The sequence below is a fragment of the Pinus tabuliformis genome, chromosome 3_1, assembly GCF_031772625.1.
Source record: "Pinus tabuliformis cultivar Carrire ecotype Pingquan chromosome 3_1, CPIR1, whole genome shotgun sequence".
NCBI lineage: Eukaryota > Viridiplantae > Streptophyta > Pinopsida > Pinales > Pinaceae > Pinus > Pinus tabuliformis.
This window is the reverse complement of record NC_142301.1, coordinates 178,787,455-179,364,170: the sequence shown is the minus strand read 5'-3', so window position 1 is coordinate 179,364,170 and position 576,716 is coordinate 178,787,455.

The window sequence follows — 576,716 nt, the reverse complement described above, 5'->3', positions numbered from 1 at the left end:
TGGAGAAATCATCAATGAAAGTTAAGAAATACTTGTAGCCAGAGAATGAAGCAACTAGAAGTGGACCACATAAATCACTATGCACGAGCTGTAAAGGGGCTAAAGCGTGCCAAGAGGCACGTTTTTCAAAACTGTCCCGATGATGTTTTCCAAGTACACATCCCGAACAAACACCATCTCTGCAAGATACCATGGGAAGACCTGTCACCATATTTTCTTTACATAAATTCTGAAGAGAGCGATAGTTTAAGTGACCAAATCGCTCATGCCAAAGTTTGCTCACTTCATCATTATGAGCAACAAATACTGAGGGAAGATTTGATGACCCAAAGTTGTGAAACTTATACAACCTTGTAGAATCATCAGCAATGCCAGTAGCTAAAATCTGTCTAGGATCTCTTAGCTCCTTAATTGCAACATCGTGAGGTGAAAATTCAACGATTTTACCTTCACCTGAATGGGTTATCTGATATACAGATAGAAGGTTACAGGATAAGGTTGGAACACATAATACATCATTAAACTGACCATTGTCTAGATGAACAGTTCCAGTCCCTACAACACTAAGAGATCTATCATCACCAACATATATATTTTTGGTGTTACAATCATTTAAAGAAGAAAACATGGCTTTGTTTTTGGCCATGTGATAAGAAGCTCCAGAATCAATGAGCCACTCATGAGAATGAGAAGAAGAAGATACATTTAGTGCATAGCCAGACCGAGATGCTTGACAACCACATGTAGAAAGTGCCATTCTTGAAGATGAAGTTGAAGTTGAAGATTGCTCCAAATGCATGTTATGCTTCTTCATTGCTGCTTCCAAGGCTTCCATCTTCTTAAAGCATTTGGATTCTAAGTGGCCATCTCGATTACAAAGTTGCAATGTCTATCAGTCTTCTTCCCTTTGTTTTTATTTGTCTTATCATTTTGTTGAAATGATTTTTCATTTTGAGGCTGAAATTGCTTAGGACCCTTGTTTGGTTTAGGACCATTCGTTTTAGGATACAACTTCTTAGGATTCTTTGGATTTGGTTGCTGCTGGGCGGCTAACGCTTTCTTAGAGGAGTTTCCAAGATGAAGAAGACCAAGGTGTAAGAGTTTTTCTTGTTCTCTTATTAAAGAATCACAAAAGGAATCAAAGGAAGGGGACTTGTAGGTTTGTCCTTGAGAAATGAAGGCTTCTCTTGTAGAATGGAAGGTGGAAACAAACACAGAATAGGCTGGTCCCAACTTAGTAAGAATGGAGTAGATAAGGCTACTATCTTCTTTCTTAACCTTAACACCTTCCGAGAGAAGTCTAAGGGTCTTGAACTTGGACAAAAAATCTTCAATGCAAGAAAAATTATTGGGGTCCAATGTAAGCAATTCATTTTCAAGTTGATGGGCTTTAAGTTCATTTTTAATTCCAAAGACTTTAGTAATTTGTTGCAGTGCTTCATCAGGAGTATCAAGTTCTGCAATATGGAATCTAAGATCTGGAGAAATAGACATCCCTATCAACCCACGTGCTTGGTCTTGCCTATTTTCCCATTTAGCTACCTTGTCTTCATCTTTCGGTTTGGTCTCTTGGCCTGTGGCTATTCTGTAAAGACCTTTACTTCTAAGTAAATCCACAATGTAGGACCACCATTGGAAGTAGTGAGTGCTATCAAGAATGACTTGGCATGGACTTTCCATTTTTTACAGAAACTGAAGCTGTAGATGCTGAAACTAAGTGTACCAATGGAAAGATCTCGAAAAATTAGGCCGTTTAAAAAAAAAACGGTTTTGAAAAAGGCTTCCAGATGAAGAAGTTATGGCTTTTTGAAAAAAAATTGATGAAGTCGCCGACGAAGTGCGGGAATGCGCGGAAATGAAAAAGTCCGCCCCCACAAAATGGAGACTTGAACCCAAGACCTCTACTCTCATAAATTAGCTTTGCACCAAGTGAGCTATACAAAAAGTTTGAGAGAGAGAGAGGGGGGGGGGTTGATGCTTTGGGTTGCGTGCTTGCTTTGAGAAAGCTCTTTTTCCCTACAAAACAAAAAACACAAAACCCAACACGGAAATACAAAAAAAAACGAACCTTGTGGCTCGAAGTTAGCTTTAGCCAGAAACTAGATATTTTCAAAAATGAACCTTGCGGCTCAAAGTTAGCTTTAGCGAGAAACTAAATATTTTCCTCAATGTTTCTGATTTTCCGAGATCACACTAAGGTGTAGTGGAAAAGAGCATACGCATGAGAAAAATCCTTCCTTTCTGTTTCTGATTTGCCCAGATCGCACAGAGTTGTAGGGAAAAGAGCATACGTAGAAATGAAAGGTATAGATCCGGTAATAAAAAAGGCTAAATAAACTGAAAACCGAAATAAACAGAGAGAAAATAACTGTAAACTGCAAATAAACACTGTATACCTCCAAATCTTAAAAATGACGCAGCTAGGGCTACCGGAAACCTTTTCACATGAAACGAAAGGGGTTCCTCACTGGAACAGATGCTCCCAACACAACAGAGCAGTCCTCTCAGCCCGAAAGCAGTCAGAAACAGTAGATCTAGGCAACGGCAGTCGGATGCAGTTCTACCGGCTTCAGATTTGGATCACCAACGGGCACGACCCTCAAATAGCTCTGATACCATGTAGGAATTTACAGGGTAAGTTCCTCAGACAGAACACCAAAGGACACCTCTCACAAACAGATCACAGATCAATACACCAGTATTTTGACGTGGTTAAAACCCTCAAAGAGGGAAACAGTCCACGGCCTGAGCCAACGCGGCCACTTCAGGCAATTTATTAATCAAAGAATGAAAATTTACATATGCTTCTCTCATAGACGGATTACCCTACAAATTACCCTCCATGCGCTTTAAATAGAAATCATGGACCAATCGGGTGTTAAGCCACGGATCAAGTGTCGGTAATACCGAGGAGAGAATGAACCGTCATATCACTACATATCGTGACCGTCAGATTGTAAGTTACAAAATGTACAAGGTAAAGAAACACACTTTACCTAACTCTATACCTAACTCTATACTAGACCAAGTTGTACTTAACTATTTCCTATGTGTCGGAATATCCTAACATTTTTCTTTGCTAGCACGCCCTTCGAACATTCCCTTTAATGAATTGGTCCATTCCTGCTATCCATTTGTTGACTCCATATCCCAATGGCTTGAAGACTTATCTCTATCCATCTACTCTAAGAATTCCACCAGCCAACCTTCAAATCAAAACCAAAACTCCAAGGAACACTAGGAACTAGCCTAAAATCCCATAAGCAACAAAGCTAATTATATAGAGGGAGCCCTCTCTGAGCCATAGGTTGGCTATAGCCTATACTTGAAAGATTGGTTTGTGGTTACCTCGGTTTCTTCCTTCTTCTGATAACTTCTAAGGAAAATTATAAGTGATAACAACATAAATGAGAAATATTTATGTAGTTTATCATTCAAACACTCTCATAACACTCTTGAAAACCATCACTCATCCAATCTTCACACATAAAAGGAGGTGCAATCCAAACTGTATCAACAAATAAAATAATTCACTACCACACTAAATTGAGGGAATAGTCCAGGACTTAATCTATCACAACATCAAAAAAAAATTGAAATTAATTAAATTACACACAAAATTAACTGTAATAGCAAGAGTAACAACAATCACATAACTGAGAAATATGTATGCAATCTATCATTCAACCACTCTCACAGCACTCCTGAAAACCATCACTCATCCAATCTACACACATAAAAGGAAGTGCAATCAAACAGTAACAACAAAGAAAATAGTTCATTATCACACTAAACTGCAACAAATTAAATTACTCACAAAATTAACTATAACAGCAGTAGTAACAGTAATCAAATAACTGAGAAACATTTTTGCAATTATGTATTCCACTCTAACTAACTAATGATCCTTGCTAAGAAGGAGGACCCTTCCTCCTTAGTAGGTGTTGGTTTAATAATAAGCCGACAAATTCCTTAGAGGAAATTATTGAACCACAAAGTTGAGAATTGCATTTATAAAAGTATCAATATTACCAAGTTCTAGTGTTTCCCCTTTACAATCATATACTCCAATTCTTCGCTCTAGCCCTTGCAAGAAAATTGTGTTCTCTTTTATAGATATTAATTACAATGGGAATATCATCATGAGAATCTTTCAATTCTCACGTGATCTTAAAATAAAATGATATCTTAGCAATTACACAACGATTTCCATGGAAGGGGTAAAACTATAACATTTTCCTTTAATTACAAATAGAGTTACAAAATATCTCAACCAAATGATCTGGATGCTCCACAAATATCTCCAAGTGATGAGCTATTTCTTTTGACTTTAACACACTCCTAGATCCAGTATGATTAGGAAAGGCAACACATGCTTAATCAATTGTCTCTATAACAATAACACCTCTTGGAATCTTAATTAATCCAAATCAGTAAAGGAAGTGAAATGTAATCCTGTAACAGCAAGCTTCAACAAACCATCCAAACCTAAAACAACCCATACATTAGTTTTATCATAAAAAGAAGCCTAATAAAGTAGTTCTAATGTCAAATTATAAGTAGAATTGGACTAAGAAAGCAACAAGTGAAAAAGGACATACTTAGGTGAATAAGGGTTGTTACAGCAATAAGATATGGTCCTATTGGTAAAAAAGGGATAAAATAAATAGGAAAATAAGTAGGAAAAAGATGACAATTCTGTGACCCAAAATCTCTGTTAGGCCCCTACAATACTAGTGTATCCCCCCTTATTGTTATTTTTGTGCCCATGTAGCCCCCATATTTTTATTGTTGTGCCCCCATAGAAGCCCACTATTTTTATTGTTGTGCTCTTACATTACTATTTTTATTTAGGCTCTGCTTATATTGTGACCTTTAGACTCCTCTATATACAAATGAGGCCTTATCATTAGTATCATCCAAGAATTGTTCCTTTATGTAATGTAAAGGAGGTTTCCCTCTCAAAAAGGATAATTTTTAAGTCATTGATCTATCTTTTTGTGAGATGGTTGCATAACATTTGGTATCAGAGCTTTGGATTCTAGGGTTTCACTTCTTCAAACAGGTCATTATGGAATTTTCGCTATATTTTTTTTTTTTTACGAAGCTTCAAAATATGAAATGGAAACCACGTGAAGCCAAAATATTGATGAACCAGGTGTATGAATTTTAGATCTATATATGATCTAAGGAAGTTAAGGTTTTTGCAGGCTCTAGAATTCCATCTCAAACAGGTGATCTAGGGAAAATCATCATAACTTTCTCAGTAAGCATCGTATTTAAATTTCGTAAAAATAGAATGAAAGAGGAAAAACTGTAGTTTTTCGGGTACCATTTTCAAGGCCGAAGGTTGAAACAATGAAACGTTGCATCCTGTACAACTTTTCTCTACTGAACGAGTCCATAATCAGGTCATCGTGGGATATTTTGAATAACCCTTTCTTGAATAATCCAATCACGATCAGACTTGTGGGCTTGGAAAGAATATTTAGAGAGATACCATAGGAAGAAATTAGAGAAATTAGAGATCTGAAATTACAGAGTTACAGGAGTTTGAAGATCAAGCTCCTAAAAGCAAGAAAACAATGTGTATTTGTTTAACAAAATTGCATAATGTTTGTTTGAAAAACTAGTTTGAAGTGATTCCAAGGGCATATTGAAGCACATATATGAGTATTGGGTTATAAAATTCCTCCTAAGAAAAAGAATTCTACACCCATTAAGCCCTCATAAATCTTTACTATGACGCATGAAGAGGAAGAATTGCAACATGATATATCAAAATTACGGGACCAAGTGCAACAAATTTCTCTCTCACAAAGAGAAACCAAATATGAACTAAAAGGTGACATGGATGGTTTAAAAGGTGACATGGATGGTTTAAAAGGACACATGAATGGTTTAAAAGTAGATATGGAAGGTTTGAAGGAAGGTTTGACAAAGTTGTTACAAGAAAGGCTTCCTAGTGGTGACAGGGTAATCCATGAAAATCATGATAGGACAAAAGGAATATGAATTATGATTTTAGAGACTCCAATGTGATGTTTAAAAACCACCACCTTCCAATTATAGATATGAGGAAGTTAGATTGCAAGGATCCACTAACATTGATACTACAAATGGAGCAATATTTTCATCTATAGGATGTGCAACCCTCACAAAAGGTACGCATTTCATCTTTATATTTAGAACCCAATTAGTTTGTATGGTATAGATGGCTATGTTATCATAAAACACTTGTCACCTGGTTAATTTTTATGAAGGAAATGATAGAACATTATGAAGATACAAAGTGCAACACCTTCTTTAGCCAATTGATAAATCTCAAACAAAAGGGTTCAATGGCGGAGCACATTGAAGACTTCTAAAAATTGAATATTAGGGTAACCGATATTCCAAAGGAGCATACAATTGATGTTTTCATATGGACTTTAAAAGATAAAATCCAACACGAAGTTCACTTTTGGGAACCTGATTCATTGGAGAAGGCACTCAGGGTGGCAAGAAAATTTGAAATAAAAATTATTGCAACAAGGCAATATACCACTCACAACTATAAAGATGGAAGTGTTAGTATTCCACAAACTACAAGGTTGAGACCACAACAATTGGAGGAAAAAATAGAAAAAGGGATTTGTTACAGTTGTGATAGAAAAAACACTAAAGGTCATAAGTGTGCTGAGAAAAAGTTATTCTACATAGATTGTGAAGAGGAAGAAGAAAAGGAACACGAAACATCAAAAGAGGATGATATACACTAGGAACCAACCCCAGAGAAAGAAGAAATGAATCCAACCCTATCTTGTAATGCATTGGTAGGAATTACCACTCCTCAAACTCTCAAGATAGAAGGTTATATCAAGAAGAAAATGGTAATTGTATTTATTGATTCGGGTAGTACCCATAATTTTATTCATTGTAAGATAGCCAAGGAATTGAATTGATTCCTATATCCAGCACCAGAGTGTCAAGTGATGGTTGCAAATGGAGGAACTATAAATTTCTCTAGAAAGTGCCATAACATCAAGCTAACCATGGGGGAATATGTATTGAATATTCCAATGCTTTCCATTCCAATGGGTGGTGATGATGTTGTACTAAGAGTCAAATGGTTACAATCTTTGGGGATGATAGCTTTCAATTTTCAAGAACTTTTCTTGAAAATTTTTTGGGAAGGAAAGGAAGTTGAATTAAGAGGTATTGCGGGGATACCAAGAAATATAATCAGCTCTAATGGCATGAAAAATCTTTTGAATAAAGAAAAATGGGGCGTAATTGCACAGTTGTGCTCACTAGGGGTTCAAACATCGAAATCATCTATTTCTCCATATATTAAAAATGTATTGGAAAATCATTCCAAGGTGTTTGAGACTCCCAAAGGCCTCCCATCTATTTTTTTTATCATGATCACATGATTCACTTGATTCCACGAATTGTTCCTCCAAACATCAGGTCTTACATATATCCTTATGCTCTAAAGAGTGAAATTGAATGTATGGTTGTAGAAATGTTAGAGGCTGGTATAATTCAAGCTAGTCAGTGTTGTTTCTCTACTCCAGTAGTATCGGTGTAGAAGAAGGATGGATCATGGCATATGTGTCCATATTATAAGGAGATAAACAAGATCACTATTAAAGATAAATTTCCCATTCCTGTCATTGACGAATTGTTGGATGAATTACATGGAGCAATTTACTTCACCAATATGGATCTTCGTTCAGGGTATCATTATATTAGAATGAAGACTGAAGACATTCCAAAAAAAACATTCATAACTCATGAGGGTCATTATGAATTTTTGGTCATCTTTTGGCCTTACTAATGCACCTTCCACATCTCAAGGTTTGGTGAATTCCATTTTCAAAACCTTCCTTAGAAAATTTGTGTTCGTATTTTTTGACAATATACTAATCTACAACAAATCTTGGAAGGATCATGTTCAACATGTTGATGGGGCACTCAAACTATTGCAGGAGAAATAATTATATGAAAAAACCTCCAAATGTTTCTTTGGAGTAAAGGAGGTGGAATATTTGGGTCACATTGTATCTCGTTGGTGAGCTCTAGTATTGTAGCAATAATGCTACAACTCCTGGGGCTTCCTTCTCTAATTTTATCAACCTGGTAGTTCGTAACAAACTTGGAAGCGATGGTGCTGTATGCACAAGTACTAGCTCTTGTCGCAGCTGTCACTTGGTCAGCTGGCACAAGTCCACTAGGGCTCAAGCCAACTTATATATGTTCTCAGAAGAATCTTTCTAAATGATGAACGAAGGCTATCTCAAAGGAAATTAACCTACTTCGCAAGAATGAACTGAAAGCCAACCAAACATGGAAACCCTAGTAAACCCTGTTGAGTCTTGAAAATGTCATTCATTTGCATTATACTTTCACTATTATGTCCATTATATCACCTCCATTTCACTACTATGTCACCACATTCATCCCACTTTTATTATCATTGGGCCACCTTTATGTTTTTCCAATATTTGTTATTTCTAAGCCTTTTAAGTGAATTTGTGGTTAAACATTAGAAAATAATGTGCATATGCTTATACCTAACAAATGGGTTGAGATTGTTGACATGTGTAGGTTGAAAGGAGGCTTCTAGAAGACCCTTATGTGGCACTCTAAGGCCAAATTCGAATTTGGTTGGAAAGAATCATGGGATCATGAGGATATGTGTCACATCTCCTAATTGTATTGTAACTCTAAAAAGACATGTGTCTTATCAGTTCCTATTTTGATTAGGACTCTAGAGGTAGAGGGAGAGATTCATGGACTCTCATTAATGAGATGGCTCTCATCTTTTTGTATAAATAGGAGATCTCTCTCCTTCATTTGCTAGTCTTTCCTTTAGTCTTTTCTTAGTCCTTTTAGCTTGTTAGTCCCATGGCTTTTGAAAGCTTTTGTACTTTGTACTTTTGAAGAAATTGAATAAAGCTTTGATGTTCTCAACATGGAAGGAGATGTGAAGTAGATGTCATGGAGCATATTAGGATGTAAGTAGAGTAGATTTCATTTTGTAAATATTGCTTTGTAGAATGTAAGGTAGATTAGATTTTCATTCATGCAATTTTAATTTATGCAAGTGTGTTTAATTTTGCTTTGATTTCATAGGTGGTAGGGGGCCCCTGCCTTGTACAGATGTCTTTGTTGTATTTGCTTTATCTCTAATGGTATTTTCAGTTGTCATATTCATAAGTTGCTGCCTTTATTTTATTTTTCTAGCTTGATTTCTAAGTTTAGTTTCTCAAGTTGTATGCTAACATATTGATGGTCTCCTTATCATAAGTTGTTCATCTTTAAGAGATCAGAATACTAATAAATCACAGCTTGCTTTGAGTAGTTTTTGACTTATATCACTAACTCTTTCTTCACTTGTTACACATTACAATGTATGTTGGAAGCAGAATGTTGGAGAAAGGCAAAGTGGTGTTATAATTTGTCATCTTAGAGCTTGATTACTTTTTAGACTTATATCTAACTACTTCTTAATCGTGTTTCACATAGTACTATATGTTGGAAGCAGAGTGTTAGGAAGAGATGAACATTATAATTGGTCTTTAAAGTGGTTTTTCTTACCTTTTTATTGCAGCAGCATGAGTAGTGACTAGTGCCATTAGAAAGTGGTTTTTATGCTTTGCTTTCAGTTTCATTTCAAGTTATTTCTTTCAAGCTCTTTCTTTGCAAGTTTAGAAGGTAGTTAGAAACCACCAGTTACACACACTCACTCATTTAGAAACCACCATACACACACAAATCACTCATTTGTTTATAAAACCATTACTATAAACAAAATAAACTATAAAACAACGAAGTAAGAAAAAGGCTAACTAAGCACATATAGTGCACCACACTTCATCAGTTTACGATACCCGGATTGATAATTTATGTAGAGCAATTTAAGACGTTAAATTGACTAGACAAACCCTAATCTGACTAGCTTAACCTTTATGATGCAATGGTGGGAATGCAACTTCCAGAAATGATGCCATTACTTCTAGTGAGATGAGATGCATGAATTTAAACTACTTCCATTGAAGAGAACACGTTTTTGTATTTTTGCTCAAGTGAGTGGAGTTATTATGATTGTGCTTCTTACTGGGTCTTGACTGTGCAGGGGTAGTTCAAGGGGAGGAAGGCTTGGGAAAGGTCAGGAGGACTCTGAGAGGTTCCAGGGGATCCCTCACATCATTCCACAGAAGTCCACAATGTTCAGGTGCTTGGCAACCGTGTTTGCAGGCTTCTACAGGATGTCTGCAGGGGATCCTAAAGGAAACTCGGGATTTCTACAGGAAGTCTGCTAACTTCTACAGGGTGATGGAGGAGTGAAGGAGCTGTATGGATGGATGGGTAAGATTAAAGAGGAGCTTGAGATGGCCTATGGACAGAGAGATGAGGTGGAGAGAGAGTGGATAGAGCTGGTTGGTCGATAGAAGGGTAGAGTAGTGGGAGGTCAAAAAGATTGAGCAACGTGGACAGTAGAAGGGTTGGAAGGCAAATGAGCTGAACAGAGGATGAGTAGGTGGCTTAGGCACGGTTTAGGAGGATAAGAACACGATGAAGTGGTGTTGCACAGTGTAAATGAAACAAATCACCCTTATCTTGCATGTAAACGAAAGTTCACCAACCTATTCTAACTGTTTTATTAGGAATCAAAGAACAACAATGTAAGTTGAAAGGCATTCGTGCATGATGCTGAACCAAAGAGTCATTACTCAAGATACAATCGTATGGACAATTCTTCAATCGAAAACATTACATCAATACTTGCATGCATATGTTAAAACAATGTTTTTGGCAGTTGGCACGGTCTACACTTCCGGTCCCCAAACAGAGGTGAAAGTGAGCATGCATTCAACCTTTTTTGAACTCAACGTAACTTCAATCTCCCTACGCTAATTCTGAACTACTGAAACAACTGCATTCATGAAACTAACCTACATAACCAAACCGAAACAGTCAACTCAGCAAACTGTATTTTTCAAGTGCATGTAAAGGAAAGAAATGCAATGATAAAAGAAAGACAAGTAACAATACAAAAAGAAGGAGGTCTATTGCTCTCAGGTTGGGCCCTAACCTGAGAGCTATAGCTCCCCTAGGAACTCAGAATCGAATCCAAATCTGCCTGCCTTTTATTAAAAAATCATAATCATGAGTCTAACAACATGCCAAAATTAGCTTACAAAGAGCAAAAACAGAGCTACAACTCGTAATCCAAAATCTACAACAAAAGTTCAAGAGTCTCATCGAAGGCTATAGCCTCAATATTTATACATGATGAGGGCCAAGCTGGCCTCCTCAATTAGTGGAGCTTGGCTGTCCAACTGAAAGTAAACTGTTGTTCCTATAGAATCCGTTGGCTGCCTTCTAGCTCGGTGGTGATAGCTGTTGGAGCTTGGACTTGGGGTGGAGATCACGAGGGAGGTCATTCAAGGCTGTGGACAACCTCCCTATAAACCCGTAATGCCACCTTGGCTATCTCCTTGTCTCCATTTGCGTGGTCTTTGCTCCATTTAATGCCAAAAAAACCTGAAATCATCATGTATTAGCCACATAGGCATAATGACTGCCCTTCTTCCTACAAATAACACGAATATACTAAGAAATGATGCATAAGTGATAAAAAATGAAGGGTTGAGCAAGGTAAGTAGGCCAAATGAGCCCAAATTGTTACCAAAATTTGGGGCTCATCATCACCCCCCAGCTAAAATATTTGCTCATCCTTGAGCAATTTTGCTCCAGCTCCTTGTCCTTGGCCGAGAACTAGGCTCCGGAATACGCTCTTTCTTTCCTACTCTTGGTGGCTCTGCCTGTTCTGCCCTTGGTGGTGATGAGGGTGCCGCTCCTTCCCTCTTCTCTGTTTCCTTGACCTTGAGTCGGGCTTTTGAAGCCGATTGGTCTAACCTTCCTTTCCAAGTAGTTGTTTTTGGGCTCCCCCTCTCGTAGGTGACCGATATCTTCGAGGGGGACCTCTCACTGGGTGAAGTAGGGGCATCCCCTGTAGTGATTTGGCTGCTGGATGTAGGTTGTGGCTTTCCCATCTTTATTCTCACACTTCTTCGAGCTTTAAAGTATAGAGGGGTCTCCCTCTTTCTCTTCTCCTTTGGCTTAGGAGGTGTGCTTAGGGCGGCCAGCACAGTTGCTACCTCCCTTTCACGAATGATAGCTTTCTTCTCCTTGGGTTTCACTTGTTCAGGGCTTCCTGTAGAAGACCTTGTTTTAGTCAATTTCGGGCTTCCTGTAGAAGACCCTGTTTTAATAATTTTCGGGCTTCCTGTAGAAGACCCTTTTTCAATAATTTTCGGGCTTCCTGTAGAAGCCGGTTTCGGCTTTCCTGTAGAAACAGGTGTCGCCGCCTTGGTTTGCTTTGCTGCATGAGTTTTGCTTTTTGACTTAGTTGCGGTCGCTATCGAGGCACTCTTGCTGATGTGGACCTTCTCAGCCTTGTCCACTCTGCCTTGCAACCTTTTCTCTCTTGCTGACAAGATGGGTGTGTCATCTTTCTCCTCGTCATCCTTTTTCTCTTGTTTCTTCTCTTGCTTTTTTCTGCTCTGTGGTCGGGGTATTTTGGCCTTTTTCTTTCTTTACTGCGGCCACTGACTCTTTCTCCTCACTGCTAGAAGAACCGAGCTCTTCGGTTAGCATCTTTATGTCCCCGTCCTTTGTCAAATTTCTGAAGGCTTCCCATGAGAGAGGAACCTTGTATGTGTGGAGCGCATCCTCCACGAGGAGTTTGATCAGTCCATGGTGGGCTACCTGGTCTGGTATGCCTTCTTTCAGCTTGGTTACACACTTAATCAGAGATTGTAGTAGAAAGTAAGGGAGACTGAGCTTGTTTTCTACAGGTAGCTCCATCTGGTGCCGTAATTCAGTGAGTAACCGAAAGTGGTACCCGTATACAACGCTAAAACGGCCTTCGCAGGTGATGTACTCCATAATTTGTAGGCTCACTTCATTCCATGGTGGCAGTAAACTGGTTCTACGAACCCCATTTTTGTCTTCTGAGAATTCCTCCTCTAGTGGAAAGAATTCTTTCTTAGCTTGTTGGCTCAATTTCCTTTCTTCTTTATCCCATGGTAATCCCATTGGGAGCTCCGTAACTCGGCTGATGAATTGTGGGGTGAGTTTGAGGCTCAGACCCCTGAAGGTAACGGTGGCCAACGTTTTAGATTTCGGCCTCAGAGCTTGCAAAAACTCTTCTGCCACTTCATCGTCATAGCCCTGCAATTTGTCACAGAAGGATATCCATTGTGCTAGTGTGAAGAGCTCCAACACCTCAGGATTTTCTCTTAACTTCGTTGAATCAGTGGGCTCCCTTCTGATGAACCCACCCGACATGGTGAAAAACTGCTGCGTTAGCTGGGGGTGGCAAATGCGGAAGAAATTCGGTCTACTGGGACAGAGCGTAGGATTACGCCTCTGTCATGCACATAATTCACAAAGCTTACCCCCTGAGAACCTTTAACACAGCCAACTACACTGACATCCTGTAGGACGACAGTTCATGCACGACAGACAACAATTGCAACAATTTTCTACGACCAGACTGTAGACGACGATTCTGCCACCTTCAAAAACCAATTGCATGGAGAGTTCAGGCTTACCTTTTTAATCTACCACCTTTTGATGTGAGGAACCCGACTTCCTGTAGAAACAGCTTTCCTGTAGGAGCAGCGCGCGATTTTCGGGGGATACTGCAGTGGGTCTGCGCTCTTGGTGTTGCTTCACAGGCGTTCTGATGGCCAAAGACTCGGAGTATCGAACTGCAGAGGGATCCGGATGATCACTCGAGTCTCAAATGGTGAATGATAAATGCATGGGGTGGCAATCTAGCCGATTAGATTTGAATCGGCGGAATCCGTGGCGCGGGGGTGAGCTGTCCCTGCCGGACCGTTGGGCGACGTCACACCATCATTCTTCTGCAAGTTCCCTTACTGCTGCATCATTCCCCGCAGATCTGCCGCCGCCATTCTCGTTAGAACTCGTTTCTCCCCGAGTGGACGGTTCTCACGTGTCCACTGCCCATTTTTTCCACGGCCACCATTCACATATCCGGCTCGACCAGCTGACTGGTCGACGTGGCCAATCGATTGACCATACAATCGCTCAACCCATCCATTTCACACTTTGCAAACATTTTCAAAGTAAAATTCATGCAATTCGTCGGAAGAAAGGGTCGAGACACTTACCTGTTCAGGCTCTTGGACGACAATGAGTGGATTTATTTGCTGCTGGTGGATTTGCACAGGCCCGGAGGTTCATATTCACAGGTCGCTGACGATGGATTTGATGCTTCAGCTGCATGCGCCCGCGTCTTCATTGTATATGGTGTGCACTCTAGCGGGCTTAACTGTTACGGGACTCCTACAGGATGTCCTATAACAATTTCTTCCTCCTCGGGTGCATGCTGCACGACGAAGGCAATGGCCCCACAATCACGCTCATAGAGCTCATGAATGGCTGGGATGGATATGGTATGACATCTCAGCGTTTTTTCATCTCAAAAATTGCTTTTCTCTTGATACTCAATGATCTACTTTGATGGTGTAGGTAATTTCATTGCATGTCGACAGGGATGGTAGAAGGAGGTGACAGCAATGTATAAGGGTGACAACAGTAGCTTGCATGCGTCCAAACTGATCCTTGGTCGTTAGATCTCCTCATAAAATGAATTCTGGGCCGTCCCGAACTTCTACAGGAAGTTTCCTGTAGAAATGCAGAACTTCCTGTAGAAAGGTTGCGTTTCCTGTAGAAAGTCTGCACCTTCCTGTAGAAAGTCTGCATCTTCCTGTAGAAAGTTTGCATCTTCCTGTAGAAGACTCAAGCCGTGATGAAATTGTGCACATACCTTGGAGGAAATGAGTATTCTTGGAGGAGGTGCTGGTGAGGTCTCCTGGCAGCATGATAAGGATCTTTGGCTTTGCATTAAGAGTCCTCCTCTCCTTCATAGAACACCTGCAACCTGCATGCATAAACTTGTTGTCCCTATCTTTTTGCTTATTGTCTTCTTTTCTCTTTTCTTTTTTCTCTTTTTTTTTTTTTTTTTTTTAATTTTTTTTTTTTTTTTGAGAGAGATAACAGGGGCGCCTCAATGAGGTTTTCACCCCTACCACCTTCCTTGGGAGCCTCAGAAAGGTTTTCACCCAAGGATCTTTATTATTATTATTATTATTATTATTATTTTAGATCTTTCAGGGTATGCCCAAAGCAGAGGAAGAACCCTTCTCTATGACCAACACTGATTTTTCCATAGTTTTGATGAACTCTTGTCTTGAGAGAGGCTTCCTGTAGATCTTCAAGCGATGCCCATTGACAAGCATGGGGATGGCTTCTTCATCAATGGTTCGAATAAGAACAGATCCATTGTCATGGCATTTTTCCACTGCATATGGTCCTAGCCATCTGGTTCTCAGCTTCCCCTTGAAATCTTTGTATCTTGAGTCATACAACAAGGCCCAATCTCCTGGCTGGAATTGCTTGTCATGGAGGTGTTGGTCATGCCACACCTTTCTCTGAAGTTGAACCACTTCTGAGTGAAGGAGGGCCTGCATCCGGTGCTTGTCCAGTCCATTCAGCTGCAATAACCTTTCTTGTTGTGCATGGCTGAGATCTAGATCTAGCTGAGCTGCCATCCTCAAAGTGTTGTATTCAAACTCAATGGACAGCAAAGCTTTCTTCCCATAGACCAGCTCATAAGGTGTGAAGCCGGTGGTGGTCTTCCAGGTGGTGTTGTAAGCCCATGTGGCCTCAACCAGGCGATCTGCCCAATCTTTCCTACTGCTGCTCACCACCTTAGTCAAAATCCCTTCCAATGCTCTGTTGGTGACTTCCACTTGCCCGTTTGCCTGTGGATGATAGGGGGTGGAAGTCCTATGCTTGATCTTGTGGTGAGCTAGTAGGTCTTCAATCAAGTTGGATGTGAACTGGCTCCCTTGATCGGTGATCAGCTCTCTTGGGTAGCCAAATTTGTAGAAGATGTTTTCTCTTAAGAACTCGGCCACCTTCTCTTCTGTTGCTGCCTTGATTGCTTTAGTCTCTGCCCACTTTGTCAGGTAGTCAGTGCACACAATGATGTAAGACCTTTGCCTCGAAGGAGGGTTGATTGGACCCACAAAATCCATACCCCACTTCTCAAATGGCTCAAGAGTCACTTGAGGTTGGAGAGGCATCTCATCCCTTGGAGTCGGTTTCCCCATTCTTTGGCATCGGTCACATTGGCTGATATATCTTCTGACATCTTGATGAAGTGTGGGCCAATACTAGCCTGCCTGCAGGATTTTGAAGGCAGTCCTCTTTGCTGCAAAATGTCCTCCACAAGGCCCATCATAACAGGTGAGGAGGATATCAAAGACTACCTCCTCCCTTACACAACGCCTTAAGATCTGATCAGGGCCAAGCTTGAACAGATTGCCCCCGATCCAAGTAAATGAGGCACTTTTTCTGATGATTCTGCTCTTCTCTCTTGAAGATAGGTGTGGAGGGAACTGTGCTGAAACAAGGTAGTTTGCTATATTAGCAAACCATGGAGAGAGTACTGAGATAGCAAACAGATGTTCATCGGGCATCTGGTCATCCACTGTTCCATCCTCATCTGTAGACAAATCCAATCTAGATAAAAAGTCAGCAACAACATTTTCTTTACCTGGTTTGTCAACAATGGTCAAATCAAACTACTGCAACAAAAGTAACCATCTAATAATACGAGCATTCACATCTGGTTTATTCATTAAATATCTAATTGCAGCATGATCCGTATGTACAAAGGTTTGATAGCCAGTAATATAATGTCGAAATTTGTTCAATGCATGGACCACAGCCAAGAATTCTTTCTCGGTTACAGTGTAATTCAGCTCGGCTTTGGACAAGTTTTTGCTAACAAAGTAAATGGCATATGGAATTTTTTGTTCAACTTGTCCTAAAGCTGCCCCTATGGCTTTGTTTGAGGCATCAGTGTGGATGTGGAAAGGTAGGGCCCAGTTTGGGCCTCTCAAGATTGGGGTTGACACCAACTTGTCCTTTAATTCATTCAAAGCCCTTTAACAATCGCCAGTCCATTTAAACTCCACATCTTTTGCCAACAGACCAAACAATGGCGAGGCTAGCTTGCTGAAGTCTTTAATGAATCTCCGGTAATACCCTGCTAATCCTAAGAAACTACGGACATCCCTTACCTTTTGGGGGGGTGGAACCTTCTTGATGAGAACAATTTTGTTAGGATCCACTTGTAACCCTTGGCAAGAAATGGTATGGCCTAGCACAGTCCCTTCAGTCATCAGGAATTCACATTTTTCAGGACTAAGGGATAGGTTCATCTCAATGCATTTGGTTAGGACCTTTCCTAGATTGGACAATGCTTCCTGGAAGTTGGACCCATAAGGAGTGAAGTCATCCATATAGATTTCCACCGCATCATGGACCAGCTCCGAGAAGATGCTCAAGACAGCTCTCTGGAAGGTAGCAGGAGCATTGCATAGCCCAAATGGAAGGACTCGGTAGGCAAAGGTACCCCAAGGACAAGTGAAGGTGGTCTTATCTTGGTCTTCCGGGCTGATTTGGATTTGGTTGTACTCGCTAAACCCATCCAGGAAAGAGAAAAACTTCTTTCCTGCCAGTCCATCCAACACTTGATCTATGAAAGGTAGAGGGAAATGGTCTTTCTTGGTAGCTTTGTTCAGTTCTCGATAGTCCACACAAATTCTCCACTTCCCATTTTTCTTGGGAACCAACACCAGAGGGGACACCCATTCACTATCTGAGATGGGGTAAATGAATCCGACATCCAACAGTTTTTGCAATTCTTCCTTGACAATGTCCTTAAGGGCTGGATTCATTCTCCTCTGAGGTTGCCTAACCAGTTTACAACCCTCTTTGATGTATATGTGATGGGTACAGACCGAAGGATGGACTCCTTTCATCTCCTTATAGCTCCAAGCAAAAGCATCTAGGTGACTGGCCAACAGGCTACACAGCTCCTTTTCCTGGGAAGGAGATAGGGAGGAGCTGATCTTTAACGTTCTCTCAGGGCCGAACTCCACATTCTTGACTCTGGGAGTGACAGGGTTGGTGGCACACAGGTCCACTAAGGTGCTGGCTTGGGAGTCCTCCACCAATTTCTCTAAAGATAGTGCACTGGAAGGTGGATTCTGGATCAAAGTCTCAATCAAGTCATCCTTGGTTGGGGGTTCTCTTCTAGTGGTATCTAGGGTGCACAAAGGTGCTGAGTACACCTCATCCTCTTCTCCTTCCTCCAACCACAGTGGTAAGTCATGCTCTAAGGAGGGTTGGGCAGGAGGATATAGGACTAGCTGCTTGGACATAGGACCGTTTTTAATGGTCATGTTTCCTGCACGGCAACTTATGTAAGCATCTGCAGTGGCTAACCAAGGCCTTCCCAAAATAAGAGGGTATCCAGTAAGCTTTGCCTTAGGTTGCAGAACCAAGAAATCTGCAGGGTATTCCCAAGAGTCGACAGAGACCAAGACATCCTCCACAATCCCTTCGGGAGTCATAGTGGAGCGATCTGCTAGTTGCAGTACTGTCGAGGTCTTCCTCAAGGAACCCTGAAGATTGAGTTTGAGCATGGTATCCCTGGTCATCACATTAATGGCAGCCCCCAGATCAATCAAGGTGTGAGGTATGATGGTGCCATTGATGTGGACATCTACTACAGGACTCCCAGGATCTAGGTACTTTGGGCAGATGACTTGTCCTAACATAAGGTCAGACAGTTGTCCTAAGACATTGATGGTTGAAGCATCTCTCTTTCGCCTACCTGGGTGTTTGAAACACTTTTCCTTAACCAGTTTGTTGTATATTGGCACATCCTTGATGGCTTGGAGAAGTGGTATTTTCACACACAACTGCTTGAGCTCTCCCAGAAGCTCATCCTCCTCTGGGTTGGGTTGCGTGGTGGCTGTTAGTATCTCAGGAAAGGGTGGAATAGCCTTTGGTTCACTTTCCTGTTTGTCCTCCTCGTCCTCTGGGGGAGGAGGTTGGCGATCCGGAAGAGTCTTTCCAGATCGAAGATTGATCTCCTGGATCTCCACAACATAGGTAGGACATGATGTTTCCCTAGTGTATACCTGTTGGGCCTGTCTATTGTTGGGGTTCGGGTTCAGTTGAGCAGGCATTTGAGGTTGCCTTGGAGGAGTAGGAGGTAATGGTTGAGGTTGAGCTGGTGGTGGAGGCAAAATGGCGGGAGGAGTGTTGTACTGGGGCCTCCACCCCGACTGAGGTGCATTCCACTGAGGCTGTGGCTGGGCATGTGAATGATATGAATGAGTAGTGGGTTGAGTAGGGTACTGAGGTGGATAAGACCATGGAGGAGGCATAGACCAGGAAGGATGAGCAGGGGGGCCCAGGACGGCATAAGAGTCGACTGGTTGGGGCTGTAATAAGCTTGAGGTGCCCCTTGCATCCCCTGCTGGTAAGGTCTAGGTCCTTGTGGCCTCCTTTGGTTGAGGAAATAGAGAGGTTCAGTGGGAGCTTCTGTCCCTTGGTACATAGCTTTAAACCCAGGTAAGGTTGGACATTGATTTGTGGGATGGTCCTCCTCACAAACGAAGCACACTTCAACCGAATGCAATGGGCATTCGTTCTTAGGGTGTCTCCTTATACATCTAGGGCAAAAGATAGCCAAGGCCCTCTCAGCTTCTTCCTTCTTCTGCTGGATCCTGAATGTGTCCAGTTGCATGGCGATGGTCTATCTCACCTCACTCTTAAGATCTTCTAATTGATTTGCAAACTCATGCTTGGAGAAAGGAATACCAGCTGAGAGAGGGTTTCCTCTACCTTGTTTCCGGGCTGCCCTAGAGTGGTTTCTGAACACAGTCTTGATGTCCTCATAAGACAGTTGGTAAATATCTCCCCCTGCTAACATGTGAAGGGTATCTAAAAGGTCTTCAGGGACTCCTCGGAGCAGGACCAACTTGAGGGATTCAGGGTCAAGTGTGCACCTGGCCCGCTTATAGCTAAGTTGGAACCTCTCCTCATAATCCTCTAAGGACTCATCATTTCCCATGGTCATCCGAAAGATTTCTCCCTTGGTTTCCTTGGACCTACAGTAGTCCCGGTACTTGGTATTGAAAGCTTGCTGCATCTGAGCCCAAGTGGTGATACTATTCCCAGGTAAGCCCATGAACCAGCGTAATGCTGCATCCTTAAGAGTGGAAGGGAAGAGTTTCAGCTTCTGCTCATCTTCAGTATAGTCATAGGTTCTACAAAGGACAGAAAACTCAAACAGGAAGGTATTAGGATCTTCCGTAGTCAGTCCATGGAAGTGAGGCAGAGCGGAGGGGCTAATGTTTTTCATTTTCATTTCTCCATTGGTTTCTCGGATGGGGAAGGCACCTTCTATTCTCTCATCTTCTCTTCTATTGTCAGCCATAGCTTCAGATGGGATGGTCTCTAATTCTTCTTCTGCTATAGGATCTTCGTATATCTCAGGAGGTTCACCTATAGGTTCTTCTGGATCACTGTCACCGAAGAAGAGAGAAGGGTGACTCAGTGATGTGGTGGGGGTGTTGGGTAGGAATTTGCCTGTTTTATCTCGGTTCCTACGAGGCATGAAATGGAAATACTTTTTGATTGCTTTTGCTTTTTTTCTTTGGTACCTGCGAAACTGAAACAGATTGATCTACAACTAACTATCTTGCTGAAATAAAAATGCAGAATTGAAATGAAAGCAGGAAAGGACTAATCTACTTTGCTCAAATGGAATTGCAGGAATGGAAATGCTAGTCTACGCTTGCAGAATTGAAAGGCTAATCTATGCTTGCAAAATTAAAATTGCGGAATTGAAATGCTAATCTATGAAAGTAGGAAATGTCTATGCTACTTTTGCAGAATGGAAATGAAATAAACTACTTGATAGAAGGCAAGAGTAAGAAAATAGAAGAAAAACAACAATTACTAATACTCTGACGCTTCCCTGGCAATGGCGCCAAAAATATGGTGAGCTCCAGTATTGTAGCAATAATGCTACAACTCCTGGGGCTTCCTTCTCTAATTTTATCAACCCGGTAGTTCGTAACAAACTTGGAAGCGACGGTGCTGTATGCACAAGTACTAGCTCTTGTCGCAGCTGTCACTTGGTCAGCTGGCACAAGTCCGCTAGGGCTCAAGCCAACTTCTATATGTTCTCAGAAGAAGCTTTCTAAATGATGAACGAAGGCTATCTCAAAGGAAATTAACCTACTTTGCAAGAATGAACTGAAAGCCAACCAAACATGGAAACCCTAGTAAACCCTAATCTGACTAGCTTAACCTTTATGATGCAATGGTGGGAATGAAACTTCCAGAAATGATGCCATTACTTCTAGTGAGATGAGATGCATGAATTTAAACTACTTCCATTGAAGAGAACACGTTTTTGTATTTTTGCTCAAGTGGGTGGAGTTATTATGATTGTGCTTCTTACTGGGTCTTGACTGTGCAGGGGTAGTTCAAGGGGAGGAAGGCTTGGGAAAGGTCAGGAGGACTCTGAGAGGTTCCAGGGGATCCCTCACATCATTCCACAGAAGTCCACAACGTTCAGGTGCTTGGCAACCGTGTTTGCAGGCTTCTACAAGATGTCTGCAGGGGATCCTACAGGAAACTCGGGATTTCTACAGGAAGTCTGCTAACTTCTACAGGATGTCCTACAGTCGGAGTTTTGGGTGATGGAGGAGTGAAGGAGCTGTATGGATGGATGGGTAAGATGAAAGAGGAGCTTGAGATGGCCTATGGACAGAGAGATGAGGTGGAGAGAGAGTGGATAGAGCTGGTTGGTCGATAGAAGGGTAGAGTAGTGAGAGGTCAAAAAGATTGAGCAACGTGGTCAGTAGAAGGGTTGGAAGGCAAATGAGCTGAACAGAGGATGAGTAGGTGGCTTAGGCACGGTTTAGGAGGATAAGAACATGATGAAGTGGTGCTGCGCAGTGTAAATGAAACAAATCACCCTTATCTTGCATGTAAACGAAAGTTCACCAACCTATTCTAACTGTTTTATTAGGAATCAAAGAACATCAATGTAAGTTGAAAGGCATTCGTGCATGATGCTGAACCAAAGAGTCATTACTCAAGATACAATCGTATGGACAATTCTTCAATCGAAAACATTACATCAATACTTGCAAGCATATGTTAAAACAGTGTTTTTGGCAGTTGGCACGGTCTACACTTCCGGTCCCCAAACAGAGGTGAAAGTGAGCATGCATTCAACCTTTTTTGAACTCAACGTAACTTCAATCTCCCTACGCTAATTCTGAACTACTGAAACAACTGCATTCATGAAACTAACCTACATAACCAAACCGAAACAATCAACTCAGCAAATTGTATATTTCAATTGCATGTAAAGGAAAGAAATGCAATGATAAAAGAAAGACAAGTAACAATACAAAAAGAAGGAGGTCTATTGCTCTCAGGGTGGGCCCTAACCTGAGAGCTATAGCTCCCCTAGGAACTCAGAATCGAATCCAAATCTGCCTGCCTTTTATTAAAAGATCATAATCATGAGTCTAACAACATGCCAAAATTGGCTTACAAAGAGCAAAAACAGAGCTACAGCTCGTAATCCAAAATCTACAACAAAAGTTCAAGAGTCTCATCGAAGGCTACAGCCTCAATATTTATACATGATGAGGGCCAAGCTGGCCTCCTCAATTAGTGGAGCTTGGCTGTCCAACTGAAAGTAAATTGTTGTTCCTGTAGAATCCGTTGGCTGCCTTCTAGCTCGGTGGTGATAGCTGTTGGAGCTCGAAGTTGGGGTGGAGATCACGAGGGAGGTCATTCAAGGCTGTGGACAACCTCCCTATAAACCCGTAATGCCACCTTGGTCGTCTCCTTGTCTCCATTTGCGTGGTCTTTGCTCCATTTAATGCCAAAAAAACCTGAAATCATCATGTATCAGCCACATAGGCATAATGACTGCCCTTCTTCCTACAAATAACACGAATATACTAAGAAATGATGCATAAGTGATAAAAAATGAAGGGTTGAGCAAGGTAAGTAGGCCAAATGAGCCCAAATTGTTACCAAAATTTGGGGCTCATCACTCGTGAGGGTGTTAAGGTAGACCCTAACAAAATTAAAGACATTAAGGAATGGAAAATTCCCACAACCAATGCATCTTCGAGGATTTCTCGATTTTACAGGGTGTTATCGCAAGTTTGTTAAGAATTATGGGAGAATAGCAACACCTCTAACATCATTACTAAAGAAAGATGCATTTTATTGGACTCCAAAAGCAACGAAGGCCTTTGAACATCTTAAAGAGGCAATGTGCCAAGCACTGGTCTTAGCTACACCAGACTTCATAATTTTTTTTTATTGTGGAATGTGATGCTTTAGGAAATGGAATTGGTGTTGTTTTAATGCAAGAAGGGAGAACCATTTCTTTTGAAAGTAGTCCAATCAAAGGAAAGTATTTACAAAAACCTATTTATGAGAAGGAGATGTTAGCAATACTACATGTACTAAAGCAATGGCGACCTTACCTAATGGGAAGACACTTCAAGGTAGAAACATAGCATGATAGTATTAAATACTTTTTGGAACAAAGATTATCTTCCGAAGAGCAAAAAAAATGGGTGACAAAGATGTTGGGTTATGAATTTGAAATCATCTAAAAAAAAGGGAAGCAAAATGTTTTTGCAGATGTGCTCTCAAGAAAGGATTAGGAGAATTTCTTTGTGCCATTTCTATTAACCAACCTGATTTGATAACCTAAGCAAGGGATGAATTGAAGAATGATGAAGAGGTGTGTTTACTCATCCAAAAGTCACAGCAAGATCCTAGTACATCTAATACATTTAGATGGAAAAAAATTCATTATGGTACAAAGATCGCTTATATCGTAAGAATTTTGAACTCAAACAAAATATTCTTTTGGAATTAAACACCTCTCCCTTAGGAGGGAACTCATAATTTTTAAAAACTTACCATAGGGTCAAGAAGGAATTTTTTGGGATGGCCTTAAAACTGATATTCAGAAGTTCATGGCAGAATGTTTGGTTTTCCAACAAAATAAAGTTGAGACAATTAAGACCTATGGTTTGTTACAACCTTTATCCATTCCAAGTCAGCGTTGGGAGGAGGTATCAATGGATTGTATCATAGGTTTACCCAAGTCTGAAAGGAAAGAGTGTCATCATGGTGGTAGTTGATGGAATTACCAAGTATGCAAACTTTTGTGCATTATCTCATCCTTTTAAAGCCATTACAATTGCTACATCATTTATGGAAATAATTCAAAATCTTCAAGGAAATCCAAAAATTATAGTAAGTGACAGAGATCCCGTTTTCACTGGAAATTAGTTTCTTGTCTTGGTACTCAATTAGCTCATAGCTCATCTTATCATCCTCAATCTAATGGGAAAATTATGATAGTGAACAAAATGTTTGGAAGGATATATTCATTGCTTTTTATATGATAAACAAACACAATGGGTCAAGTGGTTACCTCTAGCTGAATGGTGGTATAACACTGCAACAAAAATGACCCAATTTATGGCACTTTATGGATATCATCCACCATCCTTCACATCATCTTTAAAAGAAAATTCTAAGGTTCAAGCAGCAAAAGATCACATTGAGAATCAAAAATAAGTTCTCCAACTCTTAAAGGATAACCTCACTCTAGCACAGAATTGAATGAAACAACAAGCAGATCAACATCACAACAAAAGAAGTTTTGATGTAGATGACTAGGTATGTTTACCACTACAACCATTTAAACAAATGTCTCTTAAGCAAGCTAAGAAGGATAATAATTTATCACCAAAGTACTACGGTCCTTACAAGGTATTCCAAAATATTGGTACTATGGCATACAAATTGGAGTTGCTTGCATCTTCCTGAATACATAGTTTTCCATGTTTCATGCTTAAAGTAGGTTATCAGTGACAAGATTCCAGTTGAAAATTTGTTGCTAGAACTTGACGAAGAAGAACAGATCATATTTTATCTTGAAGCAGTCATAGAAACAAGAACTCGACAGTTATGAAATCGATCAATTCCAGTGTATCTCATTAAGTGGAAGAACTTACCTGTTGAAGATTCCACATGGGAGGATGATAATTTTATACAAAAGCATCTAGAACTACTCAGGCATTGAGGACAATGCGTTTTTGAAGGATAGGAGCGTGTTAGGTCCCTATGATACTAGTGTATCCCCCATTATTGTTATTGTTTTGCCCATGTAGCCCCCATATTGTTTTTGTTGTGCCCCATAGAAGCCCACTATTGTTATTGTTATGCCCTTACATTATTATTGTTATATAGGCTCTGATTATATTGTGACCCCTTAGAATCTTATATATGCAAAGGAGGTAGTGTCATTTTTAACATCCAAGAATTATTCATTTATGTAATGTAAAGGAGTTTTCCCCATCGAAGAGGATAATTTTTAAGTCATTGATCTATCTTTTTGTGAGCTGGTTGCATAACAATCTCCCCCCAGTTTAAGATTATGCATGTCCTCATGCAAACTCATGTCACTAATGACTGACATGCTGAGAGTGAAGTTGTGTATCCTCGAAAATAAACCAATTCTACCTCCCAAAACTTATCAGTAATACTATATGGATGTTGACACTAATAGGTGGGTAACCAATCAAGAGTGAACTTGAATCTATGTACTATCCAGCCTGCACCACTCCTCCTTATACAGTCAACATACTAATGAACTTTGGAAAGTGCTTTCTCAAAATTATGATAACAAAAAGGGTCTCTCTCCTTCAATTCTTTTCGGCAAAGATCCCATCTCAACTCACTTCCTTCTAAGGCACCAGTTCTCATTCCTTGTATATTTATCTCACATCTTTGTAGAATTGATTCATGGTCCATCATGAGTGTCTTAGTGGCTGGAAATAGTCATATTTTATTGTATCTGTGTGCAACGACTTTAGATGAACTAGGTTCTTCTATAATAAACAATTATACTTGTTATTCATTAGTTGTTAAAGTATCTTGGGTAGCTTTCTAGCCTATTTGATTTTGTATAAAAGAAAAAAAATACTTGAGTTGTATATCTCCCACATAGGGTGTTAGCTTGAATGATTTTTCCCGGACACAAGCGATATCATGTAGGTAGAGCTCGCACAACAAATTTTGTTCTGAGAAATTAACACTTTGAAATGTTTTCAGGAAGCCATGTTGCTCTATATTAACTATAAGGAGATGTGTGATGTCACATCACTGGAATCTAACAAAGAAAGAAAATGAGTGGTTGGATAGAAAGATCCATGAATTCACAGTGCAAGAAAACAGAAACCCATGATTGACGAAAGGATAGTGGTTGGACACGTATCTGTACATAGAGATACATGAAATTTTCTTTTGTTCCCTTTCGATCGAGCTATACGAGTGGATCGCTAAATTGGCAGACGACCAAGGAAGGTGGAGGCTTGACGGTCCAATAGTGTGGACTCCAGAGTTAGTGCAGATATTGGAAGCCTCTAAAGATAAGATTGTGCACATTGTCAACCACTGGCTTTATCGTGTCATAGGAGGATTTATGACAGAATTCACAGTCGATACCTCGATCAGCTACATCGAAACAGAACAACGCTTCTTCAAGGGACGACGAGGTAAGTATTTAAGATCTTTGAATACTTGGATTAAAATTCTCTTGTGAGAAAAGTGGGTTATGTGATTACCTTGATGTTTGGAGCTACGCGAAATGGAAATTTATTCAAGGATAGAGGGAGAACATGCCCTTAATATAGGCCGTTGATTGAGCCTCCTCTCAGTGATGACAAAGGAGAATCAGAAGCTTCACCGCAGAGCATTGTCTAGTTAATAAGGCAAGGGTTCTCGCAAATACCCCATCCACCCACACCACCTCCATATTCACCTCCACAACATACACCTTTGCCCACACCACCTCCAACTTCGTTGCCGTTCAATATGGCGAATGCAGTGAAGTTGCTCATTTTCAAGGGCTTGGGAAATTAGGACCCAGATCAGTTTTGGTTTGTTGCGAAGGCCATGTGGACAACCTAGAATATTACAAATGATCAGATGAAGAAAGCAATGTTGGTTACTGCTTTATAGGATCACGCGCTAATGTGGTACATTAAGTACCGCACCGATAACCCGTCGGCTGCGTTGGCTGACATTCAGACTACGCTGAATGAGGAATTTAGTAGGCCCAAGTCTAAAGCACAATCAATCATTGGATTCAAAGAAATCATGATGAGGCCTCGCGAAACACCCTGGGAGTTGGATGAGAGATTGAAATTCCAGATCCGTGAAGCTAACATGAATCTTATGGATGGGCAACACCGCGAATGGTTTGTGGCTTCACTCTTGCCTCATTTAAGGGTTTCCTTATCACAGTAAAAGATTGGGACCCAGGCAGAAGCCTTGGAAATTGCGATGAGACTACATGAAACATTGATTCCAGAGGCTACTTTAGGAGTACAGCAGATCCACGTGGAGTTGCAAAATCTTTGCATAGAGTTTGATAGTCCCAAGAAATATAGAGCGTCTCAGCTAGAGGTACGCGAAGAAGTTTGGTGCTTGAAGTGTAAAAGCCATGGGCATGATAAAGATCAATACCCTATCTTTGTGAATTATTTTGCAGGAGGAGGGCCAATGCCTCTAAGGCTGGAAGCTTAAGTAGGGCTAAGTACAGGGGCCACACTATGGTGCGCTATCTGTTAGGTAGCTAGAAAACATGTAACAGATAATTGCCACTTGCTGCAGAAATTTGTGCGGACACCAAAACAACTCTTCTGCAACTTTTGTAAATCTATGTCATGACAAGTGCAACTGTTGTACATATGAGTTAATAATGGAGACAATGCCCATGTATCAAATGCAGACATAAACTCGGCTTCCAGATCAAGGTGTTGAGGGAGCACACAGAGGATATCAGGGGCGCAGACGAGGCCGAGGTGGAGGAGGACCTGCGAGAGGTCAGGGGAAAGTTATTTTCTATAATTGTGGAGTCTCAGGACACTACGCATAGAGTGTACAAACCTGACGCACCTGTCATGCTAATATTGTACTTAGTTTAACCACGCAATAGAAGATTTCCCTGTATTAATATCTAAAATACAGGAGAAAAGGGTGGAGCCTTAGCAACCAACATAGAACCTGCAGATGATGAGGGTTGAAACCTGCGAAGAAGATCCTAATGTGAATATCATGTTGCAGAGTGGAATGGTGACTAGCGAGGTTAAAGGAAAGCAGCTTGAAGAAAGTGAGTGGGTCTGCAAATCTCTAGAAAAAGAGGTTGGGTTTGATTTTCAGCGGGAAAAAGAAACATTAATGGAAGCGAAGAAAAGCTTTGCTGAGGCCTCTACCTCAAGAAGTCACGATAAGATATTTGAATAAATGGACCCCTCCATGCTTACCACGTTCTTGGAGACATGTATGAAGTTGCTTCGTGATAGCAAGGCCGTGAAGGGATTACAGGAGTTGATAAATAAATGTGAGGGTAAATCAAAATTCTCTTGAAGGACCTTATGTAGTCAGGAAAATTGGTAAGCATAAGGCAAGAACAGGGCGTGAGATGAGGCTCACTGCGCAAATAGGCGAATATGAAATGGATCAAGTTATTTTGAATTTGGGGTTGTATGCGAATGTTTTGCCTAAACATACATGGAAAAGAATGGGGAGACTTGCACTGCAATGGTCTTCAATTCAATTGAGGATGGAAAATCAACAGAAGATTATCTCCATGGGAAGATTGCAGGGAGTGACAGTAGATATTGAAGGTGTGAGTGCGTTGGTTGATTTCGAAGTGATAGAGATTGTCGATGATAGCAATCCATACCCCGCGCTCCTTGGGATAGACTGGACTATTGACATGAATGGGGTAATCAATTTGAAGAAGTAGACAATGTCATTTGAGAGGAGATCGCTCGATGTAGTAGTACCTTTGGACCCTGCGGAAGGACCGCATTATACTGAACCAGTCCGCGATTATGAAAGTGATGATGATTTGGACCAGATCTACAAAATAATGGCATGAGACCAAGATTGGGTGAATCTAACAATAGATGGATGCATTGCATGGGACCGCGAAAGTTCCTATACATTAGATTCAGATGAAGAGCTAGAGCACTAGGAGAATAGGTTGCATGAAGTATCTATGTTGCGTTGTAACATGATGACTAAATCGCTGCACTGTGTATCATTAGAGGTAAGGAGTTTTCCTTATTATGATGGTCTAACTGACGTAGATAAATTTTTGGATGCATTTGAAAGGGAAGTGCCTAAGAAGCATCTCTTCCAAGCACTGTATTTGGCACTGCATGCTACACTCGCAAGATGATGGGGTAGACATAAAGACAATTTTGATGGATGGCGTGAGTACAGAAAAATGATGCGATTGTGGTTTGGTCACCCAAAAGTACGATTGACAGAGAAATATGATGGGAGGAGTGATCCGCGCGATCACGTAGCAAAATGGACTAACACTTATGGAGCAGAGCCGCAACTGGAGTGGGTACATTTCTTCTGTCACACTTTGGATGTAATACCAATGAATTGGTACTTGGAAATAGAGCTATGCCACGACACTGACGAGTGGGATATTTTGAGATAGGGATTCTTAATGACCATCAGCTTTGAAGATGGATTCAAATGCATTGATGAAGCATTGCAAGAGATCAAGGTAGCGATCTTCAGAATACCATAGGATCCCTTGAATTTGATTCATCTAGATTGGACCACCCAGCTGCGCCAGGCGCTGGAGTGCTACAATGTGACTGCTGAAGAGGAAGACGAGGATATAAGGAAAATTAATATCCCAAAGGCCAAAGGTCACCGTGAAGTTGAGGAGTCGTAGACAGAGAATCCAAATATCATCGTGTTGCTCAAAACTAGACAAGTGAGCATTGGCATAGAGGCAGAGCCAAACTTTGTGAAGATAGGGGACTACTGGGATGATGCTATGGTGTATAAGGTCGCTGAATTGCTCTGCGAATATTAGGATTTGTTTCCCACAAATTTTTCGGATTTAAAAGGCATCATAGGCAATTTGGGAGCGATGAAAATGACTTTGAAACTAGACGCGAAGCCTATTAAGAAGAGACCATATCGCCTTAATCCTAAGTACAAGGAAAAGGTCCGCTTGGAGTTGGACAAGATGTTGGTAGCAGGTATTATTGAACCAATGGAGGAATCCGATTGGGTGAGTCCAATGGTAATTTAGGAAAATAAGTAGAAGGATGAGATAAAGATTTGCATAGATCTCAAGAAGCTGAACGATGCTTTCATTCATGATCCTTTTCCAACTTTGTTCATGGATGAGGTATTGGATAATGTTGGAAGACAGGAGGCATATTCATTCACTGATGGGTTCTCTAGATACCATCAGATAAAGATCGCACGAGTAGACACGAGTAAGACTACCTTCGTGACTGAGTGGGGATGCTTTCGGTATATGGTAATGCCTTTTGGACTTAAGAATTCCTCAACAATATTCTCGCACGTAGTCATTGCGACATTCAAAGAGTTCATTCACATGTTTTTGGAGGTATATTTTGATGATTGGATAGTGTTTGGACTGGTAAAACGCCATGTACCTAGTTTGCACTTGATGCTGGATACGTGTCGGAGGTATCAAATCATGCTAAACTTGAAGAAGTGCTTACTTTGCATCCCTTTCGAAATATTGCTGGGTCATGTAGTGTGCAGGCAAGGCTTAATGGTGGACCCTGCGAAGATCGCGGTCATCATTAATTTGGAGGCACCAAGGAGTGTTAAACAGTTGCGCACAATGCTGGGTCATACTGGATACTATTGAAAGTTCATTAAAAGTTATTCCTAGATTACCGCGCCGATGGAAAATTTGTTGAAGGACACTGCATTCTGTTGGGATGAAGAATGTCAGCGGAGTCTGGATTTATTGAAGGAGAAAATGGTCACTGCACCGATCCTAGTCTTCCTAGATTGGAAGAAGGAATTTCATGTGCATTGGGATGCATCATGCATTGCGCTGGGAGTAGTGTTGACATAGGTTGGTGAAGAAGAATCGGATCACCCGCTAGCATTTGCAACCATGAATTTGTCTAAGGCTGAAAAGACTTATTCGACGACATAGTGCGAAAGGTTGGCTATGGTGTATGCACTCCAAAATTTCAGGCATTACTTGCTAGGTGGACACTTTAAGATGTATACAGACCATTCTGGATTAAAGTACCTAGTCAACAAGCCTGTGTTGGGGTGAAATATGCAGATGGTTGTTGTTGTTTCAGGAGTATGATTTCGAAGTAATTATGAAGCCATGGAGGTTGAATGCAAGGCCAAATCATCTATCACACATTGAAACAGGAGAGGAGCCTACCAATTTAGAGGAGGTACTGCTTGATGCGCAACTCTTTACAGTGCACGTATCAGACAATCATTTTGCAGACATTATCCACTTCCTGACTATGAGAACGGCTCCAATTGGTGCGCGCAACAGATTTTTCTATTATTGCAAGTCACTTGTATAAGATGGGATCGAACGAGATATTTCGATGCTATGTGCTTGATTTTGAATGAAGAAGTATCCTAGCTAGAGCTCATGGAGGAGCTGTGGGAGGCCATTATGTAGGAAAAGCAACATCACAGAAGATTTTACGCACTAGGTTGTGGTGGCCAACATTGCATAAAGATTCCAAAGCATATTGTAGGGCATGTGATGCATGTCAGAGAACCGGTAGGCCATCGTGAAGGGATGAGCTGCCTTTGAATCTATAGGTATCATTGCATCCATTTGAGGAATGGGAAATTGATTTTGTAGACGGATTCAACCTCTAGGAAAGAAGTCGGGTGCATTTTATATCATCACCGCGACCTAATATTTGACCAGATGGACGGAGACACAACTCGTGAAGGACCGTACAGGGGCCACAACAGCGAAATTTCTATTTGAGTATGTGTTGACCAGGTTTGGTTGCCTAAAGATTTTAATTAGCAATCATGGTACGCACTTCCTCAATGAAACAATCAGCACGCTGATAGAGGAATTCCAGGTTTATCACCATAAGAGTATGCCATATCATCCTCAGGTCAATGGGACGGTTGACGCATTTAATAAGATATTGGAGAACGCACTGACAAAGGTTTTCAATGTGCAAAGAAATTATTGGTACGTGCACATACCAGCTGTGTTATGGGCCTATAGAACTACTTGTAAGAAGCTTACTAGTCAGACGTCGTTTAGGCTAGTCTATGGTGTAGAGGCTATGATTTCTATGGAGTATATCATGCCTAGTCTATGCATAGCAGCATTCACGGGGATGACAGACCGCAGAGCCTTAGGAAAGCAACTCGCACAGTTGACAGAGCTTAAAGAAGATAGGTTTTTGGCTGCATTCCATCAACGGGTTCAGAAGGAACACAAAAAGGCATGGCACGATTGGCACATCAAACTGCACACCTTCAAGGTAAATGATTTAGTTTTATTATATGACAACAAGTTTGATAAATTTCCCGGAAAATTTCAGATGCACCGGTTGGGGCCATATGTGATCAAAGAGATTACTGATGGTGGAGCAGTTCAGCTTGTGAAATTGAATGGAGATCCGTTTCCAGGGAAGGTGAATGGAAGCCGATTGAAGCCATACACTAGGATCCAGCCCGATGACTACATGATGGTAGCACAGACTTAGCACTCTAGGCAGCTACAAGGAGGCATGGGACTATAAACTACACTGCCTAGTTTGTAGAGTTGCGTGACAAGGGGTCTGCCCGAAACAAGAGGGTGTCACAATACCAGAAGAAGCCCGAAGGGAGCTACGCTATAGAAGGGGAGACCGTGCAGCATAGCTAGAAAGTGACCATTACCGTCACTATTCATGATTTGACTTCCAGAAGATGGTTAAGAGGAGCAGGTGGCCGACATTTAAGGCTAAAATTAAGAGTGAAATCTTTGGAAGTCTGCTGCCAATCTCGCATTTATGAATGGATTTTGGGGTGAACAGTTGAATTTGAATTTGAATTCACCTATAAAATACGTGTGGCTGCCAAACGAGAAACAATTTACATTCTGAGTGTTTCTGAGTTATGTTGTTTGTTGCATATGAACCGTGAGTTCTTTGAGTATTTTCTCACAAGCCCTGTGTTCGATCAGTATTCCGAGTTAGACCAAAAGCTTATTCATGATATCATGTTAGGACTAGGTCCCGCAGAAACTCCAAGCGCTGGAGGGTCTATTGCCTCTGAGGCAGTTTCCCTTGAGGTTGTAAGTATGGAGGTTCCAACAACAGTGCCTACGCCACCGAGGTTTCCTAGGCCAAAGCCTACGATGACGAGAGAGGTCCCTAAGATCAAGAAGGATAAGAAAAAGAAGTTGATTCCAGTGTGTGAGTCACTGAGGAAACATGCAGCTACCCAGGCCCAAAGGAAAGAAAAGCTGAGCGCGAAGGAGAAGGGGAAGGTGGTAGATCTGGAAGCAGAGGAAGGCATGGAAGACATAGATATTGAAGGAGTAGACCCTATTTCAAAGTTGTCGGAGTATATCCCTTCGCGCAAGGGCAAGGTGAAGGTCCCAAAGGACCCAAATGCCAGATAGTTCTCCCTCAACACACCCCTGTTGCCGAAGAATATCACCTTTGAAGGTCCACGCTTAGTAGAGGTCCCACACTTGAAGCTCAAAGATTGGGATTTGGTAGACCATGAGCGGTTCCCCAACCTTTCTACCGACACCTTCATGCAGAGGGTTTTCTACAAGGATTCTGGTGTCATCGCATTGGAGCCGGTGGAATGGATTCGCAGAGTCAACAATTCACGGTTGCTAAACCTGTTATGGGTGTCGCACTATCATCGGTCAAACATCAACCTAATTGTCATTAAGAAGCTGTTGTGCTTGGTGCATGATAGGTGCTTGTGGTTAAATGAGTTGATCCCTATCATAGATATGCTGATCCATCGAATCACATTATTACCACACTTTGGACTGAATCCGGCCAAGGAGTTTGGCAGAAAGACGAGTGAGCGCAACCTCGCTGAGAAGATGAAGGACAAGTTTAAGCTTGTCAAAAATCCATGTGGGTATTCAATTACCAACGTTACTGGCCTCGTAGTCAAGATTTCCATGCAGATTCTGGCTGGCAAAGTTATGTGCAAGTGCCGTGCGGATGAGGTGATGACACCAGTGGTTTCGTTGGCAACCCAATGCGTAGAGGGTGTATAGTTCAACTGGACACGCTACCTGTGTAGCAATTTCCTCGCAAATGGCAGAGAGGTGTAGAATGATAGTAAGACCTTTCACTATTCATGGTTGTTGCTCTCAAATGTGCTGGTCACGTGGGATTTTCCGGAGGATAGCTAGTTTCCTCCTTTGGAGAAGGATTTATCAGAAGCAATGAAGTTTTCATCTCTTTGGGCCACCAAAGATGCTGCACGAGTAACAGAAATCAAAGTCTTTTGGGTGCTGATGGAGGAGACTATTCATATGGCAATCAACCAGAAGCCGCGGTTGTCACCAACCATGTTTGAGCAACTCTCAGGGTACGCAGAGTTCAAAGAGGACTTCCATCATATTTACATCCAAACGCGCAAGGACCTTGAGCAGAAATTGTACAACTTACCCTACCTGGCCATGGATGACGTTATTGTAAAGGTCATGAAGCGTTGCCCAGTAGACTGGCATGTTGCATCAGATGGGGCTGCTGAGACTAACAAGTCCGCAGAGAAAAAGAAAAAGGAAGTGACCAGATAGAAGGTTCAGCTATTGGCTGAGAATAGGAAGAAAGAGGCCGAGGAGAAGGCTTGGGTAGAAGCGGAACATGCCGCAAATGAACAGGCAAAACAAGAGGAGCATGGATCTGACCAAATTCAAAAATCTCCTTCGTCCCAAATGGAGGAAGAAGAGCAGTAAGACCAGGATGGCGGAGATCAGTAGGAGAGAACTCCCTTCCGAGTCAAGTGGTACAGGGAGCAGGAAAAGGAAGGATCACACAAAAGGACAAAAGCCACTAAGTCATCGCTAGATCAAATTACCTTGATGGAGGGAAACTTGGATGATATTGGAGATAAGGTGTGGGATACAACAACAGAACTGCTACAGCAATTTGAGCAGCAGGAAAAGCAAGCACTGGTCTCCATACAGACGGGTTTGCATGAGCTGTAGATCCAAACAACTAGACTCCAGTAGGTGCAGGATAGAGCATCACTGCATCAACCAGTTTGGCACTGGGGACAACTCAAGAAATAGAGACGGTTTGAAGCATATTAGTTGAACTCTCGATTGCATATGAAACCCATTGTTTGCAATTATTACTCATAAAATCTTTGTGTTGCCAGCCTAATTCAAAAATCATTGATGTGCAGATCCTTTTTGAAATAAAAAACTTATTATATGGATGACATTGTTATTCCAATTAGGTGAGATAACACTGATAGTTACCAAATCCTTTTGATTAACCACAAATTTTAATACTTTGGGTTCTCCTTGTAAATCATCCATTTTTTGCAGAATCTGTAGTTTTTCTGCCAGCTTTAAATTTCCAAATTCATGGAACCAACCAGCATGCTGCTTAATCATTTCTTCATTGTTACTAGTTTTAATTTCTCCGATCCTTTCATGGCTGAAAACATGTGCAAACGGATTGGGATCAATACTTTCTCTTAATATGAGGCTGTGAAAATCCCAAGGGGATGAGAAAGTTCTGAGATATTGCATCGTCCGTTGAATGCACTGAGATATCCTGGTAGTTGGATTTTTTCTACAGAGGCCATCTTTGATCTCCCAATCAGCAAATCCTTCAAATATCTCATATTGAGGAAAAGTGTCGTTTGCTGCATAATTCTCATCGAACCTTTGCAGGAAAGAGGCTTATAATTCTTCAAAAATGTCGGGGACTTTTAAAGATAAAATAAATTTTCCTAATTCAAGTTTTATAGGAATTTCTTCAAGATCTAGTAGTTTTGCTCTTGTGAAAATTCTTAGGGAAAAATCAAGTCCTCCAATGAGCTGATAAAAATTTAAAACTTTGAGGGTCCAGATCATTTTGTCAGTGTATTCGCTAGACCAAAGATCAGATAAACTTCTAAAAAAGAGTTTTATCTTCATATTAGGCAAAGGATATACCTTTACCAGAGTATCATCTAGGCCCAGAGAAGCACCTATATTATTAGACTGCCATGCTTGGCATTTTCTAATCCAGGTATTTCTTCTCAGTCTCATTCCTACAACATTTTTTATTTATTTTGCAAGGTGGCTTGCATGTCCTTCAAAAATTTTGAATCTATCAACAAATGTAGAAAAGCTATCGTCTTTTGGACCTTTACGTGGAATGGTAAAGCACGAACCTATACAAGTCATGAATGCTTTATTCATATCCCTGGTTAATGAATCTGTTAGAAAATTTGAATTACCTAGGATCCACTCAACTTCAAAATCAAACTGTTGGAACCAAATCTGCCAAGCAAGAATTCTTCCCTTTGCAATCTGTCTTGATATTTTGGCAGATAGAAAATATTTGAAATTCTTGGAGTCTGTTCTGATCAAGAATTTTACGGGAGTAAGATATAACTCAAATCGTTGTATCCCGTTGAATATAGCCAATGTTTCTTTTTCGGCTATGAAGTAATTCTTTTGACTGGGTGTAAATTCACCCGAAGCATAAGCACAAAGTTTTTCTTCACCTTTCTCCCTTCGTTCTAAAAGAACGGCTGCCCAAAAATCTAGAGAAGCATCAGTTTGGAGAATAAGCAAACCATCACCTGGTGGCTGAAGCTTTGGCAGTTGTTGGCATTCTGCTTTCAATTGTTTGACTGCTGCTGTTGCTTCTTGTGACCATCCCTGTTTGAGATGTTTCCTAATCAGCGTTGTTTTCTTTGTCAGATTTGGGATGTACTTGTGAAGATAATTCAGAACTCCTAAGAATCTTTGAATTGTCTTGGTATCCTTCAGTTCATCTGGAAACTGTGTCAATTTGGTTAATACATGAGGTTGCATTTGAATTGCACCATTGACAACATTAATTCCCAGAAAATCAATACTGTCTTGGAATAAAGACATTTTCCTTTCTGACAAAACTATACCATGCTGCTGAACTTCTTTAAGAAAAACTTCTAAATGCTCTAGATGGGTTTTTACATCTGGACTATGAATGAGGATATCATCTATATATGTAACAATGAAATCATATTTAGCAAAAATAAAATCCATTCTTCGCTGGAAGAATGCAGGGGCGTTTTTCAAACCAAAGGGAACAACCTTCCATTGGTAAAATCTGGCTGGACAAATAAAAGCAGTTTTATGCCAGTCTTCTGGTTGGATCTGAATCTGATAATACCCAGACTTCATGTCAAATATACTGAATACCTTGTTGTGCTGAATTTTTTGCATTATAATCTCTGGCCTTGGCAATGGATAGTTAAAGCTCTGAGTGATGGCATTTAGGGGTTTATAGTTTATCACCATTCTAGGTTTTCCCCTAACTATCTCAGAATGATTCCTTACCAGAAATGCTGAGCAAGCATAATGGGACTCGCTTGGTTCAATGAGCTGCATTTGTAGCAATTCTTTTATCTGTTTCTTTATTTCCTGCTCATCTGAGGGAGTGCGGGAAATCAGCCTTCCTTTGACTCCATTGTCATGCAAGGTTATAATTTCTTGCATCGGACTTTCTGTTTCCCAAAATTGTTGTGGGTTTTCTGAGCAACTCTTTAGAAGTCTTTTTTGGATATCATCTTGTTCTGTAGACCAATTGGGATCTATGCATGCCAATTTTTTTGTTTTAGATTCTGCTCTTGCTTCATAGAACTGCAGGACTTCCTGCCAATCATCAGAATCTTTTAATGGCTTTCTGGCTCCTACTCTTTTCTGGCTATTTTCATGTCTTGCTTCTGAGTTTGCAATAAATAACCTAGGGACAAAAATAGCTTTCCTTTTCAAATTGATAATTAGCTTATCTTGGCTGATTGTCACTGGAAGCACATAATTTAAAAATGGCATTCCCAACATTAAACTAGCTGAGGGATCAAAATGCTGTATTGCAGAGATCTTAACAATACTCCCTCCAACTTTCAAAGAAATATTGTCTACATAATGAGTTAAACTAACAGATCCTCCAATGGTTTCTGAAACCATTATATTTTGCAGTGGCTTCCACATAGATTTAAATAAAGATGGTCTAGCCAAATTATTAGATCCACCGGTATCAATGAATGCATCTATAGATATCTATTCATTTTTTACTTGGACTTGAACCGGGATATAAATGAGGCTATTGGTTTTGACTATCTTTTTTAACAATGCATTTTCTTCTGTTCTTTTAATCTCTAGTTATGGAAGACTGGTTGAGGCTGTTGTTCTTTTCTCAAAGGAGCAAAAAGCATTTACTTCAGGAAAAGGTACTAGAGGCTGCTTACCCTTTTGTATCAACTTTTCTGACTGCTCTGACTGTGAAGTTACAGATTCATCATCTGAATCATCTAATGTTTCACTAGTGATTTCAATGTCACTTTCATCTTCACTGTAATTGTTTTCTTCTGAAAACTCATTGTCAGAACATGAAGGACAAATATTCATCTTTTGAACATTTTCTTCTTCTTCTTCTGCATTTGATATTTCAGTTAGAATATATACATCTGAAATATCATCTTCTGAATCTACAATTGACCAATCATCTTTAAACTCTTCTATGTCTATACATGCTTTAAGCTTACTAGATGAATTTTGTGGGCACTTACGTGCAAAATGTCCTTCTTTTTTACAAATGAAACAACAGTTTTTGTTTCTGGGTCTTGATCTTTTCTTCAAAAATTTATATCTCTAGAAAGGCTTTCTTGGATTTGAGACTCTCTTGGGTTTAAATCTACCATACCTTTTTGTTTTTATTTACTCAGCACTTGTAAAACAATATGTTTTTCAAAGGCTACTTGGCTAACTTCAGGCTCTATCTATAGAGTGCATTGTGTCCAAGGAACGGGGTCTGGCTCTGATACCAAAATAGGGGTGACTGATCAACAGAGACTAAAAATTAAGACGAGCAGACAATAGAACAAAGCTTTGGTGCATTCGAACTTACTTCTGATTAAATTCGAAGTTTCCTAAACATCAGATCTGAGATAGTGACTTCTCCTCAACCAAGCATGCGCACACAACACGACTTCTCCACGAGTATTCAATATGCCTTCACCTTACAACTCAAGGTTCTTTTGGATACAGAAACTGTCCTCAGACAGGTGGCCCAGTAGGCTTCGATATTAATAAAAACAAGAGGAATACATAAAGCTTAATACAATAAGAGATCTCAGAGTTCTCTGTCAAGCGATGATCCTGAACTTCTGCAGACCCTTTCTTATATAGACTTCCTAGCGAATCTAATCCTAGCTAAGAGATGACGTAAAAGTGGAAATTATTGAGGGTCCTGTCGGTATTTCTTTTAGCGACGGTGTCTACTCAAATTTTTCCAGTACAATGATTTTAGCTACAACATGTGACCACATTATCTCATTGCTAGATAAAGATTCTACCATGGTCCCATCGGACTCGTGTCTGAATCATAGTCATTATCATGATCGGAAGAATCATGTGCTGGCTCGTACTCATCGAGTATCTTATGGTAGTGGCGTTCTATCAGCCGGTTGTATTCTTCATCGATATCTGTTGTTGGGTCCTGAGCATTTGTCAAATATTCTGGGAAAGTAGACTCTGTTACCTTTCCTGTGACATCTTCATCTAACATTATTGTCCTCCTGGATGCTACTTTTGAAGATTCTCCCTTTTCCGTATTTGTCTTTATCCTATGGAGGCCCGGTTGTTGAGGTGTATACATGGCTTCTTGTTTCTCCCACTTGTTAAGAAAAGGTAAAGCACTGATCTCGATGTCTAGAAAAGAATATTTAAAGACATTTCTTACTGTGAGTGATCTTTGCACTACCAATTCGATGCCATTTAGGAGTTCCCATTTAAAGATTTGAAACATATTAGTTGAACTCTCGATTGCATATGAAACCCATTGTTTGCAATTATTACTCATAAAATCTTTGTGTTGCCAGCCTAATTCGAAAATAATTGATGTGCAAATCCTTTTTGAAATCATCAAACTTATTATATGGATGACATTGTTATTCCAATTAGGTGAGATAACACTGATAGCTACCAAATCCTTTTGATTAACCACAAATTTTAATACTTTGGGTTCTCCTTGTAAATCATCCATTTTTTGCAGAATCTGTAGTTTTTCTGCCAACTTTAAATTTCCAAATTCATGGAACCAACCAGCATGCTGCTTAATCATTTCTTCAGTGTTACTGATTTCAATTTCTATGATCCTTTCATGGCTGAAAACCTGTGCAAACGGATTGGGATCAATACTTTCTCTTAATCTGAGGCTGTGAAAATCCCAAGGGGATGAGAAAGTTCTGAGATATTGCATTGTCCGTTGAATGCACTGAGATATCCTGGTAGTTGGCTTTTTTCTGCAAAGGCCATCTTTGATCTCCCAATCAGCAAATCCTTCAAATATCTCGTATTGAGGAAAAGTGTTGTTTGCTGCATAATTCTCATCGAACCTTTGTAGGAAAGAGGCTTCTAATTCTTCAAAAATGTTGGGGACTTTTAAAGATAAAATAAATTTTACTAATTCAGGTTTTATAGGAATTTCTTCAAGATCTAGTAGTTTTGTTCCTGTGAAAATGCTTAGGGCAAAATCAAGTCCTCCAATGAGCTGATAAAAGTTTAAAACTTTGAGGGTCCAGATCATTTTGTCAGTGTATTCGCTAGACCAAAGATCAGATAAACTTCTAAAAAAGAGTTTTATCTTCATATTAGGAAAAGGATATACCTTTACCAGAGTATCATCTAGGCCCAGAGAAGGACCTATATTCTTAGACTGCCATGCTTGGCATTTTCTAATCCAGGTATTTCTTCTCAGTCTCATTCCTACAACCTGTTTTATTTCTTTTTCAAGGTGGCTTGCATGTCCTTCAAAAATTCTGAATCTATCAACAAATGTAGAAAAGTTGTCATCCTGTGGACCTTTACCTGGAATGGTAAAGCACGAACTTGTACAAGTCATGAATGCTTTATTCATATCCCTGGTTAATGAATCTGTTAGAAAATTCGAATTACCCGGGATCCACTCAACTTCAAAATCAAACTATTGGAACCAAATATGCCAAGCAAGAATTCTTCCCTTTGCAATATGTCTTGATATTTTGGCAGATAGAAAATATTTGAAGTTCTTGGAGTCTGTTATGATCAAGAATTTTACGGAAGTAAGATATAACTCAAATCGTTGTATTCCGTTAAATATAGCCAATGTTTCTTTTTCGGCTATGAAGTAATTCTTTTGACTGGGTGTAAATTCACTCGAAGCATAAGCACAAAGTTTTTCTTCACCTTTCTCCCTTTGTTCTAAAAGAATGGCTGCCCAAAAATCTAGAGAAGCATTAGTTTGGAGAATAAGCAAACCATCACCTGGTGGTTGAAGCTTTGGCAGTTGTTGGCATTCTGCTTTCAATTGTTTGACTGCTGCTGTTGCTTCTTGTGACCATCCCTGTTTGAGATGTTTCCTGATCGGCGCTGTTTTCTTTGTCAGATTTGGGATGTACTTGTGAAGAAAATTCAAAACTCCTAAGAATCTTTGAATTGTCTTGGTATCCTTCAGTTCATCTGGAAACTGTGTCAATTTGGTTAATACATGAGGTTGCATTTGGATTGCTCCATTGACAACATTAATTCCCAGAAAATCAATACTGTCTTGGAATAAAGACATTTTCCTTTCTAACAAAACTATACCATGCTGCTGAACTTCTTTAAGAAAAACTTCTAAATGCTCTAGATGGGTTTTTACATCTAGACTATGAATGAGGATATCGTCTATATATGTAACAATGAAATCATATTTAGCAAAAATAAAATCCATTCTTCGCTGGAAGAATGCAGGGGCATTTTTCAAACCAAAGGGAACAACCTTCCATTGGTAAAATCTGGCTGGACAAATAAAAGCAATTTTATGCCGGTCTTCTGGTTGGATCTGAATCTGATAATACCCAGACTTCATGTCAAATTTACTAAATACCTTGCTGTGCTGAATTTTTTGCATTATAGTCTCTGGCCTTGGCAATGGATAGTTAAAGCTCTGAGTGATGGCATTGAGGGGTTTATAGTTTATCACCATTCTAGGTTTTCCCCTAACTATCTCATAATGATTCCTTACCAGAAACGATTAGCAAGCATAATGGGACTTGCTTGGCTCAATGAGCTGCATTTGTAGCAATTCTTTAATCTGTTTCTTTATTTCCTGCTCATCTAAGGTAGTGTAGGGAATCAGCTTTCCTTTGACTCCATTGTCATGCAAGGTTATAATTTCTTGCATCGGACTTTTTGTTTCCCAAAACTGTTGTGGGTTTTCCGAGAAACTCTTTAGAAGTCTTTTTTGGATATCATCTTGTTTTGTAGACCAATTGGGATCTATGCATGCCACTTGTTTTGTTTTAGATTTTTCTCTTGCTTCATAGAACTACAGGACTTCTTGACAATCATAAGAATCTTTTAATGGCTTTCTGGCTATTTTCATGTCTTGCTTCTAAGTTTGCAATAAATAACCTAGGGACAGAAATAGCTTTCTTTTTCAAATTGATAATTAGCTTATCTTGGCTGATTGTCACTGGAAGCACAAAATTTAAAAATGGCATTCCCAACATTAAACTAGCTGAGGGATCAAAATGCTGTATTACAGAGATCTTAACAAGACTCCCTCCAAATTTCAAAGAAATATTGTCTACATAATGAGTTAAACTGACAGATCCTCCAATGGTTTATGAATCCAGTATATTTTGTAGTGGTTTCCATGGAGATTTAAATAAAGATGGTCTAGCCAAATTATTAGATCCACCGGTATCAATGAATGCATCTACAGATATCCATTCATTTTTTACTTGGACTTGAACCGGGATATAAATGAGGCTATTGGTTTTGACTATCTTTTTTAACAATGTATTTTCTTATGTTCTTTTAATCTCTGGTTGTGGAAGACTGGTTGAGGCTGTTGTTCTTTTTCAAAGGGGCAAAAAGCATTTACTTCAGGAAGAGGTACTAGAGGTTGCTTACCCTTTTGTATCAACTTTTCTGACTGCTCTGACTGTGAAGTTACAGATTCATCATCTGAATCATCTAATGTTTCACTAGTGATTTCAGTGTCACTTTCATCTTCACTGTAATGGTTTTCTTTTGAAAACTCATCGTCAGAACATGATGGACAAATATTCATCTTTTGAACATTTTCTTCTTCTTCTTCTGCATCTGATATTTCAGTTAGAATATATACATCTGAAATATCATCTTCTGAATCTACAATTGACCAATCATCTTTAAACTCTTCTATGTCTATACATGCTTTAAGCTTACTAGATGAATTCTGTGGGCACTTACGTGCAAAATGTCCTTCTTTTTTACAAATGAAACAACAGTTGTTGTTTCTGGGTCTTGATCTTTTCTTCAAAAATTTATATCTTCGGAAAGGCTTTCTTGGATTTGAGACTCTCTTGGGTTTAAATCTACCATACCTTTTTGTTTTCTTCTTCTTTCTGAAAGGTGTCCATGGTAGCATTATTTTGCAGACATCTAAACTGGGTGTGATGTCATGTGCCTTCTTCTGCCAGCATAAGTATTTAACTTTCTCTGTAACCCTGAAAAGAAGGTCAACCCAATAAACTTGATCTAGTCTTTTGTTCTGTACATCTAGATCTTTCATAATGAGGTCTCCTAGATTGCCTGGTAACTTTGACAAAAATGAAATTTTTTGAGCCACATCATTTGAGAGATTAGCTTTAAAAACCTTAGCCATGAAATCTTTACTGAATTGATCAAGATATTTCAGATCTTTCAATTCCATCCGACTAAGATCTGTTATTATTTGTTTTCTCTCATCAACTGGTTCTGGCACAAACTGTGTCTTTAATAATAACTCCAATGTAGACAGTCCGGCTTCCATGACGGCTCTTCTTTCTGCTTCTGATGGTCCCATCCACCAATCATAGACTATACCAGTCATACGCTTTTCTGCTAGGACCATGATGGATATATTATCCAATTTTGTAGTAACCTGCATTTGATACAAAGCTCCTATCCAAATCCGGATTGATTCTCCAGGGTTTGAAGAATTATCTAGATCTAGGATATAGCCACTAGTATTGGCTACATACAGGTCTTCTTCAGTACGAGGGTATTTATTGACTTTGTTCAAGATGTGAGCCTTATTCTGATTATTTATAGATGGCAAAATGAAAGAAGGGAATTTAGAGGCAGCTTGTTCAAGGGTCATGACTTCTTTCTTTAACTCAAAAGGTTTATGAGTCTTGTATGCCTCTCTTTCACTGGTTAGTGTCGGCCGGATAAGTCATTCTTGCGAACAAGACTGACCTCCCTAGTATCTAATGATATCTAGCGACAAGCAAACCAAACAAATTCTATCTTTCTCTAAATATGCAATTTATAAATAAAGGCAAACAAGTGTCTTAGGCCTACCTCAGGTCCACTGCAAGTTTGTGGAAGCCACGCTCCATTGATCCAAATGAGCTCCCTTGTAAAGAATCTGCAAACACAAACAAGCACACACATTAAATAGCACCTGAAAAGCCAATATAATAAAGCATATTTATCATGATGATCAAGGAATTCATGAAACAAGCCATATAAGACAATTTATTGAGAAAAATGAATTTGATTGTATTAACTTTAATCAAAGAAGAACTTTACAACCTTGGTGCCTTGATGTTGTACAAGCTCCTCCCAGGGTCCAGCAAGAATCTCCTCTACTTTGACAAGTTTCACTCTCTTCCCAATGAAGCCAAAAGGTATGTAATCTCTCCTCTCAAGCTTAACTAGGAAGTCTCAATTCCAACAGCATTTACCCTCAAAAAATGTTCAGCTTCTAACCTCCCCAGCGACCAGCCCAATGCCTTAATTTATAGTGCAATCGAGGGAAGTTACTAGGTCCACCTTCAAAGGGATAAAGCCCTCCTTCAAAGGGATAAGCTCCTCTCATCAAGGGATTAGCTCCTTTAGTTTTTGGATGCATGAACCACCTAGGAGCGAACCATCCACGTCAAGATTCCTTCTAGAATCATCCAGAATTAACCACAAGTGAGTTTTTAAGAATAAACTTGCGCCTTTTTTACTTTCACAGGGGTCCACACCCACTCCTTTAGAGACATAGCGGGCAGGTCCGCAGGTAACATGAACAAGGGGTGTGGGACCGCAGGTAACAGTAAGAGAAAGTGCGGAACCAAAGCTTTATTGATTTTTAAGGACTTTCTCTCATTTTCAAAGCTTAACATGAAGAGCTGAGGTTTGAGACTTGCTAAGGAGGACAGTATGAATGATGATAGACCCATACTGACTGCAAATAGTCACGGTGACAATATTTTGTGTAACAGATTGCCCCCTAAAGTGCGAAGTCTGTACTAGATGAGGATTTCATTTATCATCTAAGAAGAGTGAAGTACTTTATCATTTCAAGGATCATCTTGTGGAGAGCCCGGTTGGAACCTGTAAAAAACATTCAATGCAAAATATATATATGATATCATATCATCGCTGAGGTAGGCATTCCCATACTCGGATCAAAACTGACTAGAAAACTAACTACTGCTCTGATCTAGGAATGATCTTGTAATACATCACGAGTATAGACACATGTAGACACAGTATTGGCGCAACCATCTGTTTATGAATAGTCCACTGTATAATGAATACAAAATTCCTCGCAGCTTGGATGGTGGAAACTAGATCCAGGGTCTTGATTTCTACTTCCCGAAAAAGTACTATTATATCCATGTGAATGAATGTGTCGAAGTCGAACATGGTAGAAACCACTTGATTACTAGTCAATGATGTAAACTGTTAACAAGTGTGAGAGAAACCACCCGTAATGTCAATGGCTATCAAAGTACTCAGTACAATCCATGAGATGTGAATAGATGTGTTGATATCGAACATGTCACAGAATCCTTTGATCGAAGGTCAATGATGCAACCTATCGTCGAAGGCGAGAAACCTGCCATTGAGGCATGCAGACCCCAAGGTACTGACGATTTCTAGATCATCTTTCTAGATAATGAGTTGAAGTCGATAGAAAGCGATCCGTCGTAGGCAAGCCCACAACACGAAATCATAGATCAAGTTTGAATAAATATAGTTGCAAGGACTAACTCAGGGATGGTCAAGATGGATGACAGATATTTTGGAGATGAATGGTTTATTTGCACTGACCTCTTGATCACATAACGACACAGCAGATGGTTTGGTGATAATTGACCCAAAGTTAATACCCAGAAACCGGCTGAAGACTTTCAATATGGTTTGATTTAACTGTTAGGCAAAGGATTTCCCAACCCAGGTGAATAAAAAGTGTCGTGTTCAAGAGTGGTTAAATGTTTTTCTGAGACACAAAGTATGACAAACAGGCTCATTCTTCTCTCTTTTCCCCCACCATTTCTGGAAAGTACCTCTTTATTTTTAACATGCTTGAGGAGGATAACATTTGCTTGATTATAAGCTCATCCTTCGGATGAGTCCAACTTAGTTTAAATTCGAACCCTAAGAAGGAGTGGTCTGTTCCTGTTTGTAATTGAACAGGTCCTTTACTGTTAAATTTTAACGAGTCCAATATAGGAGAAACTCTGCGTTTTTCAATTTTAGAGAGTCTGAAAAAACTTAAGAAAACTCCATGGTTGTCCTTTTTCGTAAATTTGTGTCTCCCAAGCCCGAAAAAATATAAAATAATACTTGAGAGAACCGCTTGACCATTACGATCAAGGAGTACTTTATCATAATTAGTGTCTCTGATCTGAAAAAGTAAAAAAGCGATCAATGACACGTCGTTTTATAACCAATATCAAATTTTAAACAACAAAAATCGACAATCTTTTCATGTTTTTACAGTCAGAAAAGAGCTGTAAGTGGACCATTTTTTTAATTCCGTTTTAACGAGCTTAAAAAGAAAAACTCGGCAATCTTTTCATATTTTACGAGTCAGAAAAGAGCTTAAAGAGGACTCGTCCTAGAGGAACGAGTGGTATAAAGGGTAGAAACTAGTTCCGGTGATGGTGGAACTGCTCAGGAAGGGTAAACAACCAAGTGAAAGCATATGATCAGCCAAAGAGATGGTGGCGATGGAATGAAACAACCAAGGCTCATCTAACAAAATTTAGCGGATAAAAAAGGCAATCACGAGATGTAAAACAGGTATGGGTTCATTTTTACACAAGCTTGAACTATAGAGAACTCTGCTTGGATTCGGTTTCATGTTTACACAAGCTTGAAACGAAAAACTATGCTTGTTATAAGTTCACATGCCCCCAGCATAATGACGCAAAGTGAGGTACATGCCCCCCAAGCTTCATTATATTCAACTAGGTGGATGGAATGAAGGTTTACTTTCAAGATCTTGGAAAGACTCGAGGGAGTTGTTTCATTTTTTAGTGAGGTTGACACAGGAAAAGAAGTATCCTCAAAACCCTTGTTTCATTTTTTAAACGAGCTTGACACAAGATAAGGAACTATGCTCATGACTCCTTGTTTCATTTTTTAACGAACTTGACACAAGACAAAGAACTATGCTCATAAAATCCTTGATTCATTTTTTTAATGAGCTTGACACAAGATAAGGAACTATGCTCAAGTCTACTCTCTACAATCTACCTAACAAGGAACTATGCTCTAAAATCCTTGATTCATTTTTTAACGAGCTTGACACAAGACAAGGAACTATGATCTAAAATCCTTGATTCATTTTTTCGGCCGGATAAGTCGTTCTTGCGGACAAGACCGACCTCCAAGCAAACCAAACAAATTCTATCTTTCTCTAAATATGCAATTCATAAATAAAGGCAAACAAGTGTTTTAGGCCTACCTCGGGTCCAGTGCAAGTTTGTGGAAGCCACGCTCCGTTGATCCAAATGAGCTCCCTTGTAAAGAACCTGCAAACACAAACAAGCACACACATTAAATAGCACCTGAAAAGACAATATAATAAAGCATATTTATCATGATGATCAAGGAATTCATGAAACAAACCATATAAGACAAATTATTGAGAAAAATGAATTTGATTGTATTAACTTTAATCAAAGAAGAACTTTAAAACCTTGGTGCCTTGATGTTGTACAAGCTCCTCCCAGGGTCCAACAAGAATCTCCTCTACTTTGAAAAGTTTCACTCTCTTCCCAATGAAGCCAAAAGGTATGTAATCTCTCCTCTCAAGCTTAACTAGGAAGTCTCAATTCCAACAGCATTTACCCTCAAAAAATGTTCAGCTTCTAACCTCCCCAGCAACCAGCCCAATGCCTTAATTTATAGTGCAATGGAGGGAAGTTACTAGATCCACCTTCAAAGGGATAAAGCCCTCCTTCAAAGGGATAAGCTCCTCTCATCAAGGGATTAGCTCCTTTAGTTTTGGGATGCATGAACCACCTAGGAGCAAACCATCCACGTCAATATTCCTTCTAGAATCATCCAGAATTAACCACAAGTGAGTTTTTAAGAATAAACTTGCGCCTTTTTTACTTTCACAAGGGTCCGCACCCACTCCTTTAGAGACAGAGCGGGCAAGTCTGCAGGTAACATGAACAAGGGGTGCGGGACCACAGGTAACAGTAAGAGAAAGTGCGGAACCAGAGCTTTATTGATTTTTAAGGACTTTCTCTCATTTTCAAAGCTTGACATGAAGAGCTGAGGTTTGAGACTTGCTAAGGAGGACAGTATGAATGATGATAGACCCATACTGACTGCAAATAGTCACGGTGACAATATTTTGTGTAACAGTTAGCTTTCCAGTGTCCTTAGAAGTACCCTATTCTGCACTGGTTGCAGTTACTGCTTCTTTTGCCTCTTCTTCTTCCTCTAGATCCCAATACTTGGGTGCACTCATATCTATATGAAACTTTGGAATTTCTTTGGCCTTCTTCTTATGTCTCCTTCTTATCCTTTCTTCTTTTTCTAGCTTCTATGATTGTTGCTCATCGTAGAGCAGTTTCAGGTTTGCATTTATCATATCAGCTTGTTTTCCTAAGTCATCTAGAACATCCTCTGCGTGAGCACACCAAGTGGTTAGATAGTTACCTATCTGGTATACTTGGTCCATGTCATTTGGATTCTGTGAATTATGTTCTAGTAATGGGGCACAGTCAGCTCTTGTGGGTGGCTGTCTGGTATTGGATGAAGAAGTACTAAACTTTGTTTTAGGCGGCCACTTTCCTCCTTTTACAAATCTACGATTTGCAAACTGAAATTCCTCTACAGGTGGAGTAGTATTGACATATGTTCTAAACATTTTATTTACAGCAAAGAATGGTTTTTCTTCTGGTATATACAACTGGTTTGTAGACAGCGGTGTACTGGTGGAAGAACTAGGCTCTTCTGGTGTAGGAATATGGCGATAGAAAGATCTTCTTCCACTGACAAGAGTTGGTTCATTTTCTGAGATTGCTGGTAGCACATGTTTTTCTGGCATAACTATTGGTTGTGGTATTCTTGGTCTGTTTGGAATAATTCTAACACAACCATCTGACACATACATTCTTTTGAGCATACTATTTGAGCTATCTGTAGCTGCCAGAGACTTATATTGAATGTACCAGTCACTAGGCAACGCTTGTTTGTCATAATGAACACCTTCTACCTGTGCATTGCTTACTCCTACAGCAACACAATCTTTTAACACTGGCTGTCTTAACTTAGGATGTACAGTATTTGTTAACTGAAATGAGGTTTGGACTATCACAGACAAATATTCACTATCTTCTACCATTTCGAGACCTTGTACTCCAATCAGGGCTTTCCAACAATCTTTAAGGTGGATATCAGACAAACTAATGGCATAGTCTGGATAGATAGTGCCATGTTGACATCCCGAGGATAGATTCCCAAGTATAGTTCCTATTCGGGCATGTTCATATATATTGTGTCTGGTATCGAATAGCTCGGCTATACAGGGAGTATTAAGGCCATGACGGAATAATGGAGCTAGTCCAATTCTGATTCCCCCAAAGTGAAAATAGAAGAATCTCTTTTCAGCAACATATTTTCTAAATTTTTTGATTTTGTCTTCAAAAATCAAATTTAATCCTACAATTTGTACAGATGGACCTTTGATTCTTATCTTGAGCTCAACTTCTTTAAAATAGGCATTCTTAGTTAATTTGAATAGCATCGGGACCGGATAAATTTCTTTTGAATTTAATGCAGGAGGATTCCAATTTTCCGGGTCTTCGACCTTCTCATGTTCTACCAAGTCAGACTCAAGGGATCTACTATTTACTTCAGAAACAGATCTTCTATCTATGGTTGAGAAAGATCTTAAGAAGTTGGCCATTTTGAACTCTTACAATCTATTCCAGAGATTGACTGAAGAAACTTTTATTTACTCAGCGCTTGTAAAACAATATGCTTTTCAAAGGCTACCTAGCTAACTTCAGGCTCTGTCTATAGAGTGTATTGTGTCCAAGGAATAGGGTCTGGATCTAATACCAAAATAGGGTTGACCGATCAACAGAGACTAAAAATTAAGACGAGCAGACAATAGAACAAAGCTTTGGTGCATTCGAACTTACTTCTGATTAAATTCGAAGTTTCCTAAACAGCAGATCTGAGATAGTGACTTCTCCTCAACCAAACATGCACGCGCAACATGACTTCTCTCCACGAGTCTTCAATACGCCTTCGCCTTATAGCTCAAGGTTCTTTTGGATACAGAAACTGTCCTCAGACAGGCAGCCCAGTAGGCTTCGATATTAATAAAAACAAGAGGAATACATAAAGCTTAATACAATAAGAGATCTCAGAGTTCTCTGTCAAGCGATGATCCTGAACTTCTGTAGACCCTTTCTTATATATACTTCCTAGTGTTAACGGGAAAAGTATCTACTCAGAACGGCCCTATCCCACTAAGGTGTGACGGTGACCTTAGAAACAAACAGGGAAAACTACTTTCGTATTCTTCTTTATGAACTATAAACGAAGAGGAATAGGATGAACCAACCTGTGTCTTGCACTAGTCCTTTGATCCAATCTCTCTCCTCTTTGACAGCTTCCAGCTACCTGCTCCCTTACTTTCCCAGCTTCACCAAGTTCCTGTAAGATCACAGAAGAAGAAAACTACACAAAGACATGGATTTATATTCATAAATAGCTTAGGATCAGATTTAAGCTAAACATACAAATGTAACAAACATCAATGATACACAAGCATGTAGGAGAAACTCAAATAGTTTTATTGATATAACAAGAAGATCCATGAGGAGTTACAACCGATGATTCCTGATCCAGCATCAACCTCCCAGCATAGAATCCCCTCTTCACCTCCAACAAAGCATAAATCACCCAATACTCTGATATCTATCTCAAAACCAACAGTAATTCTCTGCAATGTACAAAATTCCAGCCTCTTGGATCTCTGGGATAAGGGATCCATATATAGATGTATGAAAAGAGGATGAGTCAGCTTATGATTTGACTAGTGGCCTCTCTCTGTCAGTTCTTGCTTCCACTTGGAGACTGAGAGCCTCTTACTCATCCTTGGTCGAACTCAGTGAGGCAAGTGTCATTGGGGAAGATTCTGGAAGCTTCTATTGTCTGTCCACCTCGCGGAATGACACTGCCATTTGTCATTTCCCGCTCAACGCACCCTGGTAGTGCATTTAGGTGCGTTGCAACGCACCTAGCTAGTGTACTTGGGTGCTATGCAACGCAGCTAGCTAGTGGAGCAGCTGAAATGATCCTAATTTGACTGATTCTGAGCAGTTTCTGGTGGAGAACTTCTGGGAGAAGCTGTAATTTGTTGACCTTGTTCCTTTAGGGGCCGGAACAACACTTTTAGGGACTTAGGATCCCTTGGTTTATGGAAATTTCATGCTTAGAGCTGTAAGGCACAAAAATGTCTATAACAGTTGCCCCCTAAAGTATGAGGCCGTTTATCGGGTGAAATGCTTTATTAGGAGGATCCGAAGTTCTTTCAATGCTGGGAGGAGACCTGTAATAAGATACAATACAATACATTATCTTCATACTTTTTTCATGATCTAGCTGAGGCGGGCATTCCCATGCTCAGCTTTATAAATTCATTTTCATGTACATAGGACAGACAATCGTCTGATGGTAGACTGATGATTCTGATAGAGCCATCATCCTTTTGGTAGGATAATTATTTGTGCTACAGTGTTGTACATTTCAATGTCTTTATTTTCCCGAATATATATCGCAGCCCAGATGGATGAGACTAGATGCGGGGTCTTCAATCTTGTTCGATCTTCACTCGAAGTACAAGTCGATCCATGTGAGAAATGTTTTGAAGTCGAACATGGAAAGACATCGCTTGATTACTAGTCAATGATGTAAACTGTTAACAAGCGCGAGAGGAATCACCGATAATGATGATGGCCCTCAAGGTACTGCAGTACAATTCACGTGGTGTGGATAAAGGACTTGGCGTCGAACACCATGCAAAATCTTTCGATCGAAGGTCATTGATGTATACTTGTCGCCGGAAGTGAGAAACTTTCCATTGAGGCATGCAAGCTTCAAAGTACTGAAGGGGGTGTTCCTAGATCAACTTTATGGATAATGAGCTGATGTCGACAAGAAGTGATCCGTCAAAGGAGGGCCTTAATGAATCCCACATCAATGACACGGAACGGAGAAAATGATTTTGATGGAGGTGAAAACGATCTGATGATATATGGTTCAGGATGGCGGTCATGAAAGAATGAAGTATAATGTATGGTAGTGGATGGGACACAGGTGACTTCTCTGGATGACCTCTCTTGAACATGTCGGCGACACTTATCTGATGGATTGGTAGCATTTACCCCAAATGTGGATGGTATGGCGTGACCATGGTGATGTGACCGGTGAATGAAACAACCCAACCCGACTCAGGCACGGAGTGGAAGTGTCATGTTCAAGAGCGACTTGCTACCAATACAGATTCTTTGAGTTTTCTTCCCAATTTTTCCCCAGTCATTGCTAACCAGTACCTCTTTATTTTTGTCAAGCTTGAGGAGGATAACATATGCTTGTTCTGTAATTTTCCCTTTGGGCAAACCCATCGCTATGTTTTAACGAGCCTAGCGATAGTGAAACTCGTTCTCGTCTAAAGACAAGTTTGTCGCTATTAATCTTTTTAACGAGTCTAAATATAACTCGGTCCTTTTCATTTTTAGAGAGTCTGAAAAGGTACGTAAAGGTAACTCCAAAATTCCTTTTTCTTCATCTAATCCCTTAAGTCCGAAAAAGTATAAAACAATACAGAAGGGATGAATTTTCGATAGCTTTAACGAGCCGAATAAAACAAGCGCTCGATCTTTTTGTGTAATAATCCCTCAGGTCCAAAAAGATTAAAATCTAGAGGAGGGATAGCACTTCCTGTCCCTTTAACGAGCTGGAAGGCCAAGGACTCGGCAATCTTTTCATATTTTACGAGTCAGTTGAAAAGAGCTTAAAGGAGACTCGTCTTTTGAGGAACGAGTGATAAAATGGGTAGCAGCTGATTCCAGGTAAGGTTTGGAATTTTCCAATCACGGCAGTGTCACAAGGATGGCTAGTGAAATCACTCTTCGCAGTTGTTCCTCAAAATGGGTAAACAATCAAATGGAGGTGAATGATCGGCCAATGTAAAAGTGGAGGTGACGGTGCAAACACGACCCAGGCTTTAATGGCTGAAGTACTACATTCACGGTGGTTATTTACCGGGGAATAGTTCATTTTTTAACGAGCTTAAACGCGGGTGGAAACATTTGCTTGGTCCGGGTTTATTTTTTAACGAGCTTGAACCTTGCGGTAACACTGCTCGATAAGTTTGCATGCCCCCAGCATAATAACTCAAATCGAGGTGCATGCCCCCCAAGCTTCATTGCATTCAACTCAGTGGTTGGAATGAAGGTTTACCTTTGATACTTGGAAAGGGGATTTGTTTCATTTTTTAACGAGGTTGACACAGTAAAAGAATTATCCTCATGACTCCTTGTTTCAGTTTTTAACGAGGTCGACACGAGATAAGAACCATCCTCGAAATCCACCATATTTACAGTATTTGATAGAAAATCAAAAACTGAAGGATGATTAAGGTTATTGGAATGATCTTTGTTGTAATCTGGAAGATGGGAGCGATGGTGGTAATCTTCCGATGGTGCCTCTCGTATCATCATTGTTTGAATGATTCCTTCGTCTGTAGAATGTACATGCGACCAAGGATCCGAAGAGGTACCATATTCCTTAGACCTATCTATCCAAACACTCGATGAGCGTTGATTTGGGTTTGCCCCCCAAGCCAAGAAAATTGATTGCTACAATATTTCTAAAATGGCGATGATCCATGCTGACAAAATGTTTAGGAATCTTCCGAACCCATTAGATATAGAAGATTTCATATTGCAGGTTTCCACTGTGGCCACTTCCGTCAGATTATTCGGAGGCGGTAGGGAAAAAGTACCCATTAAGGCAGGGTCTTTTAGGAGACCTACTCCAATATTTTGAAGCGAATGATTGCTTCCATGGATCATTGGAATGCTTCCCGTAACTTGTGAACTGTTGGGGAGAAATGTTTGTTGGTCGACGATTGTAATTCCTCCTTGAAAGGGAAATGCAATCTTCCTGAAGTAGGTCGACACAACTGCGGCCATGGAATATATCCAGGGCCTTCCCAGTAGGATGTTGTAATCGAGGTTTCTGTCGATTACTTCAACATCAATTTCTACTGTTTTTCCCCCAGTTCAACTTGCAAGTTACTTAAAATCCCGTATGGAGTGTATGATCGTCCATCAAATGCTTTTAACGTCGTTGACGATCTCGACAAGGGTGGTGAGCCTAAATTTTTCCAGCAACTCATCGACATAATACATGTAGATGCCCCCTCATCAATAATTGTTCGATGAACAGTTTTGTTGAGGGCTTTCACTTGAATAAGGAAAGCTAGTTGAGCTGGTAATTGAGGGTCATATCCTTTATGATCAAAGGCCACAAGATTGGAATCCATTGGGCCAATCCCACCTATTGCTGATAATAAAGCTTGCTTTTGGGAGGGGAAATTTTGTGGTACCTCAAGTGTCGACATAGCGGACGGCGATTGGGCCAGGTCCTCTATTATATTATAATTCTGTGCTACTTTTGCACGAGGATTAAATGTCGATTTGTGTACGACTCCCTTTGGCGACTTTATCATTTGTTCAGGAATCATGGGTGACACAATTTTGGTTAAAGTTGTTGTCGAACTACTAGGTTGTTCATTAGCCTTGTTATTCGACAGCTGTGGATTCCCGTAATCTTTATTCCTTGTCAAAGCTTTATTTTGTTGCTTTGAGATAGACAACATAAGCACTTGGGATCGGGAAGCATTTTGATTAGCAACCAGTTTGGTTCCCAGGTTTGGAAACAGATCAGTCAATACTGCTGAGGTTTTTGAACTCTTAAAGAGTTTCTTAACTTCAGCTTTATGTGGACAATCTCTCGTCCAATGATCCTCATCGCATATATGACACCCCGCGGGGGGTTTCCTTTGCCCATAAGGGTTTGTAGAAGGCTTTTCAGGAGATGACTCATCCTGCTTCTTTTCTCTCCCTTTCTTTTTCTTCTTGCCCCCTGGTTGCTTCAGCTGTTTGCCCTTGTCGGTCGACACGGCATTTACTTCTGAGGCAAGAAGTTTCTCATTTGCATTTTGACTAGAAATCTTACGGGCCTTCTTAGATGTAGCCTTTGTCGATTTCATGCTTGTCGTGCCAATCACGCCATCGCCGGCATGAGAGTCATTGTTTGATTTAGGAGGAGGAGGAATTGAGAATTCCGGTCTGGGGGCGTCAGGTATTTTATCGTAGAGCGTGCCGGACTGAGTGTAAATCAAGTCCAGATATTGCGCACGAGTGATAACTTGCTCTTCTGTTACGAATCCCCCCTTTGCCACATCTTCCGTGATGGAAGGCAGTAATGACTTGATAAACCATTCAGCTAACAGCTGATCGGGGACATACATTTTTACCATTCTACGACGACGTCGCCACTCATGTATATGATCAGATATGTGAGTGGCCGTTGTCTGTTTGAAATTGGTAAGAAGTTCTGTTCCCGTTTCATACCTTATCGGTAATTGAAAATGGGTTAAAAAGGTTGTGGCTAAGGTACTGAAGTTGTCGAACAAAGCTCTAGGCAATTCGATGTACCATTTTGCTGCCGGACCAGTTAACGTCCTCTGAAAAAGGCGAAGCCTAATCAAATCATCGTTTAGGGTGTTTGATGAACACCACAGATGAAAGGTCATCACATGATTCGACGGATCTTCACCTGGATTTCCATTAAATTTAGGAATATCTAACGGAAGTTTATGCGGAATCACTGGCCACCAAGGGGCATAAGCAATTGGATCATTCGTCAGCCGGTTTAGATCTGGTATTTCTAGAGTTGCTACAAAGGGCAACTGTTGATTCAGGTTAGGCGAAGCATACCCAGGATAAGATGGAATCGCCTGAGCAGTGGGTCTTTGCATACCAGCATAATGCATTTGATGCTGGCAACTTTGACAAGGTTGATGGGCATAACCATTATAGTATGGTTGTTGATAACCGCTTTGGAAATGCAGTTTCCCATTACTTACAAAGACTTGTTGCTCAGGTCCTTGATATGATTGTCGGAATTGCGGTTGTTGAGATTGAACCAGCCCTGGTTGTTGGACCATTTGCTGTTGTCCAATACTGGATGATTGACCAAGATGAGGAGTCATAGTACTTGTTTGAGCCTGAGTCGCTCCAGATAAGGAGGCACTAACCTGAGGTTGTGATTGAGTTGTCGAGACAAGAGGTTGTTGTATTGCAACCTGAGAACTTGGGGTTGACATACAACAAGTAGCGCTTGTACTTGCGACGCAATCACCATACTAGGTATAGTGGGAATATTCGACACAGGGTGGACTGGTTGCATTAAATATGCAACCCTTGGTTGCTGAGGCAGTATTGTTACCCAACCGCTGGATGTAATTCCAGTTTGACCTGAACTTTGTTGTAAACTCCCATATGGTTGTTCTCCGGGAGGGAACAATGAAAAGGCATACTGCCCTCCATATGGTGGAAATCCAGTACTTAAAGGGTATATTGGCCTTTGAAGACACATTGGATCGATTCGTTGAGTTTCAACATAAGAAATACCAGATGATAATCCGGATGAAGAAATAGGAACTGACCATGTTGTCGAAACAGTCCCTGATTGGACTCCGGCTTGTTGTTGATAACTTGCCGGGACAGATGGTATGCCGGCGAACATTGTCGGAGTGATAGCAGGGAGTTCTGCCGTCGCTGTGTCAGATGACATAGTCCTAGATGTTGACGGTTGCTCAGACATTTGTAGTCTATCCAAAAGATTACCTAGCGATTCTACAGGAGCTTCCGCTGGTGGTAGACTAACTTCTGATGAAGAAGGATATAGAGTGATCCCGACTCCAAAGTGCGTTGGAGTACTTGTTTGAGGATATTCTACAATTTCTTCAATAGCAATCAGACCAGGTGGAAGGGGAAGACCGTCAGGTCCGTAAAATATTTCTGGTTCCAAAGAAGGTGTGGAATCGACAGCGACAGATGTTTGAAGAGCAAGACTCTTCGAACCGGTTGTAGATGAAACTGGTTCGGTAACACAAGTGTTTACTCTCAGACTAGGATTAGTATCACTGTCCCTCTGTGGCTGTTGAACTTCTTCTGTAGAGGCAGGGATTCCAGAAATGTTTGGAGTAACCGGAGTCTCTGATGTCGTTGGAACACTTGTTCTAACTTTAATAGGAGATTTGGAACCGGTTAAACGAGTTCACTTTGTCCGTACTGGTTTCGATTCCGGAGACAAAGACGGTTGACTCGTAAGCCTCCACGAACGACGGGGTTTCAATTGACTTTCTTCCACGATTGTGGATTACTCGATCAACTAAAATGAAAAGGGGAAGTATGTTTCCGAATTAAATGAATTTTAGACGCTTTTGACACAACTTGTTTTTTCAGTTTTTAAGAGTCGAGAAAAAACAAAAGATGACTCTAGTCTCCTTCGATTTTTAATGAGCCTGAAGTGACAAGTGCTCAGATGGACCTTTTCCGTTAAGGAGTCTGAAAAGGAACGAAAGGGACTGCTCTGGAGATCTAGGTAGAGGGAGTACCAAACCAATCGCAAAACTGCAGAATACTTTTTACGGTACGACAGTCAATCTTCCCGAATGTTGTGTTCGGTGCATTGCGATCAGTAGGGCGGCCGACACGGCTTCCTATGGATAAAAGGTTTTAAGCCTATAGGGGTCTCCCAATATATACTCGACGGTACGTGGGAGCACAAGTCCGTACTGGCACTTATCGTCTCAAAATGGAGGAATCACCCAACCATCAGTGAGGACAACAGTTACCAGGCTTTACGATGCCGGAATACGTCTCTAGCCTAGACCTCTAAATGTTGTGCGTTAAGTTCCAAAGCGTTGTTAAGTTCATTCAATTTATTTTAAGTTGATATTTCTTATGAAGTTTGCCTTTTGGGTTCACCACGAGATGTAGATGTAATTCCTAAAATGCAATCTAAAGATGATAAGCAAACTTTTATCTCTTTTCAACAATGAAAATCCTAGCTACAAGGGGAAAAGAAAGACACAATCTTTTCTCAAAGAGCAAAGAGCACACTGTAAATGCACTTTTCCTAAATCAAGCCAAACAGACTATCAATATGAAAATGCACATGTGCATGTATTTGTTTTTCACTTTCTTAATATTGATGCCTAAAAAGAAAGTTGATGTACAAATCTGAATTTGCTTTCAAGTGATAAACACAAACAAGCTTCTTTTCGAAATCAAAAGGTAGAGATGATTATGACACTTTATGATTTTGAAATAAATACTCGTTTCGACACTGGAAAGTCACAAATTCAAAACCAAAGGCAAAAGTAAAATCATAATCGACTGTCAATAGCAAATAAACTTTCTCCTAAGATCAAAATCGACACTTAAGACAGATCTAAATCAAAGGACGACAGTATGACTATTCTACTTTTTCAATGGAAAACTGTAAATGATGTAACAAACACACAAAAAAATCTACAGTCTTTTTGTACAAAGGAGGCGGAATTAAGGCAAAGAAAAGGGGTTTTTTAAACAGACACATACACTGATCACAGGCTGCAAAAATCAGAGACAAAACTGAAAAAATGAAGCAAAGAACCTCAGCTGCACAAGGCTAGGCTGATCAGCGCACCTGTTACACAGAGAAACTGGATTGCAGCGCAGGTAGCCCTCTCGGGTGTTAGGATATTCCGACACATAAGATATAGTTAAGTCCAACTTGGTCTAGTGTAGAGTTAGGTATAGAGTTAGGTAAAGTGTGTTTCTTTACCGTTGTACATTTTGTAACTTACAATCCGACGGTCACGATATGTAGTGATCCGACGGTTCACTCTCTCCTCGGTATTACCGACACTTGATCCGTGGCTTGACACCCGATTGGTCCATGAGTTCTATTTAAAGCGCATGGAGGGTCATTGTTCGGGTAATCCGTGCATGAGAGAAGCTTATGTAAATTTTCATTCTTTGATTAATAAATTGCCTGTAGTAGCCACGTTGGCGCAGGCCGTGGACTGTTTCCCTCTTTGAGGGTTTTAACCACGTCAAAAATACTGGTGTATTGATCTGTGATCTGGTTGTGAGCGGTGTCCTTTTGGTGTTCTTTCTGAGGAACTTACCCTGTAAATTCCTACATGGTACATGGAAGATTTACTTAGAAGTAAAGGTCTCTACAGAATAGCCACAGACCAAGAGAAGAAACCAAAAGATGAAGACAAGGCTGCAAAATGGGAAAATAGACAAGATCAAGCACGTGGTTTGATAGGGATGTCTATTTCTCCTTATCTTAGATTCCATATTGCAGAACTTGAGACTCCTCATGAAGCATTGGAACAAATCACTAAAGTTTTTGGGATTAAAAATGAAATTAGAGCCCATCAACTTGAAAATGAGTTGCTTACATTGGATCCTAATAATTTTTCTTGCATTGAAGATTTCTTGTCCAAATTCAAGACCCTTAGATATCTCTTGGAAGGTGTTAAGGTTAAGAAAGAAGATAGTAACCTTATTTATTCCATCCTTACTAAGTTGGGACCAGCCTACTCTGTATTTGTTTCCACCTTCCATTCTACAAGGGAAGCTTTCATTTGTCAGGGAAAAGACTACAAGGCCCCTTCCTTTGACTCTTTTTGTGATTCTTTAATAAGAGAACAAGAAAAACTCTTACACCTTGGTCTTCTTAATCTTGGAAACTCTTCCAAGAAAGCGTTAGCCACCCAGCAACAACCAAATTCAAAGAATCCTAAGAAGTCATATCCTAAAAAGAATGGTCCTAAACCAAACAAGGGTCCTAAGCAAACTCAGCCTCAAAATGAAAGATCATTTCAGCAAAATGATAGGACCAATAAAAACAAATGGAAGAAGACTGATAGACATTGTAACTTTTGTAATCGAGATGGCCACTTAGAATCTAAATGCTTTAAGAAGATGGAAGCCTTGGAAGCCGCAATGAAGAAACATAACATCCATGTGGAACATTCTTCAACTTCAACTTCAACTTCATCTTCAGGAATGGCACTTTCTGCATGTTGTTGTCAATCATCTCAGTCTGGTTATGCATTAAATGTATCTTCTTCTTCTCATTCTCATGAGTGGCTCATTGATTCTGGAGCCTCTTATCACATGGCCAAAAACAAAGCCATGTTTTCTTCTTTAAATGATTGTAACACCAAAAATATATATGTTGGTGATGATAGATCTCTTAATGTTGTAGGGACTGGAACTGTTCATCTAGACAATGGTCAGTTTAATGATGTATTATGTGTTCCAACCTTATCCTGCAACCTTCTATCTATATATCAGATAACTCATTTAGGTGAAGGTAAAATTGTTGAATTTTCACCTCATGATGTTGTAATCAAGGATCTAAGAGATCCTAAACAGATTCTAGCTACTGGTATTGCTGATGATTCCACAAGGTTGTATAAGTTTCACAACTTTGGGTCATCAAATCTTCCCTCAGTATTTGTTGCTCATAATGATGAAGTGAGCAAACTTTGGCATGAGCGATTTGGTCACTTAAACTATCGCTCCCTTCAGCATCTATGTAAAGAAAACATGGTGACAGGTCTTCCTATGGTATCTTGCAGAGATGGTGTTTGTTCCGGATGTGTACTCGGAAAACATCATCGGGACAGTTTTGAAAAACGTGCCTCTTGGCACGCCTCAGCCCCTTTACAGCTTGTGCACAGTGATTTATGTGGTCCACTTCCTGTTGCTTCATTCTCTGGCTGCAAGTATTTCTTAACTTTCATTGATGATTTCTCCAGACGCACTTGGATATACTTCTTAAAACTCAAGAGCGAAGTATTTAACACTTTTTTGGCCTTCAAAGCCTTTGTTGAAAAACAATCTGGACATCAAATTCTTAAGTTAAGAACTGATAATGGTGGAGAATATGTTAAAAACACATTCATCAACTTTTTCACCGAAAATGGAATTCAAATGCAACATACTGTTCCATACACTCCTCAACAAAATGGTGTAGCTGAAAGGAAAAATCGCACCTTAAAGGAAATGGCTAATTGTATGCTGCAATCTAAAGGACTCAGTCTTAGTTTTTGGGCCGAAGCAATTAACTGTGCAAATTATATAATCAATCGCACTCCTACTAAGGTTCTAAAGAATATCACTCCAGAAGAAGCTTGGAGTTCCATTAAACCAGATGTAAGTCACTTTCGTGTTTTTGGAAGTGAAGCATGGGCCCATATTCCAGATGAAAAGCATAAAGCTTTAGAACCTAAGAGTGAGAAATGTACTTTTGTTGGATATTCTGAAGATGTAAAAGGTTATAGACTTATTCCATTTAAGTCCAAAAATGTTATCATTAGAAGAGATGTAAAATTTGATGAAAATAAATCGGCCTGCGAGCCTAGTCCGGCGGATGTGCCACCTCTTCCTATCTCTTCTGCTTTTGAAACATTTCTTCTTCAGATGATGAAAGTGAGGATGATAATCCTCCCCCACCTTCTCAGGATCCTCAACTTCCAAGATGGGTCCGTGCTACTCGGGATGCAGCAGGCGATCTTGCCGGTGATCCTACAGATCAGCGACGTACACGTTCTCAGTTTGAAAGAGCCTCTTCTTTACTGGCTCAAGCTCCAGTAAATCATGATCCTGACACTTTTGCAGAAGCTTTAGGCCATCCACATTGGGAAGCAGCTATGAATGAAGAATATCATTCATTGTTGACAAATGATACATGGGATCTTGTTCCTCTACCAAAGGGACGCAAACTTGTTAGATGTAAATGGGTTTACAGAACCAAGTATGGACCAGATGGGAAAGTTGATAAACATAAAGCTCGTCTTGTTGCTAAGGGCTTTTCACAGGTTGAAGGCATTGACTACACTGAAACCTTCTCCCCTATTTCCAAAATGAACTCTATCCGCCTTTTTCTTTCCCTTGCTGCCTCTTTAAAATGGGAAGTCCATCAGATGGATGTTAAATCTGCCTTCTTGCATGGGGACTTGCATGAAGAAATCTATATGGAACAAACCATTGGCTTCATCCAAACAGACTCCAGCCTTGTATGTCGACTTAAGAAATATCTTTATGGTCTCAAGCAAGCTCCTCGGGCTTGGTATGCCAAAATGGATAGCTTTCTTTTAGAATCTGGCTTTTCTAGGTGTTATTCTGACAATACTGTCTACACCAAGAAAGTGGGCAACTCTCTTATCATCCTTGTTCTTTATGTTGATGATCTTATTCTTATTGGTAGTGATCCCAACCTTATAAACCATGTGAAGTCCAGCCTTAAAAAGAAATTTGAAATGACAGACTTAGGACACTTACACTATTTTCTCGGTCTTCAAGTCTTGCAATCCAAGGAGGGTATTTCCCTTTCCCAGTCCAAGTATGCTTGTGATATTCTTCGTCATTTTCACATGGAAGACTTTAAGCCAGCCCCTTCTCCCTTTCAGTCTGGAGTCAAACTTTCAGTCTCTTGTACTTCTCCTGAAGTTGATGCTACCTTATACCGTCAACTTGTAGGAAAACTCTTGTATTTAACCCATACTCATCCTGACCTTTCCTTTGCTGTTGGCCTTGTGGCTCGTTTTATGCAAAACTCCTGTGAAATTCATTGGAAAGCAGCTAAAAGAATACTTCGTTATGTTCGAGGTACAGTACAATTTTGGATTCATTACAGTGCCAAAGCAGCTCCTCTATTAGTTGGTTTTACTGATTCTGATTGGGCTGGTGACCTTGATGATCGAAAGTCTACTGCCGGTTATGTCTTCACTCTTGGTTCAGGACCTATTACATGGGCTTGTAAGAAACAGGCTGCCATTTCTCTTTCGTCAGCAGAAGTAGAGTATCGTGGTGCCGTGGAAGCTAGTAAGGAAGCCTTGTGGCTTCGTCAGATCCTATCAGAGTTTGGCTTTGAGCAGCAGCATCCAACCACACTTTGGTGTGATAATCAAAGTGCCATTCAGCTATGCAAAGATCCAGTCCAGCATCAGCGCAGCAAACACATTGAACTACACATGCACTTCATCAGAAAGCTCATTCATGACCATGTTCTTAAAGTGCAATATTGTTCAACAGATGATCAAGTTGCAGACATCTTCACAAAGGCTCTCACAGAGGCGAAGTTCACTAAACTTCGATATATGCTTGGAGTTCAGGAAGTTGTCACTAAGGGGGGATAGGCTCTAGTGCCTCCTTCCTTCTCCTATTGTGTCATATTTGTAAATCCTTCAATCCTATCCCAAGTTGTTCTTAAGGGGGGATGTTAGGATATTCCGACACATAGGATATAGTTAAGTCCAACTTGGTCTAGTGTAGAGTTAGGTATAGAGTTAGGTAAAGTGTGTTTCTTTACCGTTGTACATTTTGTAACTTACAATCCGACGGTCACGATATGTAGTGATCCGACGGTTCACTCTCTCCTCGGTATTACCGACACTTGATCCGTGGCTTGACACCCGATTGGTCCATGAGTTCTATTTAAAGCGCATGGAGGGTCATTGTTCGGGTAATCCGTGCATGAGAGAAGCTTATGTAAATTTTCATTCTTTGATTAATAAATTGCCTGTAGTAGCCACGTTGGCGCAGGCCGTGGACTGTTTCCCTCTTTGAGGGTTTTAACCACGTTAAAAATACTGGTGTATTGATCTGTGATCTGGTTGTGAGCGGTGTCCTTTTGGTGTTCTTTCTGAGGAACTTACCCTGTAAATTCCTATATCGGGAACTGCGTTGAAATGCAGAATCTCTTCACAGAGCCTGCGCTGGGGCAGAAACGAGAATTCTATCCGGGTTCTGGGTCACGGTTTGCAGTTTAATCTATGGTTTTTGGCCGAGTAAAAGCAATCAGTAATGCACAATCAGAGGGTAGATTTAAAGGAGGTCTAAGAGCTATCAAAAAGGGCAATCAGATCATTTGTGAATCAGTTGTTTAGATCATAAACAGATCCAGTGAATGGATTGAAGTAGCAGATGTCTACTTTGCATTTGTAAATGGCAAATGCAGTTCGATTGCTACTTCTATGTTTATGAAACAAACAACAAGAGAAACACAAACAAACTAACTAGACACGCTCCCCAATGGAGTCGCCATTTTGTTAACGGTAAAAGTGTCTACTCAGAAGGACCCTATCCCACTAATGTGTGACAGTGACCTTAGAAACAAACAGGGAAAACTACTTTTGTATTATTCTTTATGAACTATAAATGAAGAGGAATAGGATGAACCAACCTGTGTCTTGCGCTAGTCCTTTGATCCAATCTCTCTCCTCTTTGACAGCTTCCAGCTACCTGCTCCCTTACTTGCCCAACTTCACCAAGTTCCTGTAAGATCACAGAAGAAGAAAACTACACAAAGACATGGATTTATATTCATAAATAGCTTAGGATCAGATTTAAGCTAAACATACAAATGTAACAAACATCAATGATACACAAGCATGTAGGAGAAACTCAAATAGTTTTATTCATATAACAAGAAGATCCAGGAGGAGTTACAACCGATGATTCCTGATCCAGAATCAACCTCCCAGCATAGAATCCCCTCTTCACCTCCAACAAAGCATAAATCACCCAATACTCTGATATCTATCTCAAAACCAACAACAATTCTCTGCAATGTACAAAATTCCAGCCTCTTGGATTTCTGGGATGAGGGATCCATATATAGATGTATGCAAAGAGGATGAGTCAGCTTATGATTTGACTAGTGGCCTCTCTCTGTCAGTTCTTGCTTCCACTTGGAGACTGAGAGCCTCTTACTCATCCTTGGTCGAACTTAGTGAGGCAAGTGTCATTGGGGAAGATTCTGGAAGCTTCTATTGTCTGTCCACCTCGCGGAATGACACTGCCATTTGTCATTTCTCGCTCAACACACCCTGGTAGTGCATTTAGGTGCGTTGCAACACACCTAGCTAGTGTACTTGGGTGCTATGCAACGCAGCTAGCTAGTGGAGCAGCTGAAATGATCCTGATTTGACTGATTCTGAGCAGTTTTTGGTGGAGAACTTCTGGGAGAAGCTGTAATTTGTTGACCTTGTTCCTTTTGTTGGCATTATGTTTCTGGTATGGCTATATGTTACAGATGTTGTACTTGATGGCAACTCCCGTGGCAAGGCTCTCAATATGTTGAAAATTAAGAAGTACGCAGGAAATCAGTTCAGAAGGTGCGTACCCGCAGGTACACCATGCAGGGACCGCGTCCAGATACGCAGGCCAGCCGTTCAGGAGGTGCGTACCCCCAGTGCACACATTTCAAGGCAGAGAAAAGCACACGTGGGGTTTCTTATGTTTTACTCTTGGTATTTAGCCGACGGTATTTGTGTTATTACGGTTTTGGCTCGTGGTATTGTTCCATGATTTTAGGAGGAGCTTGCCTATATAAAGCAAAGGAGATCACTTGGCTAAGCATCTTTTGCAATTGAATATCTTTAGATCTGAAATATTGGGTTATGGTCTTAAAAGCTTGATCTATATGAAAGGGAAGTTGAAGGCGAATCTGTGAAGGGTGATCTCTCGAGCGCATGATCAGATCTGAGCAATTGTGCCACTCTGGTGGACTGCCTATTCGGCCCTAATCAGAAGGCCGCAGGTGTTTAACAGAAGAGCTGCGTGGGTACGCAGAGCAGAAACAGGAGATCTGCGTGGGTACGCAGAGCAGAAATAGGAGACCTGCGTGGGTACGCAGAGCAGAAACAGGAGACCTGCGTGGGTACGCAGAGCAGAAGAAGGAGAGCTACGTGGGTACGCAGAGCGACTAAGGTTCAGGTGCGTACGCATAGTAAAAGTACGCGGCGCGATAGTATTTTTGGGTGCGTACCTGCAGTAACAGTACGCGACGTGATAATGTCTTTGGGTGCGTACCTGCAGTAATAGTACGCAGCGCGGTTGAAGGAACAGTGCGTGGGCACGCAGTGCAGCAGAAGGATCTCTGCGGGTATACGCAGGAAAGCAGAAGGTGAACTGCGTAGTGACGCAGGCCACAGAAGGGAAAACTGTGTATCTGTCTTAAAATGTTCTGTTGATTGAATTTTTCTATTGATAAGGTGTTCTGGGTTAGTTCTGTTATTGCTGATCTGATAACTGTAGTGGACTGTAACTTTTATGTACTTGATAATCATTTGATGCTTTATGAAAAGAAGTAGGGGGTTGTAGCTCCCTTTCAGGAGAGACTGGAAAACGAGAGAGAGAGAGTTGTAGCTCTCTGCAGGTTGCAGCCTGCATACTGGTAAAGGACTGCACCAGTACAAAACCATTGTAAAAGAAGTTTCTAATTTGAAAGAAGATAGAGACATATTGTAGCAGGTGGTTTTCACCCACATTGGGTTTCCACCTTACATCTTGTGTTCTTTGGTGTGACTATCTGTTTTTCCTTGTTCATGCTCATTATTTTATGGTACTGACATGCAAAAATAATTCAAAGAACAAATAAGGAAGATTTATTAAAAGAATTAGATAATACTGATTCACCCCCCCTCTCAGTATTATTTTCAACAATTGGTATCAGAGCAGGTCCTTCAGAGAAGCTTGATCGCTTGAAGGTAGATCGTTCATCATGAGCAACTACGAGAGAGAAGCATCAATCAGGCCACCGGTTTTTGATGGGACAAACTTCAATTATTGGAAGGTAAGAGTTACTGCCTATCTTCAATCTCTTGGTACAGAAGTTTGGGACATCGTAGAGACAGGCTATGCTTTTCCTTCAGCTACTCCTACAGATGCAGCCGAGAAAAAGAAGTATGAAACAAATGCGAAAGCAGTCAGTACTCTATTAGGATGTATATCTCAATCAGAATTCATGAAGGTAATGCACTATAAATCCGCAAAAGAGATATGGGACAAAATTGTCACGAGCTATGAAGGAGACGAACAGGTAAAGCGTGCTAAACTTCAAACTCTCAGAATTCAGTATGAGACTCTCAAAATGTATAATGATGAAAGTGTGGCTAACTATTTTCTTCGGGTAGATGAGGTTGTTAATTGTATGAAGAATTTGGGTGAAGAAATAAAAGAGGCTATTGTGGTTGAAAAGGTCCTAAGATCATTGTCCCCCAAGTTTGAATCTAAAGTATCTGCAATAGAAGAAAAGGAAAATCTTCGAATTCTTACTATGTCTCAGCTACATGGAATTCTAACTGCTTATGAAATGAGAAAGGGAGGTCCATCAGACAGAAGAGAAGCTGCCTTCAAAGCATCATGCAAAGGAGATTATTATGAAGCAAGCCACGTCCCGGAAGAAGAGGAAGAAGAATCAAATTTTGTCAGAAATCTTCAAAGGGGTTCTGGAAGGTTTAGAGGTAAGTTACCTTTTAAATGCTTTGCTTGTGGAAGAGTAGGTCATTATGCTGTAAAATGTCCTTATAAGGATAAAGGAAAGGAACCTGCTAGATGGAGCAAGAAACAGAACCCAAATAAGAAAAACTACTACACTCATGAAGATAGTGATGGTCTATCAAATAGTGATGAAGATGAACAAGGTAATGAATATAAGTTGTTAATGGCATTTGAAGATGATGATTATATGGATGCTATAGATGTGGATACACTTTATGATGAAATTACTAGACTCAAGAGATGTATAGAAGAAAATAACGTGATCATTGATACTCTACAATTTCAAATTGATGAAAAGGAAAAACATCTTGAAAAATTAGAAGGTGAAATTGTTGGTCTTAGAAAAGAGATTGAGAAAACAAAAGTTATTAATCTCAAGTTTGCCAAAGGATCTGAAACTTTGGATGAGATTATCAATGTGCAGCGGTCTCCACTAAACAAGATAGGTCTGGGCTATAATGGAGAAACTTCTCAAGCATCCACCTCAAAAAGTTATCTTGATGCAGCAAGAAGAAATGAGCAAAAGAACAATGAAGATCATCAGGTAAAGCAGGGATGAATTACAAACAGAAACTATCAGGGGCAATCCATCTTGAGGGTGAACAAAAGCTACAACCAACCACAGGTAAAATCTTCTCAATTTGGTTCAAGAATAGATGAAAATAGAAATTACAATCAGTTGGCTGGTAGATTCGATAACCGCAGAAGTTTCTTCAATGGACAATGCTTTTCTTGCCATAACTTTGGTCACAAAGCAGCTCAATGTGTTGCATATAAAACGATCATGACTAGGGAAGCTCAAAAACAAAGAAGTATGACAGGGATTACAAAAAGGACCTATAACAACTTTTCGGTTCTTGAAAATGAAGCTGAATGTTCTATTTGCAATAACTTTGGTCATGAAGACTCTGAATGCAGGAGCAGGTTTCAGCAGAAAAAGGAACAAGCCTCAAGCACCAAAACATGGAGAATAAAGGAACCTCAAACAGAAAGATGTGGGATAGCATTTTATGCAGAAGGACAGGAAAATCTATGGTACATTGACAGTGGATGTTCGAAGCATATGACAGGTGATAAAGAAAAACTTGAGTCTTATTCTGCTCTAGAAAAGGGAAAGAAAGTCTCTTTTGGAAATGATACTCCTGCAACTATTAAAGGAAAGGGCATTTCTCAGTTAAAAGAAAAGGTCAAGGCTGGAAATGTTTTGTATGTTGATGGATTGAAGCATAATCTTCTAAGTGTCAGCCAGATGTGTGATCAAAGAACCGAGGTTATATTCAGATCAAATGGATGTCTTGTTCGTGATCTTGATACAGGTAAAACAGTGATCAAAGGCAAAATAACTCCAAATAATCTGTACATGTTTGAAGAAGGACAACAACAATGCTATCTGAGCAAGGATGATGAGCACTGGCTATGGCATCGGAGGTTGGGGCATCTAAGCTTTTCACAAATAAGGAAAGCATGCAAATATCAGGCAGTTCGCGATCTTCCAGATATCAAAATTCCTGACAACACCATATGCAAATCATGTCAGTTTGGAAAACAAACCAGAACTAACTTTCCAGAGAAGGAAGTATCAGCTAGCATGCCTCTTGAGCTAGTACATACAGATACATGCGGTCCATTCAGGAAAAGAACACCTAGAGGAGAAGAATACTTGATATTATTCATTGACGATTTCTCCAGGTTTGTCTGGCTAGGACTTATGAAGCACAAAGATGAAGCATTCGAAAAATTCAAATCCTTCAAAGCTTTGGTTGAAAATGAATCAGGTCACAAAATTAAGTGCCTCAGATCCGACAGAGGTGGGGAGTTTACCTCAAATGAATTTTTCGATTTCTGTGAAGAACATGGGATAAGAAGAGAATTCTCTACAGCTAGAACTCCTCAGCAAAATCGAGTTGTGGAAAGAATGAACAGAACAGTCCAACAAATGGCTCGTGCTATGGTTGATGAATCAGGAACTCCCGCAACTTTCTGGGGTGAAGCTGCACATGCTGCGGTTGTTATTCTCAACAAAACAAATGTCAGGGTGAACAGCACTCAAACTCCTCATGATCTCTGGAGTGGTAAGACTCCTTCGGTAAAGCACTTCAAAATCTTTGGGAGCAAATGCTATATCAAGAATACTGATGAGCAGCTTGGCAAACTTGAACCTAGAGCAGATGAAGGCATTCTTCTTGGTTACTCTCCACATAGCAAAGCATACAAATGCTACAATAAAAGACTTGGCAGAATTGTTGACAGCATTGATGTAGTGGTTGATGAGAAGGGATACATTCCTAGGCAAGTTCATCATGAAGACATCGGAGAAGATGAAGGCTATCCTCAAAGACAGAATGATGAAGAAGAAGAACCTCAAGAAGAACTAGAGGAGCAGACAAGAATAGAAGAGAAAACCCCATCCAGATATGTTCAGAAGAATCATCCAGAATCTCAGATTGTGGGGCAGAAAGAAGCAGGTGTACAAACGAGAAGAATAGTTGCAGAAGCCTCAAGCTATTTGGCATTACTCTCCTCCACTGAACCACAAAATGTGAAAGAGGCATGCAAAGATGAATGTTGGCTGAAAGCAATGGATGAAGAACTTGAGCAAATCGAAAAGAACAACACTTGGGAGCTGGTTCCTAGACCAAAGGATAAGAATGTTATCGGAACAAAATGGGTCTTCAAAAACAAATTGAATGAAAATGGAGAAGTAATTAGAAACAAGGCCAGACTTGTTTGTAAAGGGTATGCGCAGCAAGAAGGAATAGACTTTGAAGAAACCTTTGCTCCTGTTGCAAGACTTGAGGCCATCCGAATGTTCCTTGCTCTCTCAAGTTTTCAAAACTTCAAAGTATTTCAAATGGACGTGAAATCCGCTTTTCTAAATGGAGACTTGGAAGAAGAAGTATACATTGAACAGCCAGATGGGTTCATTCTTGGAAATGATCCAAATCTTGTATGCAGATTGAAAAAGGCTCTCTATGGTCTCAAACAAGCTCCAAGGGCTTGGTACTACCGTTTGGACAAATATACAAGGTTTTTCAAAAGGATCAGCAAATAGCAATCTTTATATAAAAGTTGAAAATGACAAATTGCTAATACTTGTTGTGTATGTAGATGACATTATTTTTGGGAGCAATGAAGAAGCTATGAGTCAAAGCTTTGCCTTGGTCATGCAGAAAGAATTTGAAATGTCCTTGCTAGGAGAACTGACATATTTCCTTGGTTTGCAAATCCAACAAAAAGAAGGAGGAATCTTTTTATCTCAAACCAAGTATCTCAAACAGATTTTGAAGAAATATGGTATGGAAGATGCAAAACCAGTATGTACACCCATGGTCACAGGATGTAGCCTCAGTGCAAATGATGAATCTGCAGCAGTACATCAACCAACCTACAGATCTATGATTGGAAGTTTACTTTATTTGACAGGTACCCGACCAGACATCATGCATGCAGTTGGAATAGTTGGAAGATTTCAGGCAAATCCGAAGGAGACTCATCTTCAGGCAGCGAAGAGAATTTTCAAATATCTTCAAGGGACTCAAAATTATGGCTTATGGTATCCTAGAGATACAGATCTTACACTTCATGCTTATACAGATGCAGATTGGGCCGGAAGCGTGGATGACAGGAAAAGCACAAGTGGTGGTGCGTTCTTTATGGGTTCCAGACTGGTATCTTGGTTCAGCAAGAAACAGAGTTCAATTGCCTTGTCTACAGCTGAAGCGGAATATGTTGCTGCTGCATCTTGTTGCACCCAACTCCTTTGGATGATGCAGACTTTGCGGGATTTTCAAATCACTTGTACACCACCAATCCCCATCTTATGTGATAACACAAGTGCAATCAGCATCTCAAAGAATCCTGTTATGCATTCGAAAACCAAGCACATACCAATCAAGTACCATTTTCTCCGGGAACAAGTACTTGAACAGAAGGTCAAGTTGGAGTATGTTCCTTCTAAGGAACAAGTTGCTGATATTCTCACCAAACCATTGCCCAGGGACACTTTTGAATACTTCAGGCAAAAGCTGGGGGTTGTTGATGCATCATCTTATTATTGAACCTTTTCTGATTGATGGTACAGGTTCAGGGGGAGCATATAATGCATTGTTGGCATTATGGAGGATGGTCAGAAGGAGATCTTGGAAATAGCTGCAATATGTCTCTATCTCTTTCATGGTGGATTATGGTTCTTTGTTACAGATCTGGTTCATATTCAGGGGGAGCATGTTCTTAGGGGGAGCATACCCCTTTGCCCTTGATGTCAAAGGGGGAGAATGAAGCTGAAGATTGTGAGGTTGCCATCAAGTCCAAAGGGGGAGATTGTTGGCATTATGTTTCTGGTATGGCTATATGTTACAGATGTTGTACTTGATGGCAACTCCCGTGGCAAGGCTCTCAATATGTTGAAAATTAAGAAGTACGCAGGAAATCAGTTCAGAAGGTGCGTACCCGCAGGTACACCATGCAGGGACCGCGTCCAGATACGCAGGCCAGCCGTCCAGGAGGTGCGTACCCCCAGTGCACACATTTCAAGCCAGAGAAAAGCACACGTGGGGTTTCTTATGTTTTACTCTTGGTATTTAGCCGACAGTATTTGTGTTATTACGGTTTTGGCTCGTGGTATTGTTCCATGATTTTAGGAGGAGCTTGCCTATATAAAGCAAAGGAGATCACTTGGCTAAGCATCTTTTGCAATTGAATATCTTTAGATCTGAAATATTGGGTTATGGTCTTAAAAGCTTGATCTATATGAAAGGGAAGTTGAAGGCGAATCTGTGAAGGGTGATCTCTCGAGCGCATGATCAGATCTGAGCAACTATGCCACTCTGGTGGACTGCCTATTCGGCCCTAATCAGAAGGCCGCAGGTGTTTAACAGAAGAGCTGCGTGGGTACGAAGAGCAGAAATAGGAGATCTGTGTGGGTACGCAGAGCAGAAACAGGAGACCTGCGTGGGTACGCAGAGCAGAAATAGGAGACATGCGTGGGTACGCAAAGCAGAAGAAGGAGAGCTGTGTGGGTATGCAGAGCGACTAAGGTTCAGGTGCGTACGCATAGTAAAAGTACGCGGCGCGATAGTATTTTTGGGTGCGTACCTGCAGTAACAGTATGCGGCGCGATAATGTCTCTGGGTGCGTACCTGCAGTAATAGTACGCAGTGCGGTTGAAGGAACAGTGCGTGGGCACGCAGTGCAGCAGAAGGATCTCTGCGGGTATACGCAGGAAAGCAGAAGGTGAACTGCGTAGTGACGCAGGCCACAGAAGGGAAAACTGTGTATCTGTCTTAAAATGTTCTGTTGATTGAATTTTTCTGTTGATAAGGTGTTCTGGGTTAGTTCTGTTATTGCTGATCTGATAACTGTAGTGGACTGTAACTTTTATGTACTTGATAATCATTTGATGCTTTATGAAAAGAAGTAGGGGGTTGTAGCTCCCTTCCAGGAGAGACTAGAAAACGAGAGAGAGAGAGAGTTGTAGCTCTCTGCAGGTTGCAGCCTGCATACTAGTAAAGGACTGCACCAGTACAAAACCATTGTAAAAGAAGTTTCTAATTTGAAAGAAGATAGAGACATATTGCAGCAGGTGGTTTTCACCCACATTGGGTTTCCACCTGACATCTTGTGTTCTTTGGTGTGACTATCTGTTTTTCCTTGTTCATGCTCATTATTTTATGGTACTGACATGCAAAAATAATTCAAAGAACAAATAAGGAAGATTTATTAAAAGAATTAGATAATACTAATTCACCCCCCCCCTCTCAGTATTATTTTCAACACCTTTAGGGGCCGGAACGACACTTTTAGGGACTTAGGATCCCTTGGTTTATGGACATTTCATGCTTAGAGCCATAAGGCACAAAAATGTCTATAACACCTAGCGAATCTAATCCTAGCTAAGAGATGACGTAAAAGCGGAAATTATTGAGGGTCCTGTCGGTATTTCTTTTACCGAAAGTGTCTACTCAACTTTACCAGTAAAATGATTTTAGCTACAACATGTGACCACATTATCACATTGCTAGCTAAAGATTCTACCATGGTCCCATCGGACTCCTATCTGAATCATGGTCATTATCATGATCGGAAGAATCATGTGCTGGCTCGTACTCATCGAGTATCTTCTGGTAGTGGCGTTCTATCAGCCGGTTGTATTCTTCATTGATATCTGCTGCTGGGTCCTGAGCATCTGTCAAATCTTCTGGGAAAGTAGACTCTATTACCTTTCCTGTGACATCTTCATCTAACATTATTGTCCTCCTGGATGCTGCTTTTCAAGATTCTCCCTTTTTTGTATTTGTCTTTATCCTGTGGAGGCCCGGTTGCTGAGGTGTATACATGGCTTCTTGTTTCTCCCACTTGTTAAGAAAAGGTAAAGCATTGATCTCGATGTCTAGAAAAGAATCTTTAAAGACATTTCTTACTATGGATGATCCTTTCACTGCCAATTCGATGCCATTTAGGAGTTCCCATTTAAATATTTGAAACATATTAGTTGAACTCTCGATTGCATATGAAACCCATTGTTTGCAATTATTACTCATAAAATCTTTGTGTTGCCAGCCTAATTCGAAAATCATTGATGTGCAGATCCTTTTTGAAATCATCAAACTTATTATATGGATGACATTGTTATTCCAATTAGGTGAGATAACACTGATAGTTACCAAAGCCTTTTGATTAACCACAAATTTTAATACTTTGGGTTCTCCTTGTAAATCATCCATTTTTTGCAGAATCTATAGTTTTTCTGCCAGCTTTAAATTTCCAAATTCATGGAACCAACCAGCATGCTGCTTAATCATTTCTTCATTGTTGTTGGTTTCAATTTCTCCGATCCTTTCATGGCTGAAAACCTGTGCAAACGGATTGGGATCAATACTTTCTCTTAATCTGAGGCTGTGAAAATCCCAAGGGGATGAGAAATTTCTGAGATATTGCATCGTCCGTTGAATGCACTGAGATATCCTAGTAGTTGGATTTTTTCTGTAGAGGCCATCTTTGATCTCCCAATCAGCAAATCCTTCAAATATCTCGTATTGAGGAAAAGTGTCGTTGCTGCATAATTCTCATCGAACCTTTGCAGGAAAGAGGCTTCTAATTCTTCAAAAATGTCGGGGACTTTTAAAGATAAAATAAATTTTCCTAATTCAGGTTTTATAGGAATTTCTTCAAGATCTAGTAGTTTTGCTCCTGTGAAAATGCTTAGGGAAAAATCAATTCCTCCAATGAGCTGATAAAAATTTAAAACTTTGAGGGTCCAGATCATTTTGTCAGTGTATTCACTAGACCAAAGATCAGATAAACTTCTAAAAAAGAGTTTTATCTTCATATTAGGCAAAGGATATACCTTTACCAGAGTATCATCTAGGCCTAGAGAAGTACCTATATTCTTGGACTGCCATGCTTGGAATTTTCTTATCCAAGTATTTCTTCTCAGTCTCATTCCTACAACCTTTTTTATTTCTTCTGCAAGGTGGCTTGCATGTCCTTCAAAAATTTTGAATCTATCAACAAATGTAGAAAAGCTGTCGTCCTGTGGACCTTTACCTGGAATGGTAAAGCACGAACCTGTACAAGTCATGAATGCTTTATTCATATCCCTGGTTAATGAATCTGTTAGAAAATTTGAATTACCTGGGATCCACTCAACTTCAAAATCAAATTGTTGGAACCAAATCTACCAAGCAAGAATTCTTCCCTTTGCAATCTGTCTTGATATTTTGGCAGATAGAAAATATTTGAAGTTCTTGGAGTCTGTTATGATCAAGAATTTTACGAGAGTAAGATATAACTCAAATCATTGTATTCCGTTGAATATAGCCAGTGTTTCTTTTTCGGCTATTAAGTAATTCTTTTGACTGGGTGTAAATTCACCCGAAGCATAAGCACAAAGTTTTTCTTCACCTTTCTCCCTTCGTTCTAAAAGAACGGCTGCCCAAAAATCTAGAGAAGCATCAGTTTGGAGAATAAGCAAACCATCACCTGGTGGTTGAAGCTTTGGTAGTTGTTGGCATTCTGCATTCAATTGTTTGACTGCTGCTATTGATTCTTGTGAGCATCCCTGTTTGAGATGTTTCCTGATCAGCGTTGTTTTCTTTGTAAGATTTGGGATGTACTTATGAAGATAATTCAGAACTCCTAAGAATCTTTGAATTGTCTTGGTATCCTTCAGTTCATCTGGAAACTGTGTCAATTTGGTTAATACATGAGGTTGCATTTGGATTGCTCCATTGACAACATTAATTCCCAGAAAATCAATATTGTCTTGGAATAAAGACATTTTCCTTTCTGACAAAACTATACCATGTTGCTGAACTTCTTTAAGAAAAAATTCTAAATGCTCTAGATGGGTTTTTACATCTGGACTATGAATGAGGATATCGTCTATATATGTAACAATGAAATCATATTTAGAAAAAATAAAATCCATTCTTCGCTAGAAGAATGCAGGGGCGTTTTTCAAACCGAAGGGAACAACCTTCCATTGGTAAAATTTATCTGGACAAATAAAAGCAATTTTATTCCGGTCGTCTGGCTGGATCTGCATCTGATAATACCCAGAATTCATGTCAAATTTACTGAATACCTTGCTATGCTGAATTTTTTGCATTATAGTCTCTGGCCTTGGCAATGGATAGTTAAAGCTCTGAGTGATGGCATTGAGGGGTTTATAGTTTATCACCATTCTAGGTTTTCCCCTAACTATCTCAGAATGATTCCTTACCAGAAACGTTGAGCAAGCATAATGGGACTCGCTTGGCTCAATGAGCTGCATTTGTAGCAATTCTTTTATCTGTTTCTTTATTTCCTGCTCATCTGAGGGAGTGCAGGGAATCAGCTTTCCTTTGACTCCATTGTCATGCAAGGTTATAATTTCTTGCATCGGACTTTCTGTTTCCCAAAACTGTTGTGGGTTTTCCGAGCAACTCTTTAGAAGTCTTTTTTGGATATCATCTTGTTCTGTAGACCAATTGGGATCTATGCATGCCAATTGTTTTGTTTTAGATTCTTCTCTTGCTTCATAGAACTACAGGACTTCCTGCCAATCATCAGAATCTTTTAATGGCTTTCTGGCTCCTACTCTTTTCTGGCTATTTTCATGTCTTGCTTCTGAGTTTGCAATAAATAACCTAGGGACAGAAATAACTTTCTTTTTCAAATTGATAATTAGCTTATCTTGGCTGATTGTCACTGGAAGCACAGAATTTAAAAATGGCATTCCCAACATTAAACTAGCTGAGGGATCAAAATGCTGTATTGCAGAGATCTTAACAATACTCCCTCCAACTTTCAAAGAAATATTGTCTACATAATGAGTTAAACTGACAGATCCTCCAATGGTTTCTGAAACCAGTATATTTTGCAGTGGTTTCCATAGAGATTTAAATAAAGATGGTCTAGCCAAATTATTAGATCCACCGGTATCAATGAATGCATCTACAGATATCCATTCATTTTTTACTTGGACTTGAACCGGGATATAAATGAGGCTATTGGTTTTGACTATCTTTTTTAACAATGTATTTTCTTCTGTTCTTTTAATCTCTGGTTGTGGAAGACTGGTTGAGGTTGTTGTTCTTTTCTCAAAGGGGCAAAAAGCATTTACTTCAGGAAAAGGTACTAGAGGCTGCTTACCCTTTTGTATCAACTTTTCTGACTACTCTGACTGTGAAGTTACATATTCATCATTTGAATCATCTAATGTTTCACTAGTGATTTCAGTGTCACTTTCTTCTTCACTGTAATGGTTTTCTTCTGAAAACTCATCGTCAGAACATGATGGACAAATATTCATCTTTTGAACATTTTCTTCTTCTTCTTCTGCATCTGATATTTCAGTTAGAATATATACATCTGAAATATCATCTTCTGAATCTACAACTGACCAATCATCTTTAAACTCTTCTATGTCTATACATGCTTTAAGCTTACGAGATGAATTCTATGGGCACTTATGTGCAAAATGTCCTTCTTTTTTACAAATGAAACAACAGTTGTTGTTTCTGGGTCTTGATCTTTTCTTCAAAAATTTATATCTCCGGAAAGGCTTTCTTCGATTTGAGACTCTCTTGGGTTTAAATCTACCATACCTTTTTGTTTTCTTCTTCTTTCTAAAAGATGTCCATGGTAGCATTATTTTGCAGACATCTGAACTGGGTGTGATGTCATGCGCCTTCTTCTACCAGCACAAGTATTTAACTTTCTTTGTAACCCTAAAAAGAAGGTCAACCCAATAAACTTGAACTAGTCTTCTGTTCTATACATCTAGATCTTTCATAATGAGGTCTCCTAGATTGCCTCGTAACTTTGACAAAAATGAAGTTTTTTGAGCCACATCATTTGAGAGATTAGCTTTAAAAACCTTAGCCATGAAATCTTTACTGAATTGATCAAGATATTTCATATCTTTCAATTCCATCCGACTAAGATCTGTTATTATTTGTTTTCTCTCATCAATTGGTTCTGGCATGAACTGTGTCTTTAATAATAACTCCAATGTAGACAGTCTGGCTTCCATGACGGCTCTTCTTTCTGCTTCTGATGGTCCCATCCACCAATCATAGACTATACCAGTCATACGCTTTTCTGCTAGGACCATGATGGATATATTATCCAATTTTGTAGTAACCTACATTTGATACAAAGCTCCTATCCAAATCCGGATTGATTCTCCAGGGTTTGAAGAATTATCTAGATCTAAGATATAGCCACTAGTATTGGCTGCATATAGGTCTTCTTCAACACGAGGGTATTTATTGACTTCTTTCAAGATGTGCGCCTTATTCTGATTATTTATAGATGGCAAAATGAAAGAAGGGAATTTAGAGGCAGCTTGTTCAAGGGTCATGACTTCTTTCTTTGACTCAAAAGGTTTATCAATTTTGTATGCCTCTCTTTCACTGGTTAGCTTTCCAGTGTCCTTAGAAGTACCCTCTTCTGCACTGGTTGCAGTTACTGCTTCTTTTGCCTCTTCTTCTTCCTCTAGATCCCAATAATTGGGTGCACTCATATCTATATGAAACTTTGGAATTTCTTTGGCCTTCTTCTTATGTCTCCTTCTTCTCCTTTCTTCTTTTTCTAGCTTCTCTGATTGTTGCTCATCGTAGAGCAGTTTCAGATTTGCATTTATCAGATCAGCTTGTTTGCCTAAGTCATCTAGAACATCCTCTGCGTGAGCACACCAAGTGGTTAGATAGTTACCTATCTGGTATACTTGGTCCATGTCATTTGGATTCTGTGAATTCTGTTCTAGTAATGGGGCACAATCAGCTCTTGTGGGTGGCTGTCTGTCATTGGATGAAGAAGTACTAAACTTTGTTTTAGGTGGCCACTTTCCTCCTTTTACAAATCTATGATTTGCAAACTGAAATTCCTCTACAGGTGGAGTTGTATTGAAAATAGCCAGAAAATCTTAAGGTCTATGAGAGATTTTTTGGCCATCTACATGCCAATTGTCTTATCTGTCCCTGAATATAGCCATTGGAGGTTCTGCTCTATCTATTTATCATGCTAAGCCTGATTTTTTCATTCAACTTGTCGTGACGATGAACCACACTGGTTGGTTCGAAACGCATTGACAAATGAAATATCACGTGATTTACGCCGGAAAATCTCTCATAAACTTCTCTCTTCTTCCAGGGACCACATTTCATAAATTTTCAAACTGGATGCTCCTGACACACAACAATATACATGAAGGCCTCGTTTAATCAAATTTTCATACTGGACCCATCAGAAATTTTGAAACTCAAATTGCATCAACCAACAATCAGTTAATCTAAACAATCATATCATTGTCACCAAAACACTGTGTTGAACCCAGAAACCTTCATCATCATTCAGAACCAGCTGAAACCTCAAAAATCATGCATCAGAGTGTATACACTACTTTACTGAACCCAACCTGCATGTATACGCTACTTCCTTTAATCAAACCTGCGTATACCTTCAAAACTACTGAAACATAAAAATTCTCAATCAAGTTTGTACCAACCAACAATATACTAAACATCTATTGTCAAATTACAGAGATTTACACAGGGAGTAGCAGAGATAACCCTTCTCACTTATACAATCAATTAATCATATATCAAACTCCTTATGCATTCAGTTTTACATTCAGATCTAAGAAGACTTCATTAACAGATAGTAGTAAAACAACAGAACTGATCAGATATATCATTCTGATCTAAAGAATAGGCTTTTCCTTTGTATATGCTACTTGGAAGAGTAGAACCTGCGTGTACATGCACTTTTACCAAGACGAACCAGCATACAGATCTTCAAATCTTAACTCATAACTTCTCTTCTATTTCGGATGTCATACAAACCTAGATCATGACATTTAAAGAATAAAACAGGTGTACACAATCAGAGCTAGCCCAACCAATATCAGATTATTCAATGATAAGTCATTTCAGGTCTCATGATCCTAATCCAACATTGAATTCAAGGTGCACACAATATTTCATATCAAATCACCAACATAGCCCCTACAACATAAATATACTTCAGATAGAAGTATTCCTTAGAAACCCTTTTCACTTGAACACCTTCACCTTATGATCTTCTCCTCCTTATATAGTTTTAGGTCTTTCTCAATACCTCAGACCAAAACCACTTAGGACCTGTGGTATTCTTGGACAAGATCAAATAGTCATTACTCTGCTCAATATTGTGGGCTAATACCATGGTATTGACCCCTGGTATTGTCTCCTCTTGAATTTCCTTGATTTTCCAACATATACGCGCTTTTCTTCTTGTGAAAGTGCGTGTATATGTATACACTCTTTTTGTTCTATGAACCAGCATGTATATGCTATTTTGACTAAGTGGACCTGCATATACATCTTAAACTACTTTTCACCATCCTTTACCTTCAACTTCTTCATTCTGATTAGTAGACTTTAGTTCCATCTTCCTGTTCTTCTGTACCAATGCCATGTTACATCTAAATGGACATGTTACATTGTGGGTTGCCTTTCATCAAAACTGAACTGACCTGTGAGTGAGTTTCCATCAAGGACAACACTTGAATCATAATGCCAACAGATCCTACCACGAACCGCCTTCAACATATGCTTATCGTTGGAGTGTCATAGCTAGAATTCACTTCTAGTTTGACTTCCAATTCTCTCGAACCATGTAATTTTCCAGATCATCAAGACATGTGGATATCCATAAGCTGGCCATTTTCCATCTATTGGTACCTTTTATTCATCCTTTGGTGTACTAGAACCTGTCTAACCATGGAGATAGCTCCACAATTCTTGGTTAGTTGTAGACTAAATGAGATTTGGTAGTTGTAGGAAAGTTGAAATTAAATTTCACAAAGAAACAACAAATCATAAATCATGGATGATTAATAACCTTTAGATGCTTAAGCATGTCTAGGATGACCCTTTTTTCTTGGAATTGCAACAAAATTATTATGAAAAAGGATGAAAAAGAAGGCAAAAGGATTGTAAAAAGGAGGAAAATTTGATACTTGAATAGGAAGGTCTCCATAGCGTTAAATAGAGGAAGCAGAAAGGGGTCATTCTAAAAATTGACCTCTCCAAATCCTTCCACCAAGTCTTTTGGGTATACATCTACCTTCTCCTTACCCACATCAAGTTCCAATTAGATTTCATCAACTGGATCATGTGTTTCATCACCTCTACATCCTTTGTTGTCCTCATAAATGGCTCAGTCTCTCCTTTCTTCATAGATAAGTGTGGGTTAATGCAGTGCTATCCTCTTTCTCCCCTCCTCTTTCTCTTTGTGGCAAAAGGCCTCAGTAGATCCCTTGAAGAGGCTTGTAGAATACATGGTCTTATGGGTCTAATGGTCGCTTCCACTCTTCGTATTACCCATCTACTCTTTATTGTTGATTGTGATAAATTAACTAATGGGGCGATGAATTACATAAAATATTATGGAAACACAAATACAGAAATGCATAAAACAAGAGAGACACAAATATGCGTGGTACAGCCAATTTGGGTTACGTCCATAGAGAAACAACTAGTCCTTCCTTTTATATTATCTAGAAAAATGAAGAGATACAACCTACAGCAGATCCACTATAATTTCCTCTTCGCTCTCGCATAGCCTCCTCTCTCTCTCTCTCTCAAAATAATAATACACAACCGTAATACAATTCCCTCATATAAATCGATGGTTTCCTTCTAGAGAAAAAAATCCCTAAATTAACATAAATTCTACGGTCAGATCATCTGCCTAATGAATGGCTCAGATTGACTATGAAATTACTATATTTTACAAGGAAACTTTTCATCCATTTTTAGCTTCAGGGGCGCTGCCCCCAAAAACCCCAGCCGAGGGGGATGGTCACACCATGTGGAAGGGTTTACAGTCCTCTTGGGGTATAAAATCAACTAAAACAAGACCTCTAAATTAGGAAGATAATTAGGCTCCACTCCCAACAATTGATATCCTCATTTTCAATGATGGCTCTCATAATGATGCACACTCTATCGAGAAGGAACTTGTTCCTTTTGAAGCAAAAATAGGTATGGATATCAATATCAGGAAATAAACCATCACCCCCTTTGGACTTATCGATGGGGAGATCAGAGTATATTTGAACTTCTGTCCATACATATAGGATGATCTAATGAATTGTTTCAAATACCTAAGATTCCTCCTCAAGCCAAACACATACACAATCACAAACTAGAATTAGCTCTTAGAAAAAAGGAAAAGAGACTCAAAGCTTGGAGCACCTTATGGATTTATGGGGCGGGATATTTAGTTTTATTCAAATCATTTCTGGAGGCCATTCTATTCTACTGGATGTCACTCTCATGGGTTCCTAAAGCCATCCTATCCAAAATCAAGGAGCTCTGTTACAATTTTCTCTAGGGTAGTTCACCAGATCACTTCACTTTCCCTTGGGTCAAATGGTCCATAATAGCTTTGCCTAAGTTCTGGGGAGGCTAGGGTATAAATCAGTTGTCTCTCTTTTCCCAAGCTCTTATAGCCAAATCTAGTTGGAGATTGATCTCTACTACTAGTCTATGGATCAATGATCTCTCGAGGAAATATGTCTCTCCCCTCTCCATTGAGGATTAGATTTGAAGCCCTAGTAAGAATAAATCAAATGCCTCCATCATATGGTGGGCTCTTATCAATTCCTTATCCATCATAGGGAATGGTATAGCTTGGAAATTTGCGGATGGCTCCAGAACCCAGATAGGCATGGACCCGTGGGTTGGATGGAATGGAGGTCATTATCTCCCAGCTGATCTAATCAACATTATTCACTCTAAATCCATTCATACTCTCAACCAAGTAGTTGTACCACATTCAGATCCTCTTAGAGATCAAAAGTGGATAAAATGAAAACAATTGGATTTATCAAGAGACCACATAAGAATTGGTTCCTCCTACATCTGAGCCTTAAAAGAGGCACATGTACGCATCTCAGAAGAGCTTGAAGAGATAGTTTGGTCCCTATCCACCTGAGGTCAGTACAATCCAAAAGAAGGATGTCTTTATCTATTATCTAATAATATCCCTAATCCTCTAGAACCATGGTGGCAACACATGTGGAAGCTCAAATGTCTAGCAAAACCCAAACTATTCATGTGGTGTGTCGTGGAAAACAAAATTCCAACTTGGGATTTTTGCATAAAAGACAGAAAAAAGAGAAGGTCCTAGCTAGTGTTGTTATGCAAAGATATAGAGGAAACAATTGATCACCTCTTAATTGAATGTCACTACTCCAAGACCCTTTGGACACTCTTTGCTTCAAAGTTAGGATAATTATGCAAATGGGATGGGCCTAATCTAATGAATGGGTTATCACTTACTGCAAAATGTGTTTTCAGTTGTCCAAAGAGTAAGTGAGAAAAGAAATTTGCTTTCATCTTCCAAGCCAAAGAAGGAATCAAAGCATACATTGGACCATCTCCATTGGAAATTTCTTTGAACAAGCTTTCCAACAACATGTGGAAGTCCAAAAATGGACTCTTGGATCAAAAAATACGGTTTGTTGAAGTTTAAAGGATTAGAGTCTCAAGAAGGAAAGAATATTGGTGATCACACATTAGAGCATCATGCATATTAGAATATCGGCGATCACATATCGGAGGTCCTAGCATATCAGTAATCGCCTATCATAGGTCCTGGCATATCAGTGATTTCATATCGGAGGTATGGATATCAAAGGTCCAACAGATCGGCAATCGCAACATTAGAGCTTGGAGGAGATCGGCACATTGGAGCATCAAGAAGATCAGTGATCAAAGAATCAGAACTTCAGAAAGTGCAAACCTTTAAAAAGTTGTGATAATGTTTGAAGTTTGTATAGCTTTAAAAATCATCGGGGAGAACTACTGGGACGGGGTCCCCTGAGGTAAAATTTTGTAAATTTTTCTCAATTATTGTAAAGTCTCCGCATTTTGAGGAGCGAAGCACAAGTAGCATAGATTGATAGGAGTCAAAGGGTATTTAGGAAGGTGTGGTGCAGGTAAATTCTCAGTTCGGACACAAACAATTCCTCTAGCCCGAGACAGCAGGTCTAGCCACAAACAAACAAGCTATGGAAAATCTCCTTAAGCTAGAATCAATTAAGAGGGCCTACCTCTTAGAATGCTATTTCGCTTGGTGATGATCATGATTCCTCACTCCATCTATCTTTTGTTTCCTTCCTTCAAATACTTGAAACAAGGAAATAACAACAACAACAAACGTGATAGCATACAATATTGTATTCATCCTACTTAATAGGTCAAGGAACATTAAGCCATAAAGATGTAAAATGAAACTTCATGTAGGAAATCAATCAATAGTTGCATTTGTATAAATCAAAAAGAGATTACAACCAATGCCTTGACGTTGTTGGCCTCCTCCATGTATCCGGGTTCCCACACTTCTGCTAGCACTTCATGGATAGCTCCAACAATAGAAGTTTTAAGGCCTCTTTCCCTCTAGTCTCAAACCAAACCAAAATCACATTATTCTCCCTCAAACATACGCTAGAAAGCTACAATCTATAGATGACTTGTTGATTATTCAAACTTACTCCAAAATTCCCACTAAATTTTGCCTGGGAAAAAGATAGGTTTATATAGCTTGGATGGATGGGAGATGGTTCCTCTAATAATGGGAGAAGGTCTTATCTCTTGAGTTTGTTCCATCCTAATAGGGGAAAGGAGCCCAGATTGACTTCCTCAGCTCCATCTGGCCCAGCAATCTACAAGAATAACATTACGAAGCTTCTAGACATGGATGCTTCAGCTCCTTATTTAAGAAACCTTCCAAAACATGATCGACGCGACTGGAAAAGGGCTCAGTTGTGCCATACGGCATGAGGGCTAATTTTAATCTCTACAAATCAGTGTGAGGAGGAGACTGGTCAATAGCATCTATCTTGTAAACTAGGATAAAAGGAATATTCTTAGAAATGATGCAAAGGGGAATTATTCTACTCATGAAGAGGGACATATTGGGAGTTTCTTCATGATTTTGGGTTCACTGTAGAGGTCCTCCAGGATCATGGATAGGGAGTACAGATACAATTAAAAAAATTTGTGTAACAGATGCCCCCTAAATCGTGAAGGTCAAACTAGAGTGAGGAGTGAACTTCTTTACAAGTGGAAGTGGGGAATTGGAGTCCGTCATCAGAAAACCTGTAAGCAAGCATAGATACATATACATCACTGAAAAATCTGAATACTGATTCAAGAATCATGGTATGGATGCAACCATCCAGAGAATGATCATGTAAATGGATCCAAGGCATGGACGCAACCATCCAGTAGAAAGGATCATAACGAAACCAAGGTATGGTCGTAGGCATACAATAATGAGAAGGATCACATATAACAACTCATGGTATGGCTGCAGTCATCCATCTAAAAGAGACATGTATATCAACATGACCATGTCATATCACCTCACAACCTGGACTTGTGTAATCTTAGCCTAGGGTCTTGAGCTCCAAATAATCCAATCAAAGTACAAATCCTAACATCTGAATGAATGTGTTGAATTCAAACATGCTAGTAAGTCACTTGATTACTGTTCAATGATGTGAACCATTAACAAGCACGAGAGAAACCACCAATAATGAAAATGGCTCTCAAGGTACTGGTAGCATAGTTCACGGAATGTGAATAAAGGAACTAATGTCGAACACTCGTGAAATCACTCGATCGCAAGCCAATGATGTGAACTTGTTGTCGAGTGTGAAGAACTTGCCATTAGGGAATGCAAGCTCTAAGGTACTAGAAGGGATTCTCTCAGTCAACTTCCCAGATAATGAGCTAAACTTGACAGGAAGTGACCGTGTCAATGGAGGGCCATGATGTATCCCATATCATCGACACAAGACAAAGGGATGTGAATGATTTTAGATGATACAGAGAATCAGGAGTAAGTGTAACTGTAGAAGGACTAACTCTTGAACATATTGGTGACACGATTCTGAAGTTTGCCAGCTTTTGGATCCATATGATTAGTGGTCATCATGATGTAGCAGAGATCAAATGGAAGGCAAAAATGAGTGGCACAACGCAGGAAGGTAAAAAGAAAGGGAGGATATCCCAACCCGACACGAAGCAAAAATGTCATGTTCAAGAGTGAGCTGTCGACACGACTGATAGAATTTCCAAATTTTCCCCCACCATTTTTGGCAGGTACCCAAATTTATTTTTTATCGCAAGCTTGAAGGGGATAGCATATTCTTGCACTGTAAGTTCATCCTTTGGAAAAACCTGACCTAGTAAGTTGAATGAGCCCTAGGTAGTAAGTTTAATGAGCCCTAGGAAGGAGAAGCTCACGTTCGTCATGGCAATGAACCTAATGTCATTTAATGTTTTAATGAGTCCGAAAAATGGGTAACTCAGTATCATTTTCATGTTTATAGAGTTTGAAAAAGACACGGAAGATAAAACTCCACATGGTCCATTTTCGTACATTTGTGTCTCCTGAGCCCGAAAATGTAGAAAACTATACTTGAGAGAATCACTTGACCATTTCAATCAACGAGTACCTTTTTCGTAAATAGTGCATCCCAGCCCAAAAAGGTAGAAAACGATACTTGAGAGAATTGCTTGACCATTTCAGTCAAGGAGTACCTTTTTCGTAAATAGTGCATCGCAGCCTGAAAAACAGGTAAACATATACTAGGTGAATGACGTTTCGCAGCCTTAATGAGTTCAAAACGATAAGAGCTCGACTATATTTTCATGTTTAAAGAGTTAGAAAAGATCTTGAAAGCAGACCCCCCATTTTATTCTCTTTTACGAGTCAAAAAGGGAAAAATACTTGGCGATCTTTTCATCTGAGTTTTATGAGTCGAGAAAAGAGATGAAACATGACTTCAGTACCATCATTGAAAATCCATCACCTATCATTGCACAAAAAGGTAAATGTATTATCCAGTTCTGAGGCAAAATAGGTAAAAAATACTCAAAAACCCTAATATTTCATGAAAAATGAATAAAATGAGGCAAAAGTAATTATTTTTTACCATTTACCATTTTACCTTTGCGTGAAGAGTTTTTTACCCACTTGTGCCCTAATTGTTCTGCAGAAGATTGCGAGAGATCCGGGAGGTCATTCACTGAGACGTTAGTTGTAGGTAAGAGCTGATACCGCAAGATCCATTTTGATACTTATTTCACTTGTTTTTATCCATTTTTTGGATTTCATGGGCAGGTTTTGGCAAAAAAAAATTGCCCTCGGTTGGCGCGATTTTTGGGCACGGAATCACACCAATCGAGGGTTGCTAAAATTGCCAACCTCATCGTCAGCGCCACTATTTTTAAAATGGTCATGCCAGTGTTGTGAATAAAGAATTTCCATGTTTTTGCTCAATTTTACCATTTGAATCCAAATTTTTCTAGCCAAAGATGATTATTGACTTGATTATATGGTTTTTGCAGGGAAAAATCATGAAAAAATGGTGGATTAGAAGGAACGTGAGGATGAGGATATTGACACTCAAGCAATGGCTGACCCAAATTGCTTAGATGCTTTAAGGAACTATGGTCTCCTCAAATTATTCCTTACATCAGGTCTATGAGCTCAACCCGAATTGCTGCGGTATCTGATCGGTCGTTGGGACATGAATTGGGAAATTTTCATCATTTTGTGACCAAGAGTTGGAGTTGGAAACTTCAGACATTTGTTTCATCACAGGATTGTCCCAGAGAGGGGAGCCAGTCAATCTATATGGGTCAAGGTCAATTGGGGAAAGTGTGACCATGCTACTTGCCGAACATTTCCCAAAAGCTCTCAAATCAAAAAGTGGCAAGATCGAGATTATGACTGTTCGGGATCTTGTGTTGAGAGTGTTACTGCTGACCATCAATAGAGTGGCTGGGTCCCAAGTGCCACATGAGACCAACAAGTCGAAGTTTTAGTATGCTATCAACTGCATGGCGCCCACTATCTTCAACTGGGCGGAAGCTATGAAAGTCAACATGAAGCGCCAGCTATCAAAAGCTAAGGCGGGAAACCTGAAGAAGTTTTGCTACGGGTCTATGCTACTGACCTTCTTCCTAGAGCGGGTTCCACTGTTCCACTACCAGCTGGCTGAGGTGAAACCGCCAATGCCAAGAGACCCACGGATGGTTTGTTGGAGTGATTTGATGCCCAATATTACTAGGGGCCAACATATGTCTTATAAGACCACCTTTTTCTCGTGGCTATGATGAAAATTGATCATAGTGGAGGATTGTCCTTAAAGTGGTATCAACTTCCACGGAGATCCGAATATGCTGCTCCCAGAGGGGGAGGATTTTGATGATGGAGGTAAAAAAACAAACAATTTTTAATTTTTGATGCTTTTCATTGTTTTTGAGATATATGTGTTCATGACATTTTGATTTTATGAACGCATATGTTGGACTAGAACACCCTAGTGGGATTTTCCCAATCACCAGGCACATTGCTTGATAGTTTGATGTCGCTCCTTATCAGGAGGGAAGCGATAATGAGGAGGAGATTGCGCGAAATCTCGAGGGTTTGACCCATGGGATCCCAGAGTATGCCCAAATGGGTGATGTCCCACGCCAGTACTAGAGGCATACGGTGGGGGTGTCAGATCGGATCCACGACTACTGACTCGTGCAGTCCAAGTAGTTACATGTTATCATGAGCATCATGTTGTTTAGTGCATAGGTCTAGCATTCTACATTTTTGAGGCCTACGAGCCACAAATGTATAAGGCTTGTGAGCCATGGATGTATTTTGAACACACATATTATTTTTTGAGGTTTTGATGTATGAAAAACATTATGGGCACACACACACACACACACATATATATATATATATATATGTTGTACTTCCTTGCTTACTATGGTACAAATGTTTTTGTTTTTTGAGTTTTCACATGTTTCGCAAATGTCTATCCAACACATAATTAGCTAATGCATCTGATAATGTATTCATGTGTCTAGGAATATGATGATATGTAATGTAATCAAAATTTCTCTCTAGTAGATGAATACGTAGATAAATTCTCAATATCTGAGGGTTTCTGACGGAATATTTCCCGTTGAGTTGAAGGACGACAAGATGTGAATCAATTTTGGCAACCAATTGTCGGATGCAAAGAGTGATAGCTTCTGACAACAATTTGATAACCGCGCTATACTCAGCGATGTTATTAGTTGTTCGACATATACCTTGAAGGTCAATCAACCCACCATGGGGGTCATAAATGGCCCATGTCGTAGATGATAGATTCTGGGTACTACAGGAAGCACCATCAGTGAAACCGATGTGAGGAGACACCAACATTTGAAAAGCTGGAAAAAACATAATAAGTAGGAAAGTTTCTTGCAAAATAACACACTAAACCACACTGTACAAAAATAAATAACACACTATTGTACAAAAGCAACCATGCAAGATGACCTAAGCATAGTACTCTTTGAGAGAATCCATGCTTGGACTCGATTAATCAATCAACACAGATGAAAACTAGAGTTTGACCATTTACATGACGAGTAAACATCGACTCAGCCATATAATAGAGTAGAACTCATATAAGGTTGTGCCCCCATGCCTCGTGGGTGAGGGAGGGTTACGAGTCATAAGATGGCAACCCCATTGCAATAATGCGAAATCGATAAAAACTTGGGGAGGGAGAAAAAACCTAAACCCATGAAGAGATAAAGGTGCCCTCAGTTGAAATATCTTGACAATGTCAAAAGAATTTGGTCGACTAGTTCGAAACGTCGACCAAACCCTAACAATGTGATTAATCTGAAAAGCTGATATCAACATTATGGATCACAAAAGTATTAGATCTAAAAATTTCAAAAGCAACTGACTCGTCAATGGGTAGTGGAGAAGAGGACTTCTCAAGACACATAGACATGACCGCCGGCCTAGAACCACGCCACGGGGATTGAGAATACGCATCGAGAGATGTTCTTGAAATAGGATGATCAGAGGATACCGAAGGTGAAGCCGAAACAATTTCCATGTAATAAATTTTGGTGGGACTTAATGGCATAACCTCGCCCCATGTATCAACAAGATCTGGTGAAGGAATGATCCAAGGATCAGACTTGACCGAAATCATGTTGATAGAAGCAACATGAGGAGGCAGGAGCGGAAAAATGCCCATCAAGGTAGGATCTTTAAAGAGTCCTGCACCCACACTCTCATAAGGAGCATAAGTGTGCTTGACATATGGAACATTTCCATCCGAGGAGGAAGAGGCAAAGAAGGACAGTTGGTCGACTATGACTATCTTCCCTTGATGGGGAAAATGAATCACGTGGAAAATGGAGGCTACAACATGCATGGCATGGGTCCAGCTCCATCCGAGTAGAAGATTGTAGTTAAGATTAGCTTCAACGATCTATACTTTGACATGTACTATCTTTCCCTCCAACGTAATGGCAAGGTTGGGAAGGACACCGAATGGTCAAGAATCGTGCCCATCAAAAGCTTCCAGAGCGTTAGGGGACTGGTTCAGAGTAGGAGAACCAATTGCCTTCCAACAAGCGACAGACATGATGGAGGTAGAAGCACATTCATCAATGACAGTCCTATGAATGATTTCCTCATTTATAATTACCTGAATGAGAAAGGAAATTTGATGAGGTAAACACGGAACATGGTTTTCTAGGTCAAAACAGATGAGATTAGAGTCAGCTGGATCAATACCCCCAATAGCCGGCAATAATGATTTCCGCTGAGAAGGACAACTTTGAAGGACCTCGAGAGCATACATAGCTGATGGCGCTTGAGCCAAATCTTCAACAATGTTATAATGTTGAGCAGCTCGAGCGTTAGGATTGTACGAGGACTTTCGAAGCACACCTCGAGAAGGTGGTTGAATGGCGGAATCAGGATTAGGTCGCTCTGTATGGAGAGCACCAGAACTAGATGGGTTGGAAGAAGAAGGGGTACCTTCTTTATCTTTCCCTGCCAACGAGGTAGGAGTTTGATAATCTTTTGACCTGGTAGCCACATTGATTGGGGTACTCATCATGAACACTTGTGAACCTGAGGAAGCGGATGATTGAGGCTAGTCTACCATTTGAGTCTATTGGGATGGAAAGGGCTCTTTCAGGACAACTAGGGTCCCTTTGAGCAAACGAATAACTTCAGACCATCTAGGACAATCCTTAGTATAGTGATCCTCCTCACAGATGAGGCATGGATACTTGGGTTTCCATTGGGAAGCATCACTAGTAGATGACTTAGGAGGACCCTGTTTTGGGGCATCGACTTTACCCTTTCCTTTGCCTTTCTTCTTACCTTTAGAGGATTCATTCGTTGCGTAGACTGGACAGCTTGAACCTCCGAGGTTTTTTTTGGGCATGGAATCCCCCCACAGCATGTTTTGGGGCTCAAAGCCCAAGTTTTGGTCAAAGGTTTTGTAAGACTCTACGAATTGTGGGCACGGAGCGCGAAGTAGAGGTTAAGTCATAGGGTTGTCCGCCCTAAAGTAATGTAATGTAATGTAAAGTCATGTCAGCCTACCCATGGACCGCGGACCATGGGATTGTATAAATAGAGTGAGGCTCTAAGTTGAAAAGAGAGAAGAGGATAGAGGGAGTAGAAAAGGAATGGTTCTTGCTTAGAGTAGGATTCTAAGTGTATTGGGTCATAGTAGTAGGAAGAGGCTCTGCAGCTGAGTGCGCAGAGGCCCAGTAGAGTCCACAACTGAGTGCGTGGACCCCTGAAGCTAAGTGCACAGGGCGATGTCGAGTCTGTAATCAGGATTGAAGATTAATAAAGAGAAGTTGATTCTTATTTCTGTGTATTTTTTGTGCATTATCTTCTTTATGTTTATATTGGTTTATGTATCGTGCGCACTGATATGATTGCTAAATGTATTGTAATAACCATAAATCTTACACACAAGTTAAGTAATCAGTTAATTAGCAAGGAACTTGGGTATTATACTGGTCGCGCTTCGAGTAGGGCTGCACGGAAACAACAGCACAGGTTCCGAAGGAATAGCAAGTGCGCATAGTGACGGGTCAGACCGTGAACCTCCAAAATTCCATCAGACATCCCTAGGGTGCGGAAACCTGGTTCTAGCACCCTCCCATACTACTTCGGGTGAGACCTCAATCCGCACTCCACGAACTATTGTCGAAAGGGCCAGTAGTACCGGGATTTGCTTGACTAAATCACCTCTGAACCTTGGTTAGGCCCATACAAGCCAACAAATGGTTCTGTTGCCAGGACCGGGATCTGCATAAAGTATGTATGATGTCGTGCCACTGGAATCCAACAAAGAAAGAAATTGAAGAGTGGTTGGACAGGAAGATTTACGAGTTCGTGGCATAGGAGCATAGAAATCCACAAATATCTAAGGAATAGTAGTTGGAGCGCTACTTGTACATAGAAATCCACAAAATTTTCTTTGCATCTCTTCCATCTGAGCTATATGATTGGATCGCAAAGTTAGCAGACCGTCAGGGAAGGTGTAGGCTCAACAAACCAATAGTGTGGACTCTGGAACTAGTGCGCAGACTAGAAGCATTAGAAGATAAGATAGCATGAGTTGTGGACCACTGGCTCAACTAAATAATAGGAGGATTTATCACTGAGTTCGTGGTAGACATGATTGTCAGCTACAGTGAGGCTGAGCAACTTTTTCTCAAGGGACCGCGAGGTAAGTATATTAAATCCTTGAACACTTGGATTAAGATGATATTGTGTGAAAGGCGGATTATGCGAATAAATTAATGTTTGGGAATACGCGAAGCGGGAAGATCTACAGAAGCGGAAGTAGTGAGGAGTTGGAAAAAAATCCTTTAATTTAACCCTCGTGGGAAAGCGAGGAGAAGCTCGCAAAAGTTTCTCTGAGAAGCGCAGTCAGTTTGATAAGACAGATAATTCCACATTTACCACCCCCACCCACACCGCCACCCGTTTCACCCCCCTCAACTCCATCTCCACCGACTCCACCTCCGCCACCACCGCAGTTCAATATGGTGAGTGTGATCAAACTTTCGGTGATCAGAGGAGTAGGAAATGAAGATACAGACCAATTCTGGTTCATGGTAAGAGTAGTATGGGAAGCACAGGGCGTCGTGGATGATAATATTAAAAAGGCTATGCTGGTGAGCACGTTGCAGGATCACGCATTAACGTGGTATATCAAGCATTCTAATGACCACCCGAATGCAGGAATTGCAGAGATCTAGACCGCATTGAACAGGGAATTTAGCAGGCCAAAATCAGAGACACAATCAATCATCAGGTTTAAGGAGATCGTGATGCTCCCAGGCGAGACCCCCTGGGATCTGGACCAAAGGCTGAAGAGTACGATCCGCGAAGCCAATATGATGTTAACAGATGCACAACATCACACATGGCTTGTGGCCTCACTTATGCCACACTTAAGGACGCCATTGTTACAACAAAAACTTTCCACCCAAGCCGAAGCATTGGAGATGGAAATGAGATTGCATGAGACCCTTATACAAGACCCTGGGTTGGGAGTCCAACAAATCCATTCACAACTGCAGAATCTATGTCTGGAGATGCAAAGTTTGAAACAGGACAGGACAACTCGGCCAGAGGTGCGTGACGAAGTATGGTGCATAAAATGCAAAGGCCAAGGGCACGACAAGGTCCACTGTCTAGTGTTCGCAAACTACTTGGCAGGGGGAGGGCCAATACCATTAAGACCGGAGGCATAGGCAGGGCCGAGCGTGACATCTGTATTATGGTGTGTGACCTTTTAGATAGGAGGAAAACACACCATGGATTATTTTCATCTGTTTCAGAAGTATACGCAGACGTCCCAGTAATTGTTTCGTAATTTCTACAAGTCGGTAGGCCATGATGAACGCACCTTCCAAAGCTATGAACTAATGATGGATCGAACTCCTGCCTACAGGGTGCAAGCCAAAACACTAGCCCTCGACCCAAATGTAGGGATGGCGTGCTGCGTTTCAGGGGCGCAGTTGGGGACGAGGTGGAATGGGACCAGGAAGGGGTCGTGTCCAGATAATTTGTTATAATTGTGGAGGGCCAGGGCATTATGCCCGCGATTGTACAAACCCGACTAGGATATCAGGTTGGTACTATAATCAGTTTGATCATGAGGCAGAAGATTGCCCTTCGCTAATAGTGAATATGCACGAAAAGGGGGTACTCCAGCCCCCTTCGACCCAGAATTTACAAATGATGAGATCTGAACTGCGCAAAGAAGACCCAAATGTAAACATGATGCTCAGGAGTGGTATGACCACGGGAGATGATAAAGGGAATCGGGTAGAAGAAAGCACGTGGGTTCGCAAGGCTCCTACAAAGGAACCCGAGTTTGACTTAGAATGCGCGAAGGAGACATTCATGGAAGCTAAGAAGAGCTTCACGGAGGCCTCCACTTCAGGTAGTAAGCATCAACTAGAACCAAGGATGGATCGTTCAATGCTCACTACCTTTCTGGAGACATGCATGAAACTGTTGCGCGACAGAAAGGCAATCAAAGGACTACAGGAACTTATCACTAGGTGTGCGAGGTTAGGAGAACCGTGCGTGGTCTGAAAACTTGGAAAGCATGCATTTCGCAAAGGAAGGGAGATGAGGTTGACTGTGTAAATAGGCGAGTACGAAATGGATCAGGTAATCCTGGATCTGGGTTCGGATGCGAATGTTCTACCAAAGCAAACATGGGAACGCATGGGCAAACTTGTGTTACAATGGTCCCCTATTCAGTTACAAATGGCGAACCAACAGAAGATTTTTCCCATGGGAAGATTGCAAGGGGTGACAATCCATATTGAAGGCACGAGCACGCAGGCGGATTTTGAAGTGATAGAGATTGTCGATGACAGCAATCCCTATCCCGTGCTACTAGGAATATACTAGGCTACTGATATGAATGAAGTCATAAATCTGAAGAAGCACAAAATGGCCTTTGAGAAAAAGTCACTACACGTAGTAGTACCGCTGGATCCAGCCGAAGGAGCGCGATACACTGAACTGGTGCACGACGACGATAGTGATGACGATCTCGACTGTATCTACAAGATAACTGCACAAGGAGAGGATTGGGTGAATTCAACTGCAGATGGAAGGATTTCGTGGGAGCACGAAATCTCCTGCACTTCGGATTCAGACGAAGAGATAGAGCGATGGAAGAATCGGTTGCACGAAGTAACAACATTGAACTGCAACATGATGATCAGGTCATTATGTTGTGTGACAACAGAGGCAAGGGAGCTACCAACATATGATGGATTGTCAGCGGTGGATGAATTTATGAGCAAATTTGAAAGTGCAGTACTAGAACAGCAGCGGTTCGATGCACTAAAGTGGGCACTGTGCGCAACACCTGCACGATGGTGGGGTACCCATCAAGGAAATTTCGAGGACTGGTGTGGATGTAGAAGGATGATGCACCTACGATTTGGAAAACCCCAGCTTCAAAATCAAGTCAGTCAACAAGGGCGGAACAACTTGTGCACCCACCTTTCTCGATGGGTACATACATATGCTGTAAAACCCGCACAAGCACACACCAGCCCTAGAATAATGAATCAGAACAAAGCGTAGCAGCAGGAAAGGCGACGCGCGCTACCAGTTCTCCGTGACAAAGCCTTCGATAGGGTGTGCAGAGTACTGAACAAGGTTCACCAGGCGAGATGAAATGATTGGGACTTACACGTGCCAGTGTTTCGATGGGCCTACCGAACCATGTGTAAAACCCTGAACGCGGAGACGATTCCAAAGGAGCGGAACAGAATGGAGATGATACTTATTGAAGAAAATACAAAAAGGAATCCACACATACTGGACCCTATAGTAGTGACAGTGTGCGATGACCAGAAGGAAGAAATCACACATCTACGCGAGGTAGAACATATAAGGATTCACGAAGCCATCCAGCGAGGGAACCTTAGACTTCGCGCACTCGAAAAGGACTGGGTACAATTGAGGAAGAAAAGAATTTTGATGGACACTGAGATTAAGAGGTTGGAAAACGAGATCACGCAGGCATGTCTCGCCGATAAACCAAGGATGACAAGGTAAGATACAGGTGATCGTACCACTAGTTAGACGAATGTCGCCACGAATTTATGACTCTGTTTCCATGGCTATGAATGCACCTCTCCAGACACAGTAACTATGGGAGCACACTACATACGGTAGAATGCATAGCGCTGGCGGTAGCGTAGACAATTGAGGAGTTTTCGCGGGCTATGCTGGAAGGCGAGTTGAAGTCTCGCACAGGTGGTATGACCACCTGACTAGCCGTAGGGAGCACAGTCTCAGCACTCCAGATAGTTCAAAGAGAGCGCAGGACCCTAAAAGAGTCTGTTTGGGGGCTGCATGATGAGGGGTGTGCGCACAGAAACAGCATGACACAAGGGTTGTGCTCGAGCACAAGGGGCTACGCTGCCACGCTGGTAGACTGGGAAGTAACTGTTGGCATCACTGTTCATGACGAGATGTCCACTTTAAGGAAAAAAGGAGCAGGCGACGGGAAATTAAGACATGAATTAAGAGCTATATTTGGGATGATCTATCGCCAAGAATGCCTTAATGACTCAGAAGTCGGGGGAACAGTCAAATTCAAATTCCAAAGACGCTATAAAAATCCAAAGGCTAGCCACAAGACAACACTTGTTCATTTGAGATTTAAGCTATTACGAAGAGCACAGAGTGTTGAGTGCCAAGTGGTATTTGAGGCCCCAAATTCGCGAACAACCATAGACAGTTCGAACAAGATGATAGCTACCAGGAGAGGTGTGGATTTTGCATAGAGTACCACTAAGGAAGCCATGCAAAACCCTACGGTGTAGGTTGGGGATGTGTCGGAAATTACGAAATAACCTCAGACATCGAGACCCAAGAAGGATAAACAGGCAGTGGGACCAGTCTGCATGTCCCCGTGAAATCTGCAGTTTGGTAAACTTTCCATGGAAGAAAAGGGCAAGGTTGTCACCATTGAGATAAATGATGAGGAGGAGGACCTACAGGCTCTTGTAGATGAGATAGAGGCAGATGAAGAAATGGAAGAAGACATCCAGCCGATGCACGCTGCAGCAAAATTTCTCGAGTACATTCCTCCGCGGAAAGGGAAAGCTAAGGTACCCAAGGATTTGGATGCCGCTAAGAGCGCACTCCAAACCCCGCTCCTCCCAGATGGAATTCTGTTTAAGGGCTCGACCCTGGGCCGCATGCCCTTGATGAAATTTGAAGACTAGGACCTCATGGACAGTGAGAATTTCCCACATTTAAAGACTGAGAACCTCATTAAACAAAGCAAGGAGGGGTTAGTTACAACGCTAGAGCCGTAGAAATGGCTGCGTGGTGTGGAGTAGGCCGGACTACTCCACCTACTATGGATTCCGCACTTTCACCGGGAACCTATCACAATCTTCGTCATCAGGCAGCTACTTTGCCTGGTACACAATGGGTACTTATGGCTGGAGGAGCCTATTCCCATCACAGTGGAGCTTATCCATAGGATTTCTCGACTTCCCTGTAAGGGAAAGGACCCCGCAGAGATAGCAAGCAAAAGCGGAGATTTGGCGCTCGCAGAGGCCATGAAGAAGAAGTATAAACTGGAAAAGAAGAAGAGGGGCTACATAATCAGTAGCATTAAAGATAAAGGGGTGCATGTAGCCAACCAACTCCTGGCCGGGAAGGTGATGAGAAAATGTCACGGAGACGAGGTACCAACGCTGATAGTTGCACTAGAAGAACAATGCACGGAGGGGGTCCAATTCAACTGGGCCGAGTTCCTATGCGAAGAATTCTTAATTAACTACAAGGAAGCTCAAGAGTAGGGAAAGACCTTCCACTACGCGTGGTTTCTCTTGTCTATTTTATTGGTGACAGGGGAACTACCTGAGGACAGTCAGTTCCCTCATATTGAACAGGACTTGCCAGAGGCTGCAAAATATGCATCACTCTAGGCTACGAAGGATGCCACGCGGATCCACGAGACTAAGATCTTTTGGGTGCTCATGGAGGCGAGCATCCAGATGTGGATTAACAAGAGACCGCACCTATCCCCCACAGTGTACAACAGTCTGCGGAGCTTTGCAGACTTCAAGGCAGATATGCACAATGTGTATATCAAGGCGCGTAAGGATCCGGCGCAGAACTGGACCAAGCTTCCTTTCATCACAATTGATGATGCCATCTTCTCCATGCTTGAATCATGGCCTCTTGAGTGGTGCGCCCCGGATCTGGCGGAGTAGGATAGAACAGCGGCACAAAAGCAGAAGGATGCCACCAAGCTGCGTATCACCCAGTTGGCCCAACAGAAGCGCAATGAACAGTTGGCCGCAAAGGTAAGGGCTGCCCACGAGGCAGCGAAGGCAGCTGCAGAGCAGGCAAAGGCCGCCGACAAAGCAGCAACAGCACAGGAAACAGGGGCCACCACGACGCAGGAGGAAGGGGGCCCAAACTTGTCCACAGGACAAGGAGCAGAAGGCGTAGACCCAAGCACAACCTCTACACAACTGAAACGGCCACACATTACGAAAAGATCAAGCCCACGAAAGAAGGTCAAAGCTTCCAAACTGGACATTGAACCAATTACATTAACAAAGGGTGACCTCTACGACTTCGGTAACACAGTTCGCGAGGTCACCAGGGAAGCGCTCTAGGAAGCTATGACGGAGCAACAAAATGTGTTGGGGACCCTAAGGGCACAGTTACAGGAAATTCAGGTGTGGCCCCCGTAGGAAGGAATAGTAGCCGCCTACGGTGCCGCAGGTACATCAGCAGCAAATCAGCTACTGCGCGCAAAAATGGCCAAAACCATAGTGCTGTCAGAAGGAGCGCTAACAGTGGAGAGCGAGGAGGACAAAGCTACGGTGGGCTAGATCAAGGGACTTGGCCTAAATTTGGCTGCCCTTTCGCGGGACACATTGTATCAGTTGTAGGATGGCATAACAATAGAGCTACACACCTGGGAAGGCCGTGCGATCTAGGTATTGAGTGAGCAAAAGATCAACATCAAACAGCTCAGCCTACAATGTGACGAGCTAGTGTCACAGAATCAGCAGATCACGCAAACAGTGGATGAAGCATGCCGGCGCATTCCAGAATTATCCATCATCGCAGACCTACCAACCGAGATGTGGATCCACTATCTGGCAAGTGGAGTCCGAAGCGTACGCGAGGAAACAACACGAGTGCAGCTGGAGCTGAACCTCCAAATTACTGAGCTGCGGATTGGAAGAAATTGGAAGGGTAGTGCAGGAATACACAGGTATTTTGGACCAAGTGTTCGATGTCTTCACATCCTTACAGGAGGACCCCAACATACAGCACCTAGAAACGCGCGCGAACTGCAGCAGCAGTATGACAGTGTCAAGGGAACGGTTTAGATAGTCGTCCTCAACCAACGGCTGGCTAAGATGTAGTAGAAAAGGGCATTGAAGGAGCAGGTGGATGCTACAAGACAAAAAGAGGCCCTTCTCAAAGCACACGTCCAACCTTGGATTGATGAGGCCTTCACCATTACGGCTGAGATTGAGGGCAAGCTCGCGCAAATGCAGGGACTATATGCACTAAGACAAATAACGAAGCCTCACAAAGAAGCAACAGAAAAGCACATGCAGCAGGTCCAGCAAACAACAGAACAGTGTGCCGCGGACCTCCAAGCAGTATGGGAACAGTTGGAGGGGCTCCGTGCCAAGATCGCCACACTAGCAGAGTGACTCAGAACGAGTCATGATGATTGTGTTGGGGGCCTGTTGGGCATGGAATCCCCCCACAACATGTTTTGGGGCTCAAAGCCCAAGTTTTGGTCAAAGGTTTTGTAAGACTCCACGAATTGCGGGTGCGGAGCGTAAAGTAGAGGTTAAGTCATAGGACTGTCCACCCTAAAGTAATGTAATGTAATGTAAATTCATGTCGACCTACCCATGGTCCGCAGACCATGGGATTGTATAAATAGAGCGAGGCTCTAAGTTGAAAAGACAGTAGAGGATAGAGGGAATAGAAAAGGAATGGTTCGAGCTTAGAGTAGGATTCTAAGTGTATTGGGTTGTAGTAGTAGGAAGAGGCTCTGTAGCTAAGTGCGCAGAGGCCTAGTAGAGTCCACAGCTGAGTGTGCAGACCCCTGTAGCTGAGTGCGTAGGGCAGTGTCGAGTCTGTAATCGGGATTGAAGATTAATAAAGAGAAGTTGATTCTTATTTCTATGTATTTGTTGTGCATTATCTTCTTTATGTTTATATTGGTTTATGTATCGCGCACACTGATATGATTGCTAAATATGTTGTAATAACCATAAATCTTACACACACAAGTTAAGTAATCAGTTAATTAGCAAGGAACTTGGGTATTATATGGGTCGCGCCCCGAGTAGGGTTGCACGGAAACAGCAGCACGGGTTGTGAAGGAATAGCAAGTGCGCATAGCGATGGGTCAGACCGCGAACCTCCAGAAGCCCATCAGACATCCCCAGGGTGTGGAAACCTAGTTCTAGCACCCTCCCATACTACTTCGGGTGAGACCTCAGTCCGTGCTCCGCAGACTGTTGCCGAAAGGGCCAGTAGTACTAGGATTTTCTTGGCTAAATCACCTCTGAACCTGGGTCAGGCCCATACAAGCCAACAGTTTTACCAGGGCCGGATGAATTGTGAGAGGAATCATTGGGAGTAGTGTTGGAGACCGACTTCTATTTGGAAGAAGATTGTGTAAGGGTCTGAGTCACTGAACCAATTACTCCATCAACAGGAGGGGTAGTCGTAGACTTAGATGTCATCAAATCAGACGATGGTCTGGGCGCATAGGGTAAGACATCATATAATGTGTCATACTGTGCATAGACAAGGCCTAGATACTGGGCATGAGCGATGGCTTGTTCCTTAGTGACGCATCCAATCATAGCAATGTCCTTAGAAATTTTGTTGGCAAATGATTTGGTGAACCACTCGGTCAACAACTGTTCATCAATTTCAAAATTAATCAGACAATGCCTATGTCTCCATTCATGGATGTGATCAGAGATGTGAGTCGCAGTGTCTTTCTTGAGTGATGTTAACATATCGGTGCCAATTTCATAGTGAGCTGGCAGCTGTAAATGTGTGAGAAATGCCATGGCGAGAGTGTTAAAGTCATGATAGGTATTCCGAGGTAGCTCGATATACCATTTGGCTGCAGCCCCTGTAAGAGTTCGTTGGAAAAGGCAAAGACGAATGGAATCATCAACATAGGAATTCGAGGAGCACCAAAGGTGATATGTAATCACATGGGCTTGAGGATCCTCTTTCGCATTTCCTTCAAAATTTGGACAATTGCTCAAAATCTTGGACAGAACCGGAGGCTAGTATGGTGAATGAAGAATTGGGTCATTCGCAAGTCTAGACACATTTGGCAATTCCAGCATAGCCAAGAATGGCAATTGAGTATTGAAATGCATTTGAGCTCGATAAGGGGGCCCAACTGGCAGGGCCCATCCCTACTGGTAAGGATTTTGTCCCCAAAGTGGAGGATTTTGTCCATAAGGCACTTGATTTTGCCGCCACTGTAGGTTACCTTACCCGTAGGGAGGATCTGACATTGAAAGCCTTGAAACTGTCTGGCCAAAGGTTGTTGGTAAGAAACATACAAGTTAAAAGGTTGTTGAGCATGCTAGCCTTGGACATACAGATTTTGCACCTGATGTCCCTGAGCATAAGGGTTTTGGACCTGCTACCCCTAGACGAATGGGTTTTGGACCTGCTGCCCCTGGACGAATGGGTTTTGGACCTGTTACCCTTGGACATAAGGATTCTGCACTTGGTTCCCTTGGACACAAGGAGTTTGGACTTTTTTTCCTTGGACAAAAGGAGGTTGAGCCTGTTTCCCTTGGACATAAGGATTATGTGCCTATTGCTGCAAGACTTGACCCTGTCCTTGCCCTTGCAAGGGTTGACCCTGTTGATATAAGGGTTGATGTTTCCTGGGTTGACCTTGTTGCTGCAAGGGTTGGCCTTGCGAATGCATAGGCTAAGAGGATTGCGGAACATACTGTATTTGTAGCTGCATGGTTTGCTGCAACTGTTGCAAGGGTTGTCCATGCAGTTGTTGCAGTTGTCCTTGCCGCGGCATCATCTGTCCTTGCTACTGCATGGATGGCCCTTACTGCAATGAAGGTTTCCATTGTTACTATAGGAGTTTTCCTTGCTGCTGCAAAGGTACTTGAACGATTCCCAGAGTGACAGCTTGAAAGTTCCCGAACTATATCTGGCCATACCCACTGGGTGCAGCGGATGGACCAGGCTGGACATAAGGTCCAAGCTGAGGGATGTATGGTGGATTAGCCATCTCTTGTGAACCATATGGAACATAAGGAGGTTGGTACTGACATTGATCCATATTGGGTAGCTGGTACTGGACATGATTTGACCCGGATGAACCAACATTATGTTGTTGGTATTGGACATGATTTGACCCAGACAAACCAACATTGGGTTGTTGGTACTGGACATTACTTGATCCAGACGGACCAACACTGGGTTGTTGGTATTGGACATGATTTGATCCAGATGGACCAACATTGGGTTGATCGTACTAGACATTACTTGATCCAGCAAGATGTGAAATGGCACCCGAAGAGGGTTGGTTCATCCCAACCATGTGAGGTTGTCAGCCACTCACATTGGTTGTGCTAGACATCATAGAAACATTCAAACTCTGTGTTACACAGCAATTTGTCACCATTTGTCACCGTCCTTGTTACCCCTCTCCCGCACACTGGAGGACTCATTCCGAGACCTGTGAGAAGTGACATGACCTAAAACCACTTGCATCATATTCCTCTAAGTATGAGCTTCATATGCCATGAAGACATCTCCTACAGAATACCCATAAAAAGCCCTCTTTTTGCATTGGCACGGTTCCACAGTGTACTGCTCGCGCCAATGGGGGAAATCCTCTAAAGAGGGCGAGCCATTGGCGCTCTGTCTCAGAGTCGCACTCATGCCAACCAAATTGGGTAAAGTTTTTAACAAACAAGCTTCCGAAGGTTCTCCTTAACCCATTCACCAACTGAATCCTTGTTGAGTTAGGATGGTTTGGCTTCGAATCTCCATAAAAGGGAAGTGGTTTGCCACCTTTCATGGAAGCTTCTAAGTGATAAAGCCAATCCCATTGAAATTGTGATTGATCTTATCTCCTTCCCCTCTATCTATAAAAGCTTGTCTCAATGCCTTGAGCAAGCTAGTTCCAGCATAGTGCTAGTGATAGAGAATTCCAGAAGTTCAAGAGATTGAAGCTGCAAGAGCCTTCTTTGCACCCATAAGGCCAAATCTAAGTGAGGAGATTCTTGTCACCCAAGAGAGAGAGGCTTGTTTCCCATCCCAACAAGCTTTGCAAGACTTGTGTAGCTGACTACCCAGCCAAAGGAGGATTTGACGTCAGAACTATGGTTGTATTCTTCTTTGTTATTTATCAATAATAGATGACTATCATTATGGTTCCACTCTCATTGTCCTTTGTAATGATTGATGTTGAGTTATATCTTTTCTGACTGATATATAATTGCATCTATTGGATTTTATGCTTGTATTTGTGTTGATCTTTGCATGTGGAGGTGTCCAATCACGGAGATCGTGGGGATCGTGACCGGTCGAAGCAAAGGAACGAGAGCGGCTTCTCTTCTACGAATATTAGCGTTGGAATCCAAGTAGGTTCTCATCATCCACCCTTAATTTGCAATTAGGAACTTGCGTGATAACATTGTTTGACTGTTGCTAGACCCGGTCTAGGCTAGTAGGGATCGTCTCTGTCCGCAGAGAGGATTTACCTCCACAACAAATTGGCGACTCCGCTGGGGAGTCTTGTCTCTTTGGTTCTCTCGTTTGATTGCTTAGATAGCTTTCTGGATTGGATTTCTTGATGTCTCTTGCTTCATGGTCTGCCTAGATACTGTTAACCAAGCCCTGGACTGCTTGTTTTTATTTTTGACCTAACAAGCCTGATTAGCGCGCTTTTTTGCCTGACAGTCACGCCAATTGGCGCACGTTGCTCAAAGACAACCCGCGCCAATCCCTTAAAAGCGCGAGTTGCAGCCTGATAGTCGCGCCAGGCCTGTCAACTTTTCCAGTTTGCTTATTTTCAAGCCCTCTGAGCTTGGATTTGTATCTTGCTACGTCTTTTTCAATTACTGGAGTGTGTTTGATCCTTGTTTGACTGGTTTTCGACCTCCATCCTTCGGGTGTTTGCCTCTTTCCATCGATTTCATATTTCATCCCTAGGGCATCTAGTGGCTTTGTGCATCGAGCCTTCCGTAGGAGTCTTGGGTTCTTTGATCGTCCAGTCGACTTTGTGATTACTCTTTTGCACTTGTTCAGTTGTTGTCAAAGCTTTTTATTGTTATTCAAGTGATTTTCTTCTTTTTCGCTTGGATTTCGCTTGGCTTCGTTTGGGCTTAGATCACATAGCTCATAGAGGTCTTTGTGTTTTCTTTTTGCTTTGAAGGACTGCCTTGGTGTTTTGCTGATTTGATTGCGTTCTCATTGAGTGAAATTTGTCTCTTTTACTCGGTGTTATTATCTCTCAAAATTTGTTTAGTGCACTTTGCCATTGAAAAGAAAACGAACAGTCTCAACAATGTAAACATTGAAACGGGAACTGATACTGTTACCCGTTTCGTAGAGATAGCAAAAAAATGACCCGATTTTCAAAAGTGGTGATGCAGAATACACATCTTTTTTTTATAACATGGTTTTTGGAACTTTAATTTTTTTTCATGTTCAAGGATGAAATCAAGTTTTAGAATGGTAGTGATTTTCATGCTGATTTTAAAAAGTGAGTATTCTGCATCACACCCTTTTTTTAAAAGACCTATTTTTTGACTTTTAATTTTCTAGTGTGTGAAATGTAAAAAATTATTTTCTAAATTTGATAGTTTTTGAAGTCGTCATTTTATTCATATTTTATTGTTCTCTATCTTAATTTTTTTTTTTTTAGGGGGGGTTTTATTGTTTTGCGTTTTTAAATTAGAAAGTCGATAGTTTGAATTTTAGATAATCTACATATTTATACATCCTTAATTAATTTTTCAATCCACATGAAATAATTGTTTCTAAAAAACAACATTTTTTAACAATGGACATAAAAATAACCATTTTTAACATAAATATAACAAAAAAACTAAAAGTTTTGATAATTTTTTGCTAGAATTAACATGTCAAAATCACAATTTTTATACAAAAATATTAACTAAAAATGGTCAAATAATAGTTTTTTTAATGAATTTCATGTCAAAAAAATAATAATAACAATTTTTTTTTTCAAAAAATAATAATTAACTTAAAAATCAATGCGAAAATCACAGTTGTGCTCTCTCTTTCTTTCACATACCAGACTCTTGATGGAAATTTCACCTCTTTTGAACTTTTCCAATCTGAGATTAGATTCTTATCACTTAAAGCACTTGAAATATTTGTAGGCATGAGCTCAGGTGGAGTTCGTTCACCAATGTTTTTTGAAGATACACCTTTACGACTCTTTGGTCCAGAAAGATTCACAGAAATTTTCCTTGATGCCATTTTCCTAAAAAAAACACATAAATTAGTAAATAAAAAAACATATTAACTTAAATTAACAACAAAAATATACCATAAATTTTTTATTTGTATAATCAGAATTGCTCAGCCACCTCTAACTGGCAGGCGGGTCGATGGGCGAGTGGGAGGTCAGGTGAGGGATAATGAGACTAAGTGCACAATTAGGCAAGTATGGGCGAGCCCCTACCCATGCGCCCCCCACAACCCCCTGACGACTACATTGAAGCCCCGGCCCCATTAACTTATTCCTCTCACGAGAGATCTCTTGTCTGGATTCACTACACATTAATAATTAAAGTAACACGCCTGATCCAATCTCCGAAAATGATGATGATGACAAATCCCTCGATATGATTACCAAGTTATTGTACTCCTTGCATCCATCAAATCTGTGTTTTCTCTTTGTTTCGCTCGCCAACTCTGTATTTCTTCGTGGTCCATCTTTTGCATGCCACGCTAGATGTTTGTTTTCAGCTGAATTTTCTATTTGAACGAAGTTTCCTAAGCCGGCCCCCCTCTCCTTCCCTCACCCTACCCCCTACTGTCCCCCCACACTCCCGCGCCCCATCCCCCATCCCCCCTCGCCCCCGCCCCTACCCCCCTCCATCCCCCCAAACCCCCCCCCCCCCCCCCCCCCCCCCCCCCCATCCCCCCAAACCCCCTACACCCCCCAACCCCTCCCCGAGGGAGTAAACTTGTTTGAATAACAATAGAAAAGGTGTTTGGTTTTTTCAATGCATGGATAGAGAGTGATTTGTTGTTGATATTTAAGTAATGATATTTTGTTTATGATTGAATTTCAACTTAATCTTTAGGTCTTCCGTTGTGATAAGAACATACATGTTTGACATCATATTCTAGTGTAAAAATGTTGTTTCTACATTGATACATAGCTTAATCTCAAGTCTTTTACAAGTAGTTAAAGTGCCAAAAGGCACATGCAAGGGAGGTTGTGGGCTATTAGCTATAGAGCAATGAATACTACCATAGAGGAACACAACAATCACAAAAGGAGTCATTTGTGAGGAGATAATTGAGACTTAAATAAATATGGATAAGTAGGTGGCAATCTAAAACAACTTAACATATCTTCCTTATTGTGTAGAAATCAATTTTAGTAATGTGATTGCGTGCATAAAATGAGTAAATATTTCCTTCAAACTTAAATCATTTAAACATCAAGCTTTGCATAGATGGTTTGTTTATTGAGTTATCAACATGAATAGTGCATGGTTTATTACCTTTTGCAAAGATTGGCCTTTGAAGAAATTTTGTATGAAATTTTTTGACAACATTTATCCTTCTATTAAAAATGTAAATATTAGAAGATATACTTCCATTATTTTGGAGTTCCACCTAGGTTTCCATTGTGTCTTTTCTAAGCCATTTTTCCTTCAGTGTAAGCATGTGTAGAAATTTATTTATTTATTTATTAGAAAAAGTCAGAACAACAATTAGAAGCCCCGCTTCACTCTAACAATGATAATAGTAATAATTAGAAAATATGATGGTATTCAACCTTGATTGAGGAATCCCCATGTATGGTCCATGTATTAGATATAGAATATGGATATGCAAGCATTGAGAAACATTTCTTGGAATTTGAATTGCTCAACTTTTCATTCCTTTGGAGCATGAGCTTTTTTTTTTTTAATTTTTCAAATGCACTCAGGAATGCTAAAGTAACAGTGTTTTCTCAAATTTCAAATATAAAATGTTGTCCTTTGCTAGACATTCATATGCATACGTCAAATTCACATACTAACAAATAAATGCATTTTTTCCAACACATAAATGTAAAGACCTTATTTTTAAACATGTGTTTTATTTAATATTATCCTCACATTGATGAGTAGGGAGCCATGTAACATTAATTCCGATGTGATTATTCAACAAGAGTAAACACATCATTTTCTTTATAAATCGTTATTAAAAGAAAAATGGCATAATGTCACTACTTTTGGGAGTGTGTTAATCGATGAGACACAACTCTATAGTATTGTTTCAAGGTTTCAGATAGAGTATATAAATAATTGCTTCTCCAATCCACTAATAAGTATGCCTTTCTTATTTATGTAATGCTATGATTTTCATATATGAATGTTCAACTATGTTGCCATTATTATTTGGGTTAAATCAATTACATATAGCCAAACATTATTTCCATTGATACCAGTAACCATTTTAAAATGCTAAAATCTCAAGTTTTTGTAGTTATTGAAAAGCATCTCGATACATGCAAAGCCAAAATTATAGGTAAAAGCCCACGTTTTGTTGTGTGGTCTCTCATGATCGCAAAGGGAGCAATGAGCAGAAGAGGAAATGGGTGGTTTTGTGAATTTTGTTTTGAATTGAATTGAGTTCCTCCACCTACCACCCACTGCGCATTAACGAGATTGAGATGGAGAGTCACATTTAAGAGGATCTAGGTAGATTTAGATTCTGACAGTGACAAAAGCACATCACATGGTGTTGTGTCGAGGTTGGAGGAGTGCCGACCGGAGCCCGAAGTTCTTTTGGACGAGAACAGAATACAGGCAATTCCTCCACCTCACTAAACTACTATAAAAAAAATTGATATTTTATTTTAAAATAATTTTAATTTCTCACAAATTATATTTATAACCCCACAAAATTAATGATTTCATCTATATAAACGAATAAAAAAAATAAAAATTCAAATTTCAAAAATTATAAAAATTCAAATTTCAAAAATTATTTTTTATTTTCAAAATATTTCATTTAACAATTCTTTTAAATTTAATAGACTTTATAAAATCAAAATAATTACAATATAACCTACCGTAAACATATATAAAAATAAAACATCACCCTAACAAAAAAGACCTAAAACCTAAACTTAAAGCAAAAATTAAAAACTAAAAGTCAATCTCGCAAAATAATTTATTATCCGATTCCACAAAAGTTAAAAACACATTACCTTTGTCCAATTCCCCAAAAGATAAAAACACATTGCCTTTCTTATTTAATGTCAATATTGCAACAAAAATTATTATCCGATTCCCCAAAAGATAAAAACACATTGCCCTTGTTTTTTAATATCAATTTCACAAAAACAATTATTGTCCGATTACCCACTCTATAAAAACACACTGCCTTCGTTTTCTCAAGGCTAATCTCCCAAAAAAATATTATTCTCCGATTTCTCATGACCAGACGTAAGTGCGCGCACTTCGACATTGCGGTGCTGAAAGGTAAGGAAAGCAGAGAGCGCTTCATTATTCAGCCTTCTGGCGGTTAAATTTTATATAAAACTGTATGACTTCTGGTGGGTCGATTCGGGAATCGACCCGCCGCCGTTCCGGCGGGGTGGGGTGGGCGGTCGATTCCCGGAATCGACCGGTCGGTGGCGCTGCTCCGTTGGCAATGGCTGCGATCATCTAAATATTTTGCGCAGTAGGCTTCAAACAACAATACCAACTCTGAAATCATATGTGAAGCAATGCATTTTATTAGGGGTCGTGCAAATCTGTGGAGGCTGAGGAGTTTTGGAGGTCTTGGGGCGGAATCCCTCTTCCGACCCACACACCTGCCTTTATAGCATAGTCGACGGTATTCACCACCGTCTTCCTGCGACACGTGGCGCCTGCGAACTGAGGTTGTCCAGAAGTAACGTAAGCGCTCAGGCAGTCCAGCAATTTCTGATTGCACTGGACGTTCAGGTAATTGCGCCTTCGGGTGATGCAATAGTCGTGATTTTTGCAGCAGCTGTCCAATCCATCGCAGGGAGCTTCTCCATGGCATGCCGTGTAAAATACTCAGCAGTATCGCCCGTACCTTAGAATTGGGGCCTCTGCAATTAAAATACATCAATACTCACATTTATTTTTGAAGGAAGACCTTCCCTGAAATGGAAAGAATGTGTGAAATTATAATTGTAAAAAGATGAACATCTATATAAAAAATTTAGCCAGAAACTTAACAGCAGTCCAACTAACAAAATATAATACTCCATAGCTTATTTATTTAAATCTTTAAGAAAAAACAAAATCGGTGATCAGGAAAGTCTGGTCAAAATGGAAGAAATGCTGAGCCACAAATATAGATGAACCTCTAATAAACAAACCCAACGGAGCAGCGCCACCCGAGCAGCGCCACCCGACCGGTCAATCTTTGAGCAACCTATCATTTCCAGCTTGCATATTTCTTCGTAAAAGTCATGAAGAGTTTGCTGTACTTAAGCTGAGTGGCCCATTTTTATAAATTGCATTGTACTTACCAAACATGAATTATCCCGTTTTGCCTCAACCATTCATAATTGTATGTCCTCTTTGGTTCACTCGAATCACAATATCATTTCCAGCTTGCATATTTCTTCGTAAAAGTCATGAAAAGTTTGTTGTATATTAATTGAATGGTAGCAATTAATGGCGGCCCGGGGTGGATCACAATTGCTACCATTGCCAACGGAGCAGCGCCACCCGACCGGTCGATTCCCGGAATCGACTGCCTCGTTTGCTCACTTCCGATTCCGGAATCGGAAGTGACCTCTCTCTATCACACTATATTTTAGTTCGCATCTGATGAGATGCCCTGGCTTGATCACACTATATTTTAGTTCGCATCTGATGAGATGGCCTGGCTGGATCACACTATGGCTCGCGGAATCGGAAGTGAGCAAACGGAATCGACCGTTGGCCCTGTTTGCTCACTATATTGACCTCTCTCTATCACACTATATTTTAGTTCGCATCTGATGAGATGGCATGGCTGGATCACACTATGGCTCGCGGACACGATGATTCACAATGTTATATTTTAGTTCGCATCTGATGAGATGGCATGGCTGGATCACACTATGGCTCGCGGAACACGATGATTCACAATGTAAATTTATGAAATTACAGTAACTAAAGTCAGCATTCCACAAGTCTTACGTGAAATCGCACTCTGCATATATTTTACACTAAGTAAAACTCTGCTTTAAAATATAGAGATTAAACAACAAACACATTATACCATGCTATTCGTATATATATATTTATAACATAATCATAACAGCTTATTAATATAATATAGTTTTATGGTGCTTAATAACACACATTTTTCTGCAAAGGTAAGGGCTTATTATTAACCATTTCTTTTTTAAGAGAAATATAACTCTGGGTTTAAACGCACTATTTTCTGCAAAGGTTTAAATATTTAAAGATGTTTAATAAGGGTATAAACATTTTTTGTCATGAGAGAAATATGACTTTTGGTTTAGACTCATAATAAAATTATTTATTAAAATATATTCAAATCTTATAAAACTATTTCCTTTTTCTTTTAATATATATGTGGTATTTTTAAATTATATAAATTTTGGATGTAAAAGAAAAATAAAATTGTAATTCAAATAATTTTGACTACTTGTTATAATAATAAAAGGTATAGAGTTATAAAAGGTATAGAGTTATATGTGAAATTTTAAGTTTTATTTTTATATTGTATTTTTAAATGTATAATTGAAATTTGAAGTTGAAACAATTTTAAGTTAGATTTAGTTATATATGTGTGAGATGTTGAAACATTTAAACTATATTTATTATAAATGAATAATTTATTAATTTTTACATTTAAATTACAAATGTCATATTAAATATTTACTTTGATCATAAATAATATTTTAAATATTTAGATTATTTTTTTTATCATAAAGGAGTAGTATTTAAGTGTTACTTTCTGGATTTTTAAGCATATTTCTTGTCAAAATCCGATGAGAAAAATTGTGACCAAATCTTGAAATATGTTGTTTAAATTGATTTTTTGACCATATATGAATTCAGCTCCCTTAAAAACCCTTAGGGCACTTCCATTGTGAAGAGTTCACTTATCAAACTTGTGATTTCAATAAATATTTATGAGATTCTAAACAAATTACATCAAAAAATAAACCGGAAAACTTTTAAAAAATAGCAATTAAAAACTACTCTTATCATAAATAATATTTTGAACATTTAAACTACCTATCTCATAAATATCATATTAAAATATTTAAACTATAATTATAAATTATAAATAATATCTTAAATATTTAAAGTAAACCTCTTTATCATAAATTATATTTTAAACATTTAACCTACCTATCCGATATAAAAACATTTAAACTATATAATAAATGATATCTTAAACCTTTAAACCTTTAAGAAAATTAAAATAGTAGTGAAATGTTAAATTAAAAAAATTAATTAATATGTATTAAGAAAATGTATTTACAAGTTATAATTTTCTAATAATAGAAACAGGGTTAAAAGCTATCTATAGAAACATGTAAGAATTTTAAGAAATATATTTTAAGATAAGTACCTTAAATACATCTAAATAGAAATTTGTAATCTGATTACCGAACGTATTTGATCCGAGCAATGCTGGTTAACGGTTCAACCAGAACTAGGCATAAACCATGGTGGACAAACCGTTAAGAAAAGGGAAAATTATGGTCTATTTAATATAATAATATTCAGCTAAGAGGAAATCCACGGCAACCAAACCAAGATCTTAATACCTTTTGCTCACTTCCGATTCCGGAATCGACCGGTCGATTCCCGGAATCGACCGCCCCGTTTGCTCACTTCCGATTCCGCGAGCCATAGTGTGATCAAGCCATGCCATCTCATCAGATGCGAACTAAAATATAGTGTGATCAAGCCATGCCATCTCATCAGATGCGAACTAAAATATAGTGTGATAGAGAGAGGTCACTTCCGATTCCGGAATCGGAAGTGAGCAAACGGGGCGGTCGATTCCGGGAATCGACCGGTCGGGTGGCGCTGCTCCGTTGGCAATGGTAGCAATTGTGATCCACCCCCGGGCCGCCATTAATTGCTACCATTCAATTAATATACAGCAAACTTTACATGACTTTTACGAAGAAATATGCAAGCTGGAAATGAAATGATATTGTGATTCGAGGGAACCAAAGAGGACATACAATTATGAATGGTTGAGGCAAAACAGGATAATTCATGTTTGGTAAGTACAATGCAATTTATAAAAATGGGCCACTCAGCTTAAGTACAGCAAACTCTTCATGACTTTTACGAAGAAATATGCAAGCTGGAAATGATAGGTTGCTCAAAGATTGACCGGTCGGGTGGCGCTACTCCGTTGGGTTTGTTTACTAGAGGTTCATCTATATTTGTGGCTCAGCATTTCTTCCATTTTGACCAGATTTTCCTGATCACCGATTTTGTTTTTTCTTAAAGATTTACATAAATAAGCTATGGAGTATTATATTTTGTTAGTTGGACTGCTGTTAAGTTTCTGGCTAAATTTTGTATATAGATGTTCATCTTTTTACAATTATAATTTCACACATTCTTTCCATTTCAGTGAAGGTCTTCCTTCAAAAATAAATGTGAGTATTGATGTATTTTAATTGCAGAGGCCCCAATTCTAAGGTACGGGCGATACTGCGGAGTATTTTACACGGGATGCCATGGAGAAGCTCCCTGCGATGGATTGGACAGCTGCTGCAAAAATCACGACTATTGCATCACCCGAACGCGCAATTACCTGAACGTCCAGTGCAATCAGAAATTGCTGGACTGCCTGAGCGCTTACGTTACTTCTGGACAACCTCAGTTCGCAGGCGCCACGTGTCGCAGGAAGACACCGGTGAATACCGTCGACTATGCTATAAAGGCAGGTGTGTGGGTCGGAAGAGGGATTCCTCCCCAAGACCTCCAAAACTCCTCAGCCTCCACAGATTTGCACGGCCCCTAATAAAACGCATTGCTTCACATATGATTTCAGAGTTGGTATTGTTGTTTGAAGCCTACTGCGCAAAATATTTAGATGATAGCGGCCATTGCCAACGGAGCAGCGCCACCCGACCGGTCGATTCCGGGAATCGACCGCCCCGCCCCGCCGGACCGGCGGCGGGTCGATTCCCGGAATCGACCCGCCAGAAGTCATACAGTTTTATATAAAATTTAACCGCCAGAAGGCTGAATAATGAAGCGCTCTCCGCTTTCCTTACCTTTCAGCACCCCAATGTCGAAGTGCGCGCACTTACGTCTGGTCATGAGAAATCGGAGAATAATATTTTTTTGGGAGATTAGCCTTGAGAAAACGAAGGCAGTGTGTTTTTATAGAGTGGGTAATCGGACAATAATTGTTTTTGTGAAATTGATATTAAAAAACAAGGGCAATGTGTTTTTATCTTTTGGGGAATCGGATAATAATTTTTGTTGCAATATTGACATTAAATAAGAAAGGCAATGTGTTTTTATCTTTTGGGGAATTGGACAAAGGTAATGTGTTTTTATCTTTTGTGGAATGAGATAATAAATTATTTTGCGAGATTGACTTTTAGTTTTTAATTTTTGCTTTAAATTTAGGTTTTAGGTCCTTTTTTGTTAGGGTGATGTTTTATTTTTATATATGTTTACGGTAGGTTATATTGTAATTATTTTGATTTTATAAAGTCTATTAAATTTAAAAGAATTGTTAAATGAAATATTTTGAAAATAAAAAATAATTTTTGAAATTTGAATTTTTATTTTTTTTATTCGTTTATATAGATGAAATCATTAATTTTGTGGGGTTATAAATATAATTTGTGAGAAATTAAAATTATTTTAAAATAAAATATCAATTTTTTTTATAGTAGTTTAGTGAGGTGGAGGAATTGCCTGTATTCTGTTCTCGTCCAAAAGAACTTCGGGCTCCGGTCGGCACTCCTCCAACCTCGACACAGCACCATGTGATGTGCTTTTGTCACTGTCAGAATCTAAATCTACCTAGATCCTCCTAAATGTGACTCTCCATCTCAATCTCGTTAATGCGCAGTGGGTGGTAGGTGGAGGAACTCAATTCAATTCAAAACAAAATTCACAAAACCACCCATTTCCTCTTCTGCTCATTGCTCCCTTTGCGATCATGAGAGACCACACAACAAAACGTGGGCTTTTACCTATAATTTTGGCTTTGCATGTATCGAGATGCTTTTCAATAACTACAAAAACTTGAGATTTTAGCATTTTAAAATGGTTACTGGTATCAATGGAAATAATGTTTGGCTATATGTAATTGATTTAACCCAAATAATAATGGCAACATAGTTGAACATTCATATATGAAAATCATAGCATTACATAAATAAGAAAGGCATACTTATTAGTGGATTGGAGAAGCAATTATTTATATACTCTATCTGAAACCTTGAAACAATACTATAGAGTTGTGTCTCATCGATTAACACAATCCCAAAAGTAGTGACATTATGCCATTTTTCTTTTAATAACGATTTATAAAGCAAATGATGTGTTTACTCTTGTTGAATAATCACATCGGAATTAATGTTACATGGCTCCCTACTCATCAATGTGAGGATAATATTAAATAAAACACATGTTTAAAAATAAGGTCTTTACATTTATGTGTTGGAAAAAATGCATTTATTTGTTAGTATGTGAATTTGATGTATGCATATGAATGTCTAGCAAAGGATAACATTTTATATTTGAAATTTGAGAAAACACTGTTACTTTAGCATTCCTGAGTGCATTTGAAAAAATTAAAAAAAAAAGGTCATGCTCAAAAGGAATGAAAAGTTGAGCAATTCAAATTCCAAGAAATGTTTCTCAATGCTTGCATATCCATATTCTATATCTAATACATGGACCATACATGGGGATTCCTCAATCAAGGTTGAATACCATCATATTTTCTAATTATTACGATTATCATTGTTAGAGTGAAGCGGGGCTTCTAATTGTTGTTTTGACTTTTTCTAATAAATAAATAAATAAATTTGTACACATGCTTACACTGAAGGAAAAATGGCTTAGAAAAGACACAATGGAAACCTAGGTGGAACTCCAAAATAATGGAAGTATATCTTCTAATATTTACATTTTTAATATAAGGATAAATGTTGTCAAAACATTTCATACAAAATTTCTTCAAATGCCAATCTTTGCAAAAGGTAATAAACCATGCACTATTCATGTTGATAACTCAATAAACAAACCATCTATGCAAAGCTTGATGTTTAAATGATTTAAGTTTGAAGGAAATATTTACTCATTTTATGCACGCAATCACATTACTAAAATTGATTTCTACACAATAACGAAGATACGTTAAGTTGTTTTAGATTGCCACCTACTTATCCATATTTATTTAAGTCTCAATTATCTCCTCACAAATGACTCCTTTTGTGATTGTTGTGTCCCTCTATGGTAGTATTCATTGCTCTATAGCTAATAGCCCACAACCTCCCTTGCATGTGCCTTTTGGCACTTTAACTACTTGTAAAAGACTTGAGATTAAGCTATGTATCAATGTAGAAACAACATTTTTACACTAGAATATGATGTCAAACATGGGTAAGGGGGGTGCAGGGGGGGTGCGGGGGGAGGGGGTTAGGGTAGGGGGTTTGGGGGGGGCGGGGGGAGGTAGAGTAAGGGTAGGGGGGTGGCGGGGGTGGGGGGTAAGGTAAGGGTGGGGGGTAGGGGAAGGTAGGGGGTAGGGGTAAGGGTAGGGTGGAGGGGGGTGGAGCGCGAGGCCCATGGGGCCGGCGTTAAGGAAGGGGGGTAGGAGTTGAAATTGGAGGGGAATGGGAGTTAGGGGGTGGGCTTATGGGGAGGAGAGTTGTGGGGTAGGGAAGGAAGAGTTGGGGAAATGGTGCATGGGTGGCTGAGTTGGGGGTAGCAAGGGCTGGCACATGGGTAGGGCAGAAGGGGGAAGAGGGCATGCGTGAATGGGAAAGATCGGTAATGGGTTGGGGGAAGGGGGCACGACGACGACCTACCCACGGTTATTGGGTGATTGAGTTTGAATAATTGTTTAAGACAGTTTATATAACTAATGTATGCATCGTATCTTCAAACAAAATTAATGTTTTCCATATTTTGTTAAATGAGAAGTTATGAAGCATTTTTATGTTGTTGGATTATGTCTTAAGTATGATAAATTTTATTGTTTAAATATCTACAATGCAATATCAAATTAGAGATATAATGTCTGTTTTATTCAGTATACAAATAAAGACTTTTGAATTCATTCAGTGATATAATTTGTTCATAATGTCATGTTTTTTTAGTTTTATAGTTGAAAAAATTTCAATTTCTTTTGTATCTAGCATGTTGTGGTTGAAAACATGTTAAATTTATACTTAGGAAAGAAAAATGATATTCTACCAGAAACATTAATGTGTTTTTTTCTTAAAATTTAACTTTGTTTGAGACATAAAAAATTGGTTTTATTAGCATTTTTTAAAAAGTTTGAAAATTGACCCTAAAAGAAAAAATCATTATTCCAGTATCAACACTTTCGTTTTGAAGCTATATTTTGAACGAAAATTTCGTAGTAAATTTCGTAGTCACTGCCATTTTTAAAACACGTTCAAAATTGACACCTAAAAAAAAAAACATCGTTCCAATATACACACTTTTCGTTTTTAGCACTGTTTTTGATGTTTTTTTGGGGTTTTTTGGCCAGAGTTCCCGTTTTGAGTTTATAGTTCCCGTTTCAAAGTTTACATTGTTTCTCTTTTGCGTTGAATTAGTTAATGGAAATTAGAGCTTTTCATTGATTAGTGATCTTAAAAAAAAAGTTTCGTTTATTGCCATTAGCTGCATTAGAGTGGTTCTTGATCGTTTATGGTCATTTTGTTTGATTGAAAAATTCTCAACTCTCTCGTAGTTAGTGTTCATCGAACGAAATGATATTCTTTGGCATATAGCTTGCATTTAGGGAATTGTAAGAGATTACATACGGTAGGACCTGGAAATCGAAACCTAATCAAAGATCAATCGTAAAATGAACTGAATGAATTTAAAAAGCATTGGAACATAACGCTCACTGTTTAGAGGTCTAGGCTAGAGACGTGCTCCGGCGTCGTTAAACCTAGTCACTGTTGTTTCACATTATGGTTGGGTGATTCCTCCTTTTGTGACTCGATAGTGGTCTAGCACGGACTTGAGCTCCCACATACCGTCGAGTATATAGGGGAGACCCCACTAGGTTATCATCTTTTATCCACAGGAAGCCGTGTCTGCCGCCTTACAAGCCGTGACGCACCGAACACAGCATTCGGGAAGATTGACTGCCGTACGGGAAGTCCTTGGTTTTCATATGACTGACAAGGTGTATATGCAGTTTTATGGATTTGTTTGGTAAACCCTTTTGCCTAGTTCTCCAGAGTAGTCAATTTTGGTCCTTTTCAGACTCCTTAAACGAAAAGGCTCATCTGAGCATTTGTCACTTCGGGCTCACTAAATATTCGAAGGAGACTAGAGTCATCTTTTTGTCCTTTTCTCGACTCTTAAAACATGAAAAGGTCAAGTGGTGTCCTTGCATCTTAAAATTTATTTGGCCGCGATTAACATTACCTGGTTAGATCTTGTGTGCGTTAGTTTGAGTAGGGTCCTTTATCGTTAGATTCCCTTAGGTTTTGTTTTGAAGTTTGTCATCCTGGCTGAACCATCGATCTCGTCTCCCATTCCAAGTGATCAAGGGTCTCCGTCTTCCGTTGCTCCTGAGGTACCGGTTGTGAGTGATACTCTTCCTGTTATCCCGAGTATCCAACCGATCAACTCTCATGCTCCGGACGACGAGGATTACGAAATTCATTGGAACCCCATTTGGGAGCCTGAAGAGGACGATATTCCTTTTACCCCTCCTGGTGTTTCGTCTCCAATGTCTACCTCTCACATGGATGAGACATCTCCTAGAGTGAGTGAGACACCCGTTTTGTCGAATATCGACACTCCTATCCCGACCACTTCTCCAGTACCCTCACGCTATAAGTCGTTGAGGGATAATATAAGTGTCAGGATCCCCGCTTCAAGTACCATGTGGGACCTCCGTATCACTCCCACTACGGGATCTTTTGTTTCACAAGTCCATAGTACACCCGTCACTTCAGTTCCAACAAATCCAACTGTTTGCATAGCACATTCAACTCCGGTTGTTAGTGCTGTTACAGCGTCTTCAGCTCTGACTACTGGTGCTGGTCCCCCTCACGGTCAAGTGAGTAGCGGCCAGCCGGCACACACACCCAAAGTTGTTCATCCTGCACAAAGTGCACCACCCTCTTCTAGTCCCGTCCCAGGAGGGGGGCCATATGATCAGTATGGGCAAGCTGTTCAGGATCCGAACGCGCAAGGTCCATTCTATTATTACGATTCTACTGGTCAGTTCCTTTATCCTTCTAGACCCTTGCCTACTCAACCTGTTATTGAGGTCTCGGTACCATTATCCATTGCTTGGGATGCCACCACTTTCCATGGGGGCCAAGCAATGCCTGCACAGCTTCAGGGACCGCCTAACCGAGGCCAGTCGTCTTATATGCAAACCCCCCAAGGGCAGCAATATTACGACCAGTCTTACCCAAGACAACCTGGGGGCCCACAAGGACAACCCTATCAGGGACAACCTTCAGCCGCTGGTGGTCCATCTTTTACTTATCTGACTCAACCTTCCGGTTATCCAGGGCAACCTGGTACCCAGCAAGGTTACCCGTCTGGACAACCAGGACAACCTTACATCCAACAAGGTCAACCTGGTGTCCAGCAAGGTTATCCCTCTGGACAAGCAGGACAAACTTATATTCAACAAGGTCAACCCGCAGTCCAACAAGGGTACCCTTCTGGGCAAGGGGGTCAGCCTTACGTACAGCAGGGCCAACCCACTGCCCAGCCTAGTCATGCTTCTGGACAAGCTAGTCAACCTCAAGGTCAACCGGCCATCCAGCCCGCTCAACCATATGTTCCACAAGGAAAACCCTCGGTTGCACAAGGACAACCTAATACCCAGCAAGCTCGTCCTTCTAGGCAAACGGGTCCATCCCAAACCCAACCAGGACAACCTTCCGGCCAGATGGTCCAAGCTCAACCTGTTCAAGGACATCCTTCTGGGCCCCAGACTCAAATTGGTTTTCAGATGCAAGGTGGGTTGCAATCCCAACCTTCTTACCAAGCGCAACCTGTTTATCAGGCTCAATATGGAGTTCAACAACCGTATGGTTACCAGCAACCCCAGGGGCAAACTCAGTTCACCCCCTATCAAAATTATCAACAAATGCAGGTCACCCCTTATCAGAATTATCAGCAACAGTATGTTGCACCTGCAAGTCAAGTTGCTAATCCATGGGGTGTTGGGGGGTAGATCCAGGGTCAGTTGTCTGCTTATGGACAGAATCCTTATGGACAGAACCCCTATGGGCAAAATCCCTATGGGCAGAACCCTTATGGGCCAAGCCCGTCTGGACAAAGTCCATGGGGGCAACCACCACATGGTTGGAACCCTGGTACTACCTCTCTTCCACGGCCACAGATGTCCTTCAATCCTCAGTTACCTTTCTTAGCGACATTGGAGCTGCCAGATGTGTCCAAATTGACAAATGATCCCATTCTTCATAATCCATATTGGCCACCAGTTCCGACCAAGATACCCGGTGATTGCCCGAAATTCGATGGCAAAGCTGGCAAGGACCCTCAATCCCACGTCATGACCTATCACCTTTGGTGTTCATCCAACTCATGGCTTGATGATTACATCCGGCTCCGCCTCTTCCAAAGGACTCTCACCAGCTCGGCCGCTAAGTGGTATATTGAGTTGAATCGCAGAACATTTCAAGATTTCAACTCGCTGGCTATGGCATTCCTAACTCATTTTCAGTTACCCATTCGGTATGAGACAGGGACACATCTCCTTACATCTCTCAAACAGGACACGACCACACATATATCCGATCATATACATGAATGGAGACGGCGTCGTCGTTTGATCAAGTTCTGGATTCCTGATCAGCTCCTAACCGATTGGTTTACAACCTCCTTTGTCCCTGCGATCGCGCGAGACATCGCTATGGGGGCTTGTGTAACTGAAGAGCAAGCTATCGCACGTGATCAGTACCTCAACTTACTTTATTCTCAGTCAGGTACTTTATATGATTATTTCCCAGATGCCCCGAGACCCAGAACATCCAAAGCTCCGCCGAAACCATCTATTGACGGTGTTATTGGCTCTGTAAACGCATCTTCAAAGAAATCATCCGCGAACCCTGGGAAGAAAAAACCAAATGCTTCTAGTGAAAATACTTCCCAGGGTCAATCTAATTCTGGAAACACTTCCGAGGTTAATGCTGTCCAGTCCGCCACGGCGGATAAATCCTCGAAAGGAAAAAAGAAAGGGAAGCCAAGAATAAATCCGAACAGCCCAAACAAGACTCCCCTAAACCTCCACCCGAGGAAGGAGCCAAACGTAAACCAAAGTATCCTTGTCTTATCTGTGACGAGGATCACTATACTAAAGACTGCCCTAGGCGGTCCGAAGTTAGTCGATTGTTGAAAGGAGCTCCTGGGACTCCTGCTATGCTTAAAGAACCTTTCCCTTCACAGCAAACTCAAATGGTGGCAGATCCATCGCAACCCTCTTCTTCATTTGGCTCTCAAGTATTTATGGCTGGGACGATTCCCGTCCACATCACTACTCGAGCAAAAGAATATCCGTCTCATGCCGAGAAAGAGCCTGAGGTCCCCTCCAGTGCTCCTCTGTCCAGTTCTGGTCCACTCCACATTGAGAGACCCAGCGCTGAGACGACTATCTGACCCCCTCCAAAAGGTGTACTCCGAAAGTCTTCTTACAACCCTAATGCTCGTGCTGCCCAGCACTACAGCATCGTTGAGAACTTAGCTCAGGCTCCGTCTGCTATGTCCGCCCTAGAATTTCTCCAGAGCTGCCCCTCCTAGAGGAAGTCCTTGCTATCGGCCATCGGTGGCATAGACCCGGCTGACTCGGAACTGATTTCTTTTGACCTTGAGGGCCATACGTCGAGACTGCCTCACCAAATCGCTTTCCTCATACAGGTCATTATCAATATTAAAACGATTCATCGTACATTCATTGATGAAGGTGCCTCAACTTGCATCATGTCTGTTGCCTGTTGGAAAGCTATTGGTTCTCCGACGCTGAGTCAGTCTCCTACAACATTGGAAGCCTTTGACGGAAGAGAGTCCCGTCCTTATGGTATCCTCCAACGGTTGCACATCTCTTTGGAAGGGAAGACGATCGAAGTGGAGGTCGAAGTTGTCGATGCTAATCTTACCTACAACCTCCTCCTTGGACGTAGCTAGACATACGCCATGCAAGCCGTGGCTTCCTCTCTTTTCTGTGCCATTTGTTTCCCTCATCAGGGGAAGATTGTCACCATGGACCAGCTCTCCTTCTTCGCCTCCTCTTCCGAAGGCATCGTGCCTTTCGTGGAGCATACCTCTAAATCATGCGAGAGTGTGGGAGCCGAACTCTTTAAAGATCCCGCCCTGATGGGTGTCTTTTCCCTCCCACCTCCTAATCTCGCTCCTATTAATATGATTTCCGTGCACTTTGATATGTGGGTCCTTCCTCCCGCCGATCAGATAGAATCTTGGGGCGATATGATGCCGTCGAGTCCTGTCGAGCTCAACTACGTCGAAATCGTTGCTGCATCGGCTCCCCCTCCCAAACCTGCTCCTCCGAGCAGCGTTCCCGACTCGTATGTTCATTCCCCTTGGCTTGGAGATGATGCTACTTCGGATCCATTAAAGGAAATATTTCCTTCCGATGAAGCCATTATAGAGACCATGTCTCTTGAGGAACCCCCTTGGTCTGATCATCACCACCGTTGCTCGTTCCTCCCTACCCATCAGGAAATGATCGCCTGTCTCGAACGGTTTGCTTCTTGTATCCCATTTCAGCCCCTTCAAACACCTATTCAAAATTATCGAGTGTCTTCTGAAGGCAATATGGGAAACATTACGCAGACCCAACCCATCGACATCTCTGTGAAACCAGGGATTGTCGAGCATATTCACATTAGAGTCACTTGCACTCCGGAGGAAGTTCAACTCTACACCGATATTTTTCGCGAATTTCGTGATGTCTTCGCTTGGTCCTATGAAGAAATGCCCGGCATTTACCCTAGCATAGTGGTGCATGAGATACCTACGTATCCAGGTGCTAAGCCCGTTCGTCAATGCCTACGCCCCGTGCACCCCCGAAAGGCTGCAGCCATTAAAGCAGAAGTCGAAAAGCTTCTCAAAGCTGGTTTCATTTACCCCATTCCACTTACATATTGGGTTTCTAATATAGTCCCTGTGAATAAAAAGCAGGGTACCATTCGAGTCTGTGTTGATTATCGTGACATTAACCGCGCCTGTCCCAAGGATAACTTCCCCACACCCTTCATCGATCAGCTCATTGATGAGTGTGCAGGAAGCGAAATCTACTCGTTTATGGATGGTTTTTCTAGGTATAACCAGATCAATATCGCGCCCGCTGATAAGCATAAGACAGCCTTTATCTATCCTTGGGGAACTTTTGCTTACAAGAAGCTCCCTTTCTGTTTAAAGAATGCCGGAGCTACCTTCCAACGTGCAATGTCCTATGCTTTTCATGACATCCGTCACATTGTACAACCGTATCTGGATGATCTTCCAGCTCATTCAGTCAAACGTCAGGACCATCCTTCCCATCTTCGTGAAATCTTTCTCCGCTGTCGACACTACTGTATCAGGCTTAATCCTCATAAATGTGTCTTCTGCGTTGAATCAGGCCAACTACTCGGGTTTATCGTCTCCCGAGAGGGCATCCGTCTGGATCCCCTCAAAGTCGAGGCTATTCTGAATCTTCCTCCCCCTGCTTCTTTGCAGCAGTTGCAGAGCTTGCAGGGCAAAGCAAATTTCCTAAGACGATTTGTTCCGAACTATGCTGAGGTGGCTAAAGGTTTTACACAGTTATTGAAGCGAGATACACCCTTTCATTGGGATGCTATCGCTCAAGAGTCTTTCGAACGTCTCAAGGGTCTCCTTATTTCTACTCCATTATTGCAACCTCTGAATTACCACCGTGATTATACTCTGTATCTGGCCGTCGCCGACACCACTATCGGCATGGTTCTCGTGCAAGACGACGATGATGACAATGAGCACGTCATATATTACCTCAACCGCAACCTCTTGGATACGGAAACTCGATACGCTTACGTCGAGAAGTTGGCATTGGCCGATGTTTGTGCCGTCCAATGCTTCCGGCATTATATCTTGTTGGGCACCATGACCGTGATTTCTGATTGCAACCCGATGACGTACATTTTGTCGTGTCAGTTGCTGGGGGGAAAATACTCAAAGTGGATCATCATCCTCCAAGAGTTTGACTTGGAATTTACTGTTGCCAAGTCTAAGAAGTCCCTGGTCTTTGCTGAGTTACTTTTCTCTTTTCCATCTCCTTCTGCACCTCCTCACTCAGAGGATCATATCTCGGACGAAACTCTTTTTCTGATCAGCACCCTCGATCCCTGGTACGGGGATATTATTGTATATTTGCAGACGTCCTCTTTCCGCCCCGCTGTATCCAAAGATGCTCGGTGGCGGATCCGTCATCAGTCTCAACCCTATCGTATCATCGGGGACACCCTGTACCGTATCGGCGTTGACTCCGTCCTCCGTCGATGTCTAACCCTCGAGGAAGCTGAGAGAGTCCTGAATGATTGCCACTCTGGCGCCTGTGGTGGTCACATGTCCGGATATGCCACAGCTCAAAAAATCCTTCGTGCCGGTTATTTCTGGCCCTCCATTTTTAAGGATTGCATTCTTGCCGTCCGTTCATGTCATGCATGCCAGATATACCAGCGGAAGATGCATGCACCACCAGCTCCGCTGCACCCTGTAGTCACCGTTGGCCCTTTTGCAAAATGGGGCATTGATTATATGACCTGTAAGCCTCGCTCGGCCGGGGGGCCTGGGTTTATCATCGTTGCCGTCGATTACTTTACAAAATGGGCTGAGGCGATGCCCACATTAACTGAAGACGGTCACACAACGGCGTAGTTTTTGTTCAACCATGTTATTACGTGGTTCGGAGTTCCGCAGGCCATCGTCACGGATCACGGAAAGCATTTCCGTAATCACATGATGACCGAACTGACAACCCAACTAGGCTTACGGCATGATAGTTCGACCCCGTACTATCCTCAGTCCAACGGCCAAGTTGAAGCCGTTAACAAGATTTTGGTTACGATGCTTCAACGTACTGTTGACATGCATAAGTCTAATTGGCATCTGATGTTGTTTCCCGCCTTGTGGGCCTACCGAACCTCTATGAAGGATGCCACCGGTTTCACTCCATTTCAACTAGTTTACGGACTGGAGGCTACCCTTCCTATAGAATGTGAAATCCCTTCGTTAAAAATAGCCGTCGAGTTGCTTCCCAACACTACTCCGGTAGAGGAACGGCTTCTTTACCTAGAACGGCTGGACGAGACCCGTCACCTAGCCTCTCTAGCTATTGAAGCTCAAAAGAAGAGAGTTAAAACTCACTTCGACCATACCATCCATCCTCGTTCCTTTGTTGAGGGAGATCTAGTCCTGCTATACGACCAAGCAAATGACAAGCTGGGGGCAGGCAAACTCGAGCCCATGTTGCTAAGCCCTTATATTGTAAAGAAAATGTTGCAGAAGGGGGCATATGAGCTAGTTGACTACGAAGGTAATCCTCTTGATAAGCCCCAAAATGGGCTGTACTTGAAAAAGTACTATGCATGATTCCATGCACTTCAATCTATACATGCGTATGTGTGTGTGTGTGTGTGTGTTTTCATGTTTTTGGCTTGGTGTGAAGGTGTGATTGCCCCTTATTGTGTTTTTGCTCCTTGTGCAGATGTTGGGTGCACCTTATGTTGGTTTCGCTAATGGTGCCTGCCGCAGCACTCGCAATTTGTCCTCTGCGGCGTGGGTGATCTACGATCCTCACGGTGAGTTGATAGATCTTCAAGGTGTGTGTTTAGGCTGTACTACAAACAATGTTGCTGAATATAGCGCTGTTATTGAATTATTAGCCAAGGCGATTAATCTCGGTATTCGTACATTGGTTGTTAACCTAGACTCTCAACTTGTCGTCCATCAGCTCAATGGGCGATATTCCGTTAGAGACCGTCACATTTTAAGGTTGTACTTACGTGTTAAATTGTTAGAAAGGAATTTTGACTTCATCACATATCAGCATATTCCACGACGATTAAACACATTATCTGATGCATTGGCTAATCATGTATTAGATAGACATTTGCGTAATTTATAATCAAAACATTATACAAGCAAGCACATAAAAGCACAATAATAAACCATAGGCATATGTATATATATATGTGTGTCGCAATGTTTGCACCGCGTGCATTACATAGTTCAAAAAATAATACATGTTCATCCTGATACATCCCGGGACGACATGTCCCTCAAAAATATGCATAAAAGAAGCCTAGAAGTCTAATCGCGGTGGTGCTCATGATAGCACGTCACTGCACTCACCAATCGTCTCAACAGACAATGGACACGAGTCGGCACCCCCACTGTATGCCTCTGGTATGCAAAGGGCACATCCGCCAGTCTAGCGTAACCCGGAATCCCTCGGGGGAGTCCCTCGAGATTCTGCACCAGCTCTTCCCCCACGGCACCCTCTGCTTGAGGGTCAGCTGCGGGCTAGACCCTCCGCGCTACGGGAGACAAACCAGCTGGTCGCTCTGGGCAAACATCTGCATATACATACAACTGTCATCAGAACATGCATGTATTGACAAAAACAAAAAAAAAATACATAAAACATAAAAAAACAAAGAGATCATACCCAACTCCTCGTCCCACTCCTCTCCCTCTAGCAATGGGTGTTGGCATTATGTTTCTGGTATGGCTATATGTTACAGATGTTGTACTTGATGGCAACTCCCATGGCAAGGCTCTCAATTTGTTGAAAATTAGAAGGACGCAGGAAAGCAGTTCAGAAGGTGCGTACCCGCAGGTACACCATGCAGGGACTGCGTCCAGATACGCAGGGCAGCCGTTCAGGAGGTGCGTCCCCCCAGTGCACACATTTCAAGGCAGAGAAAAGCACACATGGGGTTTCTTATGTTTTACTCTTGGTATTTAGCCGACGGTATTGGGTTATTATGGTGTCGGCTCGTGGTATTGATCCATGTATTAAGGAAGAGCTTTCCTATATAAAGCAAAGGAGATCATTTGGCTTGAGCAATGTTTTGGGTTGAATATCTTATGAGGACTAGATCTGGTCTAGATCTAAACAAGGCGAATCTACTGATGGACCAAGATCTCTTCGGCGCATGTTCAGATCTGTAGAGCTGACTGTCTGGGTTACTTCTGAAGTCTTGAAATCATCTATGCCCGGAGGTACGCAGGTGTAGTAAGGGTTCAGGTGCGTCTGTACGCAGGCGCAGAAGGGTTCAGGTGCGTCCGGGACGCAGTGCAGTAACAGGAGATCTGCGTGGGGACGCAGAGCGACTAAGGTTCAGGTGTGTCCCTGGAGCAAAAGGACGCGGCGCGATAGCATTTCTGGGTGCGTCCCTGCAGCAAAATACGCAGCGTGATAGTGTTTCTGGGTGCGTCCCTGCAGTAACAGGACGCAGTGCAGTTCAAGGAACAGTGCGTGGGCACGCAGTGCAGCAGAAGGATACCTGCGGGTGTACGCAGGAAAGCAGAAGGTGAATTGCGTCGCGACGCAGGCCACAGAAGGGAAAACTGCATCTCTGTCTTAAGATGTTCTGTTGATTGAATTTCTCTGTTGATAAGGTGTTCTGGGTTAGTTCTGTTATTGTTGATCTGATAACTGTAGTGGACTGTAACTGTTATATTCTTGATGATCATTTGATGCTTTATGAAAAGAAGTAGGGGGTTGTAGCTCCCTTCCAGGAGAGACTGGAAAACGAGAGAGAGTTGTAGCTCTCTGCAGGTTGCAGCCTGCGTACTGGTAAAGGACTGCACCAGTACAAAACCATTGTAAAAGGAGTTTCTAATTTGAAAGAAGATAGAGACATATTGCAGCAGGTGGTTTTCACCCACATTGGGTTTCCACCTTACATCTTGTGTTCTTTGGTGTGACTATCAGTTTTCTTTTGTTCATGCTCATTATTTTATGATACTGACATGCAAAAATAATTCAAAGAACAAATAAATAAGATTTATTAAAAGAATTATATAATACTGATTCACCCCCCCCTCTCAGTATTATTTCCAACAATTGGTATCAGAGCAGGTCCTTCAGAGAAGCTTGATCGCTTGAAGGTAGATCGTTCATCATGAGCAACTACGAGAGAGAAGCATTAATCAGGCCACCGGTTTTTGATGGGACAAACTTCAATTATTGGAAGGTAAGAGTTACTGCATATCTTCAATCTCTTGGTACAGAAGTTTGGGACATTGTAGAAACAGGCTACGCTTTTCCTTCAGCTACTCCTACAGATGCAGCTGAGAAGAAGAAGTATGAAACAAATGCGAAAGCAGTCAGTACTCTATTAGGATGTATATCCCAAACGGAATTCATGAAGGTAATGCACTACAAATCCGCAAAAGAGATATGGGACAAAATCGTCACGAGCTATGAAGGAGATGAACAGGTAAAGCGTGCTAAACTTCAAACTCTCAGGATTCAGTATGAAACTCTCAAGATGTATAATGATGAAAGTGTGGCTAATTATTTTCTTCGAGTAGATGAGATTGTTAATTGTATGAAAAATTTGGGTGAAGAAATAAAAGAGGCTATAGTGGTTGAAAAGGTTCTAAGATCATTGTCCCCCAAGTTTGAATCTAAAGTATCTGCAATAGAAGAAAAGGAAAATCTACGAATTCTCACTATGTCTCAGCTACATGGAATTCTAACGGCTTATGAAATGAGAAAGGGAGGTCCGTCAGACAGAAGAGAAGCTGCTTTCAAGGCATCAGGTAAAGAAGATTATTATGAAGCAAGCCATGTCCCAGAAGAAGAAGAATCAAATTTTGTCAGAAATCTTCAAAGGGGTTCTGGAAGATTCAGAGGTAAGTTACCTTTTAAATGCTTTGCTTGTGGAAGAGTAGGTCATTATGCTGCAAAATGTCCTTATAAGGATAAAGGAAAGGAACCTGCTAGATGGAACAAGAAACAAAGTGCAAATAAGAAAAGCTACTACACCCATGAAGATAGTGATGGTCTATCGAACAGTGATGAAGATGAACGAGGTAATGAATATAAGTTGTTAATGGCATTTGAAGATGATGATTATATGGATGTTGTAGATGTGGATAACCTTTATGAGGAAATTACTAGACTCAAGAGATGTATAGAAGAAAAGAATGTGATCATTGATACTCTACAATTTCAAATTGATAAAAAAGAAAAACATCTTGAAAAACTAGAAGGTGAAATTGTTGGTCTTAGAAAAGAGATTGAGAAAACAAAAGCTATTAATCTTAAGTTTGTCAAAGGATCTGAAACTTTGGATGAGATTATCAATGTGCAGCGGTCTCCTCTAAACAAGACAGGTCTGGGCTATAATGGAGAAACCTCTCAAGCATCCACCTCAAAAAGTTATCTTGATGCAGCAAGAAGAAATGAGCAAAAGAACAATGAAGATCATCAGGTAAAGCAGGGACGAATTACAAACAGAAACTATCAGGGGCAATCCATCTTAAGGGTGAACAAAAGCTACAACCAGCCACAGGTAAAATCTTCTCAATTTGGTTCAAGAATAGATGAAAATAGAAATTACAATCAGTTGGCTGGTAGATTCGATAACCGCAAAAGTTTCTTCAATGGACAATGCTTTTCTTGCCATAACTTTGGTCACAAAGCAGCTCAATGTGTTGCATATAAAAAGATCATGACTAGGGAAGCTCAAAAACAAAGAAGTATGACGGGGATTACAAAAAGGACCTATAACAACTTTTCGGTTCTTGAAAATGAAGTTGAATGTTCTATTTGCAATAACTTTGGTCATGAAGACTCTGAATGCAGGAGCAGGTTTCAGCAGAAAAAGGAACAAGCCTCAAGCACCAAAACATGGAGAATAAAGGAACCTCAAACAGAAAGATGTGGGATAGCATTTTATGCAGAGGGACAGGAAAATCTATGGTACATTGACAGTGGATGTTCGAAGCATATGACAGGTGATAAAGAAAAACTTGAGTCTTATTCTACTCTAGAAAAAGGAAAGAAAGTCTCTTTTGGAAATGATACTCCTGCAACTATAAAAGGAAAAGGCATTGCTCAGTTAAAAGAAAAGGTCAAGGCTGGAAATGTTTTGTATGTTGATGGATTGAAGCATAATCTTCTAAGTGTCAGCCAGATGTGTGATCAAAGAACCGAGGTTATATTCAGATCAAATGGATGTCTTTTTCGTGATCTTGATACAGGTAAAACAGTGATCAAAGGCAAAAGAACTCCAAATAATCTGTACATATTTGAAGAAGGACAACAACAATGCTATCTGAGCAAGGATGATGAGCACTGGTTATGGCATCGGAGGTTGGGACATCTAAGCTTTTCACAAATAAGGAAAGCATGCAAATATCAGGCAGTTCGTGATCTTCCAGATATCAAAATTCCTGACAACACCATATGCAAATCATGTCAGTTTGGAAAACAAACCAGAACTAACTTTCCAGAGAAAGAAGGATCAGCTAGCATGCCTCTTGAGCTAGTACATACAGATACATGCGGTCCTTTCAGGAAAAGAACACCTCGAGGAGAAGAATACTTGATATTATTCATTGACGATTTCTCCAGGTTTGTCTGGTTAGGACTTATGAAGCACAAAGATGAAGCATTCGAAAAATTCAAATCCTTCAAAGCCTTGGTTGAAAATGAATCAGGTCACAAAATTAAGTGCCTCAGATCTGACAGAGGTGGGGAATTTACTTCAAATGAATTTTTCGATTTCTGTGAAGAACATGGGATAAGAAGAGAATTCTCTACAGCAAGAACTCCTCAGCAAAATGGAGTTGTGGAAAGAATGAACAGAACAATCCAACAAATGGCTCGTGCTATGCTTGATGAGTCAGGAACTCCCGCAACCTTCTGGGGTGAAGCTGCACATGCTGCGGTTGTTATTCTCAACAGAACAAATGTCCGGGTGAACAGCACTCAAACTCCTCATGAGCTCTGGAGTGGTAGGACTCCTTCGGTAAAGCACTTCAAAATCTTTGGGAGCAAATGCTATATCAAGAATACTGATGAGCAGCTTGGCAAACTTGAACCTAGAGCAGATGAAGGCATTCTTCTTGGTTACTCTCCACATAGCAAAGCATACAAATGCTACAATAAAAGACTTGGCAGAATTGTTGACAACATTGATGTAGTGGTTGATGAAAAGGGATACATTCCTAGGCAAGTACATCATGAAGACATCAAAGAAGATGAAGGCTACCCCCAACGACATAATGATGAAGAAGAAGAACCTCAAGAAGAAGAACCAGAGGAGCAAACAAGAATAGAAGAAAAGACTCCATCCAGATATGTTCAGAAGAATCATCCAGAATCTCAGATTATGGGGCAGAAAGAAGCAGGTGTACAAACAAGAAGAACAGTTGCAGAAGCTTCAAGCTATTTGGCATTACTCTCCTCTACTGAACCACAAAATGTGAAAGAGGCATGCAAAGATGAATGTTGGGTGAAAGCAATGGATGAAGAACTTGAGCAGATCGAAAAGAACAACACTTGGGAGCTGGTTCCTAGACCAAAAAATAAGAATGTTATCGGAACAAAATGGGTCTTCAAAAATAAATTGAATGAAAATGGAGAAGTAATTAGAAACAAAGCCAGACTTGTTTGTAAAGGGTATGCGCAGCAAGAAGGAATAGACTTTGAAGAAACCTTTGCTCCTGTTGCAAGACTTGAGGCCATCCGAATGTTCCTTGCTCTCTCAAGTTTTCAAAACTTCAAAGTATTTCAAATGGACGTGAAATCAGCCTTTCTGAATGGAGACTTGGAAGAAGAAGTGTACATTGAACAGCCAGATGGGTTCATTCTTGGAAATGATCCAAATCTTGTATGCAGATTGAAAAAGGCTCTCTATGGTCTCAAACAAGCTCCAAGGGCTTGGTACTACCATTTGGACAAATATCTTCATCAACAAGGTTTTTCAAAAGGATCAGCAGATAGCAATCTTTATATAAAAGTTGAAAATGACAAATTGCTAATACTTGTTGTGTATGTAGATGACATTATTTTTGGGAGCAATGAAGAAGCTATGAGTCAAAACTTTGCCTCGGTCATGCAGAAAGAATTTGAAATGTCCTTGCTAGGAGAACTGACATATTTCCTTGGTTTGCAAATCCAACAAAAAGAAGGAGGAATCTTTTTATCTCAAACCAAGTATCTCAAACAGATTTTGAAGAAATATGGTATGGAAGATGCAAAACCAGTATGTACACCCATGGTCACAGGATGTAGCCTCAGTGCAAATGATGAATCTGCAGCAGTACATCAACCAACCTACAGATCTATGATTGGAAGTTTACTTTATTTGACAGGTACCCGACCAGACATCATGCATGCAGTTGGAATAGTTGGAAGATTTCAGGCAAATCCGAAGGAGACTCATCTTCAGGCAGTGAAGAGAATTTTCAAATATCTTCAAGGGACTCAAAATTATGGCTTATGGTATCCTAGAGATACAGATCTTACACTTCATGCTTATACAGATGCAGATTGGGCCGGAAGCGTGGATGACAGGAAAAGCACAAGTGGTGGTGCGTTCTTTATGGGTTCCAGACTGGTATCTTGGTTCAGCAAGAAACAAAGTTCAATTGCCTTGTCTACAGCTGAAGTGGAATATGTTGCTGCTACATCTTGTTGCACCCAACTCCTTTGGATGATGCAGACTTTGCAGGATTTTCAAATCACTTGTACACCACCAATCCCCATCTTATGTGACAACACAAGTGCAATCAGCATCTCAAAGAATCCTGTTATGCATTCAAAAACCAAGCACATACCAATCAAGTACCATTTTCTCCGGGAACAAGTACTTGAACAGAAGGTCAAGTTGGAGTATGTTCCTTCTAAGGAACAAGTTGCTGATATTCTCACCAAACCATTGCCCAGGGATACTTTTGAATATCTCAGGCAAAAGCTGGGGGTTGTTGATGCATCATCTTATTGTTGAACCTTTTCTGATTGATGGCACAGGTTCAGGGGGAGCATATAATGCATTGTTGGCATTATGGAGGATGGTCAGAAGGAGATCTTGGAAATAGCTGCAATATGTCTCTATCTCTTTCATTGTGGATTATGGTTCTTTTCTGCAGATCTGGTTCATTTTCAGGAGGAGCATGATCTTAGGGGGAGCATACCCCTTTGCCCTTGATGTCAAAGGGGGAGAATGAAGCTGAAGTTTGTGAGGTTGCCATCAAGTCCAAAGGGGGAGATTGTTGGCATTATGTTTCTGGTATGGCTATATGTTACAGATGTTGTACTTGATGGCAACTCCCGTGGCAAGGCTCTCAATTTGTTGAAAATTAGAAGGACGCAGGAAAGCAGTTCAGAAGGTGCGTACCTGCAGGTACACCATGCAGGGACTGCGTCCAGATACGCAGGGCAGCCGTTCAGGAGGTGCGTCCCCCCAGTGCACACATTTCAAGGCAGAGAAAAGCACACATGGGGTTTCTTATGTTTTACTCTTGGTATTTAGCCGACGGTATTGGGTTATTATGGTGTCGGCTCGTGGTATTGATCCATGTTTTAAGAAAGAGCTTTCCTATATAAAGCAAAGGAGATCATTTGGCTTGAGCAATGTTTTGGGTTGAATATCTTATGAGGACTAGATCTGGTCTAGATCTAAACAAGGCGAATCTACTGATGGACCAAGATCTCTTCGGCGCATGTTCAGATCTGTAGAGCTGACTCTCTGGGTTACTTCTGAAGTCTTGAAATCATCTATGCCCGGAGGTACGCAGGTGCAGTAAGGGTTCAGGTGCGTCGGTACGCAGGCGCAGAAGGGTTCAGGTGCGTCCGGGACGCAGTGCAGTAACAGGAGATCTGCATGGGGACGCAGAGCGACTAAGGTTCAGGTGCGTCCCTGGAGCAAAAGGACGTGGCGCGATAGCATTTCTGGGTGCGTCCCTGCAGCAAAATATGCGGCGCGATAGTGTTTCTGGGTGCGTCCCTGCAGCAACAGGACACAGTGCAGTTCAAGGAACAGTGCGTGGGCACGCAGTGCAGCAGAAGGATACCTGCGGGTGTACGCAGGAAAGCAAAAGGTGAATTGCGTCGCGACGCAGGCCACAAAAGGGAAAACTGCGTCTCTGTCTTAAGATGTTCTGTTGATTGAATTTATCTGTTGATAAGGTGTTCTGGGTTAGTTCTGTTATTGTTGATCTGATAACTGTAGTGGACTGTAACTATTATATTCTTGATGATCATTTGATGCTTTATGAAAAGAAGTAGGGGGTTGTAGCTCCCTTCCAGGAGAGACTGGAAAACGAGAGAGAGTTGTAGCTCTCTACAGGTTGCAGTCTGCGTACTGGTAAAGGACTGCACCAGTACAAAACCATTGTAAAAGGAGTTTCTAATTTGAAAGAAGATAGAGACATATTGCAGCAGGTGGTTTTCACCCACATTGGGTTTCCACCTTACATCTTGTGTTCTTTGGTGTGACTATCAGTTTTCTTTTGTTCATGCTCATTATTTTATGATACTGACATGCAAAAATAATTCAAAGAACAAATAAAGAAGATTTATTAAAAGAATTATATAATACTGATTCACCCCCCCCCCCTCTCAGTATTATTTCCAACAATGGGAGGTCTGGATCTCTGGTGAAATTAGTCCCCGCGTATGGCCAATCCTCCACCATGATCAGCTGACGGCGGAGCCATATAAAGAACTCGGGCCGCCAGGACATCTGTTGTCCCCCTCCTCCTCTGGGCATCAGTGCCGCCCAGCGAGCCATTCTAGGCTCTCGTGGCAATGGATCAGCCACTATAGCTCCCTGAATCTGTAAAATGGGTAATCGTTCCAAGAAGAACAACACCACAACCGAGCCATACCCGAACTGTTTCACTCCTCCGCGCTTACACTTGGTAAGCTGCCTTTTGATATTGGTGGTCACCGCTGTAGCCCAGTCAAAAATGGTGGGGCTGAGACATTCCGTCGCTAGTAGCAGATGATTCTTGCTCGCCTCATGGGGCACCTGTACCCCGGCTACACGAGTGATGGTGAATAGTATCACCTTGATAACCAAGTCCCGAATGGTGGCGATATCCACCTTGTCACTGTTTTTCCCAAATTGTGCCCCTGGACACACTTGAGCCATCACCTCACCCATCTTCTCCCCGGAAGATCTACTTCCGGTCAAGATGGGACTCGCACCTCTCCATGACAACCCGGTAATGAAATACACATCAAACACGTCCAGCTCTAAGGTTTGGTCCCATAAGCGAAATACTTGGTCATCAACATCCCAAGCATCAACTATGAACTGCAATAACTCGGGCTGAGCTCGTAGATAAGATGTGAGGAAGAATTTTTGAGACCACAGTCTCTTAAATCGTTCATGCATCCCTCGTCCTCTATAGCCAAGGCATCTACGGCATCATGTTCCCGTTCTTTCCATTCCACCACCATTTTGCTTGTTTCCTGCACCCACAAGGATGAATAAATCATTATTAGAACACTGGTAAGCTTACAATCCGGACAAATTTCAAATGTGATGGGAAATTTCAACGTAAAAATTAGGTCGCGTGGTTGGCGCGACTGTTTCTAAAACAGTCGCGCCAATGGCGCGACCCCTTTAGGAAAATCACCCCATTAGCGCGGGTCCGTGCCGGATACCCGCGCCAATGGGGCGCGGCCCTAAATTTTGAAATCCCCCTTGCAGAGGCTCAATCAGGGAACAAAATGCATAAAAAGGCATGGAAATGGAGCTAAGGGAAGCGCCTCTTACCTGGAACCGACGAAATCTCGAATGGTTGCACGGATTGGCTGTAATCACCGTCCGAAGTTCACTCCCCAAACGGACCGCTGCTACTATTCAAAGAGGTAAAAAGTAAAAGTAATTCTATTTTTTACCATTTTCACCATATTTATAAACTTTTTGACTTGTACTTAGGTTTAAAAAGTTATTTTTTGAATATTTTAATATATTTTTGGTCGAAAATGGATTTTACGCTTGCTTCTTGTGCAGCGACAGGTCTTTTACGCAACTTCGATGGTGAAACGAGTTGTATTTTATACTTTTTCGGACTCGGTAAATACACGAAAAAGTCACTGTGGAGTCATCTTTCAGCTCTTTTCTGACTCGCTAAACATGAAAAGATCGCCGAGTTATCCCTCTTGACTCGTTAAATGTAAATAAGAGGCAGTCGTCTTTAAACTCTTTTCCGACCGTGTAAAAAATGAAAAGATCGTCGGACCCTTGTCATTTCAGGTTCGTTAATGGTCACGAAACGACGTGATATCGATCGCTTTTTTACTTTTTCAGGTCGATGTCACTACATATGAAAAGTACTCCTCGATCGTAATGATCGGGCAGTTCTTTCGAGCATTGTTTTATACTTTTTCGGGCTCGGGAGACACAACTTTACGAAAAAGGACCCCCCTGGAGTTTTCTTTTCTGTTGTCTTTTCAGACTCTCTAAACAGGAAAAGACGCCGAGTTCTTCCTTTGTCAGGCTCGTTAAAACTTAATGACATCGGATTTTGTCGTAATGACGCCTTACAAGCATATGCTATCCCCGTCAAGCTTGTCATCAAAAAATAATCGGGGTACTCGCCAGAAATGGTGGGGAAAATGGACCCATAATTATTGTCGTGTCAGTAGTATGTCGCTCTTGAACATGGCACTTGTCTGCATTCGTGTCTGGGTGGGGACATCTCATCTTGTTTTACACTAGCCTCCGTGGGTTTGGGTTATCCTATTTGACCTCTCATCTGCTCATTGCCTTGTCACCATGACCCTTGATCATTTAATGTCAAATACTGCCAAGTCCACTGTCATGTCGCCGATATGTTCAAGAGAAGTTGACCTCTGCAAAATTAAAACCTCCCTCTGATACCTCGCATAATTCTGATTCACCACAACATTCTTCCTCTGTCTCGTGTCAATGATGTGGGAAATACTATGGCCCACCTTTGATCAAGGTCACTTCCTGTCGACTTCAACTCATTATCCAGGAAGCTGATCTAGAGACTCCCTTCCGGTTCCTTGGAGCCTGCATGCCTCAATGGCAGGTGTTCGACGAGAGGTTTTCATCATTGGCCTCTGATCGAATGATTCTGTGCGTGTTCGACGCCAGCTCATTGATTCACACGCTGTAGATTGTACCTATAGTACCTTGAGGGCCATTGTCATTATTGGTGGTACCTCTTGCGTCTGTTAACAGTTTTCACTATTGGCTGGTAATCAGACGATGTTCATGCATGTTCAACTTCAACTCATGTATTCGCATGCCTGAACTTGTACTCTGTTCAGGTCGAGATGGAGCGCAAGACCCTGGATTTTGTTTGTTGGAATCCAGGCTGCGATTTGTGGCTTATTATGATCATTCCATGACTCATTCACTAGATGGCTGCGACCATGCCTGAGTCTATTTATCGATCCTCACTGGATGGTCGTGCCCATACCTTGGATCTAGCTTATTATGTACTCTGTTATGGATGGCTGCGCCCATACCACACATATCATGTACTTGAGATATCAGTTGTACTTCTTTACGCAGGTTCTCCGGCGGCCGTGTTTTCAGTTACGCATGTTCTTGTAAAGCATTTCACCCCTCTCTCTCCCTCGGGCCTCATGCTTTAGGGGGCATCTGTTACACAGCAATTTGTCACCGTTTGTCACCGTCCCTGTTACCCCTCTCCCGCACACTGGAGGACTCATTCCGGGACCTGTGAGAAGTGACATGACCTGAAACCACTTGCATCATATTCCTCTAAGTATGAGCTTCATATGCCCTGAAGACATCTCTTGCAGAATACCCATAAAAAGACCTCTTTTTGCATTGGCGCGGTTCCACAGTGTACTGCTCGCACCAATGGGGGAAATCCTCTAAAGAGGGCGCGCCATTGGCGCTCTGTCTCAGAGTCGCACTCGCGCCAACCGAATTGGGTAAAGTTTTTAACAAACAAGCTTCCGAAGGTTCTCCTTAACCCATTCACCAACTGAATCCTTGTTGAGTTAGGATGGTTTGGCTTTGAATCTCCATAGAAGGGAAGTGGTTTGCCACCTTTCATGGAAGCTTCTAAGTGATAAAGCCAATCCCATTGAAATTGTGATTGATCTTATCTCCTTCCCCTCTATCTATAAAAGCTTGTCTCAATGCCTTGAGCAAGCTAGTTCCAGCATAGTGCTAGTGATAGAGAATTCCAGGATTTCAAGAGATTGAAGCTGCAAGAGCCTTCTTTGCACCCATAAGGCCAAATCTAAGTGAGGAGATTCTTGTCACCCAAGAGAGAGAGGCTTGTTTCCCATCCCAACAAGCTTTGCAAGACTTGTGTAGCTTACTACCCAGCCAAAAGAGGATTTGACGTCAGAACTATGGTTGTATTCTTCTTTGTTATTTATCAATAATAGATGACTATCATTATGGTTCCACTCTCATTGTCCTTTGTAATGATTGATGTTGAGTTATATCTTTTCTGACTGATATATAATTGCATCTATTGGATTTTATGCTTGTATTTGTGTTGATCTTTGCATGTGCAGGTGTCCAATCACGGAGATCGTGGGGATCGTGACCGGCCAAAGCAAAGGAACGAGAGCGATGTCTCTTCTACGAATATTAGTGTTGGAATCCAAGTAGGTTCTCATCATCCACCCTTAATTTGCAATTAGGAACTTGCGTGATAGCATTGTTTGATTGTTGCTAGACCCGGTCTGGGCTAGTAGGGATCATCTCTGTCCGCGGAGAGGATTTACCTCCACAACACTCTGCCCCCTAGGAGGTGGGATAGTCTGTCCACTTATTGGAGGGATCAAATAACTAACAACAACATGACTCGAGATCGTTCGTTGAACCAGATGGGTTACTTGAACCGACGAAAAAAGAGGATTGGGAATGGTGGGTTGCACCGGGACTAAAGTAACTGCAGAAATCACCGTCTGTTGGGAGGTTAGTTTCTAAATGAACGGACATGTGGTAGGCATAGCGCAAGATGCCCAAACTACAATGATGAGGCAGTAGGCATGCCTGAAACCAACTGAGCTAAAGTCCGTAATTACGTGGTAACTAAGGATAAACACTGGTTGGAATGCCTCCCATGTGAGGGAAATCTTCAGAAGGGAAATGATATTCATGCTCCTTAACTATGACCCAGAGAGGAGGCTGGGATTTCGCCTTCTGATTCCATGAGTGAAAACAGACAAAGACACACTACCAAAGATGTTTGAGGGGGTAACCAAAGGAATACCCAGTCGATCATACGGACTGAACAAACGCTGCGGTGATATCACAACATGATTGAACAAAGGATTCGAAAGATATACAACCTGTCCAAGCTGACCTTTAGAAGTTGGCAGACTCTCGGGAGTCTGGATAGGGTTATCCGGAGATTCCAGGCCAATGTCAGAAAGTGACCTAGTATCTGAAGGGGGAGGACAAGATGACAAAGGTTGAATACTAAGAATAATTCCAAGCTCAACACCTTGGTCCTCAAGCGACTGTGGAAATTCAGGAAAAGGCTCCTCAAATAATCTTTTAGACAGAGGAGAGGAAGGGGAACTAGGCGAACCAGTTGGTTTAGCCACGATGATTTTGTCTCAAATAAACAAAAGAGAGATTGATTTCAAGGGCTTTAAAATGTATTTAAAGGTATACTCACGATATGGTCTAAAAGGAACTAACAGGAATGTTATAAGATCATGGGAAACAATTTTTTAAGACGCAAAAACAAACTAGTGCTCTTTCATGTTTTAAGAGTCGAGAAAGAAGCAAAGGTGACTCTATCACTTTCGGTTTGAAATGAGCTCGAAAGGACAAGCACTCGTGATATTTTATATTTAGGGAGTCAAAAAGATCAAAATTACTACTCAAGACGATCTAGGTAAAAAGGATTATCAGGTAACCATGAACTGTAGAATACCTCCTGGCGAACTGAGAAGTACGGGAAGGAAATCTCTCTGAATGCTATGTTTGATGTATCACATTTACAAGGTGGCAGACTCAGCTTCCTATGGATAAAGGATTGCAACCTAGTGGGGTCTCCCTTTATATACTCGACGGTATGGGGAGCACAAGTTCGTACTAGTGTTGTCTAGTGCCGAAGTGAATGACAGTTGCTAGGTTTTAAGACACCAGAACATATCTCTAGCCTAGACCTTCTAAGATGTGATCGTTAGATTTCAAATGCGCCTTAGGTTAATTGAGTACATTTTAGAGTTTATCTTGAAATTATGTCTCAGTTTTCAGGCCTTATCAATGTGACTCAAAAATACCTATATGCAACTAAATGAGACAAGACCCTTTCAATTCGATGAATTTTCTACACTAATGAGAATAGAAAACACACTCAAATGAAACAAAACAAGTAGCTGAAAGCAAAATGACTTTTTCACTATTTCACCTTTTGAAAACAAAATGATGAAAAAACTCTTTCCAATTCCTAACTTTCCTATCAAATGCACTTCAAGTAGCCCTTCCACTAATAAAGAGAAATCATTTCTTTTCCAATGCAAGTGACGATGCAACTCTAGACTTCAATGATTCTAACTAACGTAACATATTGATTCAACAAACTAGAATTATGTATTTGAATCTTTCACAAACACTTCAATGAAATATTCCCAATGCAATCAATCACAGGCAAAAAAAAAGCACAAAAGAGAATTCCTTTCAAAACTAATGAAGCAAAGACTAAACCAAAAACATGATGGGAAATGTTATCTATACCCAAAAATAGACGCTCAAACACTATATGAAACTTTTCAAACTTGTTAAATGGAAATCAAAGCAACAAAACAACTAATCAAACGAAATGCAAGGAGAAAATTTGACTATTGACTTGGCTTTCAGAGAATACAAACAAGTGAATGGGTGACGATCTAGATACCCTAGGATTATACACCATCCAAGAACTCAAGAAACCAAGTGAAGAAAATGAAATAAACTAATCATACAAACCAAGCTAAAAGGGATTTCTAGCCTACAAGAACACAGTCAAAACAAGCTAAGAGACAAAAATCAGAAGGGCAAGACACATTGGCTATGATCTAGGGTAAACCTTCATGATCTTCACCTACAAGAATAGGTGCAACTGCCACACTGACAACACGCGCCAAAAGGGATTCGGCGCGAATGTTTTTGAGAAACTCGCGCTGATCGTCGTGACTATAAGAAAAATAAATGCGCTGACCAAGGATTCAAGGAAAAAAAAGAAAAAATTTCAAAATCTAAGACTAGACATGCCACTGTAAATTTCAGGCTCCGAGCAGTGAACCAGGCAAAGCAGAGAACACTAAATGGAAATGGTGATACTAGAAAAGTTCACACAAAACCATAAAATGATAATCAATCAAACAAAAGGATTGGCTCCCCAGTGGAGTCACCAATTTGTGGTGCAGGTAAATTCTCAGTGCGGACACAAACAATTCCTCTAGCCTGAGAGAGTGGGTCTAGCCACAAACAAACAATCTATGGAAAATCTCCTTAATCTAGAATCAATTAAGAGGGCCTACCTCTTAGAACGCTATTCCGCTTGGTGATGATCCTGCTTCCTCACTCCAACTATCTTTCGTTTCCTTCCTTCGAATACTTGAAACAAGAAAACAACAACAACAACAAACGTGATAGCATACAATATTGTATTCAACCTACTTAATAGGTCAAGGAACATTAAGCCATAAAGATGTAAAATGACACTTCATGTAGGAAATCAATCAATAGTTGCATTTATATAAATCAGAAAGAGATTACAACCGGTGCCTTGATGTTGCTGGTCTCCTCCGACGTATCCAGGTTCCCACACTTCTGCTAGCACTTCATGGATAGCCCCAACAATAGAAGTTTTAAGGCCTCTTTCCCTCTAGTCTCAAACCAAACCAAAATCACACTATTCTCCCTCAAACATACACTAGAAAGATACAAGCTATAGATGACTTGCTAATTATTCAAACTTACTCCAAAACTCCAACTAGCTTTTGCTTGGGAAAAATATATGTTTATATAGCTTGGATGGATGGGAGATGGTTCCTCTCATCATGGGAGAAGGTCTTATCTCTTGATTTTGTTCCATCCTAATAGGGGAAAGGAGCCCAAATTGACTTCCTTGGCTCCATTCGGCCCAACCATCTACCAGAATTTCGTTACGAAGCTTCTAGACATGGAAGCTTCAACTCCTTATTTAAAAAACCTTCCAAAAGAGGATCGGCGCAACTGGAAAATGGGATCAATTTTGCTGTACCACATAAGGGCTAGTTTTAATCTCTGCAAATCAGCACGAGGAGGAAAGTAGTCAATAGCGTCATTCTTGTAAATTGGGATAAAAGGAATATTCTTGGGAAATTATGCAAAGGAAAATTATTCTGCTCATGAAGAGGGACATATTGGGAGTTTCTTCATGATGGGAAAGCATGTTGGGTTCACTGTAGAGGTCCTACAAGATCGTGGATGGGGAGTACAGGGACAATGAAAAAAGGTCAAAGCCCCTTAGTTTGTTAAGATTCAAGTTGTTTTGTGACCCGCCCATGGTTCGCAGACCATGGTATTGTAAGTAAGAATCATATAAAAAGGAGTCATAGAAAATCCATAGGAAGATAGTGAAGAGCATAGAAGGGAAATTTTTGGGTTTGTTTTGCATATTTTGTACTTAGACGAAGGGGAAGGCTCTCATAGTTGTGTACGCGGATACCTTGGTAATTCTTCTATTGAGTGCACAAGCCCCTGCAGCTGTGTGCATAGGGTCGAAATGACTATAATTCAAGATTTGAAGTATAATAAAGACTTGTTTTGAGGAATTATCTGTGTATATGCATATTGTTGTTTATGTCTAAGTTTACTGTATTTTTTATTTGTTGAATGAAATTAATATGGAAAAGTACTTAATAGATGCGTGAGGAATAAGATATGTTTATTTACATGATGTTATGAATGCTTAGCGCAATTGGAAAGGGTTTTAGATTTGCTAACTGTTAGTTGTTGTAATTTCTAGGTTTTAAGTGTTAGGGTTCATGAAGGTCGGGATAAAACCCTAAGTTTAACGTAAACACATCACATAGTCCTTTGGATGTAGAAACTTGGTTCTAGCATCTCCCATACTACCTCGAGTGATATTGCAGCCTGCGCTACGCGGTTTGTTTCTGAAAGAGTCGGTAGTGTAGGGTTTTGTTGGTTAGCGCAGCTAACTCTGAACCTAGGTCAAATCCCCCTTAAGCCAAAAAATGGTTTAGTTGCCAAAACCAGGATCTATATAAGGAATGTGTGATGTGGCATAACTAGATACTGACTAAGAAGGAGATTGAAAAGTGGATAGATCGGAAGTTGCATGAGTTTGCAGCTCAAGAAAACAATAATCCACGCATGTCGAAAAAAGAGTGGTTGCAGAGATACATGTACACAGAGGAACACAAATTTTTCTTCTACTCTATTACGTTCAAATTATACAAATGGTTGGCTAAATTGGGGAGCCCCCCCCTGGCGGGGGGTTTTGGGGGTAGCGCCCCCGAAGCTAAAAATAGCTGTAAAATTGCCTTGTAAAAGTATAGTAATTTCTAGTCAATCTGGGATGTTCATTAGGCGGATGATCTGACGGTAGAACTTATGTTTAGTTTAGGGTTTTTTGCCCTAGAAGGCAACCCCTCTCTTTGTATTAGGGCATTGTATTTGAGGTTGTGTGATAGATGTGTATTCTGTGAGCGGGAAATAGAGAGGTGAGACTATGAGAGAAAACAGAGGATATTACAGCGAATCTGTTGTAGGTTGTGTCTCTTCATTTTGTTGGATAATAGAAAGGAAGGACTGGTTGTTCGGGGTGGACGTAACCCAAACTGGGTGAACCACGTATATCTGTGTCTCTCTTGTTTTATGCGTTTTCTGTGTTTATATTTCTGCAATATTTTATGTGTTCCATTGCTCCATAATATATAATTTCTAACACTGGGGACAAAAGACCCTGAACAATTTTGGTTTGTAGCAAATGTTGTGTGGAAATCATAGCAAATAATGGATGACGATCTAAAAAAAGAACAGTTGGTTACAACATTACAAGATAGGGCCCTGAGTAGGTATATTAAGTATAGTACAACTCATCCAATTGTGTCATTGAAAGATACGAAAGATGCGTTGAATAATGAATTCAAGAAGCTTAAGTCACAAGCCCAATCTATAACTGAGGTCAAAGAAATTAAGCAAAAGGTGAATGAATCTGCATAGGATTTTGATCAAAGTTTGAAATGTCTGCTACAATAGGCTAATCTACAGATCTTGGATGAGAAACATAAGGATTGGTATATTGCTTCATTGTTACCTCATTTGAGATTACCATTGTCATAATAGAAGATTGGAATGCAGGCTAAAGCACTGGAGATTTCTATGAAGTTGGAGGCCTCGCCTATTCAGGATATGAATCTGGGAGTGCAACAGATTCAGTCATAGTTGGCTAGCCTGCATATGGAGTTGCAGGATCTCAAAAAGGGAAAAGAGGTCCGAAATTAGACCCACACAAAAGTATGGTGCTTAAAGTGTAAAGGCCATGGTCACAACAAGGTTCATTGCCTGGTATATCAGAACTATCTAATTGGGGGAGGTCATGTCCCCTTGAAGCCAAAAAATGTTGCTGGATCGAGTATCAGTGTAGTTCCATGGTGCACTATTTGCCATTTAATAGGAAAACATTTGACAAATAATTTCCATTTGTTACAGAAGTTTGTGCAGACTCCCCAACAATTGTTTTTCAATTTTTGTAAGTCTATAGGCCATGATGAGCGCAATTGTTGAAGCCATGAGTTAATGATGGATAAAACTCCAACATATAGAGTACAGACTAAGACACATCCTCAACAATATCAAGGCACAACTACAGCACACGGAGGATTCCAGGGATGAGGAAGAGGATGAGGGGGAGGAGCTAGAAGAGGTCACAGATAGATTATTTGTTACAATTGTGGAGAACTAGGCCACTTTGCATGAGATTGTCAAAACCTAACGCACCCCTCTTGTCAATATTGCCGACAGTTTGATCATCTTATAGAATATTGTCTTGTACTCATCGCAAAGATGCAAGAGAAGAAGACCCAGCAACCCACTCAGAACATCCAGATGATGAGATCAGAACCATGTGAATATGGGCCTAGTGTTAATATAGTTATGCGAAGCGGTATAGCTATCGCGGAAGATAAAGCCGTCGTAAAACAACCAGAAGAAAATATATGAGTGCGCAAGGCTACTAACAAAGATGTTGGAATCGATTTGAGTAAGGAAAAGGAAAATTTTATGGAAAAGAAGAAGAGTTTTGTGGATTTAGGAGCTTCCACATCAAGGGCTCAGAGTACACGAACGGAGAAGCTTGAAGAGATCATTGGTGCTCAGGAAACAGATCCTTTAGTGTTGACATCCTTCTTATAGAGTTGCATGGAGCTCCTAAGGGACTAGAAAGCAGTAGAGAGACTGCAAGAGTTGATAGATAACTACGTTGGAAAGGGTAATCCACTACCTGAACAATGCACAGTGCATAAGGTAGACAAGGGTAAGAAAAGGACTGACGAGAGATGAGATTGACTGCACAAATCGAAGAATTCGAAATGGACCAAGTGATCCTTGATCTGGGATCTGAAGCAATTTTTTTCCTATAAATACCTGGGAAAGAATGAGAAATACAGTGCTACATTGGTCCCCAATTCAGTTGTGAATGGTGAACCAACCGAATATTATTCTTATGGAACACTAACATGGCGTAACTGTAGATATTGAATGGGTATGCACTATAACTAATTTTGAAGTAATCAAAATAGTGGATGACAGTAATCCCTACCCGACGCTGCCATGAATTGATTGGGCATTTGATATGAATGCAGTCATCAACCTGAAGAAGCACAGCATGACGTTTGAGAAGAAGGAACTAAGGGTCATTATTCCTTTGGATCCACCTGAGGGTGTGCGGTATACTGAACCAGTCCGAGATTACTATGAAGAGGATGATATTGAACAAATCTATAAGCTTACTGCATAGGATGAGGATTAGATCAACCCTACAGTGGATGGGTGAATTACTTGGGCAAATGACAACTTCTACAGCTCAGATTTAGATGAGGAGCTCGAGCATTACCAGAATCTATTGCATGAAGTATTGACGTTGCGATGCAATAAGATGACTAAGTCACTCCAGTGTATTTCTACTGAGGTACACAATTTATCATATTATGATGGCTTAGAAGATGTAAATTTATTTCTGGATAAATTTGAAAGGGATGTATCGGAGGGACATCGGCTCCAGGCATTAGACATCGCGTTGAGAGATATGCCTGCTAGATGGTGGAGTACACATAAGAACAAATTTGTAGACTTGAAGGAATACAATAGGATGATGAAGCTACGATTTGGATATGTCAATAATCGCATTGCTGAAAAATATATAGGGAAGGATGACCCGTGCGAGCATCTGGCTCGTTGAACAAAAGCACAGGGATAGGTACCACAACCTGAATGGGTACGCATATTCTACCACACTTTGGATACTATCCCGTTGGATTGGTATCTAGAAATAGAGTTGTGATACAGAACCATAGAGTGGGACATTCTGAAGGAAAAATTTATATTAACATTAAGTTTTGGGGATGGATTCGAGTGTATTGATAAAGCATTACAAGAAATCAAGGCTACAATATTCAGAACGCATGTAGAACCTGTCACATGGGTACAACCAGACTGGAGTACGTAGCTACACCATGCGCTAGAATGCTATAATGTTACCACAAAAGAAGGTGAGGAAAATCCTAGGAATATCAATATCCCTGAGTCAGAGGGACAACACGAAGTCATTGGGCCTAAGGTAGAAGTCCCTGACATCTCAAAACCATTAAAAACCAAGAAAGTGAACCTTGGGAAGGACGCTCAGCTGAAGTTCACAAATATAAGTGATTAATGGGATGAGGACATAATTGACAAAGTTGTGGAGTTATTATAGGAATATTAAGACTTATTTCTGACAAATTTCTTTGATCTGAAGGGGATAGTAGGTGATCTGGGTGTTATGAGATCAATTTGATTCCAGATGTGAAGCTGGTGAAGAAGCACCCATACCGGTTGAATCCTAAGTATAAATAAAAAGTGCACGAAGAATTGGAGAATATGCTCGCAGAAGGGATTATTGAGCTGGTAGAAGAATCTAACTGAGTTAGCCCTATGGTAGTTCATGAGAAGACAAAGGTTGTGTTGGCTTGGTGGGGCCTGACCTAGGTTCATATTTAACTATGCTAACCAAAAAAACCCTAACTGTTGGCCCTTTCAGAAACAACCTGTATAGCACAGGCTGCAATCTCACCCAAAGCAGTATTGGGGGATGCTAGAACCAGGTTTCTGCATCCAGAGGCATGTGTGATGGTTTTTCTGATACCCTTACAGCTTAGATCTTCCTTTGTGTAGATATAATTCTTTCGAAAAATAACTACTACAAATATATTAAAACGGCTTCCAGATCTTCGCAAAGGTACTTAGTTGTACTTATCAAGAATAAATATTACAGATCTACCAGTTTTGCACAATAAATAAGCATTAATTGATATTAAACATATTACGGAGTGAAGATACATAAACTTTGCAGGAGTAAATAAAAGGACATAGATGATTCAATTTCATCTCAAAATAATCTTTATTAGATAGAAACGTTCAAATATAGACTTCTTATCCATGCACACTCAGTTGTAGGGGTCTGCGCACTCAGCCTACGCAATTACCAAGGTCTCCATTCACGCATCTGTAGGAGCCTTCCCCTTTTGCCTAAGAACCGAAAACAGACCTTTCCTCCCTGAACACTTTTCCCTTACAATGATTCTTCCCTAAATGTTATTTCTAAGATGTGCTATGACTCAACTTTATATAGAATTTTCTTTACAATACCATGGGCGGGTCTCAGAACAACTCTATCACCTACCCAACTAAAGGACTAAAGACCCTTTAACCTCTAATAGCTTCACACTCTGCTTTCCACTTTTTTTAGTGACTTTACATTCGCTACCACAAGATATTACAAAATTGACTCAAAACTTAACAAATTTGAACCCAGGGACCCCATCCCAACACAAATTGGGTGACTCACCCTCGAGTCACTTAGCTAGTGCCTCTATCTTGTTGTGAAGGTCGCTGAACTCCATATTCAACACAGCTATGTCACCAGAACCTTGCACCATGGACCGTTGCACTTCCTTTACTAGTTTTTTTGTAGTCGACCCTCCATCGTGAGGTGCATCGTCCTTTGAGTTTGCTGGAGTGTCTTCAATTTTTCCTGGATTGACAGAGGAAGTTGACTTTCTTCCTCTATCCATGGATATATTCTAGCCATTAAGACAACCTCTTTCCTTTTCACTCCTCAATCTGCGTTTGAAGTTGTTTTCCTTCTGTTAGATGAGCGAAGCGCTGGGCTGGCGTCAAAGTGCGTGCAGTCACCCTGAGTTCATCAAACTGTCACTACAGCTCCCTGAAATTTGTGCCAAGTTTCTGTAGGTTTGGGTCCTCCTGCAGATTCATCCATAGTTCCATTACCCGCTCAAAGATTAGTGTGCAGCCTATGATGGTTGCAACCAAGGTGGCCATACTTTCTCCGATAGTTGCTCCATGTTGTTCCCTAACTTCTGGCAAGATAGTTGGCTACAATTTCAACTCGAGCTCTGAGATATTCATTTGGAACTCAAATGTTACTCTTCTGACCTCATCCTTCAATTCTCTAACTGCGGAAACCAACTCCTGAATCTTCATTGCTGTTGTTGCATGTTGGGAACGAGATCCCCCAAGGACAGTTTTGGGGCTAAAAGCCCATGTTTTGGGTCAAATTTTGGAATAAAGTTGTAAAGTCTCTGCATTTTGTGGTCACGGAGCGCGAAGGTGTCATGAGTCATAAAGGGTTGTCTGCCCTTATTTTGTAAAGTGTAAGTCAATTGTAAAGATCTACCCATGGTCCATGGACCATGGGATTGTATAAAAAGAGCTAAGTAAGCTCTAAGTAATAAGTAGTAACTTAAGAATAAGTCTTGAGCAATAAGGAAAGAAGTCCAAGTTTCAGGTCTTAGTATAGGTAAAGGCTCTGCAATTGAGTGTGCAGAGGCCTAGGGTGAAGTTCGCAGCTGAGTGCGCGGACCCCTGTAGTTGTGTGCACAGGGCGGATAGTGTCTGTAATCATCTGAAGATATCAATAAAGATAAGCATTCTACAAATTCTGTGTCTTTGTTTCCTTTTAGTGCATCTTGTCATATTGTGTATGAATTTCACTTACAATGCTTATGTGATGCACGAATGTATGTAATTATGTTGGTTAATTGAACGCAAGTAAGAATATCTATTTACGTGGTGCTAACTATGATTGTTTAGTAAGATAATTAAACACTTAAGGATAACTTGGAAACCTGTTCTATACACTGCTTTAGTAGCACGAAAGTACCTGAACTGAAGGTTAGGGTTGTGTGAAGGTCAATCATACCCTTTCACGGAGGTATCGAAGGGTGGAATAAGGGGCTAGATAGACAGAGCCCTAGAACTTAATGACATGTGTGAAAGCAGGCACAGAAGGAATAAACCGACATCACGACCATCTCAGGGTGCCGAAACTTGGTTCCAGCATCCCCCCATACTGCTTCAGTTGAGAATTTGGTCCGCACTCCACGGGCTGATGCCAAAAGGGCTAGTAGTGTAGGGATTTGTTTAGCTAACTAATGCTAAACCTGCGTCAGGCCCCACCAAGCCAACAATTGGTTCCGTTTCGAGGACCAGAATCTGCATAAGAGATGTGTGATGTCACATCATTGGAATCCAACTAAGAAAAAGATGAGAGACTAGTTGGATAGGAAGATCCATAAATTCACGACGCAGGAGAATAGAAATCCATGACTAACAAAGGAACAGTGGCTGGACAGGTACCTATATAGAGAAATCCACAAGGTCTTTTCTTGTTCCTTTCTGGTTGAGCTATACGAGTGGATCGGGAAGCTAGCAGATAGCCAAGGAAGGTGGAGACTTGACGGTCCTATTGTTTGCACCCTGGAGCTAGTACAAAGACTAGAAGCCTCTAAGGATAAGATCACTCGCGCTGTCGATCATTGGGTCGATCGCATCATAGGAGGATTTGTGACTGAATTCGTGGTCGATACCTCAGTCAGCTACAGCGAGGCAGAGTGACACTTTTTCAAAGGTCCGCGAGGTAAGCACTTAAACTCTTTGAATACCTGGATTAAAATGTTATTGTGAGAAAAATTGGTTATGCAGCTACCTCGATGTTCGAAGCTACACGAAGTGGAAAGATTTATAGGAATGAAGGGAGAAAGGGTCTTGAATATATTCCATTGATTTCACCTCCATTGGGTGACAAAGAGGGAGTAGCGCAGGCTTCTCCACGAAGTGCTATTCAGTTAATAAGACAAGGATTCCCACAACTTCTGCCTCCATCCACACCACCTCCAACTTCACCACCATCACCTGCGACTTCACCCATACCACCTCCACCTCCACCAGAGTTCAGCATGACAAATTCAGTAAAGCTGCCTTTGTTCAAAGGCTTGGGAAATGAGGATTCAAACCAGTTCTGGTTCGTCATGAAATTGTGTGGGAATCTTAGGGCATCACAGATGATGACATGAAGAAGGAAACATTGGTTAGTTCCTTGCAGGATCACGCGATAACCTGGTACATCAAGTACTCTATTGATAACCCAAATGATGGGGTAGCGGACATCTAGACCGTGCTAAATAAAGAATTCAGTAGGCCTAAATCCGAGGCACAGTCGATTGTGGGGTTCAAGGAAATCGCAATGAAACCAGGCGAGACACCTTGGGAATTAGATTAGAGGTTGAAGTGTAAAATTCACGAAGCTAATATGAACTTAACAGATGGACAGCACCGCAAATAGTTTGTGGCTTCACTCCTGCCACACCTAAAGGTTGCGTTGTCACAGTAGAAGATAACAACTCAGGTAGAGGCCTTGGAGATTGCAATGAGGCTGCATGAAACAACAATGTAGGATCTAAATCTGAGGGTTCAGTAGATCCATGCACAATTGCAAAATCTTTGCCTTGAAATGCAAAGTTTGAAGCAAGACAGAACAGTTTGACCAAAGGTGCGCAAAGAGGTATGGTGCTTGAAATGTAAAGGTCAGGGGCATGACAAAGACCATTGCCTGCTCTTTGTGAACTATATTGCAAGATGGTACCAATGCCTTTGAGGCCAGAGGCCCAAGCAGGACCAAGCGTGGGGCCTGCATTGTGGTGCGCTATATGTCAGGTAGCAGGAAAACATACGACAGATAACTCTCATTTCCTGCAAAAGTTTGTACAAACACCACAGCAAATGTTCTGCAACTTCTATAGGTTGGTAGGGCATGATAAACGCAATTGCAGAAGATATGAATTGATTATGGACAGAACACCCGCCTATAGGGTTCAGGTAGAAAAGTAGCCCCCTAACCATAGCGTAGGAATGGCGCAAATAGGCTTTCAGGGGCATGGACAAGGCCGAGGCGGAGGAGGACCCAACAGAGGTTGGGGACAACTAATCTGCTACAATTATGGAGGACCAAGACACTATGCCCGCGATTGCACTAGCCCAACACATTCTTCATGCAAATATTGCACTTTGTTTGATCATGAAATGAAAGACTTCCCTACGATGATAGCAAGGATACGCGACAAGGGGCGCTACCACCTCAGCTGACTCAGAACCTACAAATGATGAGGTCTAAGCCTCACGAAGAGGATTCAAATGTAAATATAGTGCTCTGAAGTGGAATTGCAATAGGGGATGATAAGGGGAAACAAACTGAAGACAGCACATGGGTTCACAAAGCTTTGGCGAAGGAGGATGAATTTTATTTGGAGCACACACGCGAAATGTTTATGGAATCAAAGAAGAGCTTCGCTGAGGCCTCCACCTCAGGCAGCAAGGATAAGCCTGATTAGGAAATGGACCCTTCTATTCTTACGACCTTTCTAGAGACCTGCATGAAGTTTTTGCGCGATTGTAAGGCCATGAAGGGATTACAGGAAATTATAAATAGATACGCCAGAAACACTTTGAGTGAACCGCGCGTGGTACTAAAGATTGGTAAGCATAAAACAAGGACAGGACGAGAGATGAGACAGACCACACAGATAGGAGAGTATGAAATGGATCAGGTTATTTTCAATTTGGGGACAGATGCGAACATCCTACCGAAGCAGACTTAGGAATGGATGGGAAGACCCGTGTTGCAGTGGTCTTTGATTAAGTTAAGGATGGAAAATCAGAAAAAGATCATCCCCATGGGGTGGCTACAAGGGGTGACTGTAGATATTGAAGGCACAAATGTGTTGGCTGACTTTGAAATAATAGAAATTGTGGATAAAAACAACCCCTACCCTACGCTCCTTGGCATTGATTGAGCTACTGATATGAACGGGGTAATCAACCTAAAGAAGCGAAAGATGATATTTGAGAAGAAATCACTCCGCGTATTAGTACCCCTAGACCCTGTTGAAGGATAGCGCTATACTCAACCAGTCTACAATTATGAGAGTGATGACGATCTGGACTGTATATATAAGATAACAGCATGAGACCAAGATTGGGTGAATCCAACAGTGGATGGACGAATTACATGGGATTGCAAGAGTTCCTGCACCTCGAACTTTGATGAAGAATTAGAGCATTGGCAGAATCGGTTACATGAAGTAACCATGCTAAGTTGTAACATGATGACCCGATCACTATGCTGTGTGTCATTAGAGGTAAGAAATATGCCCACTTATGATGGCCTAAATGATGTAGACGTATTTTTGTATGCATTTGAGAGGGAGGTACCAAAGAAGCAGCGCTTCTAGGCTTTGGACTAGGCACTACATGCTACGCCCGCCAAATGGTGGGGTATGCACAAGGGTAGCTTTGATGATTGGCGTGAATGTAGGAGGATGATGAGAACATGCTTTGGGAAGCTGAAGGTATGAATGATAGACAAGTATGATGGGAAGGATGATCCAAGCGCACACTTGGCCAAGTGGGCCAAGGCTTATGGAGCGAAGCCCCAACCTAAATGGGTGCACTTGTTCTGTCACACTCTGGATGTCATCTCGTTGAACTAGTACTTAGAAACGGAGCTCCACCATGGTACAGATGAATGGTATATTCTACACGAAGGGTTCATAATGACATTTAGCTTTGAAGACAGGTTTGACTGTATTGGCGAAGTGCTACAAGAGGTGAAAGCAACAATATTTAGGATACCACAAGATCCTTTGGACCTAATTCAACCCGAGTGGACTACTCAGCTGATTCACATGCTAGAATGCTATAACGTAACTGCTGAAGAGGAAGATGAGGATCCACTAAATATTAACATCCCTTAAACAGAAGGTCACCGCAAGGTTGAAGGACCGTAGGTTGAGAATCTTGATATAACCGTGCCACTAAAAATGAAACAGGTAAATATTGGTACGAGGGTAAAACCCAAGTTCACGAAGATTGGAGATTACTAGGATGACACGAAGGTGGATAAGGTCACTAAATTGCTTCGCAAATACCAGGATTTGTTCCCTACCAAGTTTACGAATCTAAAAAGGATAATCGGAGACCTAGGTGTTTTGAAGATCACATTGAAGCCCGACGCGAAAACGGTAAAGCAACGGCCTTACCATCTCAATCCGAAGTATAAGGAGAAGGTCCACTTAGAGCTAGACAAGATGCTCATGGCAGGCATCATTGAGCCTGTAAAATAATCTGATTGGGTAAGCCCAATGGTGGTACAGGAAAAGAAGAAGAAGGATGAAAAAAGGATATGTGTAGATCTCAGGAAGTTGAATGATGCTTGTGTACATGATCCTTTCTCGACTCCGTTCACTAATGAAGTGTTGGATAATGTATGTGGATAGGAAGCACATTCCTTCACTGATGGGTTCTCTCGGTACCATCAGATCAAAATCACGTCGGAGGATAGGAGAAATATGACCTTCATGAATGAGTGGGGATGTTTTCAGTACACTGTAATTCCTTTCGGATTGAAGAATGCACCTATGATTTTTTTGCACGTAGTCATAGCGGCGTTCAAGGAATTTATTCATAAGTTCCTAGAAGTGTACTTTGATGAATGGATTGTGTTTGGCTTGGTGAAATGCCATGTAGAAAGTTTGCGCCTGATGCTAGATACCTGTCGGAGATACCAGATCACGCTCAATCTGAAGAAGTGCTTGTTTTGTGTTCCTTTTGGGACCCTGCTAGGTCATGTGGTTTGTAGACAGGGACTGATGGTAGATCTTGCAAAGATCGCAATGATACTTAACTTGGAAGCACCGAGGAGTGTGAAATAGTTGTGTGCTACCCAAGGACATACTGGATATTACAGAAAGTTTATCAAAGGCTATGCCCAGATCACCGCGCCTATGGAGAAGTTGTTGAAAAAGGATGTCATGTTCTACTAGAATGAGGACTGTAAGAAAAGCTTAGATGTATTGAAAGAAAATATGGTCACCATGCCGATTCTAGTATTCCCATATTCGAAGAAGGAGTTTCATGTACATGTCGACTCGTCATGTATAGTGTTGGGAGTAGCACTGACATAGGCTGGTGGAGGAGACTTGGACCATCCTATAGTGTTCACAAGCAAAAGGTTATCCAAGGCAGAGAAGAATTATTCCACCACCGAACACAAAGGGTTAGCCATGGTATACGCGCTCCAGAAATTTAGACACTATTTGTTGGGTGGCCATTTTAATATGTATACAGATCATTCCGCGTTGAAATACTTGGTCAATAAGCATGTGTTTAGGGGGAGAATCCGGAGGTGGTTGTTATTTTTCCAGGAGTATGATTTTGAAGTTATTGTGAAGCCTGGGCAACTGAATGCAGGACCAGACCATCTGTCATGCATCGAAACAGGGGAAGATCCCACTAATTTGGAGGAAGGATTTCCTGACGCGCAGCTATTCGTAGTGCGCATCGTGGATGGTCATTTTGAAGATATCATACACTTCCTAACGATAGGAACTGCCCCAGAAGGATGCACCGTCTAGCAAAAGGAGTTAGTGGTGTGTGCGGAAAATCTTTCTGTCATTGCTAGGCATCTATACAAAATGGGGTCTGATGAAATATTATGACAGTATATATCGGAGTTTGAAAGGAGTAGTATCCTTGCGGACGCTCATGGGGGTGTCGCGGGAGGAAATTATGCAGGGAGAGCAATCGCGCAGAAGATTATACGCGCAAGGTTGTGATGGCCAACCCTCCATCAGGATTCAAAATCTTACTAGAAAGCGTGTGATGTGTGTCAAAGAAATGGCAGGCCATCACGGAGGGATGAGCTGCCTCTGAATCCACAGATGACATTACAACCCTTTGAGAAATGGGTGATAGATTTTGTGGGATCAATTCAGCCTCAAGGGAAGAATACAGGAGCGAGATACATTATCACCGCGATGGAGTATTTGACTTGATGGGTGGAGGCACAACCTATAAAGGATTGCACAGGCGCGATTGCTGAAAAGTTCCTCTTTGATTATGTACTGACGCGATTTGGGTGTCCAAATATTTTGATGAGTGATCGCGGTACGCACTTTCTGAATGAGACGATCAGCGCGCTAACGAAGGAATTTCAGGTATATCATCAAAAGAGCACGCCTTATCACCTACAGGCTAATGGGACAGTGGAAGCATTCAATAAAGTGTTGGAGAACGCATTGACCAAGGTTTTCAATGCTCAGCGAAGTGATTAGGACCTGCGCATACCTGCAGTACTATGGGCCTATCAGACGACATGCAAGAAATGGACTAGACAAACACCCTTTAGGCTTGTATATGGTGTAGAAACGGTGATGCCCATGGAATACATTGTGCCTAGTCTATGCATAGTGGCACTCACAGGTATGATGGATAGTGGAGCCCTGGAGGAGAGGCTCACACAGCTGGCTGAGCTTGAGGATGAAATATTTCTAACTGGATTTCATCAACAAGTCCAAAAGCAGCGCGAACAAGCATGGCATGATCGGCACATTAAGTTGTGCACCTTTAAGGAAAATGACCTGGTTTCGTTATATGACAAGTTTGATAAATTTCCAAGAAAATTTAGAATGCACTGGTTAGGGCCCTTTGTCATTAAGGAGATTACCCATGGAGGAGCGGTTCATTTGGTCAAATTGAATGGATATCCCTTCCTAGGGAAGGTGAAGGGTAGTCAATTGAAGCCATACACCGGTGGTCTGACCATGTGACTATATGAAGGTAGCACAGTCTTAGTGCTCCAGGCAGCTTAAAGGAGGCACGAGACTATAAAATGCACTGCTCGGGTTGGGCGGCTATGGGATTGGAGGATCGTGCGAAGCAAGGAAGTGTCATAGGGTTCGCAGTAGCGCGAAGGGAGCTATGCTACCCAAGGAGAAATTGCGTAGGCTGGTCAGAAAGTGACCATTAAAGTCACTATTCATGATTTGACGGTAGAAATGTGACCAAATGGAGTGGGCGACCATCATTTAAGACGGAATTTATGGGTTAGATCCTTGAAAATTTGTCGCCAATACGACATTAATGAACTGAATTTGGGGGGAACAGTCGAATTTGAATTCAAAATGCCCTATAAATTACAGGTGGTTGTCCAGTGAAAAACACTTGGCATTTTGAGAATTGAGTTGTTGAGCTCTTAGGCACACATGAACCGAGAATTCTTCGAGGCTCTGATAGCGAGTTCAGTGTATGAGAACTTACCAGAGACATCACAAGCATTGTTGAGAAGCATTATGTTGATACCTGCAATAGCTATGGACACCGAAGCAGTGACCGCCGAGGAGGATATGCCAGAAGTGGTTAGCGAGATGAAGCAGTTGCTCCAGAGGTTGTCGAAGTATTAACAGAAGTCCCCAAATCACCAAGGATGCCGAGACCAAAGCCCACCCCAACCAAGGAGAGCACGAAGGATAAGAAGGGAAACCAGCCTGAAATATTGGTGCGTGCATCGCCGAGAAGAAACCCATTGAAGGATAAGCCCACTACACAGGAAAAAGGCAAAGCCATCAATCTAGAGCTGGAGGAGGAAGAAATCAAAGACATCCCGATGGATGAGGAGGATGTGGGGATAGACGTGGAGGAAGTTGAAGCCCAAGGTGCTGACCCTATCACTCGGTTTCCTAAGTACGTCCCTCCGTGCAAAGGCAAGACCAAGGTCCTGAAAGATATCGATGAGAGAAAGGTACCCTTGCAAACCCCTCTGCTGCCAGATAAAATTGGTTTTGAAGGAACGTACTTGGGGCGGTTCCTCTGTTAAAACTTGAAGACTAGGACTTGGCTGACCATGAGAAGTTCCCACACTTGGCAACCAAGCAACTAATGCACTGCATTATCTATACAACCACTGAGACGACTGCATTGGAGATGCGAAGGTGGCTAAGAGGAGTAGACAAGGCAGGTCTGCTCAACCTCCTATGGGTGCCGCACTACAACCGTACCTCGGTTACAGTATTGGTCATCAAGCAGCTGCTATGCTTGGTGCATGATGGGTTTCTGTGGCTAGAGGAGGTAATACCCATCACTGACAAGTTGATCAACAGGATCACGTGGTTGCCCTACATAGGAGAAAATCCAGCCATGATATTTAGTGGAAATGGTGGTGAGCAGGCCCTCACAGAGGCCATGAAAGAAAAGTTTAAGATGGTAAAGAAGCCATGTGGATATGCCATATCTAGCATCTGTGACCCTGTTGTAAAGGTGGCTATGCAGATTTTGGTAGGGAAGGAGACAAGGAAGTGTTGCGCCGATGAGGTGACGGCGCCTGTTGTCGTGCTAGTAGCCCAATGCGCCGAAGGAGTCTAGTTCAATTGGGCAGACTATCTACGCGGTGAGTTCCTTGCGAACTACTGCAAGGCACAGGAGCTCAATAAGACATTCCACTACGCGTGGATCTTTCTGTCTATTGTGCTGGTAGCATGGGAGCTGTCAGAAGACAGTCAATTCCCTTCGGTCGCGCTAGACCTACCAAAAGCAATGAAGTATGCTTCGTTGTGGGCGGCCAAGGATGTGTAGTGTATCAAGGACAATAAGATCTTTTGGATCTTGATGGAGATGAACATCCGCATGTCCATCAATCGCAAACCACGGCTGTCGCCTATAGTGTTTTCCAACTTGCAGGGCTATGCTGAGTTTAAATCATATTTTCACCATGTGTCCATCAAGGCAGGGAAGACCCTGCGCAGACATGGTATGACTTGCCTTACCTGGCAACAGATGATGCCATTGATACAGTACTTGATCGCTGGCCAGCAGAATGGTGCACTACAGCAGACTTGGCGGTGGGAGGGAGCAAGTTTGTCGCGCAGAGAAAGAAGGAGGAGGCCAAGCTCAAGATGACGCAACTGGCCGAAAAGAGAAAGAAGGAGGTCGTTGAAAAGGCCCAGACGGACTGCAACGCTGCCCAGCAGATTGAGAAACAAACAGGAAGAACAGAGCAGGGCTTTGACAAAGGCGTGAGGTCATATTCACCTGAGATAGAGGAAGAGATGGACGAGCAAATAGAGCAGCACAGTGTGGACCCATAGGCGACATCCGCTCGCATAAAACATCCAAGGGAGCAAGAGAAAGGAGGGTCCAAGAAGAAATCCAAGGCCATGAAGACATCGTTGGACCCAATTACCCTCATAGAGGGTGATTTGCATGACATCGGTGACACGGTGCGGGATGTCACTGGAAAGGCCCTACAATAGTTTGAGCAGCAACAGCAACTAATACTTGGGGCTATCCAGATAGATCTGCAAGAGATACAAACACACGTGTCACAGGCTGGCACGGTGTCCACTAGCCTTGCCATCGGCACTTCAAAGGCTGTTGAGATGCTCCGCACGAAGGCCTCCAGCGCAATAGTGCTGTCCGATGGAGCACTGACCACGCAGAATGAAGCTAACAGGCCCACTGTTAGCACCCTCAAGGGAGTAGGGTTGAATCTGGAAACGCTCCCTAGTGAAGCGCTCCACCTATTGTAGGATGGAATGATTGCAAAATTGAGAGTCCATGAGCATTGTGCCCTACAAGTGATCAACGAGCAGCGAATTAACAATGAGAAGATAGCACTACAGCAAGACTCTTCCATCATTGCCATGACCGAGACAACCAACCAAAACAAGCGTATAATGTAGGTAGTGTAGGAGGCATTCTGAATGGTCCCAGAGTTGGCCATTCCTGAGGATGAACCAGTCAAGGTGTGTGTCTGCAAACTGGCTACAGGGGTGTGTGATGCTTGTACAAAGATGGCACAGGTTTAGTTGGAGTTGAACCTATAGATCACTTAATTACAGTTGAAGGTCCAGCCCTCAACTCCGCCATAAGTGAAGGAGCAGTGTTCAACCACTGTCACAGAGGCAATAGCGGAGGTTGACAGTGCAGTGGCAGACTGCACACGACACTTTGAACATTCGTTGAAGGTCCTGAAGAGCCTGCAGGAGGACCCTAATGTATAGCGACTAGAGACAGAAGCGCGCGAGCTACAGCAGTGCTATGATGATTTCAAAGGCACATCACGAACCGTCACGCTCACAAAAATATTGGCAAATCTACAGGAGGCTAAGCAGCTGAAAGAACTGGTGGATGAAACGCAGCACAAGGAAACAGTGTTGAAGGCTCAACTGAAGCCCTGGATGGATGAGGCTTATGTGGTTACGGCCTCTATTGAAGGAAATCTTGTGACTCTGTAAGCAGCTCAGCAAATGCTTCAGGTCAACAGTTCAGGAGCAGTGGTCGAGCAGATGGTTGAAGATGCGAAGCAGGTGGCCACACAATGCACTACCGAGGTTGTGGTCATACAGGTCGCGCTGGGGGGTCTTTGTGCTAAGATCTCCACGCTTGCTGAGTGACTCTAGGACGAGTCACGATGTTTGTGTTGGGGGCCTGTTGGGAACGGGATCCCCCAAGGACAGTTTTGGGGCTAAAAGCCCATGTTTTTGGTCAAATTTTGTAATAAAGTTGTAAATTCTTCACATTTTGTGGTCGCGGAGTGTGAAGGTATCATGAGTCATAAAGGGTTGTCTACCCTTATTTTGTAAAGTGTAAATCAATTGTAAAGATCTACCCATGGTCCATGGACCATGGGATTGTATAAAAAGAGCTAAGTAAGTAAGCTCTAAGTAATAAGTAGTAAGTTAAGAAGAATTCTTGAGCGATAAGGAGAGAAGTCTAAGTTTCGAGTCTTAGTGTAGGTAGAGGCTCTGTAGTTGAGTGCGTAGAGGCCTAGCATGGAAGTCCGCAACTAAGTGCACAGACCCTTGCATTTGTGTGTGCAGGGCAGATAGAGTCTATAATCATCTGAAGATATCAATAAATAGAAGCATTCTACAAATTTTGTGTCTTTGTTTCCTTTTAATGTATCTTGTCATATTGTGTATGAATTTCACTTACAATGCTTATGTGACGCGTGAATGTATGTAATTACGTTGGTTAATTGAACACAGGTAAGAATATCTGTTTATGTGGTGCTAACTATGATTTTTTATTAAGATAATTAAACACTTAAGGATAAGTTGGAACCTATTCTATATGCTACTTTAGCAATGCGAAAGTACCTGAACTAAAGGTTAGGGCTGCATGAAGGTCAATTGTACCCTCTTGCGGAGGTATCGAAGGGCGGAATAAGGGGCTAGACAGACAGAGCCCTAGAACTTAACAACATGTGCGAAAGCAACAACAGAAGGAATAAACCGACATCACGACCATCTCAGGGTGCGGAAACTTGGTTCCAGCATCCCCCCATACTACTTCGGGTGAGACTTCGGTCCGCGCTCCATGGGCTGATGCCGAAAGGGCCAACAGTGTAGGGGTTTGTTTCAATAACTAACGTTGAACCCGGGTTAGGCCCCACCAAGCCAACACCGCATCTTTTGGAATGTGAAGTTCTGGCAATGTCTAACATGCTTATGTAATTTTCGCCTTCATGCATTGCCTCCGCGCAACCAATTCTTCCTTTTCCTTCATCCCTGAGCCTTTTCTGCAAAAATATGCTCATTATTCATCTTGAATTCATTGATAACTAATAGTGCGCACTACTCCCTGATCCTGAGCTCATCTGATACCCCCCCGATGAAGCGCATGGAGGGTCTGAATAGGCAGCGCGGCTAAGTTGACACCCAAGTCTTTTATCTATCTGAGTTGGGCATTTGCTTCATCTGCTTCTATGCACAGTGAACCATCTGGTAAAGGAATAACTCTGAGGTCTAGAGTTCTGTTTGTGTCTAGCACTAAAGTGCTCGCTTGCTGCAGGCTCGCTTGAATCCCACTTGCTTGTCCCATGCTCACCTGAATTCAACCTGTTTCAATCTGCAACTCACGCAGATCCTTCTGCACGCTCCCTAGTGGTTGCATGTACTTTTGTTCTAACTATGTCCACAGCTTCGTTGTTGTGTCCCCTACTATTCCCTTCAGGTCTGATAGCTTAGTAGGAAACAAGTATTGGTATTCACACAGCAACTCCACAACTTTATCAATTGTATCTTCATCCCAATAATATCCTATCTTTGCAAACATAGGTTGTGCATTGGATCCAATGTTTACTTGCCTGGTCTTCAAAGGTTTTCATATATCAAGGTTCTCTGCTTTAGGTCCTTCAACCTCACGTTGTCCTTAAGTCTCTAGAATATTGATTTTTTCACAGATCATCTTCTTCTTATTTTGCAATCACATTGTAGCATTCCAGCACATGGCACAGCTATGTACTCCAATCCAGTTGAACCCATTCTACTGGCTCTTCAAGTGTTCTAAAGATAGCGACCTTAATTTCCTGGAGCGCTTCATCAATGCACTCAAATCCATCCTCAAAGATGAAAGTTAATAAGAATCTCTCCCTCAAGATGTCCCATTCAGTCGTCCCATGGCATAGCCCTGTTTCCAAATACCAGTTCATTGAGATAGTATCGAGGGTATGACAAAAGATATGCACCCATTCCAGTTGTGGCTCTTCTCCCCAAGCTTTAGTCCATTGCACCAAGTTGTCACGTGGATCATCCTTTCCACTATATTTCTTAGTCATCTGGGTATTAGCATATCCAAACCTTAATTTCATTATCCTCTTGTATTCCCTCCAATCAGGGAAGATTTCCTTAAGCGTACCCCACCAACGGGAAGGTGTAGCGCGTTGTGCCAATTCAAGTGCCTCGAATCGATGTTCCTCGGGCACCTCCCTTTCAAATTCATCCAAAAAGAGATTAAAATCATTCAAACCATCATAATGTTGGATATTTCTTACCTACATAGATACGCACCGCAGTGAGTTTTTCATCATATTGCAATGTAGCGTAGAGACTTCATGCAACCGATTTTTCTAGTGTTCAAGCTCTTCATCTGAGTCTGAGGTACAGAAGTTGTCTCTATCCCACGTGATCCTCCCATATGCAGTGGCATTGATCCAATCTTCATCACACACAATTATTTTGTATATATATGATCTAGATCATCATCTTCCACATAATCGTAGACTAGTTCAGTGTAGCGTGCTCCTTTAGCAGGGTCCAATGTCACAATAACCCTGAGTGCCTTATTCTCAAATTTCATCCTTCGCTTCTTCAGATTAATCACCGCATCCATGTTGAAGGCCCAATCAATTCATAGTAGCACAGGGTAAGGATTGTTGTCATCCACTATTTCAATTACCTCAAAGTCTGCCAATGCACTCGTTCCTTCATTGTCCATTGTTACCCCGTATAGGCACCCCATAGGAATGATATTCTACTGATTGGACATGCATAGCTATATAGGAGACCATTGTAGCGCAGGTCTTCCCATCCTTTCCCATGTCTTCTTAGGTAGTACATTCACATTAGAACCCAAATCCAGGATGACTTGGTCCATTTCATACTCCTTGATCTGCGTGGTTAACCTCATCTCACGCCCGGTCCATTTCTTGTGTTTACCTAGTTTCCTCATAGTGCGTTGTTCTGAAGGAATCTTAATTTTTGTCATGCAATTGTCAATCAGATCCTAGAGCCCTTCTACCACCTTCTGATCCCTCAACAACTTCATACAAGTTTTGAGAAAAGTGGCTAATAGCGAAGGATCCACATCTTGCACTTCACTATTCCCAGCTGATTTCTCTTGACTCCCAGACGTAGAAGCTTCAGCAAAATTCTTCTTGGCCTCCATAAAAGTTTCTTTAGCTTGGTTGAGGTCAAACCTGACTTCCTTTTCAGCAGCCTTGCAGACCCATCCTTCTATTTTTGGTTGCTTTCCCTTATCTTCTCCTATGGCCATACCACTGTGCGTAATGGTATTGATGTTATGATCCTCTTCGCGAGGCTCCGCCCTCCTCATCTAGATGTTCTGCATAGGTTGTTGTGTCTTTTTCTCCTTCATCTTGGCAATCAGCACTGGGAAATCTTATCTCACATGATTGAATTGTCTACAATATTGAGAAGATGGATGTGTTGGGTTCTAACAGTCGCACGCAAAATGTCCAGCTTTGCCACAGTTATAACAAATAACTTGTCCGCGACCTCTGCCATCCCCTCCTCCTCTTCATCTTCCATGGCCTTGGAATCCTATGCACACCCTCACCCTGATCTTGAGGCCGATTTTATGCCTGCATTCAATAGGTAGGGGTCCTTTCCATCATCAATTTGTAACTTCGATAGTTTCTCTCATCGTGTCCAATCGATTTACAGAAGGTACAAAACAATTGTTGTGGTGTCTGAAAAAACTTTTGCAAGAAATGACAATTATCAGTTTCGTGCTTCCCAGCTATCTGGCAGATAACGCACCATAATGGTACTCCCGTGCTCGCTCCAGCGATATTTTCAGGCTTCAAAGGCATAGGACCTCCTCCAATCAGGTAATTCTGATAAATAGGGAAATGATCCTTATCATGTCCCTTGTCCTTACATTTTATACACCAGACTTCAGCACGCACCTCTGGTTGAGCTTCCTTTCCTGTTTTCAAGCTCTGCAACTCCATGTGCAGACTTGCCAATTGCGACTGAATCTGTTGTACTCCAACATTCGTATCTTGTACTGGCGAGGCTTCCAACCTCATCGTGATATCCATAGCCTCTGCTTGCATTCCTATCTTCTGTTGTGATAATGGTAATCTTAGGTGAGGCAACAACGAAGAAATGTACTAGTCTCTGTGTTGATCATCTGTGATGTTCATATTAGCTTGTCAGATTAGGCATTTTAGCCTCTGATCAAAATCCCACAAGGATTCATTTACCCTTTGTTGTATCTCCTTAAACTCTGTGACAGACTGCGCCTGAGACTTAGGCTTCTTAAACTCATTGTTCAATGCTTGCTGAGTCTTTGCCAACGTCGTGCCAGGTCTATCTTGACAGAACTTGATATACCAAGTCAGCGCCCTATCCTGCAGCGTTGTGACTAGCTGCGCTTTCTTTAGATTATCGTCAGTTATCTGCTGCACTATCCACACGGCATTTGCAACAAACCAGAATTGCTCGAGGTCTTCGCTCCCTATCCCTTTAAATATCTGCATCTTCAATGTGTTTTCCATGTTGAATGGTTGATGTGGAGGTGGAGGTGGAGGTGTAGGTGTATGCGGCAGAGGTGGAGGTGGAGGTAGAGTGGATGGATGAGGTATCCTCAAGATACCCTGACTTACCGAAATCCGAATTTGCGTAGATCTAAGGAATTTGAACGATGCTTGTGTACATGATCCATTCCCTACGTCGTTCATAGATGAATTCCTGGAAAACGTTCGAGGTCAAGAAGCCTACTCTTTTATAGATGGATTCTCAGGATATCACCAAATCAAGATTGCACCTAAAGACCGAAGTAAGACTACCTTCTCTACAAAATGGGTCTCTTTTTAGTATACAGTTATGCCCTTTGGACTTCAGAATTCCCCGACGATTTTTTCTAGGGTGGTAGTCACAGCCTTTAAATAATTTATTCATAAGTTTTTGGAGGTTTACTTTGATAATTGGATGGTGTTTGGGTTAGTAAAAAAGCATGTTTCCAGTCTTCGCCTAATGTTGGATACTTGTAGGAAGTATCAAATATCCCTTAATATGAAGAAGTACAGCTTTTGCATGCCATATGGGATAATTTTGGGCCACGTTGTTTATAAGAAAGGGTTGATGGTGGACCCTGCTAAAATTGCAGTAATTATCAATCTGGAGCCTCCAAGGAATGTAAAGTAGTTGTGGGCAACATTGGGTCATACAGTATATTATAGGAAGTTCATCAAGGAATATGCGCAGATCATTGCGCCCATGGAAACATTATTGAAGAAGGATGTGATGTTTTGCTAGGATGATGATTTCCATAAAATCTTAGATGTGTTGAAGGAAAATATGGTTACCGCGCCTATTCTAGTGTTCCCTAACTGGAAGAAGGAATTCCATGTACATGTAGATGCATCCTGCATAGCATTAGGGGCAGCGTTAGCCCAACCAAGCACAGGTGATATTGACCATCCAATTGCATTTGCAAGCAGAAAGTTGTCTAAGGCAAAGAAGAATTATTTGACCACAGAGTAGGAAGGGTTGGTGATGGTGTATGCACTCCAGAATTTCAAGCATTATTTGTTGGGTGCACACTTCAAAATGTACACAGACCATTCAGCTTTGAAGTACCTGTGTTGGGGGGCGGGGGGGGGGAGGGGTTTGCAGGTGGTTATTGCTATTTCAGGAATACGACTTTGAAGTATTTGTGAAGCTAAGGTGATTAAATGATGGACTGGATCACCTTTCTCGGATTGAGAATGGCAACGAGCCTACAAGTATTTATGAAGGATTTCCTGATGCGCAACTCTTTGTTGTGTGCATCACAGATGAAAATTTTGCAGAGATAATCCAATTTTTGTCTATGGGTACAACTCCTAAAGGGTTTACGACACAGTAGAAGAAATAATTGGTGGTCAGTGCTGTGGATTTTTTTGTTATTGTAGGGCACTTATATAAAATGGGATATAAATATGACTCAATATCTTAATTGGGCAGAGGATGGCAACATCCATGAGACGGAAAGCAACAAAAATAAGAAAGGATGCCCACATAAGAAGGTGATCTGAGAGAAAGAAGTAGAGCAAAATAAGAAAATGGGAAATTAGACGGTTATCTAAAACATTTTAAAATTTAAAGGCCTTAAAGGCTCAAAAATGCCATAGAAATCAGGAAGCTCCTCTAAAATCCCTCCTAAAACCCAAGCGATTTGAGATCTAGCGAAACAAGAAAAGCCCTGGATTCTCCTGTTACAAGAGAAAAAGCTCGAAGAAAAATATGTGAATAAGATAGTGCAGTAATTCTGGAAATGAAACACTGGAAAAACAAAAGACTCAATAGGAGCATCAGGAGGACTTCGTATGTATTGGTCTGATATGCATTTTCAGTTAATTGATAGTATGAAATCACAATTTTGGATATAAGCAGTTATTCTTGAAAAGAAAGATTCAAAAGAGCACGTCCCTATAATAAATATATATGGGCCTATGTTGTATGGGGAAAAACTAAATTTTGGGACTCGTTTAACTCTATTAAATCCGAGATCGGATATTCTAATTGTATTATGGAGGCAATTTTAATACAATCCTTAGATCTGAGGAGAAATGGGGTGGATCTAAGGTTCGAGATCTCTTTCGTGAGCAGATGGAAGATCTCATCAGTGACTGGGATATGGTGGATATCCCTCCCAAAATTGGAAAATACACATGTTCAAATCGGAGAACTAGTGAAAATGATATAACAACCCACCTTGATAGGTTTCTTATCCACAACAATTGGTTTTTGAATGGAATAGAATGCCCCTCTACAATTCTGGATCAAGGAGAATCAAATCATCGGTTGGTATCTTTGTCTCTTGCTCAAATGGATAATCTTGGTCCTATCCCTTTTAGATATAATTATGTATGGCTGAATGAAGAAGGCATGATAGATAACATAAAGAAAGCTTGGTAAACCTCAATGACTGGGTCGCCATATTATGTGTGGAAGTCCAAACTAAAGAATGTGAAGTGTGCATTGAGGACCTGGCTCAAATACAAGTATGTACCTCCAAGAAAAAAGAGAAAATATTTGGTCTAGTAGTAAGAACAACACCAAAGCCAAATGGAAATATGTAATGTAGAATCATGGCACCGAGACATAGAGCGTGAAATCACAAGGAAAATATTTGGAGGGAGCTGGCAGGAGGAAGATATTTGGCAACTTAAATCATGAAATTTATGGCAAAGGGAAGGTGACCAGAACACCTCCTTTTTCCATAAACAGGCCAAGGCAAGAGAACTGCAAAATAAGGTAAACGAGATAATCGTTGAGGGTAAGCCAAAAATCACCTCCTTTGATCTAGGTGGATTTTGGTGGCCACACGTCAATTCCACTTGGACCCCCACCACTATCTCTTTTAGTTTTTTATTTTCCTTAATTGTAGCACAATTTACTATTTTTGGTAGTTTTTCGGTTCCTGAACTTTCGGAGTCGTTTTGAGGCCCTAAACGAAGTTATTTTGGGAAAATCGAGGCCAATATGGGTCTTTGACCCATTTTGGCCACTCAAAATTTGTAGTCCTCGGATAGATCTTTCGAACGAGGTATTTTTCATATCAAACGGAGATCATCTGCCAAAGTTACAACACCGAGAAGTGGATGTACCAATTTACCCAAACAGGGCCCATAGTTTTGGTGCTTCATCTCCTAGGGTTAGATGTTTGGATGTTTAGGGTTTTCCATTGTTTCTCAATAATAAATAGGCCTTCGAGCCTCATTGTAACATAATTCAGAGGCATGTAGCTGCCACATCTCTTCTCAGAGATAAGCTACCATCGTCTGAGCTAGTTTATTTTCATTCTGTATGTAAGCATATTTCAGTTCTTTGATATTAATGAAATGAAGTTTTATTTTTGTTGCATCTATGTGTTCATGTTTATATATGTATTTTGTTGTGTTCCTGCATAAGTCTGGATTAGTGGTATCAGAGAAGTATGCTCTTTCTCTATTTTTCTTTGCATATCCCTAACAAGGTAAGGGTATAAGGAGTTAGGGCTCGAACTGGTTGAAACCTTGCAAGACCAGCCTCACAGACCCTGATAGCCTCCCATGGTGGAAAATAAAGAAAGGCGAGGGAGCAGGATATCCATTCAAAATATTTCTCGAAGAAACCCTCGAGCGATAAAGGAACGCGATGATGGATAACTTTGCCCAGATCCTTCGGCAGATGCCCACAGGTGACGCATCTTCATCTGATAGCTACTCTGGAGGCACCACTCCCTTCAAGGTACAAGTCAACTTTGATATTCCAATATTTTAAGGCCATATAGATGTAGACACCATAGATAGATGGTTAAATCTATTGGAAGGGTATTTTTCGATTCATGATTTTTCTAATAGGGAAAATATTACTTTTTCATTCCTCAAAGTCGCCCCCCACATCAAGGACTGGTGGGAAACATACTGTGAGCAGAAGGACAAGAGGGAACCCTCACTATTTTCAGCCGCACCCACTTGGAACTCTTTCCGAGACACCATCAAGGAGAATTATTACCTTGTCGGGAGTTATGAAGATAAGTACATAAAGTGGACCACACTATGGCAAGGAAGGGACCAAGATGTGCCAAAGTTCACAAATATTTTTCATACCCTTCGCACGAAGTTGGGTATTAATGATTCTAAGCAGCATCTGGTACTAAATTACCGCGGGTGTCTGCAAAAACACATTTAGGACAAGATGTAGTTCCTAGACATCTCCTCTCTCAACACCGCTTATCGATATGCTGTCAATATCGAGCAAAAGTTGAAACAAAAGAAACGAGACTTTGGATCTACAAATCTGAAGCAAGGGAAAGGCGTCCCCAAAGCATATAACAAAGGACAAAGCCAAGGCAGGGTGAACTAGGACAACCCGTCGAAGCCAGAAGAAAATAAAAACACCACTAAGTCAAAGAAGGACATAGGAAAGTGGTGTGAGTTCCATAAGATCCCCACTCACAACACAAGTGAGTGTCGGGCCAAGCAGTCACTGGTGGCCAAGCTAAAGGCTTTAGAATCGTATGCATGCTCTGACTCTGAGTCAGAACCCGATAAGGGGAATGACAAAGGGAAGCAGATTAATTATGTGGAGCCCAATGTTATTTTTTCCACAACCAATATCCAGAATAATGAGCCTAAAGATCCATAAGGGGGGAGCGTATATTCCACTCATAGATGTGGGTGAAGGGTTCGTCGTTGCAATTCATTGTCGAAAGTGGGAGCCAAAAGAACCTCATTTCAGCATAGGTTGTGAAGCGGTTAGGCCTACTGACTACAACACATCCACAACCATACACCATCGGGTGGCTTCACCAAGGACGAGATCTTTGTGTCAGCCAACAGTGTCGCCATCCCTACAGCATCAAACCCTTCATGGATGAGGTACTGTGTGATGTTTCTCCTCTTGAAGTTTGTGATGTTTTATTACGATAACCATACTTGTGGGAGTGACATGCTATATATGAGTCTAGACCTCGCTCTGTTATTATTTATTTGGGTAATAAGTTATACAGGATACCAGAGGTAGCCCCGCCTACCACCATCTCTTTAATCTCTGCTAAGAAATGCAGTAAGGTCATCTCCTAGAACGGGAAATTTGTTTTCTTTTTTATTTGCTCTCAAAGTAAGGGGAAGATCATCACCACATCCATGGCCCCCAAGAAGGGTTCCTCCACGTAGCAGAAGCAGGTGGATAAGGTCGTGGAAGAATACATTGACATCTTCTCCTCACCCACATGGGTATCCTTGCACTGTCAGGTCAAGAATTCGATTGATATGACTCCTAGAGCACCTCTACCCATCGGGCTAATATATCATCGCTCCATTATGAAAATGAAGAGATCAAGCAACAAATCTAGGAGTTAATGCAAAAAGGGCACATCTGACCGAGTTCCTCACCTTGTGGGAGCCTGATTGTACTTGTACAGTAGAAGGATGGGACCTGGAGGCCCTGCATTGATTATCGGGCACTAAAGAAAATCATTGTTAGGAATAGGTCCAATCCCACGAATTGATGACCTTTTCGAACAACTCAAGGGGGCCAAGTATTTTAGCAAGAACAATATGAAGTTTGGCTATCACCAAGTTCTGATAGAGCCCACAGATGTATGGAATACCGCCTTCAAATCCAAGGAAGTCATTTTTGAATTATTGGTTATGCCCTTTGGGTTGAAAAATGCCCCTACTACTTTTATGAGGCTAATGGATGACATCTTGTGGCCCTTCACCAACTCATTTTTGGTTGTTTATCTAGATGAAATCCTCATCTTCAACAATAGTTGGGAAGAACACTTGAAACACATTCGTCATGTCCTTCAAACCCTTCAGCAGCACAAACTATATGCCAACTTAGAGAAATGCACATTTGGCATGATCCAGGTCCAATATCTAGGTTACATCATAGATGAGCATGGTGTGCATGTGGATCCGACTAAGATCCAAGTCATTTGGGATTGGCCAACCACTCTAACAGAGTTTTGCAGCTTTTTGGGTCTTGCAATTTTTTATTAGAGGTTCATGTTGGGATTCTCCCATATCACTTGGCCTTTGAGTAAAATTTAAGGGTGGGGCAAAAGAAAAAAATTATGGTCTGAATCCCAATAGAAGGCATTCATTGAGTTGAAGCACCGCCTATGCTCTGCACCTGTACTCACACTGTCAGACTTGCAACAACCATTTGAAATTGAGACAGATGCCTCAGACTATGTTATTGGTGCAGTCCTCACCCAACATGGGCATCCAGTGGCCTATCATAGTGAGACACTTTTTGATACAATTCGGAAGTACCCCACCTATGATAAAGAGATGTATTCCATCATGCAGGCTTGCCGACAATGGAAGAACTACATTCTAGGGAAGGAGATGATCATCCACACCAATCACCGACCTCTTCAGTTTATACAGACACAAGGGAAGTTGCAGAATGATCGCCATTAGAAGTGGTCTACATATCTACAACAATTCCACTTGAACATTAAATACAAAAAGGGCAGCACCAATCATGTTGTAGACTGCCTCAACCAACCCCCAGTTGCAGCATTGACTATTATTCTCAACTCTTGTGGTCACGAGACCTCTGGATGGCCACAATGGTACAAAAATGATCCAAAGTTCGCCTCCACATATTAGATGTTGGTATATGGAAAGAAAGTTCCTTATTTGCACCTTCGGGATGAATTATTATGTTACTTAGGCCACCTTTGTGTTCCTTCAAGCGAGTGTGCCAAGCTAATTTGGGAGGCGCACTATAGTGGGGTTGTAGGACACTTTGGTGTGGAGAAAATTGTGGTTGTACTAAAAAAGTACTTTTATTGGCCCAAACTTCGAATGGATGTTGGGAAATATATCAGATCTTGCACTGCTTGTGCCATCACCAAGCCAACCATCAAGAAGCAAGGCCTGTACACTCCTTTGCCTACTCACAACTAGCTATGGGAATCCATATGCATGGACTATATGTCTAGCCTCCCTTCTACCAAGCATGGTAATGGTTGTGTATTTGTGGTCGTGGATAGATTTTCTAATATGGCTATGTTGGCGGCCTGCAAGAAGAGTATGACAGCAGAGGACACTACCAAACTCTTCTTTGAATGAGTATGGGTACATTTTGGGATCCTGCATACTATTATATCAGATTGCGATAGCAATTTCCTTAGCACATTTTGGTCAAGCCTCTAGACACTATTGGACACCAAGCTCACCAAGTTGACTGCCTTCCATCCCCAGACTGATGGCCAGATGGAGGTTGTCAATAGGATGATAGTGAACATACTCCGCATGTAGAACTCCAAGCATCCTCGAACCTAGGATGAGAGTCTTCCATATGTGAAGCACAATTATAATAGAGCTCTCCATAGCTCGACTAGTTGCAGTCCCTTTCAAGTGGGTCTAGGATTTCAACTATTGTGTCTGATTAATGTTGTCATGCCTCATGCGACTACATAGACATAATCCACACATGTATTTTCTGAGGCTGATAAAGCGAATAGATTTATTGAACACATCCAACACATCTGCCAGTAGGTTCATGACATCTTGGAGAAGTCAAATGCCAAGTACAAATAGTGACATGATCAACATCAGGTGCCACACAAGTTTTAGGTGGGCGACAAAGTTTGGTTGCATTTGCAGAAAGAACACCTTATCGAAGCCCAGCGGAAGCTCAGACCGCTCCGATATGGTCCTTACATCATTACCAAGGTTGTGGGAGAAAATTATTTTGAGCTCAGCATTTCCCCATTCCTTGGCATGCACCCAGTGTTCAATGTGGAACGCCTTCGACCATACTTCCCACCATTACTGGACACATCAGACATTGCAGAATAGCTCACACCAATAGAGTTAAACCCAGACTGCATGGAACAAGCCACAACTGATCGGATTATGGACACATAGATCAAGAACACTCACCAATAGAAGATCCAACTATATCAGGTTGTCAAAGCTGGCCAACTCCTGCACCAAGGCAAGTGGCTCACTAGGGACCAAGTTCAGCAAAATTTCCCCATCTCATGGAGGCACTCATTGCAATGGGGACCATTGCTTCCTAAGCAAGGAGGATTGATCCAGGTGGATGTTGGTGGCCACCCACCTATTCTACTTGGAGCCGTTTTGAGGTCCTAAATGACGTTTGTTTGGAAAACCAGGGCAAACACCCATGTTAGCCACTCAAAAGTTGTAGTCATTGGATAGATCTTTTGAACGAGGTATTGTGTGTGTCAAGCGGAGATCATATGCCAAAGTTACGACCCTGAGAAGTGGATGTACCAATTTACCCAAACGGGGCCCATAGTTTTGGCACTTCATCTCCTACTGTTAGGTTTTTGGATGTTTATGGTTTTCCATTGTTTCTCAATAATAAATAGGCCTTTGAGCCTCATTGTAACATAGTTCAGAGGCATGTAGCCACCACATATCTTCTTAGAGATAAGCTACCATCACCCGAGATAATTTATTTCCATTCTCTATGTAAGCATATTTTATTTCTTTGATATTAATGAAATGAAGTTTTATTTCTGTTTCATCTCTGTGTTCATGTTTATATCTGTATTTTGTTGTGTTCCTGCATAATTCTGGATCATCCTTCGAGGAAATAAAACAGGAAGCATTCCATCACTTCCAAGCTCTCTATCAAGAAAATCGATAGGTTGATCCGAGAATGGCTCAAAAATTCCTTCAATGTGTTCCCTCTCATGTTTCAGCCCCAATGAACATGTCCCTCATTAAAGATATTGATGAAGTTGAAGTAATGGAGGCAATTTGGAGTTTGGATCCAGATAAGGCACTGGGTCCAAATGGCTTCCGTATCAGCTTCTTCCAAGGATTTTGGATCTTGATAAAAAAGGACTTGTTAAGGATGTTGAATAGTACGAGAGTGAAAGAAAAACTGGGTGACTCCATCAATTCATATTTTTTGGCTCTTATTCCTAAATAATCGAATCCTGTGAATTTCTCTAGATTTCGCCCCATATCTCTTTGTAAATTAGCTTACAAAATTCTTACTAAAATCATCGCATCTCAATTGAATAAGCTACTCCCCGAGTTTATCTCTGAGAATCGAGGGGCCTTCATGCACCAAAGACAAATCTTGGACAACATTATATTAGTTCAGGAGGTAGTTCATTCAAGTAAGGAAGTAGTGGAACAGGGAATGGTGATCAAACTAGATATGGCAAATGCATTTGAAAGGGTAAGACACTCCTTTCTTTTCTTAATGCTTGAGAAATTGGGATTCAATAGGGAGTTCATTAATTGGATCAAAGCTTGTATTGGTTCACCTTGGATAGCTCCACTGGTTAATGGTCAACCAGCTCCTTTTTTCATGGCATCCAAAGGGCTCAGGCAAGGATTCATGTTGTCCCCTCTCCTCTACATCATCATGGCAAAGAGCCTAAGTCAAAATTTGGAGCAAGCCAAGCATGAAGGTAAGTTGATGGGATTAAGTATAGCATGAAATGTAAAGGCGATGAACCATTCTCAGTTTGCAAATGATACCCTCTTGCTAGGAGGAGCATTGAAGATAGTTGTAGTTAGATTTAAGAGAATTCTAGATTCTTATTTCTCCTTGTCAGGTGGACTGGTTAATAAAAGGAAGTGCCAAGTGTTCATCTAGACTTCTGTAGAATCGACAATTCTCAAGATCATAAGAATCATTAAATTCCCAACAATCCCATATTGGACGGCCTTTAAATATTTGGGTAACCCCATTTCTTTGGGTTCTTCTAATTCAAAGGAGTGGGAGGAAGTATTGCAAAAGATGAAAAAGTGAATTCTCTCATGGGGAGCACAATGGATCAATGTAGAAGGGAAAGTGGTCTTAACAAAATCAGTATTGTCTTGACTATTGATATACATGGGCTCGGGGTTACTAGCCCCACAAAACATCATTCGGAAAATCAATGGTCTTGTGTGGAAGTTCTTGTGGCAAGGAGGGAAACAAAATGAATAGTGATTTCATCTTGTGAATTGGAATATTGTGTGATTTCCCAAGGAACTCGAAGGATTAGCAATTAAGGAGCCGGGGTTAATGAATTTGACATTAGGAGAAAAAATAGTATGGCAACTTCTCTCATAATCCAATGAATGGTGGAAGTGAGATTTATTGCAGAAATATTTCCATAAAAACAGGTTACTAAGACTAGAGCAGGAAATTTGGCAGGAACAAGGATCGAAAATTTGGAAATTGTGCAAAGAAGTTGCCCCCATTATCTTAGATAACCTAGGATGGAAATCGAGAAATCGAGCTTGCATTCATCTATGGAAGGATTGTCAACCAGATGCAGAATTAGTAAGCAATAATGAATTGATAAGGGAACTAGCAACATGGATGGAGGACAAGGGAATTAGGAAGCTTGCAGATATTTCCTAGTGGGATCAGTAAGGTTGTTGGGTTGGATGGAATTATGATAATATTCCTCCCAATCTTCAATAATTGTGGGGTCTATTGATTAAAGCACTCAAAGGATATGCACTTGTATCATCCTTGAGATTGGACATAAGGATATGGACAAAGAGTAAAACTGGGAAATATTAAGCCAAAGAAGGATATAAGTTGTTCATTCAAAGGCTACCCCATGCTCAATATGATCTTATATGGGGAAGAATATGGAACACTGGTGGGATGCCAAAACTTAACCTTTTTGTTGGGAATTGGTGCATGAGAAAATCTTAACTGTTGAAAACTTAATGAAAAGGAATATTCATGGTCCCTCATGTTGTGTGTTATGCCAGAGTGCAGTGGAGGATATTCCCCATTTATTTTGACGATGTCCTTTTTCATTGTAGGCATGGAAATTAGCTTTGGCACAAGTTATAGATCTTCATAACATTCCAGAGAATTGGGAGGATATGTTTGTCACATGGAGGTGTAGAATGCCATGGCAAAGGAAACTGAATTGGAGAGTTACGTGAGGTTGGATGGCCCTTCCAAAGTACCTATCTGGGACAATATGGATATCACAAAATCATGCAATCTCCTAGGATGAAATTTCTATTGCACTCTCTTCCACCTCTAAAGCGTTACCAATGCTTTTTTAGACGATATCAATCAAAGGTTACGACACAAAAGAGATCAGTGATCTTTCGCAATTTGAAAGGGATTGGCTAAAATTAGGACATCTTTATCATCATGCTGGCAGCTTCAATTTCAAGCGAACAGGTTACCAGTTGCATTTAGTTAGATTAAATCCTAACAAATTTCACTTTTGGAAGAAGAATTTTGGATAATATGTATTATTCTTTGATGGTGCTTCAAAAGGCAACCCCGGGGAGGTAGGAGCAAGCGGGGTTATCTTTCGCCCCAACGAATAAAGGGAGATACAATTTTCCTAGGGGTTAGGGATCTCAACAAATAACTATGATGGATACTTAGCTCCCTGGCAAGGACTAGAATTGGTTGGCTCTAAATGTCTTATTCAATTGATGGTATTCGAAGACTCAAAGGTTGTACTTCAGCCAGTGGACAAATTTAAAGAAAATGATGAGAAAAACTCGACACCCATCTTACAATGAATCAAGATGCTATTGGAAAAGTATGATATGATTAGATTTTTCAATATCAAAAGAAATATTAATATGATAACAAAGACATTGGCTAAACAATGGGCATTGTTAGAACATGGCAAGTTAAAGATTAATGAAGGGGCTTTGATTACAAAACCTATACCATGAAGAATTAATCTAAAATTTTGTTGTTCCAATCATCTATTCGAATTGAAATTGAAGAAAGGAATTGGGTCTTATCACATAAAAATCACCCTTGCATTATCTCGAAGTTGTATTAAATATTCCAGTAATGTGGTGGCTCCTGGTTGTTACAGATAAGTGTGTATAGAGGTCGTCATGTTGTGTTGTGGAAAGGGAAAATGGAAGGTAGCCATTGTGAATAATATAGGCTTTCGAATTTGTGAGATCATAATCTTTGTATATGGAGCAACATGCGAACCCTGGACAACAAGAAGAGAGTGACCTTCTCCCCATCAATGATCAGGATGCCATTTCTTCTTAGACAGCCAGAAGAAAATGAAGCCCGTGTTGCTTATGTTATGATGGATATGCAGTTTTCTTTTCCCAAGTTTTAGTTTTGTTATAGTTTGCAAATATGTTGTCTTTTTAGTTGTTTTTTTGGAGAATGTATGGAGAAAACCAGTTTACGCTGGTAACCTATAGCTTAGGAGTTAACTGTGGTAGTTCATTAGGGAGTTTGTGAAAAGTTGAAAATGAATTTTTGGACTGTGCTGGACAAGGTCATGAGTTTCAAACCATGTTTTTTTAATGCAATACATAACCATTTCTTAAAAAAAAATAAAAATTGTGTATGCAATAAAAAAACCTATTTAAACAACACAAATCAAGATTTCGGCAAGAAATCCACCATACTCAAAAAAATCTGAAATCCACCATACTCAAAAAATCTCACATATAGACAACTCCATAAACATACCATGGCATGAGATTTTAAAAACATAGCATCCGACCACATGACCTACCACTGGTTGAGCCAAGAGGCTCATTCTACAGCTGTCACACTCCCTTGCTATACAAGTAAAGTAAATTTTTATTTTTTTTTTTGGTTTATCTACCATGCATAAACTATACATGCGATCCATATTAATATTTCTTGAATACACACTTTATATAATGGTTATGCTGATTATATACTTGCCTCCTTTCAATGCTATCACCCATTTCAAAGGTTCGTTAATAGTTGAACGTTGACAAAGTTTGATGTAATGGCATAATTCAACTCTGCGGTTGCAAATGCAGGACCTATACAACGCATGGATTGGTTGTCAATCTTAAATGCTGGATTTATGGCAATTGTTGTCGAACTTCAGTTTATAATTCCAAGATATCCGAAACTGTGCGTTGAACCCGCTGGCAACATCACCATCGTCCATTTGGATGGATGAACGGTCAGCTGGCAACCCGCCATGTGACTACGCGTGCCCGGGGCTCCAAGCGCCATACGGCCGGATACCTTGGGCTTGCCATTTCGCGCCTGATCTTTCCCGAACTCCAACGAGCCATCGAACGGTGGTAAGAGGCTGCTCCGGATCGAGGATTAAGATTGCGCCACGATGCGGTAAGGCGGATGAGATATTTGTAAGAGGTGTGTTTCCCTTTTTTGACTGATTCTATTTTTCATTTTAGTGTGACTGTGCCGCTCACAGCACTGTGGCGATTGCATTGTTCTGAAATCCTTCTTACTCCAGCAACTTCGCGCCTCGGCTTCAGGTAAAATGTTAAGCTAACCTGGTTCATATTTTCTTAAAGCTTGATGTTTCGGGTAATAGTTTATGCCACACCAGTTTTTGGTTACCGCCGGCACAAGTCTTTCTGTTCCCGTTTCAGTCTTTCATTGTCTTCTAAACAGGTTCTCAGTTTATGAATTGGTTATCGTGCTCAGGTGGATGGCTTGTCGTTTAGCCCTCGATGACGAGAAGCTTCTTCACGCTACTTGCTAGCCCAATACCAGGTAAGGCTTATATACTGCTGAAGCTTTCTATGTTCGACTTTTCAGGGCCACGGCTGAACTTTTGTTCACTTGGGCAGGGATGCCGGGTGTCACTCTCTCGGATTTGGGTCCCTGTGCAAGCTCAAGGGTTTCCCTGTTGACAGTTTGTCTGTTCTACTTTTTCTTATCGGGTTTTTCGCCCCTGCTTAGACGGATTTCTTTGTTAGGAGGTGCTGCATACCGAGCACGACCATTTCATCCGTGTCTCATTGTAAAAGTGTAACTGTCTATTAACTATTAGCTTTGTCTTTGAACGCCGATAGTAACTTGTTAAACAATGGTGCTGAAGTGGAAGGGTTTGTTTCCTGATTTAGACTTGTTGAAATAACTTGAATGAGACACGAAGGTTTTAGTAAGCTTTTAGCTCTACACATAATGTTTTTCGGTTTATCCATCTTCTCTGTACTGTACTACGTTTGCAGACTTAATGTTTAATTTATATTATCTCCCTATTCAGGGTAAAGCTATTGTTTTCCTTTCTTTTTAGATAATGAATCCATATATTACATGACTCGACTTTGGTGCCCTCTGCTGGCTAAGCACATGCTTCGGCTCGGCTAGAGTGGCTCATCCAGAGCGGGGTTGCAAGTTAATCTTGGCTGAGCATGCATGTGACCACGGTTATTATGCCAGTTCCTCGGCATTCATACTTATTTGTTTTCGTATTATTTTAACCGTGAATGTATATATATATTTCTATTCATGTGACACAGTTATGCGGTTATAAGAAAATGTTATTGAGTTGAACCTGTTTTGTTATCAATCTCTGGTTAATCCCGCGGTCCACTTGACCGAGGTTTAAGGTATTTCATCACCTCTCTATGGACAATAATATAGTTTAGTATATGGATTTGTTTGATCTGCATGTCACACCAGATTTACTTTCTGTGTACATTTTTGTGAATATAAGTGTATGCTACAGTCTCTTTCAGCAGAGAATGTTTATAATTTCCTTTCCGGTTTCTGAATACAAAGATTACTAGTCTTTCGTTTTCGATTATTGAATATGGAAAAAGGGTTTTACAGTATTTATTCCCTGTCATTAAATCCTTGCTACCGCCAAGATTACAGTGATCTGTTCGTTATGTTTTCACTTTTATTTCAAATAAAGAATGCAGGTTCTGTCTCTGTCCGTCACATAGAATCTAATGTTCTTTTTTTTTTTTTTTTTTTAAATAGACAGATTACTTTCCACTATTTCTATTCTCTTAGCACAGAACCACACAAGAAATTTCTCAGTGGATATACATAGTAAGCCATACCTGCTTAACAGCAAACCTACTTGTAATGCTTGTCAAACCACCCGTCCGTAGGAAGATTCTTCTCGATCTTCCACCCCCAAGCACTTTTGCAGACTCTCTTGACTGCAATTTCACTGGCCTCGCCAGATCTCGCTATCTGATCCTAACCAGACATAGCGAATACAGGAAAATCTCTTCCTTTTTCCTATGCTATCTGATCACTACCAGACATAGCATTCCTTCTTTTTTTTCTGCCATCTGATCCTTACCTTACCTGAATGTCCTGCCAACTTATTATATGCCTAGGGTCATAAACATATCTCTTTAAAACTGATACATGGAAGACATTATGGACCCGAATATGGCTGGGTAGGGCGAGCTGATAAGCTACCGGCCCCACTCGTGCCAGAATTTGGAATGGTCCGCAGAAGCGCGGTGCCAATTTGGCACAAGCATTCCATTGGAGAGTACTTTTCCTAGCTCGTATTCTGATGTACACATGCTCACCCACCTGGTACTCTTTAAATGTTCTCTTCCGATCTGCAAAATTTTTCTGCCTGTCCTGGGCCATTTTTAAATTAGCTCGAACCTTTTTTACCATGACTTCCATCTCTTCCAACATCTCAGGGCCCAGCAAGAATTTGTCCTCCGGTCCACCCCAACTGGAGGGTGTGCGGCATTTCCGGCCGTAAAGCACTTCGAATGGGCTCATCCTCAAGGATGCATGATAACCATTGTTATAAGCGAATTCTACAAGGTGTAAATACTCCTCCCATCGCGTAGGTTGCTGCATCACATAAGATCTCAGCATGTCTTCCACCACTTGATTCACTCGCTCAGTCTGCCCATCAGTCTGCGGATGATACGCGGTGCTGAAGTTCAATTGAGTTCCTAGACCTTCAAACAAGGTCCTCCAAAAAACTGAGGTGAATTTAACATCACGGTCGGATATTATTATTTTTGGCAGCCCATGAAGTTTAAATATATTTTGCATAAAAATGTTTGCGATCTGAGCCGCACGATAAGTGGATTGAACCGGTATGAAGTGAGCTGATTTGCTGAGTTTATCTACTACCACCATTATAGAATCATTGTTCTTTTTGGATTTTGGCAAACCCGTAATAAAGTCCATGGTTATGGTCTCCCACTTCCATTCTGGTATGGGTAATGGCTGTAGTAAACCCGCAGGGTGCTGATGTTCAGCCTTCACCTGTTGACACTCTAAGCAACGCGCCAGGTATTCTATCACATCCCTCTTCATGCCTGGCCAGTAATACTCCTTCCTCAGCGAGGTGATTAACTTCTGGTAACCCGGATGTCCTGCATAAGGACTTTTATGATATTCATCCAGAATCTTTTCTTTAATGCCGCTCTGATTGGGTACATAAATCTTCTTCTGGTAGCACAAAATTCCGGCTGCATTCAAGGTGTACCCTTGTTGTATTAGGTGGGTATTTGAATTCTGTACTAATTGCTTCTTTTGTAAGTAAATCTGATCTTGTGCAGCAGCCTCGTCAATCTCTTTGTCAAGGGTGGACCATCCTTGACTAATACCAATTTCATAAATGCAATGCACTTTTCGGCTCAGTGCATCAGCTACTCTGTTCTCTTTTCCTTTCAAGTGTTTAATTTCAAAATCGAAATTTCCCAAAAAGTCCACCCATCTTGCTTGTCTTGCGTTTAAAGTTGGTTGACTAAAGTAACTAGTCAAGCTATGGTGATCAGTCATCAGCAAAAATTTTCTCCCCACTAAATAATGGCGCCACATCTTTAATGCATGAATCACCGCGGTTAATTCCAGATCATAGGCAGAATATTTCTGCTCATGTTCTTTTAACTTCCTGGATTCATATGCAATCACCTTACCTTCCTGCATTAACACTCCACCTACGCCCTCTTTACTTGCATCCGTGCAAACTACATATTCTTTTTCGGGATCTGCCACACACAGCACAGGTGCAGTGGTAAGTAGGTGTTTGAGCTGTTCAAAACTCCGTTGACAATCTGCTGTCCATTTAAATATTTTTCCCTTCTTCTGCAAAGAGGTGATAGGGTAGGCAACCCTGGAAAAACCTTCTACAAACCGCCGATAATATCCAGCCAGCCCCATGAAGGATCGGATATCTGCTACGTCCTTGGGTATTGGCCATTCCATTATAGTCTTGATCTTTTCGGGGTCCACAGCTATACCTTCTTTCGTAATAATGTGGCCCAAATACTGGATCTGTTCTTTATAAAAATCACATTTGCTGAATTTACCATATAACTGATGCTCCCGTAATGTCTGTAACACTATTCTAAGATGCTCCTCATGCTCCTTGATATTCCGGGAGTATATAAGTATATCATCAATAAAGATCAACACAAATTTGTCTAGGTACTGATGAAATACACTGTTCATCAAACACATAAATGTCGCAGGTGCATTGGTCAACCCAAAAGGCAGTACCACAAACTCGTAGTGTCCATAACGAGTACGAAAAGTTGTTTTGGCTATGTCCTCATCTTTAATTCTGATTTGATGGTAACCCGATCTTAAATCGATCTTTGAGAAGATTGTCGCCCCCTTTACCTGATCAAACAACTCATCAATGCGGGGTAATGGATATTTGTTTTTAACTGTCAATTTGTTCAGCTGTCTATAATCTATACACATACGCAGAGTTCCATCCTTTTTCCTCACAAATAACACAGGAGCTCCCCAAGGGGATACACTGGGACGGATATACTTCTTGTCCAACAACTCTTGCAGCTGCATTTTTAACTCAGTTAATTCTGGCACACTCATCCGATAGGGTGCTCGGGAAACTGGGGCTGCTCCGGGTACCAATTCGATGGTGAAGTCTAAATCTCTTTTGGGCGGCAGCCCTGGGATCTCTTCAGGAAATACATCTGCAAAATCTTGCACTACCGGTATATTTTCAACAGTTGCAATTTTATCCACAGTCCCTGCGTACCCTACTTGTACTGCATAAATCTGGCATTTCTTCCGGACACTTTTAACCAGCTGTGAGGCCGTAATTGGCCGAATCTGCACTGGTTTCTGGATGCCCTGAATCTCTTTTTCCACTCCCAGTTCATCTCGGTAAGAAATTGTTTTCGTCTTACAATTAATTACAGACCATCGCTGTTCCAACCAGTCCATTCCTATCAGCACATCATAGGATCCAAGAGGGAGTACGTTTAATTCCGTTGTTATTGTTTGGCCAGCTATCCTTAATGGACAGTTGCTGACCTTAGTCAGTACTCGTCTTTTGGCCCCAGTGGCCAGCTGTACTAACCAAGGGCTTTTAAACTTAATAGTTTGCAAACTACAGCTTTCCACAACTTTGGGACTTACATAGCTTAAAGTAGCTCCTGGGTCTACTAAAATAGAAACAGTTCGATCAAAGATCTTACCTTCAAACTCTATCATTGTTGGCTGGTAATCAGCTTGTCGATCCTCCAGTGCTGCATTTATTCTGGGCATGGATCGGGCCACATCTCCTACTGTAGAAGCTTCATAGATCTGGGACAACTGATCGCTTTCCTTCCGATGAGGACAATTTTTAATATAATGGGGTCCACCACAACCCCAGCACTGAACGGGTGGCCTAGCTGAGCCTTCATTATCCAATCTAACCTGTTGTTCACTATATTTAGATTCAGCAGGAGGCTTGAATCTGTTCTGACTTTTAGTTGGATTTCTAGTACTGGCCCCTTTCGAGAATCCTTTTTGAAAGCTGCTGCGAGTTCCCTTAGTTCCCACAGGCATTCTGCTGCTCCTCTTATCTGTCCAACGCTTCCCAGAATTTTCTCCTTTTTGTTTGCTTTGCTGATAACATAGTCTCGCCTTCCGAATTGCTTCATCCATCGTCTTCGGATTATCAAACTCTATCCTTTCTCGCATTGCCAGAGGTAGGCTACTAACAAACCTTTGTACCTTAGCCTTCTCCTCACGAATATACGGCACATAGCGAAGCAGGGATGTGAATTTAGTTACGAACTCGTCAATGGTCTGCTGTCCAAGCCGCAGATCATGAAATTCTCGCGCTTTTTCATCGTAAAAGCGTTCTGTCAGGTACTTCTCCTTGAAATATCTTTGAAAAATTTCCCAGGTCACATCCTGCTCACTCACTCCCCACACCATCTTGACCTCCTCCCACCATAGTGTGGCTTTGGCCTGCAGCTGGAATATAGCCAGCCTTGCCTTAAGATGGTGATCATACTCGTATACTTGAAAATACTTATTCATATTAATTAGCCACGCCTCTGCAGCTTCTTCTGATTCCCCATCGAAATGAGGTGGTTTAATCTTCCGAAACTCCCCTTGTAATTCCATCCGCGGTCTTTTTGGAGTTTGATATTCAGAAGCATTAACAGACTTCTCTCCTCGCGTCTCCGCTCTGTCCTCTGCTTCCTCCTGTTCAGTGTGATAGCTCTGTTCATCTGTTACTCGTGTCTGTTCAGGCCTCGGATGTGACTGCTGTTGATGTTGCTTATCAGATAAACTTTTCAGAATCCTCTCCTGTTCCATATTTAATCTCGCGTTATCTTCACGCAACCGGGCCATTTCGTCCTTCAGTTCCTGAACTGTCCTCAATATCATCGAATCAGTATTGCGGCCTTCTGCTCCCAGTTGCACCCAAAGCTCAGGATTTCCCTGAGGTTGCCCCACATTATCTGGTTGATCCAAATTTCCATGAGGAGCGCTACTTGCTCTCCTCATTCTGCTGCTACCTGCTTAAGAATAACTCATTAAACAGATATAATTTGTTTTTAGCATACTCTCAACTTTTGTCATGACACTATGTATATTTACATTGCTGTGTTAATTGAAATTTTCCCAAAGGTCACAGAGTTGTAAACCTGGGCTCTGATACCAATTTGTCACACTCCCTTGCTATACAAGTAAAGTAATTTTTTTTTTTTTTTTTTGGTTTATCTACCATGCATAAACTATACATGCGATCCATATTAATATTTCTTGAATACACAATTTATATAATGGTTATGCTGATTATATATTTGCCTCCTTTCAATGCTATCACCCATTTCAAAGGTTCGTTAATAGTTGAACGTTGACAAAGTTTGATGTAATGGCATAATACAACTCTGCGGTTGCAAATGCGGGACCTATACAACGCATGGTGTGGTTGTCAATCTTAAATGCTGGATTTATGGCAATTGCTGTCGAACTTCAGTTTATAATTCCAAGATATCCGAAACTGTGCGTTGAACCCGCTGGCAACATCACCATCGTCCATTTGGATGGATGAACGGTCAGCTGGCAACCCGCCATGTGACTACGCGTGCCCGGGGCTCCAAGCGCCATACGGTCGGATACCTTGGGCTTGCCATTTCGCGCCTGATCTTTCCTGAACTCCAACGAGCCATCGAACGGTGGTAAGAGGCTGCTCCGGATCGAGGGTTAAGATTGCGCCACGATGCGGTAAGGCGGATGAGATATTTGTAAGAGGTGTGTTTCCCTTTTTCGACTGATTCTATTTTTCATTTTAGTGTGACTGTGCCGCTCACAGCACTGTGGCGATTACATTGTTCTGAAATCCTTCTTACTCCAGCAACTTCGCGCCTCGGCTTCAGGTAAAATGTTAAGCTAACCTGGTTCATATTTTCTTAAAGCTTGATGTTTCGGGTAATAGTTTATGCCACACCAGTTTTTGGTTACCGCCTGCACAAGTCTTTTTGTTCCCGTTTCAATCTTTCATTGTCTTCTAAACAGGTTCTCAGTTTATGAATTGGTTATCGTGCTCAGGTGGATGGCTTGATGTTTAGCCCTCGATGACGAGAAGCTTATTCACGCTACTTGCTAGCCCAATACCAGGTAAGGCTTATATACTGCTGAAGCTTTCTATGTTCGAATTTTCAGGGCCACGGCTGAACTTTTGTTCACTTGGGCAGGGATGCCGGGTGTCACTCTCTCGGATTTGGGTCCCTGTGCAAGCTCAAGGGTTTCCCTGTTGACAGTTTGTCTGTTCTACTTTTGCTTATCGGGTTTTTCGCCCCTGCTTAGACGGATTTCTTTGTTAGGAGGTGCTGCATACTGAGCACGACCATTTCATCCGTGTCTCATTGTAAAAGTGTAACTGTCTATTAGCTATTAGCTTTGTCTTTGAACGCCGACAGTAACTTGTTAAACAATGGTGCTGAAGTGAAAGGGTTTGTTTCCTGATTTAGACTTGTTGAAATAACTTGAATGAGACACGAAGGTTTTAGTAAGCTTTTAGCTCTACACATAATGTTTTTCGGTTTATCCGTCTTCTCTGTACTGTACTATGTTTGCAGACTTAATGTTTAATTTATATTATCTCCCTATTCAGGGTAAAGCTATTGTTTTCCTTTCTTTTCAGATAATGAATTCATATATTACATGACTCGACTTTGGTGCCCTCCGCTGGCTAAGCACATGCTACGGCTCGGCTAGAGTGGCTCATCCAGAGCGGGGTTGCAAGTTAATCTTGGCTGAGCATGCATGTGACCACGGTTATTATGCCAGTTCCTCGGCATTCATACTTATTTGTTTTCGTATTATTTTAACCGTGAATGTATATATATATTTCTAATCATGTGACACAGTTATGCGGTTATAAGAAAATGTTATTGAGTTGAACCTGTTTTGTTATCAATCTCTGGTTAATCCCGCGGTCCACTTGACCGAGGTTTAAGGTATTTCATCACCTCTCTATGGACAATAATATAGTTTAGTATATGGATTTGTTTGATCTGCATGTCACACCAGATTTACTTTCTGTGTACATTTTTGTGAATATAAGTGTATGCTACAGTCTCTTTCAGCAGAGAATGTTTATAATTTCCTTTCTGGTTTCTGAATACAAAGATTACTAGTCTTTCGTTTTCGATTATTGAATATGGAAAAAGGGTTTTACAGTATTTATTCCCTGTCATTAAATCCTTGCTACCGCCAAGATTACAGTGATCTGTTCGTTATGTTTTCACTTTTATTTCAAATAAAGAATGCAGGTTCTGTCTCTGTCCGTCACATAGAATCTAATGTTCTTTTTTTTTTTTTTTTTTTTTTAAATAGACAGATTACTTTCCACTATTTCTATTCTCTTAGCACAGAACCACACAAGAAATTTCTCAGCGGATATACATAGTAAGCCATACCTGCTTAACAGCAAACCTACTTGTAATGCTTGTCAAACCACCCGTCCGTAGGAAGATTCTTCTCGATCTTCCACCCCCAAGCACTTTTGCAGACTCTCTTGACTGCAATTTCACTGGCCTCGCCAGATCTCGCTATCTGATCCTAACCAGACATAGCGAATACAGGAAAATCTCTTCCTTTTTCCTATGCTATCTGATCACTACCAGACATAGCATTCCTTCTTTTTTTTCTGCCATCTGATCCTTACCAGACTTGGCAATCTTTCCCCTTTTTTCTCTGGGGACTCAACTACCTCCTGAAGGTAGTTAGGGTTTTTTTTATATTTTAACTGCCTCCACAGTTATTAACCATGATTAATCATATGCTCAAATCAAATAGCACTAACACAATTTTAATTATCATAATACTAGCAACAGAGTTTTATACTTTTCAAATAAAGTTTTTGTTCATGGTTAACTTTACTATTTACCGATATTAACTTTTCACGAGGAGTATTACAACAGCCTAGTATGATGTGTAACGTTGTCCATCTGTCATCAAAATTGAATTGAAATTTTGCTCATGTTTGCCAAAATAAAATTATGAAAGATCTAAAAAAAAAAAATTGAATAACTATACAAAACATTTAAATAATATCGACTTATAAAAAAATTTACATATGAAGAAATTGAATTCCTCTCCACTCATATTAGATCAGTATTTAAAATATATTTATAGTAATTTAAAGAAAAAAATTATTTAAAATATATTTATATTAGTTTAAGGAAAAAAAATTATTAACTCATTTGAGTTTGGTTGCCCTGTGTGAACCGGTGAACATTGGGGAAGCTTGAAAGTGACGGGCGTGGGTCGTGCGTCCCACGAAGGACCTTGCTTTCTACGCATGTACCTCCGTCACTATCGGCAAATGGAGTTATGGTCCCCCACTAAATATGAAAAGTAATGGTGAGGTCAACCCGACGTAATCATTAAAAACTCCATCCATCGTCGTTGTTTTCATCCATTGTTTGTTGTTTTATATGGTGTATTTTAGATTGTAATTAGTTACAGATTGTAATTAGTTACATTGATAGAGATATTCAAAAAAGTTTTTAGAATTTTAATTTTTTCCATTTTTATTATAGATTGTGTGAAGTTTAGTTTGATATTTTTTTAATTCTTTTAAAATGGTTTTTATTCTTAATTCTACACTTTTTGGTATATAATATTTTATTTTCACCGCCGTAATTAACTCTCTTTTTTTCACGGTCGTCATTAACTCTCTTTTTTTCTCTTTCTCTTTTTCTTTTCTTTTTTTTCATTAAATTAATTAATTTAAAAAATGTCACATAAACATTTGCCATATGAAAATGAGTGAGTTTTTTTTAGTTGTGGTATTAGTAACCCATAATATTATAATAAAGTTTATTTATAAATTAAGAACCTCCATAATAAAATGGAGGTGAATCTTTATGGATAAGAATTTTGTTACATGCATTTTTTTAAATGTATATATATGTTTAACACATATATTCATTCTTTTTACACTTAATAATAATGATATTTTGGGCAAAATTGATATTTTGGGCAAAATTGATTGAAAAAATGTTGAAAAAGAATCATTACCTTTATTAATTAAACTACATGAATTTCAATTGTATATTCAAATTAAATTACTTATTTATTTAAAAAAAAATTGAAAAAATAAAAGTCCAAAATTTGTTTTACATTTCAAAACGATTTTTCTTATAATAATACTTGTTAATAAGTTAAGAGAAATAATACAAATGAAATTTATTCCAAACCATATTGATTCACATACACAATTAGTAACTCATTTATTTCTACCCGCAGTAACTTAACTTAATGCTTGACATTTTCCCGTTCATTTACTTTGTTTCATATTGGATAGTTTTTAAAATGTAAATACACAGGATGTCTAAGATTTCAAGATCACTTATGTGGACAACAATGAGGATTGAGGTGAGTAGCTACCACCCCATCATGACAAAAAGATGGTGTTCTTGAATGGTGAATTTAATCTCAAGGTTAATTACATCTTTTAACATTTTCTTTTTTCTTATAGGTCGTAGCAATCTTGATACCATTGTATCTATTACTTTTAGAGTTTTACACATTGTTTATACATAAACCCAGAGAAATTGAGATTTTATAGCATTATTTTTTTTCTCATAAATTTGAGCTATTTTGATATTTAGTTAAAATTTTGCATATTGCTTATATACTAATTTAAAAAAAAAAAAATGAAATATTATAACATTTTCTTTTTTTCTTACAAGTCATAGCTATTTTGATATCATTAGAAGCATCTTATTTAAAATTTTACAAATTATTCATGCATAGATTTAATAGGAATGTACATATAGTAAAAAGTCGGAATAACCTAACCTATTTGATACTTCTAAAATTCAAATGACTTGTAAATATAGTTTAATTTTAAATAATTATTAAATATAATTTTATAATAATTATTGGATTATATATTAATTATTTTTATATTAATAAAAATATTAAGAGATCGATGAGAATGTTGCATTGCAAAACATTAATAACATTAAAAATAGTGTTACTTCTAACTTTAAAGAAAAAATGTGGTGTGAGAAAGATTTAGCACCTAAAAGAAAATTAAAATATTATAAGGAGGTCATCAACTCCACCATAAAAGATCAAAAGTATCTCTCTGTTTTAACTAGCTCAAAGAAGAAAATTAATATAACCAAGATTATAACAAACTCTCATGAGCTCCATAGTGAAACGGGTCATTGGGCAGTTCCTAAAACACCATAGATGGAAAGGTTGGGCAGTTCCTAAAACACCATGGATGGAAAGGTTCTACAATTTTTGTGAGAATACTAACATCCAGGATGAAAATCACTTCCTCTTAAAGTGCCCCGCGTACAACCACATTAGATCTCAATTTCAAAATCTTTGCTGCAAAACTAACCTTCCTAGCATTTTAGGTTGTCAAAATTACACTGAGCTCCGGAGGCTTCTCTCCAAGCTTTTTGAGCATAGGAATAAAATCTTAAATCAAATTAAATAATTAGTTTCTTTAAATTTTATAGACTAAAATTTAGTCTCAATGAATGTTAACCACCATCACCACCATCACCGTTATTATAAAAATTATAATGTTAAAAACCTTTATACAAAATTCACTTAACGGATAGAAGTAGCATCGAATTTATGCCCTGCATACAACCGTTAAATGTTATGGATACTGCAAAAGAGAAAGGCTGTTTGTCTGGTCTACGTGGACAATGATTTTGCGGACCCAGTGCAGAGTATCTGGGTAACAACTATGTGTTGAACCCATTCTGTTTGCACTTGCGTGCTTCCTACGAAGATTACATTTTTTGTTTATATATATTCTACGTGTCTAGAGCTTTTGAGAAAATCCACGTGTCTGTTTACGATTGAGAGCGCGTTCGCCATCTTATCCGATCAGGTGGGCCCGGGAAGCACTGTTACTCGTAAAGTCGTGTTGGTCCAGGTTTGAGGTCGGTGTTAGTTGGAAAGCAACGACAGTAAGCTGTGGGTCCCACTAAATGCCTTCTTTCCTATAAACCATAAGTGTCTCCGTGTCGGTGGTGAAAAATGGTTTCCAAATATGTGCACGGATTCGGATGTGTGTTATGAGGGCTTTCCACATAATGGAGGGCTTGCTATCGTTGGTTGGTAACTGGGCGCGGGCCCGGAAATTGTATTTTAAGTTTTAACACGTATTTTACGGTTGGTGAAAATTATCGTTGGTGAAAATTTGTGCATGTTAAGTTTTATGTATAAAATATATTGGGTCCCGTTATTTTAATGTTTAATTAAAATTTCAATTGTCAAAATTTATTATATCGGAATATACAAATCTTTAAAATTATTTATTATAATTAAAGTTGAGTTTACAAAAATCTAATCATAATGTACATATTACACATAGGTGATCCATATGGGTAGTCTAGTCTGCTTTGTATCTACGGACTACAAGGCTATGGCAAGGCTATGGCTAGCCTGCTATATTCTTTCAAGATTTGGTTGTTGAGAATTAATAGGACATTATGGGGACTACAGGGCTATCGCTAGCGTGTTATATTCTTTCAAGATATGGTTGTTGAGAATTAATGGGACATTATGGGAGTAAGGGTCACCCTGGCCATATGAATATTGATGAGAGAATTTGACCTATTTACTAGCATTGGAATTGACTCTTTTGCAAAACAATTTTCGAATTTACCACTTTCGGCATCTAATCATATGTGGTTTGATGAGTTATGTGTTTTATGGTCTTACATTTTCCTCTGCCATTGCTCTTTCTTGCTAATTGGGAAAAGAAATATCATCCCTGCAAATTTTTAATTTACCCTACTGCACTGAATTTGTTAGCGTCTGAATATGGCATGCTTTCTCCTTCAACATTGCTAGATTGGTGGTATTAGTCTATCAGGGATATACTCTTTATTTACTCATGCCGTTAGTTTATTGTAAAACCTGAAAATACTTACAAGTTATGTAAAATTTGATATGGTATACAAGCCTTGAAGAAATTTTGAAGTAAATTAAGGCATGGTTGTGTTATTTACTTATGTGGTTAGTTATTATAAAACCTGAAAAATACTTACAAACTATATGTAAATTTTGATATGGTATACAACCCTTCAGGAAATTTTGAAGTAAATTAAGGCGTGATTTCTTCCAACCAGCCAAGCCAGCCAACCAGCTTGGGCAGCAGCTCAAACTCAGGTTGGTAGCCTGACACACCGTCAAATTCAAAAAAAAAAAGTGTGTATTTTATTTTTTGTATTCTAATCTATTATGTGTTTTATGGTTTTATGTTATTTGGTAGTTCTCAAAGTTGAGGATTTTGAATTTTCAAAATTGGAGTAGATAAGAGGTTTAATGTTATTTGGTAGTTTTTTGGAATGGGAAGTTGAATATTTTGAATTTTTCAAATTGTAATAGATAAAAAGTTCTTAAGGTATTAGATTTATTTATGAATCAAAATTTCAAAAACATTTTCTTCGATTTCTCCCCAATTTTTTGCATGATGTTCTCCCAATTGTTTTAAGAAGATTTTAAGGTTGGCAACCTCCTTAAATAAGGAACTTCATAACTAAGGATCCGCTCAGTGCCTACCATTGAGAAGGATCTATGTCGTTTATGAATTGAACCATTTAGGAATTGAACTCTAGTCTTCCTCTGTTTAAAAAAAAAAAAAAAATCTAAATTAATGTTCTAGCAACTTTTGGGATAATCGAATTGTCAACCCAAAGATAAATTTAGAGAACGATTTGTAATTGTTCAATCCTCTTGCTTTAATGGTGAAAATTTATAGTTGAATGGTCAAATAAAAGTCCACACTGTCCATATTTGTTTTCAATTGTTCTGCTGCTTGAAGATTGTCCAAATTGGGGATCATGTGTTGATATTTCAGCTATTTGTTTTTGTTAGAGATAGATATATCTATGTGATGTCTGGAAGTTTGCAATTATAAGCACAACTTTGGTAATTTGGTTTAAAGAATGTTGTGTTAAGCATGAATAAATGCTGGTAGCTGTTACTTTTAATAAATTGCCATAATTCCACTATATTTTCAACATCATACAACTTAAGATGATTAGTATTATACTCACATTGGAGGCTTGGATGACTATGCTTAGGCTGCAGATGTCGTACACTACTCACTAGCATCTATGTGAAAACTATATGATGCTACCTTGAAACTTTATGAATAAACATAGAATTATTTCTTGATTATCACATAGAAGAGTTAAATGCCGGAAGATCCAATGCTACTAGTTTAATTTATTAGCATGAAAGGTAGTTTATTGACGTAAAACATAAAATGAAGGGCATGTAAAATGTAAAACGTCATGAAATTTTCATTTGACGGGCAAAGGGAATTTGAAATCTGCACGACAAGATCCCCATGCTGTCATTGTATGAGTTTTATTATAATGTCAAAAGAAGTGCAACCACTAAAGGAAGGAAGAGAATGACATTGGGATATTGTTTTTTTACTAGTTTAGATACATTAATTGTATGAGTTTTATTATAATGTCAAAAGAAGTGCAACCACTAAAGGAAGGAAGAGAATGACATTGGGATATTGTTTTTTTACTAGTTTAGATACATTAAAAAATTTTAAGGTGTAATTTTTTTTTTCTGAGTGTAAAATTTGAAGAAAGATTTGCACCTATAGAAATTTGATCCCTCTAGGAACTTTATAGATCTTGAGTTAAGATGGATCAAGGCTGTGTTGAAAATGGCAATGAGAAATGCTAAAAATAGCATTGCTATAAATAGTAGTTTGAGTACCAGTGTTGGACATAGCAACAAGGAATGAAAAATGGAAGTGCTAAAAATAGCATTGCTATAAATAGCATTTCGGGATGGATTCCAATTTTAGTTAATCCCTGAACTAAAATTGAGAAGTAAAATTTGAATTTGATCTTAGCGGATGTTTGTAAAATAATTAATTAATTCATCTTGAGTTAATTAGTAGTAGGAAATCAAACATGAAATTTATGTGAAGACATGCAACAGTTTCTCCATTGATTGAAGAAGTTATCCCTTGATTAAAGGAGATCAGGATGAGTTGTACTTTGAGTTGTAATTAGTTAGCTCAGTTACCTGAGTTAAGTCTAGTTAGATTAGTTCCAACAATCTGTGGAACTGATTGTGAGTCCAGTTAATTAATGCATGCATGCATGTAACTGCTGCACTTTAGATAACTTAATATTCTCTCATAAATAACTCATGCGTGTCAGTTCAGTCAGAGACCCAGTTGAGATTAGAGGAAGGGACGATGTACTATCAATTGGAGGATTTTTTCTATATAGGAAATTCATCCATGCAGAAGGAATTATCTCCTTCAGGACTGCGCAGTTACTATTGAGTTTAATGTGTTGTGTGAGAGGTGAATTCACACAAGTTGCAGCATTGGACCCCAGGAGAATCTGCGCAAGGAAATAGGAAGCTTGGAGGGCAGAGGAGAAGGTTTGCGAGAAGCCTTTGACTGTCTATGAGCAGCAGAGGGATTGTACTAAGAGCAGGATAGCTTGTGAGCTAATGCTTTGTGTAATTCAGACATATTTCCACTTGTATGATATTACAAAGATCGGGGTTTTTAGCTGAGGCTTTCCCCAGAGTATTCTTTTGTGTTCATGTGTGATTGTTTTCTCATTCTCTATTATATGTGTTCTATTTGATCTTGCTCATAATTGATTAAGCTTCCGCAAGTTTGTTTGTAAAAGTAGATCAAGTATTTTGCTTTAGTATATTGCATTATCTGGTGATCTACAGTGGGAAATTCTACATGGTATCATAGCAAAGGTGATCAAAGCAAAGAACAGTATACAAAGAAGGGAGAAGTTTGAAGTTCCTGAATATAGAAATCGAGTTCTTATCACATCTCACATTTCACCAATGGTGTTCAACGGTTTAAGACTCGAGTATGCCCTTGATGGCAACGCGAATTATATAGCCTGGAAGGATCGCATGGAAGCAGTGTTAGAGGACAACGGTTTGAAGGACTTCATTGATCAAGAAGTCCCCAAGCCGACAGTGGCTAATGCTACATAATCGCTGGAATGGAAGAAATGTGTAGCTAGAGCAAGGCGAATCCTTCTAGAGGGAATTAGAGACCACATAGTCTTGAGTCTCCACGGGAAGAAGACATCATTTTCAATGTGGAAAACATTAAGATTTATATCAGAACAACAGCGATCAGAGGAAGCTGGTGCTGAAAGACAAGCTTCGGAAAATCAAGTGTGAAAAGGGCGACATGATCTCTACATATCTGAACAAGCTCACCACCTACAGGGATGAGCTTGGAAGTGTAGGGATCACGATAGCTGATGAGGACATGGTGATTCTTGCGCTCCTCAATCTTCCTAAGAGCTGGCATAGCTACCAAGACTCGGTAAATGGAAGAGAAAAACTGCCAAATTGGGAACAACTTTGGTCGGATCTGATGCAAGAGGAGATAAGAAGAAGCACCAAAGATGATTCTTCATCCAAGTATGATGAAGAAAATTGTGCCTTAGCGAGGAAGGCAAAGAAAGGGAAGGAGAAGGATTCTCATCCCAAATCGAGTTCTTCCCATGGTGGGAAGAAGTTTGACAAATCGAAAGTGCGACGCTTTCATTGTCATGAGTTGGGCCATTTTGCTAAAATTCTCCACTGAAGAAATCCAAGATGGGATCCAAGGAAGGATTTGAAGGTGAGGCATTGGCCTCACAGTTTGAGTTGGATTTCACCCTCTTCGCATGCATAGTTTCATCCATGGTGGGTTGCGGTTGGTTTCTTGATAGTGGAGCTTCATTCCACATGACCGGCGATAAGAGTTTGTTCAGTACCTTGGAGGAGAATGATCTCTAGATACTCATAGCGATGGGTAATGATGAAAAGTATAGTGTTTCAAGAGTAGGCACAGTTGTCTTTCAGAGGGAGCATGGAGCTCGCATTACCTTGATGGATGTGAAGTATGTACCAGGACTGAGGAAAAACTTGGTATTGATTGCAATGTTGGAAGACAAAGGCTATGATGTAGTCTTCAGTAAGGAAAAGGTTTTCCTTAGACACGTCACCACGAGATAGGTGAAGCAGATCGGTTCACGAGTCAAGAACCTGTATGTTCTTGAGGTTCAAGATGCATGAAAAGCCTTGATGAGCAAGACAACTGATAGAGACTTGGTGGTTGAGAGGGAGAGTAAATTACCTCTCAACATATAACGCCAGAAGAAGTCTCAGACAATTGTGGAAGAGCCACAATTGGTGAAGAAAAGTTAGGAGGTTGTGGAGCAGCCATAACTAGAGAAGCCGAGAGGATATCAAGTAGAGACATCTACTCATGCAGAGACCTCCAGTAGGGGGAAATTTTGAGTCAAGTGGGCAGAGAGATCACATGCACCTAGGCCTCCAGGTAGGAGGTGGGGCGATGTGGAGTGATAGTCCCAAGAAGGCTGGAATAGGGGTAGGATCATTGAGGTATCCAACCTCTTTGATTAGAACTTGCTATGGGATCCCTGATGAGGAGTAGCAGGACTCACTGTGTGGGTAGAGACAGACGCAGATGGAGCGGCAAAGAGATATACAGTGCAGGAGTCCCAAGACTGTGCAGAGCTAGCAAGCTGTAGCAATGTGAGAGGCACATGGGTGTTGCACCAGTGCAGGATGGCATAGAGGTGTGCAACAGTGCGAGATGCATGGAGTGTTGCAGCAGCTCAGAGGTTAGAGAGGGAGCACTTGTTAGCGGCAGATGGAGCTTCAGCATCAAAGGATGTTTCTAGCCCAATAGGGAGGTCAGTTGGGAGTTTTTTTTTGTTTCTAGAGTTGTTGGAGCAACAACACTAGGGAGAAGTATTGCATGCAGAAAATTCCAAAGGTTCAGGATCGAGTTCGAGTTGAATGCCTTTCTTGTTGAGAGGGAGTGTTGAAAATGGCAACAAGAAATGCTAAAAATAGCATTGCTATAAATAACATTGCTATAAATAACATTGCTATAAATAACAATTCGAGTACCAGTGTTGGACATAGCAACAAGGAATGAAAAATGGAAGTGCTAAAAATAGCATTGCCATAAATAACATTTCGGGATGGATTCCAATTTTAGTTAGTCCTTGAACTAAAATTGAGAAGTAAAATTCGAATTTGATCTTAGTAGCTATTTGTAAAATAATTAATTAATTCATCTTGAGCTAATTAGTTGTAGGAAATCAAACATGAAGTCTATGTGAAGACATGCAACAGTTTCTCCATTGATTGAGAAAGTTATCCCTTGATTAAAGGAGATCAGGTTGAGTTGTATTTTGAGTTGTAATTAGTTAGCTCAGTTATCTGAGTTAAGTCCAATTAGATTAGTTCCAACACTTTGTGGAACTAATTGTGAGTTTGGTTAGTTAATGCATGCATGCATGTAGCTGCTGCATTTCAGATAACTAAATATTCTCTCATAAATAACTCATGCATGTCAGTTCAGTCAGAGACCCAGTTGAGATCAGAGGAAGGGACAATGTACTATCAGTTGGAGGATTTTTCCTATATAGGAAACTCATCCATGAAGAAGGAATTATCTCCTTTAGGACTGCGTAGTTACTATTGAGTTTAATGTGTTGTGTGAGAGGTGAATTCACATAGGCAGCAGCATTGGACCCCAGGAGAAACTGCTCAAGGAAATAGGAAGCTTGGAGGGTATAGGAGAAGGTTTGTGGAAGCCTTTGACTCTCTATGAGCAGTAGAGGGATTGTACTAAGAGCAGGATAGCTTGTGAGCTAATGCTTTGTGTAATCCGGAAATATTTCCACTTGTATGGTATTACAGAGATTGGGGTTTTTAGCTGAGGCTTTCCCCAGAGTATTCTTCTGTGTTCATGTGTGATTTCTTTCTCATTCTTTGTTATATGAATTCTATTTAATCTTGCTCATAATCAATTAAGCTTCTGCAAGTTTGTTTGTAGAAGTAGATCAAGTATTTTGCTTTAGTATATTGCATTATCTAGTGATCTACAGTGGGAAATTCTATAGGTTGGATTAATTATTAATTTTAGATTTTTAGTTTAATTTTTTTATATATATAATTTGATCGAGTCAAAATGTTTTAATTAATAATTTTTTATTTTTTTTTTAATTTTTAATTTTTAATTTTTTATTTATTTTTTAATTTATTTTATTTTTTTTTAAATTTGACCATGTCAAAATGTTTAGATAACATAAAATAACTGGACATTACAACAACTCTTCCATACTATGATGGAGAGTGTCTCTTGGCCCCAAAATGTAACAAAATTAAATTAAAATATATATATATATATATATATATATATATATATATATATATATATATATATATATATATATATATATATAAGATTGTGAAATGAGAGATGGATTTTGGGCATGTGGTATTGATGAGCCATGGTATTGGCCCATGGTATGGTATGGTTAATAATATCTATGGTAAAGTAGGGTGAGTATCCATGGTTAAAAGTATTGTTAATTGTAAGTATTATTTTGATTGTGAAATGAGGGATGGTTTTTGGGCATGTGGTACTGCTGAGCTATCTTATTGGCCCATGGTATGGTATGGTTAATAATATCCATGGTAAAGTGATGGTGAATATCTATGCCTAAAAATCTTGCTATATTTTGCATGTATCAAGTTTTTTTGTGTTTATTAATGAAATTTAAATATGGTTACAAAATTATTATTTTAATTTATATGGTGAAATGGATCTTAATTTATAATTACTATTTATATCTTATATATTTTTATGTGATAGAGGTGTAGATATATCTCAAAAGTAATTATAATATTTTTTCTTTTAAATTTAATTAAAAAAAATGTTATAAAATTAAATTCAAATAAATATTTATAAAATATTTTGAGTATGAAATGAGAGATGGTTTTTGGGCATGTTGTATTGATGAGCCATGGTATTGCCCCGTAGTATTGTAACAAATCCTATTTACCAGTTAATAATATATATGGCAAAGTGGACGTGAATATCCATGGTTAAACATATTGTTATATTGTAAGTTTATGTGTTTGTTAATTAAATTTAAATATCATTACATAATCATTATTCTATTTTATAAGGTAAAATGGATCTTATTGTTGCTACTTATATGTTTTAATGTAATATGTATACTATGATTTCTTAAATCTAAAAAATTATTCGTAATTTTATTAATAAAAACAAAATTACAATGTAGCAAATTTGAAAAAATGTTTACAAACTTTCTTACATTACAACTACACATTACCCCTATACTTAAAGTCCCTCTTGGCACAATAATTTTATTTTTAATCAACATATATTAATGCTATCTATGTTATATTACATTATATAGCATAGTTTAATCATAATCAATTCTTAATCAACATATATTAATTTATCTGTGTTATATTACATTATATAACTTAGTTTAATCAGGTTTGGTCGTCTTGACATTTGGACTCGTTTGATGTCGAGTATCAATCACTTTTTGATGGTTAGACTCATCCATGGCATGGATAGCATGAAGCCTCTACCAAATAAACCTTAAATTATCAAGAATTAACATGGGCGAGACAAACAAGTCTATTGGTAGTTATATTTATCGAAACTCATTAAGAGTTTCAATTTGAAGATAACAAAAATTATTGGTCTAAAATTATTTAGACTTGTAATTAAGAAGGGAATGTTAGGTTGTGAGTCTAGACAATCACAAAATCTAAAAATACACATGTAATTCTTATCTTCATGAGGTGTCATCGTGATTTACTGATAAGTTCTCATTGTTATTTAAACCTGGATCTAAAAGATCGTGAATGTTCATCAATGTATTATAAATTAAGATATTAAGATCAATACTATACACTACACAAAAATTAAATCTTTTCTACGATCTTGATTATCTTGTCTCCCTACGTTAGTTTTTAACATATGTCCACCAACATAACATGCATTCAAAGCCACCTCCACATCACACTTTCAAACTCAGTGAGTTGCCCAATTTTTCAAATTTTGAGAGGCTAATTTTTTGAAATAAAAAACGTTGTTGTAAATTTTACAATATAAAAAATATATAACTAACATTTAACACATAATAAAAATAAATAAATGGGGTTGATGGTAACTTCTTCATCCTAGTCGCAGATGCAGGCACTCTTCCTCAAAACATGTAATCCTCTCCTAAAAATACATTGCAAGGTTTAGAAGTTATGGCTCTACCTTTTGTTGAGGGGAAAGCACAAACTCTTATTATTACATAACGCGTTGGGTAATTCATTGATTATTTAATTAGTTGCTATTTGACCAAAAAATAATTTTTTTATATCTAAAGTCTTTAAAGTTAACATTATAAAAGCAAAAATATTTATCTTTTAAAATATATTGTTTTGATTTTTCTTGCATTTTATTGGTTATGCGCTTATTTTGTAATGATTTCACTGTCTTACAATACTGACACCAGTACTGACGCCCGGGGTTATTGTCAAGGGAAACTCTTATTTCCAACTCTATAGAAAAGTAAATGTGTTCTGACATGCAAGGCAAATAGCGCTAGCCCTCTGAGTGACAGCACGTGAATCTAGATAGCAATGTGGAGAGAGAGGGCGAGCGTTATTTGCTTCGCATGTCAGAGCGCATTTACTTTTCTATAGAGTTGGAAATAGGAGTTTCCATTGTCAAGTAAGGAAAACTCAGAGGTTGAGTTATACCCAGAGTTACTCGCCTATATTTTTAAGTCCGTAAATCGTGGATATTCATTTACGTGGCTTGTGCAACATTAATGCTCATACTCACTGTAACATCGTGCAGCTGTTGAAAAAATGAAAATGATCTGAAATGTACTTAAAAGCAAGGTAGTAATTTATAAATTTATGTACTTTTTTATTAAAATTCTCAATCTTGAAATCGTAATGTGACCGGCTAAGCCATGCTTTCATTTTAAAACATCAAAGGTCTTTTAATGCTCTATGTACTACATACTTTTCATGACAAGATGTTATGTGATGTAGAAAAACTTTAGGAAGTCGTAACATTTCAAGCAACCATTGAAGATAATATAATTTGGGGTTTTAAAAAATTCCAATAAACAATGGATTGATGATGTTATGGCTTAAACTTAAATTTTAATATAATTTTAAATAGTTAAATTATATTTATTAATATATTATTATTATTATTTCTAGTATATTGGGTAAGCTGAATTATTTTATTAGTAGCTATCTTAAATTTTAATGTAATTTTAAATAGTTAAATTATATTTACTAATATATTATTATTATTATTATTTCTAGTATATTGGGTAAGTCATGAATTATTTTATTAGTAGCTATTATTTGTAGTTTTGGTTTGTAAATTATGGATATTTATTAATGTGACCCTATCTCTATTTTCAATTTATTTTAGTGGGAGAAGCATTTAATGAGTAGTTAATATTTTATGTTGAAAACAAATCTTCTATATATATAATAAATATTGTTATAAGTTGACATGGAATGTGCAATTAACATCCAATTTTAATTTAATGGAAATAATCAATTATAACTATTATGAAATTTATAAGGAATAATATTTTGAATTATGAATTTATGTTAATTTATGTTTTATATTAATCAGAGAAGATTAAGTTAAAAAAAAAATTGTGTCAATTTATGTTTTATATAATAATATAATATTATATCTTAAACCAAGAAAACAAAAACAAAAACTACTCCAACCAACAATATTATCTTCTAAAATAAATTATCCTAGGATATAGTATTTTTTACTTTAATCTTTTTAAATCATTTTATATTTATTGTTCATTATTGTTTACCACCTAACTCATTAGAGCTCATAACAATCCTTTTCCACTTTTGCCCAAAGACAACAAATGTCATAAAAACAACTTTCTTCTAGTAAACACCACTTTTGACCATTACCACCAATTGCCACAAAAATCAAACAAGAATAATTTAATATTTGAACACAAGTTCAAGTTCATCATACAATAAGTTCAAAGTCAAGCCTACACTAGTGCAAAACCAACACTTAAAACAAGTTTTACAACCCTTTATAAACTTTTTAATGTATGTGCATTCTTAGAAGGTTAATTTGTTCTTTTAAGATTGATTTTGAAATTGAAATTGGTAGTTTAGATTTCATAATGTATGTGCATTCCTACAGGTTAATTTGTTCTTTTTAAAATTAAATTTGGTAGTTTATTTGGTAAGTTTTGTGGTGGTCCTCAAAGTTCATGAAAAATAAACATGTATGAATTTGCTTAAATTTGGTAGTTTATTTGGTAAGTTTTGTGGTGGTCCTCAAAGTTCATGAAAAATAAACATGTATGAATTTGCTTGTATTATTGGACTGCTCATTGTTACCTTTTTCCCTTCAACCTTTATCTTAAGTACATAGCTTATCACTGTATATCCATGCTTAAAACATATATTTGTTTCTTTAAAACCTAATTTCGGAGTTTAGTCGGCAAGTTATGTGGTGGCTTGGACCACTCAAACTTATTAAAAAATGAAATGAAAATGTATATTAATTAAATGAATGCATTACTGGCTTCCCATTTTCAATTTTTTTCTTTCAACATTGTACAAAGGTTCTATAATGGTCTTGTAATATACTATTGCTATTATATTAGTTTTTTAAATTAAAACTTTTAAATGGAATAAAAAAATTAAGCCTTTACATTATTTTATTTTTTTACATATAGATAGATCTAAATCATATCTTTTATAATTTTATATTTTATAAATTTTTTTTATAATATGATATTTTTTATATTTTACTATTTATTTTTTATAATATGATAATTTTTATATTTTATTTTTTTAATAAATTATTATAGATAATATAAAGAGAATGGTGTACAAATCATCACACCAAATTCGAAAGGTTGATATGGTTTTATGGCTCTGCAACCCCGCAACATTTGCCTATTGTGCTCTCGTTATTCCTCAAAGGATAAGGGTTTGATTTCTTTGAGCATGTTCAATTTTTTCCACCTTTTGGTTATTTGCCCCTTCTTTTTCTAGCCCTTTTTCGATTGCTTTGGAATTATGGAATATTGGGGGAGATGAGGTGGAATATACGTCCAACCTTGTCTCTCACCCCATATTTGTCTCCCGACTAGAGATTTCCAAGTGCCGCATCGGTGCTTCATCTTGTTCTCCTGAAAATTTGACATCTGTGGGCTCCTCACTTTCCTTCATTCTTGCTACCTCTCTACAATCGTTTCCTCCTTTGTAACAACCTTGGCTTAAATTTTTATGTAATAAAGGATATTAAAGGCAAAGAAAAATAAGACCAAGGTCATGGGACATGTATTCCAAGTTGAATGTTGGGCAAACATTATAGTGGGCATCACTTGTGGTTTAATAATGGCTATAGAAATGGGCAAAGACAAAGAGGCAAAAATTGGCATTTAATTATGAGAAATAAGAGAAAAAGGAGATGAAGAGACACAAATATGCATGCAAGGGAAATTAGAGGGGAAATGAAGGAAAATGAAGAAAACGGGAGATCAATGATAAAAAGCCATTAGACAAATGGTTCATAGCTTTTCTCAGTTCAGTTTTGGGTCTCCCCTTTCATTCTCTCTCTCATACACTCTTGCACACTTAGAGTATTCTTGGAGCCTTTTAGCATTCACTTGGATTCGGAGAAAGAAAGCAAAGGAAAAGTAAAGGGAAGAAAAGGAAAGTAAGGGAGCACAAGGAGAAGGTTAGATCGAGAGCTTCAACAAGAATATTTTGCAGGTAACAGGTTGCATGCATGATGTCCTTGATGGGATGTGAATGCATGGTACATACATTTGTTTATTTGGTTCATTTGTTGTCATTGGTATGGGTTTTTCCTACTTTGACAGTGGTTTTAGCCTTGCCTTTCCATTTCCCAGATAGACACGTTGTGATGGGATTCATTCTTGGTTGAGCTTTGAATTTCCAGAAGGTTTTGGAATCGAGTAAGGTGGTCTTAGGAAAATCCAAAGGTTTGGGGGTGGAGATGGTTTTCTCTGGGAAGCCCTTAACAAGTGGTTGGAGTCAGGAAAATTCCTTAAGGTATGGTGAAGAAATTCTGAGACATCCAAGCTTCATTTGGTTTTTTGATCTCAGGATAGGTTTAGGTGAGATCACGATAGCTTGAGGGTGTGTAACATCCTAGGTTAAATTTCATGTAATAAAGGTTAATAAAGGAAAAATAAGACCAAGGTCATTTGACTCATATTTCAAGTTGAATGTTGGATAAAGCACTATAGTGGGCATCACTTTCGGTTTATTAATGGTTAAGGGAATTGTTAAAGGCATTGGAAAATGTAAAGAGACATTAATTGGAATTTTATTTATGAAATAAAGGAAAACAGTGTTGAAAATAGCAGCAAGAAATGCTAAAAATAGAAATGTTATAAATAGCATTTCAGGTACCAGTGTTGGAAATAACAACAAGGAATGATAAAATAGAAATGATATAAATAGCATTGCTATAAATAGCATTTCGAAATACATTCCAATTTCAGTTAGTCCCTGAACTAAAATTGAGAATTAAAATTCGAATTTGATCTTAGCAGTTGTTTTTAAAATAAATAATTAACTCATCTTGAGTTAATTAGTTGTGAAAAATCAAACATGAAGTCGATGTGAAGACATGCAACAGTTTCCCCTCAGATTGAGGAAGTTATCCCTTAATTAAGGAGATCAGGATGAGTTGTACTTTGGGTTGTAATTAGTTAGCTCAATTAACTGAGTTAAGTCCAGTTAGATTAGTTCCAACAGTTTGTGGAACTAATTGTGAGTTCAGTTAGTCAATGCATGCATGCATGCAACTAGTGTACTTCAGATAACTAAATATTCTCTCATAAATAACTCATGCATGTCAGTTCAGTCAGAGACCCAGTTGAGATCAGATGAAGGGACAATGTACTATCAGTTGGAGGATTTTTCCTATATAGGAAACTCATCCATGCAGAAGGAATTATCTCCTTCAGGATTGCGCAATTACTTCTAAGTTTGGTGAGTTGTGTGAGAGGTGAATTCACACAGATGGAAGCCAGAGGACCCAGGAGAAACTGCGAAAGGAAATAGGAGGCTTGGAGGATTGGAGGAAGGCATATGTTATGTCTATTCAGTCTATGAGCAACATTGAGGGATTGTACTGAGAGCTGGATAGCTTGTGAGCTAAAGCTTTGTGTAATCCAGAGATATTTCCACTTGTATGATAATACAGAGATCGGGGTTTTTAGCTGAGGCTTTCCCCAGAGTATTCTTCTGTGTTCATGTGTGATTGATTTCTCATTCTCTGTTATATGTGTTCTATTTGATCTTGCTCAAAATCGATTAAGCTTCTGCAAGTTTGTTTGTAGAAGTAGATCAAGTATTTTTCTTTAGTATATTGCATTATCAGGTGATCTACAGTGGGAAATTCTACATGGTATCAGAGCTAGCTAATATAGAGAAATTATTACATGGTATCAGAGCAAAGGTGATCAAAGCAAAGAATAGTATACAAAGAAGGGATAAGTTCGAAGTTTGAAGTTCCTGATTATAGAAATCGAATTCTTATCACATCTCAAATTTCACCAATGGCGTTCAATGGTTTGAGACTCAAGTATGCCCTGGATGGCAGCTCGAATTATGTAGCCTAGAAGGATCGCATGGAAGTGATATTAGAGGACAACGGTTTGAAGGACTTCATTGATCAAGAAGTCCCCAAGCGAGCAGCTGCTAATGCCCAAGAATTGGCGGAATGGAAAAAATGTGTGGCTAGAGCGAGGAGGATTCTTCTGGAGGGAGTTCGAGACCACATTGTCTCGAGTCTCCATGGGAAGGAGACACCATTTTCAATGTGGAAAACATTGAAGGATCTATATCAGAACGACAATGATCAGAGGAAGCTGACGCTGAAAGACAAGCTTCGGAAAATCAAGTGTGAAAATGGCGACACGATCTACATATCTGAACAAGCTCACCCCCTACAGGGATGAGCTTGGAAGTGTAGGGATCACGACAACTGATGATGACATGGTGAGTCTTGCTCTCCTCGGTCTTCCTAAGAGCTGGCATAGCTACCAAGACTCGGTAAATGGAAGAGAGAAACTGCCAGATTAGGAACGACTTTGGTCAGATCTGATGCAGGAGGAGATAAGATGAAGCACCAGAGATGGTTCTTCATCCAAGGAGGATGAAGAAAATTGCACCTTAGCGAGTAAGGAAAAGAAAGGGAAGGAGAAGGATTCTCATCCCAAATTAAGTTCTTCCCATGGTGGGAAGAAGTTTGAAAAATCAAAACTGCGATGCTTTCATTGCCATGAGGTGGGCCATTATGCAACAAATTGTCCATTGAAGAAATCCAAGATGGGATCCAAGGAAGGATCTGAAGGTGAGGCATTGGCCTCTCAGTTCGAATTGGATTTTACCCTCATCGCATGCATGGTTTCATCGATGATGGGTTGTGGTTGGTTTCTTGACAGTGGAGCCTCATTCCACATGACCGGCGATAAGAGTCTGTTCAGTACCTTGGAGGAGAAAGACCTCAAGATACTCATAGCGATGGGTAATGATGAAAAGTATAGTGTTTCAGGTGTGGGCACAATTTCTTTTCAGAGGGAGCATGGAGCTCGCATTACCTTGACAGATGTGAAGTATGTGCCAGGGTTGAAGAAGAACTTGGTATCGATCGCGATGCTGGAAGACAAAGGCTATGATGTAGTCTACAGCACGGGAAAGGTTTTCCTTATACACGTCACCACGAGACAAGTGAAGCAGATCGGTTCACAAGTCAAGAACCTGTATGCTCTTGAGGTTCAAGATGCATGCAAAGCCTTGAGGAGCAAGGCAAATATTGGAGACTTGGTGGTTGAGAGGGAGAGTACATTACCTCTCAACATGCAATGCCAGAAGAAGTCTCAAACAATTGTGGAGGAGCCACAATTGGTGAAGCAGCTTTAGGAGGTTGTGGAGCAGCCACAACTGGAGAAGCCGAGAGGAGATTGAGTGGAGGCATCCACTCATGCAGAGACCTCTAGTAGGGGGAAATTTTGAGCCAAGTGGGCAGAGGGATCACATGCATCCATACCTCCAGGCAAGAGGTGGGGTGATGTGGAGTGACAGTCCCAAGAAGGCTAGAATAGGGGTAGGATCATTGAGGTACCCAACCTCTTTGATTATACCTTGCTACGGGAGCCCTGATGAGGAGTAGCAGGACTGGTTGAGTGGGTAGAGATAGATGCAGATGGAGCGGCAGAGGAAGCTTCAACATTAGAGGATGTTTCTAGTCCAATAGGGAGGTCAGTTGGGAGATCAGTTACTTACTTCTCAGTAACTGAGTTGCAGTGCAGTAGTGGGCAACACGCTGTAACATGATGAGAGGAGTTGCAGTGCGGATGCAGTGCTAGGAGATAGGACCAGCAAAATAGATGTAGTAGCAGGAATCAATTTGATTGATGCAGTCAGAGATCAAAGTGACAGAGGCTAGAGAAGTCAGATACTGAAGAGCATAGAGGTGCAGAGTTTTCAGTCGAAAAAGGCAATAGCAGTCAAAGACTTTGATGACAGAGGCATCATTCTGATTCAGGTTGGATATTTTTTTGTTTCTAGAGTTGCCAGAGCAACAACACTAGGGAGAAGTGTTGCATGCAGAACATTCGAAAGGTTCAAGATCGGGTTCGAGTTGAATGCCTTTCTTGTTGAGAGGGAGTGTTGAAAATAGCAACAAGAAATGATAAAAATAGAAATTCTATAAAGAACATTTCCATAAATAGCATTTCAGGTACCAGTGTTGGAAATAGCAACAAGGAATGACAAAATAGAAATGATAAAAATAACATTGCTATAAATATCATTTCGGGATACATTCCAATTTTAGTTAGTCCTTGAACTAAAATTGAGAATTAAAATTCGGATTTGATCTTAGAAGCTGTTTGTAAAATAATTAATTAATTCATCTTGAGTTAATTAGTTGTAGAAAATCAAACATGAAGTCTATGTGAAGACATGCAATAGTTTCCCCTTTGATTGAGGAAGTTATCCCTTAATTAAGGAGATCAGGATGAGTTGTAATTAGTTAGCTCAGTTAAATGGGTTAAGTCCAGTTAGATTAGTTCCAACAGTTTGTGGAACTGATTGTGAGTTCAGTTAGTCAATGCATGCATGCATGCAACTAGTGTACTTCAGATAACTAAATATTCTTTCATAAATAACTCATGCATGTTAGTTCAGTTAGAGACCCAGTTGAGATCAGTTGAAGGGACAATGTACTATTAGCTGGAGGATTTTTCCTATATAGGAAACTCATCCATTCAGAAGGAATTATCTCCTTCAGGATTGTGCAGTTACTTCTGAGTTTGGTGAGTTTTGTGAGAGGTGAACTCACACAGGTGGTAGCCAGAGGACCCAAGAGAAACTGCACAAGGAAATAGGAGGCTTGGAGGACTGGAGGAAGGCATATGTTGTGTCTATTCAGTCTACGAGCAGAATTGAGGGATTGTACTGAGAGCTGGATAGCTTGTGAGCTAAAGATTTTTGTAATCCAGAGATACTTCCACTTGTATGATAATACATAGATCAGGGTTTTTAGCTGAGGTTTTCCCCAGAGTATTCTTCTGTGTTCATGTGTGATTGATTTCTCATTCTCTGTTATATTTGTTCTATTTGATCTTGCTCAAAATCGATTAAGCTTCTGCAAGTTTGTTTGTATAAGTAGATCAAGTATTTTGCTTTAGTATATTGCATTATCAAGTGATCTACAGTGGGAAATTCTACATGGTATCAAAGCTAGCTGATCTATAGAGAAATGTCTACAAACAAGAGAAAAGGAAGGTGGAGAGACACATATTTGCATGAGAGGGGAATTAGAAGGACAATTAAAGAAAATGAAGAAAATAGAGGCCTCAATGATAAAATGGTTTCTGAGGATCAGTTCACAACTTTTTATCAATTTGGCTTTGGAATTGGTTTCAGAGAGAGGGAGAAGGGAACCAAGAGGAGAAAGAAAGCAAGCCTAAGAAAGGAAAAGGACAAGAAAGGAAATCAAGGAGAAGGTTGGGTCAACAACTTTAGCAGGAGGATTTTGCAAGTAACAGGTGTCATGTGTGACTTCCTAGCTGAGGTGTGAATGCATGGTACATGTGTTTGTTCATTTGGTTCATTTGTTGTCACTGGCATGGGTTTTTTCTAGTTAGATAGTGGTTTCAGCCTTGCCTTGCCATTTCCTGGATAGCCATGGTGTGATGTGATTCATTTTATTGGTTGAGCTTTGGATTGTCGGAAGGTTTTGGATCTGGGTGAGGTAGTCTCAAGAAAATTCCCAAGGGTTGGGGGTGGAGGTGGTTTTCTACGGGAATACCTCAATGGGTGGGAAGAGACAAACAAATTCCTCAAGGGATGGTGAAGAAATTATGATGCATCCAAGCTGGTTTTGGTTTTGTGATCTCTTGACTGGTTTTGGCGGGATCATGTTAGTTTGAGGGTGGAAGCGGTTTAACCTATGGATTCCATTGGTTGTTTATGTCTTGATTTATCCCATGAGATCACACATTCATGCTTGGAATATGGAACGAGGGTGATTAACTGAAAGAAAGATTTGATTCAACTCAATCTATGGTCAGGTGGTACATGGAAGCCCCTAATTTGGTTGGATTTTGCATAATTTAATAAGAGCTAGTTATCTATTGTCCTCTATGAACATTTATACTTGTTATTATGTGGCTTTGATGGTTGTTCTGACATGATTAATATTATAGTTATATGTTATAAGCATGGTTCTATAACATGTTCTACCCACAACTCTTATTATATTTTGGTTAGTTGATGAATGATTGATGAATGCATGGGTTAACAAGTGTTTTTTAGCTACTTGAGAGGGTATTAGACCTTCTCAGTGATTTTCAGCTAAAGTATAGAGCTTTACACTCATATATGCATTCATGACCTCTAGCTTACATGTTTACCATGTGTTTGATGAAATGCCTAGTATGTTATGATTAGTCTAGGTCAAGCTTTTGACCCAAGTTTGTATTTTTAGCTTTTTCATTATGTCATTTACAATTTTGGAAAGTATAAAGAAGTTTTGGGTAGTGGTTTAGAGGTTGGATTGGAAAAGTGGCATAGATATCGAGACCACACTCTATGAATTGGGGAAGCTGGGTCACAACCACATGGAGACAGTGTTGTGTATACGATTGGAGGCCTATAACCACACCCAAGCCTTGTCATGCATGAATTTTGGGGTTAAACTTGTGGAAAAATAGTTCCAACTTGGGAATGATCACCTAAGGTTGTCCTTTGGTCCCTGAGTGTCCTGTAGCCCTGAGGGATGTTCTGAGTTTCTAGTTTTTCATCCACTTCCATAACTGGTGCTTGGAGGTTGGGTCATTTCATAGTAACTCTTTGTCTCATGTTTACCCTAATAGGCTGGTGAACTTGGGTAAATGTGAGAGGAGGCGTGTTACAAATTAGTATCAAAGCTTCCAGGTTCAAACACTTAGAATGGATGTGTGGGATGTGATTGTTATGCATGAATGTCAGTTGTCAATGTGTTTGTTATGCATGCATACAATGGCTATGGTTGTCATGTATCTAGTTAATGTTGCAGTGCATGATGTCGATAGGTCGGTATGTTGGTGTCATTATATATATATATATATATATATATATATATATATATATATATACATGTATATCATGCTAATCTAGACTAATTTTGTAGATGAGATAACCTCCCCTGAACTTCGCTAAAGTATGTTTGATTATTTTATATTTGGTTATCTTACATGGTATGTCTACAAGAGATAGAGGATCAGAGATGACAAGAAGAATGGTGGATTATATTTCACGTGACTCTCCTTATAGATCAGATGAGAAACAAATAAATGAGTACTCCCCTGACATAGAAAATATGTTGAGAATTCTAAAGGTAGAAATCAGGAGTTGCAAAGCAGATAATGACAAGATCATTCAGTGAGAGGAAAGACTTGTCAAGGCACAAGAAAAGCAAGCATAGGTCGTGCAGTCATCCTTCAGAGTTTATCAGACTTGCAGATATAGGGAGAACCATAGATCATTTATGGATAGGAGGACAAGAAAAATGGGGCATATGGTAGCAGGTCTCATGGGGGACATAGGTCAGACAAGGATGACACAATCAGAGGTGGTAGATGGATGGATACACCAAAAATGAGAGGTAGTGGTTATGGGTTCTATTCTAGTTCTGGTTTAAAAAGATGTCATGCTTGTCATCACTATCATCCTTATAGGAGGAGTGAGAGGGGATACTTTCTAGATGAGTTCAAGAAAGCCAAGCCTCCTACATTTGATGGAGAACTGAAGAAACCAGAAGATGCAGAAGCATGGTTTCTTGGGATGAAGAATTTCTTCGAGCTGCATGACTATACAGAGAACATGAAGCCCGGGATAAGTATTTTCAGTTTCAGGCAAAAGGAAAAAATTTGGTGGGAAGATGTGAAGCGTGTCAAAGGAATCATGATAGAGGAGTTGATTTGGCATGAGTTTAAGAGACTCTTTTGAAAGAATTGATTGTCAGAGAGATAATATGGCAGTAAGGCTGAGGAGTTCTGTGAATTGAAGATGGGGTCTATGACAGATGAAGAGTATATGACTAAGTTCTTATAATTATTGAGGTATGTACCTATCTTAAGGATGAGAAGATGGAGGTTCAAATATTCGTTAGTAGATTTCCATTAGCATTCAAGGATCATATTGAGTATGATGAGCCTTGGTCATTGGAGGAAGTCATTGGAAAGTTTAAATACTTTTATGAGTAGTCGAAGTGAAAGACTGAGCCTAAGCATGATTGGAAAGGGAATGACAAGACTAAAGGAAAATTTCCTCTGAAGCGGGAAAGACTTAAGAATGCAGATGAGAAAGAAAATGTGGCTCTTTACAAGAATTTTAGCACAACAGAGAAGGGACATGGATCTAAGCCTAGAGAGTAGTAGAATAAAGGTAGTGGAAGAGAACCACTACAGTGTTGGATATGTGGCAAATATCATCTCAAGAATGATTTCCTAATGTACTAGGGTGGTAGACCTCATATCTACAGTGCTTAAGAGGCATAGACAGTTGGGGATGTTGGACAAAGCATTACTTGAATTTATGTAGCATTTGATAGCAAGAAGACAGATCACTAGGCATCCATTAGTGAGATGGAAGGTAAGCTTTGTGATAGAGTTGTTTCCCTTTTTATTGATCTTAGATCTAATTATAGTTATGTTAATCCTGACTTGGTGGATAAGTGTGGCTTGAGTAAAGAAGTGCATGCAGAGTCTTGGTTGGTACATTTGGCTACAAGGACCAAGAAAAGAGTTCATCATTGGGTGAGAGCTTGTGCATTTGAGATGAATGGTATGCCTACATCAACACATATGAATGTGCATCCTTTGGGTTTGTACATTATGTTGTTGTGTATGGATTGGTTATACCTTTGTAGGACTAAGGTATATTGCTACGATAAGGCTATTGAGTGTTTGGATGATGATGGAGAGAAGAGAATCTTGCGAGGTAAGAAGAATCCTACATCGGTGAGAATTGTTACAACTATGTAGGCTAAGCATAGTTGCAGGAAAGGGTGTGTATTGTTTGCAATGCATGTCTCCAGTGACAAAGGGAAGGATGTTGAAGATGATAAAGCCTTGAAGAGGTATCCAGTTTTGCAGCAGTTTTAGGATGTATTTCCAATATATATTTCAGAGTTACCACCTCATAGGGAAGTGGACTTTTCTATTGAGTTGATGCTAAGAGAGAAACACTAGCATCAAAGGAAGCTTACAGAGTGATTACTCCAGAGTTGGTGGAATTGAAGTTGCATCTTAAGCAAATGCTTGATAAGAGAAACATAGGCCAAGTGTGTCACCTTGGGGTGCACCAGTGTTGTTTGTGAAGAAGAAGGACAATACTCTTAGGTTGTGCATTAGTTACAAGTATTTGAACAAGCTAATGATCAAGAACAAGTACCCTTTGTCGTGGATTGATGACTTTTTTGAACAGTTGAAGGGAGAAACAATGTTCACAAAGGTTGACTTGAGATTAGGATATCATTAGGTACGCATCAAAGAAGAGGACATCTAAAAGACTACATTTTGTACCAGGTATGGAAATTATGTGTTTGTATTAGTTCCTTTTGTTCGTATTAATGCTAGAACTACTTTCATGTGTTTGATGAATAACGTGTTACATCCTTATCTGGATAAATTTGTGATAGTATTCATTGATGATATATTGATATATTCTAAGAATGTGGAAGAGCATGCAGATCACCTAGCGAAAGTGTTAATATTGTTGAGAGAGCATCAGTTGTATGCCAAGCTTAGTAAGTGCAATTTATTTCGGATAGAAGTTCATCACTTGGGACATGTTGTTTGCAAGGAAGGTATAACAATGGACCCATAAAAGATCAGAGCTATCATGGAGTGGGCAGCTCCTAGGAATGTGGGTGAGGTCAGATCATTTATTGGAATAGCAAGTTATTACAGGTAGTTCATCATGAACTTCTTGGGGATTTCATATCATATTACATCCTTGTAGCAAAAGGGAAGAAGTTTGAATGGAATGAGGACTGTGCAGTTAGTTTCAAGCAGTTGAAACATTTTATTACAACTACTCCGGTGTTGAAGATTGCAGATCCTAACAAAGAGTTCATGCTATGTACAGATGCTTGCAATAGAGGACTTGGTGGAGTCATGATGTAGGAAGGATAGGTGGTATTCTATGAGTTAAGGAAGTTGAATGAACATGAGAAGAACTATGTGACTCATGATCCTTAGTTGTCAGCTATCATTCATGCATTGAAGATGTGGATACATTATCTTCTTGGTAGGAGACTCATCTTGATGAGTGATCATAGTGGAATGAGGTACTTGTTTGACCAACCTAATTTGAATTTCATGCAATCTAGATAGTTAGCTACTCTCAATGAGTTTTATTTCGAGATCAAGTACATTAAGGCAAAGGAGAATAGGGTTGCAGATGCTCTTAATAGGAAAAGTGCAAGTGAATCACATTGCAATAGTAAGTTCTTATGGGATATACTTGTAGGATAAAATCTTGTAGGAAGGACAACGTGATGATAGGTATCAACAATTGAGGCACATGTTAGAAAAGTAGGGTGAAGGTGATAAGGATGAGGAGTATCATCTCATAAACATTGGCTTGGTAAGATCCAAGAACATGATTTATGTACCAGAGGACAATGAGATAAATAAGCTTATCTTGAGGGAGTTTCATGTCAAGTTGTATTCAGGTCACCTGAGATATCAAAAGACAATAAAAATAAGAAGTTCTATTATTGGCAAAAATTGAAGAAATAGGTGGTTGATTTTGTTGTGAAGTGTTTGTACTATCAACAAGTAAAATTAGAGTGTAAGAACCCAGATGGTTTATTGTAGCCAATTCTAATTTCATAGTGGAAATGATAGGTCATTTCTATGGACTACATTACAGGTTTTCCAATGACATCGAAGGAACATGATTATATCATGGTTATGGTTGACATATTAAGTAAGGTAGCTTATTTCATTGCAGTTAAGCCTAAAAATTCATCTAGTGAGGTAGTTCAGATTTTCATCAAGGAGATAGTGAGATTGCATGTGTACCTAAGAAGATTGTATTCGACAGATATGCCAAGTTCACTTCCACGTTTTGGAAGGAGTTATTTGTAGGTTTGGGGATAGAGTTTGATTTTAGTACAACTTATCATCTATAGATAGATAAACAGAAAGAGAGGGCTAATAGGATTCTTGAAGACATGTTGAGGATGTATGTCATGCATCAGTAGAGGAAGTGGGAATAGTATCTTCCATTGGTAGAGTTTAAATATAATAATGGATACCAGGAGTCCTTGAAGATGGGTCCATTTGAGGAACTTTATGGGCAGAGTTGTAATACTCCTATCAGCTAGAGTGATCCAGTGAACAGGGTTTTGATTGGACCAGACATGTTGGTAGATATGGAACAAGAAATCCAGGTTATTAAAAGGAATCTTATTAGGAAACCAACTCACAAAAAGATAAAAAGATAGATCAACGCCTTAGAATTCATCCTCTTCAAGGGGGCAACCTCCTTTACATTACACAAATGAACAATTCTTGGATGATTCAAATGACAAAACCTCCTTTCTATATATAGGAGTCTAAGGGGACATAATATAACCAAGCTGACCTAACAATAATAATATCAAGACACAAAAATAACAATAGTGGAATTCTATGGGGCACAATAATAACAATATGGGGACAATAGGGGCACAACAATAACAATAAGGGATACAATGACAATAGTAATGGGGGAATCATAGTATTATAGGGACCTAACATGACCCTCTCCTTCAAAAAAGTGTTGTCCTCAACGCTTGAGTAGTTTTGGGTGCTTATATATAAAATTCTCATCCTCCCATGTGTAATCTTCAACGGGTAAGTTCTTCCACTTGATGAGATACTCTGAAATTGATCGATTTTGTACCTGTCGAGTTCTTGTTTCTTTGACTGCTTCAAGTTCCAATATGATTTTTCCTTCCTCATCAAGTTCTAGCAATATTTTTTGAACTGGAATCTTGTCACCTATAACCTTATTTAAGCATGAAACATGGAAAACTGGGTGCACTCGAGAAACTGCAGGAAGTTCCAATTTGTATGCCATAGTACCTATCTTTTGCAATACCTTGTACGGACCATAATACCTTGGTGATAATTTATTATCCTTCTTAGCTTTCTTGAGGGACATTTTTTTATATGGTTGTAGCTGTAGGAATACCCAATCACCTACATCAAAACTTCTTTCGCTGTGATGTTGATCTGCCTACTGTTTCATTCTATTCTTTGCCAAGGTAAGGTTATCCTTTAAGAGTTGGAGAACTTGTTTTTGATGCTCGATATGATCTTCCACTGCTTGAACCTTAGAATTTTCTCTTAAATATGATGCGATGGAAGATGGATGATATCCATAAAGTTCCATAAATGGGTCATTTTTTTTGCAGTATGGAAGGAAGTGGTATACCACCATTCAGCCAGAGGTAACCATTTGACCCATTGTGTCTATTTATCAAATACAAAGCAACGAAGATATCCTTCCAAACATTTGTTTACTATCGCAGTTTACCCATCAGATTGAAATTTCGTAAGAAGTTACAGAAAGAGGATGGACTGTAGTTTCTTGTGTCTATTTTCAGATCCAAAGGTCAAAACAGGGACACGTGGCACTTCATACAAGTTCGCTTTTCTGAAAAGGTATATAATCAGGTCATCCTGGAAGATTGTGCATAAATCTTTCTTAGAGAATCCAATTCTGATCAGACTGGTGGCATTGGAAAGAGGACACAGAGGGCTACGATAGGTCGCGATTTTAGAACTGGAAGAGTTGAAATTACAGAAATACATCAAATTCAATATCAGGGTCCTACAAAGTGAAAAAAAAAGGTGTGTAGTTTTTCTTTCTAAATTTATGCATAAGCTTGGTTTGAAAAATTAGTTTGAAGGAATTCAAAGGGCATAGTGAAGCATTATTATCGGTAATTGATGCCTCGAAGAAAAAAAATCGAAACACCCAGTAAGCAACCTGAAAGCTCTAGCATGACTCATGAAGAAGAGGAAGAAATGCAACATGATATATCAAAATTACAAGACCAAGTACAACAAATGTCACTCGCACAAAAAGTAACAGAAGCTAAGATGGATGATTTAAAGAAAGACGTAGAAGCTAAGATGGATGGTTTAAAGAAAGGCGTGGAAGCTAAGATGGATGGTTTAAAGAAAGGCGTAGAAGCTAAGATGAATGGCATGGAAGCTAAGATGGATGGTTTAAAGAAAGATGTAGAAGCTAAGATGAATGGCATGGAAGCTAAGATGGATGGCGTGGAAGCTAAGATGGAATGACAAAGCTTATAAATAAAGAACAACGAGGCATAATTACACAATTATGTTCACTAGAGGTTCCCACATCGAACTCATCCATTTCTCAAGATTTCCAAAAAGTCTTGGACAATCATTCCAAGGTATTTGAGACTCCCAAAGGCCTCCTACCTATTCGTGATCATGATCATGCTATCAATTTGATTCCAAGAAGTGCTCCTCCAAACATCAGGCCTTACAGATATCCCTATGTCCAAAAGAGTGAAATTGAATGTATGGTTGTAGAAATGCTAGAGGATGGTATAATTCAACCTAGTCAAAGTTCTTTCTCTAATCCAGTAGTATTGGTTCACAAGAAGGATGGATCATGGCGCATGTGTCCAGATTATAGGGAGCTCAACAAGCTCACTATTCAAGATAAATTTCCCATTCCTATCATTGATGAATTATTGGATGAATTGCATGGATCAATTTAGTTCACCAAGTTGGATCTTCGTTCAAGATATCATCAAATGAGAATGAAGACTGAAGACATTTCAAAAACAACATTTAGAACTCATGAGGGTCATTATGAATTTTTGGTCATGCCTTTTGGCCTTCCTAATGCACCTTCTACATTTCAAGGTTTGATGAATTCCATTTTCAAACCCTTCCTTAGAAAATTTGTGTTAGTATTTTTTGATGATATACTAATCTACAATAAGTCTTGGAAGGATCAATATGTCCAACATGTTGACATGGTGCTCAAAATATTGGAGGAGAAACAACTATATGAAAAAATTTCCAAATGTTTCTTTGGAGTACAAGAGGTGGAATATCTAGGTCATATTGTATCTCATGAAGGTGTTACGGTAGACCCTAGCAAAATTAAAACCATTAAGGAATGGAAAATCTCACATCCATAAAGCATCTACGAGGATTTCTCGGGTTGACAGGGTATTATCGCAAGTTTGTTAAGAATTATGGGAGAATAGCAGCACCTCTAACAACATTATTGAATAAAGATGCATTCTCATGGACTCCAGAAGCAATAAAGGCCTTTGAACATCTTAAAGAGGCAATGTGCCAAGCACCAGTCTTAGCTACACTGGACTTCACAAAAACCTTTATTGTGGAATGTGATGCCTCAGGAAATGGAATTGGTGCTGTTTTAATGCAAGAACAAAGACCCAATGCTTTTGAAAGTCATCCAATCAAAGGAAAGTATTTACACAAAGCTATTTATGAGAAGGACATGCTAGAAATACTACATGCACTTAAGAAATGGCGACCCTACCTAATGGGAAGACACTTCAAGGTAAAAACAGAACATGATAGTCTTAAATACTTTTTGGAACAAATATTATCTTCAGAAGAGCAGCAAAAATGGGTCACAAAGATGTTGGGCTATGACTTTGAAATCATCTACAAAAAAGGGAAGCAAAATGTTGTGGCAGATGCATTCTCAAGAAAGGATGAGGATGTGGAAGCATTTCTTTGTGCCATTTCTATTATCCAACCAGATTGGATAAACGAAGAAACGGATGAATGGAAGAATGACGAGGAAGTGTGGGAACTCATTCAAAAGATACAACAAGATCCCAGTACATCTGAAACATTTAGCTGGAAAAATGATTCATTATGGTACAAGGATCAGTTATACCTATGTAAGAATTCTGAACTCAAACAAAAGATTCTTAAGGAATTGCACACCTCTCCCTTAGGAGGGCACTCAAGATTTCTAAAAACCTACCACAGGGTTAAGAAGGATTTTTTTTGGGATGGCCTTAAATCGAATATTCAAAAGTTTGTGGTAGAATGTTTGGTTTGCTAACAAAATAAAGTTGAAACAATTAATACCCTAGGACTATTACAACCCTTATCCATTCCAAGCCAACGTTGGAAGGAGGTTTCAATGGATTTTATCACAAGTTTACCCAAGTCCGAAGGAAAGAGTGTTATCATGGTGGTAGTTGAAAAACTTACCAAGTATGCACACTTTTGTGCATTATCTCATCCATTTAAAGCGATTACATTTTATATTGCATTTATGGAAACAATTCAAAAGCTACATGGAAACCCAAAGATTATTGTAAGCGACAGAGATCCCATTTTCACTAGAAATTTTTGGACATAATTATTTTCTTGTCTTGGGACTTAGTTAGCTCATAGCTTTGATAACAAATGTTAGGAAACCAGCTCACAAAAAGATAAAAAGATAGATCAACGCCTTAGAATTCAGCCTCTTCGAGGGGGCAACCTCCTTTAGATTACAAAAATGAACAATTCTTGGATGATTCAAACGACAAAACCTCCTTTCTATATATAGGAGTATAAGGGGATAGAATATAACCAAGCCGACCTAACAATAATAATATAAAGGCACAAAAATAACAATAGTGGGATTCTATGGGGCACAATAATAACAATATGGGGACAATAGGGGCACAACAATAACAATAAGGGATACAATGACAATAGTAATGGGGGAATCACTAGTATTATAGGGACCTAACAAATCTGAAGGAAGAATAGGACAAGTAGAAGAGTTATGTAGATTAACATAGGGAATCTAAGGAGTTTTAGGTTGGGGATCATGTGTACTTGTGCATCAATCCCAAGAGGAGCTCCTTGAGGATTGGATCATGTGCCAATTTGGCACCTCAGTATTGGATACCTTTCGAGATCCTTGAGAGGATTGGACTAGTGGCCTACAGACTTGCACTTTCTCCAACAATGAAAGTTTATGATGTTTTCTAGGTTTCATTGCTTAAGAAGTATGTACATGATGTTGATCATGTGATTAACTGGTATGTATTACAGGTGGAACCCAAGGGAGAATTACATCCAAAACCACAATGCATATTGTAGCGGAAACAACTCATGCTCCAGAACCGAGCAATCGACCAAGTTTGATCCAAATTTAAACAGGAACACAACAAATTATAGATATAACCATAAATATAGAGATGCAATAGAAATAATACTTCATTTCATTAATGTAAAATACTGAAATATGCTTACAAACAGAAATGGAAACAAACTAGCTCGGGCGATGGTAGCTTATCTATGAGAAGAGATGTGGCAGATAATGGCTTTGAACTACATTACAATGAGGCTCAAGGGCCTTTTTATTATTGAACAATAAGAGAAAACCATAAACAACCAAAACCCTAACCCAAGGAGATGTAACAGCAAGATTTTATGGGCCCCGTTGGGGTTAGTTGGACAACCAACTTCCCGAGGTCATGAGTTGGTCATCTTATCTCCGTTTGACGCACATGATACCCCATTGGAAATATCCCTCCGAGGACCATGACAAAAAAGATGATTTTTTGGTAAAACTGATGGCGGTATATTTCCAAAAAAATGTCGTTTAGGGCCTCAAAATAGCTCCGCAAGTTTAGGACCTGAAAAAATGCTAAAAATAGTAAATTGTGCTACAATTAAGGAAACTGAAAAACTAAAAGAGACAGTTGTGGGGGTCCAAGTGGGATAGGCGGGTGGCCACCAAAATCCACCTGGATCAAATTTAAAGTGAAGTGGAAGAAATTTGGGCCCAATGAAGCTACACGAGAGATGGTGAATCCGATGTAGGCTATGTATCCTTCATTATTTGTTGGGCCAAGCAAATGAGTTTTGGTGTATGTGTGTATATATGTGTATGGTTGTAAACACCGCAATGAGTTGTGTTATAAAGCTCCAATAAGTAGTATGATTGTCATGTTTGTCATGTTGGTCATGGTTTGCAGTGGTTATTTATTGTAAACATTTCATCGAGTTATGTTATAAAGCTCCATAGGAAATATGTTTTGTTTTCAATGGTTTGATGGTCATAGGTGTTGTAGAATACCGAGGATGATGGTCCCCTAAGGGGAGGGGTTTGCAACAACCCCAGGTTAAATTTCATGTAATAAAGGTTAATAAAGGAAAAATAAGACGAAGGTCATGGGACACGTATTCCAAGTTGAATGTTGGGCAAAGTACTATAGTGGGCATCAATTTCAGTTTATTAATGGCTAAGGGAATTGGAAAAGGCAAAGAGGCATTAATTGACATTTTATTTATGAAATAAAGGAAAATAGGAGAAAAGGAAGGTGAAGAGACACATATTTGCATGAGAGGGAAATTAGAAGGAAAATTAATGAAAATGAAGAAAATAGAGGTTGCAATGATAAAAAGGATTATGAGGATCAGTTCGCAATTTTTTGTCAGTTTGGCTTTGGAATTAATTTTATAGAGAGGGAGAAGGGAACCAAGAGGAGAAAGCAAGTAAAGGAAGGAAAATAAAAAGCAAGGAAATTAAAGGAAATCAAGGATAAGGTTGTGTTATCACTGAAAATGCTGTAGTCAAAAATTTTTAGCCTGGCTTAAAGAGTGGGTGTTTTCGCAGTGCCTGAATTATTTTTAGCAGTTTCGCAGCGCTACCTGTTTGCGTGGTTTCGTAGCGTGCTACGAAATTGGGAATTGGTTCGAGTTTTCAGCGAAGGTCCAAATCCTAGCATGCCTATTGTATAGAGTTTTGCTTCCCTCCAGGAATGTTGATGAGAGCAGTGACAGTGTGTCCAAGGAGGCACCCTATGATGATGCAGCTATTGTGGGATTGGCATCAAGTACATTAAGGGAGTTATCTCTGAATTCTGGCTCATGGGTGATTGTGAAGGATGTCCATACTAATGTGGGAGACTTGCAAGAGTTTTTGTGTTGAATCCTCCAAACAAAAAATCTATTAAAATTCCACAAATCATAGAGAGTATTATGTTCTCAGCTGGCATGCTTGAAGCATATGGGCCTTCTGTTAGCGTCCTGTTTGTCTGAAGATTATGCTTTAGTCATTGATCCACTGGTGGTGTATCTATCACTTCAACTGGCCTTTGATATTGGGTTACATTTGGCATGCCTGAAAACATATAGGGCGAAACATCAGGTGTTATAAAAATGCTTCAGGGGTCCTTTAATAGACTACTCAACAATGTTACCAAGTTCAGCTATGCCCACAACAATGTCTTCAACACCTCTTTGAATGTTCAAGAACTGCTTCTCAGTGGTGACTTCAAATCTGCTATTAATCTGTGATCTGTACTTCTACAAGAGGAAATCTGGTTTACAAATTCAAGGCTCCGGCTGAGTTACTTAAAGAATGCTTTTGTCTTGTGTCGTGTTTTCAAGAAGAGTGGACTTGGTGAAAAAAGTGGAGAACAGTACATGGCACCACTTGAGAAGGGTGATTTATCTCCTACAAAGAAAAATCCCTTCCCTGGTTACTCTGGTGACATTGAAGTGCAATCAGAAGATCAGTCAAAGCCAGTGGAGGGGATTGATGCAAATTTACATTTACTATCAAAAATATCATCGAATATTTTAATTGATACAACTGGAGATAGTGCGCCACTTAAGAAATGGTTAGACATATTTCTGGATAACACTAGTTCAAACTCTTAAAGTGTGGTAGTTGAGGAGGACACAATTCACACACAGGTTGATGCTATGCTAGACACTCCAAGGATGCAATGTGAATCTGCATGTCTTCCATCTGTGGAAAGTGAGTTCCCAAAATTTCCAGTTAATATAAGCTTTTCTCAGTACAGAGTTCCAAATGGACGTATGGATGCATATTTTGAAGAAGAAAGAATGCTGGGGGAAATGTTGTCTGTGGCCTCACAGGACTATACTAATTCTAAAACATATCATACTTCCCTTGGAGATAGCTGCGCTGATATTTTGAATGGAGGTTATATAAAGGTAAAGAATCTAATACCTTCCATAGGGAAGCTGGAGAATCATGATTCTTGTTTATGGGAGGTCCCTAATCCATCGTTTGATCGTGAGGGAACTGGAATCCAGATATGCTCTCGTAGTCCAGTTTTGGAGAGTCATAAGCAAGGATTTTCATTTGAGGGTACAGCTGCAAGAGGAGTTTGTATGCAACTACACAAAACCAAGATCCTCGAGAAGGAAGTAAGGACCTGTTTTGAGATTAATTTCCTATATTTTCTGGGTCAGGTAGCATATGTAAGGGTTGTGAATTCAGAGATAAAACAACAAAATTGAGTTGCCTCTGCCTATCAACGCTCTTTACTGTGGCGCCCTCTTGCGCATACAGAAATCACAATATCCCATACAAATGATTTAAAAGCGTCGGTGTCATCTATCAATGTTAGCTTGGTTACATTGTTTGACTTCTCAAGCTGTGTGGAGAACATGTCGACAAATAAACTCAACTGAGATGTAACAATGCTCCACCTTTGGACGCTGTCACCATGACATATGTCTCAACTATGGAGGTCGACACTGGAGATACCAGGAAAGTCATTTGTAATGCGGCATTTCTTGTTGCATACCCACCGTCAGGCTTTTCTCCGCTTGTGAAAAATCGTGTTATTTGTAACAGCGGATTTTTAGAGAGATTTAGATGACTGTAGCATCTGTCCGGTAAAAGGAGGGGTTAATGAAAGGAATGGTTTCACTTATACATAATCTTGTGGATTCAGGGCAAACGGCTGGCTTGATTCATGTAAGCTCGGTAAAGTCCGTTGGACAGGTGTCACAACACAGTATTTAGCAACACCATTTGTCGAGAAGGTGTATGAACACATTAAAGACACTTTAAAGCGAATAATGCAACCATTGTTTATCGCTGGCCCGAGTATAAGACTGCAATACCTGAAGATAAAGAAGGATGGCGCAATTCATACCAAAGATACCGTCAATTCAGGGTTTTCATAATCAAATGTCGATGACAGAGAGGAAAAATCGCTGTCATAAAGACAAGGAAGCATATGGCAGGAAGGAATCCCAGGTTTAATGTATATGTAGAACGGTTCAAATTGGCTTTAGACTGCTTCTTTGCTGTTTGGTTTGTTACTGGGAAAATGTGGATATTTGGTGGTCACTCATCCTCAAGTGATGCTCCAAATCTTTACAGGTTGTGTATTGTGTTTCTCACATTCAGTTGTATAGGTTATGCCATGCCATTCATTTTGTGTGCGACAGTATGTTGCTGCCTACCCTGTATAATACATATTCTTGAATTTCGAGAGGACCAAAGCACAAGTCAAATTCAGAGGGAGATTGTAAATATTCCAAGAACCATGGCTCTCAGAAGACTTGCGCTACATTAGATTACATCTATCACATGTTTGATAAGTATGCTGTTAGTTCTGCACTCTGTAGCGGAAGTATTAGGCATCTTACCTTCCATGTTTTGTTGAACTCAAGAAATACGATTGGAGAAGATGATGGACAAAGAAAATGTAAAGAATACTTGCAGCTTCTGATTGAACAGTTAGAGAAAGAAAAAGGAAAGGATTTTTCAAATCTCGGGATTCAGTTTCAAGTTATCATTGAATTCCTGAATATTTTTCTTCTGAAGCACGGCACCTTATTGATTGTTTGCTGGATATGAACCCATCTAAAAGATTGGCTTCTGGCCCTGAAGGGTATGCTTCTCTCAAGAGCCATCCTTTCTTCAAGGGACTTGACTGGGATAATGTTAGGGGTATGCTGACTCCAAAGTTAGCCCCACCATTAACTGTTGACAAGGAAGATGAAGCTGAAGATGCTGGGTGGCTTCTTTCACATGCTGGATGTGGTTCTACTAATGATGAAGCACCTCTCAAAGAGAAAGAGTTGGTCTCATCATCAGTGGCAGTAGAGAATAAGGAGCACAAGGCTAAATTTTCTACTATCGATGCTTTTGACTCTAAATGGGAGAAATTTCTAGATCCAGGGGAGTTCATTGTGATGGTTTCATTGGTTAAGAAAATTCGAAAACTTTACAACAAAAAGATGCAGCTGATTCTGACAGACAAGCCGAAGTTGATATATGTAGACCCAGTCAAATTGGTACAGTAGGGTGAGATAGTTTGGTCTGAGAAATCCTAAGGAGCTTAATGTCCAAGTATTGAATTCTTCCAACTTTAAGATCTGTACTTTGAAAAATACCACCTCATTTGAAGATTTGAAGACAGCAAGGAATACTACAGTGACTTTATGTTCCAGTTGGGATTTATGAAGCTTTTTATTGGTTTGATGCTAATTAGGTTTGCTGTGATATGTAATGACAGAAGCAAGCTTCATCCTTTTAAAACTATTTAGGTTCCTAATAGCTGTACAAATGTCTGAAGAGATCATGAGTCTAATTAGAAAACGCTTCAAAGATACATAGGTTCTGTTTTGACATCTACAGCAGTTTCGTAGCGCGCTACGAAACTGCTGTAGAATGCTGTTTTGTGAAAAAACAATGAATTTTGATGATGAGGTCAGCTAATGGTAAAAGAAGGTCTCAAACACAGGAGGGAGATTATACATGGATTTCATAACAGCTCAAACAGTGACAGGTGTAGGTCTTGAAGGGAAAATAAAATATTTTGTTTATTTTTATAAAGTTTTCTCAAAGGCACTTTATGACCGAGCTACTAGGGTATTGGTGGGGTTACCAGAATGTTCGGTTGGTACACCTGTTTGGTCCATGAAGTATCCAAATCATAGGGCATATGGTTATTATGTGTTGTCATTAAAGGTTTAAAGAGTTTGGAGCGTGGTATTTATATGATGAAGGAAAATGGGAGACAGAGACCGTTAAAATAGGAGCACATCGTTTGGTCAATTAATGAGCCATCAACGCTTTCAAACATCCAAAATCAATATTCATTGTATCTGTAGCTCAGCCTTCTCAACTCAATCAGCAAAAGGACATGTGTCAGCATCCAAGAAGAATCATATTACGAGGAGAAAGGAATTAGTATTTTAGTTTGATTAGAACTTTATGTAATCATAACTCAGCACTGATGTAATTAATAGGTTAGTTATGCACTAGATAGGGATAGTGAATAGCCACCTTCGAGGCTCCCCTCATGCTGGAGGAGGAAGCTCGAGGTGGAGAAGTTTGTTTGCCTATAAAGGGATCAGATTAGAATGTAGAAAGGGTTGGACATTTTATAGAAAAACAGAGTTGTTTTGGGCCATTGTAAAGCTTATGACAGTAATAGTAAAACAGTGTTGATTTCTTCTCAAGATTCTCGATGGATTATTGTGGTCAAATATAAGGATGGTGTTTTATGTTTTATGTTCATTTACAGCCTTGTTGTAACACAATCACTCAGAATTCATAATATTATGCTCTGACTTCCTGTGTATTTAGCAAGCTGTGGTTTTGATGGAGTATGTTTGACACTTAATGCAAAGAGCCTTGACTTCTATGAAATGATAATGTTTTCTTGTTTACTTAGTGTATGAGACTCCATAGCCCAATGAGAACCAGTTTGACATGAATCCAACCAGCTTTTGCTTTTATCAATGAATAAAGAGTTAGCCATCTTTTGTAGTGAATGATTCTTATCAAGAGTTTGTGAGAGAGCCCTCTCTGATCAAAGAGGCTAAGCTTTGATCTAAAGCTAGGTTGAAAGAGTTACATGAAATCTTGCTTGGTTGCAGCCCTCAGTAGTGATTTTTTGATAACATTTTGGTGCGTCTGCCGGGAGCTTAAGATTGAATTTCTGAAGGTAGCAGGAGTTCAAATGATTTTCAAGGCTGCAAAACTACCTTGGCGACTCCACACATCAAAGAATAAATTAGAAGGTGACTCCACTGCTAGAAGATCAGTAGCTTGATGAAGTTTCAAGATGGATTCCACTGCAAGAAAGAATGCCAGGTATGCTCCTATGAATCGGTCTCATATCCCTGGTTTTCCAAATCCTATGCCAAAGGTTGATTGGTTAGATGATCTTCCAATATTCAAAGATGAAAAGAAGGATGATGCTGCTCTCCATTTGGTTAAGTTTCACATACATGTACGCAGTCTTAAGGTTCATTTCCCTGAATATTGTCTCATGAGGATGTTTATGGCTACTTTAGAAGGAGAAGCATGGTCTTGGTATAAAAGTTTGGAAAATGGTTCATTATCTTCTCTTGCTGATTTCCATGATGTGTTCTGTGAAATGTATAAAGAATGTTATCCTTCTTTGTTGCTGCTCAAAGATTGCTGTAGGCATTCTTTGAATCTTATTCAGTACTTGGAGGATTGTTATGGTGATGATGAATTTACAGATGAAGAAATTTTAGAGGCTCTGCATGACAATGTTTTTCAGCACCAAGAAGAAGGTATAACACTCCATGAAGCACCGCATGAAGAGCAGCAAGAGTTTACCTGTGAAAACCATGTTTTATCCTTAGATATTGATGTAGAGATGCAGCAGATTTGTCAGGTTTCAGATCATGATGGAGATGAAATTGATTGCACTCAGCAAGAAGAAATATTGGAGGAAATTTTTTATGACCCTCAGGCAGAGGAAAAGCTTGCTCAATTTTGTAATTCCTTGCAGCAGCTTACTCCAAATAATAATCATAATAGTGAGGAAAATTCCATTGTTTGTTGGAATGATTCAGAAAAGCAACTGGATAGCTTGTCAAATAGAAAAGTGGATAGCACATCAGAGGGGTCTTGTGTGGTTGAGAATCAGGGGCCTGAAGATGAAAAGTGTTATCATGATCATTATTTTCAGCAGCTTTCTATGACAGAACACAAGGAGACTATGCTGGTTCCTTTCTCTTTCACAATGGAGGAGCTGAACACTGCGGTTGAAGATCAGTTTGCACAGCTGGAAAGTTACAACGAAAACCAAGCTGATCATGTATTCTGGGATCCTGTAGCTGATTACATGGAAGAGTTTTACTCTCCAGTGTTTCAGTTTTCCTATGAAGATCAGAGACTATTTCAGTGGCAGCGGTCATTACACTGTCATATTGGATCTGAACTCCGGGACAGTCAAAGAAATCAAATGTCAGATAAAACAAATGATTGGCTGTATTGGAAGTTTCATATTGATTGAGCTGAGGGAAGTTTGAATTGTTAGGGTAGGTAGGTAGGTAATTGCAAATAAGCTCAAGGTCAACTGAGCATTTTTCAGTAGATATAGCTTTCTTTCTCCTACAGTCATGCTTGTCAAGCAAATTTTAGTTTGTAAAAAATGGATAAGGCACTGGAGCTGCATGTTCTTAGTGTACCACAAGGGCACACTATCCCAAGTGGAGCCACTGTTATCACTGAAAATGCTGTAGTCAAAAATTTTTAGCCTGGCTTAAAGAGTGGGTGTTTTCGCAGTGCCTGAATTATTTTTAGCAGTTTCGCAGCGCTACCTGTTTGCGTGGTTTCGTAGCGTGCTACGAAATTGGGAATTGGTTCGAGTTTTCAGCGAAGGTCCAAATCCTAGCATGCCTATTGTATAGAGTTTTGCTTCCTTCCAGGAATGTTGATGAGAGCAGTGACAGTGTGTCCAAGGAGGCACCCTATGATGATGCAGCTATTGTGGGATTGGCATCAAGTACATTAAGGGAGTTATCTCTGAATTCTGGCTCATGGGTGATTGTGAAGGATGTCCATACTAATGTGGGAGACTTGCAAGAGTTTTTGTGTTGAATCCTCCAAACAAAAAATCTATTAAAATTCCACAAATCATAGAGAGTATTATGTTCTCAGCTGGCATGCTTGAAGCATATGGGCCTTCTGTCAGCGTTCTGTTTGTCTGAAGATTATGCTTTAGTCATTGATCCACTGGTGGTGTATCTATCACTTCAACTGGCCTTTGATATTGGGTTACATTTAGCATGCCTGAAAACATATAGGGCGCAACATCAGGTGTTATAAAAATGCTTCAGGGGTCCTTTAATAGACTACTCAACAATGTTACCAAGTTCAGCTATGCCCAAAACAATGTCTTCAACACCTCTTTGAATGTTCAAGAACTGCTTCTCAGTGGTGACTTCAAATCTGCTATTAATCTGTGATCTGTACTTCTACAAGAGGAAATCTGGTTTACAAATTCAAGGCTCCGGCTGAGTTACTTAAAGAATGCTTTTGTCTTGTGTCGTGTTTTCAAGAAGAGTGGACTTGGTGAAAAAAGTGGAGAACAGTACACGGCACCACTTGAGAAGGGTGATTTATCTCCTACAAAGAAAAATCCCTTCCCTGGTTACTCTGGTGACATTGAAGTGCAATCAGAAGATCAGTCAAAGCCAATGGAGGGGATTGATGCAAATTTACATTTACTATCAAAAATATCATCGAAGATTTTAATTGATACAACTGGAGATAGTGCGCCACTTAAGAAATGGTTAGACATATTTCTGGATAACACTAGTTCAAACTCTTAAAGTGTGGTAGTTGAGGAGGACACAATTCACACACAGGTTGATGCTATGCTAGACACTCCAAGGATGCAATGTGAATCTGCATGTCTTCCATCTGTGGAAAGTGAGTTCCCAAAATTTCCAGTTAATATAAGCTTTTCTCAGTACAGAGTTCCAAATGGACGTATGGATGCATATTTTGAAGAAGAAAGAATGCTGGGGGAAATGTTGTCTGTGGCCTCACAGGACTATACTAATTCTAAAACATATCATACTTCCCTTGGAGATAGCTGCGCTGATATTTTGAATGGAGGTTATATAAAGGTAAAGAATCTAATACCTTCCATAGGGAAGCTGGAGAATCATGATTCTTGTTTATGAGAGGTCCCTAATCCATCGTTTGATCGTGAGGGAACTGGAATCCAGATATGCTCTCGTAGTCCAGTTTTGGAGAGTCATAAGCAAGGATTTTCATTTGAGGGTACAGCTGCAAGAGGAGTTTGTATGCAACTACACAAAACCAAGATCCTCGAGAAGGAAGTAAGGACCTGTTTTGAGATTAATTTCCTATATTTTCTGGGTCAGGTAGCATATGTAAGGGTTGTGAATTCAGAGATAAAACAACAAAATTGAGTTGCCTCTGCCTATCAACGCTCTTTACTGTGGCGCCCTCTTGCGCATACAGAAATCACAATATCCCATACAAATGATTTAAAAGCATCGGTGTCATCTATCAATGTTAGCTTGGTTACATTGTTTGACTTCTCAAGCTGTGTGGAGAACATGTCGACAAATAAACTCAACTGAGCTGTAACAATGCTCCGCCTTTGGACGCTGTCACCATGACATATGTCTCAACTATGGAGGTCGACACTGGAGATACCAGGAAAGTCATTTGTAATGCGGCATTTCTTGTTGCATACCCACCGTCAGGCTTTTCTCCGCTTGTGAAAAATCGTGTTATTTGTAACAGCGGATTTTTAGAGAGATTTAGATGACTGTAGAATCTGTCCGGTAAAAGGAGGGGTTAATGAAAGGAATGGTTTCACTTATACATAATCTTGTGGATTCAGGGAAAACGGCTGGCTTGATTCATGTAAGCTCGGTAAAGTCCGTTGGACAGGTGTCACAACACAGTATTTAGCAACACCATTTGTCGAGAAGGTGTATGAACACATTAAAGACACTTTAAAGTGAATAATGCAACCATTGTTTATCGCTGGCCCGAGTATAAGACTGCAATACCTGAAGATAAATAAGGATGGCGCAATTCATACCAAAGATACCGTCAATTCAGGGTTTTCATAATCAATGTCGATGACAGAGAGGAAAAATCGTTGTCATAAAGACAAGGAAGCATATGGCAGGAAGGAATCCCAGGTTTAATGTATATGTAGAATGGTTCAAATTGGCTTTAGACTGCTTCTTTGCTGTTTGGTTTGTTACTGGGAAAGTGTGGATATTTGGTGGTCACTCATCCTCAAGTGATGCTCCAAATCTTTACAGGTTGTGTATTGTGTTTCTCACATTCAGTTGTATAGGTTATGCCATGCCATTCATTTTGTGTGCGACAGTATGTTACTGCCTACCCTGTATAATACATATTCTTGAATTTCGAGAGGACCAAAGCACAAGTCAAATTCAGAGGGAGATTGTAAATATTCCAAGAACCATGGCTCTCAGAAGACTTGCGCTACATTAGATTACATCTATCACATGTTTGATAAGTATGCTGTTAGTTCTGCACTCTGTAGCGGAAGTATTAGGCATCTTACCTTCCATGTTTTGTTGAACTCAAGAAATACGATTGGAGAAGATGATGGACAAAGAAAATGTAAAGAATACTTGCAGCTTCTGATTGAACAGTTAGAGAAAGAAAAAGGAAAGGATTTTTCAAATCTCGGGATTCAGTTTCAAGTTATCATTGAATTCCTGAATATTTTTCTTCTGAAGCACGGCACCTTATTGATTGTTTGCTGGATATGAACCCATCTAAAAGATTGGCTTCTGGCCCTGAAGGGTATGCTTCTCTCAAGAGCCATCCTTTCTTCAAGGGACTTGACTGGGATAATGTTAGGGGTATGCTGACTCCAAAGTTAGCCCCACCATTAACTGTTGACAAGGAAGATGAAGCTGAAGATGCTGGGTGGCTTCTTTCACATGCTGGATGTGGTTCTACTAATGATGAAGCACCTCTCAAAGAGAAAGAGTTGGTCTCATCATCAGTGGCAGTAGAGAATAAGGAGCACAAGGCTAAATTTTCTACTATCGATGCTTTTGACTCTAAATGGGAGAAATTTCTAGATCCAGGGGAGTTCATTGTGATGGTTTCATTGGTTAAGAAAATTCGAAAACTTTACAACAAAAAGATGCAGCTGATTCTGACAGACAAGCCGAAGTTGATATATGTAGACCCAGTCAAATTGGTACAATAGGGTGAGATAGTTTGGTCTGAGAAATCCTAAGGAGCTTAATGTCCAAGTATTGAATTCTTCCAACTTTAAGATCTGTACTTTGAAAAAGACCACCTCATTTGAAGATTTGAAGACAGCAAGGAATACTACAGTGACTTTATGTTCCAGTTGGGATTTATGAAGCTTTTTATTGGTTTGATGCTAATTAAGTTTGTTGTGATATGTAATGACAGAAGCAAGCTTCATCCTTTTAAAACTATTTAGGTTCCTAATAGCTGTACAAATGTCTGAAGAGATCATGAGTCTAAGCAGAAAACGCTTCAAAGATACATAGGTTCTGTTTTGACATCTACAGCAGTTTCGTAGCGCGCTACGAAACTGCTGTAGAATGCTGTTTTGTGAAAAAACAATGAATTTTGATGATGAGGTCAGCCAATGGTAAAAGAAGGTCTCAAACACAGGAGGGAGATTATACATGGATTTCATAACAGCTCAAACAGTGACAGGTGTAGGTCTTGAAGGGAAAATAAAATATTTTGTTTATTTTTATAAAGTTTTCTCAAAGGCACTTTATGACCAAGCTACTAGGGTATTGGTGGGGTTACCAGAATGTTCGGTTGGTACACCTGTTTGGTCCATGAAGTATCCAAATCATAGGGCATATGGTTATTATGTGTTGTGATTAAAGGTTTAAAGAGTTTGGAGCGTGGTATTTATATGATGAAGGAAAATGGGAGACAGAGACCGTTAAAATAGGAGCACATCTTTTGGTCAATTAATGAGCCATCAGCGCTTTCAAACATCCAAAATCAATATTCATTGTATCTGTAGCTCAGCCTTCTCAACTCAATCAGCAAAAGGACATGTGTCAGCATCCAAGAAGAATCATATTACGAGGAGAAAGGAATTAGTATTTTAGTTTGATTAGAACTTTATGTAATCATAACTCAGCACTGATGTAATTAATAGGTTAGTTATGCACTAGATAGGGATAGTGAATAGCCACCTTCGAGGCTCCCCTCATGCTGGAGGAGGAAGCTCGAGGTGGAGAAGTTTGTTTGCCTATAAAGGGATCAGATTAGAATGTAGAAAGGGTTGGACATTTTATAGAAAAACAGAGTTGTTTTGGGCCATTGTAAAGCTTATGACAGTAATAGTAAAACAGCGTTGATTTCTTCTCAAGATTCTCGATGGATTATTGTGGTCAAATATAAGGATGGTGTTTTATGTTTTATGTTCATTTACAGCCTTGTTGTAACACAATCACTCAGAATTCATAATATTATGCTCTGACTTCCTGTGTGTTTAGCAAGCTGTGGTTTTGATGGAGTATGTTTGACACTTAATGCAAAGAGCCTTGACTTCTATGAAATGATAATGTTTTTCTTGTTTACTTAGTGTATGAGACTCCATAGCCCAATGAGAACCAGTTTGACATGAATCCAACCAGCTTTTGCTTTTATCAATGAATAAAGAGTTAGCCATCTTTTGTAGTGAATGATTCTTATCAAGAGTTTGTGAGAGAGCCCTCTCTGATCAAAGAGGCTAAGCTTTGATCTAAAGCTAGGTTGAAAGAGTTACATGAAATCTTGCTTGGTTGCAGCCCTCAGTAGTGATTTTGTGATAACAGGTTGGATCAACAACTTCAACAGGAGGATTATACATGTAACAAGTTACATGTGTGATATCCTAACTGAGGTGTGAATGCATGGTACATGCATTTTCTTATTTATTTAATGTGTTGTCATTTACATGGGCTTTTCCTAGTTAGACATTGATTTAAACATTGCCTTTCCATTTCCTGGATAGCCATGGTGTGATGGGATTCATTTTATTGGTTGATATTTGGATTGCTGGAAGGTTTTGGTTGAGGTGGTCTCAGGAAAATTCCTAAGGGTTGGGGGTGGAGATGGTTTTCTCCGAGAATCCCTCAACAGGTGGGTGCAGACAGAAAAATTCCTCAAGGGATGGTGGAGGAATTCTGAGGCATTCAAGCTTGTTTTGGTTTTGTGATCTCTTGACCAGTTTTGGCAAGATCATGACAGTTTGAGGGTGGAGGTGATTTAACCTTTAGATTCCTTTAGTTTTTTATGTCTTGTTTTATACCATGAGACCCCACATTCATGCTTGGAATATGGCACGGGGGTGATTGGATGAAAGAAATATTTGGTTCAGTTCAATCTATGGTCAGGTGGTACGTGGAAGTCTCTTACTTGGTTGGATTTTGCATAAGCTAATAAGAGATATTTATATATTGTAATATGTGATAATTTATACTTGTTATTATGTGGCTTTGATGGCTATTCTGACATGGTTAATATTTTGTTTATATGTTGGTTATAAGCATGGTTCTATAACATGATCTAGTTATGGCTCTTGTTATCTTTTGATTAGTTGATGAATGGTTAATGAATGCATGGGATAACAAGTGTTGTTGTTGCTACTTTATAGGGTATTAGACCTGCTTAGTGATTCTCAGCTAAAGTACAATGATTTAAACTCATATATGCATTCATGACCTGTGGCTTACATGTTTGACGAAATTCCTAGTATGTTCTGGTTAGTCTAGGTCAAGTTTCTGACTCAAGTTTGTATGTTTAGCTTTGTAATTATGTCATTTATTATTATGGAAAGTCTTAGGTGGTTCTAAGTAGTGGTCTGGAGGCTAGCTTGGAAAAGCAGCTTAGATATTGGGACCACACCCTCTGAATTGCGCAAGTTGGGTCACAAATGCATGGAGGCAGTGTTTTCCATGTGGTTGGAAGCCTATAACTGCACCCAGGCCTTGTCATGGATGTGGTTGGGTGTTAAACTTGTGGAAAAGTAGTGCCATCTTGGGAATGGTCACCACGGGTAGCCCTTTGGCCCCTGAGTGTCTTGTAGCCCTGGGGGATGTTATGAATTTCCATTTTTTCGGCCCCACTTACATAACTAGAGATTGGAGGTCGAGTCATGTCATATTAACTCTTCATCTCATGTTTACCTTGACAGGATGGTGAACTTGGGTAAATGTGAGAGGAGACGTGTTACAACGTGGAGGTGGTTTAACCTCTAGAGTCCCTGGTTGATTATTTCTTGGTTTATCCCATGAGATCCCACATTCATGCTTGGAATATGGCATGGGGTGATTGGCTGAAATCAATATTTGGTTCAGCCTAATATATGGTTAGGTGGTATGTGGAAGTCCCTGACTTGGTTGGATTTCGCATAAGCTAATATGAGCTATTATTCTAATTTAATTAATGACCACATGTATTTGTTATTATGTGGATTTTATGGATGATTTGTCATGGTTTATATTATGGTTATAAACATGATTCTATGATGTGCTCTAGCCATGGTTCTTATTCATGATTTGATAGTTTATTTAATGGTTGATGAATGCATGGTCTAACAATTGTTGTTGTAGCTAGCTTGAGAGGGCATTGAACCTTCTTGGTGATTCTTGAATGAAGTTTAGAATTTTATGATCAGATATGCATTCATGACCTGTAGCTTTCATGTTTACCATATGTTTTACAAGCGTTTATCATGTAATAGGAATCTTCTGGTCAAGATGTTGCTCAAGTATTGATTGTTTAACATTATTATCATCATTTTCATGACTTTGGAAAGGTACGGGCAGTTTGGGGGCTTTCTTGAAAAAGTGGCATAGATCTCGCGACCGTATGAAAACAGGGGATTGTGGGTCATAACCACTAGAAGACAGGCGTGTGTGTGTGATTATAGCCTCATAACTGCATGCATGAAGTGTCAAGGGTGTGGTTGTGGAGTTAGGTAAGTGAAAAATAGTTCTAACTTAGGGATTGATCACTTGGGGTGGTTGTCAGGCTCCTGAGTGATCTGTAGTCCCTGAGGGATGCCAATAAGTTGTCAGTTTTGTAGGCCCCACTTCCATAACTGAAACTTGGAGTTTGAGTCATGTCATAGTAGCATGCAACTCATGTTTACCCTAGACAACTTGTAAAAGCAGGTAAATGTGGGGTGGGGGTTATAGATTGGTTTCAAAGCTTCCAGGTTCAAACACTTTGACTGGATGGGCTAAATGCATGGTTAACAACATATATAGTGATGGTTATGGTTATTATACATGATGTTGTTATGTTGATATGTTGATTTCATTATATATATACATGTATATCGTGCTAATCTGGACTAATTTGTGTAGACAAGATTGCCTTCCCTGAAATTCATTGAGGTATGAATTTGATTGTGTTTCTAATTGGTTTATCTAACATGGTGTGTTCATAGGAAAGAGAAGGTCAAATGTGAAGAGGATAATGGTGGAATACAGTTCAAATGACTCCCCTTATAGGCCTAATGTGAAATATATGGACTGGGAAAAGTCAGTTGAGAAGCAAGGATAAGAGTATTCTCCTAATATTGTAAATACACTGAGGAGTTTGAGGGAAGATATAAGAAGTTGCAAGGAAGATAATAATAGGTTGATTGAGGCACATGAAAGACTTTCCAAAGCTCAGGAAAAGAAATCAGTGGGTAATTAAATGATTCTAGAGAGTCTTTCATAGCTGCAGAAGCAAGGACAAATGGGGAACAATCATGGAGATAGGAAGGAGGAGAAGAATAATGGGGCATATGGTAGCATGTCTCAGAGGAGATGTTAGGTTCCTATACGAATAGGAGTCATAATTTTGAATGACTAAGGTTAAGCCTTGTAATATTGTACATACATTTTCTTTTTGCAAATGTTTTCCATATTTAAAAAGTAAAAAATGTAAAGAGGGTATGTGCTAAAATAAAAATTAAAGGACAAAAAGAAGAAGAGAAGGTCAAAAAATGAAAATATATGAACCCCAAAAACAAAAAGAGACCATGAAAGTGTGCAAGTCTAAATGCCACTACTATTTACTTTTATGCATAATAATGATTGTGTACAGCTTGTTATTCATGCCACACAATCCATGGTAATCAAACTATTTAATATTGGTTATTTCATGCTTGAATTTGATGTTTATAGTTAGAGAATAAAATCTGACCAAACAGTTTAATCTTGGCAAATCATTAGATAGGTATAGAAACAAAAGGAGCTCATAAGCTTAATCTGAGCCCTTGGATGATATAAGGTTAGAAATAGATAGTGTGTTTTATAAAAGAAAAGATAAGATAAGGGTTTGCTAGACTAAATGCATCCAAAGAAATGAACAAAACACGTTAGGGTAAGAAATGGGTAAGTAGAAGAAAGGTTGCTGAACTACAAAGTTGATTGGATCAAAACACATGCATCATGCTTAGACACATATTTCAACATGTATGATCAGTTATGAAGGAAAAAGCTAAAGTTTTCAAGTTAATGTGATTAACTCCCCCTCATTCACTTTTCCCTTTACTTACTAATTTCCTATCTACAAGTATATTCTAGTACTTTAATCCTTCAAGTCAAAGAGGCTCAGAGCATTTCTCCGACTTTTGGTGGGACCGGATCCTTGGCTTAATGACTTATGGACACAAGTGCTAGAATCCCCTTCATAAAATCCATTCCCCCCTCATTACCCCAATAAAACCCCTTTTCCTAAGTTTAAACACCATTTTCCTAGGAAAAGTGAAAACCCCCATGTAAATCCTATTTCTCCCAAAACACCCACAAAAAACACTTTATCCTAAGTATAAAGCGAAGTGTGAAAATATTACACTTTCCCTTTTACTTAGGGGAGTATCTATTACACAAAAATATCGTCACCATGATTATTTGCAGTCAGTATGGGTCTATAATCACTTGTATTGTCCTCCTAAGCAAGTCTAAGACCTCAGCTCTTCAAATCAAGCTTTGAAAGTGGGAGAAAGACATTAAAATTCAATGTAACTCTGGTTCCGCACTTTCTCCCATGGTCACCTGCGGTCCCGCACCTTCTGTGTACAAAAGCTGCGTACCTACCCACTCTGTTCCTAACGGTGCAGGTGCGGACCCCTGTGAAAGTCAAAAGGCACAATTTTTATCTTAAAAAACTCATTTTGGGTTAATTCTAGAGTTTTCTAGAAGGAATTTTGACGTGGATTGTTCGCTCTGAGGTGGTTCATGCATCCCAAAAGAGAAGGAGCTAATCCCTTGAATAAAGGAGCTATCCCTTTGAAAGAGGGCTTTATCCCTTTGAAGGAGGACCTAGTAACTTCCCTCCATTGCACTATAAATACAGGCATTGGGGTGAGGACTAGGGAGGTTAGAAGCTGAACATTTTGAGGGTAAATGCTGGTGAAATTGAGACTCTTTGGTTGAGCTTGAGAGGAGAGATCACATACCTCTTGGTTCCATTGGAGAGTGAGTGAAACTTGTCAAAGTAGAGGAGACATCTTGTTGGACCCTGGGAGGAGCTTGTACAACGTCAAGGCAAAGGTTGTAAGGTTCTTCTTCTTTTAAATTAATACAATCAAACTCATTTTTCTCAACAAGTATCTTATGTTATTTGTTTCATGGACTCCTTGACTTTCATGTTAAATATGTTTTATGCAATTGGTTTTTCAGGTGCTATTTAATGTGTTTGCCTTGTTTGTGTTTGCAGATTCGCGAAAAGGAGCTCATTTGGATCAAAGGAGCGAGGGCATCCACAAGCTTGCGTTGGACCAAAGGTAGGCCCTAAAAAACCTTTGTTTTCTATTGTTAATTGAAGCATATTTAGAGAAAGATAGTGTCTGGTTGGTCTGCTTGTCATTAGGTCTTCTTTAGATTCTAGGAAGGTATATCTTGTCCACAAGATCGACTCATTCCGCGCGACAAAATGGCGACTCCGCTGGGGACTTGATTGTTTTCTTTGTCTGTACTTTGACCTGAGAAACTGTTTTTCCTGTTTCTGTTTTTGACTTGATGATTGTGGGATTGGGTGAATTTAGTTAATTTTGTGTTAGTTTTCATTTTTCATAGTTTTGGGAGAGGTACGCACCCTCTGAGTTAGGCACGGTGCGTACCTGTACGCACTTTTCCTTTGTGCACAGAGCGTAGACGCACCTGTGTAAACAGGTTGCCTGCGTACCCTGTCAAAAACTTGAAAAATTTTAAATTTTCCTCTTTTTATCAGTTTAGAATTTGTTTATAGGTTTTAGCCATTGCCCAGACCTGCTTGTTCTCTGTCAAAAACTTTCCTTGGTTTGATTTCATTAGCATTAGGGGTTTAGGTGGAATTCCTAGGAATTTTGCTTGTTGGGTTTGTTTTTCGTTTTTGGTTGTGTAGTGGCTCTGAGCTTAGAAGCCCTAGGGACCTTAGATTACCTTGGTGTCTATTGGTCTTCTTGTGAGTCTGACCATTTATGAAATCTCCCCTTGTTGAGGAATTCGCTTTGAGTTTTCTCATTTCAAAATTTCGAAAAGCTTGTAGTTGAAAGTTTGGAATTTTCATTTTTACAAAAAGAAAACGAAAGATTGGTTGTTTTTTGACTAATTGTGATACTACATAAATTAGTCCTTAGCTCACATTTAGCTAAGTAAAACATCCTCAAAAAGACTTTTAGTAGGCTTTGACTTCAAGTTGTTTTTTATAGTTTGTAGCTCTCAAAGTTAGTCATTTTCATTAGTTTTGAGTGTTTTATTTACAAAATATTTAAAAAAAAATCTCTTTTAGAAAAGTTTGTTTTTGTAGTGATCGAGTGGTTTGAAAAGAAAAGGGAAATTTGTGTGAAATAACTAGTTGTCTCGTTTTTGAGTGCTTTGGAAAGGGAAAAGCTCTTCTTTTAATTTGTTTAATTGAGAAAGATTTGTGTTTACAAAGTATTTGCATTCTCAAACTCTTTCTTAGTTTAGAAGTTCATCGAAGAGAAGAGATTGTTTAAATCATCTTAGGTGCATCTTTTTAGTGATTTCGAGTCGAGTCTTTACACCATGAGTTTCATCTCCACCACCTCTTGACTTAAACAACAACCACTAAAATTAACGCTTAAAGTAAAATTCACTTAGTAAAATTTTATTTCTAGGGCTCTGATACACCAACTTAGCTTAGGCTAGTGTCTTGGAGTAGGAGAGTAATTAACTCTCCAAGACAGTAAAAACAAACAAGTAGCTGTATCTTGTGATAGGAAGAAATCCAATTGTTGCATTTATGCTCTGGGAAAGCTCCTCTTAAAGGAGAAGCACGAGATCGTGTCCGAACCAGTGTGGGAATCAATCCTTCCTCATTGGGAATGACGCCAGATATTCACGTATTAAAAACGGTAAACCTCAGATTAACCATTGTCGAGGAGCCTGGGGTCACTTGTTGGTAAACCTTGGATTATGTCAAGGAGCCTTCAAGGGGATTGAGCTTGCTACTCTGCCCTTGCGTGCGTATCGGATCGTAGACTGTTCCCCCAGGTGTATTTGTCTCAGTTGGTAGCCTTAGTGACCATATTCTTTAGGATTCTTCCTAAGGTGACAGTGGTGGGAAGATCCCACTGTACCTGGAGCAGACGTCGGCTAGACTCACTTGGATTTTCTGGGGGGTTCACTTCACTCGAGACGGTTAAGTGGAGGAACTTGGTCTATTCTATTCATTAAGCAGGTTTCCGGGGTAACTGTTCCAACCGCCATTTCTGTACTGAATTCTGCGACGTTGGATTTCATCACCAACTAGTGTTTTCGGTCCGGAAAGTTACTGTTCGTGTGTGTTTGATCTCTAGATTCTTTAGGCGTGTGATTCAAATTTGTTTGGTTCTTTGGAGGCTTTAGGTGTTTTTCATTGAGCTTTTACTTTGTTTGCGTGTGAAGTAGTTAAAAGTTTTTAACTATGGCTGAATTACCAAGACAGTCCCGTAGACTTCGGGGCCAGTCTCCTGAGTTTGTAACCGTGGCTGATTTACTGAGGAAGTCCCGTAGACTTCGGGGCCAACCTCCTAAAGAAGTCCTGAGCCATCTTGAAGGCTTGAAAGTCCTCGTAACTCCTAGTGGCAGTAAAGTTGGGTCGCCTGAAGAAGGAGAGTCTTCGTTGGTTGTTCATCCTGATTACCAAACTCTAGAAACAGGTTATAATCCTGAAGCTATTTCGGTTTCCGAACTTGCTGGTAGCTTTTCATCTACTAGTGATATAGGCGAAGAACCTGAGATATCTGAACTTGTTACTCCAACATCGGGGTTTGTCTCTCCAACTTCTAGTGCTCCTAATTCACCTAGGGTAGAAAGAGTAATCACCGAAAATCTTCCTTTTGGTTTGATAGCTATTGAAGAACTTGCTCCGGAAGAAGAAGTAGGCATCCTTATCCCTGAAAATCAACCTGTTATTGATCTAAGGGAGCGTGAATCAATTTTTTACAGTCCACCTAGAAGTACTACTTGGTATCTTTCTTTAACTAATTATTTGGAAAACCCAGTGTTAAGCTTTTCACCACCTCGTGCTCCTTATCATCCTAGGGGTTTTTATACTCCTGTAAATATGTCAGGTCAGTCATCCATGTTTACTCAATCGCCTGAATCTTTTTTGTACGGCGGTCCTTCTGTTCCCTCTGGGTATCAGTCACTTTCTGGTACTTTTTCGGGAGCATCTCCTCAACCCATTGAACAAGGGTTATTCTGATCCGGAATGATCCAGGTGGATGTTGGTGGCCACCCACCTATCCCATTTGGACCCCCACAACTGTCTCTTTCAGCTTTTTCAGTTTCCTAAATTGTAGCACAGTGTACTATTTTAGCAGTTTTTCGGGTCCTGAACTTCCAGAGCCGTTTTGAGGCCCTAAACGACGTTTTTTTGGGAATCTAGGGCAACATGGGTCCATCATGGGTCCATGGACCCATGTTGCCCCCCAAAGTGGTAGTACTTGGATAGATCTTTCTAACGAGCTATCGTACGCGTCAAACAGAGATCGTATGCCAAAGTTACGACCCCGGGAAATTGATGTACCAATTTACCCAAACGGGGCCCACAATTTGGCGTTTCATCTTCTAGGGTTAGATTTCGGAATGTTAAGGGTTTTCCATTATTTCTCAATAATAAATAGGCCTTCGAGCCTCATTGTAACACAGTTTAGAACAGTTCATAGGCATGTAGCCACACATCTCTTCTCAGAGATAAGCTACCATTGCCCTAGCTGGTTTATTTCCATTTCTGGTTGTAAGCATATTTCAGCATTTTCCATTAATGAAATGAAGTATTATTTCCGCTGCATCTTTGTGTTTATGGTTATCTCTGTATTTTATTGCGTTCCTGTTTAAATCCGGATCAGTGGTATCAGAGCGGTCTGCTTTTTCTATGTTTTTCTTTGCATGTCCCCAACGAGGTCGGGATATAAGGAGTTAGGGTTTGAACTGGTCGAACCTTTGCAAGATCAGCCTCGCAAATCTCGACGGCCTCCCATGGCGGATGAGAAGAAAGACGAGGGGGTAGGAGATCCTATCAAAATCTTGCTCGAAGAAGCGCTCGAGCGACAAAGGAACGCGATGATGGATAACTTTGCGCAGATCCTTCAGCGGCTACCCAGAGGCGACACATCGGCTTCCAACAGTGACTCTGGAAATGCCACACCGTTTAAGGTACAAGTTAATTTTGAAATCCCCATCTTCGAGGGTAAAATAGACGCAGATGCCATAGATAAATGGTTAAATCTGCTAGATGGGTATTTTTCTGTTCACGAATTTTCAAGTCGGGAAAAGATTGTTTTCGCTCTTCTCAAAGCAGCCCCCCACGTCAAGGACTGGTGGGAAACCTACTGCGAGCAGAAGGATGAAAGTACAGGCTCACTATTTTCAGCTGCACCCACTTGGAATGACTTCCGGGATGCCATCAAGGAGCAGTACTACCCTATCGGAAGCTATGAGGACAAATACATCAAATGGACCACACTGCGGCAGGGATGAGACCAAGGTGTGCCGGAGTTCACAAACATTTTTCATACCCTTCGCACACAGTTGGGTATCAAAGATACTGAGCTGCATCTGGTACTCAAATACCGCGGTTGCCTACACAAATACATCCAAAAAGATGAGCCCGAAAATCCAGAGGAAGGGGAGCGCCTTTTCCACTCACAGATGTGGGTGAAGGGTTCACCACTACAATTCATTGTCGACAGTGGCAGCCAAAATAACCTCGTTTCAGCAGAGGTCGTGAAGCGGTTGGGCCTACCGACCACACCGCATCCGCAGCCGTACAGTATCGGGTGGCTTCACGAAGGACGAGATCTGAAAGTTCGCCAGCAGTGCCACCTTCCCTACAGCATCAAACCCTTCACAGACGAGGTATTGTGTGATGTTACACCTCTGGATGTTTGTGATGTATTATTAGGCCAGCCATACTTGTGGAGGCGACATGTTGTGTATGAGTCCAGGCCTCGTGCTGTCATTATTTCTTTGAATAATTCATTATACAGGATACCGGAGGTAGCCCCACTGTTATAGACATTTTTGTGCCTTACAGCATGAAGCATGAAATGTCCATAATCTAAGGGATCCAAAGTCCCTAAACATGTTGTTCCTACCCCTAGAGGAACAAGGTCAGCAAACCACAGCACTGAATAAAAGTTCTCCACCTGAAAACACTCAAAAACAAGGCAATTCTGGATCATGTCAACTGCTCCACTGTCTACCTGCGTTGAATGTCAACTGCAAAGAAGGCTACCTGCGTTGGGCGAGTTTGGACATGTGACACAGTCATTCCTCAAGGTGTTAATGCCCAGGAAGCTTCCAAAATGACACTTGGATCAGGGAATTCGACTGGTGATGAGTAAGAGGTTCTAGATCTCCAAGTGGAAGCAAGAACCTCCAAGTGGACTCAAGAACTGAAGAATAACCGAAGTGAGAGAGGACACTAGTCAGCTCTCAAGCTGACTCATCCTTTCTCCAAAATCCTATATATAGATCTCTCTCATGAGGTCTAGGGAGGCTGGAATCTTGTGAATGTAAAGAATTGCTGTTGGTTTGGGTTTAGAACTATTGGGTGATTTTCTTTGAAGGAGGTGAAGAGGAGATTTCTTTCTGCTGGGAAGGTGATGCTGGATTGGGCCTCTTATGGTTGTATCACTTCCTGAACTTTACTTCTTCCATTAATAAAGCATTTGAGGTTCTTCTATATGCATGTGTTTCAATGATGTATTGTTATGCTTGTGTATTTGATTTATTCTAATCCTTGAATCAATTATGAATGTATGCTTCTTGTAGTTTCCCTCTCTTGTCATTTTGCAGGATCTTGGTGTAGCTGGGCCAGTGAAAGAGCAAGGAGCTGGGAGCAAGCAGCAAGGAGAGAAGATTGGATCAACCATTAGCGAAAGACATCGGTTAGTGGATCTCTTTCTCCCCTATTTTACTTTCATAAAGAAGAAATCTTAGATATCTTTGCTTTGATTGTTGCTGAGGTACTATCACCCTTAGAGTGGGATAGGGTCATTCCGTATTGGATACTTTTCCCAACAACAAATTGGCGACTCCGCTGGGGATCGTATCTTGTTGGTTGTTTGTGTTTTTGCTATTCATTTCCTAAACACAAGGAGTACCGAATCGAACTGCTTTTGGATCTTTCAAATGCAAAGTAGAGGGCAGCTACTCTAGCTCAGTTTCTGGGCATGTTTATGAATTGAAGAGCTGATCCACAAGGACTATGAACAACTCTTAGTGATAGTTTTTCATCCTTTAGTGTGTACTTGATTGATAGCTTTGATTTGGCCAAAAACTGTTGATTTTTGAGCAATCTGTAACCCGGAAACCAAGAGAAACGAGAGTTTCTCTCTTCATTGCAGGCACTGTGAAGGCAGTCTGCATTTCATCACAGGTCCTGAAGGGGCTACCTGCGCTGAATGTCAAACTGACAGTGTTCTACCTGCGCTGAACCAGTTTTGCCTTGTGCTACTGGGGTTCTCTACTTTCTATTGCCCTGTTTTCATCCTTGATTTTGCAGCCTGTTATCAGTCAATGTACCTATCTGAAACCACCTTTCTTTGCCACTATTCCGCCTCGGTTGTATAAAGAAACTGTATTTGTTCTTTGTGTATTTCTTACATCATTTGCAGTTTCCCATAACGAAAAGTGAACTAGTCTTGCTGTGGCCTATTAGATCTAGACCTGTGATAAGTGTCGTTTTGATCTTAAGAGTTAGTTTGTTTGCTGTTCATAGCTGATTGAGCTTTTGCTTTCGTCATATGGTTTGAATTTATGTATTTCTAGTGTTGAAACAAGTAAATCTTAAGGTGTCTTTTGATTTTGGACAAAAGCTTGTTTGCTTTCACTTGAAATTGAATTCAAAGTTATACAACAGCTTTCTTTTTGTAGTACACCAACATTATGAAAGAGAAAAGAAATACCTGTATTTTGCATTTTATAAGTTTGTATGTTGATTTAGGAAAAAGTGCATTAATGTGTGCTCTATGATCTGTGTGAAAAGATGATGTCTTTCTTTTCCCTCAGTAGTTAAGATTTTCATAAGTCGAAAAGATTGAAAAAGCTTGCTTATCATCTTAGACTGCATTTAGGAATTTGTATCATACATCTCGTGGTGAACCTTGAAAGGCAAACTTTAAAAAGATCAACTTAAAATATATTGAATGAACCTAACAACGCTTTGAAACATAACGCAAACACATAGAGGTCTAAGCTAGAGACGTGTTCCGGCGTCGTTAAACATAGTGACTGTCGATCTCGAAGAAGGTGGGTGATTCCTCCTGAGAGTCGGTGGCACTAATACGGACTTGTGCTCCCACGTACCGTCGCGTTTATATTGGGAGACCCCTATAGGCATATATCTTTTATCCATAGGAAGCCGTGTCGGCCGCCTTACTGATCGCAATGCAGTGAACACAGCATTCACGAAGATCGACCATCCGTACCGTAAAACGTATTCTATGGTTTTGCGAAAGGTTTGGCACACCCTCTGCCTAGATCTCCAGAGCAATTTCTTTTGGCCCTTTTCAAACTCTATAACTGAAAAAGTCCATCCGAGCATTTTTCACTTCGGGCTCGTTAAAACATCGAAGGAGACTAGAGTCATCTTTAGCTTTTTCTCGACTCTTAAAAAGTGAAAAAGCAAGTTGTGTCTAAAAGCGTCTAATAAAATTCATCCATTTCGGAAACACAAATTTCCCCTTTTAATATTTTGGTTGATCGAGTAATCCGCAATCATGGAAGAAAGTCAATTGAAACCCCGTCGTTCGCGGAGGCTTACGAGTCAACCGTCTTTGTCTCCGGAATCGAAAACAGTACGGACAAAGCGGACTTGTTTAACCGATTCAAAATCTCCTATAAAAGTTAGAACAAGTGTTCCAACTACATCTGAGGTTCCGGTTACTCCAAACATTTCTGGAAACCCTGCCTCTATAGAAGAAGTTCAACAGCCACAGAAGGACAGTAATACTGATCCTAGTCTGGGGGCAAATACTTGTATAACTGAACCAGATCCATCTGTAACCGGTCCAGAGAGTTTTGTTCCTCAAACAACTGTCGCTGTCGAAAAAACCACTTCTTCGGCACTAGAAATATTTTACGGACCTCTCGGTCTTCCTCTTCCACCGGGTTTGATTGCGATAGAGGAAATTGCAGAGGATCCGCAAGCAAGTACTCCAACTCATTTTGGAGTCGGGGTCACTCTATTTCCTTCATCAGAAGTTAATCCACCACAAGTGGAGGTTCCTGTAGAATCGCTAGGCAATCTATTGGATAGACTTAAAATGTCTGAACAACCGTCATCATCTAGGACTGTGTCAAACGACACAGCGACAGCAGAAGCCCCTGCCGTCACTCTGAAAATGTTTGTCGGCATACCAGCTGTCCCGACTAGCTCACAACAGCTAGAAGGAGTCCACCAAGGGACTATTTCGGCAGTATGGTCTGTTCCAGTTTGTTCATCCGGAGTAATATCCGGCAACTCTTATGTTGAGACTCGCCAAATTGATCCATTTGGAGGTCAATTTGGGCAATCTAGTCCCCAAGGACAATCAATCCCCTTGAGCTCCGGATTGCTACCGTATGGGGGGCAGTATGCCCTTTCATTACCCCCTCCGGGAGGGTACCCATATGGGAGTTCACAACAGTATTCAGGTTATACTGGAATTGCATCAAGTAGTTGGGTACCTATGCTACCTCAACAACCAAGGATTGTATATTCTATGCAACAGTGTGTACCTATGACGAACATCCCAACCACGCCGGCTATTGTAACAGTGTCACAAGTTCAAGCGATGCCTGTTGCATGTCAACCTCAGGTTGTAATACAACAGCCCCTTGACCATGGGTCACAACCACAATCGCCAACTGGTGGGGTGACACAGGTCCAAACGGGTACAATTACCCCACACCTCGGTCCAACGGTTAGCATAGCACAACAGAACATGGCTTCACAACCATGGCTAGTGCAATACCAACAACCACAATTCCAGCAGGTGTACCAAGGTTCTGAGCAGCAGATCTTTGCGAACAGTGGACAATCGTATATCCAAAACGGTCAAAACCAACCACTTTACAGTGGTCAAGTCCACCAACTGTATCAGTCATACCAACATCAATTACATTATGCTGGTATGCAAAGGCCCACTGCTCAAGCGATTCCATCGTACCCTGGTTATGCTTCGCCTAACCTGAATCAACAGTTACCATTCGTGGCGACTTTAGAGTTACCCGATTTACAACGGTTAACCAACGATCCGATTGCTTATGCCCCTTGGTGGCCAGCGATTCCTCATAAACTTCCATCTGACATTCCTAAATTCAATGGAAATCCGGGTGAAGACCCATCGAATCACGTGATGACTTTTCATCTGTGGTGTTCGTCGAACACCCTAAACGACGATTCGATAAGGCTTCACCTTTTTCAGAGGACATTGACAGGTCCAACGGCTAAATGGTATATTGAATTACCTAGAGCCTCTTTCGACAATTTTAGCTCCCTAGCCACGACTTTCTTAACCCATTTTCAATTACCGATAAGGTATGAAACGGGAACAAAGATATTAACCAACTTCAAGCAGACAACTGCCACTCATATATCTGATCATATACATGAGTGGCGTCGTCGTCATAGGATGGTGAAAACATACGTTCCCGATCAGCTGTTAGCTGAATGGTTTATAAAGTCGTTACTTCCTGCTATAACGGCAGATGTGGCAAAGGGGGGAGTCGTAACAGAGGAGCAAGTTATCGCTCGTGCACAGTATTTGGACTTAGTTTATACTCAATCCGGAACGCTCTACGACAAAATACCTGACGCTCCTAGACCGGAATTTTCAATTCCTCCTCCTCCTAAATCTAATAGTGACTCTCATGCCGGTGATGGCGTGATTGGCACGGCAAACACGAAATCGATAAAGGCTTCGTTAAAGAAAGCTCGTAAGAATTCGGATCAAAATGCAAAAGAAGAAATTCTTGCTTCGGAAGTAAATGCAGTATCAGCAGATAAGGGCAAAGAAACCAATTAACCAGGAAGCAAGAAGAAGCAAAACAAAGGGAAGAAGAAGAAACAGGGTGAATCATCTCCTGGAAAAAATTCTTCAAACCCTCCTGGAAATAGGAAATATCCATGTTTAATATGTGATGAGGAGGATCATCGGACAGGAAATTGTCCGTACAAGGCTGAGATAAAAAGATTCTTTAAGAGTCCTAAAAATCCAGCTGTGTTAACTGATCCATTTCCTAATCCAGGTCAAAATCTGGTTGATAATGGAAGTACTTCCCCGTGCCAGGTGCTAATGTTGTCAACCTCCAAGCAACAGAATGATGCTTTGATTTCGACAAGGAACCCGCAGTTGTCGAACGGCAAGGAAAAAGATCAACCAAGCAGTTCGACGACAACTTCGACAGAAGTTGTGCCACCATTTATGACGGGAAGCATTCCAATGATCCATGGAAGCAATCATTCTAACCAAAATATCAGAGTAATTTTCCTAAAACACCCCACTTTAATGGGTACTTTTGCCCTACCGCCTCCGAGTAATCCGGCGGAAATGGCCACAGTGGAATATGAAACCTTCTATTTCTAATGGATCTAAAACATCGAGGATAGTTCCTATCTTGTGTCAACCTCATTAAAAAATGAAACAAATCCCCTTTCTCAGAGATAAACCTTCATTCCAACCACCGAGTTGAATGCAATGAAGCTTGGGGGGCATGCACCTCGATTTGCGTTATTATGCTGGGGGCATGCAAACTTAAATCGAGCAGTTTTAGCATAAAGTTCATGCTCGTTAAAAAATAAACGCAAGATCCGAGCAGTTTTAACGCGGAATTCATGCTCGTTAAAAAATAAAACATAAGCATTGAGCAATGTTTGGTGCATTCAAGCTCATTAAAAAATGAACCTATTCAGGTAAATAACCATTGTGTATGTAACCTTATCTGCCATAAAAGCCCATGGTCGTGTTTGCACCTGCCACCTCCACTTTCCATTTGGCCGATCGTTCACCTCCATATGATTGTTTACCTATTTTGAGGAACAGCTGCGAAGAGTGATTTCACCTAGCCATCCTTGTGACACTGCCGTGATTGGAAAATTCCAACCTGTACCTGGAATCAGTTGCTATCCCTGTTTATCACTCGTTCCTCAAAAGACGAGTCTTCTTTGAGCTCTTTTCAACTGACTCGTAAAATATGAAAAGATTGCCGAGTTTTGGCCTTCCAGCTCGTTAAAGGGACCGGAAGAGCTATCCCTCCTCTAGATTTTAATCTTTTTGGACCTGAGGGATTATTGCACAAAAAGGTCGAGCGCTTGTTTTATTCGGCTCGTTAAAGTTATCGAAAACTCATCCCTTCTGTATTGTTTTATACTTTTTCGGACTTAAGGGATTAGATGACGAAAAAAGGAATTTTGGAGTTAACTTTCCGTACCTTTTCAGACTCTCTAAAAATGAAAAGGACCGAGTTTTCCTTGTCGTTAGACTCGTTAAAATGATTAAATAGCGACAAACTTGTCTTTAGACGAGAATGAGTTTCCCTATCGCTAGGTTCGTTAAAACATAGCGATGGGCTTGCCCGAAGGGCAGGTTATAGAACAAGCATATGTTATCCTCCTCAAGCTTGACAAAAATAAAGAGGTACTGGTCAGAAATGACTGGGGAAAAATTGGGAGAACCTCAAAGCTTTAATGGTAGCAAGTCACTCTTGAACATGACACTTTTCCTCCGTATCACATCGGGTTGGGTTGTTTCATTCACCGGTCTCATCACCATGGTCTCACCAAACCATCCACATTTGGGGTAATGCTACTGATCCATCGCATCAGTGTCGTTATATGTTCAAGAGATGTTGTTCAGAAAGAGTCAACCGTGTCCCATCCACTGCCATACATTATCCTTCATCCATTCATGACCGCCACCCTGAATCATATGTCACAGATTGTTTTCACCTCCACTAAAATAATTAGCTCCGTTCTGTGTCACTGATGTGGGATTCATTAAGGCCCTCCTTTGATGGATTGCTTCTTGTCGACTTCAGCTCATTATCCAAGAAGTTGATCTAGGAACAGCCCCCTCAGTACTTTGAAGCTTGCATGCCTTAATGGCAAGTTTCTCACTTCCGGCGACAGGTATACATCAATGACCTTCGACTAGAAGATTTTGCGTGGTGTTCGACGCCAAGTCCTTTATTCACACCACGTGAATTGTACTGCAGTACCTTGAGGGTCATTATCATTATCGGTGATTCCTCTCGCGCTTGTTAACGGTTTGCATCATTGACCGGTAATCAAGCGATGTCTTTCCATGTTCGACTTCAGCGCAATTCTCACATGGATCGACTTGTACTTAGAGTGAAGATCGAACGAGTTTGAAGACCCTGGATCTAGTTTCATCCATCCGGGCTGCGATATATATTCAGGAAATATAAAGACATTTGACATGTACATCATTGCCGCAGATGATCATCCTACTCAAAGGATGATAATTTTCACCAAAATTATCAGTCTACCATCAGACGATCGTCTGTTCTATGTACCAAAATGAATTTATAAAGCTGAGCATGGGAATGCCCGCCTCAGCTAGATCATGAAAGAAGAATGAATCATAATGTATTGTATTGTATTTTATTACAGGTCACCTCTCAGCGATTGAATGAACTTCGGATCCTCCTGATAAAGCATTTCACCTGATAAACGAACTCATACTTTAGGGGGCAACTGTTATAGACATTTTTGTGCCTTACAGCATGAAGCATGAAATGTCCATAATCTAAGGGATCCAAAGTCCCTAAACATGTTGTTCCTATCCCTAGAGGAACAAGGTCAGCAAACCACAACACTGAATCAAAGTTCTCCACCTGAAAACACTCAAAAACAAGGCAATTCTGGATCATGTCAACTGCTCCACTGAGCATCAGTGCTGAATGTCAACTGCTCCACTGTCTACCTGCGTTGAATGTCAACTGCAAAGAAGGCTACCTGCGCTGGGCGAGTTTGGACATGTGGCACAGTCATTCCTCAAGGTGTCAATGCCCAGGAAGCTTCCAAAATGACACTTGGATCATGGATTCGACTGGTGATGAGTAAGAGGTTCTAGATCTCCAAGTGGAAGCAAGAACCTCCAAGTGGACTCAAGAACTGAAGAATAACTGAAGTGAGAGAGGACACTAGTCAGCTCTCAAGATGACTCATCCTTTCTCCAAAATCCTATATATAGATCTCTCTCATGAGGTCTAGGGAGGCTGGAATCTTGTGAATGTAAAGAATTGCTGTTGGTTTGGGTTTAGAACTATTGGGTGATTTGCTTTGAAGGAGGTGAAGAGGAGATTTCTTTCTGCTGGGAAGGTGATGCTGGATTGGGCCTCTTATGGTTGTATCACTTCCTGAACTTTACTTCTTCCATTAATAAAGCATTTGAGGTTCTTCTATATGCATGTGTTTCAATGATGTATTGTTATGCTTGTGTATTTGATTTATTCTAATCCTTGAATCAATTATGAATGTATGCTTCTTGTAGTTTCCCTCTCTTGTCATTTTGCAGGATCTTGGTGTAGCTGGGCCAGTGAAAGAGCAAGGAGCTGGGAGCAAGCAGCAAGGAGAGAAGATTGGATCAACCATTAGCGAAAGACATCGGTTAGTGGATCTCTTTCTCCCCTATTTTACTTTCATAAAGAAGAAATCTTAGATAGCTTTGCTTTGATTGTTGCTGAGGTACTATCACCCTTAGAGTGGGATAGGGTCATTCCGTATTGGATACTTTTCCCAACAACACCCACCTACCGCCACATCTTTGATCACTACCAAGAAAGGCAGCAAGCTCATATCACAGACCAGGAAATTCATCTGTCTAGTTCACTCCCAAAGTAAGGGGAAGATCGTTGCTACATCCATGACCCCTGCAAAGGGTTCCTCCACGCAGCAGCAGCAGCAAAGGGATACGGTCATGACAAAACACAGGAACAACTTCTCCTCACCCACACGGGTACCACACAAGTTTCAGGTGGACAACAAAGTCTGGTTGCATCGACAGAAAGAACGCCTTACCAGAACCCACCAGAAGCTCAGACCACTCCGACATGGTCCTTACAGCAGTACCAAGGCTATGGGGAACAATGCTTTGGAGCACATCATTCCTCCATTCCTTCGCCTGCACCATATGTTCAATGTGGACCATCGTCGACCATGCTTCCCACCATCACTGGACACATCAGAGATTGCAGGACAAGTTCAGCAGATGGAGGAACTCAACGCAATGGGGATCATTGCTTCCTAAGGGGGGAGGAATGATCCAGGTGGATGTTGGTGGCCACCCACCTATCCCATTTGGACCCCCACAACTGTCTCTTTCAGCTTTTTCAGTTTCCTAAATTGTAGCACAGTTTACTATTTTTAGCAGTTTTTTGGGTCCTGAACTTCCGGAGCCGTTTTGAGGCCCTAAACGATGTTTTTTTGGGAATCTAGGGCAACAGCGATCCATGGACCCATGTTGCCTCCCAAAGTGGTAGTACTCGGATAGATCTTTCTAACGAGCTATCGTACGCGTCAAACGGAGATCGTATGCCAAAGTTACGACCCCGGGAAATTGATCTACCAATTTACCCAAACGGGGCCCACAATTTGGTGTTCATCTTCTAGGGTTAGATTTCGGAATGTTAAGGTTTTTCCACTGTTTCTCAACAATAAATAGGCCTTCGAGCCTCATTGTAACACAATTTAGAACAGTTCAGAGGCATGTAGCCGCACATCTCTTCTCAGAGATAAGCTACCATCGCCCTAGCTGGTTTATTTCCATTTCTGGTTGTAAGCATATTTCAGTATTTTCCATTAATGAAATGAAGTATTATTTCCGCTGCATCTTTGTGTTTATGGTTATCTCTGTATTTTATTGTGTTCCTGTTTAAATCCGGATCATATTCACTGGAAGCAATGGTGCAAAGCCGTTGAGCGTAGAAGACATTCTTATGATGTCAGGTTCTATTCCCAATTCTCAACCTCAAGGTGGCCAGTTACCGCCTGGGGGGCAGCCTCAATTAACGCCTGGGGGCAACCTCAAGGTACACAATTTGCATCTGGGGGGCAACCTCAAGGACAGTACATGCCTACGGTACAATACGTTCCTCAAGGTCAACCCCAGACTCAATATGTACCCCAAGGTCAACCCCAGTATCAATTTATACCTCAAGGTCAACCTCAGTATCAGTACGTGCCTCAGGGGTATCTACCCCAAGGTCAGTACTCGAACCAAGGTTTCCAACCACCCCAAGGTCAATCTTATGTTCAAGGGACGGGAAATGTACCTTTCAATTATCAAACCTACCCTCAACCCGGTTATGGTCCTCAATATTCTCAACCTGTTATGGGTCAGTGCCCCGGAATGAACATAGTGTGGGATCCATCGCAAACTCAACAGATGTTGCAGCCAAATGTACAGTTGTCATCTCAAACTGGACAACCCTTAGTTTCTGGTTCACCCCAGCAACCAGTCCAGTCTAATATTCAAACTTCTGTACCTTCGGTAGTTTCTCAGTCTGGGCCTACTGCGCCTCGTACTCCATCTCAAACGACTGCTGCAACTGCCGCAACATCTGTTCAATCTACCCCACCTACTTCTGGAGTATCGACAGCTCCGGTTTCTACTGTTCCTGTATCTACTCCTCAGACATCTTTACCACCGTCTGGATCCACGATTCAAACTATGGTTCAGATGCCTGTAGGACAACCTGGTTTAAGTACGGTTATCACAAGTCAACCACAATTCACTTATCAACCGTACCAGGGACAGTACCAATTCGGTCCTGCTGTCCAGCAGCCAGTTTATCAGTATCAACCGTATCCTGGGTACACTTATCAACAACCACAACAATCCCAGTACGGTCCGGTTAATCCTCGTTTTCCAGGAGGATACAATATCCCGAACGCGATTCCTATTCCTAGTTATCCTAGATATCCTCCTCCTGGGGCTGGTCTCATGACCCAGAGTTTTAGGGATCCTAATCGGCAGCTATCGTTTATCGCAACTTTGGACTTACCAAACTTGTCGCGCCTAACGAACAATCCAATTAATTATCTTCCGTTTTGGCCGCCAATGCCGAATAAGTTGCCCAGTGACATTCCCAAGTTCGAAGGTAAATATGGAGAGGACCTGTCGAACCATGTGATGACTTACCACCTTTGGTGTGCGTCTAACTCCATCACAGATGATTCGATCCGTCTTATACTTTTCCAGCGCACTCTAATTGGTCTCGCGGCCAAGTGGTACATTGAGTTACCGCGAGGCACTTTTTATAATTTTAGCCAGTTAGCTACCTCGTTTTTAACTCATTTCCAGTTGCTAGTCCGATATGACAATGGCACGGAATTGTTAACTTCGCTAAAACAATCGACGTCCACGTACATTTCAGATCATATTCATGAGTGGAGACGTCGACGACGTTTAGTGAAGGTATTTATTCCGGATCAAATCTTGGCTGAATGGTTTGTAAAATCTTTGTTGCCAAGGATCACTAAAGATGTTACTAAAGCCGGAGTTGTTACTGAGGAGCAAGTGATTGCTCAAGCACAGTACCTTGACTTGGTCTATACTCAGTCAGGTACGTTACACGAAAAGATCCCCGATCTTCCCAAGTCAAATCAAATCACTGCAGCTCCTTCGGGATCTCATGCCGCTGACGGTATGATTGGTACGGTTAACACTAAAAGTAAGAAGAAGTCTTCCAAGAATTCTTCTCCTATCATAACCTTGCCTGATTCCCCGACAGGAGATTATTCTGCCGAGGTTTCCACCGATATTCACGTTGTAGAATCATCTATGACTAAATCAAAATCCAGTGGAAAGAAGAAAGGAAAGAAGAAGAATAAAACAGACAAAAGTTCAAAAGAGAAATCTGAAAAGGCAGAATCCAATGATGAAAAGCGCAATCCTCGTTATCCATGTCTCATTTGTGACGAAGAACATTTTACAAGAGACTGCCCTCATCGAGCAGAGGTTGCGAAGATCGTCAAAGGTTCCCAAACTCCTGCTGTTTTGAAGGATTCCATTTCCAAATCAAGATAGCAAGATGATAGGTTCTTCCTCGAGTGCCAATGAAGAACCCATATTGATGATGTCCCATGTAAGGATTGCGACTTGATCGCAAGATTATGGTAGTAAAAGTCCTGTTGATGGCAAAGAAGCAGAATCTTCTCATTCTAATCCATCAACCTCAGCTCCTGGTTCCGATCCACTACAGATCGAGAAACCTAATCCAGACTTAGTAATCAAACCGCCCGCCAAGGTTATACTTCGAAAGTCAGCTTTCAATCCACATGCGAGAGTGGCTCAGAATTATAACATTGTTGAGGATTTATCTATTTCACCCTCAGCAATGTCGGCTTTGGAAGTGCTGCAATCATGCCTAGCACAGCGTAAATTACTTTTGTCGGCTATAGGAGCTGTTGATTTTCAGGACCCGAACCTAATAATCTTTGATCTAGAAAATAGCACACCGCGTTTGCCTCATCAAATGGCTTTCCAGATCCCAGTGATAGTAAAAAACAAGCCTATTCATCAGACTGTAATTGATGAGGGAGCCTCAACGTGTATTATGTTGATACAGTGTTGGAGATCGCTTGGTTCTCCTTCACTAAATCAATCCCTGACAATTCTTAAGGCCTTTGATGGCCGTGGGTTTCATCCTTTTGGCATTCTACAGGATTTGCCTATAGGGGTTGAAGGAAAAACAGTTAGTCTAGATGTGGAGGTGGTTGATGCCCCTCTAGACTACAACCTTCTCTTGGGTCGAAGTTGGTCTTACGCTATGACAGCGGTCGTTTCATCGGTCTTTAGAGTCATAAAGTTTCCACATAATGGAAAGATTGTAACAATAGACCAGCTGGCTTACTTTTCATCCGACCCAGCCTCTTCGGAGAGTATTCAGCATGTCGGTAAAACGACTATCCCATATAAGGATGTTGGAGTAGGATTAGTTAAAGATGTCGGTTTACTGGGAACTTTTCCTTTTCCTCCAATCAACGCATCATCTTCATTTGCAACCATTCATATGATTACATTAGACACTATTTTTTATGACGATCCTTGGATCGTTCCTTCTGAATCTGAAATAGACTCATTTGGTAATTCCATGCCTTTGAGTCCATATGAAATTGCCTATGAAGCCGTGCAGTCTTTTGTCGACCCGTGTTCAACCGAAAATGACTTAATGAATGTGGTCCATGAGGAATCACTTTTCACATCAACCTCAGATTTAACTACGTTTCCTGAACTTGTTCACTCTGATGAGCAAATTCGTGAAATCCTATGTGTAGATGATTTACCATGGGAAGATCTCCATCACAGATCTTCGTTTTTACCTGAGGATGATTGTTTTGAAAATGTTTTCTCATCAATCTTTACGACTGAATATGTCAAGGAACCTCAGAATCCAATGAAACATCCCAATTCAGAGTTAAATTTGGGAAGCATCTCTCGAAGTATTCCAGGTGGATATTGGTGGCCACCTGCCAAGTCCACCTGGACCCCCACCATTGTCTTTCTCAGCATTTTCAGTTTCCTTAATTGTAGCACAACTTACTATTTTTAGCAGTTTTTCGGGTCCTGAACTTCCGGAGCCGTTTTGAGGCCCTAAACGACGTTTTTTTGGGAATCTAGGGGCAACATGGGCCCATGGACCGATGTTGCCCTTCCCAAAGTGGTAGTTCTCGGATAGATCTTTCTAACGAGCTATCGTACGTGTCAAACGGAGATCGTATGCCAAAGTTACGACCCCGGGAAATTGATGTATCAATTTACCCAAACGGGGCCCACAATTTGGTGCTTCATCTTCTAGGGTTAGGTTTCGGGATGTGAAGGGTTTTCCATTGTTTCTCAACAATAAATAGGCCTTCGAGCCTCATTGTAATACAGTTTTTTAGAACAGTTCAGAGGCATGTAGCCATCACATCTCTTCTCAGAGATAAGCTACCATCACCCTAGCTAGTTTATTGCCATTTCTGTTTGTAAGCATATTTCAGTATTTTCCATTAATGAAATGAAGTATTATTTCCGCTGCATCTTTGTGTATATGGTTATCTCTGTAATTTGTTGCGTTCCTGTTTAAATCCGGATCAGTGGTATCAGAGGGGTCTGCTTTTTCTCTGTTTTTCTTTGCATGTCCCCAACAAGGTCGGGATATAAGGAGTTAGGGCTTGAACTGGTTGAACCTTTGCAAGACCAGCCTCGCAAATCCCGACGGCCTCCCATGGCGGACGAGAAGAAAGACGAGGGGGCAGGAGATCCGATCAAAATCTTGCTCGAAGAAGCGCTCGAGCGACAACGGAACGCGATGATGGACAGCTTTGCGCAGATCCTTCAGCGGCTACCCAGAAGCGGCGCATCGGCTTCCAGCAGCTCCTCTGGAAACGCCACACCCTTTAAGGTACAAGTTAATTTTGAAATCCCCATATTCGAGGGTCAGATAGACGCCGATGCCGTAGATAAATGGTTAAATCTCCTAGAGGGTTATTTTTCTGTTCATGAATTTTCGAGTCGGGAAAAGATTGTTTTTGCTCTTCTCAAAGCAGCCCCCCACGTCAAGGACTGGTGGGAAACCTACTGCGAGCAGAAGGATGAAAGTACTGGCTCACTATTTTCAGCCACACCCACCTGGGATTCGTTCCGGGATGCCATCAAGGAGCAGTACTACCCTGTCGGAAGCTATGAGGATGAATACATAAAGTGGACCACGCTGCGGCAGGGAAGGGACCAAGACGTGCCGGAGTTCACCAATCTTTTCCATACCCTTCGCACAAAGTTGGGTATCAAGGATTCGGAGCAACATTTGATACTCAAATACCGTGGCTGCCTGCACAAGTACATCCAGGAAGAAATACAGTTCCTAAACATCCCCTCGCTCGGTGCAGCATACCGGTATGCCGTCAAGGTCGAGCAAAAGTTTAAACAAAAGAAGCGAGACTTTGGATCTGCGAATCCAAAGCAGGGGAAAGGTGCCCCTAAACCACAAAACAAAGGACAAAGCCAAGGCGGGACAGCCCAAGACAACCAACCGAAGCTGCAAGCAAAGAGCAACGCCGCGAAGCCGAGAAAGGACACTGGAAAATGGTGCGAGTTCCATAAGAGCTCCACTCACAACACAAGTGAGTGTCGGGCCAAGCAGTCACTGGTGGCTGAGCTAAAGGTTTCAGAATCAGATGCATGTTCCGACTCTGAGTCAGAACCCGATAAGGGGTATGAAAAAGGGAAGCAGATCATTGATGCGGATCCCAGCGCCACTGTTGCTACCGCAAAGATCCAGAAAAATGAACCCGAAGATCCAGAGGAGGAGGAGCGTCTCTTCCACTCCCAGATGTGGGTAAAGGGCTCCCCGATACAGTTCATTGTTGATAGCGGGAGTCAAAAGAACCTCATTTTGGCAGAGGTCGTGAAGCGGTTGGGCTTACCGACCACAGCACATCCACAACCATACACCATTGGGTGGCTTCACCAAGGGCGAGATCTTCGCGTGAGCCAGCAGTGTCGCCTTCCATACAACATCAAGCCCTTCACGGATGAGGTATTGTGTGACATTGCTCCCCTTGAAGTTTGTGATGTATTACTAGGACAACCATACTTGTGGAAGCGACATGCTGTGTATGAATCAAGGCCCCGTGCTGTTATTATTACATTGGGAAATAAGTTGTTCAGGATACCAGAGGTAGCACCACCTGCCGCCATCTCTTTGATTACTGCAAAACAATGCAGTAAGATCATTTCCAAAACCAGGAAATTTGTTTTCCTGATGATACGCCCTCAAGGGAAGAAGAAGACAGTGGCCGCGGCCTCCAAACAGGGTCCCTCTGCACGGCAGCTACAGATGGACAAGATTGTGGAGGAGTACGAAGACATCTTCACCTCCCCGGCAGGGGTTCCTCTGCACTGTCAAGTCAAGCACTCCATCGATCTGACCCCAGGTGCGCCGCTACCCAATGGACCAATTTATCGGCGCTCCGTTCTCGAGAACAATGAAATCAAGAGGCAGATTCAGGAGCTCCTGCAGAAAGGTCACATCCGTCCGAGTTCTTCGCCCTGTGGGAGCCCGATAGTGTTGGTACAGAAGAAGGATGGGACGTGGAGACTCTGTATTGACTATCGGGCGCTGAACAAGATCACTGTCCGTAATAGGTACCCGATCCCGCGGATTGATGACCTCCTAGACCAACTAAAGGGGGCGAAATATTTCAGCAAGATCGATCTGAAGTCAGGATATCACCAGGTACCAATTGAACCCTCAGATGTGTGGAAGACTGCCTTCAAATCCAAGGAGGGCCTCTTCGAATGGTTGGTCATGCCTTTCGGATTGACGAATGCTCCTGCAACCTTTATGAGGCTAATGGATGACATCTTGCGGCCATTCACCAACTCCTTTGTAGTAGTATACTTGGATGACATTCTGATCTTCAGCCAGAGTTGGGAAGAGCACCTCCACCACATCCGACAGGTTCTCCAAACACTGCGGCAACACAAGCTATGTGCCAATTTGGAGAAATGCACTTTTGGCATGACCGAGGTTCAGTATCTGGGATACATCATTGATGAACAGGGGGTGCATGTCGATCCAGCCAAGGTCCAAGTCATTCGGGATTGGCCCTCTCCAACCACTCTAACAGAGCTCCGCAGCTTTCTAGGTCTTGCCAACTTCTACCGCAGGTTTGTGTTGGGATTTTCTCATATTTCTTGGCCCTTGAGTCAAGTCACCAAGGGCGGGGCGAAAGCAAAATTCTTTTGGTCTGAATCTCAACAGAAGGCATTCAGGGAGTTGAAGGATCGCCTCTGCACGGCACCAGTGCTCGCGTTACCAGATTTACAACAACCATTTGAGGTCGAGACAGATGCCTCTGACTATGCTATTGGGGCAGTCCTTACTCAACATGGACATCCAGTGGCATATCACAGTGAAACACTTTCAGACACAGTCCGGAAGTACCCCACTTATGATAAAGAGATGTATTCCATTGTATAGGCCTGCCGACAATGGAAGCATTACATTTTGGGGAAGGAAACGGTCATCCACACAGACCACCGACCTCTGCAGTTCATACAGACCCAAGGGAAATTGCAGAATGATCGCCATCAGAAGTGGTCTACATACCTGCAACAGTTTCACTTGAATATCAAGTATAAAAAGGGCAGCACCAATAATGTTGCAGATTGCCTCAGTCGACCACCGATCATGGCGCTAACCACCGTGCTCAACTCTTGCGGGCACGAGACTTCTGATTGGCCACTTCTCTACAAAAGCGACCCAGAATTCGGCCACACATACCAGACACTCTTGGAGGGTCGGCAGGTTGCAGATTTTCACCTCCAGGATGCCCTATTATGCCACCTCGGTCACCTCTGTGTTCCTTCAAGCGAGCGTGCCAAGATGATTTGGGAAGCACACTACAGTCGGGCTGCTGGGCATTTCGGGGTCGAGAAAACAGTGGCAGTACTGCAAAACTATTTCTATTGGCCGAATCTTCGACAGGATGTTGGGAAGTACATCCGATCATGTACTGCTTGTGCCATTGCCAAACCGACCATTAAGAAGCAAGGCCTCTATACCCCGTTGCCTACCCCTAGTCGACCTTGGGAATCCATCTCCATGGATTGCATGTCAGGCCTTCCTTCCACTAAGCATGGAAATGACTGTGTTTTTTTGATCATCGACAGGTTCTCAAAGATGGCCATTATGATGGCCTGCAAGAAGAATATCACAGCAGAAGCCACTGCTAAACTCTTCTTTGAACGAGTGTGGGTGCACTTTGGGATCCCACAGTCTATCATCTCAGATCGGGACAGTCGGTTTCTTAGCACCTTTTGGTCCAGTCTCTGGTCAATGCTGGACACCAAACTCACGAAGTCCACAGCCTTCCATCCTCAAACTGATGGCCAGACAGAGGTTGTCAATAGGATGATTGTGCACATTCTGCGCATGTATAACTCAAAGCATCCACGCATATGGGACGAGAGCCTCCCCTACGTTCAGCACAGCTATAACCGAGCTCTTCATAGCTCCACTGGCCATAGCCCTTTTCAGGTGGGTTTGGGATTCCAGCCACTATGCCCCATTGATGTGGCCATGCCACTTGCAGCTACTCACATGAATTCAGCTCATGTCCAGTCCGAAACAGATAAGGCCACCAGCTTCATTGAGCGCATCCAACATATTCGCCAGCAGGTCCATGACATTCTTGAAAAATCAAATGCCAAGTACAAGCAGCGACATGATCAACATCGGGTGCCACACAAGTTTCAGGTGGGCGACAAAGTTTGGTTGCATTTGCAAAAGGAACGCCTTACTGGAGCCTATCGGAAATTGAGACCACTCCGATATGGTCCTTACACCATTACTAAGGCTATGGGAGACAATGCATTTGAGCTCAGCATTCCCCCATTCCTTGGCCTGCACCCAGTATTTAATGTGGACCGCCTTCGGCCATACTTTCCACCATTGCTAGACACATCCGACATTGCAGAATAGCTCAAACCCACAGAATTAAATCCAGATTGCATGGAACAAGCTGCAACTGATCGGATCATGGACACACAGATCAAGAACACTCGCCAACAGAATATCCAACTGTATCGAGTTGTCAAAGCGAGCCAACTCCTTCAGCAGGGAAAGTGGCTCACCAAGGAACAAGTTCAGCAGAAGTTTCCTCATCTCATGGAGGAGCTCAACGCAATGGGGACCATTGCTTCCTAAGGGGGGAGGAATGATCCAGGTGGATATTGGTGGCCACCTGCCAAGTCCACCTGGACCCCCACCATTGTCTTTCTCAGCATTTTCAGTTTCCTTAATTGTAGCACAACTTACTATTTTTAGCAGTTTTTCGGGTCCTGAACTTCCGGAGCCGTTTTGAGGCCCTAAACGACGTTTTTTTGGGAATCTGGGGGCAACATGGGTCCATGGACCTATGTTTCCCTTCCCAAAGTGGTAGTTCTCGGATAGATCTTTCTAACGAGCTATCGTACGCGTCAAACGGAGATCGTATGCCAAAGTTACGACCCCGGGAAATTGATGTATCAATTTACCCAAACGGGGCCCACAATTTGGTGTTTCATCTTCTAGGGTTAGGTTTCGGGATGTGAAGGGTTTTCCATTGTTTCTCAAAAATAAATAGGCCTTCGAGCCTCATTGTAATACAATTTTTTAGAACAGTTCAGAGGCATGTAGCCATCACATCTCTTCTCAGAGATAAGCTACCATCGCCCTAGCTAGTTTATTGCCATTTCTGTTTGTAAGCATATTTCAGTATTTTCCATTAATGAAATGAAGTATTATTTCCGCTGCATCTTTGTGTATATGGTTATCTCTGTAATTTGTTGCGTTCCTGTTTAAATCCGGATCAGATCTCCATCACAGATCTTCGTTTTTACCTGAGGATGATCGTTTTGAAAATGATTTCTCATCAATCTTTACGACTGAATATGTCAAGGAACCTCAGAATCCAATGAAACATCCCGATTCAGAGTTAAATTTGGGAAGCATCTCTCGAACTATTCCCATTGACATTTCAGTTAAGCCCGGAATTGTTGAGAACATTCATATAGGTGCCTCGTGTACAGATGACGAAATCCAATTATATAAGGCCCTATTTCAAGAATTACGCGACGTGTTTGCCTGGTCCTATGAGGAAATGCCAGGAATTGATCCCGCGATTGTTGTTCATGAGATCAAGACTTACCCGGATGCTAAACCCGTCCGGCAACGTTTGTGTCAGATTCACCCATGAAAAGCTGCTGCAATTAAAGCAGAAGTTGAAAAACTGTTGAAAGAAGGTTTCATTTATCCGATCTCGTTAACGGATTGGGTATCGAATATTGTTCCGGTTAACAAAAAACAGGGAACAATAAGAATATGCATCGACTATAGGGACATTAATCGAGCTTTTCCAAAGGACAACTACCCAACTCCTTATATCGATCAGATCATTGATGATTGTGCCGGCAACGAAATATTTTCCTTTATGGACCGTTTTTCCGGATACAATCAAATCAACATTCTACCTGCCGATCAACCAAAAACGGCTTTCATTTGTCCATGGGGGACATTTGCTTATTGCAAATTACCTTTTGGGCTTAAGAATGCCGGAGCAACTTTTCAGAGGGCGATGTCTTATGCGTTTCATGACATCAAACACATTGTGTAACCGTATCTCGATGATTTGCCTGCTCATTCATTACATCGAGCTGATCACCTCGTCCACTTACGTGCAATCTTTATGAGGTGTAGGCATTATCGTATTCGGTTGAACCCACACAAATGTGTCTTCTGTATAGAAACGGGTCGATTGTTGGGATTTGTAGTTTCGAAAGTCGGCATTCGCGTTGATCCCTCGAAGGTCGAAGCTATTATCAATTTGCCTCCTCCTTCGAGTCTTCGCCAACTCCAAAGTTTGCAAGGGAAAGCAAACTTTTTACGATGATTCATTCCTAACTACGCCGAGGTTACAAAGGGTTTTACACGGTTGTTGAAACAAAATACTCAATTTTCTTGGGATGAGATAGCTCAGAAATCTTTTGATGCACTCAAACACGCATTGACCCATGCACCGTTGTTGCATCCTCCCAACTACAACCAGAATTACTTTTTGTATCTCGCCGCCTCCCATTCCACCATTGGAATGGTCTTAGTTCAGGAAGATGAATTTGGAACGGAACATGTGATATATTACCTTAGTCGAACGTTAAATCCAACTGAGCTAAAATACTCACATGTGGAGAAATTGGCATTGGCATCTGTTCAAGTTGTCCAACATTTTTGTCACTACATTTTACTACGTAAAACGATAGTCATTTCGGATTACAACCCTATGATCTACATTTTGAACAAACAATTGCTAGGGGGCAAGTACTCTAAATGGATTATTATCTTGCAGGAGTTTGACTTGGAGTTTGAGAAATCTAAGTCTAAGAAATCTTTGTTTTTGCAGAATTAATGTGTGACTTCCCGCGTGCTGACACAGAAACTGTGGCAGAGGAGCCCATTGCGGACGAATCTTTGTTTCTAATCAACACTTTAGATCCGTGGTATGGGGATATCATCATCTATCTCCAGACCCAATCCTTTCGGTTAGAAATTTCAAAGTCGGAATGTCGGAAAGTTCGCTTCCAGTCCCAACAATTCAAAATTATTGGAGATACTCTTTATCGCTGTGGGGCGGATTCTATTTTTCTACATTGCTTAACTCACGAAGAGGCTGAAAGGGTTCTAAATGACTGTCACTCTGGAGCATGTGGCAGTCATATGTCTGGGTATGCCACAGCCCAAAAGATATTGCGCGCTGGCTACTTCTGGCCGTCTTTATTTAAAGATTATATTACGGCGGTCCGAAAATTCCACAACTGCCAGATTTTTGATCGTAAGATGCGCACTCCACCCGCTCCTCTTCACCCTATAATTGCCGTTGGTCCTTTTGCCAAATGGGGTATCGATTTCATTACTTGTAACCCTCACTCGGCCGGGGGACATGCGTATATCATACTTGCAGTAGATTATTTTACTAAGTGGGCCGAGGCGATGCCTACATTCAAGGCAGAGGCAAGACAACTGCAATTTTCATGTTCAATCATATAATTGCTAGGTTTGATGTCCCACAAGAGATAATCACCGATCATAGGCGTCATTTTCGAAACGTTATGATGACCGAACTTACATGCCAGCTTGGTTTACGTCATGATAGTTCAACTCCTTATTATCCACAAGCGAATGGTCTGGTTGAGTCCATCAACAAAGTTTTAGTTATCATGATCCGACGAATCATTGGGATTCATCAGTCGAATTGGCACAACATGCTATTTTCAGCGCTTTGGGCGTACCGAACTTCAGTAAAAACATCAACAGGGTTCACTCCTTTCCAACTAGTTTATGGTTTGGAAGCCGTGTTACCCATTGAGTGCGAAATCCCGTCACTGCAAATGGCCATCGAGTTAATTCCAACTACTTCCGAAGAGGAAAAGCCTTTGTTATACTTAGCTCAATTAGATGAGAATCGACGTGATGCTGCATTGGCAATCAAGACTCACGCAAAACGTATAAAAGCTCAGTATGATCGGAATGTGACCCCTCGAAATTTTTCGGAAGGAGACCTAGTGTTATTATATGATCAATCTAATGATAAATTAGGTGCTGGAAAATTCGTTCCTATGTGGCATGGGCCCTATATTGTCAAGCGAAAGCTAGCAAAAGGGGCCTATGAGTTGGTAGACTTTGATGGGGACTCTTTAGGTAAACCCAGAAATGGTCTTTACTTGAAGAGGTATTATGCTTAAAAGAATGGGTATGGAGATTTTTAGTTAGGTTAGTTTTTCTTTCTAGCAAGTGTGTTTTAGTTGAAAAGTGTGCTTAGCTTAGAGAGTGTTTTTCGTCATTATTCCTACTTATCTTGGTTTTACTCTTGATATTGCAGATGTCAATGCCTCTCCAAACATACATTGGATTTGCTGATGGTGCTTGTCGTAGTACACAGAACATCTCTTCCGCAGCTTGGGTTATCTATTCACCCTCTGACGAGTTAGTTTCTATGCATGGAGTAAGCCTCGGTCAAACAACAAACAACATTGCAGAGTACAGTGCAGTGATTGAATTATTGTCTGAATCTATTTCATTTGGGATTCGGAGTTTGATAGTGAGGTTAGATTCTGAACTCGTTGTATTACAGCTTAATAGAGTGTATGCCATTAGAAATCTAGTGTTATTAAGATTATTTTTGAGAGTGCGTCTCTTGGAACGTGAGTTTGATTACATTGAATATCAGCATATTCCAAGGTCTTTAAATACATTAGTAGATGCAATTGCTTCTCGAATGTTAAATAGACATTTGCAATAATCATACATGTAAATTTAAAACCATTCCATAACATGATTTACAAGGTAAGCTGGTAAGAGTGATATATATATATATATATATATATATATATATAGGAGTGTGTCAAAAAATACATCATCTTCGATCATAGGTTGAAAAACACCTTATGATCGACAAAAATGATAAGTACAAAAAACAAAATGTCACATGTGCCCACAAAAGGCGATCATCCTATCACTGGTGATGATCTCTATAAGAAACCACTGCCCGGGCCACCTTGCAAAGGAACCTCCTAAAAGGTCCCGGGACTCCAATCACATAGCGCTGAAATCGACGAGGAATGTCATCTATAGTGGTCTCAGGAATACCCTGTCAAGCGCTCAAGATGGCCCTCCAACTCGGCCAAAACCTCTGCTGATTCGTCCTGTGGGGCTGGCAAGGGTGCAACTGGTTGTTTCCTCTCAAAAGGCCGGAGAGCGACTGGTCACTGTGGACCCACATCTGCATTTTAAATTTTTACTATCAGTTTTGAGACGATGCAAAGAAAAAATAAAAAAAATTTAAATAGAAAAGTTGAAAAGGATTTTACCTGACTCGTCCCACTGCTCTCCTGGTGGAAGAGCCATGTCTGGGTCACCACGGCAATCTATCCCAGCGTAAGGAAAGTCCTGAATGGCAAAAACCTGGTTTTCCAACCATTGGAAATACTCAGGTTTGAACCGAGCAACCTTTGTCCTCTCGTCCGGGTGACGGGCCATGACTGCAACCCATCGCATCAGTTTGGGCTCTCGAGGAAGCCCAGCTCCAACAGTAAGATGCTGTGGGATCAGCATAGGAACCCTCTCCAGGCCAAAACTCACGAACAAAGCCCCATAACCAAAGGTCTTTAGTCGTCCGCTCTTGGTCCTGGTCAGTTGGCCTTCCACATTGGCCAGCACAGCGTTGCACCAGTTGAAGATGGTGCCTTGAAAGCAATCAATTGTCATACGCATATGGGATCCGGTGGCAACATGTAATGCGGCAGCTCCGCAAATTCTGGTGACAGTAAATGCAATCACCATGAGCTCAGGACGGGATATGGTTTTTATGTCTATCCCTTTGTCTTTAGCCTGGCTGTTGCAGTACTCTAGCCGGGGGCTATCGACAGACTGGCCACCTGGCCTAGTCCCGTATAGAGTCAAGTCCTCGCCTCTCTTAGGCAAACCAGTCAAGAAATAAATGTCCTCCGGCTCGATTTCGAGCCGGTGCCCGCCAATGAAGAAACACTGGTCCTGTATGCTCCACCTGTCAATCAGCCACTGTAAGAAATCTACCTGAGCCCTCATGCCAAGAATGGTCCAAAACTTGTACAGTCTGCATGCCCTCAAAGCATCAAGTGAAGGTTGATGATTCCATGCGGTGGTATCCATGTCCTCATGCTCCCGTTCGTGCCAATCTAGCATGATATATTCTCTGCATCAAGAATAAACATTAATTAGATTGGTAGAAAACTTTTTGATTGGTCCATTTTTGAGAAATTTTGGGTTCAAAACCCTTGTGGCGGGGTACGCACCCTCCATGTTAGACACAGTGCGTGGGTACGCACTTTGTCTACACGGAAGGTGCGGACCCCGAGCTTTTTCCCAATGGAGAAAAAGTCGGGGTCCGCGGGTCCGCAATGGTAAACCTGCGGACCCCCGCGTGCAGGTTTTGCGCCTAAAAACCCTCCCAAAAAATGAAATGAGGGACTAAATCAAAAAACTAAACGGTTAAAAATGAAGAGTAATATGATGTGGATTACTTGGAGAAGACGGCGCTCGATTCCGACGGTCGGATTTTCCATAGTCTTCACGGGAAGTTTTCTAAGCAAAAGCAGTATTTTCTCACCCAAACTTGAACGGTAAAAATGAATTGTCAAAACCCCTTTTTATAAGTTTTTTGAGTAAATAAATTGCAAATTTGTTTATGTTTCACTTTAAAAAGGTATTTTACGACATTTTTATCCATTTCAAACAGGTATGAGTAATGCTTGTGTCTTTGTGCAGAATACAGGATTGTTCAGGCGAAATCTATTATTTTCAACGAAAAAACAAGTAGTGTCATCTTTAAGCCCTTTTCTGACTCCTAAAACATGAAAATATTGTTGAGCGTTTCTTTTACACTCGTTAAAACGGAATTAAAAGACGGTCCACTTACAGCTCTTTTCCGACCGTAAAAAACATGAAAAGATTGCCAGATTTTTGTCGTTTCAAATTCGATATTGGTTATAAAACGACGTGTCGTTGATCGCTTTTTTACTTTTTCGGATCAGTGACACTAATAACGAAAAGTACTCCTTGGTCGTAAAAGATCAAGCGGTTCTCTAAAGTATTATTTTATACTTTTTCGGGCTTGGGAGACACAAATTTACGAAAAAGGTCAACCCTGGAGTCTTCTTAAGTTTCTTCAGACTCTCTAAAATTGAAAAACACCGAGTTTCTCCTATACTGGACTCGTTAAAATTTCACAGTAAAGGACATGTTCAATTACAAACAGGAACGAACCACTCCTTCTTAGGGTTCGAATCTAAACTAAGTTGGACTCATCCGAAGGATGAGCTTATAATCAAGCAAATGTTATCCTCCTCAAGCTTGTCAAAAATAAAGAGGTACTTGCCAGAAATGGTGGGGGAAAAGAGAGGAAAATGAGTCTGTTTGTCATACTTTGTAACCACTCTTGAACACGACACTTTTATTCACCTGGGTTGGTAAATCCTTTGCCTAACAGTTGATCAAACCACATTGAAATTCTTCAGCCGGTTTCTGGGTATTAACTTTGGGTCAATTGTCACCAAGCCATCTGTTGTGTTGTTATGTGTTCAAGAGGTCACTGCCAATAAGCCATTCATCTGCAAAATATCTGTCATCCATCTTGACCATCCCTGAGTCAGTCCTTGCAACTAAATTTCTTCAACTTGATCTATGATTTCGTGTTGTGGGCTTGTCTACAACGGATCGCTTTCTATCGACATCAGCACATTATCTAGAAAGATGATCTAGGAATCATCAGTACCTTGAAATCTGCATGCCTCAATGGCAGGTTTCTCGCCTTTGACAACAGTTTACATCATTGACTTTCGATCGAAGGATTCCGTGACATGTTCGACATCAACACATCTACTCACATCTCATGGATTGTACTAGGTACTTTGAGAGCCATTGACATCACTGGTGGTTTCTCTCACACTTGTTAATAGTTTACATCATTGACTGGTAATCAAGTGGTTTCTAACATGTTCGACATCAACACATTTATTCGCATGGATAGAATCGTACTATTTCGGGATATAGAAATGAAGACCCTGGATCTAGTTTCCACCATCCAGGCTGCGAGGAATTTTGTATTCATTATGTTGTGGACTATTCATAAACAGATGGCTGCGTCCATACTGTGTTCACACGAGTCTATACTTATGATGTTTTACAAGATCATTCATGTATCAGAAAATAGATAGATTTTCTAGTTAGTTTTGATCTGAGTATGGGAATGCCTACCTCAGCGATGATATGATCTCATATATATATCTTGCATTGAATGTTTTTACAGGTTCCGACCGGGCTCTCCACAAGATAATCCTCGAAATGATAAAGTACTTCACTCTTCCTATATGATAAATGAAATCCTCATCTACTACAGACTTCGCACTTTAGGGGGCAATCTGTTACACAAAAATATCGTCACCATGATTATTTGCATTCAGTATGGGTCTATCATCACTTGTACTGTCCTCCTAAGAAAGTCTAAGACCTCAGCTCTTCAAATCAAGATTTGAAAGTGGGAGAAAGACATTAAAATTCAATGTAACTCTGGTTCCGCACTTTCTCCCATGGTCACCTACGGTCCCACACCTTCTGTGTACAAAAGCTGCGTACCTACCCGCTCTGTTCCTAACGGTGTAGGTGCGGACCCCTGTGAAAGTCAAAAGGCGCAATTTTTATCTTAAAAAACTCACTTTGGGTTAATTCTAGAGTTTTCTAGAAGGAATTTTGACGTGGATTGTTCGCTCTGAGGTGGTTCATGCATCCCAAAAGAGAAGGAGCTAATCCCTTGACTAAAGGAGCTATCCCTTTGAAGGAGGGCTTTATCCCTTTGAAGGAGGACCTAGTAACTTCCCTCCATTGCACTATAAATACAGGCATTGGGGTGAGGACTAGGCAGGTTAGAAGCTGAACATTTTGAGGGTAAATGCTGGTGAAATTGAGACTCTTTGGTTGAGCTTGAGAGGAGAGATCACATACCTCTTGGTTCCATTGGAGAGTGAGTGAAACTTGTCAAAGTAGAGGAGACATCTTGTTGGACCCTGGGAGGAGCTTGTACAGCGTCAAGGCAAAGGTTGTAAGGTTCTTCTTCTTTTAAATTAATACAATCAAACTCATTTTTCTCAACAAGTATCTTATGTTATTTGTTTCATGGACTCCTTGACTTTCATGTTAAATATGTTTTATGCAATTGGTTTTTCAGGTGCTATTTAATGTGTTTGCCTTGTTTGTGTTTGCAGATTCGCGAAAAGGAGCTCATTTGGATCAAAGGAGCGAGGGCATCCACAAGCTTGCGTTGGACCAAAGGGAGGCCCTAAAAAACCTTTGTTTGCTATTGTTAATTGAAGCATATTTAGAGAAAGATAGTGTCTGGTTGGTCTGCTTGTCGTTAGGTCTTCTTTAGATTCTAGGAAGGTCTATCTTGTCCACAAGATCGACTCATTCCGCGTGATAGTATCCACTCCACCCATCGCATTTCATATTAATTTCTAATTTTATTATATAATCATCGATAAAACCTTTTCCTGTATATTAATTAAATCCGTATGTAAATACCCCCAACCCTTAGTTTTAATAGAAACTATACATTTACCCCTTATCTCGACAAAACAAACAAATCCCCCATTAACCTTAAATAATAAAAAATCACTTGTGATTAAAGTCCTACACCCCCCCCCCCCACTAAACCTCAGTTCATTTTATCTATGATATTTCACCACCTGACCATCGTCTGATCATCTGCGCCCAAATTCGACGATGCACAGCCATATCGGGCTCACCCAACGCCTGAACTTTGCCCAAAGCTAAGTTAAACCTCCATTAAGCCCCACCCAATTGTTTTAAACCCATGATTAAACCTTAAATAATCCTATACCGCCGAGGATTAAAGCTCTGGGCCCCCCCTAAGCCTAGGCTTTTATCACCCACGGGCTTCCCTTGCCCAACCATCGTCAGATCATCTGTGCCCAAATCCAACGATGCATAGCCATATCGGGCTCACCCAATGCCCAACCTTTACCTGAAGATTTAAAACCCATCATTAAGCCCCACTCGATCATTTTATACCTGTGATTAATTCTTAAATAAACCCATACCACCAAAGTTTAAAGCCTTGCCCACTCCCGCACCCCCCCAACCCCCACCCTTAAGCCCAAGATTTTATCACCCGCGTGCTTTCATCACTCGACTATTGTTCTATCACCATCCCCTCATCCAATGGTCCATAGCCATATCGGCTGCGCCCGATGGCTAAACATTACTCGCCCGATAAAGTGGTATTCCCTGACCCCCATAAGGTACCGCCTTCGCCTCATAAGCGGTGCGACAACCTCCAATACCACCTCCCCACCAACCCAATAAATTGCCTACTATTCATAACTATGAATTTCTGTGCCAAATTCAAAAAGTTGCCTGTTAAACCTTATAACCATGAAAACCCTCATTTTGATGCTTTTCGCCCCATTTCATAGTTAAAACCATTAAACCCTTTGGCACCACCCTGAACCTCTACAACACAATTCGACCTCCAATTACGTTCAAAACACTGCCATGACTCCTTCCCCAGACATCCCTGTGAAAATAAAGCCATCAAGTGCCTTTCCAGCTAACCTGTGTTTTCTTAATAATTATTGAATTTTGTAGGTAATTGGCAAAAGACCAGAGCTTGGATAAGCAATTTCGATACTAGTCACGAAACTTGTTTACTCCAAGAATCAACAAGAAACCTATTAAAAAGCCTATATTCAGGAGAAGAAGACCATTACACATAGAATGGAGAAGAAAACGATTACACACAGAACATAGAAGAAAACATTCACAGATACCTTGACTGTCAAAACAGAGGAACCAGACAGAGTATGCAATTAGAAGACAAACAAATGAAACATACAAAAACTTGACCAATATCCACTACCAAATTCTGATACAAATAAAAAAAAAAAAAAATTACTAGTGAAACACATAGTAAAATGTTAAAATGTACAGTAAAAGAAAAAACACAGTAAAGGATAAAGACAGGTCATCAAGGTGAAAGATTATCAGTGTTAAATAGTATCAGAGGAAAGCCAAATGTAAATGAAGCCTCCAGTGTAATAGTTCAAACAACAAAGAGCATAAAAGGCTAAAACCAAACCATAAGGGCCAGCAGTACCACAATAAATGGGACAGCATGAAAGCAATTCAATAGTTGTCTCTATCTTCTTGCAAGAAGATATTTGTATTTCCTAGATTAAACCTCAAGTTAGTTTGAAATATTTTCTAATAAAAATTTAGTATAAATACTTCACAATTCGAAGTATATAGGGTGGATTCTTAGATATTTCTATAGACTTCTTGATCAAAATACTGTAAAGCCATTGGAGCATTGATTGAGCCAGCAAGCCAAATTGATGAATAAAGACCAAATATTTCAAAGGATTCATGTGTTGAGCGAAGTGCAGACAAGTATTTCCTCATGTTGTTGTTATATTTCTTAAAGTTTTTGCACAATGTATATCTGAATCCGAATGCTATAACTGGATTATTATCTCAGAATTTGTTTAATTACACTCTGTTTTAATAGTTAGGCAAATACATGTTTTCTACTGATATCTAAGTTAAGGAATTCTTAATTGCTCCTTAGTTTAGGTTTTCTCTTTATAATCTATAGCAAAGGATTCTTAATTTCCCTTTGTTTCCAATTACCCTCTGTTCCTCGTTTAAATCTCGGTCTGATAATTCTTAATTGCTCTCTCACCCTTGTTCAAACCACTTCACCCCCCTGGCCCAAAGACCTACGCTTTACTCTTCTAGCTTGCCCTTTGAACATTCCCTTTAGTGAGTTGATCAAGTTCTGTTGCCCTTTTGTTGACTCCATAGCCCAATGGTCTATAGACATCATTCTATCCATTTGTTTAAAGGATCCCACCACACAACCTTCAATACAAATCAAAACCCACCTGAACATTCATAACTAGCCTAAAATCACATAACTAAACACAAAGCTAAATCATATAGAGAGAGCCCTCTCTAAGCATCAGGAAGGCTAGGTCCTGATCTCCAAAAGTGTTTTGTGGTTACCTCGGTGACTTCTTTCTTTAACCTTGGGAAATTACTGAGTGATAACAGGGGATATAGGTTGGAAAGGGAGGATACAGTGAAGAGCAGAAGATTCTTGGATACACTTGACAAGAGGATTGATATGTATTGGTTTTACTCTAGCTCTTCTTTTAGGAGACATCATCGTCATCACCGCCAACACCATAGGAGGAGTGAGTACTTTCCAGAGGAGTTTAAGAAAGTCAAGCCTCTTAGTTTTGATGGAGAGATGAAGAATCTGATGATGTAGAAGCATGGCTATTGGGATGAAGAAGTTCTTCAGATTGCATGAATATTAAGAGAACATGAACACCAAGATAGCCACTTTTAGTCTCAAAGGGAAAGCAAATATCTGGTGAGAGGATGTGAAGAATGCTAGAAGCATTAGAGAAGAGGAGTTTATTTGAGATGAGTTTGAGAGATGTTTCAAGGAGATTTACCTCTATGAAAGGTACTATGATGATAGGGCCAAGGAGTTCTATAAGTTGAGGATGGGTTCTATGAAAGATGATGAGTACACTAGCATATTCCTGGAGTTGTTGAGGTATGTGTCTTATCTCAAGGATGAGAAAGTGAAGATTCAAAGGTTCATCAACGGGCTACCAATGGAATTTAGAGACCATATTGATTTTGATGAGCCTCAATCATTTGAGGAAGCCATAAGGAAATTGAAACATTGTTATGAGTATTCGAAGCACAAGTCTGAGCCTAAACATGTCTGGAAAGTGAATGAAAATACTAAGGGAAAATGGCTTCAAAAGCAGGGAAGATTTCAGGATGCAGGTGAGAAAGATAATGTGGCTCCTTATAAGAAGTTTAATGCAGTTGAGAAAGCACATCGATCTCAAATTGGAAAGAGTTAGAATAAAGGTAATAGTAGGGAACTATTGAAGTGTTGCATTTATGGCAAGGATCATCGAAAGAAGGATTGTCCATTGTATCAGGGTGGCAGGCCTCATATCTATACTTCCCAGGAGGTGAAAATAGTTGGGGATGTTGGTCAAGTAATTCCTCATAACTATTTAGCATTTGATAATATGAAGGAATATCATCACACATCCATTAGTAAGATGGAAGGTAAGCTTTTTGATCAATTTGTTTCCATTTTGATTAATACTGGATATGATTATAGTTATGTTAGTTCTGACCTGGTGGATCTCTGTCATTTGAGTAAATACGTGCATGCAAAATATTGGTTGGTGTAATTGGCTACAAGGACCAAGAGAACAGTTCATCATTGGGTGAGAGCTTGTGCATTTGAGTTGAATGGTATGCCTACATCAACACATCTAAATGTGCTCCCTTTGGGTTCATATATCATACTTTTTGGCATGGACTGGTTGGTCACTCACAGGGACAAGGTAGATTGTTATGAGAAAGCTATTGAGTGCCTGAATGATGATGGAAAAAAGAGAATCTTGCAGGGAAAGAAGAAGCCTACATTAGTAAGAATGGTTACAACCATGAAAACTAAGCACAGTTGTAGGAATGGGTGTGTATTGTTTGTGGTGCATATTTCCAGTGATAAAGGGAAGGTTGTGGAGGAAGAGGAAGTCCTGAAGAGGTACCCTATTTTGCAACAATTTCAAGATGTTTTTCCTGCAAATATTTCATAGTTACCACCTCATAAGGAAGTGGATTTCTCTATTGAGTTGGTACTAGGAGCAACGCCAACATCAAAGTCACCTTACAGGATGAGCACTCCAGAGTTGGTGGAATTGAAGTTACAACTTAAAGAAATTCTTGATAAGGGATACATAAGGATAAGTGTGTCGCCTTGGGGTGCACCAGTGTTGTTTGTAAAGAAGAAGGATGGTACTCTCAAATTGTGCATTAATTACATGTAGTTGAACAAGTTGATGATCAAGAGCAGGTATCAATTGCCGAGGATTGATGACTTGTTTGATCATCTAAAGGGAGAAACGATATTCTCAAAGATTGATTTGAGATCAGGTTATCATTAGGTGTGCATCAAAGAAGAATTTATGTACAAGACTGCATTCCATATGAGGTATGGGCATTATGAGTTTGTGGTGGTTCCTTTTGGTCTTACTAATGCTCCAGCCACATTTATGTGTTTAATGAATAATGTGTTGCCTCCTTATCTGGACAAGTTTGTGATAGTGTTTATTGATGATATATTGATATACTCCAAGAATGAGGAGGAGCATGCAAAGCCTCTAGAAGTAGTGTTGAGATTTTTGAGAGAGCATAAGTTATACACAAATCTTAGTAAGTTCAGTTTCTTTTAGTCTCAGATTCATTACTTGGGACATGTTATTTCCAAGGAAGGGGTAACATTGGATCCAGAAAATATTAAGGCTATCATGGAGTGGCTAACTCTTAGTATTGTGGATGAGGTTAGATCATTCATGGGACTAGTAGGTTACCACAATAGGTTCATCAGAAACTTCTCAAGGATTGGCTATTTGATTACATCATTGCAGAGAAAAAGGAAGAAGTTTGAATAGACTGAGGAGTCTGTAGCTAGTTTTGAGAAATTGAAGCATTTGCTTACAAATGCTCCAGTTTTGAAGATTGAAAATATTGATAAGGATTTTGTAGTTTGTATAGATGCTTGCAAGAAAGGACTTGATCTAGCCCTGATGTAGGAAGGATAGGTGGTATGTTATGAGTCAAGGAATTTGAATGAGCATGAATTGAACTATGTGACTCATGATCTCGAGTTAGCAGCTATCATTCATGCATTGAAGATGTGGAGACATTATCTCCTTGGCAGGAGGTTTATTCTGATGAGTGATCATAGTGGACTGAGGTACTTGTTTCACCAACCTAATTTGAATTCTAGGCAAGCTAGATGGTTGGCTATCTAGTGACGTTGACTTCGAGATCAGATACATTAAAGACAAGGAGAATTAGATTGCAGATGATTTGAGTGGGAGAGTGGAGGTGAATCATATTTCCGCTGTTAGCTTTTATGGAAGATATTTGCAGGAGCAGATATTGTATGTAGGGTAGCATGGTGATAGGTACCAATAGATAAATCATAGGTTGCAGTAGCGAGGTGAAGGTGATAAGGATAAGGATAAGGAGTATCACCTCATGATAGATGGCTTGATCAAATTCAAAAACATAATTAATGTGCCAGATAATAGAAAATTGAATAAGTTTATCTTGAAGGAGTTTCATGTCAAGCCATATTTAGGTCACCCTAGATATCAGAACACTTTGACATCTGTTAAGAAGTTAAATCTTTGGACGAACTTGAAAAATGAATTGGTTGAGTTTGTTGCTAGATGTTTAGACTATCAACATGTGAAAGTTGAGTGTAAGCACCTCGCTGGTTTATTGTAGCCTATTATGATTATATAATGGAAATGGGAGGTCATTTCCATGAACTTCATTACAAGTTTTCCAAGGACATCGAGATAGCATGATTCCATCATGGTTGTGGTTGATAGGTTGAGAAATGTAGCTCACTTCATTGTAGTGAATTCTATGAATTTGGCTAATGAGGTAGCTCAAATCTTCATTAGAGAGATAGTGAGGTTGCATGGTGTTCCCATGAAGATCATTTTAGATGAAGATTCCAATTTCATTTTCAGGTTTTGGAAGGATTTATTTGCACACTTAGGGACAAAGTTGGATTTCAATACAACTTATCATCCGCAAACATATGGATAAATAGACATGGTTAACAAGATTCTTGAGGAATGTTGAGGATGTATGTCATGCATCGATAGAGGAAGAGGGAGAGGTATCTTCCACTAGTAGAGTTTTCATATAATAATGGGTATTAGGAATCCTTGAGGATGAGTCTATTTGAGGCTCTTTATAGGTGGAGTTGTAATACTCCTAACAGCTGGAGTGATCTAGTGAACAAGGTGTTGATTAGACTGGACATGTTGGCTGAGATGGAGTAGGATATGCAAGTTATCAAAATGAATTTGAAGGTAGCATAGGAAAAGAATAAGAGTTATGAAGATAAGCACATAACATTCAAGGAGTTTCAGATTGGGGAGCATGTGTACTTGCACATCAAGCATAAGAGGAGCTCCTTGAGAATTAGATCATGTGCCAAGCTGGAACCTCAGTATTGCAGGTTTTTTGAGATCCTTAAGAGGATTGGATCAGTGACCTACAGACTTGCACTTTCGCCAATAGTGAAAGTCCATGATTTTTTCCATGTTTCTTTGCTTAAGAGATATGTCCTAGATTTTGATCATGTAATTGATTGGTTTGTATTATAGGTGGAACTAGAGGGAGAGTTCTAGCCAAAGCCATAATGCATATTGCAATGGAAATATTTCATGCTCTGGAACCAATAAATATATCAAGTTAAAGTGCAGTGGAAGCCCTTTGGGCCCAATGAAGCTACATGGAAGATGGTTGATCAGATGCGGGCTTTGTATCCTTCATTATTTGTTGGTTCAAGCAAATGAGTTTTTAGTATATGTGTGTGTGTTGTTGTTGTAAATACTAGAATTAGTTGTGTTATAAATATCCAATAAGTGATATGTTTATTTTGTTTTTTAGCAGGATGTCATTGTAAATACTGTATCAAGCTATGTCATAAATCTCCATAGGTAGTGCGTTTTGTTTTAAGTGGTTTTCTAGTCATAGGTGTCATAGAACACTGAGGACGATGTTCCCCTAAGGGGGAGAGGTTTGTAACAACCTCGGGTTAAAGTTTCACGTAATAAATGATATTAAAGGCAAAGAAAAATAAGACCAAGGTCATGGGACACGTATTCCAAGCTTAATGTTGGGCAAACATTATAGTGGGCATCACTTGTTGTTTATTAATGGCTATGGAAATTTGAAAAGGAATTGGAAAGGAAAGGAGGAAAAATTGACTTTTAATTAAGAAAAATAAGGGAAATTGGAGAAAAGGGAGATGAAGAGACACATATATGAATGAAAGGGAAACTAGAGGAAAAATGAAGAAAAAGGGAGATCAATGATAAAAAGGCATCACAAAAATAGTTCATAACTTTTGTCAGTTTAGTTTTGGCTCTCTCCTTTCATTCTCTCTCTCTCATACACTCTTGCACACTTAGAGAATTCTTGGAGCCTTTTAGCATTCAATTGGATTTATAGAAGGAAAGAAAAGGAAAATCAAAGGGAAGCAAAGGAAAGTAAGGGAACATAAGAACAAGGTTGGATAAACAACTTCAGTAGGAATATTTTATAGGTAACAAGTTGTATGTGTGATTTCCTTGCTTGGATGTGAATGGATGGTATATGAATTTGTTTATTTTGTTCATTTTTTGTCATTGGAATTAGCTTTTCCCAGTTTGACAGTGGTTTCAACCTTGCCTTTCCATTTCTAGGATAACAATGGTGTGATGGGATTCATTCTTGCTTAAGCTTTGGATTGATGGAAGGTTTTAGAACAGAGTGAGGTGATATTAGGAAAATCCCAAGGGTTGGGGTGGAGATGGGTTTCTCTGGGAAACCCTCAAAAGGTGGGTGAGACAAGAAAAATCCTCAAGGTATGCTGAAGAAATTCTAAGGCATCCAAGTTTGGTTTGGTTTTGTGATCTCAGGACTGGTTTAGGTGAGATCACAATAGTTTGAGGGTGGAGGTGTCTTAAGCTCTAGAGTCCCTAGTTGATTATGTCTTGTTTTATCCCATGATATCCCACATTCATGCTTAAAATATGGCTCAGGGGTAATTGGCTGAAAGAAAGATTTGGTTCAACCCAATCTATGGTCAGGTGGTACGTTGAAGTCCCTAACTTGGTTGGATTTTGCATAAGTTAATATGAAATATTCTTCTAATGTAATTAATGAGCACATGTATTTGTTAACATGAAATATTCTTCTTATAGTTGATTTGTCATGGTTTCTATTACGATTATATGTTGGTTATAAGCATTGTTCTATGATGTGCTATAGTTATGGATCTTGTTCATGATTTGATAGTTTATTGAATGGTTGATGAATGCATGGGCTAACAAGTGTTGTTTGAACTAGATTGAGAGGGAATTGAGCCTTCTTGGAGATTCTTAGATGAAGTTCAGAAGTTTATGATCATATACACATTAATGACCTATATCTTTCATGTTTACCATATGTTTGAAAAATGTCTATCATGTACCAGGGATGTTCTTGTCAAGATGTTGCTCAAGTGTTGATTGCTTAGCATTATTATCATCATTTCCATGATTCTAGAAAGTTAGAAAAAATTTTGGGTAGTGGTATGGAGGCCTGCATGAAAAAGTGGCATAGATCTCGTGACCGCATACACAAAATAGGGGATTTTGTGTCATAATTGCTAGGAGATAGGCTTGCAGGTGCATTTATAGCCTCATAAATGCATGCATGAAGTGTCAAGGGTGTGATTATGGAGTTAGGTCAGTGAAAAATAGTTACAACTCAGGGATTGATCACCTGGGGTGGTTTTCAGTCTCCTTAATGATATGTAGTCCTTGAGGGATGCTAGTAAGTTGTCAGTTTGTAGGCCCCACTTCCATAACTAGAACTTGGTTTGAAATTAGGTTGTAGATTTGAAACTGCTCAAGAAGTTTTAATCAAAATCACAAGACATAAACCTACACTACTTCTCTATGGACATTAATTCACAATTTAGAACAAAAATCTTAGATATGCAAGAAGAAATAACACATATGTAACAAGTATTTTTTATCTGGGGAAATAAATATGCTAAAAACACTAATGCCTATTTGCATTAATCAAATGAATAGATATGTATTACAATTTCTTTGCTCAATTGATCTCACCCTGCAAGTGCACAACTTATCTCTCTTCTCACTGAAGGCCTCTGACCCACACTTAGTTAGAATTTTCTTCACATTGAGCTCCTATTTGCTTACGTTGTTCCTTGAAGAATTAGCCTTTATTATTTATGAAATTCCTCTAATTGAATTATGCAATAACTTAGGCTAGTCATCTGAATGCATGCTACACTTGTACACTCAAGACTAGTCTACAATTCATGGTACATTGCCTTGGAATCTTTACCTCAACTAGGTAACTCAAATTCTCTACATGCATTAGCTATCATGGGTTGATTAATCAGTTAACTGGACGATCATTGAGTTTGACTGAAGTCACACTACACAACTTGACCCTCCAATAGTTCCTCCAACAATTGGAACTATGTTAATTGAAAACAACCTTAGATAACTAACCTTGATTGCTACAAATTATCAATCACACATGTAGAACTGAACTCTAACTCTTCCAACTCAAATTCACTGAGTAAAATGGGTTACACAAGCCATGTCACACAATTTAACATCATCCAATTTGTTTACTGATGTGTAAATTCGAATTTTCTCAATTTAATCAAGGAAAAATCAAATTGAGAATTTCTTGCTGCATTTTTCAGCACTCTCTCTCAACAAAAAAGGGATTATCAACCACCCCTATCCTACACTTTTCGAAATCGAACTTCCCTCTTGACAAGTCCATTGTTAAAATGTTAGCATCTTGTTCCTTGTCGAAATGTACTGCAACAACATTATCTGCCTCTGCACACAATACCATAAATGGTGATACCAGATATCTATATGCTTCGATTGATCGTGAAAAACAAGATTTTCAGAGAACTTGATGCAACTCTAATTATCATAGTAGATCATAGTTTGATCCATGAATTGACCAAACAATCCAACAAGTATCTTTCTCATCTATATCACCTCACATGTTTCTTGACTGGTGTTAGAGTCGGTCTGGTCATCCCTCCGTCAGAGATCAAAATTCTTTTTGCATTTCATGTTTAGGTGTCCCATCATTTTCGATCAGTTGCATTTCGTTAGGAGCATGCCATAAATCTGACGGAAGGGCTTGTGTCACTCATTCCCCTCATGCTTGGCACTGCTGGCTCAGGTCTGTTCATAAAAATCAAGTCTTGAAAAGTCATTTGCAGTCCTGTTTCAATTTCTAGGTCATAACAGTTATTTTAGTCATTAGGTCTAGGGTTAGTCAATTTGGTCTTTGACAAAGTCTAATAAAGCCAGCAGGCCAGAGGGAGGTCCTTGATAAGTTGTTATTTCAAAGATTTTTATCGTCATATGGATGGATTATGACTTCTCTTCAAAACTCTGTTTTGAAGATAAGTCGACATTTCGTTTTTGTAATAATTTTTCAAAAATTTCAGTTCTTGAATTTTCCAGGCGCAGCCCTGGTCTCCTTTGCCAGATCATATGTCAGCTATCCCTGCAAAAAATTGTCAAAGAAATTCATTATTTCAACCGAAATTAAGGAGGAAACAAAAAGGTCAAAATTCTATTAATTTTGAAAAAGTGTCAATTGCAAAACATAACAAATTGGGTAATTGAAGAAGCAAAAATCAAATTGGTGTCTATATAAGGTTTTTCCAATGAAGATTCAAGCCATTTTGCATGCCAAGGTTGGAGAAAGTCGTTTCAAGTTGAGTTTGTGTGTTTTGGAGAAGATTGGCTCACAGTTCACCTGCGCGGCGCATATAACAGGCAGCGCAGCGCATATAGTGTGCGCGGCGCACATAGAACTTCCGCCCAGTGTTAAATTGAACCAGCGCAACGCATATAGTGCGCGCGGCGCACTGGGTAATGAGCGCGGCGCTTATAGATTTAAGCCCGAAATTTGCTTGGAAACTCATCAAATCGCCCAAACTTTGCATCAATTTGCCAGGTAGGCTCTCAACCAATGCTGTTGCTTTGTATTTGGTGATGAATGTAATTGGTTTATGGATGATGGCCGTTGAAACAAGAATTTGAACCCTCCCTTTGAAAGTAAGGAAATTTGTTGTGGGTTTTTGAAACACTGTTTTGTCACCAAGGATTTTTCCCTTTCCCTATTTCCATTTGTTTCCTCATTTCCAAAAATCCCCTCATCAATCCTACTCATCAATCCTACACTACAATCTCTAAACTCCTAATCCCTTACCCTCATAAAAACTCCTTAACCCTATTCAATATCCCAAACCCTAAAACCCTATTCTCATATATAGATTTCCCCTCCTCTCCCTAATTAAATTTTATTTCAATATTCCCTAATTCCCTAATATTTTCCCCTTCCTAATATTCCATGGTACATTTGTTTTCCCCTTGGTTACAACATTGTTTATATCAAAAAGATCAGTCCACATTCAGTTGTATACAGTAGTTTCATACATCAGCATTCATTCAAGGCAGTTTGTATATCAGCAGTGATGTCGTCTAGTCATTCATCTGAATATGAGGCAGAAACCCAAAGTGATTCTCCCTTGGGAGAACAGGAACCCCGGAGGCCTCGTAAAAGTGGTAAACATGTCAGCGAAGAACCAATCAACCATATAGAATTGCATGCATGTCCTCTTGTTATGCAGTGTTTTGAGCATCAGTCATGCTATGAGTTTTGTCAAAAGGTGGCTGAGGTCCAATTTCATCATGAGTTGGCTCGTCTTTTTGTCTTGCACTTGCACGGAGATCAAGCTATCTTAGTTGGTGTCACCTTCATACTTACACCAGAAACTGTGTCATTAGCAACAGGTATACCGAATATTGGTGAACTATGGCACAAGAAACAATAGATTGACTAGCAGCATTATGAGCCATACATCAAAACCAATTTCTTGAGGCAGCTCAAGGGAGTGTTCCCGTTCCGATACTTGAAGATGAATATGCTCCACTCATGAGATTGATCATGAAATATTTCAGCTGTGAGGGACGGTTCTCTCGTCTTTATGCTTATCACATCAGGTTGCTCATGCATTTCACCAGGGTGCGGATGATGAAAATTCCGTATTTTATCTGCTGGAACATAGAGAGGATGACCACCTTTATACAACATAGAACCCCTCAGCAGCAACTTAACAGTGTCTATCATTTTTCTCTTATAAAGATTTTGGTGGTTCATCAGCTTGGATTGCAGGGCATCACTTGGGATGATTTCATCTCTCGTGATTTCTTTAGAGCTTCACGAAGAGTATCAGAGGTGAAACATGAGGGTGAACCTTCTCAACAGTATGAGTGTCATGAGACCAGGTCTGTATTCATTACATATCAGAAAGGCTATCCGAAAGGCACCAGACCTTTGTTTGCAGCAGCAAAGCAAGTGTTATCTCCACCTGGCGTGGAAGGGGCCTCGCTTTCGAAATCAGCACCACAGGTACAGGACAAGGGAAAGAAGCCTAAGCATGAGGAGGGGCCTTCAGGTGAGCCATCAGGTTTCGTTCTCGTTCATGATGATGAGACAGATTCAGATTTAGAGAATGCCAAACATAGAAGGACCATCGAGGAGTAAGAAACATATATTCAAGCTTTGGAAATCCAGTTGGAGATGGCCAAATGGAACATCAGGTATCTGGAGCAGAGGAAAAAATAGCTGGAAGACCAACATGCGATCATGGAGCTGCAGAACATCCGTGAGAATCGCCAAGCTGCCTGACATAGGAGGATTGACTTCACTTCCCTAGAGCGACAGTTCAATGAGGATCGAGAGTCTAATCTCGAGAAAGCCAAAATTCACTTGGAGAAGCTGCTGAACAAGGCCAATAGGGATAATGCATTGTTGAGACACATGGCTGTCCACTACAGGGCATGGAACAAAGTTTGCAAGGCTCGAATAAGGAATCTAAAGGCGAATTTGAAGAAGGCAATCAAAAAGCAAAAGAAGCAAAGGGAGCTCGATCGTCTTCAGATTTTGGCCGAGGCCTCTTTAGCCCAGCATCACACTTAATAAGGAAGCTCCAGCCCAAATTTCAAGAAATTTGGGGCGTTTTTGGTGATTTTGGAAATTTTTGTGTAAAAAAACAGGGTTTTTCCCTATATGCGCCGCGCACCTTGCGCAACGCTTAGGATTGGGAGCTCCAAATTACAAATGGCTTGCAGTTTTGGATTTGTCATGAGAAATCATGAATTTTGGTACTTGGAAAAGAAATTTTGGTAAGTTCTGGGTCCCCAAAAGGTCAAAAAACATGCAAAAAATGACTTGACTGCCCCCTATTTTGACACACAGGAAGCAGTCTTGGGAGAATGCACTTTTGGAGGGGAAAATGGACACCAAATTGGAAAACTTCACTTGGGTTGGAAAGTATACAAGTAGGGCTTTCCAACAAGCCAACCTGAGCTCAATTTGGACTTCAGCAAGTACCTCAAAATCAGCAACAAAGTAGCGCGGCACATATAGAAATCAACGCGACGCATATAGATTTTTTGCCCAATTTTTCATCTTTCAGCTCAGAAATTCGGCCAGTTTGACTAGTTTTGCATTGTGATGTAATTTTTGACTTCTCTTGATGTAATTGATTGAACATGATGTAATTTTGACATTTAGTTACTTGTTCTAGAAGATTCATTCACCAAAGAGTGAAAATTTAATGAATGAATCAGTTTCCTACCTTATAGAGGCAAGTTGTTTTGACTGCCTAGATTGTAGTGCTTTGTTTAGAATTGGTTGAAACAGCTCCTAGAATGATGAGCTCGACCCCTAGAGGCAAGGGAATAGGTTGGCTTGCCTATATTATGTAATTTCTAAGTCATTTTCAGGGTTGGACTCTTGGGAAAAGCTTGACACTCTATTGTACATTCACTTCTGCATTTTTGGCAAAGGAGAGACCAGGGTTTTGCAGCATTGTTTGGGATTCATGTGGTTTTATGTGTTGATGGTGTGCTTCTTTTAGTAATTGTAAGTTTTTATGTGTATCATTTTCCTTCTCTCATCTTCTACAATTGAAAAAATGAAGTGTTAAGGTAGAATCCATTGTTTGTTATGCTCTGCCTTTGAATTTGTTTGATTTTCCATGTTTTCATCTGTTTAAGGAGAATCCTTGAAAGCTTCTTGCTCTCCTTAGCTTCTCACCAGTCAGATCTAGCCATTCATTCTCTTTAAAAGCATCAAGACGATCGCCTACCTTGCCCCAAATGGACCTCTGCAAAAACTGTGTCTCATCCCCGCACCCAAAATTGCCTTTCCTTTTGATTCAACAAAAATCTCAAAAATCAACCTCAAACTCCTTGTACTTCATACCTAGCCTAAGATTAATTGCCAATTTAGTCATCTCGAGCCTCATCGATTCCCTTTTGCCGAGATTGACCTGGAGAGAGCTCTCTCCTGTCCTCGTAGGGCTAGCTACGAGCTGAGCGTGGTTTGATGTGGACCTAGAACCTTGTCTTTTCAGCCTGAGACAAATCTAGGCTCTAACATAGTGGCGACCATACTGGGGAAAGAAAATGGTTTGCTTTTGATGCCATTTCTTTTATAAGCTACAGACGAAGCCTGAAGATTAGCCAGGTAGCCTTCGAAACGCTTTTTCTTTGCATCAGCGCAAGTAGATAAACGCTACTTCAGTCAATCTCTGGTCTAGCTTGTAAATGTGACATCTAAATTGTTAATTGCCCTAGTACATGTAGCAAGTTCAGATCTAATTATTGATGGTGGACAACGATTAGACACAGCAAGGCTGAAATCATTCACCTGGCGACTTCATTCACTGAAAAAATCCAGATATCAATGCTTCATGGTGGCTCCATTGCAGGAAGATTAGTAGCTTTGAGCTTTTCAAGATGGGTCGGGTTGCAAGAAGATACGCTCCCATGAGTCGAGATCACATTCCAGGTTTTCCAAATAAAATGCCTAAGGTAGATTGGTCAAAGAATTTGCCTATGTTCAGAAATGTGGATGGTAATGACGCTGCTCTTCATCGGGTGAAATTTCACATTCATGTGCATAAATTAAATATAAAATTTCCTGAAGACTGTTTGATGAAGATGTGTATGGCTACTCTGGAAAATGAAGCCTGATCTTGGTATGAAAGTTTGCCATCTTCTTCTATTTACTATTTAAAGGATTTTCATACCATGTTCTTTGAAAAGTATAAAGAATCTTATCCATCCTTGATTTTAGTTCAGAATTGTTGTAGCCATGTTCATAGTTTTAATGAAAATCTTGAGAATTTTTATGGGGATAATGAATTGATGGACGGAGAAATCATGGAGGCTCTGTACGAGAATCCATTTCAGCAACATGAAGAGAATGTGACCATGAGGTTATTCGTGCAGACTTTTGGTGGAGAGGTAAGGAAATGGTTCAGATCTTTGCCGACCAGAAGTGTTCCTACATTAGAAGATCTTAAAAGACAGTTTTTGGAATGTTGGGAAGTAAAGAAAGATCCGCTGCAAATCAAATCTGAATATACTAAGATCAAACGAAATGTTGGAGAGTCCGTTCAAGAATATTGCATTAGATTCAATGCGGTGTATAATGCAATTCCAGATGATTTAAAACCAACTAGAAGATCAACTTTGCTTAAGTTCCCGGATGGTTTTGATCTGGACATGGCTTATCAATTAAGGGAGAGAGATCCAGCTACCTTAGAAGAAATGCAGAAAATTGCCATTAGTGTTGAGGCAAATTTGAATGATAAGAGAGCTAGAATGAAAGCCGAGAAGAAAGTCTCAATAAAAGAAGAAGCCTCTACATCAGACCAAGTTCTCCGCAAGGCAGAAAAGATGATTGAAAGGTTAGCTCTTGATAAGCCTGAACCGCAGATTCAGAATCCTAATTTCCATGGCCAGCAGCAGCCAAAATTTAGGATCAAACAGCATGAGCAACGAGCACAAGAAACAGCATCACAACAGCAGCAAGTAAAGACACCTCTTCAGCAGAATTTTGTTGGTCCCGAGTCAGATGATGAAGATAATGTAGTTGGAGAAGAAAATCACTTCTTTACTCTTGATGATATGCCCACATTTATCACTGAAGATGATGAAAATGCAACAAGTTCAGCAGTACAGCATGATGCAGATTTTATCTTGGCAAACGATACAGTTCTTGAGGAAGAGTCGGATGAGTATCAGAAAGGTTATATGCATGCTTTGTCCGCCCAACAGCATCAGTATTCGCTTAGAAACAGAAATGTTCCCATCAATCCAGTCCAGAAGAGAAAGGAAGTTCCAGCATCCAAAGATGAAACACTGGTTGCACCAAAGAAAGGAAAAGAGAGTGTTGATCCTATTACTAGCAAGCCTCCACCAGCAAATGAAAAGGTAAATCAGCCCATTGTATCAAAGGATAAATCTGAAAAGAAAGATGTTCCAACCAAAGAGGTGGAAAAGACTTCTGCTTTTAGTTTAGAGAATGAAATTTCTAAATTGAAGGTATCCATTCCTTTGACTGAGCTCATGAAGGATAGCAGCTATAGAGGTCAAGTCTCCAAAATTCTAAATTTTGACCCAATGTCTGATATGGTAAGTGTGGAGGATGATCAACCTGAACTTATTTTTGGACCAACATTGAGTGGTGAGTCTGAAGTACCTCATTTTATATCAGTTTGAGAGTGCATGAGTTTGTGTTGCATAATGCTATGTTTGATTCCGACGCCTCCCATAATCTTATGCCGAAAGCTATCATGGAGAAGTTGGGTTTGGACATCACCAGGAAATACCATGATCTTTACTCATTTGATTCTAGCAGGGTGAGATGTATTGGGCTTATTAAAGACTTGGTTGTAAGTTTGGATCAGATCCCCGCGAAGAATGTCTTGATGGATGTTGTCGTGGCTGACATTCCTCCCCGCTTTGGTATGCTCCTTTCCAGATCTTGGGGAGCAAAATTGCAAGGAACAATACAGCTTGATTTCTCCTATGCAACGATTCCCGTGTTTGGCCAAATGAGAAAGTTGTACCGGGAACAGAAAATGAAATACATGATCACCAGCAAGGAGAAACCAATTAATCATCCGGTTAATTATGTACATACAAATCTAGAGTCTTTTGTTTTGTATTCAGATAGTTTCAATGATATTGATAGTCAGTTAGTTGTAGCAGATGATATTCCAGAAATAGCAGAGAATTTCAGAGAAGTTTTGAAGAAAGAACGACAAGAACAACAAAACACCATTGAGCAATCAGCTGGAGGTAATGGACAGCAAGCAGAAAAAATACAGCAAACAACATTTCAGCACTTGGCAGAAGAGGAAGATGGTTTGTGGACCATGGATTTTGATGGAGTAGTGGGCAATGACGGTGCTGGGATTGGTATTTGGGTACATAGTCCTTTTTCTGCTCCAGACAAAGTGCCTAGTAATGTGTGGGTATGTTCTTACAAGCTTGCTTTTGATTGTTCAAACAATGAAGCTGAGTACGAAGCTTTGATTGCTGGCCTGAAAATTCTAAGAAAGCTGAATGCTAAGAGGATTGCAGTATATGGTGACTTCGAATTGGTGATCAGAATATCAAGCAAAACATCCTCGGATGCGGGCATACCAGAACGCTGTTCTAGATATCCTGAAGGTGTTTTCAGATTATACATTGACGTGTGTGCCTCGTATTCAAAATAGCATTGTAGATGCACTTGCTAAGGCAGCCAATAATTTGAAGATTCCTATGAACTCAAGCAATAAATTTGAAATCCATGTGAAGCACCGTCCGACTGTCCCGGACAATCAGAGACATTGGCAAGTTTTCCAAGATGATGAGGAGATTAATGATTTTCTGCAAAACAAAGGTAAGTTCAAGGATACCTCAATGGATGTAGAACATGATGATGGTAAAGATGATGTGCAGATAAATCAAATGGAAGTGTTGCAGCTCAAGGATAATGTGATTCCTAAAGGCTTGATACCTTTAGAGGAGCTCTTTGATCATGATGACGTAGCCCGCAAACCGACATTGCAGCCAACAGAAAAGGGAGTTGAAGACGTGAACCTTGGAACAGCTGAGCATCCGAAGATGGTAAAGCTCTCCAAAGCATTGCCACCGAAGGTAAAGGCCAAATATATCAGTTTGTTGTCATATTTTGCCGATGTGTTTGCTTGGGACTATTCTGATTTGAAGACATATGATACAAATATAATTCAGCATACCATTCCTATTAAGCCTAATCAAAAACCTTTCAGACAGAAGTTAAGAAGGCTTAATCCAAAATCGCTGCCATCAATTGAGAAGGAGATAAATAGGTTGTACAAATTAGGAATCATTGTTCCCATCCATTTTTCTGATTGGATATCTAATTTAGTACCTGTGCGAAAGAAGACCGGTGAGATTCGTTTGTGCATTGATTTTCGGAATCTCAACAAAGTTTCATTGAAGGATAATTATCCGCTGCCCAAAATGGATCACATACTACAGCTAGTAGTTGGAGCATCACGCATGTCACTACTCGATGGTTATTCCGAATATAACCAAATTTTAGTCCATGAAGATGACCGAGACAAAACAGCGTTCACCACTCCGTGGGGAACCTTTCATTATGCGAAAATGCCTTTCGGTTTGAAGAATGCGGGTGCTACTTTTCAGCGGGCAATGGACTTGGCTTTCGCAAATGAGAAGGATGTTTTCTTGGTGGTGTACCTTGATGATTTGACCATGTTTTCAAAATCAGATGATGAACACTTGCTTCATTTGAAAATTGTCTTTGAAAAGTGCAGAAAATATGGTGTGTCGCTGAATCCTAAGAAGAGTTTGTTTGCCATGGATGAAGGTAAACTACTTGGGCACATTATCTCAAAGGATGGCATCTGTATCGATCCAGCACGTGTGGAAGCAATTCAGCAAATTGGCTTGCCCTGGAATAAGAAGGAGATTCAATCGTTCAATGGTAAGATGAATTTTTTGCGTCGTTTTGTTCCTAATCTTGCTGAACATCTTAGGGAGATTACAAGCATGCTTAAGAAGGACATCCAAATGTCATGGATGGAATAGGCTGTAAAATCTTTCAATTTAGTTAAATTGGTTCTTTCCTCAGCTCCGGTTTTAATCAGCCCGGATTATACTCAGGATTTTATATTGTTTTCTTTTGCTTCGGAGCATACTATGGCAGTTGTGTTAATGCAGAAAAAAGATGAGCATGAGAGACCCATTGCTTTCTTTAGCCGGACCATAAGAGATGCTGCTTTGAAATACAACATTATTGAGAAAGAAGCCCTTGCACTTGTAAAAGCACTGAAATATTTCTGTGTGTACATTCTGCATTCTCATATTTTAGCCTATGTTCCTAATGCTGCTGTCAAAGATGTTTTGGTTCAGACCGACCCAGAGGGAAGTCGTGGAAAATGGATAGCAGCTTTGCTGGAGTATGATGTGGAGATAAGGCCCACTAAGCTTATTAAAGGTCAGGGATTGGCGAAATTGATGCTGAATCAAATCTGCACGTCTTAGACATAAATCTGATCGCTGCCTTGTCTGATGAAAATGAGGAAATTTCTTCGCTTCAGGTATCAGAAATGTTTGTTCTTTCTACTTGGTATTCGGATATCATATATGTACTTCAAAATTTGTCTGCACCACCTAGTATGGCTAGAAACAAAGCGAGAACTCTTAAGTTGAAGGCTGCTAAGTTTTGTGCTTTGAATTCTGCACTTTATTGGAAAGATCTCGGTGGCGTTTTGTTAAATTGTTTGGTGGAAGAAGAAGCGAAGAAAGTTATAGAAGATTTCCATAAAGGGGATTGTGGCGGTCACCTTTTTTGGAAAACAACGGCAAATAAAATTTTGAGGGCTGGATACTATTGGCCGACATTGTTTGCTGATGTGTTTAAGGCTATCAAGAGCTGTCATAACTGCCAGATTTTTGAAGGGAAACAAAAATTACAGCCTTTGCCGCTTAAGCCCATTGAGGTGAGTGCCCCTTTTCAGCAGTGGGGGTTGGATTTTATTGGTGAAATTCATCCTTCTTCTTCAGGTCAGCATAGATGGATCCTCACGGGAATGGATTACTTCACAAAATGGATTGAAGCGATTCCCACCAGGCAAGCTACGGATGCCGTAATAGTTTCATTCCTTGAGAATAATATTTTGTCTCATTTTGGTTGCCCGAATAAATTAATCACTGATAATGCAGCAGCTTTCAAGTCAAAAAGGATGGTTGAGTTTTGTAGTAAATATCATATTACTTTGGGGCACTCAACCGCCTATCATCCGCAAGGCAATGGATTGGCGGAATCTTCCAATAAATCTTTGGTTAATATCATCAAGAAAATGCTGGAAATGAACAAGAAAAGTTGGCATAATAAGCTGGTCCATGCACTTTGGGCAGATCGAGTGAGTCAAAAGAAATCCATTGGCATGTCCCCCTTTGAGCTAGTTTATGGAGTTGATACAGTGTTCCCTACCTCTCTTGCAGCTCCGGTAGTCAAACTTCTTCAAGAGGCTGGTAGTGAAGAGGATCCAATGCAGAGAAGGCTAAATCAAATGATCCACTTGCAGCAGACATAGGAAGATGTTTTTCAGAACACATTTAAGTTGCAGGAGCGAATTAAAAGGATTTTTGACAGAAAAGCAAAGGCGGATACATTTCAGTTGGATGATGTGGTATTAAAGTGGGATGCAAGAAATGAAGAAAAGGGCAAGCACGACAAGTTTGAAAATCTCTGGAAAGGTCCTTTTAAGATTGCAGCATATCGGGGTCAGAATGCCTTTCTTCTTAAGGAGATGAATGGGGAAGATTGTCCAGGAGGGCCGGTCAATGGTCGGCTGCTCAAGCGGTACATTTTTTGAGTTTTTCTGTTGTTCCATTATCATTGTAAATACCATTTTATTTCAGTTTCGCTGCAAGTGTATGCTATGATCTTTTCTCCAGTCTGGGGCCCAAAGTGAAGGCTATAATTCTGAAGAAAGATTTCAGTTTTGAGTTCAGTTTGTCGAGTCAGTTTGTTACTCATATTATCGAGTCGTTTTCAAGTTAATTTTCAGTCAAATAAATTGAGTCAACATCTTGAATTGTTTGTCGAAATAATGATTCCATAGCCCAATGGACGAAGGCACTGTCTAGCTCTTACAGAGATATGTTGTTCTTGGCATCTCTGAGGAGCTACCATCCCCATTGGAGCCAATGTTAGAGTCGGTCTGGTCATCCCTTCATCAGAGATCAAAACTCTTTTTGCATTTCATGTTTAGGTGTCCCATCATTTTCGATCAGTTGCATTTCGTTAGGCGCATGCCATAAATCTGACAGAAGGGCTTGTGTCACTCATTCCCCTTATGCTTGGCACTGCTGGCTCAGGTATGTTCATAAAAATCAAGCCTTGAAAAGTCATTTGTAGTCCTGTTTCAATTTCTAGGTCATAACAGTTATTTTAGTCATTAGGTCTAGGGTTAGTCAATTTGGTCTTTGACAAAGTCTAATAAAGCCAGCAGGCCAGAGGGAGGTCCTTGATAAGTTGTTATTTCAAAGATTTTATCGTCATATGGATGGATTATGACTTCACTTCAAAACTCTGTTTTGAAGATAAGTCGACATTTCGTTTTTGTAATAATTTTTCAAAAATTTCAGTTCTTGAATTTTCCAGGCGCAGCCCTGGTCTCCTTTGCCAGATCATATGTCAGCTATCCCTGCAAAAAATTGTCAAAGAAATTCATTATTTCAACCGAAATTAAGGAGGAAACAAAAAGGTCAAAATTCTATTAATTTTGAAAAAGTGTCAATTGAAAAACATAACAAATTGGGTTATTGAAGAAGCAAAAATCAAATTGGTGTCTATATAAGGTTTTTCCAATGAAGATTCAAGCCATTTTGCATGCCAAGGTTGGAGAAAGTCGTTTCAAGTTGAGTTTGTGTGTTTTGGAGAATATTGGCTCACATTTCACCTGCGCGGCGCATATAATAGGCAGCGCAGCGCATATAGTGTGCGCGGCACATATAACAAGCAGCACAGCGCATATAGTGTGCGCGGCGCACATAGAACTTCCGCCCAGTGTTAAATTGAACTAGCGCGGCGCACTGGGTAATGAGCGCGGCGCTTATAGATTTAAGCCCGAAATTTGCTTGGAAACTCATCAAATTGCCCAAACTTTGCATCAAGTTGCCAGGTAGGCTCTCATCCAATGTTGTTGCTTTGTATTTGGTGATGAATGTAATTGGTTTATGGATGATAGCCGTTGAAACAAGAATTTGAACCCTCCCTTTGAAAGTAAGGAAATTTTCTGTGGGTTTTTGAAACACTGTTTTGTCACCAAGGATTTTTCCCTTTCCCTATTTCCCTTTGTTTCCTCATTTCCAAAAATCCCCTCATCAATCCTACACTACAATCTCTAAACTCCTAATCCCTTACCCTCATAAAAATTCCTTAACCCTATTCAATATCCCAAACCCTAAAACCCTATTCTCATATATTGATTTCCCCTCCTCTCCCTAATTAAATTTTATTTAATATTCCCTAATTCCCTAATATTTTCCCCTTCCTAATATTCCCTAGTACATTTGTTTTCCCCTTGGTTACAACATTGTTTATATCAAAAAGAGCAGTCCACATTCAGTTGTATACAGCTGTTTCATACATTAGCATTCATTCAAGGCAGTTTGTATATCAGCAGTGATGTCGTCTGGTCATTCATCTGAATATGAGGCAGAAACCCAAAGTGATTCTCCCTTGGGAGAACAGGAACCCCGGAGGCATCGTAAAAGTGGCAAACATGTCAGCGAAGAACCAATCAACCTTATAGAATTGCATGCCTGTCCTCTTGCTATGCAGTGTTTTGAGCATCAGTCATGCTATGAGTTTTGTCAAAAGGTGGCTGAGGTCCAATTTCATCATGAGTTGGCTCGTCTTTTTGTCTTGCACTTGCACGGAGATCAAGCTATCTTGGCTGGTGTCACCTTCACACTTACACCAGAAACTGTCTCATTAGCAACAGGTATACCGAATATTGGTGAACTATGGCACAAGAAACAACAGATTGACTGGCAGCATTATGAGCCATACATCAAAACCAATTTCTTGAGGCAGCTCAAGAGAGTGTTCCCATTCCAATACCTAAAACATGAATATGCTCCACTCATGAGATTGGTCATGAAATATTTCAGCTGTGAGGGACGGTTCTCTCGTCTTTATGCTTATCACATCAGGTTGCTCATGCATTTCACCAGGGTGGGGATGATGAACATTTCGTATTTTATCTGCCGGAACATAGAGAGGATGACCACCTTTATACAGCATAGAACCCCTCAGCAGCAACTTAACAGTGTCTATCATTTTTCTCTTATAAAGATTTTGGTGGTTCATCAGCTTGGATTGCAAGGCATCACTTGGGATGATTTCATCTCTTGTGATTTCTTCAGAGCTTCACGAAGAGTATCAGAGGTGAAACACAAGGGTGAACCTTATTAGCAGTATGAGCGTCTGTTGATGCCTCGAAAATCGCTGCAACAACATTGGGGGATAACCACCCAGTCCGGACCTTAGTACAGCTCCTTTTCCGTTTGGAATGGTGGCTCCAACTGGGGATAATGGGACCAGTTTCCCAGCAATGAATAAACGGGATGAATGGATAATTGATTGACTAATCTAATGATAGGCGAATAGCTAAATCTATCAGCAAAATAAAAGAGCTATTACTTATCCCGGGAACTATTAAGCTTTGAAGTGTAGCGCTTGATGATCTGTGTCTATGGACGGGAATATAGATGACTCCATCTAACAGACATGGACATTAATTCATTCAAGGATTACTTTGCTTAAATAGTTAAGCAAAGCGATTAAAGAAAAATTACTACACTTGTCATTTATATCATCGACACATATATGATTAAAAGAAAAGCACACCATAAACATCTAATAGTGGAAGGAATACAGAACTGCTGTTAAAGCACATACATATATTCGATAATAGGAAAGATAATCAAATAACAATTCATATGAAAAGAATGAATTCAGACATAGATAAAAGTACCATATGAGCTGCTAGACACTCCCAATATCAATCGCTACTTGAGATTCTTCCTTCAACGCAGAAACACTTTCAAACAAAGACAATAGTGCACAATTGCATAAAAGCTTCCTTGTCAAATTTAGAATAACTGGTCCAGTTTCATAAAAGAATATGGCTGAAGCACAATAGTACAACTTCAGTCTTTAAGTCAGGTACAAAAATTTACGACCCTTTCCAAAACAATGAAAGGGTCTATAAATACTTAATTAATCTAACTATCTAAGAAACTGAAATCCTACTTAATTGGTATCAATTGATTTTGATCCTATTTTCTTCAGCAATCTGGCAGTCGGCGGCATGAATCATCAAGTAGGTTGTTTGCCTTTAAATCTGAGCTGACTTATCGCAAGCATCGGCTCCACTTCGGGTGGTCTGTTGAGGCGAGAGCTGAGCTGGGTGGCATAGGTGGCATCCTGAATATCGGGGATAATATACCCGATTGCATCCGTAAGGCACTTGAGGGCGGCTCTCTGTGTGTGTGGTTTTACCAAGAAGAACCAATAGGTGTCCCAGGTTAAACTGTTAATCCCAGCAATTAATCTCCCCTTTTCCTCTAAATCTGGATAACATGATTGCTCCAATGTTTTTATTATTTTCAATTTTCTTGGTGTGCATTGGGAAATCATGTTTGATAAGTAGAGAGTGTTATTGACTAATTCAACTAAATTGCTTGAAGTTGATTTACATCTTGAAATTGCCCTCTCTGCTTTCATTAACTGGGACTGCCATTCTGTAAAGAGTATATCTTTATGTGATTCTAAGATTCTTGGTAAATTCGCCGCTTGTCCTTGATCAGTATCTTGCCAGTCGAGAAATGCAGCTATCGTTTCTTCAGCTTGATCCAATTCAGTCCTAGCCTTGTCTACTTTATTACTTATGGATGCCATTAATTCACATAGTGGCTCTGCCTGGGCGATTTGTTGACATAGAAGCTTAATTTGGGCTATCAATGCAGTATTTATTTGTAGTGCTTCTACTCTGAATTCAGCCACTTGTGGAACGCCCTTTGTCTTTTCAATCTGTGCTGATAATTGAGCAATTTGCTCATCTTTTGTTTTCACCATTTGCTCATTCGCTGCCTTCAATTGTGCCAATTCCTCTGATAATTCTTTCTGCTTCTGGATTATGCTGTGGTCAATCCTTTGTTTTTCTGCCTGCAATTGTTGAGTTAGTTGACTATTTAATTGTTGTTGCGTCAACAATTGCTACTCTGCCTGCTCCGCTTTCTGCTTTGCTTCAGTCAGCTGTGCCTGTAACAAGAAAATTTCCTGATCCTTTGTTTTCAGCAAAAGACTCACCTCCGATGCCTTATCTATTGTCGCTGCCGAATAGGCTCCAGCATATTGTGACAGTTTTGTCAGGTCATCGGAGGGGTCAAATTCCTCCTTCCAAACCACATTGCCCGTGACCGTCTGTTCTGGGAAAAGGGAAGGTTGATCAGTCCTTCTTCTTTTCCTTTGCCGTTTAACTACAACTTTATGCCTTGGGCTGTAGAAGACATCCAAGGGAGGAATCTCTTCTACCTGCAAAATGATTTGATCGGAGGGGTCTTTTGGTATTATCTCTACCTCTTTTGACATGGGTGGGTCGCTGGTTCCACTCAGAACCTGTGGTGAAGTGGTTTCCTGCATTTCTGTTGCCTTCGAAGTTTCAGTGTCCTTTGAACATTCCAAACCACTGATAATAGAATCAAATTGCTGCCATTCCTGGAGCAATTTTGGGTCAATATGAGTATCCACGTTTACTTCAGTGGTGGTCTGTTTCTGCTCTTTCATCTGGGTCTCTTCCTGCACTTTCTTCTGCTCTGTAGCCTGAGTTTCCTCCTGTGGCTTTTCTGGTTCTATTGTTGTAACCGGAGGCTCCTTTGACTGTTGTCGTTCAGGCTCGCTTGTCGAAGTTGTTGGGGTTGTTGCTAATAGATCTAGAGGCAGAGTTTGCAACCTCTGTTCTCTAAGTCTGTTAAACTCAACCAACCCTTCATCTTGATATTTCATTCTAGCAAATGCCTTAACCTGCATTATTGACTCAGCGGAGGAGAACAGGTCATCAAACATATCTTCTTTATGATCAAATTTTGACAACTTGGCCTGTTCTAGTGCATTATAGGCAACTTTGCTTGGATCAAATTGCCTATTAGGGAGAGTTGCCAGAGTTAATGATTTAATCTTCGTAGCTTCTTTTTCTGCATGTTTGAGATCATGCAAGGTATAGACACCGCATCTCAAAGGAAAAGAGGGCCAGCCCTGCTTCTTATTTTTCTTGAGAGTCTGTGTGACACTCTCAGCAATGATCTGGTAGGCGATTTCCCTTGCCAGCAGTTTATCAGGTATGTATAAAGGGAGAACATGATGTTCGGCTTGGCTACCGAAAACTCTTATATAAGTGAACTTCTCCTCCCCGAACCATCTCCCTACTGTTGTTAAATCAATCCCAGCTTGGTAGGAAATCTTAGGAACAGGTTTATCAAAAATAGAATAATAAATAGGCAACATAAAGCCATTGCAGACTTGGTACAAATGGTGCTTATAAGAGGATTTCCATAATTTCTGGTGGTAAATGTGAATAGGCATGGGGTCTTGTGGTGTCCACCTCCAGCCGAGCACGGGAAATTTAGAATTAAAACACAAGGTATCTAAAATATAGGCACTGTAATAGAATGGGGGAATTATCCTTTCAGAAATGCGGGTCTTATTCCTAAACTCAAGAACAACTGTGGCTAGTTTATCTGAGAGAATAGTGGCCCAATCCATTATTATACTGTTGCATGCCGCTTCCATTAAGGGAACCATTTCTATAGTGAAATTAGAAGAATCATGCAATCCCCACAATCTACACATCATTATTCCAGCGTAGCAATAAGGAGAAGCCAGGGAATCAACCGAGTACTTACCGGAAGATTCATGTTTGTGCTTTGCCGGATTTTGTCTCCAATCCCGGATGGGTTCGGATTCAACTTCGTTCTCATTCCGGAATTTCTCCAGGAACGCCTTATTGTATTTCTTCTCTGGCTCAGGCAAATGATACATTTGCCTTAAATCATCAGCTTTGAATGACCCGAAAATTCTCCCGTCTCTAGTGCTGAAGGTTCTATCCATGATTGGTATTTCCTCAATTGCCCACCGCACTACATCTGTATATGGGAGAATTTGTTCCCTAGCTGCTATCCGATGAAGGAAGGAGTCAGCTAAGTCCTTTAGAGTACCATCAGATTTCCGTGTTGAATCTGCAGTAGCTTGTACTGTTGTCACTTCAGGTTCTTCGGCTTCAATCAAGTTGTAGGTACTTTGCCAAGTAGTTTTGCCGAGACCAGAACATGTAGTATCCGAAATCAATCCTTTCTTTTTGTTTGAGGGATCAACAACAGCTTGTCCTGCGGCTGGCGCAACGGAAGTGGCTGTGGTTTTCTTAGATTTCTTCCCCATTTTACTTGAGTTTTCTTCTTTGGATGAATTCTGCACAGAAGTGAAGATAAACATAACATAGAGAATTGGCAATGAAAACTCCAATATAGTGAGATAAATCGATCAAATGCGTGATGAGAGAAAACTTTTACAATGGCCGCGGATACAATCCATAGGAAGATTTTAGGACTTACAATTTCATTAAATGGCCGTTCAAAACCTGCCAATCCTTAAATGCCCATTATACCTTTGATCGGCCAAATGATTCATTTAAGCGTGTTATAAATGTTTTGGCGGTTGAGCGCAGGTGAATCATTGCTTGATAGATCAAGCTTTTAATATGAATTGATCGTAATATCCCTCCATTTTAACGGCTTTTTTGAAATCTGCGCTTTATCTCAATCGGCCATCGGGGAAAGCTTAAACCTCTTATATTGACACCTTTTGAAACCCCGATCGCCGATAGCGATATCGCATCGCATCGGGAGTATTGGCATTACATGAGACATGGATAGTATATCGCCGATTGCCGATAGCGATATCGCATCGCATCGGGAGAATGGTTTGGGGGCACTTTAAAAATGTGCATAGAGTATTGCCGATAGCCAATAGCGATATCGCATCGGCGGAAACCAATGTGCCTTTCACTTATGTTCCTTATGTCATTGCGATATGCGATCTTGCGATCGCTTTATCGCAATGATAAAAGATTGATTTATTTGATCAAAATGGGTTTTTCAAAAAGGTTTTTTATAATGTTTTCATTTGGTTTTCAGACCTTTTTAAATAATACAATATTGATACCAATCAAAATCTAAAGGGACCCTTTCATATGATAGTTTTGTGAATAAAAAATGATATGAAATGGGGGGTTTTTGTAGAGCACAACAACGTCATGAGACCAGGCCTGTATTCATTACATATCAGAAAGGCTATCCGAAAGGCACCAAACCTTTGTTTGCAGCAGCAAAGCGAGTGTTATCTCCACCTGGCGTGGAAGGGGCCTCGCTTCCGACATCAGCACCATAGGTACAGGACAAGGGCAAGAATCCCAAGCATGAGGAGGGGCCTTCAGGTGAGCCATCAAGTTTCGTTCTCGTTCATGATGATGAGACAGATTCAGATTCAGAGAATGCCAAACATAGAAGGACCATCGAGGAGCAAGAAACAGATATTCAAGCCTTGGAAATCCAGTTGGAGATGGCCAAATGGAACATCAGGTATCTGGAGCAGAGGAACAAACAGCTGGAAGACCAACATGCGATCATGGAGCTGCAGAACATCCGTGAGAATCGCCAAGCTGCCCGACATAGGAGGATTGACTTCACTTCCCTAGAGCGACAGATCAATGAGGATCGAGAGTCTAATCTCGAGAAAGCCAACATTCACTTGGAGAAGCTGCTGAACAAGGCCAATAGGGATAATGCATTGTTGAGACACATGGCTGTCCACTACAGGGCACGGAACAAAGTTTGCAAGGCTCGGATAAGGAATCTAAAGGCGAATTTGAAGAAGGCAATCAAGAAGCAAAAGAAGAAAAGGGAGCTCGATTGTCTTCAGATTTTGGCCGAGGCCTCTTTAGCCCAGCATCACACTTAATAAGGAAGCTCTAGCCTAAATTTCAAGAAATTTGGGACATTTTTGGTGATTTTGGAAATTTTTGTGTAAAAAAAAGGCTTTTTCCCTATATGCGTCGCGCACCTTGCGCAGCGCTTAGGATTGGGAGCTCCAAATTACAAATGGCTTGCAGTTTTGGATTTTTCATGAGAAATCATGAATTTTGGTACTTGGACAAGAAATTTTGGTAAGTTCTGGGTCCCCAAAAGGTCAAAAAACATGCAAAAAATGACCTCACTGCCCCAATTTTGACACACAGGAAGCAGTCTTGGGAGAATGCACTTTTGGAGGGGCAAATGGACACCAAATTGGAAAATTACACTTGGGTTGGAAAGTAGATAGGCAGGCTTTCCAACAAGCCAACCTGAGCTCAATTTGGACTTTAGAAAGTACCTCAAAATCAGCAGCAAAGTAGCATGGCACATATAGAAATCAGCGCGGCGCATATAGATTTTTTGCCCAATTTTTCATCTTTCAGCTCAGAAATTCGGCCAGTTTGACTAGTTTTGCACTGTGATGTAATCTTTTACTTCTCTTGATGTAATTGATTGAACATGATGTAATTTTGATATTTAGTTACTTGTTCTAGAAGATTCATTCACCAAAGAGTGAAAATTTAATGAATGAATCAGTTTCCTACCTTATAGAGGCAAGTTGTTTTGACTGCCTAGATTGTAGTGCTTTGTTTAGAATTGGTTGAAATAGCTCCTAGAATGATGAGCTCGACCCCTAGAGGCAAGGAATAGGTTGGCTTGCCTATATTATGTAATTTCTAAGTCATTTTCAGGGTTGGACTCTTGGGAAAAGATTGACACTCTATTGTACATTCACTTCTGCACTTTTGGCAAAGGAGAGACCAGGGTTTTGTAGCACTGTTTGGGATCCATGTGGTTTTATGTGTTGATGGTGTGCTTCTTTTAGTAATTGTAAGTTTTTATGTGTATCATTTTCCTTCTCTCATCTTCTGCAATTGAACAAATGAAGTGTTAAGGTAGAATCCATAGATTGTTATGCTCTGCCTTTGAATTTGTTTGATTTTCCATGTTTTCATCTGTTTAAGGAGAATCCTTGAAAGCTTCTTGTTCTCCTTAGCTTCTCACCAGTCAGATCTAGCCATTCATTCTCTTTAAAAGCATCAAGACGATTGCCTACCTTGCCCCAAATAGACCTCCGCAAAAATTGTGTCTCATCCCCGCACCCAAAATTGCCTTTCCCTTTGATTCAACAAAAATCTCAAAAATCAACCTCAAACTCCTTGTACTTCATACCTAGCCTAAGATTAAATTGCCAATTTAGTCATCTCGAGCCTCATCGATTTCCTTTTGCCGAGATTGACCCGGAGAGAGCCCTCTCCTATCCTCGTAGGGCTAGCTACAAGGCTGAGCGTGGTTTGATGTGGACCTAGAACCTTGTCTTTTCAGCCTGAGACAAATCTAGGCTCTAACAACTGGTAGCCATGTATTCTGCTTCTGTCAAGCTGAGTGCCACAAATCTTTGCTTCCTATTATACCAAGAAATTTTTGTGGACCCAACACTAAAAATTCCACCTGATGTACTCTTTCATTCTAATGGACTCCTCACCTAATCTACATCTGTGAAGCCACATAGATTCACTCCCTCTATCCATCTATACCATAGTTGAAACTGGGTAGTGACTCTGAGGTACCATAGAATATGCTTAGCTGTGCAGGGGGTTTGAGGGGAGCAGTAGCCCCCCTCTACGGGGTTCGAGGCAGGGGCCCATAATTTTTTTTTTGGACCCTATATTAGGTGGGCGAGCCTACCTATGGTTTTGCGCATGGTTTTTGTACATGGTTTTGGTCGCGATGGTTTTCAAGCCCAGGTATTTTGTAGATCTGGTCAAGGTAACTACGGTTATGTTCTAATCCAAGGTTAAGGGATTGGGGTTTATGGATGCTTCGGCATGTATATATATGTATTGTAACATTGAAAGGAATATAATGAAAAATCAATCTGGTAGTCCCAGTTTTGGGATCTAGGGGAAATCTCTGTGTATATTTATTTTATTTGTTATGCTCTTGCCTTTGTTTATTTTCTGTTTTTAGAATTCGTATGCAGGAAATTTATGTATGGGGTTAAAAGCTACATTTGGTATTGGAGTTATTTTAGCTTCAAGGGGACACCTTTGCTGTTGAGGGGTTTTTCTCGGGCCTGTGGTAGACCCTGTTCAGTGGGAGATTTGTGGGGTTGATTCTTGTGGTGAAAGAAGATGGCGAGCAGTGGAAAGATAGAGATTGAGAAATTTAATGGTTAGAGTTTTGAGTTGTGGAAACTCAATATGGAGGATCTGTTGGTGGATAAAGATCAGTGGATCATGGTAAATCTGGGTACTAAACCAATGGGAGTGTCTGATAAAATATGGAAGAAGTTGAATCGGAAGGCAAAAAGCATAATACGATTGTGTGTCTTAGATTCAATATTGTTGAATGTATCATGGGAAGCTATGGAGAAGGATTTGTGCGACAAGTTAGGGAATTTGTACCAATCTAAGTCTCTAGTGAATAAACTATTCCTACGGAAAAAGATGTATAACCTGAGGATGAAATATGGAGACTCATTGACAGAGCATCTGAGCACATTTAATACTGTGGTAAGCTAGTTATTATCTATTGATATCAAAATTTCAGATAAATATACGTGCATTAGTTTGTTGTGTTCTCTACCAGATTCGTGGGATAGTCTGGTTGTTGCAATAGGTAGCAATGCAACAGCCTTGCAGTTTGATTAAATAGTCTTAGCCTTGCTGACGGAGGAGATGAGACGAAAAAATATGGAGAGCTAGAATGGTGATGCCTTGTCTATATGAGGACGGCCCCATAACAGAAACAAAAATAAGTCCTCGAGTGGGAGATTCAAATCTATAGGGAGATCTAAATCTCTAGGAAAACCTGTAAAGGTGTGCTGGAAATGCGGAAAGGAAGGGCACCACAAAAGGGCTGGTAAATTTAAAGCTCCTGAGAAAGGAAAGGGATCTGATGATGCTCCTTTTGCAGAGGCAAAAACCACCTCAGATGAAGGTGGAGATGTGTACTTGGTTTCTTCTTCAAGTACACATGTAGGTCATGAGGCATAGTTGATTGACTCAAGTGCATCCTTTCACTTCACTCCCCATAGAGAGTGGTTTTGCAAGTATGATAAATATGATGATGGTGATGTCTTCTTAGGGGATGGCAAGAAGGCTAGAATCGTTGGTCATGAAAAAGTCAAGTTGAAGTTGCAAGGTGGAAGGATTAGAACACTTCTGGGTATTCTGCATATTCCCGCATTAGCCAGAAATCTGATTTCTGTAAGAAAGTTGGATGATGCAGGTGTAAAAACAGTGTTCGAGAAAGATATCTACAATCAGGGAGTTCAGATTGGAACTCTGTTCAAGCTGAAAGGTATCACTGTTATTGATGGGTGAAACAGTTATGTGGTTCTTGAAAGTGGAGCAGAAAATCTAGTGGTCTCTAGAGAAAAGACCATGCTATGGCATCAAAGGTTTGGACATATTGGAGAGAAGGGCCTTCGAATACTTCATGGTAAAGGTATGGTATAAGGTATGACTAATAGCTCTCTGGATTTTGATTTCTGTGAAAATTTTGTATATGGGAAGCAAAATCGGGTGAAATTCCCCTCTGGTGGTAAGAGGGGAAACATATATTAGATCTTGTGCAAAGTGATGTGTTTGGACCTGTGAAGGTTCCATCACTTGGTAAGTATGTGTATTATGTATCATTTATATATGACTTCTCAAGGAATACATGGATATATTTCATCAAGAAGAAATCTGAAGTCTTTGACAGGTTTAAAGAATTTAAGGCTCTGGTGGAAAACCAGGCAGAGAAGGAGATAAAGGTGTTGAGGACAGATAACGGTGGAGAGTTTTGCAAGAAGGAATTTGAAGAGTTCTGTAAGAAGCATGGTATAGCATGAGAGAAGACTACTCCATACACACCTGAGAAAAATGGAGTTGCATAAAGAATGAACAAGATGTTGATAGAAAGGGCAAGAAGCATGCTCAATGGTTCTGGGTTAGGACAAGAATTTTGGGCAGAGGCGATGGAGACTGTATGTTACCTGGTCAACAGATCACCTTCATCAGCGTTGGAGGATAAGACTCCACAAGAGGTATGAACTAGTAAGAAACCCTCTCTTTCACATCTGATGGTATTTGGATGTGATGCATATGTACATGTTCCAAAGGAGAAAAGAACAAAGTTGGATAGTAAATATGAAAAGTGCATCTTTATTGGGTATAAGGATGGTTTAAAAGGCTATAATCTTTGGAACCAAGTAACAAGGAAGGTTGTGTACAACCGAGATGTTGAGTTTAGAGAGGTGAAATATGTTATTAAACATGAAGTCCCATCAAAGGAACTTGAAAATATAGAGTTTGAGCTAAAGGAGGAAGAATCAGACTCTACAATAGAAGAGGAATCAGAAGATGAAGAGCCACAAACTCTAGTTGTGAGAAGATCAGTTCGAGAAAGAAGGCAGCCAGAAAGGTATAGTCCATCTGACTTATGTTCAAATTTTTCTATCTATTACTGATGATGATCCCGGAAGTGTGATGGAAGCAGTAGATTCATAGGATGGCAAACTCTAGAAAGAGGCCATGGTTGATGAAATGGCATCTTTGCACAAAAATGAGGCTTGGGATCTAGTGGAGTTGGCAGCTGGAAGGAAACCCATTGATAGAAAATATATGTTCAAGAAGAAGACGAATACAAAGCTCGGTTGGTAGCAAAAGGTTATTCCTAGCTGCTGAGAATTGATTTTGGTGATATTTTTTCTCCTGTTCCCAAGGTATCTTCTATTAGATTACTTTTATCTGTTGATGTTGCTTTTGATTTTGAGGTAGAACCGATGGATGCGAAGAAAACATTTCTTCATGGGGATCTAGAAGAAGAGATCTACATGAAGCAACCTGAAGGCTTTGCAGTGAAGGTAAGAAAGAACTAGTATGCAAGTTAAAAAAGTATCAATATGGGTTAAAACAGTCACCGAGGATGTGGTATCAAAAATTTGATACATTTATACAGGGAATTGGCTTCACCAGAAGCAAAGTAGATCACTGTTTGTATTTTAAATTAATTGGTGACCATGTTATTTATCAGGTCTTGTATGTGGATGATATGTTGCTGGTTGGAAATGACAAAGAAATTATCCAGGATTTGAAGACCCAATTTTCCTCCAAATTCAACATGAACGATCTTGGTGCTGCAAACTATGTTTTGGGCCTGGAAATTAAAAGAGATCATGCAAATAGGAAGCTCTGGTTAAATAAGAGGAAGTATATCGAGACAATACTGCAGAGGTTTAATATGCAGGATAGTAAACCGATGAAGGTTCCTATTCATGTAGGTGTAAAGTTATCTGCTGAACAGTGTCCCAAGAAACAAGAAGAGGAAGAGGACATGTCCCGTGTTCCATATGTAAGTGCAGTCAGTAGCCTAATGTATGCAATGGTCTATACTAGACCAAACATTGCACATGTAGTGGGAGTATTGAACAAGTTTATGTCAAAACTAGGGAAGGAGCATTGGACAACAGTGAAGCAAGCTTTTAGGTATTTGCGTGGCACTAGTGATTATGGTTTGTGCTACCAAGGAAGACCAGGATTAGACAGAGTTTTGGATATCCATGGCTTTTTTGATGCAAACTGGGCCGGAGATCTGGATCAGAGAATATCTACAAGTGTGTATGTGTTTAACCTATTTGGAGGTGCAGTCAGTTGGATGAGTAAGAAACAATCTATAGTGGCACTATCAACTATAGAGATAGAATACATGGCAGCCACTCATGCAAGCAAGGAAGCAGTTTGGTTGTAGAGATTGTGTTCAAGTATGGGGTTAGTACAAGGAGCTATAAGAATAGATTGTGACAGCCAAAGTGCAATTTTCTTGGCAAAGAACCCTGCTTACCATTCAAAGACAAACCACATCGATGTTCAATATCACTTTGTGAGGGATATGATAGAAGACAAAAAGGTGTTGTTGGTAAAGGTGGACACTTCGAAGAATACTGTAGATGCATTGAAAAAATCTGTGAGCTCCGAGAAGTTCTCTTGGTGTAGAGAAACAACGGGCATTGTAGGGCTAGATAAATAACTAAGCTCTCTTGTGGCCCCCTGTGGAAAGAAAACAACAAGTGGGAGATTGTTGGGTTGTGTTATATTCTTTCCAAGACTAACCCCTGAGGGGTTAGAGGGGGGGTGCAGCCCTCTCTTCATTGCACCAATGCGTAGCGGGGGGGTCACAGGTGGTTTGAGGAGGGCGATAGTCCTCCTCTACGGGGTCCAAGGCAGTGCCCCGAGAAATTTTTTTGTTGGACCCTATATTAGGTGGGCGAACCTACAAATGGTTTTGTGCATGGTCTTTGCACATGGTTTTGGGCATGATGGTTTTTGGTCCATGGTATTTTGTAGATTCGGTCGAGGGAACTACAATTATGTTCTAATATAGGGTTAATGGATTGGGGTTTATGGATGCTTTGGCATGTATATATATGTATTGTAACATTGAAAGGAATATAATGAAAAATCAATCTGGTAGTCCCAGTTTTGGGATCCAGGAGAAAATCTTTGTGTATCTTTGTTTTGTGTGTTATGCTCTCGCCTTTGTTTATTTTCTGTTTTTAGAATTTGTATGTAGGTAATTTCTATATGGGGTTAAAACCTACAACCATATCTTGGCTCAGTTGGTTGACTTCATAGCACATATTTGGTCCTGTGTTCACAAGATACATTAGTGAACCTACCAACTTCCAGTAAACAGTAACATCCAGTTCCTCACCTGAAGTGGTATCCTCTTTCCTCTAGTTGGTCACTAGAGGTGTCTCCGTGTGTTTGTAACTGTCCATGCAGAATCTCTAAAGTATCTCGTTGGAATACTTTCCCAAAGAGATAAATAATTCCCCGTCACCTTGCCATACTTCCAATTCGAGGAAGTAGTGCATGAGACCCATGTACTTCATTTCAAACTCTCTTGCAAGGTCCTCCTTGATGAGCCTCCAAATTAGACATAAATTAAGGCCCATATGACCATCCTTCAACACATTAAACCTCTCTTTTTACATTAGATGACATCATTTTAACTTTAATATGTTAATGAGGAAGGATTAGATATAATTGCATATTTGCGCCTAATATTATTTATTTTTGTAGAATATTGTGAGAACATTGGGGAGATTATGAAGATTTGGAGGACGAGATAATTTAGGGAATTTCTCCCTACTACAAGAGGATAAAGATTGGATAATAAATGAACAAGATATTATGAAAATATTACACAAATTATGGAGCTCCAGCGATTGAAAAAAATATAGTAATGTGTTCCTTGTCATTTAATGCAAATTCCTAGTGTTGGGAACCAGATCCACTATTTGAGGGATTTTGGAAGGGAAAGCTTCCTCCTTTCAAGGAGAATGCTTCCCCATCAATTTGTATAAGTACCAATTTGACTTTTCCTCTAGGGGAATGTATTTCTTAGTCTTTGTGTGGAGAAAATATGTTCTTTAGCAACTCCACTTTCATTTCTAGCAGAGATGTACTTTGATTGATTCAAATAATGAAGTTTGGTGCCATTTTAGCTTCTAAAGATTGGTTTCCTTCATAGGAATCTGATTTTCCTTGGTTTTGGCCATCCTAGGAGCCTCAGATCTCTCTTGTATAATTTATTTATGTCCTTTGAATGTCTTTTTCACTTGCATCTCTTATTTTATGCATTTACTATTCATGCTTCTTTTGTTGTAGGTTACATTGGTTAAATGATTGAAATGAGTTTTTTTGAAGATTATTTATAGAGTCACAAGCATGATGAATCCTTATAACATATTTGAAAATTCATCTTCATCATTGAGCAACTTGGATTGGGTTACTAGTTCACAAATTTAGAATTTGTGGAAGTCCCTTGCAGCAAAATAGTTATACTTTTCTGCCATTTTTTAGAGCGTGTTAATGAAATTCAATTGAGTTGATTCCAATTGTATCGTATCATAAAAGAATTCCTGTTAATAAAAAATTCACCCCATAGTATTTTCACTTGATTAGGGTAGGCATTTGGTAAGTTAACTAGCTCACTAGTTCTTGAATTTCCAGTTTTTAGTGTAGTAATTTTCTGCTATTTTTTGGAATGTGTTAATAGGAGTATTTCGAAGTGATTCTACTTGGAATGGAGTCCTAATATGTCCTACTTAATAAAAAAATTTCCCATCCCATTTTCATTTCATTAACTTAGGCATTCAGCAAGTTATCTCCTCCTATAGCAAAACAAGGCCTCTTGTAGCACTCCTGTAGCATGTGTAAACTTGATCAGATTTGCTCCAAAAGCTTGGTTCTCTTATGCTTTAATAATGACCCCTAGGCTCTAAATCCATGATTGAGATAGACGAAAATACCTCTTAATTCTTACTTATTCTCCATTTCAATTCACCTCTGTAGTTTGGATTAGTGGACATATTCATGACTTGAAGAGCATAATGATGATTTTCATGATTACTTTATGAAGCGACTTGTGAACTCTATTGATTTTTTTTTTTTTTATCTTAAATGCAGTTATTGAATAATGATTTCATTTTGTTTCATACATCTTAATCAATGGTTCCACTTGGAATGGAGTCCTAAGACATCCTACTTAATAAAAAAAAAATTCCTATTCCATTTGCATTCCATTAACTTATGCATTCGAAAAGTTATCTCCTCCTATAACAAAACAAGGCCTCTTGTAGAACCTCCTGTAGCACTCCCTTAGCACGAGTAAACTTGACCAAATTTGCTCCAAAATCTTGGTTTTGTCTATTATGCTTTAATCATGACCCCTATGATTTGAATCCATGATTGAGTAAGAACAAAATACCTCTTAACCCTTGCTTCTTCTCCATTGCAATTGACCTTTGTATTTTGGATTAGTGGACATATTCATGACTTGAAGAACATAATGATGATTTTCATGATTACTTTATGAAGCGACTTGTGAACTTTATTGAAAAAATATATCTTGAATGCAATGATTGAAGAATGATTTCATTTTGTTTCATACATCTTAATATATGGTTTCCATTTCCAACATTGATATTTCTATTGCATAGACTAGGCTTCCTTTTGATGTACCATTCACACTCTACAAATAGGTTAATGTTTACATTTCTACAAATAGGATTAACATTTACATTCATGCAAAGTATAATAGGCTTTCCTTTTTGTAACAATAACTAGGATGTCCTCTCTGCAAAAGTAATTAAGTTTCCTTTCTGTAAATAGAGTAACATTTCCATTTCTACAATTAGTTTAGGCTTGGATTTCATGCTATTCACTTCATTGCATCATATCAATGAAAGAAGGACACACTACATGCTGCACATATAGTGCCGACACCTCTTAAATTTGTACGAACCCCGGGCTGATAATTTAAGTTGGTATCCTTGGGAGTTGCATCATTCTTGTTGCAATACTGAGGCTCATCATTTTTTGGCACCATTGCTGGGGAGGTGTCAAATCATGCATTATTTTCTTCCCTAGTTCATTTATTTCTTTTATTTTCTGCAAAAACAAAAAATATTTTCATTAAGCATATTTAATTTCAAAACATAAAATTGCATTTCATTAACATTATTATTAAAAAAAATAATTAAAATATTTCTCTAACACCAACCCCCCCATTTGATCACGTGGTGCAGTAAGAGCCACATCACCATCCACTTTTGCAGGTATAAGAAGAGGAGGTGATAGAGAAGGTAGAAGAAATGGATGGAGATGATGACAATGAATAAGATCCTCTTGGATTTCCCATTCAAGATACTGATGTCAATGTGCATATGAAGAACATCCCTCCATCTTTCCTTCCCAAATTCCATGATATGAGGTCAGAGGTTCCGAAAACCTTTCTCTTTGAATTTGAAATCCTATGTAGATCTTATAGTTACTTATTAAACACTCAAAAAATGAGATTGTTTCTCGCAACATTGAAGGGCAGAGCACTTAAATGGTTCATGAGTTTAGGGACTAATTCAATAATGTCATTGAATGACATGCAAAAGATATTTCTAGAAAAATATAAAAATCATGATCTTAAAGAAGAAATCTTTAGAATGACTCAAAAATAAGTTGAGAGCCTCGAGGATCTAATAGAGAGATTTGTGTATAATGTTAAGAAAGAAAATTTTCATCATTTAGGATTTGACACACTAAAAACCATCTTACTTAGAATAATTATGGATGAGTGGATTGATCTCCTTGATCTCATGAGTAGAGGTGATGTATTGTAAAAATTGCTTGTAGATTCAAATTACAGATTGTAATATGCTAAAATAATTGACTTGAATATACTCTACTAATCAACGGAAACAATAGTTGATCGATGAAATCATGAAGTAGAAAAATGAAGAGTTTAGTCGCACATAACAAAATAATTTTTTGGGGAAAGCCACAACTAAAAACCCTTGTTATATGTATATTCCATTAATCAGAAAATTTGAGAATATTACAATGCTTTTCTCAAGCACGAGCAAACTTTGCACTATCACAATCTATCTCACTGCTTCACAAATAAGCTCCAACCAATACTTAGCCAAATTTGCTGCCTTCCAAGCTCCTATTTCCTTGCATAGTTTCCTAGGGAATTAGCCTATATTTAATTGGGAAGTTCCTCATCCATAACTGCACAATCCATCATAGGAATTCCTCTAATTGTATACACCATCGGTTTAATTTAGATGATTTTACAACTGATAATACACTATCCCTAAGCTCTAATCTCAAATGGGTCTTTCTCTGTTATGACATGCATGAGTTAATTATGTGTGAATCTTCAATTTATTGGTTGAGCATTGCTAGTTACACAGTACTACTGTAGGTTACACCCCACTACTGGATCTCCCACTAATTCCTCCATTAGTTGGAACTGGTTTAGCTGAATTTAACTCAGTTAAACTGAATTAAATAATTACAACTCATAAGAACACAACCTGGGCCCCTAAAATTTAGGAACCACTCTGCATGACTCTAGATAGACTCCCAACTTGAATTAACTGAGTCAACCAAGTCAAATTAACTTAGTTAACTACTAGAAGTTGCTATGAGAATTAAAATTACAATTTAATTCAAGGACAAATTAAATTAGGGTTTTTCTTGTTGCATTTTTAAATGCTCCTTCTCAACAAAAAAGGGATTATCTTTTACCCAATCCTCCCTCCATGAAACTCAATTTTTCATCTTGACAATTCCTTTATCAAAATATCTGCATCTTGCTCCTCTCTAGGAATGTATTCCAACAACATGATTCTCTACACACAGTCTCATAGATGGTGATACCAGATGTTGATATGCTTGGATCGATCATGAAAAACTGGATTATCAAATAATTTGATAGAACTCTGGTTGTCATAGTAAATCACTGTAGGATCCATCTACTGACTAAATAACCCAACAAGGATATTCCTCATCCAGATAGTCTCGCAAGCTGCTTGACTAATAGCCATGTACTATTCTTCTATTGAATTGAGTGCAACTGATCTCTACTTCTTGTTGTACCAAGAAACTGTTGTTGATCCAATACTGAAGATTCCCCCTAATGTGCTATTTCTATCAGATGGAATCCCTCCCCATTCTTCATTTTTGAAGACTTGAAGCATCACTCCCTCTGTCCATCTCTACCAAAGACCAAATTGAGTGTTGTCTCTGAGGTATCTCAACAAATGTTTAGTTTCCTTCCAATAAAGTTTGGTTGGCTTAACCATGGCTTGACTAAGTTGGTTAACTACAAAACACATGTTCGGTCGTGTGTTCACCAAATACATAAGTGAACCCACAAGGTATCGATAGATGGTATCCTCCACTACTTCACCTGAAGTAGCATCCTCAATCCTCTAGTTACTTGCTAGAGGGGTCTCCATGGGTTTGTTGAAAATAACAACAAGAAATGGTAAAAATAGAATACAGGAATTCCAATTTTAATTTGTCCTTGAATTAAAATTGTGAATTAAAATTTGAGTTTAGTCTCACTAATTGCTTGGAATTAATTAATTAATTCATTATGGATTAATTAGTTGGAGAAATTCAAGTTAGAAGTCTTTCTGAAGTCATGCAACAATTATCCCTTAAATTAAGGAGATTATCCATTAATTAAGGAGATAAGATTGAGTTATATTTGAGTTTTAATTAGTTAGCTCAATTTACTGAGTTAAGTCCAGTTAAATTAGTTCCAAACTATTTGAGGAACTAATTGTGAGCTATCAGTCAGTTGATGCATGCATGCACTCAACAAGTGTACTCCGGATAACTGAATATTCTCTCATCAGAAACTCATGCATGTATATTCTGAGAAAGACCCAGTTGAGCTAAATGTCAAGGACAGGTTACTATCAGTTGCATGTGTTTTCCTATAAAGGAAACTCATCCATGCAGTCAAGGTAAGGTTCCTTAAGGATTTCACACTTTTGACAGGGTGTAGGATCAGTGTGAGTGATCAGTCTTCCACTTGGTAACATGAGGATCACCTAGGAGAAACTGTGCAAGGAAATAGGAAGCTTGGAGGGCAGAGGAGAAGGCTTGTGAGAAGCTTTGATTTCTCGTGAGCACCCAGGAGGATTGTACTAAGAGCTGGCTCACTGTGAGAGCTAAGGCTTTGTATAATTCTGATGTATTTCCACCTTGTATGATAATACAGATAGTGGGTTTTTTAGCTAAGGCTTTCCCTTGAGTATTTTCTGTGGTTCATGTGTATTGATTCTTCTTCTTATGGTTATATGTGTTCAACTCTGATTAAGCTCGATCTTTGAGCTTCCAGAAGTTTGATAGTTGAAGTATATTATAGTATTTTTCTTTGGTATATTACATTATCGTGTTAATCTATAGTCAAATTTTCTACATAGATCTCAGAGGTAGATTTGTAGAGAATTTGCAGGAAATTCTACATGGTATCAGAGCCAAGTTTATCAGAGTAGTGAACAGTATACGGAGAAGAGAATTCGAAGTTTGAAGTTCGGGGTTGCAGGTGCAAATCGAATTCTTATCATACTTCAAGGTTGGCCAATGGTGTTCTATGGCTTGAGACTCGAGTATGCCTTGGAAGGCAGCTCGAATTACATAGCATGGAAAGATCACATGGAGGCTGTATTAGAATACAACGGCTTCAAGGATTTCATTGATCAAGAAATCCCGAAGGCAGGTTCAACTAATGCACAAGAGTTGGCTGAGTGGAAGAAGTGTGTAGCAAGGGAGAGACAGATCATCCTTAAGGGAGTTCGAGACCATATTGTCTCAAGTCTCCATGGGAAGAATACTCCATATTCAATGTGGAAGACATTGAAGGACCTCTACCAGAACAGTAGTGACCAGAGGAACTTGGTGCTCAAGGATAAGCTTCGAATAATCAAGACGGACAAGGGCGATACTATTTCCACATATTTGAACAAGCTCACCACTTGCAGAGATGAGCTTGGTCGTGTGGTAATAACTATTGCCCATGATGATATGGTGAGCCTCACTCTCCTTGGCCTTCCAAAGAGCTGGAATAGCTACCAGGACTATGTGAATGGAAGGGAGAAACTGTCAGATTGGGAACGACTGTGGTCGGATCTCATGCAGGAGGAGACCAGGAGGAGCACACGAGAAGGTTCTTCATCCGAGGATGATGATGAAGAAAATCTGGCCTTAGCAAGTGAGGCAAGGAAAGGGAAGGGGAAGGATTCGCATTCCAAATCGAATTCTTCTCATGGAGGGAAGAAGGGTGACAAGTCTAAAGTGAGATGCTTTAATTTTCACGAGATGGGTCATTATGCAAATAATTTCCCATCGAATAAGTCCAAGAAGGGATCCTCAGAAGGATCGGAAGGTGAGCCATTGCCCTCTTAGTTTGAAATGGAATTTACTCTCATCGCATGCATGGTGTCATCGATGATGGGTTGTGGTTGGTTTCTTGACAGTGGAGCCTCATTCCACATGACTGGCGATAAAAGTTTATTCAGTGCCTTGGAGGAGAAAGACCTCAATGCACATAGAGATAGGTGACGATGGAAGGTTTAGTGTTTCAGGAGTGGGCACTGTTGCTTTTTAGAGGGAGCATGGAGCTCCTGTCACCCTGACCAATGTGAAGTATGTGCCTGGACTAAAGAAGAACTTGGTATCGGTCGCGATGTTGGAGGACAAAGGCTACGATGTTGTATTTAGTAAGGGAAAGGCTTTCCTTAGACACATCACCACGAGACAGGTGAAATAGATCGGTTCACGAGTTAAGAACCTATATGCTCTTGAGGTTCAAGATGCATGCAAAGCCTTGAGGAGCAAGGAAAATGTTAGAGGTGGTTGAGAGGGAGAGTAAATTACCTCTCAACATGTAGTTCCAAAAGAAGTCTCAGACAATTATGGAGGAGCCACAATCAGAGTCAGCAGAGGGATCACATGTAGCCATACCTCTAGGTGTGAGGTGGGGCAAGGTGAAGTGATACTCCCAAGAAGGCTGAAATAGGGGTGGGATCCTTGAGGTACCCAGCCACTTTGATTAGACCTTGCTACGGGAGCCCTGACGAGGCATAGTAGCACTGGCTAAGTGGGTAGAGACAGATGCAGATCGAGTGGCAGAGGGAGCTTCAACATCATAGGGTGTTTCTTGCAAAACAGGGAGGTTGGTTGGGAGATCAGTTACTTACTTCTCAGTAACGGAGTTGCAGTGAAATAGTGGGCAACACGATGCAACATGATGAGAGGAGGTGCAGTGCGGATGCAGTGCTAGGAGAAAGGACCAACAGTAGCATGGATGCAGTGGGATTGGTGTAGTTAGAGGTCAAAGTGACAGAGGCTAGAGCAGTCAGATACTGAAGAGCACAGAGAAGGATTGACAACAGTGTAGAAAGGGTGAGTTAGCAGAAGCGCAGAGTTTTCGGTTGATAGAGGCAATAGCAGTTAGAGACTTTTATGATAGATGCATCATATCGCTTTAGGTTGGATGTTTTTTTTTGTTTCTGGAGTTGCTGGAGAAACAACACTTGATAGTATTGTTGCATGCATAACATTCCAAAGGTTCACGATCGGGATCGAGTTGAATTCCTTACTTCTTGAGAGGGAGTGTTGAAAATAGCAACAAGAAATGATAAAAATAGAATCTAGGAATTCCAATTTTAATTTGTCCTTGAATTAAAATTCGAATTTAGTCTCACCAGCTACTTGGAATTAATTAATTAATTCATTATGGATTAATTAGTTGGAGAAATTCAAGTTAGAAGTCTTTCTGAAGTCATGCAACAGTTATCCCTTAAATTAAGGAGATTATCCATTAACTAAGGAGATAAGATTAAGTTATATTTGAGTTGTAATTAGTTAGCTCAGTTTACTGAGTTAAGTCCAGTTAAATTAGTTCCAAACTGTTTGAGGAACTAATTGTGAGTTATCAGTCAGTTGATGCATGCATGCACTCAACAAGTGTACTCCAGATAACTGAAGATTCTCTCATCAGAAACTCATGCATGTCTATTATGAGAAAGACCCAGTTGAGCTAAATGTCAAGGATAGGTTACTATCAGTTGCATGTGTTTTCCTATAAAGGAAACTCATCCATGCAGTCAAGGTAAGGTTCCTTGAGGATTGCACAGTTCTGACAGGGTGTAGGATCAGTGTGAGTGATCAGTGTTCCACTTGGTAACAGGAGGATCACCCAGGAGAAACTACACAAGGAAATAGGAAGCTTGGAGGGTAGAGGAGAAAGCTTGTGAGAAGCTTTGATTGAGTATCCAGGAGGATTGTACTGAGAGCTAGCTAGCTATGAGAGCTAAGGCTTTGTATAATTCTGATGTATTTCCACTTTGTATGATAATACAGATAATGGGCTTTTTTGCTGAGGCATTCCCCTGAGTATTTTCTGTGTTTCATGTGTATTGATTCTTCTTCTTATGCTTATACGTGTTTAGCTCTGATTCAGATCGATCTTTAAGCTTCTGCAAGTTTGATAGTAGAAGTATATTATAGAATTTTTCTTTGGTATATTTCATTATCGAGTTAATCTACAGTCAGATTTTCTACATAGATCTCAGAGGTAGATTTGTAGAGAATTTGTAGGAAATTTTACAGGGTTTGTTGCTCTCCATGTGTAGCTTCTTCAGTATTTTGTTGGCATAATTTCCCTGAGAGACAAAAAGTTCTTCATCTCCTTGCCATACTTCCATACCAAGAAAGTAATGCATGAGCCCCAAGTCCTTCATCTCGAATTATATTGCAAGATCCTCTTTGCAAGATTTTATCAGCTTCTCATCACCTATTAGAATCAAATCATCGACATATAACATTATAATCAACAATTTACCTTCAATCACAATATGGTAAAGGTTCACATCTTCTTCACTTATGGTGAAGCCCAACCCATTGAAATAGCTATAAATTCTGGTATACCAAGCACGGGGTGCTTGTTTCAGTCCATACAACGCTTGCTTGATTCTCCACACATGCAACTCTCTCTTGAATGTCTCAAGTCCTTCTGATTGCTTAATATACACCTCTTCCTCAATCATGTCATTGAGGAATGTTATATTCACATCCATATGATGAATCTTCCATGCCATTTGAGCTGATAGTGCTAGAATATATCTGATTGATGAGTACCTTGATACTAGAGAAAAAGTCTCATCATAATCAATTCCCTCCACCTGAGAGAATCCTATGGCCATAAACCTGGGTTTGTGTTTCTCCAAACTCCCATTTTCTGCTTGCTTTACCTTATAAATCCATCCGGAACTCACCATTGATGTGTCTGCTGGTCCTGGGACCACTTCCCAAACATTTTTTATGATAATGGAGTCATACTTCTCAACCCTGGCATCAACCCATATTGGTTGTTGCATTGCTTCCTCGAATGAGGATGGCTCAACCTCTACACTCTTGCTCATTAGAGCCATGTAGCTAGTGTACTGATATGGTGACCCCCTCTTCCTACGCTATGATGTGGGTGCTCCCACATTGTCTCTAGCATCATGCATCAATCCGTCAGCCTCTCTGGTGCGCTTCCTTCCATCTCTGGAAGTATCTACATGAGTGGGTGCTTCCACTCTCTACTACTCCACATATGGTTGCTCCAGATCATCCTCAGGTTCCTACTTTAGAGCTAAAATATCCTTATCTGCATGTAACTGAAGCTCCGTCTCAACGGAACATCTCATGGCATTCTCTTCATCAAAATTCACATTTCTACGAACCACTGCCATCTTGATGGATGACAGGTACACCCGATAGTTGTGAGGTGTGTCAGTGTACCCCATAAATATGCCAAACTTAGTTGTTGGCTCTAGATTTTTCCATGCATCCTTGGTAAGATGATAGTAGATTGATGAACTAAAGATCTTGAAGTGTGCCAGATTAGTTTCTTACCTTAAAAATATTATTTTGGTGTACTCATCTTGAGTATTCGATGAGGGCTTCTATTCTGCAAATAAACAACTGTGTTGTATGCTTCAGCCCACAAGTGCAATGGTAGGCCCTGATCATGTAACATTACTCGTGTCACTCCCACAATACTTTTGTTATTCCTTTCATCCATCCCATTCTGTGGGTTATGAGGTGCTATTAACTCCCGTCGAATGCCTTATGATGCATAGAAGTTCTTGAATTCATTCAACACATATTATCCACCATTATTGCTTTTGAGAAATTTAACTTTCCTGCTAGTATCTTTCTCGACAAGTGTTTTAAATTTACAAAATTTAGTGAATGTTTGATCTTTATTCTACACGAAGAAAATCCAGCACTTACGAGAACAATCATCAACAAATATTACATAATATCTTTTCTTTACCAAGGAGGCTATTGAGAATGGTCCACATACATATAAGTGAACTCGATCAAGGATCACTTGCACTTGATTGTCTTTATCATGAAAGGAAGTTTTGGTGTACTTCCCCAATGTACACCCTTTGCATATGTCTCTTTCCTCTAGTGTACCCTTGGAAAGTCCTGTAGAAATTTGCTACATGATCTTCAAAGCTCCGTGGTGCAAGTGACCCAATATTCTATGCCACAACTCACCGATGTCTTGGCTCTACACCTTCTATGCTTTAGTTCTCAAGGAAGCACAATCTTCTACATCCAATTTGTAGAGTTACTTCACCTAAACCCTAATGCGCTTCACCTGTCCTGAGGTTATGTGACAAAGGAAAGCCTTTCCCTTACTAAATATCACATCATATCCATGGTCCTCCAACATGGTAACTGAGACCAAATTCTTCTTCAAACCTGGAACATACATGACATCTTTTAATGTGAAGGGAGAACTAGACTCCCTCTGAAAGGTAATAGTATTGATGTTGATCGTATTATAACGACCATCATCTCTAATCTCGATGTGCATTTGGAGGTCCTTCTCCTCCAAGTCACTGAAGAACTCTTTTTTTCCGGTCACATGGAGTGAGGCTCCGCTATCCAGGTACCAAACACTACCCATCACTGATGTCACCATGCAAGTGATGAGGGTGAAATCTAGTTCGAATTTTGAAGTAAGAGCTTCACTTGCCACTCCTCCCAAGGGCTTCTTACCGACCTTCTTGTGCAGACACTTTATGGCATAGTGTCCCAGCTCGTGAAAGTGAAAGCATTTAATCTTCAACATGTCCTTCTTCCTGCTGCCCTGATTGGAATCTAATTTGGAATGGGATGAATTCCCCTTCCCTTTCTTCACCTTCTAAGATAAGCACAATTCTCCTCATCATCATGCTTGGATGAGGATCCATCTATGGTGTTCCATCGGATCTCTTCTTGTACCAAGTCGAACCACAATCACTCCCACTCTGGTAGCTTCTCCCCCCCAGTAACTAAGTCATGGTAGTTGTGCCATCTCTTGGGAAGTCTTAGAAGTGCTAGGCTCACCATATCGTCTTCCGCAACTATAGCACCGACACTTCCAAGATCATCCTGACATTGGGTTAACTTGGTCAAGTACTTGGGTATGTTGTCGCCCTTCTCCATATTGTTGGGTGTGGAACTTGATTATCTTCTATATTCAAAGGTTTTAGCCAGATGTATACCCCAGGAAAACTATACACTCCTCCACGTGGGGGGGGGGGGGGGGGGGGGTGGGGTGCAGGGGGGACTTGTTCCCCCCGTGGGGGTCCGGGGACCAGCAGTCCCCCGGCGGGGGTGGGGTGCAGGGGGGACTTGTTCCCCCCGTGGGGGTCCGGGGACCAGCAGTCCCCCGGCGGGGGTTCGGGGGTAACACCCTCGAAGCTAAAAATAGATGTAAAATTGCCTTGTAAAAGTATAGTAATTCTAGTCAATCTGGGCCATCCATTAGGAGGATGATCTAACGGTAGAAGTTATGTTTAGTTTAGGGTTTTTTTCCCTAGAAGGCAACCCCTCGCTATATATGAGGGAATTGTATTGCGTCTATGCATATCTGTATTTGGAGTGAAGAAAAGAGAGGAGATTGAGAGCGAAGAGGGAGTTACAACGGATCTACTGTAGGTTGTATCTCTTCAGTTTGTTGGATGATATAATAAAATAAGGATTGGATGTTTCTCCGTGGACGTAGCCCAAACTGGGTGAACCACATATATCTGTGTCTCTCTTGTTTTATGCGTCTTCTGTGTTTATATTTCTGCAATATTTTATGTGTTCCATTGCTCTGTAATATATAATTTTCTAACAATTGGTATCAGAGCTGAAGGTCTATTTGGCTGATAAACTTGCAAGGGAGAAGGGTTCCTGTTTTGAGTGGGAGCAATGGCGGAAGATGGTAGGTTTAGGGTCGAAAAATTCAATGGCCAAAACTACCAGCTGTGGAATATGCAAATGGAAGATTTTCTGTATCAGAGAGATCTGTACCTACTATTGAGCAGAAAGACAAAGAAGCCGACGAGTATGACAGACACAGAATGGGATATTCTCGACAGAAAGGCACATGGAATAATACGGTTGTGCCTAGTGGCATCGGTAGTGTTTAATATTTCAAAGGAAACGACAACAAAGGGTTTAATGTCGGCATTGGCCAAACTATATGAAAAACCCTCGGCCTCAAATAAGGTATTTCTTATGAAGTGTTTATTTAATATGAATATGTCAGAAGGTGGATTTGTTACTGATTATTTAAATGATTTTAATACAGTTACAAGTCAGTTAAGTTCTGTAGGGTAAATTTTTGATGATGAATTTAGGGTTCTATTATTTCTGTGCTCATTGCCAGAAAGTTGGAATGGTTTAGTTATGGCCATTAGTAACTCTGTCTCTGGATCTAGTACTTTAAAGTTTGATGATGTTGTTGGTGCAATCCTTAGTGAGGAAATGCGACGGAAAAGCTCCAGTGAGACATTAGGTAATGCTTTGACTGTAGAGACTAGGGGAAGAAAAATGGAAAGAGGAAAGAGCCCAGGATATCACAGTAAGTCAAGAAAAGGAAAATCCAAGTCTAGATCGGGGATAGTGTGCTGAAAATGCGGGAAGAAAGGACACCTGAAGAAATATTGCAAGTCTCGGAAGGGAAAAGAAGGAGACGTGCAGCAAGAAACTAATCATGAAGCAAATGTAACAGGTGATGTGTTGCAAGATGCTTTGATTCTTTCATTAGAAAATATTATTGATGCCTGGGTGGTAGATTCAGGGGCCTCATTCCATGCCACACCTGATAAGAAACATTTTCATGATTATGTTCAAGGAGATTTTGGACAGGTTCAATTGGGTGATGATAAACCCTGTAAAATCATTGGAATGGGTACAGTTTTCATAAAACAGTAGAATGGAAATCAATGGCTATTGAAGGAGGTAAGATATGTTCCAGATCTGAAGAAAAATCTGATTTCAACAGGGCAGTTGGGAGGTGAAGGTTGCATAACTACTTTCACAAATAAAACTTGGAAGGTCACTAAAGGATCCTTGGTAATAGCAAAAGGAGGAAAGGTTGGTACATTGCATTTATGCAATGGTATTTCTAATTCTGTTAATGCTTTAACCTCTACAGGAGAAGATACAACATTGTGGCATCATAGGCTTGGGCACATGAGTGAGAAGGGGATGCAGATTCTTCACTCAAAATTTTTTTTGCTAGGTTTGAAGCATGTTGATTTAAAATTCTGTGAGAATTGTGTTTATGGAAAACATAAGAGAGTCAGATTCCTTAGAGTTGGGAAATAAAAGAAGAGCGGAAAATTAGAGCTTGTGCATACAGATGTATGGGGACCTGCTCAGGTATCATCTCTTGGTGGCTCTCATTATTATGTTACTTTTATTGATGATACAACCAGAAAAACATGGATTTATTGTATTCGAAATAAATCTGATGTATTTGATATTTTCAAGAAATGGAAAGCTTTGGTTGAAAATGAGACAGGAAAAAGGTTGAAGTGTCTCAGATCAGATAATGGAGGTGAATATTGCAGCAAAGAGTTTGATAGGTACTATTCAGAGAATGGAATTCATAGAGAGAAGATAGTTCCAGGAACACCACAAGAAAATGTTGTGTCAGAAAGGATGAACAGGACAATCATGGAGCGTGCAAGGTGCATGAGATTGCATGCGGGATTGTCTTTACAATTTTGGGGAAATGTTGTAGATACTGTCATTTATCTAATAAACAGAGGGCCTTCAAGTTCCTTGGATGGTGGTATTCTAGAGGAGGCATGGATAGGTAAAAAGGTAAACTACTCTTTTTTAAAGACTTTTGGTTGTGAAGCCTTTGTCAACATTAATAAAGAAAATAGAACAGAGCTGAGGCAAAATCAAAGAAATGTACCTCGATTAGATATGGTGTTAATGATTTTGGTTATCACTTTTATGATTATGAAAATCACAAAATCATTAGGAGCAGAGATTTAATATTCAATGAAAAGGTCTTATATAAGAATCAGTTGCAGGAAAAGAAACAGGAAAAATTAAACAGAGAATACACAGTGCTTGACGATATCACAGGAAAAGTGATGGTGTCTGAAAATCATAATGATCAACAGTTAGAACAAAAACCACAACAGTAGCAAGCACCTCAAACACCTGAAAGTGGTGTTAGAAGATCTACCAGGATAAGTAGACCCCCTGAACGATACTCTCCTTCATTATATTATGTATTGTTGACTGATTTCGGTGAACCAGAATGTTATGAAGAAGCAGTGCATGTAGAAACCAAGAAGGAGTGGGAGTGAACCATGAAAGAAGAGATGGACTCCTTAGCACATAACAAAACTTGGGACTTAGTCAGGTTGCCTGCAGGTAAAACAACATTGCAGAATAAATGGGTTTACAAGTTGAAGGAAGAATATGGAGGTAGAAAAAGGTATAAAGCTAGACTTGTGGTGAAAGGGTTTGCACAGAAAAAGGGTATAAACATTGATGAGATATTTTCTCCTGTTGTGAAAATGACTTCAAATAGAACTATTCTAATTCTAGTAGCAGCTAAAGATTTACGTCTTGAGCAGTTAGATGTAAAGACAGCCTTTCTCCATGGGGATTTGGAGAAAGAGATATATATGCAGCAACCAAAAGGATATGAGGTAAAAGGGAAGGAGAAACTAGTGTGCAGGTTGAAGAAGAGCTTGTATGGCTTAAAAGAGGCTCCAAGGCAGTGGTATCTAAAATTTGACAGAATTATGTCTGAACAAGGTTATACTAGATGTCACTCTGACCACTATGTTTATCTCAAAAGGCAAAATGATGGTAGCTATACTATATTGTTATTGTATGTAGATGACATGCTTGTTGCATGTTCTAACATGCAAGAAATAAATGTGCTCCAAAGGAAATTGGAAAACTCATTTGCAAGGAAGGATTTGGGTGCTGCAAAACAAATCCTTGGTATGAGAATAACTAGAGACAGGAAGAATCGCAAATTATTGTCTCAAAGTGAGTACATAGAAAAGGTATTGAAAAGGTTTAATATGCAGAATGCAAAACTAGTTGGTATACCTTTGGCTAGCCATTTCAAATTAAGCAAGGAGGCGTGTCCCAAGACTTAGGAAGAAATGGCTCATATGTCTAAAGTTCAATATGCATCAATAGTTGGAAGCTTAATGTATGCAATGTTCTGCACAAGGTGTGATATTGCACATGCAGTGGGAGTTGTAAGCAGGTACATGAACAATCCAGGAAAAGAACATTGGATGGCGGTGAAGTGGATTCCCAGGTACTTGAGAGGTACCACAAATCAAGCATTATGCTTTGGTGGTTCAAACATTGCTCTACAGGGATATGTTGATGCATATATGGTAGGTGATAGAGATAATAGAAGGAGCACTACAAGATATGCATTTATTGTAGGTGGAACAACTCTCAGTTGGGTTTCAAAAATCCAAAATGTTGTTGCACTTTCAACAACAAAAGCAGAGTGTGTTTTGCTGCTAGAGAGGCTAGTAAAGAAATGATTTGGTTACAAAGGTTTCTGGATGAATTGGGTAAAAAGTTGGAGTTGGGCAGGTTATTCAGTGACAGCCAAAGTGCCATACATCTTGCAAAGAACTCTCCATTTCATTCCAAGACTAAACATATACAGCTCAAGTACCATTTCATATAGTCAGCATTGGAAGATGGATAGTTGAAGCTGGAAAAGATACACACTAGCCAGAATCTTGAAGATATGTTAACAAAAGTTGTAACCAGGGAGAAACTGAGAATCTGCTCAGTTTCAATTGGTCTTCAAGTATGATGAAGAAGATGAGAAACATCCAGGTCCAAAGTGGAGTCATTGTTTAGCAAATGAAGCAGCGATGGAGTTGCTATAATCAGTCTCCAAGTGGGAGATTGTTGGGTGTGGAACCTGATTATCTTCTGTATTTAAAGGTTTCAGCCGGATGTATACCCCAAGAAAACTGTACACCCCTCCACGCAGGAGGGGTGTGGGGGCTACCGGTCCCTCGATAGGGGTTCGGGGGCAGCGCCCCTAAAGCTAAAAATAGATGTAAAATTGCCTTGTAAAAGTATAGTAATTTCTAGTCAATCTGGGTTGTTTATTAGGCAGATGATCTGACAGTAGAAGTTATGTTTAATTTAGGGTTTTTGGCCCTAGAAGGCAACCCCTCGCTATATATGAGGGAATTGTATTGCGTCTATGCATATTTGTATTCAAAGTGAAGACAAGAGAGGAGATTGAGAGCGAAGAGGGAGTTACAACGGATCTGCTGTAAGTTGTATCTCTTCAGTTTGCTGGATAATATAATAAAAGAAGGACTGGCTATTTCTCCGTGGACGTAGCCCAAACTAGGTGAACCACATATATCTATGTCTCTCTTGTTTTATGTGTTTCCTGTGTTTATATTGCTACAATATTTTATGTGTTCCATTGCTCTGTAATATATAATTTTATAACACATCTTGATCTCTCTGAGCTTGTCCTTTAGTTCCAGTTTCCTATGGTCACTGTTGTTTTGAAACAGGTCCGTTAAGGCCTTCCACATTGCAAATGGAGTTTCCTTACCATGGAGGTTCAAGACAATATGATCTCTAACTCCTTCTAGGATAATCCTTCTCACCTTTTCCACACACTTTCTCCACTCTTCCAGATCTTGAGCATCAATTGTTGGAGGCTTAAGAATATCATTTTCTATGAATTTCTTAAGCCTATTGTCTTCCAACACTACCTCTATCTTGTCTTTCCAAGCAATATAGTTCGAACTGCCCTGAAGGACATATTCAAGCCTCAATTTGTAGAACGAAATCCTACTAGCTTTGAAGTATGATTCTGAAAATTTGTATTCTCCTCTTCTATAGTGATTTTAGCTCTGATACCCTTGTAGATTCAAACTGTAGGTTGTAATATGCTGAAACAATTGACTTGAATCTACTCTACTCACCAGTGGAAACAACAATTGATCAATGAAATCACAAAGTAGAAAAAGTAAGACCCAGAGATCTAGTTCTCGATTTTCCCCTGGGTTCTCTTGACCCAGGGCACCTAGTGATAAGCTCCTGCTCTCCCTTCACCACTTTTTTGTCACACAGTAGTTTCATGCATGTCTCAGTGGAACCATTTGTTGTCTTGTTGGGGCCTGACCCAAGTTCAGAGATGATTTAGCCAAACAAATCTCGGTACTACTGGCCCTTTCAGAAACAGTTCGTAGAACACGGACTGAGGTCTCACCCGAGGTAGTATGGGAGGGTGCTAGAACCAGGTTTCCGCACCCTGGAGATGTCTGATGTTTTCAAATGGTCTGCGGTTCCACCCTGCGCGCACGTCACTATGCACACTTATCAGTACTTCGCAGTCGGTGATGCTGCCTTTGCGCAGCCCTACTCGGGGGCCGAATAGTGTTATTACCCAAATCCTTACTAGTAACCCGATATTAGTTGATTAACTTAGCTTATATGTATGCTTTCATTTATATTTACCAATATTCACCATTCATACAACAACACGCAGTAAATAAACAGTATAATTGCAATTGATATCAAACATGTAATAACATAAGAACAGATACACAGAGTTTAAACTTCTCTTTATTATTCTTCTTCCTTGGTTACAGACTCAACACTGCCCTGCACACTCAGCTGTAGGGGTCTGCGAACTCTACTAGGCCTCTTCACACTTAGCTGCAGAGCCTCTCCCTACTACTACGACCCTAGCAATTTTGGGTCGATTGATTAGTTAACTGGATGATCACTAAGTTTGGATGAAGTCCCACTGGACAACTTGACCCTCCAATAGTTGGAACTAGTTTAACTGAAAACAACTTGAGATACCTGACCTTGATTGCTACAAATTAGTTATCACACTCACAAAACAAAACTATAACTCTTCCAACTTGAATTTACTAAGTAAAATGGGTGACAAAATCCAAGTCACACAAGTTAACATCATCCAAGTTGTCTGTTGATGTGGAAATTCGAATTTTCACAATTTAATCAAGGCAAAATCAAATTGAGAATTTCTTGCTACATTTTTCAACAACTTGGAGGTTGGGTCATGTCATAGTAGAAATCAACTCATGTTTATGCTAGATATCCTGTAAAAGCAGGTAAATGTGGGGTGGGGGGTTACATCCTCCCTCATCTTAGTCTGGGTTTCCCTTTCCCTCTTTCTCACCTCTCTACTCCCCTCCCGTTTCTTGTCCATCCTTGGCCCTTTTCCTTTCAACACAATGAAATCCCTTTCCCCCCTCTACTTTAGCAGTTGAACCTGGTGCATCTTCATCTCATGGTATAAATGAAGATTTAGGAAGGTATACGAAGAAATGCATCAAGCATTGATAGGGGTTGGTAAGCTTTTTCACGAGTTAGGGTTGTCATTTTTTTCCTTCAACCTTGTAGAGAGGTCCTATAGTAGCTTTGTAAAATAATATAGTTATTATATTAGTTTAGTAAGATGAAACTTCTAGATAGAATATAAAAATATGTTCTAACATTATTTTATTTTTTACATATAGATAGATCCAAAAACATATTTTTTTATAATTTTATAGTTTACTATTTTTATTCATCTTTCTTTTTTCTATTAAATACATTATAGATAATATATGGAGAGCGGTGTACAAATCATCACACTATATTCAAAAGGTTGATATGGCTATGTGGATCTGCAGTCCCACGACCTTTTCCTGTGGTCCTCTTATCATTCCTCAAAGGGATAGGGGTTTAATTTCTTTGAGCATGTTTAACATTTTCCACCTTTTAGTTATTGCCCCCTTCCTTTTTTGTCCCTTTTTTGGTTACTTTGGCATTATGGAATATTGGGGGGAATATAAGGTGGACTATACGTCCAACCCTGTCACTCACCTGGTATTTATCTCTGAATTGGAGATCGCCAATTGTCACACCTGTTCTTTGTTTTGTCCTCTTGAAAATTTGATGTCTATCGGTCCCTCACTTCCCTTTGTGCATGCTAGCTCTCTCCAATGTTTCCCCCCTCCCTCATCTCAGTATGGGTTTCCCTTTCCCTATTTCTCACCTATCTACTCCCCTCTTGTTACTTGTTTATCCCTGAACCTTTTCCTTTCAGCACAATGTAATCCCTTGGCCCCCTCTTCTTTAACAACTGACCCTAGTGCACCTTTGACTCATGGTCTAAACAAAAACTTGGGTAGACAAAAGAAGAAAGGCATCAAGCATTGTTAGGGGTTGTTAAGATTTTTCATTGGTAAGGATATCTCTCTCTCTCTCTCTCTCTATTTTTGGACCTGTCGGGTAAAACCCTAGTAGGGCACTTTAGTGACAGTTATAATATCTCAGGTATTGGCAGCTGGATTAAGAATTCTTGATACTCTCCCACATTTCATTTACTTCCATGGGAGTGTTCAACCTTCATTTTCTAGTTGTTATTGGAATGCAAAAGAATTATGGAGTGAAATTTGACCTGGGGAAAAGGTGGGCTCTTCCACTAGTCCTAGTCTACAAACTTTGACCCTTCTAAGGACTCTGTGGGTTTCCTTAAAGTATGTGATACTTTTCTTGGGCTTCCCCTCCCTTTTTAGGAAAAATATATTTGTACTACTACCGGGAAAAAAATGGATCCTTAGTCAGCATAAAGCCTAGATGGGAGAACAAAACCGACTACAAATAGGCCTAGATTCAGGTTGTTGAAGTTAGTCTAAAGGAAGGTCTTCTTGCTAACATCGAGATCAAGGCAGACGTTTTCAAGTGGATTCATAAATTTTATTGGAAGCTTCCATTATGATGCTTCCTTTTCCATAAGGTTGGCCACATTTGAAAGGATTTTCAACCTCCTGGTTTGTACTTTGCTACTTCTCAAAGGAGGAAAAAATTAGCTAATAAGGTTTCCTCTTCCCCGCTAGACCCTTCTTCCTCTAGGCCAAGTTCTTCAATCGTCACTATCCCTCCTTTTAATTGTGGTTCAACTACAAAGGGGTTTGTGTCAATTACTTCTTCAGGTATGTCTCTATATTCCCTCCCCATCGTTTCCCCTTTGCCCCTTGATGGGACTTCATCTCTCTCAATCCCCTCTTATTCCCTAGCCCCTATGAAATCATCCCTACCCTTACCTACCCTCACTCCTTTCTCTCCCCTCCCGTATTCCTTGATCCCCTCATTCCCTCAACCTACTACTTCTCCCCTCCTTCATGTCCCTCCCTTAAGGATAAAAACTTATTCCCTTCACTCCCACTCCAAGTCTCTGGAGTAGCCTCCTTCTAGTAGAGGCCTTACCCTAGACCCTCTGGCCACAAATTTGGTTGGTCACAAGTATAACCTCCATAAAATCTCAATAAAATGTATTAATTAAAATAAAAAAAAGGGAAAAAAAACTCTCATATCAATGGCCCTTAGAGTCCTTTGGGCTGAGACTCTACCAGACTGAAAATTGCTTATACAAAGAAACACACACACACAGCCATCTTTTTTACTTTTAAGCAAATTCTAATGTTTAGGGTACATACCTAAGGTCCTACGTCCGAGAAGACCGTTAGGGTGCAAACCCTTCTTGGAGTTCCCTTCTTCTTTCTCTGACCTGCAAGACAAACAAATCAAAGAACACAACAGTACATGTATAGAAGTTTATGTATAAATCATCTTTATGCTATAAAGTTAGTTATAAATAATCTTTAAATAACTACTTTCATAAGAATTCAACACAAGAATCTCATAAGCATAAAGAAAGATTATTCGAGAACAAAGACGTGTTTCTTTATATATAAAGGCAAATAAAGTACATATATCGGAAAGATATCACCTGAACACCTTCAGCAGGCTCCAAGCAAGCTTCCTCCCGGATTCGTTCCAGCCTCCAGCCTTCAACAAGAGCTCCTTCCAAGTCTTACTCAATGATGATGTCAAGGATGAATGATCACCAATACACATGGAAACAAGGGTTTCCTATGCAAAATGGGGGAAGTGCAGGATGCACCAAGGACTTCAGACCTGGTCTAAGGGAAAAATCTCAGCATAATAATCTTGCTCTCCTTTCTCTCTCCCCTTGGCCTTCCCTTTGATGTCTTTTTATACCCTCTCCAAAGTAGTTTTTTAGTTAGGAGTTGGTTGGGAACAGTTGGGCCACGGGCACTAACAGGTGATCCAGCAGGTAAACCCGCGATCACCGCCCGAAAAAGAGGAAATTATATTTTTTTAAGTGTTTTAATAGATACACGCGGGTTGGGTATGACAGACCCGCGTGTACACGCGTTTAACACAGGGCAAAGTCGCGTACAGGGAATAAAACACTGTTTTTTAAATTTTTGGACCAGGTCTGGAAGGAGGGGTTGCCCTAGGCCATAAGTGCAGCATCACAAACCATAAGAGTGAGATTTGGAGCTATAACAGATGCCCCCTAATGTATGAGGTCAGAAGGGGAACATGATGGCCGAAATACATTAAGTAAGTACAAGGAAAGGAACTCTGCCGAAAAACTGAGGAGGACTTCACCAGAATTCAGCCTGCCAAGCCACCGAAAGGAGATCAGAAAGAAACACTGTCTGAGGCGGGCATACCCATGCTCAGGAAAAGTAAAGCATGTCCGCATATCAAGTACAAGCGGATCCACTAAGTATACAAGTATAAATGACTGTAAAAATACATAATGGATCATCTGATCATAATGAGTAAGTACATGTCTGAATATCACATATAAAACTGTCAATGATGCTGAAAGATGCAACGGATCACTGAAATCAAAGACTGATCCCATAAGGTACCAACTGAACATGATGGAATAGGATGGTACTACACTGCAAACTCAGGTGCCAGCATATAGAATGTCGCCATGACTGACTGCAACATATAAGGTGAAATGGTATCAACTAGCAGTAACAGGAGCAACTGTCAAGTGAACCAATAAATGCTGATACAACCTGAGGTCTTCACCGACCGCCGTGGTACATTTCTACACCATGGGAATAAATGATCTGAAGTCGACCATGTGAGAAATCGTTTGATTACCGGTCATTGATGTATACCGTTAACAAACGCGAGACTACTCACCGATAATGATAATGAGCGTCAAGGTACCCAGTACAATCTAACAAGTGTGAATAGATGAGCTGAAGTCGAACACCTGTAAGAATCTATCAATCAGGAGACAATGATGGTTTCCCACTGTCGATAGCGAGGAATCTGCCACTAATGACTGCAAACCCCAACGTACTGCCAAATGGACTCTAGATCTTTGCCCCAGAGCAATGAGTCGGAGTCGATAGGGAAAGATCCGCTAGAAGGAAGGCATTAAGGCATCCTCCATCAATCTAGCGCGAGTGTAACCCGTAGGCCAATAATGTGGAAGGAATCGGACGAAAAAGATGTAGTAACCCAACCGAAGTACGTTTCCGGCGTACACAAGATGTGGCTAGCGCACGGCAGAAACCCTCTGAACCAACCAATAATGAAAGCTGACACAGAGGCGAGGTATCCACCAATAGGGTCAAATGGAAACCAAGGTACTGCACGAATCCCAATGTGTGATAATGTATGCTGATGTCGAACACAAGGGAAACCACTCAGTCAAAGACCCATGATACTGATCGATGCTGAGCACAAGGTGACCTATCAATAATGAAAATAGGGCCAGGGTGCGGTCTCTAGGTCTGCCCTCAGAGCAATGTGTCGTCGTCGATAAGGACAAGACCCGCCAGCAAGAAGTCAATGGGGACCTTCTTAAACCGGCACGAGTGAAGGACCAATATAACTGATGTGATGATAGACATGACACTGACAACCAGGGATGGCCGACTGAAGAATGAGTCAAGAGACACCGCAGAAAGGCCGACTCAGGCTAACTTCCCTTGAACAAAAGCACGACTCAATGTGACTATGTGGCAGCATATAACGAATCTGTATAAGTTCGTCATGCAGGAGGCACGAACGAACCCTCCATATGATTGGAAGAGATAACCAATCGGGGGAGAACTGACTCGATAACAAGGTTATGGCTTACCTAAGTCAAACTAAATCCCACCCAAGCGGAGGAGACTTTGTTTTGAGTGCTTTGTTCAAGGGTGACACGACTGACTCTAGCTGCCAACAATAAATGGAAATAATGTCCCTGTTCCCGCTCTTTTTGGAATATTTAATTTTTTTGTCTTTTTCTGATAAGCCGGAAAAAGAATAAAAGAATGCTATGGTACAGTGGAAAGAACGAGTGTCGGTGAAACAGATGCTCTAGTTCCTGGGAAAGGAACGTTCCTATGCTCAATGCAGGGAGGTGAAAAACTGGTCAGTGACACTCAGAGGTATGTCCCTTCCACGGATCTGGGTATGTCAAGCTGCAGAGGTCAAGGGTATGCAAGGTTGATTTTGCAAACATCATGGTCAAAAGTGGGCTTAAACACGAGTCCAAGTGAAGCCGGCTCTAGGCCAAAAGGTGCAAATGGTCAACATGCAATGCAGAAGTACAACTCAACACACATAGGAGCCTCTAGGGTATAAGGCCAGAACGAGGCGAGGAAGCAAAGAGGAATGAGTCTTCAACGCACAAGTCATGGCGGGACTACAGAGGACTCCCGAGCCTAGTGACAAAAAATCAGCATGAGTGCCAAGTGACAATCAGGTACTAACTAGGGCACCCATGATAAGGTAGGCTCTACCACACAAGTCATGATACTTCTAAGCAATGAGAAGGTTCCGCATCATAACTTGGTGGGGTCGATCCTAAGGCCAAAATGGAAAAGGAAACTGATAAATGCACAATGCAGGCGGAAAAACCTAACCTATATGCCAAGTTCGAGAACCAATACCTGTCAGAACGGACCAACCATAAACTTCCAGAGGAGAAATCTTCCAAGTTCTGTAAACATAAATAGGAACACTAGACACGAAGTTAATACATCCCACATATAAACTTCATATAAGATCTTTGTGTTATAAGATACAAAACTTGAAGATGCGTACCTCATATATACAATATGGTACAGGGAACCACACAGCCTTGCGGCTTACGTATAATAGTTCTGCTGAACAAACCCCTTGCAGGGCTCAGGCCAAGGGCTCCTTTGGTAGTCATAACTCATGGCTTCAAAGAGTTCCTCCTGTGAAGGCAAAACAAGTTCTAAGAAATCATGAGAACTACAAGGATCAAAAGAGGGAATTAAAGGGTCCCATGTCCCTATAGGAAGAATCTCTCGGTCAACTCTCGGGACCAAGTCCCAAGAAGGAGAATAATAAGTCAAAGGATCCTTCTTAGAAGCAATTGAACATTGAGGCTTCAATGCCACATAATTGACCCGTGGCGGGGTAGAGTCTACTTGAACACTTGGAACAAACCAAGGGGCATTCTGCAGTAAAGTCGAATTAGGGTGGTGATTGTCAGATGCAAGCTGATCAACAGTGACAATATTCCCATTATGAGGAAAGCACATTACTCGAAAGAGTGAAGACACCACAGCATTCATAGCATAGACATAATCACGCCCAAGTAGCATATTAAAGTCTAAAGGGCTATCAACCACCATCATATCGATTAAGACAGTCTTCCCACCTAAAGTGATAGGCAATTGAGGAAGAACACCCATAGATCCACCAGGCCTTCTATCATAGGCTAACAACTGACTCTGAGCTGTCAACAACTTTGGGGAACCCAAAGCTTTCCAAGTCAAAGAGGATATAATACTTGTAGAGGATCCTTCATCCACCATACATCGATAGACATTTGTGGAATTAACTCTGACCTTTATTTGAAAAGGTACAGCGGAAGGAAGACGAGGCTCAACAAGACTATCCCAATCAAAGGAAACACTCTTAGAACTTGGAGGGGGAACATTCGAAGAAACCGGAATGCCCCCTATACTAGAAGACTCTGTACTAGAGATCAAACAGACTCTTTTGTTAGGCACTTCACCCCCCAAAAGAGGAGTGTAATCGGCCAGCGATTGCACTGGCCTTACCACATTTTCAACCGATGGTTGATGGGATTGATGAGAAACCATATCAAGTGTAGGAGTAGAAGTACTTTCAGACTCGGACCATATCCTTTGAACCTCTGGAATACCAGGGCATAAATGAGTAAGATGGTCTCCCTTGCATATCTTACAAGGGAACTTAGGTTTAAAACTTCTACGTCCAGGTTTCTTATCAACCTTCATTCCGCCAACATGACTAGCAGTGGTTTGCAGAGAGTCCTGAACATGACTTGCAGAGGTCGGTGACTCTTTGCTAGTATGACTCGCAGTGACTAGACTCGTGCCCCCAGCATGACTCGCAGCGGCTGAAGACTCATCTCCAACATGACTCGCAGAGGTTGAAGATGAAGTGCTAGTATGACTCGCAGTGACTAGACTCGTGCCCCCAGCATGACTCGCAGCGGCTGAAGACGCATCTCCAACATGACTCGCAGAGGTTGAAGATGAAGGGATAGAACTATTCCTCTTCTTTGACTTCCTTTTTCTCCTCTTTTTAGATTTCTTGTTACAAGAAGGAGGGGAAGAAGGAATCCCAGATTTCTCTTTGAGAGAAGATGAACAATTAGCACCCATGTGATGCCCTTGAAATAAAGCATTCATCTGAGAAGCTTCAAAAGCATTCGGAATATTCGGAGTGGACCACAGCCAAACGGGTAGTCCAACATTCAACCCAGGAATATTCAAAGTGGCCATCAAGGGAGTACCAACGTTTCCAAAGAAAGGAAAAGCACAAGGATCCCCTTTTGGAAGGGTACCTTGGTTGGTTTCCACAGGAATACTAGCCATATTAAATTGATCCAAACACCCTTTCCCTTGCGGGAATATAGAAATAACTCTTCAAAGAATATGGATAAGCAAACAAAACCTTTGCCCTTGAGGAGGCAACTCCACAACTTCTGAAAGAACAACCAAAAGCCTTTCAAGATCGGTAGAGTGGCAAGCCAGTCACTCAGAACACAAAGTCCAAACGTGACTAGACAAAAATACCTAAAGCCAACTATATACAAGGAGCAAAGAGCACTCACTATAAAGTCCCTAAAGAAACAGCCAGTCAAACAACTTTCAAGTATTTCCGCTCCGGGTGTTGAGGACCGGACACCAAAATACAAGAAAGCGGAGTCAGGGGCCTTCCGAAGATAGTCTGGGATAATGACGGCCCAGTCCTATCAGCGAAGGTATCAGAGGAAGTTACGCTGACCTCCTAACAACAGCCTGCTCCGGTGCAAGCCCCCAAGCTTCGCAAGGGTGCCCTCCAGAAGTACTGTCGAGAGTGATACAACGTCGACCTCAGGTGCCACGGGATTCCCCTCCGCAGCCACCTATGCAGATCCCTAGGAGAGGCAACTATGGGTACCAACTCGTCGCAGAAGCCAGGCGGAACAGTCGTGAGGTAAGTTCGGACAAGTAGGAGAGGGGGATCTCTCTTCCCTGTCTTCACAGACCCTCGTGCTTAACTCCCAGATCCGGAGCTTTCCTGGTCTCCCTAACGCTATTGGATTTACTCTCTTTAATCAGACTCTTATGTTTGACGTTTTGTGTGGCCTTGGAGAGTTAACTCTCCACTCGCCTAATCCAAGGCCCTAAAATCCTAAACTTGTTGGTGTAATAACTAAAACAAAAAGTTCTAGTGGATTTTAATTAAGCGCTTGATTTTATTAGGCTGTTCTTTAAGTCAAAGGTAACGGAAGTGAAACTTGTGGTGTTTTTAGGACGCAAAAAGAAACTATCCTAACTACATGCACATGCACTTTTTCGTTTCGATGAAGAGCAATTTCTATGAGGTTCAGATGTACTTCAAATTAAACAAAGTTTTTTGCTTTCTTTTCAAACTCCACACTCACAAAAGCTAACAAAACTATGCATGCCTAAAAGAGGATGCAAAGCTATGCTAATGCAAGAACTATATGTGAATGCAAGATTTTAAGACTACTCTGCAAACAAAGAAGGAAAGTTGCTGCTTTACCAAATTTTGTCTTGCCACTGAAATGCTTAGATAGAAGATGATTTGTTACTAATCATTTCGTCCAAACAATAAAAACAAGTTTTAAGATAAAAAACAAAGCACTTTCACTTCGCAAAAAAGGAAATCAGATGAGAAGCAAGTTTAAGAAAGCGAAACTCAAAAACTTTCAAAAGATTTTCTTTCAATCAAACCAAAAAGTCTTTTTCAAAGGAAAAACTCTCAAAAATACTGACACCAATGATTGATAAACAAGCAACCAAACACTTTTGTGAATTGACACCAATGAAATGATGAGAACTCAACAAAAATAAAATGTGTTCGAAGTCGCTTTTGACAATCAAAAGCAGCAATGAAAGTCCAAGAAATCAAAAGACAAGTTTCAAGGAAATGGTAACAAACAACTTTCCCGAAACGAAGGAGCAAATGGTCATAAAAATGATTTCGTTAAGCAAACACAAATGTCATGAAAACAAAATGGACACAAAGATTTTAAGACAATCTTCCCACTCTGCCGAAACAGAGCAATCAAGATTCTTAAACAGAAACCTTGTGTGTCAAAAATCAATGACGCTTGCAATCAACGAAAAACAAGACTAGCACTCCTAGAGAGAGTTCGAAACAAGATGCCCCCTGTTAAACAGAGAACTGTCACTGGGAATTGACTGCTTTAAACTGACCCAAACCACCAGACAGACATTCAGCCAAAAGAAAAATTATAAATCTTGAAAATTATGTGATATACGCGCCTGCAATTACTTGCAGAATGCGTGTACACGCGACTGTAACTAAGGAATCCTGCGTATACGCGGGTTTACTTAGTGCAACTTGCGTATATACGCTTCTGTAATCCAGAAAAAGTGCGTATATGAAGTGTTTCAAGAAAAATAAAAAACACAAACCGAAAAACTGGAAAAGCTTGGAGTTCAAGAAAATATCAAACAGTCAGAACCAACAAACAGAGGGACTGAGCCTTGATTGGCTTGAGGACTACCCAAACTAGGAACAACAAGAATGTTGTCCCCAGCGGAGTCGCCAATTCTGGTTGAAGGGAAAGTACCCCTAGAGTCCTTTGGGCTGAGACTCTACCAGACTGAAAATTGCTTATACAAAGAAACACACACACACAGCCATCTTTTTTACTTTTAAGCAAATTCTAATGTTTAGGGTACATACCTAAGGTCCTACGTCCGAGAAGACCGTTAGGGTGCAAACCCTTCTTGGAGTTCCCTTCTTCTTTCTCTGACCTGCAAGACAAACAAATCAAAGAACACAACAGTACATGTATAGAAGTTTATGTATAAATCATCTTTATGCTATAAAGTTAGTTATAAATAATCTTTAAATAACTACTTTCATAAGAATTCAACACAAGAATCTCATAAGCATAAAGAAAGATTATTCGGGAACAAAGACGTGTTTCTTTATATATAAAGGCAAATAAAGTACATATATCGGAAAGATATCACCTGAACACCTTCAGCAGGCTCCAAGCAAGCTTCCTCCCGGATTCGTTCCAGCCTCCAGCCTTCAACAAGAGCTCCTTCCAAGTCTTACTCAATGATGATGTCAAGGATGAATGATCACCAATACACATGGAAACAAGGGTTTCCTATGCAAAATGGGGGAAGTGCAGGATGCACCAAGGACTTCAGACCTGGTCTAAGGGAAAAATCTCAGCATAATAATCTTGCTCTCCTTTCTCTCTCCCCTTGGCCTTCCCTTTGATGTCTTTTTATACCCTCTCCAAAGTAGTTTTTTAGTTAGGAGTTGGTTGGGAACAGTTGGGCCACGGGCACTAACAGGTGATCCAGCAGGTAAACCCGCGATCACCGCCCGAAAAAGAGGAAATTATATTTTTTTAAGTGTTTTAATAGATACACGCGGGTTAGGTATGACAGACCCGCGTGTACACGCGTTTAACACAGGGCAAAGTCGCGTACAGGGAATAAAACACTGTTTTTTAAATTTTTGGACCAGGTCTGGAAGGAGGGGTTGCCCTAGGCCATAAGTGCAGCATCACAAACCATAAGAGTGAGATTTGGAGCTATAACAGGGACTTCATCTCTCTCAATCCCCTCTTATTCCCTAGCCCCTATGAAATCATCCCTACCCTTACCTACCCTCACTCCTTTCTCTCCCCTCCCGTATTCCTTGATCCCCTCATTCCCTCAACCTACTACTTCTCCCCTCCTTCATGTCCCTCCCTTAAGGATAAAAACTTATTCCCTTCACTCCCACTCCAAGTCTCTGGAGTAGCCTCCTTCTAGTAGAGGCCTTACCCTAGACCCTCTGGCCACAAATTTGGTTGGTCACAAGTATAACCTCCATAAAATCTCAATAAAATGTATTAATTAAAATAAAAAAAAGGGAAAAAAAACTCTCATATCAATGGCCCTTAGAGCAGGAAATGCCCTTACCTCTGTGTCCAAACCTATTCCCTTCACTCCCACTCCAAGTCTTTGGAGTAGCCTCCTTCTAGTAGAGGTCTTGCCCCAAACCCTCTGGTCACAAATCTGGTTTGTCGCAAGTATAAACTCCATAAAACCTCAATAAAATGTATTAATTAAAATAAAAAAAGGGCAAAAAATTTCTCATATCCATGGCCCTTAGAGAAGGAAACGCCCTTACCTCTTTGTCTAAGTAATCATTCTATATTTCAATCGCAAAGTGTTAATCCCTATATAAGATGCATTTTGACCCTAAAACCCCTTATTAATCCCTATATATTGAGTGATTACATTTCTTTTGTTATATTGTTTGTAGGTCATAACCCCTCATTTTCCCATTTTATTATGTTTGTAACCATTGTCTCCTATATATATACTAAGGATACCTAGTATTAAAAGCACATAATATTTTCTTATTCGTTGTAATTATTGTATAAAGAGGTTTCCACCTCAAAGTGGACTATAACTATCGATTTCTTATCATAGGGTTTTGCTGCTTCAAAAAATCATCATGGAACTTTTGCTATAATAATAATAATTATTATTATTTTTTTTTCTAGGAGACTTTAGATAGTGACCCCTAGAGAAGATTGAGAAGACATACTAAGCAATCTTTGGTTCAAGTTTTAGATCTTGGTTTGCTAAAGTTTTAGAGATATGATCCAAGGAAGTTAGGGTTTTTGAATGCTCCTAAATTATATCTCAAACACATCAATTCAATATCTCTCTCTCTCTCTCTCTCTCTCTCTCTCTCTCTCTCTCTCTCTCTCTCTCTCTCTCTCTCTATATATATATATATATATATATATATATATATATATATATATGATGTGAGGATTCAGACTATGAAATTTGGATCATGTTGAGGTGAATTTGTAGTTAAAATGTGGTCCAAGTTACATATCTTGTCTCACTATATTTTTGGATATATTCTCCAAGAATTTATGGTTTTGATATGCTCTAGAATTTAGTCTCAAATAGGTTAGTTTGGCATTTAAGTTATAAATTTTTTTTGTAAGGCTTCATAAAGTGAAACTTGGCCCAGTATATTAATGAGAAATCTGTAGAAATACCTAGTTCCATTTTCAAAATTTGGTTTACTATAATTTGGGAGTTATACCCTATGAAAGTTAGGGCTTGTGACCAGTCAAGAAATAAATTTTAAATAGGCCAGCTTGGTATTTTATCTCGAAAATTTCAGATTGTGAAATCTTCATAAATTTTAGGATACATATAGAGGTACCTTAGGTATAGGTTCCATAATTATATTTAATGAATTGGAAACGTGATATGCTATATCTGTTTTCTTATGGGAAGAGGCCAAAAAATAAACAAGTTTTGGGAAAGCTATTGTAACTTTCAGTTGGCACATTAGATTCAATTCACACATGTGGACTTGTAGAATCTACCTATCAAAGTGTTGTAGAACACATTTTTAGATCGAAAAGGCCTCAAATATTAGAGATATATCAATAAAGCTTCAATCATTCTGATATTCTCCAACTTAAGGTACGAAACTTACTGGTGACCTAACTGTTCATTAGGAGATCCCCTCTTTTTTGTTGTAACAAAGAGCAGGGCTATTATTATTTTCTAACATGCCTCCAAAGAAATCTAGTACAGCAATTAAATTTAATAAAGTTCATCCTTGACTCATGAGGAAAGTAAAGACTTATAATTTAGGTTACCTCAATTAAAAAAGAAAGTTAATGAAATGAATTGTAGTATGTTGAAAAAGGTGGATTTCTTAGGTTCTCAAGAAAATATTAAAAAAGAAATGGAAAAGTACCATAATCATGAATTTTCAATCCAATATCCACATCATTATGGCTTCAAGTCAACACTAAGGAACTACTACATTCTAAAGATTGATCCGAAGAAATTTTATGGTAATGATCCTGTAACATGGATATTTCAGATGGAGCAATACTTTGATCTACAACAAGTGACATTTGTACAATAGGTAAATATTACATCCATGTTTTTAGAACAAGGCCAACATGTATGGCATTAATGGATTTGTGAAACAAAAAAATGATTTTGTAATACCTTGGTCCATTTTTATAGAGGAACTGATAACATTGGGGATGTTAAGAGAAACACATTCTTTAATGAATTTGTAAATCTTCGACAAAAAGGTCTAATTACAAAGCACATTCAACCACTCTAAATTTTTTGTCTCACAGTAAAAAAAAATCAAAGGATAAATTGTTTTACCTATTTATGGGTACTTTAAAGGAAATCATCCAACATGAGGTGTGTTTCTTTGAACCTAAATCTCTAGAGCATGCATTCATTCTGGAAAGGAAAGTTGAAAGTAAAAATATGGCCACTATAACATTAGTCACTAATAACTATAGAGAAAATAATTCTCCCTCTCCTAAACTAACAAGGTTGACTCCTCAACAAATGGATGAAAGAAGAGTGAAGGGAATGTGTTTCAACTATGACAACAAGTATAGTAAATGGCATAAATGTAGTAAAAGAAAATTAGTCTACATAGAATGTGAAGATGAAGAAGATCAAGAAATGGAAACTTCACTCGATCTAGAGCTAGAAGAATACTCCACAAATACTCAAGATAGAAATATATATTAAAATGAAAAGGGTAATAGTATTGATTAACTCAGGTAGTACCCATAACTTCATCAATTACAAATTGGGAAATATTCTTAATTGCTTTCTATATCCAACACCAAAATTTCAAGTGATTATAGCAGATGGAGGTACCATAAATTGTTTAGGGAAGTGCAATAAGATTAAGTTGAACACGTGGGAGTATTTATTGGTTAGTCCCATGACTGCAATTCAAACAATGGTGCTAATGTTGTATTAGGGTTCCAATGGTTATAATCATTTGGAACACTAACCCTTAATTTCCAAGATCTTTCCTTTTCTCAGAAGGAAAGGAAATTGAGCTTAGAGGTATCGAAGGGAGACATAGTAACGTGATAATCCCTTCTATCATGAAATTTTTTCTAAAAAAGGGACAAAAATATGTAGTTGCACAACTATTAGACATTCAAACATATATATCCTCTACTCCAGTGGATCTTAAAACTGTTATCAACAATCATGTTAAGGTATTTGGAGAAATGCCTGAGGGTATTCCATCTATCTAAGATCATGACCATGCTATTCATTTTCAACATAGAAGTGTACCACCTAACATTAGGCTTTACAAATATCCACATGCATAGAAGAGTGATAATGAGCATATGGTTCAAGAAATGTTAGAGGCAATCATCATTCAACCTAGCCGAAATGCTTTCTCTTCACTAGTGGTCATGGTTATCAAGAGGGATGGTTTTTGGTGTATTTTTCTAGACTATAAACGACTCAACAAAACGACAATCAAAGATAAGTTTCCTATTCTTGTCATTGATTGTTAGATGAATTAAATGGGAAATTTTCTTTACTAAGTTGGATCTTTGTTTTGGATATCATCAAATCAAAATGAGCCAAGAAGGCATTCCAAAAACAACCTTTAGAACACATGAAGGTAATTATGAGTTTTTGGTTATGCCATTTGGACTTACAAATGCACCTTCAACATTTCAAAGATTGATGAATTATATTTTCAAACTCTTCCTTAGAAAATTTGTGCTAGTATTTTTTGATGACACACTAATTTACAACAAATATTAGGAAGAGCAAGAACAACATGTCGATGGGATCTTGACACTATTGGAAGAGAAATAATGATATGCAAAGCCTTCCAAGTGTGCCTTTGGGATTCAAGAAGTAGAATATTTGGGTTATATGGTATTACATGATGTTGTCAAGGTGGATCCTAAAAAAATCAAGGCTATGATGGAATGGCCAATCCCAAATACCTTGAAGAAATTTAGAGGATTCTTTGGATTGACAAGATATTACCACATTTTTTTCAAGAATTATGCTTAAATAGCAACACCTCTAACAAAATTATTGAAGGAGGAAGACTTTTGTTGGAGATTTCAGGAAGAGAACTGTGTAATGGTTTTTTATCCATCCAACATTTTGGATGGTTACTCCATCCATCTAACCAAGATGAACTTCTTGGAATAAAAGAATCAACCAAAGCATTTGAAAAAGTTAAAGAGGCTATGTGTACAACTCACATCTTGGCAACACTTGACTTCAAAAAAATATTCATTGCAGAGTATGATGCCCCATGACATGGCATTGGTGCAGTTTTGATGCAAGAAGAAAGGCCCCTTTCATTTGAAAGTAGTGAACTTAGGAAATACCTTACTCATACCCATTTATGAAAAAGAAAGGTTGGCCATACTACATGCAGTTAAGAAATTGTGTCCATACTTAATAGGAAGGCACTTCTTGGAGCAAATAATATCTTCATAAGAGCAACAAAAATAGGTCACAAATATGTTAGATTATGACTTTGAAATTATCTACAAAAAGGGAAAAAAATAAATATTATGGAAGATGCACTCTCAAAGAAAGTGGAAGACACGAATGGTTTACTATGCGTTATTTCAATGCGACAATTTGTTTGAGTGGAAGAAACAAGGATATAATAACATCGAGATGAGAAGATGTGCAATATCATTAGACAACTACAAGAGGACCCTAATGCAGTAGAAAAATTTACATGGAAAAATGATTTTTATGGTATCATGGAAAAATTTACATGGAATTCTTAACTCAAACAAAAGGTCCTATTGTAATTATACACTTCTCCTATAGGAGGACATTCAAGGTTCTTGAAGGCATACCATAAGATCAAGAAAGATTTTCTGGGAAAGTCTTAAAGCAGACGTGCACAAATTTGTGATAGAATGTTTGGTTTCCAACAAAATAAAAGAGATACTATCAAGACCCCAGGGCTTTTTCAACCATTAGCCATACCAAGCTAGCATTGGGAAGAAGTTTCAATGGATTTTATTTCAGATTTACCAAAATTTGAAGGAAAGAGTATCATTATGGTAGTGATAGATGGAATGACAAAGTATGCCCACTTTTTCTCTCTTTCTCATCCTTTTAAAGTAAGTACTATGGAAACAATCCGAAATCTACATGGAATAGCAAATATTATTGTAAGTGAAAAAGATCCAATCTTCACTGGAAACTTTTGGACTAGATTATTTTCTTGTTTGGGTATTCAATTGGCTCACAACTCATCTTACCATCCTTATTGGGTGTGGAGCTTGATTATCTGCTTTATTCAGAGGTATCACCGCATTGGATCCCAGTTCGTAATGTGGCGACAATGCCACCCGTAATATTTGCACTGCAAGGGGGGGCCCAGGGGGGGCGACTGCGATCTTTAGGAGTCCCCGAAGCTAAAAATAGATGTAAAATTTCCTTGTAAAATGTTGTAATTTCATAGTCAATATGGGTTGTTCATTAGGCGGAGATCTGACAGTAGAATTTATGTTCAATTTAGGGTTTTTTGCCCTAGAAGGCAACCCCTCGCTATATATGAGGGAATTGTATTACGTCTATGTAGATCTGTATTTTGAGTGAGAAAGAGAGAGGAGATTGTGTGAGAGCGAAGAGGAATTACAACGGATCTGTTGTAGGTTGTATCTCTTCAGTTTGCTGGATAATATAAAAGGAAGGGCTGGTTGTTTCTCCGTGGACATAGCCCAAATTGGGTGAACCACGTATATATGTGTCTCTCTTGTTTTATGTATTTTTTGTGTTTATATTTCTGCAATATATTTTATGTGTTCCATTGCTTTGTAATATATAATTTTCTTGTTAGTTTCAGTATTTGTATACTTCCATTAGGGATCAAATTTTCTCTTTGCATTTTCATTTTAGGGGTCCCATACTGAAATTTTTACATCATTTCATTAGGTCATGTCAAACTGATCCACTGATGGTTTTCTTCTCTTCAGAAAATCTAATTTCTCCCTCATAAAGTATACTTGCTGACCCATCTTCAGGTTGTCTTCAGTCATGGTTTCATGGTCAATTTGCAATCATGTTTTCATTAGGTCATAGGGCATGTTTTCATTAGGTCTTAGGGTTTCATTTCCAAGGTCAAGGGAATGATTTAAAGATGTAAATAAAAGGCAGCAAGGGTATGAGGATGATAAATAAATCAAGCATGATGGCTAGTAAGTCATAGTCACTATATAATTATCTTTTTAACTAATGTAATTTTCACCTCAAAAAACATGTTTTTGAGGTGAAAACAGAGTATTTTGAGTTAATTTGTATTTCTTATGTAATTTTAAGTCACTTTATGTAATAAATGATCCTGGCTGCACCAATGCATCTCTCCTTGCTACAAGACAAAGAAACACTACAAAAATCAATTCAAATTGAGCATCATCCACCTGAAAAGGAACAAAGAAGGAAAGGCATTAAAAACATAGATTTGAAAAAAGTCAAGAAACATTAGAAAGTGGTTTTTTCTAGTAAAAAATCAAAATCTACTCCTATATAAGGTGTCACATTTCATTTTCAAGTTCATCATTCTCATTTGGCAAAGAAGGAGTCAAAAAGTGAAGAAAAGAGGAGAGGTTGAGTGAGTTTTGGGCCAAGGAGAAGTGGCGTTGTGCTTCTAGAGTTTGGCGTTGCGTGTTTCAAGCAGTGGAAGTGGTGTTGCACGTTTAGGGGGTGGCGTTGCACATACAAGCTAAGCGCTGCGCATATGGCATTTTCAGTAGTGCAAAATAACACTGCGCTGCGCGTTCAGGAGGGCGCTGCACGCCTGTAGCAGGCACTACGCTTTGAGCAACAAAGACCAGAAAAGCCTCCAACTTCATAAAAACTTCCAAAAGCACCCTCTCATCTCTCAAACAAGTAAGTGCCCTCACTATACCTCATCATTGAAGTTGAAATTGAAGTGTTTGAAGGTAATTTACCATGACAAATGTGAAACCCTAGAAACCTTAATCCCCTCTATTTTTCCCACCACCTATCACTAAACCCCTTCCCGTATATCACTCCATAACATTCTATACCCCCTCATCCTTCATCCCACAAGTTATGTTTCAAAAAAGGACCTAAGCCCCTCTCCCCCATTTTCATGATTCATACCCTCCCCCTTCATTTTCTAGCCCACCAAAATACCTCACAAGGTCATCTCCTATTTACTCACTCCTAAATCACTCTTACTCACTCCCTTCATCCCTTTTCTAGGAGTGCACAGCCTCAAACTTTGCAAACATGGATAGAGAAGACAGAGACTATGAGGAGGAGGAAAACACTAGCAGTGACAGTTTGACAGATAGACCTCGACATCAGAGAAAACCACACAAGGGAGGCATAATTATTAGGGAAGAGCCATCAAACCTCAGAGAATTGTAGGCCTCTCAGTTGGTTGTCACTTGTTTCAGACATCTAGGGTGATATGAGTTCTGTGAGCAGGTAGAGAGAGTTCAACACCACCCTGAGCTCACTAGGATTTTTGTAGCCAATCTTCAAGACAACAAGGTGACTCTTGTGGGGGTGACATTCATAGTTACACCCTCCATTATTGAGGATGCAACCAGGATTCCAAATGTAGGGGAGAATTGGTACAAGGCACAGGACCTGGATGAACACTATTATGAGCCTTATATCAAACCTAAGTGCAAAAAGACTTTTTCCTTTCAGATTTCTTGAAGACAAGTATGCCCCCATGATGAAAATCATTATGAAATATTTCACTTGTGAAGGCAAATTTTCTAGACTGTACACCTATCACATCAGGATTCTCATGCATTTTACCAGGGTGAGGATGTTAAACCTCCCTTATTTCTTGTTCAGGAATATTGAGAAGATGGCCCATTTTGTGTAGAAAAATCCATACCCTCAGCAGATGAGTAGTCTTTATCATTATTCCCTGATCAAGATGATTGTGCTTCATCATCTTAGCTTCCTCAACATCTCTTGGGAGACATTTATTGCTCATGACATCTTCAGGGGTCCTCAAATTCCTCCACCAGTGTCTCAAGAATTAGGAGGACCTTATAACAATGCTTAGGTGAAGATAGATGAGAAGGCCAAAGAGACTAGAGCTTCTGAGGTGCCCAGGACCTACATGACATATCAGAGGAGTACAAGCAGATTGTTTATAGCTGATATGCAAGTGTTTGCTCCACAGGATGTGGAAAGGGCTTTGCCTTCTTCATCAACACAACAGGTACAGGTGCAACATCTACACAAAGGGAAAGAAAATATGCCAGAGGAAATTTTTGATGATGAGGAGGAAGAGAGAGACTTTGATTTGATAGAGCATGATGAGTTAGAGCAGCATTATACTCATCATGGCATGGAAACAATTGACTTAGACGCTCAGGATGAAGAAACAATAAAGGACATCATCATACAGGAAAAGGAGGCTCAAGTCCAAGCATTGATGGATAATTTGGAGAGAGCCAAGTCTGTCATCACATATTTGGAAAAAGAGAACAAGAAGTTGAGTGACAAGCAGGTCCTCATGGAGCTGGAACTTCTCAAGGTAAAACGACAAGGTGAGAAGGAGGCACTGGTCACTTTGCCTCCTATTGAGAAGGAAATTGAGGATGATAGAGAGATTTGGCTTGAGAGAGTCAATTTTCATCTAGAGAAGCTGTTATAGAAGGCCAATAGGGACAACCAGATGATCAGGCACATGGCCTACCACTACAGGACCCGAAACAAAATTTGCAACATGAGGGTCAAAAAGATGAAAGCTAGGCTAAGGCGGGCTCTAAAGGGAAAAAAAGAGGAGGATAGGCTTAGGTTGCTTGCTGAAACTTCCTTGGCTCATAAAGATGCTTGATGGTGGTGCTGCTCACCAATTTTGGTCAGGTTTGGAGGAGATTTTGTTTTTTGCAAATTTTGGAAATTGCACACACAGAAAATATGGCTCAACGCACAGCGCCAGCTTTTCCTAGGGGCACCCAATGGAAAAATGGCTTGCATTTTTGGATTCAGAGTTATGAGTACATGCACCCTATGGATTTTCTAAGTTTTTGGGGCAGAACTGGTCCACCAAAAAGTCAAAAAAACACCCTAAAAATGACCTTTCTGCCACTTTTTGGACACACAGAAGCAGTCTTGGGAGAATAAATTTTTGAGGGGTCAAATGAGCTTCAAATGAATAAATTATAGGTGTTTTGGAAATTATACTTGAATACCTTTCCAATGAGCTATCATGAGATTAATTTGGATTCCGGGAAGGCCTCCAAAAAGGACCTGAAAGTGGCGCTGCGCGTAGGGAAAATTTTGCACAGGATGGCTATTTTTCTGTGTTTTGACTGTGTTCATGGATTTTCTCTCATGGAGGATGTTTTACTATTGTAAATGATGACTTGACTTGTAAATATGATGGATAATTAGTAGTAGAGGGTAGATTCATTACATTAAAAGTCAATTTGAGCTCAAATGAATCAGTTTTTCACTTTTAGAGGCAAGTTGTTAAGATGCCTATATTCCTGTTTCTTGTTCAGTGTTGGTTAGATTAGCTCCTCATCTTAGGGATTCGACCCCTGAGGATGGGAGGAGGTTGAAACAATGCCTATATCTTCTTCTTCTTTCTCATTGTAAAGGGTTGGACTCAGCTGGATGCTTATGCCTTGATTGTACATCATTTTGTAGCAGTTTAGCAGGAGATTAATAAAAATTGCAGCTATTTCTTTGGGATCCATGTGGTATGGAGTTTAGTTCAGTTTCTTCTCTTGTAATCATATGTTAATATGTTTTGTGCACTTCATTAATAATTTCATTACTTCTAAGTGAATGTTTTCAAGTTGATAAGCATAATTCATTACATCACTCCTCTGCTTTGGGAAAATATTCACCATTATATGTTTTCCACAGTTTAGGAAGGATCCATGGTAATCACATGCTCTTCCTAGCTTCTCACCAGTCTTAAAACATGTCACCCATCAAGCCCTAGAGTGCTAAGCCTTATGCCTACCTTGCCCCATTGAACACCCTGCAAGTTTGACCTAATTCCCTAGCCCTCACTGTCTGGCTCCTCCTGATCCAACAAAACCTTTTCAAAATCAAATCAAACCTTGTGCTACTATACCTAGCCTAATATCCTTTTCCTAATCCAAGCATCTTGGCTGAGATCCTTACAGAGAGAGCCCTCTCCTGGCCTAGTAGGGCTACCTACTTGGCTAAGCATGGTTTGTGGTTACCCTGGCATTGACTTCCTTCAGCTTGACGTTCAATCCAGGTGATAACATTTCTAACAATCCTTAATCTAATGGGAAAAATAAGATTGTGAATAAATGTTTAGAAGAATATCTACATTGCTTCGCATCTGATACACAAACACAATGGGTGAAATGGTCTCCCTTGGCAGAATGGTGGTACAACGCATCCTTCCATAATTCATAAAAATGTAACGATTTATGGCACTTTATGGATATTGTCCTCCATTCATCACATCACTCTTCAAAGGGACTATAATGGCTCAAGCAACAAAGGACCACATCCAACAATAACAAGAGGTTCTTAGACTATTGAAGGACAACTTGGTTATGTCACAAAATAGGATGAAACAACAAGATTATCAACGCCACAGTGAATGGGAATTTGAAGTAGAGGATTGGATATTTGTGAGACTACAAGCATATAAACAAATGTCCCTCAAGCAACAATAGAAAGACAATAAATTAGCTCTAAGGTATTATGGCCCCTATAAGGTGTTGAGAGGATTGGAAGTATGGCCTATAAATTGGAGTTGCCTCCATCTTCACATGTGCATCTAGTCTTCCATGTTTCTTGCTTAAAGAAGGTAATCAATGATAAGATCCTAGTCCAACCTCTTTTACCAGAGATTAATGAAAAAGGGAAAATGATATTAGAAGTAATTTTTTTTTGAAAACAAGGACTAAGCAACTGAGAAATCGAGCAATTACTGAGTACCTCATCAAATGGGAAGCTAGCAATGGAACAAAACACATGAGAAGATGTGTTTTTCATGCAAAAACACCCAAATAAACACCATTATTACTAAGTTTTCAAGTAGCTTGGTGAAATCGATTAACTATAATGTATTCTGAAGAAGAATAATCGATCATAGCTTTCAATGTGATGAGTTGGGCTTAAGGAGGACCTTATAAAAATAAAACAAGTTTGAAGCTACTTTTAAATAGAAATTTGGGAGGATCCTAACTTTTCAAGCAATACTAATATGTAGGGCATGAATTTTGAAGAAATTCACAATTATTTGACAATGAAGAAAAATAGAGCTCCCTCACGGACATGCTAACACATAAAAGACCAAACCCAGTTGTGTTTAGATTCAAACATGAATACATAAAAGACATTATAGCTTTGGTAACTACACATTTCAGATTTCCATATCCAACCACAAAATAAATTTGTTTTGTAATCAAACTAATAAATATACCCATTTTATAAACTTTAAAATCTATCGCCAGTATGTCAACACTAAACAAACTACATAAAACTTCAAAATCAAATGAAGAATCGATATTTCATCTAAATAAACAAGAAAATCAATTAATATTTATTATAAAATATCAATGGTCATGTGAGTCTCAACATTAAACTTTAAGCTTCAACCTTCATATGTTAAGCATAAATTTGTACAATGCACGAGACAAACTTATTAATGGAACATTATATACTTATTTTTGAAATTATTATAAATTTCACATAGTGCAATACTTATTTTAGAGTATCAATTTGCAAAATCACAAACTTCTTTTGTTTGATGTAATTTTATATATATGTATATAACCGATTAAAATAACCATTTATAAAGTTAATTAACCATAATCAATGACATGCAAATTTTAAAATGATTAATATTTGATAATAAATTTTAAAATATTAAATAAAGAAAATACGGGTTACCATCAAATTTAACACTTCAACCCCATTGAAAATATGAAAAGTAATGATGACTATCGAATAGTTTGGTCAACACGTCGCTATCATCACAGCTTTCTCCAATTGCCATCTGTTTCACACACAACTCAACCACGCAACCCTTGTGCAGACGGTTGGCATTTGGGTACGAAAAAAGCTGTTTGTCTGGTCTACGTGGACAATCCTTTTGGGACCATTACAATGCAGGGTATCTGGGTAACAGCTCAGTATTGGAGCCACGCAGTTGGCTGTTGCCTGCTCCCATAATCTCCGAGAAAATCCACGTGTCCCTTCGCGATTGACTGTCTAGTCGCTCTAGGTGGACCCACGGAGCACTGTAACTTGTAAAGTTCTGTTGGGCTGGTTAGAGGTGGGGGTGGTTAGATAGCGACGAGAGGGAGATGTGGGTCCCAGAAAGGCCTTCGTGGAGTGGACAAGATATGTCGGTGTGGAAAATGCTTTTTATATATAGATAGATGCATGTATGTGGAGGGGACTTCCTATAATTATGGCCTCGTTGGATTAGTTTGCATGACAACATCCCCTAGCTGCCATGGGACGAGTTTCATTCAATACGTCAAATGTGGCCCAACCAGTCAGCAATAGTGATAAATGGAGATCCATGATGATCCTAGCATTTCCTCTTTTATTAGTGTGACCATAGCAATGATTCATTATGGCAGTGGAAATCCCCCCTGAACATAGAAGTTTGGTAGGTTTAATGATAAAAAAAATGTCTTTTCTCTTCAAAGGTTATAGGTTAAAATTTATATAGACATAGCTTATGTACAATTTCGTTGACTTTAACAGTTTATTAAGGATTTTATATACTAACTTTTTCCCCATTAAAAACGTGGCTATGACTATATATTTTATGTATAAGAAAAAAATAAATAATATGGAAGATAAGAGCTTCCCTAAAATTGCTCCTATTTCTAGCTAGAAGCACCACCTTTAGTTCAAGTGGGAATGGCATAAGGATGCCTAGCCTTGCCAGACCATTGAAGATTATTTTGTAGAATAAAGATAATATAAAAAATTTCGATTCATACCCATTTTGGATGCAGCAAGCTACGGGAAGGGACCATAGCCACTGTCAGCCCTCCACTGCTCTGGTTCAGGAAAAAGAATTGGAGGATACCATGGTGCGGCCGCGTGAGAGGATGCCTAGCAGAAGAGGTCCAGGACGTGGAGAATCCTCTCGTCCTCCTGCAGCTGACGTTCATCATCATTGTTGCTGTTGCTACTGTTATCGAAGGGCGGGAGTCACCCCACTCTCAGCTGGTCAATTTCTGGAAGTGGGCAGCTCTATTGAGGGTGAGACCATACTCCCAGCATTTGGCTCAGTCACCTTTACGCTGGGTAGCTCCAGAGACAATGCAGGTGTTAATGGCCACATCTCTGTGCTTTTTACCAAAATCTCTGAGGAAAATGAAGAAAGTCCGTCATTGGTTCCTGCGGAGGATAGTTCAGCAAGCGAGAGGGGAAAGCGCCCAATGGGGGAGCCCTCCAATGCAGTGAGCAATTCAGGAAGAGAGTTGCCTCAACCCCCCTCCCAACTTCAAGAATCCGCGCTGCCAGCTCCCGCGCAGAATCCCATGGCTATGTGGGAAGGGGTTCCAGAGGGACAAGGTTGGAGCAGATTCGGGGAAGAAGAACCAGAGGAGTAGTTCCCAGCGGCACTCCTTCGTTTTTGCTTCCTTCTCTCAGGCTGGGGTCAGGGTGCTGGCTAATTTCATGTTTTCGTTCTGCATCATAGTCTATTTCCTTTATGTCCTTAAGTCTGGCTCGCGGCTTCCACAGTTGCACTGGGTCCGGAGTCTAATGTCTGGTCTAAGCTTTATGTCTTTCCCTGTTTCTTGTCGGTTCTCGGTAATGTTATCGGTCTCTATAGTTTGTTTGGGCTATGCGTCTTTTTGGAATGCCCCTGCGTGCGTTGTTTTGAAGTCATTCTGGAAAATCTCAGAGTCATGTTTTTCAAGCTATCTGGAACTAGTGCCCTGCGAGGCAAAAAATATAAGTTTGATATCGCCACCCAAGGAGCCACAGTTGGCCCTCGGCAGCTAGTCGGTTTGATGTAAAAGTTTACATGTACATATTAATACAAAGTAGTTAGTATTGCCGAGAAAAAAAAAAGATAATATAAAAAATATTATTACACCAAAGTTTAAGGAGAAATTAGGAGATTATAATGTGTTATATGGAAAAAAGAAATTAAGATATTATAAGGAGGTGATCAACAAAATCTAAAAAATATTTATCTGCCTTGACTAGTGTAAAGAAAAAAATTAACACCACTAACATAAAAAAGAAATAGTAAAACTAAAATTTGGTTAATTCCCAAAATACCATGGGATGAAAGAGTTTGTCACACCTTTATGATATTAAAAAGTTGAAGATGAAAAACACACTCTTAAATTTTGTAGGTTATACTTAAGTTAGATATAAATTTGAAAATATTTGTCAAATTACTAACATTTTTCTACTTTTTAACTCAACAAAATTAGACGATTTTGAAACAATTTTCTTAATAATTATAATCATAAAAAAATAAAATTTTCAAGAATTTTGAATACTCTCTTAAATTTTTAATATTCAATAAACTATTTCTTTTAACAAGTGTCACTTTTCTTAATAATTTTAATCATAAAAATAAAATTTTCAAGAATTTTGAATACTCTCTTAAATTTTTAATATTCAATAAACTATTTCAATTTTAACAAGTGTTACGTAGTAGCTAGTACCTGCTGCTTAGTTTGAATATAGCTAATTGGAGTACGACATTGCTGACAAGGTGTGAGATGATTAATTAAAACCTTCATAAAAAAAAGAAGTGAAAGTGAAAATGTTGTGCTAAAATGTTGTTTTTTGGTGAGCGCCCTACCTCATTGATTGTAATGAAGCTTTATAACTTTATTTTTTTTGGTAGCATTTGGTTGAAAATAATATTGAGAAGCTTGGTTGCAACTCAATGAGATGTCAATTCCAAGAAACTTGTTTTGCACAACCAATTGTCTCCTACGAAGTTTATGGCAATTGAGCATGATTGCTATAGAGTTGACTGCAATTGTGTTTGTGGCAATGGAGACATGGGAATATGAAACAAAACTTTTATTGTTATTACTCAACTGATGTCTCCTTTTTTTGCATAGCAAAATTGAGTTGAGATGATCTATAATTTGTGATTTAGTATTAAATTAATTTTTAAATTAAATTGTAAAGACATGTTAATTAATATTTATGAATAATTTGTAATAACAATTGTTTTACTATTAATTTAACAACTAAATTATAACTAACATAATTATATAGATTAAATCACTAGTAATTATAAATGGATATCAAAATACTTAGTTTAAAAAATCATTTAAAACATTAAAACATTAAAATAAATAAAATATATCATTAGTCATTTTCAATTTTTTTCTAAATATTAAAAGTTTGTTTATGATTTGTGATTTAGTATTAGATTGATTGGATTGGGCAATGACTTCGAATAAAGCCAAGAATAAATTTGCATTAGATTAAATAGCTTTAACAAAATTCGCACATTAACTTTTTACACGGTAACTGAGACCAATCTTCGGCGTTTTATTCAGGAAAAAAAATAAAACAACTTTAACAAACCAACCAACCAAAAAAGATTAATCACAAACAAAAAAATTAATTTCTTAATTCAAATTTTTTTTTTATAAGATCATTTTTTGAATTTTTGATATACTTACAAAATTATTATTGGAAAGGAATTTAAATACTTTAAAAAAAATTAGATATAGTTTTATTTCCTTTCAATATTTACGAAGTTCTCGAAAAATTACCGCATACATTTAATTTTTATGGAGTTTTTTTATAACATCGATATATATTGAAAATTATCAACGTTTTAAGATTATGTTTATAAGAAATAAATAAAGTTTATTCTCTTGGGCTTGTGAAGCCATTAATAGGCGTTAACATTAATGTATTGATGCTTTGGTGCCATTTTCTTATCGTCATTCTCCACCATAATTTCACGTGTCTTTATTTATTCAAAATATTTTTGACATATTCAAAATGTATGAGTTAAATTGTGAAAATTGTTGTTAAATTATTGAAAATTTAAAATTTATCACTTATAGGTATTTATTCAACATGTACCAAGTCTTTGGTGGCTGTTTAAACTCATAAAAGGATTTTTTTAAATTTATATGCATGATATTTGTTTTTCGATAATCGAAAATTTTCTTGTTATTCTATATACACATTTTTTTTTAAGGTTTCCATTTAGGAATGTTGATTTGACGTTTATATGATAAATTTTAAATCTTTTGAAGTATGTAAAGGTTAAGAACATTTTTATGGTTTTAAGTCTAAAAATTGGTGTAAAAGTTTCTTCAAAGTCAACACTTTTAATTTGTGCATACCATTTATACACTAGTCTAGCTTTGTCTCTGATTACTTGTGTATCTTCATTTAGCTTATTCCTAAAAATGCACTTAGTTCTAATCGCATTCTTGTCCTTAGATATTGGCATGATTTCCCATATCATATTCTTTTCAAACTTGGTCTAGTTTTTCATTCATAGCCTTAATCTAATATTCATCTTGACTAGCTTGTGCAAAATTTTGGGGTTAATCATGGACAACACGACAAGATTTGCATGGCTTGATGTACTCGTAAGTTTTCTCCTAGTTTGAACTCCTAATTTTTAATTTCCAAGTATCTGACAATCTAGATGATGCTTTTGAACATACATGGATGGAGTTTTTGGATGTAGTGACTCTATCTCTCCCTCTTCTTCCTCTTCTTTCCCTTCATGATCCCTTTCTTCTTTGTCTTCTTTCTCTTCATAATCCTTTTCTTCTTCTTCCTCTTCTTCCGAGTCGTCATCTTCTTGTAGTTGAGTTTGTGGTAATGTTTCAATTACTGTTACAACAATTCTTTCAACTATTTCACATAGAGTTCCGTTGTAACATCTATAGCCCTTGCTTCTATGTGCATGTCCACCGAAAATTCCTTGATCTATTATAGAGTCATTTTTTCCTAAATTGTCTCTATTTATCTTTATGTGTAACACTTGCTTCCAAAAACCTTAAGTGCTTGCTTTTCCATAATCCATAACATGTCTTTGTGTTGTCTACTATTAATAGGCGATTCTTGTGGGGGTGACATTCATAGTTACACCCTCCATTATTGACGATGCAACCAGGATTCCAAATGTAGGGGAGAAGTGGTACAAGGCACAGGACCTGGATGAACACTATTATGAGCCTTATATCAAACCTAGGTACATAAATGAGGCGAAAATACTTTTTCCTTTCACATTCCTTGAAGACAAGTATGCCCCCATGATGAAAATCATTATGAAATATTTCACTTGTGAGGGCAGATTTTCCAGACTGTTGATCCAGGTGGATATTGGTGGCCACCTGCCAAGTCCACCTGGACCCCCACCATTGTCTTTCTCAGCATTTTCAGTTTCCTTAATTGTAGCACAACTTACTATTTTTAGCAGTTTTTCGGGTCCTGAACTTCCGGAGCCGTTTTGAGGCCCTAAACGACATTTTTTGGGGAATCCGGGGGCAACATGGGTCCATAAAATGGACTGATGTTGCTCGTTCCAACAATGATAGTGCTCGGATAGATCTTTCTAATGAGCTATTGTACGCATCAAACGGAGATCATATGCCAAAGTTACGACCCTGGGAAGTTGATGTACCAACTTACCCCCAAACGGGGCCCACAGTTTGGCGTTTCATCTCCTAGGGTTAGGTTTTGGAATGTTAAGGGTTTTTTCCATTGTTTCTCAACAATAAATAGGCCTTCGAGCCTCATTGTAACAGAGTTCAGAGGTATGTAGCCATCACATCTCTTCTCAGAGATAAGCTACCATCGCCCTAGCTGATTTATTTCCATTTCTGGTTGTAAGCATATTTCAGTATTTTCCATTAATGAAATGAAGTATTATTTCCGATGCATCTTTGTGTATATGGTTATCTCTGTAATTTGTTGCGTTCCTGTTTAAATCCGGATCAGTGGTATCAGAGCGATCTGCTTTTTCTCTGTTTTTCTTTGCATGTCCCCAACAAGGTCGGGATATAAGGAGTTAGGGCTTGAACTGGTTGAACCTTTGCAAGACCAGCCTCGCAAATCCCGACGGCCTCCCATGGCGGACGAGAAGAAAGACGAGGGGGCAGGAGATCCCATCAAAAGCTTGCTCGAAGAAGCCCTCGAGCGACAACGGAACGCGATAATGGACAGCTTTGCCCAGATCCTTCAGCGGCTACACAGAAGCAACGCATCGACTTCCAGCAGCTACTCTGGAAACGCCACACCCTTTAAGGTACAAGTTAATTTTGAAATCCCCATATTCGAGGGTCAGATAGACGCAGATGCCGTAGATAAATGGTTAAATCTGCTAGAGGTTATTTTTTTGTTCATGAATTTTCGAGTCGGGAAAAGATTGTTTTTGCTCTCCTCAAAGCAGCCCCCCACGTCAAGGACTGGTGGGAAACCTACTGCGAGCAGAAGGATGAAAGTACTGGCTCACTATTTTCAGCCGCACCCACCTGGGATTCGTTCCGGGATGCCATCAAGGAGCAGTACTACCCTGTCGGGAGCTATGAGGATGAATACATAAAGTGGACCACGCTGCGGCAGGGAAGGGACCAAGACGTGTCGGAGTTCACCAGTCTTTTCCATACCCTTCGCACAAAGTTGGGTATCAAGGATTCGGAGCAACATTTGATACTCAAATACCACGGCTGCCTGCACAAGTACATCCAGGAAGAAATACAATTCCTAAACATCCCCTCGCTCGGCGCAGCATACCGGTATGCCGTCAAGGTCGAGCAGGGGAAAGGTGCCCCTAAACCACAGAACAAAGCACAAAGCCAAGGCGGGACAGCCCAAGACAACCACCCGAAGCTGTAAGAAAAGAACAACGCCGCGAAGCCGAGAAAGGACACTGGAAAATGGTGCGAGTTCCATAAGAGCTCCACTCACAAAACAAGTGAGTGTCGGGCCAAGCAGTCACTGGTGGCTGAGCTAAAGGTTTCAGAATCAAATGCATGTTCCGACTCTAAGTCAGAACCCGATAAGGGGTATGAAAAAGGGAAGCAGATCATTGATGCGGACCCCAGCGCCACTGTTGTTACCGCAAAGATCCAGAAAAATGAACCCGAAGATCCAGAGGAGGAGGAGCGTCTCTTCCACTCCCAGATGTGGGTAAAGGGCTCCCCGATACAGTTCATTGTTGATAGCGGGAGTCAAAAGAACCTCATTTCGGCAGAGGTCGTGAAGCGGTTGGGCTTACCGACCACAGCACATCCACAACCATACACCATTGGGTGGCTTCACCAAGGACGAGATCTTCGCGTGAGCCAGCAGTGTCGCCTTCCATACAACATCAAGCCCTTCACGGATGAGGTATTGTGTGACATTGCTCCCCTTGAAGTTTGTGATGTATTACTAGGACAACCATACTTGTGGAAGCGACATGTTGTGTATGAATCAAGGCCCCGTGCTGTTATTATTACATTGGGAAATAAGTTGTTCAGGATACCAGAGGTAGCACCACCTGCCGCCCTCTCTTTGATTTCTGCAAAACAATGCAGTAAGATTATTTCCAAAACCAAGAAATTTGTTTTCCTGATGATACGCCCTCAAGGAAAGAAGAAGACAGTGGCCGCGACCTCCAAACGGGGCCCCTCTGCACGACGACTACAGATGGACAAGATTGTGGAGGAGTACGAGGACATCTTCACGAGGGAAAATTTTAAGAACCCCCCCTAAATTTATAAATATAATAAATGGGCGAATCTCCATGGTATATAGGAAAAATGGAAGGCGATTTTATCAATAATATAATATGTATATATAATTTTTTGGCGAATCTCTCACCAGGAATGGCGAATATTTTACTCAATTATAAAATCTTGTAAGATCTTGGGGAGTCTTTCACTAAATAATAAAACTTTGTAAAGTCCTAGTGAATCTTAGCATAGGCTACATGCTAGTTTAATTCCCCCATTTAAATAGGCTACATTCCAGGTGAATACCATGGGTCAATACCATGTGTCATTTTGGTGAATACCATGGGTCAATACCATGTGCCATTTTTATTTTTATTAATTCTAATATTAGGGTTAATAATGGTTTTTTGCATGGTATTAATAACAATCTAGTCCATGGTATTTGTCCCATAGTATTTTGGCCATAGGTTTCACCTAAATATAACCCATTTTTTTAGTGTTGGTAAATATAAGGTGACTTATGGAGTAATATAAAAAAATCTTGTATTCGTTTACCATACCTCTGGTTTATTTATATTTTTATTAATTTACCATACCTCTTTTACAAATATGGTATTTGGCCCATAAGATTCACTTAAATAAAACCTCTTTCTTGAGCCTTCATAAATAGAATGAGGGTTATGGAATAAATATAAAAAGAGGTTTTATTTATTTACGATACGTCTAGTTTATTTATATTTTTATTTATTTACCATACCTTTTGAGTAAGTATAAAAAGACGTTTTATTTATTTTCTATACCTCCACTTTACTTATATTTTTATTTGTTTACACCCTTACATGTATATAAGGTGACTTATGGAGTAAATATAATTTTTTATTTATTTATTTACCATACCTCTCATTTATTTATATTTTTATTAATTTACCATACCTCTTTTATAAATATGGTATTTGGCCCATAGGATTCACTTAAATAAAACCTATTCTTGAAAATGGGCGAATGGATTCACGTAAATAAAACCTATTCTTGAAAATGGGCAAATGGAAGGTTGTAAGTCCTAATTTCAAAGGCTAAATTTACCTTTTTTACCCTCTCCCTTAAAATAAGGTGGGCTATTTGAGGTGATTTGTAAAAATGTACTATGATACAAAATATTCGCCCACTAAAACTTTAAAACCCCTTAATTTCGCCAAAGGGCGAACTTTCGCCCCTAAAATTATCCTTCATCTTCACCTCCCTGGCAGGGGTTCCTCTGCACTGTCAAGTCAAGCATTCCACCGATCTGACCCCAGGTGCGCCGCTACCCAATGGACCAATTTATCGTCGCTCCGTTCTGGAGAACGTTGAAATCAAGAGGCAGATTCAGGAGCTCCTGCAGAAAGGTCACATCCATCCGAGTTCATCGCCCTGTGGGAGCCCAATCGTGTTGGTACAAAAGAAGGATGGGACGTGGAGGCTCTATATTGACTATCGGGCGCTGAACAAGATCATTGTCCATAATAGGTACCCGATCCCGCGGATTGATGACCTTCTAGACCAACTAAAGGGGGCGAAATATTTCAGCAAGATCGACCTGAAGTCGGGATATCACCAGGTACCAATCGAACCCTCCGATGTGTGGAAGACTGCCTTCAATCCAAGGAGGGCCTCTTCGAATGGTTGGTCATGCCTTTCGGATTGACGAATGCTCCTGCAACCTTTATGAGGCTAATGGATGACATCTTGCGGCCATTCACCAACTCCTTTGTAGTAGTATACTTGGATGACATTGTGATCTTCAGCCAGAGTTGGGAAGAGCACCTCCACCTAATCCGACAGGTTCTCCAAACACTGCGGCAACACAAGCTATGTGCCAATTTGGAGAAATGCACTTTTGGCATGACCCAGGTTCAGTATCTGGGATACATCATTGATGAACAGGGGGTGCATGTCGATCCAGCCAAGATCCAAGTCATTCGGGATTGGCCCTCTCCAACCACTCTAACAGAGCTCCGCAGCTTTCTAGGTCTTGCCAACTTCTACCGCAGGTTTGTGTTGGGGTTTTATCATATTTCTTGGCCCTTGAGTCAAGTCACCAAGGGCGGGGCAAAAGCAAAATTCTTTTGGTATGAATCTCAACAGAAGGCATTCAGGGAGTTGAAGGATCGCCTCTGCACGGCACCAGTGCTCGCGTTACCAGATTTATAACAACCATTTGAGGTCGAAGACAGATGCCTCTGACTATGCTATTGGGGCAGTCCTTACTCAACATGGAAATCCAGTGGCATATCACAATGAAACACTTTCAGACACAGTCTGGAAGTACCCCACTTATGATAAAGAGATGTATTCCATTGTACAAGCCTGCCGACAATGGAAGCATTACATTTTGGGGAAGGAAACGGTCATCCACACAGACCACCGACCTCTGCAGTTCATACAGACCCAAGGGAAATTGCAGAATGATCGCCATCAGAAGTGGTCTACATACCTGCAACAGTTTCACTTCAATATCAAGTATAAAAAGGGCAGCACCAATAATGTTGCAGATTGCCTCAGTCGACCACCGATCATGGCGCTAACCACCGTGCTCAACTCTTGTGGGCACGAGACTTCTGATTGGCCACTCCTCTACAAAAGCGACCCAGAATTCGGCCACACATACCAGACACTCTTGGAGGGTCAGCAGGTTGCAGATTTTCACCTCCAGGATGCCCTATTATGCCACCTCGGTCACCTTTGTGTTCCTTCAAGCGAGCGTGCCAAGATGATTTGGGAAGCACATTACAGTCGGGCTGTTGGGCATTTCGGGGTCAAGAAAATAGTGGCAGTACTGCAAAATTATTTCTATTGGCCGAATCTTCGACAGGATGTTGGGAAGTACATCCAATCATGTACTACCTGTGCCATTGCCAAACCGACCATTAAGAAGCACGGCCTCTATACCCCGTTGCCTACCCCTAGTCGACCTTGGGAATCCATCTCCATGGATTACATGTCAGGCCTTCCTTCCACTAAGCATGGAAATGACTGTGTTTTTGTGGTCGTCGACAGGTTCTCGAAGATGGCCATTATGGTGGCCTGCACGAAGAATATCACAGCAGAAGCCACTGCTAAACTCTTCTTTGAACGAGTGTGGGTGCACTTTGGGATCCCACAGTCTATCATCTCAGATCGGGACAGTCGGTTTCTCAGCACATTTTGGTCCAATCTCTGGTCAATGCTGGACACCAAACTCACGAAGTCCACAGCCTTCCATCCTCAAACTGATGGCCAGACAGAGGTTGTCAATAGGATGATTGTGCACATTCTGCGCATGTATAACTCAAAGCATCCACGCACATGGGACGAGAGCCTCCCCTATGTTGAGCACAGCTACAACCGAGCTCTTCACAGCTCCACTGGCCATAGCCCTTTTCAGGTGGGTTTGGGATTCCAGCCACTATGCCCCATTGATGTGGCCATGCCACTTGCAGCTACTCACATGAATTCAGCTCATGTCCAGTCCGAAACAGATAAGGCCACCAGCTTCATTGAGCGCATCCAACATATTCGCCAGCAAGTCCATGACATTCTTGAGAAATCAAATGCCAAGTACAAGCAGCGACATGATCAACATCGGGTGCCACACAAGTTTCAGGTGGGCGACAAAGTCTGGTTGCATTTGCAAAAAGAACACTTTACTGGAGCCTATCGGAAATTGAGACCACTCTGATATGGTCCTTACACCATTACTAAGGCTATGGGAGACAATGCATTTGAGCTCAGCATTCCCCCATTCCTTGGCCTGCACCCAGTGTTCAATGTGGACCGCCTTCGGCCATACTTTCCACCATTGCTAGACACATCCAACATTGCAAAACAACTCAAACCCACAGAATTAAATCCAGATTGCATGGAACAAGCTGCAACTGATCGGATCATGGACACACAAATCAAGAACACTCGCCAACAGAATATCCAACTGTATCGAGTTATCAAAGCAGGCCAACTCCTTCAGCAGGGCAAGTGGCTCACCAGGGAACAAGTTCAGCAGAAGTTTCCTCATCTCATGGAGGAGCTCAACGCAATGGGGACCATTGCTTCCTAATGGGGGAGGAATGATCCAGGTGGATATTGGTGGCCACCTGCCAAGTCCACCTGGACCCCCACCATTGTCTTTCTCAGCATTTTCAGTTTCCTTAATTGTAGCACAACTTACTATTTTTAGCAGTTTTTCGGGTCCTGAACTTCCGGAGCCGTTTTGAGGCCCTAAACGACGTTTTTTGGGGAATCCGAGGGCAACATGGGTCCATAGAATGGACCATGTTGCCCGTTCCAACAATGATAGTGCTCGGATAGATCTTTCTAATGAGCTATTGTACGCGTCAAACGGAGATCATATGCCAAAGTTACGACCCCGGGAGTTGATGTACCAACTTACCCCCAAACGGGGCCCACAGTTTGGCGTTTCATCTCCTAGGGTTAGGTTTTGGAATGTTAAGGGTTTTTCCATTGTTTCTCAACAATAAATAGGCCTTCGAGCCTCATTGTAACAGAGTTCAGAGGCATGTAGCCATCACATCTCTTCTCAGAGATAAGCTACCATCGCCCTAGCTGTTTATTTCCATTTCTGGTTGTAAGCATATTTCAGTATTTTCCATTAATGAAATGAAGTATTATTTCCGCTGCATCTTTGTGTATATGGTTATCTCTGTAATTTGTTGCGTTCCTGTTTAAATCCGGATCAGTGGTATCAGAGCGGTCTGCTTTTTCTCTGTTTTTCTTTGCATGTCCCCAACAAGGTCGGGATATAAGGAGTTAGGGCTTGAACTGGTTGAACCTTTGCAAGACCAGCCTCGCAAATCCCGACGGCCTCCCATGGCGGACGAGAAGAAAGACGAGGGGGCAGGAGATCCCATCAAAATCTTGCTCGAAGAAGTCCTCGAGCGACAACGGAACGCGATGATGGACAACTTTGCCCAGATCCTTCAGCGGCTACCCAGAAGCAACGCATCGGCTTCCAGCAGCTACTCTGGAAACGCCACACCCTTTAAGGTACAAGTTAATTTTGAAATCCCCATATTCGAGGGTCAGATAGACGCAGATGCCGTAGATAAATGGTTAAATCTGCTAGAGGGTTATTTTTCTGTTCATGAATTTTCGAGTCGGGAAAAGATTGTTTTTGCTCTTCTCAAAGCAGCCCCCCACGTCAAGGACTGGTGGGAAACCTACTGCGAGCAGAAGGATGAAAGTACTGGCTCACTATTTTCAGCCGCACCCACCTGGGATTCGTTCCAGGATGCCATCAAGGAGCAGTACTACCCTGTCGGAAGCTATGAGGATGAATACATAAAGTGGACCACGCTGCGGCAGGGAAGGGACCAAGACGTGCCGGAGTTCACCAATCTTTTCCATACCCTTCGCACAAAGTTGGGTATCAAGGATTCGGAGCAACATTTGATACTCAAATACCGTGGCTGCCTGCACAAGTACATCCAGGAAGAAATACAATTCCTAAACATCCCCTCGCTCGACACAGCATACCGGTATGCCGTCAAGGTCGAGCAGGGGAAAGGTGCCCCTAAACCACAGAACAAAGGACAAAGCCAAGGCGGGACAGCCCAAGACAACCAGCCGAAGCTGCAAGCAAAGAACAGCGCCGCGAAGCCGAGAAAGGACACTGGAAAATGGTGCGAGTTCCATAAGAGCTCCACTCACAACACAAGTGAGTGTCGGGCCAAGCAGTCACTGGTGGCTGAGCTAAAGGTTTCAGAATCAGATGCATGTTCCGACTCTGAGTCAGAACCCGATAAGGGGTATGAAAAAGGGAAGCAGATCATTGATGCGGATCCCAGCGCCACTGTTGCTACCGCAAAGATCCAGAAAAATGAACCCGAAGATCCAGAGGAGGAGGAGCGTCTCTTCCACTCCCAGATGTGGGTAAAGGGCTCCCCGATACAGTTCATTGTTGATAGCGGGAGTCAAAAGAACCTCATTTCGGCAGAGGTCGTGAAGCGGTTGGGCTTACCGACCACAACACATCCACAACCATACACCATTGGGTGGCTTCACCAAGGACGAGATCTTCGCGTGAGCCAGCAGTGTCGCCTTCCATACAACATCAAGCCCTTCACGGATGAGGTATTGTGTGACATTGCTCCCCTTGAAGTTTGTGATGTATTACTAGGACAACCATACTTGTGGAAGCGACATGCTGTGTATGAATCAAGGCCCCGTGCTGTTATTATTACATTGGGAAATAAGTTGTTCAGGATACCAGAGGTAGCACCACCTGCCGCCATCTCTTTGATTACTGCAAAACAATGCAGTAAGATCATTTCCAAAACCAGGAAATTTGTTTTCCTGATGATACGCCCTCAAGGAAAGAAGAAGACAGTGGTCGCGGCCTCCAAACGGGTCCCTCTGCACGACAACTACAGATGGACAAGATTGTGGAGGAGTACGAGGACATCTTCACCTCCCCGGCAGGGGTTCCTCTGCACTGTCAAGTCAAGCACTCCATCGATCTGACCCCAGGTGCGCCGCTACCCAATGGACCAATTTATCGGCGCTCCGTTCTGGAGAACGATGAAATCAAGAGGCAGATTCAGGAGCTCCTGCAGAAAGGTCACATCCGTCCGAGTTCATCGCCCTGTGGGAGCCCGATCGTGTTGGTACAGAAGAAGGATGGGACGTGGAGACTCTGTATTGACTATCGGGCGCTGAACAAGATCACTGTCCGTAATAGGTACCCGATCCCGCGGATTGATGACCTCCTAGACCAACTAAAGGGGGCGAAATATTTCAGCAAGATCGATCTGAAGTCGGGATATCACCAGGTACCAATCGAACCCTCCGATGTGTGGAAGACTGCCTTCAAATCCAAGGAGGGCCTCTTCGAATGGTTGGTCATGCCTTTCGGATTGACGAATGCTCCTGCAACCTTTATGAGGCTAATGGATGACATCTTGCGGCCATTCACCAACTCCTTTGTAGTAGTATACTTGGATGACATTCTGATCTTCAGCCAGAGTTGGGAAGAGCACCTCCACCACATCCGACAGGTTCTCCAAACACTGCGGCAACACAAGCTATGTGCCAATTTGGAGAAATGCACTTTTGGCATGACCCAGGTTCAGTATCTGGGATACATCATTGATGAACAGGGGGTGCATGTCGATCCAGCCAAGATCCAAGTCATTCGGGATTGGCCCTCTCCAACCACTCTAACAGAGCTCCGCAGCTTTCTAGGTCTTGCCAACTTCTACCGCAGGTTTGTGTTGGGGTTTTCTCATATTTCTTGGCCCTTGAGTCAAGTCACCAAGGGCGGGGCGAAAGCAAAATTCTTTTGGTCTGAATCTCAACAGAAGGCATTCAGGGAGTTGAAGGATCGCCTCTGCACGGCACCAGTGCTCGCGTTACCAGATTTACAACAACCATTTGAGGTCGAGACAGATGCCTCTGACTATGCTATTGGGGCAGTCCTTACTCAACATGGACATCCAGTGGCATATCACAGTGAAACACTTTCAGACACAGTCCGAAAGTACCCCACTTATGATAAAGAGATGTATTCCATTGTACAGGCCTGCCGACAATGGAAGCATTACATTTTGGGGAAGGAAACGGTCATCCACACAGACCACCGACCTCTGCAGTTCATACAGACCCAAGGGAAATTGCAGAATGATCGCCATCAGAAGTGGTCTACATACCTGCAACAGTTTCACTTGAATATCAAGTATAAAAAGGGCAGCACCAATAATGTTGCAGATTGCCTCAGTCGACCACCGATCATGGCGCTAACCACCGTGCTCAACTCTTGTGGGCACGAGACTTCTGATTGGCCACTTCTCTACAAAAGCGACCCAGAATTCGGCCACACATACCAGACACTCTTGGAGGGTCGGCAGGTTGCAGATTTTCACCTCCAGGATGCCCTATTATGCCACCTCGGTCACCTTTGTGTTCCTTCAAGCGAGCGTGCCAAGATGATTTGGGAAGCACACTACAGTCGGGCTGCTGGGCATTTCGGGGTCGAGAAAACAGTGGCAGTACTGCAAAATTATTTCTATTGGCCGAATCTTCGACAGGATGTTGGGAAGTACATCCGATCATGTACTGCCTGTGCCATTGCCAAACCGACCATTAAGAAGCACGGCCTCTATACCCCGTTGCCTACCCCTAGTCGACCTTGGGAATCCATCTCCATGGATTACATGTCAGGCCTTCCTTCCACTAAGCATGGAAATGACTGTGTTTTTGTGGTCGTCGACAGGTTCTCGAAGATGGCCATTATGGTGGCCTGCAAGAAGAATATCACAGCAGAAGCCACTGCTAAACTCTTCTTTGAACGAGTGTGGGTGCACTTTGGGATCCCACAGTCTATCATCTCAGATCGGGACAGTCGGTTTCTCAGCACATTTTGGTCCAGTCTCTGGTCAATGCTGGACACCAAACTCACGAAGTCCACAGCCTTCCATCCTCAAACTGATGGCCAGACAGAGGTTGTCAATAGGATGATTGTGCACATTCTGCGCATGTATAACTCAAAGCATCCACGCACATGGGACGAGAGCCTCCCCTATGTTCAGCACAGCTACAACCGAGCTCTTCACAGCTCCACTGGCCATAGCCCTTTTCAGGTGGGTTTGGGATTCCAGCCACTATGCCCCATTGATGTGGCCATGCCACTTGCAGCTACTCACATGAATTCAGCTCATGTCCAGTCCGAAACAGATAAGGCCACCAGCTTCATTGAGCGCATCCAACATATTCGCCAGCAGGTCCATGACATTCTTGAGAAATCAAATGCCAAGTACAAGCAGCGACATGATCAACATCGGGTGCCACACAAGTTTCAGGTGGGCGACAAAGTCTTGTTGCATTTGCAAAAAGAACACCTTACTCGAGCCTATCGGAAATTGAGACCACTCCGATATGGTCCTTACACCATTACTAAGGCTATGGGAGACAATGCATTTGAGCTCAGCATTCCCCCATTCCTTGGCCTGCACCCAGTGTTCAATGTGGACCGCCTTCGGCCATACTTTCCACCATTGCTAGACACATCCGACATTGCAAAACAGCTCAAACCCACAGAATTAAATCCAGATTGCATGGAACAAGCTGCAACTGATTGGATCATGGACACACAGATCAAGAACACTCGCCAACAAAATATCCAACTGTATCGAGTTGTCAAAGCAGGCCAACTCCTTCAGCAGGGCAAGTGGCTCACCAGGGAACAAGTTCAGCAGAAGTTTCCTCATCTCATGGAGGAGCTCAACGCAATGGGGACCATTGCTTCCTAAGGGGGGAGGAATGATCCAGGTGGATATTGGTGGCCACCTGCCAAGTCCACCTGGACCCCCACCATTTTCTTTCTCAGCATTTTCAGTTTCCTTAATTGTAGCACAACTTACTATTTTTAGCAGTTTTTCGGGTCCTAAACTTCCGGAGCCGTTTTGAGGCCCTAAACGACGTTTTTTGGGGAATCCGGGGGCAACATGGGTCCATGGAATGGACCATGTTGCACGTTCCAACAATGATAGTGCTCGGATAGATCTTTCTAATGAGCTATTGTACGCATCAAACGGAGATCATATGCCAAAGTTACGACCTCGGGAAGTTGATGTACCAACTTACCCCCAAACGGGGCCCACATTTTGGCGTTTCATCTCCTAGGGTTAGGTTTTGGAATGTTAAGGGTTTTTTCCATTGTTTCTCAACAATAAATAGGCCTTCGAGCCTCATTGTAACAGAGTTCAGAGGCATGTAGCCATCACATCTCTTCTCAGAGATAAGCTACCATCGCCCTAGCTGATTTATTTCCATTTCTGGTTGTAAGCATATTTCAGTATTTTCCATTAATGAAATGAAGTATTATTTCCGCTGCATCTTTGTGTATATGGTTATCTCTATAATTTTTTGCGTTCCTGTTTAAATCCGGATCAACTTTACACCTATCACATCAAAATTCTCATGCATTTTACCAGGGTGAGGATGTTAAACCTCCCTTATTTCTTGTTCAAGAATATTGAGAAGATGGCCCATTTTGTGCAGAAAAATCCATGCCCTTAGCAGATGAGTAGTTTTTATCATTATTCCCTGATCAATATTATTGTGCTTCATCATCTTAGCCTCCTCAACATCTCTTGGGAGACATTTATTACTCATGACATCTTCAGGGGTCCTCAAATTCCTCCACCAGTGTCTCAAGAATTAGGAGGACCTTCTAACAGTGCTCAGGTGAAGATAGATGAGAAGGCCAAAGAGACTAGAGCTACTGAGGTGCCCGGGACCTACATGACATATCAGAGAGGCACAAGGAGATTGTTTACAGCTGATGGGCAAGTGTTTGCTCCACATGATGTGGAAAGGGATTTGCCTTCTTCATCAACACAACAGGTACAGGTGCAACAGCTGCACAAAGGGAAAGAAAATATGTCGGAGGAAAGTTTTGATGATGAGGAGGAAGAGAGAGACTTTGATTTGATAGAGCATGATGAGCTAGAGCAGCATTATACTCATCATGGCATGGAAACAATTGACTTAGAGGCTCAGGATGAAGAAACAATAAAGGACATCATCATATAGGAAAAGGAGGCTCAAGTCCAAGCATTGATGGACAATTTGGAGAGAGCCAAGTATGTCATCACATATCTAGAAAAAGAGAACAAGAAGTTGAGTGACAAGCAGGTCCTCATGGAGCTGGAACTTCTCAAGGTAAAACGACAAGGTGACAAGGAGGCACCCATCACTTTGCCTCCTATTGAGAAGGAAATTGAGGATGATAGAGAGATTTGGCTTGAGAGAGTCAATTTTCATATAGAGAAGCTGTTATATAAAGCTAATAGGGACAACTAGATGATCAGGCACATGGCCTACCAGTACAGGACTCGAAACAAAATTTGCAACATGAGGGTCAAAAAGATGAAAGCTAGGCTAAAGTGAGCTCTAAAGCGAAAAAAAGAGGAGGATAGGCTTAGGTTGCTTGCTGAAACTTCCTTGGCTCATAAAGATGCTTGATGGTGTTGTTGCTCACCAATTTTGGTCAGGTTTGGAGGAGATTTTGTTTTTTGCAAATTTTGGAATTTGCACACAGAAAATCTGGCTCAATGCGTAGCGCCAACCTTTCCTAGGGGCATCCAATGGACAAATGGCTTGTATTTTTGCATTCATAATTATGAGTACATGCACCCTATGGATTTTCTAAGTTTTTGGGGCAAAACTGGTCCACCAAAAATGTCAAAAAACACCCTACAAATGACCTTTTTGCCACTTTTTGGACACACAGAAGCAGTGTTGGGAGAATAAATTTTTGAGGGGTCAAATGAGATTCAAATGAATAAATTCTAGGTGTTTTGGAAATTTAACTTGAATACCTTTCCAATGAGCTATCATGAGATCAATTTGGATTCCTGGAAGGCCTCCAAAAAGGACCTGAAAGTGGCGCTACGCGTAGGGAAATTTTTGCACATGATGGCTATTTTTTTGTGTTTTGACTGTGTTCATGGATTTTCTCTCATGGAGGATGTTTTACGATTGTAAATGATGACTTGACTTGTAAATATGATGGATAATTAGTAGTAGAGGGTATATTCATTACATTAAAAGTCAATTTGAGTTCAAATGAATCAGTTTTTCAATTTTAGAGGAAAGTTGTTAAGATCCGTATATTCCTGTTTCTTGTTCAGTGTTGGTTAGATTAGCTCCTTATCTTAGGGATTCGATCCCTGAGGATGGGAGGAGGTTGAAACAATTCCTATATCTTCTTCTTCTTTCTCATTGTAAAGGGTTGGACTCAGCTAGATGCTTATGCCTTGATTGTACATCATTTTGTAGCAGTTTAGCAAGAGATTAATAAAAATTGCAGCTATTTCTTTGGGATCCATGTGGTATGGAGTTTAGTTCAGTCTCTTCTCTTGTAATCATATGTTAATATGTTTTGTGTACTTCATTAATCATTTCATTGCTTCTAAGTGAATGTTTTCAAGTTGATAGGCATAATTCATTACATCACTCCTCTGCTTTGGGAAAATATTCACCATTATATTTTTTCTACAGTTTAGGAAGGATCCATGGTAATCACATGCTCTTCCTAGCTTCTCACCAGTCTTAAAACATCTCACCCATCAAGCCCTAGAGTGCTAAGCCTTATGCCTACCTTGCCCCATTGAACACCCTGCAAGTTTGACCTAATTCCCTAGCCCTAACTGTCTAGCTCCTCCTGATCCAGCAAAACCTTTTCAAAATCAAATCAAACCTTGTGCTACTATACCTAGCCTAATATCCTTTTCCTAATCCAAGCATCTTGGCTGAGATCCTTACAAAGAGAGCCCTCTCCTGGCCTAGTAGGGCTACCTACTTGGCTAAGCGTGGTTTGTGGTTACCCTGGCATTGACTCCCTTCAGCCTGACGTTCAATCCAGGTTATAACATTTCTAACAATCCTTAATCTAATGGGAAAAATAAGATTGTGAATAAATGTTTAGAAGAATATCTACATTGCTTCGCATTTGATACACAAACACAATGGGTGAAATGGTCTCCCTTGGCAGAATGGTGGTACAATGCATCCTTCCATAATTCATAAAAATGTAACGATTTATGGCACTTTATGGATATTGTCCTCCATTCATCACATCACTCTTCAAAGGGACTATAATGGCTCAAGCAACAAAGGACCACATCCAACAATAACAAGAGGTTCTTAGACTATTGAAGAACAACTTGGTTATGTCACAAAATAGGATGAAACAACAAGAGTATCAACGCCACAGTGAACGGGAATTTGAAGTAGAGGATTGGATATTTATGAGACTACAAGCATATAAACAAATGTCCCTCAAGCAACAAAAGAAAGACAATAAATTAGCTCTAAGGTATTATGGCCCCTATAAGGTGTTGAGAGGATTGGAAGTATGGCCTATAAATTGGAGTTGCCTCCATCTTCACATGTGCATCTAGTCTTCCATGTTTCTTGCTTAAAGAAGGTAATCAATGATAAGATCCTAGTCCAACCTCTTTTACCAGAGATTAATGAAAAAGGGAAAATGATACTAGAAGTAATTTTTTTTTAAACAAGGACTAAGCAACTAAGAAATTGAGCAATTACTGAGCACCTCATCAAATGGGAAGCTACCAGTGGAAGAAAATAGATGGGAAGATGCGTTTTTCATGCAAAAACACCCACATAAACACCATTATTACTAAGTTTTCAAGTAGCTTGGTGAAACTGGTTAACTATAATGTATTCTAAAGAAGAATAATCGATCATAGCTTTCAATGTGATGAGTTGGGCCTAAGGAGGACCTTATAGAAATAAAACAAGTTTGAAGCTACTTTTAAATAGAAATTTGGGAGGATCCTAACTTTTCAAGCAATACTAATATGTAGGGCATGAATTTTGAAGAAATTCACAATTATTTGACAATGAAGAAAAATAGAGCTCCCTCACGGACATGCTAACACATAAAAGACCAAACCCAATTGTGTTTAGATTCAAACATGAATACATAAAAGACATTATAGCTTTGGTAAATACACATTTCAGATTTTCATATCCAACCACAAAATAGATTTGTTTTGTAATCAAACTAATAAATATACCCATATTATAAACTTTGAAATCTATCGCTAGTATGCCAACACTAAACAAACTACATAAAACTTTCAAAATCAAATGAAGAATCACTATTTCACCTAGATCAACAAAAAAATCAATTAATGTTTATTATAGAATATCAATGGTCATGTGAGTCTCAACATTAAGCTTTAGGCTTCAATCTTCATGTGTTAAGCATAAGCTTATACAATGCACGAGACAAACTTACTAATGGAACATTCTATGCTTATTTTTGAAATTATTATAAATTTCACATAGTGCAATAAATATTTTAGAGTATCAATTTGCAAAATCACAAACTTCTTTTGTTTGGTGTAATTTTATATATATATATATATATATAACCGATTAAAATAACCATTTATAAAGTTAATTAACCATAATCAATGACATGCATGCAAATTTTAAAATGATTAATATTTGATAATAAATTTTAAAATATTAAATAAAGAAAATACGGGTTACCATCAAATTTAACACTTCAAACCCCATTGAAAATATGAAAAGTAATGAAAAGTAATGATGACTATCGAATAGTTTGGTCAACACGTCGCTATCAGCACAACTTTCTCCAATTGCCATCTGTTTACACACAACTCAACCACGCAACCCTTGTGCAGACTGTTGGCATTTGCGAACGAAAAAAGCTGTTTGTCTGGTCTACGTGGACAATCCTTTTGGGACCATTACAATGCAGGGTATCTGGGTAACAGCTCAGTATTGGAGCCACGCAGTTGGCTGTTGCCTGCTTCCATGATCTCCGAGAAAATCCACGTGTCCCTTCGCGATTGACAGTCTAGTCGCTCTCTTATCCGATTAGGTGGACCCACTGAGCACTGTAACTTGTAAAGTTGTGTTGGGCTGGGTTAGAGGTGGGGGTGGTTTGATAGCGACGAGAGGGAGATGTGGGTCCCAGAAAGGCCTTCGTGGAGTGGACAAGATATGTCGGTGGTGGAGTTCCTATAATGATGGCCTCGTTAGATTAGTTTGCATGACAACATCCCCTGGCTGCCATGGGACGAGTTTCATTCAATACGTCAAATGTGGCCCAACCAGTCAGGAATAGTGATAAATGGAGATCCATGATGATCCTAACATTTCCTCTTTTATTAGTGTGACCATAGCAATGATTTCATTATCGCAGTTGAAATCCCCCCTTGAACATAGAAGTTTGGTAGGTTTAATGGTATATAAAAAAAAAAATGTCTTTTCTCCTCAAATGTTATAGGTTAAAATTTATATAAGTTATAAAATTTATATAGACATAACTTATGTACAATTTTGTTGACTTTAACAGTTATAAATCACTATGAGAAGAAGGGCTTATTAAGGATTTTATATAATAATTTTTTTCCTATTAAAAATGTGGTTATGACTATATATTTTAGGAGTTGTTTTTAGTGAGACTTTTTGGAAGTTTTTCCGGTGGGTTTTTCCGGTTAAATTTCTCTAAAATCTGGCAGCAATTTATTGAAATCGCAAGTTTGATAGCTAATTTCTGCACAATCAAAGCATCCTAGGGGTTTTTCAGGGTGCTGAATCCAAATATACAGTTAAAAAACCATTTTAAATAATACAAATCAAGATTTAACCTCAATTTTTTCCGTCGGATTCTGTCACTGGAATCTCCAAAAAGTCGCACTAAGACAACTCCTATATTTTATGTATAAGAAAAAAAATAAACAACATGGAAGATAAGAGCTTCCTTATAATTGCTCCTATCTCTAGCTCGAAGCACCACTTTTGGTTCAAGTGGGAATGACATAAGGATGCCTAGCCTTCCTAGACCATTGAAGACTATTTTGTAGAATAAAGATAATATAACAAAAATTATTACACGAAAGTTTAAGGAGAAATTAGGAGATGATAATGAGTTAGAGGGAAAAAAGAAATTAAGATATTATAAGGAGGTGATCCGCAAAATCTAAAAAAGTATCTATTTGCCTTGACTAGTAAAGAAATAATTTAACACCACTAACATAAAAAAAAATAATAAAACTAAAAGTTGGTTAATTCCCAAAATACCATGGGATGAAAGATTTTGTCACACCTTTATGATATTAAAAAGTTGAAGATGAAAAACACTCTTAAATTTTGTAGGTTATACTTAAGTTAGATATAAATTTGAAAATATTTGTCAAATTACTAACATTTTTGTACTTTTTAACTCAACAAAATTATGACGACTTTGAAACAATTTTCTTAATAATTTTAATCATAAAAATATAAAATTTTCAAGAATTTTGAATACTCTCGTAAATTTTTAATATTCAATAAACTATTTCTTTTAACAAGTGTCACTTTTATTAATAATTTTAAACATAAAAATAAAATTTTCAAGAATTTTGAATACTCTCTTAAATTTTTAATATTCAATAAACTATTTCAATTTTAACACGTGTTACGTAGTAACTAGTACTTGATGCTTAGTTTGAATATAGCTAATTGGAGTACGAATTGATGACAATGTGTGAGATGATTTATTAAAACCTTCATAAAAAAGGAAGTGAAAGTGAAAATGTTGTGGTAAAATGTTGTTTTTTGGTGAGGGCCCTACCTCATTGATTGTAATGAAGCTTTATAACTTTATTTTTTTTGGTAGCGTTTGGTTGAAAATAATATTGAGAAGCTTAGTTGCAACTCAATGAGATGTCAATTCCAAGAAACTTGTTTTGCACAACCAATTGTCTCCTACAAAGTTTATGGCAATTGAGCATGATTGATATAGAGTTGACTGCAATTGTGTTTGTGGCAGTGGAGACATGGGAATATGAAACAAAACTTTTATTGTTATTACTCAACTGATGTCTCTTTTTTTCGCATAGCAAAATTGAGTTGAGATGATCTATAATTTGTGATTTAGTATTAAATCAATTTTTAAATTAAATTGTAAAGACATGTTAATTAGTATTTATGAATAATTTGTAATAACAATTGTTTTACTATTATTTTAACAACTAAATTATAACTAACATAATTATATAGATTAAATCACTAGTAATTATAAATGGATATCAAAACACTTAGTTTAAAAAATCATTTAAAACATTAAAACATTAAAATAAATAAAATATATCATTAGTCATTTTCAATTTTTTTCTAAATATTAAAAGTTTGTTTATGATTTGTGATTTAGTACGAGATTGATTGAATTTGGCAATGACTTCGAATAAAGCCAAGAATAAAGTTGCATTAGATTAAATAGCTTTAACAAAATTCACACATTAACTTTTTACACGGTAACTGAGACCAATCTTCTGCGATTTATTCAGGAAAAAAAGATAAAACAACTTTAACAAACTAACAATAAAAAAAAATCAATCACACACAAAAAAAATTAATTTCTTGAATTCAAATTTTTGTTATAAGATCAATTTTTTGAATTTTTGATATACTTGCAAAATTCTTATCTGAAAGAAATTTAAATACTTTCAAAAAAAATTTAGATATAGTTTTATTTCCTTTCAATAATTACGAAGTTCTCGAAAAATTACCGCATACATTTATTTTTTATGGAGTTATTTTATAACATCGATATATATTGAAAATTATCAACGTTTTAAGATTATGTTTATAAGAAATAAATAAAGTTTATTCTCTTGGGCTTGTGAAGCCATTAATAGTCGTTAACATTAATGTATTGATGCTTTAGTGCCATTTTCTTATTGTCATTCTCCTACATAATTTCACATGTGTCTTTATTTATTCAAAATATTTTTGACATATTCAAAATGTATGAGTTAAATTGTGAAAATTGTTGTTAAATTATTGAAAATTTAAAATTTATCACTTATAGGTATTTATTCAACATGTACCAAGTCCTTGGTGGCTGTTTAAACTCATAAAAGGATTTTTTTAATTTACATGTATGATATTTGTTTTTCGATAATTGAAAATTTTCTTGTTATTCTATATACACTTTTTTTTATAGGTCTTCATTTAGGAATGTTGATTTGATGTTTATATGATAAATTTTAAATCTTTTGAATTATGTAAAGTCAAAAACATTTTTATGGTTTTAAGTCTAAAAATTGGTGTAAAAGTTTCTTCAAAGTCAACACCTTTGATTTGTGCATACCATTTATACACTAGTTTGGCTTTGTTTATGATTACTTGTCTATCTTCATTCAACTTATTCCTAAAAATGCACTTAGTTCTAATCGCATTCTTGTCCTTAGATATTGGCATGATTTCCCATATCTTATTCTTTTCAAACTTGGTCTAGTTTTTCATTCATAGCCTTAATCTAATATTCATCTTGACTAGCTTGTGCAAAATTTTGGCGTTAATCATGGACAACACGGCAAGATTTGCATGGCTTGATGTACTCATAAGTTTTCTTCTAGTTTGAACTCCTAATTTTTTATTTCCAAGTATCTGACAATCTAGATGATGCTTTTGAACATACATGGATGGAGTTTTTGGATGTAGTGACTCTATCTCTCCCTCTTCTTCCTCTTCTTTCCCTTCATGATCCCTTTCTTCTTTGTCTTCTTTCTCTTCATAATCCTTTTCTTCTTCTTCCTCTTCTTCCGAGTCTTCATCTTCTTGTAGTTGAGTTTGTGGTAATGTTTCATTTACTGTTACAACAATTCTTTCAACTATTTCACATAGAGTTCCGTTGTAACATCTATAGCCCTTGCTTCTATGTGCATGTCCAACGAAAATTCTTTGATCTATTATAGAGTCATTTTTTCCTAAATCGTCTCTATTTATCTTTATGTGTAACACTTGCTTCCAAAAACCTTAAGTGCTTGCTTTTCCATAATCCATAACATGTCTTTGTGTTGTCTACTCTTATTTATGTTCTATTTAAAATGCATATAGTTGTGTAAACTACTTCTCCCCAAAATTGACCTAGTAGATTGGCTTCATTGAGCATTGTTCTTGCTATTTGTTGCACTGTTATATTCTTATTTTCAACAACTCCATTTTTCTCTAGGGTCCCTGCAACATATAATTGTCTTTTATTCCCATGATTTTCACAAAATTCATTAAATTAATTAGAGGTAAATTCACCTCCTCTATCCGAACTCAAACATTGATTTTCACATTAGTGTTTTTTTCAACAAGAGCCTTAAAGGTTTTAATTCCTTCAAAGGCCTCAAATTTTTCTCTAAGAAATGAAACACATGTTATTCTTGTGTAATCATTAATGAACAACATAAAATATCTTTGACCTTTTAAAGTTTGTGTCTTGGTTGGTCTGCAAAGATTTGTATGAAAGAGTTGCAATGAATTGGATGTGGAATATTCTTTTATTTTGAAGAAAACTTTGGTCTTCTTTCGATGTTGGCATGACTTACAAATAGTATTATTAGGTCTTCATAAATTTTGCATACCTCTTACTGCTTGTGCTCTTCTTATTTTTATTATATTTTCAAAGATGTGACCCATCCTTCTATGCAATAACTATCTCTCATCCACTTTACACATACAACACTTTTCTCCTTTTACACCATCGAGAATATATACATTGCTCGAAGTCATATTTTCCTTTTCTAATAGTTTTCCTAATTGTGCTTTTCTTATTTCACATCCTTTAGGGTGAAATGTGAGATCATATCCTTGATCACACATTTGACTAAAATTTAGGAGATTGTGTTTTAGACCTTCAACATACAAGACATTATGAGCTTTAGTTTTTCCATTATCTATATTGACAATGCCTTTTCTAACTATCCTTGTTGATGCATTGTTTCCAAGTATTATTTTGCCTCCATCTTCTTCTTTTAGATTAAGAAATTTACTTTGATATCTTGTCATGTGCCTTAAGCATCCACTATCAACATACCATTTTCTTTTTTCATTTTGAGAATACAATGTAACACCACATTCTTCCTATTTATCTTGCTTCTTTTTCCATACTTTTGGGTTTTATTACTTATGCTTGAGCATGCCTTCTTCCATGTCTTGATTTAGAGGTCAACTTAAGCTGTTTTTACAATATTATGTTTTGTGCCTATAGTTATAACAATTATAGCATTTAACTTGATCTAATAGAGGATCAAATGAGTTATAATTTCTAAGTTCTTTTCATTCAGACTTCTAGGATTTTTCTTCACATAGTCATTCCTTGAATTCTCATGGGATACATTATTTTTATTTCTCATATGATGAACTCTACAATTTATTTCCTTATGACCAAAATTATTACAGGCATAAACATAACCCACGAAAATATTTTGTACATGGAAGAGAGGAATCTCCGTAAGGAAATAAATCTTCTTAGCCTATTTTGATTGAAGGAAGATTAAGGTCTTTGCTGTTCCTTCACCATGTTTCTAAAGTTAATGATAGGATCATTTTTTTGCTGAATTTTAACTTCATTCTGAGTACATTAGTAAAGCTCTTAGGTTCCTCTTTGCATTTTTTATGCCTTTTTGCTTGAATCCCCCTTTGGGTTCTCATGACTCTATAACCAAGGCCTATCTTGATTAAAAGAGACCTTTGGTGGCTGAGAATATGATCTAGCATTTCAATTCCTTTTACAAAATTTAAAAGTTGGTTTACTTGAACAATTTATTTCTCTAGTTCCCTTATCAAGGAAACAACTTGACCTTCTAATTTTTCACAATGTGTTTCCTTTTGTTTTAGTTGACTTATCCTTAATTATTTTATTCTTTTAGTCTCTTTTAGGTCAATTCTTAGGAGAGTGACCAATGCTTCATCACAATCTTCATTCTATTTTAGTTGTTTCACCTTTTTCCTTAGAGTATTTATTTCTCATCTTTCATCATCATGCACACATTCATCAATTTCATCATATGAATCCCTATTCTCTTTGGAATAGAAACTCTTCATTTTGATATTCCCTTTCCTTTTATGATTATGAGATTTGAATTTATCATTATATCTCATTTTATCATCACCATCACTTAATTTTCACAAGGACACTTTGATGCATACTGTCCTATTCTACCACACTCAAAGCATTTGAATGGAATTTTATAGTCCTTATTTTTCACTTTCTTAAAAATTGAGCTTCTTAATCATATAATTCATAGCTGTAAACTTCATGGGTCTTTTGTCTGTTTGTCTCCTTTGCTGCTTCATTTGATTTTGACTTCTTCTTTTCTATTCTCCTTTTATATGCAATGAGGATTCCATGTAGAGCATCCATATTTAGATTCTAAAGATATGTTGTTTCTATTCAGTGGTTGAGACCTTTGGATGAAATCTTGAAGGAAGAGATCCCAATACTTTGTGCAAAATCACTAATTCCTCAATTATTTCACCAAGACCTTTTATAGTATTAACAAATTTATTTACACTAAGAAAGAAGGCTGAAACATTTTCATCTTAATCCATTTTCAAGCTTTCAAATTGTCCTTTATGAGTTTAAATCTTTTCTCTTTCCACCTTTTCATCCCCTTCATAATTAGTATGAAGTTTGTCCTAAACCTCTTTTACATATTTGTAGTGCATTACTTTGACAAATATTGTATCTATTAACCTACATAAGATGTCATTATTTTCTTTTGCATTATTCAAATAACTCTCTTTACCATCAAAATCCGTTGGAGGACTTATTGGAACCTGATAGCCATTCTCAATAGATAGTCAAATGTCAACACACGGAGACATAATATAGGTACTAATCCTTACCTTCTAGAGGGCATAATTTGTTCCAACAAATAGAGGAGATTTTATTGAATAATACCCCTTGTGATTGGGCATGATCCCTTGTGATCTACCTTCCAGTGGTTAGACTGTCTCTGACGAAACCTACTTTAGTACCTGTTAGCCTTGTTGGAAAATGACCCAAAATGGATCCAAATATGTCCCAAAGTCTCCAAATTTGCTTAAAATCATGCCAAGGATAAAAACAATCACATACCAGCAGCCCTTAAAAGGGAGGAAAAACACTATTGGGAGGCTAAAACACTGAAAAAACAGTGAAAAACCATGTATTGAAGGCATGCACAGTCCAATGCACAACATCCATTAGATCTGGCCGATCAATGGCCCAGATCTAAGCGGAAAATCGCAATTGGAAGATCTGATCGGTGGGTAGTGGCAATTGGCGCAAGACACCCCCGATCAGCAATCTCCGATGATCGGATCGGCGAGTCGCATCGGTGGAGGCAAATCAGCGCAGACAGTATGGGCATTGTGATTGCAATCAGTGATTAAACGTGGATCGTCAATCAAGCGCACAGATTGACAACCCACATCGCATCAGCGGATCGCAATCGGAGAAACCTTAAGGAACGGTGCCGATGCTATAAGAACTGGACCCAACGACATTATAAGTGTTATTTTATAATATTTCAGGTCCGTAGGAAGGCTGTTTTTAATCCATTTTTGTGTATTTTCATTATATAATGAAATATAAAGGGAGCCTTGGGCAGCGCCGATGCGATAAGTCCCGGACCCGAAAGGGTTCGGGAATGAATGAATATATATATATATATATATATATATATATATATATATATATATATATATTTTCATGTCTGCCAAAGGCCATTTTCAATGTATTTTTAGTGTTTTTAAGCGTATTTCAAAATACAAAGGGAACAAGGGACCAAGCCACTTGCGATAGGCGACAGCGACCCAAAGGGTGGACTTGATAGAAAAGTAAGCCATGTTTAAGGACTTTTTAAGTTCGAAAAGAACAGAGATGGGCAGGATTTTACAATTTACAACATTTTCGGTGTAAAACAGAAAACATTCATGGTTATCATTTGAAAGGGGCCATTGTCGGGATTTCATAGGCCTAATAGCCACTCCATTGTAGGTACAGGTGGCCAACCATCCTTATAGGCATTGTGCAATAATGTTTACATACCAGAAGAGGGATTCGGCTAGGAGACAGCAGCTAACAGACAGAGGCTGGAAGAGGAAAAAGCACAACGCAACACAACCAAAAAACAACAAAAATGCTTGTGGGGCATCTCTGGCACGAGAGAGCTCCCTGCCAGCGCAACCAAAATACTAGAATGTGGTTATTCCTCTGTCAGAAGAAGAAACCTCTGAGCCATGCTTGCCTATTCAGGGAATCAAATAGTTAACAAGACAAAGAGGATAGATTAAGACACTCCGAGCCTTTGAGAGCTCAGGAGCATTGTAAAGGCCTATAAATGGCTAAAAGAAAGATGTAACAAGGGTTCAACTTCTGGAGATTATTGAGACTTTGCTACTCAAGCTTCTCATCTTCATTCATTAGCAATATAAGATTCTTTTGTTGTTATATGTTCAATGTCCATTGTCTTTTCTATGCTAAGCTTGCACTTGAACAGGTTGTTCACGTTTCTTCTGTATCTAATGCTAGATAACTGTCATCTTATCTCTGCATTGAAAAATTAGATTTGCAAGTTTCTTTTATTGCCTGTAGCTAGTCATTCATATGTGTTTATATATGCATCTATCAGTACAGTTAGTATTCTCATTTACTGCCTATAGCTAGCCATTCATATGTGTTTATATATGCATCTGCCGGTATAGTCAGTATTCTCCATTTATCCATTGAATCTACAAACTATTGAGCATTAGTGGACTAAAGCCTTAGAAAGCTAAGGGTGTTCATGCATGTCTTGAGTAAAACAAAGTTGAAATGGTTATCTGGCTTGATCCAAACCATCATTCTTTTTTTGTCTGAAGCAAGAGTCGAACCTTCATAACCATTAAAACAGAAAATTATTTACATAGCGTACAACTATCCATGAGGAAACATGGATCTCTGGCCCGCACTACAATCAAGAGAAACAAGGGTCACGAGTTAAGTGAAAGACCTCCTAACCTAACCCATAACACTGCATTCCCCAAAAAGGCAACTAGTATCTAGACCACCAAAGAATCCCCACGAAACTATAAAAATACCCACCAACAGCAGTGTATGATCACGCAGAACCATGACACCCGCCAAAACCTTTTGGAAACACCAATGAGCGCGCTTGTTCCTAACCGTTGATCCACCCAAATTGATCCAACGGTGTAGGAATATATCGCGCCTCCTAGACGTCCGCCCTTTAACCTTGTGGCCCCACTGACCTGCTCGACAGATCACAGCCGTAGATCCGCCGGGCCAGATCCTACGGTGGAGGAACATATCGCTCCGAACATAATAGCTGCTGTTTAATGCCCGATGAGGGTGGAAACTAAAACCGCCCCACCGCCACGTGTCGACCGAGGAGTATGATCGCTCCCAAAAATTGAAAACCACTTCCCGCCCGGGAGGCCCCCGATATACCGGAAACCACTCCGCTAGCTGAATAACAACCTTTGACGGCGTAAAAGGAATGTAACGGTCACCATTTGACTCCGGATTTCGGTCGCTACCACTATCGCTATTGCCGCCGTAAGTGGTCCTGAGGGTCATACCAAGCCTGCCCTCCAAACATCTGTTCTGGTGGCAAACGCCTCCAAGCAGCATGAGAAAAAATGAGAAAAGGGGAAAATAGCACCTCATAATTCATCCACATTATTGGACAGAGCTTCCATAGTTCTGGTCTGGTACACCATCATATCCTCTTCAGCTTGGATGTCACACTGGTCCATGAAACTGTCCTGAGACCACCTATGCCCGCCTAACGTCTCCCTGTACATGGAACATTTCACTCCTTGATTAGCTAGTAAATCAACAAGTTTATTGGCCTGCCTTCGAACGTGGTTAAAACTGACCGTGCGTAGGCCTCTGAGGTGGAACTGTATCCTTTGGAAGACCTGGATCAGCCTCCAGTGATTTGAAACCCTCTCCAGCTCCGAGCCCCAACTAATTTTTTTGACCGAGTTGATAATTATTTCCGAGTCCGCTTCAATAATTACATTCTGCCGGTTATCCTGTACCAGGAGATCTAAACACTGCTCCATAGCCATGGCTTCAGCCATGTTGTTTGTAGCCCTGCCTAAATGTCCATGGAAGAAGGAAAGGATATTTCCATTTACATCCCTTAACACCCCTCCAAAGCCTGCATTGCCCAGGTTGCCTTTAGAAGCCCCATCTATGTTAAACTTCAGAAAGCCCAAAGGGGGAGGATGCCAAAATTCCTGATTAGAGACCCTAACCAAAACTCTTCTGTCCGGGCTCTGTGACAAAAGCCCCTGCATTCCTAACAGTCCCAGAATCCTCAAGTCAGCTTCTGAGGGGGGAATGTTAGGGGAATTCCGAACTATGGTGCCCACTGTCTCTTTAAGTTGTGTCAAAGTTTGTTTTAAAAGACACTGAAGGGATCTCTTCTCATTTTTGAAAATTCTCTGATTCCTTTCTTTCCAGACATTCCAAATAATGAATGTAGGTGTAAGAGCCCATGCTGCACCGAGCATTTCATTATCTGAATAATCACTTCTCCATCTGGTCAAGGTGTTGAAGATGCACCCTCTGTCCCTGTCACTCCTTTGGAAGATGTTAGCAAAATAATCCCATAAACTAGAGGTAAAGTTGCAATTATTGAGGAGGTGTTCCATGGTTTCTTCTTAGGCCTCACAGAGAACAATATTGAAGATTTTATATTACTAGGCATCTCCGAGCTTCAACCTAGGAGGGTTTCCTGGAGTGATAACATAATTGGCGTCGTTGCTAGGGAGAGGAAACTAAAGCTCAGCTTCCCTGGGAGACGACATAGATCTATCTTTGATGATAGATAAAGTCTGGGCACTTTTTTGGTTGTAATCATCTATCTGGCGACTCTACTAGAGGCTGAACCTCTTGGCAACTCTACTTCATAGTTCTGGCTCAGTTTGTGAGGCATACTTGAAGAAATCTTCAGAAGTCAAAATTTGACCCAATACCTGACCCTGAAAAAATCATCAAAGAAAGAAAGGCATTGAAAAAAGGAGCATCAGGTTCAGGTAAACCTAAAAAATCTACTATACCTCTTCAAGAAAATCCCACAATAGAACAAATACATGTTGAGAGTATAGCTTCTAATACTAGCAGCGAAGAAAAAATCTCAAAGATTCATAAAGATCCTTATTCTTTAGGTTCTCCTTTTGTTGTAAGCCCAAAGGAAACCTCACCTCCTATCCATCATACTCCTTTAGTCATATCAATCACTCCTCAGCCCTCTGTCATTCAGACTTCCAGTACCCTCATAGCCACCATAGCTATGGCAAGTCCACAAGCACCCACCAAAATGGAAGGAATAATAGCTGCTAGGTATGGACCTCTAGTACTGCCCACTCCTTTGAATGCCATGCCTACTGGAGAATATCAGAAGTATATGCCTAAGTTCACTGGGACTGAAGGTGTCACAGCTAGAGAACATCTTGAATCATTCTATAGCTATGCTGATAACCTGGACATTAGTGAAGATGATGTCTGGATGAGAGTCTTTGTCCAAAGCCTAGATGGAGAGGCTAGGAAATGGTTCAAAGAACTGACCCCAAGATCTATAGCAGATTTTAGATGATGCATTTCTAAAGCATTGGGGGGATAAGAAGGATCTCCTTTACTACCACATTGAGTTTGGGAACTTAAATAGGGAAAATGGTGAGTTGTTGTCTGATTTTACTAAGAGGTTTAATCACATGTACAACAAGATACCAACTGAAGTAAAACCCACCACTACCTCTGCTAGACTCATCTATGCCAGTGCCTTTTATTCTAACTTCTATTTACTGTTGAGGGAGAGGCGATGTGCTACTTTGGCTAATATGCAGGATGCAGCCTTGGAAGTAGAATCAAACATCATGGCTACAGAGAAGCTCAAGGGAAATATTGATAGAAGAAGACAGAGGGGCGAGTCTTCATCATCTTCGGATCCCAAGATAGATAAAATGACCAAGATGATGAGTCATTAGCCTCTGAAATCTCCAAATTAAAGGTTGAGCAGCACTCTGGGAAATGAAGGGTTCCTAATGCCTTTGTTCCTAGAGATCCAAATCCATATAGAAGAGCTAATGAGCAGTTGCAGATCTTGCAAAGAAGCAAAGATGCCAATGAAGACCAAAGGGTGAAGACCCCTTTCCAGAATGCAGTCATGGAAGAAGAGCAGGTTGAAGAAGATGATGAGATCCATTGTATGTAAGACAAAGGTAGTGCCCCTTTTTTGACCAAATCTACCTATTAAAAGTCATTATTCAATGACCAGATCAACCAAGAGTGGGACGGTGAAGCTGTTCTACAAACTGAAGATCAACAACGATATAATCTAAGGTCAAAGATGAATAATGCCAAGGAAATTCCTATTTAAAGAGTTGTTGTCCCTACAATACAACAAGTTAATAAGCAGAAGCAACCGACAGTTGATCCCATCATCCTCAAAGCTCCAACTCACGAGGTAAGAGGCCTTGACAAGTCTCCTTCTCCTTTCAATTTTCAATCATAAATTCAGAAGCTAAGAATACCTATGCCTCTGATTGAACTAGTGAAGAATGAGTCCTTCAAGAAATCTATCCTTGAGGCTCTTGAGCCTAAAGCCATCCAAGCCTCCACTGACTATGTAAATCTGCAAGATGACCAACCAGTTGTTATTCTCATCCCAATGATTGAAAATTGTGAAGATAACTCCCCATCATTCTATGTTTCTCTATCTATTCATGATAAAATCCTTCACAATTGCCTTCTGGACACTGGAGCTAGCCATAATCTAATGCCCAAGGTTTTCATGGATAAATTGGGTCTTGACATTACCAAGCCTTACCATGACCTGTTTTCTTTTGACTCTAGAAAAGTGGAATGCCTGGGACTAATCAAGGACCTAGCCATCACTTTGTCTCAACTGCCCATGAAGAGAATGATGATGGATATTGTGGTAGCAGATGTACCCCCCAAGTTTAGCATGTTGCTTTCCAGAGGTCGGATCAAGAGATTAGGTTGCAAAATGATCTGTGTTATGCTACTGTCCCATTTTTTGGAGGTGAAAATAGGAGACTATACAGAGAGGCTTAGTTGAGTTATATAATCAGTGATGAAGGGAATCCCACTAATCATCCCATCTATGTTGTTGACACTGATTTTGGAGCTTGTTTTCTTCAGATTAAAGAATCTCAGTTGACCTCTACGCAGCTTAAAAAACCAGTTTTCTAGATCACAGAGGAAGAAGGCCCATAGATCTGGGACATGTTCTTTGAAGGAGCTTGCTCCAAAGAAGCCGCAGGAGCAGGTGTAGTCCTTGTGTTCCCCACACAGGAATGCATTGATTCATATTTTATATTAACTTTTTCAGGTGAAAAAAACCTTCCAAGAAAAACATCCAAGGCTGAAAGCATACAGAGATGAGGTGAAATATAAACCATCTCTTCCTGATAATGTCAAATGTTGGAAAGTTTTTGAAGTAGATGATCAAATTAATAGGATTTTGCAAGTATTTGATGAATTTGCTGATATGCACATTGACCAAGAAAAAGAAACCTTTAACAGAAAGGCAAAAAGGGTCAATTTTAAGTTTGGTGACTGTGTTCTTAAATGGGATGCGTTGAAGGAAAAGAAGGGAAACCATGATGCCTTATGGACAGGACCACTTGTCATTGCTCAAGTTCAGATGACCAACAGTTTCATTCTGCACAATCTAGAGTGGGGAGGTGTTTTCGGTAGCCCAATCAATGGGTTGTTCTTCAAAATTTATTTCATTTAAGGCTTTAAAGCCTTTGTATTGTAAATATGTTTTTCCAATTTTTATTTCATTGAAAAATATACTCCATGCCCAATGGAACACTAGGAGGAAGATTTGATTTTGTTTTTACAGGAAAGGTATTGTTCTGTGATTCTTGAAACCTCACAAGGAGGATTTCATCCCTAGAAGGAGCTAGTGTTAGCCTTGTTGGAAAAAGGCCCAAAAATGGATCCAAATATGCCCCAAAGTCTCCAAATTTGCTTAAAATCATGCCAAGGATAAAACCAATCACATGCCAGCAACCCTTAAAAGGGAGTAAAAACACTATTGGTAAGCTAAAACACTGAAAAAACAGTGAAAAACCATGTATTGAAGGCATGCACAGTCCAACACACAGTAGCCGTTAGATCTGGCTGATCAATGGCCTAGATCTAAGCGGCATATCGCAATCGGCAGATCTGATCGACGAGTAGTGGCAATCGGCACAAGACACCCCCGATCTGCGATCTCCGATGATCGGATCGGCGGGTTGCATCGGCGCAGATAGTATGGGCATTGTGATTATGATTGGCGATTAAATGTGGACCATCGATCAAGTGCACAGATCGATGGCCCACATCACATCGGCGGATCACAATCGGAGAAACCTTAAGGAGTGGCACTAATGCGATAAGAACCGGACCCGATGGCATTATAAGTTTTATTTTATAATATTTCAGGTCCACAAGAAGGCCGTTTTTAATGCATTTTTGTGTATTTTCATTATATAACGAAATACAAAGGGAGCCTTGGGCAGCGCCGATGCGATAAGTCCCGGACCTGAAAGGGTTTGGGAATGAAAATATATATATTTTCATGTCCACCAAAGGCCATTTTCAATGTATTTTCAGTGTTTTTAAGCATATTTCAAAATACAAAGGGAACAGGGGACCAAGCCGCTTGCGATAGGCGACAACGACCCAAAGGGTGGACCCGATAGAAAAGTAAGCCATGTTTAAGGAATTTTTAAGTCCGAAAAGAATAGAGATGGTTATTTGGCTTGATCCAAACCACCATTCATTCCAATAGTTTAGAGAACAATATTGAAGATTATATGTTACCAGGCATCTCCGAGTTGCAACCTAGGAGAGTTTCCTGGAGTGATAACAATACCAACTATTGGAATTATGATTATATAGAGAGGGGGAGTGAATAAATATAATGGAAAATTTATATTAATTAAAACATTTCAACCCAAATAAATATCAATTGCACAAGTATCACATGAAAACATCAAATGTACATGGAAACCATTAAGGGATAAAACCACAAAACTTATTTATATGAATATTCTTATAGACATCAACCTATTGATTACATCAATTTATCGGCACTAACCAGAAGGAGACACCCATCCTTGATTTATAGAAACCAACCTGAAGGAGACAACAATTCCTTGATTTATAGTCACCAACCTGAAGGACACACCAATCCATTAATTTACAGGAACTGACCTGAAGGAGGCAACAATCCCCTAACTTACTTATGATCTCAAATAATTCTGAGTCTTTTTCTTCTTTTTTCTTCACATTTTTTCACATAAAACTAACCCTAATCTACACACTACTTTGTGCTATGTACTTTACAAATCTACCACTTCACTTTGTTCATCACAAGATTGATATGCTCCATTAATTAATTTTTTTTTCCTCCTTGTTACAACACTCATTTTCACTTCAACACAAGGTATTATTCATAGACTTTCCTTGTCCTAATCACCTCATATAGCATCATCTCATACTTCAGAAAACATTACAGGCTCAAATCTTCTTCACATACAACAAACTTTGTTACACACTTCCACTCTCAATTATGGACAGGTTCCCTACATAGTGTAGCATACTCAATACCTTAATACTCAATTAAGGATACAAGTTATCAATTTTTCTTCTTCTTCACAAGCTTAATAATAAACTATGATACCACTTTATAAGAGGCCCAACCCCTTAATCCTTCATTAGGGCTCCGGGGCATCACATTTTATCTAAAGCATTTTACCAAACAATTCTCACACATTTTTAATCACCATCAACAAAACCACATTTTGTTGGGGCATTTCATCAAATAATTTGTGTGCTACTATATATATCTCAAACCCCAATATTCCACAAAGTATATCTCGAGAATTATATAGGAACAAAATCTAAAATTTATACCACAGATACCTTGGGATATTTTCTTTGTCTCTTCAAAGTTTCACAGTCTGGAAGCTCTCATAAAGAAAGTCATGGAAATAATTCCAAGCTTACCTATTTTGAAATATGATTTCAGAAGCATTTATGAGACCCGACTTCCTTAGGGAATATCTCTGAAAATATAGTGAACCAAGATATGAAATCTCTACCAGAATTTTGTCAAGATTTCCCCTAAGTATTATCCAAGTTACAACTTCTAAAACCACCCAGAACAAAAGTTATAGTGAAAATTCCAAATTGACCTTATTTCAGGAGCACTCAGAAGCTCAACTTTCTTAGAGCATAACTCTGAAAATATAGCAAAACAAGATATGAAAATTATACCAGATGATCAATGATATTTTCCCTTATTATAGTCCAAGTTTCAACCTTTGGAACCTCTCAAAAGAAAAGTTATATAGAAAATTCCAAGATGATATGTTTACCCCATGAATCACATTTTGGGCTTCCACCATTAAACTCCATGGAATTACTTATAGCCTATAGAGAAAATTAAAGAAAATGCAACATTGCTTAACATGGAAATCATACAATTAACAGGGAAGACATGCAACTAACAGGGAAGGCATACAACTACCCAAAATTATCATGCATTTTCCATGCACCCCAATTCATTCAAATTCCATAGCCAAGTGAATTCAAACTCACTGCTCTAGAATTTACTATCATAACCAACACAATGATCATAAATAAATTCACATATAACAACAAAAATAATTCTTGCATATCATTTAATCATTCATGAAATAAATAGAAATGGGAGGGTCTTTTCTATAGCTAGATTTTTTTCTGCTGCGTCGGTGGCTTTGAGCGGTTGGGAGATCTAGGAGTATGTAGATGTCCTTTTCACCATGGATATTATTGAATCATACAATATTTTGGTCGACTTCTCCCTGGAACCATTGGATTTTTTTCATATCTAGATGGAGTTATTTGGAATCAGGATTGCAACTTTCAGTGAACGATTTGGTGAAGGAGAGATGGACCATGATAGGGAACATGATGCATAAATGTTTGAAGGTCTAGTGCAAAGGGAAGTAGCATTTAGCATTTCAATTTTTTGGATGAAAACCTTCCCTATATTGATGTTTTCCCACCCCACAGCTCAAAAGAGGGGTTTGTGGTTTGGGATCTTGATATTCTCTAGGGTTTTCACAACTTTACAACACAAGAGGTTCAACGAGGAAAGCAACTAATTACTACAGGGGGTTTTTCTGTTCTGAACTACAGGGAAGGAAATCTTGGGAAATATGCAAATCTCAGTGGATACAATGTGCTGCATAGAGAGGGGAATATATGCTCTCTATGCTATGGAGTAGATCCTATGGTGAAGGGTTTGTTATTGGGATCTCAACATTTGAACATCGGGGGTTGGTTACAACCACAAAATCAGGAGGGTTTCTCTTTTAGCAATGTTGGTGTAATAGTTGAAGATTTGGATCAAGTGGTTCTTAGGAGGTCTGAAGCTCAAAAGGTAATGGGGTTTTTGGAAATATATCAAAACACCATGATGATTTAGGATCAATGGTCATGACAAGGCCTAGACATAAGGACTAGGGCTAAGAAAGAATAAATATAGATGTGCCAAAATTGAGGAAAGTTTAAGATGGTGTTAAGGGAGGATGCTCAGTTGGGAAATCTGGTGATGGTTAACTATTCCCGAGTCGAATATTCACCCATAAATATCTGTGTGAATGGGTTTCCTTAACATGGGGAGGGCATTTGAAGTATCTACCCTCAGTTTCATCTTTGAATTGAGGATGGTTCTATCTGCGTTTCAACTCCACAGATGAGGTCAGTTGGGTTCTGGATAAAAATTGGAGCATTGATTGTTTACTAATCCTTCTAAAAAAATGGAATCTCTTGTTTGAAGTGAGTAAGGAAAGACTAGATATGGAACCCATAAGGGTTCGTCTCCCCAACATTCCAATTCAATTTTGGTCGATAGATATGTTTCAACGCATTGGCAATTTGTTGGTGCAATTTTTGGAGGTTGATTTGTCCTTTCAAAATTATAGTGTGATGATAGTTGCTTGGGTATTGGTTAATATGGACACTTGGGAGGGTTTGATTATGGATTTGGAGTTGGAAGAGGTTGGGATGACCTATAAATAGATATTGGGCTTCTAGAGCCTACATAAGTGTTGGTCGACTTGATAATACGGTATATGAAGAATCATAAATTCTGACCTATGCTCATATATGCAGGCAAATCTGCAGTACAACATATATACATGGCAAGGTATATATATGCAGATTATGGAAATAAATATCCATGCAGGCAGAAGGGCATATTATCATAAGGACACAACTATGATTTAATGTGCATGGATAGCACAATGATACATGGACCATGGGCAGCATCTTGATGAGTGCAATCATAAGAATGGGCAGCATGAAGCAGGATGATTATCATGATTAGTGCAGCGTGGTGCAGCACACTGTAAGGTACAACAAATGAACGAGATGCAGAATGATGATAGGTGAAGGAGTCACCTTGAGAATCAGTTGAAGCAGAACGTCTTCAACTGATCTCATCATTATTCAAAATGATCTATGCTAGATCTAGATAAGTCAAAGTGTTGACTTCTGTTGTAAATACTCTCTCTCTCTCTCTCTCTTTCTCTGCTGAACTTTGAAGATAAAAGAAGATTTGATCAAAGGGTTTCCCCACACATTGTGGGGTTTGTCCCTGGCTCGCGCCACATCTTGTGTCCTCTTGTCTTGGCTTGTCTTCTGCGTTTTATATTTATGTTCTATCTGCAGTTTATCGTAATGCTGATGTGATTGCTAACTGTGAAAATTTAAATAAATTGCTCTAGCATAGAACATACCTAATCTTAACAATTTATAATGGGGGTGAATGAAACCATTATCCCATCGCGCCGAAGATTAGAGGGAATGATAGACAACTTGGTAGCATATTCAAATTCCATTCAACTTGCCTAAAATAAGAGGAATTCTCAAATTTAGTTGACACAAAATGGACTCTATTTGATCCATCTCCTGATTCAATTATCAACAACCTCCTGCTTTTCCAGAAATCTAGCTACTATAAAAAAATCCACTATTAAATGGGTAACCCTTAAGTGGGTCAAGGAAAATTGCGACTTTAGAAAGGTGGAAGAGGACCTTACTGCTCTCATTGATTTAGAGGAAGGGGGGTTCCTTTAAGAGGAATCCAAATCCAGACTTATAGAACTAGAATCAAAGAAGAGGAAATTGTTGGAGGAAAAGGAAGCACTATGGAGTCTAAAAAGTAGAGAAATTTGGCTAGAAATTGGTGATGAATAGACAAATTATTTCAGGCTTATGAAAAGGGAAGAAAAATAGAAAATACCATTTGGAATTTGGTGGACCAAAATGGGGTATAGGTATCCGCTTTTGAGGATTTGGCTAGTGTGAAAATTCAAGTCTGAAATCCTATTGCAACAACTGTTAATTATTCTTCTAAATTTTAATTAATTTAATAATTTATTTGCTATGACAAATACTGAATATCAAACTACAACCTTCAAAATTAAAATTGCAGAAAATGGTAACGCTAGAAACTAAGAAATATGCTAGCACACACACACAAAAATTAACATGGTTCTTTTTGGACAAATGTCCCCGAAAAAACCCAATATGGGAAAACCGGAGCAACAACTGAGGGTTTTTATTATTAAGAAACAACGAAATTATTTGAGTACAAACTGGATGCCAAAAAATGGAAATCTTACAGAGAAATTATTGGAAATTTTTTCTTGAGGGGAATTACCCTCACTCCAAATCTCGACATTGTCTGAGCTCTGAAAGGCTAGACATCCAATTGGGCCTACACAGGCTCTACGTCCCATTGGAGATGTCTGCCGCACATGCTACCTAAATTGACTGTTATTCTAGCCATCTTTCTTATTACTGATTAGGAAAATTCTTCTTTGGTACTCTGGGACCCCTTCCTGGCCTTTGGAATTGAAGATGTCTTTCCCTCAAGAAAAATCAAACTGCCCTTTGAGGGTCTATGCTGCCTCTACGCAACTTCCTGGAGAAAATATTTGCCTCTCTGTAATGTACTCGCTGGATCTGGAAAATATTCCTCCAGTCTCACTGTCCCTGCCCCTCTCTATCTCTGCTTCCTTTTGAAGCTCAAAATCTTCCAGTTACTGCCTCAGGAAAATTGAACTCTCCAAGGAAATCAACCTCACTCAACGTGTTCTCCATCTACCCATTGAGTTCTTCTTATAATCTTCTGTTGGACCTCCAATGACCAAAATTAAAACTTAATCAAGGAAAAATATCATATTAGAGTCGATCTGTGTGATTTTCTATATGATCCACACCTTATTTCAATTAATTACGATTAATTAACCCCTTTTCTTAAGTTTAGACTTAGGAAATAATTAAAAATAGGCTAATAATCTAATTGAGACACTTCTAGGTGGAATTTCCATAAACAATTTCTGGGTTATGGAGAAATCCTATGTTTTAGCATATACACAATGTTTTGAGATTAGAACACCTTAGATTCTATAGAAAATAACACTCCCTCTTAGCAAGGAAGGTGTTTTCTCTAGTGCTACAAATTCTGCCACAACACCCTATCTTTGTACCACCCTACCATACAAGCTGTTAATGTATAACATGAAACTCTACTGGAAATGGCTACACTTCTCCCTAGGTCACAAGGCTTCTCCCTTAGTCACAATGTTGTTTTCTCAGTCACTGCACTATTCCCTTAGTCACTTTGTTGTTTCCTCAGTCACTACGTTGTATCCTTAGTCACTGTCCACCAACCACTACGCTAACTATGATTCATATGCCACTAACTATAGATGAACCAAATTGTTGCATTTGCACTACTTTTGACATTGCACTAAACATCCTGTACTGCTGCCAAATTTGAATCTGCACTACAAATCCCTCTCATCTGTTGTTGTTGCAACTGCAACTGAGAAACATCATAAATACTGAATCAACTGTGTCTGCTGCATCTGTTTCCTAATTCTTGAATTCTACTACCCTCCGGACTATCCATTGGGAATATGAGCTGATGTTAACTCTACACTGAGCCTCTTACTCTGTTTTCAACACTTCATTGAACTCCTCAAACACTGCACTACGCTCCTCAACATATGATTGCTACTAATATGCAATTGTCACTCTGGATCTAACTGCATCACTAATACTGAACCCTGCCCAATATTTTGTGCTACCTCAGACTGTAAATCCATATCGCCCCACCTCACTCTTGGAGGTATAACTACAAACATAGCTAAGTCTTAGTCCAACTTAGAGGACAACTTGTCTAACTCCGCAAATGTTGTTGCTTGGTGCTACTTATCCTGCTTGTCCTTCTTACTAAGAGGACACTACGTATTATAGTGGCTGAGCGTAAAACACTTGAAACACTTTGTTAAGGTCCTATAAATATAGGAGTCCTGTATTTTCTATAAATTTTTATCCCTTTGGGATATTGTAAATGTTTATTTCATCATTTCAAGACTGTCATGTTGAAAAGAAAAAGAAATCTGAAAAAACAAAAGAAAACAATGAAAAATAGAAAAGAAAATAAAAATGGGAATAACAAAAAATTAAAATAAAAAATAAAAGATTAAGAAATAAAAAATATAATAAAGGCCCCTATAGTGAGCTAGTTAAAATGCCTCTTTTAAAATGTGTTCGGAAAGTTAGAATTATTCAAAAAAATTTAGTTAAAATGTTTTTTTTGGGCATGATATGACATTTTTGTTAGGTTGTTATAATATGGCCGCATGTACCAATGGTCGAGATCTCGTTTGCCAGGATCAACGGTGGGAGGGGCTTTTCGAACCCCTCAGCACTCTCGACAGTTAACATAAGGGGGGGGGGGTCCTGAAAAGTGGTTCCACCAAAACCTCCGAAGGTGACATGTTAGCTCCTAGGCTATTTCAAGGGGTCCCCTCCCAAAACAGTTTACCGCTCACACTCCCCCTCGAAAAACCACCCTCTCGTTTGCACCTCTACACATCGCCTCCCCATGTCACCTCCCCACATCACCTCCACCTATTCCCCTATGCCATTGGCCCTTCCTCTATCTTCCAGGTCATGGCCACCTCATCCCTCTCCACATCAACATTTCTCTGTACCACCCAACTGTTCAAATGTTCAAATTTACCCGCCAATTGAACATTGGGCATTTAATACGTCTTGCCACATTGGTCCGTTACGAATTAATATTTTCCCCCGCGCTTGAAATGCTTAATTTTCTGTTATGATAGCTCACCATTCCCTTTATAAACCACCACAGGGGTCGACCTTTCTTCCCTTTCATGATCTTATTCTATGTGCAGGTAGTTGCAGGATGAAATTAGAGTGAGAAGGAATTGTTGTCAGTTATTATCCTAGTAGGATGCATTCAAATTGCAAATTGGGTGACCCGTTTCTTGATCATCCTCAATTCACTATGTCTACGTAGAAGGGAAAAGAAAAAATGGTGGAAGAAAGCCTGGTGATTCCCCCAGTTTCAGACCTAGACAAAATACCTTTAATTGGCAGCCAATTCAAGATTGTTGAGACTGATTATGAGTTCGATTTATATGAACTTCACAATTGGGCGAAGCAAAAATACCTCAACCATAGCGATGATCTAAGCATCTAGGAATTATTTCTACCCAAATTCATTTGCCCCAATCCCATTTATTCCTTGAGTTCTCCACCTGGTGTCACCTTCGATACCTTCCTAGCAAAAAACCAGTCATTGCTGAGAACAACGAAATTATCTTCTCTATATCTCCTGAAAGTATTTGTCAGGCTTTACAAATAAACTTCCAAGCATCCTTGCATCCCTTTTCCTCAGAATCGTTGATGGAATTATACAAACAAATTACCTATCCATAATGAGCTCATATTTTTGAGTGTTTCCTCCCTGAAAGTGTTGAGTTACCAAGAACAAACCCCCTATACCCTGTTTCCATTTTCCCATAAATATCCGAATAGGTAATTTCAATGGTCACTCAACTGCTTGGTTATAATTCAGACCAATGGGTATATGAAATAGTTTTAGGACTCTTGTTAGTTTTATCAGTGGGACAAAAGCCTTCAGTTTTGTTCAATTATAGTCAATTCTTGTCTAATGCCATGCATGAGCAGTTTATGAAATTCAAATTTGAAGGAGCATTCAAGTATCAGTCAATGTTAGTGTATATAATGTTATATTATTAGGCAGACATATTCAAATTCAAATTGTAGAAAATGTTAAGCAGAAGGTACATCAACAGATACAACAACAGGTACATCAACAACATAGAATATAATTCAATGCCTATCACAAATATCAGTTGTAGATCCCTCAAAAAGGCTGACTCAAGCTTTGGGGGAATTGTCATTAACAAGCAAAGAAGTAGAGAAACTGACAATATATTTGACCAAGATGGAGGAGAACAAAATAAAGGTAGATAATGCATACTTGCAGAAGTGCAAAAGAACTTCAAGCTCATTCAACAAATTCAGAAGCATGAGGACCAATATTTTATCATTCAGATGTTAGAGGATGCAAAGATAAATATTTGGCATAACATCAATGCCAACATTACAGATTTATGGCCCTCCATTCAAATCATTTTTGAACAGGAGGAATTGGTACGAAGAGTGAAGATAGAAGTAGATTAGACAAGAGTTGACATTGAGAATAGACCAGAAGAAGCTCACAAAATTATCAGGATGCTGAATTCTAAAACCATAGAAGAATTGGAGGAGCTTAATATCTAGGATAGAACAAAAGTAGTGATGCAAGTCAAAAGAGTTTTGAGTAAAAAGAATCTGATGGTACGGTTTGAAAAAAAATACAAAGAGTTGGAGCTACAGGTAAAGAGATTCAATAAAAAAAATTCTACTTTACAAGAAAAGGGACTTCTAGAGCTCAGAAACTCTAATGGAAAATTGATTCCATTAGAGAGTTATCATGAAAAGTTGTGCAACATTGTTGCAGATGTATCAAATTTTGCAAAAGAAAAGGGACTCATCAGTGGAGACTATTTACTACAAGGCCTACAACATGATTTGAATATACAACACGAAATTCATCATTTGTTTGTAAATAGGCCAACTTTCCAAATTTACACTAAGGTGGACGAAAAATTTAGAAGCATGGTGAATTTTTCGATCCCACATGAAGAAATGTGGGACTAAGTATTGGAGTTGAATGAGAAAGTGTTAGGTCCCTATACTACTAGTGTAACCCCTTATTGTTATTAGTACAACCCACTTATTATGTTGATGTACCCATGTAGTGCCCATATTGTTACTATTGTGCCCCATAGAAGCCCACTATTGTTATTATTGTGCCCTTACATTATTATTGTTATGTCGACTCTGATTATGTTATGACCCCTTAGACTCCTATATATAGAAATGAGGTATTTTCATTTGTATCATCAAAGAATTGTTCATTTATGTAATGAAAAGGAGGTTTCCCCCTTGAAGAGGCTGAATTATAAGGTGTTGATCTATCTTTTCTATCTTTTTCTTGAGCTGGTTTCATAACATTTGGCATCAGAGTTTTGGATTCTAGGGTTTCGTTGCTCCAAACAGATCATCGTGGAATTTTCGCTATAACTTTTGTTTTGCTACGTTTCAAAAGCTTAAAAAAAAACCCATTTGAGAGGAGATCGCGCGGAAGATCGGGTCCAAATTTAAGATCTTTTCACGCTATATTTGCTGAGATATGATCTGAGGAAGTTGGTCTTTTTGCAGACTCCTGAATTACATTCCAAACAGGTGGCCTGGGGAAAATCGTCATAACTTTCTCTCTGAGCATCGGATTGAAATTTCATCAAAAGGTACAGAAAGAGGACGGACTGTAGTTTCTTGTAGATCGTTTTCAGAGCCAAAGGTCAAAACAGTGACACGTGGCACTTCATACAATTTTTCTCTTCTAGAAAGGTCTATAATCAGGTCATCTTGGGAGATTGTGCATAACTCTTTCTTGGAGAATCCAATTTGGATCAGACTAGTGGTATTGGAAAGAGGACACAGAGGGCTACTACAGGTCGCAATTTTAATACTTAAAGATCTGAAAGTACATAGTTAAAGTCACTTCAAGATAGAGCTCCTAAAATCAAGAAAAAGCAAGATGAGGAAGTTTGATGGCAAGGATACGGTAAATTGGATACTTCAGATGGAGCAATATTTTGATCTACATGGAGTACCATTGTTACAAAAGGTATGTATTGCATCTTCATATTTAGAACCATATCAATTTTTATGGTATGAAGGGCTTTGTTCTCGTAAACAACTTGTTACGTGGTCAATTTTCACGGGGGAAATGATAGCACATTATGAGGATACAAAGAGCAACACCTTCTTTAGAGCAACACCACAACAATTGGAAAGAGTAAAAGGGATTTGTGACATAGTGGAAAGCAAAATTATGGAAACCAGGAAGCATAACCCTCATAGCTATAAATATGGAAGTGTTGTTTCTCCTAGCCTTCCACAACCTGCAAGGGTTACACCACAACAATTTGAAGAAAAAAGAGAAAAAGGGCTTAGTTACAATTGTGATAGCAAATGCACTAAAGGTCATAAGTGTGCTGAGAAGAAATTATTTTACATAGAATATGAAGAGGAGGAAGAAAAGGATCAAGAAACTTCAAAAGAAGAAGATATACGCCAGGACCCCACCCCAGAGAAAAAAGAAATGAATCAGACCATATCTTGTAAAGCATTGGCAAGAATTACCACTCCTCAAACTCTAAAGGTAGAAGGACATATCAAGAAGAAAAAGCTGCAAGAAGTGAAAGATCACATCGAGAAAGAAGAAATGAATCCAACCATATCTTGTAATTCATTGGTCGAAATTACCACTCCTCAAACTATCATGATAGAAGGACATATCAAGAAGAAAAATGTTCAAGAAGTGAAAGATCACATCGAGCATCAAGAAATGAATCTGACCATATCTTGTAAAGGATTGGAAGAAATTACCACTCCTCAAACTCTAGAGATAGAAGGACGTATCAAGAAGAAAAAGGTTCAAGCAGTGAAATATCACATCGAGCATCAACAACAAGTTCTCCAAATTTTAAAGGATAATGCCAATTTGGTGCAAAATCAAACGAAACAACAGGTAGATCAACATCGTAGTGAAAATTTTTTTGATGTAGGTGATTGGGTATTTTTACTGCTACATCTCAAGCAAGTTATTTATGAGAAGGAAATGTTGGAAATACTACATGCACTTAAAAAATGGCAACCTTACCGAATGGGAAGACTCTTCAAGGATGAGGATGTGGAAGCATTGCTTTGTGCTATTTCTATTATCCAACCAGATTGGATAAACGAAGCAAGGGATGAATGGAAGAAGGACGAAGAAGTATGGCCACTTATTCAAAAGTTGCAAAAGATCCCAATTCAAACAATATTGCTAGAAATTGAAGAGGAATGAAAAATCATATTGGAACCTGGAGCAGTCACAGAAACAAGAACCCGACAGCTACGAAATCGATCAATTTCAGAGTATCTCATCAAGTGGAAGAACTTACCTGCTGAAGATTCCACATGGGAGGACAAGCATTTTATACAGAAGCATCAAGAACTACTCAAGCATTGAGGACACCGCTTTTTGAAGGAGAGGGGCATGTTAGGCCCCTATACTACTAGTGTAACCCCTTATTGTTATTAGTGCAACCCACTTATTATATTGATGTACCCATGTAGTGCCCATATTGTTACTATTGTGCCCCATAGAAGCCCACTATTGTTATTATTGTGCCCTTGCATTATTATTGTTATGTCGGCTCTGATTATGTTATGACCCCTTAGACTCCTATATATAGAAAGGAGGTCTTTTCATTTGTATCATCCAAGAATTGTTCATTTATGTAATGTAAAGGAGGTTGCCCCCTCAAAGAGGCTGAATTCTAAGGCATTGATCTATCTTTTCTATCTTTTTCTTGAGCTGGTTTCATAATAGAAAGCATAAAACGGACACCTAAATTTTTGGCACAGAAGTAGAAGCAGGGAGCAGAAAAGGAGCATAGTTGGCAACAAATTCCCTAAAACATTTTAACAAACAGCTGAATTTGTCCAAGGCTTCTATTTTTTAGTTCTATTTTAGAGAACTATGTAGTTTGATAAGAATGATTGTTGTAATGAATTCCTTTTGGAATTCAAAATTAGTTTAGCAGAAAGTCTATAAATATAGTGTAATAAGGCTTAACAAGGGTTGGAACATTTATGAAGAAAGGAGCCATATTTTGATGTAAGTTGTGCATTGTACTCAAGTGATCAATTTACAATAATACAGAGAGTTTTTGTTCTAGGATTCCCATGTCAAGAATTTGTTGATGTACTTTCTCATGTGAAATTGTTGTTTTCTCAATTTTCCATATATTTTATGTTTCTATTGTTTCAAGAAGATAAAGGGCCAAATTTTCTTAAGTGTACTTTGCTTTGTCTTGTAAACAATATCAATGTTTTCATTCTGATGGTAAGTATAGAATTCATCCTAGCATGCTCTATATTTAATTGAAATTAAATCATATTCATCCTACACACTCCATAAATACTTTAAAAGATCCAAAAGTTTTCCTATCTTGCCCTGTTACAGCTTCTCTATCATTTCTGTGTTTGATCACCTAAAGTATCATGACTCCATGCCTAATGGAGTTTCCTTGCAAATTTCAACCAAATCTTCAAAAAACCAACCTCAGAAATCAATAATTAGCCTAATGTCTTAAAACAAAAATCTAAATCAGATAGAGAGATCCCTCTCTGAAATTGGAAGGGCTAGATTCCAACTTTAAAAGTGGTTTTGTGGTTACCTTTGGGTTTTTCTCCACAACATAGGGAAATTATAGAGTGATAGCACACTTGGCCTTTGGCATGTCCTTCTTCTTCTTATTCCCCCCCTGTCACTGACTGGGACCCTTTGATTCAAGGGCCACATTCTCCTCTTCTTTCTCACCCTTCACAACCTTACTATTGCCACCGCTGATGGTGCTCTTTTTTAGAGCCAGCCTCAACTACTCCTACTGTAGATTGAACCACATCCTGTCCCATCCAGGAAATTTTTCCTTGCCCAAGATACTTTGGCCAAACACCTTTCAATCCTCTGAGACACTGTTTAGTGCCAATCGTACAAGCTCTGTGGGTTAGAGTGCCTCCCCAATGGTTGCAACATGATCTTTGACCTCTTGAATCTTGGTGAGGAAGAGATCTATGACTTCACCCTTCTATATCCTGACGCTTCTCAGCTTCTCGTAGATAAACATCTTCCACTACTCAGAAGAAATTTGATATAACTGGGAAAGACCATCCCACATCTCCTTGGCAATGTACTTTCCTGATATATTTGAGACTATATGATCTTAGACTCCATCCAAGATTATTCACTTCACCTTCACCATTTCCTTTATGTACTCCTTCAATTGATATGCATCCTCTGGTACTTCCACTACATTATCTATATAGGCTTTTAAGCCATATTCATCTAGAAGGAAGGACATCCTAGCCTTCCAAATGACATAGTTAGAGGCTCCCTCCAACCTATCCTGATCTCTAAGCCTAGTTGTGGCCATGTCTAAATCTAGTTGAAAATCTCCCTCTTTCCCTCCGCTTGACTATCGGATATGCTATTCGCAGTCCCTGCAAGAGTGAGAAAAACTACTCACAGCTACTTCCAAACTGCAATTAGAAAAATCAGATCTCTAAAACTCAAGATCCCTTAAGAGAAATTTTCCCTCAATGCGTGTTATTTCTCTTTCCACCCAACACATATTTTTCTCTAGCAATCTGCTGCAAAATTCTATGTGTCTAGACGGAAATATACTCAGTGAAAATATGATTTGTTGCTACTACCTTTTCCCGTTGGAATCACCTTTCTAGACAAATCAATTTTTCCTACAACTTCAATTGGAAAATCAAACCCTTTCCAAGCAATTTTGATCTGGATTTAAATAGGAACACAAAAAATTACAGAGATAACCATAAACACAGAGATGCAGTGGAAATAATACTTCATTTCATTAATGTAAAATACTGAAATATGCTTACAAACAGCAATGGAAATAAACCAGCTAAGGTGATGGCAGCTTATCTTTGAGAAGATATGTGGCAGCTACATGCCTCTGAATTGTGTTACAATGTGGCTTGAAGGCCTATTTATTGTTGAGAAATAATGGAAAACCCTAAACATCCAAAAACCTAACCCTAGAAGATGAAACGCCAAACTGTGGGCCTCGTTTGGGTAAACTGGTACATCAACTTCCTGGGGTCATAACTTTGGCATATGATCTCAGTTTGACGTGCATTATATCTCTTTAAAAAGATCTATCCAAGAACTACAACTTTTAGAAGAGCAACATTGGTCCATGCATCCATGTTTCTCCCAGTTTTCCCAAAAAAAGTTGTTTAGGGCCTCAAAACGGCTTCGGAAGTTCAGGACTTGAAAAACTGCTAAAAATAGTAAACTGTGCTACAATTAAGGAAACTGAAAAGCTGAAAGAAACAATGGTGGGGGCCCAAGTGGACTTGGTAGGTGGCTACCAATATCCACCTGGATCATTCCTCCCCCATTAGGAAGCAATGGTCCCCATTGCGTTGATTTCCTCCATGAGATGAGGAAACTTTTGCTGAACTTGGTCCCTGGTGAGCCACTTGCCATGGTGAAGGAGTTGGCCTGCTTTGACAACTCGATATAGTTAGATATTCTATTGGCGAGTGTGCTTGATCTGTGTGTCCATGATCCGATCAATTGTAGCTTGTTCCAAGCAATCTGGATTTAAATTTGTGGGTGTGAGATGTTATGCAATGTTGGATGTGTCTAGTAATGGTGGAAAGTATGGCCGAAGGCGGTCCACATTGAACACTAGGTGCAGGCCAAGGAATGGGGGAATGTTGAGCTCAAATGCATTATCTCCCATAGCCTTGGTAATGGTGTAAGGACCATATCGGAGCGGTCTGAGTTTCTGATAGGCTCCGGTAAGGTGTTCCTTTTGAAAAAGTAACCGGACTTTGTTGCCCACCTAAAACTTGTGTGGCACCTGATGTTGATCATGTCACTGCTTGTACTTGGCATTTGATTTCTCCAGAATGTCATGGACCTACTGGTGAATATGTTGGATGTGCTCAATCAAGCTGGTTTCCTTATCTGTTTCGGACTGGACATGAACCAAATCTGCATGAGTAGCTGCAAATGGCATGGCCACATCAATGGGACATAATGGCTAGAATCCCAAGCCCACTTGAAAATGGTTGTGGCCAATCGAGCTGTGAAGAGCCCAGTTGTAGCTGTCCTGAACATAGGGGAGGCTCTCATTGTTAAGAAATTTACCCAAGAACACAAATTAATTACGGAGAATTACTGAGAGAAATAAATATAAAAATAACCAGCAACATGATCCGGATTTAAACAGGAACGAAACAAACTACAGAGATAACCATGTACACAAAGATGCGGCGGAAATAATACTTCATTTCATTAATGGAAAATACTGAAATATGCTTACAACCAGAAATGGAAATAAACTAGCTAGGGCGATGGTAGCTTATCTCTGAGAAGAGATGTGGTGGCTACATGCCTCTGAACTGTGTTACAATGAGGCTCGAAGGCCTATTTATTGTTGAGAAACAATGGAAAACCCTTAACCTTCCAAAACCTAACCCTAGGAGATGAAACACCAAACTGTGGGCCCCGTTTGGGTAAATTGGTACATCAACTTCCCGGGGTCGTAACTTTGGCATACGATCTCCATTTGACGCGTACAATAGCTCGTTAGAAAGATCTATCCGAGCACTACCACTTTGGGAAAGGCAACATCGGTCCATGGACCCATGTTGCCCCCAAATTTCCCAAAAAACGTCGTTTAGGGCCTCAAAACGGCTCCAGAAGTTCAGGACCCGAAAAACTGCTAAAAATAGTAAGTTGTGCTACAATTAAGGAAACTGAAAATGCTGAGAGAAACAATGGTGGGGGTCCAGGTGGACTTGGCAGGTGGCCACCAATATCCACCTGGATCATTCCTCCCCCCTTAGGAAGCAATGGTCCCCATTGCATTGAGCTCCTCCATGAGATGAGGAAACTTTTGCTGAACTTGTTCCTTGGTGAGCCACTTGCCCTGCTTTAACAACTCGATACAGTTGGATATTCTGTTGGCGAGTGTTCTTGATCTGTGTGTCCATGATCTGATCAGTTGCAGCTTGTTCCATGCAATCTGGATTTAATTCTGTGGGTTTGAGATGTTCTGCAATGTCGGATGTGTCTAGCAATGGTGGAAAGTATGGCCGAAGGCGGTCCACATTGAACACTGGGTGCAGGCCAAGGAATGGGGGAATGCTGAGCTCAAAGGCATTGTCTCCCATAGCCTTAGTAATGGTGTAAGGACCATATCAGAGTGGTCTCAATTTCCGATAGGCTCCAGTAAGGCGTTCCTTTTGCAAATGCAACCAGACTTTGTTGCCCACCTGAAACTTGTGTGGCACCCGATGTTGATCATGTCGCTGCTTGTACTTGGCATTTGATTTCTCAAGAAGGTCATGGACCTGCTGGCGAATATGTTGGATGCGCTCAATGAAGCTGGTGGCCTTATCTATTTCAGACTAGACATGAGATGAATTTATGTGAGTAGCTGCAAGTGGCATGGCCACATCAATGGGGCATAGTGGCTGGAATCCCAAACCCACCTGAAAAGGGCTATGGCCAGTGGAGCTGTGAAGAGCTCGATTGTAGCTGTGCTGAACATAGGGGAGGCTCTCGTCCCATGTGCGTGGATGCTTTGAGTTATACATGCACAGAATGTGCACAATCATCCTATTGACAACCTTTGTCTGGCCATCAGTTTGAGGATGGAAGGTTGTGGACTTCGTGAGTTTGGTGTCCTGCATTGACCAGAGACTGGACCAAAATGTGCTGAGAAACCGAATGTCCCGATCTGAGATGATAGATTGTGGGATCCCAAAGTGCACCCACACTCGTTCAAAGAAGAGTTTAGCAGTGGCTTCTGCTGTGATATTCTTCTTGCAGGCCACCATAATGGCCATCTTCGAGAACCTGTCGACGACCACAAAAACACAGTCATTTCCATGCTTAGTGGAAGGAAGGCCTGACATGTAATCCATGGAGATGGATTCCCAAGGTCGACTAGGGGTAGGCAACGGGGTATAGAGGCTGTGCTTCTTAATGGTTGGTTTGGCAATGGCACAGGCAGTACATGATCTGATGTACTTCCCAACATCCTATCGAAGATTCGGCCAATAGAAATAATTTTGCAGTATTGCCACTGTTTCTCGACCCCGAAATGCCCAGCAGCCTGACTGTAGTGTGGTTCCCAAATCATCTTGGCACGCTCACTTGAAGGAACACAAAGGTGACCCAGGTGGCATAATAGGGCATCCTGGAGGTGAAAATCTGGAACATGTCGACCCTCCAAGAGTGTCTGGTATGTGTGGCCGAATTCTGGGTCGCTTTTGTAGAGAAGTGGCCAATCAGAAGTGTCGTGCCCACAAGAGTTGAGCACGGTGGTTAACGCCATGATCAGTGGTCGACTGAGGCAATCTGAAACATTATTGGTGTTGCCCTTCTTATACTTGATATTCAAGTGGAACTGTTGCAGGTATGTAGACCACTTCTGATGGCGATCATTCTGCAATTTCCCTTGGGTCTGTATGAACTGCAGGGGTCGGTGGTTTGTGTGGATGACTGTTTCCTTCCCCAAAATTTAATGCTTCCATTGTCGGCAGGCCTGTACAATGGAATACATCTCTTTATCATAAGTGGGGTACTTCCGGACTGTGTCTGAAAGTGTTTCACTGTGATATTCCACTGGATGTCCATGTTGAGTAAGGACTGCCCCAATAGCATAGTCAGAGGCATCTGTCTCGACCTCAAATGGTTGTTGTAAATCTGGTAACGCGAGCACTGGTGCCATGCAGAGGCGATCCTTCAACTCCATGAATGCCTTCTATTGAGATTCAGACCCAAAGAATTTTGCTTTCGCCCCTCCCTTGGTGACTTGACTCAAGGGCCAATTAATATGAGAAAACCCCAACACGAACCTGCGGTAGAAGTTGGAAATACCTAGAAAGTTGCGGAGCTCTGTTAGAGTGGTTGGAGAGGGCCAATCCCGAATGACTTGGATCTTGGCTGGATCGACATGCACCCCCTGTTCATCAATGATGTATCCCAGATACTGAACCTGGGTCATGCCAAAAGTGCATTTCTCCAAATTGGCACATAGCATGTGTTGCCACAGCGTTTGGAGAACCTGTCGGATGTGGTGGAGGTGCTCTTCCCAACTCTGGCTGAAGATCAGAATGTCATCCAAGTATACTACTACAAAGGAGTTGGTGAATGGCCGCAAGATGTCATCCATTAGCCTCATGAAGGTTGCAGGAGCATTCGTCAATCCGAAAGGCATAACCAACCATTCAAAAAGGCCCTCCTTGGATTTGAAGGCAGTCTTCCACACATCAGAGGGTTCGATTGGTACCTGGTGATATCCTGACTTCAGGTCGATCTTGCTGAAATATTTCGCCCCCTTTAGTTGGTCCAGGAGGTCATCGATTCGCAGGATCGGGTACCTATTACGGATAGTGATCTTGTTCAGCGCCCGATAGTCAATACAGAGTCTCCACGTCCCATCCTTTTTCTGTACCAACACGATCGGGCTCCCACAAGGCGATGAACTCGGACGGATGTGACCTTTCTGCAGGAGCTCCTGAATCTGCCTCTTGATTTCATTGTTCTCCAGAACGGAGCGCTGATAAATTGGTCCATTGGGTAGCAGCGCACCTGGGGTCAGATCGATGGAGTGCTTGACCTGACAGTGCAGAGGAACCCCTGCAGGGGAGGTGAAGATGTCCTCGTACTCCTCCACAACCTTGTCCATCTGTAGTTGTCGTGCAGAGGGACCCCGTCTGGAGGCTACGGTCACCGTCTTCTTCTTTCCTTGAGGGCGTATCATCAGGAAAACAAATTTCCTGGTTTTGGAAATGATCTTACTGCATTGTTTTGCAGTAATCAAAGAGATGGCGGTAGGTGGTGCTACCTCTGGTATCCTGTACAAATTATTTCCCAATGTAATAATAACAGCACGGGGCCTTGATTCATACACAACATGTCGCTTCCACAAGTATGGTTGTCCTAATAATACATCACAAACTTCAAGGGGAGCAATGTCACACAGTACCTCATCCGTGAAGGGCTTGATGTTGTATGGAAGGCGACACTGCTGGCTCACGCGAAGATCTCGTCCTTGGTAAAGCCACCCAATGGTGTATGGTTGTGGATGTGCTGTGGTCGGTAAGCCCAACCGCTTCACGACCTCTACTGAAATGAGGTTCTTTTGACTCCCACTATCAACAATGAACTGTATCGGGGAGCCCTTTACCCACATCTGGGAGTGGAAGAGACGCTCCTCCTCCTCTGGATCTTCGGGTTCATTTTTCTGGATCTTGGCGGTAGCAACAGTGGCGTTGGGATCCGCATCAATGATCTGCTTTCCTTTTTCATTCCCCTTATCGGGTTTTGACTCAGAGTCAGAACATGCATCTGATTCTGAAACCCTTAGCTCAACCACCAGTCACTGCTTGGCCTGACACTCACTTGCGTTGTGAGTGGAGCTCTTATGGAACTCACACCATTTTCCAGTGTCCTTTTTCGGCTTCGCGGTGCTGTTCTTTGCTTGTAGCTTCGACGGGTTGTCTTGGGCTGTCCCGCCTTGGCTTTGTCCTTTGTTCTGTGGTTTAGGGGCACCTTTCCCCTGCTTTGGATTCGCAGATCCAAAGTCTCGCTTCTTTTGTTTAAACTTCTGCTCGACCTTGACGGCATATAGGTATGCTGCGCCGAGCGAGGAGATGTTCAAGAATTGTATTTCTTCCTGGATAAACTTGTGCAGGCAGCCATGGTATTTGAGTATCAAATGTTGCTCTGAATCCTTGATACCCAACTTTGTGCGAAGGGTATGAAAAATATTGGTGAACTCTGGCACGTCTTGGTCCCTTCCCTGCCTCAGCGTGGTCCACTTTATGTATTCATCCTCATAGCTTCTGACAGGGTAGTACTGCTCCTTGATGACATCCCAGAATGAATTCCAGGTGGGTGCGGTTGAAAATAGTGAGCCAGTACTTTCATCCTTCTACTCGTAGTAGGTTTCCCACCAGTCCTTGACGTGGGGGGCTGCTTTGAGAAGAGCGAAAACAATCTTTTCCCGACTCGAAAATTCATGAACAGAAAAATAACCCTCTAGCATATTTCACCATTTATCTACGGCATCTGCGTCTATCTGACCCTCGAATATGGGGATTTCAAAATTGACTTGTACCTTAAAGGGTGTGGCATTTCCAGAGTAGTTGTTGGAAGCCGATGCGTCGCTTCTGGGTAGCCGCTGAAGGATCTAGGCAAAGCTGTCCATCATCGCGTTCCGTTGTCGCTCGACAGCTTCTTCGAGCAAGATTTTGATGGGATCTCCTTCCCCCTCTTCTTTCTTCTCATCCGCCATGGGAGGCCGTCGGGATTTACGAGGCTGGTCTTGCAAAGGTTCAACTAGTTCAAGCCCTAACTCCTTATATCCCGACCTTGTTGGGGACATGCAAAGAAAAACAGAGAAAAAGCAGACCGCTCTGATACCACTGATCCAGATTTAAACAGGAACGCAACAAATTACAGAGATAACCATATACACAAAGATGCAGCGGAAATAATACTTCATTTCATTAATGGAAAATACTGAAATATGCTTACAACCAAAATGGAAATAAACTAGCTAGGGCGATGGTAGCTTATCTCTGAGAAGAGATGTGGTGGCTACATGCCTCTGAACTGTGTTACAATGAGGCTCGAAGGCCTATTTATTGTTGAGAAACAATGGAAAACCCTTAACATTCCAAAACCTAACCCTAGGAGATGAAACGCCAAACTGTGGGCCCCGTTTGGGTAAATTGGTACATCAACTTCCCGGGGTCGTAACTTTGGCATACGATCTCCGTTTGACGCGTACAATAGCTCGTTAGAAAGATCTATCCGAGCACTACCACTTTGGGAAGGGAAACATCGATCCATGGACCCATGTTGCCCCCAGATTTCCCAAAAAACGTCGTTTAGGGCCTCAAAACGGCTCCAGAAGTTCAGGACCCGAAAAACTGCTAAAAATAGTAAGTTGTGCTACAATTAAGGAAACTGAAAATGCTGAGAGAAACAATGGTGGGGGTCCAGGTGGACTTGGCAGGTGGCCACCAATATCCACCTGGATCATTCCTCCCCCCTTAGGAAGCAATGGTCCCCATTGCGTTGAGCTCCTCCATGAGATGAGGAAACTTTTGCTGAACTTGTTCCCTGGTGAGCCACTTGCCCTGCTGAAGGAGTTGGCCTGCTTTAACAACTCGATACAGTTGGATATTCTGTTGGCGAGTGTTCTTGATCTGTGTGTCCATGATCCGATCAGTTGCAGCTTGTTCCATGCAATCTGGATTTAATTATGTGGGTTTGAGATGTTCTGCAATGTCGGATGTGTCTAGCAATGGTGGAAAGTATGGCCGAAGGCGGTCCACATTGAACACTGGGTGCAGGCCAAGGAATGGGGGAATGCTGAGCTCAAATGCATTGTCTCCCATAGCCTTAGTAATGGTGTAAGGACCATATCGGAGTGGTCTCAATTTCCGATAGGCTCCAGTAAGGCGTTCCTTTTGCAAATGCAACCAGACTTTGTCGCCCACCTGAAACTTGTGTGGCACCCGATGTTGATCATGTCGCTGCTTGTACTTGGCATTTGATTTCTCAAGAATGTCATGGACCTGCTGGCAAATATGTTGGATGCGCTCAATGAAGCTGGTGGCCTTATCTGTTTCGGACTGGACATGAGCTGAATTTATGTGAGTAGCTGCAAGTGCATGGCCACATCAATGGGGCATAGTGGCTGGAATCCCAAACCCACCTGAAAAGGGCTATGGCCAGTGGAGCTGTGAAGAGCTCGGTTGTAGCTGTGATGAACATAGGGGAGGCTCTCGTCCCATGTGCGTGGATGCTTTGAGTTATACATGCGCAGAATGTGCACAATCATCCTATTGACAACCTCTGTCTGGCCATCAGTTTGAGGATGGAAGGCTGTGGACTTCGTGATTTTGGTGTCCAGCATTGACCAGAGACTGGACCAAAATGTGCTGAGAAACCGACTGTCCCGATCTGAGATGATAGACTGTGGGATCCCAAAGTGCACCCACACTCGTTCAAAGAAGAGTTTAGCAGTGGCTTCTGCTGTGATATTCTTCTTGCAGGCCACCATAATGGCCATCTTCGAGAACCTGTCGACGACCACAAAAACACAGTCATTTCCATGCTTAGTGGAAGGAAGGCCTGACATGTAATCCATGGAGATGGATTCCCAAGGTCGACTAGGGGTAGGCAACGGGGTATAGAGGCTGTGCTTCTTAATGGTTGGTTTGGCAATGGCACAGGCAGTACATGATCTGATGTACTTCCCAACATCCTGTCGAAGATTCGGCCAATAGAAATAATTTTGCAGTACTGCCACTGTTTTCTCGACCCGGAAATGCCCAGCAGCCCGACTGTAGTGTGCTTCCCAAATCATCTTGGCACGCTCGCTTGAAGGAACACAAAGGTGACCAGGTGGCATAACAGGGCATCCTGGAGGTGAAAATCTGGAACATGCCGACCCTCCAAGAGTGTCTGGTATGTGTGGCCGAATTCTGGGTCGCTTTTGTAGAGAAGTGGCCAATCAGAAGTCTCGTGCCCACAAGAGTTGAGCACGGTGGTTAACGCCATGATCGGTGGTCGACTGAGGCAATCTGAAACATTATTGGTGCTGCCCTTCTTATACTTGATATTCAAGTGGAACTGTTGCAGGTATGTAGACCACTTCTGATGGCGATCATTCTGCAATTTCCCTTGGGTCTGTATGAACTGCAGGGGTCGGTGGTCTGTGTGGATGACCGTTTCCTTCCCCAAAATGTAATGCTTCCATTGTCGGCAGGCCTGTACAATGGAATACATCTCTTTATCATAAGTGGGGTACTTCCGGACTGTGTCTGAAAGTGTTTCACTGTGATATGCCACTGGATGTCCATGTTGAGTAAGGACTGCCCCAATAGCATAGTCAGAGGCATCTGTCTCGACCTCAAATGGTTGTTGTAAATCTGGTAACGCGAGCACTGGTGCCGTGCAGAGGCGATCTTTCAACTCCATGAATGCCTTCTGTTGAGATTCAGACCCAAAGAATTTTGCTTTCGCCCCTCCCTTGGTGACTTGACTCAAGGGCCAATTAATATGAGAAAACCCCAACACGAACCTGCGGTAGAAGTTGGAAAGACCTAGAAAGCTGCGGAGCTCTGTTAGAGTGGTTGGAGAGGGCCAATCCCGAATGACTTGGATCTTGGCTGGATCGACATGCACCCCCTGTTCATCAATGATGTATCCCAGATACTAAACCTGGGTCATGCCAAAAGTGCATTTCTCCAAATTGGCACATAGCTTGTGTTGCCACAGTGTTTGGAGAACCTGTCGGATGTGGTGGAGGTGCTCTTTCCAACTCTGGCTGAAGATCAGAATGTCATCCAAGTATACTACTACAAAGGAGTTGGTGAATGGCCGCAAGATGTCATCCATTAGCCTCATGAAGGTTGCAGGAGCATTCATCAATCCAAAAGGCATAACCAACCATTCGAAAAGGCCCTCCTTGGATTTGAAGGTAGTCTTCCACACATCAGAGGGTTCGATTGGTACCTGGTGATATCCTGACTTCAGATCGATCTTGCTGAAATATTTCGCCCCCTTTAGTTGGTCCAGGAGGTCATCAATCCGTGGGATCGGGTACCTATTACGGACAGTGATCTTGTTCAGCGCCCGATAGTCAATACAGAGTCTCCACGTCCCATCCTTCTTCTGTACCAACACGATCGGGCTCCCACAAGGCGATGAACTCGGACGGATGTGACCTTTCTGCAGGAGCTCCTGAATCTGCCTCTTGATTTCATTGTTCTCCAGAACGGAGCACCGATAAATTGGTCCATTGGGTAGCGGCGCACCTGGGGTCAGATCGATGGAGTGCTTGACCTGACAGTGCAGAGGAACCCCTGCAGGGGAGGTGAAGATGTCCTCGTACTCCTCCACAACCTTGTCCATCTGTAGTTGTCGTGCAGAGGGACCCCGTCTGGAGGCCGCGACCACCGTCTTCTTCTTTCCTTGAGGGCGTATCATCAGGAAAACAAATTTCCTGGTTTTGGAAATGATCTTACTGCATTGTTTTGCAGTAATCAAAGAGATGGCGGTAGGTGGTGCTACCTCTGGTATCCTGTACAACTTATTTCCCAATGTAATAATAACAGCACGGGGCCTTGATTCATACACAGCATGTCGCTTCCACAAGTATGGTTGTCCTAATAATACATCACAAACTTCAAGGGGAGCAATGTCACACAATACCTCATCCGTGAAGGGCTTGATGTTGTATGGAAGGCGACACTACTGGCTCATGCGAAGATCTCGTCCTTGGTGAAGCCACCCAATGGTGTATGGTTGTGGATGTGCTGTGGTCGGTAAGCCCAACCGCTTCACGACCTCTGCCGAAATGAGGTTCCTTTGACTCCCACTATAACAATGAACTGTATCGGGGAGCCCTTTACCCACATATGGGAGTGGAAGAGACGCTCCTCCTCCTCTGGATCTTCGGGTTCATTTTTCTGGATCTTGGCGGTAGCAACAGTGGCATTGGGATCCGCATCAATGATCTGCTTTCCTTTTTCATTCCCCTTATTAGGTTCTGACTCAGAGTCGGAACATGCATCTGATTCTGAAACCTTTAGCTCAGCCACCAGTGACTGCTTGGCCCGACACTCACTTGTGTTGTGAGTGGAGCTCTTATGGAACTCACACCATTTTCCAGTGTCCTTTTTCGGCTTCGCGATGCTGTTCTTTGCTTGCAGCTTCGGCGGATTGTCTTGGGCTGTCCCGCCTTGGCTTTGTCCTTTGTTCTGTGGTTTAGGGGCACCTTTCCCCTGCTTTGGATTCGCAGATCCAAAGTCTCTCTTCTTTTGTTTAAACTTCTGCTCGACCTTGACGGCATATCAGTATGCTGCGCCGAGCTAGGAGATGTTCAAGAATTGTATTTCTTCCTGGATGTACTTGTGCAGGTAGCCATGGTATTTGAGTATCAAATGTTGCTCAGAATCCTTGATACCCAACTTTGTGCGAAGGGTATGAAAAAGATTGGTGAACTCCGGCACGTCTTGGTCCCTTCCCTGCTGCAGCATGGTCCACTTTATGTATTCATCCTCATAGCTTCCGACAGGGTAGTACTGTTCCTTGATGGCATCCCGAAATGAATTCCAGGTGGGTGCGGCTGAAAATAGTGAGCCAGTACTTTCATCCTTCTGCTCGCAGTAGGTTTCCCACCAGTCCTTGACGTGGGGGGCTGCTTTGAGAAGAGCGAAAACAATTATTTCCCGACTCGAAAATTCATGAACATAAAAATAACCCTCTAGCAGATTTAACCATTTATCTACGGCATCTGCGTCTATCTGACCCTCGAATATGGGGATTTCAAAATACACTTGTACCTTAAAGGGTGTGGCGTTTCCAGAGTAGCTGCTGGAAGCCGATGCGTCGCTTCTGGGTAGCCACTGAAGGATCTGGGCAAAGCTGTCCATCATCGCGTTCCGTTGTCGCTCGAGAGCTTCTTCGAGCAAGATTTTGATGGGATCTCTTGCCCCCTCATCTTTCTTCTCATCTGCCATGGGAGGCCGTCGGGATTTACGAGGCTGGTCTTGCAAAGGTTCAACTAGTTCAATCCCTAACTCCTTATATCCCGACCTTGTTGGGGACATGCAAAGAAAAACAGAGAAAAAGCAGACTGCTCTGATACCACTGATCCAGATTTAAACAGGAACGCAACAAACTACAGAGATAACCATATACACAAAGATGCAGCGGAAGTAATACTTCATTTCATTAATGGAAAATACTGAAATATGCTTACAACCAGAAATGGAAATAAACTAGCTAGGGCGATGGTAGCTTATCTCTGAGAAGAGATGTGGTGGCTACATGCCTCTGAACTGTGTTACAATGAGGCTCGAAGGCATATTTATTGTTGAGAAACAATGGAAAACCCTTAACATTCCAAAACCTAACCCTAGGAGATGAAACGCCAAACTGTGGGCCCTGTTTGGGTAAATTGGTACATCAACTTCCCGGGGTCGTAACTTTGGCATACGATCTCCGTTTGACGCGTACAATAGCTCGTTAGAAATATCTATCCGAGCACTACCACTTTGTGAAGGGAAACATCGATCCATGGACCCATGTTGCCCCCATATTTCCCAAAAAACGTCGTTTAGGGCCTCAAAACAGCTCCAGAAGTTCAGGACTCGAAAAACTGCTAAAAATAGTAAGTTGTGCTACAATTAAGGAAAATGAAAATGCTGAGAGAAACAATGGTGGGGGTCCAGGTGGACTTGGCAGGTGGCCACCAATATCCACCTGGATCACAGCAACCATAAACACATAAACACACATGTTTATGTGGGAAAACCCCAAATCTGGGGAAAAACCCGATCATAATGAAATTTCATTATCCTTGGCCAAAACCATAGCCAATCCGGCCAAGTGAGTCTTCACCGCTCACCTCCAGGCCCTTGCATTACAATGAAGTCCTTCCAGCCTTTTATAGGCTCCATTACATATAATACCACGAGCATAATTCCATGGGTGCACAATACCATGTGCCCCAAAACCATCACTGTTTAACCTGGTCAACTTTTGACTCTATCCCGAGTCAAGTTTACCTAACAATTCCCCCCTTAAACTTGACTTGGGGTTCCTTGACTAACTCTGGCCAAACCTGCTAAGTGAGCCAATCCCGCTCACTCTAGCTCCTACCCCCCTCAGAGTTTTTACCGGGGCATTGTTAACCCGACACCCCCCCTATCACCTAGGTCTAACCCAGACTTTACCGGTGATCGCCGAGGGGTACACATGCCTTACCAGGTCTTACAGTAGTATGCCCATTTACATGCAATAATTTTGACTTCATTAATTTTTTTTTGTTTATTGCTGCTGTGATTTTGATCCATCCTCTCTCAACAGGTGACGGGTTCGATTCCTGATCCCATCGGATTTCTCGTTTTCATGCTCGCTGAATTCATTTTTCATGATTGCTTCCTTGATCCGGCATTTCAACTCCTGTAATGCTTTCCTCTTTGATTCCTTCAAATCAGAAACGAAGTTGCTCTCCTCCTTGAATGAAGTCAGCCGTGGCTCTGTTACAGGACTGCTCTCTGCAACACCATTTTCATTAGCCTCTGCCACCTCGACTACTTCGGCTTTGACAGTTTCATCAGTTCCATTGGCCTCTACTGTTTTCACCGCTCCTGCCTCGGCTTTGACGGTTTCGACCTCACCGGCTGAGGTAGAAGTCTCATCTTTGCCAGCGGCCATTGATGAAAACAACGCGAGAAAATTCATTGGAACTCCAAGATTTTAAAGATCTTACCCCTCTAGGCTTCAAAATGCAACAAATTGAAATTTAGGATAAAGGTCTCTGCCGACGCAACAACGGATGGAACCTGGAGAAGCTAAATGTTCAGGAGTCCAATGGCACTCACTCTCAGTATCGCCTGAGACGATCGGTACACTGCTTCCAAGCTCCAAATCTTGACGATATTCACATTCAACCGGTAACCTGACCCCTGGTAAACCACCATCCTGGTGGTTTACGAGCTATCGTGACACTGCGTAGAACACCAGAATATAAAATCGTTCTCTGGTTCTCACGTTCATATGAGTTTCCACCAGATCTGGTCACAATGATCACATTTTCGAATCCTTTCACGACATTGACGTGATCGCCAATCCTACCATAATTTTGCCTTCAGGTCAACGAGTGCTACTCTCAAATCTGTGCCTCTGCAGCAGATACCCATGACATTGACACTGGAATACTTCCATTCACCGTTTGGCATGTTGATCTACCGCTGACATGGGTGGCCGAGTGTTGTTCTCACGCAGATGACTTTCCCGGACAAAGCATGGCGCAGCCTCGTACATCCTTTTCGGACTTCGCTCTCAGTGATCGCAGGGTCCATGACACCTTGTTTTCTGGGTTTCCTCCACCCCTCCCTTTCGATCGCTCACTCTCAGAGCTGACGCTTCTCGGCGCTTCTCCCTTGCTCCAGCTCCATCAGAGAACTGGCTACGTACTAAACCCGAACAATATGTCTTTCGTCGCGTGTTTTCGGCCGTAGAGGGATCGCCAATGGAGATTCACAAAGTTAGCTAAACAAGCAAGCAAATCCTTCACTGAAGGCGTACATTCGAAGCCCAAACTCTCAACCATGGCTCTGATACCAATTGTTAAGAAATTTACCCAAGAACACAAATTAATTACGGAGAATTACTGAGAGAAATAAATATAAAAATAACCAGCAGCAACCATAAACACATAAACACACATGTTTATCTGGGAAAACCCCAAATCCGGGGAAAAACCCGATCATAATGAAATTTCATTATCCTTGGCCAAAACCCTGGCCAATCCGGCCAAGTGAGCCTTCACCACTCACCTCTAGGCCCTTGCATTACAATGAAGTCCTTCCAGCCTTTTATAGGCTCCATTACATATAATACCACGAGCAGAATACCATGGGTGCACAATACCATGTGCCCCAAAACCATCACTGTTTAACCTGGTCAACTTTTGACTCTATCCCGAGTCAAGTTTACCTAACACTCATCTCATGTGCGTGGATGCTTTAAGTTGTACATGCAAAGAATGTGTACGATCATCCTATAGACAACCTCTGTCTAGCTATCAGTTTGAGGATGGAAGGCTATGGACTTAGTGAGTTTGGTGTCCAACATCGATCAGAGACTGGACCAAAATGTACTGAGGAACCTACTTGTTGGAAATAATACTGAGAGGGGGGGGTGAATCAGTATTATCTAGCAAATTAATAAATCTTCCTTATTTGATCTTTGAATTATTTTTGCATGTTAGTACCATAAAATAATGAGCATGAAAAACAGATAGTCACACCAAAGAACACAAGATGTAAGGTGGAAACCCAATGTGGGTGAAAACCACCTGCTGCAATATGTCTCTATCTTCTTTCAATTTAGAAACTTCTTTTACAATGATTTTGTACTGGTGCAGTCCTTTACCAGTACGCAGGCTGCAACCTGCAGAGAGCTACAACTCTCTCTCGTTTTCCAGTCTACTCCTGGAAGGGAGCTACAACCCCCTACTTCTTTTCATAAATCATCAGATGATCAACAAGTACATAACAGTTACAGATTACTACAGATATCAGATCAGCAATAACAGAATTAACCCAGAACACCTTATCAACAGAGAAATATAATCAACAGAACAGAGACGCAGTTTTCCCTTCTGTGGCCTGCGACCAGACGCAGTTAACCTTCTGCTGCCCTGCGTGCCCACGCACTGTTCCTTCAACTGTACTGCGTCTTTTTCTACAGGGACGCACCCAAAAATACTATCGCGCCGCGTCCTGTTAACCCAAAGACGCACCCAGAGATACTATCCCGCCGCACCTTATACCTCAGGGACGCACCTGAACCTCGTCTGTCCTGCGTCCCCACGCAGATCTCCCGTTACTGAGCTGCGTCCCGGACGCACCTGAGCCACGTCTGCCCTGCGTCCCCACGCAGGTCTCTCTCTGCTGCGCTGCGTCCCGGCGCACTTGCCCTTCACTGAACCTGCATCCTTTCAGATATAAATGATATGAAGACTTCAGGACTAACCCAAACAGTCAGATCTACAGATCTGATCATGCGCCATAGAGATCACAGTCCATTAGAAGATTCGCCCTCTTAGATCTGGACTAGATCTCACCAAATAAGATATTCAACCAAAGACAATGAATCATCCAAATGAATTCCTTTGCTTTATATAGGCAAGTTCCTACTCAAAACATGGAACAATACCACGAGCCGACACCATAGAAACACAAAACCGTCGGCTAGATACCACACAAGAAGCCCCCACGTGCTTTTTCTCTGCCTTGAAATGTGTGCACTGGGTGGACGCACCCCCTGAACGGTTGGCCTGCGTCCTTGGACGCGGGTTCTGCATGGTATACCTGCGGGGACGCACTTTCTGAACCGATTGCCTGCGTCCTTCTTAATTTTCATCAAACTGAGAGCTTTACCACTGGAGTTGCCATCAAGTACAACATCTGTAACATACAGTCATACCAGAAAACATAATGCCAACAATCTCCCCCTTTGGACTTGATGGCAACCTCACAAACTTCAGCTTCATTCTCCCCCTTTGACATCAAGGGCAAAGGGTATGCTCCCCTTAAGCTCATGCTCCCCCTGAATATGAACCAGATCTGCAGCAACGCACCACCATGAAAGAGATAGAGACATATTGCAGCTATTTCCAAGATCTCCTTCTCCATAATGCCAACAATGCATTATGTGCTCCCCCTGAGCTTGTACCACCAATAAGAAGAGGTTCAACAAGATGATGCATTGACAACCCCCAGCTTTTTCCTGAGGTATTCAAACGTGTCCCTGGGCAATGGTTTGGTAAGAATATCAGCAACTTGTTCCTTGGAAGGAACATACTCCAACTTGACTTTTTGTTCAAGCACTTGTTCCCGGAGAAAATGGTACTTGATTGGTATGTGCTTGGTTTTTGAATGCATAACCGGATTCTTTGATATGCTGATTGCACTTGTGTTATCACATAAGATGGGAATAGGTGGTGTACAAGTGATTTGAAAATCCTGCAAAGTCTGCATCATCCAAAGGAGTTGAGTGCAACAAGATGCAGCAGCAACATATTCCGCTTCAGCTGTAGACAAGGCAATCAAACTCTGTTTCTTGCTGAACCAAGATACCAGTCTGGAACCCATAAAGAATGCACCACCACTTGTGCTTTTCCTGTCATCCACGCTTCCGGCCCAATCTGCATCTGTATAAGCATGAAGAGTAAGATCTGTATCTCTAGGATACCATAAGCCATAATTTTGAGTCCCTTGAAGATATTTGAAAATTCTCTTTACTGCCTGAAGATGAGTCTCCTTCGGATTTGCCTGAAATCTTCCAACTATTCCAACTGCATGCATGATGTCCGGTCGGGTACCTGTCAAATATAGTAAACTTCCAATCATAGATCTGTAGGTTGGTTGATGTACTGCTGCAGATTCATCATTTGCACTGAGACTACATCCTGTGACCATGGGTGTACATACTGGTTTTGCATCTTCCATGCCATATTTCTTCAAAATCTGCTTGAGATACTTGGTTTGAGATAAAAAGATTCCTCCTTCCTTTTGTTGGATTTGTAAACCAAGGAAATATGTCAGTTCTCCTAGCAAGGACATTTCAAATTCTTTCTGCATGACCGAGGCAAAGCTTTGACTCATAGCTTCTTCATTGCTGCCAAAAATAATGTCATCTACATACACAACAAGTATTAGCAATTTGTCATTTTCAACTTTTATATACAGATTGCTATCTGCTGAACCTTTTGAGAAACCTTGTTGATGAAGATATTTGTCCAACCGGTAGTACCAAGCCCTTGGAGCTTGTTTGAGACCATAGAGAGCCTTTTTCAATCAGCATACAAGATTTGGATCATTTCCAAGAATGAACCCATCTGGCTGTTCAATGTACACTTCTTCTTCTAAGTCTCCATTCAGAAAGGCTGATTTCACGTCCATTTGAAATACTTTGAAGTTTTGAAAACTTGAGAGAGCAAGGAACATTCGAATGGCCTCAAGTCTTGCAACAGGAGCAAAAGTTTCTTCAAAGTCTATTCCTTCTTGCTGCGCATACCCTTTACAAACAAGTCTGGCTTTGTTTCTAATTACTTCTCCATTTTCATTCAATTTATTTTTGAAGACCCATTTTGTTCCGATAACATTCTTATCCTTTGGTCTAGGAACCAGCTCCCAAGTGTTGTTCTTTTCGATTTGCTCAAGTTCTTCATTCATTGCTTTCACCCAACATTCATCTTTGCATGCTTCTTTCACATTTTGTGGTTCAGTAGAGGAGAGTAATGCCAAATAGCTTGAGGCTTCTGCAACTGTTCTTCTTGTTTGTACACCTGCTTCTTTCTGCCCCACAATCTGAGATTCTGGATGATTCTTCTGAACATATCTGGATGGAGTTTTCTCTTCTATTCTTGTCCGCTCCTCTGGTTCTTCTTGAGGTTCTCCTTGGGGTTCTTCTTCTTCATCATTCTGTCTTTGAGGGTAGCCTTCATCTTCTTCTATATCTTCATGATGTACTTGTCTAGGAATATATCCCTTCTCATCAACCACTACATCAATGCTGTCAACAATTCTGCCAAGTCTTTTATTGTAGCATTTGTATGCTTTGCTATGTGGAGAATAGCCAAGAAGAATGCCTTCATCTGCTCTAGGTTCAAGTTTGCCAAGCTGCTCATCAGTATTCTTGATATAGCATTTGCTCCCAAAGATTTTGAAGTGCTTTACCGAAGGAGTTTTACCACTCCAGAGCTCATGAGGAGTTTGAGTGTTGTTCACCCGGACATTTGTCTTGTTGAGAATAATAACCGCAGCATGTGCAGCTTCACCCCAGAAAGTTGCGGGAGTTCCTGATTCATCAAGCATAGCACGAGCCATTTGTTGGATTGTTCTGTTCATTCTTTCAACAACTCCATTTTGCTGAGGAATTCTAGCTGTAGAGAATTCTCTCCTTATCCCATGTTCATCACAGAAATCGAAAAATTCATTTGAAGTAAATTCCCCACCTCTGTCGGATCTGAGGCACTTAATTTTGTGACCTGATTCATTTTCAACCAAGGCTTTGAAGGACTTGAATTTTTCGAATGCTTCATCTTTGTGCTTCATAAGTCCTAACCAGACAAACCTGGAGAAATCGTCAATAAATAATATCAAGTATTCCTCTCCTCTAGGTGTTCTTTTCCTGAATGGACCACATGTATCTGTATGTACTAGCTCAAGAGGCATGCTAGCTGATCCTTCTTTCTCTGGAAAGTTAGTCCTGGTTTGTTTTCCAAACTGACATGATCTGCATATGGTGTTGTCAGGAATTTTGATATCTGGAAGATCGCGAACTGCCTGATATTTGCATGCTTTCCTTATTTGTGAGAAGCTTAGATGTCCCAACCTTCGATGCCATAACCAGTGCTCTTCATCCTTGCTTAGATAGCATTGTTGTTGTCCTTCTTCAAATATGTACAGATTATTTGGAGTTCTTTTGCCTTTGAGTACTGTTTTACCTGTATCAAGATCACGAACAAGACATCCATTTGATCTGAAAATAACCTCGGTTCTTTGATCACACATCTGGCTGACACTTAGTAGATTATGCTTCAATCCATCAACATACAAAACATTTCCAGCCTTGACCTTTTCTTTTAAAGGAGCAATACCTTTTCCTTTTATAGTTGCAGGAGTATCATTTCCAAAAGAAACTTTCTTTCCTTTTTCTAAAGTAGAATAAGATTCAAGTTTTTCTTTATCACCTGTCATATGTTTCGAACATCCACTGTCAATGTACCATAGATTTTCCTGTCCTTCTGCATAAAATGCTATCCCACATCTTTCTGTTTGAGGTTCCTCTATTCTCCATGTTTTGGTGCTTGTGTCTTGTTCCTTTTTCCCTTCTTGTTCCTTTTTCTCCTGAAACCTGCTCCTGCATTCAGAGTCTTCATGACCAAAATTATTGCAAATAGAACATTCAACTTCATTTTCAAGAGCTGAAAAGTTGTTATAGGTCCTTTTTGTAATCATACTTCTTTGTTTTTGAGCTTCCCTAGTCATGATTGTTTTATATGCAACACATTGAGCTGCTTTGTGACCAAAGTTATGGCAAGAAAAGCATTGTCCATTGAAGAAGCTTCTGCGGTTATTGAATCTACCAGCCAACTGATTGTAATTTCTATTTTCATCTATTCTTGAACCAAACTGAGAAGATTTTACCTGTGGCTGGTTGTAGCTTTTGTTCACCCTTAAGATGGATTGCCCTTGATAGTTTCTGTTTGTAATTCGTCCCTGCTTTACCTGATTATCTTCATTGTTCTTTTGCTCATTTCTTCTTGCTGCATCAAGATAACTTTTTGAGGTGGATGCTTGAGAGGTTTCTCCATTATAGCCCAAACCTGTCTTGTTTAGAGGAGACCGCTGCACATTGATAATCTCATCCAAAGTTTCAGATCCTTTGACAAACTTAAGATTAATAGCTTTTGTTTTCTCAATTTCTTTTCTGAGACCAACAATTTCACCTTCTAGCTTTTCAAGATGTTTTTCCTTTTCATCAATTTGAAATTGTAGAGTATCAATGATCACATTCTTTTCTTCTATACATCTCTTGAGTCTAGTAATTTCATCATAGAGATTATCCACATCTATAGCATCCTCATAATCATCATCTTCAAATGCCATTAACAGCTTATATTTATTACCTTGTTCATCTTCATCACTGTTTGATAAGCCATCACTATCTTCATGGGTGTAGTAGCTTTTCTTATTTGCACTTTGTTTCTTGTTCCATCTAGCAGGTTCCTTTCCTTTATCCTTATAAGGACATTTTGCAGCATAATGACCTACTCTTCCACAAGCAAAGCATTTGAAAGGTAGCTTACCTCTGAACCTTCCAGAACCCCTTTGAAGATTTCTGACAAAATTTGATTCTTCTTCCTCTTCTTCTGGAACATGGCTTGCTTCATAGTAATCTTCTTTGCCTGATGTCTTAAAAGCAGCTTCCCTTCTGTCTGATGGACCTCCCTTTCTCATTTCATAAGCAGTTAGAATTCCATGTAGCTGAGACATAGTGAGAACACGGAGATTTTCCTTTTCTTCTATTGCAGATACTTTAGATTCAAACTTGGGGGATAATGATCTTAGAATCTTTTGAACTACTATAGTCTCTTTTATTTCTTCACCCAAATTTTTCATACAATTAACAATCTCATCTACCCGAAGAAAATAATTAGCCACACTTTCATCATTATACATCTTGAGAGTCTCATATTGAATCCTGAGAGTTTGAAGTTTAGCTTGTTTTACCTGTTCATCTCCTTCATAGCTCGTGACCATTTTGTCCCATATCTCTTTTGCTGATTTGAAGTGCATTACCTTCATGAATTCTGTTTGGGATATACTTCCTAATAGAGTACTGACTGCTTTTGCATTTGTTTCATACTTCTTTTTCTCAGCTGGATCTGTAGGAGTAGCTGAAGGAAAAGCATAGCCCGTTTCTACAATGTCCCAAACTTCTGTACCAAGAGATTGAAGATATGCAGTAACTCTTACCTTCCAATAATTGAAGTTTGTCCCATCAAAAATCGGTGGCCTGATTGATGCTTCTCTCTCGTAGTTGCTCATGATGAACGATCTACCTTCAAGCGATCAAGCTTCTCTGAAGGACCTGGCTCCGATACCAATTGTTGGAAATAATACTGAGAGGGGGGGGGGGGTGAATCAGTATTATCTAACAAATTAATAAATATTCCTTATTTGATCTTTGAATTATTTTTGCATGTTAGTACCATAAAATAATGAGCATGAAAAACAGATAGTCACACCAAAGAACACAAGATGTAAGGTGGAAACCCAATGTGGGTGAAAACCACCTGCTGTAATATGTCTCTATCTTCTTTCAATTTAGAAACTTCTTTTACAATGATTTTGTACTGGTGCAGTCCTTTACCAGTACGCAGGCTGCAACCTGCAGAGAGCTACAACTCTCTCTCGTTTTCCAGTCTACTCCTGGAAGGGAGCTACAACCCCCTACTTCTTTTCATAAAGCATCAAATGATCAACAAGTACATAACAGTTACAGATTACTACAGATATCAGATCAGCAATAACAGAATTAACCTAGAACACCTTATCAACAGAGAAATATAATCAACAGAACAGAGACGCAGTTTTCCCTTCTGTGGCCTGCGACCAGACGCAGTTAACCTTCTGCTGCCCTGCGTGCCCACGCACTGTTCCTTCAACTGTACTGCATCTTTTTCTACAGGGACGCACCCAAAAATACTATCGCGCCGCGTCCTGTTAACCCAAAGACGCACCCAGAGATACTATCGCGCCGCGCCTTATACCTCAGGGACGCACCTGAACCTCGTCTGTCCTGCGTCCCCACGCAGATCTCCCGTTACTGAGCTGCGTCCCGGACGCACCTGAGCCACGTCTGCCCTGCGTCCCCACGCAGGTCTCTCTCTGCTGCGCTGCGTCCCGACGCACTTGCCCTTCACTGAACCTGCGTCCTTTCAGATATAAATGATATGAAGACTTTAGGACTAACCCAAACAGTCAGATCTACAGATCTGATCATGCGCCATAGAGATCACAGTCCATTAGAAGATTTGCCCTCTTAGATCTGGACTAGATCTCACCAAATAAGATATTCAACCAAGACAATGAATCATCCAAATGAATTCCTTTGCTTTATATAGGCAAGTTCCTACTCAAAACATGGAACAATACCACGAGCCGACACCATAGAAACACAAAACCGTCGGCTAGATACCACACAAGAAGCCCCCACGTGCTTTTTCTCTGCCTTGAAATGTGTGCACTGGGTGGACGCACCCCCTGAACGGTTGGCCTGCGTCCTTGGACGCGGGTTCTGCATGGTATACCTGCGGGGACGCACTTTCTGAACTGATTGCCTGCGTCCTTCTTAATTTTCATCAAACTGAGAGCTTTACCACTGGAGTTGCCATCAAGTACAACATCTGTAACATACAGTCATACCAGAAAACATAATGCCAACACTACTATCTCGATCTAATATGATAGATTGTGGTATCCCAAAGTGTACCCACACTCGTTCAAAGAAGAGTTTAGTAGTGGCTTCTGCTGTGATATTCTTCTTGCAGGCTGCCATAATGGCCATCTTTGAGAACTTGTCGATGACCACAAAAACATAGTCATTTCCATGCTTAGTGGAAGGAAGGCCTGACATGTAATCCATGGAGATGGATTCCCAAGGTTGACTAGGGGTAGGAAATGGGGTATAGAGGCCTTGCTTCTTGATGGTTGGTTTGGAAATGGCGCAGGTAGTGCATGATCTGATGTACTTCCCAACATCCTTTCAAAGATTTGGCCAATAAAAATACTTCTGTAGTACTGCCATTGTTTTCTCGACCCCGAAATGCCCAACAGCCCGACTGTAGTGTGCTTCCCAAATAATCTTGGCACCCTTGCTTGAAGGAACACAAAGGTGACCCAGGTGGCATAACAGGGCATCCTGGAGGTGAAAATATGGAACATGTTGACCCTCCAAGAGTTTCTAGTATGTGTGGCCAAATTCTGGGTTGCTTTTGTAGAGAAGTGGTCAATCAGAATTCTTGTGCCCACAAGAGTTGAGCACGGTGGTTAATGCCATGATCGATGGTTGACTGAGGCAATCTGCAACATTATTGGTGCTGCCCTTCTTATACTTGATATTCAAATGGAATTATTGCAGGTATGTCGACCACTTCCGATGGCGATCATTCTGCAATTTCCCTTGGGTCTGTATGAACTATAGGGGTCGGTGGTCTGTGTGGATGACTGTTTCCTTCCCCAAAATGTAATGCTTCCATTGTCGGTAGGCCTGCACAATGGAATACTGTTTCCTTCCCCAAAATGTAATGCTTCCATTGTCGGCAGGCCTGCACAATGGAATACAGCTCGCTGTCATAAGTGGGATACTTCCAGGCTGTGTCTGAAAGTGTCTCACTATGATATGCGACTGGATGCCCATGTTGAGTAAGGACTACACTAATAGCATAGTCAGAGGCATCTGTCTCGACCTCAAATGGTTTTTGCAAGTATGGTAATGCGAACACTGGTGCCGTGTAGATGCGATCTTTCAACTCTGTGAATGCCTTCTGTCGAGATTTAGACCAAAAGAATTTTTCTTTCGCTCCTCCCTTGGTGACTTGACTCAAGGGCCAAGTGATATGAGAAAATTCCAACATGAACCTGCTGTAGAAGTTGGCAAGACCTAGAAAGCTACGGAGCTCTATCAGAGTGGTTGGAGATGGCTAATCCCGAATGACTTGGATCTTGGCTGGATCCACATGCACCCCTTGTTCATCAATAATGTATCACAGATACTGAACCTGGGTCATGCCAAAAGTGCATTTCTCCAAATTGGCACATAACATGTGTTTCCGTAGTGTTTGGAGAACCTGTCGAATGTGGTGGAGGTGCTCTTCCCAACTCTAGTTGAAGATCAAGATGTCATCCAAGTATACCAATACAAATGAGTTTGTGAATGACTGCAAGATGTCATCCATTAGCCTCATGAAGGTTGCAAGAGCATTCATCAATCCGAAAGGCATAACCAACCATTCAAAAAGGTCCTCCTTGGCTTTGAAGGCAGTCTTCCACACATTAGAGGGTTCGATTGGTACTTGGTGATATCCTGACTTCAAATCAATCTTGCTGAAATATTTTTCCCCCTTCAGTTGGTCCAGGAGGTCATCAATCCATGGGATTGGGTACCTATTACAGACAGTGATCTTGTTCAGCGCGTGATAGTCAATACAGAGTCTCCAAGTCCCATCCTTCTCCTGTACCAACACGATCGGGCTCCCATAGGGCGATGAACTTGGACGGATGTGACCTTTCTGTAGCAGCTCCTAAATCTGCCTCTTGATTTCATTGTTCTCCAGAATGGAGCGCCAATAGATTGGTCCATTGGGCAGCGGTGCACCTGGTGTCAGATCAATGGATTGCTTGACCTGATAGTGCAGAGGAACCCCTGTGAGGGAGGTGAAGATGTCCTCATTCTCCTCCACGACCTTGTCCATCTGTAGTTGTCGTGCAGAGGGGCCCTTTCTGTAGGTCGTGGCCACTGTCTTCTTTTTTCCTTAAGGGTGTATCATCAGGAAAACAAATTTCTCTATTTTGGAAATAAGCTTACTACATTGTTTTGCAGTAACCAAAGAGATGATAGTCGGCGGTGCTACCTCCGGTATCCTGTACAACTTATTTCCCACAGTAACCATAACAACATGGGGCCTTGATTGATACACAACATGTTCCTTCCACAAGTATGGTTGTCCTAATAATACATCACAAAATTCAAGGGGAGCAATGTCACACAATACATCATCCGTGAAGGGTTTTATGTTGTATGGAAGGCGACACTACTGGCTCACACGAAGATCCCGTCCTCGGTGAAGTTACCCGATGGTGTACGGTTGTGGATGTGCTGTGGTTAGTAAGCCCAGCTGCTTCATGACCTCTGCCGAAATGAGGTTCTTTTGGTTCCCGTTGTCGACAATGAATTGTAGCGGGGAGCCCTTTACCCACATCTAGGAGTGGAAGAGATGTTCCTCCTCCTCTAGATCTTCGGGTTCCTCCTTCTGTATCTTCGTGGTGGCAACTGTTGGCTGTGGAGCCTGATTATCTTCTGTATTCAAAAGTATTGATGAATTGGACCCCAGTTCGTAATGGGGCGGCAACGATGTCCGTAAAATATTCGCTGCACGGGGGGTCCAGGGGGGGCGGTTGTGACCTTCGGGAGCACCCCCTTAGCGGGGGGTCTGGGGAAGCATCCCTGAAGCTAAGAACAGATGTAAAATTTCCTTGTAAAATGTTGTAATTTCGTAGTTAATTTGGGTCATTCATTAGGCAGAGATCTGACAGTAGAAGTTATGTTTAATTTAGGGTTCTTTGCCCTAGAATGCAACCCCTCTCTATATATGAGGGAATTGTATTGCGTCTATGTAGATATGTATCTTGAGTGAGGAAGAGAGAGGAGATTGAGAGTAAAGAGGGAATTACAACGGATCTACTGTAGGTTGTATCTCTTCAGTTTGCTGGATAATATAAAAGGAAGGACTAGCTGTTTCTCCGTGTACGTAGCCCAAACTGGGTGAACCACGTATATCTATGTCTCTCTTGTTTTATTCATTTTCTGTGTTTATATTTATGAAATATTTTATGTGTTCCATTGCTTTGTAATATATAATTTTCTAACAACTGGTATCAAAGCCGAAGGTCTATTTGGTTGATAAACTTGCAGGAGAAAAGGGTTCCTGGTTCGAGTGGGAGCAATGGTGGAAGATGGTAGGTTTAGGGTTGAAAAATTTAATGGCCAAAACTACCAGCTGTGGAAGATGCAAATGGAAGATTATTTGTACCAGAGAGATCTGTACCAACCATTGAGCGGAAAGGCAAAGAAGCCGACGAGTATGACAGACACAAAATGGGATATTCTCAACAGAAAAGCACTTGGAACAATACGGCTGTGCCTAGCGGCATTGGTAGCGTTTAATATTTCAAAGGAAATGACAACAGAGGGTTTAATGTTGACATTGGCCAAAATATATGAAAAACCCTTGAACACATACTTCATTAAATTTGGAATTAAATTATGGATCTAGAATTTCAAAATAACCAAAAAACTCAGTTCTAGTGATGTCCTTGTAATAAAATTTCTCCAATTTTAATGAAATATGTGTTCTTGGTGTCAAATAAGGTATTTCTTATGAAGTGTTTATTTAATATGAAGATGTCAAAAGGTGGATCTATTGCTGATCATTTAAATGAGTTTAATACAGTTACCAGTCAGTTAAGTTCTGTAGGGGTAACTTTTGATGATGAAGTTAGGGCTTTGTTATTTATGTGCTCATTGCCAGAAAGTTGGAATGGTTTAGTTATGGCCATTAGTAACTCTGTCTCCGGATCTAGTACTTTAAAGTTTGATGATGTTGTCGGTGCAATCCTTAGCGAAGAAATGCGACGGAAAAGCTTCAGTGAGACATCAGGTAATGTTTTAACTGCAGAGCCTAGGGGAAGAAAAATGGAAAGAGGAAAGAACCCTGGATATCGTAGTAAGTCAAGAAAAGGTAGATCCAAGTCCAGATTGGGGATAGTGTGCTGGAAATGCGGGAAGAAAGGACACCTAAAGAAAGACTGCAAGTCTCAAAAGGGAAAAGAAGGAGACGTGCAGTAAGAAACTAATCATGAAGTGAATGTAACAGGTGATGTGTTGCAAGATGCTTTGATTTTTTCATTAGAAAATATTATTGATGCCTGGGTGGTAGATTCAGGGGCCTCATTCCATGCCACACCTGATAGGAAACATTTTTATGATTATGTTCAAGGAGATTTTGGACAGGTTCGATTGGGTGACGATAAACCCTGTAAAATCATTAGAATGGGTACAATTTTCATAAAACAACAAAATGGAAATTAGTGGCTATTGAAGGAGGTAAGGCTTGTTCCATGTCTGAAGAAAAATTTGATTTCAATAGGGCAGTTTGGAGGTGAAGGTTGTGTAACTACTTTCATAGATAAAACCTGGAAGGTCACTAAAGGATCCCTGGTAATAGTGAAAGGAGGAAAGGTTGGTACATTGTATTTATGCAATGGTATTTCTAATTCTGTTAATGCTTTAACCTCTAAAAGAGAAGATACGACATTGTGGCATCATAGGCTTGGGCACATGAGTGAGAAGGGGATGCAAATTCTTCACTCAAGAAATTTGTTTTCAGGTTTGAAGCATGTTGATTTAAAATTCCGTGAGAATTGTGTTTATGGAAAACAGAAGAGATTCAGATTCCTCAGAGTTGGGAAAGAAAAGAAGATCAAAAAATTAGAACTTGTGCATACAAATGTATGGGGTCTTGCTCAGGTATCATCTCTTGGTGGCTCTCGTTATTATGTTACTTTTATTGATGATGCAACCAAAAAAACTTGGATTTATTGTATTCGAAATAAATCTGATGTATTTGATACTTTCAAGAAATGGAAAGCTTTGGTTGAAAATGAGACAAGAAAAAGGTTGAAGTGTCTCAGATCAGACAATGGACGTGAATATTGTAGCAAAGAGTTTGATAGGTACTATTTAGAGAATGGAATTCACAGAGAGAAGATAGTTCCAAGAACACCACAAGAAAATGGTGTGTCATAAAGGATGAACAGGACAATCATGGAGCGTGCAAGGTGCATGAGATTGCATGCAGGATTGCCTTTACAATTTTGGGTAGATGCTGTAGATACTGTTGTTTATCTAATAAAAAGAGGGCCTTCAAGTTCCTTGGATGGTGGTATTCCAGAGGAGGCATGGACAAGTAAAAAGGTAAACTACTCTTTTTTAAATACTTTTGGTTGTGAAGCCTTTGTCCACATTAATAAAGAAAATAGAACAAAGCTTGAGGCAAAATCAAAGAAATGTACCTTTATTGGATATGGTGTTAATGATTTTGGTTATCACTTTTATGACTATGAAAAACACAAAATCATTAGAAGCAGAGATGTCATATTCAATGAAAAGGTTTTGTATAAGGATCAGCTGCAGGAAAAGAAACAAGAAAAAGAAAACAGAGAATACACAATGCTTGACGAGATCATAGGAAAAGTGATGATGCTTGAAAATCATAATGATCAACAGCTAGAACAACAACCATAACAACAACAAGCACCTCAAACACCTGAAAGTGGCTTTAGAAGATATACTAGGATAAGTAGACCCCTTGAACGATACTCTTCTTCATTATATTATGTATTGTTGACTGATTCTGGTGAACCAAAATGTTATGAAGAAGTAGTGCAAGTAGAAACCAGGAAGAAGTGAGAGCAAGCCATGAAAGAAGAGATGGACTTCTTAGGACCTAACCAGACTTGGGACTTAGTCATGTTGCCTGCAGGTAAAACAACATTGTAGAATAAATGGGTTTACAAGTTGAAGGAAGAAGATGGAGGTAGAAAAATGTATAAAGCTAGACTTGTGGTGAAAGGGTTTGCACAGAAAAAGGGTATAGACTTTGATGAGATATTTTATCCTATTGTTAAAATGACTTTAATCAGAACTATTTTAAGTCTAGTAGCAGCTGAAGATTTTCATCTTGAGTAGTTAGATGTAAAGACAACCTTTCTCCATGGGGATTTGGAGGAAGAGATATATATGCAGCAACCACAAGGATATGAGGTAAAAGGGAACGAGAAACTAGTGTGTAGGTTGAAGAAGAGCTTGTATGGCTTAAAACAGGCTCCAAGATAGTGGTATCTAAAATTTGACAGGTTTATGTCTGAACAAGGTTATATTAGATGTCACTCTGATCATTGTTTTTATCTTAAAAGGCAAAATGATGGCAGCTATATTATATTGTTATTGTGTGTAGATGACATGCTTGTTGCAGATTCTAACATGCAGGAAATAAATGTGCTCAAAATAAAATTGGCAGACTCATTTGAAATGAAGGATTTGGGTGCTGCAAAACAAATCCTTGGTATGAGAATAACTAGAGTCAAGAAGAATCACAAATTAACATTGTCTCAAAGTGAGTACATAGAAAAGGTGTTGAAAAGGTTTAATATGCAGAATGCAAAACTAGTTAGTATACCTTTGGCTAGCCATTTCAAATTAAGTAAGGAGGAGTGTCCCAAGACTCAGAAGAAATTGTTCATATGTCTAAAGTTCCATATGCATCAGTAGTTGGAAGCTTAATGTATGCAATGGTCCGCACGAGGCTTGATATTGCACATGTAGTGGGATTTGTAAGTAGGTACATGAACAATCTAGGAAAAGAACATTTGATGGTGATGAAGTGGAGTCTCAGGTATTTGAGAGGTACCACGAATCAAGCATTATAGTTCGGTGGTTCAAACATTGCTCTATAGGGATATGTTGATGCAGATATGGCAGGTGATAGAGATAATAGGAGGATCACAACAAGGTATGTGTTTACTGTAGGTGGAACAACTATCAGTTGGGTCTCAAAACTGCAAAGTGTTGTTGCACTCTCAACAATAGAAGCAGAGTATGTTGCTGCTACAGAGGCTAGTAAAGAAATGATTTGGTTACAAAGGTTTCTAGATGAATTGGGTAAGAAGCAGGAGTTGGGAAAGTTATACAGTGATAGCCAGAGTGCCATACATCTTGCAAAGAACTCTGCATTTCATTCCAAGACTAAACATATACAACTCAAGTACCATTTCATACAGTCAGTGTTGGAAGATGGATAGTTGAAGCTAGAAAAGATACACACTAGCCAAAATCCAGCAAATATGTTAACAAAAGTTGTAACCAAGGAGAAACTGATAATTTTCTTAGTTTCAATTGGTCTTCAAGTATGATGAAGAAGATGAGAAGCAACTAGGTCCAAAGTGGAGTCATTGTCCAGTAAATGAAGTAGCAGTGGAGTTGCTATAATCAGTCTCCAAGTGAGAGATTATTGGGTGTGGAGCCTAATTATCTTTTGTATTCAAAGGTATCGATGCATTGGACCCCAGTTTGTAACCGTAAAATATTCACTGCAAGGGGGGTCCAGGAGGGGTGGCTGTGACCCTTGGGAGCCCCCCCCTGGCCTGGGGATTGGGGGAAGTGCCCCCGAAGCTAAGAACAAAAGTAAAATTTCCTTGTAAAATGTTGTAATTTCGTAGTCAATCTGGGCCATTCATTAGGTGGAGATCTGACAGTAGAAGTTATTTTTAATTTAGGGATTTTTGCCATAGAAGGAAACTCCTCGCTATATATGAGGAAATTGTATTGCGTCTATGTAGATCTATATTCTGAGTGAGGAAGAGAGAGGAGATTGCGAGCGAAGACGCAATTACAGTGGATCTATTGTAGGTTGTATCTCTTCAGTTGATGGATAATATAAAAGGAAGGATTGTCTATTTCTCCATGGACGTAGCCCAAACTGGGTGAACCATGTATATCTGTGTCTCTCTTGTTTTATGCGTTTTTTGTGTTTATATTTCTGCAATATTTTATGTGTTCCATTGCTCTGTAATATATACTTTTCTAACAGAAACGGTGTCGTTGGGGTCCGCATAGATAATCTGCTTCCCTTCGTCATTCCCCTTGTTGGGTTCTAACTCACAGTCAGAACATGCATCTAATTCTAAAACCTTTAGCTCGGCCACCAGTGACTGCTTGGATCAACACTCACTTGTGTTGTGAGTGGAGCTCTTATGGAACTCACACCACTTTCCCGTGTCCTTTTTCGGCTTCACGGCGTTGTCCTTTGCTTGCAACTTTGGCGGATTGTCTTGGGCTTCCTCGCCTTGGCTTTGTCCTTTTTTCTACGGTTTGGGGACACCTTTACCTTGGTTTGGATTCACAGATCGAAAGTCTCGCTTCTTCTGTTTAAACTTTTTCTCGACCTTGACAGCATATTGGTATGCCGCGCCGAGCGAGGGTATGTTCAAGAATTCTATTTCTTCCTGGATGTACTTGTGCAAGAAGCCGCAGTATTTGAGTACCAAATGCTGCTCCGAATCCTTGATACCTAAATTTGTGCGAAGGGTATGGAAAATATTGGTAAACTCTGGCACGTCTTGTTCCCTCCCTTGCCGTAGCGTGGTCCACTTTATGTATTGATCCTCATAGCTTCCGGCAGGGTAGTACTGCTCCTTGATGGCATCCTGGAATGAATCCCAAGTGGGTGCGGCTGAAAATAGTGAGCCTGTACTTTCATCCTTCAGCTCGCAGTAGGTTTCCCACAAGTCCTTGGCGTGGGGGGCTTCTTTGAGAAGAGAGAAAATAATCTTTTCTCGACTGGAAAAATCATGAACAGAAAAAAAACCCTCTAGCAAATTTAACCATTTATCTATGACATCTGCGTCTATCTGACCCTCGAATATGGGGATTTCAAAATTAACTTGTACCTTAAACGGCGTGGTGTTTCCAGAGTAGCTGTTGGAAGCCAATGTGTCGCCCCTGGGTAGCCGCTGAAGGATCTGGGAAAAGCTATCCATCATCACGTTCCTTTGTCACTCGAGGGCTTCTTGGAGCAATATTTTGATAGGATCTCCTACCCCCTCATCTTTCTTTTCATTCACCATGGGCGGTCATCGGGATTTACGAGGCTGGTCTTGCAAAGGTTCAACCAGTTCAAGCCCTAACTCCTTATATCCTGACTTCGTTGGGGACATGCAAAGAAAAACAGAGAAAAAGCAGACCACTCTGATACCACTGATCTGGATTTAAACAGGAACGCAACAAATTATAGAGATAACCATAAACACAGAGATGCAGCGGAAATAATACTTCATTTCATTAATGTAAAATATTGAAATATGCTTACAAACAACAATGGAAATAAACTAGCTAGGGCGATGGTATCTTATCTCTGAGAAGAGATGTGAGGGCTACATGCCTCTGAACTGTGTTACAATGAGGCTTGAAGGCCTATTTATTATTGAGAAACAATGCAAAACCCTAAACATCCAAAAACCTAACCCTAGAAGATGAAACACCAAATTGTGGGCCATGTTTGGGTAAATTGGTACATCAACTTCCCAGGGTCGTAATTTTGGCATATGATCTCCGTTTGACGTGCACAATATCTCGTTAGAAATATCTATCCGAGAACTACAACTTTGGGAAGAGAAACATTAGTCCATGGACCCATGTTGCTCCTAGTTTTCCCAAAAAACGTTGTTTAGGGCCTCAAAACGGCTCCGGAAGTTCAGGACCCGAAAAACTGCTAAAAATAGTAAATTGTGCTACAATTAAGGAAACTGAAAAGTTGAAAGAAACAATGGTGGGGGTCCAAGTGGACTGGGTAGGTGGCCACCAATATCCACCTGGATTGAAATTCGTACTGCCTAGCTAGGCACTGTGCAACCGCTGAAAATTTCGGCTTACTACTCCCTCTGAATAACAAAATTTTCTTCTGCCACCTCTAAGCTTCCCCATATGATCAATCACGCTCTGGTACCGTGTGAAAAATTTAAGTATTGTTATAGGAAAAATTGACCTCCTAATAAACTCAGAGGAGAAAGACAAGATGAATGAAAGAATGACCACAGTTGTAGGCCCAGAATCCACACTAATGCTCTCCATACACTGACTGCCTGCTTTATAAAGCTTGTTTACAAGCATAAAGGAGCGTTAGTCAACCTGCTAACTCTTGTTGTTAGACCAGGGGGAGCATTAGTGAACTTTAGTGATGCTCAAGTGGTTATGCCAACAAATCTGCCATTAAATATCTAGATATTATTTCCCTAAATTTGTGTAAGAAAAGCAGGGAAACTCCAAAAATCAAGATATTTGGAGAAATTCTATTCCGGAAACAGAGGCAAATGGGAAAAAGCTAGTAAATGAGGTAGGTTCATCGTTTTTACCCAAATGAACTATAGGTGGAGTTAGGCAGCCCTAAATCGATTACTATATAAGAAACAAGAGGGCCATTGCAAAGAGGTCAGAGCATTTAGAAGGATAGTACATGGTGCTGTTGTGATATTGTCATATTCTTGAAGGAGCTAGCTGAAAGAAGGAGAGAGAGAGAGAGGAAGAAGGGATAAGGAAGGCTGATACAATAGGGTTGTTGTAGTCACTCTTCTATTCTGAATATAGGACTGTGGTTGTGTTCCCTACTCGAAGTGTCAGTGATATTGTGCATTTATTTGTTCATTCTGATGCTTGTTGTATTGAGTAGATAAGTTACACATTTATACATGTTTGTTACAGATTCTTACATTAATTGTCAGAAGTATACGCTGTGATTGGTTTACTTTTTTCTTTTGTGTAGGAATCGTCTTGGAGCCAGTCAAGAGGAGTTCTTCTTACCGCACAGAGATCCCCAAGCGAATATAGAAAGAATCAAAGGTGATCCTTTCTCCATATCTTGTCAATATATGTCAGATAGATGAACATGTGTGTAACAGGTACCTTTTGCAAATAACCTTACGATCTGTCAAAAGTCCCGGGAAGACTTTCGAGGGTAGTTTTCATCTCATGCGTTTTACCCCATAACAGAACTGGTGACTCCACTGGGGACTATACATTTAGTTCTCGGTTATCCGGAATCCTCTCAGGTCTCTTCTCTCTTCTATGAGCTTCCTGCTTCTTCATATCCTTCTCTGATCCACCATCTAACTTGTCGCATCCTACAAAGTTGCTTTCTCTTCAGAAACTGATCCCAAAAGCCCACTTTTTGAGCTCTTTCCCTCACTAACGCAGGTTGATGGTCTACACAGAGATTTATAAAGCTCTTTGACTATGCACATGGTGCGTTAGTGGCCAAACTAAAGCTCTGTTTACACACCGACAGAGCATTAATCTCCCATTTCCAGGTTTTTCAAGAGATTTTGTGGACCAAAAGTGGGGGGGACTTGTCCCAAGGGCTAAATTAAGATCTGCAACAATATCATGCTCACAAATTTGGTGTCTTAAAATTTATTTTTTAAGAAAATTCTTTAGTTTTTCTCTCATAAAAGAAATTTTTGTTGAAAGAAAAGCTAATAAACTGTACATCTCCTGTAAAATTAATTGTAGGTTGCTTTTTTTTGGTTCAATAGTTAGGGAATATTGAGAAAAGGAACTTTCGGTTATGCAAAGTGTTGAATGACTTTAGATGCATTGACGAATACATGAATATGTGAAATGATACATGTGTAGAATAAGACTTGTTTGCATACGAAATTGAATTTTTTTTCAAAGCATTGTTCTGCATGGTTTATTGAGTCGAGAGTCTCATCATATTCATATGTCAACACCCCCTCCGAAGAAAAATAAGAAAGTACACTAAAATTTACACTAAAATCAATCAGATACTCTTTTTAGATCAAACCAACATTAGATAGATAAGGACCTTGGGATAAGAGAGTGAGTCAACTACCCAAGGTTGAAAATCAAACTAGTGTCATTAAAGAGTGAAAAATCCTTTTGCACTCATATTACTGGGACCACTCCACTCACAACAGAGCTAAATACGAGACAACAATCGAAGGTAGCCTGCCTTCTTTTACAACTCCTTTGGGCATTCTTTGTAACGGAGGTCCCTTCAGGGATTTCGGAATTGAGTCGGGGACTCAAGTATCCTACCCACATAGTGTGCTATCTACGACTATGTCCCCCCTGGTAATGTCTGTGATTTGAGGTATCTCTAGTGGCCAATACTTCTAGGTACTTACCTAATGTGACTGGGATGGACCGTCCTGGTACCTCAAATGGATAGATCTACTTTGTCTTCATTTTTTGGGAGGGTGCTCGTCTTCACGAGAGTACTTGGCTCCTCAATCTGAGCTTCGGGTGAAGCTCAAAAGTAACCATAACCATACATTTGGCCATCTTTCTTTGTTACTCATTGAGAGACTGGGTTTCATCTCCAGTAATCGGTGTTTATCAAACGAGGTAATTTCACTTTGTTTGTTGATTTTCATTTTAGTGTATTTTTTCTTTTTAGGTACTTGAGTGATATCATTTTTGAGACTTAACGAATATCACCTTAAAATTTATCTGATAAAATTTATCAGTAACTGTGGCTACATCCAGCCCTCACCATCAATCCGGACATTTGTTAGGACTTCCTCCACTCACTGTAGAGGATCTGACGAGATCCACTAACTTGGATTCCTCATCTTCGAGGAACCAATCTCCTAGATCGAACACAAGATTGTTCTGGATAACCGACGATTCTAGTTTGCGGGAGGATTTCTTCACAGAAGGATTTCTTCCTCATTTTAACACTCTGCTTACAAATATGTCGAATCCTGTTATTGCTCCCGTCATACCAGTACTTCACTCTTCACTGGGAGGAACTCTCCCATCTATTCAGTCGACACCTCAAGGGTTGTGGAATTATAGAGACACTATGAGTCCTTTACCACTTCCCCAGTCGATGGTCATCACAACACCAACAATGTGGAACCTCGCAATCCTGTTTGTCCCAGGTACTGCAACTCACATAACACCCTCTATCAACGGAACCCAACAGATGCTAGGTTCCACTCCTATGGTGCGCCAAAGAATACCTTCGACTAGTGCCACATATAGTGCTCCATATAACACTCAATGTGGCACTATGGGCGCGGTTCCAGTTTACCAACACCAAGGGCGGTCGCCAATATATGGTTCTAACCCCTAGATTCAGATTTCTGGGGCAGTTCCCAATATGCACATGCTGGTGGAAATCTCACTGACCCGCGCCGTTCTCAGGCATGCATGGACAATCGCTGATTGACATGAGTTTTCTCTCTGTCAATCAAAGCCATATGGTTAGTTCAGTGTCGGTTGGGAATCCACAAGGGATCCCCACCCAATCCATGGGGGCACCATACTCACAAACTCAGATGAGTCAAGGGAGCACCGCTTATACTGGGTGTAACTTCTTACCCCAGTATCAAAATCCTCATGGTAATCCACTTTACAACACCCTACCACAAAGCAACTGCTACACCATGCAACCCATGTACACTATGGGGAACCAAATGATGGGAGGAGCATAGAGCTCCTCAGGTCATCCATCATCACAATGGTTTGAGTCAGGGACACCCAACAATTTTCCTTTTTTGGCAACATTGGATATCCCCAACTTATACAAGTTGACTAATGACCCCATCTACCATAACCTACAATGGCCGCTAATCCCACATAAAATACCGACGGATATTCCTAAGTTCGACGGAAAACAAGGGGGGGATCCAGGCATTCATGTCACCACCTACCATCTATGGCGTGTTTCTAACTCCATGGTTGATGACAGTGTTCGGTTTCATCTTTTTCCCCGCACCCTCACTAGTAATGTTGCAAAGTGATATATTGAGTTAACACGTGCGTCAGTGAATACCTTTGATGCTTTAGCGATGGAGTTCCTAAAGCACTTTCAGTTACCTATCCGTTATGAGACAGGGACGGAGCTCCTTACTTCGTTTCATCAAGATACCGCCACCCACATCTCCGATCATATCCATGAATGGAGATGTAGGCAGAGGTTAGTCAAAGCTCCCATCCCTGATTTTCTCGTAACAGATTGGTTCTGTAATTCATTGCTCCCGCAAATCGCTAGAGATGTTGCTCTAGGTGGTGCGGTCATGAAGGACCAATCCATACGTCGTGCCTAGCACTTGGATTTAATTTATTCATAGTTTGGTACTCTCTACGACATTATCCCCTATGCTCCCAGTAACCCCAATAACCCCAATCCTCCCACAACTCAGCGCCCTGGAGTGCATGCCGACGGGATCGTCGGTGCAACCTCCACGGGTGCTGTAAAACAACTCAGTGGGTCCGTTGCCAAGTTGGCAGTGGACCCTTCTACCAAAACAATTTCGCTTCCTACCACTGCGATTAACTCTGCGCAGTCTACACAGAAATCCAGTAGCAAGAACAAGAAGAAATAGAACAAGACCACTCCTTCTGAGGAGCAGTCATCTAAGTAGCCCAACCCGAAACAGAAGGCCGCTACACCTACTGATGTGGAAAAGGATAAAGGCACCAACTATTCATGCAAACTCTGTCTTGAAGATCACGTAACCTGGCATTGTCCGTGTCTTCAAGAATGCACGGATTACCTTACCAAGAAAGATTCTGGTAAGACACCTGCGGTCCTTAGAAATCCTTTTCCTAATCAACAACAGCAACATCTCGTTGCCAACCAACCGCCACCCACGTCAGGGGGTAGTGATGGTTCACAACAACCTTTAGATGGTGAAGGAATTTCTACCATTTACACATTTGAAACGGTAGAACTAACCACAAGATCCAAATCTTATGAAGCTCCTATTGCTCCGGCAGCAGAATCATCTGCAAGTCAAAACCCATCGCCGCCCAATGATTTGCGAATTGACAGGCTGGTTAAGGACTTTGTAATTCAACCCCCCAAGGGGGCACTTCAACGCACAACACACAACACATCTGAACGTGCTGCCCAACACTACAACATTGTATAGGATTTGGCGCAAGCGCTGTCAGCCATGTCGGTGCTCGAAGTATTACAAACATGCCCCAGCCAAATGAAAGCTTTGCTTTCGGCTATCGGGGGTATTGACCCTACGGATTTGATGCTTGCCATTTTCGACATGGACAAGTGTAAACCTCCCCTTTCCCACCAGCTTTCATTTTAGGTGCATATCACTTCAAAAGGTAAAGGTATACACCAAACTGTCATCGACAAAGGTGCTTCGACCTGCGTCATTTCGGCTTCATGTTGGGTCACCTTGGGTTCCCCAACCCTCTCCCCACTGTTGAACTCCCTTAAAGCTTTCAACGGCCACACCTTTGTCCCAAAAGGATACTTAGCCAGTTTTCCCATCACTTTGGCTGGAAAAATAGTAATGGTGGATGTAGAAGTCATAGATCAAAAACTCGACTATAATCTATTGCTAGGTCGCAGTTGGACATATGCCATGATGGCCACCGTATCCACTGTCTTTCGTATCATCCTATTTCTATTGGATGGAAAGGTCATAACAATGGATCAGTTGTCTTTCTGCACCTCTGATTATTCACCATTACCAAAAGGCTCTGTACCCCTAGTAGGAGGTGTAACTGACAGTTTTGTTAGTATAGGTACCGGTTTTTTGAAGGCTTCCTCCCTGATGGGTTGCTTTCCTCTTCCGTCATTGCAGGTTCCACAATGGTTCAAAATTCTTTCATCAATTCCTCATGAACCGACCGATCCCTGGATCCTAATGGCGCCTTCAGACCTTGACACATACGGAGACCAGATGCCATTGTCATCAGCTGAATCGGCCTACCAAGGCATTCACTCAGCATCCACATCTCCAATCAAGTTGGATATCACCGACGGTAGCACCCCCTTCGCATAACTGCTCTTCCTTTAGATCCATGCAATCAACTCCCCTTAACGGACGAAGCCGTTAGAGAAATCATGAGTTTTGGAGAGCAACATTGGGAGGAATGGCATATTCAGGGTCCGACATCTGATTCGGACATGATGCATCTTTAATTCTTGTCCTCTGACACAAACGAAATCATTTCCCCACCCTATACAAGCATCCAAACTTATGGGTTGGAAGAAAATATGGACGACACTTCTAGGTCAATGCCCATAGATATTTCAGTCACGACAGGCACCATGGAAGATACCCAAATGAACGTAGATTGTAGTCTTGAGGAAATTGCAAACTCCACCTGCCTACATGAGGAATTCCATGAAGAATTTGTTTGGTCTCAGGAGGAAATGCCCAACTTTAACCCGTCATTTGTCGCACATGAGATCCAACTTTACGACGAGGCAAAACAGAATGGGTGGCCACTTCCTTCCCTCGATATAGCCGTTGAACCCATGCCCAGCCCTACGACCGAAGAAGAATGCCTACTATACCTCAAACAACTGGATAAAACCCATAGAGCTACCGATTTAGCACTCGCAGCTCACAAGGAGCAGGTACAAGCTAGATTTGCACAAGCGGTTAGGTTTTCTTCTTTCCAAGAGGGTGACTTCATATCACTCTATCATCCAAAAGATAATCTCTTGGAGGCATGCACGCTTCGACCCATTTGGCTAGGTCCCTATGTCATAACTAAAGTCCTCCCCTTAGGGGCATATGAACTACAGGATTGGGCTGGAAACTCACTCAAGGAGCCCACAGACGGGCTCTATCTAAAAAAGTATTCTGCCTAGTGTCATGTTGGGAAGGTTCTTTGTAAATTTATGTATTCATAAGTTTTTCATCCCTTTTTTGATGTGATTGGATTTTTTTGTTATTTAGTGGAGTACTTGTCTCGTGCATTCTGTTCACAATGTAGATGTTGTCATTGCCCCTAACATACGTATGATACGCAGATGGTGCCAGTCGTCACACATAGCACATTGCATCAGCTGCCTGGGTCATCTATACACCTGAGTCTTTCCTGGTACTACCACCAAAAAAATCGTTGAGTACATGTCCGTTTTTTTGCTTCTCATGGAAGCGTCATCAGGGGGCATCTCCAATCTGGTAGCTAGGTTAGACTCCCAGCTAATCATTATGCAATTGACCAATCATTATCACGTCCATAATCCAACCTTGTTACGTAACTATCTAAGGGTACGCCTCTTAGAACGCCGATTTGACACAATCACATATGAGCATGTTCCTCGAGAATTAAATACTGTCACTGATTTGTTAGCTAACTATGTATTAGATTAGCATTTGTCACATTTGTTATAATAAGCATGCATAAGAAATAAAAACATTTACTAAAGTTAAAAATTTGTCACAAAAAACATTTTTTAAACACATTTACACCACCAAAAATACCAAAATATCTGTATATATAGATAGAAATCCAATTTTTTACATAAAAAATATTCCAAAACTTGGATGAGTTAACTAAAAAATGGCTCAAAGCGCAGCTACAAATGTTCATATGGCTACACCAGAACACCTGCTAAAATGAGCCTATTGCTCCAGAAAATCTAAAACAGCTCTAGCTACCCTTCGAAGAGGAACCAGAAACCGCTCAGGTACACCAAAGGTTTGTCACTGCATATGAGCAGGAATCTCCCTCATAGGAAGGGGAGGGACACCCATAGTCAAAACCTCTAGGTTCCTCAGAACCTCGTGGAGATTGTCGGCATCACCCCCTCCAACATATAGTTGGCCACCTCGTCGCACATAGCGAGGTTGTCTTGCAGATCGTACTGGCGCCACATCTGTGTTAAGCATTAAAGTTTCATGTCAGTTCTTATCTCATCATTAAAAAACATTACATATACATTCAAAAATACAAAAATACTTAAGTACTATCAACATTATTCTCACCTTGAGGACCCTAGTTTGTCTCGGGCAGTAGCATCAAGTCTGGGTTGTTGGTAAAGTCCATGCCTTCATAGGCATAGTCTATCTAGCTATGAAGCCACTGGAAGAAGTCTTCGTAAAAAAAGTCCTGTAGTGGTTCTCCTCCTATGCGAGGATCAAGTGATGACCAGTGACCCTACCTTGGCTCCCTTGGATCAAAGGGACCTAAGCTCATCCATGGGCACATGACAGGTACCCTCTCAAGGATAAATGAGACTATGATAGTATCGTACCCAAAACTGTGTTGGTAACGGGTCTTGCATGCTGTCAATTCTGCCTTCAACTGGTGAAGCATTGCTTCACACCAGTTGAACATCTGAGGCTGGACACAATTAATGGCAAGCAACAGTTGGGCCTTTGTTGCTACGTGGGGACTTTTTGACCCTGCCAAATGCATAATCACACATAAAACTGCCCTCATAGACCAAGATCGAATCCTCTCTATCGGGACTCTGTTGCTGACTAGTCCACTCCGAGGGATGCAGTAGATATCTACCAGCTCTGAAGTAGATCATGGATCTTACCTACCACCGGTAAGGTTTTCATGTGCCCCACAGCACAACAAACTAGTCAAAAAGTAAATGTCATCTTGGTCAATTTCCAGCTCTTAATCTCCAATCCTGAACACTTGCCTGTGTTCATCCTAGCGCTGTATGATCCATATCAGTAGCTCCTCCTGTCCTTTCATCAACTCTAGCCTTGCATACTTCAACAAACCGCAGCGGTGCAATGCAATTGTGCAAGCTAGATCATTTCGCATCAGCAATTCCTCATTGTCATGGGTCCATTCTCTCCATAGGTGAGTCACTTAAGCTCAAAACCTACACAAAATAACCCTAAAATCAGTTAAAATGGGGCAAAATCACTTAAGGAATCCATGCATGAGGGTTTCAAATGCGCCTTATTGCCTTAATGCCCCTCCCAGTGCTGCACAAGGAGGATTAACGCCCTCTCATGACTCGTACAGAGCGTTTAATGCACCCTACTGGCCTGCTGGAGGGCATTAGTGCACAAACATGGCTCCAGGGCACCTCAGATATGCAAATTTCCACCTGCAAAACTGATAAAAAAGGTTTAATAAAGCATAGAGAAAGGTTTTAGCTCTCACCTGGGACTGACGACATGTCAAATGGTTGCCTGGATCTCCTGCAATGGTCCACAGAAAATCTGCTCCTCTTTAGCTCCAACTAGCTCTCACAAACTTCAAAATAGTGAAAATGATGCATGTGAAAGCTCAAAGCATTTCTTTATATAACTTTGAGAGACATGAATTTTTGAAAATCATTAAAGAGGAAATAGTCCATTCTACATGATTTTTTATCATGCATGAACCCAGATAATAGGAATTGCTGCTTTTTTACTGCTTTTGATGAAAGTACTTCAGGAATGAAAAGTAGTAAAAGCTGCATGCAAGACTTTTTAGAGCACTGTTAGGGATATTTTATTGCTCTTTAAAAAATATAAACATCCCTGAGCTTTTGTCCTTGCGCTCGTTAAATCTATGCAACGATAAATAGAGCACTTTTGGAGACATTTTATTGCTCTTTAAAAAATATAAACACCTCTGAGTTTTTGTAGTAGGACTCGTTAAAAATATATACCACAATCTGTAAAGTACTTATTTGGGATATTTTATCGCTCTTTAAACAATAAAAACATCCCCGAGTTTTTCATCCTTCTCACTCCTTAGACATATGCAAACAATGCTCTGAGCACCTGTTTTTTGATCTAGTTCCAGCTCATAAATTGAAAAAGACCAAATGGAGCATCCTTTTTAGGCACTCTTTTCTCGCTCTTTAAACTGAAAAAATCCCGAGCTGTGCCTTGCTGCTCGTTAAACATGCTAAAGATGACCGAGCATTCTTTCAGGTACTTTTTTCAAGCTCGTTAAAAAATGAAAAATCCCGAGTTTTTTTTACTGAGCTCATTAAAGTGTCACGACAAAACACGAGTTTAGTCCGTCGCCTTGTACTCATAACAAAATGAGGTTGAGATCTATTGGAAAAAGGTTTTTCTTTATCCGGGTCTAGTAGATTAAATACGTAAAAGTAACCGATACAGGTATACTATTAACCTTTTTTCGCACCCATTTAACAACTATGACAAAGGGACCACCATGGAGTCTTTCTTTACGATCTTTTCAAACTCTCTAAAGATGAAAATATCACCGAGTTGTCTAGTCTAGACTCTTTAAATACACAGACAAGATATAGAGTCGTTCTTTTTACGATACTTTTCAGACTCTTAAAATATGAAAAAATCGACGAGTTTGCCTATCTAGACTCATTAAACTAGTTAGATAGGGCAAAGAGTCGTTCTTTTTGCGATCCTTTTTAGACTCTCTAAACATGAAGAGATCGATGAGTTTACCCGTCTAGACTCATTAAAAATCAGATGGGGAAAGTGGAAATACAACCGTATCCTGAAGCGTAGTTTGGCAGCAAAAATTCCCTTGAACATGGCACTCCCTCAAATAAACCATCATTTTGATAGCCTCTCAATATGAACCCTACCAACCTATGATTTTTTAGCCTATATACCCTGATGCCATTACATCTCCGTATCTTAAACACTCTGTAGTGTTCATGAGTCTAGTGTTGTCTGGTTAAAACCGTTGTCGTGCCTCCTATTGTTCAAGGGTCCCTACTTGTTTCCTTGATCAACTGACCCTACATATCCTTTCATCATGCCCTCCATTGTTTAAACCCAAAAGCTCAAAATATTCTTCATAAAACAAAATCATCCTTGTTCGGATTCATGTCAACTGATGTAGGACACGTCATTGCCTACCTTTCGATAGGTTCCTTCCTATCAACTTCAACACTCTATGTAGGAAGGTAACACAGAAACAAATTCAATGCCTTGGTGCTTGCAGACATTAGTGGTAGGTTACCTTGTGCTTGATCACGAGTTTTCATAATTGGTTCCTGGTTAAGTGATTCTATGAGTGTTCGACGACAAAAAATATTTCACACTCGCTAGTTTTCACTTTGCATCTTGGAGACCATCACCATTATCGGTGGCCTTCCTCACATCTATTAACAATGTCCATTATTGGCTGGTAATCAGATGATTTCGTGCATGTTCGACGTCAACTCATTTTATCACATGTATCGATCTATGTTGTTTGGTGAAGTAGGAATCAAGACCTTGGGTAGAGGCTTGCATCATTCAGCCTTGTTTCCTCTCCCAAGATGCGATATTGTTCTTTGAAGACAGCCATTTCAGGATAATCTATTATGACACTGGATCCGCCCTGTGCCATATTGGTGGCCAACATTGTCATATCTCTGAGGAGAAAGTTACTCTGACATAGCTACTAAGCATGGGAATGCCCGACTCAGGACATGATTTTAGCAGTTCATATATATGTACTTTTGTTGTATCAGGTTTTCCTTATCGCCCGAAACTTCTCTCTCTCTCTACAAATATTTTGACGGGAAACTACAATATTTTCATAAAGTACTTCGGCCATCATCTCTACCTCTGATCTCATACTTTAAGGGGAATTTGCTATAGGACAAATTGACCTCCTAATAAAATCAGAGGAGAAAGACAAGATGACTGAAAGAATGACCACAGTTGCAGGCCCAGAATCCACACTAACGCTCTCCATACACTGAGTGCCTGCTTTATAAAGCTTGTTTACAAGCATAAAGGAGCGTTAGTCAACCTTCTAACTCTTGTTGTTAGACCAGGGGGAGCGTTAGTGAACTTTAGTGATGCTCAAGTGGTTATGCCAACGAATCTGCCATTAAATATCTAGATATTATTTCCCTAAATTTGTGCAAGAAAAGCAGGGACACTCCAAAAATCAAGATATTTGGAGAAATTATATTTCGGAAACAGAGGCAAATGGGAAAAAGCTAGTAAATGAGGCAGGTTCATGGTTTTTACCCAAATGAACTATAGGTGGATTTGGGCAGCTCTAAATTGATTGCTATATAAGCAACGAGAGGGCCATTGCAAAGAGGTCAGATCATTTAGAAGGATAGTACATGGTGCTATTGTGATATTGTCATATTCTTGAAGGAGCTAGCTGAAAGAAGGAGAGAGAGAGAGAGGAAGAAGGGATATACAACAGGGTTGTTGTAGTCACTCTTTTATTTTGAATATAGGACTACAGTTGTGTTCCCTACTCGAAGTGTCAGTGATATTGTGCATTTATTTATTCATTCTGATGCTTGTTGTGTTGAGTAGATAAGTTACACATTTATACATGTTTGTTATGGATTCATACATTAATTGTCAGAAGTATATGCTGTGATTGGTTTTCTTTGTTCTTTTGTGCAGGAATTGTCTTGGAGTCGGTGAAGAGGAGTTCTTTTTACCGCATAGAGATCCCCAAGTGAATCTAGAAAGAACTAAAGGTGACCCTTTCTCCATATCTTGTCAATATATGTCAGATAGATGAACATGTGTGTAACAGGTACCTTTTGCAGATAACCTTACGATCTATCGGAAGTCCCAGGAATACTTTCGAGGGTAGTTTTCATCTCATGCATTTTACCCCATAACAAGTATGAAATCCTCTTGTAGCAACTAGAAATTATTCTTCTATTTGTTAATTAAGTTAACAATTTATTTCCTACGACAAATACTGAATAAATCACACTGCAATCTTCACAAATAAAACTATGGAAAATAATAGCAATAGAAATTGAGAAATATGCTAGCATACACACACAAAATTAACATAGTTATTTTTGGACAAATGTCACCAGAAAATTCCAATGCGGAAAAACCGGTGCAACAACTAAGGGTTTTTATTATTAAGTAAAAATGAAATTATCTTAGTATAATTGGGATACCAAAAATTGGCAATCCTGTAGAGAAATTACTAGAAATAATTTCTTGAGGAAAATTACCCTCACTCCAAGCAATCCCAGCACTGTCTGAGCTCTGAAAGGCTAGCCATCCAATTGGGTCTGTAGGCTCGACGTCACACTAGAGCAACCTACCACACATGCTTCCTAAATCTACTGCCAATATAGTCGTCCTTCTTGCTACTGGTTAGGAAAATGCTTCTCTAGCAGTTTAGGGGACCCCTTCCCGGCCTCTGGCATGAGATAAGTCTTCCCCTTAGTAAAAAATGAACTACTATTTGAGGTTTTGCATTGCCTCTATGTAGTCTCCTAGAGAAAATCTCGACTTCTCTACAATATACTCACCGCATCTAGAAAATATTCCTCCATCCTCACTCTCCATACCCCTCTTTGTTTCTGCTTCCTTTTTAATCTTGAACTCTTTTCGCTACTGCCTCTGTAAAATCAAACTCTCAAAGGAAATTGACCTCATTCAATGTGTTATCCATCTACCCATTGACTTCTTCTTATATTATTCTATTGGACCTCCAATGACCAAGATTAAAACTTAATTAAGGGCCAAGATCATATCATAGTCGATCAGTGTGAGTTTCTAGATGATTCACGCCTTATCTCAATTAATTTTGATTAATTAACCCCTTTTCCTAAGCTTAGACTTATGAAATAATTAGAAAAATCCTAATAATCTAATCGAGACACTTCTAGGTGGAATTTCCAAAATCGATTTATGGGTTATGGAGAAATCCTTTTTTTTTAGCCTCTCCACAAAGTTTCGAGACTAGATGTTGGGTCCCTAGTGATTACCCCATTACTATTGTAGTTGTACCCCTTATTAATATTTTTGTGCCCATATTATCCCCATATTGTTATTACTATGCCCCATATAATCCCTCTATTGTTATTTTTGTGGCTTTATATTATTATTGTTAGGTCGGCTGGGTTATATTGTGACTCCTTAGACTCCTATATATAGAAAGGAGGTTTTGTCATTTGAATCATATAAGAATTGTTCATTTATGTAATGTAAAGGAGGTTGCCCCCTTGAAGAGGCTGAATTCTAAGGCGTTGATCTATCTTTTCTATCTTTTTCTTGAGCTGGTTTCATAACATTTGGTACCAGAGCTTTGGATTCTAGGGTTTCGCTGCTCCAAACAGGTCATCGTGGAATTTTCACTATAACTTTGTTTCTGCGACATTTCATAAATTTAAAACAAAACCCATTTGAGAAGAAATCGCGCTGAACCTCGGTCCGAATTTCAGAGCTGTTCGCACTATATTTGCGGAGATATGATCTGAGGAAGTTGGTCTTTTTGTAGACTCCTAAATTACATTCCAAACAGGTGACCTGGGGAAAAGCATCATAACTTTCTCTCTGGGGATCAAATTGAAATTTCGTAAGAAGGTATAGAAAGAGGGCAGACGGTAGTTGCTTGTATGCATTTTTCAGAGCCAAAGGCAAAAACAGTGACTCGTGGAAAGTCGTACAAGTTCGATCTACTGAACTAGTCTATAATCAAGTCACTGTGGGAGATTTCGCATAACTCTTCCTTGGAGAATCCAATTTGGGTCAGAATTGTGGCATTGGAAAGAGGACATAGAGGGCTACTGTAGGTCACAAATTCAGATCTAGATGATTGGAAAGTACAGAGATACATCAGAGGCAATATAAAGCTCCTACAAAGTGAAAAAAGGTGTGTAGATTTTCTTAAATTTTTGTTTAAGCTTGGTTTGAAAATATATTTTGAAGGAATTCAAAGGGCATAGTAGAGCATTATTATCGGTGACTGATGCCTCGAGGAAAGAAAATGCAAACACCTAGTAAGGAACATGAAAGCTCTAGCATGACTCGTGAAGAAGAGGAAGAAATGCAACATGATATATCAAAATTACAAGACCAAGTGCAACAACTGTCCCTTGCACAAAAAGGAACAGAATATAAGATGGATGGTTTAAAGAAAGGCATAGAAGCTAAGATGGATTGTGTAAAGAAAGGTGTTGAAGCTAAGATGAATGACGTGGAAGCTAAGATGGATGATTTGAAGACAGACATGGAATAATTGAAGATAAATATGAATAAGTTGCTACAAGAAAGGGTCACTAATGGTGAAAGGGTAGTAAAGGAAACTCATCATGAGAACAAAAGAAATGCTAATCATGATTCCATAGACTCTAATGTTGGATCAAAGACCCACCATATTCCAAAAATCGATATGAGGAAGTTTGGTGGCAAGGATCCCGCAACATGGTTATTACAGATGGAGAAATTTTTCGATCTCAATAATGTGCAAAACACACAAAAGGTACGTATTGGAACGTTATATTTGGAACCAAATCAGTTTGTATGGTATCAATTGCTTTGCTCTCGTAAACAATTTATCACTTGGGCAATTTTTACGGAAGAATTGATAGCACATTATGAGGATACAAAAAGCAACACCTTTTTTAGCCAATTGATAAGTCTCAAACAAAAGGGTTCAATAATGGAGCACATTGAGGAGTTCCAAAAATTGAACATAAGGGTAAAAGATATTCCAGAGGAGCATAGGATTGATGTGTTCATAGGGCCTTTAAAGGATAATATCCAACATGATTTTCGCCTTTGGGAACCGATTCATTAGAGAAGGCATTCAGGTTAGCAAGAAAAATGGAAAGAAAAATTATGGCAACCAGGAAACATACCACTCACAACTATAAAGACAGAAGTGTTGTTGCCGCTAGTCTTCCACAACCTATAAGGTTGACACCACAACAATTGGAAGAAAAAAGAGCAAAAGGGATTTGTTATAGTTGTGATAGCAAATACACTAAAGGTCATAAGTGTGCTGAGAAGAAATTATTCTACATAGATTGTGAAGAGGAAGAAGAAAAGGAGAATTACCACTCCTCAAACCATCAAGATAGAAGGACAAATCAAGAAGAAAACGGTAATAGTGTTGATTGATTCAGGAAGTACCCACAATTTTATTCATTGTAAGGTAGCAAGAGAATTGAATTGCTTCTTATATCCAGCACCAGAGTGTCAAGTGATGGTTGCAAATGGAGGAACAACAAATTGATCGGGAAAGTTCCATAATATCAAGCTATCCATGGGAGAATATGTATTGACTAGTCCAATGCTTTCCATTCCAATGGGAGGTGCTGATGTTGTACTAGGAGTCCAATGGCTACAATCCTTGGGTACAATACCTTTTAATTTTCAAGAAATTTTCATGAAATTTTCTGTGCAAGGAAAGGAAGTTGAATTAAAGGGTATTGCAGGGAAACCGGGAAAGATAATCAGCTCTAACGGTATGAAAAAGCTTCTAAAAACAGAACAAAGAGGTGTAATTGCACAATTATGTTCGCTAGATGTATCCACAGTGGAATCATCTACTTCTCCAGATCTCCAAATAGTCTTGGACAATCATTCTAAGGTATTTGAGACTCCAAAAGGTCTCCCACCTATTCATGATCATGATCATGCTATTCATCTAATTCCAGGAAGTGTTCCTCCAAACATTAGGCCGTACAGATATCCATATGCCCAAAAGAGTGAAATTGAACATATGGTTGCAGAAATGCTAGAGGCTGGTATAATTCAACCAAGTCAAAGTTCTTTCTCTGCTCCAGTCGTATTGGTGCACAAGAAGGATGGATCATGGCACATGTGTCCGGATTATAGGGAGCTCAACAAGCTCACTATTAAAGATAAGTTTCCCATTCCTATCATTGATGAATTAATGGATGAATTGCATGGATCAATTTACTTCACCAAGTTGGATCTTCGTTCAGGATATCATCAAATCAGAATGAAGATTGAAGACATTCCGAAAACAAAATTTAGAACTCATGAGGGTCATTATGAATTTTTGGTCATGCCTTTGGCCTTACCAATGCACCTTCAACATTTCAAGGTTTGATGAATTCAATTTTCAAACCATTCCTTAGAAAATTTGTGTTAGTATTTTTTGATGATATACTAATCTACAAAAAGTCTTGGAAGGATCATGTTGAACATGTTGACAGGGTGCTACAACTATTGGAGGAGAAACAATTATATGCAAAAATATCCAAATGTTTCTTTAGAGTACAAGAGGTGGAATATCTGGGTCATATTCATGGAAAATTTTAGGGGCTAATGTTCGCCTAGTGGGCTAATTTTCCATGATTTTTCCAAAAAACGATTCGCCAATTTCCAATTTTTATAAAAGATGATTCGCCCAAATTTTAGAATATAAAATTATTTTACCTTAAAAATCGCCAACATTATATAGAGACCATATATAAAATCATTATAAATTTGAATAATTTTGCAAATATATCATTAAAAAATTTATAGTTTGCATAGTAGGGATTAGTGAGATTCGCCAATGTTTTTAAACTTCAAGAAAATTTTCCATCCTTAAAATTTTCCTTGGTCATATTGTATCTCATGAAGGAGTTAAGGTAGACCCTAGCAAAATTAAAGCCATTAAGGAATGTAAAATTCCCACATCCATAAAGCATCTGCGAGGATTTCTCGGGTTGACAGGGTATTATTGCAAGTTTGTTAAGAATTATGGGAGAATAGCAGCACCTCTAACAACATTATTGAAGAAAGATGCATTTTCATGGACTCCAGAAGCAACAAAGGCATTCGAACATATTAAAGAGGCAATGTGCCAAGCACCGGCCTTAGCTACACCGGACTTCACAAAAACCTTTATTGTGGAATGTGATGCTTCAGGAAATGGAATTGGTGCCTTTTTAATGCAAGATGAAAGACCCATTGCTTTTGAAAGTCGTCCAATCAAGGGAAAGTTTTTACACAAAGCTATTTATGAGAAGGAAATGTTGGCAATACTCCATGCACTTAAGAAATGGCGACCCTACCTAATGGGAAGACACTTCAAGGTAAAAATGGATCATGATAGCCTTAAGTACTTTTTAGAACAAAGATTATCCTCTGAAGAGCAACAAAAGTGGGTCACAAAGATGTTGGGTTATGACTTTGAAATCATCTACAAAAAAGGGAAGCAAAATGTGGTGGCAGATGCACTCTCAAGAAAGGATGAGGATGTGGAAGCATTGTTGTGCGCCATTTCTATTATCCAACCAGATTGGATAAACAAAGCAAGGGAGGAATGGAAGAATGATGAAGAAGTGTGGGCACTTATTCAAAAGTTACAACAAGATTCCAGTATGTCTGATACATTTAGTGGGCAAAATGATTCGTTATGGTACAAAGATCGCTTATACCTCTATAAGAATTCCCAGCTAAAACTAAAGATTCTTATGGAATTCACACTTCTCCCTTAGGAGGGCACTCAGGATTTTTAAAAACTTACCATAGGGTTAAGAAGGAATTTTTTTGGGATGGCCTTAAAGCAGATATTCAAAAGTTTGTGGCGGAATGTTTGGTTTGCCAACAAAATAAAATTGAAACGATTAAGACACCGGGTCTATTACAACCTTTATCCATTCCAAGCCAACGTTGGGGGGAGGTTTCAATGGATTTTATCACAGGTTTACCCAAGTCTGAGGGAAAGAGTGTCATCATGGTGGTAGTTGACAGACTTACCAAGTATGCACACTTTTGTGCATTATCACATCCATTTAAAGCCAGTACAGTTTCTATTTCATTTATGGAAACAATTCAAAAGCTACATGGAAACCCAAAGATTATTGTAAGTGACAGAGATCCCATTTTCACTGGAAATTTTTGGACAGAATTATTTTCTTGTCTCGGTACTCAGTTAGCTCATAACTCATCTTATCATCCTCAATCTGATGGGAAAACTGAGATAGTAAACAAATTTTTGGAAGGATATCTTCGTTGCTTTGTATCTGATAAACAGACACAATGGGTCAAATGGTTTCCTCTGGCTAAATGGTTGTATAACACTTCCTTCAATAGAGCAACAAAAATGACCCCATTTATGGCACTTTATGGGTATCAGCCACCATCCATCACATCATATTTAAGAGAAAATTCTAAGGTTCAAGCAGTGGAACATCACATTGAACATCAACAACAAGTCCTCCAACTCTTAAAGGATAACCTCGTGTTGGCACAGAATAGAATGAAAGAACAGTCGGATCAACATCATAGCGAAAGAAGTTTTGATGTAGGTGATTGGGTATTCCTAAGGCTACAACCATATAAGAAAATGTCCCTCAAGCAAACTAAGAAGGATAATAAATTATCACCAAAGTATTATGGTCCATACAAGGTGTTGCAAAAGATTGGTACTATGGCATACAAATTGGAGCTTCCTGCAGCTTCTCGATTGCACCCAATTTTCCATGTTTCATGTTTAAAGAAGGTTATAGGCGACAAGCTCCCAGTTCAAACAATATTGCCAGAAGTTGAAGAGGAAGGAAAAATTATATTGGAACCAGAAGTAGTCACAGAAACAAGAACTCGACAGTTACGAAATCGATCAATTTCGGAGTATCTTACCAAGTGGAAGAACTTATCTGCTGAAGATTCCACATGGGAGGATGAGAATTTTATACAGAATCATCCAGAACTTCTCAAGCGTTGAGGACAACACTTCTTTGAAGGAGAGGGACATGTTGGGTCCCTATAATACTAGTGATTACCCCATTACTATTGTAGTTGTACCCCTTATTAATATTATTGTGCCCCTATTATCCCCATATTGTTATTACTGTGCCCCATAGAATCCCTCTATTGTTATTTTTGTGGCTTTATATTATTATTGTTAGGTCGGCTGGGTTATATTGTGACTCCTTAGACTCCTATATATAGAAAGGAGGTTTTGTCATTTGAATCATCGAAGAATTGTTCATTTATGTAATGTAAAGGAGGTTTCCCCCTCGAAGAGGCTGAATTCTAAGGCGTTGATCTATCTTTTATATCTTTTTCTTGAGCTGGTTTCATAACGCTAGAACACCTCCGATGCTACAAAAACTAACAACTAGCATTGGGAAGAGTTATTTTAGTTCCCTCTACCATGTTGAAGCAATAACCTCAATTACTAAAATTTTTAGGGTAGCCCAACATTTTCCAAGGTTCGTGGACAAAGATGACAATATGATTTTGAGGGAGGAAGTTCTGGAGGAGGAGCTAAAATGAGTTTTATGTAGCCTCTAGAAGGGAAAAATTCCTAGACTAGATGGGTGGTTTGTTGAATTTTTTATTGGTCTTTATGACCTAAATGAAGGAGAGCTTTTGAGGGTGGTGGATGAATCTTGGGTATCTAGAAAAAAATTGGCTTCAATGCAACTCTCTTAGCCCTCATTCCAAAGGTTGATAATCCAAGGGATTTTGATGATTTTAGACACATTTCTTTGTACAATTACATTTATAAAGTGATTTCTAGGGTGATAAGTTAGCATATTAATACCATTCTTTCTAAGGCCATATCCAGGGATAAAGTTTTCTTTTTGGAAGGAAGGAAAATTTATGAGGCTATTGGTATGGCTCAAGAAGGGATACACAATTTAAAGACATGAATGCATAAAGGAGTGGTTGTGAAAAGTGATCTATTGAAAGGCTATGACCAGGTAAGATGGATTTACCTTAATCTCTTGTTGACTCACCTTGGGTTTGAGATCCCTTTTATATCCTGGGTTATGGGGGTTCTCACATTGGTGTCCTTGTTGGAAATAATACTGAGAGGGGGGGTGAATCAATATTATCAAGCAATTTACCAAATCTTCCTTATTTGATCTTTTGAATTATTCTTGCATATCAGTACCATAAAATAATGAGCATGAATAAAGAAAATAGACAGTCACACCAAAGAACACAAGATGTAAGGTGGAAACCCAATGCGGGAGAAAAACCACCTGCTGCAATATGTCTCTATCTTCTTTCAAGAAATTCTTTTTACAATGATTTTGTACTGGTGCAGTCCTTTACCAGCACGCAGGCTGCAACCTGCAGAGAGCTACAACTCTCTCTCGTTTTCCAGTCTCTCCTGGAAGGGAGCTACAACCCCCTACTTCTTTTCATGAAGAATCAAATGATCAACAAGTATACAACAGATACAGTCCACTACAGATATCAGATCAGTAATTACAGAAATAACCCAGAACACCTTATGAACAGAAATATACAGTCAACAGATCATCTTAAGACAGGGACGCATATTTTCTTTCTGTGACCTGCGACTGGACGCAGTCTACCTTCCACTGTTCTGCGTGCCGACGCACTGTTCCTCTATGCTTTGCTGCGACCGGCGCACCCAGAAACACTATCGCGCCGCGTCTTTTGCTTCAGAGACGCACCCAATAACACAGTCGCGCCGCGTCCTTTGCCTCAGAGACGCACCTGCGCCTTTACTGTACTGCGTCCCGGCGCACTTGCCCTTCACTGAACCTGCGTCCCTTCAGATATAAAAGATATGAGGACTTCAGAACCAACCCAAACACTCAGATCCACAGATCTGATCATGCGCCATAGAGATCACAGTCCATTAGAAGATTCGCCCTCATAGATCTGGACTAGATCTCACCAAAAGATATTCAACCAAGATGATGCATAATCCAAATGAACTCCTTTGCTTTATATAGGCAAGCTTCTCCCCAAAACATGGAACAAAACCACGAGCCGACACCATAGAAACACAAAACCGTCGGCTAGATACCACACAAGAAACCCCCACGTGCTTTTCTCTGCCTTGAAATGTGTGCACTGGGCGGACGCACCTCCTGAATGGCTGGCCTGCGTCCCTGGACGCGGGTTCTGTATGGTATACCTGCGGGGACGCACTTGCTGAACATATTTCCTGCGACCTTCTTGATTTATCACCTGAATGGGTTTGCCATCAAGGACAACACCTGAATCATAATGCTAACAATCTCCCCCTTTGGACTTGATGGCAACCACATAATCTTCAGCTTCATTCTCCCCCTTTGACATCAAGGGCAAAGGGTATGCTCCCCCTATGCTCATGCATCTCCAGATCTGTAACCAGAAATCCATCATGAAGGAGATAGAGACATATTGCAGCTATTTCCAAGATCTCCTTCTCCATAATGCCAACAATGCATTATGTGCTCCCCCTGAGCCTATACCACCAATAGGAAGATGATCAACAGTAAGATGATGCATCAACAACCCCCAGCTTTTGCCTGAGGTATTCAAAAGTGTCCCTGGGCAACGGTTTGGTGAAAATATCAGCAACTTGTTCCTTAGAAGGAACATACTCCAACTTGACCTTCTGTTCAAGTACTTGTTCCCGGAGAAAATGGTACTTGATTGGTATGTGCTTGGTTTTTGAATGCATAACCGGATTCTTTGAGATGCTGATTGCACTTGTGTTGTCACATAAGATAGGGATTGGAGGAGTACAAGTGATTTGATAATCCTGCAAATTCTGCATCATCCAAAGGAGTTGGGTGCAACAAGATGCAGCAGCAACATATTCTGCTTCAGCTGTAGACAAGGCAATTGAACTCTGTTTCTTGCTGAACCAAGAGACCAGTCTGGGACCCATAAAGAACGCACCACCACTTGTGCTTTTCCTGTCATCCACGCTTCCGGCCCAATCTGCATCTGTATAGGCATGAAGAGTAAGATCTGTATTTCTAGGATACCATAAGCCATAATTTTGAGTCCCTTGAAGATATTTGAAAATTCTCTTCACTGCTTGAAGATGAGTCTCCTTCGGATTTGCCTGAAATCTTCCAACTATTCCAACTGCATGCATGATGTCTGGTCGGGTACCTGTCAAATATAGTAAACTTCCAATCATAGATCTGTAGGTTGGTTGATGTACTGCTGCAGATTCATCATTTGCACTGAGACTACATCCTGTGACCATGGGTGTACATACTGGTTTTGCATCTTCCATGCCATATTTCTTCAAAATCTGCTTGAGATACTTGGTTTGAGATAAAAAGATTCCTCCTTCCTTCTGTTGGATTTGCAAACCAAGGAAATATGTCAGTTCTCCTAGCAAGGACATTTCAAATTCTTTCTGCATGACTGAGGCAAAGCTTTGACTCATAGCTTCTTCATTGCTGCCAAAAATAATGTCATCTACATACACAACAAGTATTAGCAATTTGTCATTTTCAACTTTTATATACAGATTGCTATCTGCTGAACCTTTTAAGAAACCTTGTTGATGAAGATATTTGTCCAACCGGTAGTACCAAGCCCTTGGAGCTTGTTTGAGACCATAGAGAGCCTTTTTCAATCGGCATACAAGATTTGGATCATTTCCAAGAATGAACCCATCTGGCTGTTCAATGTACACTTCTTCTTCCAAGTCTCCATTCAAAAAGGCTGATTTCACATCCATTTGAAATACTTTGAAGTTCTGAAAACTTGAGAGAGCAAGGAACATTCGGATGGCCTCAAGTCTTGCAACAGGAGCAAAAGTTTCTTCAAAGTCTATTCCTTCTTGCTGCGCATACCCTTTACAAACGAGTCTGGCTTTGTTTCTAATTACTTCTCCATTTTCATTCAATTTATTTTTGAAGACCCATTTTGTTCCAATAACATTCTTATCTTTTGGTCTAGGAACCAGCTCCCAAGTGTTGTTCTTTTCGATTTGCTCAAGTTCTTCATCCATTTCTTTCACCCAACATTCATCTTTGCATGCCTCTTTCACATTTTGTGGTTCGATGGAGGAAAGTAATGCCAAATAGCTTGAAGCTTCTGCAACTGTTCTTCTAGTTTGTATACATGCTTCTTTTTGTCCCATGATCTGAGATTCTGGATGGTTCTTCTGAACATATCTGGATGGAGTCTTTTCTTCTATTCTTGTCCGTTCTTCTGCTTCTTCGTGAGGTTCTTCTTGAGATTCTTCTTGAGGTTCTTCTTCTTCATCATTCTGTCTTTGAGGGTAGCTCTCATCTTCTTCGATGTCTTCACGATGTATTTGCCTAGGAATATATCCCTTTTCATCAACCACTACATCAATGCTGTCAACAATTCTGCCAAGTCTTTTATTGTAGCATTTGTATGCTTTGCTATGTGGAGAATAGCCAAGAAGAATGCCTTCATCTGCTCTAGGATCAAGTTTGCCAAGCTGCTCCTCAGTATTCTTGATATAGCATTTGCTCCCAAATATTTTGAAGTGCTTTACCGAAGGAGTTTTACCACTCCAGAGCTCATGAGGGGTTTGAGTGCTGTTCACCCGGACATTTGTCTTGTTGAGAATAATAACTGCAGTATGTGCAGCCTCACCCCAGAAGGTTGCGGGGGTTCCTGATTCATCAAGCATAGCACGAGCCATTTGTTGGATTGTTCTGTTCATTCTTTCAACAACTCCATTTTGCTGAGGCGTTCTAGCTGTAGAGAATTCTCTCCTTATCCCATGTTCATCACAGAAATCGAAAAATTCATTTGAAGTAAATTCCCCACCTCTGTCAGATCTGAGGCACTTAATTTTGTGACCTGATTCATTTTCAGCCAAGGCTTTGAAGGTTTTGAATTTTTCGAATGCTTCATCTTTGTGCTTCATAAGTCCTAACCAAACAAACCTGGAGAAATCGTCAATAAATAATATCAAGTATTCCTCTCCTCTAGGTGTTCTTTTTCTGAATGGTCCACATACATCTGTATGTACTAGCTCAAGAGGCATGCTGGCTGATCCTTCTTTCTCTGGAAAGTTAGTTCTGGTTTGTTTTCCAAACTGACATGATCTGCATATGGTGTTGTCAGGAATTTTGATATCTGGAAGATCGCGAACTGCCTGATATTTGCAAGCTTTCCTTATTTGTGAGAAGCTTAGATGTCCCAACCTTCGATGCCATAACCAGTGCTCTTCATTCTTGCTTAGATAGCATTGTTGTTGTCCTTCATCAAATATGTATAGATTATTTGGAGTTCTCTTTCCTTTGAGAACTGTTTTACCTGTATCAAGATCACGAACAAGGCATCCATTTGATCTGAATATAACCTCGGTTCTTTGATCACACATCTGGCTGACACTTAGTAGATTATGCTTCAATCCATCAACAAACAAAACATTTCCAGCCTTAACATCTTCTTTTAAAGGAGCAATACCTTTCCCTTTTATAGTTGCAGGAGTATCATTTCCAAAAGAGACTTTCTTTCCCTTTTCTAAATTAGAATAAGACTCAAGTTTTTCTTTATCACCTGTCATATGCTTCGAACATCCACTGTCAATGTACCATAGATTTTCTTGTCCTTCTGCATAAAATGCTATCCCACATCTTTCTGTTTGAGGTTCCTTTATTCTCCATGTTTTGGCGCCTGAGGCTTGTTCCTTTTTCTGCTCTTGTACCTTTCTTTCCGGAAACCTGCTTCTGCATTCAAAGTCTTTATGTCCAAAATTATTGCAAATAGAACATTCAACTTCATTTTCAAGAGCTGAAAAGTTGTTATAGGTCCTTTTTGTAATCCCTGTCATACTTCTTTGTTTTTGAGCTTCCCTAGTCATGATTGTTTTATACGCAACACATTGAGCTGCTTTGTGACCAAAGTTATGGCAAGAAAAGCATTGTCCATTGAAGAAGCTTCTGCGATTATTGGATCTACCAGCCAACTGATTGTAATTTCTATTTTCATCTATTCTTGAACCAAATTGAGAAGATTTTACCTGTGGCTGGTTGTGGCTTTTGTTCACCCTTAAGCTGGATTGCCCCTGATAGTTTCTGCTTGACATTTGTCCCTGTTTTACCTGATGATCTTCCTTGTGCTCTTGCTCATTTCTTCTTGCTGCATCAAGATAACTTTTTGAAGTGGATGCTTGAGAAGTTTCTCCATTATAGCCCAAACCTGTCTTATTTAGTGGAGACCGCTGCACACTGATAATCTCATCCAAAGTTTCAGATCCTTTGACAAACTTGAGATTAATAGTTTTTGTTTTCTCAATTTCTTTTCTAAGACCAACAATTTCACCTTCTAATTTTTCAAGATGTTTTTCCTTTTCATCAATTTGGAATTGTAGAGTATCAATAATCATGTTCTTTTCTTCTATGCATCTCTTGAGTCTAGTAATTTCATCATAAAGGTTATCCACATCTACAGCATCCTCATAATCATCATCTTCAAATGCCATTAACAACCTATATTTATTACCTTGTTCATCTTCATCACTGTTTGATAAGCCATCACTATCTTCATGGGTGTAGTAGCTTTTCTTATTTGTGCTTTGTTTCTTGTTCCATCTAACTGGTTCCTTTCCTTTATCCTTATAAGAGCATTTTGCAGCATAATGACCTACTCTTCCACAAGCAAAGCATTTGAAAGGTAGCTTACCTCTGAACCTTCCAGAACCTCTTTGAAGATTTCTGACAAAATTTGATTCTTCTTCCTCTTCTTCTGGATCATGGCTTGCTTCATAGTAATCTTCTTTGCCTGATGCTTTAAAAGCAGCCTCCCTTCTGTCTGATGGTCCTCCCTTTCTCATTTCATAAGCAGTTAGAATTCCATGTAGCTGAGACATAGTAAGAACACGGAGATTTTCTTTTTCTTCTATTGCAGATACTTTGGATTCAAACTTGGGGGATAATGATCTTAGAATATTTTGAACTACTAGAGACTCCTTTACTTCTTCACCCAAATTTTTCATACAATTTACAATCTCATCTACCCGAAGAAAATAATTAGCCACACTTTCATCATTATACATCTTGAGAGTCTCATATTGAATTCTGAGAGTTTGAAGTTTGGCTTGTTTTACCTGTTCATCTCCTTCATAGCTTGTGATCATTTTGTCCCATATTTCTTTTGCTGATTTGAAGTGCATTACCTTCATGAATTCTGTTTGGGATATACTTCCTAATAGAGTACTGACTGCTTTTGCATTTGTTTCATACTTCTTTTTCTCAGCTGGATCTGTAGGAGTAGCTGAAGGAAAAGCATAGCCTGTTTCTACAATGTCCCAAACTTCAGTACCAAGAGATTGAAGATATGCAGTAACTCTTACCTTCCAATAATTGAAGTTTGTCCCATCAAAAATTGGTGGCCTGATTGATGCTTCTCTCTCGTAGTTGCTCATGATGAACGATCTACCTTCAAGCGATCAAGCTTTTCTGAAGGACCTGCTTTGATACCAATTGTTGGAAATAATACTGAGAGGGGGGGTGAATCAGTATTATCAAGCAATTTACCAAATCTTCCTTATTTGATCTTTTGAATTATTCTTGCATATCAGTACCATAAAATAATGAGCATGAATAAAGAAAATAGACAGTCACACCAAAGAACACAAGATGTAAGGTGGAAACCCAATGCGGGAGAAAAACCACCTGCTGCAATATGTCTCTATCTTCTTTCAAGAAATTCTTTTTACAATGATTTTGTACTGGTGCAGTCCTTTACCAGCACGCAGGCTGCAACCTGCAGAGAGCTACAACTCTCTCTCGTTTTCCAGTCTCTCCTGGAAGGGAGCTACAACCCCCTACTTCTTTTCATGAAGAATCAAATGATCAACAAGTATACAACAGATACAGTCCACTACAGATATCAGATCAGTAATTACAGAAATAACCCAGAACACCTTATGAACAGAAATATACAGTCAACAGATCATCTTAAGACAGGGACGCATATTTTCTTTCTGTGACCTGCGACTGGACGCAGTCTACCTTCCACTGTTCTGCGTGCCGACGCACTGTTCCTCTATGCTTTGCTGCGACCGGCGCACCCAGAAACACTATCGCGCCGCGTCTTTTGATTCAGAGACGCACCCAATAACACAGTCGCGCCGCGTCCTTTGCCTCAGAGACGCACCTGCGCCTTTACTGTACTGCGTCCCGGCGCACTTGCCCTTCACTGAACCTGCGTCCCTTCAGATATAAAAGATATGAGGACTTCAGAACCAACCCAAACACTCAGATCCACAGATCTGATCATGCGCCATAGAGATCACAGTCCATTAGAAGATTCGCCCTCATAGATCTGGACTAGATCTCACCAAAAGATATTCAACCAAGATGATTCATAATCCAAATGAACTCCTTTGCTTTATATAGGCAAGCTTCTCCCCAAAACATGGAACAAAACCACGAGCCGACACCATAGAAACACAAAACCGTCGGCTAGATACCACACAAGAAACCCCCACGTGCTTTTCTCTGCCTTGAAATGTGTGCACTAGGCGGACGCACCTCCTGAACGGCTGGCCTGCGTCCCTGGACGCGGGTTCTGTATGGTATACCTGCGGGGATGCACTTGCTGAACACATTTCCTGCGACCTTCTTGATTTATCACCTGAATGGGTTTGCCATCAAGGACAACACCTGAATCATAATGCCAACAGTCCTTTATGGTTCTAATTAATGATTCAATGTCAAAATTAGTTCATGCTCAAAGGGGTTTGAGGCAAGGGTGTCCCCTATCACCCCTTCTCTTCCTTCTGGTAGCAAAAGGCGTGAGTAATTTGTTGGTAGATGCTGAAAGAAGGGGATAATTCAACAGGATTGATTTTGATGAATTCCTTTCAAACACACACATACTTTTTGTTGATGATATTTTAGTTTTTTGTGATGGTGCCTAGAAATTCCTGATGTTTCCAAACTTTTCATCGACTCTATTTGGTCAAGAAACTAATATGCAAATAAATCAAAGAAAATCATCCTTATCTCCTTATGCTATAGAAGAGCCTAATGTTTTAAAATTAAATAATATTCTTCCATTTACTCTAACAACTTTTGATGAGGGTTTCAAGTATTTGGGCTTCCATTTGAAGCCTATTTATTATTGCAAGTATGATTGGAATTGGATGATACCAAAAATGGAAACAATGCTAAAATCATGGAGCGTGAAATGGCTCTCTAGTGCGAGTAAGCTTATACCCATTAAGTTAGTGCTAGAGGCAATTCTCGTCTACTATATGTCTCTCTCTTTGATTCCTAAAAGGGTACTAGAAAAACTTTGGAATATCTATCTATGATTCTTGTGGGTATGATCAAAATATCAGTATGTGGTGCCATGGGTTAAATGAGAAAGAATTTCCATTCAAAAGGCATGAGGTAGATGGGGATTGAAAACTATTCCAATTTTTGATAAGGACTTGGTTGCAAAAGTTAGGTGGAGACTTCTTTCTACAAACAACCTCAGACAAATGTGGTTCTCAAGAAGTATATCCATCCTGACTCTTTGGTGGGTTGGAATAGAAATCCAAATAATCCATGTTGTTTCATTTCCATAATTTGGAAAAAAATAATCAAATCCTTCTCTCTTATTGAAGAAGGATTAGTTTAGAAAGTTGGGGATGAAACTCATGTTGAAATTGGAGAGGACCCTTGGTTCGATCTTAGGCAAGGATATTAGATTGTGTAGGAGCTTGTGGCCTTTTTAAGCAATAGTGGGGTCATTACTCTCAATCAAGTCTCTGACCCACTTTCTATGAATATTTGCAACAATGATGGGCTCCACTGGGGTAGCTAGGCATTTCAGACGCCTTCGCCAATAGCTACGATGATTATATCATTAAGTTATGGTTCTCTCATATCAAGATGCTAGAAAATAAGGATGACATTCGATGGAATTTATCTCCTTTTGGGGATTGTACTCCCAAATTTTGATATCTCAGCCTCATATGAGATCCTGTTGGAGGAGAACGGGTATAGTGGTGGAAATACCTTTAGAAAGTAAGGATTCCAACAAAATATCATCTCTTCATTTGGTGTATAATGAAGAATAAAGTACCCTCTTGGGACAATATCAGGAAGAGGCACCTTGAGGAGCCAAACTAGTGTACCCTATGCAAGAATGATGAAGAATCTGTGCTCCACTTATTTGTAAATTGTTATTTTTTGAAAGGGGTATGCAATGATGTGCACAATCAACTAGGCTTGAGAAGACATTAGTAGAGGGATTATTTTGTTACTGCTTAGCAGGGTTGGTCTGAAGACAAGACTATCAAAGCTTTTAGTTCAATTCTCCTCCTCATCTGTTATGGATTATGGATAGTTAGGAATAATGCTATCTTTTAGGAAAACCACAACTCTAGATAGAATTGTTGCTAATGTGATAATTGCTTTCTCCCTTTTACCACAATCAACAAAACCTCAAGGCCTTCGGCTTCAAGGGAGGAATCTTGATTTATCTCAACCCCAATCTTTATTTGTTGGGGCATTCTAGGGCCCTAATAGTACATGTGGGGGCGGGGATGTACTTTTATTTTCACAGAGCTATTTTTTTACACTATTTGCGGGATTGGGACCAGGCTCACATAATTATGTAGAGTTGAACCTTCTAATGATTTTATCTATTGAACAAAGAGGAAAATATTTACAACTTTTCAGGGATTCTATGAATGCTATCAATTGGTTCAATGAAGCACAAGGATACTTAAATCTACATTTGATGGTGTTGACGGAATAAATTTTTCAAATCAAGCTTTCTTATGGTGTATGCTCATGCTACCATGTATATAGGAACAAAAACATGTAGGCAGATTCATTTTCTAAGGAGGGTCTTGCTGGCACGCCAACTTACTGCCTTCATTTTTTATTAAAAATAAAGGCCCCCTCCTTGAATTTTTGTTATTCCTCCCAATTGAATGGATTAACGTAAATGAGATTAATGGATAAGTAGTTATTGGTGGGATTATCGACTTCAAGGTATCTGAGGGATTTGTTTTTTTTGTTTTTTGTTTTGTTTTGTTTTGTTTTTTTGTTTTTTTTTGTTTTTTGATTTTTGTTTTTTTTTGTTTTTTTTGTTTTTGTTTTTGTTTTTGTTTTGTTTTGTTTTGTTTTTTTTTTTTTTTTTTTTTCTGCTATGGCACTGTTTGCCTCTTCCAAGTTTTGGCCATGTCCTATTGTTATGCTTCAATCATTAGTGGTTGACCTCTAGGGGTTTGGCTTTAAGCATGATGATTTGTTGATTTTTCTTGATTGATGGAACTTTCACATTTTCGAAATTTGATCGCTTTCTTGATGCGGTGTTTGATAATTTCGTTCTTCGACAAGTCTAGCTTATTTTGGTAATTTTTATTTTATTGTAAATATATAATGTGTATAGTAATTGTTGATGGTGCTAGACCCACCAACATGTAAGGGGATCTCCCCAGTAAGAAGTCCCAATTGGACCTCAGACCATTTGGTGTAGGACTCCAAGTAGTGGGTCATATGGTAATGCCTTGACTGTGTTTTGGCACAAAGGCAAGTAAGATGACTTTGTTGGTAGCAAGGGTGTGATAGCTATAGTGAGTCAAGGAAGGTGCATGAGATGTTCTAACACATAGGGGTTGAGATGAGTGCACCCCTTGGCAACCTGTAATAGTACTTAGATGAGAAGGTAACACACGAGTGAAGATGCATCACAAACTAGAAAGCAAGTTAGCTAGCAATCCAAAGTGATGGTTAAACCAACAAAGTTTTTTAGAAAGATTCATACATACTCATACAAAATAGTCCATACATGCATGCGTAAGAAAGAAAATACATATGCCATTTAGAGTAAACAAGATAGTTGGAATACAATACAACATATGCATGAAACTTGTTGGCTCTTATTATATAAAGAAGTGTAAGTTCTAGTCATACAATACATCCATGTCCAACCACTAGCTCCAATAGTGGAATAGTACAACCACATCTCCCTGCTCCTCTAAAGAGATGTACTAGCTTCGTGCAGTGGAGAAGCCAAGGCGCATTAAAAAGACTACCCAAGCTCTCTCCAAGATAGTCTTTTCAGAAGCTTGGCTGACCAAAAACCTTTACAATGAGTTATGAGGTTCTATTTATAGCAAAGGGTGGGGTGACCCTTGACATTTCCCTTTGTGTCAGTTCAACTACACTCAATACTCTTCATCTACTCTATGACTTTTACATTCGATTATTGACACTTGAATTACACTTGAAATGACGTTACATTACAATGCACATGTACTCATGTGAGACAACATGGCTTGAGAAAGCCATGCAAGGCATCACTGGCACTCGGTCCATTATGATGAGACCAACTCTTTGACATGCTTGTGATGGTGAAGGTGGTGATTTGATTCCAATCTTGGTCATCTGTGATGGTGTGCATGCACCTCATGGTGACATCTTGCTGAAGCGAACTCTTGCCTCCATTGCAACTGGTGCATTGGTTTGGCTCCTTCATCTAACTCACCCATGGACATGCGCATGGTTTTGGGTGCGGCTGAACCAGAAACACATTGATGCATATTGTCTGTGTTGGTCTTCAAGGGTGTGCTGGTGGTCATGCACATCAACTTGCCGAAGTACATGATTAGCTCCAGTTGGACTTGCTTCTTGTCTTTGCCTTGGTGAGTGTGCTGAATGGGTTGGATCGCATGCGTGCACACAATGAAATGCATGCTGCTAAATCCCTTGCATGTGATCAACAAAAATGCTCACCATATCTACTCTGTGCGAGTTGTTGGGATGGATCTTTAACTTGTACAGGTGTAGTTTTATCCAAGAGTGCATTTTGCACCCACTGCTGTTCCTGTTCCCGCTGCAACTCATTCATCTGTCTCTATAGCTTCATGTTCTTCCTTGAGTTGCTACTTCAACACATGCAACTCCTTCTTTGTTCCATTCTCTATCTTCGTGTAATCTTCATGCTGCATCGTCACCTCATAGCTTGAGTCTCCAAATTTGCTTTCATCATCATTGGATCTGCTTGAGTTTGCAACTTTGTTCCACCTCTGTGTTGTCAACAACCTTCCTCTTGCATCCATTGCATTCGTTTCATTCGTTGCATTTGGTATGCTTCCATCAGCTTTTTTTCATGATACTGCTGCTGTCATATCTTGATGTCCTTGTCTATGAACAACTTGATATCTTCATGAGTAGGCAAGCTCATAGACATTTGATCGGCTACTTCTCCAGGTGTTCTCTAAATGGTGTCTTCAAATATGCTCTCTTGGAAACCATTATACCTATACTGTTGAGAGGCAGATGAACAACTGCGATACCTGGAGACATGGTAACACTCATGGAAAGAAATCTGTTAGTTGAAAACCAAAATGAACTTGAGAACTAACTTGCAACATACCTATGTGACTGATCATGAAGGTTGCATAATTTTGGTCGAGAGGTCGAGAGACTGACTGCCAAGACTACACAAGGCACAGTCTGGGTTGTCAAGAGGCTGACTGGCTGCTAGAACTGCGCAATGCACTGTCCAACCTGACTGCTGGAATTGTGCAATGTGCAATTTTAGCGTGCAATGACTATAGGCTCAGTGACTGCATTGCAAAATTTTCTGGGCTAGTAGTCACTGTCCCTCAGGATTGTGCAAAGAAGGCATGGGGAACAACTACTAGATGGAAATGTAAATTTTTGGAGAGGAAGGCAGAGCCTTCCCTCTCAAGATTGCACAATGCTGTCTTGGTGAGGCTATTGGTGAGGCAGAGTTCGGGCCAAGGCTGGCCAAACTCTCTGACGGGAAATTGAAAGAAAATATGGAAGTGAATGCATGGTGACACTAAGTGAAAACAGAAGTGATTGATCATGTATGCAAACATTGAATGAAATATTCAGTAAATAGATCAACATGCATGTGGGTGAAGCGAGTTGCTGAATCAACGACTGTTCGTGCAAAACAATTTCATGCATGTGATAGTAGTGAGATAGCAACAAAAACTGAAACAGTACTGGTACAAGATAGCATGTATCAAAACGACACCAAGCACTCACTAAAATCAAGGGGACAACATTCATACAAAGTGAAGCACAAAAAGCACCAAAAATGCAACATAAGTCATGGAAAGCGGGCTTACCCCAAAAAAACTGAGCTAAATGTGCCGACAGCTCCTAGATGTAATGTGGGATGTCAAATCTACAAGTTTGACATGAGGAATGGGCTCTGTAACGTCTGGTTGATGAGTTTTGATAAAATCGAGGTTGTGACATGCATGCCACAAATCTAGGGAAAGCGATAATTGGTGGGAGGTTTCTGAAGTGATCGTTGCATGTAACCTCCAACTGCCCAAAAATAGATCTCTGAAACAAGGGATGCATTTGCATGTTTCCTTGGGAGAAGCATTCCATGCATGCAAGTCTGTTTTGCTCGGTCTCGGAGGGAACTGGTCAACTCAGTTGCACATGCAAGAGGTTGTTCGACTGTTGGGAGAAAATATGCATTTCTGTCTGGGAGTTGGGCTAGCTGCCTAGGAGATTTGCACAATTTCAAGGAAGAGCAGCTGACTGCTACCCAGATTTTTGTAAATTCTAGCCTTAGCAGCCCTGTTGGGGAAATTTGCACAATTTTCACTGTGAGTGTTGATTGCTAGAATTTCACAATTTTGGAGCCCAGCAGGCTGGTAGTCACGATGGCGCAATTTATGGAGGGAAGGTTGGTTGCCCTCTAGAATTATGCAATTTATTGGGGGAACTTGCTCAGCTTGTAGCTAGACCAAGTCCGAGTGATCTGCCTATGAGGGGAATGCATCGAGCTGTGATCAACAGGATTCCTTTGTGCACGAAAAACATTGAAGCTTGTGTACTTGACAAAGCAAGACATGCTGCTATGAAGGTAGGAAGGGAGGCTCCAAAACAAAGCTAAGGCATAATTTTGGAGGGTGGTTGTAGCCGCTACAACATTTGACAACACACTGGTAGAACTCCAGCTCTCTGAATGGGCCTTGTTCGTGAAAAGCAAGTCTAACAACTCTGGAAGTTTTGTTCAGTTCTCAACTCCTCTTGGTTTCCACACTAGCTTGATTGTAAGATGTAGCATCTGCCAAGCTCTTGGTCGATTGAAACACATTCCAAGCCAAGGCAACACAATTTTTTTCAATTGGTGTTGAGGGGTATATTGGTGCACAAGTAGTATAGTCGTCAGAGTCTTAGTTTCATCTCTGGTGTTGCTCTGCTGTTAGCAAGCCTGGACAGTACCCCGACGGAGTCACATAGGAACACAAGCATGGCTCTGCTACCAGCGAGCCTGGTCAGTACCTCAGTGGAGTTACTTGCATCACCTCTCTATGCAATAATCCTTTCTCTTCCTTCACCTTATTCATTTTCATTTTTTCAAACTTTTTTCACTTTTCCATTTTTTCAGTTTTCATCTTCGTAACTGTGCATAACACTTATTCATTCTAGAGGCAGAAGAGGGATCCTGACTTATTGAGAGTAGAAGAGGTTGTTCCTGCAAAGAATTAGTTTATTATACCTCAGATGTGCTTGTTAAGGTTTCCCGCCTCACCTTGCTTTACTTGACTGAGCTGACAAGGATTAACCCAAAAACAATCGACTAGAGTAGGTGATACTAGTTCACGTGAAAGCGTTGTGTTTTCGCCAAGGTTCACTTCGAATAGTGCCTATTTTCCTTCAACGTATCATGGAATAAAAGTAACAAGTTCTTCATACAGAGGCAGGATGAAAGATAACCAATTAGTGATAGCAATGCAAGGCCTCTTGTACTTTACCTAGCTTGCTTCAAGAGTCATACATGCTTTCATGCGAAAGTAACCTATGAACGAAACAAGTGAACTAACAAACAACAAAGAAAAGCAAGAGAAGAAGCAAAAGGGAAAGCAAAGCAGGTAAGCAAACAAGGAAGCAAACAAACAAGAAAACAAAGCAAGTAAGAAAACAAGCATGCAAGCAACCACCTCAAAAGAAAACACTACTCCTACCCCTAAGCTAATAGTGCATGGGACATCTCAAGTGAAGTGATACTTCCAATGTAGCCACCGACGCATCGGTTGACCCATGTTGGTGAAGGCATGATTCGCGAAAAAGACAACTATGTGAACCATAAAACAAGAAATATGTAACAGTGAAGACAAACACACTGCATGCAAATGTTTAGTGTATGCATTCTCTTGACTGTGACATGCATGAAAACGTGAGAAAGGTAGACCACTTGTGTTGTGCATGTGTGCTTGCTGTGTAAGATTCCTCCAACGCGTGAGTGATGGGATCGTGTAATTCGAGTGGAGGAAGTGAAATCTGGGTATTTGGTTGATCTTCAATGCTAAGCAGAGAGTGATGAGGAGCCTTGGGTGTTTCAAAAATTTCCTGAGCAGAAGTGAAACCAACCTCAGGACAGCGAGGGCCTGACATAACCATCAGCTCAGGCTAAAGTACCTCGACGGTCTTGGGGGTTTTGACTTCATTGATAGATAAATCATCATAGACCAGTCTCTTAGATAGATTAACAACGATTGAATCAACATCATGATCAGATGAGGAAGTGAATAGATCACGACAACCAAGATCATCAAATTTGAGATGTTCGTCGTCATCGTCATGATTTGATGAATCGGGTAGAGGGACAGATGGGAAGCAAAGATGTTCAACCTTTGTGTTTCTAGGAAAGATAGATGATAGATTGGATGGTTTTCTGGAAGAAGATGTGTCCTATCCGCATTGTGATGACAAACTAACATCCAACGTGTCCTGTGAATGATCGGAAGTAGAAGCATCCATGTCGGGCGGATAAATCGTTCTGGCGGACAAGACCAATCTCCCTAGTATCTATGGATATCTAGCGACAAGCAAACCAAAAAAATTATATCTTTCTCTAAATATTGCGATTTATAAATAAAGGCCAATAGATGTTTTATACCCTACCTCAGTCCAGTGCTAGTTTGTGGAAGCCAAGCTCCGTTCATCCAAATGAACTCCCTTTTACAGAATCTGCAAAAACAAACAGGCACACACATCCAATAAGACCTGCATAGCCAATATAATAAACCATATTTATCATGATGATCAAGGAATTCATGAAATAAATCATAGAAGACAATTTATTGAGAAAAATGAATCTGATTGTATTAACTTTAAACAAAGAATAACTTTACAACCTTGGTGCCTTGATGTTGTACAAGCTCCTCCCATGGTCCAGCAAGAATCTCCTCTACTTTGACAAGTTTCACTCTCTTCCCAATGAAGTCAAAAGGTATGTGATCTCTCCTCTCAAGCTCAATTAGGAAGTCTAAATTCCAATAGCATTTACCCTAAAAAATGTTCAGCTTTCAACCTCCCTAGCAACTAGTCCAATGCCTCAATTTATAGTGCAGAGGGAAGTTACTAGGTCCACCTTCAAAGGGATAGAGTCCTCCTTCAAAGGGATAAGCTCCTCTCATTAAGGGGTTAGCTCCTTTTGTTATGGGATGCATGAACCACCTAGGAGCGAACTTTCCACCTCAAGATTCCTTCTAGAAGTGTCCAGAATTAATCCAAAGTGAGTTTTTAACAATAAACTTGCGCCTTTTTGACTTTTACAGGGGTCCGCACCCACTCCTTTGGAGATAGAGCGGGCAGGTCCGCAGTGAACATGACCAAGGGGTGTGGGACCGCAAGTAATGGTAAGAGAAAGTGTGGAACCAGAGTTTTATAGATTTTCAAAGGCTTTCTCTCATTTTTAAGGCTTTGACATGAAGAGCTGAGGTTTGAGACTTGCATAGGAGGACAATATGAGTGGTGATAGACTCACACTGACTGCAAAAGTCATGGTGACAATATTTTGTGTAACATATTGCCTCATAAAGTGCGAAGTCTATAGTAGATGAGGATTTCATTTATCATCTAAGAAGAGTGAAGCACTTTATCATTTCGAGGATCATCTTGTGGAGAGCTCGGTTGGAACCTGTAAAAACATTCAATACAAAATATCTATATGAGATCATATCATCGCTGAGGTAGGCATTCCCATACTCAGATCAAAACTGACTAGAAAACTAACTAAACTGCTCTGATATAGGAATGATCTTGCAATACATCACAAGTATAGACACATGTAGACACAGTATGGGCGTAGCCATCTGTTTATGAATAGTCCACTGTATAATGAATACAAAATTCCTCACAACCTGGATGGTGGAAACTAGATCCAGGGTCTTGATTTCTACTTCCTGAAATAGTACGATTCTATCCATGTGAATGAATGTGTCGAACTTGAACATGGTAGAAACCACTTGATTACCAGTCAATGATGTAAACTGTTAACAAGTGTGAGAGAAACCACCAGTAATGTCAATGGCTCTCAAAGTACTCAATACAATCCATGAAATGTGAATAGATGTGTTGATGTCGAACATGTCACAGAATCCTTTGATCGAAGGTCAATGATGCAACCTGTCGTCAAAGGCGAGAAACCTGCCATTGAGGCATGCAGATTCCAAGGTACTGATGATTTCTAGATCATCTTTCTAGATAATGAGCTGAAGTCGATAGAAAGCGATTCGTCGTAGGCAAGCCCACAACACGAAATCATAGATCAAGTTTGAAGGAATATAGTTGCAAGGACTGACTCAGGGATGGTCAAGATGGATGATAGATATTTTGTAGATGAATGGTTTATTTGCACTGACCTCTTGAACACATAACAACACTGCAGATGGTTTGGTGACAATTGACCCAAAGCTAATACCCAGAAACCGGCTGAAGACTTTCAATATGGTTTGATTAACTGTTGGGCAAAGGATTTCCCAACCCAGGTGAACAAAAAGTGCCATGTTCAAGAGTGGTTAAACGTTTTTCTGAGACACAAAGTATGACAAACAAGTTCATTTTTCTCTCTTTCCCCCACCATTTCTGGCAAGTACCTCTTTATTTTCGACAAGCTTGAGGAGGATAACATTTGCTTGATTATAAGCTCATCCTTCGGATGAGTCCAACTTAGTTTAAATTCGAACCCTAAGAAGGAGTGGTACGTTCCTATTTGTAATTGAACAGGTCCTTTACTGTTAAATTTTAACGAGTCCAGTATAGGAGAAACTCGGCTTTTTTCAATTTTAGGGAGTCGAAATAAAAACTTAAGAAAACTCCATGGTTGTCCTTTTTTGTAAATTTGTGTCTCCCAAGCCCGAAAAAGTATAAAATAATACTTGAGAGAACCGCTTGACCATTATGATCAAGGAGTACTTTTCATAATTAGTGTCTCTGATCTGAAAAAATAAAAAAGAGATCAACGACACGTCGTTTTTAAAACCAATATTGAATTTGAAACGACAAACATCCGACAATCGTTTCATGTTTATACGGTCAGAAAAGAGCTGTAAGTGAACCGGCTTTTTAATTCCATTTTAACGAGCTTAAAAATAAAAACTCAGTAATCTTTTCATATTTTAGGAGTCAGAAAAGAGCTTAAAGATGACTCTAATGTTTTTTGTCGAAAATGATCAATTTTGCTTGAAAAATCCGATATTCTGCACAAAAACTCAAACATTACTCATACCTGTTTAAAATAAATAAAAATTCTTCAAAAGTTACCTATTTAAAGTGAAAAATAAACAAATTAAAAATTCATTTATTCAAAAAAGCTTATAAAAAGGGCTTTTGTAAATTCATTTTTATCGTTTGACTTCAGAGTGAGAAAAGAGAGCTTTTGGTAAGAAACTTCCCGTGAAGACTGCAGAAAATCCGTCCGTTGGAATCGAATGCCGTCACCTCCAGGTAATCCACATCACTTTACTCTTGCATTTCAACCGTTTGAAATTTGTTTTTAGGTTTATATTTTGATTTTTAGGAAGAAATTTTGTTTTAAAGACTGCTCACGGGGGTCTCCAGGCGCAGCATGCGAAACCTACGGACCCCGACTTTTTCGCATGCAGGAAAAAGCCAAGGTCCCACACCCATTGTTTAGGCAGAGTGCGGACCTATGCACTGTCTCTAACTAGAGAGTGCGGTCCCCGCGGCATAGGGTTTAAAGTTCCAAATTCTTCAATTTCCACCCAAAAACTTTGATTTAACATGTTCTAATCCACCTTTTCTTTCAATGTAGGGTATACATCATGCTTAGCTGGCAGGAACGGGAGCACGAAGATGTGGACCTCGCCGCAATCAATCATCAACCTTCAATTCATGCATTAAAGGCATGCAGTTTATTCAAATTTTGGGCCATACCTGGCATGAGGGCCCAGGTGGACTTTTTGCAGTGGCTGGTGGACAGGTGGAATGTACAGGACCAGTGTTTCATTATTGGTGGCCACCAACTCGAAATGGAGCCAGAGGACATTTACTTTTTGACTGGTTTGCCTAAGAGAGGTGAACAATTGACTCTATTCGGGACTAGGCCAGGTGGCCAGTCTGTCGATAGCCTCTAGCTAGAGTTTTGTAACAACCAAACCAAGGATAAAGGGATTGATATCAAAACCATCTCCCGTCCTGAACTCAAAGTGATTGCATTTACTATCACTAGACTCTGCGGAAGTGCATCACTACATATGGCCACCAGATCCCAAATGTGGATGGTAGTAGACTGTTTTCGGGGCACTGTATTCAACTGGTGCGAAGCTGTGTTGGCTAATGTAAAAGGCCAACTGACTAGAGCAAAGAACGGACAACTGAAAAACTTTGGATATGGTTTCTTAGTTGTGAGATTTAGTCTAGAGAGGGTCCCAATGTTGGTCCCACAACATCTTTCCGTTGAAGCTGGACTTCCCCGAGAGCCCAAGCTGATGCGTTGGGTTGCAGTTATGGCCCGTCATCCTGAGGAGGGTTCAGAGGTTGTTCGATTTCCTCCTGAGTATTTTCATTGGTTGGAGAACCAAGTTTTTGCTATTCAGGATTTTCCTTATGCTGGGATGGATTATCGTGGTGACCTAGACATGGCTCTTCCACCAGGAGAGCAATGGGATGACTCAGGTAAAATCATTTCAACATTTTCTAATTAATTTTTTTTGTTTGTTTGTTTTTAAATCATCCCAAAATTGATAGTAAAAGTTTCAAATGCAGATGTAGGTCCACGGCGACCAGCCACTCTCTGGCCTTATGAAAGGAAACAACCAGCTGCACCAGCACCAGCCCCACAGGATGAATCTACAGAGACCCTGGCCGAATTGGAAAACCATCTAGAGCGTTTGACAGCAGACATTCCAGAGACTAGCATAGATGAAATTTCTCTTAGGCTACAACGCTATGTGATTGGGGTCCCAGGACCTTTCAGGAGGTTCCTTTGTAGGGTGGCCCATACAGTGGTTTCTTGTTGTGATCATCACCAGTGATAGGATGATCACCTTTTGTAGACTCATATGACATTTTTGCTTTTTGTACTATCATTTTTGCCGATCATAAGGTGTTTTTCAACCTATGATCGAAGATGATGTATATTTGACACACTTCTATGCTATTGTATATCACTATTACTGGCTATCATGTAAAACATGTTATGGTATGTTTTTAAATTTACTGTTTGATTATTGCAAATGTCTACTTAACATTCGAGAAGCAATTGCATCTGCTACTGTATTTAAATATCTTGGAATATGCTGATATTCAATATAGTCAAATTCACGTTCCAAGAGACGAACTCTCAAAAATAATCTCAATAACACTGGATTTCTAATGGCATAACCTCTATTAAGTTGTAACACAACGAGTTCAGAATCTAACCTCACAATCAAACTCCGAATACCAAGTGAGATGGATTCAGGTAATAACTCAATCACTGCACTATACTCTGTAATGTTGTTTGTTGTTTGATCAAGGCTTACCCCATGCATAGATACCAACTCATCAGAGGGTGAATAGATAACCCAAGCCGCAGAAGAAATGTTCCGTGTATTACGACAAGCACCATCACCAAAACCAATGTATGTTTGAAGAGACGTCGACATCTACAATATCAAGAGTAAAATCAAGATAAGTAGGAATAATGAAAAAAACACTCTCTAAACTAAGCACACTTTTCTAATCTAAAACACACCAGCTAGAAAGAAAACTAATCTAACTAAAATCTCCACACTCAGATTTAAGCATAATATCTCTTCAGGTAAAGACCATTTCTGGGCTTACCTAAAGAGACACCATCAAAGTCTACCAATTCATAGGCCCCTTTTTCCAGCTTTCGCTTAACAACATAAGGACCATGCCACATGGGTACGAATTTTCCAGCGCCTAACTTATCATTTTATTGATCGTACAGTAAGACTAAGTCTCCTTCTGAAAAATTACGGGGTGTAACATTTCGATCGTACTGAGCTTTAATACGTTTGGCATGCGTTTCGATTGCTAGCGCAACATCATTTCGATTCTCATCTGGCTGAGCCAAGTACAACAAACATTTTTCCTCTTCAGAAGTGGCTGGAAGTAATTATATGGCCATTTGCAATGACGAGATTTCGCATTCAATAGGTAACACAACTTCCAAACCGTAAACTAGTTGGAAAGGAGTGAAACTAGTTGATGTTTTTACTGAGGTTCGATACGCCGAAAGCACTAAAAATAACATGTTATGCCAATTTGACCTATGAATCCCAATGATTCGTCGGATCATAATGACTAGAACTTTGTTGATGGCTTCAACCAGACCATTAGCCTGTGGGTAATATGGGGTTGAACTATCGTGACGCAGGCCAAGTTGATCTGTTAGTTCAGTCATCATAATATATCAAAAATGACACCCATGATCAGTGATAATCACTTGTGGAACACCAAACCTAGCAATTATATGATTGAAAACGAAAATTGCAGTAGTTTTGCCATTTGCCGAAAATGTAGGCATCGCCTCTGCCCACTTGGTAAAATAATCTACCAGAAGGATGATATATGCATGCCCCCCGACTGAGTGAGGGTTACATGTAATAAAATCGATACCCCATTTCGCAAAAGGACTGACGACAATTATAGGGTGGAGAGGAGCAGGTGGAGCATGCATCTTTCGATCAAAAATTTGGTAGTTGTGGCATTTTCGGACTGCGTCAATACAATCTTTAAACAAAGACGACCAAAAATAGCCAGCGCACAATATCTTTTGGGTTGTGGTGAACCAAGACATATGACCGCCACACGCTCCAGAGTGACAGTCATTTAGAACCCTTTTAGCTTCCTCATGAGTTAAACAACGTTGAAAAACAGAGTCCGCCCCACGACGATAAATTGTATCTCCAATAATTTTGTATTGTTGGGATTAGAATCATATTTTCTGACGCTCTGATCTTGAAATTTCAGGCCAAAAGGATTGGGTTTGGAGATAAACTATGATATCTCCATACCATGGATCAAGAGTGCTGATAAGAAACAAGGATTCGTCTGCAATGGGCTCTTCCGCCACAGTTTCAGTATCAACACGCGGGAAGTCACACATCAACTCCGCAAAAACTAAAGATTTCTTTGACTTAGATTTTTCAAACTCCAAGTCAAATCCCTGCAGGATAAAAATCCATTTGGAATACTTTCCCCATAGCAATTGTTTTGTCAAAATATAGATCATAGGGTTACAGTCGGAAATTACAGTAGTTTTGCATAGTAAAATGTAATGACGAAATCGCTGGACAGCTTGAACAGCTGCCAAGGCCAATTTCTCCACATATGAATATTTTAGCTCAGTTGGATTCAAGGTTAGAATAAGGTAATAAATCACATATTCACTACCGAATTCATCTTCCTGAACTAACACCATTCCGATGGTGGAATGAGAGGCAACGAGATAGAAGAAGTAGTCCTGGTTGTAGTTGGGAGGATGCAATAACGGTGCATGGGTCAACGCATGTTTTAGTGCATCAAAAGATTTGTTAGCTATCTCATCCCAATAGAATGGAGTATTCTGTTTCAACAACCTGGTAAAACTCTTTGTTATCTTGGCATAGTTAGGAATGAATTGATGTAAAAAGTTTGCCTTCCCTTGCAAACTTTGGAGTTGACGAAGAGGCGAAGGAGGAGGCAATTTGACAATAGCTTCAACCTTCGAGGGATTGACATGAATGCTGGCTTTTGAAACAAAAAATCCTAGAAACTGACCCGTTTCTATATAGAAAACACATTTGTGTGGATTCAACCCAATTCGATAATGCCTACATCTCATAAATATTGCTCGTAAATGAATGAGATGATCGGCTCTTCGTAATGAATGAGCGGGTAAATCATCGAGATAGGGTTGCACAATGTGCTTGTTGACACCTAATCCTTTGCGGTTGGGTGAATCTGGAATGTGAACAGTCATCAGAAGATGAACTGAGCAGTCACATTCTTGTATATAACAATAGCTACCTAATGTAATAAATCGAATCATCTTTTCTGCCTAATGGAGTTACTGCCTGGCCTGACATGGTATCAGAGCCAGCTCCTTTTTTTAGCCTTTGTGTCTTTGTAACTCCTGGTCTGCTCCACTGCTCCCCATGTAATTCAGCCACTTATTACCTGCATTCTGTCTGCCATCCCTGCGCTGTACCTGCGCTCTGCTCCATATTCCATTACCTGCACCATACAGTACGCTGCCCTACTGCTACGTAACCTGCGCCCTGCTCTTCTGAAACGCTGTCCTGTCCAGCGCTGCCCTTACTGTTCTGACATTTACGCTGTAGATATATTTTCGTTGTCAGTTTGCAGCCCAGGTTCAAATTATTCACTGTTTACACAGCTATCATGCTGCTACCTTAGTGGCTGCCGCTGCAATTCCCCACATCCGCCATCTGAATGAGCCTGAGCCTGTCTTTACGTTTCTGACAATGGTATGGAATGCGATGGAGGTCGGTAATTGTACCGGTGCCACTCCAGCATTCTTTGCTGCTTCTCCATGAAGCTTTTCTGTTTGATCACTTCACCTCTGCGGTTGCTGTGTTCGACTTCCTCAGAAACTGTTTTGTTCTTTTTCTTAATGGTGAATAATCCTGGGAGATAGACTGCTCTAGCAACGTCTTTCTCATAGTTCGCCTGGAGCTTCAACACCTCTCGTCTCTTTTTATCATAGTTTTGTTTGCCTGGAGCTTTGGCGCCCACCGTGGGGCTCAACACCGCGACCTACTGTAACGTCTTGAATGTAAAAACCTATGACAAATCGCAGCATAGCTTATGACAAATCGCAGCATCTTCCCAAACGTTTATAGCTTATGACAAATCGCAGCATCTTGTGTTTCCTTTAGATATAAAAGTTTTTGTCTCAAATGCGTGTCATCTTCGTCACCGGTTCGAATCCACCATCTTAGTCGCCGGTTCGAATCCACCGGCCCACGTATTGAAGCTCCCCACGTATTTTTATGGTTCAGAACGAGACGCGGCTCGACAATGACTCGCTGCAAAAGAAATAGATTTAGACAGAGTTAAGATATATTCAAGGGTTCAGGCCTCTGGAAAGGAGAGGTTTTGTTGAGGAATGTCAAATGCGCCGTGCGCTCATGGTATTACGATGTTGCTGCGTTTTTTATTGTAAAAAGATGTAAACTTATCTTTGTTGGAAAGCTGCATATATATAGTGAACGCTGCCCACTTTGTGCATTGCATATTAAACAGTGAATTTACCCCTGAACTATATGTGCACCACATTGAGTTCTGTGTAATTTGCATTAAATAGTCTATGCAATGGCGTGTTGAATTTGGGATGAATTCATGAAAAGCATTGGTCCGATATTTTTTTTTACATGAAAACATTGGTGCAGTGAGCGTGGAATGAAATTTTATTTTTATGGCGATATGTTATATGGTTGAGAAGTGGAAGGTATAACATATATATTGTTTTTCTATCAGCAGAAGTTTTTTTTCCTCTTACAGAATGCATTCAATCATCTCCATGGTAGGGATAGTTCTCACTGGCAAGGAGAACTATCCTGAATGGTCCCGGATGATAAAACACACCCTCATCTTCAATGAGTTGTGGAAAGGAGTATGTGTCGGAGAAGGAGACAAAGACCCAGTACAGCCTACCTCAGACAAAGAGCTCGTCATTTGGGAAAACAAGAACAACAAAGCTTATGCATTAATCGCAGCATCTGTAAATGAAGAGGCGAGTCACCATATTTCGTCATATTCAACTGCTTTTGAAGCCTTACAAAAGCTGAAAGAACTCTATGACTCACATTCTGCACTTGAAGTTGTTCAGCTCATGATTAAACTCTTCACTCTTGAATTGAAAAATAATGATCCTCTTGCTCTTGCATCTGAAGTAAAGTCTATAATGCATGATATCAATTCCACTAAGGTTGAGCTGGATATCCCTCTTATTTCTTTTGTCAAGGCACTCTATCCTACCTTCTCCAATTATCTTGAGTCTTTACAAGAAAATGGAAATCTTAAAGATATAACCTTTGACTCTCTTGTGAAAAAGTTTACTGAAAGAGAGAAAGCCTTTGGAAAGAAGACAGCCCCTGAATCTTCTGAAGAGACTGTGTGCCTTGCCCATAAAGAAAAACATCTTGCTCAAGATTCTACAAGAGGAAGAGGTGGACGAAGAGGAAGAGGAAGATATTTCAGAGGTAGGGGGAGCAGACATTCTCAAGGAGAAAAGGCAGACTTACACTGCATTCGCTGCAAAAGAAATGGATCACATGATGCCTCTACATGTAAGCTACCATGGGACAAAATTGAGCAGAAAAGAAACCAACAGAAAGGTAAAATTGATGATATAGATAAAGGTAAAGCACCTGAATCCGCTCACTATATTGAGGCACAATGTAACATTGGAGTAAATGAAGATTTGTTTAATGCTTCACTCACTTCTTCGAAAAGTGATTGGTTGCTTGATTCAGGAGCAACCTGTCACATGACTCATAGAAAAGATTTTTTTGAAGATTTCACTGACAATGTTGATGGAGCAATATACTTTGCAGATCAGTCAAAAATCAAGCCATCAGGGCTTGGCACAATCAGGCTTAAACTGCCTGGTCTTCCAGACTTTCTTTTGGATCATGTTCTATATCTCCCACAGCTCAAGAGAAACTTGTTGTCCTTGGTCCACATCCGCCAGCAAGGTCACTCCATTCATATGTTTGATGGCAAGCTTGAGGTAAGAAAAGCATCTGACCACTCACTTGTCATGAGGGGAATAGAAGAAGAAAGGCTTCTCAAACTGCAAGGAACCTCTGCTCATGCACAACATTTTTCATATATTTCTCATCATGAAGAAGGTACACTTCCATCAAGTTTATTATGGCATGCTAGATTTGGACATTTAAACTATGACAGTCTCCGCTTATTGAAGAAAAATGGTGTTGTTGGTTTGCCTACAATTCCTAGGAAACATAAGCAATGTGATGCTTGCATTCTAGGAAAGCATAGCAAACAGTATTTTCATGATTCACATTCAAGAATAGATGTCCTATGTGCTGCATATATAAAGAATAGATGTCCATCTAATGCTATAAGAAACAAGACTCCTTATGAATTGTGGTATGGACATGTTCCTTCGGTAAAACATCTCAGGATCTTTGGTTCCACCTGTTATGATTTGATACCAAAGGTACATAGAAACAAACCTGGTGCTAGAAGTCGTAAGTGTATCTTCCTGGGGTATTCAAACACCTCCAAAGCATACCGCCTATATGATGAAGCAAATAAAAAGTTTTTTGTATCTAGAGATGTCATTTTTCTTGAATCATCCAAATCTGACAATGTTGTTGAGCGACAACTTGATCGCTTGGATAGATTCACAAAAACGAAATCATTTCAAGAATTTGATAATCAGATTCCACATCTTGAAGGGGGGATTCCTATACTAGATCAACATGTGGAATCTTCTTCTGAAGAACAATCTCCCCTGCATGAAATTCCAACAACGGATGATGCTTTAAGTGATGTAATTGATAGAATTGGGAGACTCAATCTTGATTCAGTCCCAACTCAATCAACAGAGCAGCCTGGACCATCTCAGAAAGGTCTCCCAAAGTGGCTGACAAAGACACTTGAAAGTGTTCATCCTGATGAAATTGGAAAAACAGGAACCATAAATTCAAACCGACAAAATGGGGGTGATGTAGATGACTCTAATTCACCTGTTGATATGGATGTTTCTTATGATTGTGAATTGAACTTGTCTACAGATTTTGAACCAACTTCCTTCAAAGAAGCAGCTTCTCATGATGAATGGAAAGAAGCGATGCAAAAGGAGTATGATGCCCTCATAAAGAACGACACTTGGAAGCTGGTTGATCCTCCATTTGGAACCAAACCAATTGGCTGCAAGTGGGTCTACAGGAACAAGTACAAAGCTGATGGCTCACTTGACAAGCACAAAGCTAGGCTTGTGGCAAAACGTTTTGCATGGAAGGAAGGGGTCGATTATGAGGAAACTTTTTCCCCCATAGCAAAATGGGCCATCATCCGGACACTCTTTGCACTAGCAGCTCAGAACGGTTGGAAAGTCCATCAAATGGATGTAAAAACTACCTTCTTGAATGGAGACCTAAAAGAGAATGTTTTTATGTCCCAGCCTGAAGGATTTGATGTGAAAGGACATGAACAAAAATTATGCAAACTTGTGAAGTCCTTGTATGGCCTCAAACAAGCACCGCGAGCCTAGTATGAAAAACTAACTGAGCATCTTCTGAAACTCAACTTCAATCATTTTGATCTTGATGATGCAACTTTATTTGTCAAGAAAGTTGGCAAAACCGTTGTATATATTGTGGTATATGTAGATGATATTTTAATGACAGGGAACAATGAAATCTACATTGCATCCATAAAGAAGGAATTGGGGAAAGGTTTTGAAATGACTGATTTGGGCTATGTTCATTACTATCTTGGCATTGAAGTAACCCAACATCCAAAATCCATATTTCTTTCTCAAAAGAAATACATTGGAGATTTGTTAAACAGATTTGGCATGATAGAGTGCAATCCTCTTTCTACTCCAATGGAACAAAACTTAAAGCTCACATCTATTGAAGGAAAGGAATTTGAGGATGCAACAAAGTATAGACAGCTTGTAGGAAGTCTCATCTACCTCACTACTACCAGACTAGACATTTCATTTGCTGTTGGAATCCTCTCCAGGTTTATGCAAAAGCCTTGTGAGGGACATTGGTCTGCTGCAAAAAGAGTTCTAAGGTACTTGATGTCATGAAACGCGTAAGACATGGCTCTTTGAAAAGTTTCTCCGGCGTTCTTGAGCCCAAAAGGTAATTTGAAATAAGCAAATGTTCCCCATGGAAAAATGAAAGCCATTTTTGGTTGATTAGTAGGTAGAATATTTATTTGATTGTAACCCAAAAAACCATCCATAAAGGAGAATATTTCACTGCTGGCACAATCATCAATGATTTGATTGATGTAGGAAGTTGGGTAATTGTCTTTTGGACAGGCTCGATTAATATCCCTATAATCGATACATATTCTTATTGTTCCTTGCTTTTTGTTAATAGGAACAATATTCGATACCCAATCCGTTAAAGGAATTGGATAAATGAAACCTACTTTAAGTAATTTTTCAACTTCTGCTTTAATAGCAGCAGCTTTTTGCAGGTGAATCTGATGCAAACGTTGTCGGACGGGTTTAGCATCCGGGTAAGTTTTGATTTCATGAACAACAATTGCTGGATCAATTCCTGGCATTTCTTCATATGACCAGGCAAACACGTCGCAGAATTCTTGAAATAGGGCCTTATATGTTTGAATTTCATCTTCCGTACAAGAGGCACCTATATGAATGTTTTCAACAATTCTAGGCTTAACTGAAATGTCAATAGGAACAGTTCGAGAAATATTTCCCAAATTTAACTCAGAATCAGGATTTTGCAATGGATTCTGAGGTTCTTTGACATAATCAGCCGTAAAAATAGATGAAAAATCATTTTCAAAATGATCAATCTCAGGTAAGAACGAAGATCTATGATGAAGATCTTCCCATGGTAAATCATCAACACACAAAATTTCACAAATTTGCTCATCAGTATGAACAAGTTCGGAAAATGTTGTTGAATCTGAGTTTGATGTTGAAAGTGATTCTTCATGGACCACATTCATTAAGTCAATTTCGGTTGAAGAAGGGTCGAAAAACGACTGTACGACCTGATACGCAATTTCATAGGGACTCAAAGACATAGCATCACCAAATGAATCTATCTTAGATTCGGAAGGTACGATCCAAGGATCATCATAAACAATAGTGTCTGATGAAATCATATGAATGGTTGTAGGAGAAGGCGATACGTTAGGAGGAGAAAAAGAAAAAGTTCCTAGTAAACCAGAATCTTTAACTAATCCTACTCCAACATCCTTATAAGGGATAGTTGTTTTGCCGACATGCTGGATACTTTCAGAAGAGGTTGGGTCGGATGAAAAGTAAGTTAGCTAGTCTATAGTTACGATCTTTCCATTATGAGGAAACTTTATAAGCCGAAAGACCGATGAAACAACAACAATCATAGCGTAAGACCAACTACGACCCAAGAGAAGGTTGTAATCTAGAGGGGCATCAACCACTTCCACATCTAGATTAACAGTTTTTCCTTCAACCCCTATAGGTAAATCCTGTAGAATGCCAAAAGGATGGAACCCACGGCCATCAAAAGCCTTTATAATCGTTGGGGATTGATTAAGTGTAGGAGAACCAAGCGATCTCCAACACTGGATCGACATAATACACGTTGAAGCTCCCTCATCAATTACAGTCCTATAGCAAGGTCTGTTTTTGACTAACACTGGAATCTGGAAAGCCATTTGATGAGGTAAGCGAGGTTTACTATTTTCTAAATCGAATATTATAAGGTTCAAGTCCTAAATATCAACAGCTCCTATAGCCGACAATAGCACTTTACGCTGTGCTGGACATGATTGCAGCACTTCCAAAGACGACATTGCTGAAGGTGAAATGGCTAAATCTTCAACAATGTTATAGTTCTGAGCAGCTCTCGCATGTGGATTGAAAGATGACTTTCAAAGTATACCCTTGGCAGGTGGTTTTATTACTAAGTCTAGGTCAGGTTTCTCGATCTGTAGCGGATCGAAACCGGGAGTTGAAGTTGATGGGTTCGAATTAGAAGATTCTGCTTCCTTACCACCAACAAGACTTTTACTTCCATAATCTTGCGATCATGTCGCAATCCTAACATGGGACATCATCATTATGGGTTCTTCTGAGGCATCTAAGGAAGAACCTATCATCTTACTGTCTTGACTAGGAAAAGGATCCTTCAAGATAGCAGGCGTTTGAGAACCTTTGACGATTTTTGCAACCTCAGCGCGATGAGGGCAGTATCTTGTAAAATTCTCTTCATCACAAATGAGACAAGGATAATGAGGTTTACGTTTCTTATCAGTAGATTCTGTTTTATCTGGTTTCTCTTTCGAATTTTTATCTGATTTATTTTTCTTCTTCCCCTTCCTTTTACCGCTGGATTTTGATTTGGCCGTAGATGACTCTACGACATGAATATCGGTAGAAATTTCCACGGAAGAGTCTCCAGTCGGTGAATCTGGTAAAATTATGATAGGAGAAGAATTCTTGGAAGATTTCTTCTTACTTTTGGTGTTAACTGTACCAATCATACCATTAGCGGCATGAGACCCTGAAGGAGCTGCAGTTATTTGATTTTGTTTAGGAAGGCCGGGGATTTTCTTGTGTAAAGTACCCGACTACGTATAAACGAGGTCAAGGTACTGAGCCTGAGCAATTACTTGCTCTTCAGTAACGAATCCTGCCTTAGCTACATCCTTAATGATTTTAGGTAGTAATGATTTAACAAACCATTCTGCTAAGATCTGATTCGGAATAAAAACTTTCACTAAACGCCGTCGACGTCTCCATTCATGAATGTGATCTGAAATATAAGTGGACGTTGACTGTTTTAATGAAGTTAATAATTCCATGCCATTGTCATATTTGACAGGCAACTGAAAATGAGTTAAGAACGAAGTAGCTAACTGACTAAAGTTATAAAAAGTGGCTCGCGGTAACTCAATGTACCACTTGGCCGCAATACTAATTAGAGTGTGTTGAAAAAGATGTAAATGAATCGAATCATTTGAAATGGAGTTAGATGCACACCAGAGGTGATAAGTCATCACATGGTTCGATAGATCCTCTCTTGATTTACCTTCAAACTTTGGGATGTCACTGGGAAACTTATTCGGCATTGGCGGCCAAAACAGAAGATAATTAATCGGATCGTTCGTAAGGCATGACAAATCAGGCAAGTCCAAAGTTGTAATGAACAGTAACTGACGATTAGGGTCTCGAAAACCCTGGGTCATGAGACCAGCCCCAGGAGGAGGATATCCAGGATAACTAGGAATTGGAATTGCATTTGGGATATTATATCCTCCCAGAAAAACAGGATTAACCAGAGCGTACTGGGGTTGTTGAGGTTGCTGATAAGTATATCCAAGGTACGGTTGATACTGATAGACTGGGTTTTGCACAGCAGGACCGAATTGGTATTGTCCCTAGTACAGTTGATAAGTAAATTGAGGTTGACTTGTGACAACCGTACTTGGACCAGGTTTTCCTACAGGCATTTGAACCGAAGTCCGAATTGTGGGTCTAGACTGAGGTAAAGATGCTTGAGGAATTGATGTAGGAACAGTAGAAACTAGAGCTGTCGATACTCCAGAAGTAGGTGGGGTAGATGGAACAGATGTTGCAGCAGTTGCAGCAGTCGTTTGAGGCGGAGTTCGAGGCGAACTAGGCCCAGGTTGAGAAACTACAGAAGGTGCAAAAGTTTGAATAGTAGGCTGGATAGGTTGCTGGGTTGAACCAGAAACTATGGGTTGTCTAGATTGAGATGACAACTGCACATTCGGTTGCAAGATCTGTTGGGATTGCGATGGATCCCACACTATGTTCATTCCGGGGTATGGACCCATAGAAGGTTGAAAAAATTGAGGACCATAACCGGGTTGAGGGTAGGGTTGATAATTCAAAGGTACATTTCCAGCTCCTTGGACAAATGATTGACCTGAAGGTGGTTGGAAACCTTGGGTTGGGTACTGACCTTGAGGTTGATAACCATGAGGCACGTACTGAAACTGGGGTTATCCTTGAGGTACGTATTGAGTCTGGGGTTGACCTTGAGGAATGTACTGTCCTGAAGGTATGTAGTGTCCTTGAGGTTGCCCCCCATGCGGTAACTGGGTACCTTGAGGTTGTCCCCCAGGTGATAATTGAGGACCTTGAGGCTTCCCCCCAGGCGGTAACTGACCACCTTGAGGTTGCAGATTTGGAATGGTACCTGACATCATAAGAATATCTTCTACACTCAACGGCTTAGTTCCGTTATTACTAGTTAATAACCCTTGTTCAATAGGTTGAGGAGATGCTCTCGAAAAAGTACCAGTAAGTGACTGATACCCAGAGGGAACAGAAGGACCGCCATATAAAAATGTTTCTGGAGATTGAGAAAACATGGATGACTGTCTCGACATATTCAAAGGAGGATAATAACCTCTAGGTGTTGGATGAAAAGGAATACGAGGTGGTGAAAAACTTAGTCTCGGGTTTTCCAAAAAATTGGTCAATGAAAGATACCAAGCGTCCCTCCTAGGTGGACTGTAAAAGATCGATTCACACTCCCTAAGTTCTATAGTTGGTTGATTTTTAGGGATAGGTATACCTTCTTCCGGAGTAACAAGTTCTTCAATAGCAATAAGTCTAGAAGGAAGATTTTGGGTAATGACTCTTCCTACCCTAGGTGAACCAGGACCACTGGAAGTTGGAGAGGCAAATCCTGATGATGGAGTAGCAGCAGATTCAGTTTCAGGTTCAGAAATTTCAGGTTCCTCGGCTAATTCACTAATAGAAGAAAAACTACTAGTAACTTCGGAAAATGAAACAGGTTCAATAATATACTCTGGTGCTTGAACTTGATAATCAGGATGCACAACTAAAGAATATTCTCCTTCTTCTGGTGACCCAACTCTACTTTCACTAGGAGTTACAAGGGCTCGTAGCCCTTCAAGCTGGCTTGGTGAAAACTTAGGAGGTTGGCCCCGAAGTCTATGGGACTACCTCGGTAATTCAGCCACGATTAAATATTTTAATTACTTCACACGCAAACAAAGAAAAATCTCAATGAAAACCACCTAAAGTCTCTAAAGAACCAAAAAATTTGATGCACACGTCTAAAGAATCTAGGAGGTCAAACCACACACAAACAATAACTTTCCGTACCGAAAATACTAGTTGGTGATGAAATCCAACGTCGTAGAATTCAATACAGAAATGGCAGTTGGAACAATTACCACGACAACCTGCTTAATGAATAGACTGGCACAAGTTTCTCCACTAAACCGTCTCGAGTGAAGAGAACCCCACAGAAAATCCAAGTGAGTCTAGTCGACGTCTGCTCCAGGTACAGTGGGATCTTGCCTCCACTGTCACCTTAGGAAATAATCCTATAGATTATGGTCACTATGGTTACCAACGGAAACAAATATACCTGGGGGAACAGTCTGTGATCCGATACACATGCAAGGGTAGAGTAGCAAAGCTCAATCCCCTTGAAGGCTCCTTGACATAATCCAAGGTTTACCAACAAGTGACCCCAGGCTCCTCGACAATGGTTAATTCGAGGTTTACCGTTTTTAATACGTGTATATCTTCTATCATTCCCAATGAGGAAGGATTGATTACCCCATAGGTTTGGATATGACCTCGTGCTTGACTCCTTTAAGAGGAGCTTACCAGAGCATAGATGTAACAATTGGAATTTATCTCCTACCGCAAGATACAACTACTTGTTTGTTTTACTATCTTGGAGAGTTAATTACTCCCTACTCCAAGATACTAGCCTAAGCTATGTTGGTGATAAAGAGCCCTAGAAATAAAAATATTACTAGATAGATTTTACTTTAAGTGTTATTTTTATGGTTGTTTCTTAAGTCAAAAGGTGCGGAGATGAAACTTTATGGTGTATAGACTCAACTCCAAAACACTAAAAATGCACCTAAGATGATAAACAATTCTTTTTCTTCAATGAATTTCTAGCTAAAGAAAGAGATGAGAATGCAATTGCTTGAAAAAACAAATCTTTCCTTAACAAACAAATGAAAAGAAGAACTTTTTGTCTTTTTCAATAAACTCAAAAACGAGGCTACTGATTATGTTCACGAAAATTTTCCTTTCTTTTCAACACTCAAATACTACAAAAACAAACCTTTTCAAAAGATATTTTTTTTTTAGTTACTCAAAACTATATAAAAAAAACTAATCTTGAGATCTATAAATTCTAAAAATCTAATTGAAGTAAAAGCTTACAAAATTTCTTTTTAAGGATGTTTTACTTAGTTATGAGAAAACTAAGGATTAATTTGTCCAGAATAACAAATTAATCAAAAAACAACCAGCTTATGTTTTCTTTTTTTTTAAATGAAATCCAAAACTTTCAAAACAAGTTCTTTCGAAGTTTCACAAAGAGAAAAACGAGATGTATTCCTCACCAAAGGCAGATTTTACAAATCGGTTAGACTCATAAAGAAGACCAACCAAAACTAGGGTGATCTGAGGTTTCTAAGGCTTCTAAGCTCCAAGTTACTACAAATACCAAATGAAATCAAGCCAGGCACACAAAACTTCTAGAAATTCACCTAAAACCTAAATGCCAATGGAATTCACCTACGAAAAGTTTCTGACAAGACACGTGCAGATCTGGGCAGAGGCTAAAACAAATAAAAAAATCCTAAGCTGACTGAATGAAAAGATTTTAAGTTTTCCAAAATTTTGACAGGGTCCGCAGGCCCCCAATATAACCAGGTGCGGTACCGCTCTGTGTGGTAATGCAACATTGCGGGGATGTCCGCACTGTGTTACAACCAGAACGTGCGATCCTCTCTCAAAAGCATGAAAAACAAAAATAATTCAAAAACTAATGAAATTACCCAATCCCACACACATCAAGAAAAAACCAGAAGCAGAGAAACAATTCCTCAAGTCAAAGTAAAAGCAAAGGAAAAAACCAAAAATTCAAGTCCCCAGTGGAGTCGCCGTTTTGTCGGGAGGATAAATCATTCTTGCGGACAAGACCGATCTCCCTAGTATCTATGGATATCTAGCGACAAGCAAACCAAACAAATTCTATCTTTCTCTAAATATTGTGATTTCTAAATAAAGGCCAATGGATGTTTTAGACCCTACTTCAGTCCAGTGCTAGTTTGTGGAAGCCAAGCTCCGTTCATCCAAATGAGCTCCCTTTTAAATAATCCGCAAACACAAATAGGCACACACATCAAATAAGACCTGCATAGCCAATATAATAAACTATATTTATCATGATGATCAAGGAATTCATGAAATAAATCATAGAAGACAATTTATTGAGAAAAATGAATATGATTGTATTAACTTTAAACAAAGAAGAACTTTACAACCTTAGTGCCTTGATGTTGTACAAGCTCCTCCCAGGGTCCAATAAGAATCTCCTCTACTTTGACAAGTTTCAATCTCTTCCCAATGAAGTCAAAAGGTATGTGATCTCTCCTCTCAAGCTCAATTAGGAAGTCTCAATTGCAACAACATTTACCCTAAAAAATGTTCAGCTTTCAACCTCCCTAGCAACCAGCCCAATGCCTCAATTTATAGTGCAGAGGAGGGAAGTTACCAGGTACACCTTCAAAGGGATAAGGTCCTCTCATTAAGGGGTTAGCTATTTAGTTATGGGATGCATGAACCACCAAGGAGCGAACTTGCCACCTCAAGATTCCTTCTAGAAGCATCCATAATTAATCCAAAGTGAGTTTTTAACAATAAACTTGCGCCTTTTTGACTTTTACAGGGGTCCGCACCCACTCCTTTAGAGACAGAGCGGGCAGGTCCGCAGGGAACATGACCAAGGGGTGCGGGACCGCAGGTAATGGTAAGAGAAAGTGCAGAACCAGAGTTTTATAGATTTTCAAAGGCTTTCTCTCATTTTTAAGGCTTTGACATGAAGAGTTGAGGTTTGAGACTTGCATAGGAGGACAGTATGAGTGGTGATAGACTCACACTGACTGCAAAAGTCATGGTGACAATATTTTGTGTAACAATCCAGAAATGAGTTTTCATAGGGCGAATCAATAGTGGCAGAATCACAAGGGATGTTAGGATGAAGCAAATGAGGTGCGTCTGGAAGGGAGTCATCCTTCACCACAGGTTCTTATTTAGATTCCCGCACACACTCATCATGAATGATGGCACAGGTTGGTTGCATAACACCAACTCCATTGACAATTTGATCCTTGTTCACAACATGTGAGGAGTCTAGAATGGAGGAACACAAGACAGTACAATCCAGAGGATCAATAGAATGCGAGAACAGAGGTTGAGGGAATGAATCCACGTGACAACCAACAGGTTTGCAAGCCAAATCTTCACAGATACCAAGAGTAGGTGGGGTGGGAGGATGTGACAGTTCAACAGAGGTATGTGCATGATCTCCCACATCACTCCACGATGGTGGAGCTGTTTGATGAGGTGAAGGCAGACAGTCACTTGTGAAAGCAACTGTGCCTGCCTGTGATTGTGCATCTCCATCACCGAAGTGTGATGAGTGGGGTTTGGATACGTGAAGAAGATACTCAAATCTTCCACAAAGAAACTCCCAATCGATTTCATCTGCAGGAAATTGGTATGCAAGATTACAAAAGTGTGTGTAAAACTGATCAATGGATTCATCAGGTGCTTTTTGTAATTTCAGAATTTCTTGAACAAGTGCTTCATGGTCAAAGTGATTGAAAGCACGGTCTATCTCTATGAGTAGATGAACAAGAGAATGAATAGATTTTTTAGGTAGTGTGGCACACGAGTGCATTAAGTTCCCTTGAAGTGTGTAGATGAACAACGCGCAACTCATGTATTCCTCAAAGAATCCATGTCTTTCACATGAGCCTATAACACCGAATGCGAGCCTAACCAGGGTTGCATAGCCTCCACCATCATATGTTTCATGAGATACGTTATCTGAGAGCTCTTCCAATATAATGAAAACATTTCCATAAGACATAAAATCTAGAAGAGCAACTCAGTAGTTAGTCATGACAGATGTGCAGAGATTCAAAATAGATGCAAGGACTCAGCTTGTCATCTGGCCCTCCTTCTAGCGCCAAAATGTTGATAGTGTTGGACCCGCCAATATATAAGGTGATCTCCCTGGTAAGAAGTCCCAATTAGACCTCAGACAGTTTGGTGTAGGAGTCCCAGCAATGGGTCGTATGGTAATGCCTTGACTGTGATTTCGTACAGAGGCAAGTAAGATGACTCTGTTGGTAGCAAGGGTGTGACAACTGTAGTGAGTCAAGGAAGGAGCATGAGAGGTTCTAACACATAGGGGGTTGAGATGAGTGTGCCCCTTGGCAACCTGTAATATTACTCGGATGGGAAGGGAACACACAAGTGAAGATGCATCACAAGATGAAAAGTAAGCTAGCTGGAAATCCAAAGTGATGGTTAAACCAACAACACATTTAAGAAAGATTCATACATACTCATACATAATATTCCATACATGCATGTGTAAGAAAGAAAATACATATGCCATTTAGAGTAAACAAGATATCTATAATACAATACGCCATATGCATGAAACATGCTGGCTCTTATTATATAAAGAAGTGTAAGTTCCAGTCATACAATACACCCATGTCCAACCACTATCTCCAAGAGTGGAACGTTACTGCCACATCCGCCTGCTCCTCCAAAGAGATGTACTAGTTTCGTGCAGTGGAGAAGCCAAGGCTCGTTACAATACTGTCCAAGCTCTCTCCAAGATAGTCTTATTGGAAGCTTGACTAACCAAAATCATTTACAATGAGTTATGAGGTTCTATTTATAGCAAAGGGTGGGTGACCCTTGAAATTCCTCTTTGTGATAGTTCAACTACCCTCATGACTCTTAACCTACTCTATGACTGTTACATCAGACTATTGACACTTGACTTACACTTGACATGACGTTACATTACAATGCACATGTACTCATGTGAGACAACATGGCTTGAGAAAGCCATGCAAGACATCACTGACACTCGGTCCATTGTGATGAGACCAACTCTTTGACATGATTATGATGGTGAAGGTGGTGAGTTGATGCCAAGCTTGGTCATCTGTGATGGTGTGCATGCACCCCATGGTGACATCTTGCTGAAGCAAACTCTTTCCTTCGTTCCAACTAGTGCATTGGTTTGGCTCCTTCATCCAACTCATCTTCAGACATGCGCATGGTCTTCTTGGGTGCGGCTGAACCAACAACGCACTGATTCATAGTGTCTGTGCTATTATTCAAGGGTGTGCTGGTGGTCATGCTCATCAGCTTGCTGAAGTACATGTTTAGCTCTAGTTGGACTTGCTTCTTGTCTTTGCCTTGGTGAATGTGTTGGATGGGTTGGATCACATGCTTGCACACAATGAAATGCATGTTGCTGAATCCCTTGCATGTGATAAAAAACACTACTCACCATGTCTACTCCATGCCATCTGCTGGGATGGATCTTTAACTTGTACGGGTACAACTTCATTTGTGAGTGGATGTTGCGCCCACTACTGTTCCTGTTCCTGCTGCAACTCATTCATTTATCTGTGTAGCTTCATGTTCTTCCTTGAGTTGCTTCTTTAGCACATGAAACTCCTTCTTTGTTCCATTCTCTATCTTCACATGATCTTCATGTCAGATCATCACCTCATAGCCCGAGTCTCCAAAGTTTCTTTCATCATCAGTGGATTTTCTTGAGCTTGCAACTTTGTTCGCCCTCTATGTTGTCAACAACCTTCCTCTTGCATCCATTGCATTCGTTGCATTCGGTACGCTGCTATTCATGATGCTGCTCATTGTGATGCTGCTGTTGTCATCTATACAACCCATTGCAATCAGTGCATTCATTGCAACCGATGCATTGCTTGCAACCGGTGCATTGGGTTGGCCACCACAACCCAGCACATAGAATCTTTTTCATGGTTTCTATTCCTACATAATATCCTCCCACGGTGACCCCATGAGCGTTCGTGAGGATACTTCTTCTTTAGAACTCAGGTACATACCATCAAAATATCTCATTAGAGCCCATCTTGTACAGATGCCCAGTAATGACAGAGAAATCTTCTGCATGCACCAACAATTCCTTCTTCTGTTGGATAGTGTATCCTTCCAGTGCAGTACTTGTCGTTAGGAAATGTATTATATCCTCAAAATGACCATCCGCGATGCACATTGCGAACAACTGTGTGTCAGGAAATCCCTCCTCCAAATTATTGGGCTCTTCCCCTGTTTCAATGCGCGACAGATGGTCTGGTCCTATGTTCAGTCATCCAAGCTTTACAATAACTTCAAAATCATATTCCTGGAACAATAAGAGCCACCTTCAGATTCTGCCCCCCAACATAGTCTTATTGACCAAGTACTTTAGTGTGGAGTGATCTTTATACATCTTAAAATGGCCTCCCAGCAAGTAGTGCCTAAACGTTTGGAGCGCATACACCATAGCTAACCCTTCATGTTCGGTAGTGGAATAGCTCTTCGTTGCTTTGGATAATCTTCGGTTTGAAAATGTGATAGGATGGTCTAAGCCTTCTCCGCTAGCCTATGTCAGTACTACTCCCAGCGCTATACATGATGCATCGACATGTACATGAAACTCCTTCTTCCAGTCTGGGAAGACTAGTATCGGCGCGTTGACCATATTTTATTTTAATATATCCAATATCTTCTTACAGTCATTGTTCCAATAGAATGTGACATCCTTCTTCAACAATTTATCCATAGGTGCGGTCATCTGGGCATAGCCTTTAATAAACTTCTTGTAATATCCCGTATGTCCCAGGGTAGCGCACAACTGTTTCACACTCCTTGGTGCTTCCAAGTTCAGTATCGTCGTGATCTTCGTGGGGTCTACCATCAATCCTTATCTGCAAACCAGATGCCCCAACAGGTTCCCAAAAGGAACATAAAACAAACACTTCTTGAGATTGAGCGTGATCTGGTTTCTTCGATAGGTATCCAGCATCAGGCACAAGCTTGCCACATGGCATTTAACCAACCCAGAAATGGTCTAGTCATCAAAATATACCTCTAGGAACTTATGAATAAATTCCTTGAACGTACCCACAACTACGCGCGAGAAGATCGTAGGTGCATTCTTCAATCCAAACAAACTTACAGTGTAGTGAAAGCAACCCCACTCAATCATGAAAGTTGTTTTTCTCCCATTCTTTGGTGCAATTTTGATCTGGTGGTACCTGTTGAGGGCCCCGAAATCGGGTCAACAACAAGGGGGATACCCACCCGGTCGGGAACCTGGTTGGCGGCTCCTTGCCCGTTTGGTGTAGCGGGTCCGACTGGGGATGATGGGACCAGCTTCCCAATCTAAAAGATGTGTGTGTGTGTGTAGATTTTGAAGACACTAATCTAAAGGTAATTTTAAACTAATTTAATTCTAGACTCTAAACTGACTCTATGCTACTGTAATCTAACAAAAGCATCACATCTAATCTATACTAACCCGGGTAATAATTCTTTCATTATGCGATCTAAAAAGATTTCATACAACAACTGGTAATAAAGATCATTCAGCTATCATAAGAATATAAATCAATTTAAGATGAACCGTTCTGCATAAGAAGTTAGGCAAAACAGTTGTGAACAACATATCGCATAATCAGTTATTCATATGTTAAGCATAAACAAATGATTCCACCGTACAAAAGTGCCAAATGGTAATCCAGACATTCATACATTAACATATAAACAAATCAGCTGTATATCACTCTAAGAATATGAGCAGAAATTAATCAAGAGATAAAAGTACCATTTATGACTGATTTTACTCACAAACTTCAAGCAATAACGATTTATCTCTACTTACTTCTAACATCTACTAAGAGTACAAAAGTGCAACATCAGTAGCAGACATTAAAATGCAAACATAAATAAATCTCGATCCATCCATTCATCAAAAACCCCCTCCGAGGGTGCAAAAGTGCATGTTCTGAGGACAAGTTTTTTGACAAATTTCCGGACCCTTCTCCAAATGCCATGAGAAGGGTTAAATACTACTAACTAATTAATCTTAATTACACAAATTTAGGGAACGGCTTCAAATGACCGCCCTTTTACTAAAAGCAAATTTATTTCTAAAAATCAAATCTAATTTCTAACCGTTTCTGTATCTGCTCCTTAGTGCTGTAAGCAATGCGCTGTTCGCCCTGAAAGAGTCGGCTGGTTGTCCTTTACTTTTGTTCGAGCTTGAAAATTAGAAATAACAAGAGCTGGCACCTCTTTCTGACAGACTAGAAGATATTTTCGAAAACCTTTCTCTAGCTGGGTGTATTCGCTGTGCGTATACTTAGTACAACCCAGGTTCCTTTCGAACTGATTTTGTTGTTGCTATTTTGGTTTCCGGTCGTGCATATGACTCAATGAGTTAGGAGTTGCGTTGTCTGGACAATCCCCTGTATCGAGAATTGCTTCCGTTCTTTGTTTTAGGCCTTTCTGGAGCGTCCTCCTTCTTTTACGTTTCTCTTTTTGCTTTACCCAGTCTGAGCTTCAAGATCTTTTGCAAACACGCTACTTTTGTGCGCCTTTGACTCTGAGTCTTAGATAGTCTATTTTCATCAGCGCCTGTTGGGTGATACTCTGAAATCCGCGGTCCTGCTGCATGCGGCATCCATTTGCGGAGGCATCTTCTCTCTGTTACCCCATTGGCGCTTTCCTCTTTTCCTTAGATGTTTCCTGCATATAGATTTATATCAGTTACATGTCTTGCAGTTTACGCAAAGAAGAAGAGAAATGACGAAAAGATTGACATGAAAGCATTAAGTTCTAATGAATGCGTAATTCTAACACTCATCATGATTTGACTCTTCGAAAAACGCGATACAATCATTCTTAGATACTGAAGCATGCGATCATTAATTTCCCTTAAGGTGCGCGCTCAATTTTGGGTTTACTGTTTATGTCGGAGAATTCTTGCGATGAGTCCTTTCTGCGATTGGAATCGCAGTATCGAGGACTGCAACATCATTAAGTGTTATCGCAAATTGCCAATATTGCAGATCGCAGTTTTGTATGATCGCAGATCGCAGATCGCAAGATCGCAAGGTTTTCGCTTTATCACTCTGTGCTGCTTATGCGACATTGCGACGTGCGACGTCGTATATCGGCCGTCGGCGATTCCTTAGGTTTTCCCTTTTTGAGCGCTTTTAATGCACGCGATGCGATGGGTTCTCGTGTTGCTCTTTTTTTCAGTGTATTTATGCGCTTTGGGAAAATGCTTCTCTCTACCTTTGCGACGCGATATAGCTCTTAGGGAGTTAATGCAAAGGATTTTTTAAACAAAATATTTTTTGGATTTTTGGTTAAGGGTCCCCCTTTGCTTGATGTTATTACTAATATCAAACAAAGAGGGGGGTTGTTGGTGACCACAACAATGGCGATTCATTGTGAAGAACCAGTTATCTCTGCTTTTCTATTGACCGTTCACTTCCGAAACAGCAAAATTTTTATGTCTAAATTTTGTTATGGAAAGATAGAGTAGATTACCCCTCACCTTGTCAACGATACTTTGTCTCAACCTTTTTTATATCCCAATTGCTTGCTTCCTCAGGCTTTTTCTTGCATTCACACCAGACATTACTTGGTCTTGATTAAAGATAAAATAAGGTCTTCTCTGCGTACTGGCTTAAAAGTATGCTCATTTGTTGTAGGTAGAGCCTCTGCTGCCCGCAAGGGTCCATAGCCTCGACAGGGTTACCATGTTATCCAGCAATGATCCTTTTTCCTGCTTGAGGTTACTCGCAACATTCCAGAGAAAAAATCCTTTTTGACACACTTTTCCTTTTTTAATTCTCTAAAGAACAATGTCTTGGTTTGCTGGCCAAATTATGACACAGTCATTCACTTGATTTACACTTTTGCTGAACAAGCTGGCTCGTGATGAGACCTCTTGTCTTTTGATTGCAACAATCTTAAGTCGTTGCCCTATTTTGATAGACAGTATTGGCAAAGTCAGCAAGTTATAATATCTGTGATCATGATAAGTCGGCTCGTGATGAGACCTCTTATTCTTTGAGATATAGTGTTTTCCTTGGATTTTTTCTCTGAATGTTGCAATTTCCTTTTAGCAGGGAGGAAGTCATTGTTTTTCCTTAAGAAAGCTCTGGACGACAATAATAGAGTTTTTGAAAACAACAGTTTTGCAGAAAATACTTATTTTATTATTGATGATACCTTTCATTGTGCTGATACAAAACAATTCTTTACCAAAGGTTGCTTTTGTCAAAGTTTTTAGAGGTTGAAACTAGCATCGTAATTAAGGTGACGTTAAGTCTATTTGTCAATAATAAAATTCAGATTTTCAAAAATTTTGCTATTTGTACAAGCGAAATCAAAATCTGATAGAGAATTGGCGTGCTCTTTCATGAATCCTTTTTAAATGATCATTTACAACGGGTTTTAATCATAAAAAGAGAAAAAAAAAACAAAATAAAAACTAAAAATTAAATCTATCCTACAAAAATTAGAAGAATTCTCTTCTATGGAAAATACATTTTGAGAATTTGTCCATTCACAGGCAGAGAATCTCTCCTGCCTGTTAAATCCTGCAACACAAAAGTCGATGGGCCTATGACCTCTACAATCTGAAAAGGACCAAGCCACAGCTTCTGGAATTTCGTATGTTTGCCCTTTTCTTCATGAGCCTTATCCCATTTTAAAACTAAATCACCCATCTGAAAGTTTTTTCTGGTTATGATGCTTGAGTCAAAAGAAGATTTTATTAGCGCTTGGTGATGAGCATGGGTTTTCCTAGCTTGTTCTCTTTGCTCTTCTAGTTTGATTATTTCCATTTGTCTTAATCGTAAAGAGGAAGTAGATACTTCATTGATATATTGCACTAAAGACAAAGAGGGAATGACTAGGTGAGTCGGAAGAACCACTTCTCTCCCATAAACTAAATTAAAGGGAGAAGTGTCGATAGAAGCTTTCTTTGTAATTCTATCTGCCCATAAGGCATTTACCAGCGCTTTGTGCCAATTCTTTTGGTTTTGGTCGACTGTCTTTTTAATAATCCTGATTAGGTTCTTGTTTGTTGATTCGGCCAACCCGTTACCTTGCGGATAGTAGTTGGCAGAATACTTCAGTTTGAACCCTCTTTTGAGCGCAAACTTAGTCATTGCATTTCCAGAAAAATATGATGCATTATAGAACATTAAGGCCGTTGGAAATCCAAACCTAGTGATGATAAACTGATCTATGAATTCAATAATGTTTTCAGAATTAGCTGTCTTGAGAGGAACTGCTTCTACCCATTTGGTAAAATAGTCAGTTGCCGTGAGGATATACCTATGCTGTTTAGAAGAGTGAGGAACGATCTCACCTATTATGTCTAGGCCCCATTGACTGAACGGTTGCTCAATGTTAACCAGCTGCAGTGGCATGGATGACTTGTTTTGTTTCCCTGCAGCAGTCTGGCAGACTTGGCATTTCCTTACGTAATTGTATGAGTCTTTGAACAGCGTGGGCCAGTAATATCTTGCACGCAAGATTTTATGTGCGATGGCTTCTCCAGCATAGTGTCCACCTGCTGGTCCATCATGAAGTTCCTGCAAAACCTTTTCGGCTTCAGTTTTCTCAAGACATCTAAGAAGCACAGAATCGTAATTTCTTTTAAATAGAACATCATTTATGAGCTGGTATTGTTTAGCTTTCAATCTCAGGGCTCTCTTCTTGGTGTGATCCAGGTGAAATGGAGCATACCCGTTCTTAAGAAAATAAATGGTGTCAGCATATAATGATTCTGCGTCGTTTAGGCTTACCTCATACGTGTGTACCTATTCAGACGAGTTCTCAGGAATTTGCAATGCTCCAGCTAACATCTTGCAGAAGCCTTGACCTCTCACGATGTGTGCTGGCTTGATCTCAAGATCGTATTCTTGTAAGGCGGTGATCCAATTCGCTCTCTTTTCGCCCACGTCCTTCTGTATCAGGAGGTTTCTTACCGCTGGGAACGGTACTATGACTTTGGTATGGGCTTTTAGCAAGAAAGGTCTGAAATATTTGATCGCTTTGAAAACGGCATATGCCTGTTTCTCTACGTCTGAGTAATTAAGTTCAACACCTTGTAAGTTCGAGCTAAAGAATGCGATTGGAGCTTCTGCCTTTTCTTGATTCGCTTGAGTTAAAATCGCAGCATAAGATTTCTCTGAGGCAAACGTGTATAAGATAAAAGGTTCTGAAAAATTTGGGGTTGCTAAAGATGGAGCGTTGATGATAGCTTGTTTGATTAAGTTGAATGCTTCGTGCTCATCTAGACCCCATTTGAAATTTGAATTCTTTTTTATCATATTTTGTAAGGGAGAAATAATACGTGAAAAATCCAGGACAAATCTTTTGACAAAATTGATCTGTCCAAGGAAGGATTGCATGGCTTTCTTGTTATGGGGTATGGATATTTCGGAAATTTCTTTGATTCTGTCGGGTTCTATGTGAATACCAGATTTCGACACTATGAATCCGAGCAATTTCCCTTCGCTTAATGCAAAGAAAGATTTCTTTGGGTTGAGCGAAATCCCATACCTCAAACATCTTTGAAAGATTTTCTTCAAATCTTTGAGATGGTCGCTTCGGTTCTTGGAGTACACTGTTATATCGTCCAGGTAAATCACTACCGATTTATTGACTAAACCTTTAAACGCGATGTCCATGGCTCTTTGAAAGGTGGCGTCGGCATTGATCAGACCAAATGGCATCTTCCGATATGCATAAGTGCCCCATTTTGTTCGGAATGTAGTCTTTAACTGATCATCGGGATGCACCAGTACTTGATTGTATCCTGAAAATCCATCCAGGAAAGACATTAATTCTAAGCCTGCTACTGCCTGTAATATTTGTTCCATAGGCGGGAGGGGAAAGTTATCTTTCTGACAGGCTTTGTTGAGATTTCAGAAATCGATACAGATTCTAATGTCTCCGTTTTTCTTCCTAACGGGTACCATATTGGATACCCATTTGGAATGCTTGACGGGGAAAATTATTCTGGCTCTCAACAACTTATTAAGCTCAGTTTTTATCTAATTTTCTAAGTTAGGGTGTATTTTTCTGAGCTTCTGCTGGACAGGTTTTTCATTGTCAATCATAGGGATAGTGTGTTGAATGATAGAAGTGTTGTAAGTCTTCAGCTCATTGTAATTCCAGGCAAAAACGTTTTTTTACTGTCTTAGAAGACGGATATATGCTGATTTCTCTTCAGGGGCTAGGCCCTGGCCTAGATTAACGTTTTGTGGCTTCTCATCGATTCCTAGGTTCACCGATTCATAGTTAAGAGTTGAACTGCAGAGTTTAGAATTAGCTGACCTTTTGAACCGACTTTTCAAATCATATAGGTCTTCTAACTTGACCACCGATTTGGGTATAGCATTATCAGTGCTACTTTGTTGTATTTGGTGATCATGACAGTCTTCGTCGATTATCTGGTTTGAGTAGGATCCTTCAGAGGTGAGGAAACTTACGATGTCTGGATCTTCGTTGAATACTCTCTAGTTGGTGATGTTGTCAGGGATGGACGGTCTAAAGATTAATTCTATTGAAAACCTATCAGGACTAAAATCTTCGGAAGGAATAAGTCTAGAGGCTACGTTAGCTAACAGGTCTGCGCTCGCATTTTGAATTCTTGGAATTGACGAGATGTTGAATGCTATGAAATGTGCAATGAGATCTTGAACTAACAATTGATAGTGCTTTAAATGACTTGACAGGCAATGTATGGTGTTACATACTTGTTTTACAATGATCTCAGAATCTCCAAAGACTTGAAGATACTTAACGTTCAATCTGATTGCTTTATATAGGCCTTGAACCAAGGCTTCGTACTCCACTGTGTTGTTCGTGCAATCGAACTCAAGTCTGCATGTGAGCACAATCTTGTTCCCGTCTGGGCTAATCAGAACGCATCCTGCTCCTGCTCCCTCATTGGATTTAGACCCGTCAAAATATAATTTCCAAAATAAAGATGTATTTACATAATTATCTAAAAAACTAAAACATTTTGAGTCATCAGTTTGGGAGAAATTTTCAACTTGGGATAAAACTGAATTCTCTAAGTAAGGTGAAATATGAGCATTGAAATTGCCGAGGAAAGAATCTACTACGTAATTGCCTACAATGCTGCTATTGTATGTTATGGCTTCATTTTCTCCTTCCAGTTCTGTCACTATGTATTTTTGGTGCAACTCTCATTCAACCTTTATCTGATTTGGTTTACCATTGTATGGTAACCACATGTGCGACCAGTCGGTTGAGAAATATCCGTGGAGTTTCTCCGACCAATCCCTGCTAAGAATCAAACCATATAACTCAGGGATATCAGCTACTAGAATGTCGATAACCTGACACACTTTTGGGTTAGACGACAATCTTATGGTCACCTGATTAAGTTCACCTATCACTTCGACTTGCGATCGATCAAGTTGAACTATGCGCACTGCGGATTTTTGCGGTTGAACATTCAATTTGGCACATATTGACCTGGGTAAAATATAGGTTGAAGCACCAGAATCAACCAAGCAATTGTGCACGTTTTTATTGAAGATTTCATATGTGAGAAGAAAAGGAGGAGTATGAGATCTAGATCTTCCTCCAATTAAGGCGATGTCGTTTGGATCAATCTTATTGATCGTGTTGATTGGAGGTCTTCCCACATTGTGGGAAGCTACAGCCGTAGGTAAAGGTGTAGTAGGCACGACATGTAATTCTTTCATCATTATTTTCTGTTGATGTTTCAATTTTCTCAACTCTTAAAGGGTGATATTAGCCCTAGTCTTTTTCATGTCATCGATGATGTTATACTCCATTTCATCCAACACTATCAGTGTTATTGATGGAGGCGATTGGTCTGATTGGACTGGGCTAAATTGGGTCGCTCTCGCGATTGTTTTCTTTGTTGCGACCTTATCTTTTGCTGCAGGGCTTGCGCCCTTCTGTTTAGGGGCAGTTTGGGGAGGATCAAGTTGATTTTTGCTTTGTGTGCTAACCGGAAATGCTTCTTGATCCTCTTCTTGTGGGAGGATGAAATCCCACATTCCTTATAGTTCCACCACTTCTTCATCGTCGGTCTGTGCTTCGATGGTATTCTCTTCTTCTTCTTCTTCAGATTCAATGTTTGAGACAGCACTGGGTGGTTTTACCTCCATGGGAGGATTTCTTTTAAAATTCCTATAGGGCTTTTTCGAAGAAGTCTCTGCTACTTGTTTCTTAATATCAATCATCTCATTGGACATGGCTTTCAACACTTTTTGTAATCCTTCCAAATCGAAAGGATCTTTCATTTGCTTCTTCTTGGTGTCTTCTTTGAAAGAGATCTTCTTAGATTTGCGTTCTTCTATAACAAATCTCTTCTCTAGGGCTACCACGCGTTTTTCCACTGCTAACGCCTCTGTCAATTTGTCAACTAAGGTTGTCTTTCTTGCCCTATCTACGAAGATAGCCAAGTTTGGAGGTAAAGCCGTGATGTACCATTCACATCTTACTTCCTCGCTGGGTTGTGAAGCAACGGGGATTTTGTTGAGGATCTTATTGAACCATAAGTTAAAATCTTTAATGGGTTCTCTAGCCTCAGCCTTAATATTAGATAGGTCATTGATCAATGTCGCCGTGGATCTGTCATCACCAAACTTGGTGAGGAACTGACTTTGAAAAATGTCCCAGCTTGTGATGGATCCGGAAGGTAACGAAAAGTACCACGACCCGGCTATTCCTTGCATTGTATAAGGGAAAAGCCGGACAACAGCGTCTTCGTTAGTAACTCCGTTGAGATTAACAGAAAGCATGAAATTATTGATATGTTCTTCGGCTAGCATGCCTGCTTCTGGATTGAATTTAGGCAACCATTTCTCAGGATGGGCCGGTATAGGGCTCAGGGGTGGAGGCATTAAAACCGCCCCAGGATTGTTCCATGGAGACTGGGCCATCGTTGAGCTGCTAGTCAATGGAAGTGCAGAAGATGATCCCTGATGCTGAGAAGATGGAGATATTATGATCTTCGATGATCGTGAAGGAAGGGTTGCGGAAGATGGATGAGTGATCTGGGGTGAAGATGTGGGTGGCTGACTTCGCGGTGAGGGAGTTGAAATGGACGAGGTAGATGAAAGATTCTCACAGTCAGACTCTAGAAGTGCTTTCCTTGCTCTTTTCCTAGTGGGGAGAGGGATTTCAGTTGGTTGAATACCAAAATTTTCACTCTTCAATCTGGTCAGAGGGTGAGCAGGATTGTACTGCGAAGTCACGCTACTGTTAGATTTATCAGACCTCTGAGTAAAAATAGAGAATCCCTAGAGTTTACGAATCAAAGTTTGAAGTTCAGGGGGATCAATGATAAGTTGGTATGATATATTAGAGTGTGTAGCAGCGGTGGATGCCCGAGCGACTTCTAGCTCCGAGTTTAATCGTACCGGAGAAGTCGGGGGAGTTGGTGAGGGTGATTTGCTCTCAGAATGGTATTTAGATTTTGATTTATGCGACATTCATAGCTTGTGCCTTCCTTCTAGCGCCAAATATGTTGAGGGCCCCAAAATCGGGTCAACAACAAGGGGGATACCCAACCGGTCGGGAACCTGGTTGGCGGCTCCTTGCCCGTTTGGTGTAGCGGGTCCGACTGGGGATGATGGGACCAGCTTCCCAATCTAAAAGATGTGTGTGTGTGTGTAGATTTTGAAGACACTAATCTAAAGGTAATTTTAAACTAATTTAATTCTAGACTCTAAACTGACTCTATGCTACTGTAATCTAACAAAAACAGAACATCTAATCTATACTAACCTGGGTAATAATTCTTTCATTATGCGATCTAAAAATATTTCATACAACAAATGGTAATAAAGATCATTCAGCTATCATAAGAATATAAATCAATTTAAGATGAACCGTTCTGCATAAGAAGTTAGGCAAAACAGTTGTGAACAGCATATCGCATAATCGGTTATTCATATGTTAAGCATAAACAAATGATTCCACCGTACAAAAGTGCCAAATGGTAATCCAGACATTCATACATTAACATATAAACAAATCAACTGTATATCACTCTAAGAATATGAGGAGAAATTAATCAAGAGATAAAAGTACCATTTATGACTGATTTTACTCAAAAAATTCAAGCAATAACGATTTATATCTACTTACTTCTAACATCTACTAAGAGTACAAAAGTGCAACATCAGTAGCAGACATTAAAATGCAAACATAAATAAATCTCGATCCATCCATTCATCAAAAACCCCCTCCGAGGGTGCAAAAGTGCATGTTCTAAGGACAAGTTTTTTGACAAATTTTCGGAACCTTCTCCAAATGCCATGAGAAGGGTTAAATACTACTAACTAATTAATCTTAATTACACAAATTTAGGGAACGGCTTCAAATGACCGCCCTTTTACTAAAAGAAAATTTATTTCTAAAAATTAAATCTAATTTCTAACCGTTTCTGTATCTGCTCCTTAGTGTTATAAGCAATGCGCTGTTCGCCTTGAAAGAGTCGGCTGGTTGTCCTTTCCTTTTGTTCAAGCTTGAAAATTAGAAATAACAAGAGCTGGCACCTCTTTCTGACAGACTAGAAGATATTTTCGAAAACCTTTCTCTAGCTGGGTGTATTCGCTGTGCGTATACTTAGTACAACCCAGGTTCCTTTCGAACTGATTTTGCTGTTGCTATTTCGGTTTCCGGTCGTGCGAATGACTCAATCAGTTAGGAGTCGCGTTGTCTGGACAATCCCCTGTATCGAGAATTGCTTCCGTTCTTTGTTCTAGGATTTTCTGGAGCGTCCTCCTTCTTTTGCGTTTCTCTTTTTGCTTTACCCAGTCTGAGCTTCAAGATCTTTTGCAAACATGCTACTTTTGTGCGCCTTTGACTCTGAGTCTTAGATAGTCTATTTTCATCAGCGTCTGTTGGGTGATACTCTGGAATTCACAGTCCTGCTGCATGCGACATCCATTTGCGGAGGCATCTTCTCTCTGTTACCCCATTGGCGCTTTCCTCTTTTCCTTAGATGTTTCCTGCATATAGATTTATATCAGTTACATGTCTTGCAGTTTACGCAAAGAAGAAGAGAAATGACGAAAAGATTGACATGAAAGCATTAAGTTCTAATGAATGCGTAATTCTGACACTCATCATGATTTGACTCTTTGAAAAACGCGATACAATCATTCTTGGATACTGAAGCATGCGATCATTAATTTCCCTTAAGGTGCGCACTCAATTTTGGGTTTACCGTTTATGTTGGAGAATTCTTGCGATGAGTCTTTTCTGTGATTGGAATCGCAGTATCGAGGACTGCGACGTCATTAAGTGTTATCGCAAATTGCCAATATCGCAGATCGCAGTTTTGTATGATCGCGTATCGCAGATCGCAAGATCTCAAGATCGCAAGGTTTTTGCTTTATCACTCTGTGCTGCTTATGCGACATTGCGACGTGCGACGTCGTATATCGGCCGTCGGTGATTCCTTAGGTTTTCCCTTTTTGAGCGCTTTTAATGCACGCGATGCGATGGGTTCTCGCGTCGCTCTTTTTTTCAGTGTATTTATGCGCTTTGGGAAAACGCTTCTCTCTACCTTTGCGACGCGATATAGCTCTTAGGGAGTTAATACAAAGGATTTTTTAAACAAAATATTTTTTGGATTTTTGGTTAAGGGTCCCCCTTTGCTTGATGTTATTACTAATATCAAACAAAGAGGGGGGTTGTTGGTGACCACAACAGTACCTAGAGAACCCATCCATGAAGGAATATGCTTCCTGGCCACCTACATTGTCCAACACTTCATCAGTGAATGGAGTCGGGAAGGAATCATGTACACAAACATCATTCAGCTTTCTAAGATCCATGCATATCCTTATTTCATCCTTTTTCTTCTTTTCCTATACCACCATTGGACTTACCTAGTCAGATTCTTTCACAGGCTCAATGATGCCTACTGCGAGCAACTTGTCTAGCTCTAAGCAGATCTTCTCCTTATATTTCTAATTGAGATGGTAAGGTTAGCAAAGTACGCTTCGTTGTGGGTGACCAAGGATGTGTAGTGATTCAAGGAAAACAAGATCTTCTGGATCTTGATGAAGATGAACATCCACATGGACGTCAATCACAAACCACATTTTTCTCCTACGGTGTTTGCCAACCTACAGGGCTACGCAGAGTTCAAAGCAGATTTTCACCACGTGGCCATCAGGGCGCGGAAGGACCCTACGTAGAAATGGTATGACTTGCGTTACCTGGAAACAGATGACACCATTGATGCAGTACTTGATCAATGGCCAGAAGAGTGGTGCACTACAAAAAACTTGGCGATGGGAGGGAGCAAGTCCACCACGCAGAGAAGGAAGGAGGAGGCCAAGCTAAAGATGGCGTAATTGGCCAAAAAGAGAAAGAAGAAGGCCGCTGACAAGGCCCAGGCAGAGCGCAATGTCACTCAACAGACATACAAGAAAATAGGTGGAACATAGTGGGGCTTTGACAAAGGCGTGAGGTCACCTTCACCTAAGACAGAGGAGGACACAAACGAGTAGATAGAAATGCATGTCGCAGACCCACAGGCGACATCTGCCCGCATCAAGTGTCCAAGGGATCAAGAGAAAGGAGGGTCTAGGAAGAAATCCAAGGCCACTAAGACATCGCTAGACCCAATCACCCTCACAGAGGGAGATTTGCATGATATTGGTGACACAGTGAGGGATGTCACCGCGGAGACCCTACAACAGCTTGAGGTAGCAATAACTAGTATTGAGGGCTGACACGGTGTCTACCAGCCTTGTTATTAGCACTTCAGAAGTTGTCGAGATGCTATGCACGAAGGCCTCTAACGCGATAGCGTTGCTTGATGGAGCACTGACCATGGAGAACGAAGTTGACAGGCCCATTGTCAGCACCCTAAAGGGAGTAGGATTGAATCTGGAAGTGCTCCCTGGTGAAGCGCTCCACCTCTTACAAGATGGACTGATGCACTGCACCCTCCAGGTGATTAGTGAGCAGTGGATTAACAATGAGCAGATGGCACTACAACGAGACTCTACCATCGCCGTTGTGATTGAGGTGACCAACCAGAACAAGCATATAATGCACGTCGTTAAGGAGGCATGCCAAATGGTCCCAGAGTTGGCCATTCCTAAGGAAGAACCAGTCGAGGTGCACATCTGCAAGCTGGCCACAGGTGTGCGCAACGCACATACAAAAATGGTGAGGGTTTAGTTGGAGTTGAACTTGTAGATCACAAAGTTACAGTTGAAGTCCCAGCCTTTAACTCCGCTAGAAGTAAAGGAGCAGTGGGCAACCACTGTCATAGAACTAGTAGCGACAATTGACAGTGCAATAGCAGACCGCACGCAACTTTTTGAGTAGTCGTTCATGGTCCTAGCAAGCTTGCAAGAGGACCCTAATGTATAATGACTGGATACAAAAGCGTGCGAATTGCAGTAGTGCTATGATGAAGTCAAAGACACAGCACAAACTGTCACACTCACACAAAGACTGGCAAAGCTACAGGAGGCCAAGCAGCTGAAGGAACAAGTGGATGAAGCACTGCACAAGGAAGCAGTGCTGAAGGCATGAGTGAAGCCTTAGCTGGATGAGGTTTACATGGTGATAGCCTCTATTGAAGGAAAGCTTGTGACTTTGCAAGAAACTCAGTAAAAGCTTCAGGTCGACAGTTCAGGAGAAGTGACCAAGCAGATGGTTGAAGATGTGAAGCAGATGGCTGCACAGTGCACTGCTGAGGTTATGGTCATATGGGTTGAATTGGGAGGTCTTCGTGCTAATATTTCTATGCCTGCCGAGTGAATCGAGGGCGAGTCACGATGTTGGGTTGGTGGCTTGTTGGGAACGGGATCCCCCAAGGACAGTTTTGGGGCTAAAAGACCATGTTTTGGATCGAATTTTGTAATAAAGTTGTAATGACTCCGCATCTTGTGGTCACGGAGCATAGAGGTGTCATGAGCCATAAAGGGTTGTCTACCCTTAATTTGTAAAGTAAAGTTGGTTGTAAAAGATCTACCCATGGTCCGCGGACCATGGGATTGTATAAAAAGAGCTAAGAAAGTAAGCTCTAAGTAGTTCTAATGAGTCATCAATAAGTTCTAAGAAGTATGAAGTCTTGAGGATAAGGAGAAAAGTCTAAGTTTTGGGTCATAGTGTAGGTAGAGGCTCTGCAGCTGAGTGCACAGAGGCCTAGGGTAGAAGTTTGTAGGTGAGTGCGCGGACCCCTATAGTTGTGTGCGCAGGGTGGATAGAGTCTGTAATCATCTGAAGATATAATAAAGAGAAGCATTTTACAAATTCCGTCTATTGTTTCCTGTTAATGCATATTGTCATATTGGGTATGAATTTCATTTAGAATGCTTATATGATGCACGAATGTATGTAATTACATTGGATAATTGAACGCAAGTAAGAATATCTATTTATGTGGTGCTAACTGTGATTATTTAACAAGATAAGTAAGATTCTTAAGATAATTTGGGAATATGCACACTACGCTACCCTAACAGCGTGAAAGTACCTTAACCGCAGGTTAGGGCTGTGTGAAGGCCAATCATACCCCTGCTAAGCAGTAACAAAATAATCCCTCTACCAATGTCTTCTCAAGCCTAGTTGATTGTGCACATCATTGCATACCCCTTTCAAAAAATAACAATTTACAAATAAGTGGAGCACATATTCTTCATCATTCTTGCATAGGGTACACTAGTTTGGCTCCTCAAGGTGCCTCTTCCTGATATTGTCCGAAGAGGGTACTTTATTCTTCATTATACACCAGATGAAGAGATGAGATTTTGTTGGAATCCTTACTTTCTAAAGGTTTTTCCACCACTAGACCCGTTCTCCTCCAACATGATCTCATATGAGGCGGAGATATCAAAATTTGGGAGTACAATCCCCAAAAGGAGATAAATTCCATCGAATGTCATCCTTATTTTCTAGCATCTTGATATGAGAGAACCATAACTTAATGATATAATCATCGTAGCTATTGGCGAAGGCGTCCGAAATGCCTAGCTACCCCAGTGGCGCCCATCATTGTTGCAAATATTCATAGGGTGCGGAAACTTGGTTCCAGCATCCCCCCATACTGCTTCGGGTGAGACTTCGGTCCGCGCTCCATGGGCTGATGCCAAAAGGGCCAATAGTGTAGGGATTTGTTTGGCTAACTAATGCTGAACCTGGGTGAGGCCCCACCAAGCCAATATTAGTGAGATCGGATCCGTCTGTGTAGACAGGGAATCAATTTAGAGACAATAAAGGACCTGCACCATTGTAATGATTCCAGATGCAATGATTCCAGAAGAAAACTCTACACATAGTACAAATCGTAGAAGCCTGAAATCAATACCTATTGTAATTCTTTGATGTTTTATGTAATTGATTCATTTTTATAATAATATTTATTTCTGTAATTAGATGTACAACAATATTTCTTGCTCTATTAGTGAAACTAAATTCTTCATATTTCAATTTTCTTTCTAGAATATGAGTATGTATGTGGCTTTTCACCACCACTGTTGACTGTTTACTGAAATACTCATTTAGAATATGGTCAAGCTATCTTGTAGGGTTAATAAAAAATGAGATTCAAGACTGGAACTTGTATAAGAACAAACCTTTATCTCCTTGAACCGCTAGCTATCTAACAATTTAATCTTATAGATTTCCCGCTTTCCACATGTCATATATTTGAACTATTTCAGTATTGTGACATGAATCTTTTTGTTCTTATGCATATGCTTTATTAGGAGTTGGAGTTATTTATAGTTAAGTGTCTAGTAACTACTTATTAATCATTTAGTTGTTCATAAATGTTTTAACAAGGATTAGATCTTGTGAACTGTTTCCCTGGTCTAGTTCCTTCTTTTTATTTCAATTCCTACACGCTTTTTTTCCATCCATTTAGCTTGCTCTTGATGGAGAGAAGGACTAATCCTTCCTTCAATCAAGATTGGTCTAAGATGAGATGCATACTAGATTATACTTTGCATGTAGTTCTACATTCTGCATCCTAGAAGTCCCCTCATACAGGGGCAGTCTTTACAGTGGTTTGGCTCAGCCATAAAGTTAGCTTAAGGATCACTTTCTTCCCTGATCAACAAGAAAAGTCGATCTGATGTCTCTTCTCTATTGGTAGGTAGAATTCATACTTTAAGCTAGTAGAGATAGAGAGAGGGTAACTAGACCCAATTGAACCAGTCAGAACCACCATTTCAATGGAAAAAGCAAACTGTTTTAAGTTCTCGACTGGGTGGTCTCCATTAAAACGTTGAAAGGTCATTATTTCTAATCAACAGGTCCATGTGCTTGTTACATATGCATGGCGTTGGTCATAGTTGTAACTTGTAGTGGTGTCATCATATGAAAAGTTGATGGTGTTTTTGTTGGATGTGGTTTTCATGAGTGTATGTCAGTTATGCATTGGTTATGCATGTCAGTGCTTATATATTTTTATGCATACATGGATATGGTTGTAGTTGTCATGCATGAGGTCATGGTATGTCGTTAGGATGGTCATGCATTATTGACTGGATAATGGTTGAAGTAATGATTATATGTTGATATGATTATGTTTACATATATATGTATTGCACTAATATGGTTGATCTTGTAGACACGATATCCTACCCTGAACTAAACTAAGGTATGATTGTTTGTTTATGATTTGGTTTAGCTAACATGATATATCATGTAGGAAGAAAATGTCAAAGATGGTAGACTACAATTCTCGAGATGATATGAGAAACGTGGTATTGAGAATTCTTCTAACTTAGAAGACACATTGAGAAGTTTGAAGGAATAAATAAGAAGTTACAAGGTAGATAATGACATAATCATCCAGGCACAAGAGAAACAAGAAGAAGTTAATGTAATAATCCATCACAGTTTGTCAGAATTGTAGAGATAGGGACCACATTGGATCAACCATGGGCGGGAGGAAAGAACTAATGAGGCATATGGAAGGAGGTCTCATAGTGTGCATAGGTTGGATGGACATGAAACGATCAGAGATGGCAGGTTCTTGGACACTCCAAATAGGAGAGGTGATGGACACATGTACTATTCTAGTTCTGGTTTTGACAAGCACTATGATTGTCGTCATTATCATCCTTATAGGAGGAGTGACAAAGGATATTTGTTGGATGAGTTCAAGAAAGAAAAGCCACCTACATTCGATGGGGAAATGAAGAATTCAAAGGATGCAAAATCATGGTTTCTTTGTATGAATAAGTTATTTAGGTTCCATGATTACTCAGAAAACATGAAGGCCAAATAGTGACATACAATATTAAAGGTAAAGAATATATTTGGTGGGAAGATGTGTTGAGTCTTGAAAATTTCATTCATTTCCATTACACTTTCACTATTATGTCCATTATATCACCTCCATTTCACCTCCATTTCACTACTATGTCACCACATTCATCCCACTTTCATTATCATTGGGCCACCTTTATGTTTTTCCAATCTTTATTATTTCTAAGCCTTTTTAGTGAATTTGTGGTTAAACATTATAAAATAATGTGCATATACTTATACCTAACAAATGGGTTGAGATTGTTGACATGTGTAGGTTGAAAGGAGGCTTCTAGAAGACCCTTATGTGGCACTGTAAGGCCAAATTCGAATTTGGTTGGAAAGAATCATGGGATCATGAGGATATGTGTCACATCTCCTAATTGTATTGTAACTCTAAAAAGACATGTGTCTTATCAGTTCCTATTTTGATTAGGACTCTAGAGGTAGAGGGAGAGATTCATGGACTATCATTAATGAGATGGCTCTCATATTTTTGTATAAATAGGAGATCTCTCTCCTTCATTAGTTAGTCTTTTTAGTCCCTAGTTCTTAAGTTTGTAGTTCTTCCTTGATGGATTTTGAAAGCTTTGGAGAACTTTGTTGTACTTTGTACTTTTGAAGAAATTGAATAAAGCTTTGATGTTCTCAACATGGAAGGAGATGTGAAGTAGATGTCATGGAGCATATTAGGATGTAAGGTAGAGTAGATTTCATTTTGTAAATAATGCTTTGTAGAATGTAAGGTAGAGTAGATTTCATTTTGTAAATATTGCTTTGTAGAATGTAAGGTAGATTAGATTTTTCATTCATGCAATTTTAATTCATGCAAGTGTGTTTAATTTTGCTTTGATTTCATAGGTGGTAGAGGGCCCCTGCCTTGTATAGTTGTCATTTAATTTTGCATTTTATTTTTCTCATGTATATTAGCTGTACATAACAAAGTTGTTTTGATTACTGTTGTTTTACATTTTTCTCATGTATATTAGCTGTACATAAATTGCTTTCAAGTTGATTGTAGATTAGTGATGCACATAGCCTTTTAATGAACTAATGACGTGATAGAATCATCTTGTCCTTTTGCTGAAGCAGCAAGGATACTGGGTCTCATAGTCATTAGCTCATTATTTGGTTATTGCATTTTATTTTGATTGAACTAGCTGTATATTTACACTTTTGTTTAAATACTAATTCCATCAATAACATGTTTTAAGATCTTTTGAAGTGCTAAGTTTTGGAATTTACCATTAGGGACATAGGCCTTGTCTTGAAATCTTTATCCATACTTGTCCTTTAAAAGTATTCTTAAGACCTTAGAATAGGATTTCCATTTGCATTAAACACTTTAGAAAACCAACAAGAACAAAACCCCAAAAACAAACATAAACTATAAAACAACGAAGTAAGAGAAAGGTTAACTAAGCACATATAGTGCACCACACTTCATCAGTTTACGATACCCGGATTGATAATTTATGTAGAGCAATTTAAGACGTTAAATTGACTAGACAAGATGTAAAGAATGTCATAGGTATTTATGAAGAGGAGTTGACTTAGAGTGAGTTTGAGAGACTATTCAAGAAGAAGTATCTATCAGAGAGATATTATGATGATAGGGCAAAAAAATTATATGAGCTGAAGATGGGATCAATGATCGATGAGGAGTAAACTAGAAGATTCTTAGAGTTATTGAGGTATGTTCCTTACCTCAAGGAGGATAAGGCCAAGATCTAATGATTCATTAGTGGGTTTCCGGTAGAATTCAAGGACATGATTGAGTTTGATGAGCCTAGATCATTGGAGGAGGCCATCCGAAAGCTAAAGCATTGTTTTGAGCAATCAAAGTGCATATCTGAGACGAAGTCGGACTGGAAAGGTAATGATAAGGATAAAGGAAAATGGGACAAGAAGCAAACAAGACCTCAAGATAAAATTAACAAAGAGAATGCAGCCCTGCATAAGAAGTTCAATGCATCTAAGAGAGGACTAGGATTGAGATCTGAGGAGAAGAACAAGGGTGATGGTTGGAAGCCCTTGAAGTGTTAGAATTCTGGAGGAGATAATCACATGATATATTGTCCACAACATCAAGATGGTAGACCACAGATCTACAGTTCTCAGGAGGTAAAGATAATGGGAGATGTTGGACAAAGTATTCCACATATCTATGCAACATTGGAGAATGGCAGGCATATCACCAAGCTCTATTATTGAGATGATTGGTAATTTTTTTATCAAATTGTTTCTATTTTTGTTGAACCTAGATCTAATTATAGTTATGTTAACCCTAACCTAGTGGATAAGAGTGGTTTGAATAAATAAGTGCATGCAGAATCTTGGTTAGTGCAGTTGGATACAGGTACAAAGAAGAGAGTTCATCACTAGGTAAGAGCTTGTACATTTGAGTTGAATGATATGACTACATCCACACTTTTGAATGTGTTTTCAGTTGGATCATATAGCATGTTGTTGGGATGGGTTGGTTGTATCTTCATAGGACTAAAGCGGATTGTTATGACAAAGTGAGTCTTACAGGTTAAGAAGAAGATAACATTGGTCATAATGGTTACAACTATGTAGGCGAAGCGTAGTATCAGAAAAGGGTGTTTTTTATTTGTAGTGCATATTTCCAACGACAAAGGTAAGGAAGTTGAGGATTTGGATGCCTTGACCAAGTATCTAGTTGTACAACAGTTTCAGGATGTGTTTCTGATAGATATTTCAGAGTTTCTGCCTCACTAGGAAGTTGACTTTTCTATTAAGTTAGTACCAGGGGTAGCACCAACATCAAAGGAACCCTACAGGATGAGCACACAATAGTTGGTAGAGCTTAATTTACAGTTGAAGGAAATTCTTGACAAGGGATACATTAGGCCAAATGTATCACCTTGGGGTGCACCAATGTTGTTTGTGAGGAAGAAGCATGGTACTCTTAGGTTATGCATTGATTATAGGAAGTTGAAAAAGGTGACCATAAAACATAGGTATTTTTTGCCAAGGATTGATGACTAGTCCAATCAATTGAAGGGAGGAGCAGTGTTCTCAAAGATTGATCTAAGATCAGGATACCACCAAGTACGCATCAAAGAAGAGGATATTTAGAAGGCTGTTTTCTGGACCAGGTATGAGCATTATGAGTTTGTTGTAGTTACATTTGGTTTGACTAATGCTCCAGCTATTTTTATGTGGTTGATGAAATTATAGTATGTTTCCTCCTTATTTGGACAAGTTTGGTATTGTATTCATTGATGATATATTGGTATATTCTAAAAATGAGGAAGAACATGCCAAACATTTAGTAGCAATATTTAGATTGCTGAGAGAGCATTAGTTGTATGCTAAGCTTAGTAAATGCAGTTTATTTCAGACAATGTATATTACATGGGGCATGTGGTTTCCAAGGAAGGCATAGTAGCGGATTCAGAAAAGATAAAGGTTATCATGGAGTGGGTAGTTCCTAGAAATGTGGATGAGGTAATATCATTCATGGGGTTAGCAGGTTATTGCAGGAGGTTCATCAAGAACTTCTCTCACATCACTTATCTGATTACATTGTTGCAAAGGAAATGTAAGAAATTTGAATGGACAGGGGAATGTGTAGCAAATTTTGAGCAGTTGTTGACAAATGCTCTAGTGTTAAAGATTGAAGATCTAGAAAAAGAGTTTGTGGTATGTACAAATTATTACAAGAGAGGACTTAGTGGAGCCCTTATGCAGGAAGGACAAGTAGTATGATATGAATTAAGGAAACTAAATGAGCACTGGCATAATTATTGGACACATGATCTTGAGTTGGCAACAATCATCCATGCTTTTAGGATGCACAACACTATCTTCTTGGCAGGTGGTTCATCTTGATGGGTGATCACAGTGGATTGAGGTATCTATTTGACCAATTAAATATAAATTCCAGGCAAGCTAGATGGTTGTCCACTATCAGTGAGTTTGACTTTGAGAGTAGGTACATTAAAGGTAAAGAGAACAAGGTTGTGGATTCTCTTATCAAGAGGATACATGTGAATCATATAGAAACTATGACCTCCTATGGGACATATCTACAAGATCATATATTACAGGAAGGTTAACAGGATGATAGGTATAGGGAGCTTATGCACAAGTTAGAGAAGGGTACAGGTGATTAGGATGTGGAATATTGTCTCACAACAGATGGCTTGGTCAGATTTAGGGACAGGATATATGTGCCAGACAACAGTGAGATTAAGAAGATTATCTGGAGGTAATTTCACGCTAAGCCATATTGAGGTCACCCAAAATATCAGAATACATTGAAAAAAATGAAGAAGTTCTATTATTGGATGAATTTGAAGAGGGAAGTAGAAGATTTTGTGGCTAGATGATTGGATTGTGAACATATAAAAGTAGAGGGTAAGAATCCAGGTGGATTACTTCAACCTATTTTGATTCCAGACTGGAAGTGGGGGGTCATTTCCATCGATTTCATTACAGGTTTTCCAAGGACATATAAATAGCATAATTGTATCACGGTTGTTATGGATAGGTTGACTAAGGTAGCACACTTAATTCCAGTGAAGTCTACATATTTAGCTAATGATGTGGCACAAGTATTCATCAGAGGTATAGTGAGGTTGCATGGTGTACCAAAGAAGATCATATTAGATAGGGATGTGAAGTTCACTTTTAGATTCTAGAAAAAGTTATTTGTAGGTTTGTGTATAAATTTGGCCTTCATCACAACTTATCATCTGCAGACAAATAGAAAGATAGAGAGGGTAAATAGGATATTGGAGGACAGGTTGAGAATGTAAATCATGCACCAACAATGAAAGTGGGAAGAGTATCTTCCACTGGTTGAGTTCACCTACAACAATGGGTACTAGGAATCTTTCAGGATGAGTCTGTTTGAGGCATTGTATGGGCAAAGTTGTAATACTCCCATTAGTTGGAGTGATCTAATTAACAAGGTATTGATTGGACCAAACATGTTGAAAAGGATGGAATATGAAATGCAGGTAATCAAGAAGAATCTAAATGAAGCACATGATAGGAAAAATATTTATGCAAATTATAACAGGTTGTTATGGAGTTTTAGGTTGGGGAATAGGTGTACTTGTGCATCAAGCCAAGAAGAGCTCCTTGAGGATTAGATCACGTGCCAAGTTGGCACCTCGGTTTTGTGGACCTTTCAAGATTCTTGAAAGGATTGGACCAGTATCCTATCGACTTGCACTTCCTTTGACAATTAAAGTTTGTGATGTTTTCCATGTGTCATTTCTTAAGACGTATGTTAAAGATGTTGATCATGTTATTGAATGGTCTGTATTGCAGGTGGATCTAGAAATAAAATTCCAGCTGGAACCTCAGTGCATTTTGCAGAGAAAGATGCTCATGCTTTGGGACCGAGCAATCAAGTAGGTTAAAGTGCAGTGGAAGAAATTTGGGCTTGATGAAGCTACATGGGAGATGGCAGATTAGATGCGGGCTATGTATTATTATCTATTCACTAGTTGAGCGAATGTTTTTGGTATATGGTTTCGTGTGGTGTTTTGGTGTATTCATATATGTATATGGATGTAAATATCACCATGAGTTATGTTATAAAGCTCCAATAAGAGGTATGGTTGTTATGTTGTTATAGTTTTCATGTTGTTATGCTCATCATGATGGTTTGATTTTCATTAGGTTGATTATTGTAAATACTGCACCAAGCTAAGTTATAAAGCTCCATGGGCAGTATGTTTTTTTTTTCAATGGTCTTTCTAGTTGTAGGTGTCATTGAACACCAAGGATAGCATTCCCCCATGGGGGAGGGTTTTGTAACAACCTTGATAAAAAAATCCATGTAATAAAGCTAATAAAGGTAAAATAATAACCAAGGTCATGGGACACGTATTCCAAGATGAATGCTGGACAAAAATATAGTGATGGGGTTCATTTGTGATTAATTAATGGCTATGGAAATTGGCAAAGGTAATGGAAAAGGATTTGGAAAGGTAAAGTGGCATTAAGTGGAATTTTATTTATGAAAATAATGGAGATTAGGAGAGAAGGAAAGTGAAAGGTCTGAATTTGCATGTGAGGAGTAAATTGAAGAAAAATAATGGAAAATGAAGAAAGTAGAGGCCTCATTTGATAAAATGCTTCTGAGGACTAGTTCACAACCTTTTGTCAGTTTAGTTTCTGAGCTCTTTCTCTATTCTCTCTCTCATACTCTTGGACACTTAGAGTTTTCTTGGAGCACTCTTGGAGGAGTGTGGCATACTTGGAGCATTGGAGCAAGAAGGAAAAGGAAGTGTAGGAAGGCACAAGGGGACATCAGGATCAACAACTACAACAGGTTTTTCTTGTACATACGAAGTTGAATGTATGATTTCTTACTAGTTTTGGCATGCATGTGGTTTCTTGGGTATGGTCTATCATTGGCATGGAGGAATGCCTGGATTGATGATGTATTTCTTAGCCTTTCCATTTCTTGGATAGCCATGGTGTTGCGGGATTATTTCCTTTCATTTTCTGGTTGGTTTTCATGCTCCTTTGGTTGTGGGTTGAGTTATTAGTTCCTAGAAGCCTTGGTTGGAAAAACGCTCTGGAAGCCCTGTAACGACTTGGGTTGAGTTACTAGTATTGGAAGCCTTGGTTGGACATATTCTCTAGAATCCCTTGGTGGGTTGAGTTACTATTCCTAGTAGCCCTGGTTGGAAAAATGCTCTGGAAGCCCAAAAGCAACTGTGGGATGAGTTACTAGTCATGGAAGCCCTGGAAAGTTTGCGTAGAGACCAATCTGGTGATGGTTATTGATTTTTGACCTTTGAGGTGGGATCACTGGTTGACGGTTAAGGTGGTTTGGCCTCTACATGCCCTGGTATGTTTCTGTTGGATGTGTTCCATGAGATTCCAAATTCATGCTTGGAATATCGCACGTGGATGGTTGGATGAAAAAGAGATTTGGTTCAACCTAGTCTATCGTCGGGTGGTTTGTGGAAGTCCCAGGCCTGGTTTTATTTTTCGTATTTTAATTAGAGCTTCTTTCCTCTTGTATTTGATGGGTAAATATACTTGTTTATATGTGGTATTTATGGTTGATATATCCTTATTATTTTTTTTGGTTATATGTTGGTTATGAGTATGTTTTATGACAGTGATGATGTATGGCTCTCATCATGTTTTGATTTGTAAATGAATGAACAATGAATATATGACCTAATAAATGATAATGCAGCTAATGTGATAAGGCATCAATGCTTCTTAGCGATTCTCAGATAAATATGAGACCCCTATGCTCAGATCTGTTGTTATGACATGTAGAATGCATATTTGTGACATGTTTAACAAAATTCCTGTCATATCTAGTAGGGGTCTAGTCAAGTATTTGTTGAAATATTTGCATTAGTATAATAGTTTTGATGTTACTTTTAATTTATGGAAGTTTCATGAAGTTCTGGGCAGTGGCCTGGGTCCTAGCCCTATAAAAGTGACACAAAATCCGGGGCTGTTGGCTCTAAACTAGCTGAAAAATTCCCTAGTCTCTTGGATGCCCTTGCTATGAGAGTCACTTGGATTTACACTCACCTGGATGCCCTTGCAGTGAAATTTGAAGTTGTCTCAAGGGTTCGTCACCTGGAAAGGTTGGTTAGCTCCTCAAGGTTCCATGACATGTGTAGAAGGTCATATTGGTTGCATTGTGTCAATTCCACTTCCTTAACTATACATGGGGAGTTGAATCAGATCATAGTAGCCTTTTGTCACATGTTTACCCCAACAAACTAGTTAAATAGGGTAAACATGGGAGGAGGGTGGTTACAAAGAATCTTATCTTGAGATAATTTCATGCTAAACCATATTCAAGTCACCCAGGATATCGGAAGTCATTGATGCCAGTGAAGAATTTCCATTATTGGACGAATTTGAAGAAGGAAGTAGTAGAGTTTGTGGCTAGGTGTTTGGATTATCAATAGGTAAAAGTAGATTGTAAGCAGGTGGATTACTACAACTAATTCCAATTCCAAAGTGGAAATTGGAGGTCATTTCCATGGATTTCATTACAGATTTGTCGAGGACATGTAGAAATCATGATTTTATCATGATTGTGGTGGATAAGTTGACAAATGTAACACAGTTCATTCCAGTGAAGTCTACTTATTTATCTAATGATGTAGCACATGTCTTCATGATAGATGTAGTGAGGTTGCATGGTGTTCAGAAGAAGATTGTGTCATACAAGGATGCCAATTTCACTTCCATGTCCTAGAAAGCGTTAGTTGCAGGTTTGGGTACAAAGTTTACCTTTAGTGCAACTTATCATCCGCAAATATATGGAAAGACAAAGCGGTTCAACAGGGTTTTGGAGGACATGTTGAATATTTATGTCATGCATCAATAGTGAAAGTCAGTGTTGTAGATTTTTCTATCACCTATTGCACAAGTGCTTCAGGAAATATAGAAACCTCCTAGAGACAACCTATGGGTTGATTGTAGACCAGTACCTAGGACATCTTAAGAGATGAGTGCATGTGAATATTATGAATAAGAATTTCTATTGCACTCCAATTGTCACGTAGTTTGAAAAATATAATAAGGGGGCCTTTGCTTAATAGTCTCTCATTAAGGTAGACTCAAGAAAATACATGGATCTGAATACATGAGATAGATCTAGTTAATCTAAAAAAGAAATGACTAATTCTGGTGACTAACACACAACAATAGGAAGCCTTAATATTGGCATTGTAGTAACATGAAGAGGAGGAATGAAAGAATGGAATTCGATGCAGAGGTCTGGATACAACACAGAATCCTGAGCATCAAGATCCAACATAAGTATGAAAGAATGAGGAGGTGAATTGACAAAAAATGTGGAGCGTAATTTAAGATCTCATACTCTATACCTCATGGACACACTTGTCACTAATTAGCATAAGTAAATCTGTGATGATAAAGGTACTGTAAGCTATCAAATAACTCATGTAAATATTTAATTAACATAGGGACTATTACTCCTTAGCAACATACATATAACCATGAGAGAGTGAAACCTGCAGCTTCTTTACACAATTTTAGGAGAATAAAGACATAGATGAAGTGAAATATAAAGGGAAAACATACTGCTTATTTCTCTGATAGGAATCAAGAGAATAGTTTCATTAATCCCCCAAGATCATTACCAATCAACAATCCATATACATTCAACACTTATCACTCAAATCTCTCATGAACAAGCAAGTAGAACCAATGTGGAACCATGGAATTTGAGCCTCTTGTTTGTAGAATTCAAGAACCTTTCTTAATTTTTTCGTCCCTCTTTTTATAAGGAGAGGGGAAGCTTTGAAAAACATTACAAAAATATCTTATCCTGAGCTATAGCTATCTCCTCAACTAGCTGTCTCAAGGCTCTGTCACCCAAATCATTGGAATAAAATGATTATTTTCTTTAAAATACAACATAACATAATAACAAAACAACAAAACCAAAAAATCATGGTAAAAAATGACCGATGATTTTGGCTAAATATCTCCACGCCACTTCCTGTGATGGCCTTTTATCAAGCCACATATCTACCACAATGTGCCTCTTTCAGTTACTTAGCCGGTCTCCTTGTTGCTTTCCGCCTGAACTGAATGAATTTCCCATTTTTTGGAGCTATAAGATATCAATAGTGATGGCCTCTGTGCTGCTTGGGAATCGAAGATGATGATTCATCCTGTTGGGAATAATACTGAGAGGGCGGGGGGTGTGAATCAATATTTACAAGTCAATAAATTTTTACATTTAATATTTAGGTTTCTATACGTGACTTTACTGTGTCGAACTTGCATGTGCATGAAATTGTTCTTAAGGCAACTAGCATATATCCAGTGAATTTATAATTCAGTTAATCCATCATATGTTTGTCTTCAACAAGTGCATTAGTACCTTATTAACTATTAGATAAATAGTAACGAGATGCAGCAATAACAGAATAAACCATCACACATAAGCAACACACATGAACACCAAGATTTCAGGTGGAAACCCAATGCAGGAGAAAAACCACCTACTGCTGTTGTCTCTGTCTTCTTTTTAATATTAAAAATAAGTTGTTTACTTGTATTGGTGCAGACTCATACCATAACATAGGAACACACCTGCAGAAGGCTACAACCTTCTCTCATTCTCCAGCTTCTACTGGAAGGGAGCTACAACCCCCTAGCTCTTGTATTGGCTGATATGTTTACCAGTACGTAGGCACTGGCTTACAGAAGGCTACTACATTCACTCGTTCTCTAGCTTCTATTGGAAGGGAGCTCAAACCCCCAGATCTAATCACTAGCCACTACTAGCAAGAAGCTTAGACTTCCTCTTTGAAGGCTCCAACGCTTAGTATCCTCCAGGGACCACGTTTCATCAATTTTTAGACTGGATACTCCTGGTACACAACAATACAATATGAAGGCCATGTTTAATCAAATTTTCATACTGGTCCCATCAGCAACAATGAAACTCAAAATCAATCACCACTACAATACAACAAACAAATACATCTACATCAACTAATCATTGAAATCCAATAATTAATCTCTGAATTAACCACAACTGAATCAATCAATCACTGAAAACTAAATCAACTGACACTTAATCAAAATTCAACCAATCAACTGGAACAATCAAATCACTGTAACCAGAACACAGATCTGAACCTAGAACACTATATCAACAACCAGAACCAACTACAACCTCAAAAATCATATGTCAGAATGTATACGCTACTTCAGTGAAGCCAACCTGCATGTATATGCTACTTCCTTTAACCCAACCTGCATATACCTCTAAATATACTAACTCATAAAACCTCTGAACCAAAAACTATATCAACGAGTGACATTCTGAAGATCTACTGTCAAGTTATAGAGTTCTAAACAAATAGCAGCAAAGATCACCCTTCTCACTTAATCAATCAATCAATCAACTAGACTCAATCTCCTTATACAATTAGTTTTACTTTCAAATCTAATGAAGACATCATTAACAAACAACAGTAAAACAACAACACTGATCAGATATATCAGTCATCTCTGAACAACAATATTTTCTTTTGCATACGCTACTTGAAAGTGTCGAACCAGCATGTATATGCACCTTCACCAAGGCAAACCAACGTATAGATTTGCAAATAATAATTTGTAGCTTTGCGGCTATTCCAAACTTCATATATACCCATATCATAGCATTTAAAGGACAAAACATGTGTTAGCACTCAAATCTAGCCTATCCATTATCAGATCACTTAATTATAAGTCTTTTTAGGTCTTATGATCCTGATCCATCATTAGATCTCATCCATCATCAAACACTCAGGTGCATACTTATTTCAGATCAAGAAAAGCATCAGAAACCCATAACATGCATATTTTCTTTTGATCTAACTCTTCATAAGATATTCATTACTTGCTCTCTTAGCCCTTTGATCTTCTCCTCCTTATATACTTAGAGCCTTTTTCAATACCTCAGACAAAAACAACACTTAGAACCTGTGGTATTCTTAGATGGGATCAAGTAACCGTTATTCTACTCAATATTGTGGGCTAATACCATGGTCTTGACCCTTGGTATTATTTAACCTTAATTTTCCATCCCATACATGCTTTTCCTTCTGTGAAAGTGCATGCATACGTATACGCTCTTTTTGTTTTATGAACCTGCTTGTATGCGCTACTTGGACTAGGTGAACCCATGTATAGAACTTAATACAACTTAAATCATTCTTTTTCCTCAATTGCTTGATTCTAATCTGTAGTCCTTTATTCCAACATCCTATTCTTTTGTACCATTTCCCTGTTACCTCTTAATTGACTTTTTACAATGTGAGTACCATCATACATCACTTTTGAACTGATTCCTCTGAACTTCCATGCATTTTGTCACATCCTGTTTATACCTTTATCAAGTAGTCCATTCATCAAATAGGTTGTCATCAAGGACAACTCATCAGGTAGGTTGCTTATCAAGGACAACACTAACACAACTCCCTGTATCAAACCTTTGACCATTCTTCAGTTCCATCATTCTGTCACCTCTAACCTATCCTGTAGATTCATCTAGTTACCATATACAAGTGAGTTTCCATCAAGGACAACACAAGCATCATAATGCCAACACATCCATCCCTCTAAAATTCTTGTATAACACTCTCGGGGCCTGATATACCCAATACCAATGTTGTAATGCTATATCAGAGGTTCTCATTATTGGCACTTTAGACTTGTAAACATTACAAAATAGGTGAGTTTCGGGATACTTTGGTCCCCTTTGTTTTCGCCCCTTTCAACATTTTCCTCCATAGGACCGAGGGTCCTGATCGAAGGTTTGGCCTTAAGGCACTAAGGAATTTTGTTCCTGTCCGGGGGGATTTTTTATTTTTAAATAGCTTAGCACCCCTTTCCTTTGAGTTACTTTAGTGACCATGCACTAACCCAATATATCAGAGCCCCCTTATTGGTGGTTTCCAATCGGGGTTTTACTTTAGGGGTTGCAACATGCTCGTTTCTCCAATCATTGATAGCCCTCTATGTTTATCCCCTACCTTTGTTTCTTTGCCTCTTCTTGTGACTATGCACCAACCTGTATCAGAGCCCCCCTTATCGGCATTTTTCAAGTGTCCACCGCTGTAAAGTGCTGATATCCATCAACCTCCAATATGTGATTGTTGATGTGATGTCATCACTTCTACATGGCACTTCTTGAGTAGTGACACAAGTCACCGAGATATGCCCCCATATCCCCCCTCAAAATGCCAAAACAGACTGCCATGTGGCACTCCATACCGCCACATCATACTGATGTCATCTTCCACATGTCCTTATCGAAGCCAATACTGTGCCACTATGTGTAGCTTATCAGGGCCAACCAGATGTTGACATGCATCCTTTTGGAGGAGAGAGAAAAGGTCCCATTCACTCTTGGTTTTGTGGGGAAATCATTTGTAAATTCATTTTTGGGTCCCTCAACGAATTTACACTATCGACATATTTTCAAGGTTCACATGTTCAAGAGTTGCGATCCTCCAATTGCTGATGTTCCAATATACTTGATGTTGCGATGTGCTAACCATCGATCTCTAATACTGCGAGCTCTGATATCACACCTCGGACATGCGATATGCCGATGTGCTTACAGTTCTGATGTGCAATCATCGATTGCCAATATGCCTGACTATTGGGACCGCCGATTGTGATTGCTGATATTTTATGTTGCTACATCCACGATATATCACAACTCTCATATTTGAGGTGCTAATATGCCATGTTGCTAGATCTCCAATATGTGATCTCCGATATCAGACTTCTGACATTCCTTCTTTCCTTGAGACTTTAACCCTTGAACTTTAGAAGACCATAAATTTTTATTAAGGAGTCCATTTTTGGAATTCCACGTATCGTTGGAAAGCTCGTTCAAGGAACTTTCCAATGGATAGGGTCTGATTCAGGCTTTGTGTCCCTCTGAGGCTTGGAAGATGACTACAAAATTCTCTACTCTTTTGTACTTTTTTGACAGCGGAAAACATAATTTATAGTAGGTGACATCATTGGCTCCACCTCGGGATAGTGCCTTTCTAGTAAGGTGCTGAGAAATTGCAGACTAGTAGCCTTCTATCCATTGGGCATGGAGTCATTTTATTCAAGTATATAAAAAAAAAAGAAACATAAAGAACTGAAAGTATTACTGATATCTTACAATGTCTCACTGGTATGTATAATTTGTGAGAAATGGACCTCTTAGTGCTGAAAATAAATCTTGAGGAATTTCCCATTTACAGGTAGCTCAAGCATCTCACCCTCCAAGTTTTCCAACAAAAAAGTATTGTTTCCATTTTTCCCAGCAACCTTGAAGGGTAAAAACCATAAGGGATCAAATTTGGTATGTTTCCCTTTGTCTTCTCTTCTCACATCCCACCTCAAAACTAGGTCTCATGGCTAGGGAGGTCTATCTTTAGCCTTCTTATCGAACAAATATTTCATCTTCTACTGGTAGTTGATTAACTTATGGTTTACATGCTCTATGTTCTCCTGGAGCTCAACTAGTTGATTAATCCTTCGAGTTAGGGAATTTGGTTCTTCTTCCACATCTTGTAGCATCTTGGCAACTGACATAGCGAGATGTATAGGGAATATGACTTCTTTCCCATAGACCAATTCAAAAGGATATTTCCCCATGGATATTTTTGGAGCAACCCTGTTAGCCCATAGGGAAAATTTTAGTTGGGAGTCCCAATTTCTCTGGATTTTTGCAATTGTTTTTTTCAGGATCCTCACTACCATATTGTTGGAAAACTTAGCTAGTCCATTTCCCTAAGGATAATAGGTAGTAGAGTGGCCAATTATAATATTGGATTTCTGGGAAAAGTTGGTAACTTTTGCAGACTTAAAGGCCTGAGCATTATCAATCACAATTTTCACAGGACACCCAAACCTAGCCAAGATATTTTCCTTAAAACAATTTATGACCATAGTGTCAGTTGCATTTTGCGCTGGGATTGTTTCCACCCATTTTATGAAGTAGTCTATGGGTTTCAGTATTCACTTGTGTTGGAAACTGGAAGAGGGGTGTATCTCTTTGATAAAGTCGAATCCCCATTATCTGAAAGTCTCTTCTATACAAACATGGATTAAGGGGAGTGGGGCTAATTTCTGCTTCTCAGTGAACACTTGACACTGCTGGTAGACCTAAACATAAGAGTGAACTTACCCAAATATTTTAGACCAATAAGATCCTTCTTTCAATATCTTATGCACGATGGTCTTCCAATTATAGTCCCCCCCAAAAACAACATGATGGGAATCATCAATCACCCTTTGAGTCTCTATTTCTACCAAACACAGAAGAAGAATTCCCACCGAGTCTTTCCAATATAGTTGCCCATTTGATATAATAAAATTTTGGGCTTGTAATATTAATGCTCTATACTTGGATTTATCCATGTTCACTAGGCACCTCAAGAATAACAGATAGTGGATGATATCCTTATACTAGGTAGATGTTTCATATTTGATATGAATTTTTTGGGTTGATGTCTTGATCAACAGTTGTTGTATCCCCTCTTCATCTTCTTTTTTCAATAGGTTAATCCCCAAGGCTTGGAAATTGGACTCTGATAAGATTTTTGCCAATCCGTTCCCTTTAATAATTTTAGTGGGATTGATATCCATGTCATACTCTTGGATATTGGCAATCCACTTACCTCTTTTCCCATCATCATCCCCTTGCACTAGGATGTCCTTGACAAAATTTGTTTGAACATAATCCATAATGTTAGAGTGTAAAACATAAACTTTGAAGGCCTTCAAAGCTTTGACCAGGGCATAAGCCTTTTTTTCCAAGATATTATATTTCAGTTCAGCCTCCCACAGTGTTGAAGAATCTAGGGAAAAGTAGTGTAGTGTGATTATTTGTTACTTGATAATAGTTTGTGGAGTATTTTTATTTTCCTTATTAGATTATTCTTATTCCTCTTCTTATTAGTGAATATGTGTGTACTTCATCAAACTGCTACCAAAACATAAAAACAAGAACACAAGATGTTGGTTCTCTGCCAGGGCCAAAACCTCTCTTCTCTTGAGAGGATAACCCTTTATTGAATTTCTCTTATTGAAGCTTCTATTGATTAATGCCAAACCCTAGATCCATGACTATAATATCTTCAAAGCACAAGTCAAGTCCTTCCCTCTTTCTACACCTTGTTTCCTGACACTTTTTTCCCCAACACTTCTTCCGACACTTCATTTTTTGGCACTTCGTCTTCCTTCTTTTGGCACTTCATTCTTCTTTCAATTGTTGGTAAGTCTTGTTATACTTGCTATAGAAGACATGCCTTTGATGAGACCCTTCCCTTATGGTGATCCCTTCACTCTCTTAGCCAACCAATGAACTTTTATGACTGTCAAGGGAGGGTTGTTATGACAACAATGCAACCCTAATTCTCATACGTGTGAGAGGTACCCTAAAGAATTAGGGTCCTTTTCCTTCGCTAGATAGATAGGCTTCTTCGCTTGTCTTAGGAGGCCTTGTAGGTCTAGTTTCAAACCCAAACAACACAATATTATGGATTTCTTGTCCATGCTGTCATATCTGTAGTTTTTTCCTCCTTCTCCTCACACATGTGACTATTTCTAGCCCTATAAATAGTCCCCTACCTTCATTGTTCTTCGTCCTTACTTCGCTACCCTTGTAGACCTTTTACTTTGTCTTACTTCGTTCCTATTTTTTCCTCCCTTCCTTTGTGGATTTCAGAGCTTATTGAATGTGTTATAGAGTAGTGGACTACCTCTATATATAGAGGACTATCCCTCCATTTAGGATGACTAGAAGGCTGACTTGTCACCTATTTGCAGGCCGACTTGATGAGTATACTTCAGATGGTTTCTTTGGTGGTATTGCATGCTTGAAAGAGCTTCTTGATGGTGCCTTAGCATAGGAGGAGACTTGACTTTGCTTGTAGGTATTATCCCGACTTTAACACATATTTATAGAAGGTGTAACATGCCCTTAAGGTCTTCAACCTTTTTCTTTTGACTATTTGACTCACCTATAACACTTTAACTAGTGCTAGACCTATTTCAATGAGCAAGAAGCTCATTGACATATATCATAAAAATAATATTTATTTCTTGAATAAATAAAAATATCAAAAGTACATGTATGAAGACCACACCTAGTTACATTTCCTTCAACACACAACACCTGAATGAAGAATGTTATAGGCTTCTCATGAGTTTCCTTATTCTTCTATAATAACACAACGACTATAGTATGAGGGGAGACAAAGAAAATATGTAAAATGGAATTGAATAATCTAGGCTGACTAGCACAAGAGCTTCTACAAAATATCTCTTGATCCTAGAGGAGGATTTCCAAGAATTTAGGCTCCACTTTACTTCACTCTCCTTCTTCAACATCTTCATGATGCCTTTCAATATCTCTGCATAATTTGGTATAAATCTTCTTAAGAAGTTAATCCTTCCCAAGAACACTTGGACCTCCTTTTTATTTCTTGGTAGGTAAATGTGACTGATGGCTTCCACTCGCTTAGGATCAATCTTCACCCCCACCTATGCTATTATATGCCCCAAAAGGTTTCCTTCGCTCGGAGTGAACTGGGATTTATTTTGATTTAGAGACAACCCATACTTCCTTCATTTATCAAAAGTGAGCTTCAGATGTTCAATATGATCCTCATCAGTTTTAGAGAAAATTGTGATATCATGCAGGTAGACTACCATGAATTTGTCCTATTCCCCCACGAAAGATATATCCATTGCCCTCTGGAAGGTTTCCCCTACATTTATAAGGTTGAATGGAATTCTTGCATACATGAGGGTCCCCCAAGGTGTAGTGAATGTGGTTTTATTCTGATCATCGGGATGCACTGCGACCTGATTATACCCTACAAATCCATCCATCATGGAAATCTAATCTGATCCAACTACCTTCTATAATATATAATCTATTTTCAGCAATGGGTAATTATATTTCAATGAAGCTCTATTGAAGTTTCTGAAATCTACACACAGTCTTATCTCTCCATTCTTCTTCCTGACAGGAACTAGGTTTTCCACCCTGTTGGGCAGTGGATCTCCCTGTAGCATGTTTTTGGGGCTTGAAGCCTAAATTTTGGTCAAGTATAATGTAAATACCCCGCTAAATGTGGGCGCGGAGCGCAAGAGTCTAGGTTTGTCCACCCTAAGATAATGTAATTTAATGTAAAGTGTGTCGGCCTACCCATGGTCTGTGGACCATGGGATTGAATAAATAGAGTGAGGCTCTAAGTGTAAAGTCAGTCTTAGTTTTTGACAACAGATAGATGCGAAGGCATGGTTAGAATATAGAAGTGAATCTAAAGTTTATTGGGTCGTAGTGGTAGGTAGGGCTTTGCAGCTGAGTACGTAGAGGCCTAGTAGAGTCCGCAACTGAGTGCGCAGACCCTTGCAGCTGAGTGCCCAGGGTGGAGTCAGGTCTGTAACTGAACTTGAGTATTAATAAATAGAAGATTGATTCAGAATATTGTGCATCTTTTTGTAGTTCTATATTTCCATGTTTTGGTTATCATTATGCATTTATTTTTCTTTTAAGTACGTGTGCTAATATGAAAGTTGAACAAAGTAATAAGAATCTTGGGCCTGCATAAACTAAGTAATAATATAATAGTGCAGTAAGGATCAGATCAAAATAACATGGTATTCACAAAGGGTGCATGAGTTGCGAAGAATAGAAAGTGTCATGAAGCAGCACAACACGTAGATTAGGATTGCAAACCTCCAAAACCCTCATCAAGACATCCCTAGGGTGCGGAAACCTGGTTCCAACACCCTCCCATATTACTTTGGGTGAGACCTCAGTACGCGCTCCATGGAATGTTGCCGAAAGGGCCATTAGTACCAGGATTTTACTGTCTAAACTCACTGTTGAACCTAGGTCAGGCCCCACGTAGCCAACAAATGGTTCCCTTGCTGGGACTGGGATCTACCTAAGGGATGTCTGATGTTGTGCCACTGGAACCCAATAAAGAAGGAAATTGAAGAGTGGTCGGACATGAAGATTCACGAGTTCATGACACAGAAAAATAAACTCCACAAGTATCCGAGAAAAGGTGGCTGGATCGCTACATGTATATGAAAATCCACGAGATATTCTTCACATCCTTTCCTTTTGAACTATATGAGAGGATTGCGAGGATAGCTGACAGCCAGGGAAGGTGTAAGCTCGACCAACTAATAGTGTGGACTATGGAATTAGTGCATAGACTAGATGCATCAGAAGATAAGATCTCATGAGGTGTGGATCATTGGCTTGACCAGATAATAGGGGGATTTATCACTAAGTTTGTAGTAGATACGACCGTGAGCTATAGCGAAGAAGAAACAAATTTTCTCAAGGGACCGCGAGGTAAGTACATTAAATCCTTGAATACTTGGATTAAGATGTTGTTATGTGAAAAGCGGATTATGCGAAAACATTAATGTTTGGAACAACATGGAGTGACAAGGTCTACAAAGGTAGCGGGAATTAGGAAATCATCCCTGTTACGCAGTAATTTGTCACCGTTTACCACCGTCCCTATTTCCCCTCTCCTGTACATTGGAGGACTCATTCCGGGACTTGTGAGAACTGACATAACCTGAAACCACTTGCATTATATTCCTCTGAGTGTGAGCTTCATATGCCCTGAAGACATCTCCTGCAGTATACCCATAAAAACAACCATTTTTCCATTAGCACGGGTCCATAGTGTACTTCCCGTGCCAATGGAGGAAATCCTCTAAAGAGGGCACGCCAGTTGGCGCTCTGTCTCAGAGTCGCACTCGCGCCAACCCAGTTGGGTAAAGTTTTTAACAAACAAACTTCTGAAGGTTCTCCTTAACCCATTCACCAACTGAATCCGTGTTGAGTTAGGATGGTTTGGATTCGAATCTCCATAGAAGGGAAGTGGTTTGCCACCTTTCATGGAAGCTTATAAGTGATAAAGCCAATCCCATGGAAATTGTGATTGATCTTATCTCCTTCCCCTCTATCTATAAAATCTTGTCTCTATGCCTTGGGCAAGCTAGTGCTAGTGATAGTAAGAGTTCCAGGAATTCAAGAGATTGAAGTTGCAAGAGCCTTCTTTGCATCCATAAGGCCAAATCTAAGTGAGGAGATTCTTGTCACCAAGAAGAGAGAGGCTTGTTTCCCATCCCAACAAGCTTTGCAAGACTTGTGTAGCTGAGCACCCAGCCAAAGGAGGATTTGAAGTCAGAACTATGGTTGTATTCTTCTTTGATTATCAATAATAGATGACTATCATTATGGTTCCACTCTCATTGTCCTTTGTAATGATTGATGTTGAGTTATATCTTTTCTGATTGATATATAATTGCATCTATTGGATTTTATGCTTGTATTTGTTTTGTTCTTTGCATGTGCAGGTGTCCAATCATGGAGATCGTGGGGATCGTGACCGGCCGAAGCAAAGGAACGAGAGCGACGTCTCTTCTACGAATATTAGCGTTGGAATCCAAGTAGGTTCTCATCATCCACCTTTAATTTGCAATTAGGAACTTGCGTGATAGCATTGTTTGATTGTTGCTAGACCCGGTCTGGGCTAGTAGGGATCATCTCTGTTCGTAGAGAGGATTTACCTCCACAAAAATCCCTTAATTTCACCTTCGCGAGAGAGCGAGGAAGAGATCGCTCGGGTCTCTCTGAGAAGTGCAGTCAGTTTGATAAGGCAGCGCATTCTGTAGTTACCACCTCTGCCCACGCCACCACCCGCTTCACCTCCTTCAACTCCATCTCCACCCACTCCACCTCTACCAACCCCGCAGTTCGGCATGGCGAGCGCGATCAAGCTACCCATATTCAAAGGAGTAGGGAATGAGGATCTGAACCACTTCTGGTTCATGGTAAGAGCAGTGTGGGAAGTGCAAGGGGTCACAGACGACAACATTAAGAAGGCTACATTGGTGAGTGCGCTGTAAGATCGCACACTGACATGGTATATCAAGCACTCTAATGACCACCCAAATGCAGGGATAGTAGAGATACAAAATGCGTTGAACAGAGAATTTAGCTGACCGAAATCAGAGACACAGTCAATCATTGGGTTTAAAGAGATTGCGATGCTTCTAGGAGAGACCCCCTAGGATTTGGATCAGTGATTGAAGAGTACGATCTGCGAGGCTAATATGATGCTCACAGATGCACAACACCCCACATGGTTTGTAGCATCTCTGACACCGCACCTAAGGACGACACTATCACAACAGAAACTTTCTACCCAAGCTGAAGCATTGGAAATGGTGATGAGGTTGCATGAAACACCGATACAAGATCTGGGGCTAGGAGTTCAACAAATCCACACGCAACTACAGAATCTCTGCCTGGAAATGCAAAGCTTGAAGCAGGATAGTGCACCACAGCCAGAGGCGCATGAGGAAGTATGGTGCGTAAAGTGCAAAGGCCAGGGGCATGACAAAGATCACTGTCCAGTATTCGTGAACTACTTGGCGGGGGGGAAATGCTGTTGAGACTAGAGGCATAGGCAGGGCCAAGTGCGACACCCATGTTATGGTGTTTGATTTGTTTGATAGGAGCAAAATACATGTTGGATAATTATCAGTTGTTGCAGAAGTATACACAGACTCCACAACATTTGTTTTGTAATTTCTGCAGGTCAGTAGGCCACGACGAGCGTACTTGTTGCAGCTACGAGTTAATGATGGATTGGACCCCAGCCTATCAGATGTAGAAAAAGACACGAATCCTTGACCCAATGGTGGGGATGGCACGCACTAGATTTTAGGGGCGAGGTCAAGGACAAGGAGGAATGGGACCAAGAAGGGGCCGCAAATAGTTAATTTGTTACAATTGCGGAGGACCAAGGAACTACTCCTACGATTGTACCAACCCAATGAGAATATCTTGTTCATACTGTGCTCAGTTTGATCATGAAGCAGTAGATTGTCCTACATTGATCACACAAATGCACGAGAAAGGGGTACTCCAGCTTCCTCCAACTCAGAATATCCAAATGATGAGGTTTGAACCGTGCGAAGAAGACCCAAATGTGAACATGGTGCTCAGAAGCAGTGTGACCAATGGGGAGGATAAGGGGAAGCAACCCGAGGAAGGTACATGGGTTCACAAGACTCCTACAAAGGAACTTGAGTTTGACCTAGAACACGCAAATGAGACATTCATGGAAGCTAAGAAGAGCTTCGTGGAGGCCTCCACTTCAGGTAGTAAGGATCAACTAGAGCCAGGGATGGATCCTTCTAGCTTACTACCTTTTTGGAGACATGCATGAAACTTCTACATGACAATAAGGCAGTTAAGGAACTACAAGAGTTGATCACCAGGTGCGCAGGGTCAGGGGAACCTCGTGTAGTCTGGAAACTAGGAAAGAATGCATTGCACACCGAGAGGGAAATGAGGTTGATGGCGCAGATTAGCGAGTATGAAATGGATCAGGTAATCCTAGACGTGGGTTTGGATGTGAATGTATTACCGAAGTAGACATGGGAACGTATGGGAAAGCCTGCATTACAATGGTCCCCTATTCAATTATGAATGGCGAACCAGCAGAAGATTTTGCCCATGGGAAGCTTGCAAGGGGTAACAGTTGATATTGAAGGCGCAAGCACACAGACGGACTTTGAAGTAATAGAGATTGCCGATGATAGCAATCCCTATCCCGCATTTTAAGGAATAGACTGGGCCATTGATATGAATGGATTTATCAACCTGAATAAGCGGAAGATGATCTTCGAGAAAAAGTCCCTACACGTAGTAGTCCCGCTAGACCCAGCCAAAGGAGCGTGCTACACCAAACCAATGCGCGATGTTGAAAGCGATGATGAGTTGGATTGTATTTACTAGATAAGTGCATGAGACAAGGAGTGGGTGAACCCGACTGCAGATGGGAGAATCTCATGGGAACACGAAAGTTCCTGCACTTCGGATTCAGACAAAGAAGTAGAATGCTGGCAAAACCGGTTGCACGAAGTGACAACGCTAAATTGCAACATGATGATTAGATCATTGCGTTGCATGAAGACACAGGCAAGGGAACTACCAACCTATGCTGGTGTGACAGCGGTGGATGAATTCCTGGACAAATTTGAAAGCGCAGTACCGAAACAGCAGCGATAGGGTGCGCTAGAATGGGCACTGCGTGCAACACACTCATGATGGTGGAGTATGTATCAGAAGACCGTTGTAAACTGGCATGAATGTAGAAGATGGATGTGCTTACGATTTGGAAGCCCCCAGCGTCAAACGAGATCCGGGCAACTAGGATGAAGTAGCTTGCGCATCCACCTGTGTCGATGGGTGCAGACGTGTGTTGTGCAAGCACATCCCAGACTAAGGATCGAAAATAAAAAACAGACACGGAAACAGGAAAAGCGACGCGCACTACAAATATTCCATGTCGGAGCATTCAAAAAGCTATGCGGAATCATGAACAAAGTTCACCAGGTGAGACGAACTGACTGGGACCTGCGCGTACCAGTGGTTAGATGGGCCTATAGGGCCATAATCAAAAACCAAATCACGGAAGTGATCCCAACGCTGACAAGAAGAGACGAAACCATAAGGGCAAAGAATAATCCCCCTAAAATAGCTCCCACAGTTGGGACAGTACGCAAGAACCCGAGTAAAGGAATTATGCAGTTTTAGGAAGCCATTCGGCGAGGGACCTTGAAACTTCGTGAACTTGAAGACGATTGGCTACGACTGAGAAAGAAAAGCATGATATTGGACAAAGAAATCAACAAAATAGAAACCAAAGTCATGCGAGTATGCTGCACCGATAAACTAAGCACGATGGGACAAGGAATAGCCAGTCATACTACTGCAGTTGAAGAATTTATGACCCTGCTACCATGGCTACAACTGCACCTTACTAGACAAAGTAAACAAGGGAGCACACCACATAAGGAGGAATGCGAGGTGCTGACTGGAGTGAGGGTAACTAAGGACGGTGAATTGAAGCCTCGCACTAGTGGTGTGACCACCTGACTAACCGTAGGAAGCACAGTCTCAGTGCTCCAAGTAGTTGAAAGAGAGCGCGGGACTATAAAAGAGTCTATATGGGAGCTACGCGACAAGGAGGTTGTGTGCAGGATCAGTATGTTGCAGGGGTCGCAACGATGCATAAGGGACTGGACTATTGTGCGGGTAGGCTGGGAGGTGACCATTGGTGTCACTGTTCATGACAAGAGGTCCAATTTAAGGCAAAAAGGAGTGGGTGGCGGGCAATTAAGACACGAATTAAGAACGATATTTGGGACAATATACCGCCAAGAAGGCATTGATGATGCAGAACTGGGGGAAGGTTTGAATTAAAATACAAAGTACGCTATAAAACCTCAAGGGCCAACTCCAAGACAACACTTGGTTGTTTGAGAATTGAGCAAGTACAGAGCATTGAGCACCACATACTCTTACCATCCTCAAGTGTAGACACAATGATAGCTGCTAGAACAAGAGTGCAATTCACCAAAGTTACCGCAAATCTTGGTATTTCCCATGAGGAGCCTGGAGAGGTGGAAACTGTGCCCGAAGTTCCAAAAACACCACACATGCCACTATGTGTGGTTGCTCTTTCCACTATGTGTGGTTGCTCTTATCCATCCTGTTGGTTGCAGGGGAGCTGCCGGCAGATAACCAATTTCCCACTACTGAGGGTGACCTGCTCGAAGTCGCAAGGTACAACTCACTCTGGGTTACAAAAGACACGAATAGAATTTGCGAGATAAATGTATTCTAGGTGTTCGTGGAGGCGAGCATCTGAACCTAGATCAACTGCAGACTGTGCTTGTCTCCTACAGTTCATAATAGCCTGCAAAGCATGGCAAAATTCAAGGTGGATATGCATAACTTGTATATCCAGGCACGCAAGGATCTAGCACGAAAATGGGTGAAGCTTCTGTTCATTGCAACGGATGATGCGATCTTTGCCATGATGACATCATGGCCTCCGAAGTGGCGCACCCTAGACTTGGTGGAAATGGAGAAGATCGCAGCTCAGCAATGAAAGAAGGACACCAAGCTACACCTCACACAGCTGGCTGAGACGAAGTGCCAAGAACAAGAAGTAGCCACATGGTAGAAGGCGGCCAATGCAGCAGCAGCAACACAAACAACAGAGACCACAAACACGCCAACCAGAGAGGCCGAGGAAGGCTAGGAGATGTCCTTGGGGTAGCAGACCAGGGAAGTGGACAGGGAGGAGGACTGTACGGACCCCAGTACGACATCAACACAACTCAAGCGGCCACGTGACCCAGAGAAAACAGCCCCCAGGAAGAAAGGGAAAGCCACAAAGACGTCCGTCGACCTGATCACGCTCACAGAAGGTGATCTATTGGGTATCAACAAAACGATTCAGGAAGTTGCAGAGGGTGTGCTCCAGGGATTGCGGATGGAGAAGAACACTGTGTTGGGGGCACTCAGCGTGAAGCTATAATGTTTACAAGTACAACACCCCCAAACAGGAACAATAGCCTAGTATGTCGCAATAGGAACCGCTGAGGCCGAACATCTGTTGCATGCCCGTATGGGTAAGACCTTCATCTTGCTCGAAGGTGCGTTAGAAGCAGCAAGCGAGGATGAATAGGCTGTGATGAGCAGCATGAGAGGCATCGGTTTGAACTTGGTTGCCCTGCCACACGAAATACTGTACCAGCTACAGGATGGGGTCATCGCCGAATTCCACGCCAGAGAAGGTCGAGTGATCTAGGTCCTGTATGAGCAGAAAATCAACATGGACCAGCTCAACATCTAGAGGGATGCATTGGTTGCGCATGATAGTGGATTGAAGCAGGCTATAGAAGATGCATGCAGGAGTGTTCCAGAGTTGGCCATGCCATTAGAACTACCACCATCAGAGTGGGTCCATAGATTGGCAGCCAGAGTCTGTGAGGTCCAAGAGGAAATGAAAAAGGTTCAGTTGGAGATGAACTTGCAAATCACCGAGCTGCAATTGAAGGCGCAACCCTCCACACCTCCAGAAGTCAGAGAGCAGTGCGCCCATGCTATCTAGATGGGTTTGGAACAAATTGGCTAGGTGACACAGGGGTGCACCAAGAGGTTGGAGCAAGTACTAACCATACTTACACACCTGCAGGAAGACCCGAACCTACAACACCTAGAGACAGAGGCGTACGAGTTGCAAAAGGAGTACGACAGTGTCCAGGGCACTGTGCAGACAGTTGCCTTTACTCAACGAATCACTAGACTACAGCAGGCAAGGGCACTGAAGGACTGATTAGATGTCGTGCACCAAAAGGAAGCCCTGCTTAAAGCATGCATCCAGCCATGGATCCATGAAGCGTTCACAATCACAACTACCATTGAAGGGAAGCTAGTATAGATGCAGGAACTGTACACGGTTGGATAGGAATGTGACCCTGCTCATGAAAGTTCAGACATACGCGTGCAACAAGTACAACAGGCGGTGGAATAGTGTGATGCAAAAACCCGAGTTGTGCGAGACCTGCTACATGGACTTCACGCAAAGATCGCCACACTAGCAGAGTGACTCGGGACGAGTCACGATGATTGTGTTGGGGGCCTATTAGGTAGAGAATCCCACCATAACATGTTTTTGGGGCTTGAAGCCTGAATTTTGGTCAAGTATAATGTAAAGTCCTCGTGAAAAGTGGGCGCGGAGTGCAAGAGTCTAGGGTTGTTCGCCCTAAGATAATGTAATTTAATGTAAAGTGTGTTGGCCTACCTACGGTCTGCAGACCATGGGATTGTATAAATAGAGTGAGGCTCTAAGTGTAAAGTCAATCTTAGTTTTTGACAAGTAACAGATAGATGTGAAGGCATGGTTAGAAGATAGAAGTGAATCTAAAGTGTATTGGATCGTAGTGGTAGGTAGAGGCTCAGTAGCTGAGTGCGCAGAGGCCTAGTAGAGTCCATAGCTTAGTGCACGGGCCCCTGTAGCTGAGTGTGCAGGGTGGAGTCGGGTCTGTAACTGAACTTGAGTATTAATAAAGATAAGATTGATTCAGAATATTGTGCATCTTTTTGTAGATCTGTATTTCCATGTTCTGGTTATCTTTATGCATTTATATTACTTTTAAGTACACGCACTAATCTGAAAGTTGAACAAAGTAATAAGAATCTTGGGCCCACATAAACTAAGCAATAATATAATAGTGCAGTAAGTATTAGATCGAAAAAACATGGTATTCACAAAGGGTGCATGGGTTGCGAAGAATAGAAAGCTGCGCAAAGCAGTGCAGTGCATAGATTAGGATCGCAAACCTCTAGAACCCTCATCAAGACATCCCTAGGGTGCAAAAACCTGGTTCCAGCACCCTCCCATACTACTTAGGGTGAGACCTCAGTCCGCGCTTTGCAGACTATTGCCGAAAGGGCCAGTATTACTGGGATTTGCTTGGCTAAACTCACTGGTGAACCTGGGTCAGGCACCACGTAGCCAACATACCCATTCTAAGTACTTCAATGGTACAATGATCTTGGCCTAAAGCAACTTTCTCACTTCCTTTTTGATGGATGATAGTAGAAGGGGATTGACCTGTTTGAGTTTTTCTTATAAGGCTCCATTCCATTCTTTAAGGGAATCTTATGTTGAACAAAATTAGTATCAAAAGTCTTTAAATATTCATATGACCAAGAAAATACACCTTTATATCTTTTAAGGAGATTTAAATACCTTTGTTATATTGTTGGGGGATCCCTTTTGACAACTTAATGATTCGGGGCTCATTATCCGAGACAATGTTGCAATCGGCCACCTGTTTATCAACTTCCTTTTCAGCAGGTTGTGAAGCTGCATTGTTGGATTTGAATATCCTCTCCAAAGGAACTAGACCATGGGGAATGACATTTCCCTTTAGTTGTAGAACTATGTGCCCTACGATAGTTTCCTCCCAAGCGAATGGTTTTTCCTCTATTACTTCTTCTTCTTCTTCTTCTTCTTGTTCAATCACCAAATTCAAGGATTCCTTGATGACTTACATGAAACGCTTGATCTGTTCATCATATTCAAACACCTTCTAGTTTTTCACATTGTCAGGCACTAAGAGTCTGTACCTAACTTCAATTTCATATCGGAGAAGTGGATTTTGCGGTGGCTTGAAATTACTGGAAGCTATAGCCAAGGAATCGACCATTCAATTTCCTTCCCTAGGAAAGAATTGGACATTAAAATCTAGGAAGAAGTTTTCTATGAAGTCCCAAAACTCATTTTTGTTAGCCCTCAATTGGGGGTGCTTAGTTTGAAATTGGTCTTTGACTTGATTCACCACTAGTTTTGAGTCTTCAAACACAGTCAAACATTCAATGTTCAAATTCTTTGTTGCTTGCAGACCTAGAAGCAATGCTTCATACTCATCCACATTATTTGTTGCCCCACGTTCCAATTTGAATGAGAGGGGAATCACGCTACCCTCTAGAGATATCAATAGTACTCCTGCTCCATTTCATTCTTTATAATTTGCATCATCAAAATATGACTTCCACACTTTTCTATAATATTTGAGCTACTGATATAGTCTAGTTGTCGGCTGTACCTATGTTTCTTCTAAAATGAAATCATCTTCTTCTAGCATTAAGAAGGAGATATCCCTCTCGTTCCCATACACTGGAGCATTGTTTGGGCAATAAGCTCTTGTGACTATTTTGATGAATCTTGATTCCATGTACAGTCACTTTTCTTCTCCACTAGAGATAGGGATGGTAGCATAAGTAAGATAAAGTTTGATGGAACCTCCAATATTTGATCCACAAGATCTGGAGAAAACCATATCGAAATTTGCAGGGATATTGACTACTACAATTTCCATCACTACACTTTTCACTGGGATCTGGGCCAAATTCACCACCAAGTCCTTTATCATACCTATTCACCTTACCCTCTCGGAGTCAAAAGGATAGAGATCTTTATACGGTCCGGTTATCTCCATACCTAGATGTTCCATTACTGATAGTGGCATCAAATTATGAGAAGCACTTGCGTCCAACATACAGTTATGGAGAAAGAGGTCATGTACCACTAGACTAACATAGAAAGGTGGTGTGGAGGGATCTTGTTCTTCGACATGGGGTCCTATCCCAACTAGAACTCACACCATTTGCTACAGGAGGTCCATCCGGTATGATGGCCTGGTTACCATTATCTTAAAGATCTGCCTCAACTCTTGTTTGTCAGCATAGGAGAGTGGTTTTCTTTGTCTTCAAGAAGTGAGGTTCACATGCCTGATAAGTGTAAGTTTCACTTATGTCAAGAGTTCTTTCACTGTCGAGGGAGAGGGTGAGAGTGAGTTCCAGGTTGATTGGGAGTAGTCCCAACACTACTAGGAACACACAACAGAACATGACATGCACAACTTTCAGAGGAGTAGTCCACACAAATGCAGCAGTCACAACATACAAGGTAAGATAACACGTACAACACTCAATGGATTACTCCAAACAAGTGCAATGCTTTTTAAAACAAGCTTCATGTGAAAGTTTTGTCTGATGTCTGGGAGAGAAGTCTACACGGGCAAGACAACGTTAACAACATATATAACACATTTCCATTAATAGATTATGCATTACAACAAATGAAACAATTCAGATGTAGAACACAAGTTAAAGCAACATGCATTACAAGTGTTAAATATTAGTCTTACAACAGATACAATACATGTGTGAAAACGTGTTGGGCTGTTAGTAGGCTTCTAAACTAAGCGAAAGTTCCAAGACACATCGTTAGAACATACATCACTAACCCCGAGTGTGGGGAGTTGGAGCCGCTACTTATTCCTCAAAGAAAAGATTATAGACTCTCTTGGCTATGTGGGAGGAGTTGAGGTGAAAATCCCCTTCCATGTACAAATCAGGGGGTATTTATAGCCAAGGGTGAAACTAACCCTTATGGTTGCTCGACTACCCTCATGATTGTTTGGCTTCCATGACTTTTTGACTTTTTGACTTACATGAATCTTTGCTCAACAAGTGGGTATCTTGGACTTCTATGTTACATCACATTGATTAACAACATAGCCCATAGTGGAGATGTGGGCGACATGACTCGACGCGACTTGACATGACAATGATGGTACATTCGTGTTGCTGCTAGAGTGCATGTCGAGCTATAGTGCCGCTAGGTGATGGATGTCTTCATGGTGTACCATAGCATCACCCCTGCATGGTGAAGTACGTAGAGTCTTCGATGGTCCTTGGTTTGCTTGATGAAGCTTTAGCATGTTGTTCCTTGCTTGCATGCTGGAAGGCTTGACAGTCTCATCTGTTTGCAAAGGTGCATGTTTATTGCATTCGTCTGCTTCACATCCTTCATCTGGTCGTCCGTTGGTGAACCTATCCTTCTGCATGTTCTCCCTTCGTTCATCCCATTCGTCGTCTTTCCATGTTTGTTGGTGTACCTATACCTATAGTCATTAATGACGAGATGACATCAAATCCAAAACCTCCTAGTCTACCATGGCACATTATCATTTCGAATGCAGGTGACCGGGAGAGGTGGCAAGGTTGTGAAGCGAGATGATGGCTATGGGAATTGCTAATGAAAACCGCAAAAGAGTCACTGAGTGATGGAGCAGGAAATCTGAGTCAAAAGTGACTGCCAGCGAGGTCTGGCTCAGTTGGGAGGAAAATTTGCGCAAATTTGGGAGGGATATTCCAGGCTGTAGGAAGGCAACGCAGGCATGCTTTGCGCATTTTTCAGAATGAGCGGGTAGCGGGGGCTAGATATCCAGAATTGCATAATTTTACAGAGGAAAGGTTTGGGTTGCATGAAGGGTCAGCAGGCAAAAATTATGTAGTTTTTGGGAGGAACCACCTGGGAGACTGGCAGCCAAAATTTCACAATTACCAGAGGTAACTGGTAGTAGGTTGTCAGGGTCACTGGTAGCTAACATTGCACAATTCCCATAGGCAACTGGAAGTTGGATGTTGGGGTCACTGGAAACCAAAACTGTGCAATTCCAAGAGGGAACTGGCAGATGGTTACTCAGTCAGTGGCAGCAGAAATTGTGCAATTCATGGAGGGAACTGGCAGTCTGCTACTATGAACTACTGGCAGGGAAATTGCACTGAAACTGGGAAGACAACCTGCTGATCGTCTCTACACAATTTTTGAGCTGAGCAAACTGCTAGACAATAGAAGGCCTACTCATGAAAACTCTGTAATTTCTTGGATGAGCAGTTAGTCGACTTTTCAGATGACTAACTAGGAAAACTGTGCAATTTTCTAAAGGAGACAAGGAAGGGCACTTGGCGTCTTTCTGACCTATCTGCTCAATTTCCTTATTTAGTTGAGCGAGAGAGGTTAGTGGCCTCTGTGCAATTTTTGAAGGGAGTCAGTCCCGAGGTGACTGCCGAGTCCGACTATCCGGGTGGTCGTCATGGAAGTTGATTGAACTTATTGTGGGTAGCGCAACTTGAAAAGACTAGCTTGGTGCTTTTGCGTTGTTCTGGTTGACAGTCAATCGAGTCGATAGTAGGGTGATGGTCTGGCTATCACAGGGGAGTCTGGTTTTCAAGACTTCAATAAAAATGACTAAGTGTGTGAACGATCGAAGGATGCATATGTGATCATACAAACACACACTCACATGACTCAACGACAAAATGACTCAAACCATCGAGATACACATGCTCAACATGACTGACCGATGGTGCAAGTGAAAAGTGTGGAACTCATGATCGATCATTCATTGATCAAGATGAAACTTGCGTGACAGTGAACATGACTCTGTGTGTGAGTGTGACAGATTCTTTCATAGCGAACACAACAAGCACATATGAAGTGAAGAATTCGAGCATAACCAGAACATGGTCACAAGCATGACTTAGACACTAGTAAGTAGAAACTTGAATGAAATGAACAAGAAAGGTAGATGCGAGGACTCACACAAGCTCACTGAGCGAACCCTTGTGTGTGTAGTCATCAAGTGAAACTCTCAGGGGAGGCTCTGAAATTGGTGCGGGCCAAAATTTTGAAGGGTGGTTGTAGCCGCTACAACAGGTCCAAAGACAACCATTGGCCTATCTTCTTGGAGGTTTAAACTATCAAAAGGTTGGACTGAAGAAGATGAAAACATGAACATAGAAACTTTGGATTTATAGGTGGGTTGTTTCAGGAGTTCAGATAACGAGACCAAGATCTTGACTTTCTCAAGCTCTTTTTGAAGATTGAAGACGACAGGGCCCTTTTCTACTGTGCTAACTTCTACTAGCTCATTTTATTTTTCATAGATGGGTTTGGAAGGGGGAGGTGATTTCTCTTCTTGGAGGGCTTTGGGTTTATGGAATTTTTGGCTTGAGGACCCCTTCTTCTTTTGAATAATTATCTCTAAAATCCCCTTCCCCTTGTTAGTTTGCTTATGAGGCTCTCGGGAAGAAGTACCTTCATTTTGGTCTTGCCCTCTAGATCTCTTTCTAGATGATCGTAGATCATATTTCTTGTGCAGCTGAGCTTGCATGAAATCAACAAACTTCTTGCAGTAGTCATCAATCTCGTCATCATTCAGCATTGCCTCAAGCTCCTCCTCCTCTTCTTCATATGTTCTGAGTTCTTGTTCTTAATCGGAGAAAGAGGAATACAAGTTCCCCTGAGCTTCATTAGCATTTGGTGTCTGTTCCTCTAGCTCATATTCTATATATAGTGGAGGATGAATGTGATTTTGTTGTGGTTTCCTCTCCCTTTGTAGTATATGTAGGGGAGGCCTTTGGTATTGGGGATTAAAACCTCGATTGGCAGTGAGAAAGTTCTTTCGTTGAAGGTTTTTTTTCCAACTCCATTTTTGTCAGTTTATTTGATAAGTTCTTTATCAAATTATCCATCTCCTCTATCCTCTATTCTTGGGATTCTCTTCCTTGACTTGAGGAATTTACCTCCTCTTTTCCCCTTTTCTTCTCTCCAGGGTCAAATCTGCCTCTTGACTTCTTAGTTGAGGTAAAATTTGATTCTACCTCGAGAGCATGAGTCTGAATCTGGTCTAAGGAATGAGAATTCCTCTCTCTGAGTGTGAAGCCAAAATCTGATTCAAAAGCCCCAACAAAAACTAATGAGGAAGCGTCTCATGGAGGTTTAATCTCAGTGGGTAGATTATTATACAATTTATTAAACCTTTTTATAAAAGTTGAGATATCCTCTTCAAGCTTCTTCTTCATAGCATTGAACTCTGCAAGAATGTACCCATGGTCTCTCTTCTCCATTTCTACAAAAAAAAAAATCTCCATTTCTTTCCCAAGTGGTGATAGAATCATTCGGCAAGGATTTGAACCATTTCTTGACTTCCCCATCGAAAGATTGGAAGAAAAGCCTCAAAACTATGTCCTGGTGCTCGACATTCAAATTCTCTGCAAAGGAACATAAAATTTCTATGTGGCTCTACGTCGATAATAGATATGTCAGCTTCTTCATTAAACCTGGCCAGGAGCTTGAGATAGTCCCGTGGCATAGCATTTAAAGGTTGAGGCACGTCTAGTGGAGCATATTTGTTTAATAAGAAGTTTGAGACAACCATTTCGATCAAAGGGGGTGGTGCTTGTATGACCAATTATGAGACAACTGACTGACCATGTGATCCAGGTGGATGTTGGTGGCCACCCACCTATTCCACCTGGACCCCACCATTGTCTCTTTCAGTTTTTCAGTTTCCTTCATTCTACCACATTTTACTATTTTCACCCACACCCACTTGGAATTCATTCCAGAATGCCATCAAGGAGCAGTACTACCCTGTTGAGAGTTATGAGGATAAATACATAAAGTGGACCACACTGTAGAAGGGAAAGGACCAATACATGCTGGAGTTTACCAATTTTTTTCATACCCTTTGCATGAAGTTGGGTATCAAGGATTTTGAGAAACATTTGGTACTTAAATACCGCGGCTGCCTACATAGGTACATCCAAGATGAGATGGATTCCCTAGACATATCCTCACTTGGCTTGACATACCGATATGATGTTAAGATTTAGAAGAATTTTAAACAGAAAAATCGAGACTTTGGATCTGCAAATCCGAAGCAAGGGAAAGGTGCCCCCAAATTGCAGAGAGAAGGATAAAGCCAAGATGGGGTGACCCAGGATAACTTTCCAAAGCTGCAATCAAGGAACAACACCACGAAGACAAAGAAGAACATGAGAAAGTGATGTGAATTCCATAAGAGCTCCATTCACAACATAAGTGAGTGTCGGGCCAAGCAGTCACTGGTGATCGAGCTGAAGGCTTTCGAGTTAGATGCATTTTCCGACCCTGAGTCAAAAACTGACAAGGGGAATGAAAAAGGGAAGCAGATCATTGATGTGGAGTCCTAATCTAGGAGGATCTCCAGACACTAGTGGCATGGTAAGAAGGCTCAAAATTCAAAATGGCAGCAAATTGATAAACATGGGGTCATATTGAAGTTCTCATCGCCCTGATTCCAATGGTGCAAATGACACTCTAAACCGAGCTCGTATGAGGAATATAGAGGCATTCAAAGTTTAGGGGTTGACTGCCACATGTGGCAGGCTTAAGGAGGTAGAAAAATGGAAAACTATGACACCAAAATCTAGCCATTTTTATGGGGAAATCGTAGGAAGATTAATTTTTCCTATAACCCCTATGGATAAAAACAATACCTAAGTGGTTACATTAAAAAATAAAATATATAAAAAAAGGTCACAGGGCCTCTAATCCTGTCACCTAACTCAATGGTCAACAAATTGAATGTATAAAGAGGGGGGGGGGGGGGGGGGGGGGGGTAGGCGGTGGTTGGCGGGGTGGGGGTTGGCGGGTGGGGGGGGCCGACTGCCATGATCCCTCCACCCTCAGAACCACTATAATAGTACATAGGTGGGTGGGGTCCAGTTGACGAGGAACCCCATCCCCGTAACCACCAAGAACCATGTATGGAAAGGGACTTGCGAGGGTCAAACCCGCCCGACCACATGGTCGGCCCCCAAGCGGGCGATACCAAAAATGAAGTGTAGCTGCTAAAAAAACATTCGACCAAAAAATAACCACGTGCATATCTTGAGAGGGTTAGGATTTGATCCCCCGACCTCTCTCCAACAAATTACCAACTTTGCCATTGTGCCAAAGTAACTCACGTGGTAAACTCTGCCAACCCACAAGCTTATAAACAACCTTTTCACATGCAGGAAGGAGGGTGGACCCTGGGCATGCAGATCGAGATATTTAATTGCAGAGCAAAACCTCGAGCGGCCTGTAGCAGGGGGAATAACCTTTTCTGAGCACATTTCCAGAGGGTATTTTTTGCTCAAGTGTCAGGATTGGGAAAATTTTATATCGATTCTACACCTCTGGGCGACAGGAACTGAATGGTGTTGTCAGTTTCTGCAATAGAGCTCTCCATTTTTTGGCCATTTTCCAGATTTGAGGTATAAGGGTGTTCATGCATTTGTACTTGTACTTATTCTAATTTTTTCCACTTAATGAATGAAGGCCTCCCCATTGTTGAGCAGGGCCTGGAGGCGTAGTCCAAATTGGATGAACTCCATTACCAAGTCTCTTTGTCATATTTTCATGCCTTTATGTGTTTCTTCTCTTCTTTCATGTGCACTTTAAGTTTCTATGGTTAAGTTGCAATTAGTTCATGTAATTCCTTAATACATCTATAAGCAAAAGATTCTGAATCAAGTAGTATCAGAGCAGGTCTTTGTAGATGTGCATTACATATTTGTATGCTAACGAGAAACATGATTCAAAAATGTGAAGGGAAACTTAAGTCCTTTGATCCTGAAGTGAGGCGTGCACCTCGAGGAAAGAACATGGCAGATGACAAGGCTCCTTCTGAGGAGGAGAGAAACTACCATAAAACATTCTATTTGATGGCAGACAAGATAGACAAGTTGTTCTCGAAGTACGAGAAGACAATGAAGGTAGAGGAAGATGGTCCCAAAGATCATGCTTCAACATGTGGAAATGGTGGAGAAGAACCCCTCCTTCTCCTTCCACAAGTGAAAGTTCTTCTTCTTCATCTCATCACTATCATCATAGGAATTCAAGGAATGCATCTAAGAAACCTTTCTTTAAATTAGATGTGAAATTTGATCTTCCCCTGTATAACAATGAAAGTAATGCAAAAAATCTTGATAATAGGATTAGGCAGATTGAAATCTACTGCAGGATTCAACAGATCAAAGAGGACAAGGCAAAGATCCAATTAGCTTCTCTTTAGCTGAGTGGCACTGCTCTCGTTTGGTGGGAGAGAAAATTGCAAAGCAATAAGAGTTTGGGTAATCTTCGTTCCTCATGGTCCAGTTTTATTTCTTCATTAAAGGAACAATTCTATCAATTGGGTTATAAGAAAAAAGCCTTAATGGACTGGAAATACTTAAGGCATGGTAGAGGTCAAAATGTTTAGATATTTACCGAGGAGTTTAGAAAATAAGCACTTAATTTGGGCATTGCACTTGACTCACTTGAAGTGGTAACTAAGTATATTGGATCGCTACATAGTTACATTAGGCATTCATTATTATTGTTTGAACCTACTACTATTGACTCGACAAGTGTGAAGGCCATCCATCTTGAAAATAGGGACAAGAATGAAATAGATGATCATTCCAAGAAACCACATTTCAAACCTCCAAATGGAAGATCCAAAGGGAAAGGAAAGGGAAAGGAAAAGAGGATGATATCAACCAAGAAAGATGAAGGGGAAAATACTTATTGCACTCACTGCAAAAAGGAAGGACATGATGACGATAATTGTTGGAAATTGTACCCAGAAAAGAGACCAAAGAAATATGGAGGAAAGGGCAAGCGGAAGACAGTGGCCACTGTGCACCAAGACCTTGGATCTGATTCTGGAGATGAAGCATTGATCGAGGTAGCATGAGCAAAAGGTACTCTTACACCTCATGTTAATTTTGAATCACATGAAAGCACTAGTTCAACAGATGAGTCTCCTCCTAATGAACGAAACAGAATTGAGTTATTTCATATTAGAGTTGTCATAAATCATACAAAAGTGGAAACTCTATTTGATACCAGATCTCAAGAAAAATTAATTTCAGAGTCCTTGGTAAAAAAGGTAGGCTTAAAAACCAAACCGCATTTGAAACCTTATCCGCTTGGATGGATATATATAAATGAAAATTGAATGTAACTAAGTAGTACAAGGTTAAATTTGTGATTGCTTCTAAGTTAGTGGATGAGGTAGAACTTGATGTTATAACATTGGATATTTGTGGCATGGTGTTGAGGAGTCCGTATTTATATGCTAGAAAAGAAGCTTTCTTTCGCCATGAAAACAAATACCAAATCACAAAATATGGGGTAGAATATATTGTAAGGGCTCATTAAACTGGAATAAATACCAGCCTTGTAAGTGTAGGACAAATGTAGACGTTAGTGAATTCCAACAAAGGATGCATGCTTATGGTTGTAAGAAGAAAGGATGAAGAATTATCTGGTGCTTTTCATGGTTGTGATCCTAATCATTGGAAGGAATTATGTGAATTAATTTCTAACTATGATGAATGTTACAGGAACCAAGGGGATTACCTCCGAAAAAGGTAATCCAACATGAGAACCATTTGCATCATGATGTTCCTTTACCAAACATTGGTATGTACAGGATACCGACTATTGAGACGGAGGAGATAAAAAAGAAGGTGCATGAACTATTGAACCAAGGGGTCATTAGACCGAGCACTTCTCCATGTGGCTCATTGATTGTCTTAGTGCCAAAGAAAGATGGCATATGGAGGATGATTATAGATTACCGGGCGCTAAACAAAATCACGATGAAAAATCATTACCCTCTCCCTCACGTTGATGATTTTCTAGATCAATTAAAGAATGTTATCTATTTCACCAAATTGGATTTGCACAGTGGTTATCACTAGGTCCGAATTGCAGAGTAGGATGTGTGGAAAACTGCCTTCAAGACCAAACAGGGGTTGTTCGAATGGATGGTGATGCCATTCAAAATTTTCAATGCTCTAGCCATTTTCATGAGGGCGATGAATGTTCTTTTTAGGCCTTTCATTGATGAATTTGTTCTTGTATATCTGGATGATATTCTTTTCTTTAGTAGAAATTGGGATGAACATGTATGTCATGTAAAGCAAGTGCTTGTTGTATTGAAAAAGGAAAAACTCTATGTAAAATTATCAAAGTGTGAGAATGGGAAAACCTATTTGGTTTATCTAGGTCATATTGTTGGTCATGTTCAGTTAAAAATTGATCCTTCTAAAGTTGAAGTGATTGTAAAATGGCCTAAACCTACTAATGTAATTGAGGTTCACAACTTTTTAGGTGTAGTGCAGTAGTGGAGGAGATTTATTGCCAATTCTCTATTATTTCGTCACCTCTACACACACTGACAAGCGTTGAAAGTCTTTCAATGGGGAGGAAAGAAACATAATTCCTTCGAAGCATTGAAAGAATAGATCGGCACCACACCGGTCTTGGCTTTACCAGATCTCCAACAACCATTCAAGATCGAGAAAAATGCCGGTAGATATGCCATGGGAGCTGTATTGATGCATCAAAGAAGTCAATATGTTACCATTCAGAGAAATTATCTCAAGCTGTGATGAACTATCCCACTTATGACAAGGAGTTATATGCCTTGGTGGAGAGTGTGAAAAGGTGGAAACACTACCTGATTGGCAATGAGACCATCATCCACATAGATCTCACCCCTTACAATATCTTCAGTCACAAACCAAGTTGCAACAAGCTCGTCATTTCAGGTGGATGGTTTTTCTTCAACAATTTCACCTGGTAATAAAGTATAAGAAGGGTAATAGCAACAAAGTGGCCAATATGCTATCTCGCCCTCCTATTTCTGCTTCTATTATTTTTCACAATGCTTCGTTATCTTTTGAAAGTTATGCTGAACAATATGCTAACGATGATGAATTTAGGGAGATTTATGCAAAACTAACCCATGGTTCACAGGTGGACAACTATCACTTGTAGGGGAAACTGTTATATCACCTTGGAAAATTGTGCATACCCACAGACGAAAATCTACGTGTAATTAGGGAGGCACACACCTCCCTTGTGTCTGGTCATTTTGGTGTTGAAAAAACTTTGTGTCATTTACAAGATTTTTCTTTTGGCCTCATATGAAGACATTGTGACTTTTTTATGTAAATGGATGTGTGATGTGTTATATTTCAAAGCCCTCCAATAAAAAACTCGGGCTCTACACACCACTCCCTATTTCGAGTCATCAATGGGAAAGTGTGTCGATGGATTTTGTAGGAGGTTTGCCTTTGTCTAGAAAAGGTAACGACTATTTGTATGTCGTCATTGACTGTTTTAGTAAGATGTGTATTTTAATGCCTTGTAAAAATAAAATCGCTGCAGAGTAGGCTACTGATATTTTCTTTCAGCATGTTTGGGTCCATTTTGGCTTTCCCACATCAATTGTGTTAGATCATGACTCTCGCTTTCTTGGAGAGTTTTGGACCAGCTTGTGGAAGATGATGGACACCAAGTTGAAAAGAAGCATGACATTTCATCCACAAACCGAAAGACAAATAGAGGTTTTCAATGCACCATGGTACACTTGTTGCAAGGCTATTGTGGAAAAAATCCTAAGTTGTGGGATGATCATCTTCCATATGTGCAACATTGTTGCAATCGAGTAGTTCACTCATCTACGCATCATTCACCATTTGAGACATGTTTTGGCTACCTGCCTATTAGTGTCAGTATTTGCATACTACCATCAGTGATCAAAAATCCTCTTTTCATATCATATTAGGGTCCCATTCTGAAATTTTTGTCATTCCACTAGGTCATCATGCAAAAATTTGGTCACTGAAGGTTGAAGAAGGGTTTCCTTTACTCCTTTTAGAAATGTACCCCTTGTTGGCTCATTTCAACCTTATTGAGTATCCATTGTCCATAAAGTTAATGACATCATGCCATCACATAAGTCATCTCATCTTTAAATTCAATCCTTCAAGGTCTCATTAGGTCTTTTAGGGTTTTTCAAGGGTTCATTAGGTCATAAGGGTTTCCAAGGTTCCAATAGAACTCCATTCCATTGCATAAGACCAGCAAGTAAAGGGTGACCAAATAACATCTCTTCACCATGTGAAGATGATTTTTAAAGAGAAATTCTTATTAAGTTATTTCGTCATGTAATTTTATGTTCACTATATGTAATAAGTATTGTTCCTAAGCTGCCAACTGAATCTCTATATGCCAATTTCATTAAAGCAAATTTAAATTCAAAGAGTTATCAAAGACCATAAAAATATCAATTTGTGAAAGGAAGTAGTTAAGTGAAAGGCTAATGTTTAAAAAAGTTAAGTGAATGCCAAAGGGAGTTGTCTTTTCCCAAGGGTGTCCAAATCATCATTTTCCACAAGCACTAAACCCTAATTTCCTTTCCCACTGAGCTAGGGTTGGCTATGAAATTAGAGACATTTGAGAAGAGGAGGCCTAAGGGAGGTCATTTCATCAATTATTAGGCCATTCCAACTCATATACATCATGTTTCCATTATTTTTCAAGAAGCCTTTCCAAGGGACAAATCATTTGCCATGCATAGGGTCAGTTTTACTTCAAAGTATGTTTCCAAGTATACAGAGATGAATTTTACAAAAGTGAGAGAGGTTTTTATCCATAATAGTCTAAGGATGAAACGCCTCCTTCTGCTTTTACACAGGTGTTATGGTTTTGGAGAAATGTGAAAAATACAGTTTCTACAAGAGAGTTTCTGCACTTCTTGAGCGACCTTGGGAAAATCAAAGTTTCTCCTAGCTGACGTGTCTAACTAACTTGCTTGATACATCAAATAATAAACAACAAGAAATATATTTCCAATGAGCTATCATTAGATCAATTTGGAATTGCGGAATACCTCTAAAAGTTTCCTATAAGATCACACTTCATTTTTACACCCTCATTCTGCATGTTTTGACCAATCTTGGGAGAAATTATTTTTGAGGGGCTATAATTGATCATTTTCAGTACTTGATAGGTCCATTATGTAAGAAAGAGCAATATCTTTCCAACGTGCTATCATGGTCTCAATTTTGACTTCGGGAAGACACACAAAAGTCAATTTTAAGTTGGTGTTGCGTACTTCCTTCTGGCGCTACGCACTTACCCAGAAATGAGCTGCATGGTTTAGGGCGTTGCACACTTTTTTGGGGCACTTTTTGGAGAAATGGAGACCACCACTAGATTCATGATTACACATACATCTAACAAAACCATGTTTCTAGCTTTAATTTGCAAAAATGGTAGGTGACAAGGGCGAAAAACAAGCAAACAATCATGTTTTTGCCTATTTTTGGCCCAAGTGCTACACGTTTGACCAGTCTTAGAAGAATGAAGTTTTGGAGCGTTAAATCAGGTCCATTTGGGAAACTAAAGGTATATTGGAAGCTAGACAGGACAATATTTCCAATGCGATATCCTGGGCTCAATTTGGACACCAGGAAGGCAGTCAAAAGCAACCTGCACGATGGAGGGTGCACTTGACAAAAAGATGGCGCACTTGACAATTTTCTTGATTTTTCACTGTTTTTCTCCAGATTTGATTTTAATCCTTGGAAATAAACTTTTTAATGATGTAATTGATGTTGTAAATTTAATAATTATGTGGATAAGTTACCTAGGGGTATATTCATCAGGTAAAATTTAGCATCAAGTCAAATGAAAAGGTTTCAATGTAATTACGGAGGACTCACTTACAGCTCCCTACACTCTAGGTATCAGTTTAGATTTTTGTGGATCTGCTCCTCCTTTAATGGATTCGACCCTTGAGGTTAGGAGGAGTTTTTTTTGATGTCTATATCTTCCCTTTCTTCACTCTTTTCAGAGGTTGGACTCATTTGGATGTTGTATTAGTGATCAGAGACACTATTGTATCAGATTTTTGGCCAGTGTTAATAAATGAGTTGCAGCTATTTCTTTGGAATATTTGTGGTATGGATGTTTAGCATTGTTTCTTCTTTGTTATCATTTGTATGAATGTTTTGTATGCTCATAAAACCATTTCATGTCTATTATATGGTAATTTTCAAGTTGATAGGTAGAATACATGTTTTCTCATGCATTGTTGGGAAAGTTATCATAATTTGTCAGTTTTTCTCTAGTTTAGGAAGAATACATCTCATATGCTCTTCCTAACTCCTCATTAGTCTTAAACCATCTCACCAAATCACCTTTTAAGTGCTAAGGCTCTTGCCTACCTTGCCCCTTTGAATGTCTGCAATCATATCTAATTTCCCTGACCTGAGCTCTTTGACCTAATACCCTCATCTAGGAGTAACACCACAAAATCAAATTAAACAACCATCTGCATAGCATAACTAACCTAAAACCCTAAGTTATCCAGCCCTCTAGGTTGTGATTCTTTGGAGAGAGCCCTCTTCGACCTAGTAGGGCTAGCTACCAAGTCAAAAGATTGGTCTATGGTTACCTCAACTAGAATATTTCTCAGCCTTGGAGATCCGGAGGAGTGATAAAACTACCCAAAGATCCTTTTGATATGGTCTTTGGAAAGGAAGCTAAATCCAGTGGACATGATGATAGGGACAAAACACAACGGTTCATTCAACAGATCCAAATGATTCACCAAGTAGTATAGAAGCAGTTGGAGAAAAGTCAAGCCCGATACAAGGCTCGACCTTACAAACATCAAGTCGACCATCAATTTCAAGTGGGCAACAAAGTGTGGTTCCATATCAACAAGGATAGAGTGAAGGGAGAAGGGACGAAATTGCAACCAATCTGGTATGGTCCATTCACCATATTGGAGAATATTGGAGACATTGCTTTTCGTCTCGATTTGCCAACATATATGCAAATGTACTCCATAGTGAATGTTGAAAACTTAAAGCTTTGTGAGCCACCATTGATTATGGACATCGAATAGGTGGGATCAGTTCCTACAGTTGATGACTTCACACCAGAGTGTCTTGATGAGTTTCCCAAAGATATCATCCTTGACAAAAGAACTAGGACTTCATGACGAGGAGATGTGGAGTACCTTCGAGTTGGTTTCAAAGGGATGCACCCTAGCAAAGTGAAATGGCTAGAAAAGGAAAGGGTGAGGGAACAACTCCCTCACTTGCCAATTGAATAATAAAGCTTTTGGCGGTCCAAAATCTCCTCAATGGGGAGGATTGATCCAGGAGGATCTCCAGACACTAGTGGCATGGTAAGAAGGCTCAAAATTCAAAGTGGCAGAAAATCGATAAACTCAACATCAGATGGAAGTGCTCATCACCCTGATTCCAACAGCGCGAAAGACAGTCGAAACTGAGATCGTATGAGGATATAGGCAACCAAATTTTAGGGGTTGAATGGCACATGTGACAGGCTTAAGGAGGCAACAAAATGGAAAACTTTGGCACCGGTATTTGGCCATTTTTTCGTGGAAATTTGTAGGAAGATTAATTTGTCCCATAACCCCTATGGATAAAAAAAATACCTAAGTGGTTACACTAAAAAATAAAATATATAAAGAAGGTGGTGGGGCCACCAATCTCACCATCTAACTCAATGGTCAACAAATTGAATGAATAAAGGGGAGGGGTGTGGGCTTGGTGGCCATGACCCCACTGTTTCCAGGAAAACTAGTGTCATTTTGGTCTGCTAGTCTCACTAAGATGGGTAGCTATCTTAGAAACAAACAATTCAAAGCACTTCAGGATTTTTTTTATGTATGATAGATAAGGGAGAAGCAAAGAGCACCAACTTGTTTCTTCCACTTGGCTCCTTGCTTGTTTCCTCTCTCCCTTGATAGAGCTTGCCACTCTTCTCCTACTTGTCCTGCTTTAAAGAGTACTTGTAGAGGCAAAGCAACAAAACACTATCAAAGCATCGCGATCTATGATATCATAAACAATGTAGAATCAGAAATACATTAACCATACAATTGCATCCACAAATAACAAGATTCACAAATACACGATTATATGGAGGAAAACTCAAAGAAATTTATTGATAGTAGAAATAGAAGAGAGGATTACAACCTAGCTGTCTGATTTGGCATTATCCTCCCAACATGAAAGCCCTCTTCACCTCATGAAAAGCAAGATCACCCAACAATACAATGTCTCTTCTCAAAGAGAAACCAACAACACTTCCTTAAAAATTACAAAATTCCATCCTCTAGATCTCTCAGATGAGAGATCAATTTATAGATATTTGCAGAGGGGTGAGTCAGCTTTTGGGTTTTTGATTAGTGTCATTTCACTGATAGTTCTTGGTTCCACTTGGAGATTTCATTGATCTCTTACTCATCCTTGGGCGAATTCAGAGAGGCAAGTGTCTTATGAGCAGTTTCTAGAAGATTCTATGGGTTTCCACTTAGCAAACTACCTCTACCATTTGTGCACTCTCACCCATTGCACCCTACAGAAGGCTCTTTCAGTATGCATCGCACCTGGCCAGTGTAACAGCCAGTATGCATCACACCCTAAGCATGGAGCAGTCTGTATGGTCCAGTTTTGGCCAGTTCTGAGTGGTTTTTCAGGTGGAACTTCTAGGAAATGATGTAATCAGTTGACCATGATCCTTTAGGGTATGAAACAACACTTTTATGGGTTTAAGAGCCCTTGGTTTATCGACATATGTGATTGGGGTTGCAGTGCCCAAATATGTCTATAACAGTTGCCCCCTAAAGCATGAGGTCGTAAATCTTCTGATGTTGGGTGAAATGCTTTATCATGAGGATCCAAGGTATTCGAACTGGAAGGTGACCTGTATAAAATACAATACAATACATTATCTTCATATTATTTTCATGATCTAGCTGAGGTGGGCATTCCCATGCTCAGATTTATAAATTCATTTTCATGTACATAGGACAGATAATCGTCCACTGTTGCAGATTGGTGATTCTTGTAGAGCCATCATCCCTTAGCTTGGATGATCATCTGTGCAGCTACTGTGTACATTTGATGTCTTTATCTCCCTGAATATATCGCAGCCCGGATGGATGAAACTAGATTCGGGGTCTTCAAAACTCATTCAATGTTCCAATGTACAAGTCGATCCATGTGAAAAGGTGTTTAGAAGTCGAACATGGAAAGACATCGCCCGATTACCAGCCAATGATGTAAGCTATTAACAGGCGTGAGAGGAATCACCGATAATGATAATGACCCTCAAGGTACTATAGTACAATTCACGTGCTGTGAAAATAGGATCTGATGTTGAACACGATGCAAAATCTTTTGGTCAAAGGCCATTGATGTAAACCTATCGCCGAAAGTGAGAAACTTGCCATTGAGGCATGCGAGCTTCAAAGTATTGAAGGTTGTTCCTAAGTCAACTTCTTGGATAATGAGCTGATGTTGACAAGAAGTGACCCGTCATAGGAGGGCCTTAATGAATCCCACATCTACGACACAAAACAAAGCAAATGATTTTTGGAGGTGAAAATGATTTGATGATACAAGGTTCAGGAATGGCGGTCATGAAAAATGGAGGGTTAAGGTATTGTAGTGGATGAGGCATTAGCTGGGTGGTAAATTCTCTGAATGACTTCTCTCGAACATATCGGAAACATTGAGATGGATTGGTAGTGTTAACCCCAAAAATGGATGGTACGAAGGACCAATGGTGATGTGACCGGTGAACGGAATAACCCAACCCGACTCAATCATTGTGATGGAGTGAAAGTGTCATGTTCAAGAGCGACATGCTACCAACGAAGTTCTTCAAGTTTTATTCCCTTTTTCCCCAGTAATTGCTGACCAATACCTCTTTATTTTTGTCAAGCTTGAGGAGGATAACATATGCTTTTTCTATAATTTTCCCTTTGGTTAAACCTGTCACTATGTTTTAGCGAGCCTAGTGATAGTGAAATTCGCTCTTGTCCGGATGGACAAGTTTTTCGCTATTGTTTTAACGAGTTTAATGACGAAAATAACTCGGTCCTTTTCATGTTTAGAGAGCTTGAAAAGGGACAGAAAGGAAACTCCAGCAGTCCTTTTTCATGGCATAATCCCTTAAGTCCGAAAAAGTATAAAATAATACCAAAGGGATGACTTTTCGATAGTTTTAGTGAGCCGAAAAAGACAGGTGCTCGATCTTTTTGTGGAATGATCCCTCAGGTCCAAAAAGATTAAAATGTAGAGGAGGGATGTCGCTTCCCCTTACTTTAATGAGCTGGAAAGGCCAGTAGCTCGAAAATATTTTCATATTTTACGAGTCTAAAAAGAGCTTAAAAGAGACTTGTTTTTTAGGAAAGAGTGATGTTTTTGGGTAGCAACTGGTTCCAGGTAAGTTTGGAACTTCTCAAACATGGCAGCGTAAAGAGGGTGGCTAACAGAATCACTCGTTGCAGCTGTTCCTCAAAAGGGTAAACAATCAAGTGGGAGCGTATGATAGGCCAAAAGAATGGAGGTGACGGAAAGAACACAACCAAGGCTTGAAAGACTGATAACAAGGCAGTCACAAAGGTTATTTATCGAGCGTAGATTCATTTTTTAATGAGCTTGCATCGAAAGAAACTATGCTCAATGGCAGGTTTATTTTTTAACGAGCTTGAACCCTGTGGAAACATTGCTTGTTCCAGTCATTTTAAAGATGTCTCTTATTAGTAGGTTCATTTTTTAGTGAGCTTGCCCCATGCGAAACTTTGCTCATGCCTTTTTATGTAGGCTAGAAATGACCAAACTACAGAGTTAACTATACTAAATGTTAAAGAACTACTGAGGTTAGGTAGGATAGTTTTGTCTTTTGCCTAGATAAAACATTTCCTTTGCTTTGCCTGCACGCCGCCGACAAAGGTGAATGGTGGATCAGACCATTCACCTAACCTAAGCAGTTGAACTAAAAGTTAAGCTAAAACACTACGAGGTTAGAATTAAACTGGTCGCTTTTCACTTGCATAAAAAGGTTTGCATGCCCCCAGGTGTTGAGAAAATGAGAATTTCCAGGTTACCTTATGGAAGTTCCTGCATTTAAGCAGGATTGTTTCGTCTACAGAGCAGACAAAACACTTCCTTGGCTCTGTCCATCGAAATAGACAAAGGTGAATGGTGTGAGCTTCCAATCACATAACGTGCAAGGAGATAAATGTTTCAGACTAATCCCATATCCTACACGGAAATGGTGTTTTAGACCGGTCATATAACCTACAAGGAAATTTGTTTTTTCAGCTAGGTTCGCCTGCCGAAGCAGACCAGGGTGCATGCCCCCTAAGCTTTGTTACATTCACCGAACTACTCGCGGTAATTAGGTGGATGAACTAGAGGTTGAAGAGACATTCTTGACGTAAAGAGACCATTTAGGGATGGTGTTTGACTCATAGCTGTGTTTGAACCAGGAAATGAAAGTTGGTCGACAAGTTGCACCATTTTGCCTTCATGCGGGAAACACATCACCTGAAAGAGTGTGGAAACAATAGCTCCCATGCCGTAAACGTAGTCATGCCCAAGGAGTAGATTGTAATCTAGTGGCCCTTAGACTACCATCACGTTCAAGTGAACGGTTTTCCTTCTCAAAGTTATAGGCAAATTTGGAAGGATCCCTAACAGTCGACTGGTTCCTTTGTCGAAGCCTGACAAATTTCGATTCTCAGGCAGAAGCGATGGTGAACCAAGCGCTTTCCAAGAAGTTGAGGAAAGGATACTCATGGAAGCCCCTTCATCTATGATAGTGCTAGACATGATCATTTTGTAAACTTGTACTATGATTCGGAATGGTACATTAGATGGAAGGCGGGGACCCGCTAGTAGATTCCAATTGAAGGAAACAACTAGATTGCTTGGAGGGGGGACCGAATAAACGACTGGATGAATCTCTTGAAATGGGGAACTTCCTTCCTGTCGTAAAGGAACGGGTAGATTTCCCCCATGTTCATCAGACTCTGTGTTAACAAAAAGAATTTGAATGGTGTCGTTCTCATTCTCTTTAGAAACTGTATCATCTGAAGGTGGACCTTCTGAAGGCAAGATTGGGTCGGATGCCATCCCGACCTATTGACTTTGGTCCAGTGTGGACTCAGAGGGTTTATCTTTGATGATAGGCGTTTCGACCGACAACTGAGGTATGTCAGTCGGATTTTCAACTAGCGATGGACTTGGCAAGAGTTTCTTGTATCCAGGTGGAAGTCGCTGTGATGAAGTAGGACGGTTATCCAAGACACTTTTTGCTTCGTCTAGAAAAGGACAATGATGAAGGGCATGATTGCCTTCACACAACCTACAAGGAAATATGAATCTTCCTTTTTGTCCATTGACTTCATTTTCACTAGTCGATGGTGTGTTCTCAACATGATCGATAGAGGTTGATGACACCGGATGGTGCAAGCGGGGAGACCAGTCTCTCAAGATCTGCGGAATGCAAGGACAATCTCGATGAAAGTGGTTTCCTTTGCAAATTATGCATGGAGATTTGGGTTTGGAAGGTTCGGTGTGTGGATTTTCACCAGATGATGCATGGTTGCCCCCTTGCTTGACTGGCTTCTTCTTCTTTTTCTCCTTCCCTTTCTTCTTCTTCTCAGTTACTTGGTTTTTAGTATCACTAGTTTCACCAAGTGAAGAGGAAGAAGGAGAGGGAGAAACAAACGAAGTAGAAGGTGAGGGAGCAACTCCAGTATCATCTAGTTGCTGATTCAATTACTGAGGAATTACGGTGTTTTGAATGATAGAGGTTGAGAATAGCCATAACGGCAGGCCAATTGTGATTCCTGGAAGGAACAATGTAGCCATATATGGAGCACCAATATCTCCCCAGGAAGAGAAAGGACTAGGATTTCCCCCGAGGGGAAATCCTTGATTGGTGGACTCCATTACCTCAACCTAAGATCAACGAAGGAACTGGAATGTTATTCCGAATTAAATAAATTTTATGACGCTTTGACATAAATTTTCTTTTTCAATTTTTAAGAGTCGAGAAAAAGCTAAAGATGACTCTAGTCGCCTTCGACTTTTAATGAGCTTGAAGTGACAAGTGCTCAGATGGACCTTTTCTTTTAAGGAGTCAAAAAGGAACGAAAGTGGCTACTCTGGAAATCTAGAAAGAGGGATTACCAAACCAATCAAAAAATTGCAATATACACCTTGGTGGTAAATTAAAGAGAAATTACCAAGGATTTTACGTACGGCAGTCAATCTTCTCGAATGCTGTGTTTAGTGCATTGCGATCGATAGGGCGGCAGACAGGGCTTCCTAAGGATAAAGAATATCAACCTATTGTGGTCTCCCAATATATACTCGACGGTACGGGGAGCACAAATTCGTACTAGCACTTGTCGTATCAAAGAGGAGGAATCACCCAACCTTTGATGAAAACGATAGTTACTAGGTTTTACGATGCCGAAATATGTCTCTAGCCTAGATTTCTAGATGTTGTGCGTTAGGTTCCAAAGCGTTTTTATGTTCATTGAGGTTTATTTTAGAGTTGATCTTTTTTAGAAGTTTGTCTTTCAAGGTAAGATTCCTAAATATGCAATCTAAAATGATAAACAGTCATTTGTTTTCTTTTAGCAATGAAAATCCTAGCTACTAAGGAAAGAAGAGTATGATTCTTTCAACCGAGAGCAGAGAGCACACACTAAATGCACTTTTCCTATATCATTTTCTACATGCAGTTTAAATGCAAATGCACATGCATGTATTTGTTTTTTTGTTTCCTTAATGTGGGAATGCCAAAAACAAAACTAAGTACAAATCTGAATTATTTTCTTCAAAGTGGCACTTTAACAATTTCTTTTCAAAACGAAAGGAAGACTAAGATGACACTTTCAATTTCGAATGGAAAACTTCTTTCGACACTTTAAATATTGACAATTCAAATCAAATACAATGGCAAAAGTACAATCGACTATCTAGAAGAGGAAGACTTTACGACACTCTTATTTTCGACTCAAATGACAATTACGACACTTCTTTACATAAAAAATGGCAGTTCGATTAAGCTACTTTTGACAAAGGAGGACTATAAATGATGAAAATACATAAAAAAACATTCACAAATCTTGATCAATGGAGGCTGAATAATGTAAAGGAAGATGGCTTCAACAATGATATACTTATCATAAGTAGCGAAAATAATGAATAGAGCTGAAAACAAGGAAGAAAAAACCAAATTCCAGAGAGGGAAATAGTATCATTCAGTCATCGCACCTGTCCTTAAGGGAAACAAGGATGCATCTCACCTGCAACACACAGGAGGTGCGATGCATCCAGGTTGCCAGTTAGAGATAGTGCGATGGACCAGGAGCGAAACTGAGCTTGGTTTTTTCTCAAAATTTGCAGTTAAGTTCAGTGATTTAGGCTGAGCTATGGTAGACAGTAAAAACAAAGTATAGGGGTATGATCTTATGAGGTTATTGAGCTACCACAAGGGCACTTAGGATGTTTGCAAGTCAGATGTTTAGTTCATAAACCAACCTGGAGATTGACTGAAGCAACGTTGATCTACTTTGCACTTGCATAGCAAGGGTAGTTCGAAGGTTAGCTGGCTTAACTTCAGGCTCTGTCTGTAGTTTATAAAGCAAACAACAGTAACAAACAAACAAACTATTCGATCCCCAGTGGAGTCACCATTTTGTTTCCAGGAAAACTAGTGTCTTTTCGATCTGCTAGTCCCACTAAGACGGGTAGCTATCTTAGAAACAAACAATTCAAAGCACTTCAGGATTTCCTTTATGTATGATAGATAAGAGAGAAGCAAAGAGCACCAACCTGTTTCTTCCACTTGGATCCTTGCTTGTTTCCTCTCTCCCTTGATAGAGCTTGCCACTCTTCTCCTACTTGTCCTGCTTTAAAGAATACCTATAGAGGCAAAGCAACAAAACACTATCAAAGCATCTCGATCTATGATATCATAAACAATGTAGAATCAGAAATACATTAACCATACAATTGCATCCACAAATAACAAGATTCACAAATACACGATTATATGGAGGAAAACTCAAAGAACTTTATTGATAGTAGAAATAGAAGAGAGGATTACAACCCAGCTGTCTGATCCAGCATCATCCTCCCAGCATGAAAGCCCTCTTCACCTCATGAAAAGCAAAATCACCCAACAATACAATGTCTCTTCTCAAAGAGAAACCAACAACACTTCCTTACAAATTACAAAATTCCAGCCTCTAGATCTCTCAGATGAGGGATCCATTTATAGATATTTGCAGAGGGGTGAGTCATCTTCTGGGTGTTTGACTAGTGTCATTTCACTGATAATTCTTGGTTCCACTTGGATATTTCATTGATCTCTTACTCATCCTTGGGCGAATTCAGAGAGGCAAGTATCCTATGAGCAGTTTCTAGAAGATTCTATGGGTTTCCACTTAGCAAACTGCCTCAGCAATTTGTCTACTCTCACCCATCGCACCCTACAGAAGGCTCTTTTAGTATGCATCGCACCTGGCCAATGTAGCAGCCAGTATGCGTCACACCCTAAGCATGGAGCAGTCTGTATGGTCCAGTTTTGGCCAGTTCTGAGTGGTTTTTCAGGTGGAACTTCTGGGAAATGATGTAATCAGTTGACCATGATCCTTTAGGGTATGAAACAACACTTTTAGGGGTTTAAGAGCCCTTGGTTTATCTACATATGTGATTGGGTTTGCAATGCCCAAATATGTCTATAATTCCCGCCACCCCCAAAACCACTATAATAATACATAGGTGGGTGGGGTCTGACTGACTGGGAACCCCGTGCCCATAACCACTGGGAGCCAGGTATGGAAAGGGATCGATGAGGGTTGAACTTGACCGACCACGTGGCTGGTCACCAAGTGGGTGATTCCAAAAATGAAGTGTAACCCCCAAACAGCCAGTCGATCAAAAAGTAACCACGTTCCTATCTTGAGAGGATCGGGATTTGATCCCCTGACCTCTCTCCAACCAATTACCAACTTTGTCACTATGCCAAACTAACTCACATGGTAAACTCCACTAGTCCACAAGCTTATAAACCGCATTTTCTCATGTAGGCAAGAGGGTGAGCCTTGAGCGCGCAGATCGAGATATTAAATTATAGAGCAAAGCCTTGAGTGGTCCGTAGCAGGGGGCAGAACCTTGCTTGAGCACATTTCCAGAGGGTCATTTTTGGTCCAGTGTCAGAATTGGGCAAATTTTATATCGATTTTGCACCTCTCAGCGACAGGAACTCAATGGTGGTGTCAGTTTCTGCAATAGAGCTATCCATTTTTTTTCCATTTTCCATATTGGAGGTATAAGAGTGTTCATGCATTTGTACTTGTACTTCTTCTTTTTTCCACTTAATGACTGAAGGCCTCCCCATTGTTGAGCAGGGCCCAAAGACATAGGCCAAATTGGACAAACTCCATTATCAAGACTCTTTGTCATATTTTCATGCTTTTATGTGTTTATTCTCTTCTTTCATGTGCACTTTAAGTTTCTATGGTTAACCTAAAATTAGTCAATGTAATTCTTGAATACATCTATAAGAAAAAGATTTTGGATCAAGCCGAGTGCCACTCTGGCCACCACCAAGATACAAAAGATTGAGCCTGAAGATCTAGATGAGGGGGAATTCCTATTCTGCTCATAGATGTGGGTGAAGGGTTCTTTGCTATAATTCATTGTCGACAGTGGGAGCTAAAAGAACCTCATCTTAGCAGAGGTCGTGAAGTGGTTGGGCCTAATGACTATGGCACATCCAAAACCATACACCATCAGGTGGCTTCACCAAGGACGAGATCCCCACGTCAACCAACAGTGTCGGCCCCCCTACAACATCAAGCCCTTCATGGATGAGGTACTTTGTGATGTATTATTAGGAAAACCATACTTATGGGAGCAACATGCTATATATGAGTCTAGACCTCAATATGTTATTATTTATTTGGGTAGTAAGTTATAAAGGATACCAGAGGTAGCCTCGCCTATAGCCATCTCTTTGATCTCTGCTAAGAAATGTAGTAAGATCATCTCCCAGATTGGGAATTTTTTTTCCTTTCTAATTTTATCTCAAAGTAAGGAGAAGAATATAGCCACATCCATGGCCCCCGGAAAGGGTTCCTCCATGTAGCAGAAACAGGTCGATACGATCGTGGAAGAATACAAGGACATATTCTCCTCACCCACACAGCTACCCTTGCACTATCAGGTCAATCATTCAATTGATCTAACTCTTGGACCACCTCTACCCAATGGGACGATATATCATGTCTCCATTTCGGGAAATGAATAGATCAAGCGGAAAATTAAGGAGTTGCTACAAAAAGGGCACATCTGACCAAGTTCCTCACCTTGTGGGAGCTTGATTGTACTTGTACAGAAGAAGAATGGGACATGGAGGCTATGCATTGGTTATCAGGCACTAAACAAAATCACTACCAAGAACAAGTATCCAATCCCACAGATTTATGACCTTCTTAACCAACTCAAGGGAGCCAAGTATTTCAACAAGATCATTCTGAAGTCTGGCTATCACCAAGTTCCAATAGATCCCACAGATGTATGGAAGACCACCTTTGAATCCAAGGACTGCCTTTTTGAATGGTTGGTTATGCCCTTCGGGTTGACAAATGCCCTTGCTACTTTTGTGAGGCTAATCGATAACATCTTGTGGCCCTTCACTAACTCATTCATGGTTGTTTATCTGGATGACATCCTCATCTTCAGCAAGTGTTGGGAAGAACACTTGCAACACATTTGGTAGGTCCTTCAAACCCTTGGTAGAAAAAATTGTGTGCCTAGGTCCAATATTCGCGTTAATCATAGATGAGAATGACGTGCATGTGGATCCAACTAAGATCCAAGTCATTTGGGATTGGCCAACCCTGACCAATTTAAAAGAGCTTTGCAAATTTTTGGGCCTTGCAACCTTTTATCAGAGTTTTATGTTGGTATTCTCCCATATCACATGGCCTTTGAGTCAAATTACTAAGGGTAGGGCGAAAGCAAAATTTTCCTGGTCTAAGTCCCAACAAAAGGTGTTCATTGAGTTGAAGCACTGAATCTTCTCTGCACCAATACACACACTGCCAAACCTGCAGCAGCCATTTGAAATTGAGATAGAAACCTCTGAATATGCTATTGGTGCAGTCCTGACCCAACATGGGTATCCAGTGGCCTATCATAGTGAGACATTTTCCGATACAATTTGGAAGTATGCCACTTATGATAAAGATATGTATTCCATTGTGCAGGCTTACCAGCAATGGAAGCGTTACATTATGGGGAAGGAGACGGTCATCTACACTGATCACCAACCTCTTCAGTTTATACAGAGACAAGGGAACTTGCAAAATAATCACCATCAAAAGTGGTCTACATATCTACAACAATTCCACTTGAACATTAAATACGAAAAGGGCAGCACCAATAATGTTGCATACTGCCTCAACCGACCCCTAGTTGTCGCACTGACTACTATTCTCAACTCTTGCGGCCATGAGACCTCTGGATGGTTGCAACTATACAAAAATGATCTAGAGTTCCCCTCCACATAACATATGCTAGTATATGGAAAGAAAGTTCCTGATTTCCACCTCCAGGATGCATTATTATGCTACCTGGGCCACCTTTGTGTTCCTTCAAGCGAGCATACCGAGCTGATTTGGGAGGCACAATACAATCAGGTCGTACGACAATTTAGTGTGGAGAAAATTGTGGTTGTACTATAAAATTACTTTTATTGGTGTTGATGAGTGGTTATCATTGATGTCAACCCAAGAAGGACTAGGGGCTACCCCAATATTGCATGGGAGTTTTTACTTGACAAATCATCCTATTCCGAGTCAAGAATATTCTAGATGGATTCTACTCGTCAATATGTTTCCATTGATATATGGCACACTACGTAGCTATTCATGGTTTGAGAGTCATTCATGTTTGAAGTGAGTAACCCCAGTTAGTGGGCTAAAATCCCATGGGATTCTGGCATGGAACTCATCATTGGTTGTGGTCATTGAATATTCAATAATTAATATTGTTTTATGTCCCTAAAATCCCTCCAACGTTCACTTGTTAAGGACCCTCTCAACTCAAGACATTTCTATAAATAGTGACCCTCATATCCTCCTCTAGTAAGCACTTTTCAACGAACCATCTTATGAGAAGACCTCTGTAATTTTTTGGCCCTCATGAGCTTCTAACACGGGATCTATTGCAGGGAGTTTAAGATTTCATTAACGTGTAGTTACGACACAAAATTATGATCAAGTTTGAAGGTTGTTTTTGAAGCAAGTTTAGAGCCTTGGGTTCTAGGATTTCACTGCTTCAAACAGATCATCGTGGAATTGTCACTATAAAGTATTTTCTACAAAGCTTCAGGTGCAGAAATTAAAACCCATTGTAGATGAAATCATGATGAACCTCGTGACCAAATTTCTGATCTTGGTGCACTATATTTTCAGAGATATGATATGAGGAAGTTAGGGTTTTTGCAGGCTTCCGAATTCCATATCAAATAGGCGACTTTGGGAAAATCGTCATAACTTTATATTTGAGAATTGGTTTCAAATTTCATAAATACTAATAGAAATAGGATGGACTGTAGTTTGTTGGGTATCATTGTGGTATACCTAGGGGGGATAATATGGGGTACAAAGGGAGGTGCCCAAGGGAATAATGTAATAATGGGATGGGCCATAGTAATAAATAAGGTGGTTAACCCATATCATGTAAGGGACCACAAGTAGTTAACAATAATGTAATAATCCCATGGCATTAGATAGATGGTATTGAAGGAACCATGGTAATGACCCATGGTATTGTATGTATGAGACCTATATAGAGGCTAGAGACTCCCTGTTGAGAGGTGTCAAGGAAAATTGTATGAACTTGCATATGGTTGTTCATACAATATTCCTTAACACCTCTCAATGGGGAGTTGTTATAGATCTGATATGAAAATAATACCAATATACCCAATAACTGCAAATAATCACCAAAAATAACAAGATCTGAATATAGATATAATGCTTCTCTTTATTAATTAAACCCTTAAGGTAGGGCAACACCATACATTCACTCCTTAAGGAAGGAGAGCACTCCACAAGCCATATGCCTATTCATACAATATTCCTTGACCCCTCTCAATGGGGAGTCTCTAGCCTCTATATAGGCCGCATACATACAATACCATGGGCCATTACCATGGTTCCCTCAATACCATCTATCTAATACCATGGGCTTATTACATTATTGTTAACTACTTGTGGTCCCTTACACGATATGGGTTAACCACCTTATTTATTATTATGGCCCATCCCATTATTACATTATTCCCTTGGGTACCTCCCTTTGTACCCCATATTATCCCCCCTAGGTATACTACATTCCACCCACCTTAACATGTTTCGTCCCCGAAACAGTTAATCACCAAAAATAACAAGATTTGAATATATATAAATGCTTCTTTATTGATCAAACCCTTAAGGTAGGGCAACACCATACATTCACTCCTTAAGGAAGGAGAACACTCCACAAGCCATATGCCTGTTCATACAATATTCCTTGACACCTCTCAACGGGGAGTCTCTAGCCTCTATATAGGCCTCATACATACAATACCATGGGTCATTACCATGGTTCCCTCAATATCATCTATCTAATACCATGGGCTTATTGCATTATTGTTAACCACTTGTGGTCCCTTACATGATATGGGTTAACCACCTTATTTATTACTATGTCCCATCCCATTATTACATTATTCGCTTGGATACCTCCCTTTGTACCCCATATTATCCCCCCTAGGTATACTACAATCATTTTTAGGTTCAAAGGTCAAAACAGTGACACGTGGCACATCGTACAAGTTTGCTCTACCGAAATAGTATATAATCAAGTCATTGTGGGAGATTGGGCATAACTATTTATTGCATAATCAAATCTTAATCAGACCTATGGGGTTGGAAAGAGGACTCAGAGGGCTACCAAAAGACTAAATTTAAGACCTTGGAGAGTCGAAATTACATTGATACAACAGATTCAATATCGAGCTCCTAGAAGGCAAGAAAACACATGCATTCAAGGATCACTATAGTAAGGACCACAAAACAATATTCAGGCATAAGTCTACTACAACAAGGTATGTATGATTAGTGTTTGCATTTTAATTTTGAGTATCATCTCTGACATATGTTTTTTCAGGACATCGTAAGTATATTGTTTTGTATTTGTTTGGGTCTTTCTTGTTAATGCATGTGCAGGAAGGATGAAACTTTAGAACAACTCACACACATACTAGAAGGACATGAAATGCCAAAGTACCTGAAGCAAGCACAACAATGCCTCAGTAGTTGTAAGTGATCCAAGAAGTAATTGTTGTGTGTGGAGCATGATTGTTCAGAGGTCTTTGTTTCAGCCGGATGTATACCCCAAAACGTTTTGTACACCCCTCCACGCGGGGGGGACTTGTCCCCCCCCCGCGGGGTCCAGGGGGGCCCATCCCCCCCGGCTAGGGGGTCCGGGGGCCAGTGGTCCCCCGGTGGGGGCTCGGGGGCAGCGCCCCCGAAGCCAAAAATAAATGTAAAATTGCCTTGTAAAAGTATAGTAATTTCTAGTCAATTTGGGCTGTTCATTAGACAGATGATCTGACGGTAGAACTTATGTTGTTTAGGGTTTTTTTCCCTAGAAGGAAACCCCTCTCTTTGTATGAAGGCATTTTATTTGAGGCTGTGTGATAGATGTGTATTCGGTGAGCGAGAAACAAGAGAGGTGAGACTGTGAGAGAAAACAGAGGATATTACAACGGATTTGCTGTAGGTTGTGTCTCTTCATTTTGCTGGATAATAGAAAGGAAGGACTGGCTGTTAGGGGAGGATGTAGCCCAAACTGGGTGAACCACGTATATCTATGTCTCTCTTGTTTTGTGCGTTTTCTGTGTTTATATTTCTGCAATATTTTATGTGTTCCATTGCTCCGTAATATATAATTTTCTAACAGTAATGTCAAGTCAAGTGTCAGGTCTTGTCAAATATCCAGTGCTGTAAAAGAGTCATCATTGTAAATCTGTAAAAGAGTCATCACTGAAAGAGTCATTATTTTAAAAGAGTCAATATGCCTAGAGCCAAAAAGGCATTGTTGGGAGGTATAGGAGTCACTTCTAGGACGATGTCATGGTTGGTTTGTAGGTCATAGTGTGATTGGGTGTTTGGTCAAGTATATGAAAATCATTGTAAATCACATTGTATCGTGGATCATTGTCCCTTGTACAGGAGTCCATACTCTTGTCTCACTTCTAATCATTATAGGGTGGCAGGGAGGTGCTAGGCAGGTGCATGAAGTCTCCTACAGGTTGGAGACTGTGAACAATTTACGTTGGTAGGTTAGTCTAGGATGTTGGGGCATCCATTCAGTTGAATACTGAAGAAACCAGGGCATTGGGGTGTCCTTCCAGTGGGAGTTGGAGAAGAATGATTTTCTAGAATTCTAGGAAGTTGTAACTTTCATTTCATTTGGGGCTGAAGATTAAAGAATTTATTAGAAAACCATTCGGTGGTTTTTGACCCGGAGGGGGTTTTCCACCTAAAATTATTGTGCCTATTGTGTTCTTTTGTTTACTGTTTTTACTAAATAAAAATTAATAATATTTTAAGATTAAATAATGCTCTGAAAAGATTAAAAAGTGCTAATTGCTAAGTAATAATGATTCACCCCCCCTCCCCCTCAGTATTTCCAAAAATTGGAATCAGAGCTTCATTCCTTCAATAATAGTCTAAAAATTGGAAGGAGATAATGGAATACACCAAGAATAGTGTTCCTTTTTTCAACGGAAATAAATATTCACTTTGGAGTGGAAGAATGCAGGTTCATTTGCTGGCACAAGGATACGAAGTATGGGAAATCATTGAAAAAGGCTTCACATCAACCCCGAATGAACAAGGTAAGAAAAATATGGTATATGATGCAAAGGCAAAAGACCTTATTATCATTGGGCTTATTGAATCTACCTATCTCAAGGTATTGAGTTTCAAAACTGCTAAAGAGGTATGGGGAAATCTTGAGAATATATATGTAGGTGACTCACAGGTGAAAGAAGCAAAGCTTCAAATTTTCAGGGAAAAATTTGAGCAAATCGGAATGAGGGAAGATGAAGATATTACTGCATACTTTCAGCATGTTGATGAAAGAATAAATACATTGGAAGGTTTGGGAGAACCTATCGACAAAAAATTGTTGTCTGAAAGATCCTCATAGCCTTGCCAACAAGATTCAACCCAAAGGTATATGTCTCAGAAGATATAGCGAATCTGACCAATCTCAGAAGAGGATGGCACATTTCACTTAGAAATAACATTTTCCGCATCCAAGAAGACTAGTAAGGACAATCAGACCCCGAAAGAAAAAACTTGCAGTTGTAAGGATGAAGAAAAGGAAGAAGATGAAGAAGAATTTTCAGATAAAGAATTTTCCTACTTCACACGGAAAATGAGAACATGTATGGGAAAATTCAAAGATAAACTTCCATTAACATGTTTTGACTGTGGTGAGGTTGGGCATTTTTTAGCCAAGTTTCCTCACAAAAATTAGGTTGTTACGAAGGGAAAGAAAGGTCCTCGGAAGTATAGCAAGAAAGGGAAGAAGAAATGGTTTAATAAGAGTCTATTCTCCAAGAAGATAGCTCCTCATCCGATGAAGACAATGATAATTATAAAGAAATAAACGAAAGAGTATTGTTTATGGCTAAGCACAATAAGGAAGATGCATCTAATGAAGAAGGAGAAGAAGAAATGATTGAGGTTGAATTTCAAAACGAAGTGATCAGGGTTATCAAAGAGATCAAGGTTGAAAAGAAGCACATCAACACTCTTGAAGACGAATTAAAGACAGAAAGGGAACATGTCCTAAATATTAAAATTAAGGTTGAAGAATACAAATGAATTGAATAATCGCTCAAGAAAGAATTGAAAGAAAGGAACAAGGAAAGAGAGGCATTGGAAGCTGAAATCGTCTCTCTAGGAAAGCAAGTAAAAAATGGGAAAACTCTTCAAAACTAGGCCAAAAACTCAAAGGCATTGGAAGAACTCATAAGCAATCAGCAATAATGTGTTGGGTGTGGAGCTTGATTATCTTTCTTATTCAGAGGTATCGCCACATTGAACCCTAGTTCATAATGTGGCGATAATGCCAGTCGTAAAATGTATGCTGCAAGGCGGGTGCAGGGGGTGGCTGTGATCTTTGGGGGCTCCCACCCACGGCGAGGGATCGGGGAAAGCAACCTGAAGCTAAAAACAGATGTGAAATTTCCTTGTAAAATGTTGTAATTTCGTAGTCAATATAGGTCGTTCATTAGGTATAGATCTGATGGTAGAAGTTATGTTTAATTTAGGGTTTTTTGCCCTAGAAGGCAACCCTTCGCTATATGTAAGGGAATTGTATTGTGCCTACATAGATATTTATTCTGAGTGAGGAAAGAAAGAGGATATTGAGAGTGAAAAGGGAATTATAGTGGATCTGCTATAGGTTGTATCTCTTCATTTTTCTAGATAATATAAAAGGAAGGACTGGTTGTTTCTCCATGGATGTAGCCCAAATTGGGTGAATCACGTATATCTGTGTCTCTCTTGTTTTATGTGTTTTCTCTGTTTATATTTCTGCAATATATTTTATGTGTTCCATTGCTCTGTAATATATAATTTTCTAAAAACTGGTATGAGAGCCAAAGGTCTATTTGGATGATAAACTCGTACGAGAGAAGGGTTCCTAGTTCGAGTGGGAGAAATGGCGGAAGATGGTAGGTTTAGGGTCGAAAAATTTAACGGCCAAAACTACCAGCTATGGAAGATGCAGATGGAAGATTATCTGTATCAGAAAGATATATACCTACCATTAAGCTGAAAGATAAAGAAGCCGATGATTATGACAGACACAGAATGGGATATTCTCGATAGAAAGGCACTTGGAACAATACGGCTGTGCCTAGCATTGTCGGTAGCCTTTAATATTTCAAAGGTAACGACAACACAGGGTTTAATGTCGGCATTGGCCAAACTATATGAAAATCATCGGCCTAAAATAAGGTATTTCTTATGAAGCATTTATTTAATATGAATATGTTAGAAGGTGGATCTGTTGCTGATCATTTAAATGAATTTAATACAGTTACCAGTCAGTTAAGTTCTGTAGGGGTAACTTTTGATGATGAAGTTGGGGCTATGTTATTTCTCTTCTCATTTCCAGAAAGTTGGAATGGTTTAGTTATGGCCATTAGTAACTCTATCTCTTGATCTATTACTTTAAAGTTTGATGATGTTGTCAGTGCAATCCTGAGTGAGGAATTGTGGCGAAAAAGCTTTGGTGAGACATCAGGTAATGCTTTGACTGCAGAGACTAGGGGAAGAAAAATGGAAACAGGAAAGAGCCTAGGATATCACAGTAAGTCAAGAAAAGGCAGATCCAAGTCTAGATTGGGGATAGTGTGCTGGAAATGCGGGAAGAAAGGACACATGAAGAAAGATTGCAAGTCTTGGAAGGGAAAAGAAGGAGATGTGCAACAAGAAAACAAACATGAAGCGAATATTATAGGTGATGTGTTGCAATATTCTTTGATTCTTTCATTAGAAAATATTATTGATACATGGGTGGTAGATTCAGGGGCCTCATTCCATGCCACACCTGATAGGAAACATTTTCAAGATTATGTTCAAGGCGATTTTGGACAAGATCGATTGGGTGAAGATAAACCTTGTAAAATCATTGGAATGGATACAGTTTTCATAAAACAATAGAACAAAAATCAATGACTATTGAAGGAGGTAAGGCATGTTCCCAATCCGAAGAAATATCTAAATTCAACAAGGCAGTTGGGAGGTGAAGGCTGTTCTTAGTTGCGTGGGGCCTGACCCTAGTTCAACATTAGTTATCCAAACAAATCCCTACACTACTGACCCTTTCGGCATCAGCCCGCGGAGCACGAACCAAAGTCTCACCCGAAGCAGAATGGGGGGACGCTGGAACCAAGTTTTCACACCCTGAGATGGTCCTGATGTTGGTTTATTCCTCCAATTCTTGCTTTCACACAGGTCGTTAAGTTGTAGGGCTCCATCTGTCTAGCCCTTTATTCTGCCCTTTAGTACCTCCGCGAAGGAGTATGATTGACCTTCACACAACCCTAACCTGCGGTTTAGGTACTTTCGCACTGCGAGAGTAGCGTATCATGCTGATTCCCAAATTACCTTAAGTGTCTTATTTATATTACTAAACAATCACAGTTAGCACCACATAAACATATATTCTTACTTGCGTTCAATTAACCAACATAATTACATACGTTTTCGCATCACATAAGCATTGTAAATGAAATTCATACACAATAAAACAAGATGCATTAATAGGAAACAAAGACACATAATTTGTAGAATGCTTCTCTTTATTGATATCTTCAGATGATTATAGATTCTATCCGCCCTACGCACACAGCTACAGGGATCCACACACTCAGCTACGGATTTCCACCCTAGGCCTCTGTGTACTCATCTGCAGAGCCTCTACCTACACTTAGACCTGAAAATTAGACTTCTCTCTTTATCGCTAAAGACTTCTTACTTCTTCTACAACTTATTACTACTTATAGCCTACTTACTTAGCTCTTTTTATACAATCCCATTGTCTGTGGTCCATGGGTAGATCTTTACAACCGACTTTACATTTTACAAAATAAGGGTGGACAACTGTTTATGGATCATGACACCTTCGCGCTCCGCAACCACAAAATGCAGAGACTTTACAAATTTATTGCAAAACTTGACCCAAAAAATGGGTTTTTAGCCCCAAAACTATCCTTGGGGGATCCCATTCCCAACAATCCCCCAACACAAACATCGGTACTCGCCATCGAGTCACTCTGTGCGACTGCCTGCTTCACGTTTTCAACCATCTACTTAGTCACTACTCCCGAACTGTCAGCCTGAAGCTTTTGCTGAGTTGCTTGCAGAGTCGCAAGCTTTCCCTCAATATAGGTTGTAAGCACATAAGCCTCATCTAACCAGGGCTTTAGTCATGCCTTCAACACTGCTTCCTTGTGTTGTGTTGCATCCACTGGTTCTTTCAACTGCTTGGCCTTCTACAACTTTGCCAGTCTCTATGTGAGCGCAATGGTTCATGATGTGCCCTTGACCTCATCATAGCGCTGTTGCAGCTTGTGCGCTTCTATCTCCAGTCGCTGTACATTAGGGTCCTCCTACAAGGTCGTCAGGACCTCGAATGACTGTTCAAAGAGTTGTGTGCAGTCTGCTACTGCACTGTCGACCACCGTGATTGCCTTTGTGATAGCAGTTACACACTGCTCCTTTACTTCTAGTGGAGTTGAATTTTAGGCCTTCAACTGTAATTTGGTGATCTACAGGTTCAACTCCAACTAAGCCCTCGCCATTTCTGTATGAGCGTCATGCACCCTTGTAGCCAGCTTGTGGACACGCACCTCAACTGGTTCTTTCTTAGGAATGGCCAACTCTGGGACCATTCGGCATGCCTCCTCCATGACCTAAATTATACACTTGTTCTAGTCAATCGCTTCAGTCATGACAGTGATGGCAGAGTCTCGCTGTAGCACCATCTTCTCATTGTTAATTCACTTCTAACCGATCACCTGTAGGACACGGTGCTCACAGGCCCTCAACTCCGCAATCACTCCATCCTACAATAGGCGGAGCGCCTTGCTAGGAAGTGCTGCTAGATTCAACCCCACTCCCTTGAGGGCGCCAACAGTGGGCCTGTCAGCTTCATTCTTCGTGGTCAGTGCTCCATCAGGAAACACTATCCCGCTGGAGCCCTTTGCACGCAGCATCGTAGTAGCTTCTAAAGTTTCGATAGCAAGGCTGGTGGACACCATGCCATCTTGTGACGTACGGGCCTGCAGCTCCTGCATACCTGTCTGGATAGCCCCCAATACTAGTTGATGTTGCTTCTCAAACTATTGTAGGGCCTCCGCGGTGACATCTCGAACTATGTCTCCAATATCGTTCAAGTCGCCCTCTGTGAGGGTGATTGGGTCCAACAATTTCTTAGTGGCCTTGGACTTCTTCCTCGACCCTCCTTTCTCTTGTTCCCTTGGATTCTTGATGCAGGTGGACGTCGCCTATTGGTCCATGCCACTCTGCTCTGTCTACTCGTCCATATCTTCCTTTATCTCAAGTGAAGGCAACCTCGTGCCTTTGTTAAATCCCTTCTTTGTTCCACCTATTTGCTTCTCCATTTGCTAAGTGGCATCGCTCCGCCTAGGCCTTGTCAGCAGCCTCCTTTGTTCTCTTTTCAGCCAACTGCGTCATCTTGAGCTTGGCATCCTCCTTCTTGCACTATGGGCCAGACTTGCTTCCTCCTATTGCCAAGTCTGTTGTAGTGTGCCATTCTTCCGGCCAACGATCAAGTACTACATCAATGGCATCATCTGTTGTCAGGTAAGGCAAGTCATACCATGTTTGTCTAGGGTCCTTCCACGCCCTGATGGACACATAGTGAAAATCAGCCTTAAACTCTGTGTAGCCCTATAGGTTGTCAAACACCATAAGCGAAAACCATAGTTTGCAGTTGATGGCCATGCGGATGTTCATCTCCATCAAGATCGAGAAGATCTTGTTGTACTTGATGTGTTGTGCATCCTTGGTCACCCACAGCGAGGCGTACTTCATTTCTTCTGGTAGGTCTGGTACAACAGAAGGGAATTGGTTGTCCTCTAGCAGCTCCCATGCTACCAACAAAATATACAGCAAGCGCCACATGTAGTGAAACATCTTGCTGAGCTCGTGGGCCTAATAGCAATTCGCTAGGAACTCTCTACAGAGATAGTCCTCCCAATTGAACTGGACGCCTTCGAAGCACTAGGTTGCTAGTGCGATGATAGGCGCCGATACCTCATCAGCGTGACACTTCCTCATCACCTTCCCTACCAAAACCTGCATAGCCACCTTTACAGCAGGGACACTACTGCTTGATATGGCATATCCACGCGGCTTCTTCACCAGCCTAAACTTCTCCTTCATGGCCTCCGCAGGGGCCTACTCAACACCTTTTCCGCCGAATATCATGGCTGAATTTTCTCCTGTGTAGGGTAACCACATGATCTTGTGAATCAATATGTCAATGATGGGTATTGGCTCCTCCAACCACAGACACCCTTCATGCCCCAAGCATAACATCTGCTTGATGACCAAGACTATAATCGGGGTGTGGTTGTAGTCTGACACCCATATCAGGTTGAGCAGGCCTACCTTGTCTACTCCTCTAAGCCACCTCTGTGGCTCCAATGCAGTCTTCCCGGTGGTTGTGCCAATAATGCAGTGCATCAGTTGCTTGGTCGCCAAGTGTGGGAACTTCTCATGGTCATCCAAGTCCTAGTCTTCGATTTTTAATAGAGGAACCCACCCCAAGCATGGTCCTTCGAAGACAATCTCATTTAGTAACAGAGGGGTTTGTAAGGGTACCTTGCTCTCATCGATATCTTTCGGTACCTTGGTCTTTCCTTTGCGCAGAGGGACATACCCAAGTAGCTGAGAGATAGGGTCAGCACCCTAGACTTCAACTTCCTCCACGTATATTCCCACATCCTCATCATCCATCGGGATGTCTTCGATTTCTTCCTCCTCCAGCTCTAGGTTGACGACTTTGCCCCTTTCCTGTGCGGTAGGCTTGTCCTTCGGTGGGTTTTTTCTCAGTGATGCAAGCACCAATATTGTAGGCTGCTTTCCCTTCTTATCCTTCGCACTCTCCTTGGTTGGGGTGGGTTTTGGTATTGATGTCCTTGGTGATTTGGGGGCTTCCACTAATACTTTAGCAACCTCTGGAACAACTTCTTCTGCCTCCATAACCACTTCTGGCACCAAATCCTATATTGTCACTCCTTTAGTATTTATAGCTTCTACGGGTTCCAACATGATTTTCTGCAGTACCTCCTGTGTCTCCTTCGACAATGTCTCAAAACTAAACTGGCTACCAGAGCTTCGAAGTTCCCGTGGTTCATGTGCACCTGAGAGCTCAACAACTCAATTCTCAAAATTCCAAGTGTTTTTCGCTGGGCATCCACCTGTAATTTATAGGGAATTTGAATTCAAATCCGACCATTCCCCCCGCATTCGTTTCATTAATTCCAGATTGGCGACAAATTTTCAAGGATCTGACCCATAAATTTTGTCTTAAATTCTAGCCGCTCACTCCATTTGGCCGCATTTCTACTGTAAAATCATGAACAGTGACTTTAACGGTCACTTTTTGGCCGACCTGCGTGATTTCTCCCTGGGTAGTGCAGCTCCCTTCACGTTGTCGTGAACCCTGTGACACTTCCTCGCTTCGCACAATCCTCCAATCTTGGAGCTCCCCAACCCGGGCAGTGTAGTTTATAGTATCGTGCCTCCTTTCAGGTGCCTATAGTGCTAATACTGTGCTACCTTCATATAGTCAAATGGTTAGACCACCATTGTATGGCTTCAATCGACTGCCATTCACCTTTCCTAGGAAGGGATCTCCACTCAATTTGACCAATTGAACTGCTCCTTCGTAGGTAATCTCCTTAATGACATAGGGCCCTAACCAGTGCATCTTGAATTTCCCTGGAAATTTATCAAACTCGCTGTCATATAACAAAACTAGGTCATTTAACTTAAAGGTGCTCAACTTAATGTGTCGATCATGCCATGCTTTTTCACATTGGTTTTGGACCTGTTAGTGAAATCCAGCTAGAAATATTTCTTCCTCAAGCTCAGCCAGCTGCGCGAGCCTTTCATCTAGGGCTCCGTGATCCGTCATACCCATGAGTGATGCTGTGTGCAGACTAGGCTTAATGTATTCCATGGCCATCATCGCTTCAACATCCTATACAAGCCTAAAGGGTGTTTGTCCAGTCAACTTATTGCATGTCGTCCGATAGGCCCATAGTACTACGGGTATGCATAGGTCCCAATCACTTCACTGAGCATTGCAAACCTTGGTCAATGCATTCTCCAACACTTTATTGAATGCGTCCACCGTCCCGTTAGCCTACGGGTGATAAGGCGTGCTCTTTTGTTGATATACCTGAAATTCCTCCATCAGCGCACTAATCGTCTCATTCAGAAAGTGCATACCGTGATCACCCATCAAAATCTTTGGACACCCAAATTGCGTCAGTACATACTGAAAGAGGAACTTTGCAGCAGTCATGCCTATGCAATCCTTCATAGGTTGTGCATCTACCCATCGATTCAAATACTCCATTATGGTGATAATGTACCGCAATATTGTCTTCTTTCCTTGGGGCTGAATGGGTTCCACAAAATTTATTGCCCATTTATCAAAGGGTTGTAATGTCATCTGTGGATTCAGAGGCATCTCATCCCTCCACGATGGCCTGCCAGTCCTTTTGACACACATCACATGCTTTGCAGTAGGCTTTTGAATCCTGATGGAGGGTTGGCCACCACAACCCTGCACGTAGAATTTTCTGTGTTTTCGCTCTCCCTACATAATTTCCTCCTGCGGTGCCCCCATGAGCGTCTGCAAGGATATTGCTCCTTTCAAAATCCAATACATATCATCGCAATATTTCATCAGAACCCATTTTGTACAGATGCCCAGCAATGACAGAAAAGTCTGTCATGCACACCACTAACTCCTTCTTCTATTGGATGGTGTATCCTTTCGTGGAAATTCCTGTCATTAGGAATTGTATGATATCTTCAAAATGACCATCCGCGATGTGCACTGAAAATAGTTGCGCTTCAGGCAATCCCTCCTCCAAATTAGTGGGCTCTTCCCCTGTTTAGATGCGCGCCAGATGGTCTAGTCCCACATTCAGTCATCTAGGCTTCACAATAACTTCAAAATCATACTCTTGGAACAATAACAACCACCTGCAGGTTCTCCCACCCAACACAGGCTTACTGACCCGGTATTTCAAGGCGGAATGATCTGTATACATCTTAAAATGGTGACCTAGCAAGTATTGTCTAAATTTTTGGAGCGCGTATACCATGGCTAAACCTTCGCGCTTGGTGGTGGAATAGTTCTTCTCCACCTTGGATAACCTTCTGCTTGCGAACGCTATAGGATGGTCCAAGTCTCCTCCGCCAGCCTGTGTCAGTACTGCTCCCAGCGCTATACATGATGCGTCGACATGTACATGAAACTCATTCTTCCAATCGAGAAAGACTAGGATCGGCACGGTGACCATCTTTTCTTTCAATACATCCAAGCTTTTCTTACAGTCTTCGTTCCAGCAGAATGTGACATCCTTTTTCAACAAATTCTCCATAGGTGCAGTGATCTGGGCATAGCCTTTGATAAGATTTCTGTAATATCCAGTATGTCCTAGGGTAGCGCGCAACTGTTTCACACGCCTTGGTGCTTCTAAGTTAAGTATCATTGCGATCTTCATGGGATATACCATTAGACCCTGTCTACAAACCACATTACCCAACGAAGTCCCAAAAGGAACACAAAATAGGCATTTCTTCAGATTAGCGGCATTTGGTATCTTCGACAGGTATCTAGCATGAGGCACAAGCTTGCCACATGTCGTTTCACCAGCCCAAACATAGTCCAGTTATCAAAGTACACTTCCAAAAACTTATGAATAAATTCCTTGAACGCCGCAATGACTATGCGCACGAAAATTGCAGGCCCATTCTTCAATCCGAAAAGAATTACAGTGTACTCAAAACAACCCCACTCAGTCGTGAAGGTTGCCTTGCTCCTATCCTCCAGCGTGATTTTGGTCTGATGGTACCCAAAGAACCCATCAATGAAGGAATATGCTTCCTAGCCACCTACATTGTCCAACACTTCATCAGTGAATGGAGTCAGGAAAGGATCATGTACACAAGCATCATTCAACTTCCTGAGATCTACGCATATCCTTATTTCATCCTTCTACTTCTTTTCCTATACCACCATTGGGCTTACCCAATCAGATTCTTCTACGGACTCAATGATGCCTAACGTGAGCATCTTGTCTAGCTCTAAGCAGACCTTCTCCTTCTACTTTGGATTGAGATGGTAAGGCCTTTGCTTACCCTGTTTCGCGTCGGGCTTCAACGTGATCTTCATCATACCCAAGTATCCTATTATCCGTTTTAGATCCGTAAACTTGGTAGGGAACAAATCCTGGTATTCGTGGAGCAATTCAGTGACCTTATCCACTGTCGCATCATCCCACTAATCTCCAATCTTCACTAATTTGGGCTCTGCCTCCGTACCAATATTTACCTGTTTTGTTTTTAGTGGCATAGTTATATCAGGATTCTGAACCTGCGAACCCTCAACATCGCAGTGAAATTATGTTTCAGGGATGTTAATCTTTCACGGATCCTCATCTTCTTCTTCAGCGGTTACATTATAGCATTCCAGCGTGTGACTCCGCTGAGTAGTCTAATCGGATTGAATCAGGTCCAAAGGATCCTGTGGTATCCTAAAGATTACTTCTTTCACTTCTTGTAGTGCTTCGTCAATACTGTCAAATCCGTCTTCAAAGATGAATGTCATTATGAATCCTTCATTCAGAATATCCCATTCACCTATACCATGGCAGAGCTCTATTTCTAAGTACCAGCTCATCGGGATGACATCCAAGGTGTGACAGAACAAGTGCACCCATTCAGGTT